The sequence below is a fragment of the Hetaerina americana genome, unplaced genomic scaffold (assembly GCF_022747635.1).
Source record: "Hetaerina americana unplaced genomic scaffold, ioHetAmer1.1.p SCAF_20, whole genome shotgun sequence".
Lineage (NCBI taxonomy): Eukaryota > Metazoa > Arthropoda > Insecta > Odonata > Calopterygidae > Hetaerina > Hetaerina americana.
Window position 1 is genome coordinate 3,356,744 of NW_027286764.1, and position 520,757 is coordinate 3,877,500.

Consider the following 520,757-nt stretch of genomic DNA (forward strand, 5'->3'; position numbering starts at 1 on the left):
AGGGTGAGTGGGGGAGGTGTCTTTCGGCGGGCCACCCCCTCCGCACTCTCTCTCTTCGCCGCAAATAGGAAAATATCGAAAAGAAAACCGCGGGGAGGTCAGACCCCGAGTGCCCCTTCCGACCGATCCCGCTCCTCGCCGAGGACTGACGTGTTCGCCGGCGTGAGCGGGAGGATCTCTCGCCGGTGCCCTCTCTCCCTCGCCGCCGACGACCGCCGGCCCTGGGGCCCCCAGCGCCTGCCACTCCTCCCGGTTCCAAGGCGCCGCTGAGGCCGACGGCGCGGACTGCGACGCCGACCCATGATCCGGCCGACTCCCGGCCCCACCTTGGTGGGATCAATGGTTCAGGTGAGCCAGCGAGCGGCTGTCCTCATTCTTCTGTTTCGGGGTTGCGCGCGGCGGCCATGTCGTTGATTCTCCCCCCTCCCTCTCCTCTCTCTCTCCTTCCTCCCCTGCCATTCCCTCCCCCGCCATGCGCGCCGGGATTCCCTCCCTCCGTGCAGGCGCCGACATGTGCGTGCCTGTGTACGTACGTACGTTGGCGCGCCTGCCCTCGCACGCACCACGAATTATCCGATGTGGTTTGTTCCCTTCGATACTCTTGTCTCCCTCCCCTTAGCTCTCTCTCTTCGGCATTGACTCCGTTTCAAGTCGCGGCCTGGTCCGCGGGCGTGATTGATGTCCGTCGCTCCCCTTGTCTCGTGACTGTCGCGTTGATCATTTGCGGGGGTGCCTCGGAATTTTTTCTTCCAGTCGCAGACGTACGACATGAGGAGATTCTAGGTGTTTTACGAGGCCACTTCCGTATTGATTCGCACGCGGAGAGAGACAGAATGGGGCAAGTTCACACGGAGAGCGCGCCGATCCTTCCCAAATCCATGTTAAGGTCCCCATTCACCCCCCCCCCCCAGGGGGTGCTGCTGGCCCAGTGGCTTTGTTGTCCGGCTGCTGGCCGTCGATCGAATTCGACCGAGGCCCGTTGACAGTTCTCCCGGGCGGCAGATCCGCGTGGGTGATCGCAGGTGCCTCACTATTCCCCCTCAGCCCCCCAACCTAGCGGGTCGCACACGGCGTGGAATCGGCGGCCCATCCTCCTTCCAGCCGCGATGACCTTTGCGTTGAAATCCTCGATGGACGCTCTTTCCCATGTCGGCTGACCTGTCCATCCGTCTCTCTTGATTCGAGGCATGCGGATTTTCGGAAACGGTTTCCCGGAGGTGGTCGATCAGTGGTGCGTTTACATCTTCCTTCAAGTATGAGGGGAGTGTAAGGAAAACCTAATGACGCAACGACCCTTATCGTCGGCGGAATTGCTGCTGCTTTGTTTATTTCCTCCCGCGAAGCTGTCCCGCTCCCGCTCGGTGCGTCTATCTCGTGGTTGTTGAAATCGTATTTTTCCTGGACGCACGGCTGGAGATGTAGGCTGGAGACGTGCGAGTCGGGACATTCACGCCAACAAGTGGGGGTGCGGGCTCTTTTGCCTTTTGCCTTACTCATGGCGACATGCTGTGTGAGAAATCTGCGAACTGGAAATGGGAATATATACGCACACCTGGAGGTTTCATCGTAGGCTGTCACGCTCCAGCGCTTCTAAATTTTCAATGTTTTGTAAATTTTTGAGCATCATGGATTAATCGAAATTTGCAATCGTCTCGGCGTGGACGGCGTCGTGGGTCGACGTCCACGTATGCGACACTTGCCTACTTGCGTACGTAATTGGATCAATATCTTCGTTCCGGCGCCGAAGTGACGTTTATACCGAAGGAAAAGCATCCCCCTCTGGGTCGGCCCGGAGAGGTTCTCTTCAAAAGAGCGATGCTCTCTTTAATCGACCAACAGACCGGAGGAATTAAATTCGTAGCTGGCGACGCCGCAGGGATATTTCGCCCCCGTTTCCTGGGATTACACCTAATTAATTTTTGCGGATGCCAGCGTAACCAATGGCAACTTAGTGAGGGGTGTCTTTAGCCGTTGAATTTCCTTTCTCCAAACTTTGTTTGATTCGCGACGTGCGTGTCACTGGGGAAACAGGCCCAACATAAATTATGTGTAAAATTACAGTAACTTTCGTTTTTTTCATTTACTTGGCTTAGGAACGTATGTGGTGTTGTCACATTGGCCTGAGATTTTAATGCGAAGGAAATTTTTATTTTTAGACCAGCAGGAAGACTTTATTGAAACAGAATATAGTTTTTATGATTACTTAAAGCCATTGATAGAGTGTGGGGCAGGGGGTGATTATATTTTCGTCTTAGGTTGACGTCGCAGTGGTTATTTTGCAAGTGTTTTCATTATTTTCCTGGGTCTCCCTCTTTGGTCTCCTTCTCGCATGATTTTATGAAGTACTCATGCTTCTAGAAAATGTTATCACCAAGATTTTAATTTTTCTTATTTTAGTTCCCTGCAAGCCACCGCTATGGTGTGCGACAGAGGGTGAATGCACGCCAGACTTGTTTTGACCCGAGTATGACCCTGCCGCGGTCGGACAATGTTATTCTGATCCTTTATCGTTGGTGAAAAAAACGACGTCTGAAATCTATTTGTTCTACACTTAATCTGCACATGCCAAGAATGAACTTGGGAAAGCGTTTAGGGGATTCAGGAGGAAAAGGTTATCGGAAATTTTGAAAGAGAATCCGAAAGCATTTTGATCATACGTCAGAGGAGTTCAGGGAAATAAGTCAACTGTTAATTCAATCAAAAATGATGAAGATGGAAGAATAACCAGCAGTTTGGAAAAGCCTAACTTATTAAATTCCTTCTTTCAAAGCATCGTCGCCATTGCTAACCGCGAATGGCTAACCAAATCTGCCGATCAACCGATGCCCAAAATTGGAATATTATATAATGGGATAGAAATTTTGCTCAAAAATATTTAGCCTAATAAATCCTCCGGGCCCGATGAAATGCCCGCTCGCATATTTAAGAATCTAGCTTCGGAAATTGCGCCGTGTCTAGAAATAATATTTAAGAAACCGCTCGTAGATCACAAGCTTCCCAGGGATTGGGAAACGGCTTAGGTAACACCAATAATTAAAAACGGGGACAAGAAGGAACGGAGCAATTATAGATCTATTTCCCTCACGTGCATTGCGTGTAAGGTTATTGAACATGGTAATGGAGCAGTTGCCAGTTCGATCGTCAGACACCCTGATAATCAGGAATTATTGAGTAAAAATCAGCACGGTTTTCTATACCCTGCGAGACACAACTTGCGCTTTTTGTTCACAATATTCCTACTTCGGGAGAGAGCAATGCTCCAGTGGACGCGGTTTTTCTAGATTTTCAGAAAGCCTTCGACAAAGTACTGGCAAAGCTAGAAGCATATGGAATAGATAAAAATATCCCGGGTCGGATTAAAGACTTTCTGAATGGCCGGGTTCAAATAGTAGTGATAATTGGAGTTACCTCAAATACAGTAGAAGTTACTTCAGGTGTTCCCAAGGGAAGTGTCATCGGACCTCTTTTATTTCTTCGAAATGTGATAAAAAGGTGAAAGAGAAATGTAATCCTTCGCTTTGCCAGGCCTCAATTCGAATAGGCTGCAAGTATATGGTATACTTACGAAGTTAGATTGATTGCCGAATTGGATCGCGTGCAGCGTGGATGATCTATATTTATAAAACAATGTTATGATAAACTTAGTAGCGTACCCAGAATATTAGTAGCCATGCTGGGAATTACTCGCGGGAGGAAGGTTAAATTACAGATTAAATCTCTTCCATGAATTGGAAGGCCGTCTCATTTTGCGGTGATGTTGAAAATGTGTTATTTAACCCATCGAATTATGGTAGGAATGATCACGTCAATAAAATTAGAGAAATCAAATGTCGAACAGATAGGTTTAAGATGTCTAGGCTCGATCGATAAGGGATCAGAATAACGTTGTTCGACCATGCGGGGGGGGAGGAGTAAAAGATTTTGGTTGAACATTAGTCTGCCTTGTAATCACACCCAGCCGCACATTCAATCGATGGCTTTCAGGGTACCATGTGTATGGGCGTATGCATTTTTGTTAATGTACAAACTCGAAAGAAAAGAAATTTTGGGAAGGTTATAGTTTGAAATCCAGGATATCAAGAATGAAAATCGCAATACGTAGGTTACTTTTTCGATGCGGTCAACAGTCTACCGCGTACCGTATCTCTCCGTCTTCACCTGCTTATATTTTGAATCAGCATCATAATTGATTATAAACCGGCATCCTTTATCCGCTGGATTAATCAGCTTGATAAATAATGGAATATCCATTTTGGATGAGGAAAATTCGCAACGAGATATCTTTGAATAAAATGGGCCAATTTTCATGGCACCGTAATTGGGCATTTAGTTTAATCGCAATTCGTTTCTAGAAAGGGAGATTCGCCTCTTGGTGCGAGCATTTTTATATAGTTTTGGTATGCAAAGAGTGCCAGTTATGAAACGGTCAGATCCTTCAAATGAAGGGCAATCCCCCCCCCCATTTTACTGAATAGTCCTTTCTTTGTTTCATATACCTAATTTATTGCTTCAGCGGCGCTTACCTCGTTGAAGTGACATACAGTATCCGTAGAAGTCCGACGATCGACTTACTTTGCGGCGTTGCCTAACTCAAGCTCCTGACAGCGGTGGAAACCTTGGTGTCAATTATTCGCGTTTGTTATCATCCGGCGCGGTTCGCATATTATTTGTTGAATTTCGAGTCGTGATGAAATTATCATGCCGCATTTTCAAACCATACTTACAAATAGATCACCGCACCTCGAAATATGATTCCTGCATTTCGTATAGCAATTGCGTACCTCAATTTTCAGGAGTAAGTCATTCAATGATTTGCGCGTGCCAGGTACTGCGCGGAATCATACTTGCTCCCTGAAAAACGTTTACTTTCAATGTGGACCGCTCAGGCTCAACATTGCATTCAACAATAGATCCTGGATTTCGATAGACTACAAGAAATATGTAAAACCTCGAGAGTGTAATTCGAGCGGAAACATTTTTGCATCTCTATGAGATCATTACGACGATAGCGAAGTGGGAATCGGAGAGAAAGAGCGGGCGGCAAGCTGTGCGAATTTCACTTCGTGAAAATGTCTGCTCTCCATCAATTCCCTCAAAAAGAAATGTTGGGTGTCTACGTGCTCCTCTGGAACGAAATGAATGGAAACGGTGCATCCTCACTTTCCACCGTCTGTTCTCTCGCACTCAAATACCATTGGCGGGATAGACAGGTCTTATTTGACGATGAGCGTATATATGTGATGACGCATGGATTGGAGGATATCGTGTTTTGGTTTCTTACGTTGCGCTCAGATATAGAGGTTTTTTCGCTATGGTTCAACAAATATCGGTTGATATAATAAAACCTCTATCGTTTTCACAAGTGCTAACTCAGTCTTTTATTTATTGTAATTTATTTATTTAGTACCCTGTGAGGCACCTCTAGGGTGTGTGGCAGGGGTTGATCACACACCATACTACCCTTGACCCAAAACACCTTTCCCTCTAGCGCGGTCGGACAAACGGAATTTCTTCTGATATCCTTATCATTCGTAGGAAAAATGAAATATCAAATTCATCCGCTCTAAACTTGATATCTCTAATTTCATTAGCATGATCTCTCACACCATAAAACGATGGGGATAGTAATACATTTTTAACCCGATATATAAGGAGACCTTTTAATTTTTTGCGAGATTGTGTCCTGTAGTGTAACTTTAGCTCCGTGAGTGATTTCCTGCGTTGACCGTGCAATAACTTTAATACGCTACTCAGTTTGTCATAAAAATTCAATTGGGCCAGATTTACAAGGATTCAGGCAACCCTTTTACAAGGGATTCATGGCTCTTTATTGTAAGTTTTTACAATTGGGGTGCATTTATATTTAAGCCCACCCACAAAATTAAATTTTTATTACAATAATGGTTACAATTCACAGGTTGTTCATTTCAATGACTCTTATTTTCTTTCTTCACTTCTTTTCTTGCGACCTTCTTGGTTGCTTCACAAATATGTTTCGCTCTTGATTTAAAATGGCATTTTCTTCTCTTCGCGTCTCTTCCTTCGTCTTCAGTTCTTGTTCTTCTTGGTTTGCTTCACCTCTTGTTCACAAATTTCGTTAATATATCCGTGATTAAATAATGGTTAATGTGTTTCCCAATAGTTTTGATGGTTCCCCATAATTTTCCATAAATCTTGACGTTCTTCATCGTATATTGGAGAGTAAGGAAGTCCGTGGGGCGCCGTGTCCTCCGTCGTGCACTCGCACGCACTTTCTTTTCTTCCCTCATTTTCTTCAGAGAGGCTCTTGAAGTCTCCTTGCCCCGTTCACATTTGTGTGATGCATTGGCTCGTGTAAATTTGACTGTCCATTCTTTCCGTGATGCTAGGGAAGAATCTTCTCACGGTGGTGTTGCCGTTTTCTGTTTTTTCATATTCTCTTTCGCATTCTCCCAAAAATCTCTTTCTTATTATTTTATTATTTCGGCTCCACCTTTCCAATGGATTTAACGTCAAGCCCCCTACAGAGTATGACGTCAACTAGATCCCTGTTATTACTGTGAGGGCGTCGTTACTAACCGTATTGTAACTGCGGGCTATGGCAACTAAGCAGGACCGTTGGGCCTCCTCCAAATTTCTTTTAATTCTGCTGTTTTAATTTATTTCCCTATAAGTCGCAGCCGTACGAAATGATTGGCTCCAGTGTTGATAGTCCGAAGGCTTTTAGTACCAACGCCGAAACCACATGTACTTAGTCTTTTGAGATTATTAATATTTTCTAATCATCCCTGATTATAGGACTAGCATATTCCTGAAATGTTTATTTTGAGTGAAATTTTGTGCCGAGATATCTGAATTGATGAGCACTTTTGATGCTTTGCCCATATACTTTAACAGTGGGGTTTCGTTTGAGGGTATTTTCAAATACTAATTATTCTGTTTTTTAATGCATATTTTTAGCTTAACTTTGGTACTCCACTTTTCTACAATCGTGCAGCATTCCTTCGAGATGGCTTCTATTTCTTTATTACAATTTCTTTATTACAATATCATCTGCGTAAACAGTCCATTTACAGTTGTCGGGTAGTGTTTGTGCTGACAAGTCATTCACACCAGTGTTCCACAATATAGGCCCCAATATAGAACCCGGTGGTGCCCCTCTAAATTGTTGAGTTTTATTTTTCTTTTTCGATCTGAGAAGTAGTTCCTAATTATTTCAGTTATGGTTCCTGAAATATTACTTCTCCTTAGATCATTAATACGATGAGGTCACCAAAGAGAATCGAATGCTGCTTCGTTGTCAAGAAACAGAGCTAAATTATACATGAATTTCCGATTTATTATTTCTGTCAAGAATTTCCCATCCCATAGATACCAGAACTAGCAGACTCAAGGACTCATTCTTCCCACGGAAAATACGGGATTGCAACTGTAGGGTTGTACTCGTAGATGTCCGGTCGCCACCACTGCTCAACGCCAACATCGTTTGTCATAACGTTTCACAAATCTAGCGCCTCGAAGGAATGGTTCTTTTTCCAAAAATACATCCATACGCACTTTTTTAAGTTTAATTCCCCATGCTAAGTGTCGCACCAGCAATCTATGTATAGTTATCTAGTCACTCGTCTAAGCTGCTTTATTCTCAGGATTACGGATTTCTCTGTAAACCACTGCAACGTCGGCGAAAGTCTTTATCGTTTTTGGGTGAATTAACTGTTGATTTATTTTCCTGTAACTCTCCGACGGATGACTAAAATGCTTTCCGATGCTCTATTTCAAATTTCCCGCTAGTCTTTTCCTTTTGAATTTGCTTCGCGCTTTCCGAAACTCCTTCTTGGCCTTGACCCCCTGATACAAATATCTTGTAATCAAAAGTGATCTCATTCAATTTGTCGCCAGAGATATCGTCCTTACTATTTTTCACTTTGACTTCGCAATGAATTTCTTACATCTGCGTCGTACTGTCTGTGCAGGTTCCGTGTTTTCTTTCATACATTGACTTGGAATTAACCACTGACTGCAGAGCGCGTGATTCAAAGAAACCATTCCCTGGGGTGCCCTCATTATTTTAGGTATTTACGATCTTCCCTTAAATAATTTAAATGACTCCTTAACACATATTTTTAGCCATTATAGTCCCCTTCCTTTGCAAGAAAATCTTTCTTTTAGGTTTCTTCTGTCTGATTCCATATAGGGAAAAATTACCATTTACTGCCGTGTGGTCACTACTCCCGTTAATAGTTTATATAGTTACGACTTTTTTGGGTGTGTTCGTTGCTAACAAATCAAGAATATTATCACCCCTATTTTGTGAAGTGACAATTTGATGCAATGAGTTAAACGTAAAAGAGTTTAATAGCGATTCGCAGATATATTTGTCTTTACCCTCAGTTTTGAAACTATATGTGCTCCAGTCAATAGCAGGGACATTGACATCTTTACCGATTATAACGCCGCGATCGTTGTGTTGGGATAAGAAACCTTTCATTTGCTGATCTAATTCTAGTACTGCATTATCCCTCATTGTCGTACGACGGCCTGCGTTGGCGTTATTTTTTTGGATTTAGGACTTTAAAAAAAATACTGAACGCTAAAGAATGGATGCAGAATTTGGCCATGACGGCAGCGCGCATATCGAATTGAAGGGGCGGGAGGGAGTGACGCCTCAGTATTGCAAAAAGGGCAGAGTGTTGGAGCATTAACTATCTCGAGAGGGCGACTGCGTTCATGGGGAGGGTTTTAGTAAAAAGTGCTAAAGCCGAAACAGAATTATTTGCAATGTTTAATGGAGGAGATGCTGTTTTACGACGACGTTCATCGAGTGCACAGTATGCTTTCCACATCGTTTTAAACCCGAATTAAATTTCATTGGAATGAATGGTTTTCATTGAGAAAAATCAAGTGCAAATGTAAGGAATGCACTCGCGCGACAAACTTGTAGTCCCATCTCCCTTTCCGGTCCGGTCATGTCTGCCAAAAAGCAAATTGAGGATTCGATTCTCGCCTCGGGGAACCACCCGCTCGCTGTTCGGCCCGCGGGAAACTTGATGGCGAGCCAAATGCAGGCTTATCGGAGCGTCATTGGCCGCGTCGGGGATCACCGGTGGTGTGCCCGGGAAGCAAAACAAGCGCTCCCCGTGAGTAGCGGGGTGGGTCAAAAGACGCCTCTTTGAGTACTCAGCATGACTCTGAGTCACCTTTGTCGACCCGCTCGTGGGCAGTCATTATCGTTGAGAATACCGACCTCATTAGTGCCATGCGGGATAAATTGGGAGGGGGGTGAGGGGCAGGTGAGGAGAAAGGGGGCAGGGGGGGGGGCGTAATGCGAGCAGGCGCTCGCTCTCGGATCTAAACATTGATGGGCGCCAGCCGGAATCCGGTCGGTTTAGCCTCCCATTGGGCGGGCGCCACCTTACTGGCCACCTTACTGCGGGAGTGGTATTCATTCACCCTTGTCATTTTATTGCAGCGCACGACGCTTTGAAACGAGACACTTTGTCTGCGCATGTTTTTATAACTTGCCGAGGGAAGCATGCCTGGGAGGAAGTTTGCCGTGTGTGGTAAGGCACTAAATGGTGTTAACTTCCCTCCGTAACGACATGCTCTCCGTGACTCTTCCACCATTTCCGTTTTTGCCAAACTGTTTCCTGGATTGCCTTTGGGTCGCCGCAGACTACACCAGATTATCACTATTATTTATTTCCCCGAGGACGAACTGCAGCGGCACCCACCTTTGCCGGATTCGTCGGATTTCCCGCGCGAAATCTAATTCCCGGCCGCCATTGTGCGGTGAGGGTGCAGCCAAATGGCTGGGGAAGCGTCCCCTCCCCCGGTCGCGGATGAGCCGCCGCTTTTATCGCGGTGCAGGGGAAGAAACGGAGGGCCGAGGCTTGTCTTCAACAGTCGAAAACAAAGGAACGTGCCCAATCTTCTAATCTCCGACGCTGTTTTTTTTCCGTAGCTCGAGAAGGGTTGGGATGGATGGGGCGTGTCTGGTGGAAGGTTTTTGAACAATGCTGCCTTGGAGGCTCGCCAAGAGAAAGTGATGCATAATCGCCTGGTCACTTTCTTTCTTTTTGAAACCCTTCCGCCGACCGCCGCCGTATTGCAAACATTGGACGTGCCAGTAAACCTTTATCTTCGAATATTCATAAGTGAGCAGTACCAGTAATTGTTCTCAGGCCGCTGCGATTTTTCGAGAAGCCAAAAACATATTTCCTGTTATGCAGGCAGTGTTTTAAAATCGGGAGAAGATGAAGTGGGGCGAAGCAAAGTTGCGAAGAGCTAAAATGCGAGAGTATAAAATGGCCCAGAAACCGAAAAAGGACATGTAATAAGTACAGACGAATAAGAATTTGGTAAATCGAGTGACAAGGAAAGCTCCAGGAAAGCGATACTAAGCGTAAAGAAATGCGTGGTAATGCGGTTTTAAAGTGATTAAAGTTGAATCGTGTGGGAAACAACATTGAAAATGCCGTGCAGAGTGTAGTGCTATTCGGAATGAAAGAAAACAAAGAATTATTCAAGCCAAGAGGAAGCCAGGATGTGAATTTTGAGGCTGTACTTAGGAACACGAAAAATGAGGTGGTTTAGTGATAGTGGGTTAATTTCTAAAATCATTACTACAGTTACCTACCGAATACTTCTTAGAGAAGAGTTCCTAGAGATATTGGTGTGGGCCTGCAGAACGGCTGGGCAAGGCCCGAGGAATCGGTTGATTCGTCTCCGCGGGACACGCTGTTCAACAAAATGGGGAGGAGGCCTTTTCTTAGTCTGATGTGAGACGTGACGCATGCGCTGCTATAAAAATCCCATTTCACGTGTGTCAAAAAGGAGTTCACGGTCCGCCCTAGGAAGACGCACCGAGGCGGCGAATGTAAAAATGTTTAAGGAGTCGGGTTGACTTCATAGCGTTCGAGCATCTGGATTAGAAAAAGCTCACCGAATAATGGAATGGGAGGCGTTTTTTCTAGTTTAATCGTAAGAATAGCTAATTAGAAGTCAATTCTCTCAAAAACGATAGAGGTGAAAGATTAACAAGCAGTTTGGGAAACATAGTTTCAGGTTTAACTTTGTGGAATTCCTTCATTATGAGGGTAAAAAGAAACGTAACATTTCCGCCATAAAGATTTAATATTTCACGACCATGGTTTCCTTACTGCGTATCATCATCAGGTAACGTACATCAACATTTTTTTCAACTTGTATAGTCTGGCTCCAAGAGGGGAGTGAGGGAGAGGAGAGGGGGTAAGGTAGGGGGAGCACTCGAGTTTAATTGCAGCAGCCTATTAGTGGTCTAGGGGAGGGGGAGGCTACGTATTGGAAGGTTACTGGCTCAAATTTGTGAAAGTTTATATTAATTAAGTGATCATTGAATGACGAAAACAATGTAACACTCCACCGTTCTTAGAAATAACGGCGGAAAAAACAAACACATTGTGTTCTATATTTAATTAGGGGGTTGTTTGTCCACAATGGTTTGACCTTTATTAAGGGACGGTCGATGACCGTCTGGGCACTGCCTTAGTGGGCAAAGAACACCGATTATGCTTCACAAAGAAAGACAACAGATCCCAATTCACCAAACACCTCTTGGATAAAAATCACACCAGTAACTTCACAGCGGACGTTCTTCACACTGAAATGAAAGGACGCAGGTTGAATGCTTTGGAGGGGTTGGAAATTTGGCAATCCCTTCAGTCTGAGAGGTTTGAGGTGGTCAATGAAACATTATACCTCTCCCGTTCCCCCCTCCTAAAATTCTTAAAAGACTCAAGTATCTTTCCGCACCAACCCCACCCTCACCTCTGCAGTGATGATCATCGACCGTCCCTTAATAAAGGTCAAAGCATTATAGACAAACACCCCCCTGCACCTAGACTCAACTTACCCCTTCTCCCTTACTCCCACTACCTTACCCCCTCTCCTCTCCCCTACTCCCCCCCTCTTGGAGCCAGACTATGAGCTGAAAAATGTCGACATACGTTACCTGATGCGCAGCGTCGAAACCATGGCCGTGAAATATTCAATCTTTATGGTGGACATCTTAAGTTTCTTTTTACCCTCAGTTTTAGAAATGCTAAATTATTAAATTCTTTCTTTCAAAGCATCTTCGCCAATGCCCCAACAAATGTCCACGATAGCTTACCAAATCGTGCCGGTCAACCGATGCCTAAAATTGAAATGTTATAAAATGAAATAGAATGCTTGCTGGAAAATATTAAGCCTATTAAATCCTACGGACCCGATGAAATACCAGCTCGTATCTTAAAGAAACTAGCGTCGGAAATTGCGCCGTGTCTAGAAATCATATTTAAGAAAGCGCTAGTAGATTACAAGGTTCTCAGTGATTGGAAAACGGCTGACATATAACACCAATATTTAAAAATGGAGGCTAGGAGAAACCGAGCAAATACAGACCTATTTCCCTCACGTGCATGTCGTGTAAGGTCATGGAACATATAGTTTCTAGTTCGATCGTGAGACACCTCGATAATCAGGAGTTATTGATGAAAAGTCAGCATGGTTTCCGAAAAGGTAGATCCTGCGGGACACAACTTGCGCTATTTGTTCATAATATCCTTATTTATGGGGAGAGAAATATTTCATTGGACGCCATTTTTCAAGGTTTTACAAAGGCTTTCGACAAAGTACTGCATAGTACACTATTCATGAAACTAGAAGCATATGCCATGCGTAAAAATATCCCGGGTTGGATTAAAGACTTTTTGAATGTTCGGGTATAAAGAGTAGTGATAGATGAAGTTAGCTCACATGCGGTTGAAGTCACTTCAGGTGTTGCACAGGGAAGTGCTATCGGATCCCTTTTATTCCTTCTTTATATGAACGACATTGACTCCGTAATCACTAGGAAGATACGTTTTTTGTCGACGATGAAGTGGGTATCTTTATTGATCAGGTTGACAATATACTATATTATTAACCCCATCGTTTTACGGTAGGCTAGACCATGTCAATAAAAATCGAGTAATTAAGTGCAGAACGGATAGATTTAAGATGTCATTTCTTCCACAAACGATAAGGGGTCTGAATAAAAAAACGTTTGTCCGACCGCGCAAGGAGAGAAAGGCGTTTTGGGTCAAGGGTAGTCTGGTGTGTAATCACTCCCTGCCACGCACCCTAGCGGTGGCGTGCAAGGTACTAATTAAAACTAAAAAAAGGAAGATTATATAGAAGCCGTTGAAACGATTCTCATTCATAGGGGAAGGAATATAAAACCGGCGAACCCCTTTTGTTTTAATTTGATTGAAATCAATTGAAAGCTGATTGGAACGTGTCGTTCGTATCAAAGGAATGAATAGTTGCCTGCGTCTTCGGAACGGCCGTTTGAAGGTTGAATGAGGAACGGTCAGGCATTGCTCTGAAGATGCTTGAGGGTGAGGAATGGAGAAAGCGTGCACCTCGTTGCCATTGGTGTAAAGATCTAACATTTTGCAAAGGAATCAATTAATGGAAATGGAAGAGAGTCCGAAGCTTTGAAATGTCGCAGGAACACTTGGAATCCAACGATCAATATTTGGACGTCTAACTGATGATTCCGCCGATACCTGAAACTAAATTGTGGAGAAATGAAAATGAACGTGTGGGTGTCACGATGAATAAAAAACACAAATATTAGAGTATGAGAATAAAAAGTACAGTAATCAACTCGACGGCTTGTTTGATATATGGGGGGTCAAGCTAACTATGGTCGTATTTTGAACATTTCCCGTGTGCGAAGAGAGGCATTGAATCATTCATTACAAGGGTCCTTATCCTTCGTTGGAAAAATTATATCTTTGATCTGTTCTACACTTGATCTCTCTAATTTTATTGATATTATCTCTCACGTAGTACGATGTGGGTTATACCATATTTTGAACATCACTGCTAAAGAGTCATCCTTATGATTTACGCAAGAGTTTCAATCTGCAATTCAACCTTCGCTCTATTAAGTGATTCACAGCCTAGCTGCTCTAATATTTTGGATACGCAACAAAGTTTATCATAATTACGAGGGTCATCCGGAAAGTAGTACCCGTTCGTGAAATAAAGACACAAAAGTAAATATTAACAAACATAAAAAATTTTATTTGAAAGAGGATACTTTAAACTACTTCTCAACATAATCTCCAAGCAAATTAAGGCATTTGTCATAACGTGTGACAAGTTTCTGTATTCCTGCTGCATAGTCCTTCGCCGCCAGCTCATTGAGATACGCGAGGGACCCATCTTGCACAAATTTTTGCATAATGCAGATGGTGTTTAACAATTTCATGAACAATTGTTCGAGAAACATTGGGAAAATGCTCACAGATGTCATCAATTGTGACGCGCCGATCGTTCCTCACGAATTCGTCAACTGAGCTCACCAGTTGGTCTGTAATGACAGACGGTCCCTCCGAACGCTCATCGTCGTGTGTGTTCCCCCTCCCCATGTTGAAGTTGCGACACCACCGCCGAACAGACGACTCGTCCATTACATTGTCTCCATACACCTCCTTTAATTGGCGATGAATATCACATGGGCGAACGTTTCTTGCATTGAGGAATTTAATCACTGCCCTCACTTCACAACTGGCGGCGTTCTCAATTTTTTTAAACATTGTAAACAATCACAGAAACAACACAGGCAATGCTAGCGTCACGCAACTTGGCTCAGAGAAGGCAGACAAGCCACTGAAGCTATCTGACCTCGTCCAGCGGCTACTCGCGTCGTCAGCACTTCATGCGGCACGAACGGGTACTACTTTCCGGATGACCCTCGTAAGTTTTACAAATCTAGCTCCTCTACGTTGTACGCGATCTAATTCGGCAATTAATCGGACTTCGTGAGGATCCCATATACTTGCAGCATATTCTAAACGAGGTCTAACCAGCGAATGATGACATTGTTCTGTAACCTTTTCATCACATTTCCCCAGTACTCTACTAATAAACCCTATTTTTTTGCTACTTTGTCCACATATTCCCCGTATATGTGTTTCACCCAGGAGAGACCGTGAGTCAGGGTAACGCCTAGGTATTTAATTGAGCCGACACATTCCATTCCGGTGTTCCCGATGCAGTAGGCGTTCGGGAGGGAAGTTCTCTATTCCCAAAAATTCATCACGGCGCATTAAGGTTAATTCAAATAGCGAAGTTTTGCAATGTTCTACAATTCAAAAACTTCAAAAGTTGAATGATAGTCTTCAACATTATAAACTGTCGAATAAAGAATTGTATTTACTTTTTGTTGTCTCAGGCGTAATTTTATGGAATTTGCATGACATATTGAATTGAAATAATTGACTTTTTAATTCCACACACTTTATTTAAAAAACACATTACCCAGGTTTCGACGTTGACGTTCATCACCAGGTGGTCCTCATAGAAGCAAACTTGGTATATATACCTTCTGGTCGAGGGAGGGAGGTTGGTCACAGAGGGAGGGAGGGTGGAGGGGTAAAAAGGTTAAAGTGTAGGTGGGAGGATAAGAGAATTATATTATTCGGCGTCAATCGTTGACTTGGAAGAGTGGTAGATCTAGGAGTGGGAGGGAAAATTTCGATTTGTCCGAAAAACAAAATTTCGTTGGCAAGTTCGTCTTTGCAACGGACACATTTAAAAAATTATGAGTTTTGCGACATAATATTCATGTACTGAACGAATTTGAGCACTTTTCGAGTTCACTTATGGCTTAGCGGTAATGAATAGTTCATATTTCCAGCTCGTCATGTGCCGAGATCAATTTCTTAAATGATAAGCAGAAAAGGCGATTATTTTTTTGCTATAAATCTAATGCACCAAATCTACATTAAAACCCTGCGAGCCACCCAAAAAGTGTGTGGCAGGGGGTGCAGCACTAGGAGGAAAGGGCAAGGGGTGAGGTGGGTTAACGTTTTTCAAATGGGTGAGGGAAGGTGAGGGGAACCTACAAGAAAAAAAAATATATATATATTTATATATATGTATATATATATATGTATATATATATATATATTTATATATATATATATGTATATATATATATATATATATATATATATATATATATATATATATATATATATATATATATATATATAAAACCACGCGTAGTCCCTATCTTGTAGGTTAGTACTTATTGTTCTACATCTACTTAATACCCCGCAAGCCGCTCCAAGGGCGTGTGGCGGGGTGTGGCACCACCCATAATTAAGAAAAAAACGCTTGCAATAGCCTTAATTTATACTTTCCACTAACAAAACATGGCATAAATTAATATAAAAACCTTTACACCCCACACACATGCAAACACACAAACTACTAACTTACATACATAGGAACCTACAAATATACCTGATATTTTTGCAGAGTTTAATTTTGTTTCGACTTTCAGATTAAAGGTTTTTAATATTTCTAAAGTGACTTCGGTTTCTTACTATTATGATTCCCATTTGTTCGACGAAAGAATGAGTATTTGAATCTATCTATACTGGAATTTTCCTGTACTGTCCCTTATTTTATCTATATAGTTTAATCTACCTAAGTAGTTAGGGGCTATTATAATTCCTTTAATGCCATCGTTAAACTCGTTTGTTCTGAATCTTTCTAAAAGTCTCGCTTGTTCTTTTCGTATTTCAATTGGCTCCCAGTCCAAATCCCCTAGGAGACCTGTCACACTTGTGTTCTTATTATAACAATTTTAAACGACTCTGGCGGAATTTCTCTGGACTTTATCTAAAACTTTTTGCCAAATTTTCGGTCCCAAGCACCCAAATGCTTGCGGCATATTCCGAATGAGGTCTAAATAGAGCAAAATAACACCTCTCTTTAATTTTCTCATTACATTTCCCCACCGCCCGTTTTGAACGTGTTGAACTGACTCCAGGGGATTTTCGACTACAAGCATTCTGGTCTCTTATCGCTCTTGGAAAAAATGATCTTTTAAACCTGTCTGTCTTGCAGTCTATCTCTCTAATCTTATATTCGTGGTCCCTCCGCCCGTAATACGTTGGGGTTTGTATTAGGTACTTAATGTCATCGGCAAATGACCCATCTTTAAATGTTTTAATAAGTTTAATCTATATTGTAACCGCCGCTGTGTAAGGGAATCCCAGCCTAAATTTCTAGCAGAGTAGTTACGCTACTGCGTTGGTCTTAACAATTTTTGACAAATCTAGCCCCCCTCCGCTGAACTCGTTCCAATTGCAAAATTAAATTTATCTCTTGAGGATCCCATATACTGGCAGCATACTCTAGGTGGGGCCTGACTAGGGCAAGAAAACATCGCTCCTTCACTTTTTCGTCGCATTTAATTAGCACTCTTTTTACAAATTCCAATTTTTTATTAGCACAGCCATCTATTAAATGAGTTCCATCTAGTTGCCTGGATCTATTCATCTAAATCTAGCTGTCATCATCATCAGGATTTCAATCCTAGGGTTGGTTTTACTCCACTCATCCATTCTTCTCTACTCAATGTCAATTCCCTCAGTCCCTGATGCCTTCTCTGTTTTACGTCCTTCTTAATTCGTCCTATGTACATGTCTCTTAGTCTTCCTCGTGGTCTCTTCCCTTCTGGTTTTCCATTTATTATATTCCTAATCAATCCATTGTGCCTAAAGGTGTGTCCCATCCATCTATTTCTTCTTTGCTGAGGAGTTCTCCATATCCTCTTCTGCTTTTCTATATAATTGCCCTTTCCTTAATTTGTCTGTTTTATCCTCCCTCATTCCGACCTATGACCATGTTATTATTACTGGTGACTTCAATGCTAACTTTCTTTCCTCAACTCATGACTCTAAAACAATTACTAACTCTATGTCATACCTCGGTCTTAGCATACTTCCCCTAGAACCTACCCATCATACATCTTCATCAGCCACTTGGCTTGATGCTTGGATAATTACAGCCAACCCTGACAAAATCACAACATATGGGCAACTTTCTGCCCCAGGAATATCCATGCATGATGTATTATTTTTAACATACTCAGTTAGATGTCCTAAATTTAAGCAGAAATTCATTCTTACTCGCGATTTCAAGTCCATAGATGACAAAGACCTAGTATCCGATGCGGCTACCATTCCGTGGCAGTCTATAGAATTCAACGACGACATTGATAAAAAAGTAGAACTATTTAATACGTTCTTAAATGATCTAGGAGACAAACATGCACCGTTTGGAAAAATCCGACTGTCCAAACCACGCTCCCCTTGGATAACAGATGAAATAAAATATTTGATGCGTAGGCGTGACGCAGTCCATAGCCTGTTTAAAAAACATAAAAACGAAAATGTATTCAATATCTACAAAAAACTGCGAAACAAAACTAAACAAGTCATTAGAAATTCCAAAATCAGATATGCCTTCCAAATATCTAAAGAGCCCCCGTCACATATTTGGAAAAGCTTGAAGTACCTTGGTGTCGGAAAAACTAAAAATCAACACTCCCTACCTGCTCACATTTCTCCAGACGACCTAAACCGTTTATTCACAACCCAACCGACGGAAATCGACTTTAATACAAAAAATGAATACTTATACAGTTTGTATAATTCTGAACCAACTCCAGTTTCTGCTGGAAGCTCATTCAAAATTTCTCCCATTTTATAAATGCAAGTCCTGCGGGGTCTTAAAAAATCAAGTCCTCCTCAGATGGAGCTGACGGAATTTCAGCTATTCTGATACACAAATTACTTCCCAATGTGCTTCCTGTTAAAAATCAATTGGTCTATCCTAACTGAAACATATGCCTCGCTCTAGAAACGCGCCCTCGTCCGTCCCATCCCAAAAATATCCACTCTACTAACATCGCCGAATACAGGCCAATCAGCATTTTGCCTCCTTTATCAAAAGCATTTGAGAGACTCATACATGAATAAATCTCAAAGATTGTCTACAGTCAAGCTTTCTACTCTCTCGCAGCACAGCTACCGCTCTCATGAAAATAACAGAGGACATCCGACTCTCCATGGATCGCAAAGAGGCGACAATAATGAGTCTCCTAGACTTTACCAAAGCCTTCGACTCTATCGACAAAGATATTTTGTTAGCAAATCTTCAAATCCTGAATTTTTCTTCCTCGTCTTTACCGCCCGCCCGCCAACGATCCGATCTCCTCAAATCAACCAATCCACTCCTTAAATCCCCAACCCGTCCCAAAACCACTCCCACGCCATGCAATAAACCCAGATTAAAAACATGCCCTATTTTCAAAACCAAGATCTCATCCCTCTCCCACCCGCTTTTTAACTCTCTCCCACCAATTCCCTCCTCTACTTGCACGTCTAGCAATGTAGTGTACCTTCTGAAGTGCCAACTTTGCCCTGCCTATTATATTGGGCAGTGCACCACACCCCTCAATATCAGAATCAACAACCACCGAGCCTCATGCAAAAAATCCTCCCTAATTGATATGCTCGGGGCGTTTGAAAGTAACAGATGGACATTTGGGAAAAAGGTTGGCGGTGGCATTATGATTTTTGAGGATAGGGTAGAGGTCTTTTAGGATTGATCGTAGAGATTAGTCATATTAGGCATTAATTACCCTGCTCCGAATATATTTTCATCCCCCTTCCACCCCCATCACCTGCTACATTTTCCCCACCCTTCTAACGCTGCCCCTCCAAACCCGTCCCTTCGGAATTCTCTCCCCACCTTCCCCTTCCATCCATCGCTCCAGCCATCGTATTCCCTTCAGTTCTGTCCCGGTTAAATGGAAGAAGGGACCATTTGGTCTCAATTTCGCCCAAATAAAGACCACTATCTATCTATCTCTTCCTTGATAAAGGTGGTCACGACCACCGAAAATTTGAAAAATAGCGAGTCTTTTTTTTGTGTGTTTCTGTGTGTTTTTGTCTGTGTCCACTAGTGCTAAGTTTTATACATTATATATATATATATATATATATATATATATATATATATATATATATATATATATATATATATTTGTGTGTATGTATGTATATGCATGTAGGAGTGTGTGTATACATATATGTATGTGTGTGTATATATATATATACTTTTTTGTTTCCGATGAGCAAATCTGTGCTAAATGAATTGATGTCTGTCTATATGTATTTATGTGTGCATATGAATGTAACTATAAGTTTAATGCCTAATATAATAAGTATACGACGATGTGTTAAATGGAAGAAGGGAACATTTGGTCTCAATTTCGGCCAAATAAAGACCTCTATCTAACTATCTATCTGTCCATTTAGTCAATTCAGCATTCTCCTCCAGCACCATGTTTCAAAGGCTTCTATTCTTCGCTGGTTCACTTTTCCAATGTTCCAAGTCTCGGAACCATAGAGCGCCATGCTCCACACGCAAGTCTTGACGAATTGCTTCCTTCTTTCCAGTCTTATGTTCTTTGACCATAGTAATTGCCTCTTCTTCATGAATGCGTTCTTACCTTGGGCTATTCTTCGCTTGATGTCGGTCGAACTCCTTCCATCCCATCTTATGCTACTGCCTAAGTGAATGAAGGATTCCACTTGCTCTAGTTTCACCCCTCCAATTGTGATACATGCATTCAAATTTTCTCTTCCACACACAAGGAGTTTAGTTTTCTTCTTGTTGATGTTCATACCATATTCCCCCAGGACATGGTCCAGAGCACTTGGAGTTGCTTGCAGATCCTCTCGCGTTTCCGCCACTACTGCGATGTCATCTTCAAACCGTAGCGTATTGATTTCTTCTCCATTTACCTTGACTCCTTTGATTCCCAATTCTTGGTTTATTTTATTGCCTCTTCCAGGTGTACTTTGAATATTGAAATCTAGCTTTATTGTTCGCAAATAGATGGATTACTACCATGGTATACGGCATCGCTCTATTTTCTGCGAGTGTTTTGGGTGTTCCAGCGAATAATTGTTTGATGGTAGGTGTTGGAAACTTTAAATATGCAAACTTGTGAGACCATAGCCCCTTAAGTCTGCACCACGAAATTTTATTACCATCTGGGTGTGCTATGTCTTGTCCCATCTGAATCGTAATCGTTTGCCATAAACCTGCATCGTCATGACAACGACGCGGTCATTTCATTTTAACTGCTCATCATGCGATATGAGGTTGCATTATAAATGATCATAAATTCAAACAATCGCATCAGATCATTATAAAGGGCTCGAATGATTTGGGACTACGCCGGTGTCATTCTTCTTCGTCAAATTTCGGCCGTTGACCCTGAATAAATATGCCCTCGCCTTATATCCACATATTATGCCCAAGACGCAAAGGAAATTAGTTGATAAAATATGTCTCCCCGCTGATTCAGTCATTTAACTCAGAAATATCTTCGCCCTCATGAGGAGTGAAAAAATTTCTTTTAATTAATAGGAATTGAATTTGAGAATGCGCTCCACGGTTTAACAAAGAACTGTCACCATCGCTCTCGCGCTCGGGAATATTATACGCCGCCACAAGTATCTATGTAAATTGTGTTTTCTGCATGAAACACCACTTCCTTTTGGCCTTTCATTTGTGGTCTGTTTTCAACAGCGCTCGGAATTCCTTTTATTTGGACGATTTCCCAAAGCACATTTATTTCAGTTTTAGGGCCTAAATTAATTTTAGTCTTAACTGTTCTCAGTATCTTTTAAAAATATTTTAAATGGTGCATTAAAAATTTTCGAAGATCCTTAATTCAGCAGTTATGTAAAATATATAGAGGTCGTACGAATACAGTCGGCTCATTTTTTCTTTGTCGTTAATGTGGATTTTGTGCTAATTTCTGACATCTGCATCCTTGATTGTGTCAAGGCTATTCAAATCGTTTTTCTTATTCTTAGTATTTCTAAATGCTTGTGGAGCCGTTGTTCCCATCTTTAAGGCTTATCCATTTCTCTGTAACTAGGGCTTTTTCTCTGCTCCATTCGAACTCGTAGGTGCTGCCACATGGATGTCAGAAAATCGCTAAGGCGTCAAAGGTTATGTCTTACCAGGATGAAAAATATCTTGAGCGAAATACGGACTGAGTTCACTTAAAAAACCTCTAGGAGGAATGGCGAGAAGGAATATCAGAAAGCGTTAGGCTCTTACAAAAGGACAAGTAGTAGATTTAGGGGGGACGACCGACAGCTGAGGTAATTTGCGCCATTAGGGATAGACAGGAAAGGATGAAGGGTGGAGGGAAACCCGGCGCTTAACGAAAGGCGCCAAGGGATCCGCGGTTTAATGTTCCAACCGACGGGCGTCGTACTACTCACTCAAAGTGCTCGATACAAAGCACCTTAAGAAGGCACCGGGATACCACTGAATATCTGTTCTCTCCAGGATTCGAACCTGTGCCCTCACTGAGGAAAACCAGTAAGTTAGCTACCGAACCATCCCGATCCCCACACAAGGGCAAGATTTAAAAGGGGATCCTAAAACATATCAGCCTTATGCCAGAGAGGAAAAGTGGTTTAGGAAAATAAGTCTACAGTTAACTCACCCAAAAACGTAGGGTAAGGTGAAAGGCTAACCAGGAGTTTGAAAAAGACCACCTTATTCTTGTTCTTTCAAAGCGTTTTCACCAATGACTCACCACATGTCTGCAATAGCTTACCAAATGCACCACTTTACCAAGCGATGCACAAAATTGAAATTTCCCATGATAGAAAATAAAGTTTTCTGAAAATAATGACTCGAACAAATCCTCCGTACCCGATCAAATACCAACCTGTGCAGTTAAGGGATTGGTGTCGGAAATAGCACAGTATCTATAAAACATGTTTAAGAAGCCCCCAGTAGATCATAAGGTTCACAGTGATTGGAAAAAGATTAATATAACATCTGTATTAAAAAATATGGAGAAGGAGGAAATGAACAATTAAAGACTTATTTCCTTCTTACATAATGGAACATATGCTAGTTGATAATTCGATCGTGTGATATTTCGATGGTCAACAATTATTGATGGAAAACCATCACGGTTTTCGAATGGGTAATGGTGGCTACAGAGCACTGGTGCGACACTGGACAAATAGAATTAAACTAAAAGAAGTGCGTATCAATACATTTTTGGACCTAGAGCAACTCCCTCCCGAACGCCTACTGTATTGGGAACACCGAAATGGAATGTGTGGACTAGGCGTTACCCTCACTCACAACCTCTCCTGGGTGAAACACATACTAGGGGGAATATGTGGACAAGCTGACAAAAAATTAGGATTTATTAAAAGCATACTGGATATATGTGAAGAAAAGGTTTGAGAGAAATATTATCTTATAATGATATGTTATATTTGATCCTCATGAAGTTAGATTTTTAAAACGTTGTTAAGTTTATCTGTTTGCTGCCTCTAAATTCTTTGAGGAACTTAGTTGGAAATCACTCACGGAGCTAAAGTTAAATTACAGATGCAAAGCTCTCGCATGAATTGGAAGTAGGTCTCTTTAACGATGATGTCGAAAATTTATTATTTGCCTCGTCATATTACGCTATGAGAGATCATGTCAATAAAATTAGAGAGATTAAGTGTAGAACAGATGGCTTTAATATGTTATTTTTCCAACGAATGATAAGGCATCGGAATAAAATAACGTTTTTCCGACCGCGCTACGAGGGAAAGGTGTTTTGGGTCGAATGCAGTCTGGTGTGTAATCAACCCTTGCGGTGGCTTACAGGGCACAAGGTATAGTATATATAGTAGAATAGTAAAATTCCAAAGAAACTGCGGGAGATGCCGCAACAGTAACTTTTAACGGAGTCATCCGCTAATGTGCATTTCAATGCAACAATTTCAGAGCGTAAAAATCATTCGCCTTGACTGGGACTCGAACCCAGATCCCTCAATATCCGGTCGAGGGCTTTAGCCACTTAAGCTACCGAGGCGTCCTCTTAAACTCTGAAATTTTTCATGAAATTGAAATGAAATTTGAACATGTGACATTGTATGTACGGTATTTCGTCATAACATCTAGTTCCTTTAAAAGCCCCAAAAATTTCAGAGTTTAAGAGGACGCCTCGGTAGCTTAAGTGGCTAAAGCACTCGACCGGATATTGAGGGATCTGGGTTCGAGTCCCAGTCAAGGCGAATGATTTTTACGCTCTGAAATTGTTGCATTGAGTAGAATAGTATGTGCCTCCTTCAGGTTATATCTGATCTTGCCTTCCATCTTAACTTCGTTGTTCCTCTTTGCCTCTTTCCTACAAATTGCATGCTATTCTCATTTTACAACTTTCTTCCATCTTCCAATGCTCGTGTCCAAACCATCTTAATCTTCTTTCCTTTACCTCTTTAATGCTGGACTCCACCGTGACCGTTCCTCTGCATTCCCTCCCTTTCCACTCTTTGTTAGCCCATTCATTCACATCCGCCGCAGCATCCTCTTCTCAGCGACTCTTTTCTTCCGTCCGTGTATTTGTCAAACTGGCGAAGTCCTGCGCCATATGGCATCGCAGATCGGTATGGCATATTTTGAATTCATCTTTCTAATCGCGTAAATGTTGCTCAGGACTCTGCTCTTACCATTTCTCTTATTCCATCCGCATTTTAGTTTCAACGCAGTTTTACTTCCAGCTCTCCATTGCTCTCCACTCACTGTTGACCCAGGTCATACAAACACTTTGGCTGATTCAAGGTCATCTAATCCATTACTCAAACTTTTCCCCTCTGCCAACACTCTTCCCAATCCTTCCAGTTTTCTCTGGTCTATGGGACCTATTCCTTCCGCTCGCAGTATTCTCTTCGGTGGTCCACTCATCACATTCCTAACAGAGCACCTATAAACACGTCAAAGGGGAACATGGGCTGAGAGAGCTTCTCCCTTGTGCACTAGCTCAGTTTCCACGAGAAGCTCTTTAGTTTTACCGATACTACTCCTGATTTGGGTCTCCGTTCTCTCGCATCCTTCCTCACGTGTGTTTGTGGTACATCTTTATCTCTCGTGCATCTCCATGCCTCGTGCACTCCATTAAGGCCTATCCATTTGGACATTCGAGGCCTTTGCAAAATTCCGCTGGCATTGTTTAAGACAACACATTTGAAATTATTGGCTGTCACCTTATTAACCAGGCCGTGTTGTCTGAGCGGGGTTTTTAAGAGTTGGTGAGAAAGAAATGAATGCAAATATCTTGCTTCCCTTTTTCTTATGCATTTCTTACAATACTTGTTCCCATAGAACGACGTCTCAAAGTGCTCCGTCGCCACACGCCAATGGGTTATGAACCCTATATCTGGAAGATCAAACGTCTCAAACAAATGACTTCAACATTCTTTTCTTTTTCACTTATATCGATCGCTTTATTTTTCCTTTTATTATTATTATTGCCATGTACTTAGCGAAGGGTTAAATGGAATATTATCTTCTCGATTTCGCCCGAATAAAGACTTTTATCTATCCATCTATCGATCTATCCATCCTCCAATTCTATCAGATGCTATCTTAGGGGACTTTTTGAAATCCTAATTTATTCTTCTTCCATTCTGTGAGCGTTTGCAATACGTATATCCCTTCTCATGGAAATATTTGACATTTCAGGGAAAATATACTCAAGCTCAAACATTTTATCGCCGTTCTTTTTTACGAGTTATTTCAATTTCGGCAGTGCTAAATCTTTACTTTCCACCCTATCAGTCGAGCACAAGCGACCGTCTGCTGGCGGCAGGTCACTTTAAGCGCTCGAGGTTAATGCTACAGGGTTCGTCCGGAAAATAAGTGTACTGATTTTTTCCCGCCGCTCCAGGCGCGCCCAGCACCGCTCTGACGGGCTGCGATTGGAGGGGGGTATGTTGGCAAGCGACGCTGAAAAAGGCAGTCGGCTCTGAGCTGTGGTGTAGTGAGGAGCTCTGTTAACGCGAACCTCCACGCTCGACCCACGTCACGGAACGCGATGCCGAAGTTTTTGGAGCAGCGCTATTCCATCAAATTTGCGGTAAAGCTTGGGAAATCGTCTACCGAAACTGTCGGTATGATTAACCAGGCTTACGGGGAGTCAGCCATGTCCAGAAACATGATCTTTCGGTGGCACAAGATGTTCGTGGAGGGCAGAGAAGAGGTCGACGACGAACCACGGCCTGGACGCCCATCAACGACACTCACCGACGAAAATGTGCGAAAAGTTCGCGATGTACTGAACTCTGATCGTCGTCTTAGTGTTCGGATGATAGCAGAGCAGTGTAATGTGCCAAAAACAATAGTGCACGAGATTATTAGGGAGCAATTACAGATGCGAAAAATTTGTGCAAAGTTGGTGCCGAAAGTGCTCAGTGATGATCAAAGACTCAATCGTTTGGAAATCGCGACACAACTTGCGGATCAATGCAGAAATGATCCACATTTTTTAGAGAACGTTGTTTCGGGTGACGAGACGTGGATCTTTGAGTACGACCCGGAGTCGAAGAGACAAAGTGCGGAGTGGCACACCCCATCATCACCCCGTCAAAAGAAAGCTCGCATGAGCAAATCTCGGATCAAGGCGATGCTCATTGTCTTTTTTGACAAAAGGGGAGTCGTCCACTACGAATTTGTACCTGAACGACAAACTGTAAATGCTGCATTTTACGTCCAAGTGCTCGACAGGCTTCGAAAACGAGTCGCCCGCGTCCGGCCAGCGATCAAAAACATCTGGCGGCTGCATCACGACAATGCGCCGTCTCACACCGCGCTTGTCGTGTCGGACTTCTTGGCCAAGCACGGCGTGGCAACGCTGCCGCACTCGCCCTTCAGCCGGGACTTGGCACCACCGGACTTCTTTCTGTTCCCGAAGATAAAGAGGAGTTTGAAAGGAACGCGATACGGGACTTTGGACGCCGTCAAAGAGGCCGTGACGACGTGTCTTCGAGAGGTTCCCGATGATGCCTTCGCGGGAGCGTTCCAGGAATGGGAACGCCGCTGGAACAAGTGTATCGACTCACAAGGGTCCTATTTTGAGGAATATTAGCTTAAGATATGTAAAAGTGTAATAAATTTTTTTTCCTGAGCTCAGTTCACTTATTTTCCGGACGAACCCTGTACGTAACATTTTGTCTTCCTTGCGCTTTAAAATCGTTCATTTATTATTTAGATATAGAGTCTTTTATATTGTTATTGTTATTATCCCATGTTTGCATAAAATCGTAACGTCGACTTTCGCAAGGTACCCCCAATATCGCAGTGTATGACATTTTCCATCAAAACAACAACTAAATATGTTTGAACTATATTTTATATTTGTCCATCTACTGCCTTTGAGCATGTGTCCAATTTCAATCTTTCGCGCGCGAGCCTTCATTGCTCAACCCGACCTCTTCCTGCGCGCCCATTTAGAGTCCCACCTGCTGGCATTCATTTGAAATCCATTAATGCTTGATCAGAGTCTCTCTGGATATTTCCTTCCATCTTGTTCCTCGCATTCCGTCTGGGGCTGGGACTCATGCGTATTTACTGGTTTATCAAAGCTTTCTCCGATTGCCAGAATAGCCCCGAGGTGGCTATGCACCTGAAAAACCTATAAAACCTCGAAACGTTTGGAAAGCCTTAAAATTACCGTATAAAAGGACGAAACTTTTCTGTAACTATTGAACGAATGCAACCACTGCGTGTTTTTGATTATTTGATAGCAAATCGGCTATGATTGCAATGTTCTCGCCCAGTGCACTTTCCTTCCATGTGCCCCAGTCTTGAGTGCGCTATAAAAGTCGCGGGCAATATTCAAAGCCTTACGCTTGCCTGAACTTCACTGGCGTCATGTGTTTTCATCTTGCCTATGTTTCTCATTTTAAAGAGGAGCTTCTGAATCCAAAAGCAGCATTATGTTTCTTTATGGGAGGATATTTGTTCGCAGTAGATTCCAAACTGTATTTTATGAAAGGAAACGTATTTCTACCGGTTTCGTGAGCTTTTACTACATAAAATACAAGACGAAGAAAATGACCGGAAAATATAGAAAATTTTGTGCTGGAAAATATCTCAAAAGTGAAGACTGTGATAGAGGGGAGAATGTTGGGTAAACGAGGAAATGGAAGGAACAGGATAGGGATGCTGGATGGGATGAAGGGAGGATGAAAGTACTCGGAGATGAAGAGGGACCTGATGTAGAGTAGGATGATGGATTTTGTGTTTTGTTAGGAGTAATAAAATATTTGTTTGGTAGTTAGTTGTGTCCATCCAAAAACCTACCTTAACCGGTAGATTACCTTTAAAAAAAAATCTCAAAAGTTTGTCTTCATATCTGCGTGGTCACCCTGAACCCTTGTAATCCTACTGTTTCTTTAACTCGCTGACCACATTCCCCCACCTCAGCGTCTTATCTGGGGTCATACGACCTCCATTTCTGCTTCTCTCGTGGGATCCACCACAGAGCATCTAATGGGCCAGCCATTTTGTCTGGTTCCCTTCCACTTCGTTTCCTGCGAGCACACCACCATCCTTGCTTGCGCCAATTCCACTCTCTCCGCTCTGACATTCTAGTCGCCCCTGTGTCAAACCTCCTTATTATTCTTATAAACAAGGTTTGTATAAAAAGTATCAGTAACAATTTTTCCTGGCGTGTGCGTGAAGTTCTGAATGCCGACCGTCAGTTGTTAAGCGTGCGCACGATCGCAGATCGTATTATTGGCATTGATAAGATGACAGTGCACACACCATTATCACAGGTAATTTGGCGATGCGAAAGATCTTGAGCGCTAAACTCGTCCCGGAGATCTCCGGAAGAACGTCCAATAGCAGAGTCGAGCTTGTGAAGACCTCCTACAGGTGCATCGCGACGATTCCCCAACCTCTTTACAATCCCACCTATTAACCAACAGACTATTTCCTATATCCTAAAGTGTAATCCTCCCTCAAAGGACACCACCATGGAACCACTAAGTACTGTCAAAGAAGCTGCTAGGGAAAAGCCGCTTGCAATAGTGTGTCGACGATAAAGGGATGTATTTTGAAGAATTTTGAGGCATTGCAGTATTATCTGAAATAATTTTTTTCCGGAAATTTTCCCGATACTTTTCATACAAACTATGTAGCACGCCTTTCCCTCCTCTACTTTCCTCCGAATAGCTTCTTAAGCCGAACTTGTAGCTGGTTCGTTCGCTCTAATCCCTTTACCGCTGGTTTCCAGTGACATGCAAGTGTGTCGCTGGTGGGGCACGCCCTAGCCGTTCTCAATCCTGTTTTCCATCACTCCATTCGGTTTTGGCCGAGACTTATTCACGGGCCGGATGACCTTCCTAACGCCAGCGTTGCGCCGCCTATGCACTCGGACTTAACGGATAACATCGGACTCGGATAACATCATAAGCGGCTCGTTTTAATATTGTTGTTCTCGCTACTATGTCTTGGCTATGACCCAAAGTGCGGTTTCATCAACAGAAGCCAGTGCTCGCTCAACTATCATTTCCTGATGTTCCCGTTGTTTGCATTTCACCAAAGAAAATAATTAGCAATCACTGGTCTTACTGTTAAGTTAATAGTTCTAAAATATCAATTAAGTCAACAATATATCAATGCGGGTGACTATTAACACTAATTCGCGCAATTATGTAATTAAGGATATTATTTATTTATAGTAGCCGATAGAGTGGGCGAAAATCGTCGAAACGAGTGAGGAGACCTCGTCTTGAGTCGAAGCGCGCCACGGGGTCTGTCAACTCATCCCTAAGCGTGCAAGTTTTTTTTTATGATGACAACTGAAATGCTGGACGAGAAATAAACCCAAATAAAGGACGATCAAGTACTTACGTAGTTTTATAGGAGTAAATATGGATACATTATCAATTTAATATTTCATCAAGAACGTCATAACTTTTGTACGGTTCTCTTTTTGAAGACGTCTTCGTTCTTTGTCCACTTAAATGTAAACTTCGGAAATGAAAAATTTTGCGATTGTGTTATATGAGAGATGTGTTTATGTTTAATTTGACATGGCAATGGGAACGTCGTCCACGTTCTCATTCCCGTATTCCACCCGTACACTTATTTGAGATTCCGATGCGTAAGGACTGGTGCCACCAAGAGAGTCTTTCATGAGGTCAATACGCTCCATCGATTGAATGACGGAATTGCAGGTGTGAGGGTGCTCATCGAAACAAGATGCTTTGTAATCCTTTTTGTGGGTCGCTGGAAAAAAACCATCGTGTTATCTAACATCTTGAGCGTTTATTTGTTCTCCTCGCTCACGTCCTAGGACACAGCTCTGCCACCGCTACACCCTTATTTTTTGCAGCCTGCACTTGGCCTAGATATCCGAGGGACAGAACTTGAAAGACCCTGGTGCGGTGGGCGTGTCTTTCTTAGCCTCATTTTTGCACATCGCGGAGGAAATGTTGGCACTCGGCCGCCGCTTCGCTCCTGCCAACACTCGGTTTTGGCGGCGTCTTCTCCTTTTACTTAGCTGCTGCACGCTGTAAAAGTATTGCATGCACTTGCATTTACATGGAGAGCGACGCTTCTTCGGAATCTTCAGCCTTTTATAATTCCATTCATCGAAAAGGCAAAAACCTCCGAAAAATGAATTGCTCATATGTGCTCGTGCATTAAGAAATTTAATTAACGATCGAAATCCCTTGAAGCCCTCAATCTCCGCGATCATTCGTCGTGGACTTCAACTTGTTCTTTCCCCTCGCGGCGCCCTTTGATCGTGATAGTGGAATTTAATGAAAAGGGAAAACTTTAAATGCGACTGAAATCAAGAGAATTCAGTCTGATTAATGTGATTCATGGCTTAAATCAGGGCCTTCTTGAATCCATGTGTCTTACGTGGAGCCTACCGATTTCCCCTAAATAATAAATGAAGTATTTAAGGGGAGTTTTCAGTTGTGGTAACACCGTCTGTCCTCGCCGGGTGCTTTAGCCTCGCTAAAGAATAATAAATATTGGAATAACAAATCGAAACGGTTCGTTTATCATAAAATCATGCAAGTGACTTAAAAAGAGAATTGATCATAAGGTGGTCGCGTAATTTGATTTACCCCATTGCATTAGTTGCAATAAAAGTAGCGACGTTGGTATCTACTTGATTCTAAAACACGTCCCGCGGAAATCATCATCTCGTTCAATTCTCACCCTTAAAATGTTTCATTTTTGGTTTGACAAGAATGACATTTGCATAAAAATCATTCCATTAATAATTACACGATGATGACTATATATCCCAACTATTTTATGGGAAAACAGTGTCTGGATATATTTACATGAATATTTTTTAAAAATTTTCCGAAACTGCGTAAAACTCTGATACTTGGATGCTCAGGTATTGGAAACATGTGGTGTTATGACCATGTTACTTAGTTGTTTTGTAAATGGCTGCTTTAAGAGAATTTTTTCAAGAATTATTAGCAGGAAAAGAATTCCTTTCGAAGGTTTAGTTCATGTGAGTACTTCACTGATTTCGTGGTCACTCCTGCAGATGCAGTCCTGCGGCTAGAATCTGTCCCTAAGTTGTCGACATTAAAATCGTATGATTTTGATAGATTCAATTGGTTGCTATTTATGCAGGAGCAAGTTTTTCTAAAGCCATGCATCAACCATTTCTTTGGCGGCTGGTGCGCGAATAAGCGATCGCGTGTGCACGACGGTGAGGAGATCTAAAGAAAACCAGGACCGCCTCTGGGACTGCATCACGTAGCGAAAGTCGTGAATGAGAGAGGCAACTCTTGAAGGAGGAACAACAATTAACAAGCGCGAAAAGCATTGGGCGTGGCATCAGAAGAGGCCTCATCTCTTTTAAATTGAAAGATCATTGAGATAAGATAGCGAACGTATTCCACCATCGAAACACCCTCGACGAATATCTTCGTAATTTAAGGAGACAGGATTGGTGCACTCGCTTGGTGCGTGAAGGGACGTGCGCGACTGGGACAAAACTGCAGGAGAGCTCGGAAGGGTGGCGCGGATCCGAGCACGACTGCAGATGAAATGGAAAATAGGATATAGCAGTTTGAAATGAAGCATGCAGGCGAGAGATGCTCTAGATTTTCCTCGCTACATGACACGAGTTGCATATTGGAAGCTCACAAATGATAACCAACGATTGACAGAATATTCTGAATGTTTTAATTGACACATCCGATATTTGGTATCAAAATGACAAATGATTCAAGATCCCGAACCCGAGAACAGAAATAATTTAAGGGAGAAACATACGCATACAAGGCACGTAATTACAAAAGCAATTGTTGTGCTACCGCGGTGTAGGTGGTTCCATTCAAAATGTTTATGGATTGGAGCTCAATTGAATTGTAAGTGTTAAAATGAGGCAATAATTTTCCATTTTTGTCCTCCTTTTCCCACTTTTATAGTTAAAAGCGAATTGCATTATTCTCGATATATGTATTAAATTAATCACTGAATGACTCTGAATCGACTGAAAAATACCAATGTATCTTCCGACGCCTATTGCATCATCAAAAATGCTGACCGACAAATTTCTCTCTAGTCTCCAAATTACTTATTCTCCGATATTCCCCCTCCCCCAGCGGTGGCTTGCAGGGTACTAAAATAAATTACATATTACAATATGCAGAATTCATACTACGACGTACTACTCGAACCAAACAATTTTAACAGTGCTGACGATAACCTGGACTGTACACATATTCTGATATAATGCAGCATACATAAATAATGTTAAATTAAATCAATAGGAGTATGGCATGAATCTTAACAACTCGATTAAAACTAAACAACATTCTGATCGTTGAAAAAGACAAAAAACACATTATTTTAGAAAGTATTTTTGGCTCGCCATATGCAATATTAAAATGCTGAAACTCCGTGGACATCGTCGGGAGGTAAGGGCGAGCGCCCTCTGACGTTTCGGTCCGTCAGACGACGTGTTCCCGTTGCCAGCCAGCGTGCTTATCTGTAAGTTACGGTTCGTTGTGCCGTTGTGCCAATTGTCACGGTTCGTGAAGTGCCGTACAATGTGCTGCAATATTTTTACATCGCACCATCATTAAAACATCCTGCCTATTTTAAAGGTAGATTTTGGGCTGTCCCTGGCGACTAATTACTTCTGAGTCCCTTGGGAACTTCCTCTGCCTTTCTTCATTTCATCTTAACTTCTGCCTGCCTTCATGCCGTATTAAAAGCATAATTTCTTCCTTCTTCTCCTCTGGCCCGCTTACCCAATATTCCCACTTCTTTCAAGGCCTTTAACATCCCATTAATTTTCGATATTTCCTCCATTCGTGGTCTCTGCCTTATTTTCCTCCATAACTTAATCTTCGCTCACTCTATTTAAAGCCTCGCCGTTCGCCTTCCTCTCTCACCTCCTCTCATTTACTCGACCACATGAACACCAAGCCTATACTCATCCCCTTCTCTCAAAGTCGAGGTTACGCTGCTCGAAAGCTCCAGCACTCCGTCTTCCAGTATTTGCTGATCTTCCCTCGCATCTTGACTCTGTGCACGCGTCATCAATTCTCTTCCATCAAATGCCTCTTTCGCGATCGCATCCCGATGTCCCGACTACAATGCTCCTTATTTCGTAAACCCTGCTACCACGGCAAGGTCGTAATTCAAGGGGAAGAGAATCCAACATTGTATCAATTAAATTGTAGCTTAACTTCATTTTATAAATATGTCACGTTATATCAAGTGAATCACTAATTATGTGGTATTAATTTGACAGGCTCTACTTAATGCCCAAATATTAGTGCTTTTCTAATGGATAAAAATGTATTACCGTCCAAGTTTATATGCATTACATTATCTTCCAGTCCTTTAGATTTAACTTAATTATGACCTAGTGCATCGAAACTTGGTTTTAATAAATTTTTACCTTCGTAACCCATAACGGGTGGCCGAAATGAAGATCATTATATTCACTCAAATGTTACTGTAAGGAATGCATTTCATCTTCCTTAAAGTATAATGGATGTATTTTTGTCTTCTTCAGCACAAAATAGATGGTTATTTAAAAGATAAGTTTCCACTTATCTTATAAATGTGCTAATGTGCTCTTCTTCAGGATATATTGTCTACTCGTTTAATGCCACTTAACTGAACACCATTAATGATATCCTACTGGGAACATCGACTGACAACTGTTACATTTCTAAGCTACACCTAACGTAGTAGCATGCGTGGTGCATTCAACTACAATAAACCCTTATTCTATTCCTCTGAATGGCCTATTCACCCTAAATTTCCTCAATCATATTTATAGTTAGAATGAGTGAACCAATTTGCAACGTTACGAAGTAGTTAATTAACAGCCGGGCATGGTTTCGATAGGTAGCTGTCATCATTAAGGTAATTCCTTTATAGCGATAGCTATTATGGTCGGATGTTAATAAATTGGTGAGGAACATTACATAGCAATCTGCTCGTTTTGCGATGGAAGAATTCCCCACAGTTAAGATGTGATCTCTTCTTAACAAATTTCTCAATGTGAGGGTGTTACATCACTCGCCTCTTTCGTTCCTCCCCTGCCGTGACGAGTTGCCTGTCTTGCTAGTGCGGTGCTAATTCAGCGCCACCAAGGGCCAAGGGCGCGATATTTAAATAGTGCATAAACACATGAATTTAGTTCGTAGATTAAGCGAGGTTGGCGACATGCGTAATGGGAACGAAGGCAGCGACCAGATCCCACAACTTCGATCTGAAAGGACGCGGGCAACTTTTAAGATGGATTCAAGCTTTAATTTGCAGACATGTGGTAGTTCCTGGATTGCAGTGACCCAAAATTGGATTGTGATTGTGCTAAATTGGCATTTTATTAAAAATGCCAAAGATTTAAAAGCATCTTCACAAAAAACCAATGCTACAATTGTTTATGTTAGAAAGAATCCGTATTTTAGAAGTTGATTTATTTTAGATGGGTCCAAACCATTTTCGGAGATTTTCAAACTGTCTGACCATAAATTCAGTTAATAATCTACATCTACATCAATACCCTGCAATCCCCCAAAAAGGTGTGTGGCAGGGGGTGCAGCACCAGGAGGAAAGGGTAAGGGATCAGGGGGTTAGGGATTTTCAAATGGATGGGGAAAGGTGAGGGGAACCTGCAAAAAAAAAATGTAAATATAATCGTATAACCATGCGCAGTCGCTACCTTGTAGGTTAATACTTATTATGTCGAGCCGACTAGTGGGGGATTTCGATTACAAGCATTCTGGTCTCTTATTGTTCTTGGAAAAAATGGTCATTTAAACCTGTCAGTTTTGCAGTCAATCTCTCTAATCTTATATTCTTGATCCCTCCGCCCGTAATACGTTGGGGTTCGTATTATGCTCTTGATGTCATAGGAAAAGGACCCATCTTTAAAGGTTTTTAATAAGTTTAATCTATATTGTAAACGCCGCTGTGTCAGGGAATTCCAGCCTAAATTTTCTAGCAAAGTAGTTACGCTACTGCGTTGGTCATAACAATTTTTGACAAATCTAGCCCCCCTCCGCTGAACTCGTTCCAATTCCGAAATTAAATTTATCTCTTGAGGATCCCATATACTGGCAGCATACTCTAGGTGGGGCCTGACTAGGGCAAGAAAACATCGTTCCTTCACTTTTTCGTCACATTTACCCAGCACTCTGTTTACAAATCCCAATTTTTTATTAGCACGACCGCATATTTCCCGTAGGTGCTTTCCCCAGGACAGATCGTGAGTAATTGTTACACCCAAGTATTTAAAGGAATCTAACCTCGCGATTGCTGTTTGCTTCACTATGTAACTATATGGGGGGGTGTTACTCTTTTCCCAAAAATGTATTACTACGCATTTTTTCAAATTTAATTCCAATTGCCCTGTATCCCACCAAGTCTGGATTGCATTTTGGTCGTTAGCTAACGTGACTCTGTCATCGCGACTTCGAATGTCCCCATAAATCACCGCATCGTCAGCAAAAAGACGGAGCCTTTTGTTAAGCGATTTCAGCGATTTCAGACGACAGTTCTTTAAACACGCAAGCCGGTATCTCATCAGGTCCCGGAGATTTGTTGGGGTCGATGTTTTTCAGGAGTAAGTCTATTCCGCGGGTGGAAAAGTCCATTGCATGCATGGGCTGTAGAAATGTTTTCGGAAGTTTCTCTGGTATATTCTGGGAGCATTTGGGATATTCTGGGAGCATTCTGGGAGCAATAATTTAGAAGTGCATAACATTCATTGTCTGTAACGAAGCCGTTCATCGCTCTCTTTTGCTTTTCACTCGGAAATTTTTGGAAAAAGAGTGATTCCCGCCGGGACGCGTACTGCATATGAACACCGAAATGGAATTTGTAGACTCGATTAAATACCTAGGCGTTACCCTGACTCACGATCTCCCTGGGTGAAACACATATATGGGGAATATGTGGACAAAGTTGCAAAAAAATAGGGTTTATTAGTAGAGTACTGGGGAAATGTGATGAAAAGGTGAAAGAGAAATGTCATATTTCGCTGGTTAGGCCTCGTTTAGAATATGCTGCAAGTATATGGGATCCTTAATTATGATAAACTTTGTTGCGTATCCAAAATGCTAGAGCAGCTAGGCTGGGAATCACTTAATAGAGCGAAGGTTAAATTACAGATTGAAGCTTTTGCATAAATTGGAAGGATATCTCGTTGGCAGTGATCTTGAAAATGTTTTTCCCCCATCGTACTATGGTAGGAGAGATAATATCAATAAAATTAGAGAGATCAAGGGTAGAACATATAGATATATAATTTGCCATTTTTTCCGCGAGTGATAGGGGATCGCAATAAAACTGTCCGCCCGGGGCAGGGGTTGAAATATCCGCGTCCAAATTAGTCTCGTGTGTATTCACCCCCTGTCAAACACTAAAGAGGTGGCTTGCAGGGTACTAAAATAAAATAAAGGAAATAAAAATAACATTCTCCGTGTGAAACAACAGGAGTTATAGCAAGCAAAACTAAGAGCGCCACGCAACAAATGCTATTCCACAGTCCACTTAGGTATTTGGGAGTAAACATGATTTTCTTCCATTCGGAAGTAGTAATTCCAAAAAATATGTCATGCGATCAGCATCCAGCACGAGTGAATTGAAATCTTGGAGCCAGGTGACCAAGGGTTTTTCAAACTCTCATTCTTAACGGAGATGCTTCAGTGGGGGTGTTCCGAGTGCTAAGAGGCGTGCGTATGAAATGACAAATCATCGAGCGCGCACACGTTAGCGGCGGATGTTGTTGGTGCCTCTGTTTTCACAGCCGAGATCGTTTTGGCGAGAGCGAAGGCCGGGTGGATTTCCTTCAATTCTTCTCTTGCGCGGGCTCCATTTCCGGGCGCCGACTTCACCTCGTTCTGCGGGTGTATATAAAATATATGGCCCTAGTCAATAGCGGAAATGTTGAGTCTGAAGTGGCTTTCGAAGCATCACGGCGCGAACTACGTATTAGCGGGTCTAGGACATCACTCGGTGTTAACGTAGGCTATCAACGCGGGATGCTCATCATCGGATTTTCCCAATAAATATTGAACACAAATTCCAAAAATGAGGTCCATGTACCATTTTTGCTACTTTGCTTCAGACATTTTTATGCTTACTAAACACGCGGAAATTCGTCGCGTTCAGATTTCTCGCATTATTATTCGGCTAGGTGTCTTATTTTAGGTATAAACACTCATAATGCCGCGAAACATTGCATTTCTATTCGTTGAGAATTAGAAAAATTAACATTGACGCAGGGAACTTCTCTTAAATCACTTATGACACTATTTATTTATTCGAAACGGTTATTGCATCTTCCCTGTTCATCATTGTCTCAGTTGCGAGCGTGTCGTCAGCCGGAGAGGCTCCCCGCGCATGACCCATGACACAGGAGTCGTGGGCCTTCCCCTCTCATTGGGGGGAAGGGTGGAAGCCTGGTGGACGCTACCCCCCGAATCCTCCCCCAATCTCCGAGGCAGTCAAACATCGCACAATTCAACTGCAAATCTAGTGAAACTAAATTATATTTGCATTTCGACTAATTTATTCTTTTGTCATAATTATGGAAGCTGGCCAAAATAATGAAGATGCCACAACTTTTTAATAAATATTTGTATTATGATTATTAGCTGTTATTTCAGGCTGAAAATTTTGAAATAAACCTATCAAAGTAAAATTGCGACGAAATCATAGGCTCAAAAAGTACTTGAAAATATGTTTCTCTTCTTAATTATTACATTCATCTTAATCTTGTAAGCATTACACCATGCAAAATATATAAAGACGAAGTTACATTTATATAAATAATAAATTCAATAATTACCAGCAGAAAGCGAATATGCTGTGTTTACTCGGATTCTCATCGCCAAAGAAAACCGCATCTCCATTCTCATATCCGAATGATCCTTCTCCTCCTCGCCGTAGTCTCCCTGAGGTTCGGGCAGATGGCGTTCGAGGCGCGCCCCACTCCGAATGTCGAGGAATCCTCCTTATTCCGGAGGAGGGAGGAAATAGCTTGAATTGCGTCTCTAAGGAACATTTCCGTGTATTGATTTCATAGCATTTTCTCAATGATAATTAGAGTGACCAGTTAGTTTCTCCTGTGCCCTGTTTCTTCTTGGAAGCATCAAGAAAAGAACACTGCATGTCAATGAGTAATAACACCTCTTCATTGAATCGTGAATCCTGATTACACATCTTGTGCGAGGTGTTAGGCACGTGCAATGATGAATATGACTTCATGCAGATTAGATATATTTGTGGCGCATGCGCATGAAATTCTGTAGTAATAATTCAGAATTTAGAAGAGTTAGATAATAAAGTATCGATCAATACCACCGGAGACTTTAGTAAGGATGGTGATAACACTGAAATTGACCTGAAAAAAAGCGATGACTCTTATCCCTAATCAAACAGGAATCGGTTTCAGTAACGTTTGCCTATAACATTATTTCAAATTAAGATTCCAGGAAAATCAAATGATTTCCCTAGAATTCCCTAGAACGTTCGCAGCAGATGTGGTGGACTCTGAAAGAAATCTCTTTGGCAAATTATTCAGTAATTATTTCTATGATTTCATCATTTATCTCTAGTAGTTGTTTCAAAAGATTCATATCGGTTATTATTCGGTGAGGGTAGGCTTTAATGGACACGCGCTGCCTGGCGATACAATGACATTACGCTTGTCTTTTAACGAAATACAACGCGACATTAAACCTTGCTATCGCCCCTCTCCTTCCCCTTGTGCTTCCTTCTTCCCTTCATTCCGTCCAACATCCCTATCCAACGTATTTTTGGAGGAAATGATTAAGGATAAACTTGAGATAGGGATGAAATTCGGCGGGGAATTCGCAAAATCAGTTAGGTTTGCTGATGACCAAGCTTTAGTTTGTCAGTCAGCCAAGGGGTTGCAAAGTATTGCTGAGTGAAATGGAAATTCAGAGCGATAGATATGGAATGAGAATCAATATAAATTAAACAAAGGTTATGCGGTATTCAAGAATGAAAAAGGCTAAGCTTAGCATTAAAATAGGAGGGCAAAAACTAGAGCAGGTAGAACAGTGTACGTATCTCGGAAGTGTTTTGGACCAACACGGTCAAAGCAGTAGGGACGTAAGGAAAAGAATTGCGCTATCAGGCAAAGAGGCTTTCACGAGGAGGAGGGAGTTGATGACAGGGATGTTGAGTAAGGATATTAAGAAAAGACTCGTAAAAACTTTGATATGGAGCGTAGCTATGTACAGCGCGGAAACGTGGTCATTGAAGCAGGAGGATAGACGTAGATTGGAGGCTTTTGAAATGTGGGTGTGGAGAAGAATGGAGAAGGTGAAATGGACAGAGAAGAAAACAAATGAGGAAGTGGTGAGTGTATGATGAGTGAGGAGAGGGAACTGTCAGGATAAATCATACGGAGGCAGAAAAAATTGATGAAAAGCATATTAATCGGCAATGGAATGTTGATGGCTGTAATAGAGGGGAGAATGTTAGGTAAACGAGGAAGTAGCGATATGAATATGAAAGGAACATTGGACGGAATGAAAGGAAGAATGAAGTACAAGGAGATGAAGAGGGGCTTGATTTAGAATAGGATATTGAGTTTTGTTTTGTTAAGAGAAAAAGGATAATAATTTGGTATTATTGTCCATCCAGAAACCTACCTTAGCAGGTAGATTACCTATTTTACCTTCATATATATTTTTTTCTATCCCTATTCCATGAATAGTTGTTATGAAGCTTTTGCGCCAAATATGTACCACATGTGACAATGCACAGCCCTGCCTTACTTCCTTAAGCTGCCCATCCGGTCTTTCCACACTTCACTAACATCTGAGCACTCTGTGACATTCACAGGTTCAGGATATCTCCCATACCTCCAATCTAACCTTATTTTCTACAATACATGCGTTAATTCAATCCAATTCACGTTGGATATTATTCAAATGTTCGAACTACGTGAAACAGACAAATGCCTCCTGATTGTATTCAATCTTCCTTTCTATTGGTGATATCATCACAGCAATGTCATCACGAGTATCTCTCCTTCCTAAACCCAAACTGATCATCCTCTAAGTCATCATTTACCCAGCACTCTATCCTCTGGTTGATCATCCTGAGAACTACTTTTGCTGCGTGCGAAATCAGACTGGTCGTTCTCTGGCTCTCGCATACTGCTGCCTTTCCCTTTTTTGGGATTGGAACTAAAAGTCGTCTGACGAAACCTTAAAATCATTGGAATATCTCGAACCCTCATTATGGTGTTGGAAGTAGAAATATTAACAAACGCTAATTGTTCGCTTAATAACTGATTACTCTTCAATGGAAAGCCTAGGATTCCGAAATGAAAATGAAATACAAGTATTTGTCCATTTTTCTGTGCATTGATTTTGTAATGGTTGCACCAATTACCTCCAGAAAACTTTCAAAACATTTGATGGAATATTTATTTTGCAATATTTTCATGGAAAGATTATAGATTGAATAACTTAAGATAGTTCTTTACTTGTATGCTATTTTTATAATCGTATTTTATCATTTTACGTTTCTACCAAGTCGTGCCATGCTCAATGCCACAGTATTTTTCAAGTGCTTGTTCTCTTTACTATGGAAGTAATGATGCATTATCAAAGAATCGTTCACATTCAGAATTTGGAAAAGACAAATCTTAATTAATGCCTTGTAGTTTTCGCAAAATATTTTCGAAATGTAACCCTCTTAAGTTTAAAATCCAAAATAATATCCATTATTTACTTATTTAAACTACGTACGGGTTAGGTTCCACATACCTGTTTTCATCAGATAATAACAAAATCGATATCTTTCATAGAATTACTACTGACTGTAGATTGTGGCGGAAAGACCCGTGGTTATCAATAATCCACCTTATATGAACTACAGAATCATCACTGTCAAAATCTGTTATTGCCAAAATATTTTTCACTTTTTTTCGAAAATTCTATTATTTGCAAAAAGGAAACAACGCGACGCAAATGCGTAGGTGTAGGAAACTTACCCTCATTTATGAGGGAAATCTTCCAAAAATAATGTTTAATGGACTCAACTTTACGCTAAATCATAAACGCAGTTACGGTCGTGGTAAAGCTGAAATGAATTTAAAATTTAGCAAAAATGAAATGAGTAAATAAGTAAATAAACTAATATCATGGTCCAAAATAGCAAAACATCGTAGGACCCAATTGGTTCCGAATATTAGCCGTTCATATCATCTACAAATATTCGAATTCTCACTGTGCTGGCGACTAGAACGGCGGCTGTGTCGAGTATCCAACCACAATACGGAAAATAGACCCCGTAATTGTGAGTGGGTGCAAGGAAATGGCAACCTTTCAAATGGGCCGTTGTCCGAGTCAACTACTACGTGAATTCGTCACTTTAAAAGGAGTGTAATCAGTTGCAATCTGCACCACGTCCCACTACTCCTTGATAGTCCTGCTCTCCGATTGCATCCGATGCTCCTTCAGCGAGAATCCGAACGCGGCCCGCTGTTTTTGATTCCGGTGGTGAGTGCCCTTTAAATGATCGACGCACTGGTTTCTTTCTTGGGCGATTCACTCACCACGTTGGCCAAAGCGCCGCTGCTAATTGGGTGTGCCTCGCGAATGACGGGCGGGGGCAGGTCGATCGATTCTCCACGAGAATTTCTCGACTCAAAGTTTGTCACATGATCAAGAGATGGCGGAAGAGGTAGCACTTTCTCTCCCGGTACACCAACCTGTGGGAGCTGCAGTGTACATAGTGCCGCAGAAATCCGCTTGAGCGCTGCTGTTTCTCATTTTGCCGATCCGCTTCCTCCCCACATGCATACGCTCTACGCCCTTTGTACGCCCGTGCTTTGCTGTTCCGAGTGCTCAGTTGCGCAAATCAATCTCTCATGCGAGCAAATAAAAAAAAACCCAAGGAGTGTATCTGCTTTTTTGTTGGGTATCATAAGTTCTCTTAAAACGGTATATTTTAATCAGGGCGGATTGAAAAATATTTTATCGAAACACCCAATGCCACCTCACTCAAAATTTGCAATGTTGACTCTAAAAGCCACTGGCGGGGTGTAAAATATTTGGCTGAATTAAGAGCTAGAAGTTGAGCCAAAAAGGGTTAATCTGGATAGCGCTTACTTCACTCGCCCTGAGAATATTCTTGCGGTAATGATTTTTGAAAATAGGCGATGCGTGCGGTAATTTTCCCAACGAACGGTTGCAAGAAATATTAATATGAAAGCAATCAGGACTTTTCGTGTTCCGAAGCTACATTTTGGGAGGAACCAAATACATACATGCCATGCACTGGCAGTAAAGCATTACAATGGAGACTATACGTGTACTTGACAAATAATGACTTACGAAAATTTTGGAATTACAATGATCTTCCACGACTACTATTAAGAGACATACTTTGCCATTCGTAACTGGAGACACTTGCGAAACTTGTGACGGTAGTGTAGACTCAGCTAAGGAATGGGCGCATTCTGAACCTATTTAATGACTTCGAGTAGGTCAGAGCACAATGACCAATCAGGGTCATGTGCATGATGACTTCAAGAACGTATTGTGACACAGTTTGTCCCCCGTAATCATAAGGCAATGGTACGATTGGTATGCCTACCATGATAATCACGCGAAAATTGACAAATTTTACATTTTTCACTCCCATACCAATTCCTCAATACAATCTTCAAGATCGTTGAGAAAAAAAAGTGCTGCGTAGCCCAATGACCTCCAAGAACAAAGGTGACATGATTTGACCTGTGACGACTGAAAAACCCTTGGAAGCAATGTAAATTCTACCCCAACTTCCGTTCATTTACACTAAAATATAAAATTGGGAAAGACGCCTAGCTTTTAGAGTTAACATTTTTTGTTCCGCAAAAAATACTTTTTCGATCTGCGAAAATTTGAGACTGGTGTTTTTAAGAGATGGTTGAAGCTATATTTTTTCCCCAAACCTTTGCGTGCCTACGCAGTTAGAATAAAGCATGAAGTGAGTCGTGTAAATTGGCGAATTGAAATGAGAAGCAGCTCTACGGTGAGTCACGGTGAGGGATGCTAAAACAAACGATTACAGAACTTTCAGTAGAAATAGCTAATTCATGTGTCACGACAATCGGTAAAGAAGAAAAATGATAAATGGGCAAATAGAATGCCAAATGAAGAAATACTTCGAGGAGTGGGTGTCCTCAGGAGGACGCTTACAGGAAGGAGAGGAAGAGAGCAAATGGCAGGGCATGACCTGAGGCACGTGAGTTTACTGAAGGTCATAATTAAAGAGATATGGTGGGGAAGAACTACGGAGTAAACCAAGGATAGGAATGATGCAACCGGCACTATTGTACATACGTCGGTAAAATTATTCATTTAACCCGGAATATTTCGAAATAAATAGAAATAATGCATAACGGAGCAAGTTTCGATATAGAAAGAGAAGATGGCGTAGATGGAGATAGGTTAGGATGAAGATAATTTATTGCGAGAAAGAAGGGGAATTGAAACGAAAAATCCTTGGTAATAGATGAAATTCCCGTGGAGCTACTTGAGAATTCATGAAAATTGAAGCTATGTGCTCATTGGTGGCATTCATGAGGGAAGGTTTATCCGGAAGGTTTCGTCAGATCAGTGTTAGTTCCCATCCCGAAAAAGGGAAAGGCAGTCTAATGGGTGAAGTATAGGGAGTGATAAGTTTGACTTTGCACACAGCTAAAGTGGTACTTAGGTACATCCAAAGAGGATGGAGAGGAGGGCTTAGGATTGCTTGCAGGTTAATCAGGAAGGGGAGAGGCACTTGTGATGCCTTTGAAGCAGTGAGGTCTCCAACAGAAAGGACTGCTGTGTTCCATCAAGACTTACGTTGTGCTTGCATAGATTTCAAGAAGACGCTCGATAAAGTAAATTGATAGGATGCATTAATGTATTAGAGAAGATAGGATTAGATTAGAGGATTGCGCGACTTATCCGCAGGCAATGCGTACTGGTCAGGCATGGCACGGGGCAACCGAAGAGTCGTGACGGGATGTGTTAGGATAAGGAGGAAGAGAGAGATGGCCATTATCACGCGTGCTTCTCAACTCATGCGTCGAGGAAATGGGGAAAATGTCATGGGATGAGCTGGAATGAAGGTGGGCGTGGAATTTATATATTCGGTAAGGTTTTCAGATAACCAAGCTTTAGTTTTCGCGTCAGCCAAGAGATAAGAGCCATTGCTGAGCCCCATAGAAAATCAGAGTGAAAAAAATGAGATGAGAATCAATGTACAAAAAACAAAGACTATGTGATATCCGAGGAAGAGGAAAGCTAATCTAAATACTAAATTAGTTGTTCATAAACTAGGGACGGTGAAACAGTTAACTACCTTTGAAGTGTATTAGACTAAACTGTGCACAGTAGTAGGAAGGCATATGAGGAAGAAGAAGGCATTCGGTCAGTGTGATTTCAAAATGTGATTTCAAAAGGAGCGAATTGTTGACAGGGACAAGATGAGACATATATATATATATATATATATATATATGTCTCTTTGTATATATATATATATATATATATATTTATATATATATATATATATATATATATATATATATATATATATATATATATATATATATATATATATATATATAAATTTACACATACACACATTCATGCAATAAAAAAAACCATATCATGATGGGTTCACCCAGTGCTTAGCTCAGTGTGAAAGTCACACATCAGGGTAGGGGGGCAGTTCTTTCCCTGTGCCGGTTATGGCTCCCCAGGAAGATATGGTAACCAAAAAATCTCACAGTTTGGGTGCAGCTGCAGGCGGCTAGAGAGGCTTGCCCGGGTATTGAACCCGGGCCCTCTGGTCAGATGGTCCAACGCTCTACTCCAGGACTACCACGACCCACACATAAATAAAAACATAAGTAAATAAATTACACACCTAAACATACACAAATGCATAAAATTTGATTGAAGAAGGTAAACAATAAAAAAGGGATGGTCTAAGCAAAGAATGAGGTTTGTAGGAAAAGCCAGGGAGAGCGTGGCATTGCTCAAGTAGTAAAAACCCACGCAGGAAAGCACCCGCGAAGAAAAGGGAGGTGTGAATAACCTGCGAAAACCCTATGAATTAGAGGAAAGATACATATAAATTGTAACAATCAATTTCAGATAGTATACATATTATTAAGTAACTGCAATTGAAATAAAGAATTTAATTTTATTGACAACACATGAGGAGTAATGAGAAACAAAACATGACTTAAAATAATGATGCGAAATCCTGCTGCCTGAGATGACAAAAGAAAAAGTAGGGAACAGTGATCTATCTGTATAGCGGCTGAGTGGAATGAGGGAGGGTGTACTGGTTAAGTCATGTACCTGAGGAAAATGAACTGGTGAAGTAGTCTCTTCTAAATGTTGTTGTGAATGAAGAGTTTTTTATGCCATCTGGGAGAGAGTTCCACTGACGGCATGCTGTTACATGAAAAGATTTGTGATAGATTTCCGTGCGATGGTGTGGGACAAGAAGTTTATTATTACCCCTAGTATTTCTGTTGTGGATTGAGTTGATGAAGAGGAAATTTTTGTGTAGATATTTAGGTGTGTGGTTTGAAAGTATTCCGTAGAAAAGTGAAAGAATATGTAAATGCCTGCGGCCTTCTAGCTTTAACCAGGATATTCTATTAAATGAGTCGGAAATATGATCGTATTTCCTAAGATCACATATGAACCGCACACAGGAATTATGGGTCTTCTGGAGTTTGGTTTTCAGTTCGCCTGAAAGGTCTTGGTATACTACATCACAGTAATCAAAGAGGGGTATGAGAAGAGAGGACACAAGAAGCATCTTTAAGGAGGGGGGAGCAATGTGCTTTAACCTTTTCAGTGAATACAGGGATGAGTTCATTTTTCTGCAGATAGCAATTGCATGATCAGTCCAAGATAATGTTTCATTTATGGTTAAGCCTAAATTATTTACTGTCCTTAGGTATGGTACGATAGATCCTTGCAATGTTAGTGGTGGGAGTTCCTCAATACTTATTTTAGAATGTAGTTTATGGTATCCGATTATAATGGAGTGACTTTGGATGGGCCTTATTTTCATTAAAATTTTTGTACCCCATGGCGACAAAATAGCAAGATCTGAATTTATTTCGTTAATAATCCTAGATAGGTCGTGAAGGTGGGAATATCTTTGTAAATCATCGGCGTAAAGGTGATGATTGCAATTAGAAATACATTTAATAATATCATTTATAAACAGGGAAAAAAGCAAGGGTCTAAGAATGGATCCTTGTGGAACACCACAGTGTATTTGAAGCTAGTTAGATGTTGAATTAGGTGTGATGACTCTTTGAAATCGGTTAATTAAGTATGAGCGAATCCATTGTAAAGACGAGGAAGAAAAATTCAGGATTTGAAGATTTGCTAACAAAATATCTTTGTCGATAGAGTCGAAGGCTTTGGTAAAGTCTAGGAGACTCATTATTGTCGCCTCTTTGCGATCCATGGAGAGTCGGATGTCATCTTTTATTTTCATGAGAGCGGTAGCTGTGCTGCGAGAGAGTAGAAAGCTTGACTGTAGACAATCTTTGAGATTTATTCATGTATGAGTCTCTCAAATGCTTTTGATAAAGGAGGCAAAATGCTGATTGGCCTGTATTCGGCGATGTTAGTAGAGTGGATATTTTTGGGATGGGACGGACGAGGGCGCGTTTCTAGAGCGAGGCATATGTTTCAGTTAGGATAGACCAATTGATTTTTAACAGGAAGCACATTGGGAAGTAATTTGTGTATCAGAATAGCTGAAATTCCGTCAGCTCGATCTGAAGAGGACTTGATTTTTTAACACCCCGCAGGACTTGCATTTGTAAAATGGGAGAAATGTTGAATGGGCTTGTGGGAGAAACTTTATAGGAATATAAAATACAATCTGGATGTATGTTCCTGTGTGATATATTTGGAAATAGGATTTGATAGAGTAAATTGGGAAACTAATGATGAAAATAATAATGAATATATTGCGGGAAATAGTAATAGATTGGAGGGCCGGGAGATTAGTCCTAAATTTGTACAAGTCTCAGACTGCTCAGATGTTAGTGGGGGACGGGGAGTCCGGATGGGCAGTGTTAGGAAGAGGTGGGAGGCAGGGTTGTCCATTATTACCCTTGCCGTTGAACATAAATGGGAAAAAAATGATAAAAGGAGCGTGGGAAGAACTTGAGATAGAGATAGAAGTCAACGAGGAATTCGTAAAATCCGTTGGGTTTGCTAATGACCAAACTCCAGTTTATCAGTCTGCCAAGGGGTTACAGGCATAGCTGAGTGAAATGGGAATTCCGTACGATAGATATGGGATGAGAATTGCTGTAAATAAAATAATCATTATGCGGTTTACAAGAAAGACAATGGCTAAGCTTAGCATTAAAATAGGAGGGCAAAATCTAGAGCACGTGGAACAGTTTAAGTATCTTGGAAGTGTTTTTGATCAAAATCGTCAAAGTAGTTGGGACATACGGCGAAGTATTACACTAGGGAAAGAGGTTTCCACTAAGAGGAGGGAGTTGAGGACAGGGACTTTGAGTAAGGATGTTGAGAAAAGGTTTGCTAAACCTTTGCTCTGGGGAGTGGTTATGTACGGCGTGGATACTTGGCCACTGAAGGAGGATAGTAGGCGTAGATTGGAGGCTTTTGAAATGTGGGTGTGGAGAATGATGGAAAAGGTGAAATGGACCGAAAGGAAAACAAATGAGGATATGGTAGACAATTTGGGCTGGGGAGGGAATTGCTGGGGAAATCATAAGGAGACAGAACAAATGGACGAAGGGCGTATTGATTGGCAGTGGAATATTGAATCCTGTGATTGAGGGAAGAATGTTTGTCACATGAAGAAGGGACAGAAAAAGGATGGGGATGCTGGAGGGAGTGAGGGGGGGAAGGAAATGCACGAAGATGAAGAGGGGCTTGTCGCAGAGTAGGGTGTTGGCCTGTGTTAGGCTGGACAAGAGAGCTATTTGGTAGTTTGTGTCGTCCATCCAAAATCTACCTTAATCGGAAGATACCTCTGCTTTTAAGATGGCGTACAATCAAAACCTTAATGCGTCCGCCTCTTATTCCTCTCGGATTGGCGTGGGAAGAGTGACCGCAGTAATTTGAGCTCTATTGCGGCACTCATTTTCCCACGAATGTTTTAGCAAATAGTTTGAAAAAATACTTTCTCGATGGTTTTCCGCTGTTAATATAAGTAATTCGAAAATATGATACTGTGGGAGAGCATATTTGCATTGTGAGCGGTATTGGCGGAGCAATTCGATCTAGAGTAAAAAATGATCAAGATGGAATACCTGAGGGTTTTCATCACCTGCTTCCAGCATACGCAACAGAAGTGTAAAAGTCATAATTTGAGTTCATATTGTGAGCCTAATTAGAGAAACTCTCATTGGGGACTTAATGACTTTTACATTCAACGCAAGTGATCATGCATGCGTTATCTGAGAACTGCAGAACAACATCACTTGACCCTAGTCGCCAACTTAGAGCAGAATTTGATCCATCTTCGTCAAAGCCTTCTGTTTAGCATGGACATTTTGAATTCAATAACGGAAGAGACCATCCTACAGTCATAATTGTCTGAGTTTACGTTTCAAATTTAGTGCATTGATTTACCTCGTGTGATGAGAGAACGTCAGAGCATGTGTAAATATGAAAGCGAATTCTTTGACCTAATAATGTGATCTGCCGAAAACAATTGCTAGTTTCAGAATCAAAGTCACCCTGTGACGTAAAATGTACCCTTTGTTTCTCGTCCTTTGAATTTAATTTTTTCCATTCTTCATCACAATAGCTGTGTGAAATTTTCTAATTTATGTTTATCCTCATCCATTAAAGGCAATGTTTTGGGATCGCTTTCGTATTACAAAGCCAGGCTCCATTTAAAAATTTCCACAAATATTTCCGCCATGTCATTATTCATGATCATCAGCTCTGTCTTCAACTTATAAAAATTTTTCACCTTACGTATTTCTCTAAGTATTCTCACTATTTTGATCACTTCGATTCATTGTATTTTCAAAATATTTACATATTATTCATCCGATGGAATTCATCTGCTGCACGCCTCGCTCATGCTTTGTTCATGAGCACGCGGTCATTATTCCCTCCCTCGCTCGAGTGTGTGCAATGCGTCGCTCCATTGAAACCATCTTCCACCAGCCGCCCCTCAAGTTTTCTCCAGGAATATTGGAATGGCGAAATACTGCTCGATGCATTGTCGCCGATACATTTCCCGACCTCAAGTGCCGACGGTATCGGCCTCTCTAAATGATTTACGAAAGCAATTTTCTATAGAAATGTTCGAGAAACTCTTCCATAACTTTTGATAAGTGGGAATGTGTACATTGCTCAGATTATACCGCAAGAATAAAAAAATATCGTTCCTTTAAAATTTATCGAAACCGCAGGAAGAAAAAGGTGAAATCCATGCCTAAGGACGGAGCACTTTCGGCCTTTCCCTCCGCTTATATTTTTCCTTGGGAGCAGTCGCGTCATTTTCCGCCTGGAAAAGACAAACTTACGATATTGTGACCCCGATCGGTCTCTCCGGGGGTAATATTTTCTTTCGTTTCTCCGTGTGTTTTCCTTCGCGGCCGGCTTTCTTTTGTTTCCTCCCCCTAGCGCCCCACCGAAGGAAAGCCGAGGGCACTTCCAAAGGATCCTATTGATCAGTTTTCACCTCACTAGTTTCCCCCCGCTTCACTGGCCCGGTGACGCAGGGCGACGTGGTTTCCCTCTCCCGATATCCCGAACCCCCAACCCTTCAGCCCTTCCGAACAGCGGCCGTCCGACGTCAATAAGGGAAGCGTAACGTGTCCTCGGGGAATGGCACGGCTGGGGAAAATAAAAAGGAAACCGCCATCGACTTCCGTAAATGGGGTTAAATGAAAAAGCTCCGTGACAATGATGTAAAGAGATCGGCCGTTAACCTCGGCTTGTGGCCGTAAAAATTGATCGAGATCTAACGCGGGCCTTTTGAACGCTTTTGGAAATGGGGACAATTAAAAGTCGCCCTCCGGGAGACTTTCATATTGTTAAGGCGGAGAGAGAATGTCCTGTGTGGACCACATGAGTGGAGAGGTCGCATATAAACAGTGCGTCAAAACGCAATCTCGTTTTGAAGCATAAATTTCGGATAAAACAATCTAAAGGCTTTGCGCCCAGATGACATTGAACTTGTCAAGCTTTAGTTGTTAATCAGTTGGTAGTGTTTGATTGAAGGCTTTTGTTTGGGTAATCCGACAGAGAATTTGAGCGTGAGATTATTTCATTATTTAAATATATTTGGTTTTTGTAATCAGTATAATAAATTATTCACCTAGCCTCGCACCTGAATTAGATTCGTTTATTACGCGGTTTTATTTCGTACCCAATTATAAAGAATAGCGATCGCTTAACGTATTGATTTTTATCGTCCAAAGGAAATTAGTTTTGACATTGTGGCGCTGAAGGCTTTCCGTAAAAATTTCATTAAGTATTAATTAATGCACTTCTGTGAAATTATCGCACGATTTTTCGGTATCAAAGCATGCCAAATTCAATTTAGATCGGTTTTCTCGGGATACATTGCTTGAGCACCGTAAAGTTGCCGCGTTTACAACGTGATCTCTCGCAGATTTGAATGACGAGAGAAGACAAGTGAATCCACGCTTCGGAGCGGTTTATGCTTTGAACTACGCCGTAGGAACTTTCATTTGAACATGGAACAGCAGCTAGGAAGTGCACTAATAGAACAGTGGTTGAATACATTGTGTGCCTCGATGGCTGCAGTCAGTAGTTCAGATTTTGCTCCAATGAGAAATATGCCATGTAATTTGCCATTGGGAAATATCGCGGGAGCATTATGTATCATTTGATGAAAAATGTAACATTATCCCCACCGGAGTTGGAATAGTGCATTTGCCGTGTGGTCACGTTCGTTCCATTTGTCACTGTGCTCAATCCGAGTGTCTATTGTGTCGGTGGGACGGAATGAGACCGACAGTTCACGAGCCGATGCACGCTCTCGGATCGTCCACCCCTGGGGAAAGTGCTCTTCACGCCCTCAATCGACGGCTTTCGGCGCGACGCTAAGATTTTAACGGCACGCGAGCACCGAGTCGTTTGTCGAGTCCCGCCATGGTTGCTGACCCCGCGGCGCTCGACGGGATGCCAATGGCGATATTCATAATGCTGGACCCGTTCGTTTGCCCGCGCTACCTGGAATTCGTTCCCCGGCATGTTGCGTGATGGGGGTAGGGGGAGTGGAAGGGTTTCATGGGCGAGAGAGGGCCTCTTCGGGTCGCGTTTTTGGGGTCGCATCTTCAGAAATTTGGGGAAGGCGAATTCATCGGACGAGTCGAGTGCGGTCCTTGTTCCAGCGGAACATGTTCCAGCGCGCCCTCGTCGAACGGGGAGAGGTTGGTTTGGCGATCCCCTCGCTATTGGAGTGGCATTTTGTGATGGGGGATCCTCCCATCTCGTGGGCAAAAGAGCGACGGCGCTCAGAATCGACGAGGATGAAATCTATATTCTCTGATTTCGGAGCCCGAGCACCAGGTTTATGGTGCACTAGGTGCACATCGCTCAAACTCGTAACTCCATGTCGACTCCGGGGATGCGTTTGCTATCCACGCCATTCCGGCTCCGGTTATGGGGGCGCACGTCGGCCGGTTAATGTGCGGCCGTAGGACGGCGATCCATACGCCGCCGCGGTGGCCACTCACTCGTCATGGCCATTGATGGAGTCGGACGCCGCCGCGCCCTCGGTCATTCCGACGTGGTTTCCACGACTGCCCTGGGTCATACCTCACTCGAATCTACTCGAGCGCGTGCATCATATGAGAATGTGTGTTGTGTGTGCGTGGGTAGGTGGGTAGGGGTAGGGGTGGGGGTGGGGGTGGGGCAGGCGGGCATTGCGAGCTCGCCCGCGGATGTCCGGGGCCTGTTTTTTATCCTTTTTCCATTCGGGAGTTTCCATCATGCAGGCCGGGGCTTGAGGGAGAGTGGGAGCGGCTGTTGGGAGGGAGGGGCGGTGCAGAGGGCAAGGGAAGGTGCTTAAATGAATGCAAATATCGAGACCGACATCTACCAATTAAGCCGGGCCAATTATCCGATAGCCATTAGTGTACCACCGGCCGAAGTTTAATGGCACGCCCCTTGGCCCCTCGGAGAGCGCCGCTGGAGTGCGGGGGGCTTCCCCGACAAGCCCCTCCCCTCCCACTCGAACGACCCCTGCCCCTCTTCCCCCACCCACCCCATTCCTCTCAACCCCTTCCCCCCTTGAAAAAGAAACGCCTCCTCATTCGACAACACGCTCCGCAGGCCAACATTTTCGACGTCCCGACACTGCTGCCGAAAACTCATTGCGGTAAGTAGTCGCTGTCGCGGGGAATGACATCGCCGCGTGCCCCAAGGGGGGAACGTCATAAGCGGCCGAACGACGCCCTCCCCCCAATGTGCATTTGTGGAGGGGAGGGCAGCCGACCCTGCATTCCGATATTTCCACCAGCGGCCCTGTTTCCATCGCTTACGGAGAATAGATTCCGCTCGCCCGATGGGGAAATAATCCACCGTACTTTTTTGTTGCTGCCGTTTTTGCAACGCGTTCATGCGTCCATCGATTGGGATCTGTCGGATGGAAACTGCACCTGCCCGTCCTCCTGGCCGTTTGTTGTGAGCCGATATCAGGTGTCAAGGAAGATGTTTCATTGGCATGACTAACTACCTTTGAAAGGTCAACTCCGCCTGCGACTGCGCATTGGGGCGATGAATCGAAACCATAATTATCAAGTTCACCTGTTTGGAGTAGATATCTTTAGGAAAATATATTTGTCTAGGGCCCAATTGTCATTGGTATTGACGTGTGAGGGTAATGCTGTCATGTGGTGCTTCTGCTTGAACTGTGTTTTTCATGTGGTAGTAAGGGCTGGGGGCACCAATTGGCGAGTGATGCTTGCACGTGAGGGAGGGTGCCAATCTGGCATGGTGCGTGGTAGCCGTGATGCTATCCTTGCTGCTCGATGGCTTCACTGTCAGAGCGAAGGCTTCTCTCCATCATTTCGGACACCCTCGTTCAAGTATACAACCCCTCGAGGGTCATTAAGAACATCGCCAGCTTCGTAATTCTAATTAAATAAAACTTATGGCATAACTTCGTTTTCATTCGGGTTCGTCTGCAGGTTAAACGCCTCTCAGAGATCCCAGAGGATGAACAGTAAAATTGAATTAAATTATGCCGGAAAGGTCTCACATTCGTCTTGATGTTCTGATAATGTGTTTTTTCAATTTCAATAATATTGGAATATGTCGGTTGATCTAATTTTATTGGAGATTAATATTTTTTACTTTTTTCAACGGGGCAAAGTCCTGATTTCGTCCTTCTCCCAATGAAATGTTTATTCCCTCTCCCTTCTCTAGACTACGAACATGAGCGCAATGTTTTCAACACCTCTGGGAATGATCTATGAAGAGATTCTTCCTCTATTTCCTAGCGGATGAATAACTTCCGGAATTAATAAACATTTGACGCATGGACAAATATTTCACTTCTCATTCCCAATAACAAAATTCTTTTAGTAAATATCTTCAAAAATATTACCTCAGCTTTTGAATCGAGGCCTCTCATCGTTTTGGGATGAAATGAAGTGTCTAAATCATCACTGCATTTTCGCATTGAGTATCCTCGAAGATTGCGATTGAAAGAAATAAGAAGGAAATTATTTCGATTTGACTCCTGTTTTCCCTTGCACCATAGTTAGAAAGGATGAACTCAAGAGAATACATACCATCTTGCCTTAACGCTGCAAAGCAATGGATTACAAATTGACACCATTTCCACAAGACTTTCCTTCATCTGGTCAGTCTCCATTATTGCTCGTTCATCGCATACGTTCCCCTACCGATATATACCCCCTCACAAATCGTTTGAATAGTGGGGGAGGACCAAGTTGTACCTTGATTCGTACTTTGAGACCTTTTTACATGTCGCGCACATTCAACAGTGTGTGTGATGCCAGCGCGTAAGAAAAAAGTACATTCTACGTTTTAACTTGGCATTAATCGTGGAAATCGAAGCTGCAGCTTCGACCTTCTTTATCGTTCAAGCACCTCCTCCTAGTGTTTATTCGTTAAAGCATGAATAAAGAGTCGGATTAACGTCCAAAGAATTAGGTTATCGTCAGGAAGCTCTTTGCTCCGTTTATGTGTTCGTACCAAGTGTATTAAAGTTCAGTTTACCGATTTTGAGGTGGAAAAAACTTCTATAATTGACGCCCATAATGCAGGCTGTTCAGGCTGGCGCTAATGACCCTATCCATTGCATTCGCTTGGTACCGCCGGATCTTGTGAAGCAATATCTGAACTCTGAATAAGCTAATAATTTGACGAAAGACGTGAGTTACGAGGCCAGGGAGAAAAACGGCAAACGTCCTTGGAGAGCATGAAGCTCGTGGTCTGGATTTTCTTCGAAAAGACAGTTCTATCTTTGCGTTCTAGCAATTTTAGCTTTGCCCATTGGTTTATTATTGGATGCAATCGATGCAAGTCCTTTCTTTCCATGGGACGGCTGAGGCTGGGAGATATGAGAACTTGTGGACAGAGAAATGGAACAGTTGTAGACTTTTTATTTTGAATGAGGGTAATTGTTTTCTGTCGCTGGGTCTCAGGATTAAATGTGTTCTGTTACTGTGGCACTGTGTCGTTTTCGTTATTAATGCAGTAATCCACAAATGCCCTGGTGGGTTTGATTTATCAAACCCGAGTTAAAAAAACCGAAAAATAGGTACTAACTGCAGCATAGGGTTGTCATTGACACGCGAGATCGTCAGAGATCCAAGCGTATATTTCAGAAAACCGCCACTGGAAATGAACTTCGGCGTGTAGGGGATTGAGATATTGAAATTTTATATTGATTCGTGTCTTCAATTCACAGGAATTTTCAAGATTGATAGTTAAAAGGCCTAATTATTGCTAAAAAATACAGTTAACACGTTAGAAATCAATCGGTGACATGAACACTATGAATTGCATAGACCCCTATCTCGATTTCCCCTAATGACGTGAATCCACATAAATACATAAATCGTAAATCCCTCAATGGTAAAAGGCGGAAAAAGCGTCTTTCCTGCCTTCTGATGGCTAAGTACGGCGCATAGTTATTGCAGACGGGTGGGTGACATGTGCCCATTCTCGTTAATCGGTCCTGTTACCAACCCTCCGGGATAACCACGGAGAGAGAAATTTGCCAATAGCCTTGCTAAAGCACCAACATCCGACTCCCGGATCAAGGCTTGCTTCTTCCATTCGCATCCTAAAGGATGGCCGCCTATGGCCTGCATCTTATCAGATCGAGGATGAACTACTATTGAAAAATACGAGAGACGCTAAAGGGGAGTTCATCGACGATTCGGAACAAAATAACATACAGGGTTCGTCCGGAAAATAAGTGTACTGATTTTTTCCCGCCGCTCCAGGCGCGCCCAGCACCGCTCTGACGGACTGCGATTGGAGGGGGGTATGTTGGCAAGCGACGCTGAAAAAGGCAGTCGGCCTCTTCCCCCGTATGGTTGCTCGGTGGCATGTATAGCTGAATAATAACCAAGTTCGTTGGTTCTGCTTTTATCTCTAGTAGTAATTATCTATCCCTTACCTGCTCTATGTTGACTACGCTTCTTCCTAACTCTTCATTTAATACTATGGCATCCCTCGTTGACTCTCGTCTCCGCCGCTGTATATTATTCTATACTTATCACTCCAGTAATCCCCGCTATCCTTCCATCTCACTTCGCATAGACCTAAAATATCTATTTTTCCCCTTTCCATCTCTCGCTTAACATTCTCCAATTTCCCTGTCCTCATCATTGTTCTAACATTTCACGTTCCTATTCTAACTAATTTGGTCTTCTTCTTCTGCTTCTTCTGTCCTGCTGTTGCCGGTTTTCCCTTGCAAGGGTTTCGTGGGATGACGACCGCGGAAACCTTGCCTCCCCCGCTGCCGGGCACGACATACGGCCGATTGGGCCAAGCCCCGTGGTTGCCAGGACTCAAAATCTCTGTATTTTCCATCATTTAAATCTTTGGAATGATAATTGAGGTGGTTTCCCGTTGCCTTCCTCAATAGTGTTTTTAACGTGACACCATCACTTACTGGCCGCCCCACTGGGGTCAGACGCCAATGCAGCCGCCTCACTGAGGAACAGACGCTGCGTGGACTACCTTTCGTCTGACTCCTAACCTTCGAACCTTCTGACATGGGTGACCCCACCAGGAGCAATTATTATTATTCCCGCTAGCATAGCTCTACGGGTCATCGGAACGCACAAGTCCTTCCACCACGTCAAGGTTGTAGTCCGGGGATGGGTAAATACAAATATGTAAAAGGTAACGGTAAATATCTTTATGCCAAAATTGTTGGTCATAATGTTTTATAACATGTATCAGGTTGGGCACTTCCTGACAGTAGTTGTTTTTCCCCGTTTTATTAACGTATGAGGGAAGCTCACCATTATATTGCTAAAGTTTGATAGATTTTTCGTTATTTTGTAAAATGGCTCTTGATATAAATAACTGTTTCATGTATGCATTTGCCACCCAGCTTTCGATCTTTAAAGTTATTAATTTAAATTCGTTGTTACATTGTTTTTCGGTTGAATTGAAGAAACTCATCTCCGGTCGCTAGGAATAGGATACATTTTACCATTGGTCTCCTTCGAATTTTCTTGGAGTTCATTTTTTCGTTCCGTTGTCATTGAATCACAGTTTGAGCGATACGCTTGTGCTCCTGGATGACACGGCTTCGACTATATAGCACAATTTATTTATGTCTTAAGAAAATAAGTTATAATTTACCAAAGAGACTTTTCTAATTCCTAAAATGATATTTTAGACAAAATATTCATAAAACATTTGAAATCTCATCAAAATTGTAAACAATGTGGTCAAAATACGTGTATTTTACGTCGACGTTGTAGTTAAGAGACATATCCGTAGTCTCGAGGATAAGGGAGGTTTAGCGGAAGAGGTTAATGCTATACAGCGTTGTAGCGGCACTTGGCATTTAGAGTTAACTTATAAAGGTACCTTCTGTTGTATTTATGGTATAAAGACAGTTTCTTCCCTAACGCTTGCTGCATCAGGAAAACCGAAATGGAAAGTGTAGACTCGATTAAATACCAAGGCGTCACCCTCACTCACGATCTCTCCTGGGTGAACCACATACGGGGAATAAAATGTGGACAAGCTAGCAAAAAATTAGGATTTATTAAAAGAGTACCTGGTAAATGTGATGAAAAAGTCAAAGAGAAATGTTATGTGTCACTGGTTAGGCCTCATTCATGATATGCTGCAGGTACATATATGGTATCCTCTCGAAGGTGGATTAATTACCGAATTGGATCGCGTGAATCGTAGATTTGTAAAACGTTGTTATGATAAACTTATCAGCGTATCCAAAATATTAGAGTAGCCAGGCTGGGAATCACTCCCGGAGAGAAGGTTAAATTACAGATTGAAGCTCTGGGATAATTTGGAAGAAGGTGTCTTCAGCAGTGGTGTTGAAAATGTATTATCAGCCCCTTCGTACTACGGTAGGAGAGATCATGTTGGTAAAATGCAAGACATTAAGTGCAGAAAAGATTGATTGAAGATGCCATTTTTCCACGCACGATAAGGGATCAGAATGACGTCCGACCGCGCCAGGGGTGAAAAGTAATTTGGGTTAAAAGTAGCCTCTTTTTAACCCCCCTGCCATACACCCTAGCGGTGGCTTGCAGGGGACTACGTAATAAATTAATAATAATAAATGAGAAGTGGCGGTGCCGAGCCACGGAGGCGGCCCCTTGCAACACACTCTGGAGAGGCATCCAAATTCGACGGATGTCGCTGAACAAGGAGGGTCATGATTGCCCTCCCGACGACACGTTTTGCTCCCAAATGTAAATGTCCTGTCTCCTAGCAACTGTCACCTGGTAATATTATGTATCTGTGCGCATTGAGGCGGTTCGCTCCGTTTGAGCTGAAACTCTAGAACTGCTCATAAAACCCGTAATCTCTCTTTTTATCTTCAATAAGACCAACCTGATGTGCCATTGTGTGTTCTTGAGCGTGCCATGCACCAATCTGTCGCGGATTAGGAATGAGACGCGGGCAGTTAAGGACCGGGAATTTTGCAGGTCGTGTTGGCATTTAAAAAAATGTTATTTCCTGGAGATGCCTCTTGAAAGTCAGTCCTTTTAGTGACCAATCCGTACTGAAATGCGAAGGCAAGTATAGTTCTACGAAAAAAATGGCCATTAACTGAGTTATACAATGGACCGAATCAACTCATGAAATTCGCAATTAAACTTTAGTCACGGTTTACACATGTATGAATGATTTCGAGGGTGACATTTACGAGGTGCTAACAACTTCGGCCATGTTTTTACGGTCGGCCATAGGGTTGTTAACATGCTGAATACTGGTCATTTACTTGTCACAACTTTGCGTATTGAATGAGTTTGACGAAATCACAGCTCCGTAAAATTAATAGTGGGTATATTTGGGAGAGTTTCAGACAAAGTAAAAAAAATAAGTAAAAGTTTTGAGAAATATTTTGGTGGCTGTTTGTTTGGTGGCGTGGATGTTTAGTGGAACGTGTGCCATTTTTTCTCTTCCTCTCCTTTTCTTTAATGATGGCGCGAGCAGTAATTGACGAAAGGCGAGGGGGGAATGAGTGAACAGTAAGGCAGTCGTAAATGGATTTGAAATTTAGCCCTGGATTCGTTGGCATCCTGCTGACGTCACGTGATTACATTATGGTTTCCCGCTCAATAAGTCTGAAGAGTCCATTCCTTCAGCCCCGCCCTCGCGCCCTCCTTCAGGGAGGCAACCATTTTGGTGATCTCTCACGTACATTTCGGAGAAGCTAGGATTTGTTGGATGGAACCATTCGAAAGTTTTCAAAATCAGCGCTGAAAGGAAATGAAATCCGCGAAAGAGACTGCGGAGAGGAGAAGGAGGGATAGTATCAATGGGGAATCTGTGTTCCTTCTCTTGACCCCTTCCATGACCCTGTTCACTCCCGCCCCCGGGTACTCCTATCAGTCTCGCATCTATTCCTCTGCGCATTTTAATCATCCAATCGTATTCAGCACTTTCTAAATGTATGATTATCATTTGCATACGTACGTATATCTTCCAAGTGGCATGTCATGCAACAGACAATACTCCGGTTCTTTTTCTAATTTCTTTTTTCTTCAAAATTCAACTTCTTTTTTGTTTGTCAGTTTAAATATTCTTTTTAGTTTTAATTCATCGATTTTATCTTTTTATTTTTCCCAGCGTATTCTATCCCTCATCTTAAAACTTCGACGCTGTACTCATTCCCTTCCCACAAATCATGCATGTACCATATTACTCTTCTGTATCATATTAATTTTCTCGTATGCAGGCGTCATCATCAATAATTTCGTCAGGTTTTCACTCACGGCCACCACGAATTTCTTTCTCTTCGTAAATTCTAACGCAAAAATAAAGGTTTGGTCCATTATCCCTGTTCTCAGGAAATAAACACTTGTTTATTCCGCATATATTTTTTATTAAACACGACCCGGGTTCCGGCTCACAAAGTCATCATCAGGCTTTTCATTTGATAGATCGAAGAATAAACAGAGGGATTCAAATTCAAGAAAATTAACCTACCTTATGATGTGGAAATGATCCGTCGTCTTCTTAACTTTCGCTATCGCAGTTAATTTTATTTTTAGATAGTGTATCATTGGGTCATTTTTCTCGTTATTTCATGGTAGTAATAGTTTCATTTTGCTCCTTAAAGCCTGGAAGGAAAAAAATACCCATTTTGAGACAGTTTTGCGGGAGAATTTAAGATCAGGTGACCACAAAATAAATTAATTATTCGAAGTATAAGTAAAACAATTTGATGACTATAATTGAGCAAGATATTTCGTCTGTAAAAATTTTATTTGATGTTCGCAAGTACTTTTTAGCTTTCACTATTTCCAATCCGACAAGTTTTCATATTCTTAAAAGAAAGGTAATGTATCAGTAGAAAGCTTGGACGAAAAACTGCTCTCCCATTAGAATCGTCTTGTGTGTGCACGTATCGTAGGTTGCCTGACGCTTCGTCCAATCTCCCCGATTCCTCTTCTTAACTAGTATTGCTAAACGCGTTTCCTTCTCTTCTCCCTCCTGCTTCCCCCCCCTCATTAATACCACGCCTCATATGTTCAATTGATTTTCCGCTTCTGCCTCCAGCGCCACGTGTCGACAGGTTCAATTCTTCCATCTGTTACGATTTCACAGTGCTCCCATACCATTGAGTGTCACACCACGCACGAGTACCCTCATGCCTAGCTTCCGTATTTGCTGTCTAATTTGAGAGAAAATTACCCTTGATGCCAAACTTCAAACCGTAAAACGTTCTGCCCACAGCTGAGGAGCAGATCGCCTGTCAAAGACACCAACAACTGGACATAGTTTGCTGCCCTTTCACTCCGACCGAACCAAACCATTTGGTAGCGGAGCAAACCCAGCACCATTCGCGACATTGGCTCCACCCCCGCCTTTCCCTGGCCATAATCTGCGATCATTTAGAACAATTCTCGTTCAAATCCCCTGCCCCAACTCCTCTGGCCTGTTCCCTTCTTTCCGCTAGTTTCATTAGGGGCGCCCTCGCGCTGCCGCCGTGTCTTGCGGTGCGGTCTCTGCAGAGGTGGGAGTTGTCTGATGTAATTAGTGGAGCGGCAGCGCCCTCCCCGTCTTCTTTTATTAAGTTTCTTCCCTACCGTTTCATTCTCTCCCGCGCAACTCCCTCAACCTCCCCCATCCACCCCGCTTCACACTCCCTCCGAGGAAGTAACTACCCTGCCTCTCCGCATATATCCCATTTCTTTACCACGCCACCGAATGTCTCCAGACGCTCTCCATTCCCACTCCCCTCTTCTTAGACATCGTTTCCTGAATGCTTAATTGTAACTTCATTAGGATAATTTAATACACCCTATAAAAGGCTCTGGAAGTAGGCGGAGGTGGCGGCAGCGGTGGTGGTGAGCGAAGGCGGCTTCTTTTTGTTCATTCCGCGAGACGTCGCGCGGTTGCCGTTGGGCTTTTGTTTCCTCCTCCCCCTGCCTTGTGTTATCCCCGCCCCTCCGCCCCACCCCGCCCCCACCCCTGACCTCCGCTCTCTCCTCCCCTCTGCAACCCTTCTTTTGCCCAGGGTTCTCTTTTAAATGTCATCGTTTTGGATTGGTTGCGTGCGTGACTCCTCTTACTTTTTCCGGTTTCTCGTTAATTCCTATTTCCCATCAACCTTGGGAACACACCCCGCCTCCTCTTTTAACGAGCGCGTTCTCGAAATGGTAATCGTCAAAAATTATATATTAATGAGGACTACAACAATTATTGTAATGAGGTAAACAGTAACAACGGCATTACAGGTCGATCAAATCCCCTAGCATCGGGCAGGAAAATGTTTTGAGATGTTTGGGAGTAATTCCGCGTTTTTACCACGGGCTGAATTTGATCTATTTACTTCCGCTGGAAAAATGGAGTCGTTAGCATAGCTGGTTAAGCGGGCTCATGCCCTAATTTCCACTTGTTGGGAAAGCAGACATTTATCTTGCTAGACGTGGTTGAATGTGTCAAAAAACGACTTGTACCAATGGTGTAACTCACAGCCTGTTTCTTGCGACGAAAATTATTTCCCCCATCGGAAGTACTGAAACTTAACGTCCTAGCAATTATGGAGGTTTGACTGAATATATGTCGTACTTGTACTGTACGTATATGTAAGAACGCATGAGGATTACGCGTTTACGAGTGAGGCTCTGCCGCTGAGGATGACTGCATTGTGGGCTCTTGTCTTTGGTGCGCGCCGAGCCGTGGCGCCTTTCGTGGCAAGGACACCCACTCCGGCCCTGGAGTTTGTTTTTTCTCCATCACCGCCCCTAATATCTAACTAACCGGGCAGCTTGCCTTCATCTTAAACCCACAAATTGAACTTTTCTACGCTTGATTTCTTGCATACCCGGGGAGTGTCCACGATAAAGTTAAACCAGCACGAACAACGCATATCCTCACAGAGAGAAGATTTCTCCGCTGTTCATTTGTAGCAGTGGCGGTTATTAGAGGAGGGTACCGGCAGCTGAGGCCACGTGCACCGTTAGGGATAGGTTGATAATGGTAGGGGTAGGATAATCACGGAATGAAGGAAGGATGGAGAGAGACACTAGCCTACTCCTAGCAATGGTGCCAAAGGGTCCACGGTTTGACAGCAACGTACAACAGCTCTTGAAGTGATCTCCTCATAGCACGTATGGATTGGCCACCATATCATCCCGTTGCCCCCTATTTATTTATTTATTGGGGTTATCTTTAATGCAGCACAGTAGTACATCGTTCCGTACGTGTTCCGCGATTCCATCCGATTACGTGGCCTCCCAAGGTATTTTATAATCGAGAGCCGGAAGTGCGAGATACACTCGACAAGGAAGCGTCGATTTCTCACAATGAAAAACATATTGGTCGGTCAGAGCAAAGATGTAAAAGAGTAGCACCATCTATTGATTGTTTTAGGAGCCACTGAAGTTATTGTTGTGATTCAGCAATCGTTTTGCTGTCGGTGAATGCAGATAGTAATGTCCGCGAATATCGTCGACCCAACCAGTTTCGAGGTGTGTGTATGTGTTGTGATTCGATTATTGCGTGCAAAAGGATCATCAACCCCCCCCTCCCCCCCACAAATTCAAATCGGCAGTTGTGCAACCTCCAGTATCGGGCGAAGGAGAGTTTAGACCGCAATGGCGTCGAGACTTCAACAATGGCCGCTCAAATGGCGAAGAGCGGAGTAGCGGGCCCAAAACATTTAGATCGATGGAATCAATGGATCCAGAACTGCCATCTGATCGACGATTAGTGTTCTGGATCATTAATTTCCCCTTTTTAACCGTCAATAAGAACTTTTTCTAATACATATATTTTTTACAATCAAGCTTAAATGTCATAATAAGCCCAATAATGTGAAGATATGGACAGCTACGAAAATAAGCGTGCTCAAGTAAAGCCATTTTAAATTTCCTTGGAGAGGACATCCTTTTCGGATTACTTCCTTCCGTTATGGTTGGCCATTGTGACATTAAATTGTTCTGGCCCATTGAAAGAGGTATCATGCACGTGGATTTTGGTCAATTAGCCTCCCACTTCTCCAAGGTCAGTGTCCATTCTCCCATGTGGCATATTAGAGTAGTTTATATCAGAAGGTGCGACCGACAACTAAGGTCACTTGCGTGGCATATTGTACGTATTTGGGGGTCCATTTTCCAGTTGGAGGGATACTTAAGATGGGCGTTGGGGTTATTTCACTTTCCCAGCAAGCTCCGGAGGTTACAAAGAGCTTAGATTATTTTCATTAGCCATAGTTTAATGGGTTAGGGTCGTTTTTTGAAGAACCACTGCATATTAATGAAATTTTTAAACCCTAACTAGCATCACAAATTGTATTCCTAAACTCCATTCCACATAAAATGACTCATTATTTAGTTCTACTTACTATGTACTACCCTTGGTACGTTCCGCAATGCCCATTCTTTCCCTTCCTTTTCCTCACTTTTCCAGCGTTCCCACCCCTTATCACTCATATTTAGCATCACATTGCCTCCCGCATCCTCCCTTCGATAGAACCGTCTCTCTTCGCTCACCATGTCCAGAATTCATCGTTGGTTTTCCCTGCCGTCCATTTCATACATTCTCCTACACACTCACATATCGTCATATTATTTTTCAATGTCTAACTTTGTTGGTCGAATTTCTTTACTATACAGTCCTTCTATATATTCCTTCCATTTCTCTTGAATCTTTCCTGTGTCAACTATTATCTTATCCGCCCTATCTCTCGCTGTTAGCATAGATCTCCCTTTCTTACTTCCCGATAAAGACTTAACTTTGCTGTGCAGTGCACCAATTTCACCCTTCCTTAGCAAACTTTCCATATCCTCACACTGCGTCTTCCACCATGCTTCTTTTGCTTTATTTGTTACCCGCCCCAATTTATTGTTTTACTCTTTGTGCTTCATTTTGCCTAACTCTGTATTTACATTCTTCCATTTTATCCTCTCATCCATCTTTGTAACCATCTCATCGGTGATCCATGGTTTCCTAGTCCTTCTCGCGTTAACGGTTCCAATAGTGTCTCTTGCGGCTTTAGATTACCCTTTCTTGATACTTTACCATTTTTCTTCAATATTACTTAGCCCTTTACAATCCTCCAATATTTCCTCTACAGCCTGTTGGTACTTCCTTTTCAATCCATTTAATACTTCTGCATTCCATTTTCTAACCCACCAACCCAGCCTTATCTTAATGCAACAATTTCAGAGCGTAAAAATCATTCGCCTTGACTGGGACTCGAACCCAGATCCCTCAATATCCGGTCGAGTGCTTTAGCCACTTAAGCTACCGAGGCGTCCTCTTAAACTCTGAAATTTTGGGGCTTTTAAAGGAACTAGATGTTATGACGAAATACCGTACATACAATGTCACATGCATTCGTAGTCGTGCGCGAGGCGCCACTGTCCACGAGGTTAAAAGCCAACTTTAAACACGTATGGTGTTTTCCCTTTGACAAATTCCAAAGAAACTGCGGGAGATGCCGCAACAGTAACTTTTAACGGAGTCATCCGCTAATGTGCATTTTAATGCAACAATTTCAGAGCGTAAAAATCATTCGCCTTGACTGGGACTCGAACCCAGATCCCTCAATATCCGGTCGAGTGCTTTAGCCACTTAAGCTACCGAGGCGTCCTCTTAAACTCTGAAATTTTGGGGCTTTTAAAGGAACTAGATGTTATGACGAAATACCGTACATACAATGTCACATGCATTCGTAGTCGTGCGCGAGGCGCCACTGTCCACGAGGTTAAAAGCCAAGGGTTCGAGTCCCAGTCAAGGCGAATGATTTTTACGCTCTAAAATTGTTGCATTAAAATGCACATTAGCGGATGACTCCGTTAAAAGTTACTGTTGCGGCATCTCCCGCAGTTTCTTTGGAATTTGTCAAAGGGAAAACACCATACGTGTTTAAAGTTGGCTTTTAACCTCGTGGACAGTGGCGCCTCGCGCACGACTACGAATGCATGTGACATTGTATGTACGGTATTTCGTCATAACATCTAGTTCCTTTAAAAGCCCCAAAATTTCAGAGTTTAAGAGGACGCCTCGGTAGCTTAAGTGGCTAAAGCACTCGACCGGATATTGAGGGATCTGGGTTCGAGTCCCAGTCAAGGCGAATGATTTTTACGCTCTGAAATTGTTGCATTAAAATGCACATTAGCGGATGACTCCGTTAAAAGTTACTGTTGCGGCATCTCCCGCAGTTTCTTTGGAATCAGCCTTATCTTTTTGAAACAGACGCTACCTTTCATAGCAACTAAAGTCTGGTCTGAGTCCGCATCTGCTCCCGGGAAGCTGTGCGAATTTATCACACTGTTCCTAAACCTGTGTCTAACCAGAATATAATCTAGCTGATACCTTTCAGAGTCACCTGGCATTTTCCATGTATACCTGCGTCTTTGGTGGTGTCTAAACCAAGTGTTAGTGATGACTAACCCCTGTCTCCTGCAGAACTAAACTGCTTTCTCCCCGCGGTCATTCCTCGTGCCTAAACCGTAATCCCCAACTCATCACCATCTCTTCCTTTGCCTGCCGTCGCATTCCAATCCCCCATCACTATCAAATGTTTCCCTGCGGGAACACACGCGATTATGTCCTCTAATTGATCGTTTATCCTATCGACCTCTTCCCCCGTATGGTTGCTCGGTGGCATGTATAGCTGAATTATAACCAAGTTCGTCGGTTCTGCTTTTATCTCTAGTAGTAATAATCTATCCGTTACCTGCTCTATGTTGAGTACGCTTCTTCCTACCTCTTCATTTAGTACTATGACATCCCTCGTTGGCTCTCGTCCCCGCTGCTGTATAGTATTCTATAATTATCACTCCAGTAATCCCCGCTATCCTCTCATCTCACCTCGCATAGACCTAAAATATCTATATTTCCCCTTTCCATCTCTCGCTTAACATTCTCCAATTTCCCTGTCCTCAACATTGTCCTAACATTCCACGTTCCTATTCTAAATAATTTGGTCTTCGTCTCCTGCGTCTTCTGTCCTGCTGCTGCTGGTTTTCCTTTGCAAGGGTTTCATGGGATGACGACCGCGGAAGCCTTGCCTCCCCCACTGCCGGGCACGACACACGGCCGATTGGGCCGATCACCGTATTTATCGTCATTTTCTATTTTTGAGCCTATTCACTCTCGTATTTCTACGATTGATTATCACCCCATGCCTAGTACACTGATTCTGTAATTTTCTAAGCATTCATCGCAATCCTTAACTGGCTGGCTAATTTAATATTAATTACCCGCAAGCCTAACCGTTTGAAGAGTTTCCTATTTACTAGCTCCTCCCTGCAGCTTTCACCCTGCCTCTTTTACCATTTGTTCGGGTGTATTTTGAAAAGTACTGGCCATTGTGGTCATCCTGTTGTCATTGCCATGTCTTTTTTCCCATCTTGGTTCTCCATTCGCTATCGCAACCAATTCAGCCTGAAAAATATACATACATACAGGCCCCGGTTAAATCGTCAATTCCTGCAAAACCAACATTTCACTGAGCGCAGGATATGCACTCGGTTGAGCACCATCTCAAAATCGAAGAAGCGAACGAATGAATAATGTGATACTCTGTATTCGTTTTTATTAGTGACCTTGTTATAGTATGGCATGACATTTGACCATAGGCTATCAAACCCAACTAGTTTTCTCCGAGGTCATAAATTGACCTCCCCTCTATACTTAATTCATAAAATTAACTACTACCTCCGCTGCGTACGAAATCTAGATTATGGTGGTGTAGTCTTCCCAGGATCCTGCCTGTCGTGCTTTAGGGATGGCAATCTTTGCTGATCTTACGAAGGAATCCCACCCTCGGAATCGGCCACACGGTTGCCTTTATTCCACACAGAGTAGCACCCGTCTTGCCGAGATTTTTATCACATTCAATTTTTCATGAACAATTGAAAGAACTCTACTACCTCGTGATGCGTATCTCTGTGGCCTCAACTGGGACGAATTTGATATCATTGAGTTTTCCATAAATTGATTACATCAACTCCCAAGTTTTATTATAAAGGAAAACGGTAATGTTATTAAATCTAAAGAAGTTTGTTGTTGGTGAAACTTTTTTAAGGTATCAAACGATTAATGCAAGTTCGTATCGTCTGAATCCATTTTACTGCTTTTTTATCTCGTGATATTTTTGTCGGATTGAGTGTTTGTGCGCGCAAAACTGCAGCTTCCGTCCCTCTGTCATGCTTCCTCGCACGTGGAAATATTTCTTTGCTCAGTTAAGGGCAAAGGACGAACTTTTTCTCATATTTATCTTTCCTCGTGAAAGAGGATTTTCGACTTTGGCCTCTCGCTTTAGACATTAAACCTTTTTGCGTGCCTCAATTCCGAGCGGAGACGGGCGTATGCGTCAGCCTTCGTTTGAGCATTTGTTTAATTAGCGGGATTTCATTTGAAATACTGAGACTTAATTTTCGGAGTATTACTTGAAGATACTCCTATTAACTCAGCGCGTGCATCATCTGAGAGGTAGTAATTAGCAACTTACTTGGAGCGTTGCATCCGTTCAACAAATGATGACCTTTTGGTGATGCATTCTTCAAACCCGAAAAAAATCCAAGCCGTAGTATTAAAAGTTTCACGTACTTCCCTGGCTCTGCTTTTGACTGAATTAATTAAATGGCAAATGCCTTGATAGTATTCTTTGAAGAAATAATTAATTAAATATATTATCTTGCTGCTTCATGCGGAATTGAAGAGTGTTCGTAATACTATGACCCTGTTTTCACTTACAGCTTTTTCTTTGGGCGCTCAAAAATTCTTTGACACCTGAAGTTTTAGTAAAGTCCATTTTAATGGTAAACATTCGGTCAAAAGTACGGGATTGTCACAGGTTTAATCCCAAATTCTCTGGTAGATGTTTTTTGTGAATATAGCTGGCAAAAGAAAAGCACACCCAGAATCCATTTTACAACAGAAAGATCAAATAAGAGGCATTGGTGAGAAATAAGAATATTATGCGGAATAAATTTTAATGCATATTACGGAGTATAAGATCGAAAGTAACCTGGGGACACAGAAGATGGCTAGTTGTCTATACAGGGAGAGTTTCAATGAAGTGCCAGCTGTTTTGGAAGCAATGCTTTCCTTTCCCAGGACCAACCAATGCATCAGCACGAATAGTTTAAATGCCCACTATAGTTATCAACCCGCAAGTCGACTTGAAAGGTGATGGTGAATCTGTCTGCCTTGTTCGAAACCCAACAACGTGTGAAATTCAACCATGAAGGTAATAAGGGAGGGGGGTAGATACCTTTCCTACACCGCCCACTCTACACACTAGACTACCACGCCCTGAATTATCATTGGCAGCATAAAAATTATGGTTTGTATTCCTGATTTTGTCATATTGATGGTCAAGTTACGAGAAAAAGCATAAATAAATTGGGAGAATGGGAATTCCCTCAGTAAGTGTATATTTGATTCAAAGTGCCAACTATTGGCTGAAGGATTGTTTCAAACAATTATTTTATTAAATAAAAAGGAGGTAATTTTTCACCAATCCTCAATGTCATTGACCGCGTGGAGATATCATCATCAGCCACTCCATCCGAAGATGCCGATTGCGTGTTTTTTATTCTTCCCTGCCTCCATAGCGTGGTCCCCTCCCGCCGCAGTACGTCGCTCTTATGTTTTAACAGTATTAACGGCACGAACGTTTACGAGGCACTGCGGTGCGAATGGGCCGGAGAGAAAACGTTTAACTAAAGTCGTGCAACTTCCGTGGATACGTTAACGCAATGTCATTAAAAGATGTGCTTCGCACATTCTTCCTCTGTATCATTTCTTTGGAACGTTTGGCACAGAATAGCAGTGGACCATCACCAGACCTGATGCCAAATGCTTATCCCCATGCCTGCAGCTTGGCCATAACTGGATCAAAACATTCCTTCGATGCGTAAACAGTTGTTTCCATCGATGGATCGAGATAGATCGAGAATCGGCCCTCGCCACCTCCGGCGTCGGTCCATGTCGATTGGAGTCGTCGAACGATTATTGAAAGGGGACGCACTCTTTGCGACCATGAGAGCGCCCTCGGCCTGTGGTCACATTCGTCGGCCCACTCTTTCACTCGATTTCGCGAGACACAAATTTCGGCAATTCTTTTGCTCCCTCGAAGGGGATAGAACTTCTTGATCTCGGAGAAAGTCGGGTGGGAGGAAATCTCTCGTCAAAGATAAGGGCTTTTGAAATGTTTCAAAATTCTCGTGAGTGATCACACAGGATTGAAAAGGAGCATATTAAATCCCCCTCGAGTAGCTAAGAAGGAGGATGCGGTCTTCGCAACACTCTTTTTCCACCGAAATTCGGAGATGAAGGAAGGGAGGAAGGAAGGCTGTTGGTGGTTCTCAAGGAGGAGGTGGCCCTGTGAGAGGAAGGCTGACATCCGAGGGAGTGGTGCCTAGGTTAGTCCCAGAGAAGGGGGGTATCTGGTTGAAGGGCACGTTGGCGAAGAGGGAAGGGTACAGAGGACCCCTTCCCTTGATCAAAGGACACGCATCATGCTCGGCCGGGCGCGTCAGTCGCAAGATATCTTCTGATTCTCATCTCCTTAAACTTCCCCCATCCCCTTTCCCTTTGCTGCTGCCTGTTATGCTTTCGGTAATGGGGCTGTGGGCTTGCCGAAAAAGGACGAGCCAACATCTCTTTATTGCGTTCGCCTGACTCTGATTTCGTGCGCCGAGTCCCGCGATGAATAAACGTCTGAGGGGGAGTAGTTATCTCGTTGCGCTAAATGGCAGGGTATGCTTCGAGGAGGTGGTTGATTGGATGAAATTATCTCGAGGAAATGACGACTCCGAATGTCACGCTTGAGGCAAACAAGGTTACCTTTCTCTTGTGTGCTGGTTGGGCGGAGGGGTAATCAGTTATTCCCTTTGATTGTCGAGATGATGGCAGACGACCGCGGATCACTGATGCGCGCAATTCCCCACGTTTTGAGTTTCCCGTCGTTGCTTCCAAAGTGTCCCCCGGAGGAGCGTGCAAGGGGATTTCATGGCCTTCGGAGGACTGAATATTTCCTCGCCGAGTGGCTAGAGCAATGCGTGCACCATTCATTTGTTCGTTGCTAATTTAAATATTGAGAATATTTTATAATAACTAATGTTGCCGTGATGCGCGTTTGAATATGGAAAATTATTTTACGAATGTGATGTTGGATGTGTTCAAGCCGCTCGACTAGCTTTGAATTTGCTCGTGCGGATCAAATCAATCTTGTAGCACATGTACATTACGCAGTAAGCGACCATTATAGCCTAAAATTAAATTGTACGATAAATAACACGAATAGAAATATGATCACTATCAATTGAGCAGTCTCGTATAATTCTCAAGCTGCCTAAGAATTTTCTTAATAATTTTGACTTTCCTCCGGGAGATCGTATAACGAGAGTTGCCCACGAGACTAAGTCCCATGTACAGCGTCGTTTGCCTCTCGGAGCACTTATTTGAATTCCTCTTAGTTATTTAATTGGAAGTTTTGGCCTTCCCAGTCATCTGCACCACCGATCTTCTCTGGCACCATGGTGCTCACCATGGTTGCCTCCTCGGTCGCCGAACCGCACGCGAGAATCCCGGATCGGATCCGACCGAGTGCGCCGATGTGGCGCCGGTGGTCGCGGGATAGGGGTGAGAGCCACTGCGTCCTTTCCGAGTCAACCCACTTCTTTTTATCTTCTTTTCTTACCGAGGTTTCTAGGTGAATCCAACCGTATCTCTAAGCCTCAACCGAGGGCCCTCCTCCACTTCAGAGGGGATTTCCAGAGGGGGCACCACAGCCTACCGGGGCTCCAACCGCCTCACCTATGCTAGCGGGGATAATGAAGAATTATTTGCGTATCAGGCAGCGCCCGATGAGTTGGTTGCATTTCGGATACGAGGTAGTAATGACTGTGGAAAAAAACCTCGAAAAACTAATTTTTTCCCTTAAAAACCTGGAATCAGGAAACATCTATTTGTTGTCCATCCTTTACTACTTCTAATTTTTCCACGTTCATGAGGAAATAACGGGTACAACGGGTGCGGGACTTAGATCTCAGCAGAATCTAATAGTGCTGGGTCATTGATTAATTTCACTTCAATTGCGGCAGACGTACAAGGAGGATTTTGTTCTATGACGAATAGCTGAACGCGTGCATACTTGAAGACGACTGCAGTCAGAGCTTTGCGATTTGACGAAATGATTTGACATTTTTTGCATATCGACAATTTCGAAAAGAAAATTTTTAAATTACCGTCGCATCGATGCTATTTACTATCGTTGATAATGCGTTGTGAAAAATGAAGATGTCAAGAAAATGTAGTTCGTTCACATGTTGAAGAAAATCGACGATAAATTGGCTATTCTGTAGTGCATGGCCATATCGTCGAATCGCGATATTTTGTATATAGTATATCGTACATTGTGCTTTATGTGCAGTGTGAACGATATAACGGGCATTCAGTACGGATGAACAAGACGATATGGGCGAAATCATTCACATTGGTTGATATCCACAAAAGTTATCGCTGCGTCGATACATTGTCCCCACATCCATATTTATTTTATATCGACATTCGGTATCGGAAATTTAATATCCGATTGACACAATTGCAGTTTTGCTCCAATCGTACGTATTTCAAATTAAACCAGCAAGACTCCAGCTGGTCGCTCCACAGATCGGCCACGAAATCTCGGGGTCCAACCTGACACTTTGTTTCGCCAATTTTCAGATGATAATTGAGTCCTAGGCCCCGCAAATGACCTTCTGGGGCACTTACACGACCTCGTTCCACCGACGATCTGACTTCAGCTTTGACGTCCATTTAATCATAGCAAGCCGATATTTTCTAGCGTCGGATGGTCGCAAACCGGCGGCGCCATGGACAACAGGGAATGTTTCGACGCCAATGCCTCTCTATATTTTCGTCCCGTAGAAAGCTACACCAGAAACAGTAAGGAAAACTCGAGCTGTGCAAAGGGGGAAGTGAACTAGTGTGCTTATTGGCAGGTCTCCAGCCTCCCAGGTTCCAGGAATCGCTGGCTAATGTGCAGCCTACCCCCGTTCGACTGTCGCTGTCCCCGAAACCCCCTACGCCGTGGTGACCGTGGATTGATGAAGGTCTCCTCCCACGTTCGCCTTCGTTCGTTCCGCCGTCGATGAGGGAGGAGCGTCCCTTGCGCGCAAATCTCAAGCTGCAGGGCATGAAGGGTGCGGCGATCAAATGGCCCGGGGGTCCGAGCCGTGACGTGCCAGGCGCTATCTCTCTCCCGAGCAAAGGATAATGGAGAGTTGGGCGGCGAAAGAGTGGACCCTTGACGGCGGGGGCAACAGAGCAATGCTGCCGGGCTGCAGTTTAAGCGTCGAGCGGAAGTTGGGATCCCCCCTCTCTCCTCCTAGTGCGACCATTGAGTAGGTTTTCGCCCATTCACTGTCCCTTGGTGTAGATTTAAACGTTTGCCTCGGTCCCTTTCGGTATTACGAGGTTTATCGTGATATCCGTGATCCTGAGGACAAAAAAAGCTTTGTCAGATGACCTTAATGCAGTAACAACTCTGGTGCGACTCTTGGCAATTAGAATTAAACTTAAAAAAGTGCTTAATCATAAATTTTTAGAAAAACAGCAGTACCCTCCCGAACGCCTACTGCATTGGGAACACCAAAATGGAATGTGTAGACTCAATTAAATACCTTGTCTCACTCGCGATCTCTCCTGGGTGAAAAACGTACGGGGAATATATGGACAAGCTATAAAAAAATTAGGATTTATTGGAAGATTAATAGATAAATATGATGAAAATGTCAAAGAGAAATGTTATTTGTCATTAGTTAGGCCTCATTTACTCTTACTACCTCGGATCTCCAGCATATAATAATAAGTGGAAGTCTACCGACTTAGGGTAGGTGTTTCCACGGACCATGGCACTACGCACCACCGTACTGGTAGCCCCGAACAACAGGGCATTAAGTCTCTTTAAAACCCATATTACATACCACAAAAACTCATCATTTAGCTCTGCATACTTTATCTTTATCCAAAATGCCGGTTTACCGTGATATAAGTGAGTTTTCGCAACGCCACCCTGAGTCAGGCCTTTCCGCGGAAGTGCAACCTTCCCGTCAGCCTTTTTTATTTATTAATTTATATATACCCCGAAATCAACCGCCAGGATATGTGGCAGGGGATGAATGCCCACCAGAATAATTTTACCCGAACATGACCCTACCGCGGTCGAACAATGTTATTATGACCCCCTATCGTTCGTGGAAAAAATGACATCTTAAATCTATCAGTTCTAAACGACAGTGCTCATGATCGCATATCGTAATGGCATTGATCAGATGGTAGTGCCCACCATCTGTTCTACACTTAATATCTCTAATTTTATTGGCATGACCTTTCCTACCTCAGTACAATGGGGGTGATGATACATTTTCAAAATCACTTCTTAAGAGATTAGACCGAAGCTCAGTCATGATACCCTGCAACGCGGCGATACGGGCCCTTAGAGCCACGCACTCACCAGCACGGGCGTGCATCGCGGCTGAAGACCCGGTGGAAACTATCCTAATTCTATCGAAAATGCCAAATTTATAAAAAGGGCTAGGTTAAAACAATAACAGTTACAACTTTAATAAATAGAAAATTTACTTGGGCTAAACAAAATTATTTTTTTTAAAAAAAGCCAGCTTTTATCTTGGTGTGTATTCACCCCCTGCCACACACCTATCGGTGTCTTGCAGGGTATGTAGAAATAAATAAATAAGCGAAGGCTACTTTATCGTACAAATTGATGTCACTGACCTGCTTAACTAACAAAAATATCCACTAGCTATTTAAGAGAATGGATGAGAAACAAAATTTGAGATCGATGGCAATGTACATGTGAAGACGGAGCGCGATTGAAGCGCGGGCGATGCTCGGCGGGCCCAGACACACACACACACACACACACACACACACACTCGAACGCGAGGTAAACTCTCCACGCCGCTAATCAGCTGATTTTTCGCACATACGAATAATGAACGCCTGTTACGTACTTTACTCTGTAAAAGAATAAAATATTAATACAATAAAATAGTGCAGAATCGACAGTGGTTGGTTAGAGCCACTACACGATTGGATAAATGGCAAAGGGCAGCTGGGTGGGGACAGAGCTCGCTCAGGCACGTCCGGTCACATTTTTCGTTGTTTTCCATAAGTAGTTTAAAAACTCTCTAATGGCTCTTCGCTGCATGGCTTAACCTCCGATTTACAAATGATTAATGATTGTAAGTTTTTTTACTTAATTTATCCATTTGGCCAGATTTTACAATTTTAGCCCGCCGTGCGAATCTCTTGTTTTGCGGTAGATAATTATCAAATCACGATGCTTGAGTTGAGGATTTCCCAGGACTTGCAAGTCATCTCACCCAAGGCTGCACCCTGTCTGTGTCTTTCATGTGCCGCACTCATTGGCCACTAATTTAGTCGAGGACACGAGGAGCGCAGTTCGCACCTAACTAATATCTATATGCAGAGGTCGTCCATTCACCGGGAACCCTGTGGACCCAGTCGATGGCTTTTGGTTCAACCGCAGGTTCCAAAGGTCATTATTCCGAGAGCGGGTCACCCGCGATGTATGCATCATCGTGCTTTAACTCTTAGTTAATTTACGCGTCCTATTTGGTTGAGCGCGTTTTATTTTGGAAGTTAATGAGCCTCGGAATATCTTTTGGGCTCAGGGCTTGTGTCTGTCATTGAAAGTGACTGATGCTTTGGCCGCGAATGATTAATCACGTAATTCTACCCATGACAAACTACGCCTTTGGGCAAAATTTAATTTCCTTGACATAAACCAATCTATCCACATACCTACACCATAATCCATTAATGCGAGGAGACCTTAATCAATTTGATAGCGATTGGTTTACGACTTTCCTTGTCTAGTGCAAATTTGCTCCTTGTTCATAAGCGCTCCTTAGCGATAACGGGAGGCCCGACGGACAGCTATTATCATTACTTCATTCTTGAAGAGAACGAAACCTGGGTCAGCGACGTGGTGGCGAGTGGCTGGCGAGAGCAAATCGAGTCTGTGCTATCAAATCAGCTCCAAGCTGCACATTACCATGCCTCCAATGACGACTGCATACTGGCTTTCAAAAATTTAGGTTTACGCACCCGTCTTTTGTTATCCCGCATTGGGTTTTGATTCAAGATACGACTGGTTTACCCCTCGTTTTACTCTGTTGTGCCATATTTTTCCTGAGACATTTTCCTTTTCCTGTCGCTAGATTAGAAATGTTTGATATCATGCACGTGCTCAGGCTCAGGGTAGAGCCTATTGCCAAAGTTTAGAGAGTGCTTATGGGTAACTCCTGTGATTCGGTTTGAAATTAGTGACTTCAATGACGTCAAATGAGCATGACCAACTGTATACTGACTTTGCGATACCACTTTCGCTGAGTGTTTGCAATCCAATGGATTGCTTAGCCGAAAATGCTCGAGAACCCATTCCTCACGCTATATATTTTAACGTATTCGTCAAACGGTCATTAATGCTGCCCCCATCGGCACAAAATTGAGTTATTAAGTCATTTGCTTCGCCACCCCATTGACTTCCTCGCACTTGAAAAAAAGCATCCATTGCTAAAATGCGAAAATCGACGATATCATCTTCGCAAACCCGTTTCCGCCGTGAGTTGTGACGACCGCCCATCGCAGACGCGGTGGAGAGCGGGAAGCGATGCCTTTTAACTCCCACCTTTCATTTCAATCCGTATTCTATCGGAAGACGCGCCGAGTTCCCATCGCCGCTCATCGGAGCGCTCACCGGACCAGTGCGTGAATCGCCGTCGGTCGGGAGGGGGGGAGGCTCGAATCTTTCCAAAAACGCGAGGGCACTCAATCAGTCGACCGGAAACACGCTCCCTTCATTCTTCCGCCCCCCAACAGTGATTAACGAGCCCCATTACTAGTTCCGCTCCTTCGCTCGTATCCGACCCATCTCTCTGCTGACTAGACGGAAGCAAAGTCGGGCTCAATCCGTCACTTCCGCTTCGATCGCCGCGTACGTTTCCGCGGTCGAGCGAAGGCAAAGAGGCGTCGCCGCCGCCCGTTCCGATTTCGCCGCTCGGTCGTTCTCTGTTTCTCTTCCCTGCTCCCCGATGGCGTTTCGCTTATGTCCCTCGGGCCATTGGCGTCCCTCGGGCGATGGAGCCCGTCCCTCCCCGCGGCGATTAGTCACGGAATCACGTCGAGGTGACGTTCAAGAGGGTCACCGTGAGGAAAAGCAGCCCTCATTCGTGGAAAGGTTTGACCCCCGCAACGCACCCTTGCGGCGGGGGCTCGTGGGCGATTATGTAGATTTAGGCGAAAGGTTTATTCGTAATGCGGGTAGATTCCTTCGGCGGCTTTTACGGAAACTCGGCAGTTCATGATAAACCACGCGTGGGGGAATCTCCGATCGATTTTATCTTGGCCAGGCTTTTACGTAGTTGTTTATTTCCTCGTGCACTGAGGTTGCGTTTGTCGTCATTGTCGGCGCTCTTGATGTTTTTTCTTCATCTACCCGTTCGTCTCCAATTTAGGGCACAAAATGCTTCCTTTTGTCGTTAAATGCCTGAGGTTTTATTTGAGCACTTTCACTAAAAAGCAGTCGACATTGTTTTGTTTTTGAAGTAAAAAAGTTAAAATCTTGCTGGACTCGAAAGAATTTTTGAAAAATTATTTCCTATTACTTATATATCCCTGCAAGCCACCGTCAGGGTGTGTGGCAGGGGGCGAATACACATCAGAATAATTTTACCCGAACATGACCTTACCACGGTCGAACAATCCCCTGTCGTTCGCACAAAAAATTATACCTTATCTAATACATCCTTTCTTAAATATATCTGTTCTACACTAAATGTTCTGATTGAATTTTCTCAAAAACCTTGCGTTTAGTCGGTAATCGGGCAACGTTCCTATTCGGATGAATGCTTCATATAAATAGTTCGTCTGCGGACACTTGTTCCACATGGCGTCGGAGAGGTGGGTTGGTTTTTAGTTTTCTGGAGAGTAGGCCATGGACCGTGAGGAAATGCTCCCTCCCTTGAAGTATTGGCATCATCATGCAAAATTAAGTGGGTTAGGTCATTAAATTGTTTGCAAAGGAATCTTTTCGCCCGTATCCTCTGGTGGAAGGTAAATAATGATCATTGTCATGGAAGCGGGGCAACAGATTACTTAGGGGATGATCAGTTTGAGTCCAGGAAGGGGAGAGGCACCTGTGATGCCAAAGCGGTAATGAGATCACTAATAGAAAGGAATATAGAATACAACCAGGAGGTATTTGCCTGTTTCGTAGAATCGTCTCGTCGATTTCGAGAATGCGTTTCATAGAGTGAACCGGGAAACACTAATGAATATATTGTAGGAAATGGGAATAGATAGGAGGGAAAGGAGGCTAATCTGCAACCTCTGCATGTTTCAGACTGTTCAGGTGCGAGTGGGGAACGGGGAGTCCGGATGGGCAGTGTTAGGAAGGGGTGTAAGGCAGGGTTGCCCATTATCACCGTTGCTGTTCAATGTATATGAGGAGAAAATTATTAAAGGGGCATGGAGACAACTATAGATATGAATAAAAGTAAGGGTGTAATTAATAAAATCAATTAGGTTAGCTGCGGATCAAACTATATATTGCCAATCAGCCTAGGGCTATCAAACATTGCTGAGCGAATTGACAATCCAGTGGGATAAGCATGAGATGACAACTGTAATCAAAACAAAGGTTAGTCGAAAGATAAAATAAACAATAAAATGTTAAATCAGGCGGAAATTTGGTCGGAATATTGTGTGAGATCAGTGCTAGCTTCTTTTCCTAAAAAGAGAAAAGCAGCCATATGTGAGGTGCGATGGAGAATTGGTTTGATTTCTCACGCAGCTAAAGTGGTTCTCAGGATCCTCAATGAGGGGTTGGAGACCGCGACAGAGGATTACTTAGGGGACGGACAGTTTGGGCTCAGGAAGGTGAGAGGGACGCACAGGTAAAAAAAAAGGCATAGGAAGAGCTCGAGATAATACTGAAATTTCTTGGGAAATTCGTGTAATCAGAATAAAAAGAGACGTTTCAGGCGTGATATGGTGGAATATCATGATTAATTAAAAATAGCAATTTTCCACAAAAATAAAATTTAATGCGACCAGTTTCAATGTTACTACGTCATCATCAGGTGACAGTTAAACCTCAGATTCCAGTATATACTATATATGATTAAAGGCAAGTAAGGGGAGGGTGGAGGAAAAGAGAGAAAGAGGGGGGAAGGTGGAAGACAGAATGGGTGACTATGTGAGTGGTTGGGGGGGAGAGGGTTGGGGAAGACAAGGTGCAAAGACCCTAGGAGTCCGGAGAGAGCGTCGTGGCCGAATGGAGGGCGGTGTCTCGTTGAGGGTGTCCCACGGTGCAGCGCAATGCTCTTCGGGCCGCGGAGGAAGAGGACGGGATCGGGGGTTTTTCCCCATGGTCGTGGTCTGGGAACAAGGTATCAATACACAAATAAGCACTGAGTTAAAGGGTAAAGATTGGGATCACTATATAGTTTTAAGGGGGCGCCCTAGCGAGGTTTTAGGGAAAGGGTGTAGGAGGGAATGTCATCACTAGCACATGCCGAATAGGGGGGTCTTCAGAATCCTTCACATGTCGCCTTCAGAATCCTGATTCTGAAGACGACAGCCGTGCTGTCGAAACGTCAAATAACAAATTGTGAGTGTCCTTTCTTTGTGTCTCTATATTCTAAAAATCTACATCTGTGTTTTTATATATTCACACACACACACACACACACACACACACACACACACACACACACACACACACACACACACACACACACACACACACACACACACACACACACACACACACACACACACACACACACACACACACACACACACACACACACACACACACACACACACACACACACACACACACACACACACACACACACACACACACACACACACACACACACACACACACACACACACACACACACACACACACACACACACACACACACACACACACACACACACACACACACACACACACACACACACACACACACACACACACACACACACACACACACACACACACACACACACACACACACACACACACACACACACACACACACACACACACACACACACACACACACACACACACACACACACACACACACACACACACACACACACACACACACACACACACACACACACACACACACACACACACACACACACACACACACACACACACACACACACACACACACACACACACACACACACACACACACACACACACACACACACACACACACACACACACACACACACACACACACACACACACACACACACACACACACACACACACACACACACACACACACACACACACACACACACACACACACACACACACACACACACACACACACACACACACACACACACACACACACACACACACACACACACACACACACACACACACACACACACACACACACACACACACACACACACACACACACACACACACACACACACACACACACACACACACACACACACACACACACACACACACACACACACACACACACACACACACACACACACACACACACACACACACACACACACACACACACACACACACACACACACACACACACACACACACACACACACACACACACACACACACACACACACACACACACACACACACACACACACACACACACACACACACACACACACACACACACACACACACACACACACACACACACACACACACACACACACACACACACACACACACACACACACACACACACACACACACACACACACACACACACACACACACACACACACACACACACACACACACACACACACACACACACACACACACACACACACACACACACACACACACACACACACACACACACACACACACACACACACACACACACACACACACACACACACACACACACACACACACACACACACACACACACACACACACACACACACACACACACACACACACACACACACACACACACACACACACACACACACACACACACACACACACACACACACACACACACACACACACACACACACACACACACACACACACACACACACACACACACACACACACACACACACACACACACACACACACACACACACACACACACACACACACACACACACACACACACACACACACACACACACACACACACACACACACACACACACACACACACACACACACACACACACACACACACACACACACACACACACACACACACACACACACACACACACACACACACACACACACACACACACACACACACACACACACACACACACACACACACACACACACACACACACACACACACACACACACACACACACACACACACACACACACACACACACACACACACACACACACACACACACACACACACACACACACACACACACACACACACACACACACACACACACACACACACACACACACACACACACACACACACACACACACACACACACACACACACACACACACACACACACACACACACACACACACACACACACACACACACACACACACACACACACACACACACACACACACACACACACACACACACACACACACACACACACACACACACACACACACACACACACACACACACACACACACACACACACACACACACACACACACACACACACACACACACACACACACACACACACACACACACACACACACACACACACACACACACACACACACACACACACACACACACACACACACACACACACACACACACACACACACACACACACACACACACACACACACACACACACACACACACACACACACACACACACACACACACACACACACACACACACACACACACACACACACACACACACACACACACACACACACACACACACACACACACACACACACACACACACACACACACACACACACACACACACACACACACACACACACACACACACACACACACACACACACACACACACACACACACACACACACACACACACACACACACACACACACACACACACACACACACACACACACACACACACACACACACACACACACACACACACACACACACACACACACACACACACACACACACACACACACACACACACACACACACACACACACACACACACACACACACACACACACACACACACACACACACACACACACACACACACACACACACACACACACACACACACACACACACACACACACACACACACACACACACACACACACACACACACACACACACACACACACACACACACACACACACACACACACACACACACACACACACACACACACACACACACACACACACACACACACACACACACACACACACACACACACACACACACACACACACACACACACACACACACACACACACACACACACACACACACACACACACACACACACACACACACACACACACACACACACACACACACACACACACACACACACACACACACACACACACACACACACACACACACACACACACACACACACACACACACACACACACACACACACACACACACACACACACACACACACACACACACACACACACACACACACACACACACACACACACACACACACACACACACACACACACACACACACACACACACACACACACACACACACACACACACACACACACACACACACACACACACACACACACACACACACACACACACACACACACACACACACACACACACACACACACACACACACACACACACACACACACACACACACACACACACACACACACACACACACACACACACACACACACACACACACACACACACACACACACACACACACACACACACACACACACACACACACACACACACACACACACACACACACACACACACACACACACACACACACACACACACACACACACACACACACACACACACACACACACACACACACACACACACACACACACACACACACACACACACACACACACACACACACACACACACACACACACACACACACACACACACACACACACACACACACACACACACACACACACACACACACACACACACACACACACACACACACACACACACACACACACACACACACACACACACACACACACACACACACACACACACACACACACACACACACACACACACACACACACACACACACACACACACACACACACACACACACACACACACACACACACACACACACACACACACACACACACACACACACACACACACACACACACACACACACACACACACACACACACACACACACACACACACACACACACACACACACACACACACACACACACACACACACACACACACACACACACACACACACACACACACACACACACACACACACACACACACACACACACACACACACACACACACACACACACACACACACACACACACACACACACACACACACACACACACACACACACACACACACACACACACACACACACACACACACACACACACACACACACACACACACACACACACACACACACACACACACACACACACACACACACACACACACACACACACACACACACACACACACACACACACACACACACACACACACACACACACACACACACACACACACACACACACACACACACACACACACACACACACACACACACACACACACACACACACACACACACACACACACACACACACACACACACACACACACACACACACACACACACACACACACACACACACACAATTACTCGTGAACGTTTATTTACGTGTATTAAATTTTCGGCCAGACCTCTCAAGCCAAGAAGAGCCTCTCTTAATCCTCAGTGTTTTCTGTATCCGAATCGGTTTTCTGAGAGATTTCCGTCCATCCTTCCTTCTATTCTTCGGCTAATTACCCGAGCAAGTATTTTCGATGCTTGAGTCGCCAGGTTGAATGCTCTTGTGTTCTTCGCATTTATCTGGTTTCGGTTTCTTCCGTATTGCAATCATTATACGTACATATATACTCGTACGTATATTCTGTAATTTTATTACAAAATCCTAGACGTCCTATATCTTGTTTACTCTGCCTCGCTCCTTGACTTTTATAATCCTCCATAAGACTTAATGCGCTCGACGAGGCCACGGAAATGGAATGGCATTCTTCTATCTAATGGAGACGTCACTTGGGAGTTGCATCCGAAGTAGTGATGGCCGGACGTGATGTTTATGCCAGGTCAGTGAGGATATATTTTTGAATTGCAAAGAAGGACTGATGAATTTGGTAACGCGGGAATTTGAAATTGAGTAATTCTGTAATCATATTAGTAAAAATGAAAGAGAAACAATCACACTAAACTAGGGAATGTGTGTGCATTCGTGAAAGTTTTTTTCCATGAGTGCAGTCGTCAAATACCGGAATCAATAATGAATCTTGCAAATCCTAGCATTTAGAAACATTAGCATCATTAGTGACAGGAATAAGTTGGAAGCCGTATGTCAAGAGTGTTAGTTTCTGAGACACGCGAGTATATTTAGTAACAACTTGCTCCTGACTCGAATCCCCCGAAATTAAATCAATGCATCGCAAGTTAAAAAGTTTCCGGCATAATTTCCGATCACTCGGCAATTACTTGTTTATTACGGATTTCCTTACGGAACATCGAGTATAAATTTTACTCTCGAAACATCTTGTCGTTAGAGTTAAACTTATGTTTTTTAAATTATTCTTTGGCCACCCAGCCGAGCATTCTCTCTGATGAAAGCCGTTCGGAGGCACGTCACCGCCTAGTCGTGGCCCCGAGCGTCATGACGTCACATCCAAGCGCTCAGGCGTCGAGAATTGAAGCGTTCATGGCTCTACCAAGCAGTAAACGACGCCCCGTAAACCTGTACCAATAGTTGGTACCATAAAATATTCAGGGCTTCTATCTTTGCTGGAAATACGTATTGACGATGCTGAACGATACTTTCATCATGTGAGTGTTTTTTAGTCAACGCTTATAAATGGGATCTGAGGTGAATAAATAAGGGCAATAAAGGTGTCCTTACCCTTCAAATTACTACCAACAAGAGTAAATTGAAGGATGCTTATTGTATAAAAATAAATATTTTCGTTCATACGACGAAATAATACGCTATCATACCGGTGCAGCGTGGATATGATCCTATATCGGACTGCTACTCCTTCCCCACTTCCCAAATATAGATAACTTTTTTGCGACTCTGCCAATTAATATTCCCAGAATGTAAATGACTCGCGTTGTTCCGAAAAAGTTGAAAAATATGAAATCCGTGAAATGAGTTTTGTTTATAGTCGCACGAAAAACATTTGGCCCGAGAGGTTTTCCTCCGACTTCGTGAAAAAATAGGAGCCTATCGACCCAGCGGCTGTTCTCTCTATTTTTTGAGCGCCGAACTTGTTAATTATTTTTAGCCTCCGCAGAGAAATTGAATATTTCAAAACACAACAAACCTGGTGGCAAAACATAAAGCATCGTCGAGTCAGGGAAACGAACTTTCACGGGACCTGCAGCGTGGAAGACGCTCTCAACGGCGTATTTTTCCCTGACGACGAAGGCAACGAGGGAAATATTTCATCTCCACACTTAAGAATGCTGACCTCAGTCGGTACCATTATTTCTGTCTATGGAATCCCGGGCGTTGCCACACTTGCCCACGCCGCCAGCAAAACCGCGCCAAATCGGCGGGCGCCGATTATATTTGCGTGCAAACCACACTCGCGGTGCACGGGAAAAACACACGCGCTCATCTGGAGCCGGAATCAATTTGAAAAGGAGAGAGCAAAGGAAAAATGAAGCACAATAGCCAAGTTAATGTTTTAAAATGCAGAGTAACGATACCGTAAGGAGACGACTGTTTCAGTTTTCCCGGTTTCAGAATCCTCCATTTCGCCCGATTATCGGCTTCAATGACCTGTAATTTAGAGACAGAACCTCAGTGCACTGACTACAAAAATGAAACTCATCATTTTCTTATGTTGAAAATTGATAAAAAGTTTCTGGTACCGAATACACAGCTACTGAAGTTTACTATGTATACAGGGTTCGTCCGGAAAATAAGTGTACTGAGCTCAGGAAAAAAAAATTATTACACTTTTACATATCTTAAGCTAATATTCCTCAAAATAGGACCCTTGTGAGTCGATACACTTGTTCCAGCGGCGTTCCCATTCCTGGAACGCTCCCGCGAAGGCATCATCGGGAACCTCTCGAAGACTCGTCGTCGACCTCTTCTCTGCCCTCCACGAACATCTTGTGCCACCGAAAGATCATGTTTCTGGACATGGCTGACTCCCCGTAAGCCTGGTTAATCATACCGACAGTTTCGGTAGACGATTTCCCAAGCTTTACCGCAAATTTGATGGAATAACGCTGCTCCAAAAACTTCGGCATCGCGTTCCGTGACGTGGGTCGAAGCGTGGAGGTTCGCGTTAACAGAGCTCCTCACTACACCACAGCTCAGAGCCTTGCCAACATACCCCCCTCCAATCGCAGCCCGTCAGAGCGGTGCTGGGCGCGCCGCTCCAGGCGCCGCGCCAGCCCAGGAGTCAGTACACTTATTTTCCGGACGAACCTGTATGTCTTCTTCCAAGGAGTACACTAGCCTTGTTACTTGTACGGCGTGAAATTTTCCATTAATAAGTTTAAGGCAGTAAAGAAACACAATCATTTCTAATATAATTCATGTATTTGGTGAAAATAAAGGAATAAAATAAGAGGGACGAGAGTTCTGAATATGACGGGGGATGAGAGGAAGTTTCTAAATGTTGGATTGGATCAATTGAAAGAAGGTTGGGCGAAGGAGAGATCAGAGTGGCGGCATGAAGATCGCCAAGGGGTGTGAGGAACTGAAGAAGGGAATGTGTGATACGGAGCAAGAAGAGGTCCCGCGTTGTGCAATGGCTCCGCTATCCAATGTCGAGAATGTTCCTCTTTTGAGTAGAACACCCCTGAATGCAGCCCAGGGACACCCCAAGCACTCGGACTTTCTGGATTTCAACACAACAACTCACTGTTGAAAATCATGAAGAAATAATTGCTATGGGAGGTTCTATAATAATTTAAAATTGTTTGATGACAAAAGTTTAATTTCCTGTCGCCACAGACGGACGAATACCTTCCCTGGCCCTTAAAATTCTTCCCTGTTACTACTTAAGAGAAATACCTTTGTGAGTTAAAAAATTCTACGGCTCATGAATTTTGGAATTTATATCTCCATTTTTGAATAAATATTTTAATGGAGTTTTTTTCCATTTTATTGCCTATAATTTAGGACTGCCTGTTCATATGAGCAAGTAATATCGCGAACAAATTTGCATAAAAAAGATAAATGTGGAAATGTGCCTCCAAGGGAGAATTTTATTTCCTTTAAATGTATATATATATATATATATATATATATATATATGTATATATATATATATATATACATACATTTAATATATATATATATATATGTAAATCCAGAGGTTCCTAATACTATATGCTCTTCGCATTAGTGATTGCATCTGCAGGGCCAGGAATGAGGAATTGATAATCTCGAAGAAGAGCAAGAAAAAGCCCGAGGCGCTCTTCTCTCTTTAAAGAGAGATTCTGTTGTTTCGTATTTTCATGATTTCTGGTCGAGAAAGCTGCCTTCTCCCGCTATGAGCGCACCGCTCTCTCTCTGGCTTCTCAATTCCCCATTCGCCGATTGGATGAAAGAAAACCTCCTCCCCAGCAGCGGCGGCATCCGGAGGTGCACGAAAATTGCGATGCAAATCTTGAATCATTTCGAAATTAGGGTTTTGTGGAGCTCGCCCTGTCGCCGCTCCGATCTCTCTCCCCCATTCCCCCCTTTCTCCCCCGCCCCACCCCCCCAGACGTCAGATTAAGGGGGAGGGGACCCCTTCGGATGGGGGCGGCCGACTGCTGGGGGCAATCCCTCCAGAGCCAATAAATCTCTCGCCGGCGTTCCCAGCAGCCCTTTCTATTTTTTAAATTCCTTCGGCGCCTCTTTCGATCGCGATTCGCCCCCAACCCCATTCCTTCTTTCCTCCGTCTTAATCCTCCCCTCTCCGCTCCCCCCCTGCTCACCCCCACCCCTATGGAAGAAGGGCGTTTGGCAGACGACTCTCTATGGAAGTGGTTTTATTTCTCACAACCCTTGAGGCACTTCCATTCGTGTGATATAGAGTGGTGTTACATTTTGAAAAATCTGTTCAATTTTTGTTGCCACGGCATTGAATTTTCTTTCATTTTTATGTAGTTCGATGTGCAAACCAATTTCAGCGAATGAACGAGGGTCAAGAAGAGTGTAGAGTGACGTGACACCCTCTAATTAGAATGAACATGAGTTCAGATATTTTTTTGCTTTATTTTTGAATTCATGCGGAGGAGTAGTAGTACTTGATGCATGAGATTTGCGACTGTCCCCATCATATTACTAATCCCATGTGTCAAATAGTTTTTCAAATACATACCGTCCAAAATTCTTTTTTTTTGGCTGTTTGAATTATTCACATCGGTGGAAAAATGTCAATTCATGGCAACTGGCGGTGACTGAATCAATTCCTTGTTGAAATTCAATTTTTCGAAATTCAAGTTTTTATGGGGATTTTTCTGTATATTCAAATAGAGATATTATCCCCGTCAAAATGAGGAATTTTTTAACAATCGAACTTTGTTTTCGTGGCCCTTTTTTGTTTCGAGAGAAATGTATGCCATGCATATTTTTTACCTAGGCACAATATAGTGGTAGGGGAGGGGAGGGAGGCGACCGACCGACAGCTAAGGTCATTTGCGCCATTAGGGATTAATGGGAAAGGATGAAGGGTGGAGAGAAACCCGGTGTCACGGAATTAGCCCTCTCTTACCAAGGAAAAGCACCCAGGGGTCATACAGTTAAACGCCCCATCCGACATAAGGCGTACTCCCTCGAAGTACTCTCCACAAAGCTCCCCAAGTAGGGATACTACTGAAAAATATCTGCCCCTTCCGGAATTCGAATCCGGGCCCTCTGGGTGGGAGGCAAGTGCGTTAGCCACCGCACCATCCCGATCTCCTCTATGTGTGTTTTCTCTCGTAAATAATCTGTGAGTATTACCCGATCGTCTCGAAGTGCAGAATTAGGAGTTCCGTAAAATGGCTGAGCTCCATTTCATGTGCCAGGAGGTTGTAGCTTTATTCGCTATTAATTTCAATTACATGTGAACAATACTAACTACAGTTGCTTTTATGGATTATTTTTCTCGTTCAATTTGCTTGTATTTGCGTTTCATTCAGAAACCATTATTTTACCCGCTTACCGCTACTCTGTCCCTCATTCGCCATGGGACATATTCACCAGCTAAGATGCGATGTATGCAGAGGATAATAGACGAGAATAGGCACACTTTCAAATTGTTTTGGCGATTACAAGATATAAAAGCACTTTTAGACGTGGAGAGATCTCGACACTGATTCGAAACTCCAAAATTTGGAATAATCTTTGGAAATAATCAATCCCTGTCCTCAGGTTCCTTTTATCGTCTGATAATCTTTTTCGGGAAAAAACAGGTCCGGGCCATTATGCCAGGAAATGGCAGGCTAGTTTGCTAAAGCGGCATTGTTTTAATTCTGAGTTGAAAAAAAAGATATTCATCCCTTCGATTTCGGCACTTTTTACTCTCAACATTTCAGCTACAAAACATCCGCGCGTATTATGTGGCTGTAAAATTCAGCATTTTCAATAACAGTGTCCCGAATTTGTCTGTAAATTTTAAATCTTTTTAAATTGAAATTTATGTTTGGTTCAGTGATACGATAATACTACAAAGATACCCATTTTGTGCTATAATCAATAATAATGTACAGAAATGTTAATGTTTCTTTGCTTTTTGATTTGTTCTACCTGATTGCCTGGAGCAAGATTAAACCCGAAGTCTCGATATGTGTGGGGCTGTATCCCAGATATGTGGACCAATCACAGAATGACGATATTTTCACGCTGCATGAGAACACAAAAGAAAACATAAATTATTTGAATGTTTTATTTTTAGAACTGCTCAAACGCAAAACACTCAATTATGCTCAGGGAATAATGGCTAGTTAAAATTTTAATTAATGGCAAGAATAATAATGTGTACGTATTAATGCATACTTGGAAAAGGTACAAAGCAAGTGTAAAGAGAACACAATTTAACGACGAAATGAAAATTGCAAGAATAGTCTCGGTAACACGATTGTTACTAGAATTCATTTATTTCCTTGTATTCTGTATGTGTGAATGCATTTAATCGAGGAGGCTTACTTCAAAAAGCAATGTTATAGAAGATTTTAAGTAAAAGTAGCTCGGGGGTTTGAATAGCTTTACAAAAGTTATTTAGGAATTATCTTGTTTTCAGCGTTGGTGATATTAATGGTAGTCTACTAGTTAAGATAACTTTTAGATGACCTAACCATCGTTACGCCTCTAATCCTAACCCAGCATGACTCGCGACTTTGCACTACAATACCCCTCCTCTATTTCGTACAACATGACTGTTATTTTTCTCATCCTACTTCTCTTCCTTACTTCGCATTTTACCTTCCATGGCAGTCTTCCAAATTGTATCTTCGATCAAAATGCACCGCATCCTTTCTTCCTGCCTCCTTTGGATTTTGCCCTACACCCCTCCCTCTTCCCCCAGCCTGTCTACTACTCCTTCGTGTGTCTGTATGTCTGCACCCAAATTATCCCCTGACCACCCATCCATCCCCATTTCGCACCTGAGCAGTCTGAGGCATGTAAAGGTTGCGGATTAGCTTCCTGTTCCCCCAATCTATTCCTATTTTCTACAAAATACTCATTAGTTTTTCCCAAATCACTCATCAACAAGCACTTTTTTGAAATCTACCAAACAGGCAAATACATCCTGATTGTATTCTATATTCCTCTCGATTAGTGATCTCATTACTGCAATGGCATCACGCGTACCTCTCACCTTCCTAAACCCAAACTGATCATCCCCTAAGTAATCATTTGCCAAACTCTATATCCTTTTGTATATGATCCTGAGAACAACTTTAGCTGCGTGGGATATCAAACATATGGTTCTGTAGTCCTCGCACGATGTAGTTTTTATCTTTTTTGGAATGGCAACTCACACTAATTTGATGAAATCTTCCTGCCAACTTCCTTCGACTTAATGCTAAAAATTAGTCACTAAACTATCTTCATCTACGTCACATTCTCTCTCTATGCTTAATCTTGCTGGCCTAATGCATTTACCGTATTTTTATTTAAATATGCCTTTCCATCTCTCTTAAATCTCTCCTGTCTAAGTAATAATATTTCTGACCTGTCTTATCTCGCTTTTACGGCTTAATCTTTCTTATTACCGGACAGTGATATCTTATTCCTGTACAGTGCAGAAATGTTACCCTTTCTTTGTCAACTGGAGTGATATTCGGAGGAAGTGTGTGTGCACCGCCTTCCTTGGAATGGAAGTCTCCATGGCAGTGGTAACCGTCTCCACAAGATGACGTACCTTGTCGTCCGCTTCTTCGCCTGTCGTAGGTTCCTCAGCTTCCTTCGGTAGCTTCGAGGCGATGTGTCGCCCGTAGGAAGCCCACTCTGCTCTTTTATAATCCCACCTGCTCGCCGGAGGAACACTTGGAGCTTTGGTACCCATGAAGAGGATCGTTGGATTGTGATCCGACGAGAGCTCGACACACGAATGTATGCTGAGCGACGTCCTGATACCACGAGCAATCGCAATATCCAGGACACCGCCCCTCACGTGAGTCGGCTCCGTCGGGCCAATTACCGTTAGTCCTTCCTCGTCCGCTAGTGCCCTCAGCCCTCTTCCTCTGGGGTCGTGGTTTCTCGAGTGCCAACTTGGGTGTCGAGCATTCAGGTCCCTCAGTATAAGTGCTGCGCTGCTGCCGTCTCTGATGAGTTGTAGGATTAGGTCTTCGTCCCACGGTTTTGCCGGAGGATATTATACTAACGACACTCTTATCCATCCTTCCCTCGTTCCGATGTCCACTGAGGAATAGGCCTCAATGTGCGGGTGAGAGATTGTCCTGCACGCCCGATGCTCAATACTTTAGTGAACGAGTATCGCCGCACCTCCTGATAATGTCCGCTGGTGCTGGGCATCCCAGTCGGCCCGAAAGATGGGCCACCCCGGAATCTTCCATTTGTCAGCTGGGCGGAGATGAGTTTCATTGACGGCAGCGATTTTGGCGTTTCTGTCCTGAAGGCACGCTCGGAATTCCTCTCGCCTTCGGAGGATCCCGTTGGCGTTCCACTGGGCGAGCACCAGTGGGCCGTTAGCCATGATGGTTCATGGTTGACCTCGTTCTCGCTAGCCCTTCCAGTACGGTTAGGAGAAATTGTCCCTCCCTTGAGGTGACGTATCTCCGCAGAGTTTTACAGATGGTAGCTATGGTTTCCCATAGCTCCCTGTCCTCTCCATCCTTCGCGGTAACCACGTTCTTAGCAGGTGCAGTAGTTTTAGGTTCTTTCGCTCCCCTGTCTTCCTTTTCCACTGCAGGAGGTGGAGGCGTGGTGATTTCCTCCTGTCGGGGAAGATTTGAGGGAAGGGGTTTAGGATTGCCTTTCTTTTTCTTCTTCTTCTTCTCCTGTTCTGTATCTTTCGCTGCGACAGCTTGGGTAGGAGTTTACTCCTGTTTGTCCTGGTTTTCTTTTTCTTCAGGGAGTGGGGAAGTGGCATCGCCTATTCCCCTGGTTTCTGCGGCGTCGATGCCTACTTCTTCCCTTCTCAGCATCGAGGAAAAGGTGAGCGTTTCAGTCACCGGCCTCCCGGGTGATGTGACTTTGGGAGGAGCCACCAGCTTCGGCTTTCAGGTGGTGGTTCGGATTTGCGCCGGCGTTGTTCCAGCGTGTCGGCGGCATTGCTGGGCCTCCAGAAATGCGGGGCATTTCTTCGACATTGCTGCATGTTCTCCTCCACAGTTGACGCGGGTTGCAGTGTCAGACCGCGTCCTCTTGCAGTCATCAATTGGATGCAGGCCGGCACAACGAAAGCATCGTGGTGCGCTCCTGCAAGCGACTGCGATATGCCCAAATCGGAGACAATTTAGGCACTGCGTCGGGCCGCTCTCTCCTCGAAATGTTTCCACCTGCACCCGACAGTGAAGTATCTTCTTAATGTCGAATGCATTCACCGCCCTTGGAGTCTTTATCAGATTGCAGATGTGTCGGTCGATGGGAACTGGTTTCCCAGCCTCCATGACAGTCATCTGGCTGACGCTCCATACTTCGTAGCCCAGTTCTAAGAGGGTCTTTATGACCTCGCTCGTGGGGATCCACCGGGAGATACCTTTAATCAGGTACCTAACCCCCGGTATTCTTCCGGTCGTGTGTGTGTGAAATTGAATTTTCAATTCACCCAGGAGATCCAGCGCTGCTTTATGATCCGCAATGGACTCGACCAGAAGGCGAGAAGAGGCACGCCTGGCCTCCAACTCGAATCCTTTCCCGATCTTCTCCTCAAGAGCGGTAATTACCTCGCTCGTCCCCGTTACACCGTACATGACAATGGCAGGGACGCGAGGTTTCTTCTGGCGATCTTCTATATTGGCCGGTGTGGCTGTAGTGGTTCCGAGGGTGGCAGTGATCGGCGAAGTAGGAGCTGTCTTCTTCTTCTTCCGCTTCGAGACGACAGTAAACCCGTCGCCGCTTACTTCGTCTGATGAAATCGCCGGATCGGTGCCATCATCCATCGCTTCAGATGCTGTTTCCTGAGTAGGGTTAAGAGAAGGCTTTCCAGAAACCTGCCGCTTAATTCCGACGGTCGTCGTCTCCTCCATGTTGGAGGCGGTGGTCTCTTGGCCCTGAGAAGGACCTTTCGCCATAGCTGCCTGCGTCTGCACGGATGGACCGAGGGTGACCGCAGTTGATTTTTCCGAAGAAAATATCGTGCGTAGTCCTGTCGGCGAAATTATTCCAAAGAATGGGCGCTTGTCACCCAAGGAAGACGAACGCCTGTGTCCGGACATCTTCACCGCAAACACAGGGAGATGATTCCCCTTAGCCTTCGAAAGGCAACGGGTAGTCTCTAGATCAGCTTTGCTCTGCTCCAAGAAGGCTCCTAGAAAGTTCCGCTCGTTTTATGGTTCCGTAACGGCTCTCTCCGGGTTGTGGTTCGTTTGTGGTCCGGTTGTCCTGCTTCAGGATCGCCTCGCTTTATGAGACATCGCGCCTTCGGGGGGAGGGATGACTTCAAAGTAGCTACATTGTAGCAACAAGGGAATTGGGTAGCGGACATTGTCTTGTCTTGGTTTCCGAGAAACCCGCACTACATCACCATACATTGTCTGGTATGCTGTGGGGTACTCCTTGGGAGAGTTAACCGATAGTGGGGGTTTCCAAGACACCCACACTACACTGTCTTGTATTTGGGAGGACTCATTCTTGTAACTTTAACGGTCTTCATATCGGCATGGGATATTAAATTGAGATGGTTTTACGTTGCCTTCTTCAAAAATGTTTTTAATATGATACCACCATACGAATGTCCACCCACAGCATATACATTTCTGGTGAAGGTCTGCAATATCGAACTTTAACAGAGCTTGAAATATTATTTATTCACTCTCATAATCCAACCGGAAGTTATGTATGAGCTGATGTATTTATGATCAAAGAATTTCGAAGCCTGTGACTCGCCTGTGTGTCCACCAAAATTAGTCTTCGAAACAAAAATGCTTTGAAAAAAATAATACATTTTTTGAACTAAGAAGAGCACCGTTTAAATTATGCGCGAGGGTACTTTAAAGGTTTTCGGAATCTCCAGCAATAGCAGCACCAGCAGATATCAGCGCTGGCGCAATAAAATTCCCGTGTAGTAATAGGTAATCCTTTATGAGTAAATTAAAGTAAAGTAAATTGAATAAGGCGCATTTGTCTTTCTCGTAGTATGTTTTCCGTTAATCCGAGCTGCATACGGTGGAAGAGTATTGCTATATTGCGAACAATGACATCTTCTGAGAGTTTTCAGGATATCGATATTTAAGATATCAGTCTGTAATTACTGGTGTCCCTATCGTCCTATTAGTAGAGAGAGTTATTATGTGAGTTCGTTTCAAGTCTTGAGGTGTTGAAACTTCTGCTCTTGGCTCATAAAAACTTTGTAAATAAGGTGCGATGTCTTTCGTAAGTTCCTTAAGTATTCTATCGGGGGTTTATTTCCCTCCTGGGGCTTTGTTGAGTTTTGAATTTCGGGCTGTTTTTGTAGTCCTTCCTGGGGCAATAATATGTAGCTTATTAGTTTTGTGCACCAATGTTTTTGGTGAAGACGCTCCGAAAGAATTTATTTAGGATACTGGCGTTTTTATAGCCGTCTGTTCAAATGTTTTAACCTTAAAGAATCTATAGATGAACATTTCCCTCGTATTTTACTGACACTGTCGAAATTATTTTGGCCTATTCTTTAAATATTTGCATACAATTTTCGTTACATGGGCACTGAAGGCTTAGCGCATAATATTTTTCTTTTTTGATGAACAGTTTACTAAATGAAATTAATAATACAAATTAACTTTCCACTGTCCTTTATTAGCGTACAACCGGTTTCAACGCTCAAGCGTCATCATCAGGTACCTAACCCAAGGTACCTGATGATGACGCTTGAGCGTTGAAACCGGTTGTACGCTAATAAAGAACAGTGGAAAGTTACTTTGTATTCTTAATTTCATTAACATGAATTTCCACAAGGTTGAGCCAGAAACAATTGAACAGTTTACTTGTTTACCTTCTTGTTTATCTTCAAAAGATTTACATAATTATGTTTAACTGCTTATAAATTTGAGTGGATCATTGCTTCCTTAGCTCGGCTCTGATTTCTCAGCCGTACCGTCGTGCTTTCTAATTTTCACCTTGGAATTAATATGAAATAATATTTTCTATCCCGTCACGCATATTATTTGAAAACTATTTTAGAATGTGTTCAATGTTAGTTTAAAGAGTTTCCAACGGAATGTTTGCAGTTTGTGTTTTAATGTCTCCTGAAACCCATTCATGGCCCTCTAATGAATAGATAATCCCCACTCTTTTCCCTTATTACTTTCACGAAATTAATTTTTATTTCCACTTACACAGCTTTGGTCTATTTGCTCAAACTTTTATAAAACAATCTCTCTCGCGTAATACTCGCTAATATCTCAACTATGTTGTCAAGTCATGTCAGCTGTTTAACTATTTGTTCCAGCGCCAATGTCTACGTGAATAGATCCTATACTGCTGCTTCTTTACTGCTCCAAATCATGCTCCTATAGTGGTAGCTATTAGAGGAGGCGTCCGCAAGTGTTTCGCGCCATTATAGGGATAAATGGGAAAGGATGAAGGGTGGAGGGAAGTCCGGCGTCGGCACTAGCCCACCCTTAACGAAAGATGCCAAGGGGTAACAAAGCCTAACGTCCCATTCGACGGACGGCGTATTCACTCAAAGTGCTCTCTACGAAGCACCTCAAGTAGGAATCGGGATAGCACTGAAAAATATCTTCCGTCCCCAGGATTCGATCCCGGACCCTCTCCTCGGGGGAAAGCAAGTAATTTAGCCACCGCGCCGATCCTCCTCCTGCTCCCTCAGTCAACTGGACTGGACGATAGTCTAAATGCTTACATTTTCTCGAACTGCGCCCAGGCCTGCTTCACCTCTGAGCGCAGGTCCTGTCATAGTTGTCCTGCCGAATCGAAGCCCTGAACCAATATTAAGTAGACATGTAATGATTGTGCATGCATGGATGGTGAGCTAACACCCCCCGCCACGCGCCCCTACGGCGGCTTTCGGGCTATTATGTAGATCTACACGAAGTAAATTTGAGCGCTCCCCGGAAACTATTCATCCAATCTTTCGAGTCAACCTTTTAAGGGAAATGAATAAAAATGAACACCCCTTACGCCAGCAGTAGTCTCATCTTCCTCCCCGCCCTGCCGCGTCTTTCGCGTCTCTTCTCCCTCATTCGAATCACTGCTTTCCTTAAACAAATCGCATTCTTGGCGTCCCTCTTTTCGCCAGCAGTTTGGTTAGCGTATGCACACATCTTTTCCTATGGTAAGTGTTTCCGGGACTGTGCACCACCGATCTTCATCTTAACCTTTCATCGGGTGTTCTCTAAGTCTTCAGACTCTAATAGGAACTATCTACTCTTCGTAAATACCTCTTTAACAACTCTTTGGGTGTAGTAGCTAATTAAATCTTATTACATTCCGTTTCTCATATGACATAATTTTTGCGAGGGAATATTTGGTCTCGCACCTAACTTGCTTGATGGAGGGGAGGAATGTGACATGACCTCCTCCTAGGAAACTCATTCCATGGCTGAAGTGAGCAGCACCTAGGTAAATGCGCAGGGATTTTATCTTGATCGTTAAAAATACTTGGGTACAGGGGAAAGGAATCCGTCCGCTGCGAGTGGCGACCACGTCGGCACTCAAAGAGTATGGCCTCGATTGGCGAAACTTAATATGGCAATGATTTACCATTGTTTAAACATAGATCTTTATATGGCAATAGAAAATCTTAAAATGGCAAAAATAACTCAAAAAATCATAATCTCCTTTCCGTTCCAACCACATCTTCCGTCATGGAAGTTTTACGATTTGAAGATTTTTGTCGTTCTCGTTTCGACTGCTGGATAAAGAACGATTGGTGGACTCATAAATATATTTGCTACCTATTAACAATATTTGAGTGATATAACTCTGTATACTTAGTAATCAAGTGACTGAATTGTTTTCGACACCGTTATGTAACTCTGCAGACGTTGTATTGTTAGACTCCGACAAATGGTGAGCAGTAGTGAGAAGACTATTATCGTAACCATTGGAAAAAATTGAGGTCTTGTGATAATAGTTTACTCAGAAATGCGAGCTCATTCTACCTCAGTATGAGAATGGTTTATTCAAAAATGGATCTAAGGCTGAGCAAAGAGATCTCTTGGCGCCATCATTTTTTACTGAATGAGTTGGAGCCTAATAATATAATCCTCGGGCCATGAGGTGTACGAGAGTGATACCTGGGTGTTGGCGGATTTTATAAATCGGGATTCCGAAATTATTTCCTGTCACGATTGCTCTTAGCAATTCAAATCCGACCAGGACGAATGATTTTTGCAATCTGTGAAATTTCTGCCTTCCGATGCTTATCAGCAGATGACTCTGTCAAGGCGATTGTCGTGGCAGTTATTATAAGGAATTTCTTGGAATACTACCAAAATTAATAAGAAGTGTGAAAGGAAGAAATTTGTGCGAGGGACAATCTCCACCAAAAATGTTTCGGGATGCTGGGGTATTTCTGGTGCGCGGTCTTTCTTTAACTAAGACGAGCCCCCGCACTGGTTGATTATCAAGATCTTTCCAGGCTCCCGAAGAAGTCACGCAGCCTTGGGAATTTAATTTTTTTTTAGTTTTGCACCTGGAATAAATTTCGCTTCGAGTTCCTTCCCTTCACTCACCCCATCGTGTGTGTGTATATCTTTTTTGTTTCGCTGATTTCGCGAGACCTCGCAGTTTCTCATACCCTTCGCATTTGTCGGAGGGGAGGGGGGAGGGAACTTGATTGATGACGGAGAGGGAAAGCCGTCTCCGGTGTGAGTTCGTAATTCTTCTCACAAGAGGCGGTTGGGGGGAGGAAAAGTTTTTTAAAGATGTGGCGAAGGAGGAAGTTGGAAGGAGCGAGAAGTTTCGGAAAGAAAGGATGGAGAGAGGAAAAAATGAGGAGAATTTGGAAGGAACAAGCCGGATGGAATAAGCTGAAGGGGTGGAAGGGCAGGCGGGTGTTTGGAGAGCGGGAGTTGGGGAGGGATCCGAAGCGCGAAGGGGTCGGCCATCACCCTTACGTGCCCGCGGAAGAACCCACGCATGCTCATGAAAGTTCAAACGTGGAAACGAAGAGCAAATATTGCCCCTCGATATTTGCCGTATTTCGAGCATCGGTCATTGGCGTCGGGATGAGACCGAAGGGGTGGGTTTGCATGCGCCTGTAGCTGAAACGTTCCTGAGTCGCAAATGTTATCGTATTTACAACAGATTACTTTTAATTTTGTAATACTTGACCACGTTGTTTACTTTTTAGAACTGGTAGATTGAAGGAGGGAGGAGAATATTTACAGAGTAGCTTGCAGTAGTTATGCTAAAAACATCGATATTTCGTCAATGCATAGAATATACATTTCAGTGTATTGCTTCGTCTTACACTAGTAGATTGCCCCAGGAACGCTGTATGTATATTATTCAGGTGTTCATCATGCGTATCAGAGCTTCGTCGACCTTTAACCTTTTCAGTTCAATGGCACAAGTGCGTGTTTTTGTATCTTAAGGATAGGATATTATTTTCATTATGAATCTCGAAAAAATCTCCATGCATTTCACAAAACGTTTTTAAACCGTCCAGTTCAGAACTATATATTTGGAAAGAGGAGGGGTGGAAATCAGTTGTGGTCAGTTTGCGTCCTTTTCTCCTGGACGATGAACGTCAAAAAGGAGCCCCACCGTATTGATTAGCATTGATATGTATTGCGTGGCAACGTTTGACTTATTTGAATAGCGGGTCCCCCTTGTGGTCGAATTCCGCTCGCAATAATAGCATAGCCACTCCTATTGTTACAGGCTGGAATGCGATCGCGCAGATCAAGTGTCATCACCAGTGCGCAGATGGTAACCCTCCGAAACGGGAATGATTAAAAGGGGATCCCATTAATTCTCTCGTCTGGGAAAACCAAAACCAAGGTCTCGGCTGCTGCGAGGTTTATTTAGAGCGTTCATCGCCCCTGGACCGCCCCCTCGCCCACCGCTTCCCTCCCGCCTCCCCTGAATGGAGAGTGAGGCTACCTACTGGATTTATTCGCCCGGAAAAACCTCCTCTCTACTTGCAATTTTTGCCTTCTAGGGACATCATAGGGCCCGGAGGGTCTGTTTGCTTTCATTTCCGAGGGCACCTCCCGCTCCCTTCTCGTCCACGGAAGCGTGAACGGAGAGGCCCTGGTGCGGCCCGCGGGATTGCCTACTAAGAGTCTTCAAGGGCGGGCGCGTGTGTATGTGTGCGAGGGAGAATGGAGGACGCTCTTCGGAAGTCGAACCCCCTTGGCCACATTAACACCACTAGCGGACGACGAGGTGTCCCTTTGCTGCAGACGAGCGACCCTCAGTGAGGGACCTCGCTTTGGGGTTGACACTTGGAAGAACCCACCGCTTTCGTATTTCCAATCTGGAACATTCAATTTCAACACTAATCGTTGCCATTTTTTTCTTTCACTCGAGTGCACCTATTTCCGTTCAAGTTCATTCGCGCTCCAAATAAACGGCGGCAGTTGGTTCGTCGGCCGAATCCACTCAATCCCGGGAATCCAAGTTCCAACAGGAGGAATACTTGTGTTTATGGAGTGAAGCATTCGCAAATATTTTTGGTTGTTCTTATAGTAATTTTATTTGCCAATGTTGTTGATTGACCCTAGCTAACAGGATGAATTAACATTTGGTGTAATGCATCCAAATAATTTCACAACCACAACAGAACTTTTTATGGGATGGATGCCATAATTGCAATTTAAAAGGCGGCTTTTATGTTGTGTTCTGTTATTTGGTGTTTGGATGCTATGGCTGAGGAGTCAAATCCAGTTACAGGCGTCGAAATAATTCTTATGGACACAAAATCTATTATGTCACGGTGGTTCTGTCCATTTCGTGGGTAAAGGGGGTGTTCGGATGGAGACTGGGCAATAATATACATGCTACACTTGCATAGGATGCGAGAATAAATTCGAAATGTCTAAGTTAGAATACGTAGCTTCTTCTTGCGAGCTGCAATGAAAAATAGATCTGAAGTAACTTCCAGCGAAAGAAATCCGATTAGGAGTAAGTGGGCTGTGATGAAACAATTCGCACGCCTTGTCTTTCTTCACCGTTCTCACCGGACATCATCCTATATCACCTCGCAAAAATAAAGTGAGTTTAACTTGAACTTACGGAAATGTGACCATAACTAAGAGGAAACGGCTCATAAGAGGGTTTCTTTTATTTTCAGTTTTCCATTATCACTTAAGCCTTTGGCTGCGGAGGCCTCTTCCGCCCTTCCCCCCCCTCCCCCTCCCCCCCCCCCCCCGCTGCCCCTCTCAGCCTCAACCCACTCCCTCCGAATGGACTTAAAACTCCCTGTCCCTCACTTCTGTCATCCCATGTTAAAACCCATGGAGCAGCAACGGTTCTTAATGTCTTCAAAACTATATTCCCCGAGATTTCTCTCTGTGGAAAAAGGAGAGACGCTCAGAATGCTCTTTAGGTAATTCCGCCTCGATGCCGTCGTGGAGAGGAAAATGCAGGGAAACGGAGGCAGAGGCTAAAACCAACTTGGGACCAACGGTAATGGGTGAATCATCTCTAGAAAACTCACGTGGATGTGATACCTCGACTTAGAAATGTACCAGATGTAATTTGCGGTCAACAGCCATTCGCATTTAAGTTGTGATGCAGTCTGCGATGATCCGTTTCCCACAAGAATGGAATTTTTATTAATTTATGACATTATGCATTTTCAGATGCATAATTTGTCAACATTAAATTATTTCTCATTTTTTAAATGATGTCTCTTTCTGACCAAATCAACCTGGAAGATACCCCAGAAGATACCCCATAAGATACCCCAGAAGATACCCCGGAAGATACCCCGGAAGATACTTCTCCGCAATGACCATTGCTGTCCTCGTTAAAATAGTGTTAACTTTTTCGGTACTGTAGATTTGTATGCAATTTAAATACAAGTAGTATTGTTAACCTTTGAGAGCATCTTCACTGAGGAAACATTGCTCGACGTTTTTTCCCGTTGATTTAGCAGCGAGTGCCAGGCACCCGACCACATCTTGCATAGTGAGTGCATTCCTCGACGCAGCTGTGATGAGGAGGAATGAATTTGAGGTATCGTATACTTACAAATGGTGGAAACTACATGTATTACTGCGAAGCGCCGCTCGCATAAACAAGACGCACGCGACGCCTCAGCGGTGCATTGGATCCTCGGGGGGCGCTCCACGAGGCTATTCCTTCCTCTCCGATCCGTGGTATTCCTCCTATGCCTAGCATTTCCAGACAAAACATCGCTCCTTATCATAATGTTCATCGTAATCAGCATAAACACTGGTTTTGATAAGTGAGGGTAGAGCTCTAAGCTCTAAGACGTGGTTAATTCACAAACGTATTAAGACGGGGAAGAGAAGGAAAAAGCTCCTTTCCCTGTGCTACAGAAAGGAACTACATAGCGTTTCCTATTAAGATCGTGTTGCCAAAAAAGCTACCGAGATTGGATGAATCTAGTGATACCCATCACCAAATTGAAAAGATTTATTATTATTAGGTAATCTACCGGTTAAGGCAGGTTTTTGGATGGACACAGGTACTAAATGAAACATTTTGTGACTCCTAACAAAACACAAAATCCAGCATCCTACTCTTATTAGGTCCCTCTTCATCTCTCAGTACTTTCTTCCTCCCTTCATCCCGTCCAACATCCCTATCCTGTTCCTTCCCATTCCTCTTTTGCCCAACATCCTACCCTCTATCACCGTCTTCAACATCCCACTGCGGGTCAACACCCCCTTCATCCACTTTTCCTGCCTCCATAGGATTGCTCCCAAGAAACCCCTCTCTTCGCCCACCATACCAAGTACTTCCTCATTTGTTTTCTTCTCTGTCCATTTCACCTTCTCCATTCTTCTCCACACCCACATTTCAAAAGCCTCCAGTCTACGTCTATCCTCCTGCTTCAATGACCGCGCCGTACATAGCTACGCTCCATATCAAAGTTTTTACGAGTCTTTTCTTAATATACTTAACGCCCCTCTCATCAACACCCTCCTCCTTGTGAAAGCCTCTTTGCCTAACGCAATTCTTCTCCTTACGTCCCTACTACTCTGACCGTGTTGGTCCAGAACACTACCGGGATACGTAAACTGTTCTACCTGCTCTAGTTTTTGCCCTCCTATTTTAATGGTAAGCTTAGCCTTTTTCTTTCTGGAAAATCGCATAACCTTTATTTTATTAACATTGATTCTCATCCCATACTTGTCGCACTGAATTTCCAATTCACTCAGCATTCTTTGCACACCCCTTGGATGACTGATAAACTAAAGCTTGGTCATCAGCGGACCAAACTGATTTTACGAATTCCCCGCCCACTTTCATTCCTACCTCCAGTTTTTCCTATGCCTCTTTAATCATTTCCTCCACATGCAGGTTGGACAGCAACGGCGATAATGGGCAACCCTGCCTTACACCTCTTTCTAAAACTGCCCAACCGGACTTCCCGTTCCCCACCCGCACCTGAGCAGTCTGAGACATGTACAGGTTGAGGATTAGCCTCCTTTCCCTCCAATCTATTCCTATTTTCTGCAATATACTCATCAGTTTTTCCCAGTTCACTCTATCAAAAACTTTTTCGAAATCTACGAAACAGGCAAATACCTACTGGTTGTATTCTATATCCCTCTCGATTAATAATCTATTACTGCAATGGTATCTCTCCCCTTCCTAAAACCAAACTGATCATCCCCAAAGTAATCATTTGCCCTACTCTCTATCCTTTTGTTTATGACCCTGAGAATAACTTTAGCTGCGTGGGATATCAAACTTATTGTCCTGTAGTCCTAACATGATGTAGTCTTTACATTTTTCGGAATAAGAACGAGAGCTGATCTCACAAATCCTTCCGGCCAGAATCCTTCCTCATAGATACTACGAATCAGCCCTAATAGCCTTTTCCTCCCTAATTTGCCTAAACATTTTAGTAGTTCCGTAGGAATATTATCCACCCCCACGGCCTTATTTAGTTTCATCCCCCTTGATGCCCTTTCTATCTCCTCGTCGAGTATGCCTGGACCTAAGCTATCTTTCTCCCTGTCATGTTCCCTTTCTATGTCTAACTTTGTTGTTCCCAATTTGAATATATCGTGTGTCAACTATTATCTTACCCGCCTTATCTCTAACTGTTAGCATAGTTCTCCCTTTCTTACTTCCCTATAAAGATTTAACTTTGCTGTGCAGCGCACCAATTTCACAATTCCTTTGCAAACTTTCCATATCCTCACACTGCGTCTTCCACCATGCTTCTTTTGCTTTATTTGTTGCCCGCCCCAATTTATTGTTCCATTCTTTGTTCTTCATTTTGCCTAACTCTGTATTTACATTCTTCCATTTTCGCCGCTCATCCATCTTTGTAATCATCTCTTCCGTGATCCATGGTTTCCTAGTCCTTTCAGCGTTAACGGTTCCCATAGTGTCTTTTGCGGCTTTAGACAACCCTTTCTTGATGCTTTCCCATTTTTCTTCGATACTACTTAGCTCTTTACCATCCTCCATGATTTCCTCTACCGCCTGTTAGTATTCCTTCCTTTTCAAACCATTTAGTGCGTCTACATTTCATTTTCTAACCCGCCGCTCCTGCCTTATCTTTTTGAAACGGACGCTGCATTTCATAGCAACTAAATTGTGGTCTGAGTCCGCATCTGCTCCCGGGAAGCTGTGCGAATTTATCACACTGTTCCTAAACCTGTGTCTAACCAGAATATAATCTAGCTCATACCTTTCAGAGTCACCTGGCATTTTCCATGTATACCTGCGTCTTTTGTGGTGTCTAAACCAAGTGTTGGTGATGACTAACCCCTGTCTCCTGCAGAACTCAACTGCTTTCTCCCTGCGGTCATTCCTCTTTCCTAAACCGTAGTCCCCCACCTCATCACCATCTCTTCCTTCGCCAACCGTCGAATTCCGATCCCCCATCACTATTAAATGTTTCCCTGCAGGAACACACGCGATTATGTCCTCTAATTGATTTCATTTCATTTCATTCATTCTAATTGATCGTTTATCCTATTGACCTCTTCCTCCATATGGTTGCTCGGTGGCATGTATACCTGAATAATAACCAAGTCCATCGGTTCTGCTTATATCTGTACTAGTAATATTCTATCCGTTACCTGCTCTATGTTGATTACGCTTCTTCTTACCTCTTCATTTAATACTATTGCAACCCCTCGTTGGTTCTCGTCCCCGCCGCTGTATATTATTCTATAATTATCACTCCAGTAATCCCCGCTATCCTTCCATATCACCTCGAATAGACCTAAAATGTCTATATTTTCCCTTTCTATCTCTCGCTTAATATTCTCCAGTTTGCCTGTCCTCATCATTGTCCTAACATTCCACGTTTCTATTCTAAGTAATTTGGTCTTCTTGTCCTGCGTCTTCTGTCCTGCTGCTGCTGGTTTTCCCTCGCAAGGGTTTTGTGGGATGACGACAGCGGAAGCCTTGGTGTTGGAAATGTAGTACTATCCCCATCGTAATACGGCGATAGAGATAATGTCAATAAAAAAAGAGATGACGTGTGTACTACAGATTGCTTTAAGATGAAATTTTTCTTAGAACGTTTAGGGATCAGAATAACATCGTCCGACTACGATAGGGGTCAAAATATTCGGGTCAAAATTAGTCTGGTGTGTATGCACCCCTTGGCACACACCCTGGCGGTGGCTTGCATGGTGCTAAATTATCAAATATCAAAAGGCCATTGAGCAAGAAGCCCATTGAGATTGTGCCGATTATTAGCTATATATATCGGCACAAAATCCACTACGGACTAAATTATTGTATTCAATAAGCCACCTTAAAGTATCTACTTTTAAATCTCAAAATTGCCCGTCAATTTTTGTCCTGGGTGCGTATTAAAAACAATTATTCAAGGACTTGTATACTTGTACGTCCGCGCGCAAGTCGATCTAATGAATATGTCCGCTTGAAATTTTTATGCAGAATGTATCGTTGAATGTCTCATTTTTTACAAATCAAAGTGACTAAAATATTACGAGCTTGCTTATTTCATTGCTACAATAATAATACAATACAGGTTCATCTTTGAAAAGGTTCTGACACGTACCCGATCATCCTCTGCAGGAATTTCTGTCTGAGCTATGACGCGCATATAAAATATTCGCACAAATACGGAAGTAAAAGTTTATCTGTTTCGTGGAGGACGTTATTGACTTTTTAAATCCATGCATTTCACGCTAAGTCATGCGTAGATGATGAATCGAAGGGAGCATCGGAAATCTCATTTCTCTCGGAAAAGACGGAAATTTGCGTCTATATTTCGGAAATTCATCGCATATCGCGATGACTTCTGAATATATTCGTGCATATATTACCGGTCGCTCCAGCGTGGAGGCGACGTAATTTCCTTCTCCGCATGCGGCGATTCGCGAAACCCTCGTCCCCGTATCCTCCAACTCCGGCGAGTCAGAGATGAGGTCAGCACGGCCACCCGGAAGGGGTCAGGCGAGATAAAAATTGACCATCTACCCCAAGCTCCCTCCCATCTGCCCGAGAGCCGTCGCGATATCATATTTTATGCGTGCGGTGATGGGACAGGTGGAGAATTGTGGGCATTCGTGCCTTTTGTTCGGAAAAGCTCTGTGTTGGGGTGAGTGGTGTCCTAGAAAGGGCCCTCCAGATCCGGGGGCCCGCCCTCCCGCTTGCCCTGAGTGGGGGTGGGGGAGGTTGGGGGCGAGGGAAGGAGTCTCCGGGAGGGAGGCCGACTTGCACACGTTCCTCAAATATTTGTCGACGGATTTCCCGCTCTCTCCTTGCTGGTGATATAGCCAACAAACACGCCCGCTATCCCCTCGCTCCCCATATCTCGTCCCCGCCACGGACCTTCTCTCTCGCGTCTTCACCTCTCGCGCCGTGACCTCCTCGGCGTGAAACCTTCCGGGGCACCCATTAAATCACCCCGGATGCGCGACGTGCTCCCTCTTCCCCTCTCCGCCGACAGAAGTGCAACTGCCTTCTCTCCTCGCTGGGGTAAGGGAGCCAGGGTTGCGGGCGGTATGGGGTCGTAAATCAGGCACGCATAATTAACCCGCGGTCCTGATTTATGGCCCTGAATTCCTCATTAAGGGGGGGGGCGAAGAGGAGGAGGTGGCAGGGATCGGGTGTCGTCCCACAATGCCCCGCCATTGTCGCCGCGCGCGAGAGTTGGCCTACCGACTGTGAAAAGGCGAGCGCGCGGAGGCAGGGATCCCCAAGTGTGGATGTGTGGATGTGTGTGTGTGTGTGTGTGTGTGTGTGGGTGTGTGGGTGTTTGGAAGGGGGTTCCGATGACGTATGGTGTTTACACAAATGCGGCTGCCCCCCCCCCATCCCTCTCTCGAAAGACGGGCGCTTCCCATCCCGGGGCGCCCCGTCGGTGCACCGCCAATTGTCCGACACGCACACACACACACACACAAACACACAAACACACACACACAACGTGCAAACCTCTCTGAGTGGATGCTGATAAGGGGGATTTGGAGGACACGAAAGAAGGCGAGAGGGGATCTAAAAAATCCGCCCCGTCGCGTCGCCCCGCGAGAATTGTGGGTCGCCGATCGGATTAAAAGGCGCATACGACCCTGTTGATAATGGCGATAAATTCATTAGCCTCATTCCATGAGTCAGTCTTCCAAGACCCTTACAAAGACGTCATTTTTCCTGTTTTATTCTTTATCCTGGCTTTTGTCACGTCGTCACGACTCAGTCATGTTTAATCCCGCCAATCAGGACGTACCACGTCACCCCAACTTAACTCTCGTCAGTATTTGCATGAGCAGGGGTGCTCGTCAGGGACCGCACGGATTTCGTAGATCGATTGCGCACATGATACCATCTGATTTAGGCAATTAAATTGTCCTCCATCCATTGTTGACAACGATATATTCAAATAAGAAGCGAATGAGTGTTTGTGTTTCCTCGGAAGATCCGCCGATCACAATTTCTTTTAAGGGTTGTCGTATGCTTGACTCACTTCTTTTCCATTTTTAAATCAAAATCTATTGTTGTTGTAAGTCCCGCAAAAAGCTCCCACTATTCTAGATTTTGCAGGAAAAGGAATAATGCCCATGATCATTCATAATTATAAGTATTTAACAGTTTCATTACATTTAATTTGACGCTCCTGATAGAGCATCTATGAGCTAATTTATTTAGAAGATAGTTCTGCATTGAGTGTGGTCTTCGGAAATCTAACGTATCCCATTTCCCGTGTAAGTTATGGCCACCATTTAAAATCATGCATGTCAATTAAAAAAAAACATTGAAGTAAATCATTTTTCAGAAACAATTGACGTCTTTACGTCGTGCTGTAGTATCAAGATAATTATTGGCAAAGATGTATTACATATTTTTAAATTTATTTCCGTCGTTTACGAGCCAGAAAAATACTTGGTTGCAGCGTAAATATAAATGGACGTGAACTGTGTTCATTAATATCGGCTCAAAATCATATTGATAGTACGTTTAAATAAATCAAAAGTACAAGGAAACCTGGAAATCCACGGAATAAGATTGCGATTTGTTATTTGCGTAGCCGAGGGATCATAATCACCTTGCTCGCGACCGACTTCCGCACCGACTGCCGACGTTTTCCGAAACTTACTGCCGAGGACGACGACGGCGCGTGCTCACGTGGTTGATGTCGGTATCACGGCGAGAGTGAGAAGATGAAATATTTAAGGGAGGGCGCGTGATAGATTGTGTTGTTCACGGCGCGAACCCAGTCTTATTTCCAAAATTATGCCCCGTGGTATTTTCGGGACTGATATTCACAGCAGAGGTGCCCTTTTACCCCTTATCCCATCGTTTCCAAGTGTAGGGGGCTCCTTGGGCCTCGCCCCGCCCCCTTCGCCTCCCGAGCGTGAGTTTGCGCCTCGCTCTTCGGATTATCGCCCCGCGGTGCCCCCCTCCCTCTCTGCCGCGGAGGATGGCCTCGGGGCCAGGGTTCCCTTTCCGATTGAGTGTTCTCAGGATTTTGCGCCTTACTCGCTTTTAAGGGCCTCGGCTCGAAGCGCGCCTTCCCTACTGCTGTTGCCGGCGGCGGTTGGCTCCTTACGGGCGCCCCTCGTGTGTGTTCTGGTTGGACGAGATAGATCACGTTCCCTTTGCATTACGTTCCAGGTGCGACTGAGACACCGGCAATGTGCCCAATTTTTCGGAATTGCCAAGATATTTCATGACTTTGGTGTGCAACAGGCCCTTAATATTTCCACGGGTCGGCGAAAGGTGCTCACTTGGGCACCGACGGGAGAAGCAAGGGAGCAGGGCAGGGGCTGCATCTTCTTCCTCATGCACGCAGTGGCCCGCAAATCGCTTTGAGCAGAGGGAAGCGCGGGGGGGGGGAGTTAGGGTGCCAACCGTTTAGGGGTGGCGAGCACATACGTAATGAACGTTAGGTTAGGGTTTAGTCTCGAGGCAATTGCTTTTTAAGCTGCTTTACCACGTGACATCGGATCAGTCCTTTTTCTCGCAAAGTAACGCGAGCACTTCACTCCCAATTTAAGCACCGTCGCTCACTTTTGAATGTTCAGTGAAATCTAAGGGTTTTAGTTGCGTATTGTTTTACTTTGCAAGTAACTGGTGTATTGATTTTGCGGTCGGAATTTTAGTTGCAACACATACGGCGCGCCGTCAGCATATGCATGGATTAAAATTATATGGTGACATTATGGATAATCTTTAAAAACTAACGTTGTTTTCTTTTTAAACTCTTTTCGTAACTGGGTACGACTACTCTAATGAATTTTATTGTCATTCGTATTTTAGCATCTTGATTGAAGAAGAGAGCAGAAAAAAACAGAATTTTAGCAAAATAACTTCGGGAAATGGCAAAAGTAGTGAATGCGACATCTAATAAATCTTATCTAAAAAAAGGATAATTTGGGATTAAAAAATTCAAGCAAATTATAAATTATGAAGAAGATGAAGGCAACCTTGACTCACAGACTGCAACAGCCAGAGGCGGTCATTCCCGGGTCCCCAGAACTGCGAGTGTGAACAACTCACTAACATCACTTCTTTCGCCACTATTAGGATGTTTAGATACTCCCTTTGAACACTCGCGGCTGGTGAGTGAGAAAATATATATTTTCCAACCTGTCTCTTTTGTCGGGATGCATGAGAAATGTTTAATGTACTTAAATGGGTGTAAACATGACATTCATCACGAGGAACTGATATACAAGAAGTAAATTTCATGATATCGGACCATCCTCATAAGCGCACTGTGAGTGCACATTAAGGAACGGGTAAGGGTAAGTTTTGTTATTGCGCCATCTTAATTGCATAACTAATTCTTAAATAAAGGGGTTATAAATAATTAGCGGTGGGTGTCCAGTCTGCTAAGTTGGGTTTTTGATGCAAGCACTGCTACACGTGTGCCTGCGTTCTTCGCGGTGTTTAAATCAGTTGCTAATTGTAATTAATCAGTGAACTTCTGTCTGTAATACTGTCAATTGTTCTTAATTTTTTCTTGAACTTGAAATGTCATTTCGTTTCTGCTGACTTATGGTGACTGACAAGGTCTGGTCCCTGCTATCTCTTCAGTCTTCTTAGAAGAATTCTGCCAATTTGGCATTCTCTTGCATGTCTGGGCTCCTTCCACGTGGCTCTTTTTCGAAGGTGATCTCGAGGAAGCACATTTGCGTGTAATACTGCTAAGTTGTATTCTTTACAGGATTCCAACTCCGTCGTCGACGATTTTATCATAGGAAGGGCAAATTGAGCTTCTTACGGCTCCTTTGTAAGACTGACTATATTAAATAATATGTTCGTCAGCCGTAAAGGGTTTTTTTTTACCCTGTTACAAAATGAGAAAAAGGATGGGAATATTGAGATTGGTGTGGTGATTTACGGGGAAAGATAATCCCTCGCCCGGGATGCCAGACACACATTCAAAATAGTATGACGTCAACTTTTACACGGGGGGGGGGGGAAGGGCTATTTCCCGAATATCTTCACAAGGACCTTAATCCTGTTGCCAGGGACCGTATTCAAATTCATTGATGCTAATGCACTCACTCTATCGGATAGGCCATAGATACCTTTCTAGTTATTATGTTTTGGTAACCTACCGTTTAACTTAAAACTGAGGCATTTCTCATTCTCGACTGACAAGATACGAACTGACATACTCCACTGCAAAGGACCCTTCTTCAATTCCGTATACTTTTTATCTTCCTTATTTCCGTCCACGTGCGATTCTTTCCCTTCATTCCTTTCCCAACCCCTCCCCTCCATCGCAGTCTTCAACGCCCCGCTGCCAATCATATCGAAACGACCAAGGGAACAACGAAAAAGGGGATAAAGTAACAAGTAGTTTAGATAAAGCCAACATATTAAACTCATTCTTCCACAGTGTTTTCAATAAATGCTCCCCGAATATACCAGAGAATCTTCCGAAAACATTTCTGCAGCCAATGCATGCAATTGACTTTTCCACCCGCGGAATAGAGTTACTCCTTAAAAACATCGACCCCAACAAATCTCCGGGACCTGATGAGATACCGGCTCGCGTGTATGAAGAACTGTCATCTGAAATTGCTCCTTATCTTAACATAATGTTTAAGAAATCATTAGCAGAAGAAAGCGTGCCAAGCGGCTGGAGGATAGCTTCTGTGACACCCATATTTAAAAATGGAGACCGGGAGGACCCCAGTAATCATAGGCCAATATCGCTCACCTCCATCTCTAGTCAGATTTTTGAGCACATCAATGTTAGCTCAATAATGAGGTACCTCGATAGCCAAGATTTATTGATTAATATTCAACACGGGTTTCGTAAAGGTAGATCCTGCGAAACTCAACTCGCACTCTTTGTTCATGATATAATGCATTCCGGTGAAAGTAATATTCCAGTTGATGCGATATTTCGAGATTTTAAAAAAGCTTTTGATAAAGTCCCTCATTGCAAGTTACTCGCTAAGTTGGAAACTTATGGAATACACGGGAGTGTTATATTCTGGATTAGACAGTTTTTAAAAAATCGTGTTCAAACAGTCGTCCTGGACGGTGTATCATCCGATACTGTCAAGGTCACCCCGGGTGTACCACAGGGAAATTTCATGGGCCCCCTCTTGTTTCTTATTTACATAAATGAGCTCAGCGCCGTGGTTAATAAAAGGCTCCGTCTTTTTGCTGATGATGCGGTGATTTATGGGGACATTCGAAGTCGCGATGACAGAGTCACGTTAGCTAACGACCTAACTGCAATCCAGACTTGGTGCGATACATGGCAATTGGAATTAAATTTGAAAAAATCCGTAGTAATACATTTTTGGGGAAAGAGTAACACCCCCCCATTTAGTTACAAAGTGAAACAAACAGAAATCGCAAGGGTAGATTCCTTTAAACACTTGGGTGTAACAATTACTCACGATCTGTCCTGGGGAAAGCACATACGGGAAATATGCGGTCGTGCTAATAACAAATTGGGATTCGTAAAAAGAGTGCTGGGTAAATGTGACGAAAAAGTGAAGGAACGATGTTTTCTTGCCCTAGTCAGACCCCACCTACAATATGCCGCCAGTATATGGGATCTTCAAGAGATAAATTTAATTTCGGAATTGGATCGAGTTCAGCGGAGGGGGGATGGATTTGTCAAAAATTGTTATGACCAACGCAGTAGCGTGATTACTTTGCTAGAAAATTTAGGCTGGGATTCCCTTACACAGCGGCGTTTACAATATAGATTAAACTTATTGAAAACATTTAAAGATGGGTCCTTTTCCGATGACATCAAGAACATAATACGAACCCAAACGTATTACGGGCGGAGGGATCACGAATATAAGATTAGAGAGATTGACTGCAAGATAGACAGGTTTAAATGGTCATTTTTTACAAAAACAATAAGAGACCAGAATGCTTGTAATCGAAATCCCCCAGGAGCCGGCTCGACATAATAAGTATTAACCTACAAGGTAGCGACTGCGCATGGTTTTACGATTATATTTATACATTTTTTTGCAGGTTCCCCTTACCTTTCCCCATCCATTTGAAAAACCCTAACCCCCTTATCCCTTACCCTTTCCTCCTGGTGCTGCACCCCCTGTCACACACCTTTTTGGTGGCTTGCAGGGTATTGATGAAGATGTAGATGTAGATATCCTTTTGATTTTTCCCATCGCTCGCTCCCCTCTCCTCTCCCACCGTGATTACCGCACTTCTCCGCTTGATCTCCTTTCCTACCCTCTCCATCCCCCTCCAAGGCCTCCCTTCTACGCCTGTCAACGTGCTCGACAATTTTTCACCACACAATATCACGCTCTACATGTATCAAATTTTTCGCTAGTCTTTTCTTATCATTCTTACTCAACGACCACGTCATAATTTCCTTCTTATTGGGAGTGAATGTTGTTCTTCTCATATCCCGACTAATTTGAACGTATCGGCCCCAAATCCTCTCAAGAAAGGTAAATGTTTTTATATCCTCTAGTATGTACCCTTGTATATTTTACTTTGATTTTCATCCTATACCTATCAGAACAATTTTATAGCGTGTTCCTGAAAGTGATTGCAACTTGACTGACTGCCTAACTGAAGCTTGAGTATCCGCAAGCCTAACTGATGTAATGCATTCCCCGCAGACTTTCATTTATCTCCGCTGTCCTCGTGCAATCGCTATCATTTCCTTTGCGCACAAGCTGAAAAACATGGTTGTTCATACTATAAAATACGATTATATACGAGGAATGCCCACAAAGCAACCTCCATTTTGTTATAGCATGAGAATTAAAGGAGGGAGCCGAATGTTGGCTGCATTGCCACACACACACACTATGTCAGTACGTCTCGAGCTGCAGTGGTTGGAAGGCGCTTGTCGTTTGTTTACAATAGCGAGTCAAAATGAACAATTGAAATTCCCGGCAAATGTAAAGCTCGTTCAGTGATAAGGTTTGTACCGATAAGAAACTTCAAAACTGCTGGCATTCAACGGAAAATTTGTGCTCTGTACGGACCGAATGTGATGGGTGACAATGAGAGTTATGTGTCAGTGTTGTCGTTCGTTTAAGAGAGAACACAGATGTCCATGATGGTGACAAAAGTGGCCCCCCGTCTTTGTTAAACAATGGAAAGCAACTTAAAGTTTAAGAAAACGTTCGTAAACACCGGCGTTTTACGAAATCTGAAATCTTTAGAAAGTTTTCCACTCATTTCTACGACTGAAAAGTTGGCTACTACATTTTTGTGTTCGTCTCGACGAGGAACTTCAAGATGTTGTCATCGGTTGGCTGCGACCTCAGGCGGCAGAGTTTTATGCTGAGGGAATTTGAAAAATGCAGGGTCCGTACAATAAATATCAGGACTGATTCCAAAAATCAAAATTTATGCAGTTATCATTAAAATTACTTAATTATCTTTAAAATGCATTCCTCCTGCATCGATACACTTGGTTCAGCGTGTCTGCCACTCGTCAAAAGCCCACTGGAAGTCGGTTTCCGGAATACTGTTGAGATCCTTTGTCGTCGCCGCTTGAACCGCCTCGATGGAGTCGAACCGATATCCTTTGAGCTCCTTTTGAGCTATCCTTTGAGGTAATAACGATGTCGAGAAAATCTCCATCTTCCTGGACGCAGTCCAAAATTTCATACGAAATGTCCACCCGCGACAGTTTTTGTTTCTCGTTCAGGATTTTCGGCACCAGCTTCGCGCACACTTTCCTCATCGCAAGATCCTCTGTTACAATGGTGTGGATGGATCCTAATGAAAGGCCGGTCTCCTTACTGATAAGGGCGATTGTTAAACGCCTGTCAGGGTCCAAAACTTTTTTCACTTCGGCCACCTGAGCATCGGTTCGAGCGGTCGCCGGGCGTCCGACGCGGTGCTCGTCTTTGACAAGCTCCGGGCCTTCCTTTTGTGGATTTTTCGAGCATTTTGTGCCACTCAAAAACTCATTTGCGGCTTAAGGCATCGTCCCCACAAGCCTGTTTTATGAGTTCGCGGGTCTCCGACGTGGATTTCCCGAGTTTAACGCAAAACTTCACAGCGTAGCGTTGCTCGACGGTGCGCTCCAAGCTGGCGCGACGACGCCACAAACAATCACACGCCAAAAAAATCCACCTCTTCTCTCAACCCATGCCCGAAGGTGACTGAAGTAGAGTGCGCCTGAGTGGTGGGGGGGCTCATTATAGCGAGCCGACCCGTCGGACCCCCATCCACCGTTCCGTTGAGGCTACAGCGAACTAGTCACGATACTTATTGTACGGACCCTGTTATTCAGTAAATAAGACAAATATTTAAACCCGTTTGTCAAATAGGTGAAAAAATAGCAGAGATATGCAGTTTTGAAATGAAAATATTAAATTATCTGTATGTATTTTAGAGTATTTTTTATGTCATAACAAAGTTTATTTCTGGACAGCCCTTGCAATGGAGTCTGCCTTATCCTCTTGCCTAACACTGCCCGTCCCCACTATCCATCCGCCCTGCACCTCATTACTGCTTTCGTAATATCTTAACCCTTCCTGAAACGGAACTGATCATCGATCAAAGTATCACTCTTATTCTACCGTTTGCGGATGATCGTAATTTTAAAATCTCGTTGCGAGCAAAATATTTTTTAATGCGGCAAACATAAAAATTATATTTTCTTTCTTCTAATGTGAAATATCAGTGACCAGGCCAAATCTCTGCGGCCAAATTCCTTACTCATGAAGAAGGTTGGACCGATGTTTACTGAAAAGAGAGAGGTAGTGCGATAGAACATCACGCGTGAGATCACGTGATTGTTGAAATATGACGGTGTGTAGGTGTGGGTGAAGGCTAGGTGGGTGGGATACCAGAAAGAGGTATTTTGATGACGAGACCATTGGGTATGATGCCTAGGGATAAACATGAGGTGAGGAACTCGGAATGGCTAGCATATTGGGCTACTTTATATGCATTTATGCGGAATTGGAGCAGCCAAAGTTGGAAGTGGTTAGGGTAATTCATTGGGAAGGCAGGAAATGACAAGGAGTTAAGAAAAAAGGAAGGAAACAGTGGTGAAGGAAAGAGAACAGAACACTCACGGCGACGATGCGACGGCAGACGGACAGGAACAGACGACACGGTGAAGGCGAACAAAAAGTTGATCGGCTATGTCAGCCAAATATAAAATATCTTCGAAATGGAACGCTCATCGGCGACACACAAATATATAAAAACACAGAATCCCTTTTCCCTATCCCTATCCCCAACCCCTAGTCATTTGCTCTACTCTCTATCCTTTTGTGTATGATCCTGAGAACAACTTTAGCTGCGTGGGATAACAAACATATATCCTGTAGTCCTCACATGATGTAGCCTTTACATTTTTCGAAATAGGAACTAAAACTGATCTCACAAAGTCTTCCGGCCAGATTCCTTCCTCATAAATACTACGGATCAGCCCATATAGCCTCTTCCTCCCACATTTTCCTAAGCATTTTAAAAGTTCCGCGGGAATGTTATCCACCCCCACGGCCTTATTTAGTTCCATCTCCCTTAATTCCCTTTCTATCTCATCGTCTACTATGCCTGGGCCTAAGCCATCTTCCTCTACATCATATTCTTTTATAGTATAGTTCTTTACTATACAGTTCTTCTATAAACTCCTTCCATTTCTCTTGGATCTTTCCTGTGTCAACTATTAATAAGAGAGTAAAAATATCGTCTATGTAGCGGACCTAGAAAAAAAGGCTGAAAGGGTTGCTGTGATAGGAAAGTCTCTTCGGGATGGCCCATGAAGAGATTGGCATATGATGATGCCATCCTCGTTCCAATCGCTTGGCCTTTTGCCTGTAGTTAAAAACAATTTTGGAAAGCGAATGCATTTTTAGTTAGAAGAGACTTTCCTGTCACAGCAACCCTTTCCACCTCTTTTCTGGGTCCGCTACATAGACGATATTTTTATTCTCTGAACACATGGCTCTGACTCTCTCAACAACTTCTTATCCGCCTTAAATTCATCTTTCACGGTTAAATTCACCTCTTCCATTTCAGACTCCACTATCACCTTTCTTGACACAGACATCTCACTTCAAAACAACAAATTCACTACTTCAGTACACATCAAAGCCACTAACCATCAGCAATACCTACACCACACTAGCTGTCATCCTCAACACACAAAACGCTCGATTCCTAACTCTCTCTCCATCCGCGGACACCGAATTTGCAACACCACAGCCACTCTCAACAAATACCTTGCCAATCTACACCTTGCACTCCTCAAACGCGGTTACCCAGAAAAGTTGCTACGAAATAAAATCCACCGTTCCACCCGACCACACACACCACACAATAACAAACCCACATCTGACGCAGGACTCAACCTTTGCACCACCTATTACCCCGGATCACACAGACTGAAAACCTTCCTTAAAGAACTGTTTCCAATTTTACATGACAATGACGCGACCTCATCCTTACTACCCCAATGCCCATCTATCGCATATAGACGACCCGCCAATCTCAAAAACCTTCTGAGGTCCACCAACCCTTTGGCGCCCCCCCGTGACAAATTTCCCAATATTTCCCCAACTTGCAACCGCCCCCGAAGTAAAACCTGTCTTCTTATTATGCCTACTCCCCTCTCCCTACATCCCCTCATTGCCCCCTCACCTCAATCCCACGCTAATTGCCTCTCAAAAAATATTATTTATCTTTTATGATGCAAACATTGCACTTCCATTTACATAGGCGAATGCATTACCCCCTTATCTATTCGAATGAATAATCACCGGTACTGCTGGAATTCTGCCTCACTCTCTTCTCTTCCTATCCCTTCACACGCCAATTCCCACAACCTTTCATTCGACCAGTGTTTTACTCTCAGCATCCTAGAATCCCTACCTGATTAAGCCACCAATATAGAGGTGAGAACTCGTGAATCCGCCTACATATTTGCTTTCCGTTCTTTCAAAATTCCCACCCTTAACCGCCATATTTAATTTCCCTCCCAGTATTACCTCCACACCTCCCCACCCGCCCATACCTTTTTCCCCTCTCCGCAGCAAAAGCATATTTTTAGTCTCACTTCAAGAAAGCCTCTGAGAGGGCCGAAAGCTCGAACCATTTACCGTGTGAATGTCCTTTTAAATGTTGCCATTCTATTCTATTTTTGATATATTGTGTCAGCCCATTATTGTGCCGCTCGTGTGAGTTTTTCCGTACAATCGTTATACGAGTATATATATCCCTCCCCGGACTACAACCTTGACGTGGTGGAAGGGCTTGTGCGTTCCAATGACCCCTAGAGCTGTGATGGCGGAATAATAATAATTGCTCCTGGTAGGGTCACATAGGTCGAAGGTTAGGAGCCAGACAAAAGGTAGTCCACGCAGCGTCTGTTCCTCAGTGAGGCGACTGAAAAGGCGTCTGACCCCAGAGGGGCGGCCAGGAAGTGATGGTGTCACGTGAAAAACTAATGAGAAAGGTAACGGGAAACCACCTCGATTATTATTCCACAGATTTACATGATGGACAATACAGAGATTTTGAGTCCTGGAAACAACGGGGCTCGGCCCAATCGGCCGTGTGTCGTGCCCGGCAGCGGGGGAGGCAAGGCTTCCGCGGTCGTCATCCTACGAAACCCTTGCAAAGGAAAACCAGCAGCAGCAGGACAGAAGACGCAGGAGAAGAAGACCAAATTACTTAGAATAGGAACGTGGAATGTTAGGACAATGTTGAGGACAGGGAAATTGGAGAATGTTAAGCGAGAGATGGAAAGGGGAAATATAGATATTTTAGGTCTATCCGAGGTGAAATGGAAGGATAGCGGGGATTACTGGAGTGATAGTTATAGAATAATATACAGCGGCGGGGACGAGAGCCAACGAGGGGTTGCCATAGTATTAAATGAAGAGGTAGGAAGAAGCGTAGTAACATAGAGCAGGTAACGGATAGATTATTACTAATAGAAATAAAAGCAGAACCGACGAACTTAGTTATTATTCAGGTATACATGCCACCGAGCAACCATAAGGAAGAAGAGGTCGATATGATAAACGATCAATTAGAGGACATAAACGCGTGTTCCTGCAGGGAAGCATTTGATATTGATAGGGGATTACAATGAGACGGTAGGCGAAGGAAGAGATGGTGATGCGGTGGGGGACTATGGTTTAGGCACGAGGAATGACCGCGGGGAGAAAGCAGTTGAGTTCTGCAGGAGACAGGGGTTAGTCATCACCAACACTTGGTTTAGACACCACAAAAGACGCAGGTATATATGGAAAATGCCAGGTGACTCAGAAAGATAGCTAGATTATATTTTGGTTGGACCCAGGTTTAGGAACAGTGTGATAAATTCGCACAGCTTCCCGGGAGCAGATGCGGACTCTGACCACAATTTAGTTGTTATGAAATGTAGCGTCCGTTTCAAAAAGATAAGGCAGGGGCGGCGAGTTAGAAAATGGAATGTAGAAGCATTAAATGGTTTGAAAAGGAAGGAATACAAACAGGCGGTAGAGAAAATCATGGAGGATAGTAAAGAGCTAAGTAGTATTGAAGGAAAATGGGAAAGTTTCAAGAAAGGGTTGTCTAAAGCCGCAAAAGACACTATTGGAACCGTTAACGCTAAAAGGACTAGGAAACCATGAATCACGGATGAGATGATTACAAAGATGGATGACCGGCGAAAATAGAAGAATGTTAATACAGAAATAGGCAAAATGAAGTACAATGAATTAAACAATAAATTTAGGCGGGCAACAAATAAAGCAAAAGAAGCATGGTGGAAGACGCAGTGCGAGGATATGGAAAGTCTGCAGAGGAACTGACAGCTTAGGTCCAGGCATACCCGACGATGAGATGGAAAGGGCATTAAGGGAGATGACACTAAATAAGGCCGTGGGGGTGGATAACATTCCCGCGGTACTATTGAAATGTTTGCGAAAATGTGGGAGGAAGAGGCTATATGGGCTGATTCGTAGTGTTTATGAGGAAGGAATCTGGCCGGAAGATTTTGTGAGATCAGTTTTAGTTCCTATTTCGAAAAATGTAAAGGCTACATCATGTGAGGACTACAGGACAATAAGTTTGATATCCCACGCAGCTAAAGTTGTTCTCAGGTTCATAAACAAAAGGATAGAGAGTAGGGCATGTGATTACTTAGGGGATGATCAGTTTGGGTTTAGGAAGGAGAGAGGTACGAGTGATGCCATTGCAGTAATGAGTTTATTAATCGAGAGTAATATAGAGCACAACCAGGAGGTATTTGCCTGTTTCGTAGATTTCGAAAAAGCTTTTGATAGAGTGAACTGGGAAAAACTGATGAGTATATTGCAGAAAATAGGAATAGATTGGAGGGAAAGGAGGCTAATCCGCAACCTGTACATGTCTCAGACTGCTCAGGTGCGGGTGGGAAACGGGGAGTCAGGATGGCCAGTGTTGGGAGGAGGTGTAAGGCAGGGTTGCCCATTATCACCGTTGCTGTTCAACCTGTATGCAGAGGAAATAATTAAAGAGGCATGGGAAGAACTGGAGGTAGGAATGAAAGTGGATTCGTATAATTAGTTAGGTTTGCTGATGACCAAGCTTTAGGTTATTAGTCAGCCAAGGGATGTGCAAACAATGCTGAGTGAATTGGAAATTCAGTGTGACAGGTATGGGATGAGAATCAATATTAATAAAACAAAGGTTATGCGATTTTCTAGAAAGAAAAAGGCTAAGCTTAACATTAAAATAGGGGGGCAAAAACTACAGCAGGTGGAACAGTTTACGTATCTCGGAAGTGTTCATGACCAACACGGTCAGAGTAGTAGGGGCGTTAGGAGAAGAATTGCGCTAGGCAAAGAGGCTTTCACAAAGAGGAGGGAGTTGATGAGAGGGACGTTGAGTGAGGATATTAAAAAAATGCTCGTTAAGACTTTGATGTGGAGTGCAGCTATGTACGTCGCGGAAACGTGGTCATTGAAGCAGGAGGATAGACGTAGACTGGAGGCTTTTGAAATGTGGGTGTTGAGCAGAATAGAGAAGGTGAAATGGACGGAGAAGAAAAGAAACGAGGAAGTAATTGGTATGGTACACAGGGCGATGTAGCTGTTTGAGTGATGAGGTGCAATCCATTTCCATTATTTTTTCTGTATGGTCTGATCTACCGAAGAAGTGTGGGGGAATAATAACTTCTCTAGTGTCATCGTTAAACTCGTTTGTTCTGAATCTTTCTTAAAGTCTATGTCTCTCTCATTCTCTTCGTTCTTGAAGTGGCTCCCAGCCTAAATTCCCTAAGAGACCTTTCACCCTTGTGTTCTTATCATTACAATTTTAAACGAATCTGGCGGATTTTCTCTGGGCTGCATCTGATTATTTTTGCTTAATTTTCTCCCAAGGATCCCAAATACTTATTTATATTATTAAATTAATTTTTACAGTTTTTTTTACAAATTTATTTTGCAAATTTATTTAAAAAAATAATATTTTTAAAGGATTATCTGAGAGAAAGCTGTTGAATATTTATGCTTATTCACCTTTGAGGCAAAAAGATAAAAGAAAGAAATGAAAATAGAGCAGGATCCGAAGTGATCGATGGAATTGAGAGGAATAAACCATCGTGGTGGCGAAGGCGCGCTTTGGGGAGAATGGAGGGTTGCAGATGGCTCGGCACAGTGCGTGGCACCACAGGGGGCAAGGAAGGGGAACACTGACGTAAGAGCAAGATTCGGTAATGATCGAATGATTTCGCAATATAACCGCTGGAAGAAAGAGATTACTGCCGTTCCGGGAGCGAGAGATAATTATGAAGTTGTTGCAGCTGGTCGTCAAGAAACATCCGTGTCGTGCGAATAAGCTTTCTACGCGGAGATGGGAATTATTATTCATTTCATAGGCCATTTTCAAGTAGACAGATCAACCCTGACCACGGCATTTGAGAAAAATGGATTGGAACTTTGCTTTTCTGCCGTGCACACAATTCACTATAATGATACAAGAAAGTGTAACATCGATGCAATCAATGTCCTCCTCTTTCCCTTTCTCCATGGCTACCTGACCCAACACCGCTTCCACGTGCTCCTCCGGCGGCTTTCGGGGCATTCGGCTGGCGTGGTGCAGGCATTCGGGTGCAGACGGGTGGATTGACGCGTAAAATTGATTAGCATAGATTTAGCGACGGCACCCACAGAGAAACATTGCGATGAGAGAGAGAGATGCTTATTTTTCGGTTGTAATATTTCTGATGGTTGGTATTGGTGGTCTAGGAGTAGATAGCGTCCGGCAACTGGCCCGGCGATCGGGCCCGATTCCGTTTAACCCTGAGCACCCCGAGCTATCTTCACTAAAGCGGTGTGATTTTTCGAGCAGCAGATTACCCTTGCAGACTGGTTTCTGTCCGAGGAAAGGGACCGGCCACCCACCACCAATGTTTTCGTTTCACACGCTTAATGCGGGGTGACCTCTACCCTCGCATACCAAAACAAACCGTCGGGTGGACTGCAATAGTCAGGCCGTTTCAAAAGGACCACTATTTGAGAACTTGAAATGACATAAACTCAAACCCATTGATCTCCGGCTCTCTGGTGACGCACGCTGTCTGTTTCACGTCGGAAATTTATGGTCGAACAGAGTGTGCTCACATTCAAATAACGAAAATTTGATCACTGAAAATTTAAACCTATTAACTCAACGTATTTTTGTGTCGGAGAAAAAATGCTGAAATACTTTTGAAATGAGAAATAAGCTCAATAACCACCTACGCAAGGGAAAGGAAATCCCGAAACTCCAAAAAATTTTAATATTTACTGAAAATTGAACTTTAGTAAAGATGAGAGTTAGAGATTGGAGTGCCTTCCATATTCAAAGTTGATTATTCCCTTATTATGATGTCAAATGGGTAGAGAGAAGTATTTGGGGACCTCGTAATATATATTTCCGAAAGCTACTTAGCAATTTCAGATGAGATTCAAAGAATGCCTAGAATGAAAATATTAATTTGTTCATCTAAGAATGTTGGCACATTCCCACACCTATCGGGGGACTAATCATTCAATTTACCGTCAAAATCTTCAAAAAGAAGTTGAAGGGAATTGAGATTCCTGTGCGAAAGCTTTTCTATTCCAAGGGTATGAACTAAAATTGGATTCCGTGGAAAATCATGCGTTGTGGGCATCTGGAATTGATTCGTGCATAATGTATGGCGTGTGTCAGCGAGAGATAATGAATTCATTGCTCCTACTCATTTATGAATCATCATTGGCCGTACATTCGGGAGTCTCTGCGAAATACGATCACGCGCTTCAAAGCGACGGCAGCGGGTGGTGCGTCAATTACTCTGCACCTCTTTTTTACGTCCGATGCACTCATTCACTATGGACGACACTATGCGCTTTAACGAAGTGATTTCGGACGATTATTTTATTTGCAAACTGAGAATAAATATTAAAAATAAACTGCAAATTGTACCTTTGATAGTCTTTCAGCAATTGGCTGATGGGAATAGAAGAGATTTTATAATTGCAATGAAACTCATCGGCGAATTTTTTTAACCAATAATGAAAGCAACACCACCCTTCGGATATAGCAACTGAGGGAGGCATTAACATATGGGGAGCGTGCAGAAGACGATACATGACGCGGGGCAAATCCCTTTCACCGCCCTTCCTTGAAGGCTTAATTAGTTAATTAACGTTGCTAATAAGGGTTCGCCATCTAGAATCATGTATGGAAAATAATCGTCCGGAATGATTTCCGATTCGCTGCTGTGATCCGTAGTTAAGGCTTCTTAGATTAGTGTTGACGTCCCCAACGTTTAATTCTTAATTATGATTTCAGAGTATTTTCATTCTTTGAGTGGGTATTCTGTTCCCATTCAGGAATGATGAGATAAACACTTAATAGATTTCGCTAGCCAAGTCACGAATCGAGAGGGAAATGCCCGCGTAATCGCTCACCCGGTGATCATTTTATTTGCAATGGCTCAAAAGCGACTTTGCAGGAATCGGCTTCAAAGGATCAGAGGAAATACGCACGTGCACACCGTTGTCGAAACCAAAGTGTGACCGTTGTTCAGGAAAACCATGGGATGATGACTTACTGGTTACGGAGATATTTAATTTGAGGTAAATTGCCAATTTCCTTTCAAATCATTAATGAAAGTCTACACTTGCCTCCGAAAATTTCCTGCGACTTTCGTGCAATAAAATATGGGAGCATTTGAAAATAAAAATGGTGGCAAATTATAATAATTGATTCAACGATGAAAAATATGGATGAAGAATTTTTCCAGTCGCGATCCATGTCCTACTCCGTGGAGAAATATATGGTGAGTGATATTGTGAGTATGCTTCAATCTTCTTAGATTTTATTCGCAATACAACGAAAATCACTCTCTAACTGTCCACGTGTTGTCACAAAACGCGCGGATTAAAGTGCCATTTGTGGGTTTTCACATTATTCCTGAGTTTTCGCATGCATCATCTGATCAAATTATTTTTCTGACCAGTATAGCACACACGATTTTGGTTGATTTTCCTCTTTACAAATCGCTAATCGAAATTGCTGGATCGGAGCCTGGGAGTTCATTTAAACAGCGCCTTAAGTTTAGTAAATCTTAGCTACCGAGTTGAGTTGCTCTGTTGTAGTGTAGTAATGTTTTATACTCCGTGAGTGAACCTCACTCTTGATGAGCATTCGTAGCAGGATTAAAAGTCAAATGAATTCCAGTTTAAGAATTTAATCAATCACTGAGGAATGTGAGCTAACACTATAGGGAACATCGGCACATTCATTCCAATTCCTTTTCAACTTCTCTTCATCTGCTGCTTCATTCCCATTCAGCTTCCCTTCATCTGCTGTTATGCTCACACGACAAGCGAAAGCTTAACTTGAAATGAGCGGGAGAATGAGAGCGCGTTAATATTACATGGCATAGTAATATTTATATTGTTTTTGTCGCCGAGGTCTCTTCTACATTAATTGGCGCCCTTCAAACGACCACCTACGTGTGCTCATGTCAGCAGTATATCATGGAAAGCCGGCCATACTGGCGAAAGCACTTCAAATAACTATGTATTTAATCCGGCAAGATACCTACTTATTCCGAATAAAATATTAGGTTCATACTTTTTTGACAAACTTAATGTTTAATTGGCCTTTTGATAAACCGATTTCTTCCAACGACTGAAAAACTGGAATGCGGCGCAATCACAGCGGAAAATCACTCTTCGATTCTGTCCCAACGGATGTGAATACGTTTCGTCGAAAGACATTGTGATGATATTATGCGGTTTGTTAACCAACTGTGCCTAAAATCGGACTGCGTCCTTACCTCCTTTGGCAGATTATATTTTCTTCATAAATTGCTCGTTCAGTGTTGTTTATTTTCTCGCACAAAGTTTGCAAATGGAATGCTTAGTGTAGAGAATGGTGAGTATAATCATCCAGCGGGAAGAGAAAATATTTCTTATTGCATTCATATTGCATGTATTTTGAAAATTTTGAAATTAATATCGCTAATTCAATTAAGTTATCTACAAGAGGACAAAAAAAAATGATGTACTCATATCTTTTTATGAGATATTGAAATTTGTACTTCGATAGTGATTCAAATATAAGTAAATAAATAAATAAAAGTTCCTTACCGTATGGAGGAAAAAGCTTGGTGGCCGCCTTTTCTCTTCGAAAACTGTCTGGACTTTCAACTCCACGCTCTCCCCCCCCCCCCACAAGGGCCGTTTCAGTTCCCTAGGAGACAAAACGTTCAGCATCTCGGATGCAATGTATCCCTGAAGAAATTAATATATAATTCAATGATAATCATTGATTTATTTTTATTTAATTTTATTGTTTATATAGTAAATTATAACATTATCTGTACGCGTATATAGGTTTTCGCAGGTTTTTCACCCTTCCCTTCATGTGTGGGTGTTTTCCTGCACTGGGTTTTCTCGTCGAGGATAAAAGCCTTACTCCTTTCCTTTTTCCCACAATTGTGCATATCTTTCTACACTCTTTGTATGTATGCGTATACATTGTTAATTGATTGTCATTGTCTAGTTCTTTTTTATATTATTTAGCACTCAAATCCAATTATATTTGCATTGAATGTATTTGACGATGGGTTAGATGGAAGAAGGGACTACCACGGTCTCAACCTCGCCCCCGAATTGTAATCATTGTAATCACTACTAACAGTGCCCTCCCCATCCTGCAGCTTACACGCACGGCGAATGTGTATGCAAACAAGTCAATGGTCTTGTTATGAAATTGATCCTCCCGGCCATTCACTAGCCGGCCCTGCACGCGATGACACTCGCTCCAGACGCCCAGAGCAGGAATACCTGCTCGGTACTTGCAGCATGTAACTTATACGTATGAATAATCTCTTGCGAAATAACGGAATGCGAGTACTGTTCTTGATGAAGTCTAAGAATATCTAGGATGTGTTCACCTATCCATCTAGAATGTATTCAACGTCCATAATGTATATCTATCAATTTGGAATGTATTCAATGTCTAGAGTGCCTTCTAAGCCGCCCCCCCTGGTGCCTCCGTCTGTCCCGTGGCCGAGGGGAAGGACGCGCCCCCGCATTGAGGCGAGGGAGGAAGGAGGCGCCCCCCCCCCGGGAGAGGGAGTGCCCGGGGCGGAGGCCGTCCTCCTTCTCTGGGGACTGGCCGCTCCCCCCCCCGCGCATCAAATAGAAGCCAAACATTCAGCTCTCTTCCGCGTGCTCGCACATTCTAAGCCCCCCCCCCTTTCGCCTGACGTGGTGTCGGGCGAAGCGGGCAGCATTGCGTGCGCCATATTATGTATATGCATGGGAATTGCAAGGGCCGGGAAGTAGCAGCGGCGGGGTGGAGGAGACGGAGGGGGAGGTCGGGGGGATATTGGGGGGGGGCGCAGTGTGAATCGTCCCTGCAGTGTTTCTTGAGGGGGCCTGGTCCTCGGAGGCGGGCGGGGGCGTGGGAAAAGTTACCTCCGACACCGACGTGGTGGTAGTGGCTCCTTTTACCGAGAGGGGGGCCGCGGGGTGGGAGTTGGCTCTGGCTCCAGTGTGCAATTTCCGCCCTTGTTGATACAAGAAGTTCGCCCAAGTTAATTTTCGTGAATGGGTTTCCGAGGGGGGCGCGGGAGGGGGGGGGTCCGGAGGGTCTACCACGAGAGGGCGGCGAAGGTGAGGGTCCGTGGAAGGGACGGCCGTTGCCGTGAAGGGGGGAGCGTGGCGGGTCGGGGGCCGCGGGGTCGAGCCAGGTGCGGGGGGTGGGGAAGGGTTCGGCATAGGGTTTGGGACGGTGGGGCAAGATAAATCACGACGGCCTTGGGAGGGAAGGAGGGATAGCGATTGGTCGTTAGGGCGGGTGGAAGAAATTGAAGGTTTATCTTTTGAGGCTGATCCTTAATTTTACTTCTTTTTTGTGGCTAACCCATTCATGGGAAATCTCAACATGGGCAGGATTCTGGAAAACGTGTCGGCAAGGACTTTGAGGGTAAATATATTGCTAAAAGTTATATATTATAACTCAACCCTCATATTTGTTTTAAAGTTTTTTGTTCTAATGTTGAGTATCTGTAGCGTATTACATAAATTCGATCCTTACATATAAAGATGAGAATTTAATCAAAGAAAATTTACCCTGGACCGGAAAATCGTTTTCTTATCGGTGCTGGCGATAAATTTTGGTGGTTTGAACACATTTTCTCATTCTTTGGAAATATCTCGCGCGGTGTTGATTGCAGTTTCTCAACAAGCCATATTCTTTATATGAGGAACACCATTTAGTTTTCCACTGTTCTTTATTTTGGCACCACTAGTTCCAACGCTTAGGGGTCATCATCAGGTTAAGCGTTGAAACTAGTGGTGCCAAAATGAAGAGCAGTGAAAAAATACATCGTGTTATTCATTTGATTGACATGAACTTTGAGCCATAAACCATCGAATACAACAATCCACACTTTCGCGCAGTGACCACTAAAACTATTGCCTGGCTCTTCAGTATGTTGTGAGCTCAAACTGACCGCGTCGACTGATGACCACTCCTCCTGTCGCTGCGAGGCCGTGCCTCTTGGGGTGTTTTCCAGAATACTATTCGGGATTTCACGTAATCCAATAATGTGACTGCATATATTTTAAAAAAGTACAATGAAATGATACAAACCACAGTCGCCGACCTCAAGCAGAGCAAAAAAATCAATCGGTGAAAATAATTGGAAAATATGACTGTCGCCTCCACGGAGACAGTAACTTACCAGATGAGAGATTTTCTAAGAAGAAATTGCTTTTATTACAAAACTAGGATTTTTATCCACGTTTCTTCATCACCTAAGATATTGTCTAATTAAATAAAGATTTGAAAGTGCCTAATTTCGACTCACCAACGAACAAGTCGGGCTGTCGTAATAACTCGAGTAGTCTCACTCGGCGAGTTCTCAGTTTGTCCGGTAAATCGAGAGCAGCTCGGTTTGCTTTTTGTTTTAATATCGCAAGAGCTGTCTTTGGGCTTTAAATTATTGAAACTTGAAATTGAAATAATTACTTCCACATATTTTTGGAAAACTAATCCCTCTCAATTTTTCGCTATCGTTATTCGTATGCAAAATCCTCCGAATGGTAAAATAGGGGTCTCACGCTCGATAGATGCGTCAAAGCGTAAAGCAAATTCCGTCGGCATCGCGGCGCGCACGAGTAGCCATTGCAACGCGACGCAATCGGTGAGCACATTCGCAAACCAGAATGACCTGAAACGACCTTTGGAGATGAGGATTGCTAGGCAACATTTCCATATGCGTGAAGGCTAAAAACTAATCACCTCGATCCCATGAATGTAGGCAGAACATTAAGGATCATTTGAAAATATAGGGTAAATTAGGTAACTGAATTGATTCTCTATTTCCTTACCATAAGTGGTCCATGACAAATAAAGCGGATCGAAGAGAATCCAAGAAGTTCCAAATGACGAGGTGTATTCAATAAAGAGTGATCATTCAAGTACATGTTTAATTTGTATTATTTTATATGAAAAACTTTTAACTTCTTATATTGTTAGTAAAATGTGTAATATATATGTGGTACAAGTCTAATTGCTTTGAATCTAAGACTACAACAACGGCTGCCGTTGAAATTTGAAACATGTTCAGTTGGCCAACGACAGTCATGGCGGTAATACTCGACGCTGCTTTGACATTTTGTTTTGGCTCGAACAAGTCACGAGGCGAGAAAATCTATGTAATGATGCCAGAGGACAGTAGAGGGTGTGTTCATTACCTATAGCGGACCTTGAAGATTGTTTAAAGAGGGGAGGCAATGAGTTTCCAAGGAAGGTCCAGTCACTGCCCTTAAGGAAGTAACAATTACGCAGCACCGCTACGGACACTGTGACAAAAAATGGTCGACTAACTTTAACTTACTATCAGAAACATGGACATTATTTGTCGGTGTCATCCATGTGTCGGTGGCCGAAATATTACAAGCACAATACGTCTATATGCGCTTTGGACTTCTCATGCATACACACGAGACGGCGTAAGCCGCCGCAAGGGCGTGTGGTGTTAGGTCGCCGGCGATACATGAAGAAATATTAGTTTATACATTCACTTGAATATGAGTGAGCTCATATAGAAGAATCTCGTACACAGACTCGCCTCCAAGTATCGTCCTGTACAGGGTTTGCATAAGAAGTATCTGTAACAATTTTTTCCTAACGTGTTGAATTCAGACCATCGGTTGTCAAGTGTGCGCATGATCGCAGATCGTCTCGATATTGATAAGATGACAGCGCACATCATTATCAGTGAAAATTTGGCGATGCGAAACATCTAAAGCGCTAAACTCGTCCCGAAGCTCTTTGAACTGACGACCAAGAGCAAAGTTGAGTGTCTGCTTGCGAAGAGCATCGCAACGATTCCCCAACACCCCTACAGTCCCAACTCGGTACCAGCAGGCTATTCCCTATTCCTCTTAAAGTGAAGTCCGCGACCATCAAAGGACTACCCCACGTGATACGAAAGAAACTTGCTCGCCTACCCTTAAGAACATCACGCCTACCAGGGAGCCTCTGAGTCGTGTAAAAGCTGCTGGCGTGAGAAGTGGGTCGACGCTCAATATATTCTTCCGAAAATTTTCCCTGATACTTTTTATAGAGACCATTCAATTGCGTGTTTGAATAAGCCATTAGTTTTGTGTTTGCGTTGATATACATCTTGAAACCTTGATACGTCTTATCATCTTGGCATACGTGCATCTTGGCATCTTGCATTCGGCGTCTGGGTGAGTTTTTTGTGCTCGCGTCTCGTTTGAGGGAAGAGCGAGTACTTACATGTTTCGGTGAGCCCTGTCCCTCTCGCATTTCAACCTACCGTGGTCGAGCCTACTAATATAATTTGATGCCGATGTATGTAATTCCCTCGGTGTGGTAAGACTACTCAGATGCCGTGTACCATTGAAAATATCCACGACTTACCAAGAGGATACTACTACTACTATACTACTACTACTATACTACTACTACTATACTACTACTATACTATACTACTACTACTATACTACTACTACTATACTACTACTACTATACTACTACTACTACTACTACTACTATACTACTACTACTACTATACTATACTACTACTACTACTACTATACTACTACTACTACTACTATACTACTACTACTACACTACTTCGAGAATCAAGAGGTTCCCAAAACATAATTCCTCCAAATATCCGTCACGCTTCCTTTCATCTTGCAGTAATTTTTGACAAACCTCGCGGATTTTCTCCAAAACTTTTCCAATGCCTTAATTAGCATTTTAACCTCAATGCATGGCCTCAAATTGCAAATGTTGTCGCTGAATTTCTCGTGAAAATCAATTTCAATTGTGTTTCTCATTTTCCCAAGAGCCCACAATTAACCCCACGTGACTCTCGTGTTCGCCATGATGAGGAAGCACTCTCGCGGGAAGCATTTTTAATCAGCAGGAGTGGAGTGAATGTTGCTGAGGTGATTTCCAAGGGCCTTTCCGAAAATGGCCTCCAGTATATATGTTCTACCGGTTAAAAGAAGGCTCTAATAGACTAGAATAAAATGACAAAAAATTAGAAATAAATATTCTTGGGACGAGATCATTGTAATTCCAAGTGGACTGCCACGGAATCATGGAGAATGTAAAACGGTATCTATCAAATAGTCCTTCCGTAAGCACAAAATATCAAAAGAAGAAACATATTTACGCTAAAAACAATGTGAACACTCCGCGATATCTATCACCGTTGAATCAAATAGAAATAGCTTACACTTGGCTATCTATTACATGAATGAATACAAATGGCATAAAATCAACAGTGGTGCAATGCTTGTTATAACATGTTGTGAAGGAAACGTATCATTCATGTAATTGATTTAGCGTTCTTGGGTTATTTCAAGTATTGCTTGCGTTATTGGTTTATCTTTGGTGTAGGCGTCTTAAACGCAAGAAAACAAACAAGGGAGCAGATGAAAATGTTAGATGAAGTTTAATGAACGAGAAGGCACGATTCAATGAGTGCTTCTTATGCCATGCGTAAGAAGGAAAAATTATCTTAATAATGGATCACCTTGGGCAGAACATTTAAATTTTAAGAGGGGAGTGTGGAATAATTGGTTGCATGGCATTGATAAATGTGCGTGGAGTTCGGAAATTCGCTCGCCATGCAAATTTAGATTTAGGTCTAGTGGTGGTGGAGTGAGAATTGGGAATCATCACATTATATAGAGATTTTCTGTTAAAGGCGAAGTCATTGTATACAGGTATGTATACATTGTCAGACATTAGTCCCAAGGATCGGAGGTCTGAAAGAAAATATGCATGAATGAAAAATATTACCCTCAAATCCTCAATACTGATTAACCTCAATACTGATTAAAAGAGATGGAGGGATCGGCTTCTTCGGCAAGAAAACGCACTCATTGTTTTGTGAACGTTAATTTCCGACGCAAGCATTAGTCGTAGTCTATTTGGATTACCTGGACGACCTCAGTGGCCATAGAAGGTCGTTGCGATCTCGAGCAAGAGAGTTAATGCGTGTATTGATAAGGCTTTGTTTGTGCGGATATTGTGTAAAGTTTAATTAACAAATTATAACCAGCCCATTTATTACTTATCCCTTCTGACTTTTGAAATCCCTCCTGGCCGTCTCCCACCCCCTTCCGAGCGCAGCATCCCTCACCCTATCTGCCCTCGTATCCCGCTCCGAGACTTGTTCGGCCAATTTTCCCTTCTCCACCGGATGGAAAACCCTCTCCTCTCACACGTCCCCCGAAGAATCCCTTTGGAAACCGCTTCCTTCCCCACACTCTCACAATTGGAACTAACTCGCCCTCTCTTTCGGTATTCCCTAAACGAGCGAACGCCTTTGCCTCCTCCGAATCTTCGATATTCCGCAAATCATTCCTCCCACGCTTCCTCCCTCTCCTTAGCACCTTCGCGAGAGAGGAGGGGTGCTTCCCTCCCAGTGTTTGTCCACTCCCCTCGACCCCTCCCAATCTCTACGACTCTTCCATCAGCCCCTCGGGCGACTTCCCCGCGCTCCCGGAGTCCTCCGTTATCTCGCCGTACGATCCAGCCATGAGGAGTTCGGTGTGAGGGGAGAAATCGGTTTCCTTAGTAGCCTATCACACCACGCACACTCGCCGGAAAACGTTTCGGTCTCGCAATTTAGTGCTCACATCTTCCTCCTCCTGCCCTCGCATTTCGTGGCGCATTTTGGGCGCTTTTTGGCTGTGCTAAAATTCGTGTGTCCAGTTACGACGGGGTTGTCACGCAGCAGTTAGATTTCACCCTCAAGGGATATAAGGTATATGAATCATCATCATAAGTCTGAGAGAAGCGTTAAAATTATGGTAACTGTAAAATAAGGAATTAGGAAAATAAATTGAAGTCATGTGTAACTTTCTCAGATAAATCAGGTAAATGGTTTGGTTATAATCTTCAAACTTTTCCCTTATTCCCCAACATGCGATTACACAATGCTGAGTCTGGTATCACTGTTTTGATGCACATATTTTCAACATAGATTAACTAACATCATAATAGGTTCTGGTCAAATCAAACCACATCCGTTCAGAATGAGTACCTATTGTCCTACATTAATTTTTTACCACCTAAACCCTTTACCTCTACATTCCCGTTTCAAACCGCGTACTCTAATATCTTCTCCGCTGACCAAATATTCTGCTTCCTTTCACATTTGCTCACTTTCTTTCGATATCGCTTCATGCACAACAGGTACCTACCCCCCTCGATATTCACCCGACACTTTCATCTCCTACTTCTACGCAGCAAGGCTTCCTTCTGTCATTTTCCGTTTGTCCGATTTTCCTCCAGGCTTCTCCGTCTACACTCCAGTATGTTCTTCCCCTTTCCTTAAGAACGCGGTTCCAGGTAGGAATGCATTTCACGGGCAGCTCAAGTTTACCGAGAACTATGCAACCAATTCTCTCCTATTCATAGATGGCGGGATTTACCACAACTACCTAACATGGTACCCAGGTACCATAATTACCATGAACTCATTTTTGTCCGAAATAAATCACAAATTTCTGCACTTTTACACCGTTTAAATGATACATTTTTAATGTCGATGTTTCTGTATATTTATATTGGTTTTTCAGCCGGCTGAGAACCTTACAGATATAATGCATTTTTCCATGATAAATCTTTATCCCATATTGCACGCCTATATTATGTGGAAGGAGTGTAAAACGTTTAACTGGATTCGCAACATCTTTAGTCTAAATACTCATTGTTCGTCTTTAGTTTAAATACTCATTTCGTCTTTCGTTTAAATACTCATTGTTCTTGGCCTGACGGTAATCCTGAGAGTTCGAAACTCAGGCTACACTGTATAGCTATATACTATCAATGACCATTTTACCATTTTAATAAATTTATCGGAAACATTAAAGTTTGTTAATATATAAGCTTTCAGTGAATACGCATTTACTTTTCCACAGCGATTTGAGCAGTGCACTTTTGATCCAGAAAGCTTTAACTAGGGTTTATTTTGTGTAACTGGATAGTGTTTTGTGTGAAAAAATCTAGCATGAAAAATACAATCAACTTTACGGTTTATATAAGGAGGTATTTTTGAATCCACAAATTTGACACGTGTAATTTTTATTAAGAAAAGTCAGGCTTAAACCATTCTTCCAAGTTTGCTGCATAGGAACTATAATCACATTAACTTTGTTTTCATATTTCATTCCGTGTCATTTCAGTCAATATAATGTCATAATCTCAAGAAAGAAGATCCTAAGGCCAATAAAAATAATTAAGAAGAAACTCCTATACCGGTATTTCGGTCACACAGGTGACCATCAACGGGGAGAAAATCAAATAGGGCACTTGAACTAAGAAGAGGAATGTGCACAGGCACCGTCCAAAGTCAAGTGGGTGTTCAGGTCGGGGGGTGAGGTATATATACCTGGAGGGGCAAGGGGGGAGGGGTTAAGTGATGGTCCGTAGGTGGGGGGGAGTTTGTTGAGGTCACGTGGGAAGGAGTGGGGGAAGAGTGGCGGATATTAGGAGGGGGCTGTCTGTTTCTGTCTGTGCAAGAAACACAACGTATTTCCTAAATTAATGAAAATCACTGCTCCTAGAAACAACCTTAACGCCTCGAAAGCTATCCTCTTAGCGAAAAAACATTGGTTAAACACAGAAATCAAACAAAAATACGCTAAACTTGCACACACCGAAACTCAGACTTATAATCTACACCTGAAGATCACGAAACACTTAAATTTCATACAACTACAGACATTTAACGAAAGACTTCTAAACATGGACACAGTAAACCAACACAGACTGCATAAAAAACTTAAAACTTTAGACCGCAAATTCCAAGCTATTCACAAAAATAGTCCTTTTCCTGAAAGTAAACCTAATCCCGTAAGAAATTTCATCTTAAACCTTTCCTCCAAACATTTCACTGATGAAGAAAACAACATTTTGAACAAAGGCCTAAAACATTGCCTCCCATACAAATATCCCCCCACCGAAGATTTAGTTGTGGACATAGAATCGCACATTAAACACCTTAAAGAATCCGAGAAACAATTCGTAAGACATGCCTGCCAATTACAGTTGGAACGCAACAGCACCAAACTTAACACTAGACCGCATAGCGACCCGTTAGAACGCGCACTCATAAAGGAACTTAGAAATAAAGACTGTTATTACATTAAGGCTGACAAAGGTAACACCACAGTTATACTCGACAAAGCTGATTACATTGAACGCACCGAAAACACAATCGCAGAAGGCCCATACATTAAAATACATAAGAACCCACTCAATAAAATTATTACAGACACAAAAACCGCACTAAATCACTGTACTACAATCATTGACAAAAAATTACGTTTCACCTTAAAAACGGAAAACCCTATGGTGCCTAAACTCTACACTTTACCCAAAATACACAAAGCCGGTAAGAAAATGAGACCTATCATTTCAGCTTTGAATTCCCCCACCTACAAATTGGCTAAATGGCTCACCAAACAGTACAAACAATTAGGGTCCGAAGAAACCTTCGGAGTCAAGAATAGCAAAAATTTCATCGACACCATAAAACACCTACGCATCCAGCCCCATGAGATTCTTGTCTCTTTTGACGTGGAACAACTCTTCCCGAGCGTACCCATTGATATTGCCCTTGAAAACATCGCAGATTGGCTACACACAAAAGACATAACACCCATTGAAATTAAAGAATACGTTACTCTTACTAAAACTTGCATGGACATAACATACTTTCAATTCAACCAAAAATTTTACAAACAAACGCAAGGTACAGCTATGGGAAATCCTCTTTCCTGCTTTGTCGCTAACATCTTCCTACATTACTTTGAAAAAGACTGTAAACACACGTTTGACTATTTCCCCAACATTTGGCTTAGATACGTAGACGACATTTTTGCCATTTTTGACACCAGCAAGTGTGACATAAATGACTTTTTGGACCGGCTGAACAAAAAACACAATTCCATAAAATTCACCTTTGAAGTCGAACAACATAACTCACTGCCTTTCTTGGACATACTAGTAATTAAAAACCATGAGGGCTTAGAGTTTGACATTTTTAGAAAAAAGACCCACACCGACAACTACATCAAAGCAGATTCACACCACCCCTTGCAACAAAAAATGGCAGCTTTTAATTTTCTCATACACAGACTACTGACGACACCACTCAACAAACAACGCTATTTCAAAGAGTTGGAAAACATCAAACAAATAGCCATTAACAACGGATACACACCCCAAATTATAGACAAATTAGTTAGAAACAAAAAAAGAAAACTTGCCAATAAACATACTACACTTCTACCACAACGGAAAGACAACAATAATAAATTTATCGCATTACCTTTCTTCCCCACATTAACCCGAGGCCTTGATAAGGTCTTTAAACAAATTGGTACCAATGTCACTTACGCGAACCGTAACACTCTTCTTACGTGTTTAGGGAACCCGAAAGACATAACACCACAGTTAGACAAATCAGGTATTTACGAAATTACTTGCTCACACTGCCAACTCTCCTACATTGGACAGACCAAACGTAATCCCAAAATCAGATTCAAGGAACACATAGGACACTTTAAGAACGGACGTTTCGATAGATCAGCGGTCGCCAAACACATTTTTGAAACGGAACACTCTATCACTCCCAACGACTTAACATTATTAAAACCGATACAACACTATAAACTCGATGCCTGTGAGAGCTTACACATACACTTAAACAAGAATAAACTTATGAACAATGAACCAGGCATCATCAACAGTTCACTTTTTAATTTTGTTAGTCATTTCAGAAACAGACAGCCCCCTCCTAATATCCGCCACTCTTCCCCCACTCCTTCCCACGTGACCTCAACAAACTCCCCCCCACCTACGGACCATCACTTAACCCCTCCCCCCTTGCCCCTCCAGGTATATATACCTCACCCCCCGACCTGAACACCCACTTGACTTTGGACGGTGCCTGTGCACATTCCTCTTCTTAGTTCAAGTGCCCTATTTGATTTTCTCCCCGTTGATGGTCACCTGTGTGACCGAAATACCGGTATAGGAGTTTCTTCTTAATTATTTTTATTGGCCTTAGGATCTTCTTTCTTGAGATTATTACTTTAACAGCCAATAGCTCCACATCTTCCATTTTGAATATAATGTCAGTTTTCCCAAGTATTTAACAACTGGTTCTTCATTACTCTCATGTGTTTGCATGCTCCGTTCTTCCAGATGGGATGCCGACTGTGGAACCTGAGTATGATCAGCGTCCTCATACTAACCTTCTCCAACATCCTCCTCACCATAAGACTCTTACATACGTCGGACTGTCCCCGGCCGTCGATTCCCGGGCCCTCCCTGTCCAAGCAGCCCGACGCCCAGGAGATCGACCGACCAGAGGGGTCCGCGACGCGACCCCCGCCCAGGGGCGTGGTCGACCATTCCTTCGGACAGCAGAGACCCCAGGGGGGTGCGTCGGAGACCTCGTCCGGCAGCGCCGATCCACCGCCCCTGCCCACCGGCCCTCGGATGCTGGACCCCCACAACGCCACCTCCTCGACGACACCCGTCCGACCGACGACCGCTGCGCCTCCGCCGCACGCATCCACGCACTTCCGATTGGACCTCAACCTCGGTCGCTGGGACAGCCGGAGGCTGTATAAACTCTTCGACTTTGCGGTGGTGGGCGAGCAGTTCGCCAACCTCTCCCTTCGCTTCAGCGTGTGCCTGGCGACGCAGAGTTCCCTGGAGCGACTGCACACCTTGGCGCAGGTGGCGCACCAATGGTCGGGGCCCATCTCGGCGGCGGTGTTTGCCGCGGCGGACGAGTTCCCCCTGGTCAGGGCCTACATCCGGTTCCTCCGACGCTGCTACGGCCCCGTGCGGGACAGGGTGTCCTTCCACCTGGCGTACCCGGGGGAGCGACCCCCCGCCAAGCGGAGGAAGGTGGGGGAGGCTGCGGGCGGTGCGGGGGACGACGGCTCCCCCTGGGACGAGGGGGACGACGACGAGCGCGGTCTGCCGCGGCTGGACTGCCGTAACCCGGAGGCCTCGCTAGAGGAGCTGCTGCGGCTCCGGCGGCCGGAGACGGTGCGCTGGCGAACCCGGTTCGCCTACCCGCAGAACCACATGCGGAACCTGGCGAGGAAGGCCTGCCAGTCACAATACGTGTTCCTGACGGACGTGGACGTCATCCCCAGCACAGAACTGGCCGAGAGGCTGGACGACTTCCTGGTGGCGCGGCCCGGGTCGGGAGGCGGCTCGGGGCACCAGGGGGCGGCGGGGGCCTGCAGGGGCCTATGCGCATTTGTGATACCCACCTACGAGCTGGACGAAAGGGTACGGTTCCCCCAGAACAAGACGGACCTCGTTAGACTGGCCAACAAGGGTTTGGCGAGACCGTTTCATCAGAAGGTTTTCATCTTCAATCAATTCGCGACCAATTTCTCAAGGTGAGCCCCCCGGTAAATCTCCGCGGCTATAAAAGAAGCGGATTCATAATTACATGTAAATTTTACATTAAAAATGAGAGTGCGTTGATGGTAATGTAAATTAAAATCGGTATGTGCCGACCAGTCAGAGTGAAGGAGGCATCTCTGAGCCCCAAATAGTAGCTTTCGCACACTCATCTGCTATAATGGATTAGATTTTATTAGAAATTAAGAAATTCACTGGTGTTTCCGATTGTGAAATTCACTTCCTTAAAGTGAATTTCAAAGTTTCCTTCCTTATACTTCCAGCAAGTATATACTTTCTGGAATATAAATGCGATAAATATGAATTATTACTACATTGCCCTTTGTTTTCACATCCACTATGATAAAGTAGAGTAGTAAAGTGACCGGAAAGAGCATTCGGCGAGCTCGTCAGTTCAGCGTTCTTCCTCCCTCCCTTCAGTCCGTTCAACCTATCCCTATCCTATTCCTGTCCTTTCCTCGTTTGCCAAATATTCTCCCCTCTATTACAGTCTTCAACATGCCACTGCAAATCAATGTGCTTTTCATCACATTTGTATTCCCTTCAGTCCACCCCACCTTCTCCATCGTTCTCCAGACTCACATTTTAAAAGCCTTCGATTTACGTCCATCATCCTGGTTAAATGACCATAGTTCCATGCCATACATAGCTACTCTCCATATCATAGTTTAGACGAGGGACGAGTACGTCCCTACTAATTTGATCATTTTGGCCCAAAACACCTCCGAAATACGCAACTGTTCAACCTTTTATAGTTTTTCCCTCCTATTGTAACGTTCAACTTAGCCTTTTTTTTGGAAAATCTCATAACCTTTGTTTTATTAATATTGATTTTCATCCCATACCTGTCGTACTGAATTTACAATTCATTCAGAAATGCTTGCAACCACTTGGCTGACTGACAAACCAAAGCTTGGTCATCAGTGAACCTAACTGATTTTACTAATTCCCCTCCGAATGTCATTCCTACCGCCTGTTCTTCCCATGCCTCTTTAATCATTTTCTCTGCATACAGGTTGAACAGCAACGGTGATAATGGGCAACCCTACCTTACACCTCTTCCTAACACTGCCCATCCGGACTCCCCGTTCCCCACTCGCACCTAAGCAATCTGAGACATGTATAAGTTACGGATCAACCTCCTGCCCCTCCAATCAATCCCTTTTTCAGCAATACACTCATTAGTTTTACCCAATTCACTCTACCAAACGCCTTTGCGAAATCTACGAAACAGGAAAATGCGTCCTGATTGTATTCTATATTCCTCTCGATTAATGATCTCTTTACTGCAATGGCATCACGCGTACCTCTCCCCTTCCTAAACCCAAACTTATCATCCCCTAAGTAATCATTTGCTCTACTCTCTATCCTTTTGTTTATGATCCCGAGAACAACTTTAGCTGCATTGGATATCAAACTTATTGTTCTGTAGTCCTCACATGATGTAGCGTTACCCTTTTTTGGAATAGGAACTAACGCTGAAATAACAAATTTACAGGAAAAGGTGCGAATAAGCCTCCTTTCCCTTACACCCTAGTGGTGGCTTGCAAGGAAAATAAATAGATTTAATAAAACTTACTTTTGTTTTCGGCAATACAAAAGGTATATCTTTGACGCCAACGCGAGGCACGGCTCGCCCCTTGGAGCACTTCGTGCCCGTATCCGCCATTATTTTTATTCCTTGCTGAAATCTGCGTCTCTCATTCCCAAATTCTGAACAAATTTCATCTTTTAATGTTGACTTTATTGTTAAGAGTATAAATCCTATTTGTGGGATGTTACGTTTTGTGGCGTGTAACTCTGGTAAAGTATCCGTAATGAATGAGCTGAAATAATTATGTTTAATTAATGGGAGACATGCATTGCCATTATTTCATATTTGATACTCTGCATTTAAGAAATTACAGTCCTGAAACAAGGTGACTGAATTTTTTTGATGATCATAGTGTATCTAGCTATATCATCATAATGGTTATTGATTGCACTTTTTAATTATTTGCATATTTATAGACAAAAGTTGTCTACTTGTAAATGAAAAAGTTACAATCAGGCCATTCACTCGCCATTTACAAATATTGGGTTCTTCGGTTTTAATGTTACAATAGCATTTTTGAAATCTGTTAAAATGTTTATTAATTGTTCCGGATTAATAGGTGACCCATTAGATTGAAGACAGCGAGTGGTAAAGAAAGTAGCGTTTCAATATTTAGGATTCACACCTTTTGAGTGCATTTACTGAGCATTTCTTATTGGAAATGTTCCATAATGTAAAATCAACCATAATAGTGTTGTTCCATGCTTAATTTCAATATCGATATGGTTTCCCTAAATTTAATGTCATCGAAAGTGAAGCTGGGATGTAAGAGTAAATTTTTGAAATCTTCGTCGTTCGGCATATATATAGTATTTCTGTAAAAAATGATTTCTATAACGGGTTCCCTCAAATATACTTAGATATACCGGTTCCCTTGCCATGGTGACCTCAGCCTGTGGCGCGGCCTTTCGGGGCACAGCCCGAGGAGTTGATTCAGGATATCTCGGGCCGATTTATTACAATCTGCCGTTCATTTTCCCCCATTTAACGAGTTGTACATTGTGCGACTGGAAGCATACCTTTTGTGTCACGTTTTCAAATTCGCTTCGGCGTGCGCGCGTGGGCATTTGTTGTTTTATTGTCTGCGCGCGAATGCCGAGGCGTTGCCATTGAATGTTTTACGACCCGCCAGGTGGCAGTCGGAGCCCGAGTCGCCCGGGGGGTTCGTCCACGTGAGCCACAACGTCACCAACTTCGAGTTCCTTTACGAGCCTTTTTACGTCGCCGCAGACTCCGTCCCCCCGCACGACGAGCGATTCATGGGCTACGGGTACACGAGGAACACTCAGGTACGTACGCAATCCATTCAAGTCGGCGGGGCGTCCGTCCTCGGAGACCTCCGTGCATGACGTCCGCCTCACCATCACACTCCCTCTCTCTCCTCTCATCCCACTCCTCCATCTGAGGTTCGAAATTCGACTCTAATATGAGACGGCAATCGAAACGAATAGATGAATAGTTTGGCTATTAAGTGCTTCGGCCGTGATAGGAAATGAGCGCGCATTGCCGTCCACTGCTGTCGCATTTCAAACGAAAACTCTCATTCCTGTGTCAAGGCCTCGTTCGAAATTTAACGACCATGGGCACTCGAAAAAAAATTCGCCATTGGCATACGTCATTTGCTAATTGTACACCATGTAGATGGGTAGTGCATCATTTATGTAACCTCGAAGATGTTTTTGGAATTATTAAATCAGTAAATAGTACTTGAGAGACTACATCAGGTGTCGCTGTGGAATTGTCTAATATCCATTTCTTGAAAAAACTTATTATGTTTCTAAAATGGAATTTAAACTTCTCCAGCCACGAAGTACGGCAAACTGCAGCCTCTCGCTGTGTCAAGAGGGCTCCATTTGTGCCTCCGCAAAATTCAACATTTTAAAAATATCTCCTGGACTAAACCTGCAAAAAGCATCACCGAAAACTAAAATGCATTAGTGCTCCGGAAGAAGAATTCATTCCTTATTCCTAGTTAGATATCTTATTTTAAATAAACAGGGTTTAAAACTCCATATTTAGTTCAGGGCGAAGGATATTTCTGATCGGAAGCTCGAGCCTTAAATGCAACGCCTTAAATCTTGTCTTAAATCCGTCTCGAGTGGGTTTGTGACGGGTGATATTAGGTCCCTTCACGTGGCAGGGGGTGTCAGGGTGTCGTTGCAAGGAGCTTTCCTTCGTCCGTGAACGTCTGCGAGACTGTAGTTTCTACGATATGCTCGAATATGGTCTGCCTTAGTTTGGTGCACCGACGCGGATTTGTCACCATTTGCCGTGGAAAAGTGAGGGTGACGCAGTGTCGCCACTGCGGCCGGGTGCCTAAACTCCAGCCAGGTGCTAGCCCTTCGGACTAAGTGCCCCGAACACCCCCGGGGGATGCGTGGTGCTCGCGTTCTTCGACAGCAACGCGGTGGGACCGGGTAATGCATGCATTAATTAATTGGTGATTCGGCCATTTGGAGATTATAAATTCACGCTATTACCTTTACTCGTGCGGAAAGTGAACCTAATTCAAATCTCCGAACTCGTTACCTTTATATTTGAGGGTGATAAAATTAAATTGATTGCCTAGCACCCGCATAGAATAAACAACTCACTAAAAATCTTGGATGCGCGTAAGGAGCGATGAATCGGAGTGTTCGGGGCGTTTACCAATACTGACATCACGTCTGCATCTCACGACACGCCGCAGATCACCGAGAGTCACCGACGATGGCTGAAGTACTGCCTCCTATCATTTCCAAATCGGTCGCATGCGTCACGCTGGAAAGTCGTCTCACTTGTCGCAAAACTTGCGGTGACTCGAGTGTTGTATTTCAGCCGCGTGAGGTCTCCAATCAATTGAATGGTCCATGGCGCTAAAAACATTTTCTTTTGCATTTGATTGTTCAAATCGTTGGCATGCCTATGGATCGGGCACTGGTATCACTCAAATTGACCATAGTCCCAATAACGCCTAAGGGCCTAGGGAAAGTTGAGGGATCTCCTATTCTTGACCCTGGGGAGGCTTTCAGCTGTAGATGAATGCACGGAAAACTACGTTCGACCAAGAATTCGCGCACCAGGTGAACTCGCGCTCGCGTGTTTGCCTCAAATCGTTAGTTTGAAACTGAGACGCAGGGGAGCGTAATCTTAGCGTCATAGGCCGGCTGAGCGTTACTGAGCGTATCAGTAACGGTCAGCCGGTCACATGTCGAGGTAAGCGTTATAATTTATCATTTAAATGTCAAGAAGTATATTATAAAATAGGTGATGCACCTATTTGATTTCATGACGGTTCATCAAAAGTTTTTCCGTATACATAATGCTCACTGTTTACTGATATTTCATATTATATCATTAACACTGGAAGAGCAATTTTACTAGTGAGACAAAAATGCCATGTTCAATAAACCAATTCGGAGAATGATTTGTTCAACCAAAAAAAAGGAGTCTCGAGAAAACATTTCATTTAATGACTAAAACCATCCTTAGAGGCATGAAAATTCGACGCAGTATAAACATGGTTTTGTTCTCATGTTTCCTTCGGCAAATAAAAATAGCCTTCCCATTTTCTTGTCGAAATCCGCACCCCTGCTGCTTGGAGCTGGGCCCTGCTGCAGGGGGGGGGGCGCGTGTGCTAACACCGAGAGTGGGTCCAGGGGATGCCGACCCCGTGGTGCCCAGCTAGCACCTTTTGCGCCGGGGCGGGGAGCGAAGGAATAAACATTTTTCCGCCGCCTTTGTTGATGCCCCAAAGTTACGAACAGCTCACACCTTACTCTTGCATTCCAACTAATATTCCATGCTGACGTGTTGTGGGCTATATTTTTTATTCCAGGTGCTCGCGAGTATTAAAAAGGATTATATTTTGATAAAAGCATAGAAAAGCTCGTAATTGTAACTTAATACAACGTTTTATTTGATTCATCACCTGGTTGTCCCCTCGCGTGAGAGAGGACGACCGGGTGGTGTAGAACCGTGGGTGGCTCCAATGTCTGTTGTGCCTAGATTAAAGACATTGCATCGTCATTGTTAATTCGTAATAAAAACGTGGTTTATAGGTTAGTCCATGTGATGCCCTCGATTCAAATTCCACTACGTTGAATATTGTGATACCATTTACAGGGAATCTCAAAGTGGACTATTTCCAAAAGGAATATTTGGAGAAAAGGTTGCCCCGAATTTTGGGACTGACAAACAAACTTAGGAATAAATTGAAAGAAAGTTAGCATAATCAGAAATACTTCCCTCTGGTGAAGTATGTTGGCTGAAACTCTCATGGATTCAATTTCGTAGAGCTAATGTCGAAACGCGAGCGAGCAACGGAGGGAGGGAGGGAGTTTTTTCGTTTTTGGTGATTAGTGAATCCTTTCTTCCCATTCGGCCTCGGAATTCACTCGCGCCGGCCCGACCTCCCGCCCCCGACCTCTCAAGCGCGGGGCCTCCCGACTGAGTGAAAAATGTCCCCGCGTCAATGGCGCCCCCCCGAGCAACTAACTCAATAGAGAATTTCCATGGCGAAGTAATCGCTTATATTGCTAACTACCGCCCGTGTTTATGGATTGTGCGAATGGCGCTGCAGTGCTGGGGATGCTTATCATTGTGATCTGCTCGGGCGCCGGGAATCATTTCATAAGCGCGCTCGCTGTCCGCGTCGCGTTTGATTGATGGGAGCTATTTAAGGGTTTTTGGGGATTTTCCCAATTTGGCTGATTGCTTGGATAAACTCCAATATTTCACGCTCTACACTCCGCTCCCCCTCGCCCTTCAAGGCATAATATTAATCACGTAGCGACGCTATGATAAAGCTTTTGTTATTCGTCACGGCGACATAATTTTCCCGTGATTCAATCATTTTTATTTTCTTGAATTGCAAACAATAAGAGAGGGAAATAGGGAGGAGGTTGTTGCCCTGTTCCTTCTCCTCCTATAACACCCTCGCGAATATTGGAATATGGTGCACAAGAGCACTGCCCTGGCCCACTCTTGGACTACTACATTTAAATCGGCATGGCGTTTATAATATAAATAAATAAATAAATAAAAAAAATAAAAAAATAAAATATATATATATATATATATATATATATATATAAAAACACAGATGTAGATTTTTAGAATATAGAGACACAAAGAAAGGACACTCACAATTTGTTATTTGACGTTTCGACAGCACGGCTGTCGTCTTCAGAATGGCCTTCTCGGGGAAGAGCGGGGAGGACATGTGCGGGAGAGAGGTTAGGGAAGGAGAGGTAAGGGACCAATAGGAAATGAACAAGGGGGTGGGGGGGATATGTAGGCAGCCAATTGATGCATTCAGTGGGCTTGGTTCAGCCCGGGCGGTTTGAATGATTGGGCCACCCAGATATGCGCCATCTCGCGGGTTCTCACCTCTATTATACTCGCAGATTTGGGAAGGATTTCAATCACCGAAACGGAGAAGCAGTCGTCAAAAGATTGATTGTGGGAAGCGGTGTAAGTAGGGATGGGATAATTAAGAAAGGTGGGAGATTTGGTGGAATATCGGTGGTTATTCATGCGGAGGGAAAGTGCGGTCGTGCATTCGCCCACGTAGAAGGCAGGGCAGAAGTTACAGGAGAGGCGATATATAATATTTTTTGAGGTACAGGTGGCGAGTGGTTGGGAGTTGGTACTGAGTGAGGGGGAGGGTCTTAAAAGATGACAGCATTTGCAGCGTGGGCGGTTGCATGGTGCGGATAGGGGCGGGGGAGAGACGGGGGTGCTTGAAGTTGGATTTGTGGACTTAAAGATGTCTCGCAGGTTCGACGGGCGTTTAAATGAAACAGAGGGACAGTGTGGGAATAAAAGTGATGTGGACTGAGTGTTATTGATAATTGGGAAGAGGTCACGGATTAGATGTTTAATTTTGTGTGTTCCGGGGAAGAAAGTGGTGATAAGATTAGGGCATTTTGGGCGGTTTGGTTTGGGGAGGGGAGTGTATTGGGTTGACGGTTTGAGGATTTTACTATTTAGTAGTTTTTCAGGGTACCCACATTTTCTGAGGGATTTATGCAGCTGGTCCAAGTATTTCTGTTGGGAGGGGGTGTTGTTGCAGAGACGGAAGCCACGGATAGAGAGTGAGAATGGGATGGAGCGCTTTGTGTGAGGAGGATGGCAGCTGTCGAAATGAAGATATTGTAGCTTATTAGTTGGTTTAATGTGGACTGAAGTGTGAAACGTATTGTTTGGAGGTGAATGTCGATATGTAGAAAGGTAATATTTGAGTCGGATATAGAAGAAGTGAATGATACTGAGGAGGAGGAGTTGAGAGAGGAAATGAAAGAGGATAAAGTTTCGCGTCCGTGGGACCAAAGGAGGAAAATATCATCGATAAAGCGGGCCCAGAAGAGTGGCTTTAGGGTTTGTTGTTGCAGAAAGTCGTGTTCTAGTTTACCCATAAAAAGATTGGCGTATGCAGGAGCCATACGCGTGCCCATTGCAGTGCCTTTTATTTGTAAATATATTTTGTCATTGAATTGAAAAGCATTTTTGGTAAGAACGATTTGGCTCAATTCGATGAGGAAATCTGTGGATGGGGTGTGTGGTGTGGATCATAGGGAGAGGTAATGTTTCAGGGCTTCTAAGCCTTCTTTGTGGGGAATGGAGGTGTACAGAGATGTGACGTCTGTCGTGGCCATGAGAATGGTCGTGTTGTGCGGAATTGGGATTGAGTGTAGACGTTCCAGAAAGTGGTGCGAGTCTTTAATATAAGAAGGGAGTGAAGTGGCTATTGGTTGAAGGTGGTGGTCTACTAATGCGGAGATTCGCTCTGTGGGTGAGTTGATGCTGGAGACAATATGGCGTCCGGGGTTATTGGTTTTGTGGATTTTGGGTAGCAAATAGAAATGGGGAGTCTTAGGATTAGGTGGTGAAAGAATGGATATGTCTTTGGGGGAGAGACCTTCTTTGGGACCGAAATTGGAGAGAAAAGAGAGAATATCCTTTTGATAAGAAGGGTTTGGGTCTTGGGGCAGGGGGGAATAGCAGGAAATGTCATTTAATTGGCGCAATGCCTCGGCGTTATAATCTACTTTGTTTAGCACGACAACGGATGACCCTTTGTCCGCCGTCGTGATTATAATATCTTTATTTGATGTTAAACGTCTGAGAGCTTGTCTCTCAGAGGGGGAAAGGTTGTCTGGTGGCTTAGGGGAATCTATGAGTTTTTTATCGGAAATCTTTGTCAGAAGGAGATTGATAAAGATTTCAATTGGGTGGTTTGATGGGAGTGGTTTGAGTTCGTTTTCAGAGGCTGGGCGGAATCGCATAAGTGCTGGGTTAATGGTGGAATAGTTTGAAGGAAAGGCTGGGATTTCCAATGGGCATGGCAGCGTAAATTCCGGCAGAAGTTAAAGTGTCGGTGACGATGTTAACGTGGTTGGTTCTAAGGGTGGGGCAGAAGGAGAGGCCTTTACTTAGTAGCGAAAGCTCGCTATTGTCGAGGGGCACATATAAAGGACGAACACAGGAAACGTGGGGGTGTCGCAATCGAGTAGAGCACCAGAGCCAAGAAGTGTCCTTCGGGACTTGAACCACGGATCTTACGACTCGCCGGGATGATGTTCTAACCACTTGAGCTATCGAGGAAATCTAAATTACACTGAAATCTGCTTGGGAAGGTTTATGCAATCAACTGCCCCGACTTTTCTTCCAGGACATAGTATTCCTTCGTTTTCATATACGCAATTATATAATATATATGCCTATATATGTGTATATATATATAAACCATAAACACAGTCATCAACCCGAAGGTCGGTTTGGTAGGTGATGGCAGAGTTCACCCAGTACTAAGCCCAACGGCGTCTGAAATTCACGCATTCCCGGTGCCAGTTATTGTTTCCCAGGATGACGTGGTACCCGAAAAATCACTTTAGCTTGGGTGGAGCTGCAGGTGCCCAGAGTTCCTCGCCCGGGAATCGAACCCGGGACCCTTCGGTCAGTAGTCCAACGCTCTACCCCCTGGACTACCGCAACTCACACACATATGTATATGTATATGTATATGTATATGTATATGTATATGTATATGTATATGTATATGTATATGTATATATATATATATATATATATATATATATATATATATATATATATATATATATATATATTTATATTAATTACTTATATTTCTTCCGATTAAGACGGAGGTGAATTCCGTCGAACTGATCAATAAATAACGTGTGAGTGATCTTTGAGTGACCGTTGCTGTTCAACCTGTATGCAGAGGAAATGATCATAGAGGCATGGGAAGAACTGGAGGTAGGAATGAAAGTGGGTGGGGAATTCGTAAAATCCTTTAGGTTCGCTAAAGACCAAGCTTTCGTTTGTCAGCCAAACCAAGGTGTTGCAAGTATTGCTTAGTGAATTCGTAATTGAGTGCGAAAGGTATGGTATGAGAATCAATATTAATAAAGCAAATCTAATGCAATTTTCTAGATAGAAAAAGGCTAAGCTAAACATTAAAATAGACGGGCAAGAACTAGAGCAGGTAGAACAGTAGCAGATGACATCGCGGTAGAAGGAGAGGAATGGGGTCCGGCAGTACTGAGAAGCGAATTGTACAGGGCCGTGAAAGATTTGAAGACATCACGGCCCTAGGAGTTGAAAAACTAGGCGGAGAAATAATCAATGCAATCGGGGTCAAATAATCAGGGAACTCGAAGGATAATCTCTTTGCAAAGACCAAAGGTAGCACCGACAGCGGAAAACTACCAAAGGGCCCCGAGGAGGGTGTGATGCTTGCAATGTCGAAAAGGTCAAGAGTTAATAATTGTGAGGAACACAGAACATCGAGGCCGATGTCTTACGCAGAGAAAATACTCAGATAATTAGCCGAAGAATAAAATGGTAGACAGGAGAAAGCCTCGCTTTGAAGGAATCTGAAATACCCCTGAATCGTTCCTTTATGGAACAAACTGTTAATCGGGTAAGCGGAGTTTGAATCAATTGAATTCAAGTAGATACCTTATATATAATTGCCTGAACATAAGTTTGTAAATACTTTTTTCAACACATTTCATTGAACTAACTCAGTGGTGGTCAGAACTAGCTCTGCATACGAGGGTCGCGGCTCTCGCATGAATGAGGAGTAATCAGTGTTTTCTCTTTAAATCGTCGAAAGATCTCTTGGATAGACAAGTAGAAGGTCCGTCCTAAAGGCAGAAGGACTGAGGCGATTAAAACTATTTATTGCCGGAATTGATGCGTTCACTCAAAAGAGTCTTCGAAGTAGCCCCCTTGTGCGTCCACACACCGCTGACAGCGGGTTTTCCACGCCTCGTACGCCTTCTGGAAGCGGCGCCCGGGGTGCTACCAAGCTCCCTCGTCACGGCCTGTTATAATGCTTCCACCGAGCCGTGGTGACATCTTTTCAGCACGAATTTGAGGCGGGGGAAGAGGAAGAAGTCTGGTGGGGCATTGTCGAAAAAATTTGGATCCTCACTCACTTGGTCGATAAGCTGTTAGCAGATCCGCGTGCGAGTTTTCTTTCTTTCGCTCGAGAGTGCTCTCGGCACCAACTTCGCACGCACCTTTATCATGCCCATGTTTTCGGTCACAAGGCGATGTACATCAATTTTAGGGATACAAAGTTCATCAAAAATCATGGGAACACTTAATAAGCGATTCCTGCCCAACAAAGCCCTGGAACCCAGCCAGAGAAACCGTCGCCCGACCGTCCATCTATCCGGTAAAATAAATGTCCTACTACTTTTGCATGATTTTCGTAACTATTTGAGTTCCAAAGGGTGTCCTGAACGTTCGGCGTCTTTAAAATATTCTCTACCCTCCCGAAGCAACTTGTACCACTCCATAACATCCGATCCACCCATGGCGTTATCATCAGAAGCTGCCTTGAGCATGTCATTTGTCTCTTTCCCGGTTTTACCCAGTTTCACGCAAAATGCGATGGCGTAGTGATGTTCTAATAACCGGGTAATGAGAGAGCGTAACGTGATCACGTTATAGAGGTTTCGCAAACGCACTCCACTAGGGCTGGGAGCCAACTGCCATCGGCTTCCAGACCTTCCCTCGATGCCAGCCGGCGAAACCGTCGCCCGACCGTTCGTCTATCCGGTAAAATAAATGTCCTACTACCTCTGGGACAGACCTTTTATGTACACATCAACTTGTATGGCACAGAAACATGACAGGTATTTTAATTAAAAATCGGTGGAAAGGTTAACAAACGAATGTCGTTTTAAAATAATGTCAGCTCAGTTCCCCCAGTCTAATTTCTGCCAGGTCCTCCTCCCCTCGAAGGCGCCGCTCCAGAGAACTACGACGCACGCACGCAGGGAAGGAAAAACGACGTCTCAGGTCCTTCACCCAATCGCGAATGGATATCCGATGTTTTGTTACCCTTCTAACTTTTCGTCCTCGTGCCCCCACTGAACCGGAAAGAGTCCTTCAGGGTCTGTCGATCCGCTTTAGTCCTATAAGGCGCATGCCAATTGCCCCCCCCCGATCCTCCTCTCGAAGAGGAATGGCAAATAGGAAGGCACTCGTTGGACCCTTTCCCGGAATTGGAACGCAATGTTTAGGTAAGCGGATAGGTTCCCGGCGAAGGGAGAAGGGAGGGAAGAAAGTTTTTTATCATGGCAGCCCCTCGCGCTATTTTCTTAAGCGCGGAATGGAAAAAAAGAGCAAGCACAGGGAGTCGGATAGCAACGAACAAAGGAGCGGGGTGAGATGGGGGAAACCTAGTCTCTTTTGCTTATTTTTTGGGAAAATTATTTCTTTATTTCTTCCCTTCGTCTTAATGGAATTGTCTCGCAGCGGCGGACCGTCTCCCTCTTTTGTTCGTTTCGCATTATCGCTCCATCTCGCTTCTTTTATTATTTTCTCATTTTTTTCCTTTTCTTCCCCCTCACTTTATTCCTCTTTCCTCCTCTTCACCCTCGCTCGGAATTTAATGTCGCGTAAAGAGTCGCTCGGGAGAGCGCCCCCCACTCCTCTTCCCCCCCTCCGCCCACGCGACCCTTCAATTCCCTCGTCTGACGTTCACGAGAAGGCGAGAGGGAGGGGAGGTTGCGAGAGAGAATCCTCGAGGACCACTCCCCCCACCCTCCTGGGTGTGCTTGAGTGCGAGGGTGTAATTGGTGCAGTGGACTGCATCTCGAAATTGATGGCGCTGTTGATTCTGTTTGGTTGAGCCGCTGTTCATTTGCTTTTTTCTCAATTCTCTCATTTTGCAAGATTTCGGGTCACCGAATCCTTTTGTCGTAAGTAATTAGCTTTTGGGTGTGTTTTTTAATTCAATTTTTAGACGTCTGCGGAGCCACGTGCTTCTTCATTCATTACGTTTCTTTACCTCTGGCAGCGTCGCATCGAAATGCCCGAAGACAGTAATCTCGTACGATTTACGTTTCGGGTGCTCAATATGGGATTAGCGCTGTTATAGACATTTCATCCAATGGCGGCATCTTGTATTTTCCATTTTATGATATTACATGAACATTGAACAAAACATAGCTGTTTCCAGGCACAATAAAGAAAATATGGTGATTATCTACTTCCCGTAAATATGCTGAGAGGTCTTGAAAATTATCATATAATCCCACTTGGTTCGTTGATTTAGTCATGAGCAGTCTGTTTGTCTCCACAGCTTTTACAGAGACATTTTAAGGTAGATACCTACGCATATTCAAAAGAGAATAAGATGCCCACGACATATCGAAACCCCATATTGATTTGAGTGCGTAATGAAAGTCTGTTTAATAGGAATTGTGATGTCCGTTTCTAAGAAGGCTGCGTCATAATCAGCTGGACCTGTTGCGTCTTTCTCTTTCTTATGATTGTTAAATGGTACTTTTAATTAGGATTTTGATTTTTCATGCTAGATTATGCTTGTGCCTTTTGCTGACTGTGCACGAATAGTTGATGAGTACTGGTCATTTTACAGTGCTGTCCTATGGTACTTGTGCCGAGTGACTTCATGAGGAGAGTATGTAGTTAGTGTGCGCCATAAAAGTCGTTCTCACGCTCTCGAGGAAAATTATTGATGAAGTAGCATCAGGGGTTGTAGGAAGGCAGCATATGGCAACAGCTCAGTTGCAATACATTAGCTTGGAATCGTTTTCTTACATCCTCATTGGAAGGAAATGAATAGACATCTTTTAAGAACAAACGAAAGTGTTTCAGATACTAAGAGTGTTCGATGGCGGTGATAGCAGCTTAGATGTAAGGAGATGGGTGCTGGGTACCACCTATATTGCAAGCCCGGAGTTGATCCAGTGGCTCCTACAGAGCAGTTACTCCGATGGTTAATTACAGACTTATTACATGTGCTGAGGTTGCTCTCCTTGCTGCCACTTTTCACGAACTAAGAGACTACTTTAAATCGTTTGTTTGGGTGAGCCTTTGACTTGACGTAGAGAGAGTATCCGGCCGCGGTTGCAACGGGTGGGACGAATGCACACAGAAACCAGGCGTTGGCTTTTCTGTCGGGAAGGAATTAATGAAATCGAAGGCGTAGGAGACGACGAGGTGGCCGGTGCTTTCGCGCGATACTCGGCCTCCACTTAGCGAGCGAGTGAGAGGAGCTGCTGACGGAGTAGGGACGGCCGCGGGGCGAAAGGAATCGCCCCGGCCGCGGGTAGTCCTCGACGGGATTTCGCTCGTGGGCGAATATCCTGCTTTCTCGCCTCTCTGATGATATTCCGGTAATTTCCTCGAGGGCGTCCGAGGGAACACTGAAGTTTGCTGTCGTATGCGGAGGACAGAACTGTGTCTCTGTCTCCTTTCTGAGGCGAGGGCTATGCATTCAGCGTCCATCCTCCACAGTAGGGACGATCGGAACACCTAGCGTTAAAGCAGGTAGAACGGGCACCACACCTATCCATCTATTATTCCTCTTACCTTCGAGTCTACTGATGAGTTTGTTCCCTTCATTCCACTTGAAGTTATTTCCAAAAGCACCCAACTTCAACGGAGCGGCCATTAGGTAATGGTAACTTGTTGGATCCACTGTAAAAACATGAAACGGAAAGTCGACAGCATTAGCTTCCCAAGAATTTGGAGAGTACAGTGAATATAGTGCTTAACGATTTACCTGAAACGTCATCAAATCGGCCGGATATTGAGCACAGAAGTGGGTGAAGGCTCTCGGAGTCTTCGATGAAATTCTTGCATAACCGATTCAGCCGATGGGGATAAATGCGAGATGGCTGCAATTTTGAGAGTGGGTGTATGCAGTGCTGAAGAGTGGGAGTATTGGGAATGTACAAATGGTTAGCTGCTCAACACTAATATACAAATGACATTGATACCAACATTCGAACATCGGTGCTCATCCGTTCAAAAATTATTCTCGCTCACTAGAAAAATAAAATATCTGAACGCGTGAATATGCCGAGCTGCGGGCGAGTGAAGAAGCTTATTCAGTCGCTCACGAAAAAAATTACTCAGTTTTATGTTAAAAATCAATTCTTTAAAACACCGCCATTTTTGAAGAGGTTATTTATCTTAGACTGACGGTCGTCGAACGTAACTGAATGATCCCTCTTCGCACAATGGGTTTTTACGCATACGAGGAGTCACGACCACTGCAAGCTTAAGTTCAAGTTCTAAGTATTTAATTTTTTCGCAGGGTCAGATACAGTTGCGAGGAAGAATAGGTACCCTAATTTTCTATTTAAGCAGACGATGGCTGACATATTTGGTTCTTATGATTATAAGTGATCTACCTGTTATGTTAGGTTTTGGATTGACACAACTACGAAATAATTCTCTTGTCTCTCCTAATAAAACACAACCCAACAGTCTCCTCTACAATAAGCCTCTCTTCTCCTCCATATACTTCCTTCCTCCCTCCATTCCATGCAACATATCCATTCCTGCCCCTTCCTCGTACTCCTAACGTTGTCCTCTCTATCACAGTCTTCAGCTTAACATAGCCAATCAAAACGCTTTGTATCCACTTTTCTTACGCCTATCATCCTGCTTTAATTAAAATGTTTCCTGGCGTTTATAAATACGCTACATCAAAGTTTTAACGAGCCTCTTCTTCACATTCTTATACAACAACATCCTTGTAAACAAGTCCCTCTTCTCTTTTGAAAGCTTTTTGCATAACGAAATTCTTCGTCTGGTGCTTCTACTCCTTTGACCATTTTGGTCCAAAACACTTCCGACATACGTAAACTGTTCTACCTGTATAGTTTTTGCTCTCCTATTCTAATGTTAAGCTTAGCGTTTTTCTCCCTGGAAAGCCGCATAGCCTTTGTTTTATTTATATTGATTCTCATCCCATATCTGTCGCACTGAATTTCCAATTCACTCAGCATTCTTTGCACATCCCTTGGCTGACTGACAAACTAAAGCTTGGTCATCAGCAACCCTAACTGATTTTACGAATTCCCCGCCCACTTTCATTCCTACCTCGAGTTCTTCCCATGGCTCTTTAATTATTTCCTCTGCATACAGGTTGAACAGCAACGGTGATAATGGGCAACCCTGCCTTACACCTCTTCCTAACACGGCCCAACCGGACTTCCCGTTTTCCACCCGCACCTGAGCAGTCTGAGACATGTACAGGTGTAGGATTAGCCTCCTCTCCCTCTAATCTATTCCTGATTTCTAATATGTAATAATTAGTTTTTCCCATTTCACTCTATCAAACGCTTTTTTAAATTTACGAAACAGGCAAATACGTCCTGATTTTATTCCATATTCCTCTCGAATAGTGATCTCACTACTGCAATGTCATCACGCGTGTGTCTCTCTTTTTTGAACCCAAACTGATCGTTTTCTTAGAAAATCACTTACCCTGCTCGCCATTTTTTTGGCGATCCTTAGAATCACTTCACCTGGGTGCTCTTGTACAAGGCCTGTTCAAAATGTATTTGGGCTGAGTCGATTGAAAAACATTATTGCCAGAAGTGATACATTCACTCAAATGCCTTCGAAGAAGCACCCTTGTGCGTCCACACCCGGATGCCACCGGTTTTTCCACGCCTCGTACACCTTTTGCACAGAGGCGACCGGAATGCTGCTTAGCTCCCTCGTGGCGTGGGACATCAGTAGCATTATGGGACAATTCTAACGCTTCCACCGACCCGTGGTGGCGTCATTTTAGCTACAATTTTAGGATGGGGAAGAGGAAGAAGTCATGTGGGGCATTGTCAAAAAAATTGAATCCTCGCTCACACGGTCGAGCAGCTCATGGCAGAGCCGCGGGTGAGTATCCTTCTGTTCGTCCGAGAGCACTCGCGGCACCAACTTCGTACACACCATCCTCATGCCCATGTCATCGGTCATCAGTCGATATATATCCCTTTTAATAATGACATGTTCATCAGATATTAATTCCTAACCCGCCACCACTGCCTTTTCTTTTTAAAACGGACACTACACCTCATAACTCCTAAATTGTGATTTGAGTCCGCATCCGCCACCTGGAAACCGTGGAATTGATCACGCTGTTCATAAATCTGTGACCAGAGTATAGTCAAACCAATACATTACTAAGTCACCTGAAATTTTCCATTTATACCGACACCTTTTGTGATGCCCTAACCAAATGCAGGTGATGATTATTCCCTGTCTCCTACAAAACTCAATTTCTTTCTCCCCGCGGTCTTTTCTTGTGCCTAAACCGTATTCCCCCTAATCACAATATCTTCTTTCGCTTACCGTTGTGTTCCAATTCCCCATCACTATCAAATTTTTCCCTGCAGGAACACACGCAATTATGCCCTCTAAATGATCGTATACCCTAACGACTTCTTCCTCCCTATAATTACTTGGTGGCATGTTTACCAGAACAATGTCCAAGTTCGTCGGTTCTGCTTTTATCTCGACTAGCAGTATTCTATCCATTCATCTACATCTACATCTACTTAATAACCCGAAAGCCGCCGCAAGGCGGGTGGCGGGGTATTAAGTAGGTGGGTCTCCCAGCGGGGTATCCATTGCTTGTTCTTTGTTGATTACGCTTCTTCCTACCTCTTTATTTAATACTATGGCAATCCCTCGTTGGCTCTCGTATATATCACTCTATAATTATCACTCCAGCAATCCCCGCTATCTTTCCATCTCACCTCGCATAGACCTAAAATATCTATATTTCCTCTTTCTATTTCTCTCTTAATATTCTCTAGTTTTCTTGTCCTCAGCACTGTCCTAAAATTCCACGTTCCTATTCTAACTAATTTGGTCTTCTTCTTCTGCGTCTTCTGTCCTGCTGCTGCCGGTTTTCCCTTGCAAGGGTTTCGTGGGATGACGACCGCGGAAGCCTTGCTTCCCCCGTTGCCGGGCACGACACACGGCCGATTGGGCCGAGCCCCGTAGTTGGCAGGACTCATATTTTCTATTCTGCCCAGCTTTATATTGTTGGGAATGATAATTGAGGTGGTTTCCCGTTGCCTTCCTCAATAGTGTTTTTAACGTGACACCATCACTCAATGGCCGCCCCACTGGGGTCAGATGCCTTTGCAGCCGCCTCACCGAGGAACAGACGCCGCGTGGACTACATTTCGCCTGGCTCCTTGTCTTCGACCTGTCTGGCATGGGTTTCCCTACCAGGAGCAATTATTATAACTCCAGCCAGCACAGCTCTAGGGGTCATCGGAATGCCCAAGCGCTTCCACCACGTCAAGGTTTTATTTCAGGTGAGAGAGATTTGGTAGTAAATGATCGGACATCCAACTGCGTGGTCCAATAAAAAAATGAAGGAAATGTACGTTTTGCATGGCTCGTATTACTTTATGATACTCTCTGGAAAAAAAATTGAAAAGGTAAGCACATTGAGTAGTCAACAGGGGTTTACGTTTTCTATTCAGGGTTTCCCTGTTGAGTAATTAAGTTTCCATTTCTCGGCAGATACGAGATCGTAATTCGGCAACAAAAGTAACAGGTTCTCTGCACACAATTTAGAAATTATAGGTTCAAAAAAGGTGCGACTCATGCACACGTATTACTCATAGAAATATCAAGAATTTCTTAAAGGGCAAGAAAGAAGATTTTTACCGAATGAATTCGGAAAATATTTGACGAAAAGTATTATAGCTTCCTTGTGCTCACAATTTTGCTCTTGTTTACTATTAGCTATCGGGGAAATGCCTTTAATTATATTTATTTATCACCGCAAATTATGCTTAAATTAATGATTCAAACGGATTTTTAATTTTAGGAATATCTTCAATGAGTCGTTTCTGTGGTTGTGACGAATACGGGGCCGTTATTTCACATAATATTCCGCCGTGTACACTTAAACCTGAATTAATTGAGCAGAGGTAGTTTAGCGGAATTTATTATAACAACATACTCAAATGTATTTGCTGGATTTATTGACGAAGAGAAGGCCTTAAGTAAGTACTTCCAATGAAGTTCAGAGGGTTAACTGTAAGGATCAAGGAAGCGCATTGTTTTCATAAGATTACAAGTACCTGTACTGCACTTACGTTGTTGATTTTGACACTAGACGTCGTCACGAGGTGGCAATACATGTTCACAAGATATTATCCGACAATAGCAGCCTGCATGGAAAGCGCGTTCCTATTTGAAGTAATAGTGTCCGGGATATGTCGTGCTTCCATTACCGTTAGCATGAGACAAATGCACGTGGTAATACCCAAAACGGTCTCCCTGCCCTGAGGAATATTTGATGCTAGCGTTAAGGATGTTGTAAAACGTCCGTTATGGAAAACCCCTCAAGATACTCCTTATCATTGTCTGTGGTTTATTCTTCCAATGTTAAGACAGCCGTCTACTTGGCAGACCTTACGCATGGGTAGCTGATTATAATATTAGAAGGTTTTATTTGTTCTAGATATTGAATATTATTATATATATATATATATATATATATATATATATATATATATATAATATATTTTTTTTCAATTAATATGTGGGTCTTTTTTTAATTTTCACCATGTTTTTTTGTGAATTAGTTGTAATGTGAGTTGAAGTTAAGACAATGTTTCTATAACTTCCTCAGGAATCTCCATATGTGCAGAGAATTATGTCTTGTTTAAGTGCACCATGACATTGGTCAGAAACGGTTATGCACTTTGAAATCCGTAAGGGACGCAACTTGTATCGAAATGGTGCAACTTGTATCGAAATGAGAACCGCTAATGCAAAGTTACACCGTGAGATTTGCTGCCTGGGTCTCCTGCGCGGAGCATCCTGGGCAGAAAGGAGACTCGCTCTCTCTCACTCCTCCCTTTCTATGATCATGAGTCATAAACGCTGCGTGTAATACCTTTTCCTCTCGTTGGCCGCCTGCGTGGCTTGAAATCAATATCGCTAACTGATTTTAATTACTAGATAGATGATCTTAAGTTATGCCAAATCACAGTTAATTCAGGTAATTTCAAACTATTATTTTCGAGCAGTGAGCATCATTTTATAATCAGTTGAATCTCTCGCAGGTAAAATATTATTTGAGGATTTCATCTATGCGAAAAATGAGTCGTCTTACGTGAGAATCGCCATTTCATAGCAGCACTGTCAAAGTGAAAGACAGCGGTTATTTCGCTGTCTTTCACTTTGAAAGCTTTCACTTGGCAGAACACACTTAGAATGTAAGGTAAGTAGTTGTGACCTATGATAAGCATACAGTGATTTATTTTGTAGCTTTGTTCCATCTTATTTGACTGTATGTTCCCTAAAGCATGGCTATATAATCAGCCATTTTTTCATGGACACAGACCACGAAACCCAAAATGAAACTTACTTTCAAACCTTCGGATGACGCCTCCACTCCTAGTAATTTCATTTGTGGCCGAATGTGACAACGGGAAGGGAACATCCGCCAAGTGAGTGAGCGTTGATAAAAGAGAAGGCGATGGAATTATAAAGGTAGCTAGCATGGCAGTCGAGTCTCACTAGGAGAGCAAGCGATTACTGCTTACCAATTTGATGAAGCATTCGGCACTCACGCTCGGTTTGACGCCCGGGGAGGGTTTTTTGGGACCCCGCGAAATATCGTCAGGCAAAGGTGGAGAATAATAGACCAGAAATGACATATTTGAATAATCATATTTGCTTCTCTCAATTTGCGAATGGAAGAAACCTAAGATTAAGCATCCTGCCGACAGTGCTAATTAAAAATATTTGTTCCTTTTTGAAGTTCATTTTAAGAGCCTTAATGGTTCTTTTACAACACTATACTAATCCTAGGTTAGTAATTTTACCCTTATCCCAAGCATTCCACTTTGAACATTTGCGGGTGATTTTGGGCTCCTATAGAAATCAAATATCATGCTGTTAAACCGGAGTACATACGCTAATATGGCTGTGATATGTTTTCATTGTTTTTGTTCTCTTTAGTTCCCACTGTATTCATGTATAATTTATATATAAATTGGAAACGTACATTTTAGGCACGATTATTACAGTTATTTGAATTCCATGAAGGATTCAATAACATTAAAGTTTTACGTTTTGAGAAGTGTCAAGAACAGATGGCAAGGCGCATCAGAGAGAAGGTCATAACCATAGAACCCAGCGGCAAAGATCCTTCTTCGGTGACCGCCTCCGCTCTGCAGCACCCCCTTCCCCTTTGACCTCAGCCACGCACGCAACCCCCAGGGGAACAAGGGAGCCTTCCCCCACCCACTCACCCGTACCCAGAGAAACACCACCACCCGCAACCACTCGCGGTGCTCCGGATGCATCAAAGTCACCACCCGTGGGACCTTCGTGACTCCTTTTTCGGGAAATGGTGAATTATGTTTCTCTGCTGTCGATTCACGCCGACGCGCCTCGACGTTTCACGCAGTAGAGTCGTCGCTTTTGTGCTGAAACTGTGTCAGTCAGTCCCCGCTAAATATGCATGCGTATTATCCGGCAAAATTGGTAATAAGTACTTTTGTATTTTATATTTATTCTTATAAATTTTATTTATTTACCACTCATCCGAAAAAAACTTTTTTTGGCCTTTACATCGGATTTTAAAGGATCATTAATATGGCAATAGACAATAGCAAACACCCAAGCACTAAATGGAGGAAAATCCAGGTGGGAGTCGAACCCGCGACCTCTGGGTTGGCACGAAAGGATATTAACTCACCGCCATCGGGGCCGGCATTTTTTTAATTTAATTATTTTACACGTGTAATTGGAACTATATTTTTGCTGAAATTCAAATGGAATACGGCCCCTCGCTTACATTAGCGTAATAACCAGTCAATCTGCGGCCAAAATCAGACGCTTGCTGAAGTCTCATATCGGGAGGGGTCACGCAGGTCCCGCGACAGAGTGGCCTCTTCCTCCCGCTTGGCGTCACTCGTGGGGCCCCAGAGCGCATTCCAACTGTCCCGGTGAACGCGCGAAGGAACCCTGCGTCACCGAGCGCCATTTAGAGGCAGAGTGCCCCGGACCGCCCTGGCCCAGCAAGAGGGTGAAGGTGGGTGTCGCCTCTAGACGCGGTGGAGTGGCGGCCCCCCATGGGTGAGTCCAGGGAGGTGGAGTGGATCCCCGCTCCGGAGCGGGGAATGGTGGGAGGAGGATGTTCCTTTCGGGGATGCTCGTCTCGGGGAAAGGGGCCGGTTGCCTTCCTGGCAGCGGCAGGTCCAATGGGCGATCGCTGCCCGCACTACATTCTGAGTGTTCCAACGGAGTGCAATTCCAGCCAACAGTTTTCGCTCTCGTCCGTTCAACTCATTTAATATGGAAATCAAACAATTCCGCGAAGTGAGGCCTGAAAGTAAAGTATATTTATACATATAGTGCCCTAATCTTATCACCACTTTCTTCCCCGGAACACACAAAATTAAACATTTAATTCGTGATCTCTTCCCAATTGTTAATAACACTCAGTGCACATCACTTTTATTCTCACATTGTCCCTCTGTTTCGTTTAAACGGCCGTCGAACTTGCGAGATATCTTCAAGTCAACAAAACCAACTGGGAGCACCCCCGTCTCTCCCCCGCCCCTATCCGCACCATGCAACCACCCATGCTGCAAATGTTGCCATCTTCTATGAGCCTCCCCCTCACTTAGTACCAACTCCCAACCGGTCGCCACCTGAACCTCAAAAATTATTATATATCGCCTCTCCTGTAACTTCTGCCGTGCCTTCTACGTGGGCGAATGCACGACCGCACTTTCCCTCCGCATGAATAACCACCGATATTCCACCAAATCTCCAAGACAACTGCCCTATGGAGAATCTATCCTCCAGGGACGTCTCCTTCCTTTTCCCTCCCCAACCACACACCCGTCACTTCTACAGCCTTCCTAAGATCCACAAACCCAACAACCCAGGCCGCCCTATAGTCTCCTCTCGTAGCTCTCCGACTGAAAGAATTTCCCCCTTCGCGGACCACTACCTCCAACCTTTAGTTAACTTCCTACCCTCCTTTATAAAAGATACCTACCACTTCCTCAGATTGCTCCACTCAACTTCCCTCCCTCCTGATACCCAAATTACTATGGCTACAATCGATGTCACCTCCTTGTACACATCCATTCCTCACCAAGAAGGCCTTTCTTCCCTACGTCACTTTCTCTTCAAACGCCCTACCCCTCACATCCCCAGGACTGAAGCTCTCATTCATCTTTCTAATTTCATTCTCACCCGCAACTCCTTACAACAATAACTATTAGCTCCAAATAAAGGGCTTTGCCATGGGTAGCAGATTCAGCCCTTCATATGCAAACCTCCACCTCGGTGTCCTGGAAGAGAATTTCCTTTCCAACTATCCTCTGCAATCCCTCCTTGGCTCCGATACATTGATGACATCTTTCTCCTCTGGCCACATAGCATATATTCCCTCAATTCCTTCATCTCCCAACTCAATGATTCCTCATCTCTGTCTTTCACCTCGACCATTTCATCCTCTCAGATCACCTTCCTCGATGTCAATATTTCCCTTAGTAAAAACAAATTCCTGACCTCTGTTCACACTAAACCTACTAATAAGTAGCAATAACTTCATTACAGCAGTTGTCACCCCTCCCATACCAAGCGCTCCCTCCTTTACTCCCTCTCTATCCGCGGTCACCGTATTTGCAGCCATCCCGGATCCCTTAACAAATACCTCAACAATACCTCAACAACCTTCACCACCCCCTCCTCCAACGAGGATACCCAGATTCTCTCCTCCAGAAAAAAATACTCAAGCATTCCTACACCCCCCAGCCTGCGTCAACCACAGACTCCCACCCTCTCTCAATCTGCACTCTCTACTTCCCAGGCATTCAGTCCCTCAAATTCATCCTCAAAGACCTGTTCCCATCCTCAAAAATCACAACACTTCCTCCAACCTTCATCCCAAATGCCCCTCTGTCACCTTAGCAGATATCCTCAAATCCCCCAAGCCTCTCTCAAAATCCCCTCACACCCCCAGAGCCATACCCACTCCATGTCATCGAGCAAGATGTAAAACCTGCCCTATTTTCACCACTCTATCCCACCTTTCAATTCTCTCCCGCCCCTCCCCCACTCCTCCTGCACTTCCAAGAATGTTGTTTATCTTCTGACCTGTAAACTCTGCCCGGCCTTTTACATAGACCAATGTTCCACACCCCTGAACCTTAGGATTAACGACCACCGTGCCTCGTGCATTCCCTCCTCACCGTCCGGGGGTCTCCCTATCCCTGAACATGCTTCCCATCATAAAACCCCCTTCAGCCAGTGCTACAATGTTTTCGTCCTAGCGTCCCTTCCCAAATCCGATAACCCTAGAGAATAAAAAACTTTTGAAATGGCATTCATTTGGATCTGTATGGCCTATCAGTATCCGGGCTACAATGTCGTTCGCTGATGAGAATGCTCCGAATTGTCACTTGGTGTAATGCAATATCGGAGAGGTGAATACTTTGTTCTTCAGCATGAGTTTTGTTGTGGTTGGCCTTTGTTTCGACTTGTAGGGTCTTGATCACGACTTTGAAAGTTGAAACCTGGGTCTCGGATGTTGCAACAGCTGGTGAGCAGATTGTCTTCTTTTCCGATTTTGTGTCATTTCCACCTCCTCCCTCTCACTCCTTCCCTATCTCTATCAAGGAAGAGAGGTAAAAAACTATAATTATGTATCAAATATATATATGCATATATATATATACATATATATATATACATATATATATATACATATATATATATATATATATATATATATATATATATATATATATATATATATATATATATATATATCAACATCCTACTTTACATCAGGTCCCTCTTCTGCTCTGAGTACTTTCTTCCTCCCTTCATCCCATCCAATATCCCTATCCTGATCCTTCCCTTTCCTCGTTTGCCCAACATTCTCCCCTCAATTACAGTCTTCAACATTCCCGCTACCGGTCAATAACCCCTTCAGCCACTTTTCCTGCCTCCATAGAATTGCCCCCAACAAACCCCTCTCTTCGCCCACCATACCAAGTACTTCCTCGTTGGTTTTCTTCTCTGTCCATCTCACCTTCTCCATTCTTCTCCATACCCACATTTCAAAAGCCTCCAGTCTACGTCAATCCTCCTGCTTCAATGACCACGTATCTGCGCCGTACATAGCTACGCTCCTTATCAAAGTTTTTACGAGTCTTTTCCTGAATTTCCAATTCACTCAGCAATACTTGCAGCCCCTTGGCTGACGGACAAACTAAAGCTTAGTAATCAGCAAACCTAACTGATTTTACGAATTCCCCGCCCACATTCATTCCTACCTCCAGTTCTCCCCATGCCTCTTTAATCATTTCCTCGACATGCTGGTGGAACAGCAACGGTGATAATGGGCAACCCTGCCTTACACCTCTTCCTAACACTGCCCAACCGGACTCCCCGTCCCCACTCGCACCTGAGCAGTATGAGGCATATACAGGTTGCGGATTAGCCTCCTTTCCCTCCAATCTATTCCTATTTTCTGCAATATACTCATTAGTTTTTCCCAATTCACTCTATCAAACGCTTTTTCGGAATCTACGAAACAGGCAAATACCTCCTGGGTGTGTTCTATAATCCTCTCGCTTAATAATCTCATTACTGCAATGGCATCACGCGTACCTCTACCCTTTCTAAACCCAAACTGATCATCCCCTAAGTAATCATTTGCCCTACTCTCTATCCCTATCTCTTTTGTTTATGGTCCTAAGAACAACTTTAGCTGCGTGGGATATCAAACTAATTGTCCTGTAGTCCTCACATGACGTGGCCTTTACCTTTTTCGGAATAGGAAATAAAATTAATCTCAGAAAATCTTCCGGCCAGATTCCTTCCTCATAAATACCACGGATCAGCCCATATAGCCTCTTCCTCCCACATTTTCCTGAGCATTTTAAAAGTTCCACGGGCATGTTATCCACCCCCACGGCCTTATTTAGTTTCATCTCCCTTAATGCCCTTTCTATCTCATTGTCTAGTATGCCTGGACCTAAGCTGTCTTCTTCTACGTCATTTTCTTTTTCAATGTCTAACTTTGTTGGTCTGAGTTCTTTACTATACAGTTCTTCTATATACTCCTTCCATCTCTCTTGGATCTTTCCTGCGTCAACTATTACCTTACCCGCCTTATCTCTAACTGTTAGCATAGCTCTTCCTTTCTTACTTCCCGATAACGATTTAACTTTGCTGTACAGCGCACCAATTTCACCCTTCCTCTGCAGACTATCCATATCCTCGCACTGCGTATTCCACCATGCTTCTTTTGCTTTATTTGTTGCCCGCCTCAATTTATTGTTCAATTCTTTGTACTTAATTTTGCCAATTTCTGTATTTATATTCTTCCATTTTCGCCGCTCATCCATCTTTGTAATCATCTTATCCATGATCCATGGTTTCCTAGTCCTTTTAATGTTAACGGTTCCAATAGTGTCTTTTGCGGCTTTAGACAACCCTTTCTTGAAACTTTCCCATTTTTCTTCAATAGTACTTAGCTCTTTACTATCCTCCATGATTTTCTCTACCGCCTGTTTGTATTCCTTCCTTTTCAACCCATTTAATGCTTCTACATTCCATTTTCTAACTCGCTGCCCCTGCCTTATCTTTTTGAAACGTACGCTACATTTCATAACAACTAAATTGTGGTCAGAGTCACTTCACTTCTCTACATAATCGCCGTTCACTTCTAAGCATTTTTCGTACCGCTGCACCAGCTTCTTTAACCGCTCAGCGTAGAAGCCGCCGGTGAGCATTTTTCGATACCCATCTTTCACACAATTTGTGGTATCCGAGGTTTTCCGTGACAATATTGTAGATAGTAGTGCGTCCAAGTTGAGGAAATTGTTCAGCCAGGCCATTAATCGTCAATGGAATATCACATCGCAGTTTTTGTTCCACTTGCGAAACAATTTCATCGGTCAGAATACTGGGCCTGCCACTTTGATATTCGTAAATGGACATTTGTTCGCCCATTTTTAAAATCACGGCTAACCATTGTCTAACCTTTCCTTCACTCATTACGGTAGGTCCATAAACTAGGCATAACTCCCGATGAATTTCAGCAGCCGACAATCCTTTTCCATACAAGAATCGTATGACAGAACAATGCACTTCACAGCTGGCGAGATGAACGGTTGTCGCGGACATTGTTGTATGAATGCACGGACAAGCAAACGACTTCTGAAACAAAACAAATGCTGCTACAGCTTCTCAATGAATCAGTAGATGGTGCGGCAGGAGTAAAACTGTGTTCTGAAGCGCCAATTTATAAATATAATCAAACGGCCCTTACATTGCTGAGTTAATTGTAAATTCAGTGCGACAGATATGGAATGAGAATCAATATTAATAAAATATTGGATATCCGATTTTCCTGAAAGATAACGGCTAAGCTAAACATTAAAATAGGAGGGCAAAAACTAGAGCAGGTAGAACAGTTTACATATCTCGGTAGTGTTTTGGATCAACACGGTCAAAGAGATAGGGACTTAAGGAGAAGAATTGCGCTAGGCAAAGAGGCTTTCACAAGGAGGAGGGAGTTGATGACGGGGACGTTGAGTAAGGATGTTAAGAAAAGACTCGTAAAACCTTTGATATAGAGCGTAGCTATGTACGGCGCGGTTACATATTTCAGTCTTTTTAAGCGTTTACAATGTCACAGCGACCTCTTCCAGTCAAACTTGCGTGCTTGTGGTTTCGCTGGTCGAATTACTTTTCGTCTTGTTTGAGAGATATTTGAGGCCGATACTTTGTGGAATTCAATAGGAGTGCACACGGAAGAATCAGAGTACTCTGCCTTTTCACTGAACTGAGTTTCTTTCTGTCAACTAGTTTGGCTATACAGTAGCATCATCGTTTTCATTTGGCACATTCAACTTTTTGTCTATTCTAATCTTCTGGAATCTGGTGAACTTTTGCCTCTCTCTTCGTGCGGCGAAAGCAAGTAGCAAACATTTGTGACTCTTTTAGCTCCTGGACTGTCCACGAAGCAAAAGAAAATTCCTTCACCAATGGCATTTATGCAAGACGGAATTTTACCAGTTTTCAATCGAATATTGTTCGTACTGCGAAGGTTTTGCGTGGTGAAACTAGCGCTATTGAGAAGGAATTTAAAGTGAAGCCCTGCTGGCAGTGACTTCGCATTTGAGTTCCGCGTGAGGGTGTCCTTACAACCCCGATGCCTCGGGAATTCACATCAACGATCTGTCGTTCGTTTTAATACCATAAACTTCTATTCCCTCAATAAAACTGCGTTCCCTCGAATAAATATGATTGTCCTTCGCATGGCACCATATCGTTTAAACGACCATGGCAAGTTACCGAGGCGGCTATAGCAAGCAGCACGAGGCGGGAGTCCATGGATTCCACGATGGCGGGAGAGTTAGTCGAGGCTTTTGCTTGAGCCATTTCATTCAGATTGGGAGCGAGGTTCGGGGCGAAGCCCCAGACAGAAATGCGGGCGGGAAAGAGGGCGGGGGAGGGATGATAACAGTCGCGGGGGAGATACAGCGAGGGAAAGGATGATCATCCCGAATGCTGGTGGCACACACACACGGAAGGACCCCCAGAGGGCTCTGGGGAAGGGGAACGGTTTGGAGCAGCAGGGCTCCTTCGAAATTTTCTCACAGAAAGACCAGCCCCAGGAAAAAGTTCCATAACAATTCACCCCACTGCTGTAGAATCCTGACCGCACTCCTTTTTCCCCACACCGAATGAAGAGGGAAAGTTAAAAGGAATCTGGGGAGTGAATGGGAGATGAGGGCGGGGGAGGAGTCACTTGGATGGGGCGAGTGGGGAGAAGGTTTGCGCCCCCTCGATGGGTTGGGGATTGACTCCGCCGAGACGAAGCCGCCTTTCCCCCCCCCCCCCCCGCCGTGGGGCCCCGGGACGTTGAGTCTCGGTCCTGCGGAGGCAGCATTGCCAGCAGCGCATGCCCACATGCGCGCCGCGCTAAGGAGAGGGACCACACCATGGCCAGCACGCTGACCTGGTCGAGCCCACGTGTTCAGAGGTGCGCGAGGGCAAAATTCTATGTCGCGGACATCGAAATCAACATTAACACCCCGCGATTCACCAAAAAGGTGTGTGGCAGGGGGTGAAAGCGCCAGGCGGGATGGGTGAGAGATGAGGGAGGATATGGGTGAGGAAGGGGAAAATAAATTAGTAAAAATATATTATGACGTGCAAATTTGTAGGCATTGTGGAGGAAGGCTCAGTTCAAAACAAGGGTTAAGTCACCCGATAAATTGTTATTTTCTATGCGAAAAAAGGCAGTAAAAATTAACCAAACCATTTATACGACAGTCCTCCATTATAACACGACAGATTCCAAGAAACTGCGTGAGATGCCGCAACAGTAACTTTTAACGGAGTCATCCGCTAATATGCATTTCAATGCAACAATTTCAGGGTGTCAAAATCATTCGCCTTGACCGGGATCCCGGTCAAGGCGAATGATTTTTACACTTCGAAATTGTTGCATAGCAAGAGAGGTCATGCAGAACTGGAGGGTAAGAGTTTACACTTTGAACTTACACTTTCGTTTACACGACGGGTGGGTGCGCCCACTGCTTGATGAAGGCAGTTTCTCTGCAATAATTTAAATGACGAATGACAAGAATCGCGGTCACGGGTCGGAGTTTTGATGCTGTTGCTGTCCCAATCTACACTGGGGAGGAAAAAGTCAACACCAATTATGTTGATGCTGTTATTATTTTTACGTGTAAAGTGGTACATTTGTTCGTCGAGAGCATAAAGTATTTGAACGTCTCAGTCTGGAGGCCAAAAGAAGGAGCATACTAGTATATTTAATTTGAGTAGATTAGATCCCAGTAAAGTGCACCAAACACTTTCTACATTATTATCATCAAACACGCATTGTCTGTTTCAAAAGCACTTTTCGCTGCCATGGAAACTCCACTCCTCAAACGGAGGACGGTAAAAGTGTAAACTTCTCGGAGGGCACAATCGTAATCACACCAACACTTACTGCGCAAGATCACCATAAATAAGGACTACGTACATCACAGCAAATAGAATGATTGAGTTATGTATTATAATTAGCGGGAAAACACTTATGATTCCACCATGTTTTCAAGCAGTCAGAAAATTCGTTTATTCTGCGCCAAGGTTTCATCTGTGCTCGATGCATCTTATTTCATGAGATACGAGAGTAATTCTTTCTAAAATCTTGCACCTCCTTATTTTGCCTGCAAAATTTCAAAATCAACGTATTTTCTTCAATACTTGCGATCCATTTCTAAATATTAGAATTTTTTATTCTTTACTCATTTTTATTTTAAAAACCCAGAACTGAGTAATTATTTTCTGAGAAGTAATGTTTATTTTATTGCTCTTGGGCATTGGGATGGTTATCAACCGATAAGGGTACTCAAATGTTCCTGAAAGACAAGTGAAAATTAAGGGGAAAATATTATGTCTCCTTTTTTTCATTGAAATTCAGAGAGGCGGATGTTCCGAGCGATTAAAACGGTAATTTAGAAAAATACGTACATAACTGTTTCTGTGGTGGTGGAGTATGCTTTGGGATAGTATATGCTGCTAGATTAATTTTTCATTCGCGAAAGTCTTTTGACATTATCAACTTATATTTAGGTAAACATTTCAATGCTGGTAATTATTCCATCTCGATTGTCTGACGCTTTGGCAGCGGGGATCTGATAATGAACATTGGAAAAAGTATATTGAAAATTTGCGGGATTAAATCGCACGCGTGAAGTAATGCTTTCGGTTTTCCATTTCACGGCTCGAGAATCACGGCAAATCGAGAAAGGGGGCGGAAATAATTTCTAAATATGAATCATGTGGAGCATTCCCAATTAAAATAAAAAGGAAACATCAAGTGCAGGGGTAAATTGACAATGAGTTCATTGAAACGAACTGCACGAACTTCGGGGTGGTGGGGGGCGGGGAGGAAGAGAGATGGCGCCGTTCTGGGGGACGGGCGAGTGTGGAGGGAAGGGAAATAATGGAACCCTTTTTTTGCTTTGAAAAATAAATTTTGGTTCGACCCGGGCAGTTATGAGTCGCAATTTCGATAAAAAATGAAGGCAGGACCAAAAGAGGGTGGCTGGTGAGAGCAGGATATTATTTAATTATCTCATTCAAATGATTTTATACTCGTAATATTAATATGCTATTTTATATTTTTGCCGTGTTTTCGAATATCTCGATATTTAGCTGAATTGAATGGAATTGATTAAAAATGTGAATTACAGTCTACAATTAAAAAAAAAAACGCCATGTTCATAATTAAATGCTGGCTCCTCTAATATGCGAACATGTTCTCATTGTTGGGTGAATTAAGTTCCATTGGAGGGACGTGGAGAACCGAAATGTAATATTTACTTATTTCAATAACTAAAAATTAAGTGGAACAGTTTTGCTCTAACGCGTATAAAAGTAATGGGTATGGTTTTTTTTTATCTCCCGTACCTCGCGGGTGTGATCGCGTAACAATCTTTCACTCGTTATTTGATGCGTGAAACAAAAGTTTCATATCGTTATTTCCAAATCGAGTTTTGGTGCTTGGCCAAGGACCCGTTCCATTTTTAATACAATTCACATCAGTTTTTCTTTCGATTATTAATATCGTAACTTCGAATGGTTTTCATATGAGAGCTTTTCATTTCTAGAAAATGAATTTTCTCCATTTAATCAATCATTCGGCATTAATAATGTTCAATTAGTCGCAAATAGCTCATTATCTAACATTCATCCAATCGTTCTTTCCACATATTCTGATCGTTGTTCACGACCCCTTTAACCTCATGCTCTAAATCTTTATGACTACTCTCCAAAAGGTTCAATCCTAATCTCCTGGTACACTTTCATGCTAATTCTTCCCCCTGCATATTTCCTATTTATTAAAAATAAGAAAGAATGCTTCGTAAATGGGATGAAAACCAAGGATGATTCATGCGGTGTATGAACTGAAGAATTCGTAATTGACAGGACGTAAGCGCAAGCATTGTCCAAAAATGACATCTCCGAAAATCAACAGTCACTAAGTTCCTCCTTTACGCTCACCAGTAGGACCACTTTGTCAAATGCATGATGTTTTGTATTGAAACTATAAATCTATGATGAATGATAGAAATATACTCCCTCCTAATGCTGGAAATGGATCCGAAGGTTTATTAAATGCTTCTCTCGCTTGTTTGTGACTGCTTATCGCGAACTGCTTACATATTTGACGAGAGCCTTTCACTTTCAGCTCACTCGCTACAAGATGTGATCCACTATTGTAAATGAATGGGGGACTTCGGATCTCAAGCTCACCCGTGATTCTGGACTTTGACGACTTCTTGTCGAAACCTTTAAATGGATCGTAGTTCCGCGCAGCACGCAAGCGCTGAAGGAATCATTCACACGCATGTGCTGAACTCCGAATTAAGCTCCGTTTTTTGGTTAGCATTCCGTTTGAGTGAGCGTAACCCGCCGCTCTTCGGATGTGAGGGAACAGGGCTCTCTTTCGGCGGAGGGGCCAGGGGCTGCGCCTTTGGTCCGCGCGCGTGCCCCTCTCCAGGGCCGCTACCCTGTACACCTAAGTGCCGCTGCGGGGCTCCGTATACCGGCGATTGAAATATCCGCGATTCGAACCTTGACCGTGGGAAACCCTGGGAAAATTATTCACCAATTAAATCTCTCTATGTTTGATTCTATGTTACGCGCATAAAATCAACTTTTTGTAGTAGGAACTCTAGTTTGCATGCACAATGGAACTATGTGGATATAATTCTGTATTCAAACGGCCTGTTGTAACACTTCCACCGAGCCGTGGTAACGTCCTTTCAGCATGGATTTGAGACGGAGGAAGGAGAAGAAGTCTGTTGGGGCAACGTCAGGGTGGCTGAGGCATGTTCGAGAACCTCTTGGCAGATCCGCGTGCGAGTTTCCTTTTGCTCGTCCGAGAGCACTCGCGGCACCAACTTCGCACGCACCTTTCTAATGCCCATGTTTTCGGTCGCGAGCCCATGCACATCACTTTTGGAGATGCCAAGTTCATCAGAAACCATGTTTACCAAACGCATAATCTGCGATTCCTGTCCAAAAAAGCCTTCTTCGCTCTTGCAAGATTTTTTTTGCTTTTTGAGGTCGAAGGGAGTCCTGAACGTTCGGCGTCTTTAAAATATTCTCTTCCCTCCCGAAGCAACAATGTGCCACTCAAAAACACCCGATATGCCCATGGCGTTATCACGATAAGCTGCCTTGAGCATGTAATGAGTCTCTTTCCCAGTTTTGCCCAGTTTCTCGCAAAATTCGTTGACGTAGCTGTTCCAATAACTGGTTCATGACGGGGCGCAATAAGGTCACGCTATAGAGGTTTCGCAAACAAACGATCCGCAAAGACTGGGAGCTAACTGCCACCGGCCTCCAGCGTCCTTTCCTGAGACTTCTTCCCTCGAACCCAGCCAGAGAGACCGTCGCCCGTCCGTTCGTCTCTCCGGGCAAAACATCACTCTGCTCTTGGGACAGACCTTGTATGGAAATACCCAGCAGGGCTTTCTCGTATGTTTACGTATAACAAGCGGGTCGCTATTCCTGCGGGTTATTCCCCAAGATAGCATTTTTATTAAGCCCCTCCGTACATTTAGCCGGATACGAAAACATTATGATAGGCGATGAACTCAATGGCGTAGATGGATTGATTGAGTTTCGTTATTTATATCCCTCCATACACTACTTGTAATCAGCGGTACAAATCATTTAATTCATTACAAATTTGAAAGTCATTGTTCTTTAGTTCTCACGTACGGCTTTCTTGAAATAGGAACCAGCACTGATACGACGCAATTTTCCGGCCCAAGTCCTCCCTCATAAATGATTCTGATTATCCCATAAACACTCTTCCTCCCACCTATTCCTTAACTTTTAGTTCTTCCGCAGGAATGTTATGTATCCCATACCCTTATTTGATTTCATTTCCCCTAATGCCCTTTCTCTCTCGCCGTCGAGTGAACCTGGACTGTCCGCATTCACGTCATATTCTCTTTATATGCTTAAGCATTCTCGCCTATTCCCTTTAGCGTATTGTAGCTTTATATATACTATCCATGTCTCTTGAATATTCCCTTTTCCAATAAATAATTTTCTGACATATTGGTTTCTTTGCACGGATGTTCCCTTGTTACCTCCTGACAGTACTTTCAACTTCCAGTGCAGCGCACCCGTTTTACCTTTCCTTTTCAAACTCTGCAAGTTCTCTCGCACTGCTTCCACCACACCACCCTTCTTTCGCCCTATTAGTTTAATGCCTCAGGTCATCTTGCCTTACGTTCTTTTATTTCCTTATATCTTATATTGTCTGAATTGCACCTTCAGTTGTCATCCATTGTTTTCTCTTCCTATTCTTACACGCTTTTCCCATAGCTTCGTTTGAAGCTTTGAATATCGTTGTTTAATGTTTCCGCTTTTATTGGATGGCATTCAACTCCCTTACCTCTTTCATAATTTTCTCCATGGCCCATCGACAATACTTTCATGTACTCCGGTTAATACACTCCATTTGCTAAACCGTCTTTTCTATTTTTTCCATTGGATGCAGACGACACAATTCATTATTACCAAGTTATGGTCTGATTCCGTATCTGCTATCGGGAAACCGGGCAAATTAATCACGTTGTCCCTAAATACTATATGTGCCCCGCCACAACATAGTCTCACATATGTTTTCCTGAATCTCCGGGTATTTTCCGTCTTTACGTACCAACAGCTTTTGTGGTGTATAAACCAAGTGTTGCTGATTACTGATTTATTTCCCCTTTTTCCCCGTAAAAAACTAAATAGCTTCAGCGTACTAATTCCTTCGTCTTAAACTAGATAGATAAAATAGCTTTTTAATAAAAAGAAAATTAATTAAACTTAAGATAGATATATAAAATAGATAAACCGGATACACATTACAGCAAATGGTACTCATATATGTCACGTTTAAAACATACCAGTAAATTTAAAAAGTTGTTTCTAAATTGATTACGAAAAAAATTGCTGCGATAATTTATTGGACAAAAATATTCCAAGGAACCTTTAAATTTTGACACATTGTGCTAGAAAAATGAGTGCACATAAATTTCCAAATTTTTGGTACATAATTATTCGTAGTAATATATTTATATTACTTACCCGGTAAATAGGTGGTGTAAAAAAATATTTAGAGCAGGAAAACCTGGCGTATTGATATCAGGAATGTGTGATAACCCTAGCGAGCCAGTTGCTGTTAAGGTTGCTGAACGACCAATGTTCTTCAAAAAGAAGTTTCTCTCGTGAGGCTGCGTTTGATGAGGAGGGTATTTTCGTGCTCCCCGGCTCGCGTGGGAGAGACTCCCATGAGGCAACGAGTGCAGATGCGCCCGAAACAGTAAACCCCCGCGGGAAAAGGAAAATGGGTGACCTCGTGGGCGAAATAGAAAGGTCGTGTGCTCCGCTGGTGCGAAATCTTCGCCCGTCTGCTGGATTTCAATCTGAGAGCGCCCTGCCTCCTCCCCATCCTCCCGTCTCTTCTCCCGTCTTCTCCGCCTCTCATCTCACCACACTCGCCGGGACCGCGGTGATGGGACGACAACCGCCTTCTCTCTCGTCACAATGGACGGACGCTCAAGTCCATTTCTTGCTCGGGCTGGTTCTTTCCTTCGGCCCACGGTGGGTGGGGGTTTGGGGTTGGGGGGTTGGGGTGGGCGTGGCTCGGATGCGGCAGCTGCTTCGTGCGCTCTTCCCCTCCCCGCGTGTCCTCATTGACAATTTGAGAAAACTACTCTCTCGTGGATTGCGCGCCTATCCAGAAAGTAAGGGGCCAGGGTCTTTTGACCAACTTACACGTAAGTGCTGGAAGTATTCAAGCAAGGAATGAAATTCATGGCTTCGCCAGATGGTGTGGCGGGGGGCCGGCCATATACGTATTTGAGCAGCTATTAGTTGATGCATGCATTTCAATGTATATTATCTCGTATATAGAAACCCTCTTAAGCGTACTTAATGCAATAATTGGCCAAATGATTACATTTTTGTCTTCAAGTAAATATGTTCGGGCTCTTGGATTCTTTGCTTTATTGTTTTTGGTGCGAGGGAAGGAAGAATAAATGAGTGCGTCGGTGACGATGTCAGCGGGATCCCAGGAGTCGGTCGATTTCACAAATGACCTCGTGACAATACCATCTGCATACGCCGTAAGAAAATTTCGGAGTCATCTCAGAACTCTTAGTTTTTCCTGTTCCGCCAGTACACCACGAACATTTACTCTTCTCTCGCCGCGATTTCCAGCAGATTACTCTTGAGTCTTTTCCAATGCCTTAATCAACGTTGTCTCTCATGTTCCCAGAAACTAAATCTTATAACTGAATCAACTAACCTTAAAAATTTAATGACTAACATCACCCAATAGCTAAACACCCCCCTCTTGCTATTTCATTATGCTTTCCTGCCACCCATGTATCCAAACATAGCTTCTTGAAGGCTCTCGTGAAGCGTTTGATGTCGGTGTAGCACCCATGGATTTGACATTTTCTGAAATGCTTCACCCAATCCCTTCACTTTTATAATTAAAGTCACGTATATATATTTTATTGTATTACAAAACTACAGTCTTTGCATTTTCTGATATTTAATTTTAATCGCCATTATTTACGCCGCTCAAAAATATGATCCATATCGCTTAAAATGTAAAATATGCAGGTGTCCATATTTCTCCGTACATCATCACTATGTCGTTGGCAAATATATAAACATTTATGAGCAAAACAAATTTGCACTTTCTGCTTTTTGCATTTGCTGCTGACTTGGGAACTAAGGTCATTAATCATTAGCAAAATGAGTACGTGCCCGATGACACTTCCCTGCTGCACTTCTGAAGTCAAGTCCGCATTTAGTGAATTCACCGTAAGTTCGTAATCTAGCCGACTACTTTAATTTAAATTCCATAATATCTTAGTATGTGTATCCATGATGTAGGGATTTGTCGAAGGCTTTATCAAAGTCTAAATAAGTAAAAAACTGTTTTTATATAAGGTGCAAGTTCTTTAGCAGGTTCCTTTAGAATCCAGGCGGGGATTTCTTCCGCACCTGAGGCCTTGTTTTCATGCTTCGGAGTTATTTTCCTATTCCTTCTTGGGGCATAAAGCGTCGATCGTGCGCGGGTCTTCTGGTGTGCGGTGAACTTCGTTTTAGCCCAAATACTTTTGCTCAAGATGTTCTGAAAAAGATTGTTCCTAATATTGCCCTTATTTACGCTGTCTGTAATAACTTCGTAATTTCCTTTTGTTAAAGAATATACAGTTGCACGTCTACATTATATGACGCATTTACTCCTATTTTTCATTAGAATTTCATCAATACCTTTTTTTTTAACTTTTAGAACATTTGAATGAATTTTTCCCTGTCTCTTTAAAGCCGCTCTGAAATTTCTTTTGCATAAAATTTGTTTTTTTACTATTTTAATTTACCCTGTTTTTCTCCATTCCGTAAATTAAATCACTTTAAAACGTTTCCCAACTATGCTCTGTGTCAGCGCTTTGAGTTTCAAGCCCAGATGATTTCAGTTCGTGTTTTCCTTTCCCTTTAAGCTCAAAAAAGTTTCATTTATGGAATAGATTATCATAAACCCTCCCATTCACGAACTCAGTGTTCATTTTTCTCGCATAGCTTTGTGGTCGCTCATGCCCGCAGTAATGCCCACGATTTGTGGCAATCTTTAGGGTCAATTTAAAAATCGCAGGAGATGCCTCGGAAGTAACTATAACGGAGTCATTCGCTAATGTGAATTAAAATTCAACAATTTCAAAGTGTACAAATCAATCGGCACGGTTTTTGTGCCCAACATCTTGTTCCTTGTAGGAGTGAAATTATAATATAAATAGAATGTAAACCGTAAAGAGATTGCAATGAATTAGTGAGCCCAGAAGCTAAGATTTTCAAGAATATCGAGCAAAATAGGTCGCGAGAGGATAAGATCAGGCATTTTACGGCATCGTGAGAAACTAGACCACAGCTGAAGTTTTGAAGAAGAAATGGTTTATTTTACTGTAGGCATTAGAGTGTTTAGTTTAGCAGGCGGAGATGAGAATTTCAACAATGCACATGATCACGACCCCTTCAGGTATCAACCTTGACGCATAGGGCACCCCTAAAAAGGGTTTTACACGGCTTAGATTGTGTTCTCATCTTTCAGAAATGCAATCGGTGGAGAGCGAGGGATATTATTTCGCGCTAACTGTCCCACAGTAGTATATTAGGCAGTATGGGCATATTGGACATTGCTTTGAACTATAAATTGATTGATATAAGTGGGCGCGTGTGTGTCTGAACCAATTCCCAATGTTGGCCTCCACTCCGGCGGAGAGGGCTTTTCCAGGAAAGGTGGGTCGGGCGTCGAATTCCCCGCTCTCTCGCTCAAGCAGGCGGCGTCGCTGGTGGGAATGGGACGGGGCACTACTCGATGAGAGGAAAAAATGGCGAGTTTACTTTAACGCCCAGGATGCAGTGCTCGGATGGCAGTCTTTTGTTTTCCCTTCGTTCGCGTCGCCGTATTGTTCGGCGTCGGTCAGCCGCGTGGGCGCGGTCACGGCCCGCTGCCCCTCTCCTCCCTCCTTCTCCAGGTCATCCCCCCTCCGACCCTTTTGATTCTCTTGCTCATTACAATCTTCTTTGAAGCACGGGTCCGCAAGCTATGGCTCGGTAGAGTACGGAACGGTGAACCTGCAATTCACCTCGTTTTCTTTCAACGATCGTGTGCGCTAACCCTCTGCTTTGATTCCGAGAAAACTCCTGTTGCTGCACAATTATATCCTTGTGATAGTGTTTTAATATTGTCGTTTTTGCATGTAAAAACCTTCGTAAATAAGTGGCTGTGTGATTTACTCAGGCGCGGGGCAGCTATTTTACCCGTTTACTTTGAAATGTTCGAATAACTTAAAAGGGAAGTGGACTAGTAATACACTTCTCAGTCCAACATATATATTAGTGACTGTCCTTTCTTCGTTTTTTGAGTCTTACTTAGTCTACGTTTTGATCAGGAATTTAAATGGCTTGTGGCACCGAAAATTCGATAACTTGTGTGTTTCTTTTGTTTTTTGTTTGTTTCTGTGTTTGCTTTTGTTCACTAGTGTTAACTTCACATATATTATTATTCACATCCGTGAAACTTTCGCATTAGTTTTATGTATATATATATATTTGAAATGTATACATGTAACTATATATATATATATATATATATATATATATATATATATATATATATATATACACACACACACACACACACACACTATACACTCATGTCATAGTGTGTATACTTTCCTATACACTATGTATATATATATATTTATATATATATTTATATATATTTATATATATATATTTATATATATATTATCTTTATAACACTTTTTGGAAGTCTCACGGACGTGAATAATAATGTATAACACTTAGCACTAGTGGATACAGACAAAAACACACAAAAAAGAGACACTTTTTCGAATTTTCGGTGGTCGTGGCCACCTTTATCAAGGAAGAGGGGGACAGAACCATATATATATATATATATATATATATATATATATATATATATATATGTATATATATATCTGGTTCTGACCAGAAACCAACTCGAGCGTACCTAAGGCCAACATAGACGTCACTACCCTCTGCACCCCCACATTCCCCCGACGGCCTAGAATCCCTCCGCTAAATCCTCCTCTCTCAACGCCCCACACCCCGGACGCCCTTAACCGACATTCTAACCATCCCGACAAATTAGCATCGACGGAAACAGCCTTCGTCTCCAATGGCTAATTTCTCCTTGGGGCAAAGGGTTCCGTCGTGGCTACCGACACGGCCTCTTCTCATGCCACCTACTTCATGGGCCACTGCCAAAATGCTTTCCTCCGAAACCGAAGTCTCAACCCTCACTTCTTGGCCAGTTACTCTGACCATGCTCTCTTTCTTTGACCTCACTCACGAGGCAGTCAACCCACTTTTACTGCTTATCTCAGTCTTCTCTCGATATATTCTCCACTTCCATCTCACGCTCCTCTGCAATGTTCTTTAACATCAACTTTCTGCATTTATTACCCATGTCATAAAAAACTCGCCATGCCATTTTCCCTTTCCGTTCGTGGCCACGGGCATGCCCATATTGCTTAACAAATAACTTATTTATTGGTTGAATCAACCTTTGTTTTGTATGCGGTCTTCATCCAGCATGCATACAAATTTGCACGTTATTTGAGTATTTTTCCTTTTTCCCCTTCCTACTCTCCCATATCCTCCCTTATCACCTACCCTTCCCACCTGGTGCCACCCCCTGCCACACACCTTTTTGTTGAAATGCGGAGTATTTATGTAGATGTCGATTGCGTCCTCTTTTCACAGCGATGACCTGAAGGCATCTACCGTTACCCTAGGTAATGCGGGCGCCCCGAAAAATCACTCACAACATCCTTTAGCTTCTAAAGAAAATTCACCCAATACTAAAAACTGTTAAACCTAGTTGTCTATTCAGTCAAACATACCCCTCCATCTCTTTCGAGCGTCCCTTGCGCGGTTTGCTATAGCTCACAGCAGCCCCCTCGCCCATTACCCCCCCCCCCCCCCCCCCCCCCGCTTTCACCCACCCCATTCACCCTCCCCGTCGACCCGTTCCGCCTTTCTCCTGCATTCTGAATCAACTTTCACGGGTACTCTGCAAAATCTATCGCATAACCCCATGAAGAAAACGCATAAATCTACAAATGGAATTAAAAATCAATGAAATGGATTCAGAAGCGCTTTAAAAATGATCGGCTAATTGTATTTTGTTTTTTAGTTGATATATATATATATAATACACGCATATATATATATATATAATACACGCATATATATATATATATATATATATATATATATATATATATATATATATATATATATATATATATATATATATGATGGGGTCGCGGTAGTCCAGTGGGTAAAGCGTTGGAATGCTGACCGGAGGGCTTCGATTCCCGGGCAAGGCACTCTTGGCACCTGCAGCTCCACCCAGGCTAAAGTGATTTATCGGGTACCAGGTCATCCTGGGAAACCTTGACCGGCACAGGGAAAGGAACTGGCCCCCCTACCCTGGCCCCCCTACCCTGGCCCCCTACCGTATAGGGCTTGGTACTGAGTGTTCTCTACCATCACCTACTAAACCGACCAACGGGTTGATTACTGTGTTTTTGTACATATATATATATATGTATATATATGTATATATATGTATAAATATGTATATATATATGTATATATATATATATAGTATATATGTATATATATGTATATATATGTATATATATGTATATATATATATATATATATATATATATATATATATATATATATATATATATATATATATATATATATATGTGTACAAAATGGACACCCATGCCAGACAGGTCGAAGACTAGGAGCCAGGCAAAAGTTAGTCCACGCGGCGTCTGTTCCTCAGTGAGGCGGCCGCAAAGGTGTCTGACCCAAGTGGGGCGGCCATTGAGTGATGGTGTCACGTAAAAACACTATTTAGGAAGGCTAGGGAAAACAACCTCAATTATCATTTCAAAGAATATAAAGCTGGGCAGAGTAGAGAATATAGTCCTGCCAACTACGGGGCTCGGCCCAATTGTCCGTGTGTCGTGCACGGCAGCGGGTGAGGCAAGGCTTCCCTGGTTGTCATCCCACGAAACCCTTGCAAGGGATAACCGGCAGCAGCAGTATAGAAGCCGCAGAAGAAGAAGACCACATTAGTTAGAATAGGAACGTGGAATGTTAGGACAATGATGAGGACAATAAAACTGGAGAACGTTAAGCTATAGATGGAAAGGGGAAAATAGATATTTTAGTTCTATGCGAGGTTAGATGGAAGGATAGCGGTGATCACTGGAGTGATCAGTATAGAATAATAAACCGCGGCGGGGACGAGAGCCAACAAGGGGTTGCCATAGTATTAAATGAAGAGGTAGGAAGAAGCGTAGTCGACATAGAGTAAGTAACGGATAGATTATTACTAGTAGAAATAAAAGCAGAACCGACGAACTTGGTTATTATTCAGGTATACATACCACCGAGCAACCATACGGAGGAAGAGGCCGATAGGATATACGATCAATTAGAGGCCATAATCGCGTGTGTTCCTGCAGGGAAACATTTGATAGTGATATTGGATTCGAATGCGACGGTAGGCGAAGGAAGAGATGGCGATGAGGTGAGGGACTACGGTTTAGGCTAGCGGAATGACCGCGGGGAGAAAGCAGTTGAGTTCTGCAGGAGCCAGGGGTTAGTCATCACCAACACTTGGTTTAGACACCACGAAAAACGCAGGTATACATGGAAAAGGCCAGTTGACTCAGAAAGGTATCAGCTAGATTAAATTCTGGTTAGAAACAGGTTTAGGAACAGTGTGATAAATTCGCACAGCTTCCCGGGAGCGGATGCGGACTCTGACCACAATTTAGTTATTTTGAAATGTAGCGTCCGTTTCAAAAAGATAAGGCAAGGGCAGTGACTTAGAAAATGGAATATAGAAGCATTAAATCGATTGAAAAGGAAGGAGTACAAACAGGCGGTAGAGGAATTCATGGAGGACGGTAAAGAGCTGGGTACTATCGAAAAAAATGGGAAAGTATCAAGAAAGGGCTGTCTAAAGCCGGAAAAGACACTATGGGAACTGTTAACGCTAAAAGGACTAGGAAACCATGGATCACGGATGAGATGATTACAAAGATGGATGAGTGGCGAAAATGGAAGAATGTAAGTACAGAGATAGGCGAAACGAAGTACAAAGATTTGAACAATAAATTTAGGCGGGGAACAAATAGGGCAAGGGAAGCATGGTGGAAGACGCTGTATGAGGATATGGAAGGTTTGCTGAGGAAGAGTGAAATTGATGCGCTGTACAGCAAATTGATATTTTTATCGGGAAGTAAGAAAGGAAGATCTATGCTAACAGTTAGAAATACGGCGTGTAAGATAATAGTTGACACAGGAAAGATCCAAGAGAAATGGAAGGAATATATAGAAGAACTGTATGGTAAAGAGCTTAGACCAACAAAGTTAGACATAGAAAAGGAACATGGCGTAGAGAAAGATATTTTAGTTCCAGGCATATTCGACGATGAGATAGAAAGGGCATTAAGGGACATGACACTAAATAAGGCCGTTGGGGATGGATAAATTTCTTCTAGGACCACGGAAATGTTTAGGCGAATGTGGGAGGTAGAGGCTATATGGGCTGATTCGTAGTATCTATGAGGAAGAAATCTGGCCGGAAGGCTTTGTGAGATCAGTTTTAGTGCCTATTCCGAAAAAGGTAAAGGCTATATCATGTGAGCACCACAGGACGATAAGCTAGATGTCCCCCGCAGCTAAAGTTTTTCTCAGGATCATAAACAAAAGGATAGAGAGTTGAACTTGGAAGCAGGAGGATTGGCGTAGACTGGAGGCTTCTGAAATGTGGGTGTGGAGAAGAATAGAGAAGGTGAAATGGACCGACGGGAAAACAAATGAGGAAATACTTGGTATGGTGGGCGAAGAAAGGGGTTTGTTGGGAGAAATCCCATGGAGGCAGGAAAAGTAGATGAATAGGGTATACACCGGCAGCGGGATGTTGAAAACTGTAATAGAGGGGAGAATGTTTGGCAAACGAGGAAAGGGCAGGAATAGGATGGGGATGTTGGACGGGATGAAGGGAGGAAGAAAGTACTCCGAGATGAAGATGGACCTGATATAGAGTAGGATGCTGGATTTTCTGTTTTGTTAGGAGTCACAAAATGTCTTATTTAGTAGCTGAGTCCGTCCAAGAACCTACCATAACCGGTAGATTACCTAATATGTATATAATTAAAAATTTAATACATCATTATTAGCTAAATAATATTGATATTTTTTAAGAAATATTTTCTTGCATAAAAGAGGACGCGTGAGCTATTGACTGTGTACATGAAGTTAAGTAAATTCCTATAGCCAATAAAATTAGTTAATTCTTTTAGCCTCTGAATTTTTCTTATCCTTGGCAAGAAGAATTAACATAATTTCACAATTTTTTACACAATGCAATACCAGTGTTGAGTTAATACACATTTCTAATCATCATCAATTATACATCATGTCAATAAGTATGGACGCGGTCGTTTTCCCTTCTGACGCGGTCGTTTTCGATTTGTATCCCCGTGTAGGGCGAGGGCCGCGGATGGAAATGCGAACAAATCACTGCTTGCGGCGCCGAATGCATGTCGTGCAGTGAGAAGTGGGAGCGTCGGTCGGGGGATGGGTCACGCGGGGTCGGCGGGAGATAAATCGAAAGGTGCGCGACCCGATGACTGGCGGACATCGGGAGAGGGAGAGTGCTGAGGCGTTCATCACCTGTTCACAAAAGGAAAGAGGGTTAATCCACGGGCGAAGCTTATTTTCGGGGCATGGCCTGGGACAAAGAGGCAGGTTCATAACGTAAAAGAATGGCTTTGCGTGCTTTGTTCGGTTATGCCGTGATGCGAATATATTTCATTAATCCCTGTCATATTCGTACTAATTTCACTTTCTACATGAATAGGTTTTTAACATCGCAGATGCTTCGCTCGATACTCATTTACGCACCTCACGGTTTCCGTTCGTGCCCGGTGGCAAGGGTGTGGCTGGTTCCATCCAATGCATGCGCGTAGGTTCCGTCAGTCGATTTACATTTAACATTTGTATGTTTTGATGTAACCTCTATGACAATTTATCTCTAAGGCTTTAGATAGGGTAATAGCATTTTTAATAATAATAACATTAACAATAATAAAAGTGGCCATGACAATAATTATAACAATAATATAATGATTATATTATGACACTATGGCGGAATTTGAGGTGCTACGATGGGTTCGAAATATTCTAGAAATTGGTTTCCCTAGCCTCCGAGTGAATTTCAATGATAGGCCTAAGAGTAAATAAAGCGCAGGACCCGCGGGCCTTATAAGCCAGGCTTCAGCAATTGGTGATCTCACCGTCGCCGGAGCATTGAAAACCGCTGGTAATAAACTAACATGTATGCTTAGGTGCTTGAATGAATAAGCATGGCCTTCGAGGCTCGGGCAGCCCGCCCCCTCGCTGCCCTTGCCCTTCCGCCAACCCCTCTCCACTCACGCGCTCCTTCGATTCCTTCACATGTAGTACGGCCGTCCGCCACTCCCTCTCCTTCCTCCCCTCGCCAATTTCAGAAGGAGCGAAAGCCCTGTCTTCTTCTCGATACACTCCCGTTCATTTCTCGCATCTCCCACCGGGATTCACCGACCCCTCCTCACTTCGCTTCTCCTACTTTCCACCCTCATCGCACGCCGACCCTTCCTTACACCCTCCTGCCCTATTTGAGTGATAGGTATTAAGAAACAAAACGCTCATATCTTGAAGTATGCTGCCAGACACGCACTCGAATCTCGTTTCCTCTGTTTCCCTCTGTTCCCTCTGTAGTCTCAATATAGTTTTCTGAACAACAGCAGTCTTACGAAATCAAAGTGTAGGCATCGATTGACGAAAAAAGTACCTTGGACTTCTTCCACGTGCAATCACTTGATCTGCTACTTGCATATTTGTGAGACTTGTCGTTGGCAAGGGGACCAGGGTACGCATGGGGCACCTGCAATTGCTTACCCCTCCCTAGACATGGGGAAGAATCCCTTCTCTGCTAACCGCAGCTCTGTACGAGGAGCCAAAATGTTCAAAATCTTTGGCATGTCCGAGTAGTCCCAGGGTGCATTGCGTGAGAGCGTTGGTCAAATTAATTGGGTCACGAGGGGGAGTGCCTTGGCGAGCACTTCCGACGTGCATTCCATTCAACACCAAAGAAGCACGAAAACAATTTGTCACACTCAGGCGAGGGGGCAGTGGCTGTTGCGGGCGGATTGTTAATTGTTTATGAATAAGCTAAGTACACCGCTCCGTCCAATCACTCCCCAATTGGGGTATTGCATGCTCTATCCATACAGAGTAACGCCAAAACAAATTGTGAGGGTAGGTGCCACGATGATGACGTCAGAGGAGCGCTTCGAAAGCAGAGAATGGTGCACGGGGTGGCGGGTGCTTCCTCTGCCCGCAGCGTCAGGGCTGCTTGATTAATTAATGATTTCCTTTCCAAAATTAAAAAACGTTTGGCACTGGCGAGTGTGTGTGTGTGCGTGTTCTCCCTCTGATGTGCACCGTTCGTTGCGTGCACCCTGCAGTAAGGTTTCGAGACGATGTTGTTTCCCTCCCTTAAGCACCCTTCCTCTCCCTCAGCATCACTCTTTCAACCTTGTGCGTGGCACCCCTTGCCACACACCTTTTTCGTGGATCGCGGGGTATTTGGGGGAGATGCACTTAGAGTGTGCTCAATCGAGGACTCCTTTCCCTCCGTGTGCCACGCCTGCGTGCTCTGCGCGAAATTAATGGCCTTGAGAACATCACGCCGCTCGAATGTAGGGCTCGCATTTGTTCGGAGGCATCTCCAAGGTACGAACCGCGCACTTTCGATATACGCGCACTTATTACTTGGGGCGCTCCTGTTGGCATTCAGTGGTGCCGCCGCTTCCTCACGTGGAGAAGAATGGAGTTTTTTAGTTTCTAGACTAACTATTGAATCTAGGAATGTCTCTAACCTTTATGTGAGGTTTAATAAAACACCATCAAAACTCTATTGTAAATAATACAATAATTGCAGATAAAACAAAAGGTATTACAGTTCATTAAGCTGAAAGTCAAAGAATAAATCTTGGAAGCATTCCTAATGAACTGGTCATATCGAAATAATTGAAATTATTTTTGCGTTTTATAACAATTTCCAGAAATAGATGGAGAAACTAAAAATCTAAAGTAAAGAAATTTTAAGCCCCATTTTGATGATTTCTTACGAGTATAAATATTAATAGTGTGAAAAAACGGTTCTATCAAGGTGAGTTACACAATTGAAACTGTAGAAGAGGAAGAAGAGATCTTTAACATAATTCATAGAGAAGGTGGATGCAATCGTAAAGGATTAGTTTTTATAGGCTATGATGACCAGGGTTGCTCAATATAGTGGCTACATATATATTGCAGTTAGTATTTTTCCAAAATTTACGTAGAAAAACTCTGGGAAAATCGAGACGTGTGGCCTTTTCCCTGAATTAGACCCTGGAGTGCAATGATACATGTTTTCGCGAAATTGAGTTCTCTTGTGGATTCAAAATGAGTCACGAGTGGCGTATATCAGCTGTAAAACCTACAGAAAATGGCTGCTAATTGCTTCCGCCCCAAAATGTACATGCGTCTCCCACTTTCATGGAATAACTTTGAATTTTTATCAACTTCTTTGTTGAAAAATTTTTTGCGGAGACAAATTGACACATCCGACTTCTTGGGACAACGAGAGCACAAAATAGTTTATGTGTCGAATTTCTTTGCAATTTCCGATTCAAAAGACAAAGTAGCAGCGGGGTCTCTAGATTCCCTTCGTCTTTTTCTCAACCCAGTGCTGGAAAATCATTGAATCTCACTATTTCATGTGACCGTCGGCAGTGGAGTGGTTTTTCTCAAAAAGCACGCTGCATTTTAAATATTCATACGGGTCTCTTTTTATGAGATTGAAAGCGTGTGTAGTGTTCAATTTCTTTCGTTCAAAAAGTTTTTTTCGATAAGATATTAGCCGTTAAAGTCCCCTTTCATTGCAGTTCATGCTTCTAATCCTTTGCTATCAATGTCATAACTTATTCCTTAACCTGATTTAAACATATAATGACGTCTGCTTATTGCGGGTAACAAAATGTATGAAACCACTCCGCAGTCAAATTCCTAAGGGTGACATCGTGCCTTAGATATATTGGATGTGGAATCCATCTTATTGCTCCCAAAATCTTAAGATATATTATTTGCCATTAAATTTGATGGTTGACTTCAATACCTCACAGCGTACTAATACAGGCTATTTTTAAATGTATTATATTTAAGTCGGAAGGTTCAGCTTAAGTACAATTAATCACTTGCTGACAGATTTATATTTACATTATCTGAAGAACGCACGTCGTAGTGTTCGGCAATATTTTTCCCAAGTATTTGATGTTTCTTGGCACATGGATTAATGATACGTCATCACTTAAATTTCCCGGAGCGGGTCGGGTGGCTTTTTATGCGCTCGGTTGACTATCTTTTACGATAAGCCATTTCAAGTTTCTTTCTTTCGGGTATTGCTTCGTCGCAAATTTTATTTCCCATGTCCGCCGCGCAATAAGACACCTTTCTTTTTCCATTAGACCTTTTATGGATTGGTTATTTCCCGGACGCCGGACGCCTCCGTGAGTGACGTAATTTGATTTCTCGGAGACATGCTGTTCGTCTCCGGGTAAGCCTTGGGGAAATAAAGCGTACATCTGGACCCAGGGGGGGGAGGGATGGGGAGGGGGGGGGGGTTGGGCGGAAGGGCGAGGTGATGAGGAGAGAAGGGCACCACTGCGCATGAATTCACCCAGTGTAGCTGTCAATGCATCTCCCCGGTAATGGGGCCGCGTCTAAGACAATGAAATCAAATCAAAAGATACATCTCCCGTGAGAATCACAGGCTCTCTACGCCTCTCTTCTGCTTACGGGTTTACTACTACTAAGAGATGGTTTCAGGGTGAAAAATGATTCAAGGCAGGTCGGAGATGGATCTTGGATTTTTATAGAACCGAGATAAGGCACATTTAGCTGCTACTTGAACGATAGAGCTCCCGTCACTTACGCAACGCGTGTTGAGTGTGTTAAAATGCTGAAAATGGCGTCAATTTAATGCATCTATTTTTGAACTCATTCGCGATGAGGTGTATGCGTATGTCTCGAGCACCCTCCAATCCGAGGTCATCGAAAGAAATTGCAGTCATGCAGCGGCAGCGTTCTCCTCAGAAAGGTCATTTAATGAAATGGATCACAGTCTCAATCACGACACACTAACTACCATGCAAAGCATCTTCAGTTAGCCAATAAAGTACTTCCAATACTGTTTATCACCATCTTGGTCCTACTTCTGGAGTATCATGAGAAATTACATTATTGCCAATGCGTGCATGAAAGGGCGTTTCTTTGCTTTTACCGACCGCAGTAGAAGAAGAGCACTAAATAGTGTCAAGTTTGACCCTTAAAAATGGGTCAACATGGAGAGGCCTGCCGGACATTATAGGCTTCTAAGTTCGTTTTTCTTTGTGAGCGACAAACATTGAATGCACTTTGGACGTTGGTATTGTTGATTCAGAGACTGGGAATGCTGAAGAAACACTTTTGTTCAAAAGTAAATGCTAAATTAACGCTCCATCTGTAATGCTTCAACAAATATTTCTGAATTACATGCTAAAGATGTTTCTCTTGGTTTAAAAATGGATTTCAAATAACTTTCTCGGGCGTTGGTGACCGAACGGAGTTGACCGCCAACGATATCAGAGCATGTTTCACATTTTATTGATTTTTTCGTTCAAAGTGCGCCCTTCTATATCTCCTCGATCCTTTACTTCTTTCTCTTTCAGGTCTTTTTTTTCTCGGAGATAGATTAAGTAAGTACTATCGACTACTTCTGTAGATTTTTAAGATTTAAAACTAGATGCTCGTTTTGATTACGGCGTAATAAATACACGGAATACTTGCAATGAATATGGTCAATGAAATGACGTGCACTTAGCACGGCATACTTTGATTTCGACAGTATCTCCGGCTTTCACGCGGAGGCGCACTTCAATGCCATCAGACCCAACGTGTGGGGCAAGATGGGAAACCAATTTATGAAAGTCCGGCTCCGGAAAGAGGTTTTAGGCTGAATGACCTTAATCTTGCCTTATAACAGATCCTCCATTTCTCCTTTTCTTCTGCGGATCCTATTCCGTGCGTCCGTGCCATTTTCCTGCAAATTATTCCATTTCCCAAGTCTCAAACATTCCTGGCGTCTCGTTGTCCCACAGGGTCCGCCCTCCTCATTATGCCCCGTTTCAGTTTCGCCCTTTATGCTGTGGATTTACATTCTCGGTGAGCGCTCAGAGGCATAAACATCTCGTGCGCCTCGGAGGGCGCCTTCGCCATTGATGACGGAGATCCAAGGGAAGGGATGGCGTAAGCGATGCCACCGTTGTTTGCCTGATGGCATCTCATCTTTTTTGATGGCGGAAAAACGCGTTTTTTTAATGCAGTGGAACGTCTGGGCTTCAGCTCTCGTAAATCCACGCGGCGGAAGAAATACGTTTATCTTCCACAAATCTCGCTAAAAATCGTAATTTCATTGGAAATAAATCCCCCGTCAAGCTGAAAATGAGATTTTTTGTGCAGAAACTCGGGAGTTTTATAATATAGCCAGCTATTTCTTTGCGATGGTTTCTGCATTGATTAAATCGAAGAAAACAGATGATGCTTTATTTTGCCGCTTGCCGAAAGATAACGTCGTTAACGTGGAGCTCACTCCGTCGAGGCTGCCTTCAAGTTTTTACTAATAGAGGATTAGAGTAATTTTAACCTTAAATTAAGCTTCATTTCCAAGAGTAAAATTAGCATTGACTCTGAAATGATACAGATTGGTGGTTAGTAAAATCAGTATATCCAATTGGAAAAAACAAATTTCACCCTTGGTTATAATTTGTCCGTTTACTCACTCTCCTCATTGATTTCGTAGCAAACCCTTCACATTCCAAAGTGTCCAATGATACTTTGAATCCATATTTGCTTTAAATTGAATCGTTAATAAATGAAGACGACATTTTCATATTTCCCCGGAATAAAAAACGAGCGATATGCGCAATACAGCAAAATAATCAGCCTTTTAAGTGGCCTTTTCTGTAAATATACACTAAAACACACACACAGACACACACACACATACATACATATATGTATACATAAAGAGATAATGAGGGACTTGTTGTAAAGTAAGATGTTTTGTTGGTTTTTATGAGTCCCTAAATATTTATTTGGTAGTTGTGCCCATCCAAAACCTAGCTTAACCAGTATTTACTTAATAATCATAATTATAAAATATAATTGTGTGTCGTGGTAGTCCAGGGGTTGAGTGTGGAACTACCGAGCGGAGGGTTCAATACTCGGGACAGCCTCTAAGGGCACTGGGCACCCTAGCTCCACCCAAGCTGTGCGTTTCTTCGGGCACCAGATCTTCCTGAGTAACCTTAACCAGCACAGGGAAAGGAACTGGCCCCCCTTAATACCCTGATGTGTGAATGTCACACGCCGTCGGGCTTGCGTGAACTCTCCCATCACCTGCAAAACCGACCTTAGCGTAATCACTGTATTTATGGTTATATATATATTACATATATATATATTTATGTATATATATATATATATGTAATATTTATGGTTATAATATGGTGTAATATATACACAATATATGGTTATATATATACAAAATTGGTTATATATATTATTATTTTAAGGTAATCTACCGGTTAAGGTAGGGTTTTGGATGGACACAGCCACCAACTAAATATTTTGTTACTTCTAACAAAACACAAAATCCAGCATCCTACTCTACATCAGGTCCATCTTCATCTCTGAGTACTTTCTTCCTCCCTTCATCCCGTCCAACATTCCGATCCTGTTCCTTCCCTTTCCTCGTTTGCCTAACATTCTCCCCTCTATTACAGTCTTCAACATCCCGCTGCCGGTGTATACCCTATTCATCTACTTTTCCTGCCTCCATGGGATTTCTCCCAACAAACCCCTCTCTTCGCCCACCATACCAAGTACTTTCTCATTTGTTTTCTTCTCTGTCCATTTCACCTTCTCTATTCTTCTCCACACTTTCAAAAGCCTCCAGTCTACGTCTATCCTCCTGCTTCAATGACCACGTTTCCGCGCCGTACATAGCTCCGCTCCATATCAAAGTTTTCACGAGTCTTTTCTTAACATCCTTACTCAGCGAACCCGTCATCAATTCCCTCCTCCTTGTGAAAGCCTCTTTGCCTAGCGCAATTCTTCCCCCTACGTCCCTACTACTTTGACCGTGTAGGTCCAAAACACTTCCGAGATACGTAAACTGTTCCACGTGCTCTAATTTTTGCCCTCCTATTTTAATGTTTAGTTTAGCCTTTTTATTTATGAAAAATCGAAAAACCTTTATTTTATTCATATTGATTCGCATCCTATATCTGTCGTACTGAATTTCCAATTCACTCACCAAAGCTTGCAACCCCTTGGCTGACAGACAAACGAAATCTTAGTCATCAGCAAACCTAACTGATTTTACGAATTCCCCGCCCACTTTCATTCCTACCTCGAGTGCTTCCCATTCCTCATTAATCATTTCCTCTACATGCAGGTTGAACAGCGCAATATACAGTATATATATATATATATATATATATATATATATATATATATATATATACACTGTGTATATATATATATATATATATATATATATATATACACTGTATATATATATATATATATACACTGTATATATATATATATATATATATATATACACTGTATATATATATATATATATATATACACTGTATATTTATATATACTGTTTAGCAGGATATATATATGTGTATATATATACATATACATATATATATATATATATATATATATATATATATATATATACATATATATATATATATATATATATATACATACATACATACACGTCAGTACATATATACTGACGTGGGTCGTGGTAGTTCATGGGTATATCGTTAGACTGGATACAACAGGCTCGAGTTCGATTCCCGAGCAAGCCTCTCTGGGAACCTTTGGGTTTAATATTGCGTGTATGTTTTCTAAACATGCATTGAATGTCTGTTCATAAAAAATAATCGAATGTTTGAATAAATAATTGAACTTATTAGTAACCTTTTAATCATGGTTATCACCTTCAAAATACAACCGTTGGCTTCCAATAAAATGCCCCTAACGTTCTTCCCAGCTCTCGAATGCCGCCTTGGACGCTTATTTCGGGATAGCCTTTAAGTCTGTGGTACAATTTTGTTGAATGTCTTGAATTGTTTCAAATCGGCGTCCCTTCATGGTTCAACTTAGGAACAAAGTGCGCTGGAGCAAGATTTGGAGAGGAGAGTGGCTAGGATGTTACCTGTGCGCTATTTTTCCTCAAAAACTCGAAAGAATCAATGCCTTGTGCACCGATGAATTGACTTTTTTTTTCCAAATTTCCGGTCACTTCCGTACCCCGGCACAACTTAACCTTCTCATAACCTCTGTATAGTGCTGTGCTTCTTGTCGCTTTTGGAAGCAGGGGTGCAAAGGTGAAAGTTAAATGTGATCACTCTAGCGAGGTCATGTTCCTCGCCCGGATATTCGGAGCATCCCTCGACGAACAGTAGACATTTTTCCAGGAAAAAGTTAGAATTAGGATCCGCTATTTACATTTTTTCTGATAATTGATTGATCTTCCTTATCCATTTCGTAACCCGGAAACTTGAAAATAGAATAGCAATGAGTGAACGACATCTGTGATTTCTTGAAATTCACAGTACTGCTCTTTTCACAGACGGATTTTTTCGTTATTCCCTCTTCGCGATCTTTCATTCGGCTTTATATTCCATCTTATGAATTCCTCCTTATTAGCCATATTTTTACAAATCTTACCTTGGCCCAAAAGACAGCAATGCTTTGTCAGTGCCATTTTGGTATTTCTAATTTGGTTTTGCTTATGATACATGGGAAGGCACAGAAGTATCCGGCCTGGCCTAGAGATGGCGGTAGTTATTTGAAAAATATCGCTGTATTACATACAATCTAGTAAGCACATGTTTCAGTTTCGAAGACGCTACGTTGTTTAGTATTTGTTTGGCAGCCATCAATAGTGTATATTTTCAGTGAATTTGTGAAAATGGAGAAAATTGGCCATCGTTATGTGATACAATACTTTTATTTGAAAGGCATCAGCCAACCAATATAAAAGCTGAACTGGATTCTACTCTGGGTGAGTCTGGTCCTTCGTTTACAACAGTAAAATATTAGGTAGTAGAGTTTAAACGAGGCCGTCCGAGCTGTCAAGACAAGCATCGCATTGGTCGACCAAAAGTCATGACGACTCCAGAAATGGTGAAGAAAATCCACAAAGTGATATTGGATTATCTTCAACTGAAAGTACGCAAGCTAGCAGACATATTAGGCATTTCAAAAAGTGCGGTGCATCACATATTAACTGAAAATTTGCACCTGAGAAAGCTGTATGCAAGATGGGTGTCGTATTTGCTCACACTCGAGCAAAATCAGTGTCGCGAAGATGTTTCAATTGAGTGTTTAGCAAAGTTTCATAGCAACAAAGCAAGATTCTTTCATTGTTTCATATCCATGGATGACACATGGGCCAATTATTTCACAAACGAGACAAAAGAACAATCGAAGAAATGAATTCAAAAGGGTTTCCAAAGAAGGCGAACGCCGTTGCATCTGCTGGCAAGGTCATGGCATCGGTTTTTTGGGATGCGCGTGGGATAATTAATAATCTCGGTGAGTGAACGCGATACACTTTTCGCGGATTTTCGCGGATCCGCTGCCACCACGTCCGTGACGGCTAAGCCTCCCCCTTGGGCGTCGACGCCTCGTGCTTCGACCTCAGGTACCCTTGCCTCCCATCGGAACTCCTCTACTTCCACTGCGACGCCTACGCCGGACACAGCCGCCTCCTCCTCAGCATTCGGTCCGACCTGCTTTTCTCCTTCCCGCCCGGAGCCGATGGACATCGGCACCCCGGCCGCTGCTGCATCTGTGCCACCTCCGGTGAGTGTGTCTCACCCTGCCGGTCCCCTGCCATTTTTCCGTTGCATAAATAAATTGTGCGGGCGTTGTACATGGGTCCGCTGGTACTGATTCTGGTGATTTCTAGTTGGTGACGGGGAAACGTCGCCGTCACATGGCGTCTGGCGCTCTCTCGGCGATTCTTGCCCCCTTAGTGAGCATTCACAACCGATACACGCCGCTGTCCGATGCAGCTGCGCCGCCTCCCACTGTGGCGAGTGCTCAGATTCCGTCTGTGCATCCCCCGCGCCCATCTTCTTCGGCCCCGGCTTCTTCTTTGGGTAATAGCAAAGGACGGATACCGCCTTTCCGCTTGGCAGACTCTTCCAGGTGGTCTGAGATTCACGCGCGGATGACCCGGGCCTGTAATACTCCTCAGATTTTGCATTCCACCGGCGCCCATACCGTCGTGATTCGGTGCAGTAATCCGGAGGCTTACCTCCGGATTACTGCACCTATCTCCTCTATTTTACGTAAATTTGAGGTACCGTCCGAAACATACCAACTCCTAGAAAGTCGGCGACGTGAATTCGCTCTCCGAGGCGTCCTTCCTTCCATCCCTGAATCGGAGATCCTGTCAGGCCTCCAGTCTCTTGGCTTTCCAGTGATATCGGTTCGCCGTATAACTTCCACTCGTCCCTCCGAGATTGCGCTGCTGCGGTGGTGACCACCTCAGCAGCGCATGCACCAAATCTCCGACCGAGCCCGCAAAATGCTTTCTTTGTGGTGACGTGCATCCGGCGAATTATCGGGGCTGCGAAGTCCACAAAGAGGCAAAGAGACTGCAATTTGACAGAAAAAAGGGCGTGACATCTCGCCCTTCTCCGGCGGAAAACCCAAACCCTTTCCCCCTCTCCCGTCCCTTTGCCGCGGTGGTAAACCCATCTGCTGAGTTCCTTCCCCTCCCACAGACACCCTCTTCCCAGCCGCAAGCTACCCAGCCGTTCCCTACTCGCCCTCCGCCCCCTCCATTCCAACCTCCTCCTGCGGACGCCAAGGAACTTTTGCAATGGTTTCGTAGCATAATGGTGGGGATTCAGAAGGCTCCTACCATTGTAGACAAAAAAGTTTTTACCCTTGAGCAGCTCCTTCGCATTTCTGTCTAACACATCACATACTTACACACCTGACACTCTTAAAGTCCTTGCATGGAACTGCCATGGCATTGCGAACAAAAAACATGAACTTTTTCACTACGCCGCCCAGCACCACATTGACGTCGTACTACTACAGGAAACATTGCTCAAACCCCACCTCTCATTCTATTCACCGCATTACTTTACACACAGACTCGATCGTAACTCACATGGCGGTGGGGTTGCTATTCTAGTTCGCACTTCGGCACTCCCTTCTGGATGTTCCCATTCTCTCTTGTATCGAAGCTCTCGGTATTACAGTCCATACCGCACAGGGTGACCTTAACATATTCTCCATCTACCAACGCATAGGTACGGCGTATTCTTTGACAAACAGTGATCTTTCGCGGCTGGTTTCACCGCGAAAGAATGGCTTGGGCATAGGAGATTGGAACGTTCATCACACGATGTGGAATTGTTCCAGGACAAATACGAACGGTCAAAACCTGCATTCCTTCCTTTCGCACAAGTCTGCGTGCATCCTTGCTCCTTTGGAGCCGACGTACGTCACCAGATCTCCTTCCTTCGTGTCAATAATAGACTTCGGTCTATCAGTAAACCTTCCTTTCGACAGGCAGCCATCAGTCGTTCGTGATTTTTTCTCAGATCACTATCCAATTCTTTTTCACCTCCCCCTCTCCTCTTCACGGCTCTTTCCGCCTCCTATTCAGTCCTTTTACTAGCACCGCTTTCCCGGCTCTCTCTCCGCCGTTCTGGCGCCAATCGCTTCTCTCAATTTCCCCCTCCCCCAAGGACCTAGACCGCCGTGACGCGGTCATTTCAGAGGCTTTTACTGAGGCGAGGCGCCTGGTTACTTCGCTAATCCTTCCCAGGAAAAGGGTAAGGAGACGCTCTGTCCCTCCTCACATTGTTGCCATGATTGAGCGCGCAATACCGCCCGGTGGACTTGGCAAAGAGACCGTCTGCCGTGGGACAAGTCCAGATACAACCGCCTGGCGGCCGAAGTTAAGAAATCTATTGTGGCTTATTCATCGCAGGAATGGATGCGCCACGTTGCTTCCCTGTCGTTCGAGGATAACTCTTTCTGGCGTACTTCAAAATCCCTTCACCTCTATCCCAAGCGTACCAACCCCCACTCCAGATCCTAGCCGAAAAGTGGAGATACCATCGGTCTCCGAAAGCGCGCGTACCATTTAATGTCACGCGCAGTCTATATGTGCAAATACAGGGTTCGTCCGGAAAATAAGTGTACTGATTTTTTCCTGCCGCTCCTGGCGCGCTCAGCACCGCTCTGACGGGCTGCGATTGGAGGGGGGTATGTTGGCAAGCGACGCTGAAAATGGCAGTCGGCTCTGAGCTGTGGTGTAGTGAGGAGCTCTGTTAACGCGAACCTCCACGCTCGACCCACGTCACGAAACGCGATGCCGAAGTTTTTGGAGCAGCGTTATTCCATCAAATTTGCGGTAAAGCTTGGGAAATCGTCTACCGAAACTGTCGGTATGATTAACCAGGCTTACGGGGAGTCAGGCATGTCCAGAAACATGATCTTTCGGTGACACAAGATGTTCGTGGAGGGCAGAGAAGAGGTCGACGACGAACCACGGCCTGGACGCCCATCAACGACACTCACCGACGAAAATGTGCGAAAAGTTCGCGATGTACTGAACTCTGATCGTCGTCTTAGTGTTCGGATGATAGCAGAGCAGTGTAATGTGCCAAAAACAATAGTGCACGAGATTATTAGGGAGTAATTACAGATGCGAAAAATTTGTGCAAAGTTGGTGCCGAAAGTGCTCAGTGATGATCAAAGACTCAATCGTTTGGAAATCGCGACACAACTTGCGGATCACTGCAAAAATGATCCACATTTTTTAGAGAAAGTTGTTTCGGGTGACGAGACGTGGATCTTTGAGTACGACCCGGAGTCGAAGAGACAAAGTGCGGAGTGGCACACCCCATCATCACCCCGTCAAAAGAAAGCTCGCATGAGCAAATCTCGGATCAAGGCGATGCTCATTGTCTTTTTTGACAAAAGGGGAGTCGTCCACTACGAGTTTGTACCTGAACGACAAACTGTAAATGCTGCATTTTACGTCCAAGTGCTCGACAGGCTTCGAAAACGAGTAGCCCGCGTCCGGCCAGCGATCAAAAACATCTGCCGGCTGCATCACGACAATGCGCCGTCTCACACCGCGCTTGTCGTGTCGGACTTCTTGGCCAAGCACGGCGTGGCAACGCTGCCGCACCCACCCTACAGCCCGGACTTGGCACCACCGGGCTTCTTTCTGTTCCCGAAGATAAAGAGGAGTTTGAAAGGAACGCGATACGGGACTTTGGACGCCGTCAAAGAGGCCGTGACGACGTGTCTTCGGGAGGTTCCCGATGATGCCTTCGCGGGAGCGTTCCAGGAATGGGAACGCCGCTGGAACAAGTGTATCGACTCACAAGGGTCCTATTTTGAGGAATATTAGCTTAAGATATGTAAAAGTGTAATAAATTTTTTTTCCTGAGCTCAGTACACTTATTTTCCGGACGAACCCTGTATGTATCTGTTGGATTGACTGTTACCAAATCCAGGGCACCTGAAGTCTTCGGGAAAAGCTGTATATTTTCGCAGGGCGCGCTGGAATTGTGGTTTCCATATTACCAACATTTTGGAACATTTGAGGATCGCGAGTGGGAATACTATTTTAAGAATTATGATATTTCCCGAAATAATATCTTTTATTGCATTTATCTTGATCTGTGTTAATTGACGTAAGATTATATAAAAATGGAGAGAGAATCCGCAGACAGGGTGAGGAAACCTGGCTTTTGGCTCCGGTGCCATATTTCAGGGTATCGAGACTCTCCGATCGACGTAAAACTGAAATTAAATTTGCCGAATGGAGGTCGACCGGAAATGCGGAATAGCGCACGTCTTGCACAGCGGTGACCTCAATCTCACTTTTGTTTCTCTTGTTCTGTTCTCTTGGTTACTCCTGGGCTAAAAAAATGGAATTAATGCAGATATTTAACCACGCCTTCTTGTATAGTGTGTTTTTACATATATCTTACAAGGTATTAACATTACCAATCTCATATTTTGTTATTTCTTAGATCAAGCATCATAGAAAATATATTAAAATGTTTTCAACTTAAAAATAAAAGCAATAATTTATTGAAGTTTCTGTCTCTTTTAATTTTACCTGGAAAATTCTTTCTATTAATGACTTAGTTAATCGCACAACTTGATTTTTACTTAAAAGAGGCAACAAACTCCTCTTCTTCCATCTCACACTGACGAATGACGTTTTAACACTAACCTATCGACGTACTTTCTGTGTGAGAGGTACACAATTTCACTATTTCTCTGTTAAACTAATTCAATTTTTACTTTACTTAAAAATATTTGGCCTAGTGACGTTTTCCGTTATTCTGAATCAATGAGCAGCAACCTAAAATGCATTCACTTGTGATAATATTAGCACCTTCATTGCTTAAGGTTTCAACTGCAACTTTTTTTAGCAATTCATCGTACTTCATGCTCCATATTTCATAGCACTTCCTTTCCGTTGTAAGTGATCGAGTTTCAACTGTCGCAATACAGTCTTAGTCAAGCAATCATTCTCTTTGAAAATAACTCTGGAATTCTATCCGGTGTGTTTCAGCGTGTTTTTCCGTACGAAATCAGTCGAAGTCCATCTTTTCGATGCTCGTTATTTATTTCTACAAAACAGAATATTTAACAGAGAATATTAGGACACATTCACAATTCTTTGCAAGCAACTAATTTCCTGAGGTATGCCTTCTTGAAAATCATATCGACGTGCTCTGTCTATGAGAAAACAACTCAGAATTACGGTTACAATCTTTCTCACGTTCAGAATCTCTATTACTATTGGCCCCGCGGACGCCTCTGGATTCCCATTATTGGGATTTCGTTACGCCACTCTTAGCTTGCCGTCATCGGAGGCGCAGGAGTAGCCACGACATATATATGAACGAGGCGGGGTTCCAACCCTCGACCTTTGATCATAGGGAACAAAAAACTGTATGCGTTCACCTTCGCTTATTGCCGACCGACCGGACTGAGCTGAGTGGTATGGTCGCCCGATAATCGAACAGGCAAGCGCACTAGCCAACCCGACTAATCCGTTCGGTCGGCAATAGGTGAATGTGAATGAAAGGTGTTTTTTCCTCTCTATGACCAAATATGATCGATTTAAAAGTCCTCGATCCAAAAGAGTCAATGCATGAGCGTTTTACAGACCGCCAGTCGACAAAGATAATTAAATACTAGAATTAGATCAGCAAATCAAAGGTTTCTTATCTCAACACAATGACACAAACACGATAATATTCTTGATTTGTTAGCAACGAATATTCCTGAAAAAATCTTAACTATAGAAACTTTGAAAGGAATTAGTGACCACAGGACAGTAAATGCTAAGTTTTCGCTACATGGGGTCCGAAAAAAGAAGTCGTGAAAGAAAATTTACTTCAATGCAACAATTGAATTGATTATTAGTGGATGAATCCGTTAAAAGTTTCTGTTGCAGCACCTCCCGCAGTTTCTTGGAAAATTTACTTGTTTAAAGAAGGGAACTGCAATGGCTTAAAGTGCGTGATACAGAGTCAATTTGTAAGTTTTAAGAAAAAATTATCACCGAAATCACGAGGATAAGTGAAATACCTTCCTTGAGATCACGCGCTCAGCAGTCAACAAGTTCACTCCCAGGAAATTCATAAAATAGAACACAGAACCTAGATGGTACAACGCGGATGTTAGAAGAATGAGATCACTTATGATAACAAGGTATCTAGGGCGAACGCCAAGAGGAAATTACGGATAGCGTTCAGCGATTTCTAAAGGAAACGATTTGCGGAAATTTTGAAAGAGAATCCGCCAGCATTTTGGTCGTTCATCGGAGAGATTCTGGGAAATAAGTTTACTGTTAATTCACTCAAAAATGTTAAAGGCGAAAGATTAACAAGCAGTTTGCAAAAGACTAACTGATTACATTCTTTCTGTGAAATCGTCTTCACCTAGTATGTCTCAACAAATGCCTCCGTTAGCTTACCAAATCGTGCCGGTCAACCGATGCCAAAATTAAATTTCATGTAATGGAATGGAACATTTGCTGAGAAATATTACACCTGATAAATCCTCCGGGCCCAATGAAATACCCGCTCGTATATTTAAGGAAATAACTACGGAAATTGCACCCTGCTTACGAATCATAATTAAGAAACCGGTAGTAGATCACAAGGTCCCCAGAGATTGGAAAACGGCTAGCATATAACCGTAATATTTGAAAGCGGAGACAAGGAGGAACCGAGCAATTGCAGATCTGTTTCCCTCACGTGCATATTGTGCAAGGTCATGGAATATGTAGTTGCTAGTTCGTTCGAGCTATTCCCTCCAGAACACCTTTTGCATTGGGAACAGCGAAATGGAATGTGTAGGCTCAATGAAATACTTTGGCGTCACCCTCACTCATGACCTCTTCTAGGTGAACTCATACGGGAAATATGCGGACAAGCAAACAAAAAGTTAGGATTTGTTAGAAGGGTACTGAGTAAATGTTATGTAAACCTCAAAGGGAAATGTTATCCTTCGCTGGTGAGGCCTCATTCATGAAATGCTGCAAGTACATATATGGAATCCTCACGAAGTTGGATTAATTGCCGAATTGAATCGCGTGCAGCGTAGAGGAGCCAGATTTGTACAACGTTGTTATGATAAACTGAGTAGCGTATCCAAAATATTAGAGCAGGTAGGCTGGGAATCACTCACGGAGCGAAGGTTAAATTACGGATTAAATGCCTTGCATTAATTGGAAGGACGTCTCTTTTGCAGTAATTTTGAAAATGTATTATTACCTCCATCGTACTACGATAGGAGGGATCATGTCACTAAATTTAGAGAGATTAAGTACAGAACAGATAGATTTAAGATGTCATTTTTCCCTGGAATGGTAAAAGATCAGAATAACATTGTCAGCTCGCGATTGGGGTTAAAATATTCGGGTCAAAATTATTCTGTTGTGTATTCACCTCCTACCAAACATCCTAATGGTGGCTTACAGGATATTTAAATAAATGAATTACAAGAGCAAAAATTAGCCAGTCATATGATATCTAATTCTGGTGCCCTGTGTATGTCATTTGGTGTGACAAAATTGTGGCACGGCGTAACCAGTGGCGATAAATAGGATAAATGTGTAAGGGATGCTTGAGTAGGTTTATTTCCCATTGCGGTCGTTTTTTGGAGCGGCTGCTCCCGATTTCGGAACCAACTTTTCTCTGAATTGATGAACTGGCATGCAGAAAAGAATCGCAAGGGGAGCGAAAGGGAAATCCTTCGCTTCCGTTCGCAGAAACCTAAATAAAAATCCTGAGGAGGTAAAAAGGTGTTTCAGATTGAACTCTGAATGCAGTATTACGTTCAGGCATTAAAAATAATAAATTGTTGTAAACAAATGTAGACGTCCTCCCTCATTGGAGTATGAAGGTAAAAATAAGGTTCCCTGTAGGCAGTCCATTCAGTCTTGCTAAAAGATAAATTGCCTTCGGTGCCATCAGTGTGGATTCGTTCTATGCTGGATGTTCATCCACAACTGCAGTGACGCATCTCCTCCAGCGTCTCCGACCACAAGAATGATTTTCCAACCGAATGGAAAATAAAGAACATACTGAGGGTGCAGAATTGACACATTGCACTCGCACTGCGGATTTTTGCGGATTTTGCCAGTGAAATTATTTTTAGTTATTCAGCGTACAGACTCTAGGTATCGACATGGACACGTAGTCATATTATATGCATTAAATATATGCCTTAATGTTCGTTATGAAGAGAATGAAGTGAGCATGCAATATGGAAAGGTAATATCATTCATTGATCGCAATGGGGGCAACATTCGCGCCCACCCCATCCCCTAATATTCACAGCAGATGCGCTTCCAAATCTCGCGTCTCGATTTCTCGAATCTTAACCCTCGCCATTCGGCTGTTTCTTTCTTTTTTTCGCTCCCTTCTCCTCGCGTCATATGCTACCAAACTTATCGCGCATAACCCAAACGCGTGCGACTTCCGCATCACGTTTAAAAATCCGAAATTCGGGGACATTTCGGCGCAGCGCCCATTACCCGTGGAATTTTTGCGCCCGCACGCTCACTCGTCCTCTCTTGTTATGTGCATATTTACGTCGTCCCCGGTCGTTTGCGAATATTGAATGCGTCCCCTCGACGTCTCTCCCGACATACATTTTCGTCGTCGGTACTGGGGATGCATAGTGAAACGGGTGTGACCCGTGAAGCGGGAGGTCAAAATGACAAATCCTCCTCCCCCCGTCCGCCCCCCCAACCCCGTTTGCCATCTCGCGAAACAAAGCACAATCGGCTGCCGTAAAATATATCCGAGGGCGAGCGCGCGCACCACAGACACACACACACACGCTTCGGCGCGCGCCCGTGGAATCATCGCAGCATCCATCGCAGCGGGGGGGGGGAGGACCTAAGCAAGGCGTCTCGAGTCGAGGCAAGTAAGAAAAAAAAATCAGCACACATCGAATGAGAGGGGGGCGGTGCCCTGGGCGAGCGCATTGCCTGCCAATATACCTTTATCATGAGAAACATTTCATTCGTGCTGGTATGACATCCCAGACATTGTTCCGAGGTGCGAATTAAAACTCCTCATGCATATATGTTTATCAGAAATCCTGAATGTGTAGTATGTGTTTGTACCCCTTTTACCATCCCCACAGGCATTTGTTTGTCATTAAATCAAATTTTGGCCCCTGATTCCTCCATCCGTATATCGCCTTTTGGCGTGAATTTGTGTCTCCATCAATTATGTAAGTGTTTGTGTATGTATGTATATATGTATGTGTGTGTATATATATACACACACAATTATTATTAGGTAATCTGCCGGTTAAGGTAGGTTTTTGGATGGACATAATTACTAATTAAATAATTTGTGACCCCTAGTAAAACACAACATCCTACTCTAAATCAGGTCCCTATTCAGCTATGAGTACTTTCTTCCTCCCTTCATCCCGTCCAACATCCCTATCCTGTTCCTTCCCTTTCCTCGCTTGCCTAACATTCTCCCCTCTATTACAATTTTCAACATCTCACTGCCGGTCAATACCCCCTTCAGCCACTTTTCCTGCCTCCATAGGATTTCTCCCAACAAACCCCTCTCTTCGCCCACCATACCAAGTACTTCCTCATTTGTTTTCTTCTCTGTCCATTTCACCTTCTCTATTCTTCTCCACACTTTCAAAAGCCTCCAGTCTACGTCTATCCTCCTGCTTCAATGACCACGTTTCCGCGCCGTACATAGCTCCGCTCCATATCAAAGTTTTCACGAGTTTTCTTAACATCCTTACTCAGCGAACCCGTCATCAATTCCCTCCTCCTTGTGAAAGCCTCTTTGCCTAGCGCAATTCTTCTCCTTACGTCCCTACTACTTTGACCGTGTAGGTCCAAAACACTTCCGAGATACGTAAAATGTTCTACCTGCTCTAGTTTTTGCCCTCCTATTTTAATGTTAAGCTTAGCCTTTTTCTTTCTAGAAAATCGCATAACCTTGGTTTTACTAATATTGATTCTCATCCCATACCTGTCGCACTGAATTTCCAATTAACTAAGCAATGCTTGCAGCCCCTTGGCTGACTGGCAAACTAAAGCTAGGTCATAAGCAAAACTAACTGATTTTACGAATTCCTCGCCCACTTTCATTCCTACCTCGAGTTCTTCCCATGCCTCTTTAATCATTTCCTCTGCATACAGGTTGAACAGCAACGGTGATAATGGGCAACCCTGCCTTACACCTCTTACTAACACTGCCCAACTGGACTCCCCGTTCCCCACTCGCACCTGAGCAGTCTGAGACATGCACAGGTTGAGGATTAGCCTCCTTTCCCTCCAATGTATTCCTATTTTCTGCAATACACTGATTAGTTTTTCCCAATTCACTCTATCAAACGCTTTTTCGAAATCTACGAAACAGGCAAATACCTCCTGGTTGTGTTCTATATTCCTCTCGATTACTAATCTCATTACTGCAATGGCATCACGCGTACCTCTCCCCTTCCTAAACCCAAACTGTTCATCCCCTGAGTAATCATTTGCCCTACTCTCTATTCTTTTGTTTATGATCATGAGAACAGCTTTAGCTGCGTGGGATATCAAACTTATCGTCCTGTAGTCCTCGCTTGATGTAGCCTTTACCTTTTTTGGAATAGGAACTAAAACTGATTTCACAAAGTCTTCCGGCCAGATTCCTTCCTCATAAATACTACGGATCAGCCCATATAGCCTCTTCCTCCCACATTTTCCTAAGCATTTTAAAAGTTCCGCGGGAATGTTATCCACCCCCACGGCCTTATTTAGTTCCATCTCCCTTAATTCCCTTTCTATCTCATTGTCTAGTATCCCTGGACCTAAGCTATCTTCCTCTACGTCATGTTCCTTTTCTATGTCTAACTTTGTTGGTCTAAGCTCCTTACTATACAGTTCTTCTATATACTCCTTCCATCTCTCTTGGATCTTTCCTGCGTCAACTATTACCTTACTCGTCTTATCTCTGACTGCAATCGTTGATCTCCCTTTCTTACTTCCCGATAAAGCTTTAACTTTGCTGTACAGCGCACCGATTTTACTCTTCCTCTGCAGACTTTCCATATCCTCGCACTGCGTCTTCCACCATGCTTCTTTTGCTTTATTTGTTGCCCGCCTCAATTTATTGTTCAATTCTTTGTACTTCATTTTGCCTAATTCTGTATTTACATTCTTCCATTTTCGCCGCTCAATCATCTTTGTAATCATCTCTTCCGTGATACACGGTTTCCTAGTCCTTTAACGCGTTAACGGTTCCAATAGTGCCTTTTGCGGTTTTAGATAACCCTTTCTTTATACATACCCATTTTTCTTCGATAGTACGTAGCCCTTTACCATCCTTCATGATTTCCTCTACCGCCTGTTTGTATTCCTTCCTTTTCAAACCATGTAAAGCTTCTACATTCCATTTTCTAACTCGCTGCCCTTGCCTTATCTTTTGGAAACGGACGCTAAATTTCATAACTACTAAATTGTGGTCAGAGTCTGCATCCGCTCCCGGGAAGCTGTGTGAATTTATCAAACAGTTCCTAAACCATTGTCTCAGCAGAATTTAATCTAGCTGATACCTTTCTGAGTCACCTGGCATTTTCCATGTATACCTGCGTCTTTTGTGGTGTCTAAACCAAGTGTTGGTGATGACTAACCCCTGTCTCCTGCAGAACTCAACTGCTTTCTCCCCGCGGTCATTCCTCGTGCATAAACCGTAGTCCCACGCCTCATCACCATTTCTTCCTTCGCCTACCGTTGCATTCCAATCCCCCATCACTATCAAATGTTTCCCTGCAGGAACACACGCGATTATGTTCTCTAACTGATCGTATATCCTATCGACCTCTTCTTCCTTATGGTTGCTCGGTGGCATGTATACCTGCATAATAACCAAGTTCGTCGGTTCTGCTTTTATCTCTACTGGTAATAATCTATCCGTTACTTGCTCTATGATGACTACGCTTCTTCCTACCTCTTCATTTAATACTATGGGAATCCTTCGTTGGCTCTTGTCCCCACCGCTGTATATTATACTATACTTATCACTCCAGTAATCCCACTATCTTTTCACCTCACCTCGCATAGACCTAAAATATCTATATTTCCCCATACCATCTCTCGCTTAATATTCCCCAGTTTCCCTGTCCTCATCATTGCCCTAACATTCCACGTCCCCTTTCTAACTAATTTGGTCTTGTTCTCCGGCCTCTTCTGTCCTGCTGCTGGTTTTCCTTTGCAAGGGTTTCGTGGGATGATGACCGCGGAAGCCTTGCCTCCTCCGCTGCCGGGCACGATACCCGGCCGATTGGGCCGTGCCCTGTAGTTGCCAGGACTCAAAATACCTGTATTGTCCATCATGTTAATCTTGGGAATGATAATTGAGGTGGTTTCCCGTTGCTTTCCTCAATAGTGTTTTTAACGTGATGTCGCAGCGCTCCGAATCCGCGACAACAAGGGTTGAGGGTATTAATTAAATAACAAGAGCGGTCTTTGGTACGGGTATTTTTATGTGCGTAACAGAAGGTTTGACAGTATGGCGGTACACAGCTCATGAGACAATGCCGCGAGAGAGTAGGAAGTGAAGGGAAGACTTGGGTAGGTACTTACAGGAGGACAAGAGGATTGACCGGGCTGAAGGGTGACCAGAGGCGTCGTCGGCGTCGAGTCGTCGGAAGGAACCGGCCGGGGGATGGGATGTAGACCGGTAACTCGAGCGAGCTGGTCTGGAGGTATCGGTGAGGAAGGGACCGAACCCTTACGTAGAGAGGCTGGTCCGGGGAAGCGGGGATAGGGAGCGGGCGTGGACCGAATTCCGAGCGGAGCACGGCTGGTCCGAGGTTATGGGCGATCAGGATCACACTGGCGGGCCACCCGTCTGCCGAGGATGGTCACCCTTTTATCGGAGCTCAGGGTACAAAGGGTAGTCTCTCTTGTGACGCACGGCAGGGCCGGGGGAATCACTCGTGACTCCGCTCCTGACTCACAACGTTCTCCCGGTACCAAGCAATAACCAATATAATATTTTTACTGACACTATAATGCCAGATCCCCGGATACTGACTTTTCAAGAAAACTGCGTAATTAGATTTAGTAAGGAGGATCTCGCAATTCTCCCTTATTAGCTTACTTTGATTCCGAAATACCGCAATATTGCACGAGCTGGATAAACTGGTGTGAATAGGATAGGAATATGGACAGATATCTATGCCATTCCGGAAACAATGTCGCCAGTACTCATCTGGAAGCAATACGTATTCCTTGCCATTTGCAGAGACCCCGAGGTAAGTCGAGTCGGGTCGAAGGATGACCGCTCGCTTATGGTTCGAGTCAATCGAAGGGAAGGCGTGCGCCTTATACACCTGGAAAACCGATCCTCGCCGATATAACGGAAATGCCACCAATAATGTGAGGCTCTTCCCTTGTCTTACGATACGTACGTGGGCGGATTTGTAGACCGAGAGGAGGTCGCTCCCGTACTGGGCGAATTCCGTATCTGGCCGCAGCTTAGAGCGAGCATTTTTAATGATCTCTTTGAGTTGGTCAAGGGGTAGGGTGGAAGGAGTCAGTTTGTTAAGCTCGGCCAACATTACTGTATTGCGTATGTAATTGAGATCGCTTAAGAGCCCCGATATGTGACGCGAAATAGCCGAAAAAACTAGATGAAGGATATGAAATAAATTATCTTGATAGCGGCTCTCGGAGAGAGAGTGGGTAACCGAAGCGCTTGTTGTGTAAATTTTATTTTGCAGAAGGCGTAGGATTTTCTCAGTTTGGGAAAGCATTTCATCGTGCCTCTTTAGGGTGCTACTTACATTTGCCAAAAAGGTGAATCTAGCATTGTTTAAATTTTGGGTGTTTTCTGCGACTCGAGATATTTGTTTCTGGAGCTCAACTATTTGATCGTCCGTGGCCGTTCCCGCTAAATAGTGCAGACCATATCCCAACAGATTTAGCATGCCTCTTGTCGCTTTTTTGGAATCCCTATTGGTAATAAGAGTGTGGTAACCGTTTAGTGCTATGGAAAGACTATTATTTAGGTTGTTTGCATATTCCTGTGAAAGTTTTTTGATCCAAAGAGAAGAGTTTTCCCCAACATCCGTAATAATTTTAGAACAGATGGAAAGGAATGTTTCATATTGCTCCCTAACTTCACCTAAGGCTACTTCTAATTTGTCCGTATGGAGTTGGATATGGACCAGCCACTCTCCGTCACTAAAGATGAGACGATTTTCGGGGACAAAAAGCAGCCCCTCAGCAGTTGGGAGTGATGAACTCAGCGACAGAATCATCAGGAGCACGAGGTTTAGGTGCACCATCCTGGCTGCAAAGAAACACACCTATTTATTATCGGCATCTTAGGTAAAATGCATTGCCATGGCCCTCGGGTGGAAACGGGAGCCTTGGGAGTGTGGTAACGGAAGGACAGTTGCTGCACCCTGGTGGCCTCTTTTCTCGAAGTATTAGCTGCTCTCCGCTTCCGATTGTGTTTTTTCCTACTCTGAGAGATCGTCCCGCGAGGCCCCTTATCCTCGGATGGCGGACGGGTTAGGGATGGGGGTGGTTTACAGCTGCGGGGAAAATTTTCTCGTGGGCCGGACTCGGGAATTACAGTTGAAGCATTCGCTAAGCCAGTGGTTGGACGGGAATCCGGGAGTACCGGATCGGAATCAAATTTCCGCAGCAGCCTTGGGTCAATATTCCGCCCCGGGGTTGGCGGCCGCTCCATCTCCTCGGAGTCGATTTCTCTTGTGTAGATATATGCCTCGTCTTGGCTCCCTCTGCATGGCACTGGTTGAGGTGCACTCCGGGATGTCCCCAGGTCTATCTCGCAGCCCGGAGTGGGTGGTCGTTCGGGAGTCTTGGGGACGTCCCAGTCGAACTTGGAAGTCGGGATAGACGGCCGCTCGGATAGCATTGTGGTCTGGTGACGGTTCAAGTTGCCAGGAGTGGTAAACTGTAGTGGCTCCAGGGACGGTGACTGGTGGTGTGGGTGCCGTCCTCTTGCTGCCATTCTGGAATATTCTTTGGCTATAACCGTGGTACTCTTCCGGGAAGGGCCCGTAGGTTATAATCATGGGTTTTGGGATTAGGTGGGGGCGGGCTTGCGTTGGAAGGGTTAGAGGGTGGTGTTTCCAGTGAAGGCTCCGTTGGTGTCGTTTTTTCGGCCGGGTTGGGTGAACCTCCGGCATCGTTGTTTAGAAGCACTGGGGGTAAGGGGAACTGCTCTTCGCCGACGAAAAAGTCCGGCGGGAAATTAGGTTCGGGGTCGGGTGGCAAGGGTATTAGGTTCCTGAGATGAGCTGTGACCAGGCGGTTATTTTGGGTATTCTGAAGGTCGAAGGTAACCGGACTTCTAATTTTGATTACTTTATAGGGTCCTATCCAGCGGGACACTAGTTTCCGCGCCTGACCTTGTCGGAGATTCATGTTACGCAGGACTAATTGCCCGGTGGCCATGGTAGGAAGTGTTAAGCCTCGATTGTATTTCATGTGTTCCCTTCTTGTATTCTCTCTGTTAAATTCAGCCGCCTGTGCGTGCGCTAATTGCAATCTATGTTGAATAACATTCTCATAAGGAGGATCTTCGGCATATGATTTTTTAACAGGCGTTAAAATCGAGTCCCATGGCATCTCTAACTCTCGCCCGTGCATGAGGTATGCGGGAGTGAATCCCGTGATTCTATGCTTGCTGTTTCGGTACACAAATAAAGCAAAGCCAAGCTGCTCGTCCCAATCTGAATGGTCCGGTGACACATAATACGAGATAACATTAGCAAATGATTGATGGGCACGTCCAGGCGTCCGTTGGCCCCAGGATTATGAGGAGAGGTGAAAATAGATTTGATTTGAAGTTTTTTGCATATGTTTCTCATGAGTTGAGATGTAAAGTTAGCTCCCCTGTCCGTTAATATTTGTTTAGGCACTCCATGTCGGCAAATAAACTTTTCTACAAAAATTTCCGCGATCGTCTGAGCCGACTGATTGGGTATCGCGAAAGCTTCAGGGTATCGCGTAAAGAAATCTTGACAAGTTAGAATGTATCTGTTGCCTCGAGCTGACGTAGTTAGAGGCCCCACTATGTCCAAGGCAACCTTCTCTAATGGGCAAGAGGCTTCCGTCACTGGTTGAATGGGGATTTTTTGCGGTTGCATCTTTCGTTTTTTACATGCCAGACATTGCTTTATATACTTTACTATATCCGTATAACATCCATCCCAATTGAAGTATCGCTGCACGATTTCTAAGGTTTTATCGATTCCGAGGTGCCCGCCGAGCGGATTGTCGTGGCATTGTTTTAAAATGTAAGCTCGCATGCTCCTGGGAGCACAAATGGTAAATCGGGTTCCCGGTTCCTCCGTGTGAACTTTGTAAAGAACGTCATTCTCATCATAAAACAAATTCGGATAGTGCTTCCTCGCCTGCTCGTGCAAGAGTTTCAGATCTGGGCAAATTAATTGTTCCCTTGAAATTTTATCCTTATCCCACGCGGTTTGATGGGATTCTACCAACGTATTTACTGTACTGTTACTAGGCGTTAACCTAGAAAGGGCATCTACATGGGTTATGCTCTTGCCTGGCTTGTGGATAATTTCAAACGCGTACTCGCTCAGTTCCATTATCCATCTTGCCATTCTCGGCTTCGGTTCTGAGAGAGTTAACAGCCATTTTAGAGGCTTATGATCGGTGTGAAGGATGAATTGTCTCCCTAGCAAATAAATGCGAAACTTCTTCACCATCTCTACTACGGCTAAACATTCAAGTTCTGTGGCAGAATAAGATTTTTCGGCTTTATGCAACTGTCTACTTGCACATGCAATAGGATGTTCGCCATCCTCAAAAATTTGGGAGAGTATCCCACCGATGGCTTGTTGGGAAGCGTCCGTCGCAAGGAGGAAAGGTTTGGAAAATTCGGGAAATTTAAGAATAGGTTGGGTCGTAAGACACAACCTCAAGTGTTCGAATGCGTGTTGTTGATCCTCACCCCAGAAAAACACTGCATCTTTTTTCAATAATGGAGTGAGAGCACTGGACTTTTTTGCGAAATTTGGAATGAATTTCCTGTAATATCCGACTAATCCTAGAAAGGATTGTAATTCTGGCACGCTCGTTGGGGGCGAAAAATGCTTTATGACTCCTACTTTGTCTTCATCGGGCTGTAATCCATCTGCGGTAATTAAATGGCCCAAAAATTTGACTTTTTCTTGAAAGAATTGGCATTTCTGGGGTTTGAGTCTTAGGTTTGCTGTCCTTAGCCGACGAAATACTTCCCGAAGACCTGCCACATGTCCTTCAGGAGTGGAATCGTAACGGAGGATATCATCTAGATAGCATACGCAACCACGGTATATCAATCCGTCTAGAATTGTGGTCATTAACCGCATGAAAGTAGACGGAGCGTTCGTCAACCCAAAGCTCATTCCATTACATTCAAAATGTCCATCTGGTGTGCTAAAGGCTGTGTATTCCTTGCTCTTGTCGTCTACCTCGACCTGCCAATAGCCGCTGCAAAGATCCATGGTAGAAAAATATTTCGCGCCCCCTAGCTGGTCAAACGTTTCTTCTATATTTGGCATCGGAAATACTTCCTTTTTTGTGACATTGTTCAATGCGCGGTAATCTATACACGGGCGGTATTGTGTCGGGATTCCGTCTCTACCCTTTTTTTTAACCAAAATAATTGGTGCCGACCAGGGGCTCGTCGAAGGTGATATCACTCCTTGCTGTAACATGTCTTTAATTGCATTGTCTAATACGGATCTCTGTGAATGAGGGACACGATATGGTCGCTTATTGATTGGCGTGGAAAGGCCTATGTCTATGGTGTGTTTTACTACGCTGGTGCAGCCCAGGGGAACGCCGCCGTGCACAAAAATATCTCTGAATTCTTCTAATAGGTCACGTAACGGCTCTCGGGCGTCTTCTGGTACGTTATTTAGGCTGAATTGAACCATGAATTCCCCTTTTTCTATATCGTTCGGCCATATTTCTGCCTCCTCTGCGACAATTATTTCGTTCACGTAGGAGGCCTTTTCTACGTGCACCCCGGCTGTCGAAAATTCCAAACCCTTCGGAAAGATTTTCTCGCTTTTGTGCATGTTACCCAGTAATATCGGAAGTGTTCCATCGTCCATTACTTTTGCCACTACCGGAATTACGATTACGTCTGTTATGTCCGGTACTTGAAAATTATCTAAGAAAACCTCCTTTCCGGCTAAATTAGTATTCCTTGCTGTTGTTAGAACGTATGATAACGGAGGAATCTTTAATTTTTCCTCTATACGGACCACTTCTGATCCCCTTTCCTCTTGGGTCAAAAAGTAAACAGGCTCCACAATTAGTGGTACTGTGCAGTCTTTGTCTATCTCCTCATCGCTCGTTCTCCCAAAGCTAATCTCCCTGGAACCAAAATCGGGCCTAGAGTTATTTTTATCATTGAAAGAGACTACGGTCTGCCCCAAGTCATCGTCATTGCCCAAAAATTCAAAACGTTTCGCAATTGACGGCACGGCCCAATCATCGCCTGTCTCTCTCTCGTCGCATTTTCCCTCTAAGCGAGTCTCCTCTGAACCGAATACGGACTTAGAATGTTTTTCTGTAGGAAGAGAGACTACGGTCTGCCCCAAGTCATCGTCATTGCCCAAAAATTCAAAACGTTTCGCAACTGACGGCACGGCCCAATCATCGCCTGTATCTCTCTCGTCGCATTTTCCTTCTAAGCGAGTCTCCTCTGAACCGACTACGGACTTAGAATGTTTTTCTGTAGGAAGAGGGACTACGGTCTGCCCCAAGTCATCGTCATTGCCCAAAAATTCAAAACGTTTCGCAATTGACGGCACGGCCCAATCATCGCCTGTCTCTCTCTCGTCGCATTTTCCCTCTAAGCGAGTCTCCTCTGAACCGAATACGGACTTAGAATGTTTTTCTGTAGGAAGAGGGACTACGGTCTGCCCCAAGTCATCGTCATTGCCCAAAAATTCAAAACGTTTCGCAACTGACGGCACGGCCCAATCATCGCCTGTCTCTCTCTCGTCGCATTTTCCCTCTAAGCGAGTCTCCTCTGAACCGAATACGGACTTAGAATGTTTTTCTGTAGGAAGAGAGACTACGGTCTGCCCCAAGTCATCGTCATTGCCCAAAAATTCAAAACGTTTCGCAACTGACGGCACGGCCCAATCATCGCCTGTATCTCTCTCGTCGCATTTTCCTTCTAAGCGAGTCTCCTCTGAACCGACTACGGACTTAGAATGTTTTTCTGTAGGAAGAGGGACTACGGTCTGCCCCAAGTCATCGTCATTGCCCAAAAATTCAAAACGTTTCGCAATTGACGGCACGGCCCAATCATCGCCTGTCTCTCTCTCGTCGCATTTTCCCTCTAAGCGAGTCTCCTCTGAACCGAATACGGACTTAGAATGTTTTTCTGTAGGAAGAGAGACTACGGTCTGCCCCAAGTCATCGTCATTGCCCAAAAATTCAAAACGTTTCGCAACTGACGGCACGGCCCAATCATCGCCTGTATCTCTCTCGTCGCATTTTCCTTCTAAGCGAGTCTCCTCTGAACCGACTACGGACTTAGAATGTTTTTCTGTAGGAAGAGGGACTACGGTCTGCCCCAAGTCATCGTCATTGCCCAAAAATTCAAAACGTTTCGCAATTGACGGCACGGCCCAATCATCGCCTGTCTCTCTCTCGTCGCATTTTCCCTCTAAGCGAGTCTCCTCTGAACCGAATACGGACTTAGAATGTTTTTCTGTAGGAAGAGAGACTACGGTCTGCCCCAAGTCATCGTCATTGCCCAAAAATTCAAAACGTTTCGCAATTGACGGCACGGCCCAATCATCGCCTGTCTCTCTCTCGTCGCATTTTCCCTCTAAGCGAGTCTCCTCTGAACCGAATACGGACTTAGAATGTTTTTCTGTAGGAAGAGGGACTACGGTCTGCCCCAAGTCATCGTCATTGCCCAAAAATTCAAAACGTTTCGCAACTGACGGCACGGCCCAATCATCGCCTGTATCTCTCTCGTCGCATTTTCCTTCTAAGCGAGTCTCCTCTGAACCGACTACGGACTTAGAATGTTTTTCTGTAGGAAGAGGGACTACGGTCTGCCCCAAGTCATCGTCATTGCCCAAAAATTCAAAACGTTTCGCAACTGACGGCACGGCCCAATCATCGCCTGTCTCTCTCTCGTCGCATTTTCCCTCTACTCTTCTTGAGGTGTGAGATTCTCCTGAAGAATATGTTGATCTCGTATTTAACTGGTCATTTCCAGGCTCATTGTCACCAAAGGAGATAAGATCTACGTCGGCTGCCGCGGAAGGTCTGGATTCTAATTTTACTTCGTGGTTTTCATTCACCTTCATGGTCTCGTGCGTTAAGGATATGCTACTACCATATTTTTTCATAAAATCTAGCCCGATGATTCCCTCGTACGGAGTTACTCCGAGATCTGCTATTAATGTGTCGTGAGGGTACTGGATTCTGTCCATAACAAATTTTACGCAACTTTGGCCGATTATTGATAGTGCGTGACCGGAAGCACTCCTTACTGGGCGATCGTAGGGTGATATTTCCAACTCGCCAAACGGGAATACCTTCTGATGAATTATTGTGGCGGCAGCACCGGTATCCACGAGGAACCAATAGCTTTTGCCCAGTACCTCCACTCGAACCATGATCCCGCTCGCGGGAGAAATGGCCAAAATTACTTCGTCCCCGACCCCTGGGTCGGGGCCGATCCATTTCCCTGACTGGAATTATTGGATTTAGTAGGGCATTCTAGAGGGCGGTGACCCGATTGCTTGCAAAGACCGCAACATAACAGAGGACAATTCCTGGAGGGATGGCCAGTTTCTCCACAGTTGAAGCAATTTCTTTGGTTTGATCTACAATAACGAGCTATGTGGCCCACTCGTCCACAGGAGTAACATTTTCTGTCCGCGTTTGTGACATCGCTACCGCGAGACCATCCTGTGCTGGGAGCGGTGATGGGAGCAGGAGGCTTGCTGGTAGCGGAGCACCGTAGGGAATTGATTTGGTTGGGGCAAGAACAACGACTCGGTTCCCTAAATTCTGTCTGAGATGAATTTTTAATTGTCATCGAAGAGAACCATGGCGGCGCTGCATTATCTTGCGGAATTTGGAGAGAATTGATCATAGATTTACTGGCATAATTCCTAACGTTAGATTCCTCACTTAGTGCAAATTCTTCTGCTTCCAAGATACACTTAGGATTTCGTACCAACACAAAACGTCCTATTTCTTCCCGTAATCCCAGCAAAAATTGCGACAAAAGCCGATTTTCTATCATTGCTCGTGTTCCTTCCAAATTAGGATCCTTGAGTGTTCCCTGCAATTGGCGAGCTATTTTCCTAAGCCTTGTGGCATAGGCCGACACGCCCTCGAGAGGCTGCTGCACGCAGTTGGTGAATGTACGAGGTGATACCCGAGACGAAAACCTTCGCGTAAGATAAGTTGAGAAATTTTCGAAATTATCAAGGACATGGGGATTGGCGGCAACAAAATCTGCGGCAGATCCATTGAGACGCAAACGAGCGATGCAAAGTGTCTGAGATTCAATCCACGAACAAAGATGACTAGTGAGTTTTACGCATTCTAAAAATTTTTCCACGGAAACATCGTCTTCTCCGCTAAAACAAGGCACGAAGTAAACGTGCGCACCTAAGGCTGGCGGGTGAGGAGTGACTTGCCTCGTTACAAGAGCCATTTGCGGATGGAGTTATTGTATTTACGCAAGGGTCCATTTCAATTAAAGTTTGATTTACTCGGGGGGACGCTTCCACAGGAGACATAGACGGAAATGGGGGAAAACTGCTCAGCCAGGCCATGGCAAGAAATTATATAACGTATAGCACAAAATAAATAATAAAGAGATAACCAATCAAGGCTTCACACAATAGGTTAAGGCAATATATGAATACTTTGAACAAGTGCTATTGACCGCTCTCGATTAAAGGATTTAATGGCTGTTCAAATGAAAAGGTTTCGGAGCTAAACTTACACCGTCAACCCCACACCTGACACCAGTTGATGTCGCAGCGCTCCGAATCCGCGACAACAAGGGTTGAGGGTATTAATTAAATAACAAGAGCGGTCTTCGGTACGGGTATTTTTATGTGCGTAACAGAAGGTTTGACAGTATGGCGGTACACAGCTCATGAGACAATGCCGCGAGAGAGTAGGAAGTGAAGGGAAGACTTGGGTAGGTACTTACAGGAGGACAAGAGGATTGACCGGGCTGAAGGGTGACCAGAGGCGTCGTCGGCGTCGAGTCGTCGGAAGGAACCGGCCGGGGGATGGGATGTAGACCGGTAACTCGAGCGAGCTGGTCTGGAGGTATCGGTGAGGAAGGGACCGAACCCTTACGTAGAGAGGCTGGTCCGGGGAAGCGGGGATAGGGAGCGGGCGTGGACCGAATTCCGAGCGGAGCACGGCTGGTCCGAGGTTATGGGCGATCAGGATCACACTGGCGGGCCACCCGTCTGCCGAGGATGGTCACCCTTTTATCGGAGCTCAGGGTACAAAGGGTAGTCTCTCTTGTGACGCACGGCAGGGCCGGGGGAATCACTCGTGACTCCGCTCCTGACTCACAACGTTCTCCCGGTATCAGTCCCCGGACTGATTAGCCGGTGGTCGCGGCGGTGGTTTCCAAGAGTTTGATTGTGCTGACGCATAACCCTTGCAACAGTGACACCATCACTTATTGGCCGCCCCAATGGGGTCAGACGCCATTGCAGCCGCCTCACTGAGTAACAGACACTGCGTGGACTACCTTTCGTTTGGCTCCTAACCTTCGACCTATCTTGCATGGGTGACCCTACCAGGAGCAATTATTATTACTCCCGCCAGCACAGCTCTAGGGGTCATCGGAACGCAAAAGCCCTTCCACCACGTCAAGGTTGAAGTCCGGGGAGGTAATACACACAATATATATGTATATATATACATATATATATATATATATATATATATATTTTTTTTTTAAGGTAATCTACCGGTTAAGGTAGGTTTTTGTATATATGTATGTATATATATATAAATATAAATATATATATATATATATATATATATATATATATATATATATATATATATATATATTGGGCTGACACAATATAACACAAATAGAAAAGAATAGACACATTTAAATGTGTCTATTCTTTGTGTTATATTGTGTCAGCCCATTATTGTGCCGCTCGTGTGAGTTTTTCCGTACAATCGTTATATATATATATAACGCGACCCACGTATATTTATATATATATCGATTATACGGAAACACTCACACGAGCAGTATAATATTGGGAAGGCACAACAGAACACAAATAAAATATATTTTTTTTTTAAGGCAATCTACCGGTTAAGGTAGGTTTTTTGATGGACACAACTACCAAACAAATATTTTGTGACTACTAACAAAACACAACCCTAAATTCTACTCTACACCAGGTCCCTCTTCATCTCTGAGTACTTTCTTCCTCCCTTCATCCCGTCCAACATCCCTATCCTGTTCCTTCCCTTTCCTCTTTTGCCCAACATTCTACCCTCTATCACAGTCTTCAACATCCCACTGCCGGTCAACACCCCCTTCATCCACTTTTCCTGCCTCCATAGGATTGCTCCCAACAAACCCCTCTCTTCGCCCACCATACCAAGTACTTCCTCATTTGTTTTCTTCTCTGTCCATTTCACCTTTTCCATTCTTCTCCACACCCACATTTCAAAAGCCTCCAGTCTACGTCTATCCTCCTGCTTCAATGACCACGTTTCCGCGCCGTACATAGCTACGCTCCATATAAATAAAATATATAACACTTAAAAGGACACTCATACGGTAAATTGTTTAAGCTCTCGGCCCTCTCCGAGGCCTTCTTTAAGTAAGACTGTATACACTCAGTCTTATTCGAAGAAGGCTGAAAGCTGAAACAGTTTACCGCGTGAGTGTCCTTTTAAGTTTTATATATTTTATTTGTGTTTTTTTGTGTCGTCTTAATTTTATATATATATAGTATATACATATATATATATATATATGTATGTATATATATATATATATATATATATATATATATGTATATATATATGTATCACATACAGTATATATATATATATATATATATATATATATATATATATATATATATATATATATATGTATATATATATATATGTATGTATCACATACAGTATATATATATATATATATATATATATATATATATATATATATATATATATATATATATATATGTATAGAGATATATATATATATAAACCCTGTATGTGTTTCCTAATTATTTCACAATAAACTTATTCTGGCAATAGTTTATATGAGTGCAGGTAAATTGACAAGGAATATGAAAATAAGGCATAAAAACTGTGTTTTTAAACTTGAAAATAACCGTAGTAATGAGACATAGAAGAGATCCCAGAGTCATGTATTGGCCTATATACTTTTCGTTTGGCATTGGGAGAGCATTTTAATTGAAAATAGTAATTTTTCACAAAAATAAAATTTAATCCGATCGGTTTCAATGTTACTACATCATCATCAGGTCATAAAATTGCCAGGCCAGTAACATTGAAACCGGTCGCATTAAATTTTATTTTTTGGAAAATTGCTTTTTTTATTCAATCATGATATTCCACCATATCACGCCTGAAACGTCTCTTTTTATTGGGAGAGCAATTGATCTTTTTCTTATCACAACCCCTTCTCTCCTAATGCGCTAATTTATTGGCAGAACTATTGAATGCCTCTGGAGGGATTTTTGCGGGATTGCCTCTGGCCATTTCTTTTTCGACGAGCTCCTTACTCTCGCCGGGTTGGTTCCCCTCCCACGCTACTCATTCCCTCATTGAAGCCGCGTCGTCTCGATACGTGAACTATTCGATATGCTATTTGGACATTCGACGGGTTGACAGGCTAAGTAGTCCTTTTCCAAATGTAAGCATGTACACAGGAGGTTTACTGTTTCTTGGCCACTAACGTCTTATCCGAAGGAAGGGACAAATTATTTCCGCAAGGTAGCTGAACTGTTGCTTCGACTTCATGTGACCGCAAATTCCTTCGGGAGTGCACTCTAAGAGTATTTAGCAATATCTCATCTGATAAAAACGGATGATGAATAATACGTTCCCACCTTTAACGCATGAAAACAAAATTATTCGCCATATAGTGCTCCGTCCGGAAATGAATAAAGCATTGGTCATTGGCGTAGACTATGAATTTTTCACCGTATCGAAAGCGAAGTGCAGGGTGGGTTTCGATCGGTTAACCTCGGGACGGCGCATGGAGAGGATCCAAGTGGTGGAATCCGCCGATTTTCCACCATTTACGTCCCTCCCGTCTCCACTCCAGAAGACCGGGGACCGCCCCCGCATACAGACAGCCCACTCCCCCCGGACCACGCCAACCCTTTTTTCCCGCCGCCTCCCTTTGAAATCGCTCTTTCCGGTCGACGGAAATCTAGATGCGCGCTTATTTTTGCATATCGCCCCGCGCACGGCATCCGAAAGCCCTTACGCCCGCCGCCACCTCACACCCAACCTCTCCACCCCCAACCCCTGTGTATCCCCCCCCCTTACTCCTCCCCCGCCCCCCCTCGCGGGGGTCTCTCTATTCTCGGCACGATTCGGCGCCCTTGTGGCGCAAAAGGGATAAATATTCATCGCGCGTATTCCGAGAAGGAGGCACCCACTCCTCCCCCTCGCCCCCCGCGACGTGCGTGTCTGCGTCTGTCCGCCTCTCCGTGATTCCATCCCGCTTTGTGCTCTCAAGCTGCCCCCCCCCCCCCGCATCCACCGCCCCCCTCCTGCCTCGAAACCCATCATCAACAGAGCCGTGTTGTCGGGGTATTATCGGTAATCGAGTGAGATACTTATTATCCCTTATATTCGGGGGATTATGGCTGTTAACAAGGGGTGCTCCCAAAAAACCCTTAATTTCAGAAAGGGAAGCAAATGTTTCGTCCTCTTTGATTGCATTGCTGCCTAAAAATAGTAAGAATGTCCGGTCACACATACCTGTAGATGACCACCCAGCAGACAATATATTAATTGTACAAATGAGGGTCGGAGGAGAGGGAAGTCGTGTAAAATATTTATGTCTTTTCATCGTGTGGATGTTTTTTCCTTGTGTCTACGGGCGTCGATACGGAAGAGCTACAATCCAGCTTCAGGCAAAGAACTAACTTATCCATAAGGATCCCCATTGCTCCACCATTCGAAACCGACCAACCATATGCACCTTCTGTCTATATGTATATCGGAACAACATTTCTCTTGGCTCCTTTTCCGATTGCAACTATTTGACTCATTATTTCTCGTAAAAAAGTCAAGTGCAATGAAAGTAATCTATGAAACAGAGAGAAATCTGTTTTTGTTTCATTAGTATCGGTATTTAGTTGTATTCTATAATGAGCCATACCAAATTAAATTTGCCGGAGATATCTAGATAGTTCTGTGAAATGTGTATTAAAAATCATTATATTTACTATGGAATGAAAAACCAGGAAAAACATGTAATAACTCATTATTGATTAATGGGTAATATAATTAAAATCGTGGACTTCATTGATGAACCATCATATGGACCCCCTCAAGGGCGTGGTGGAAGAGCTGGTGCGTTCCGATTACCTTTGAATCTGTGCTGGCGGGAGTGATGTTAACTGTTCCTGGTAGGGTCACCCTTGCCAGATAGGTCGAAGTTTCAGAGCCATACGAAAAGTAGCCCTCGCAGCGTCCGTTCGTCGGTGAGGCGGCTGCAAAGGCGTCTTACCCCATTAGTTAGGGGGGATTACTGGAGTGGTAGTGGTAGAATATTATATGGAGCGGAGGGGACGAGAGCCAGCGAAAGGTCTCCATAATACGAGAATTGAATGAACAGGGAGGAAAAAGCGTAGTTAAAACAGAGCAAGCGACGATTAGAATATTACTAGTAGAAATGGAATGTCCCTCCAATCTAGTGGAATCAATTGGAGGGACAGGAGGCTAATCCGCAACCTGTACATGTCTCATGTCCAGTGGGGAACGAGGAGCCCTGATGTGAAGTGTTAGGAAGAGGTGTAAGGCAGGGTTGCCCATTATCACCGTTGCTGTTCAACCTGTATGCAAAGGAAATGATTAAAGAGGCATGGGAAGAACTCGAGATAGGAATGAAAGTAGGCGGGGAATTCGTAAAATCAGTTAGGTTTGCTGATGACCAAGCTTTAGTTTGTCAGTCAGCCAAGGGGTTGCAGGCATTGTTGAGCGAATTGGAAATAGAGTGCGACAGGTATGGGATGAGAATAAATATTAATAAAACAAAGGTTATGCGATTTTCTAGAAAGAAAAAGGCTAAGCTAAACATTAAAATAGGAGGGCAAAAACTAAAACAGGTAGAACAATTTACGTATCTCGGGAGTATTTTAGACCAACACGGTCAAAGTAGTAAGGATGTAAGGAGAAGAATTGCGTTAAGCAAAGAGGCTTCCACCAGGAGGGGGGAATTGATAAGAGGTAAATTAAGTGAGGAAGTGAAGAAAAGGCTCGTTTAAACATTGATATGGAGCGTAGGTATGTACAGCGCGGAAACGCGGTCATTGAAGCAGGATGATAGGCGGCGTGGATTGGAGGCTAATGTTTTGTGTGTCTGGAGAACAATGGAGACGGTGAAATGGACCGAAAAAAAAGCAAACGAGGAATTGCTAGGTGTGAGGTGGATGAGGAGAGGGGATTGTTGGGAGAAACCCTATGGAGGTAGAAAAAATGGATGAAGGGCGTATTGACTGGTAGTGGGATGCTGAAAACTAATAGAGGGGAGAATGTCAGGCAAACGAGGAAAGGGCAGGCATAGCATAGGGATGTTGGACGGAATGAAGGGAAGTAGGAAGTATAAGGAGATAAGGAGAGGCACCCTGTGGAATAGGATGCGGGGTTGTGTTTTGTTAGGAGAGATAAGAGAAATGTTTGGTTGTTGTGTCCATCCAAAACCTTCCTAAACCGGTAGATTACTCGTGCCCTAGCAAATGTCATAGCATGTTAACGTAGTAGTCTATTATCCTGCTTCAGTGAGCATACTTCCGCGCCGTACATATCTACGCTGCTTATAACATTTTTGGTGAGTCATTTCTTAATGCCCTAACAGAGCGTTCCATCCATTCGATGGCGGTGAGGTGACGTCCTCCCCGGCCAACCCAGAGGTCCCTGGTTCTATTCCCGCCTAGGTAGGTTTTCCTCCTCCTAGGGCTTTGGTGAACATATTTTCCGTTAATACAATATGTCGGAGTAAGGGGTAGGAAGGGAATGATTTAAAGGTAGTAAAATGTCAATATCGCCGTAAAAAAGTTATTAATTTAAAAAATCATAAAATCCCTCCTGATGAAAGCTTTTTTGCCAAATACATCTATTTTTCTGATATCCTAAATATTGTTGCCATCTTAGTCAGAATTATCACATATATATTTTTAAAACAAGTACATTATTCCATCTGCTGCAGTTTAAACCCTTTAATGTTAAAGTCTAAATTTACCTTTCTCCTTCTCAAAAATCTAATAACCATTGTTTTGTTTACATTATCCCATTTCATTCCCATCACTCTTGACTTTTCCAACGCGCTCAGCAGTGATTTCAACCAGATGACTAATTGGCTAAATGAAGCTTGCTCAACCGCAAATTTATTTATTGCATTAATTTATTTATGACCCTTAGCAAAACCCCAAGTACGTTCAAAATCAAGCATATTGTCTTATAGTCTTCAGACACGGCTGACTTTACCATTTTGGGATGGAAGCCAACAGTAATCTGACAAAATCTTCCAGTATATTTCATTCCACATAAACACCCAAAAATCAGCACATTGAGTGGAAGACGGATAATCTTATTGATTATCCGTGTTCAACGAACGATTAAACGAACTTAAACGAACGGATTTTGCATAATCTACGAATTATTTTGAGAGCCCGCTATATTTTTCTTCCATATCCATACATAGTTATGTAGTTCCATGCCAATGCTCCTATCAACCTCCTCGCCCCCGTTTCATTTTCCTTAAAGGGAGGTCCCTTCTCCTCCTCATTACTCGCAATCCCTTCCCCTGCTCTTGCCTGACGCCCCATTTCTTTATCCTTTCATTCCTATTCTTACTTCCACATCTCCACAATACCCCGCGAGCCCTTTCAAGGGTATGTAGCTGGGGGGGTGGGGGGAGGTAAGGGCACCAGCCGCACGCTATATGCGGAACTATTTGTAAAATTCACGTACATTCACTTAAATATGTTACCTCACATTCAAAACACGCGTTCTCATACATATACATATTCATCGTGCGATAATTATTACGTTTGAGTGATGAAATACGCTTTAGCCTTCATGATAATAAATAATCTCCTCTTGTCTCGCGAGACTGCTCGGACACCCCGCACTACTTTGAAAGTCTCTCCCTTCGTGAGTGAAAGTGAATCTCCCAAACTCATTCAATCGGTGGACCCATCACGCTCAATCTCATCTCGAAGCAATTTTTTAAAAATGCGATGGATTTCCTCTGAGCACGATTCAATCCTTCGATTAACGTTTTCTCTCGTAGATCCCAGATGCTAACCGCTTATTCTAAGTGTGGCACTGACAACCATGGCAACACCTCTCTCCTAGTTGTTCATGAATTTTTCACAAAATCCGCTTCGTGAAACCTAGCTTCTCCAAGGCCGACCTGGACACTCATTCATCTCTCGCACCCACTACAGGTTTGCCGTACACTTCCAAAGATGGTGGTTTTTGTTCCATCGAAAACTCAAAAAAGGTTTCATCGAATGCTGCATGTACATTTATTTATGTCTGTGTTTAAAGTATCTACTTTTTATTTAACATACACGTGCACACAGTCATGAACATTCAAATACATATTTATTAGTAACTTGTGTTTCAGAAATAATCCACGAAGATATAATAAATACGCGGAGGGTGGAGTCAGTTGGAGAGAGGGAGTTTCACTATTTGCTGTGGAAACGGGATTCTGAGGAGGGGAGAGTGGTTTACAAAAATATTGTCGTTTTAAATAACATTAAAAATTAAATGTACAATTCTAAGCTGCACTAAAATATCAAGTCTTTTGTCCTTATTTTTTTGCTCAATGCTCTTCATTTACTCGGAAAGCCTGCCGTTTGCGGGAGAAGACGGCAGGTCAAAATCGCACACAAGTATTTGTCTAGGAATTATTCAAATATATTGTGTTCCAACCCGACGCATGAGTCAACACGATGATAGAAATATGATATCGAATTACTCGACATGTGATCAAACTGCAAACACAAAATCCTTTTCGAGAATGCGATGCGATTTTACAGTCTCTATCGATTAGAGTTACAAAAATGGGGTTTGAACCACTCTTCCTCCGCTGCTACTGAGGGTAAATATCCCTCCAAGTATCCACTCGGAATCTAGGTCCGTGTGCTACATGCCAATGAAAACAACGGGATGACTTTGGCGATTTCATGAGTAGAATACATTTAAGAATTAAAATTTATCAAAAAGTTAATTGTGAAAACTAAGTGGTGGGCATCCGTTAGTGAGTCGCCGGAGCGCGTCGGTACTTTCTTCTCACAGCCGTCGATAATGAGCACAGCACGTTCGAGAAAGACGTAGAGTAATATTAGGCATGGAAAATGGCACTAATGTGTTTACATTTAATGAGAATCCTGTTTACTACACTGAATCCAGTTGTATCTTCGGCTCCTTTGGTCTGTTTTTCATTTTCATAATCATGAAAACACAGCTTCTGCAATTTTAGAAACTGTTTCTGAATCCGGGGGCAAAATTTCTTCGCAACGATTTCATAGGCTCATAATCTGAAATATTTTCGAACCATTTTGTCTCCTCCCAGTTAGAATGATAGATATCGAAATTTTCACCCCAAACTGGCGCTAATTTAAGCTTTGAGAAATGTCGCTAATGTTGCTAAACGGTTCCATTCTTTTACTCCTCTCCCATTCAACTCCATCTTGCGGTCTATAACACGTACAAATCTCATTCAGTGTTGCACACCACCCTCCCTCGTTCCACATCTTCGCCCCTCACGTTCACCGCTCTCCTCTCCTTCGCCTCACAATCTCCACCACTTCAACCCAACACTTCATAACCGTTGGCCCACCAACTTGTCTCCCCACCTACCTCTTATGCTTCTAAAAACTTCAAACTAAATTCTAATTTTTGCCGAGGAATTCTGAAACCTCGATTTTTATTGTTTTTAATCAATCCGCGGGCGGATGATGACCAAGATTTTTCCTATTCGATAGAAACTCGTTCGTCCGATCTGATTCGTTCCAGGTTTTATTTACATATACCATCCATATTATTCATTCACGTCGGAACGGGAGCAGGATCGCCTTATCGCTGAAACCCTGGTGCGTATTTTCAAACACCTCGCAGACGCCCAACCTCTTTGCCATGAATGGGACATCGCCGTGATCGGTGTTCACGATCGACGGTCGGGAGGGCGAAACTTCGTCCGCTCTCGGCCTTCTTTTCACTCCCCTTCTCCTCCGCCATAGAAGCCCCTCTCTCACTTTCACTTCCCTTCCTCCGATTTCTTCGGAACGTGGAGCAGACTCGGAGAACTTAGAGCGCCGCTTTCGAAGGGAGCGATGGGTGATAGAGTCGCGCATTCTGCGGCGTTACTTATTGCCTCACCTCCGAAAGGGAACGACCTCTTTCCCTCCCCTGCAGCGGAAACTCGGGGCTCGTAACTCTCCGCTTAAGAAAAGGGCGCGCGTTCTTTTTATACTTCAGGTTTTTTTATATTTACATTTACAAGGTGCTTTGGAAAATGCATTGGAGAAATAAAAATCACGTTTTTGTGCCGATCTCTCGTTCAGATTCGAGTCCACGTGGTTCATTCGGTGCACGGCGTGAAGACTTGGAGCGCTGAGAGTTTTATCCACTCGCATAGGGTTGTGGTTTCTTTCCATTTCAGCATCCACTCCCACTTCCACTCATTCTCCTTCTCCCCCGCGCTCTCCTCGTGCGCCATCCCCCGCCCCTATTCAGCCAACCAAACCTCCCCCACAACCCCCTTTCGGCTCGCTTTTAGGAAATCCATTCTTACTGCTTGGGGCGCGCCGTGCGTTTCGCAAGGAGGCCGGCGTGCTCGGGGAGGAGGAGGGGGGCGGGGCGAGGGCCGCATTTCTTAAAAACCTCGTGCTCAAGTTCCCCAGAATCCTGGAAGAATCGTGAGGGCGAGGCCTCATGTCAAGTTTGAGGAAGGAGTTGAGGACACGTGTTGATGATGAAGACTGGTTACATTTGCGAGTGAAGGCGAGTGAAGGGTTGAAGGGCTCGCGTGAACAGCATGACATTTTCTCTCAATCCATTCCATTACCTTTCATCTTCATTTCTTCATATTTAGTCGATTATTTCGGGGAATAATGTGATTTGTCCGACTTTAGATTTGTACAAAGGCTATTCCACATGCAGAATAATGGCGTGAAATTTCGACAGCCATTGAGCAACTATGGAAAAAATCTTTAATCCGGTTCGACTAAATGAGACACTCGCTTTCAGCGTAGGATACATTAAACGTTATAACGGTGTTGGTTAAAACGACTTGTTGATAAAAAAATATGTGATTGGTTTCAATATGGAATCCGTATGTAAGGACTGAAGATCCGTCTGCGGTGTGCGGGGGTCACTTGGCCTGCTGTTGGCTTGAACGTGGGCATTGTTGATGAGGCTTTTAAACAAATGATTCAGATGTTTGAGGCGGTTGGCATAAGAAAGGACCGTGCCAGTAGCCACGACGTGGCCTTTTGCCCGAAGGAAAAGTTCGCCATCGGAGACGAAGGACTTTTCCGTCGATGCCAATCGCTCGGGATGGTTGGAATGTCGGTTGAGGGCGTGAGGGGCGTGGGGTGTTGGGGGAGGAGGATTTAGCGAAGGGATTCTAGGCCTTTGGGGGGACGTGGGGGTGCAGAGGGGAGTGACATCTATGGTGGCCATAGGTGCGCTCGAGTTTTCAGGGATTGGCTGCAGTGTGCAGGCCTGAGGACGTGGTAAGCACCTACAACGAAGATGTTGAGGGGCTTGACGATGGGTCGCAGGCGATGGTCAATTGGTGGTCAAGTTTGACCTCATCCTACGGTATTCGCGTGGTCGATTCTGGGTGTAGTCGCAGAGTCCATCATTTGAAAATTCTGCTTTTTCTCGTCGAGAGGGACAGTGGTTCGATCACCGCGTAGACCTCTTGGTGCTATGGGTCGACGCTTGGGGAAAGCCGTGGTGTCACGTGCGGATGTGGGAGGCTGTCTAGGGCTCGGGTGTCGGGTTTTGTTGGAATAGGACTAAGGGCTGGGGGATTCGGACGTGCATCTACCCACTTAACAGCCAGCAAGCCGCCACAAAAAACTTAAGGCATTAGGGCGCCAGCGATTCATTACAGAAGTAATAGTTCTTGCATTCATTATGATATAAAATATCTAATATGCAAATTTCTCTCGTCCATACCTACATAAATGCATCATTCAAATTGTGTGTGTCGCTATATCATTAAATTTTAGTTTTTGAGTTAATGCCTTTGGATGCTTGGGCTCGATTATGTTTTGCTGGCGCACGCGTAGGGTCAGATGCTCGGTCGTCCCTCGACGGGGTCGACTGTCGGGCATCTGACTCTCACCGGTGCCCATCGATCTTATTTCATTCCAGGAATTTAATCCATAGATATAATGTGGTGCCCAATAATTACCCTGGTGTCGCAAATAAACTCAGAGGTGTCCGGCTGCGCCTTGAAACTGCTCTCTCTGAGGGCCACGAGGCTCCAACGCACCTCCTGGTGGGGAGGGCCCGTGACGGAATGGAGATGCAAAGAGGGGGCGGGTTTTTCAAATGACGCCAGCGGCATAGGGTAAGGATACATCTTTACTCTATGAAAGCGTATTTAAATTAGATTTCAAAGCGCAGAGGAACTGGGGTGATTAATTTCATGAATTGATTCGGGAATCGAAAGAGAAATGATATGGTGTTTATCTGGGAGAGAAAGGTAATGAGATAGGAAACCGTTGTGGTATCGCCAAACTATCACGTGGGCTGTGGCTGTTATTTCATGGTGGGCGATGCGGGGGATAGGAGAGATTTTACGACATCTGACATAAAACAGCCCTCTACATGGCTACCGTAACAACTATCAAGTTTGTAAGGGGACAGGAAGGGGACCGTGTTACTAGAGCCTGCCGTCTTATGCTAGTTTTGGAGAATCTGTGACTTCGAAATTTTAGACAATGCCTAGAACTACCATCTTTCGAAATCTGTGCAAACTTTCGGATCTTTGATTTCTTGTTCGATGACCTTCGTGGTTCAACATTTTTGGGCGCTCGACATTACCGCCAATTTGAAAATGGCATTAGAGTATCAGAAAATGTTGAGAAACGCTATTCTAAAGGAAATAATTAAATATGGTTGAAGTCTAGCATATTTGATTCCTCCGATAATTTAAGAAGATATATTTATTAAATGGAACCATGTTTTCCCTGTCGTTGATAATCAGAAGTCTCGTTTTAATGCCGGTCTTATAATTACATCTGATATACCTTTCAATATTTCCCAGACTAACTAATGTGTGAGAGGACCCAGCAAGCCGGACGTTTACACGACGCGTAGCTGCGTGCCTAGTGCAATTATAAATACTTTAATTTCATGCCCGCGGATATGTCTACACGGTAAAACACGACGGGACGCAATGATTTGTTAAAGGACGGGAGGATAAACGTCTTCACTATTTAAAATGAAAAACTTTGCTTCGCGTTATTTTCCCCGACTGTTATTACTTAACTCCCACTGACGTAACTGAATGCCCTATGTACGTACACCGTACTCAAGTTGTGTTGACATGAAGGTCAATTCTGGATTCCAGAAATGTTTTCCCCTGATTCCATCATAATTACGAGGCCTCCTAGAGAATTTTGGTCAGACTAACCTAAACCAATACGATTTATATACCTGTGCAGTTGAAATCAGTGGTGTGCAAAATTTGTCACACGGATGCATGCATTACTTGAATTTAAAATATATCGTGAATTTTGCAAGTGCATAACCACGTGATTCAGGAGAAATGTTCACCGGTTATTTCTTCCGAGGAGACTATTAGCTGCTCTGCCATCATTTCAAATAAAAACCACAACCAAACTACTTTCCATAGATCAACCATCACGAACGGGATTGGTCAATGCGCGACTCCTTTCGTACGCAGCATGGCGGCGAATGAATTCGCGCATCAACGGCTTAGCGATGACGGGAACCCTTCACGACCCTGTACCACCTGCGATGGTCAACAAGGTTCTTGTTACCAAACAAACGCTGGTGGTTAATTGGAAGTCCACGGGAGCAACATTGAGATGTCCGCGACTTCATGTTTAGGCTCTTAAAATCAAATGCATAGGCACTCTACCGTGCTCTATTGCTGATCCGTCGGCAGGGGTTGAAACTCGCATCGCGCGGGTTGTTATGCAGCATTTCTTTTAACTGCTGGCTGTTCATCATCCCGTCATGACCTGCTCACCGTTGATCATTTCATTTCTGAAATACGGCTCTTCGAATGAACACCCTTTGAGCTGCATTGCGTTGTGTTTGCTTAGCCTGACTCCGAGTGTGGTTGACAACTCTTTCGGTTACTTCAATTATGACCTTCAGCTTGCGTGAGTAACGCAGCAAAACGCGCCCCATGCGGCCCCAACCGCGACCGCCGGTGAAGTGGTTTGTAGCAATTAAGGTCACTTAATTAATGGACTTCGGCCAGAGGTGAAGTTGTTTCAATTAAGATAACGAATATACGACACGAGTGAATTTTAATTCTTCTTCTTCGGTCGTATTCACGTAAAATGTTAAATCTTTTCGTAAATACTGTTGGCATTGACAAATTATATATTTCAGATGGCTCTTTTATGCTGAAACAGTTTATGCTTTAAGTATGCTTCAGGGTGTTCAACGAAAGGCCATACCCCCGCAATAGAATGATGATGGTGTGCTTAACCAGTTGTAAATATTACGAGTAATTAATGCTTATTTATTTCTGATCAGAGCAAGATAAGTAAATACTTATTAGGTCCTTATCATCACGTCACACACAGGCCGCTTGCCCCCTCTCTCAAAAGGTGGTCACTGGAGGGGGGGGGGGGCAGTTTAGAGGGATTATTTTGGAAATACATTTTGTTTCGGAAAAAGGTGTCCTCTTTACGGATGCAAATCCTGAGTGGCCGTGGAGGCATGCATCACCGTCTCCTAAATTTCCCCCCCTGTCATTTTAAGCAACGGTTAGGAGAAAGCATTTTTAGTTTTCATTCTTTTCAAAGGGGACATCCTAATTTTCAGGTCCATAGTTATCCAAATTTTGTGAGCTATTTTGGTCTGAGTAGTTTCTTTTCCTTGCTAACATTAACATGCGGCAGTGAAGTAAGTACTATTTGTGGCAAGTCAGGAAAAGGTATCGACGGAAACCATTTTGTAAAACTAAAATTTGCAGGATTTTGACCGTGGTTCGAAAATACATCTAAATAGATGGCAACAGGTGTATGTATGAAGCGCGAAACAGCTATGGATGCCCGAGCAGGCAATGTTTATATGAAAATGCAAAACTTTAGAACAACCAAGTATTTGTTAGGATTTTTTCAGATATTTTTTCATAAAGGTTAATCTAAATTCATTATTTATTCCAGACATGGAGTTTTAGGAAATGCTCGGAAGACTGGCTCAATATGCTAAAAAAAAAGAATTGTGTGTCATTGTCCGTGCCGGGAGCCTGGAAATCAAAATCTTTCACTTTTGGATCGACGCCGCCGTAAGCACTCGGGATAGTTACGGGGGGGGGGGGGGGTCGAAACACGGCAAGTGAGCGTGATTTGTGGGCATGCGTGTACATATATGCTGACTGAGGGTCAGCGGATTCAGCCGAATGAAATTGAGAGAAATTAGTATATTGCTTTCGGGAACCAATCACAGCTGCGCACACCTCGGCAATCCTCCGCCAATCCCCCAGTCTCGATTGGGAGCAATAAATTTCTTATGGAGACGGCACGTGTCAGTAAAGCTTTGATTGAGCGACCAGACGTCGCAAACATCCAAGCGCCCAACTCGATACCCCTTTTTGATTGGGCCGTTCTGGTGCAAGGAAAAAGTTTATGCTTTGGCGCGGCAACCATTTGTTTCTCTGTTAACTGGTCGATCGTGATGCCCGTTGAAGGGCAGATACAAATAAATGCGGAGAATAAAATCTCTCCGCCAAGAAAGAAATTGCCCGTGCCTTACCAAAGTATTCGCTTTTACCGCTTTATTTCATTCCGTCCGTGTTAGCGTCAGATGTCACCGCAGATGGCTTTAACATTTTTCATTTTGCGAGCGTAAAATTCTAGCGACTTCTCCCTCGAAATAATCTCGATATCTTCTCGCAGTTCGTTGTTCTTACTTCCACGGTTCATGTTTTATATTGACGGAACTGATTTTATTTCCCTGGTGAATTGCATTTTATTGTTCAAAAGAATTTGATTTTTTCGTTAGGTATTTGTATGAAGGTAATAAAAATCCTTTGCATTGCTAAAGAGCATTAAATAACTGTGTTCCGTAAAGGGATGCAGGATTGACTTCAGCTCATATTATTGAGGGTTAACATTATAAATAGATTAAATGTTACTAGTTTGGATGAAGAATTGAGCTCTTAATATTTCCAGCTGTTTATCATGCGTATGTATTTTGACGTCTCATAATTACTATTTTTTTGGGTTAAAAGTTTTTTAACCTAAAACCCTCTTTGTGGGTGTGCCGTCTAATACAACTTTGGGCGGCCCTTATCGGCGACACTATCTTGTTTTTCCTAAATACAAAAGTCCACTGCATTCAAATTATCATTTTATATGGCAGAAATTTCAGAACAAACTGTATACTCTCATTATGTTTGAGAAATAGGCTTTGACTAGAAAGTTCCGAGGAAAAAATAGCTCAGAATTACCTTAACTATAGGTATTTACGGCGCAATGCAGGTCATTTTAAGTTTGGAATGCTATTTATCTTTTATTAAGAAATAGCAATCTATTTATATGAAAAAATATTACTGAATGATTTCTTACAAACTAGGTCTAATACTTTATACTGGCAGAGAGGTACAGCACAAAAAATGCTGCTGAATTAGATTCTCGCGGGTTCTAGACGTAGAGAGCCGTAGAGACGTAGAGACCTTGTTGTAATTACCTCTTAAAGACTTAAGACAAGTGAGATTTCAATGAAATTTAGTGAATATTTTATTTTATTTATTTTACTTATTTTATTTTAAAACATTGTTCACATACAGCAGTGGCGCCATTTTACAGTGAAAAATATAACAAACATAAAAGAGGACAAAAGACAATAACAGCATAACAATAACAACGAGAACCAAGATGGACCGGAGAAAATTTTAATTTACTGAAAGGTGGGATAAGGCTTGGGTGGTGAAGTTGTTGCATGATAAGTTAAAGGGGTCGACAGTGTGAGGGAGTGAATTTAGAAGGGAGGAGAGGCGAAATAACAGTGAGCGCTTGGTGAGAGATATATAGATTCGCAAACAAGGAATGATTTAAGAGGCCGATGCCGACAAGGTTGGAGACTATCGGGTTTCTCCTCCAGTTAATGGAGCCAGGATCTTTTCTCCGGGCGTTAGGCACGATTACCACATTTCATGGACTAAATTTCCAGGCTAATTATAAAATGAAATTTCACTCATTAAATTTGTAAATCACTGAATAATACTCGTTTACTAGTTTGGAGGGCTAAATATATTTATTGTGGAATTAATCCTCATTTTTCGAATTATTCAAATTACCTTAACTTTCAGTACTGTACGTACTACACTTCACCAAATGTCAACTGTAGCATCTCTTAATCAATGGCTTAAAAAAATATTAGCCACAATACTGTACGCTACCGATAAATTGTGAGAAGGGCATTAAAAGCTGGAATTTATCTAGAAAGAGCCAAAATTAACATTATTTCCTCATTTGATACACCCCGTTCATTGATGATGATTTACAAAATATTTACTTGCTTCCCTTTGCAGGGAATATGACAAGGATGTACGATGGTGCATTTTCTTAATTATTTTTCTCTAATCACACATGTGCCCACTGCAGAAAAATATACACAAAATGCTGTTTCCTTAGGCATCCATGACGAAAGTTCACTCAAAAAGAATGGATGCCACGCAATTATCAATGCTTGATCTGCCACCCGCATAGTAAAAATAGTTTCTTTTTATGTCGAGTAGTAGTCTAACGTAAAGGGCAATTTTGAGTTTTTGCTAAGGATTCTACAAAAAGACAAAACCGGTGCGCGACTAGGATCATGCATTTTAATCAAGGGCTTTAGCTTGTGAAGCTTGATATAAACAGCGTTAAATCAACAATGAATGTCTGAAAAAATTAAATTAACAATAGAAATACCCACAAATAAATGTTTCTTATTCTTTAGAACAACAACTTTGTGGGAATATGTTTAGCCGGACGACGCACGACATAATCTTTCCTCCCTCCTCGTCGGGCGCAGAGGTGGTTGCTATAGGGGCGCATGCTTTGATGGACTCAAAACGTGCCGAGCGCCCGTAATTCGCAAACACACACTGGACAAAATGAAGGGGAGGCAAATGTTCGAAGAATCTGAGGTTGCAAACAAGGTAGCAGTTCGTCAAATCATTGGAATGGATCAGTGCGCTTTGCGAATCAGAGAGATGGAATATTGGACCAACAAAAAATAGAAGCCTTTGAAACATGGTCCTCGAGGCGAATGGTAAAGATTAAATGGTCCGAAAGATTGAGGAACGAGGAAGTGTATGGAGTAGTGGAAGAGGAAGGGACCATATGGAGAACTCCACGACAGATAAGAACTGGATGGCTTGGAAAAACCTTGAGGTGTAATGGATTATTTATGAGCATATTAGAAGGGAAGATCATGGAAGGAAGACCAAGGGACAAATGCGTAGGACTAATTAAGAAGAAGTTAAAACATAAAAACTATCAGCAGGTGCTGGAATTATCTCCGAGTAGAGAAGAATGGAGGGCTGCAACAAAACACTCATAGAATTGAAATACGACTCGTACTCATGATAATGACGGAAATAATTTACATTATCGACATGTTTGAAAACATTATAATGAATGGAGTTAAGAAAGCGTGGCCAAAGCCGTGGCGATGCAGATAGAAAGCGATTCGAAGGAAGAGATGGAGGAATCGTCGTAAGACTCAATTGGACGTAGCATGACAGTTTTTATTATCAGTTTTAGACACTATGGTTTGAAAAAATGACCTATTGGCAGGAATATAGTTTCACCTGTGCAGTGCACGTATAAAAAAATAAGTTCTCCCGCCCTTACTTATTGAAAAAGATTTTGTTATTTCATTTAGTTTTGTTTTCATTATATACAGAATACGCGCATGGCATTGGGATATGTTGGCTAACTTTCATGAGATTCTATATTCTTTCATCAAGTAAATCTCGTTTTCACCTCTGACAATGACTGTTATCATCCAAATCTCTGATTAATTGTCATTCTTTCGCCGTATTTTAGGTTCGAATGCCTCCATTGCCTCCCGTCAAAATCCTCGAGGTGATTTACTTGCTTCCGCTCTCTCCCCGGAGTGCAGCAGCGACATGTCGAGGGGGGCTGGCAGGGGGGGAACTGCCACTTAGCCAGTCGCCTCGCTCGTGCCGGGCGGAGCGGGGGGGAGGGCCGGGGGACGCCCTCCCTCCTCCCGCTCTTGCCCCCCGCGTCGGTAGAAATGGCGTTTTGGAAGTTTTCGCCACATAAAATTGGATCAACAATTATTTTACTCAAAATCTCCTCCAATTCGCTCGCCTAACTTTGGGGCTCCTTTCGGAGGGGTCTCTTCTAGTCGCGTTGCCCGCGGCGGGCGAGGTGAGGGGTGGTGCACGGGGAATAGGTGCGCTGGGCAGAAACGAAGGGGAGCCCACGGGAAGCCTTTTGGTGTTCGAAGTCACGAGTTAGACTTTGGTGCGCTAACGGCAGATTTGGGTAAGAGTTTCATCCGGATTCAAAGACTGTGTTTTTCTTCGATCTTCAATGTTCAGAGATTCCATTATTGCTCAGCCCGAGGAAACGGAGGTTTGGAGGGACGGAAACGGAGGGCACACTTCCCGTGTTTCACTTCTTTCCCAGTGAGGGCGTTTGTTTCAGAGACCTATTTTGAGGTCCTCCCTCCGCTGACTTTTGTTACGTGTTACCTCTTCGGATTATGAGCTCTCCCGTTCTCTTATCGACTCCCCTTCGGTCCCTCTCGGTCGGATTCAATCTTGAACAATTTTAATCTGAATCATAATGTTAATTATCGCGTCCCATTCAAAGAGCAGCATTATGAAGGTTGTACAATCTGTGTTATTATCCGTATACTTTTAGATATCAATGTGCATCACGCTTGTTTTTCACTTGTGCTGACTACTGTTAAATATTATTTATCACAAATGTTCTATTAGTTTTAAATTAAAGTTAGGAATCCCAATTTGAGCTTATGAATTAATAAATATTTCAAGGCCCTATAGTCGTCAATGAAGTTATGAAGTACTTGATTTATCATCCAGTTGAATGTTAATGGCTTGAAATATGCCGAAGCATGGCTATCATTGCCATTGCTAATGACATTGGTATCAGTGTGATGCACTATTTATTCATCAACGTGGTCATTGTCACGAGGCTTGCAAGAATTGACGTCATAGCATAGCATAGCATGGCATAGCATGCCTAGAAAAATGTTTAACTGCGATTTCTGCATATTCGTTTACGTTCAACTTCACGCGGAGGGAGTGATTTACTCTTATCGTTGGAATGAATTGGTGCAATTGAAAGAACTGGGTGAAATACGTATACGCAAGTACCTCTAAATATTAGTGAATGAGGCATGAGATTAAAACATGCCGCTGCTTTAACAGTATGACATGTGTCTTGCCTTGGGCTAGCATTAGATACAAGCTAATGCGGATTGCAATGAAAATTATTAGGTGTTCGGATTTCAGTGGAGAACCTAAGTTTGTCCCTTTGTCGTAGAAAAATGACGGCGCAAACCCCTATGATGCATGGGTTTGGCCTCACGTAGCTTTCGAATAGATAGGGGTAGATGGAGGAGTCCCGAGAGAGGGGGGAGGAGGGTGATGAGACCGAGAAGAGATAACAGAATAACAAATGGGGAACAGATATCATTGACGGAAGGAAAGAAAATTTGTTTAAATTGCACGGCATATTGCAATGTTTTCCTCGGCCTCTACGGTGTTAATAACGTGTACCACCAAATATTGAGTCGCTATTATTCATTTATAGTTCGGGTATCGTGATGGTGTGGTGGCTAGCAGCCTGGCTTCCCACCAAAGGGTTCGGGTTCGAATCCTGGAGATTGCAGATACTTTTCAGTGGTATCCCAATCTCTACTTGAAGGTTCTTTGTGGAGAGCACTTTGAGTGAGTACGCCGTCTGTTGGATGGGACGTTAAACTGCGGACACCTTGGCGCCTTTCGTTAAGAGTAGACTAATATCGACGCCAGGTTTCCCTCCACTCTTCCTCCTTTTCTGTCAATCCATAATGGCGCATATGACCTCAGCTCTTGGTCATCTCCACTAAAACCTACGAATACTAATTATTTGTTGTTCTTCGAAAGTTTGACGAATCCCGATACTGAGATGGCATCACCTGGCGAAGGAGAGGGTAGGCACCAAGTGGTGAGGCGAAATGCTTGGCATTATATATATACCTACCGACAAAAGGTTCTGGGAACATGGGAAAATCTTATTGGACCCTTCCGCTGAATTAGGCTGTAAATATATGTTAGCAGTACTCTTATTTATTCATTTGTACTCTGCCGCGTTTCTTTCTTTCTTTCGTCTTTCTAAAGCAAACACATTCCACAAGCATAGAGTAAGTTTTTCAAGTCAGGAACTTACTCTTGTATTATTCATCTTTTTACATATATTTTATGTAAAAACAAGAGAACTTTTGGAACAGATCTTTTTGAAATTTAAGGAGTGTTTTTGTTTCGCCTCCAGAAAGCCCTCCATTGTTTTACTGCATGCCACCCCATTATTGAGTGGATGAAATTCGGCCTTTTCATGAGAAAGAAAAAAATGTATTGCTTAAAATGTTTACCATGGACGCAAAAGTATTTATTTTTGAAATTAAAAATCCAAAGCGTTGAATTAATTACTGTATGTCCCCTAATTCCGTATTCGCAATAATTTCGTTCAACTTGAAGTGTGGGAAAACTTTCCGTTTTTGAATCGCATAAATGTAGGTGTCAAAATCTTTCTCCAGTGTTTCATCTCGGCAAATTAATTCACGGACGACCCGTGACTCTCTGACGTGCTCCACCTCAAGCTGGAGTGAATCAGAAGTGGCGCATTGCAGCGTCATCATGTTGGTATTTTAAGTACTGAACATGATGAAAATATTTTTCCTGTCTTTGATGAAAAGTATTTTTTCATAAATGTTAATTGCTAATTTAATATAAATTGGGCATCCACATATTCCAAATTGAGGTTATTGAGGAAGAGTCTCGGATACCTGTATTATTTCATTGAAAAGATCTTTGGCGTACTGTTATTTTGATTCCTCCTTAAGACTAATTGAATTACCTTCTTGCATTATTTTCTCCAGATGACACTGAAGTGTTCATAGTAAAAGTTGATATATTAGGTAAAGTTGACCCAGCGTATGTCTGAAAGGTAGCCGTCATTCACACCTTAAGACTCCTCAAAGAGAGGGGCAGGCTCCTATCGAGACTACTTAAAGAGACGGACAGGCTCCTATCGAGATCATGCTGGTGGATTTCCAGAGAGGTGTATCGCGGATCTTTTTTTATCTCGCGATCGATACCGTGATTTAAAACTCAAAATGCACCTCGTAGCAACTCAACTACCTGACTGCTGACGCTTGCAACTATTTTTATGAATTTTATTGCACTACTAGAGGTAGGGGGAACTCTTGTGGAATTGCAGACGCCGTTGGTATTAGGCGAGTCCTAACCTCACCTTTCAAAATAGATTTATGACTTATTATTTGGGGTAGTTTTTTGCGGTCTTTTTGCCATAATTTATGTTTGAGCGTTAAAGCGAGTTAATGGATGTACTTAAAAATTGGTTAATGCATTTAAGAGCATTAATATGTCAGGACGAGGGAAGCACGGGAAATCTAGAGGGTATATTATTGTATGTCCTTGCTGTTCCCCCTAATTGTATTAGTTACAACATTCAATTTCCATTCAAATTAATTGTAAATGATTGTCATTTAAATTGTATTACGAAAATTTTGTCAAGGAATTCCGAAAAGATTAATGGTGCTGTACTCGGACGTCTCGAATTCTCGTGTGATGGATTATTTCTCAACCAAATCGGCGTGTAGCGACTTGAACTTCCGTCAGCTGTATATGTGAAATGGCAACAGTTTGCATGACATGTCTTTCGGGTGAGAACAGATGACGAACTTCCTTGAAGTCAAGTTCTTCAGTTTTCGAGTTTGAAGCAGAATAATACTCTCTCACAAAGCAAAGTATTAGTTTCCATCTGTGCGAGAATTCAGAGGGTGCTTCCGACATCGTCCGAGTTGCTAACCCAACGGAAAGGACCGTTGGAGAATTATAATGTTGTTCAACCCCTGCTATTTTTTGAGCGAAAAAATCCCACACAAGATTCCGTAATGTGAAAGAGAGAAATTGCGTTGTTAATATGCACCGAATTGGTGAAATATTTGCATATAAATTTAATCAAATGTTATTTTAATGTATACGTGTCAATTTTTGTAGCCAATGGGTAACAAATATTATGAAGTGAAATTGGTTGGTTGTAGAAAGTATGTGAAACATAAATGCATATTAACCCAAAGGTGTAATTCCTCTTACTGGGGGTTGTGAATTCTTTTTCTTCACGAAACATTCAATAATAACTCCATAAATCTGCACGCGGAAACTATCGTCCTACTAAACCAGAAATTCGTCCTCGTCAATTCCACTGATACAATGAATATGCAAAATAGTCCGGTGAGAAGTGGCTGAAATATCTTGTCTCAAGGCATTGTGTTAATCGTTTATTGCTCCGGAGATTTTTATAATCTCCGGATTTCAAAGGGTTCCAGCCTGCCTGATTACCTTATAATGGTGTTAGTTTGTCAATTCATGTATTAAAAATCAGGAAATTTAAAATAAGAGATTGACTTAATTTATGAGGACTTTGAAAAGGAAGAATTATTTATTCTTCCTTGACAGTTTACTCTAGGATCACAGAGTATCAGGGTAAAAATACCGTCTCATTTCAAACCCTTAAATGAAGAATAAACTTGAAAAGAAAAAAAATTTCACTGGAGGGAAACGCTGCCTCCTGCTAACGTATTACCCTTGAATATTTAATGTGCACTGACTTCCTTCTCTTATGGGGCATAGAATTTCCTCGAAAGTTTTATTTGAAAAGGCGGGCTCGTTCTCGGCTGTTATTATTTTTCGTTCCTTCTTCGAGGTATTATTCGTATTATCAACTCCCCCCGCTCGACATTTTCTCGAGAGTTTCAGTGAGTGTCGCTCGTTCCTCCCTTCCCAGAAACACCCCCCTCTAGTCTCCGCGCCCTCGTCAAAGTTTCGCCGACTTCCCGCTCGCTCTTCAGCAGTTCCTTTTCCCACCGCACACCTGCTCCTCCCTCCCACGCCTTCTCGGGGGAGGGGGTGGAACGCCCCCCCCCCCCCCGCAACCATCCCAAGTGTCGTGATTGCCGCGTTTTTCTTCGAGCAATTACTCAGCCATTACCCCGCCCGCCCGGATATGCAACGCAGTCCCCAACACCCTCCTTCTCATCTCTTCTCTCTCCTAAGTGACGCTAGGTTGCCTGCCTTCAGCAGCAATACGTATTTCCTAAAGTAGAAGAAGAGAACTTTTAATTGCGGCACGCGTTATCGCGGAATTTTTCCGGTTGATGCTAAGGTGTGCTCATCGCATGACGGGGCGGATATAAAATACGCGAATCTTCTTCTTCGAGAGTGCTCCGCAGCCACTTTAGTCCTTTTCTTATTTTTTCGTCGCCTCGGAGAGAGCGAAATGCTAATTAAAGCGTGGCTCCTTCCACGAGGAATTACGGATTCCGTTGTTTGCTTGGTGAGTTTTAGGGCTGTTTTTTTCGATCCTCAATTAAGGAGGCCCTTATATACAGTCTCAATCAGGAAATGGAAGACCGCTGGCTTGAAGGGAGGCGGTGGGACACGGAGCGAGGGAGAGTCGAGGGGATATTTTAGATGCTTGGAGAAAAGAATGCTTGCTGATGATTTCGTCTTCGATCCAATGTGAGGGGAATGGAGATCTGGCGAAAATGAAGTCAAAACATTGCTATTATTTAACAGCATTGTGGGCATGTGACAATGACTCTTTCTATGAACCGACAGCAGCTTAAAAGTAGACAGAACTATCAGCTAGAAGGATAAGGCGACTTATCAAGTATGGCTTCGGTATTTAATGGAAAGAGAGGAAAATTGGAATCATATTTAAGTAAAATTGAGTCATTTGAAATCGAGGCAGCATAAGTGAATGCTTTTAACTCTGCACGATTAAAAAAAGGGGATCGAAATGGTGAAGGGGCAAACGTATTGGCTTCCCACCCTGAGGGCGCGGGTTCAAATCCCGGCGGTGTTGAATATTTTTCAGAGGTATCTCGATCCCTACTTGAGGTGCTTTGTGGAGGGCACTTTGAGTGAGTACGCCGTCCGTCGGATGGGACGTTAAACTGCGGACCCCTTGGCGCCTTTCGTAAAGAGTAGGCTAATGCCGACGCCGGGTTTCTCTCCACCCTTCAACCTTTCCTGTCCATCCCTTATGGCGCAAATGACCTCAGCTGTCGGTCGCCTCCCCTCAAAACTACTACTACTACGAATAAAAAGTATAAATATATTATACACTTTCGCAAAAAAATTCCAAAAAGTAAGTCTTCTCACAGCCTGGTACTGATCCACTTCTTTCTTCGCCTGAGAATTCTTCAGATTTATCCAATGACATAAGTGCTGTTCGGAAAGTAAGCTCTCTGTAAACATTTTGGCATCTTCCTGAGTGATGCGACGACATCAGTGGGGATTGGAAATTCCGCAACATCTCTCTCTTGATTTGCCCTGCCTCGGCGTGCTCCTGCTTATGGAGGGGCGACTTCTGTTTACGGAACGTCCGCAATAGGATACCAAATGCATCGCCACCTGAGTGCTACGAGTGGCTCCGCTGATTCCAAATATTTTGGGGGAAGGCGTGCGAAATGCGAGTGAGGGACTTCCTTCCTCTCATTATGCACGCCCGCCTCATCTTTTCCACCGGCATAAACTTTTCTTGGCGTCAGAAGTAAAAGCAACCGAGCCAAGTGTTTCAAGTAAGCCTCATGATTTTCGTCTTTTGAGTTTTCAAAAAAATTCGGACAAACCGAAAAGTTTACAACACAGAAATATCTGTTAGCTTGTAAATGTTTTTGAGTGGGAGAATCAATGATCAACAAAACAAGTTGTTAAGCCTACATCAAACATTTCATTAAGTGTTCAGAAAAAAATCCCTAATACCCCCCGCCACCCGCCCTTTTGCTGTAATTAGCGGTACTGGTAGATGCAGTACTCTAAAAATCCCTGGATATGTTGTTCAGGAACTCAAGAATGCCCAAACTATTTAAAAAGAGTTAATCATACATATATCCGTCATATGATCGGTGAAATGCTTTCAGCGGCGGTTGTTTGTGTGAACGGACGATGGGAATTGACTCATCTTCACAATTATTTCATAAAATAACGGTTTGTCCGCTTTTAAATCTATTATCCTTCTAGCAATTATCATTCTGACTCTGGGCAAAATTTTATGATGCCACATTTAGTGCATTTTTGCCCAGGCGGTTCTCTTTCAAGGCTGCGCCCGAAATCGCTTTTGGAATTGAAAACACTTTGAGAGCCAAGGGTCCGTACTAAGTCTTTTCTTTCCGGAATAAATAGATGCGCAGTTAACAAAACATTCTTGCGAAATATCGGATTTAAACCTCCTTAAATGGAAATGCAATCGCGGCACTCTAGCGAAATTCTCGTGTCTATTTTTTTGGCACCTCTTTCGCCTAGTTCTTTTTTTCTCTCTTCATCCTCCACAATGTAGATGTTGTAATGTAGAAACGTGTAATGGTGGTATTCCATCAAACTTCAAATGTAAGCGACATTTATACTTTAATTTCCGTCTACTATTGAATGCAAGTCTATCCCTTGAGTCAACTGTTAAAATGCAAAAAGGGGATCTCCCTGAAGCTTTTCCTTCCTGCATACGTGGGGCCTCAGGGAGAAACCCTCTTTAAGTATTTTGCTTTACCGGCCGTTTTCCTTCGATTTGGTTTTCCAGCTGCTGAATTGTACACTAAGTTCACGAAATGTCTTCTCCATGCTGTCACCTTCAGTAAAGTGGTACCATTGCGTTCATCCATAATTTCGACGGAGCTCATTTCGTCTGCATTGTCGCAGGGAGGGTCAGGGTGGACCAATGGCTTGGGCGTTCAGCCACCCGCTCGATAGTGTCGGTATAACATTTGGGAAATGCACACCTTTTATCAAATCTAACATTGAAACCTGCACGAGAACGTGCCAAATCGCAGATGGTAGAGAGCTCGGAACACTTCCGAAAAGACAAAACTGAAATATGATTCCCACAGGTTAATCTGGTACATTTTAATAAACGTTTTCCTGAATCTGTGTGTGTCGACTGCGAACCCACAATCCAAATCGGACCCTCCAGCCTAACGCTCTAGTCTCGCAGCCCACAATGCCCCTGCACGTGTTGCTCTAATTACTCCGTTGGTGTGTGCATTTGCAGACTCACCGGTTCAGCACTGTCTACTCCCTCCCTCAGTCTTCTGCACCTAACTGATGGCGTGGTCAGTGTTTGACGGGGAGCCGCTAACAGAATTCCTTTCTTCCCGCAGGCCTACGAGATGTTCGTGGCCGGCTACCAGTTCCAAGTACTCTCACCGATCTTCACTTGCCACTGGGGCCTGCAGAACAAGAGGGGTCGCCCCCCCTGGCGGGAGAGACAGAACAGCCAGAACCGGAAGCACTTTGAGACCTTCAAGCGGGAAGTGAGCGCTCGGTACAACAGGGACCCCCTTCATATGCTGGGGCCCGCGAAGAAGCAGTGACACCCGTTTCTCCATTTGAGATGAGGGGGGAGGACGGATGTCGCCGCCGCGTCTTTCAGTACGGTCCCTCGAAGGACAGAGGTTGTCTGGGTGAAGGGGTGTTGGCGCCGAGGTGCGGATGATGCTGAGGGGTTTTCGCGGTGCAGGGTGGGATATGCCGGGCCGGAGGAGATCTCCCAGATAGGGATCCGATGGAGCACAACCTCAGGATTGTTTCAATGCATATCAGGACCAAAGGTTGAAAATCTTAAGATTTACCAATGGGGTGTCAGAGTTCCGCTGGTTCATCCACCCATCTTCTCTGCGCATTGAAACCCGATTAAGTCTTGGTTACCTAATATTTTATGAATTTTCGTACTTAGACAATGTCGTTATTATACTTAATTTTCTTGCTAATAATTATTTTTTCGTTCCCTCATTTTTATCTTGGTTCCTTTTAGAATTATTTCCATCTGGTCCTATTTCGGCTGATCCCTTCCACAAGTCCACGTTCTCCTACACCGCAGCACTAAGGATATCACTAGTGACACGGTGCACTGCTCAGTTGGATGCATTGGGGTCGTAAACTGCGCGGTAGTTTCGTCATTTCCAATCAGCTACTTTGACATTAAAGTGATCTTGCTGTGATGTTACTGCTATTGTGTTGATGATAAAAGCTCCCTCTGAAGTCGCGCTTTTGACCTGGGGTTCGTGGTGCTGCACTGAAGGACACGCAAATATGACACATTAATCCGAGTAACGGAGAATAAATTTTGGGTTTCTATCAATCATTTATATTAATGCGTAAGTAATCACGACACTTAAAATCCGATGAATTACTAAGGGGAGAAGTGTGTCTTAACTCAGTGAAAATGTGACATATTAATAAAAGTCTTTTGTTCAAAATTTCTCAGGAGGTATCTCTTCTTCGGACGGCGGTGCCAGTCCTTACAGATCATTATTACTTCACCAACTCAGGTCAATTGGGTCAAGTTGAGTTCAAGTGATGATTTCTTACAATTCTGTAGTCTATCCAAAGTTTCTACATTTCGTGGTGAGTCATAACCGTATGGAGACGAATAAATTCATAAAGTGGATAAGTTCGATGGAAACGTGTTTTGTGGTCCAACTGCTTTCCCTCCATGTTTATCATGAGGCCATTGGGCTGAACATGATCACCAGAAGGGTTTATGGTGTTGATCAGTGCCTGCGTATTTACAGCTATCATTTAATGCCTACGCAAAGAAGGCTTCGATTTGCTTAGAATAACATACCGGAAGTCGTAAGTTGAGTGATAAGTGGTGGGCAGTGGAACTAACTACTAACGGGAAAAAACCAAAGAATAAGACAATATTCAATACATTTCCTAATTTAATTTTGAAAATTAAACGAGTTAATAGCAATGATGCTCTATGAACGAGTAACTGAAAATGATTGCTTCCCTACTAAAAACTTTCAACGTGGATTGCTCAGAAAAATACGTCACACGGAAGATAGAAGCATTAACCAAATAATTGATTTTCACTGGCTGATGCTTAGTTATGAGCATGAGAGCTTCGTGCCGTACCTTGTTAAAAGGAGATCGGGGATTGGGAGAAGTAGGGGTTTGCCTGCATGCAAATATGTGTGTATGTAAACGTACATATGTATACATACAAACATGTATATATGTATACATACAAACATGCATATATATGTATATATATGGAAGTGGTATTTCAGTGGGTGTAGCGTTGGACAACTGACCGGAGACCTGATTTCGATTATCGGGGATGCCTTTGGTTACCCTCAGCTATGTGATTTGCTGGGTACCATATCTTCCTGGGTTTATCTCCCTGGCCAGGTGGCACAGGGAGAGGAACTGAACCCCCTGCCCTAAAATGTGAATTTGGCTCACCGTTGGGCGTAGTACTGGGTAAGCTCTACCCTCGCCCATCAAACCTCGTTGGTTACTGTGGCCATATTCTTTAAAGCGTTCCATTCATTTGTGTGAACATTTGAGGCAATGGAATGAGGCAGGGGAGAGTTTTCAGCGGTGGGAAGATTGTTATCAAACTTCATGAAGTATTTAGTCTGTGGAACAGCCCTCTCCAGAAGCCGAGAGGATGCCAGGGAACCTCGGAACTTTTCCAAGGTATCATCTGCGTTACTTTCACTTCCCAAAGGGAAATGGTGTTGTGTTGGCCTCTTAACTGGTTTGATATTGCATAAGATATCGTTTATCTTCATTTGAGAATATAATTTACACTCCAAAAGTAGTCTAAATCTAATTTATCCATTTGATTATCTATTCGGAGACATAGATTGAATTATAGATTCCCCAGTGTTCGAACTTATACTAGGAACGACCCAAAAATTACGAATTAGGAAAAGTGATTGTATTGATCTGTAAATACTAAAATTTTCCAACAATAATGAATGGGAACATGCAATTCTAATTGGAAATTACACCTACATTGTCATACAGAATTTTCCCAATGCTACTACCATCCATTGAACTATTCAACCGTTCAATTCCCTGTCAGACCATTGCATTTCTCTGCTCTTAACCTGCTTAATTAAGGTAGTCGGCTCCTTGCTTGCCCTGCCAAGGGTGCACGTGGGAAGAAGCTTCAATCGCTTCCCAGATGGAGATCGTCTTTCGTTGCCGTGATTTGAATATCTGATTATTTATAATTATGTTTATGAAATGTTTAAGAATGCTCTTCAAGTACCTGTAGGTTAAGGAGACTTTTTATCGGATGTAGCGATGATAACCTAGACCCAGAATTTTCACACCCCTCAAATGCTGTTCAGTTGAAGGGTCGCTTCAGTCACCTAATCTGTTCCCTCGACCACCGTGACACTGGAGGGAAATCTCTGCCTTCTGGAATCCGCCACTGATATGGTCAGCCTTTGTGTCATTCGACATTTCATAGGCAGCATACTGGGTGTGGCCTCGTAAATCCTTTTTAATATCCCCTTTGACCCCGTGGTTCTTGCCACGCATTTGAGAGAGCTTGGAGACATTGCCCACCTCAGAAATAATACCTATTCAAATGCCACGAGAGAGAACAATGAAACGCTATCCATCTTGCGCGCGGAAGACCCAAAATCTCCCTGCAATTAACCTTCTCACAGCGTGGATCATGCTGAAAAGGTTGGCAGGCGAATCGTTTCGATTATTTCCGCTTAAGAGCAGAGCGTCTAAACTGCGAGCACGACGTCTCATGCAACAGGTTGCCGTGCATTTAATCCGGCATGACAACGGGGATTCCTGCAAAAGACATGGCTGGCGAGATCCATTGCGTTGTATACTGTTTGATTTGATTCGATCCCTCGAATTGCAATCGCGTGCTATCTCGAGAGAGAGACAGAAAGAGAGAGAGCGAGCGATTCGATCCACAGGGTTTGATCCTCAAAAAACCTGAGGGCGCGTTTCCGGAGGCGCGCGGCGGTGGTTCGCCAGGGGACCAGCGCCTTCTACAGCCATCCGCAGTGACCTCTGGCCACCTTCTTGGCCTATCCTGAGTCAAACAGGGTGACAGACTTTTTTAATGGTGGCTCGGAGGTCGTCAAACGTGAAATTATTACTGAATTAAATGATTAAATATACAATGCGTGAAAGTTTGCCAATTTGTTGCCGCCTTTCAAAATATTTTGATATATTTACTGCATGTTGATTTACTTGCCTAATGATGAACTCAAGGAACTGTGAGAGATGCTGCAACAGTTACTGGAACGGAGTGATCCGCTGATGTGCACCGAAATGCTGGAATTTCTCAGCGCTAAATGATCCTTCACCGGAACTCTAACCCGGATCCTTTCGATTTCTGACCGATTGATTGTAAACCTGTGGGTGTCTTTTAAACCAATTAAATCCCATAGAAATTCAATAGTGAGAGGGAGCTCGACTGGTTGAAGCTATCGGTCGGGAACTGTGGGTACGGCTTTGAGTCCCGGTAGAATATAATGATGTCTACTCTAAAATTTCTGAATATCGATGAGTAATGAATGGTCTCTGATCACCTTTTTCGAGAGAGAGATAGAAGAGAAGCCCTGAGTGCAAACTTTTCCAGGAATTGCTCAATAACAAAGATAACTAGAGTCGAGAAAGAATAATATCGTGCCATGTTAAACTTAAAAAAATATTTTCACATAAGTTTTTACTCATGTTGATTGCCTTAGTTACAGTAATTCGAGTTTAAACTTGAAATTGTTATCTATGCTACTTATAAATATATATATATATATTCGTCATTTTTACGCAAATCCTTTACTTACAGCTTGTTACATACAAACACACACACACATATATATATATATACATATATATATATATATATATATATATATATATATATATATATATATAATATTGGGACGGCATAATAGAACACAAATAAAATAGTAATACTTAAAAGGACACTCACGCGGTAAATTGTTTAACCTTAAGCTTAAGAGGTTTACTTGAAGAAGGCCTCGGAGAAGGCCGAAAGCTTGAACAATTTACCGTGTGAGTGTCCTTTTAAATGTTGCTATTTTATTTGTGTTCTATTGTGCCGTCCCAATATTATGCTGCTTGAGTGAGTGTTTCCGTATAGTCGAGATATATATATATATATATATATATATATATATATATATATATATATATTTATTTATTTATTTATTTAAAAACACTGTACGCTTTGCTGAAATACTCATATATCACTAAATATTGACTGCATACAAATGCGTTGTTGTCACTAATATTTGTTCTTAATTTCTTGGTTGATTCCCTTTCACCAACACGATATTTATTTTTTTAATCGTTTTTTTAGAAAGGGTTGTTCAATATACACGTCATGAATATGATTATACCACTGAAGAAATCACTGCTCACATAGTTAGTTGTTGAAGTGCTTTGTACAGCCGGGAAGTGAGCATTGGGCGATCGTAGCGGTAATCGAGGAATAACAGGAATATAAAACGATTCTGAGGGGCGCATGGCTATTAAACGGGCGCGAAGGCCCTATTACGTATATGATATTGACGCTTAAGTGTAGTGATCAATAAAGTTACACCCTTAACTCTAGATATTTTTGAAAGGAGGCCGTTCATATATTTTGATTTTGATTAATGGCTGAAAATGAATTTGCCAAAACATCTTTTATGGTATCATGTTTGCTAGCGAATAGTCGCCCTTTGGTAGTCAACTTCATCAATCTCCATAAGTATTAGAACTTCATTATTCCGTTTACTTAGTAGAACGCTCTGCGAACATATTATCGGGCGTCTTTATTGCTTTCTTTGGTGAACATTTCTATGCATTATTAGATGTAGAGTGTAGTTTACATGAGTGCGTACTCCAGGAAGCATAAAAACAAGTTAAGAATAGGAAGAGATGTGTATAAAGTGTGCGTGTGTCTGTTATTCCGTGCTTGTGTCACTGTGCGTGTGTGTGATGTTCAAACCCAATCGCATGCCATTGTGATTTCCAACGTTGGTGTCGTGCCAAACGGGCCGATCGTCTGGAGCTTGAAACAGGAAAGCTTTCATAACTGTTGTGCTGCTACATGATGTCTGACACTAAGTTTACCTCTGTAACTCACCCATTATGTTTCTTTGTTGGAATGGATTTATTTGCTATCGCTGCCTCGCTAATTGTGGATTCACGATGTGTGTGCGGTTGTGATTTCAATCGAATCTTGTTGATTCGGATGGTGAGATTCACTGATTGAAAAAATGGTAATCATCATTTTATCATCATCAATTTTTATGGATGAATTTTAAAATAAGATGGTAATAATAAATAATAAAATAATAAAGAACAATTGTTCACATTTCATTTATTTACACCCATGTAACCATTTAATTTCCCTAAAAAATATTTTAGTTGTATATAAATCAGAGAATTTTACATTTCAGACGTAGTGAACAGTTGAAAAACGAAGTCTGCTAATTTGACCTGCGGATCGTCTTGCCACGTTGCCACATCTGATCTTGAAGCATTTTATACGGTTGAGATGCAAATATTCAACCGGCTTTGATTTGCGTGTTTCCTACGATCTTGCCAGGATTCATAATATATGGAAAACATTGAGAGAGGATATCAAAACTTTATTCTTAGGTATTTGATTCTGATTATCTTTTTATATATTTTAACACCTAATAATAATTTAACACATGCTAAAAACTAACCAGTAACCTTGTTGCTAGCAAATATTTTAAATCAATTCTCGGATAAGTTAAGATACAAAATAGATCTATCGCAAATACTGATGCTAATATGAAGGTAAAGTTACCTATATCAATGTGTAATGTGGTTATTTATTTAACAACGTTATTTGGGCGAGTTTGACACTTTTAAATCCCTCCTTCCACCTTACCCTTACACATTGCAATAGACACAATTACAAACACCCAAGCCCTGAGTGGAGGAAAACCCACCTAGGCGGGAAATGAACCCGCGACCTCTGGGTTGGCAGCCAAAGACGTAAACCTTGTTTATAAATATGTTTTTATACATTACTGCTCAGTCATGGTGCAGAAAAAAGTTTCCATTTCACATATTCAATGCATTAATGATCCTTTGGCGACGACAATAAAATGTTCGCAGCACGAGTTGAATTCCTGTTAACGTGACGTCGCGGCGGAGGGATATCCCAATTCGCCAAGGCTGACGCGGTTAAGTCAAGTCACGAGAATGCACGGGAAGGAGATCTACTGTGCTGTCTGGAGGCTATGAACTGGTGACCGACCCCTTGTAATCGGTCCTGGAACAAAGGCACTCTGAGGGCGACTGGGGTCGAATCACTTGTCGCGTCACCGCCTCCTAGATCTTGCCGGAGTTCCTGAAATCAGAAGTGGGATGCATACAGGGTTCGTCCGGAAAATAAGTATACTGAGCTCAGGAAAAAAAAATTATTACACTTTTACATATCTTAAGCTAATATTCCTATGCGTATGGTGCGTATGATGTGTGGAACACCCATATTTATTAACATTTTAAACTAATTGGCCGCACTTTTGTTGAGTTTGCCATGAATTTATTTAATATTTATCATCGTGAGAAATTTACCTCACAAATCGAACGTGATGTGTACTCATTCATTGGAATCGCTCCATCGTGTTCTTTGACACGATGCTGTTGATTTGAATATTTGCTGTCGTCATCCGACCTCTCTTTTTGAAGCCATTTACTTTTTTAGTTTTAATCGCGCAGAGTAATCATTAAGGGGAATGGCTCTCAGACGTTATTTTTCTAGAAGAGGATTCCGTGTGGATTCTAATGGCAGAATGATTGAAAAAAACATTGGTTATTATGATATATGGAGTGAGAGAAAGTCTTCGAGCGACATGTGAATCTGGGATATTTAGCGAGGGAGAGTGTTTGGAAGAGGCGAGGGGGGGGAGCGGGCATTTGCGTCCCGACGTCGAGCGTCGGTCGGCGTTCGCTCTCACTCCAGGCCGATCAATTCAGCGACGGACGAGCAATTCCGCGAGGCTAATGATAACCAGGCGCTCATTCATTCGCTCGCCCTCTGGACCAAATCACTCCCTCTCCGAGCGATTAAATTAAAAAAGATCCTTCATCCGTTGATCTAGCGGAGCAATTATGGCCGGCATCGAACGCGATGACAATCCGGAGAGCCAAGCCGTTTGAAATGCAAGCCGCGAAGCACATTATGCATGTGCTATTATGCTAAGCGGTGCGTATTTCATCTACTTCGCGGTGGCCTAATTAACGCGAGAGGATTTATATTTAAGTGTTTGGATTATTTTTCAAAGGACGATTAGAAAATATTTAGTGCAAATATAAGGTGCAATGCTTTTGGATTGCCATAAAATACTGATGCAGTTTCGTGAGTTTTTACTTTGATTAAACGAGTGTTTTTGTCGCCAACTTATTAAAAAGTGGGAAAGTGGTGGAGTACTCTCGAAAACAATTTGCATTTTATTGAAAGATCGAAAGAAATTTATAGCTACGTAGAAATAATAACTCAGGAATGGTTACTATCTTGCGTGTATTTATTTCTGATAGTGTATATATTGTCATAAGTTTGATATTTTCGAGAAGTATTCCGTGCGTCGTTGAATTAGGCCAAAGAAAATTTTACAGAGGATGCATTACTTCTTTGAAAAATAGTAAGATCCTCATTCTCAGGTATTTTAAGATGGAATGGTTTAAATTATTCAGTATCAAGTTCTTAAAAAAGTTGAAAATTATTATTCAGTTGAAAAGAGGATAGAGATTTGTTCTTTGAGGACTCTGCGATTAGAATAAAAAGAGACGTTTCAGGCGTGTTATGGTGCAATATCATGATTAATTAAAAATAGCAATTTTCCAAAAAATAAAATTTAATGCGACCGGTTTCAATGTTACTACATCATCATCAGGTGACAGTTAAACCTCAGAGTCCAGTATATGTATGATTAAAGGCAAGTAAGGGGAGGGTGGAGGAAAAGAGGGGAAGAGGGGGGAAGGTGGAAGACAGAATGGGTGACTATGTGAGTGGTTGGGGGGGAGAGGGGTGGGGAAGACAAGGTGCAAAGACCCTAGGAGTTCTCGAGGAGAAAGCAGGAAGGGTGGGGAGAAACCCGGCGTCGGAATTAGCCTACTACTCTTAACGATAGCCACCAAGGGGTCAGACACATGTGAACGTCACATCCGACGGACGACATACTCACTTGAAGAGCTCCAAATTTTGATTAACCTTCTCCTTGGTTGTCCTTCGTCCAAGTTTTTATTATCCTTCCCGAAGTAGTTCCAATGGTATGCATCCCCACATTCCTTGCCACGACCTTCAAAGACATTATTTGAAGGTTTGAGAGGTCGTTTAATATCTTTCGCCATTATAACGCCATCTAAGACTACCATTTGTACGCGACCATTCAGGGCGTTTAATTATGGCCAGGATATTTTTATCTATGCCATAGGCTACTAGTTTTGAAATTAGTTTGATATGAGATCCTTTTTCGCGGGTCTAGCCAAACCACGTCCACTGGAATACTCTCTCCGGAACCCAAATTGAACAGGTTGAGTCTTATGGAATCTAACTTTTTGGCAACCATGCTAGTTTTTCAACAGAAACTCTTGATTAAAATGATGCCCCATTATCATCCTAAAACTCATACGTTCCATGACCATAGATAATATATATATATATATACATATATATATATATATATATATATATATATATAAATATATATATATTATATATATACATGTATATATATATATTATATATATACATGTATATATAAATATAAATAAATACATATTTATATATATATAAATATATATAAAAAATAAATATATATCCGTTCGATTCCGCCTTCCCCACCTTTATTGTGTTCGTCCTTTATGTGTTCCTATCCTTTTTCCTTATATCTGTTTCTGTATATATGAGTATATATATATATATATATATATATATATATATATATATATATATATATATGGAGGGATAGGGATATATATATATATATATATATATATATATATATATATATATATATATCCCTCCCCGGACTACAACCTTGACGCGGTGGAAGGGCTTGTGCGTTCCGATGACCCCTAGAGCTGTGCTGGTGGGAGTAATAATAATTGCTCCAGGTAGGGTCACCCATGCCAGATAGGTCGAAGGTTAGGAGTAAGACAAAAGGTAGTCCAAGAAGCGTCTGTTCCTCAGTGAGGCGGCTGCAATGGCATGTGACCCAAGTGCGGCGGCCAGTAAGTGATGGTGTCACGTTAAACACACTATTGAGGAAGGCAACAGGATACCACCTCAATTATCATTCCCAAGATTAACATGATGGACAATGCAGGTATTTTGAGTCCTGGCAACTACGGGGCACGGCCCAATCGGCCGGGTGTCGTCCCCGGCAGCGGAGGAGGCAAGGCTTCCGCGGTCGCCATCCCACGAAACCCTTGCAAGGGAAAGCCAGCAGCAGGACAGAAAAGGCCGGAGAAGAAGACCACATTAGTTGGAATAGGAACGTGGAATGTTAGGACAATGATGAGGACGGAGAAATTGGAGAATGTTAAGCGAGAGATGGAAAGGGGAAATATATATATTTTAAGTCTTTGCAAAGTGAGATGCAAAGATAGCGGGGATTACTGGAGTGATCAGCATAGAATAATGTACAGCGGCGCAGACAAGAGCCAACGAGGGATTCCTATAGTATTAAATGAAGAGGTAGGAATAAGCGTAGTCAACATAGACCAGGTAATGGATAGAATATTACTAGTACAGATATAAGCAGAACCGACGAACTTGGTTATTATTCAGGTATACATGCCACCGAGCAACCATAAGGAAGAAGAGGGCCCTAGGATATACGACCAGTTAGAAGACATAATCGCGTGTGTTCTTGCAGGGAAACATTTAATAGTGATGGGGGATTGGAATGCAACGGTAGGCGAAGGAAAAGATGGTGACGAGGTCGGGAACTACGGTTTAGGCACGAGGAATGACCGCGGGGGGAAAGCAGTTGAGTTCTGCAGGAGACAGGGGCTAGTCATCACCAACACTTGGTTTAGAAAACACAAAAGACGCCGGTATACATGGAAAATGCCAGGTGACTCAGAGAGGTATCAGCTAGATTATATCCTTTTTAGACACAGGTTTAAGAAGAGTGTGATAAATTCTCACAGTTTCCCGGGAGCAGATGCGGACTCTGACCACAATTTAATTGTTATGAAATGTAGCGTCCGTTTCAAAAAGCTAAGGCAGGGGCGGCGAGTTAGAAAATGGAATGTAGAAGCATTACATGGTTTGAAAAGGAAGGAAAATGGGAAAGTTTCAAGAAATGGTTGTCTCAAGCCGCAAAAAGCACTATTGGAAACGTTAACGCTAAAAGGGCTAGGAAACCATGGATCACGGATGAGATGCTTAGAAATGTGGATGAGCGGAGAAAATGGAAGAATGTAAATACATAGTTAGGCAAAATCAAGTACAAAGAGTTAAACAATAAATTGAGGCGAGCAACAAATAAAGCAAAAGATGCATGGTGGAAGCCGCAGTGCGAAGATATCGAAGGTCTGCAGATAAAGGGTGAAATCGGTGCGCTGTACAGCAAAGTTAAATCGTTATCGGGAAGTAAGAAAGTGAGATCTATGCTAATAGTTAGAGATGAGGCGGGTAAGGTAATAGTTGACACAGGAAATATCCAAGGGAGATGGAAGGAATATATAGAAGAACTATATAGTTAAGAGCTTAGACCAACAAAGTTAGACATTGAAAAAGAATATGACGTAGAGGAAGATAGCTTAGGTCCAGGCATACTAGACATTGAGATAGAAAGGGCATTAAGGGAGATGAAACTAAATAAGGCCGTTGGGGTGGATAACATTCCCGCGGAACTATTGAATGTTCAGGAAAATGTGGGAGGAAGAGGCTATATGGGCTGATTCGTAGTATCTATGAGGAAGGAATCTGGCCGGAAGACTTTGTGAGATCAGTTTTAGTTCCTGTTTCGAAAAAGGTAAAGAATACATCATGAGAGGACTGCAGGACAATAAGTTTGATATCCCACGCAGCTGAAGTTGTTCTCAGGATTATCAAAAAAAGGATAGTGAGTAGGGTAATGATTACTTAGTGGATGATCAGTTTGGGTTTAGGAAGGGGAGAGGTACGCGTGATGCCATTGAAATAATGAGATTATTAATCGAGAGGAATATAGAATACAATCAGGAAGTATTAGCCTTTTACGTAGTAGATTGGAGGGAATGGAGGCTAATACGCAACCTGTACATGTCTCAGACTGCTCTGGTGCGGGTGGGAAACGGGGAGTCCAGATGGGCAGTGTTAGGAAGAGGTGTAAGACAGGGTTGCTTATTATCACAGTTGCTGTTCATCTACATCTACATCAATACCCTGCAAGCCACCAAAAATATGTTTGGCAGGGGGTGCAGCCCCAGGAAGAAAGGGTAAGGGATAAGGGGGTTAGAGTTTTTCAAATGGAAGGGGAAAGGTAAGGGGAACCTGCAAAAAAAATATATAAAAAAATATATATAAAAATATAATCGTATAACCCTGCGCAGTCGCTACCTGGTAGGTTAATACTTATTATGTCGAGCCGGCTCCTGGGGGATTTCGACCACTAGAATTCTTGTCTCTTATTGTTCTCGGAAAAAATGACCATTTAAACCTGTCTGTCTAGCAGTCAATATCTCTAATCTTACATTCGTGTTCCCTCCGCCCGTAATACGTTGGGGTTCGTATTATGTTTTTGATGTCATCGGAAAAGGACCCATCTTTAAATGTTTTAAATAAGGTTAATCTATTTTATAAACGCCGCTGTGTAAGGGAATCCCAGCCTAAATTCTCTAGCAAAGTAGTTACGCTACTGCGTTGGTAATAACAATTTTTGACACATCTAGCCCCCCTCCGCTGAACTCGATCCAATTCTGAAATTTAATTTATTTCTTGAGGATCCCATATACTGGCAGCATACTCTAGGTCGGGCCTTACTAGGGCAAGAAAACATCGTTCCTTCACTTTTTCGTCACATTTACCCAGCACTCTTTTTACCAATCCCAATTTTTTATTAGCGCGACCGTATATTTCCCGTATGTGCTTTCCCCAGGACAGTATTTATAGGAATCTACCCTCGCGATTTCTGTTTGTTTCACTTTGTAACTAAATGGGGGGGGGGTGTTACTCTTTTCCCAAAAATATAGTACTACGCATTTTTTCAAATTTAATTCCAATTGCCATGTATGCTCCTGCCTGCCTGTTCAGCGTAATTGTGGGGGAAATGATAAAGAGGCATGGGAAGAACTCGAGGTAGGAATGAAAGTGGGCGGGGAATTCGTAAATTTAGTTAGGTTTGCTGATGACCAAGCTTTAGTTTGTAAGTCAGCCAAGGGGTTGCAAGCGCTGCTGAGTGAATTGGAAATTCAGTTCAACACGTATGGGATGAGAATAAATATTAATAAAACAAAGGTTATGCGATTTTCTAGAAAGAAAAACGCTAAGCTAAACATAAAACACAAAATCCCGCATCCTACTCTACATCAGGTCCATCTCCATCTCTGAGATCTTCCTCCCTTCATCCCGCCCAACATCCCTATCCTGTTCCTTTCCTTTCCTCGTTTGCCTAAACATCTCCCCTCTACTACGGTCTTTAACAGCCCACTGGCGGTCAATACCCCCCTAATCCACTTTTCCTGCCTCCATAGGATTTCTTCCAAGAACCCCTCTCTGCGCCCACCATAAAAAGAACTTCCTCATTTGTTTCCTTCTCTGTCCACATCACCTTTTCCATTCCTCTCCCTACCCACATTTAAAACGCCTCCATTCTACGTCTCTTCTTTTGCGTCAAGGACCACGTTTCCACACCGTACATAGCTACGCTCCGAGTCTTTTCTTAATATCCTTGCTCAACGTCCCTGACTTCAACTTCCTCCTCCTTGTGAAAGCCTCTTTGCCTAGCGTGATTCTTCTCCTTACGTCCCTACTACTTTGACCGTGTTGGCCCAGAACACTTCCGAGATAGGTAAACTGTTCTACCTGCTCTAGTTTTTGCCCTACCATTTTAATGTTTAGCTTAGCCTTTTTCTTTCTAGTAAATCGCAAAACTTAAGCTTAATAGTATTGATTCTCATCCCATACGTGCTGAACTAAATTTCCAATTCACTCAGCAATGCTTGCAACCCCTTGGCTGCCTTACAAACTAAAGCTTGGTCATCAGCTAACCTAACTAAATTTACGAATTCCCCGCCCACTTTCATCCCTACCCTCAGTTCTTCCCATGCCTCTTTAATCATTTCCTTTTCATACGGGTTGAACAGCACCGGTGATAATGCGCAATTCCTCTCGATTAGTGATCTCATTACTGCAATGGCATCACGCGTACCTCTCCTACCTAAAGTGGTCTTCTTGTCCTGTGTCTTCTGTCCTGCTGCTGCTGGTTTTCCCTTGCAAGGGTGTCGTTGGATGACGACCGCGGAACCCTTGCCTCCCCCGCTGCCGGGCACGACACTCCACCTATCTGGCATGGGTGACCCTGCCAGGAGCAATTATTATTACTCCCGCCAGCACAGCTCTAGGGGTCATCGGAACTCACAAGGTCCTCCACCACGTCAAGTTTGTAGTGCGGGGAGGGGTATACATCAATATAAATCCATGTCATCGAGGAAGATGTAAAACCTACCCTATTTTTATAGATGGGCATTGGGGTAGTAAGGATGAGGTCACGTTATTGTCATGTAAAATTAGAAACAGTTCTTTATGGAGGGTTTTCAGTCTGTGTGTTCCGGGGAAATAGGTGGTGCAAAGGTTGAGTCCTGCGTCAGATGTGGGCTTGTTATTGTGCGGTGTGTGGTCTGGTGGAGCGGTGGATTTTATTTTGTAGTAAAGTTTCTGGGTAACCGCGTTTGAGGAGTGCAAGATGTAGATTGTCAAGGTATTTGTTGAGAGTGCCTGTGGTCTTGCAAATTCGGTGTCCGCGGATAGAGAGAGAGTTACGAATCGAGCGTTTCGCGTGTTGAGGATGACAGCTAGTGTGGTGTAGGTGTTGCTGATGGTTAAGTGGCTTTGATGTGTACTGAAGTAGTGAATTTGTTGTTTTGAAGTGAGATGTCTGTGTCAAGAAAGTACTATAGACTACCCCAATGCCCATCTATTGCATACAGACGACCCGCCAATCTCAAAAACCTTCTGAAATCCACCAACCCTTTGGCGCCCCCCCGTGAAAATATTCCCAATATTTCCTCAACTTGCAACCGCCCCCGATGTGAAACCTGTCTTCTTTTATGCCTACTCCCCTCTCCCTTGTGGAAATTCCCACTTTCGGGCTTACCTCCCCAACTGCATCCTTCCTTGAATATCCTAACATTCCAACACTCGTTTTTCCTCTGTCTCTTTATACGAAATCAGTACTATCATCTCATTGGCGCATATCAAAACTCAATATCAACTCCCTGATTAAAATCATTTCCTTGGCCGCGCCACATCTCCTGCACAGAGTAGAAGAGACTCTTAGGGCGTCCGCGCGCTCGCTACAACATCGGCGTCAAAAATTACTCAGGAAACTTTCCAGCCTCTGCATGTCGCACTTCCGAGAATGTCTCCAAATTACCGCTATGCCTGGCCCCCCTCCCCCCTCCTCCCCCACCACTACACCTCTTCAAACCGGACCTTGCTTCCATGTATAATCTGCCTCCACCGAATCCTCGAGGGCCTTTTCCCCAAAGACACCCCCGCTCCAGACCCTCCAGACTCACCACCCCCATCCCGCCAGACGAAGACACGGACGCCGCAAGCCACGTGGTTAACCTTTCTTCCAAACCCCTTAGCCCAAATATGGCCTCCCTTTTGAACAAGGGCCTCTCTTTTACCCCCACCCCCAGAGTAAACCACGTGACAATCCTCGCGGACGTATTGCATTTCTGCCGGAATCTCCGGTGGAAGGCATTTTGGGATTCCCAACCGTCACTCCAGCAAGTTTCCAGACCCCTTCACAACGCCTTACATAAATTCAAGCCGGCTTCTGCCCAAGAACCCAATCCCCTCCCCCCAAATCATCCAATTGAAATTTTTATAAACCTTCTCCTGTCCAGAATTTCCAACCCGTCTTTCCTCAAGACCCTAAATCCTCGACCCAACCTGTCTCCAACCGAATCCACAGAACTAAAAAGGCTAATTAAGGATCCTTATATCATAATTACTTCCGCGGACAAAGGTTCAACGGTTGTTGTCTTAAATAGATCAGATTACATAACGGAGGTTGACAGGCAACTCTCGGATACGTGCGCATACCGGCAAATCCCCGAAGACCCAAACCCCGCACTTCAGAAGGAACTTATTGAATTTCTCGTGTCCAACGGGCCAAATGAGGGTCCATCTCCTTCAGACCTGGACCTCCTCTCCCCTCCCCACCCATGCACCCCTCATTTCTATATCCTTCCAAAGATTCACAAGCCTGGGAATCCCGGTCGTCCGATTTTGTCCTCCCGTCACTCCCCAACTGAAAGAATCTCTGCATTTGTAGACCACTATCTCCAACCGATAGTCCATTCCCTACCGTCACACACCAAAGATTCTTACCATTTCCTGGAAAGGCTAAAATCAACCTCCCTCCCTCTAGATACCGAGATTATTATGGCCACTATAGATGCAACATTTGTGCACATCGATTCCCCACTCAGAAGGTCTCTCCGCTCTCAAACATTACCTCTCCCAACGCCCTGAGCCACACATACCCAGCACAGATTTTCTCTTTAGTCTTTCCGAGTTTATCCTCACCCGCAACTCCTTTTCCCTTAACGATAAATTCTTCTTACAAATCAAGGGCTGTGCCATGGGTAGCAGGTTCAGCCCTTCCAATGCAAACCTGTGGACGAATCGTGGGTATATTGTTAGGACGTCGAGACCAAAGCCAAATCGTCCCAGTGGAAGAATCCATGAGAACCAAAACCGAAAAAAGCAAGCCTAGTTCGACCAAATGTTAAGGCTTCACTCACTATTATCTTCGATTAGCGAGGCGAAGTGCATCAGGAGTTCATAGCTCAAGATTGTACGATTAATGAGTGTTACCTTGAAGTTATGCGCCTTTTGCGAGAAGCAATATGAAGAAATCGTCCGGAATCATAAAAAAACAATTCATGGCTCAATTCATCACGATAATGCACCTGCTCACTCATCGTTGCTCTTGAGAGATTTTTTGGCCAAAAACAACACCACAATCAGCCACCTCTTAACACACCTCGTATGTGTTACAATCAATAGATGGGGCATTGCATTCTCTGATGATTGGAATGTTTATTTCATTGTTCGGGATGAGAAGCTATTGATTTGCTTGTCTAATTCTATTTCATAATCAACTCTTAAGTCCAGTAGTCAACAAAGTGCGCATACGAAGATTATTAATTTGGTAAAGGGGTTCTACGAAATTTAATACCAAATATTCCCTGAGCCTTTATCTTGAATTCCTCAGCTCTGCTGTTGAACCTCTTCTTCAATTCAATGAAGAGGTTCTATTTACGTGTACTATGCCATGAAGGTGTGGTTTGCGATAGTCCAGGGGGTAGAGAGTTGGACTTCTGACTGGAGGGTCCTGGGTTCGACTCCCGGGTAAGCTCTTCTGGAAACCTTCACCTCCACAAAAGCTTTGTACTTTTGTGGGTATCAGATCTTCCTGGGGAACCATAACCGGCACAGGGAAAGGAACTGGGCCCTATTAATGGAATGGGACTTCACTTTGCTGTAATTTATTTCAGTTGATGAGCAGCCTACAATTCCGACTCTTGTTACTCATCAGCTTGTGGTTTGTATAGGAAGATCGGACACTTTATATTTTGAACTTTCAGGAGTTAATTCAATAATTTTTTCAACAACATTAAACTCATTTCAATTTTTAGCGGGGAGTTTTGATTATTATTATTATATAATCTTTTATTACCTTTCCTCTCAGAGACAATTTAAATCACGTTATTTGATCCATTGGATACATCACTAGCCCTGCCACTTACCACATTTAAAGCTAAATAATTTGGCAATACGGGCTTGACAGACCCACTAATTAACCTGCACACTGACCTCACTCCATCCTCCGAAAGCTTCAGAGTGCTCGAATATCCTACCCATCACGCATCTGACTCAGTGGTCGCTCCTTGCATAAGTGATGCGGGTACATGCAAAGCAATCTCCCAATTTGTATTTCATTTCATTAAGTTTGGTGAATGAATTAGATCGCCTGATAGCCTCCACATCAATTTTCTACAACATTTTGTTTATTTCGAAAATATTATTTCTTATATTTTAATACTTCAGAATGATGCATATTATTTAAAGAAAAATTATGATTCTGACTAAATAAAAATCGTAGCAGATTACTGATTCTAACGTTCAACACCTGCAAAGTTGAGATAATGAAGGGTAGTGATGTTCTCTATTACTAATTTGAGTTGAGGCATTGAGTTCACAGTAAGTTTTGATTCCAAAACACTATTTCAAAGTCTCAATGGTATTACACTGGAAAGCTTATGTAAATCATGATGCTTATAAATCTAGAGGAACGAAAAAAACCTCAAAATAAATAATAAATGAGAAATAGGATAGATGCTGCAGTGAATACGCATTCATCTTAAGTATATATCTTCCCATTGAGTCATAATGTTCGGAAAAAAGAAATGATCGATTCAAAGAAGCAGGTGCGTTTTGACGTCCTCGGACACTTTTTCGATTCGCATTTTTCTGATAAAATACATATTGATGACCTGAAACGTAAAGTATGAGAAAAGAATCGTATAAACTATTGACATACAAATCATATGCTGCAGAAATCATCTCAGCGGTACTCATTAATCAAGCCTCTGAATGAACGCCAGTGTGCGCTCAAGCCGCTTGACCTTCTTGTCTCTTCCGGTCGTGTTTTGCCCATTAGCGTTGAAAATTGCGCCACTTCAATGAAAGAAAATTAATTTCAATTACATGTAATATGTAAAATACGCATAAAAATGGTTCATTATTTTGTCTTTGCCCCTTTTTCTAGATAAGGAAATCGAATTTCATGACTGCGTAGCGTTAATACACAGGGAGCACCGCAATTTCTAGAGAATTCGGGAAAAAAGAACCAAGGACAAGGCGATACCTGATTTCTGTTTTAATGATGCATTTTTTAACTTTTTATTTTATTATATATTTTCTCTGGTAAAGTTTATGAATCATTTTATTTTTTCCGACACGAGGAAAATATTTGTTTGCTTCAAAATTTAAAATTACTCACGCCGTCAAAGTGAAGCGAAATATTTTTAAAATTTGGTAAGTGCCAATAACTTAAAATTATCTTAAATAAAAATAATGGAACGGTTAAATGTGTTGACCTTTGAAATCCACAATGTATCTAATCATATACTACAATGTCTTTGAGAAAAAATAAAGAAAAAAAATCCAAAATATTGAAGTAGTAGAGTAAACAATATTAATTCAATAATATTACCGATATTCCAGTTAGTGTTCACAAATAATTAACAAAATTTGAACAAGGATGGACAGCATTGATTTGTTGGAGGATTTTATTTATTGTATAGTTCGACAAATAGAATGAAATCACTGACAAATTTTCACGTTACCGTACACATAATTGATACTTATTTGCGGACGCGATAGTAAGAAAGCTATATGAGCCTGGCATGAATTGCGTTGGCATCGGTGCTGAGGGGCGCATTGTGACGATTGATGAGCTACATTGTGATCATGTTAAAAAAGGTATTAAACAGTGCAATTCATCTTATGCACAAACCATACCATAAATTTATCAATATCAGCATTTTTTCAGTTCCTAAAGGATGCGCGATATACTTTTTGGAAAAAAGGGAAGTTCAAAATGGCAGTCATAGCTTCGCAATACAGAGAGAAAAATGCGTATCGATTAATGCAGAACTACTGCTCAGGGAAGTTTTTTGCTAGTGTACAAGCGGAGAGACTCGTCAACTTTCAGATTGAAATGCAGTTTTCTGTAATTTGTGCATTGGAAAGTGCGTGCGTGCTCTGATATGTTAAGTACCACAAAATTTAAAATATTACTTAATGTATTGAAATCCCCATCTGAGGAAATGTGGATGTACCTATGATGGAAGAAAGAATTGAGGTTAGAGTGGAACAGATGAAATAAGTTAAATTTGCAGATGATCCTGCATTTCAGGATGCCAGCCAAGGGGTTAACAGTTCTTAATGAACGTATGACTGGATCATAGAGATAGTCCTTGAATCAACATCAACGAAAAGATAATAGAAAAGAGGTAATGGGTGTATAAAAATAACAAAGTCAATAAAAGTAAATAAAAATATAATCAAGGTAAGGAGTATCTCACGAAATAGGAAGGCTAATGTAAACATTAAAGTTGGATGCCATAAACTGGGAGACATAGAACAGATAATCTATTAAGGAAGTGCTTAAGAAAATAGAGGCAAAGTACTAAGAACTCAAAAGAAAAATAGAATCAGTTAACGGAGCTTTTGAAGAGTGGTTTGCTCACGGCTGAGTCCATATCCGAAGAGTACTAAAGGGAGGAGGACTGGTGAAAACTTTGGACTACTTGTAAAACGTAGTTTTGTATGACTTGGAAGCATGGTCCCTTTGAGAATAAATGTATTAAATTCATTGGTTTCAGGCCTTACTTTGTGCAAATTCATGATTACTGATTAAGTAAACTTCGTTTTTTTGCTACGAAATGCTACGAAAAATTTGCTTATTCAGTGATGATGGATGTCAACTGAAGACTTTCGACGCAGAGGAGTGAAGGAGAGTGCATAAATTGAATGGACAGTCATAAAGGGGAAATAACGATACATTAATATACATGCCTACGATTTATTACACATGGCGTGCGGCGAACGAAGGCTCTTTGGAAGAACTCTAAGCAGGCAGAAAAACTTGACGCAAATCTTAATGAATGGCAATGGAAATTTAAAATTTTGGCAGATGGTAGGTTGTTAGACAAGAGAGATGCAGGCAGTAAAATAATATAGATTTTGGACTAAATGACAATGGGACGTATGCATTTAAAAATTGTGTTTGTTTTGCCGATTTTTTGAGTGTCTATTTGGTGTTGTGTCTGGCGGGGTTCAGATATGTGGTGTGAGTTATCGGGCCCATCAGAAGTCTATCTTTACGAGTAACTGAATTTAGCCTTCCTCCAGCATGTATACAAATTTACACGTTATTTGATACTGAATATTTTCCCTTTCCTCTCCCATATCCTCCCTTATTACTTACCCTTTCCGACTGGTGCTTGCACCCCCCTGCTACATACCTTTTTGTCGGCTCGCGGGGTATTTATGTTGATGTAACTGTAACTGTGGATTCCCCATGATAAATACAATAACAAAAAATAAAAAATGTGTAAATGCTGCAGGTGCTTATAACGAAATCGCCGAATAGCTAAAAGTGCTAAAACTCTGCTGGGATAGTTACAACTGGCGCATCGAATCACGGCAGATATATTTTTTATTTACAACCGATGCATTGTTTGCAATATTATAATTTATTACACGACGCAATACCGCCCTTAAAATGTTCACGGGGAACTGGCCGTTGGCGGAAATGAGCACTTCCAGACGTCAGCCTTTGTGAAAGATAAAGGGCCTAAAAATTATTTAACAGTAGATGTTGATACCAAAAAATTGCAGATTTTTAGGAATTGTGGATTAGAATGGATGACCAGTTTGAATTTATTTAATCTAGGAAATAGGGGGACATACACGCCAACCCGTCTCTTTGTAACTAGAGCAGTAACTCAGACCGCGAATTTAAGTTTCTTTATAATTCGAAAAATTGCAAATCGCCGCCAGGTAGCTATTGCATTCGCTCGTTTCGTCAATCTTCTCTCGACAATTTTATACATTTGCTTGAGATTTTTATCGTCCGTCTGGAGCCCTAAGGAAGACAGATAATAATTAATAGATGCTAGTTGCAAAAAACATAACTGCAAAATTTAAAAGTAAAATATTTTAAAACTACCTTAAAGTTATTGGAATTGAACTTGGCTTTTTATTTAGTTTAACGGAATTTTGGAAGTGAAATTTGGTTAAACGGCTTAAATTACCTGTTCGTTATTCTTGGATGCCGTTTCAAGCTCTTAAGCTTCAGAAGTGTACAATTTTTGTGTTAAATTACTAGGCATACCTCTTTCACAAACGAGTTTAGTAGCATTAAAAGTTATAGCTAACGAGTGAATTCGAAATATTTCAGCATCATTCGCATTCAAAATATATTGGGTTTACTCGTTTTTTATGTGAAACAAGTAAAGTTTAACAGCTGCTGTTATATTTTGCTGGTGAGTAAACCCCTTCTGTGAATCACAGGATTTCTATCGCTTACTATGCTTGTCCACTGTATTGGATATTTGCTTTATATAGATGGAATTCCCATCGAGATACGTACGTCCTTCTGAATTGAAAGCATGCCTGGTTTCACTCCACAAATATTCCCTGGTTTTATTCCTTATTTGAAACTAAATAGAGGCAGAAGAGACTAGTGAATCCTCACTTATAGCTATCCCCAGGAATTCAAGAAACTCATGCAGAAGACATTCCTGGGTCAAATTACGTCCTTAGTGTAACTGAATTCCCCCTGCTGATTCAGCGACTGGGGACACGGATTTCCCCGCGTCCGACTCACCCGACACCCGTGCCACTATTGGTATGTGTACTATTCGGGCTTCGGGCGGCCGATATGCCAAGCGCTGGGTACCACGGGGTCATACAGAAGGAAGAATTCCATGCCCAATCACTATAAAGTGTTTTCTTCTAGGTAAATCCGCAATTATTTCGCCTAACTGGTCATACACACTCTGTACTTCTTCCTCCTTAATGATCGCTCGTCTGTATGTGTACCTACGCAACTGGGTTTTCTTGGTCTGCTTTTATGTCTGCAAATATTATACCGCCATTCTCCTTTCAACCAACCAAGAGTTTGGCGTCTGTCATGATAAGTTTTTTACCTCTTCCTAAGCATCTTCCTAACATTAGGAACTTTAATGAATGTGGAGGATTCCTTCGAAGAATAATGAGCGGAAAAGTAAAAACGTGAAAGTAAAGATAATTCTGCAAGGGTGCAGCGTAAGGAGATTTTGGAGTTGATGAAGGCCTCACGAATATACCACGAGAAACGCGTCAGCTCATTCACTTATTTTAATGATTCCTGTTCCAACATATCAGCAATGTGCTTAGATTAAATCAAAGTAATAACGGCAGGCGTATAAGTAGCGGTCGTGTGTGAAAATGTGTGTGAAAGATCTTGCGAAACACAACTTTGTCTCTTCATTCACGATATACTTAGATGGGGAGAAAACAACACACAAGTCGATGCAGGATTCCTGGCCTTAAAAATAGCCTTGGACAAAGTCCCACACAATAAATAATTACATACTTTAAATACTATGGGATCAATGAGAAACTAATTAATTGGATTAGAGACTTCTTGTAAAACCGCAAACAAATAGTAGTCATTGATGGGTTGTGCTCAACGGATAGAGATGTAACTTCGGGCGTCCCCCAGGGAAGTGTAATAGGGCCTCTTCTGTTCTTAAGATACATTAATGACTTAAGCACACACGTTAGTAGCAATCTAAGGTTATTTGCTGACGACACGGTGGTATACAGGGAAATGAGGAGCCACCTAGATCGCGAGCTACTCTCTAGAGACATAGACAATATCTCGGAATGGTGCAATAAATGGGGATTAAAACTTAATATAGATAAATGCGCAGTTTTGAAATTTTGAAATAAAGGAAGCGAGGAACAGGATATAAACTACAAAATAGAGGGTTCAGTATTGACTACGGCAAATCAAGTTAAATATTTGGGGGTTGTTCTAACACCACGCCTTTCATGGGGAGCACATATCAGGATAATATGCGGATCAGCTTTAAAGAAACTGGGCTTCATAAAACGGGTGGTGGGGAAATGTGATGAAAAAGTTAAAGAGAGGTGTTATTTTGCTCTAGTTTGACCTCATTTGGAAAATGCCGCAAGTATTTGGGATCCGTGGGAGAAAATTTGGCAAAAAGAATTAGATAAAGTCCAGAGAAAATCCGCTAGATTCGTTAAAAATTGTTATGATAAAAACACAAGTGTGACAGGTCTCTTAGGGGATTTAGGCTGGGAACCACTTGAAGTGCGGAGAGAACAAGCGAGGCTTAGACTTTTAGAAAGGTTCAGAACAAACGAGTTTAACTATGACACTGAAGGAATTATAATGGCCCCACACTACTCAGGTAGATCAGACCACAAAGATAAAATAAAGGAGATAGATTCCAGGACAGTTAGATACAAATACTCATTCTTTCCCCGAACAATCAGAAATCATAATAGCAAGAAACCGAAGTCACTTTAGAAATATTAAAAACGTTGAATTTACAAGTCGGAACAAAATTAAACACTATAGAGATGTTAGGTATACTTTCAGGTGCATGTGTATGTTAGTTAGTAGTTTGAGTGTTTGCATGTGTGTGGGGTGTAAGTGTTCATGCATGAATGTATGCCATGTTTTTTTTTAATATATGATTTTGTCGTTATTGCATGCGGTTTTTTTTTCTTTTTCTTTTCTAAATCACGGGTGGTGTCCAAGCACCCCCAGCCACACGCCCTTGCGGCGGCTTGCGGGGTATTAAGTAGATGTAGATGTAGATGTAGAATGGCTCATAACTTACAAAAAATTAGTTCGTGAATTGAATAGAGACAAGAAAATAGCCAAAGAAAGTTTCTACAGAAAATAATCGGGATAGATAATGGAAATAAATTTTACAAGTTCCTCCGGAGGAGGAAAGACAACAGGGAAAACATAACAGCTTTAAAAAAAGAGGATGGAACACTAATCGCTGACGACAAGGAAAAGGCTAATGCGTTTAATAATTGGTATGCAAGTGTATTTAAGGTTATGGTAAATAAAAAGGATCCTGTAAATACATCTCTGAGTCAACAAGGAGGCGAAAAAATATTAAATACCAAAAGTATTAAAACGACGAGCGCAGAAATTTATAAAAAAATTATGAAAATGAGGGCAAATAAATCAAAAGGGCCAGATGGTATCTCAATTGACTTGCTTAAATTGGGTGGTAGTGTAGTTTCAAATTATATAAATCATTTATTCAATGTTACCTTAAACAATAATGCCCTGCCAAATGCTTGGAAGGAGGCATATGTTACCCAATTTTCAAAGGAGGAGATAAGGCACTAATTGATAATTATAGACCGGTAAGCTTGACATCAGTTGTATGCAAGCTATTAGAAAAGATAATGGCTGATTATCTCTGGGATTTGTGGGAGAGTGAGGATTGGTTGTATAGTCACCAATACGGTTTTAGAAAAGGGCACTCTTGCGAAACTCAGCTATTAGGGTTCTGTCAAGAAATGTTCGACTCTATGGATGCGGGAATAGAAGTGGATGCTATAATAGTCGACCTGTCAAAAGCCTTTGACAAAGTTGACCACGATCGCTTAGTGCTTAAGATGGGCCAATTGCCATTACACACAGATGGAAGAGTAATATCTTGGGTCAAATATTTCATGGAAGGTCGAACAAAAAGGGTCAAATACATCTACATCTACATAATACCCCGCAAGCCGCCGCAAGGTCGTGTGGCGGGGGGTGTTAGGTCACCAATCGTTAAAAGGAAAAATACCACATGCAAAAAAACAACACGGAAAATTACACCCACAGCAGCGCACACACTCATGCAAAAATCCCTTCATCCAACACTCATGCAAACACATATATCGCAAACCAACAAAAAACTGCACCCCATGATGCAGCACGAAAGCCATCCCACAACACGGAAGCCAGGACACAACAAGCAAGAAACTGAAACATCACTACCACATGAAAATGCACCACGAAACACTCCACCCCCAAAGAGTCTGTAAAAGGCAGGGAATGCGACCCAGCGTTGCAGGCAGCAGGAACTTGCCCCCGCGGAGAGGGACGAGGGATTGAAAGGAAAGAGAATTAAAAACAGATGAACGGAACACGAATGAGGTCATTCGGAAGGAATGGGTTATTATAGCAAAACACATAAGGTTAGTGGAAGAGCATGCATTTAAATACAACTAATTATTTTTTAGACGCTGAGGGTGGCAAGTGCAATTTTTGCTATCTATAACCCTGCAGTTGCTATCCCGTATTGTCCGTGGGAAGAAGGAGTCCTTGAGTCGGCTAGTTCTGGCATCTATTTCCCGAATTTTATATGCATGATCCAAGCGACCAATGTAAAAAATGCTAGGCACCATATTTTCGGAACTAATCCATACAATATTATGTGTATGCTGTAATATGTAGATTTATGGTTAGCAAGATTAATGACACTGTGCTGCAATGGAATTAATCAAGGCAATAATGTCTAGGATGAACAAATTCATGGAGCGTTCAAGCTGCTTATAGAAACATGGTGAAAGATAATATTTTTGTTACGGAATAAGAGGAAAAGTCAGAGATTATTAAAACCAGAAATAAATTGCAACCATGAAAAACTCTTGAAAATATTTTAATAACATTTCATAAAGGAGACATTTTAATGTGTATACATTACTTTCCCCACCCCAGACTACAACCTTGACGTGGTGGAAGGGCTTGTGCGTTCCGATGCTGACCCCTAGAGCTGTACTGGCGGGAGTAATAATACTTGCTCCTGGAAGGGTCACCCATGCCAGATAGGTCGAAGGTTAGGAACCAGAAGAAAGGTAGTCCACGCAAGCGTCCGTTCCTCAGTGAGGCGGCTGCAATGGCGTCTGACCCCAGTGGGGCGGCCAGTAAGTGATGGTGTCACGTTAAAAACACTATTGAGGAAGGCAACGGGAAACCACCTCAATTATCATTCCCAAGATTTAAATGATGGACAATACAGAGATTTTAAGTCCTGGCAACTACGGGGCTCGGCCCAATCGGCCGTGTGTCGTGCCCGGCAGCGGGGGAGGCAAGGCATCCGCGGTCGTCATCCCACGAAACCCTTGCAAGGGAAAACCGGCAGCAGCAGGGCAGAAGACGCAGGAGAAGAAGACCAAATTCGTTAGATTAGGAACATGGGATGTTAGGACAATGATAAGGACAAGGAAATTGGAGAATGTTAGGCGAGAGATGGAAAGGGGAAATATATATATTTTAGGTCTATGCAAGGTGAGATGGAAGGATAGCGGGAATTACTGAGGTGATATTTATAGAATAATAAACCGCGGCGGAGACGAGAGCCAACGAGGGGTTGCCATAGTATTAAATAATGAGGTAGGAAGAAGCGTAGTCGACATAGAGCAGGTAACCGATAGATTATTACTAGTAGAGATAAAAGCAGAACCGACGAACTTGGTTATTATTCACGTATACATGCCACCGAGCAACCATGAGGAAGAAGAGGTCCATAGAATATACCATCAGTTAGAGGACATAAACGTGTGTGTTCCTGCAGGGAAACATTTGATAGTGATGGGGGATTGGAATGCGACGGTGCGACGGACTCTGACCACAATTTAGTTGTTATGAAATGTAGCATCCGTTTCAAAAAGATAAGGCAGGGGCAGCGAGTTAGAAAATGGAATGTAGAAGCATGAAATGGAAAGACAAGGAAGGAGTATCACGAGGCTGTAGAGAAAACCATGGAGGACACTAAAGAGCTGAGTACTATCGATGAAAATTGGGAATGTATCAAAAAAGGGATATCGAAAGCCGAAAAAGACACTATAGGAACCGTTAACGGAATAAGGACAAGGAAACCATGGATCACGGATGAGATGATTACAAAGATGGAAGAAAGAAGAAAATAGAAGAATGTAAATACAGAGTAAGGGATAATTAAGTACAAAGATTTAAACAATGAATTGGGGCGGGCAACAAATAAAGCAAAAGAAGCATGGTGGAAGACGAAGTGCGAGGATATGGAAAGTCTGCAGATGAAGGTTGAAATTGGTGCGCTGTAGAGCAAAGTTAAATCGTTATCGGGAAGTAAGAAAGTGAGATCTATGCTAATAGTTAGAGATGAGGCGGGTAAGGTAATAGTTGACACAGGAAATATCAAAGAGAGATGGAAGGAATATATAGCAGAACAGTATAGTAAAGAACTTCGACCAACCAAGTTAGACATTGAAAAAGAATATGACGCAGACTAAGATAGCTTAGGCCCAGGCATACTAGATAATGAGATAGAAAGGGCATTAAGGGAGATGAAACTAAATAAGGCCGTTGGGGCGGATAACATTCCCGCGGAACTATTGAATGTTCAGGAAAATGTGGGAGGAAGAGACTCTATGGGCTGATACGTAGTATTTATGAGGAAGGAATCTGACCGGAAGACTATGTGAGATCAGTTTTAGTTCCTATTCCGAAAAAGGTAAAGGCCACGTCATGTGAGGACTATAGGACAATTAGTTTGATATCCCATGCAGCTAAAGTTGTTCTCAGGATCATAAACAAAAGGATAGAGATTAGGGCAAATGATTATTTAGAAGATGATTAGTTTGGGTTTAGGAAGGGGAGAGGTACGCGTGATGCCATTGCAGTAATGAGATTATTAATCGAGAGGAATATAGAATACAACCGAGAGGTATTTGCCTGTTTCGTAGATTTCGAAAAAGCGTTTGATAGAGTGAATTGGGAAAAACTAATGAGTATATTGCAGAAAATAAGAATAGATTGGAGGGAAAGGAGGCTAATCCGCAGTCTGTACATATCTCAGACTGCTCAGGGGCGGGTGGGAAACGGGGAGTCCAGATGGGCAGTATTAGGAAGAGGTGTAAGGCAAGGTTACCCATTATCACCGTTGCTGTTCAACCTGTATGCAGAGGAAATGATTAAAGAGGCATGGGACGAGCTGGAGGTAGGAATTTAGAGTGGGCGGGGAATTCGTAAAATCAGTTAGGTTTTCTTATGACCAAGCTTTAGTTTGATAGTCAGCCAAGGGGTTGTAAGCATTGCTTAGTGAATTGGGAATTCAGTGCGACAGATATGGGATGAGAATCAATATTAATTAAACAAAGGTTATGCGATTTTCTAGAAAGAAAAAGGCTAAGCTTAACATTAAAATAGGAGGGCAAAAACTAGAGTAGGTAGAACAGTTTACGTATCTCGGTAGTGTTTTGGACCAACACGGTCAAAGTAGTAAGGACGTAAGGAGAAGAATTGCGCTAGGCAAAGAGGCTTTCAAAAGGAGGAGGGAGTTGATGACAGGGACGTTGAGTAAGGATGTTAAGAAAAGACTCGTAAAACTTTGTTATTGAGCGTAGCTATGTACGGTGCGGAAAAGTGGTCATTGAAGCAGGGATAGACGTAGATTGGAGGCTTTTGAAATGTGAGTGTGGAGAAGAATGGAGAAGGTGAAATGGACAGAGAAGAAAACAAATGAGGAAGTACTTGGTATGGTGGGCGAAGAGAGGGGTTTGTTGGGAGCAATCCTATGGAGGCAGGAAAAGTGGATGAAGGGGGTATTGACCGGCAGCGGGATGTTGAAGACTGTAATTTAGGGGAGAATGTTAGGCAAAAAGGAAAGGGAAGGATTAGGATAGGGATGTTAGACGGGATGAAGGGAGGAGGAAAGTACTCAGAGCTGAAGAGGGAGCTGATGTAGAGTTGGATATGGTTTTTTTTTTGGGGGTCACAATTTATTTAATTAGTATATATGTCCGTCCAATAACCTACCTTAACCGGTAGTTTACCTAATAATAATAACATTACTTTCAAGTAGGCTTTTGCATTTATTCTCATTTTAGACGATTACAAGGGTTGGATAAAGAGAATCAGTAACAATATCCTGACCTGTGAGTGAAGTGCTGAGTTTCAGAGCGTTGGTTATGTGTGCGCATGATCGTAGTTTTTATATTGGAGCTGATTAGTCAGTGTCATTGCACACCACTATTGCTGAAAATTTGGCGATGTGAAAGATCTGCGCAATGCTCGTCCTCCCAAAAGTCTTTTAACGGAAGACTAGGAACAGAGTCTAGTGCTTGCATGCGAAGAGCTTCTGTAAGGACAGCACGACGAATCCCCAACCCCTTTACAGTCCCGCCTCGGTACCAGCGGACTATTCCCTATTCCTCTATAATTGAAATCTGCCATCCATCAAAGGACACCACCATGTACCGTTAAAGAAGCTTGCACGCTTGTACCCATGAAGACCTTCCGCCTACCAGAGAGCCTTCGAGTCGTGTAAAAGCACCTGGAAAAAGTGTGTCAACGATCAAGGGATGTACTCTGAAGAATTTTTAGGCATTGTACCAATATCTGAAACAAATTTTTTTTCCGAAACCTTTTCCAAACTTTCGCTACAATCCACGTATGTTCTCGTTTGCAAAAATATAGGTATTTATGAATCGTTATTGCTCCCTTGGACGATGTGTGCGGAATCGAGAGTTGGTGTGAAGAGTCGAGGGAGGGCAGGCTTATGAACTCGCCGCTCGACATCACTCGATGGCGCATCGATCACGACTGTGAGGGGGACTCGCCCCCCTCCCGCCCGCCATCATTTGCCTCCTCCCTTGTGATTCGCCCTGCTATCCATCCTTGGCATGCTCAATCATTTTCATAATTGCCCCGCCATTACAATGCTTGCCTTGGGAATTACATTTTTGTTATCTGCTACAAGGATTGAGGGCATAATTAAAACATGTCTGTTTGTTGACGAAAAAGAATTAATTGATCAGGAGAGATGAATTTCAACGATGCAAATGGATGTCATCATGTTTTCTCTATAGCTTTCGCATGCAATTATTTCGCACTAATATGGTGTTCAAAGGATGATTTTTTAAAAATTAGTTTATGAAAATTGAATGCCACACAAGGGTCACTCGTAGCAAAACTTTCCATTTTCCTTCGAAAGAGATTTCCGCGGTGTCTAAAAGGTAACTGTGCACTGAAAGATTCCATCGACGGCTTTCTCTTTACTGTGTACCCGATGCTATTTGTTCTCATTTCCCGCGATGCACTTATCAAGATCGTAAGTTCAAATGGAAACAGATGAAATGGGAAGAGGGATATCGGAGCCACTGGATGTCACATCTTTAGATAAGGGTCGGGACGCACCATTTGATTTTCCAAACACTCGAGAAGAGCGATAAATGCATGATGTAGATTCATTAGTAAAAAATGGGAACTGGAGTTACGGTCTCATGAAATACTAATAGGAACCAAGCGCCTGAATATATTTACTTGATGAAAAAAATTTAATGATGTAGTCAATTATTGATTGCATGACGCATGCAAACGGCTTTTTTACTCGTGTAGGCTTTTGCGTGTGCGTACGTGTCCGAGTGTTTTTTATATATGAGTTTATGTACACGTATGTTCAAGGGCATGAGTGAACTAATAGTTGTGAATGTCTGTCTGATGCCCTAACACCGCCAGCACACGCTATTGCGGTGGCGTGTGAAGTGTTGCGCAAAGTTAGATGAGTGCTTACAACTACAATGCAACAATTTTAGAGGGTAAACATCATTCACTTTGACCGGGATTCGAACCCAGATCCCTCAAAGATCAGGGTTTGAATCCCGGGAGAGACGAGTGGTTTTTACATACTGAAATTGGTGCATTGTAATGCATACTTAGCGGATGACTCAGTTAAAAGTTACTGTTGCGGCATCTCCCGCAGTTCTTGGAGTGCTTCCACGTTTTATCGGATTATTTTCAGAGCAGCTGACATTCGTTGACAAAGGCATTATTGTCCTTGTAGGGAAATAGTTCACAAGGAGCAATGGTTTGCCGTTCACAATGATAACTTAAAACTCTTTCGAGAAAGCGTCAGCAATGACGGATTGCGCAATCACATATATGTATGACGTACTTCATAATGCCGTGAGCCGATGTACGTAGAAGTGAGTCCGTGTGTTGAGCACTTCTCCATTTTTGCCAAATGGATATGGAAGGTGGAGATCTGCCTACAATAAGTCTCCGCACTCAGCTTAGTTCATTTTCCTCACTAGACACGGATGGCCCGTCGGCAAAAAGCGGCGGATGGGCTAATCAGTTTACGGCGCTAAGAATCGGAGTTATGAGCACTTCTTGGCTGGCTAATTGGTGCCAACTTGGTCCTCCTCCGGCCGCTTCGAATGAAACGTTTCTTCTGCTCCTGCGCCTGGAAGATTCTCGGGAGAGGGTGCCCTCCAAACTCAAGTGTCCCCTCCCAAGCCGGGCCCCCGTCCGGTCCCGCCCCCCTGCTCTTCCCTCTCTCACGCCAAGGGCCCCGGCCCCCGCCGCATTAAATCTCCATTTCCCCGGGAGGGGAAGGGCCCTTCGCAGAAGCCGCGAGAGGAAGGAAGGGGACTCGGGGCGCTCAATCGGATGCCCGGGTTTTTTCCTCTGCGGTGACGGAGAGGGAGGGACGGGGAGGAGGGTTCGGGCCACAAGACCCTTGGCAACGATGCCCGGCCCTTAGGTTCGATTTCGCGGTTTCGGGGGTGACTCTCGGAATGAGGGCAACGGACTCGTGCGAAAGGCGGGGGGGAGGGGGCGTGCGATTTAAGGCTTCCTTTCGGGGAAAGTGCAACTGAGGGGGCGAGGGACAAATATCTTGAAGTCGCTGCCTGGTTCAGGTTCACCGCGAGCACTTCGGAGATGCAGACTACGCTGAGACAAATGTTGCAAGAAGAACACGTAAGTTGGTTTTCACACTGTTGAATAATTATTTGTACGCAAAATATAATTTTTATGAATAAAGTTCAACTATACAAAAATTCAACGATGATTAATGATCGAAAAAAAGGCACTTCCATTATTTTCATCGTCTGTGTAATAGTTTCTTTTTCTTTGGTTTGAAAAAGGACTACGAAGAGTAGCTTACATTCAAAACACCAGGCTTTAAACTCAAGATAAAACTTTTTTGTCTAAACCAAATTTTTAGCTTTCATTCATTTGGTCGGTTAAGGAAATATAAAAATAACATATGTTTGAACAGACCCTTATGATTTCTTCCCCTCTCTCCTTTCTTTCACCTGATGTCTTGAATACTTGTTCACTTAATATGGTGAAAAACATTATTAATGGAAGCAGTTTAAGGCATATCTGAATAAAGTAACAAGCGCCAAGGAAATGTACGTTACTTGGAAAATGAACGTCACTTAGCGTTTTAAAGGGTTGTCGCCATGCCGATGTTCATGAAGTTTATTTTCATGAGAAATGTGAACTGATATTCATTTATATTCAATAAGAAAAGGACTAACTCAGTATTGGAACTCAATGTGGCTAACTTTTCATCTTGATTTTCTCGCTCGTACTCGAGAGACGGTTTCTGTCGGGTGAACATTTTGCCTTTCTTGCAAACCTTTCTGCATATCTGCAAACCTATCATTTGAGGTTTATGGGTCGCATGTCAGCCCAAAATGACACCAGCGAAAGCCGGTGTCATTTTGGGCTGACATGCGAGACGAGACTTCCGTCCTCCTCCTGCATTCGATTGCGAGGAGGAGTTTAAAAATTTACAGTGATGCGAGAAGAATCGCCAACTTAGTGAAGAATTGTATACACATACGCGATTTCCTTTTACAATATGGTCAACTTCGACTGACACGTCATCGTTTTTATCCTGGAGAAGAGCTACTCTGTCTCATTATGATGGTGTCAAATATTACTCTATAATGGTGATTTCAGGTCTTTCATCTTAGAGTAAAATTGAATGGAAGATTCCATTCGTCGAGAGGGGTGCACTAGGTTATGTATTTCGTCTGATAAATTTCCACCTCCTAAGTGTACGCCGAGGGTCCACATGAGGAATTTATTTCAAGAAAGTCACTGTGATCTCTAATTTTTTACGTCCATATAATGTTTGCATCATTTTTTCAGGAGTAAGCGTTAATTAAGTAGGTGAGAGAGGAAGGAGATCGAATTTCAATATATTTTAGAGCTGGTGATTTAGGATAATCGCGAGACTCCGGAAATTCAGTAAATGGGTTGATGGGGAATGGATTCAAGATTCAGCGAAAGGGGGTCAGTGGTGTCGGGACTCCTACCTTTTTCGCAGATTCATCCTGAGATCGAATCGAAAGAAATGAGTGCAAGTGGAGGTGTGTGGCAGATGTATCCATGGTTACCTGGTGCATCATGCATCACTTATGGCCGTTATTAAGAGATTGGTGTTGTCAAAGCCCCGATACGTTCCTTGATCTCGATTAAATTATATCTCATGTACGTGCCTCTTTCAATTGAGAATTAGTTTCTCATTTTGAAATAACATTTTACAAGTCATTTGAGGAGCAAAAGGGCACCAAATGGTTGGAAAGCAAACAAAACAGTCCTTTTTTAAGCTCGGTGATAAGGAAGAACCCAGTTGCTAAAAACCTTTCCGTTCAATGCATGTCCAGTAACTTCCATTTAATATATGGTCTCAGAACATCGTATAATTCCCAATCCTTTATTAGGATATCCATCGGTAGTCAATATTTACTCACAAGTGTCAACATGGATGCCTAAAGGCAATAGCACTCTCACGCTATTTTGTTGGTGGTTTTTAGAGTTAGAGTTTTTATTTTTTCCATGATTATTAGAATGAGAATTGTTTCAACGTTAATCAAATCAAAGCAAAAAATACATGGTAGATTATATGAAATACTTAGGCCTCATATTATCCATCATCTCTGGCAAGCAGGAAGTTATTTTCATAGGATGGAAAACATATTATTTGAAGAATTGAGAAAAAATTAAAATCAAGATGTAATCGATAAAGGCCATTAAATTAAAGAAGATAAAAAATGATTGGAGCCTTGAAGAAAATTTTTAATCAATTCCCAGAATCCAATCAGAAACGTGTGTTCATTTTGTGACCACTCTTCAATTGACTCACGCTGCAATGACAAGTGCATTAGCCCTAGGGATCCCTTGACCATGGGGACTGAGTGCAAAGATTACGCCTTTTATTTTCATGCACAATTTTCCACCAGTCTTTTCATGACCTTCCCTTTTGTAACCCCCCGTCCTCAATTCCAAACTCCTCGCGGAAATCCCTCAGCTTAATTTATTTTTTCTTCAACTAACCTTATTTATTTGACCATCTTAGTAGAAAACGTTTCTAAGTTAGGTGCATTGTTCCGCCTGCTCTTGTTTTTGCTCCACTAATTAAACATTTAGCTTTTCCTTCTTCATTCACGGAAACCGCATAGCCTTTGTTTTGATAACATCTATTCTTATTCCACATATATCGCCATGATTTTTAATTTGCTCCGTTTTGATTATTATCTTTCACTGCCTGGTTAATTAAAGCTTGATCATTTGCAAAAGTGACTTCCGAAACGACTTTCATTCAGTTCTGCAATGCTTCTGTTACCATTTCCTGAAGATAAGCCTACTCTAAAAGGTGGTGGTGATAGTAGATAGCCCCATCTCAGCCCAGTTCTTAGCATTGCCAATCATGAATCTATATTCATCTCGCGCAATTTAGCAGTCTTTGACGTTCATGCGTCTCGGATGTCTCTTATTCCTCCATCTACTTTCCCTATTTTAGTGTTCTCTCTCTACACTGTCGTTTACTTTGTGTATGTGTATATGTTTAGGTGCATGCTCAATTTATATACGAATATGTATGTATGTATACATGTATATGGATATATTTTAGATGCTCAAATCTGAGCATACTGTATGCCAGTCTGTCTATGTGTATATATACGTATGCATGCAATTATATATTTTATTGCTAATATCATATGCATATGATGATGGGTTAAGTGGAAGAAGGGACCATTTGGTCTCCCTTTCGCCCAAATAAAGACCTCTTTCTATCTACTTTGGCACTACAGCCCATCCTCTCTTTATCCACGAAACGATTAAATACTTCCTAGCTTTATTTATATATTTATCAGTGATATCATCACTCCCGGCGCCTGCCTCTCCCTTCGGAACCAAAACTGACCATTCCCTTAAGAGCCATTTGCCCTTTTTTCCATCCTCTGAGCGATGCTCATGCGTCTGATCGTTGCTGTGTATGGACCAACATTTATTTTCCGCAGTCCCCGCATTCGTCCGCCTTTCCCTTTCCTGGATTATCTTTCACAGGGCACCCATTCCACCCTGACCCTGAGAAGAAGGATCCATAATCCCTGCACTGCTTCCTCCGCCACTCCTCTCCCAGCCAAATAGTTTCTAGCCAAAGTTTATTTTTTACTTACCTATCCCTAATTCAGTGTTTGTATTCTTCCTTTTCCTTCTCTCGCTTGTCCTCCCGATGTTTACGTCTGTAATAAATTTTTTATGAGCTTTTTTCCCATTTACTCTTCCTACAATAATATTTGCGGATTTAGAAGTCCTTTTTTTATAATTTCCCACTTTTCTTCTCCGTTATGTCTCCCTGTTTCACTCATTAGTTTTTCTGCCTTCTGGTTCTCATTCCGTTTCGCCCCTGTCAACACTCCTTCCTTCTTTCTCCTCGTTCTCCTCGTTCACTGTTCACTGTTTTATTTATTTCTACACCTTCGCTCCAATGAAGTCTTTCACCTGTCACTTATTCGTCTAATAGTTAACTGTCCGTTAACTTTCATCTCAACTTGGCTCCTCTCGTCTACCTTCTCAGCTATCTCCTATTTTATCCACGGATTCATTATACCTCAACACGCACCTCTCTCTCCATTTCATTCTCCGCTTTACTTCCATATTCCCCTTCGCCCACACCAACCTTATTGGGTGTAGTTCCTAATACATTACTTCTTATTATTTTTCTCCAAAGAACTTGCCGCGTCTTCCAAACGCAGGAAATCATTACCTCAAAGGCTTCGCGGTTTTCTGCGAAATGAAATATTATGCCGGCGTTTTGAATCCTGGCCGACTCTCCGTTGATTTTCAACCAAGAAGATGGCTATCTTCCGGTTCCTCTTTGACCTTCAACTTTTTCTGTTAGTGTGATCTATGGTATTTAATATGTATGTAATAAAGTCTCCATCACATTATGTGCAAATACACAAAACATTGACTCCATTTTCCCACCAGATTCTGCAATATGGATATTTCGTTCAGTCACGAGGTAGATTTCGGGGAGAAGCAAAAGCACTAGGCGAGGGTGACACTGTCGGCCGATTACTGATTCCAATTACTTCAATAAGTCAATCTACGGCGGCGTATTCACAGGGCCTCGCTAGCATAACTGACGGAGAATTGAAGGGTCTAATCGCGGTCTATTCCAGTGGGTTCCTCGACCGTGTCTCGCACTCATGAGTGCACTCGACTCCGCCAATGATATTGTCGCGGCATTCACCTAAGTGTCTTCGAACTCTCCAGAAGCGATGAACGATTTGTCAAACTCGCTGCACGTGTGAGGGTGAGTCAAGTGAAATCATTGGAAGTGCACTAACATTTCAAAATGGTGTCCCACTGGCCTGCTAGGAGGCAATGGCGATATCCGTGACTGGATGAGTGTCCCACAGTTAGCAGCTTGATGCCAGAAAGCTAAATTTTGGCTCAACTGTGGGGTAAACATGGCAACTGCATTTGCAATATGCACCACAGAGAAACATTCGTTTGTCCAGTATCTACGAGGAGACACATTGAAATTCACACATCAATAAATGAAAGTTGGTGATTCGTCTTTGTGACTCCAATAAGTTGACATGTTAATGACGCGGTCCCTAAACATCATTTTACTTCCGCAAGAGACTCCCCTTGACCAGGTCAGGCACACCAAGCATTGACACCACTCGCCTTAGTCCAGGAATTAAAGCCATGGTAGTATTTTTGAAGTTATCGTGGACTTTCAAAGTGCTGGGATATTTATAATTCACACCATGGAGGGTAGTACGTATATATGGAAATAACAAAACTGGGAATATTTTGTATTCAATAAATAACGAGGTTATAAATATATAAGTTTGAAGTTTTCCGTTTGAATCTCCCTAGTTTACTGCTCTCCCTGTCAATACGATCAAAGGGAACGTCAACAATATTCGTATATTTTAGTGGCTTTATTGACAATAGGATTGCCTATCAATTGACACGCGCTTCGCACTAGTGAGAGTAAATATTCTGAGTCAAGATACAATGATAATTGCTCTAATCCATGAATTGCGATATGCGGTCCACGCGAGCCCAGACTACGGGCGCCCTTTGCCGCCTCCCCCTCCACGCCCCCTTCCCTCCCGCTCATGAATTGCCATTCGAGTGCGGTTTCCAATCGGCTGCCAGCCTCTACCGCTCCCACCTCTACCGCCCCCGCCTCTACCGCCCCCGCATCTACCGCCCCCGCAACTACCGCCCCCGCCCGCCGCCGCCCATGCCACCAGAACCAAAACATCCCTGTCCCCTCCTCCCCCAATGACGGCGCCAAAAATAAATAACCCCGCCTAAGGCAGCCAAGTCCGCAGAATTTATTCTGCTAATCGCAAGAACTGCCACGGGTCTTCGATGTTACAGCTATGTTTCCAACGCATGAGCTATTCAATGTTTTACACGTTGACTGTAATTTCTATTACAGTGTAAAATGTTGCAAAGTACAGTTATTTTAATTTCATTTGAATAAGAACTTTTGATGTGGAGAAGTTCTTTTTCCGTATTATTCTTATCTTTTAAACCACCCTCTTAGATTGTCTCTCTAGCAAATAACATAATTAAACGCTCACAATAATCAAGTCACTCCCCTGCAATGGTTGGATGTGGGACTGATACGATGGCCTTAGCCTTTGAGCCCACTGCGATCAGGGCATATTAGGAGAGTTCAAGCCTCGCAACGATGTGATTGCCTCAGGAACTGGCAGGATTCTTTTAGCACGTTTTTCGAGTATGATGGAAAGCAAGCATGGTTTCCATATCATGAACTGACGGCTGCGGCCATGGGATGATATATAAAAATAAATAATGGATTGTATTCATAGAAGTACACATGCCAAAAAATCAAATTAAAATGAGGACAAAAAGACATTAAAGTCTTCAAAGACGGCGTAAAGGGAAGAAAACCAGGCCAATGGCTTCTGTGCCTGTAGGATATCACAAAGCGATAGTCACCCAATCAATGAATAAACTTCGTGATCACTGCGAAATTATTAATTTTACGAGTAAGGAAGTTTATGTGTGTTGTTTGCGGTATTTCCAGGAAGCTTTCCGAAAGATTGTTTATAGATAAGTCAATGACGTTTTGCCAAAAATCATTGCACAAATTATTTTATTTCAACTTTTAAAATATATTAGAAATATAAAAAAGGCATACGAGTGTATTTTTGTAGGATTGATATCCTTATGGAAACGTTTCTGGACATTTCACTGAATTTTCATTTGTAAATTTAGAAGTGAGTACTGCTCATGATACAATAGACATAATCGATGTAGGATTGGCAATAAAATATCTTTCAATTTTAACAAAATAATTAAATATTTTGGAAACGGAATACATTGTAAATAAATATATTTTTGAACCTAATGTTATTTAAAATATTGTTACTAATAACAACCGACTCAAATAGTACCGAAAGTAGTCTCTTAAGGGACATAAAATGTGTATATCAGATAAAGGGTTTCATTCCTAAAGTGATGCAATTGAATTTCCCATGCCCTTCCTATCAGTCGCAGTGGGATCGAACTGCTTGGAATAGTCGGGGAAAACGCTAAGCTTTGGCGCAAAAGCGGTCTTAGTGCTCTCCAAGCTTTAGGAGCGGCAGGACGTCAGTTGTTGTTAATCTCTGCGCGCCGACCGTGTCGCGAAAGAACAACCAAGCGGGAATTTCAAGTGAGCTTTTGCAACGTATTGAAAATGAACCTGATTATCTGGACAACGTCAATACTGGTGATGAAACCTGGGTTTTTGAATACGACCCAGAAACAAAAGGCCAAAGCTTTAAATGGCACACCGACCAGTGCCCCAAGCCCAAAAAGGCAAGAATGAGTAAATCAAAAGCGAAAACAATGCTAATGGTCTTTTCCGACAGCAAAGGAGGGGTCTATTGGGAGTTTGATCCTCAGGGACAGACAGCTAGCGCTGTTTACTACGTGATCTGCTGGAAAGACTCCGAAAAAGGGTCGTCAGGGCGAGAAAAGACATCTCCGCTACCTCGCAACTCCATCACCTCCAACGTAGCACCTTGCCACAACACACTATGAGTCAGCAAGTTCATGGGTCCCAGCACCAGGTGCCAGCGCTGCCCCACCCTCCCTTTATTCATGACGTCGCCACCGCGGACTTCTTTTTGTTCCCTCGGATTAAGGCAGCCGTGAAATGAACACATTTTTCGTCCATAGAAGAGATCCAATCGGCCGTGACGAAGACCTTGCGAGAGGTCCCCGAAGACGTCTTCCAGGGCGCATGCCAGAGGTCATGGCAGAGTCATTGCAAGACAGAGTCATAAAGCATTGCAAGACTTACCCCGGGGCAGACATCAACAGTGACCACAATCTAGTAGTAATGGAAAGCCAATTGAAATACAAGAAGATAAGAAAGACGAAGAGAGAACCAAGATGGAACCTAAAACCACTTCAAGAGGAAGAAAGGAGAAGAAAATTCGCTGCTGCCATCGATGAGAAGCTGGAAATAGAAAAGGGCTCCAACCAAAATGGAGTAGAGAAATGGAATAGCCTTAAGAAGACTATCACAGAAGTAGCAGAGGAACAACTGATGAGCAAGCCGGTCGAAATCAGGAAACCGTGGATAACGGAGCAAATTATAGCCCTCATAGAAGAAAGAAGAAAGTATAAGAACGCAAGAAATGAAACAGAAGAATTACTGTACAAGATGCTAAGGAATCAAGTTATCAGGGAATCGAAAAAGGCCAAAGAGAATTGGATTGAAAGCTGCTGTGAGAACATAAACGAAAATATGATGAAGGGAAACTCAGCAACGGCATACAACCTAATAAAGAGGCACTTTGGAGAAAGGAAACCAAGGTGTAAAAACATAAGAGATTCGGATGGAAAACTGCTGATGGAAGATAGAGAAATCGGCAATAGATGGAAACAGGACATTGAAGAGCTATACCGAGACCCGATACCTCTAGAAGAAGCATTCAAATATGAACAGAACCAAGTGGAGGAAGACAATCGTGGTCCAGGGATACTGAGAAGTGAATTCGAGAGAGCATTGAAAGACCTGAAGAATGGAAAGGCGCCCGGAGAAGATAAAATCAGTGGAGAAGTAATCATAGCACTTGGTGAAAAAGCCCAAGACGTTCTATATGGAATAATCCAAGATTGCTACGAATCCGGAAAGCTGCCAGAAGATTTCAAGAGGAGCTCAATGGTGACCATACCGAAGAGAGCAAGGGCTGAGAAATGTGAGGAGCACCGAACACTGAGTCTAGTGTCACATGCCTCCAAAGTCCTGACTCGGATAGTAGGCAGAAGAATCGAAGGAAAAATCGAAGAAAACCTGTCAGAAAACCAGTTTGGATTTAGGAAGAATAGGGGTACAAGGGAGGCAATACTATGCCTGAGACTACTAATAGAGAAAATGATCCACGTGAGAAAACCACTGTACATAGCCTTCGTAGACTTGGAGAAGGCATTCGATAACGTAGAGTGGAATAAGATGTTCAGTACTATGGAAAAGCTGGGAATGGACTACAATGACAGAAGAATCATATATCGGCTCTACAAGGATCAGGTGGCCACAATACGCCTGCAAGAAGGAAGAAATATAGAAGCAAAAATTAACAAAGGGGTTCGACAAGGATGTAACCTGTCGCCAGCACTCTTCAATATGTACATGGAAGAAGCGATAAAAGAAATAGAAGAACAAGGAATAAAAGGTATCAAAGTGAATGGAGAGGAAATCAACATGTTACGATTTGCTGATGACATCGCTATCGTAGCAGGATGTGAGGCAGACCTGCAGAACTCACTGAACAAAATTGAAAAAGTGTTCCTGGAATACAACATGAAAATCAATAAGAAGAAAACTAAGGTGCTAGTGTACGGAAGAGAGAAAACAGTGGCCGACGTCCGCCTGAAAGGAGAGAGATTGGAACAAGTGGAATCATTCACCTACCTGGGAAGTACCATTACTTGGGATGGGAGAAGCACGTCAGACATCAAGCGTCGAATAGCACAAGCTAAGACGGCATTCATGGCTAAAAGGCCTCTACTCTGCTCGAAGAGCATAAGACTGGAGACAAGGAAACAGTACGTGAAAACATTCGTATGGGCAATGGTCCTCTACGGATCAGAAGCATGGACCATTGGAAAAACGGATCAGAAAAGAATAGAAGCCTTCGAGACCTGGAGCTGGAGGAGGATGTTGAAAATCAAATGGACAGAAAAGGTGAGAAACGAAGAGGTATACAGAAGAATCGGAGAAAAGAGGACTCTGTGGAACACCATACGCCAAAGAAGAACAAGGTGGGTCGGCCACGTAATGAGGCAGAACAGTTACGTGGGAAGTATAATGGAAGGAAAAATTGAAGGGAAAGCCCCCCGAGGAAGACCAAGAGACAAGTATCTGGAGCAAGTGAAGAAGGATACGGGGAAGAAGAGCCATAGGGAAGTGAAGGAGCTAGCATGGGATAGGAAGGAATGGAGGGCTGCAGTACACCAATTCTAGGATTGTAATACTAAAAAAAAAGAAGAGATCCAATCGGCCATTACGATGACCTTGCGAGAGGTCCCCGAAGACGTCTTCCAGGGCGCATGCCAGAGGTCATGGCAGAGTCGCTGGAAAAAATGTGTAGAGGCCCAAGGACAATACTTTGTCGAATTTTAAGTGTTTGTGCACATATGTACAATAATTTACTTAAAAAACAAATAATTGCATTAATTTTGGAATGCATTCCGCATTTTAAATGAATATATTTTGTCACAGGGAATTCAAAATATGTTTCGTGTCATAGGTTGGACGCGCTAATGAATTGATTTTTATTGAACTCAAGGCTTCGATTTCAATGCACTATCAAAGGTAAACCCGTTGAGGGATGATCATTATCTCAAATTAATACGTCCCTACTCTGTACATGCATTCGTCCTTCACTTTTCTGATGCATTTAAAGCCTCTGTAGCATTTTTATTACGAAACTGTTACTTATGCTACCTTCAAGCACTATTTACTTGTCCATGTACACAAAGCTAACAACTTATTCACCGACTAATACTTACATATTCCTGAGGAATTGCACTCAGTTTTCGCATCTTCAGAGGCCAAAGTGATCATTTGATAACGGTGGAGAAATTCAGAAATCTCAAGAAAGTCACCCAGACTTGAGCGCAGAAACGATAATTTTTTTTAATTCTATAAAATGGGGGAAACGAAATTTTTCTGTCGAGCTACCTGTAGAAGTAACTCATTTAAATACAAATCATTTAGCCATGGTAATTTGACCGACACTAAATTGCGGAAAAGAATTAAAACCTAGTATTTTCTTCATAGTGTAGCCTTTAACGCTAGGAAATTGGAAAACACCCATTTCCAGCGTAATATTTTCATATTGATCGACATTTCATTTTTGTATCAAATGCTAAAAGATTTTGGCCGGTGACGTATTTGTCTGTAATTTACGACTCCACTGACAAAAATGGCTTCAAATTATTACTATTGTGCATTTTTTAGGCTGTACGAGAATATTTGTACATAAACTGCTCTTAGCTAGCAGGACATGATGATAATACTCTTTCCTTAGAACGCATCTTTGATCACTGTAATGAGATCTATATTATACATTGAAAGGCATTCGCCTCTCAATTTAAATTCGTTATATCCTGTGCAAGTCTACTATATATCATTCCTAGGAATTTTTTCAAAGGTTTATATATTTTTAAAATTGCGGTTCAGTTTTCATATAATCCGGCCTTCTTTATTATTCCGTCAATCCGTTCGTATTCTCTCCCCCACCCAGAGTACCCTTCCGGCAATGGGTACATGTATGCAAGGCGGTAACAGGATAGAAAAAGCAATATTTGCTGTGACCTTCGCGCGTTAATGCCAGTAGTCGTCAGCTTAGTAATATTTCAATAGCTAATCTATGTCAAATATCTCTCTGGCATGCCTATTTCATTTCATTCAATACTACTGGTAAACAACAGTATTAAATACTTAGTTGTAGGTACCCATTAATGCGAAACAGTTTTGGTGTTACTATTGGTATTTTACCATTAAAGGTAGGCTTTCGTTTGATAAAGAATGAAAAAAGATAAATTGATGACAGGAACTGCAAACTAAAAACCGATACTTTCAGTTAATCCATGAGTTCCGTATGTCTCCGTCCTCTCTTCGTCCCGATCAGTATCCCCATTTTACTTCTGGCCCTTCCAAGTTTGCCAAACGCACTCCAATTTATCGAAGTCTTCTGCATCCCATCGCCAGTCTAAATGCTCTGCATTCGCCTTTCCACTTTATTTTTGATTTCTCCCAATAATCGCCTCTCCCCCCTCCCAAGCCCCCTCCCCTTCCTCTCTCTTCCCCCTCCCCCTTCCTCATTTGTTTTCCTTTCTCTCCATTTCACCTTCTCCACGCTCACATCTCTCAAAAGACCCCGATCTACGACTGTCATCCTGCCTCAATGACCAGGTTACCGCGCCTCACATAATCACGCTCCATATCAAAGTTTTAACAAGTCTCCTCTTAACATCCTTCTTCAACGTTCCTGTCATCAAATCTCTCCTCCTTGTTAAAGCTTCTTTGCCGAACTCAATTCTTCTTCTAATGTCCTCCTACTTTAACCCTCTTGGTCTGTAGTATTGCCAAGGTAGGTACCCTGCTCCATCTGCAATAGTTCACGAACTTTTACTTTAACGTTTATGAAATAAGTCTCTTTTTCAAAAACCTGATAACCTTTGTTTTATTTACAATTGTATGTCTCACAGATTTTCTAGTGCCCTCACCAATACTCCTTGGCTCACCAGCTAATTGAAACCTATGTATATGCCTCCTTAAATTAAAAAGATCCCTCGGTAACTTACTTAAAGTTGACGGAGCTTTACTAGGATGATCATATTTCTCGTCTACTTCATTCTTTTAAGTTGGTTCATGACTATGATTCCTATAAAATGTTCGGTTTTTTCAACTCAGGGCTTTTTACATATACATGCCCATTTGAAACCGTTTCCTTGGAGAAATATTTAACCCGTATAGATTCTTACAATATATACAATCTTACAATACAATACAATCTTACAATACTATCTCACTCACTCACGGACCCTCAAGGGAGACGGAAGTGTTTTCAAGCAGCGCATTAGCGACCGCTCGAGAGGATTAGCGACCACTAGAAGGCACACTCCCTTCGGCGAAATGGGAAAGGGCATGGCGGTGGATGTAAAGTGTATTATTTGCCGTAGAAAATTGAGAAATGGAGTCCAGCGTAGTGGGTGTTGCTCTTGGTACCACTTTCATTGCTCTAAGAGTAAACTGGAGGATTGCGTGAGTGACGATTGACAGTGCAGTAAGTGTGAAAGTCAGAAGAATTGAAGAGGTTTAGAAGAAAAAGAGGAGGTAATTGAAAAGCTGCAAGCGGATTTAAACATCGCTCGTAACACAATTTTCAGCCTTTCCGTGAAAATGAGGAACTGAAAGCATCACTAACAGATATGAGGCGGCGGGTGAAACAGCAAGTGGAAGATGATATCCACTTTGTCCGAAGGTGTGATAAGAGGAAACCGGAAGATTTAAGGCCGACCAGAAGTGGAACAAGCTCATGTGACGCGGATGCCGATCGGGCTGGAGGAATACGGGAAAGCATCCGACGGAGAGAGCAGCCGAGGAGATGGAAGGAAGGATAGGATAAATGTGAGACCGAAGAGGGAAGTGCTTCCGATGAGGGAGGTCGTAGTGTCAAGGGAGGGGACGTCTCTTGGTGATCCAGGGTCACTCAAAGTGAAAACATTTGGTGATTCCATAATACGTTTCGCCAGAGGTTGTGGCGAAAGTATCAATGAAGGCGTTCAGTGTTTTCCGGGGATAAGAGTGGAACAATTGGACAATAAAATAGCTAATATGGCTAGTGATGGTGATGAAAGTGTTGTCATAATTCACGTAGGGACAAATGACGTCAAAAGTGCTAAGTCAGAAGACCATCTAATCGGTTTTATTTTGGATTTGGCGACCACGGCCAAAAAAAAGTTCAAAAGTGCTCAAATTGTCATTAGTGGAAATCTTCGTAGAAGGGACATACATTGGAAGAGAATTGACCCCAAAAACGAAGGAACGCTTAAGTCATGCCAACGTGGAAGAAACTTGGACAGAATTTGTCAATATTATGCAAAAAGGCATCATAGATTTCATCCCTATAAAATACGTTAAAGCAAATCGCGACCCCAGGTGGTACAATAAAGACGTTAGAAAAGCCCTTCGAAAGCAGAGAATGATACACTCTAGGGTAAAGAGGGTAGGCGTGAACACATCATCCCCTGAGAATAAACAATTATGGGACACATATAGATCCTCTAAAATTGAAACCAAAACACAATTACGTAGCGCCTTACTGGACTTTAAACGCAAAGTGCTTTGCGAGCACTTGGACACTGACCCCAAAGCTTTCTGGTCATATGTTAGGGAAGTCAATGGGAGAAAACAAACCGTGGCTTGCTTAAGGGATTGTACAAATATAATTCATACAGACAGCGAGGGTAAAGCTAACATCCTAAATTCATTCTTCCAAAGCGTTTTCTCGAATGATGTTGCCACCGCATATCTCCAAGAAACAATACACACTCCACCCATGGAAAAAATAACAGTGGACCAACAAGGAATTCTAAAATTGCTTAATGAGATTAAACCCAACAAATCCCCGGGTCCCGAAGATATACCGGCTAGGGTGATAAAACATTTAGCTCCAAACATTGCCCCGTACCTTGAATTCATATTTAACTAATCTCTCAGAGAGTGAAAAGTACCTAAGATTTGGAAAACCGCGCAAATAACGCCTATTTTTAAAAGTTGTGACAGGGAGGATCCCAGTAATTACAGACCTAGATCTCTCACTTCTATCTGTTGCAAAATCGTAGAGCACATAATTGTCAGTTCAATAATGAGACACTTTGATAATATTAACTTTTTAAGTGACAATCAACACGGATTCAGGAAAACCCGCTCCTGCGAAACCCAATTAGGATTATTTACATATTATGTACTTTTATCGGGTGAGAGAGGTAGGCAAGTTGATGCGATCTTCTTAGATTTTCAAAAGGCATTTAATAAGGTTCCCCATGGTAAACTCATTCATAAGTTAAAGGTCGCGGGTATAAACAAGGGCGCCATAAATTGGGTTGAAGATTTCCTTTCAGAGCGGGAACAGAGGGTAGTCCTTGATGGCGCTAGTTCCGACAGCGTTCGAGTCACGTCGGGGGTACCTCAGGGAAGTGTAATCGGGCCGTTGCTTTTCTTGATTTTTGTTAACGATTTGAACCGCGAAGTGAAAAGTAAAATTAGGATGTTCGCGGATGACACGGTGATCTATCGGGAGATATCTGGGGATGAGGATCGTTTTATTCTAGCGCAGGATTTAGATTGCATTACTAAATGGTGTTGTAACTGGGGATTGACACTGAATTATAATAAATGTTCGGTGGTGAACTTCTTTAAAAGATAACGAGATCTGCTTACAAGTTAGTTGGAGGTGACCTAGCAGTAGTTGATACGGTAAAAATACCTAGGTGTCACATTCACAAAATACTTAACTTGGGTGACTCACATACGTAAAGTCTGCGGTCAAGCATATAAAAAATTGGGATTTATTAGACGCATTGTCGGCAAAAGTGACTCGAAGGTCAAGGAACGTTGTTACCACGCTCTTGTAAGGCCTCATTTAGAATACGCATGCAGCGTGTGGGATCCGAGTGAAAAAGGTCTCATTCGGGAAATTGAGAAGGTTCAACGCCGGGCAACCCATTTTGTAAAAAATTCCTACGATAAAACGCAAAACGTCACCGAAATGCTCACGGAGTTGGGGTGGGAATCATTGGCTGAGAGACGATTCAATGCAAGATTGAAATTATTAAATAAATTCAGATCCACATGTTTCAGCACCGAGGTCTCGCAAATTATTCGTACTCCTACATACATTGGTCGCTTGGATCATGCATATAAAATTCGGGAAATAGATGCCAGAACTAGCCGACTCAAGGACTCCTTCTTCCCACGGACAATACGGGATAGCAACTGCAGGGTTATAGATAGCAAAAATTCCACTTGCCACCCTCAGCGTCTAGGGAATAATTAGTTCTACTTAAATGCATGCTCTTCCACTAACCTTGTGTATTTTGTTATAATAACCCTTTCTTTCCGAATGACCTCATTAGTGTTCGGTTCATCTGTTTTTAAGTCACCCTTTCAATCCCTCGTCCTTCTTTCAATCCCCCTCGGGAAATTCCTGCTACCCGCAACGTTGGGTCGCAATCCCTGCCTTTAAGTCTCCTCGGGGGGTAGAGTGTTTTGTGGTGCATGTTCATGTGGTAGTGATGTTTCAATTTCTTGCTTGTTGTGTCCTGGCTTACGTGTTGTAGGATTGCTTTCGTGCTGCATCTTGGGGTGCAGTTTTTTGTTGGTTTGCGATATATGTGTTTGCATGAGTGTTGGATGAAGGGATTTTTGCATGAGTGTGTGCGCTGCTGTGGGTGTAATTTTCCGTGTTGTTTTTTTGCATGTGGTATTTTTCCGTTTTACGGTTGGTGACCTAACACCCCCCGCCACACGTCCTTGCGGCGGCTTGTGGGGTATTAAGTAGATGTGGATGTAGACGTAAATGGGTAAGTGGTGGGCAGAATGTAGAAGAAATCTGGAATACATTTAAGGGGATAATGGAGGAGGGATTAAATACATTTGTCCCGAAAAAAATTCTTAAAAATAATACTGATCCAGAGTTCTACAACCGCAAAATCAGATCTTTGAAGAAAAAACTGAGAGTTATTCACAAATAACGGAACGAGAGCTCGGAATGGCTCATAATTTACAAAAAATCGTTCGTGAATTGAATAGAGACAAGAAAATAGCCAAAGAAAGTTTTCTACAGAAAATAATCGGGATAGATAATGGAAATAAATTTTACAAGTTCCTCCGGAGGAGGAAAGACAACAGGGAAAACATAACAGCTTTAAAAAAAGAGGATGGAACACTAATCGCTGACGATAAGGAAAAGGCTAATGCGTTTAATAATTGGTATGCAAGTGTATTTAAGGTTATGGTAAATTAAAAGGATTCTGTAGATACATCTCTGAGTCAACAAGGAGGCGAAAAAATATTAAATACCAAAAGTATTAAAATGACGAGCGCAGAAATTTATAAAAAATTATGAAAATGAGGGCAAATAAATCAAAAGGGCCAGATGGTATCTCAATTGACTTGCTTAAATTGGGCGGTAGTGTATTTTCAAATTATATAAATCATTTATTCAATGTTACCTTAAACAATAATGCCCTGCCAAATGCTTGGAAGGAGGCATATGTTACGCCAATTTTCAAAGGAGGAGATAAGGCACTAATTGATAATTATAGACCGGTAAGCTTGACATCAGTTGTATGCAAGCTATTAGAAAAGATAATGGCTGATTATCCCTGGGATTTGTGGGAGAGTGAGAATTGGTTGTATAGTCGCCGATACGGTTTTAGAAAAGGGCACTCTTGCGAAACTCGGCTATTAGGGTTCTGCCAAGAAATGTTCGACTCTATAGATGCGGGTATAGAAGTGGATGCTATTATAGTCGACCTGTCAAAAGCCTTGACAAAGTTGACCACGATCGCTTAATGCTTAAGATGGGCCAATTGCCACTACACACAGATGGAAGAGTAATCTCTTGGGTCAGAAATTTCATGGAAGGTCGAACAAAAAGGGTCAAATTAGGAGAGATGTATTCTGAAAAAACAAGGGTAACATCGGGAGTCCCACAAGGAAGCGTACTTGGCCCGCTCTTGTTTTTAATATATATAAATGATCTCCCAATAAATATTAATTCTCAGATAAGACTTTTTACAGACGACTGTATTATCTACAGGAAAGTCGAAAATGACAGAGACCGTGACAAACTTCAAAGGGACATTAATAAAATGGCGGATTGGGTGACAAAAAATGGGATGGATATTAATGTTAGCGAATGCAAATCTATCACTTTAAGTAACAAGGTAAATGGAAACAATAGGGAATATAAATTCTGAGAAAATGTCATTCCTAGAAGTGATACTTACAAATACTTAGGTGTATATTTAGCTATGGACTTAGGGCGGGGGCTAAATGTGGAGTACATCTTTAAGAAAGCTTTCAAAACTCTTCAATGGGTGATGAGAAACCTCAAAGGGAGCGTTCGAGCAACCAAGGAGAAGGCGTATCAGACCCTAGTAAGTCCGATTTCAGAGTACGCTTCTCTTGTATGGGACCCTCATGAAGAAGGTCATATTAAAAAACTGGAAAAGGTGCAAAGAAAGGCTGCCCGATATGTGCTGGGGAAGCATAGGAGGATGGAGAGTGTGTCTGACATGCTAGAAATGCTGGGCTGGGAACCTCTACAAACTAGAGGGAAAGTAAGCAGACTTTGTGGAATGTTCCGAATTCTGAAGGGGGAGAAAGCTTGGGTAGATCTAAGGAAAGAGGCGGGGAACCCAAATTTTATGGGGAGAAATGACCACAAATTTAAGGTAAAATGCCGGGCACAGAGATCAAATAAAAAAAATTTCTTTCCTAAACAAAACAATTATTGATTGGAACACCTTACCTGCAAAAATATTCGAGCCCTTTCCTGAAAGAGTGTATACTTTTTAGAAAAGATGTAAGGAATATATGTAATAATTTGATTGATGTGTGGTGTATTGTATTATATGTAATAGCTTAATTTTTTTCTTTTTTTCTTGCTGATTGATGGATGTGAATGAGATGGGGATTTGCTTGTTTTGTAAAAGATTTGTATTTTGAAGCCTGATTTTATCTATTATCTTTTGGGATTATTTGGGACTTGTGTGCCACCTGACACTGTCTATCAGCACATGTGTATTTTTAATAATGATATTTAATATGAACGTCGTCTGCTAGGTAGGAAATATAGTGGATTCCGCAGTTGTATAGTATTTTTAGTTTACCAAGTTGCTTTGTGTGACTTTAGTCATAGCAAGTGGATATTAATCTAACTGTGGCATTATGAGTGCCTTTCTAAGTTCCTGCCTTGACTGAACTGTCACTTTCCAACTTTTTCAGCCAAATCAAGATCGTTCAGTTTGAGATACATTTAACCTGTCAATAGCAGGTTAAGCTGTGGTTTATAACAATTACATGCTTATTTACGTCGTTAAATACTTAACTTTTTCAATATTTATCAGAATTTTCGGAAGCCATTAAAGTTTTATTTTTTAGAAGATTAGAAACACCGAGAACAATAAGTTTGATTTCGCACGCAACTAAAGTGGTTCTCGATTTCATCAACCGAAGGATAGAGAGTAGGGCAAATGATTACTTAAGGGATGATCGGTTTGGGTTTAGGAAGGAGAGGGGAACTCGTGATGACATTGTAGTAATGAGATTATTGATCGAGAGGAATATAGAACACAACCAGGAGGTATTTGCCTGTTTTGTAGATTTCGAAAAAGCGTTTGATAGAGTGAATTGGGAAAAACTAATGAGTATGGTGAAGAAAAATAGAATAGATTGGAGGGAAAGGAGGCTAATCCGCAACGTGTACATGTCTCAGACTGCTCAGGTGCGGGTGGGAAAAGGGGAGTCAGGATGTGAAGTGTTAGGAAGAGGTGTAAGGCAGGGTGGCCCATTATCACCGTTGCTGTTCAACCTGTATGCAAAGGAAATGATTAAAGAGGCATGGGAAGAACTGAAGGTAGGAATGAAAGTAGGCGGGTAATTCGTAAAATCAGTTAGGTTTGCTGATGACCAAGCTTTAGTTTGTCAGTCAGCCAAGGGGTTGCTGGCATTGCTTAGTGCATTGGAAATTCAGTGCTACGGGTATGGGATGAGAATCAATATTAATAAAACAAAGGTTATGCGATTTTCTAGAAAGAAAAAGGCTAAGCTAAACATTGCAATAGGAGGGCAAAATCTAGAGCAGGTAGAAAAGTTTACGTATCTCGGTAGTGTTTTGGACCAACACGGTCAAAGGAGTAGGGACGTAAGGAGAAGAATTGCGCTAGGCAAAGAGGCTTTCACAAGGAGGAGGGAGTTGATGACAGGGACGCTGAGCAAGAACATTAAGAAAAGACTCGTAAAAACTTAGAAATGGAGCGTAGCAATGTACGGTGTCGAAAAGTGGTCATTGAAGCAGGAATAGACGTAGATTGGAGGGTTTTGAAATGTGGGTGTGAAGAAGAATGGAGAAGGTGAAATGGACAGAGAAGAAAACAAACGAGGAAGTACTTGGTATGGTGGACGAAGATAGGGGTTTGTTGGGAGAAATCCTATGTAGGCAGGAAAAGTGGATGAAGGGGGTGTTGACCGGCAGTGGGATGTTGAAGAATGTGATTGAAGGGAGAATATTGGGCAAGCGAGGAAAGGGAAAGAACAGGATAGGAATGTTGGACGGGATGAAGGGAGGAAGAAAGTACTCAGAGCTGAAGAGGGACCTGATGTAGAGTAGGAGGTTGTGTTTTGCTAGGAGTCACTATTTATTTATTTAGTAGCTATGTCCATCCAAAAACCTACTTCAACCGTTAGGTTACCTGATAATAATAATATATTTTTATATATGAATGTCCAAATGAGTCTAGTCTACTCTAGTCTAGCATACGAGACATCTTTGCGACTTCTATGCCGGAAATCATTACTAACATTGAAATAATAGACGGAATCAGTGACCATAAGGCTATTCTTGTAGAGTTAAAAACTAAGTTCGTTAAAATAAACAAAGAAAAGCGTAAAATATACCTATATACCAAGGCAAATTTTAATGGACTAAGAGAATATTTAAAGATAAAAATACCAGAATACAAGACAAAAACACTGACAACCAATACAGAGAACACTTGGAATTATTTCTTAAATATTTTACGCGAAGGAATGAAGACGTACATCCCGTCCAACCTCAAATGCGAAAGTAAGGAACCTAGATGGTACAACGGGGAAGTCAGATCGGCATTAAGAAGGCAAAGAAAGCTACAGTCAAATTTTAAAAAGTTTAAAAAGTGACGTTATAGTTTATAGGAATACATCCAATCAGCAACTAAAAGAATGTCGTAGTAAGACGAAAAGTATTATGCGCACAGCACTACACTCTTTTAAATCTAAAATGCTAAGCGAATACCTTGAGAAAAATCCAGTCATTCTGGTCCTACGTTAAGGAAATACAGGATAAACGTCCAACTTTTCATTCTTTGAAGATGGAAAATGGAGAAATCATTGAAGGTACCGTGAAAAAGGCAAATATTTTAAATCATTTTTTCCAGAGCGTCTACAACAAAAACACAAACGCACCAAATGACCCTCCACACCCACCCGGGGAACACATGAGCGATCTTACACTGACCAAGCAGGGAATAGTACATCTGCTCCGTAGTATCAAAGCACACAAGGCACCTGGTCCGGAAGAAATACCTGCTAGAATATTGAAGGAATTAGCTGAAGACATTGCCCCATTTTTACATATTGTTTTTCTAAAATCGATAGAAGAAGGCTCAGTGCCTCGCGACTGGAAGCTAGCCCATATAACTCCCATCTATAAAGGCGGCGATAGGGATAAACCAACCAATTACCGACCCATTACTTTAACATCGATCTCTTGTTAATTATTGGAACACATTATTGTGACTAACATTATGAGATTTCTTGATAGTAGAAAAATACTAATCCACAACCAGCACGGATTTAGGAAAAGCAGATCTTGCGAAACACAACTTGGTCTCTTCATTCACGATATACTTAGATCGGGAGAATACAACACACAAGTCGATGCAGTATTCCTGGATTTCAAAAAAGCCTTCGACAAAGTCCCACACAATAAATTGTTACATAAACTTAAATACTATGGGATCAACGAGAAAATAATTAATTGGATTAGAGACTTCTTGTCAAACCGCAAAAAAATTGTAGTCATAGATGGGTTGTGCTCAACCGATAGAGATGTAACTTCGGGCGTCCCCCAGGGAAGTGTAATAGGGCCTCTTCTGTTCTTAATATGCAATAATGACTTAAGCACACACGCTAGTAGCAATCTAAGGTTATTTGCTGACGACACGGTGATATACAGGGAAATAAGGAGCCAACTAGATCGGGAGCTACTCTCTAGAGACTTAGACAATATCTCGGAATGGTGCAATAAATGGGGATTAACACTTAATATAGATAAATGCGCAGTTTTGAAATTTTGGAATAAAGGAAGCGAGGAACAGGATATAAACTACAAAATAGAGGGTTCAGTATTGACTACGGCAAATCAAGTTAAATATTTGGGGGTTGTTCTAACACCACGCCTTTCATGGGGAGCACATATCAGGACAATATGCGGATCAGCTTTAAAGAAACTGGGCTTCATAAAACGGGTGGTGGGGAAATGTGATGAAAAAGTTAAAGAGAGGTGTTATTTTGCTCTAGTTTGACCTCATTTGGAATATGCCGCAAGTATTTGGGATCCTTGGGAGAAAATTTGGCAAAAAGAATTAGATAAAGTCCAGAGAAAATCCGCTAGATTCGTTAAAAATTGTTATGATAAGAACACAAGTGTGACAGGTCTCTTAGGGGATTTAGGCTGGGAACCACTTGAAGTGCGGAGAGAACAAGTGAGGCTTAGACCTCTAGAAAGATTCAGGACAAACGAGTTTAACTATGACACTGAAGGAATTATAATGGCCCCACACTACTTAGGTAGATCAGACCACAAAGATAAACTAAGGGAGATAGATTCCAGGACAGATAGGTACAAATACTCATTCTTTCCCCGAACAATCAGAAATCATAATAGTAAGAAACCGAAGACACTTTAGAAATATTGAAAACATTGAATTTACAAGTCGGAGCAAAGTTAAATACTGCAAAGCTGTTAAGTATACTTTATGGTGCATGTGTATGTAAGATGTAGTTTAAGTGTTTGCATGTGTGTGGGGTGTAAATGTTCTTGCATCAATGCATGGCATGTTTTTTTGTGGATGCATTAATTATTGGTTTTTGCATGCGGTTTTTTCTTCTTTTCTAAATTACGGGTGGTGTCCTAACACCCCCCGCCACACGCTCTTGCGGCGGCTTGCGGGGTATTAAGTAGATGTAGATGTAGACGTAGTCTACTGGCAGGAGGCTCAGAACGTTGAAATTGAATACAAAGAAAGCTTTCACATCATATACGACATAGAATGGTGAAATTCGATACAATGCATATCTGCGGCGCCAACTCCATCTGCATTTATTTGTTCTCGAGCCTGGCGTGGTCTAACGCGAGTCAATATGTTTGACACAAGTGAACGCGTCCCCTAGGTAGAAAAAAGCTGGTAAATACCATTTAGGGAGGCCCTGAAATATCTTTATCTTTTTGGAAATGTTTTTTATAGTTAGCGCATGCTTGCTCTCGGTGGAGTTATAAACACTTCATAATTAGATTGTGAATCTTTTGCTGTAATTTTTTTGCTCATTTCTAGCTAACGTATTTCACTGGGTTCGACGTAGACACTGAAGTCCGATAATTTAAATTCAAATCGTTTTTTGTATTGGGAATATACACGACTCCTCTCCTTTGCGATTGAATGCGTTATAGTAAGGAAGCTCCGTACAAAAATATGGGTATGTCCAGCTAATGACGAAACTTGATTTTGAATTCCTTGAGGTTTTCAAGATGGTCTGCGACATAATTATTACTGGTTGAATGATTGGCATCTGCTTTTCTGTGGACTATTTCCTCGCCAATGCTTGCCTTGTCACCACAGTGTTCTGGACGCGGGTGTTATAATATCACAGGTGAATTGACCTTCGTGAATCAAAATGAAAATATTTGTAGATATTTTTGACGTTAAAATTACTATTGTTTACCAGATGAATAAAAGTTAATAACGTGGTTGCAGATATTTCGTAATGTAGGCGACTATGTTATTGAACTATTTTATAATTTACAACAAAAGTTTGTTTTTAAAACACTGTGGTGTAATTAAGAGCCACACCGGATCTCAGTTACGTGTTTGAGGCGTGTTTATTCAATTATGAAATGCAATCAATAGATTTTATTTCATTTCTATAAAAATAATTTCGTTCTTCCAGTTTATCTCGTGGACGCTCCTAAATTCAAAATATCATTCTCGAGGTATGCATTTTCCGGAAAGGACTCCTTGTCGTATTTTTAAAGTAATAGCTTGTAAAAACGTATGAAATGTAATAGATTCCGTTCCTTTTGATGACACCTCTACATTTGACATTCTCCCGAGTATCTAAAAGTGCCCCACGAACTGCCATGGGTGCCATGCAACGAACGAAATACATGCCGCGGAGCGTAGCGTAATAAACAATGATCGTACCGATAAACTCTTTCATCCAGCCATGCAGTGAGTTGAGGGGAATTCACCACCTACATGTGCTCATTACCCCTGCCAACCGTCGCAAGGACGTATGGCAGGAGGTGAGAGATATATAACCACAGTTATCAACCCGAAGTAGGATTTGACGGGCGAGGTCAGTACTCACCGACTACTATGCCCAGCGACGTGTCACATTCTCATGTCAGCGTATTTAGGGTGCCTTTTTTTTCTCTGTGCCGCGTGTGGATTCCCAGGAAGTTCTGGTACCCTAAAAATAACAGCGTGGGTGAAGCTGAGGGCACTCAGAGATCGCTTGCGGTCGAACCCGGGCCTGCCGGTGCGATAAACATTAGAAGGCAAAACATACAGAGTACACAAAAAAGAGAGAAGACCAGACAAGGATTAGATGGCGCGGGCACTTTCCTCAGTGGAAGGAGGGAACTCCCACACGCATCGCAATTACGTATTAACGGAACATCAAACTGAAGGGTCGAATTTTCAAACAGATTTTATCCCTCGCCCCCTATCTCTCTCATTGAGTTCAGAGAGGTAGCCTGACAACAGGGAGCCACAAAGGACGTATTATTGTGGTGAACAATGGCTAAAAACGCGCACCGCTGATTGGCATGGGGGTTAGGCCCGTGGTTGGGCCTTATCTCCTACGTCCTTCGGCCTATCCTGCCCTTCCTGCCACCGCGGCTCTTGCCCACGCCGTCATCCTTACCTCCGTCTCACTCCCAGGGGGCCTTCTTATTCACGTGCGGGGGTGGGTGGGAGGCCGCTCTCGAAGAGATAAGGTGTGGGCCGGCGACTTGAGGGTGAGGGCTCCTCGCAAACCCGGCCTCAAACGAGAGACGTTCCTTTTGCGAGACTACCGTAGCGGAAAATTAGATTTCCACTAAACTAACTTACATTCCGGCTGCTTAAGAAGAAAGGTCGAAGGGGTGCGGGTGGCGCAGGGATAAGACAATGAAGGGAGGAGCGCACGCGAAGGAGACGGGAGGGTTGAAGGATGCGTGGGTGGTTTGAGAAACGAGTGGTCTCGGAGGAAACACGACTCCGGGTGGCGTCGGTGAGGAGTTTTTCAATGAAGAGCGGGAACATTTAGACGGTCCAGATGAGCTGTGCCGGTTCCCTGCGCAGATGAGGGGCGTGCGTTAAGATGACACCGTTCTTAGAGGCGGCATCACCGTTGCCAAGGAGCCGAGCGGTTTAGGGAGGCGCCTGAGGAGAGGGACATGGGGGTAGGCCGGCGATGGCCCCAAGCCTGGAATCCACTCCCAAGCCTGAAATCCACTCATGGTAACCGAACACTGATTTGATTGGACCTCTTGTCCATTCCTGAGAGCCTCATGCTCACGCCATGTCTCACCCTTTGACGACTGCTGTTAATTGCTCCAGATACTACTTATGTATATCTGAGAGGACTCATGTTCTCTCGTTCCTCCGACTGTAGCATGTGGATGTGCTATTGAAAATCCTAGAATTTGGTCATAACTACGACAGAGTATTCCTCCATAGTCACTGGTCCACGATTGCTTGGTTGAATCAATATTCCCCTCTGCTATCTTGATTCCTTGCTCGCAGCGATCGTTTCATTAGACTTGAGTTCGCAAGTACTGGGTCTGTGCCAATGAATACCAAAATACTTTGTTTCCCTCGTCGCGGACGCCTGGAGTGAGGCGATTTGTGGAGAAAAATGGAATGGGAGGTCTTGGATCAGGAACGCGACCCAAGTCAGTTGCCTACGGGCCATTACGATGTTGGGATCGCTGTTAGCTTGGACATCTGCTCGAGGGTCGCTTCACGAGTTGGCGATGCCACGTTCCATGGAGCAACGATAGCACGATTTGGTGTTAAACTCGAGTTCAGAGAGCATGAACGAGGTGAAGGAAGTGTATGTCCCAAGGAAGGGTTTTCCGATTTCCCGGGAGGGCCGGGCGGCGGTGGAGCGTGGACGGGAGCGCCCCGGACGTCCATCAGCGCACAGTGCGGTGAGAAAAGCGAGAGCTATCCACGATTCCTATCGACGCAGGAGTGTCACAATGCTAGCAGAAGAGAACAGTATTCGTAAAAACACATTGTATCGCATGCATAAAGAAGATTTAGAGCCATGAGAGTGAGTTGTGTGTGTGTGTGTGTGCCAAGATGGCCCCTAAGGTGCGGGTCGGAAGATAGGAAGGCTGCTCGTGTGACAATCTCGCGTTAAATCTCTTGGATCTCGCCCCATCCGCCCCAAAGACCAGGTGTGGTACCCCTAGACTTCTTTTTGTTCCCAAGAATGTGAAAGAGCTTGAAATGGAACAATTTTGGAACTCGGGATAAGGTCCAAGAGGTCGTGACGAGGCGCACGAACGAGGTTCCCGACGATGCCGACTCGGAGGCACTGAGTGCATCAGTGTGTAGATGCACAAGGGCACTATCTGGAAAAATGTGAATGATTTGCTCTTTTATCTCAAATTTATTTTTCTCCAGATTTATGTGGAGAAGAATGGGACTTGATGTAGAGTAGGATGTTGTGTTTTGCTAGGGGTCACAAATTATTTGATTAGTAATTATGTCCATCCAAAAAACCTACCCTACCGGTAGATTACCTAATAATAATTATATATATATATATATATATATATATATATATATATATATATATATATATATATATATATATGTGTGTGTGTGTGTGTGTGTGTGTGGGTCGCGGTAGTCCAGGGGGTAGAGCGTTGGACTGCTGACCCGAGAGTCCCGGGTTCGATTCCCGGGCTAGGCACTCTGGGCACCTGCAGCTCCACCCAAGCTAAAGTGATTTTTCGGGTACCAGATCTTCCTGGGAAACCATAACCGGCACAGGGAAAGGAGCTGGTCCCCCTACCCTGATGTATGAATCTCACACGCCGTCGGGCTTAGTACTGGGTGAACTCTACCATTGCCTACCAAACCGACCTTCGGGTTGATTACTGGTTTATGGTTATATATATACATATATATATATATATATATATATATATATATATATATATATATATATATATATATATATATATATGTATATATGTATATGTATATATATATATATGCACACACACACACACACACACACACACACATATATATATATATATATATATATATATATATATATATGTGTGTGTGTGTGTGGTGTGTGTGTGTGTGTGTGTGTGTGTGTGTGTGTCCTCTCCATTCTTCCCCGAGAACGCCATTCATTCCGATTACGACAGTCGTGCCGTCGAAAATTATTGTGGGTTTCCTTATTTGCATCGAGTATTTTTCCTTCAATCTTCCAAGATCCTGCTCAGTATTTAAATCCATAGAGTGCACTCCTTTTGAATTATTTGCTTTCATGTTTTGTGCAAATTCAATGAAAAGCCGTCGCAATTCGCATATCGTAATAGCCAGGGCGAATAGGGCCTGGAGATGACGGCATATCACTGCCACCGAGGCGGGGTTATTGTCGGAGCGGGGGAGTGATGGGTAGGGGTTGGCGTGGCGGGAGGGGAAGAGGGTAAGTGGGGGTGGAATTGAAGGAACAGTGAGAGGAGGCGTGGTTTGGATACGAGGTGTCCACGAAGTTTTTCCGCTCGTGGGCGGTAATGCGGAGACTTAAGGAAAACGCGTTGACGTGGCAGTCTCCTCGGAAACGTCGGTGTTCCGCGGGGCGCGGGGGGGGGGGATTCGCCGGGTCACATTAGCGGGGCCGTGATGAGACGTGGGGCGTGTGGTGGGGTGTGAGGGGTGGGGGGAGAGCGGGGCGTGGTGGCGCAGACAACCGTCCTTTGCGTTAAAGACAGAAGACAGTCGCACGCGCGGGGCCTCATCCTCATTTTGCCTGCTCTAGCTAATGACTTCCATTCCCCTGTTTAAAATAAAAGCATCGTAGTCGGGATATGAGGAATAGTTCGCTGTAATAAAATGGAAGTAAAAATTGCGTCGGGAGTGAGAGGCCAAGACGTCACGGCGGGGAAATGACGTAGATCCTCTGGGGGGGGGGAGTGGAGGGGGAGTTGGGAGGAGGGGGGGAGACTGTGCCGTGCGCTCTCCGAGCATCTTGTTTCTCGCGCCTGTCACCGCCATCAAACCGATTCTGGCGAATGGTTTGAGGAAGGAAAGCAGGGCTTTTGTGAATTTTAAAAAGTTTATCTTATCCGTCAAGATGAATGTTCACAAGGTTGAGTCCGTTACCATTGAAAGGAATGAATTCTCTTAAATAATTGAGCATTATATATTCTATACGAATTTTTCATTAACGCTTTAATCAGTTGGATATAATGTATCATAAGAATGCCAAAGCCAAGTGTAAGTTTTGTGGAGTAAATTTATTTACAATGGGGTTCAATTTTTAAAATATATAATTTGTTTTAACTAAGGCTTTAAATCTCTGTTAATACCATAATGAAGAAGCTGATGTTCCTTCGATGCCAAGCTCTTCCTTCTTCTCCATTCACGCTCGTCGGAAGTCAAACTTACGACGTGTTATTCCAAACCCATGCAATGCTCTTTGCGACGCCTGTTTTCCCAATTAATTGCAAATCTCTGTTCGAGTGGTCATTAATCGATGTACGCGTTCAATGCAAATGTGTCACATTGGGAAACTTAAATTGACATAATACGGATTTATGTGAACCTGTCGCGATATCGGCACTGCGCCTTCGAAACTGAATTTTGTCTTTAGTGGAAATTTAACATCCGAATATAAATTTTTAAAGTTTCACTGTCTTAGGCAGCCATTGTGAATCACATCTACATGTATCTTAAACATAAGAATGGTTGTCTTGACCTATGAGAGATTGGTTCAGGGAATAAATGAAGAATTGTTGGCATGAGTTCTTCATAAAAGTAAGGAAATGTAGGGAGATGTTCCAGAAACAGAAGTTGAAGATGCCGTCCTTGATTTTTTTGGCATCTCAATATTTAATTAAATGAAGTACGAAATGGAAAAAAGGAGAAGTGACATGGAACAAGAGAAGCAAAACTATTGTAATGTACGTAGGTAAACATCGGTTAAAATATTCCCGAGGATGAGGTACTTCGAAAATTGTATTCAAACGTCGGTTTTCGTGACCGTAACTTAAAATTAGGCGCGGGATTTTGATTGCGCCTTTCCTGACGGGGAACATCACGAAATATATGTATGCATAAACACCATATGCTTATCAATGGAGAAGGCTCGGAATCTGTGTTAATACCGGGACGCATTCTTCAATATCTTGATCTGTCATTTTGTCTGAACCTCTAGCTTTTAGCCCCTAGATGAACAGACGAATGTGGTCGTCCCTCACCCGAAGTGACATGCCAATAAGTAATCACAGGGAGAGATGCATACGATCAATTATCAAGTAATTGCGGGTGTGCCTGCAAAAAAACACTAAATGGATAAGGAGCGTGGTGCCGGATGAAGTGAGAGTTGGAAACGAATTTTAGGGGCATTAAATGACCGTGGGGAGAATAAAATGGAAGGAAAAAGAAAATGAGGAGCATCAAATTAAGATTCACCTGAGCTTAAGTGATTGAAATAACCGAGCAATTACAGCCCGAATTCCCTCACATCCATCTCGTGCAAGGTTATGGAACATACATTTATAGGCGCTAGTTCGATCGTGGGACACCTCGTAAATCAGGAGTAATTAATGAAAAATCAGCACGGTTTCCGAAAAGATAGATCCTGCGAAACACAACTTGCGCTTTTTATTCATGATATTCTTTCTTCGGAAGATGGCAATGTTGCAGTGGATGCATTTTTCTTGATTTTCAAAAAAGCCTTCGACCAAGTGTCTCATAGTAATCTACTTACAAAGCTAGAATTGTATGGCGCGGATAACAATACCCTGGGTTGGATTAAATACTTTCTGAATGGTCTGGAGTAATGATAGATGGAGATAGCTCAAAGCAGTAGAAGTTACGTCCTTCAGGTGTCCCCCAGGGAAGAGTCATCGGACCTCTTTTATTCCTAGTAGTAGTTTTGAGGGGAGGCGACCGACAGCTAAGGTCATTTGCGCCATAGGAGATGGACAGGAAAGGATGAAGGGTGGAGAGAAACCCGGCGTCGGCATTAGCCTACTCTTTACGAAAGGCGCCAAGGGGTCCGCAGTTTAACGTCCCATCCGACGGACGGCGTACTCACTCAAAGTGCCCTCCACAAAGCACCTCAAGTAGGGATCGAGATACCTCTGAAAAATATTCAACACCGCCGGGATTTGAACCCGCGCCCTCACGGTGGGAAGCCAGTACGTTAGCCCCTCTTTTATTCCTATGACTTTTATTCCTTGCCTATGATGTTGTGATTTACTTTGATAGCCGTGATCCTGAGGACATAGCAGCTTTGTCAGATGACATTAATAATGTACAACGCCGGTGCGACACTTTGCAATTAAATTAAACTTAAAAAAGTGCGTATTCATATTTTTTTTAGAAAAAGAGCAATTCCCACCCGAACGCTTACTGCATTATGAGCACCGAAATGGAAGGTGTAGACTCAATTAAATAGCTAGGCGTTACCATAACGCACGACCGACCCTAGGTGAAAAATTTACGGGGAATATGTGGACAGGTAAACAAAAAATTGGGATTTATTAGAAGAGTAGATGGATCGGAATAAAGATCAAAGTGTAATGCCATCTTTCGCTGGTTAGGTCTCATTTAGAATATGCTGCAAGTATATGCATTGGATTATCACGAAGTTGGAGTGATTACCGTATTGGATCACGTGCAGCGTAGAGGAGCTAGATTTGTGAAACGTTGTTATGATAAACTTAGTGGCGTATCCAAAATATTCGAGGAACTGGGCTGGTAATCACTCACGGAGTGAAGGTTAAATTACAGAATGAAGCTCTTGCATAAATTGGAAGGATATGTCTTTGGCAGTGATGTTGAAAATGTATTATTACCCCCATCGGACTACGGTAGGGGAGATCATGTAAATAAAATTGAAGAGATTAAGTGTAAAAGAGATGATTTAAGATGGCATTTTTTCCGCGAACGATAAGGGATCGGAATAACATTGTCCACCCGCCTTAGTGGTAAACATATTCGGATCAAAATTAGTCTAGTGGGTCGGGGGGTAGTAATATATTTTCAACATCACTGCCAAAGAGATATCCTTCCAATTTATGTAAGAGCTTCATTCTGTAATTTAACCTTCACTCCGTGAGTGATTCCCAGCCCAGTTCCTCGAATATTTTGGATACGCCACTAACCCCCTGCCGCATACCCTGGCGATGGTTTGCAGATTATATATAAATAAATAAAAATAAATGAATGAAATGAAATAAGCTGGCGAAAATGATGACCCGGTATCAACGCTCCAAGGAGGTTTGCGAGGTTAGCCATCGAAATTCTAGCCCTTAAGAAAACTTGCGAAAGTTCATTGGAGAAGCAATAGTTCTACATTAGAACGGTTCAATTACTGCATGGATAAACCATTAAAATAGGTGTAGGTATACCTGGGAATAATTGGGAGATTCAGAGATATATGTATTAGATTAAACTAAGGTTGTTCAAAGATTTAGGATTGCCGAAATTAACTCGCAATTTCCCAGGAGTAGATTAAGATCATAATTTACCACTAATGCAGTGTGACCTCAAATTCAAGAGCATAGAAAAGTAAAGTTGTATGAGGAAGTAGAATGTAGAAGGCTTAACCGGGGAGAGAATGATGTTCCAGCAGGAAATCGAAAACTGAATAAGTCAGAGATGACTATGACATGGGCACACGAGGGAAAAGATAAGAATACCAGAGAAAGGGATTTTCGAGAGCCGAAAACAAAACTAAAGGAATAGTGATTAGGAAAACGACCAATAATCCAGGACAAAACGGCATAGATTACAGGCGACATGATCAGGGCGACAGAGACGGGCAGGAGGAAAGTAAAATGAAAACAAACAATTAGGTCGGAAAAAGTAAAAAGAAATGAAAATAATTGTTAAAGTGGGAAAATAGCGAGTGCTCACCAAGTAAGGGTAAAATGGATGCAGCAAGGTAAAAGTACTGCCGAGGAATAAGAAGGAAAATCTATCAAAAGTGCGGCTGCAAAATTATTAATCGGCACAGGAAAAGTTCAACGGGAATGAAAAGATCTCTCAGAGAAACTACATATAAACGTGTGGTAAAGATCGGTGTCAATGAAGAGCGCTAGGAATGCTTGATAGTCATGTAGACAGGAAGGGTTGAGGGCATTGGAATGGACCAAGGCTTTAGCGGTGGGAAAATTCTTGCAAAGACCCCTTTGGGCTTTCTAACATATCGAGAGAAGTATTTTAAAGGCTACATTCATGTGGATTGAAACTGACCGGAAACTTCAGCAATGAAGTATTAAATTCCATCCCCGAACATGGAAAAGGAGGCGTATTCGAGGGCTTATCGTCGTAGGGATTGATTTGTTAACGCTCTAAATTTTCTGCTAGCTGCCAATCGTCTCACAAGACACGAAGGCTCTTACAATAGAGTAAGTAGAAAATTGTAACAGTCTTCCTTTCTATTTTAACCCTACTATGCTTGGCGTGACCCCTTGACTCTTTCATCACCGGTTACCTTGCTGCCTAAACTTTTACACTTATTCCAGCCTGATCTTACCTGCAGGTTTTCTTCCATATCTTGACTTGAGACCTTTATTTTAGCATTAATATTGTTTATCTAGAGATTTTACCTGTTCATCCAGTTCTCCATTCTCTCCAAGAAGAGCTTTTCAGTCTGCAAATTCCGGCATACTTTCCTCTTTCCTTGAATTCTTTTACTATTCAATCAACGGTACGGAATACAACGGTGAAGCAAAGGAAGAGATGCTGATGAGGTGGAGAATCACGTTTTAGGTGCGAGGATTGACCGCGGGGAGAAAGCAATAGACTTTGGCAGGAGACAGGGATTATTCATCACCAACGCTTGGTTTAGACACCACAAGAGGCGTAGGTATATGTGGAAAATGCCAGGTGACTCAAAAAGGTATCAGTTATATTATTTTAAGGCACAGATGCAGCAACGGTGTGATCAATTTGCACTGCTTCCCGCGAGAAGATGCGGACTCTGACCACAGTTTAGTTGTTATGAAGTGCAGTCCGATTTAAAAAGATAAGGCAGAGGCGGCGGGATAGGAAATGGAATGCAGAAGTGTTAAATGGATTGACAAGGAAGGAGTACCAGCAGGCTGTAGGAAAATCGAGTGAGAGAAAGGAGCTCATTATTATTTAGGGAAAATGGGCACATAAAAAAAGATGCTGTGAGTCGCAAAAGAAGCTATAGGAACTATTATAGAAGAAAGACAGGGAAACCATGGATCACGGATGAGATGTTAGGAAGGTAGATGAGAGGAAGAAATGGAAGAATGTGAACGCAGAGTGACCAGAAGAAAGTACTAAGAGTTAAATGATAAATTGAGACGCATAATAATTAGGGGAAAATCGTGGTAGAAGACGCAGTGTGAGGATATGGAAAGTCTGGAGAGGAAGGGTGAAAGCGGTGCGCTTTACAGAAAAGTTAAATCTCTATCGGGAAATAAAAAAGGAAGATCTATGCTAACAGTTAGAGATAAGTCGGGTAAGATAATAATTGACACAGGAAAGATCCAAGAGAGAGGGATGGAATATATAGAAGAACTGAATGGTAAGGAACTTTGGCCAGCAAAATTAGACATAGAGAAGATAATATGAAGTTGATAAAGAAAGCTTAGGTCCAGGCATACTAGACGATGAGATAGAAAGGGCATTAAGGGAGATGAAACTAAATAAGGCCGTGGGGGTGGATAACATTCCCGCGGAACTACTGAAATGTCTAGGCAAATGTCTGAGGAAGAGGCTATATGGGCTGATTCGTAGTATTTATTAGGAAGGAATCTGGCCGGAAGACTTTGTGAGATCAGTTTTAGTTCCTATTCCGAAAAATGTAAAGGCTATATGAGGACTACAGGACGATAAGCTTGATGTCCCACGCAGCTAAAGGTGGTCTAAGGATCATAAAGAAAAGGGTAGAGAGTAGGGCAAACGATTACTTAGGGGATGGTCAGTTTGGAGGAGTCCTATGGAGTCCTCATATGCTGCAACATGTTCAAAGATCCGCGACTTTCCGCCGTCACGGACAGAGACGAGGTGAGGAGACAAGTTGCTGCGTATTACGGAGGATGCATACGTGGAACGCCTTCAATGTGCCGACAGAATATTATTCGCAGATTTGACACGGTCTCAATAATTACTCAGCCATGATTGCCATCGGAAGGGCGTTTCAACTTTTCATGGGACCTTCTCGGACAATAACTTGACTCATGACTTTGACAATCCACGGTCTGTCGGCGCATCAATCAAGAGAGCACATCCCCATGCATATGTGTGCTACATCCTCCTCGTCGGAAATACTACAGGACTAATTAAATGTGTCGATTTTGGAGAATTAAATGCTCACACGGTGAAGGATAAACAGGGCTATCCCAAAATGTAAGAAAAACGTTTTTTCCAGGCGAAGCGGGCGACTGGAGTGGGCAAATTTTTGGCGTAAAAAATAATAAGAGGTCTTGGAAAAGCAACGCGACCCGTTTCAGTTGTCTGCGGGCCGTTAAAATGTGCGGCTCTCTGCCAGACTGGACCCCTGTTCGGGCATCGCGTCACCTTTCCACGACGTCACCTGGGGCAGTGACACGCGAGAATTTCCATGGAGCATTTCCATATGTGACAGTTAAAAATGTTGTGTTCAGCTCAAGAAATCGGATTCGGAGAACATGACGAGGTTTCGAGGAATGAACTTGAACCGCAGGCGCAAGTAGCTCCGGGACGGGAGAGAGAGAGAGGGTGGACGACGAGGAACTCCCTGGCGACGCGACGAAAATGTGCAAAACATCTTGGCACGTTCTTGGCACACACTTCCTAATGCTAAATATTCTGTAAAAATGCGATGCACTATGGTTTTTGGAATATTGCACTCTTCTACGATACTCGGGCGTATAACGAAATCGAGCATGTCTCTCATGTTTTGAGCTTATGCGTCGCAGTGTGTCGTAGACGGACGTCCAGGGCGTTCCTCGTCGTCAGCCTCCTACCTCCCCTCCCGGAACATCTTGTCCCCGCGGGAAATCATTCCTCATTAATCATCTTAAGAATCCTTAACCATGGCCATGGTCGTCGAACCGGATTTTCCGAGTGTAACACAAAGTTTTATATCATTGCTCCATGGGAAGGGACATCGTAAAGTCGTGACGCGATGCTCGAACAGGGGTCCAGTCTAACAGAGATCCGCACACTGTAATGGCTTACATACGACTGACACCGGTCACGTTGTTTTCCTACGACTAAGAAAATCAGTATTTTTCCGTCGGAAGTTGTCCCACTCCAGTTGTCCGTTTCACTTTGAAAAACCGCTTAACTCATTATTCGGGACATACCCTGTATAACCAAGAATTGATGACCTAATTTGGTAGGCTTGGGGAGTTTTTCACCGATCTTGATATGACGTCGGGATTTCATCAAGTCCCCATACATCCACATTCGATACGTAAAGACGGCTTTCGTAACCCCGAGGGTCGTCCTGAATAGCTTCTTCGTATTCCACTTGGCACGGCCGACGCATCTGCTGTGGTTCCGAGGTTGAATATCGCTGCTTGGGGGGAGCCGGTGGGTTTTCACTAAATATTAACAAATGCAGTTTCCTTAACTCAAAAATCGAATTCCTCGGACGTGCAATCTCCGGGTTGAGCAACCGCCCGAGTGAGATTAAAGTCGATGCGTTTGACCGATTTTCGTTGCCCTTCTGACTTGAAGCAGGCCCCGCAGTTTATGGGAGTCAGTATGAGGACTTGAAGAATGTCTTATTTAATTGTATGTTGTCCAATTATTTTACTGAGAGAGAAAAATAGACATATCTGTTTATCAATCAATGCCTCGATCTCAAAAGGTGGGATTCCGAGTAATTTTAGCAATAAAAAATGAAATCTCACTCTAACGAATGCACGCTTGTACTAAAATGATACTTCTGCTCTCTAGAATCAGCATCTGAATACATTGTTATTAGCGTCGTTCCTTGACGATAATTTTAAATTACAGAATTCATTAATAAAGATGTATTAATTAACTCACATGCGTGCTGCTAATTATCAATGAATTAACGATAAGGGCATTGTGAAAACAGATACATGTATATTGGTTATTATCAATCGTTAATCCACGTGGTCTACTCGACAGCCTTTTGAGGTATGAATTCAATTTGCGCGGTTATGTGGAATTGCAAATCTAAAAATGATTGATATAAACTAGATAAGGATATTGAAAGCATAGAATTTACTAAATATAATGCAACTGAAACGGTTGCAAACGCTGTTTAGTTCAAAGAAATAAACGTTCGACTTTTGCAAAAGTTTTTCCAGCCTGTTTTAATCAGCGAAGACTATTATAATGATTGATTCTAAAAGGTGTAAGTGTGTCGAAAAAATCCCAAGCTATGAAAGATGAATAGATACTAAAAATCAGTACTTTTTACTAACATGATTTTAGGCAGGTAAGTGTTCTTGTTCCATAATTGCGTATATTTAACAATTTGAGGGATGGTTTAAATAGCCGGACGTTTATGGTGAAAGTTAAATGAGGGATTAAGAAATGATTTTGACAGTAGTTATTTAACTATAGATGGTTGAAAAACTCGCTAATGAAGGCCCTCTGAACGGTCAAGAAGGTCTTAGCGGGGTCTCTAATGCTGTTTTATTTTTATTTACAATGTATCTCTGGTAAAATTGATGTATTTTACGTGATTTATATTTTTTACTCGTGGATCGAATGTAAATATTTGAAAAAATACAACATCATAACAGTAAGCATTATGAATTAAGGATACCAAAAAAATTAAGTACGGTCAAAAAAATGGTCCAACCGCTTACTCTGATGGAGAGAGAGTGATATAAAGAGTGATCTAGTTGAGCTATTTACGGAAACCCTCCTTTTTTCAATTTTCTTGTATCTCTAGGGGACTCCAAAAAAGGGGTCCGGCCGCTGGACAGAGTGCCGTGGGCCATCGCGTGCAGGGCCGGCTAGTGAATGGCCGGGAGGATCAATTTCATAACAAGACCATTGACTTGTTTGCATACACATTCGCCTTGCGTGTAAGCTGCAGGATGGGGAGGGCACTGTTAGTAGTGATTACAATGATTACAATTCGGGGGCGAGGTTGAGACCGTGGTAGTCCCTTCTTCCATCTAACCCATCGTCAAATACATTCAATGAAAATATAATTGGATTTGAGTGCTAAATAATATAAAAAAGAACTAGACAATGACAATCAATTAACAATGTATACGCATACATACAAAGAGTGTAGAAAGATATGCACAATTGTGGGAAAAAGGAAAGGAGTAAGGCTTTTATCCTCGACGAGAAAACCCAGTGCAGGAAAACACCCACACATGAAGGGAAGGGTGAAAAACCTGCGAAAACCTACAGATAGGTAATGTCAATGTTATAATATACTAAATTAAAAAAATAAATTACTACATTTAAGTTCAATAAAGTAAACGGGGAAGAGAGGCGAATGTTTACTTCCAACACGACTTGGCGATGGGGAGAGGCGGCGGAGGAGAGGAATGGGGGGGAGGAGACGGCTTGGGCGATGCTTACTTTCCGTAGCCGATGTCTGTCGACGGGCGCACTTCCTTCCGGCATAAGAATTAGAATAGGGTACTCGAAGAGGAAAAAGAGACGGAATTCCCTCCAGTGGGTGAATATTTCGGTGCAATGTCGTCAAGAATTGAATACTGGTGATTAAGTATCACACCTTCTAATTTCTTCTATTTCAAGGATGGCATAATATGCCTTTAGCTTCCATTCGTATTGGAAGTAATAGATAAAAGAAATATGACTATTTTCATCTATAATTGATACATAAATGCATAAATAATTGCATAAAACGAGAAACTTCGAATTTTATTTGTGAAAATTAAGTTTACAAAGCCTTGTTTCATAAGAAGTAGGCAGTATAATCAATATACAAAGAATTCCGCGTAATTTTCGTCCGCGTCCTAGTCATTTTCAAGTATGGAGCGACCGAGGATTTTTTGTAAGATTTAGATTGAAGAAAACCATTGTTATCTCATTGTTGCTAATTGATGTAAAAAGCATTGAACTCCAAACTAAGAGGTTTTGAGAATATTTTTCATTTTTTGGAAGAACTTTTCTTTGATTATATCCGAAAATTAAGTTACTTTCTCAACATGTATTAGCACCTTTCCAGGTATGTAGCTATGTCTCCAATGAATCAGTTATTGCTTGCTTTGATTTTATGCAACCGGGTCAATTTTGGTGGCCAATAGCCAGGGTGCACAAATCAAGGGCGCATCGGCTTATAAAGAAGGGCGATTGCGTGCCCCAGCAGATATCATATAAAAATGTCGCAAACAGATCTTGAAATAAGGACAGCTATGGAGGAAATATATGCTCTTTTATGCTTAAGTTAAGTCGCGGGTCGCCTTGATTACTAACATGCCGGCCTCGGTGGCGGCGGAGTAATGCCCTCGTCTGCCATTCCAAGGGTCGCGGGTTCGATTCCCGCTAGGGTGGGTTTTCCTCCACCTAAGGCTAAGGTTGTTGTAAATTTGACCATTGTTATCACTGTTAATATTCCGATGTCAAGGCCAAAGAGTGCTGTTTTCGGACTAAATAAATATAATAAATAAATTCAATCTCCAGGTATGTAGTGCTAATTTTCTGGAACAACCACTTGGTCAATTGAGCAAGTTGAATACTTGGCGTGAAAAATTTAGCGAGCTACCGAATTATTATTCTGAATTGTCACAAAGCATTCATAGGTGGCGTTAAATACTTCACACTTTGTTTTTTGAGAACCACAAAGGTGACGAGTAAATTTGTTAATCCCAGTTTTTCATGAAGTATTTCGAGAGAGACAAATTAATTGTCCTGAAAAACTAACCGTAGGACAAGGGGTCCTATTTAGTATTACTTATTATACTGCATTTTAAGATTTTAGAAAAATGAAAAAATAGATGTTTCCCGTTTCCTGACGACCAGTTTTTCAATCATAAAACACGTCCTTCCATAAACTTTCACGTTCATTTCTTTTTTATGTTTGATATTAATTTTCTGATGTTTTTACCATGGAGTGATTCTATGCATTCTTTTCACCTTACTACTCCATGAGCATTTACGCTTACCGCTAATGCTTTTCCTAATCCTTCCTATAGCCTTCACAAGTTAAGGAATTCCGCCCCCGAATCAATAATTCTTTGTGAGTGCTCCCACAATTTTCTATCCACCGCGTTTCTCTCCTGCTATTGGCTTCGCATCTAACTCTATTGTTTCATGCTCTTTACTTTCTTTTCCTTTATTTCATGTTCACGCCATTCGTTTCCTACCCTACTATTTCTTTCTTCCCACTCATATCCCCTGCAATTCATACAGTATATATATATATATATATATATATATATATATATATATATACACAGGTATTATTTATGTTCAGTAATGCATGTTGATGCCTTCATTAGGTAGTTTAGTAGTCTCTTAAAACTGAGTCACTTTCTATTGAGGTGTACTTATCCACTTAAATGAAACCACGAAATTGAACTCACAATTATTAACAACACTCAGTCCACATCACTTTTATTCCCACATTGTCCCTCTGTTTCGTTTAAACGCCCGTCGAACTTGCGAGACATATTCAAGTCCACAAAACCAACTGCGAGCACCCCCGTCTCTCCCCCACCCCTATCTGCACCACCCCTACCTGCACACGCTGCAAATGTTGTCATCTTTTAAGACCTTCCCCCTCACTTAGTACCATCTCCAAACCGGTCGCCACCTGTACCTCAAAAAATATTATATATCGCCTCTCCTGTAACTTCTGCCCTGCCTTCTACGTGGGCGAATGCACGACCGCACTTTCCCTCCGCATGAATAACCACCGATATTCCACCAAATCTCCCACCTTTCTTAATTATCCCATCCCTACTTACACCGCTTCCCACAATCAATCTTTTGACGACTGCTTCTCCGTTTCGGTGATTGAAATCCTTCCCAAATCTGCGAGTATAATAGAGGTGAGAACCCGCGAGATGGCGCATATCTGGGTGGCCCAATCATTCAAACCGCCCGGGCTGAACCAAGCCCACTGAATGCATCAATTGGCTGCCTACATATCTCCCCCACCCCCTTGTTCATTTCCTATTGGTCCCTTACCTCTCCTTCCCCCACCTCTCCCCCGCACACGTCCTCTCCGCTCTTCCCCGAGAACGCCATTCTGAAGACAACAGTCGAGCTGTCGAAACGTCAAATAACATATTGTGAGTGTCCTTTCTTTGTGTCTCTATATTCTACAAATCTACATCCATGTTTATATATATATATATATATATATATATATATATATGTATGTATATGTGTGTGTATACATATGTGTATGTGTGTGTATATATATGTATACTTTTTTTTCTTTTCAATGCGGAAATCTGGGCTAAATGAATTTGTCTGTATATACGTATTTATGTGTACATATGAATGTAACTATAAGTTTAATGGAATATGTATACGAAGATGGGTTAAATGGAAGAAGGGACCATTAGGTCTCAATTTCGCCCAAATAAAGACCTCTATCTATCTATCCACGGATTGGTATTTCTTATCCTCTTTGCCATTATTTTGTTTCCTTTAAAGCTTTCACTATCATTTCTTTAAGTCCTTCGCACACTTAATTTTGCCCTACATATTCCCTTCATCTCTATTTATTTTTTCGACATTTACACCGTATGCCTTCCTTTTCACTCTAGTTAAGCCACACAATTCACTTTCATATACATCTATTCTTGCTATCCTTAGTTGTGCGACTCCCGTCAAAATTATTAAGTTTAACTCTGGGTCAGCTTTTGCTCCATAGCAATTGTGCGAATTTATGACATTTATTAATGATCAAAATGTAATTTACTTTATTACTACTTGCATTTCCCTACATATACCGAGTATGCTCTCGTTTGTTGAGATTTTGAAGCATTTGCTAGTTTTTATAGTTTTCCCACACTAATACGCTTTCGTTCCTCGATTATTCAGTGTACTATTGCCGTATTCTCCCACCTAACTCTCCATTCACCCAAATTTTTATTCTAATCCACCCTCACTATCCTTTATCAGGTGATTTATTGAATTTAAAATTAAATACTTTGACATTTATTGCTTAATTTGTTTATTTTAAGAAAATAATCACGAAACAATATGTGTGCATTAGGTGTAGTTTACGGTTTGCTGGAAATGGCGAGGTCAAGAGTGGATTTGCAGAAAGGGCCGACGTGTTAGCCCGGTAAGTGATATTGTGTGCCTCCGTTTCCGTATTTTTTTAAAAGAAGTAATTCGACGAATTTTCTGAAAAACTGGGATTGTTCTGCGAGATCACTTAGGTGGTTAATTGCCAATTTTCCCTTTCCACCAATCGGGTCTGTCCACTCTCAACTTGCGAGGAAGCGGTGCGCGGGAAGGCTTGAGAATTCAAGCGTTGTGCGGTGGAGCGTGAATGGGACCCTTGACCCCCATCGGGTGCCCCTGCATGTCCGATTGCCCTCTTCTGGGTGCATTGGTATACAGACGAAAGGCAATCGCTCGCTCCCTTCCCTCCGAATGGGGTTATCTGCCATCTCGACATTTTTCCCGGATTTAGTTCCGGGCCTCCTGAGTGGACGACGCACTCGTCTGCCCGCTAGCTCCCCTTCGACCCGTGCACCCTGGACTCCCTCGCACCCTGCCCTCCTTCCCTGCCCATGATTCAATGGAACCAGCCCTCTCGGCTCTTTCTACTCCATGCCTCGAAAGTTAAGGGAGAGGAGCGACCGGGGCATTTTGACTTAATACCCGCATCCGAACATAAAAGTTTACTCGTTGACTTAAGACGATAACTATGTAAAACCCCGTCTTCATATTTCTCTTCTTTCAGTTCCTTGACTTCAGGTTATTGATAATTATTTGCTCTGACTGTATCCTCTTTCGTTGTTCACTATCAACGGCTCCATTTATTCGCAAAATTATTGGCCTTCGTCATTGGTCAGAGGAGGTGTTTTTCGTTCCTTTGTTCCCGTATTTTAATGAATGCAGTAATCTACGTCCAATAAGCACCACATTCGTAATAAATAGTCAGAGCATGACATTTATTCATCAAGCGTGCTTTAGGTATCCAGTAAGCATGGAAGCTGTTGACCACCTGTAATGACCCTTTGACAGTAAATACTCACTCACCCTCGGCTATTTCCAAGTGTTTTACAGTCTCTTTAATTAGACTAATGCATTATCTGTATTAAATATCCAATGTCGTATGTGAGTATCAGGTTAAATCTTCAAGCATTTTCACCATTTCCGCCATTTTCTTCAGAATACTGAGGAAAAAATGGAAAGATAAAATTGTTTTTGAGGTATTCATGTTGGGAAAATAAAGTGAAAGTAATTCGAAAGTAAAACGAAAATTAAGTAAGAATTCATATTCACTTTCTCATTTCAATTACTTCTATTCATCTCATTTTTCTCCCTCAACAAATATTTCAAATCGAGAAAAGGAGAAATAAACTGCTAATGATAAAAAAATGTTGTAAGTAACTATGGTAAAGAATAACGCAAACTGCGCTCGGGATTACAAGATGTGTGCACATTTTCTCGATAAAAAAAAGGTAATTTCGGTTCCCGCGCAGGCCCTCATCCCGTCACTTGGCCATCGCGTCCGTGGGGACGAGGCGAAAGGGTGCGCCGAAAGAGGAAGTGTGTTGGTCGCTAAGAGTTGGTGTGGCCCTTCTCCTCCACGCCGACTACGGAAGGCACGTCGTGGGTTCGCCCTCCCCGCCGCCTCGCTCTCTTCACCCGGAGGTCCATCCCTTCCTCTCCCGCCTCACCGTGCCACTCCCTTTCACTCTCGCACATTCACTTATTTTCATTTCTGCAATCCCTCTGCCGTGCTCAAAGCAGAGACCCTTCGAGTCGGATATGGTAGAAGATTAAAATATAAAAAAAGGCAGTAGTAGGAGAGATATAGTTGAGCGAGGCTCAACCATTTTCGAGATTGATAGAATTCACGGCTAGCTATTTCCCTCTCCATCCCCCCTCGCGTTGGGAGAGGGGAGGGGAGCGAGAGAAGACGGGAGGGCTCCCCCTTCACCTCCCGTCACTTGCGCGGGCGAACGCGCGTCTCTTGGAGGGATCGTGACGGAAGCATTCAAAGGATTCGGGCGCTTGCTCGCTCTTCCACCTTCTTCTTTCTCTTCGTCTCCTCCCCTACCGCCATCCCCCAGTCTCTCTCTCTCTCTCCGCCGTGTTCCAATACTGACGCCGTGGTTGCTGTGACATGGACCTTCAATACTTCTCGGAGAATCCTAAAAAATGTGAACCCAAGATAATATTTTCACTGGACTATATTTCATGCAGTTAAATATTTCCTTGATACTCTTCCCTCAGCAAAACATATCCTTATTTCCCTTCTCAACGCTGAAGTTGCAGACAAAATATTGAAATAGATTATACAGAGTTAAAAATATCAGCTAATCCTAGTAAAACGATACGATTAATTCGATTATTCACAATCCAAAAGGGTTTAAAACACGGTTTCGGATTGATCGCACCTTGAAACATTTCTATTAGGCTACTTATGACGTTTACGAGCTTGACAAAAATCCTAGACGAGTCCTCAAATTGTAAGAACATAATACATAGAAATATGGCAGGCTCTGAAAATAGATCAGGGTTACCGCCTTCCCACCCCAGGGGTGCAGGTTCCGATTCCGGCCCTGGCGTCTATTTTTCACGAAGGGGGATATGGAGTATTACTAATGACTTCATTATCTTCCCCAATGGGAGCGCAAGAGACTATAAACCCATTGTGTCATGTACTCTTTTGGACTTCGTGGGCTCTTGCGATGGATTAATCGCATCACCCGTTGGCTGGCATCGAATTTCATTCTTATGCCATTCCTAGTGGTTTGGCGTGCCGATTTTTAAAGGGGGCATTGCAGGAAGATGAACGTAGCATTAAACATAATAGTCATAATTTAGATAGGATCAGGTCGATTTTATTGGTTTACACTTGGAAAAGTATTATCGCTGTTAATTTCACCTTTTCGTTTGAATTACTTTTATTAAAATGGGGGCCTGAGTCTGCAGTAGAAGAACGAAATGCGCGTTTAATTCTCCTGTTTACAAAGGGCCAGCTCACCCTCCCAGGAACAACACCCTCTAGGATCTCGTTTTCCTCAAGTCTTTCTTTTCTTACCACATCTTGTGCAACTTATCGCCTGTGTCCATAGCCGCAAGGCTTTCTTTCGTGTGTGTACGGGTGACTTACTCATGCTCACGCTTAAAAATGTACTCTGGGAACAGCACTGAGGTAACAACATATATCTAATAAAAACTAAATTGGTTAAACGATTCTACTACACATACAAAGGATGGTTTTACGTCCAAGTGTAAATGGCGTAAATGCTTGAATTAACGTATGTTCTATCTCTAAATGCCCACCGATACATCCAGCCTTTTCGCCCTTTTCACTTATTTCACCTTAACCACTTCGACCACAACCCACCTCCATGGTCCTCTCCCATGCTGCTCATAACTTTCTTTACCCTGGCTCCCACACGAAAGACCAACCTTAATAGAAACATGGCAATTTCTAGAAAATGCGTGCTTCTATCATTCATAGGTTTTCAATTATTCAATTATCTCCATTAATAAGAACCACAAATCCACCACAAAATAAACGCGTGGCAAAGACATATTTTGGATTTTATATTATGTATATATATATATATATATATATATATATATATATATATATATATATATATAGTCAAAGTAGTAGGGACGTAAGGAGAAGAATTGAAGGGACTTTGAGTAAGGATGTTAAGAAAAGACTCGTAAAAACTTTGATATGGAGCGTTGCTATGTACGGCGCGGAAACGTGGTCATTGAAGCAGGAAGATAGACGTAGACTGGAGGCTTTTGAAATGTGGGTGAAGAGAAAAATGGAAAAGGTGAAGTGGACCGAGAAGAAAACAAATGACGAAGTACTTGGTATGGTGGGCGAAGAGAGGTGTTTGTTGGGAGAAATCCTTTGGAGGCAAGAAAAGTGGATAAAGGGGGTATTGGCCGGCAGTGGGATGTTGAAGACTGTAGTTGAGGGGAGAATGTTAGGCAAACGAGGAAAGGGAAGGAACAGGATAGGGATGTTGGACGGTATGAAGGGAGGCAGAAAGTACTCAGAGATGAAGGACCTGATATACTATAGAGTAGGATGCTGGATTTTGTGTTTTGTTAGGAGTCACAAAATGTTTTATTTAGTAGCTTTGTCCATCCAAAAACCTACCTTAACCGGTAGATTACCTAATAATATATATATATATATATATATATATATATATATATATATATATATATATATATATATATATATACTTTGACGGTTTCCATGCACAAAGTTATTTCGCACATTAGAATTATTGAAAAACATATCCTAATGCAAACAGTCAATATTAATCAATAAAATTCGCGTGTTTTTTTAAGTAATTAAATCCGCGACTTATTTTGAATGATGACATTGAAACAGAGTCATTGACTTATTGCAAGCAACAAAAACGTGTCCATTGAATTTTATCATGCACGTGTCTCTTTATTGGATTTGCCAATTTATATGGTGCAATTAGTTGAGGTTGACCAACTCGGAATCATATCCGAATCAAATTATGCACATATCACATATTTAATATCAGGGTACCTTTACTTATTTACCTGCAGTATATATGTCTGCATTGAAATTAAGAGCTGATTATCAATTCTCGTTTATGTGTGTTTCGAAATTCCCCTGGTGAATATAAAAATATTTTAACTAAATATTCCGTTAGATAATCTCGGTTGCTCTATCGCGGATAGTAAAAATATTAACTGTTCCGTCAGTTTTATCCCATGGGAAAATTCACATAATTATTAATGATACGTCATATCAGATATTATATTACGTAATATTCGTTCAATAATATCATGTATCTATGCAACGAATTTTACCTAACTATTAAGAAGCTCTTAGGAATTGCCATCAAGTTTATAGACGGATAAAATACCCCTCAATCCGCTCCTATCACACAGCAGCTCGAATGAACACGTTCAAGAGCCGTGCACCGAACCACACTTCGGTTTAGGGAAAATGAAAGCGAGAGAAAGCCATGTTTGAATTTTTGGGGACGAGCATATTTCTGTTAATTATGAATTAATCTTTAACAAATGTGATGAGATGATCAACTAAGAAAAAGCGCATTACATGTCGTAAATACTCCCTCTAAGGCTTAGAGCTTCCAACAAAGAGGGAGGGGTGTTACTTTATTGAGAAAGGCATGTGCGTTCAGAATCTAAATATTTATTTTTTCGGTTTTCAATCAAGTTCATAAAAAATGCAATTCCGAGTCCTCACATCAAATATACATCAATTTGATTCTTTATACATATGAGGTTTAATGATTATGTTTTTATTTGAAAAAAAGGGCTCTGCAGAAGAGTCAATTTTCTTTCGCTTTCCCTATTGGTCGCGATAATATTTCCTTTCCGTTGATAAAGCAAGCAGATGAATTATATCACATTCCCATCAGTTGAAGGGAGAAAACCCTTTAACCAACCGGACTGGGTGATATTCCATGAAGAAATTATGCAACGTGATGAATCACTTCAGACAATCCGAAAAAAATTATTTCAGGAAAGATTTACAAAATCTTTGTTTGAAACTAGACGTCCTGTGTTTCAGTGTCTCACCATCAATAGAAGTAATGCGCGGGCCAATGGCAGGAGGAGAATGAGCGGAGTCGATGAGTTGAAGCTTAGGAGGAGGAGGGAGACATTAAGTGAATGCCGTTACAATCCCTGGGCAAACGAAGGTCACAAACATTTCGCCAGTCGACAAGGGTGACTTCTGGGTAACGCAGTCTTATTATAATCTAAATCGTGAAGTTCACTTTTAATTGGCAGTTTCGAATCACTTCCGTGCTTTCATCTCCTCACTCCTTCCCACTTCTTATTTATTCACAATTGCGTTTTCCTTTAACTTCTCTTTGAGAAATATTAGTTCCACTTTCAGTTTCCGTGACAAATATTTTCACATTTCTGTTCATATTTTCAGTATTTCTATACCTTACATGATGATTGGTTTTTTCTAACAATGCTGTCCTCAGCGCTCTACACTCAATGCTAGATTGCTGTAATAAAACACAGAGAAATATTATCAAATAATAAATCGGGTGCGTCACACTTTTATAAATATTGGTTTTCTCAGTTGGTTCCAAAAGCTTTCCAAAATGCCAGGTTTCTCACCAGCCTTCATTACTCTCATTCACACATTTCTATCCGGTAGGGTTGCCAGAGTAAAAGTCGCTAACAAGTACTCAACACCATTTTTTCCCACTGCTGGGGTACCTCAGGGTACCGTGCCGTCCCCATTACTGTTCAACTTATACTGCTGGGATATGCCGAAAGACCGCGGCGTGTCGTCACTACGGCGCCGTACGCTGATGACACGGCCATCTGGACATCGGCACGGTGCCAAAACAGGGCGGTGGCAAATCTGCAGACACACACCATGGAACTAGAGGAGTGGTCCCGGAAATGGCGTCTACGACCAAACCCAAGCAAATCAACCCTGATCATTTTTAAAAGCCACTTTGACCGAAGGGTGGTGGGGCGGCCAGAGCCCACCAAAGCGGTCTGGCAGCACCGCATCCCGGCGTCTACCTCAGTAAAATACTTGGGGGTCAACTTGGATAAACACCTAATGTTAAAATTACATGTCAGGGACGTCTGGGCGAGATGCAGCCGCCGAAGCGGTCTCATACGAGCAGCACGGGCGAGGGGAAAGGGGGTCTCCATAGAGTGTGGCCCGCTCTTATACAAGGCCTTTGTACGCCCGGTTATGGAGTACGCCGCACTGGCGATCTTCCCCGCGAAGGACCAACTAAACATGTGGGCCGCCTTGGAGAGACGAATCCTAAGGCAACTGTATCGCCCAGGTTTCCCAGCTCTGAAATATATTCCGTTGCTAAAACCGAACCTTTACTCCACAGACTTTGCCGACTTCGAGCGCGCTGCAAACCGACTTGCCACCTATAACGACGCCCCGCTACAAGACATCCTGACAGGCACCAACACAGTGCTGGGGAAACGTCCGCAGCAGAAACTACTCTCTCCAGCACGCATCATACACGACCAGATTCAGATGTACTTCCCAGAGGCACCTCTTCCTGCACGCCGAATTGGCCTTCAACTGCCGGTTCCGGAAACTCTACGCCCCAGAGAAGACTTCCCTCTGTTTACAAGGAAGAAACGAAAGCGCAAGACAGCAAAAAGTGATAGTAATCAGCGGTAATGTGGAAATGTTCAGTGAATGTGAAACTATCTATTTATTTATTTATCTGTTACATTATGCTAGTGATGCATATCAAAGAGACGAAAAACTTTATATTCCTTCTAACCTGTCCCTTCCGGCGGTCTGCGGAGGGTTTTTCGGGTTTCCCCTCCGCCGCGGGCAAATGCCAGAGCAATGCCACCCCGATAGAAAGAGTTCCAGATTACAACACGAATGTTCTTTCTGCGACCGCTGAACACAGACTTTAAAATTCAGTGGGAAAAGACCCTGAAGAGGCTTATTGCCTAAAACAGGGCTTCCTTGCAGGTGCACTGTTATGCTTTATTAAATGTTACTGTTACAATTGTTACCTGTTAAATATATGTACACCTGCTTACATGAATAAACACTTGAAATGGAAAAATGTTGGTTCCAAAAATCTCAGGGGTGGTGTCCGAGACAGGACCCTAGTGAACCCTAGTTGATGTTTTTTCAAAGTGTACAGGGTTCGTCCGGAAAATAAGTGTACTGTTTTTTCCCGCCGCTCCAGGCGCGCCCAGCACCGCTCTGACGGGCTGCGACTGGAGAGGGGTATGTTGGCAAGCGACGCTGAAAAAGGCAGTTGGCTCTGAGCTGTGGTGTAGTGAGGAGCTCTGTTAACGCGAACCTCCACGCTCGACCCACGTCACGGAACGCGATGCCGAAGTTTTTGGAGCAGCGTTATTCCATCAAATTTGCGGTAAAGCTTGGGAAATCGTCTACCGAAACTGTTGGTATGATTAACCAGGGTAGCAGGGAGTCAGCCATGTCCAGAAACATGATCTTTCGGTGGCACAAGATGTTCGTGGAGGGCAGAGAAGAGGTCGACGACGAACCACGGCCTGGACGCCCATCAACGACACTCACCGACGAAAATGTGCGAAAAGTTCGCGATGTACTGAACTCTGATCGTCGTCTTAGTGTTTGGATGATAGCAGAGCAGTGTAATCTTCGAAAACGAGTCGCCCGCGTCCGACCAGCGATCAAAAACATATGGCGGCTGCATCACGACAATGCGCCGTCTCACACCGCGCTTGTCGTGTCGGACTTCTTGGCCAAGCACGGCGTGGCAACGCTGCCGCACCCGCCCTACAGCCCTGACTTGGCACCACCGGACTTCTTTCTGTTCCCGAAGATAAAGAGGAGTTTGAAAGGAACGCGATACGGGACTTTGGACGCCGTCAAAGAGGCCGTGACGACGTGTCTTCGAGAGGTTCCCGATGATGCCTTCGCGGGAGCATTCCAGGAATGGGAACGCCGCTGGAACAAGTGTATCGACTCACAAGGGTCCTATTTTGAGGAATATTAGCTTAAGATATGTAAAAGTGTAATAATTTTTTTTTTCCTGAGCTCAGTACACTTATTTTCCGGACGAACCCTTTATGACCTGATATGATTATGGAAGCCTCCACCGGGTCCTCAGGCATCGATCCGCTCATATAATGGCTATTGATTAATTAAATTCACAATTTACGGCTGTTTGGAAAGATGCAATACAATTGAACACCAGTAAATAAAGACCGTAGTGACTTAATCCCATTCAAAGGTAATGTTTTAATTTAGGGTAGCCAGGAGGTATATGCATGTGTTAAAGCCAATATTGCAATGCCACATTAACCTAATTATGTCCATGGCTTATCCTGTAATCTCAACATACCAACTAGAATGGTGAGGTCATCAGCATACTCTGTGCATCATATGCATGCTATATTTACTAATATGACAATTTAAAATATCTGCTGAGGTGCCTCTTTAAGGCATATGTAGTTGCTCAAGTACTATAGTACAAGTACTGAATGTCTCAGTAAATCATTATTGCGGATAAAACGGAGGTGATATGAAGGACTCCTTAGAAATGAAATCAGTGTCGAAACTGAAAAAATTAACGAGGAATATTTACTGGACTGGTGCGTTTAACGAGATGAACACTGTTGAAGTATTTGTTACTGATAGCTGAGAAAAGAAAAGTGTGTAAAACTATCTACACATAATTATGATGAAGGAAAGAAGTCTGAAAATGTAAAGTTTTAGGAGAACGATGCACTCACTGGATAAGCTGGAAAAGGTAATCAACATTATAAATAAAATTGTAAAGTTATTCTTTCAATTGTCGGAATAAACTAAAAATAATTCTAGGCGAATCTCTTGTGATTATTTCATAATTAGATTTCAAAAGTTTAAAGGCAAGTCTGCTGAATTTTGCTCAATGTATCCATGGAGAAGGGATGGGCAAGAGACATGATGTTTTAATTTTTCATTCTTAAATGTTGATGAAAAATTTATTGCTGAAAACCAAATTATGGCTTATGAATCAAATTCATATTTTATCAGTGCATTGAATTGGCTAAGGCAAAACTGGTTAATTAATGTCAATGAAAAAAAATCTGAGTCCCTTTTTGTAACTATTCTTGCTCGGAAAATAACCAAGTGGTAAAATATCTAATTCGCGAAAAAACGTCGAAATCTGTCTTTGACGGCGTAGTCTCTGAATTGGATTTTGCTTGCATTTTGTGCCGTAATACTGTTACACTTCAATTAATACCAAAAAGCTGTCATATATTTCTACCACTGCATATTAATCGTGATCTCCTTCAAAATTATGGACAGATTTTATAATCGGTAACCTTAATCAAAGTCCTAAAATATTTTTGTGTACCGAATAACCAGAATATTAGTCGTAATTATGCCCGCTTTTGGATTATTTGTGTTCTAAATAATGAGGGGTTCGATACAAAGAGAACCAGAATATGCTTGAATAATTTTCACTACTAAAATCTATGTAGGTAAAAATACATGTACTGAGGGCTTATTTATTGATACTAAAATAGTTTGCCTTAGATTATGACATTTTAATTTATAAAATACAGTGTTTGAGATAAGAGTTGTTCCAGTAACTTACGTCCAAAATTACTTACCAGAACGTTCGCCGAGCGTAAGGTGGGTGGTAACTGAAATATATTAAATACAATTAGAATTAAAGTGAACACAAAGCAAGGGTGGGTAAAGTAGGTTGCAATAGGGCTAAAATTATTTATTATGTTTTAAAAAAATGCGAATTTCCAAAGACCACGGAATTTTAGCAAGTTTTGCAGGTAATGTGCCATTTAACTATAGTTGCTGTGGTATAAAATGTACAACAAATTATGTGCAAATTTTTATCTAAGATTCCGGCCAAAACGGTTTCATATTTATGCCCTTGAGTTAAGTTACCAAATAAAATTCATATATTTTGCTTCCAGTAGTTTGTATCTATTTTAACGTATTTTATCATGCTGAAGACCAACTGAAAAAGTGTGAATGTCAATTAATTGAACAAGTCAGAACTAGGAAGAGCAGAGGACACAAAAGAGGAGATTACCAGCTGGAATAAGGTCGTGAAAAAACTCGGAAGACGTTGAGAACAAGGTTGTTAAACAATGTCCACCCGGAGACGGAAAGAGGAAATAGAGGGATATTTTAGGTCTGTGGGAGGTGGAAATATAGCGAAGATAATTGGAACGATATTTACAGAGCAATATGCTATGCGGCGGAGGGGAAGAGAGCCTGCGACGGGTGGCCATTACTTTGAAAAAAAGGCTGGGTAGAAGCGCAGTAAATATAGAGAAAGTAAACTATGGGATATCACTAGCGGAAGTCTAAGCTGAACCAACGACCTTGGTCATTATTCAGTTCCACATTACACTCAGCAAGGGTAGGGAGGAAGAAGTCGCCAGGGCATGCGATACGTTAGAGGAAATAACCGCGGGTGTTCCTGGGGGGGGGGCATTTGAAGGGATTGGGGATATATGGGGTATAGGGAATTGGAACGCGAAGGCAGGCGAAAGAAGAGATGGTGATGAGGTGGGTGATTACGGTTTAGATACGAGGAGTGACCGAGGGGAGAAATCAAAATAAATCTGCAGAGTACTGGGGTTAATCATACTAAAGTACAAACTGCTGAATTGGAACTGAACTAGGCCTAAATTTCCAAAATATATATGCACGAATTCTTTCTTGGGAAATGACCGGTTTGGTTTCAGGAGGAGGATACTCGTGCTAGCCGTGATGCCCGGACAGCAATGATGTCACTTAGGGGAGAAACATAAAATACACTCAGAATGTACTCGTTGGTGCCGTGGATTTCGAAAAGGCATTTGGTAGAGTAAATTGGGTGGAAATAACGAATGTTGCTGAACATAGAAGTGCATCGGACCGATGGGGGGCTTATCCACAAGGTGCGTATGCCTCGGATTCCTCGGGTGCGAGTGGCGCATGGGAAGTTGGGCTTTGGGCATGGCTAGAATGAAGGCTAAGACGGTTGCCCATCATCACCTGTGCTTTAGAACGCACATGTGCAGGAAATGATTGAAGAGGCGTGGAATTATTAAAGAGATTAATGAAAGCGGTCGCAGAATTCATAAAAGAATTTAGATTGGCGGATGATCAAGCTTTGGTTTGACAGCCGCCAAGGAATTTCCAGCATTGCTTAGTGGATTGGAAAGTTAGTGCGATAGGTCTGGGATAAGAATAAATCTAAACAAACAATGCTGATGCAGTTTTCCAGGAAGAGGGAAGTTAAGCTCAATATTCATGAAGGAGTTCATGCAATAGAGCAGGGGGAACATTTTACCTATCTCGGATGTTTTTGGACCAAAATGCTCTTTAGTAGAACGGACATTAGCACAAGAATTGCGTTGGGTAAACAGAAGGCTCTCATAGGAGAAGGGAATTGGTGATGGGGATGCTGGGTAAGGATGTACTAAGAGGAAAAGCTCGTCAAAACTTTGATATGGAGCGGCGGTTTAGTGCGGCGCGGAAGCAACCGAAGCAAGACGACTGGGGAACGTTGATAAGTGAACTTTTGATGAGTGAGCTTGCAGACGGAAGGGGAAGGTGAAATGGACTGAAAGGAAAACAAACGAGGGACACTCGAGTTCAGTATTTTTTACGAATCACCGATGCAGGCCAATAGTCATTGCCTACGGCTAGATATGGCACAAATTTTCTCAGAAATTGCTGCAGTGAAAACAACATCATTGCTACTTGAGAGCAGAATAAAATTTCGGGCAAGATTTATGGTCTGAGAAGGCCTTCCTTCGGTGGCGGGCGCGTTTCAATGGCATCCTCTTTTCGTTCAAATATGTATCTCCATCTCTCCCTTGCTCTCACTCACGGCTGCCTCGTGAATGGACATGCGCCGAGGCATGCACCCCCCTCCCCCCGCCGGCGCTGCTCGCGCGTGCGGAAGAGTTCTCTCGCCGCAGCGTCGGGCTCCATCGAAAATGCGTCCCGGGGAATATTAGTGTGTGGTCACCCTATCGCTTTCCCGAGAGTGTGTTTGCCCTCCTCTGCGGATTTCCCATCCGCCACTATTCACTCTCCGAATCGCTGCGACCCCTTCATGTGGTGAAGGGATAATTGGTACGAGCACAGCCTCCGTTTCGAGGAAACACGCCACAAAATCTATCCGTCCACCACCCTGGAGGATGCCTCGGGGAGAGCGCGCGCAATTTTTGCGGTTCCCACTTCCCCTCGACCCGTCGGTTCGCTCTCTGCTCTTCTCCCTCTCGCGGCCATGATTGTGCCCTCGTCCCACTCAGCTAGTATTTGGTATTTTTTCGATACATACAAAATATATATATATATATATATATATATATATGAACCATAAGGACAGTAATCAACCCTAGGGTCGGTTCGGTAGGTGATGATAGAGGTCACCCAGTACTAAGCCCGACGGCGTGTGAAATTCACACGATATATATGAATATATATATATATATATATATATGAATATATATATATATATATATATATATATATATATATATATATATATATATATATATATATATATATACACATACATATATAAAACACCATGTGAAAGTCTCACGGATGTGAATAATAATGTATATGAAGGTAGCACTGATAGACAAAGACATAACAGAAACACAAAAAACACAAAAGAAACTAAGTAGTTTTCGAATTTTCGGTTGTCAAAACCACCTTTCTCAATGAGGAGACGGAAGGAACTGCGGGAAAGAAGGGGCTGAAAGCGCTGGATGGAAGGGGAAGGTGGGAGAAGGTTTGCGAGGGGATGAGTTGGAAGGTAGATTTTTAGAAGTGTGGGGATAAGAAAGAAAGTGTTCGAGGCGGAGGGGGAATGAAAATATGCGAAGGTCGCGGTAATTATTGCCTAATACTAAGACCAGGCAATTCCAGGAATCCACGAGCGAGATAAACGCCTGCTCTATTTCAATGCGACATTCCCGGTAAGGGCGAATGATTTTTTCACTCTGAAACCGTTGTATTGAAATGCATATTAGTTGGCGACTCCGTTAAAAGTCACGGTTGCGGCATCTTCCGCAGTTTATTCGGAGCTTGCTCTATTGTTTTGATTTTGAAAGTACGGTCATAGGGTAAGAGGGATGCTAAAATGGACACATTACAGTATTCATCGTGGGGAGTCTAGGGGCTCGAAGTCGTGTTTGAGGATTGGGAGCATACCAATGAGAGAAGAATTCTTGCCATCAGTCCCGGTGGTTATTGATATATTGAGGCCCGGTGGTTGTGTATTAGTGTGTATGTTTATACTTTCTCTCAGTTTCTTCTCAGCCTTGAGAAAAGTGGTAGCGCCCCCGAAATCTCCGAGGCCCCGAGATCTATCGGAAGATCTCTGGGGATGAGGATCGTTTTATTCTAGCGCAGGATTTAGATTGCATTACCAAATGGTGTTCTAACTGGGGATTGACTCTAAATTATAATAAATGTTCGGTGGTAAATTTCTTTAAAAGATCAACGGGATATGCTTACAAATTAGCTGGAGGTGACCTAGCAGTAGTTGATACGGTAAAATACCTAGGTGTTACTTTCACAAAAGACTTAACTTGGGGGACTCACATACGTAAAGCCTGCGGTCAAGCATATAAAAAATTGGGATTTATTAGACGCATTGTCGGCAAAAGTGACTCGAAGGTCAAGGAACGTTGTTACCACGCTCTTGTAAGGCCTCATTTAGAATACGCATGCAGCGCGTGGGATCCGAGTGAAAAAGGTCTCATTCGGGAATTGAGAAGGTTCAACGCCGGGCAGCCCGTTTTGTAAAAAATTCTTACGATAAGCGTCACCGAAATGCTCATGGATTTGGGGTGGGAATCATTGGAATACATCTACATCTACATAATACCCCGCAAGCCGCCGTAAGGGCGTGTGGCGGGGGGTGTTAGGTCACCAACCGTAAAAAGGAAAAATACCACATGCAAAAAAAAACAACACGGAAAATTACACCCACAGCAGCGCACACACTCATGCAAAAATCCCTTCATCCAATACTCATGCAAACACATATATCTACATCTACATCTACTTAATACCCCGCAAGCCGCCGCAAGGGCGTGTGGCGGGGGGTGTTAGGACACCACCCGTAATTTCGAAAAGCAAGAGAAAAAAAACCGCATGCAATAACCACAAAATCATATATAGATAAAAAAAAACTTGGCATAAATTCATGCATGAACACTTACACCCCACACACATGCAAACACTCAATCTACACCTTACATACACATGCACCTTAAAGTATACCTAACATCTCTCTAGTGTTTAATTTTGTTCCGACTTGTAAATTCAACGTTTTTAATATTTCTAAAGTGACTTCGGTTTCTTACTATTATGATTTCTGATTGTTCGGGGAAAGAATGAGTATTTGTACCTATCTGTCCTGGAATCTATCTCCCTTAGTTTATCTTTGTGGTCTGATCTACCTAAGTAGTGTGGGGCCATTATAATTCCTTCAGTGTCATAGTTAAACTCGTTTGTCCTGAATCTTTCTAGAGGTCTAAGCCTCACTTGTTCTCTCCGCACTTCAAGTGGTTCCCAGCCTAAATCCCCTAAGAGACCTGTCACACTTGTGTTCTTATCATAACAATTTTTAACGAATCTAGCGGATTTTCTCTGGACTTTATCTAATTCTTTTTGCCAAATTTTCTCCCACGGATCCCAAATACTTGCGGCATATTCCAAATGAGGTCTAACTAGAGCTAAATAACACCTCTCTTTAACTTTCTCATTACATTTCCCCACCACCCGTTTAGTGAAGCCAAGTTTGTTTAAAGCTGATCCGCATATTGTCCTGATATGTGCTCCCCATGAAAGGCGTGGTGTTAGAACAACCCCCAAATATTTAACTTGATTTACCGTAGTCAATACTGAACCCTCTATTTTGTAGTTTATATCCTGTTCCTCGCTTCCTTTATTCCAAAATTTCAAAACTGCGCATTTATCTATATTAAGTGTTAATCCCCATTTATTGCACCATTCCGAGATATTGTCTAAGTCTCTAGAGAGTATATACCGCAATATACCGCAAAACAACTAAAAAACTGCACCCCATGATGCAGCACGAAAGCCATCCTACAACACGGAAGCCAGGACACAACAAGCAAGAATGTGAAACATCACTACCACATGAAAATGCACCACGAAACACTCCACCCCCAAAGAGTCTGTAAAAGGCAGGGAATGCGACCCAACGTTGCAGGTAGCAGGAATTTCCCCCCGCGGAGAGGGAGGAGGGATTGAAAGGGAAACTTAAAAACAGATGAACAGAACACGAATGAGGTCATTCGGAAAGAATGGGTTATTATAACAAAACACAAAAGGTAAGTGGAAGAGCATGCATTTAAATACAACTAATTATTTTTTAGACGCTGAGGGTGGCAAGTGGAATTTTTGCTATGTATAACCCTGCAGTTGCTATCCCGTATTGTCCGTGGGAAGAAGGAGTCCTTGAGTCGGCTAGTTCTGGCATCTATTTCCCGAATTTTATATGCATGATCCAAGCGACCAATGTATGCAGGAGTACGAATAATTCGCGAGACCTCGGTGCTGAAACATGCGGATCTGAATTTATTTAATAATCAATCTTGCATTGAATCGTCTCTATTCCTCCGCATGTTTCACTACGGTCTGATACGCCTTCTCCTTGGTTGCTCTAACGCTCCCTTTGAGGTTTCTCATCACCCAATGAAGAGTTTTGAAAGCTTTCTTAAAGATGTACTCCAAATTTAGCCCCCACCCTAGTCCTTTGTTAAATATACACCTAAGTATTTGCAAGTATCACTTCTAGGAATGACATTTTCTCAGAATTTATATTCCCTTTTGTTTCCATTTACCTTGTTACTTAAAGTGATAGATTTGCATTCGCTAACATTAATATCCATCCCATTTTTGGTCACCCAATCAGCCATTTTATTAATGTCCCTTTGAACTAAGTCACGGTCTCTGTCATTTTCGACTTTCCTGTAGATAATACATTCGTCTGCAAAAAGTCTTATCTGAGAATTAATATTTACTGGGATATCATTTATATAGATTAAAAACAAGAGCGGGCCAAGTACGCTTCCTAGTGGGACTCCCAATGTTACCCTTGTTTTTTTCAGATTACATCTATCCTTATTTAGATCCGCATGTTTCAGCACCGAGGTCTCGCAACTTATTCGTACTCCTACATACATTGGTCGCTTGGATCATGCATATAAATTTCGGGAAATAGATGCCAGGACTAGCCGACTCAAGGACTCCTTCTTCCCACGGACAATACGGGATAGCAACTGCAGGGTTATAGATAGCAAAAATTCCACTTGCCACCCTCAGCGTCTAAAGAGTAATTAGTTCTACTTAAATGCATGTTCCTCCACTAACTTTATGTGTTTTGCTATAATAACCCATTCTTTCCGAATGACCTCATTCGTGTTCTGTTCATCTGTTTTTAAGTTTCCCTTTCAATCCCTCGTCTCTCTCCGCGGGGGGAAATTCCTGCTACCTGCAACGTTGGGTCGCATTCCCTGCCTTTTACAGACTCTTTTGGGGGTAGAGTGTTTTGTGGTGCATGGTGGTATTGGTGTTTTACACTCTTGCTTGATGTGTCCTGGCTTGCGTGTTGGTGCAGTTTTTTGTTGTTTTGCGGTATACAGTATGTTTGCATGAGTGATGGATGAAGGGATTTTTGCACGTTTGTGTGCGCTACTGTGGGTGTAATTTTCCACGTTGATGTTTTGCATGTGGTATTTTTCCTTTTTACGGTTGGTGACCTAACACCCCCCGCCACACGCCCTTGCGGTGGCTTGCGGGGTATTATGTAGATGTTATATAGATGTAGTAATCACGCTATCACTTCTCCTACTCTCCCTCAATTCCTTAGTTTCCCCTCTCCATTGTACACTCCCCTCGCCCTTAACCAAGGTCACCTTCACCACATCAACAGCCTTTCCCTTGGGTCACCCACCAGCTACTCAACCCCCCGCTGCGAGGGTACTCGACCCTCACTCGACCACCAATTTGCAATAAGCCTATACTTTCGCACACATCGAACTTACCCACCTACTTGAGCTACTCGTACCTCGCGAGCGCATTTTCCTCACCGCCCGAGTTATAACAGTGTAAAACCTAGACGTTAAAACATTTATTACCTTTTAAAAAGTAATCGAGAATAGGATGGCTACCCGAAGTTCCTCCGTCCATGACTCGAAAGTAGCGGCAGAGAGCGAGCTCTCAAGGGCCCGCGTCGCCGAGCTAGGGAGAATATTGGCGGAGCTCTGCTCCAGGCTGACGGGGTGTGTGGCCGCCTCGGCCGCGGGGGCTCGCCCCGTTGCCTCCCGGACCGCAAGCAGCACCAGTTTGGTGTCCCGGGTGCAAATGATAATAAGTCGGTCTTGAAGGCGACGGTGGCCGGCCCTTCTCGCCCGGTGGCGACCCCTTCCCCTCGGCCAGAGGAGTGGAAGGTGGCGACCAAGAGGCGCGGAGCAGTGGCGAGGTCGACTCCGGGAGAGGGGGGGGGTGAAGGTCACCCCCATCCCTGTTAGCAATGGGTTCGCGGCGCTCTTCGAGGACGGCGTTGAGACGCCTGTTTGCGCGACCGAGAGCGCGCTCCGATCCTCGACGTCTTCCATCCCTAGGGGTAGTCGCGCTTGGAGGGGGGAATCTTATTGCTAGGGAGTTCCAACGTCCGGCGGTTGGTGGCCCCTTTGCGGGAGATGTCGGATAGGGACGTGACAAACCAGAGGGTTACCTCCTACTGTATGCCAGGGGGTTAATTCCTAACGCCACGGCTGCAGTGGGGGCGGCGGTCCGGGGCACGAACTGCTCCATGCTGCGGTTGGTAGCCCATGTCTGCTTCCAGGTACGGATCCGAAAAGATTTTGGGTGCTTTTAAGGGACCTAAAATCCGAAGTGGATCGTGTGCGGGAGGCATCTGGTGTGGACTTACGTTTGTCCATTTGCAGTATTATCCCGCGGACTGACTGTGGTACTTACGTTTGGAGTCGTATTGAGTCTCTAAACAGAAGGCTGTGGAAATTCTGTCGGGACATGGGGGCTGAGTTTGTGGACTTGAGACCGGTGCTCGGGTCTTGTCGCGCTCCCTTGAACCACTCTGGTGTCCACCCCTGAGGGGTCGGTTCGGGTGGCTCAAAAGATCTTCGAGCATTGTAGATATTTTTCGGGCAAATGAGCAGGTTAGGTAGTGGAGTAAATTTAAATTTAAAGATAAATTTCCCTGATAACGATATTATAAAGTGTAGGTCAATTACTGGGTCTCACAATACTAGGTTGCCTAAAGAAATTTCTCGAGGTACGTACAGTGCTAATGAGACAAAAGAAAGAATCAATTATCACGATATGGAACGATCGTGTATTAAGACACCCAAAAGACTTAAAAATAGCATCCCCAGGAAGCAGACCGCAACGAACACAAAGAAGGTTCTAGACGAAGAAATAATTTCCGTAGTAGTAGTTAACTGCCGAAGTTTAAAAAATAAGATACCGTAATTTCAGCACCTCATTCATAGCACAGAATCAGATATAATTATAGGAACTGAAAGTTGGTTAACAGATGATATCGCAGACAGCGAAATATTTCCCAAGTCCTTCACAGTTTATAGAAACGACAGACAAAATAGAGCCGGAGGAGGAGTGTTTATCGCGGTTAAAAACTCTAGCGTCAGTAGAGCTGAGTTACTTCCTGATAACTGTATAGAAAGTGTCTGGTGCTCAGTAAAAATACCCAGTGCGAAAAGAACATATGTCTGTGCGTATTATAGACCACCCCATGCTGGCGTTAACTCATCTACATCTACATCTACATAATACCCCGCAAGCCGCCGCACGGGCGTGTGGCGGGGGGTGTTAGGTCACCAACCGTAAAAAGGAAAAATACCACATGCAAAAAAACAACACGGAAAATTACACCCACAGCAGCGCACACACTCATGCAAAAATCCCTTCATCCAATACTCATGGAAACACATATACCGCAAAACAATTAAAAAACTGCACCCCATGATGCAACACGAAAGCCATCCTACAACACGGAAGCCAGGACACAACAAGCAAGAAATTGAAACATCAATACCACATGAAAATGCACCACGAAACACTCTAACCCCAAAGAGTCTGTAAAAGGCGACCCAACGTTGCAGGTAGCAGGAATTTCCCCCCGCGGAGAGGGACGAGGGATTGAAAGGAAAGAGAATTAAAAACAGATGAACGGAACACGAATGAGGTCATTCGGAAGGAATGGGTTATTATAGCAAAACACATAAGGTTAGTGGAAGAGCATGCATTTAAATACAACTAATTATTTTTTAGACGCTGAGGGTGGCAAGTGCAATTTTTGCTATCTATAACCCTGCAGTTGCTATCCCGTATTGTCCGTGGGAAGAAGGAGTCCTTGAGTCGGCTAGTTCTGGCATCTATTTCCCGAATTTTATATGCATGATCCAAGCGACCAATGTATGTAGGAGTACGAATAATTTGCGAGACCTCGGTGCTGAAACATGCGGATCTAAATTTATTTAATAATTTCAATCTTGCATTTAATCGTCTTTCAGCCAATGATTCCCACCCCAAATCCATGAGCATTTCGGTGACGCTTTGCGTTTTATCGTAGGAATTTTTTACAAAACGGGCTGCCCGGCGTTGAACCTTCTCAATTTCCCGAATGAGACCTTTTTCACTCGGATCCCACACGCTGCATCTCGGATCCCACACGCTGCGCTAACTCAATACTAGATCTAGAAAGGCAGATAAAAAGCTTTACATCCCACAACAATGAGCATAGATTAATAGTCGGTGGCGATTTTAATGTTCCCACAGTAGATTGGGATTCGTACAGTTTCATAAATGGAGGTAAAGTAGAGGATTTATGCGAGTCCCTCTTATTGACGTTCACTTCAAATTCCCTACATCAGTTAGTCACTTCACCAACAAGGGGAAAGAACATCCTTGATCTATTAGCTACTAATATACCCGAAAGAGTTTTGAATGTAGGAGTTATTGATGGAATTAGTGATCACAGGGCTGTAAACACTAAATTTTCCCTAAGCGTAGAAAAAGTTAAGAAACCCTAGAGAAAAATTTATTTATTCAATAAAGCCGACCTTGATGGCCTAAAACGTGAGTTAAACTTTTCTTTTCTTAGGTTGGACGAATTAAGCAAAACTAGGAGAGTCGAGGATACCTGGCATAATTTTCTTGCGATAACACGTTCAGTAATACAGAGATTCATTCCTAGTAAATATATAAGAGAGAATAAGGAACCCCTTTGGTACAACTCTGAAGTTCGGAAACCACTAAGACGGCAAAGAACAACATCCCTATCCTGTTCCTTCCCTTTCCTCGTTTGCCCAACATTCTCCCCTCTATTACAGTCTTCAACATCCCGCTGCTGGTCAACACCCCCTTCAGCCACTTTTCCTGCCTCCATAGGATTGCTCCCAACAAACCCCTCTCTTCGCCCACCATACCAAGAACTTCCTCGTTTGTTTTCTTCCCTGTCCATTTCACCTTCTCCATTCTTCTCCACATCCACATTTCAAAAGCCTCCAATCTACGTCTATCCTCCTGCTTCAATGACCACTTTTCCACACCGTACATTGCTACGCTCCATATCAAAGTTTTTACGAGTCTTTTCTTAACATCCTCACTCAAAGTCTCTGTCATCAACTCCCTCTTCCTTGTGAAAGCCTCTTTGCCTAGCGCAATTCTTCTCCTCACGTCCCTACTACTTAGACCGTGTTGGTCCAACACACTTCCGAGATACGTAAACTGTTCTACCTGTTCTACGTTTTGCCCTCCTATTCTAATGTTAACCTTAGCCTTTTTCTTTCTAGAAAATCGCATAACCTTTGTTTTGTTAATATTGATTCTCATCCCATACCCTTCGCACTGAATTTCCAATTCACTCAGCAATGCTTGCAACCCCTTGGCTGACTGACAAACTAAAGCTTGGTTAACAGCGAACCTAACTGATTTTCCGAATTCCCCGCCCACTTTCATGCCTACCTCGAGTTCTTCCCATGCCTCTTTAATCATTTCCTCTGCATACAGGTGGAACAGCGACGGTGATAATGGGCAACCCTGCCTTACACCTCTTCCTAACACTGCCAATCCGGACTCCCCGTTCCCCACCCGCACCTGAGCAGTCTGAGAAATGTGCAGGTTGCGTATTAGCCTCCTTTCCCTCTAATCTATTCCTATTTTCTGCAATATACTCATTAGTTTTTCCCAATTCACTATATCAAACACTTTTTCGAAATCTACGAAACAGGGAAATACCTCCTGGTTGTATTCTATATTCCTCTCGATCAAAAAACTCATTACTGCAATGGCATAACGCGTACCTCTCCCCTTCCTAAATCCAAACTGATCATCCCCTAAGTAATCATTTGCTCTACTCTCTATCCTTTTGTTTATGATCCTAAGAACAACTTTAACGTTTGGCGGGATTTCGTGTTTGAATGTGTATACATATACTACCTTGATCAAAAATTTCCCGGAATTTATGCAGAAAATTAAAAATACAAGTTTATTCATCTAAATCTATATTGTCCCCTTCAAAGTAATCCCCATCGACTGCAACACACTTATGCCAGCGCTTGATCCAATCCTCGAAACATTTTTTATTTTCGGTTTTCGGTATGTCCATCAGTGCTTCCTGCGATTTTTCCATTACTTCCTCTCGGCTGCTAAAACGCGTTCCCCGTAATGGTTTTTTAACTCGATTGATCAGAAAGAAGTCACAGGGAGCCAAATCAGGTGAATTCGGTGGCTGTTGGATGGTATTTGTTGCATTTTTCGTCAAAAAATTACGAATAATGATAGCACTGTGCGACGGTGCGTTATCATGGTGCAAAATCCACGAGTTTTCTGCCCACATTTCTGGTCTCTTTCGGCGAATTGCTTCACGCAAACGTCTCATAATGCCCAAATAATACTCTTTGTTTACTGTCTGGCCTTCTGGCAAAAATTCATGATGCACTACACCGTTATAATCCATGAAAACCGTCAGCATTGCCTTCTTTTTTGACTGAAAACGACGTGGTTTTTTTGGTCTCGGCTCATTTGGTGAACGCCATTCACTTGCCTGATGTCTGGATTGCGTGTCGTACTCATAAACCCACGTCTCGTCTCCAGTAATGGTCCTTTTGATGAATGTGGGATCGGATTCAGCCTCGCAAATCATGTCTTTTGCGACGTCAACACGGTCTCTTTTTTGCATGAAATTGAGGTCTTTTGGCACCAACTTTGCTGCTACACGACGGAAACCCAAATCATTAACCACAATGTCTTGGGCGGATCCATAGGCAATGTTCAAGTCCTCCGCTATTTCTCTGATGGTTAATTTGCGGTTATTGACCAACATTTCTTTTACTTTATCAATTTTTTCACCGACTTTCGATGTCGATGGTCTGCCACTGCGTTCATCATCTTCGATTGACTCACGACCACTTCTGAACCGCTCGTGCCACTGGTAAACGACCGTTTTTTTTAGAGAATCGTTGCCGAAACACTTTTCCAACATTTCCAACGTCCGTGCGCCACTAAATCCGTTTTTTTACGCAAAATTTAATACAAGTTCGTTGTTGCAAATTTAAATCCATTTCTGCAATTGTAAAAAATCGCTAACACACACAGAGATAGATGTACTCTTGGCTACGTAACTTTTGCAAAAGTTATGACACTAAGATTTAAAGGGAATATCAACAACAGATGTACCAATTTAACAAAAAAAACAGAACTCAAATCGGAACGATGGGAGCGCCACACGGTGTTTATTCCGGGAACTTTTTGATCAAGGTAGTATATAGATATATGTATATATATATATATATATATATATGTATATATATGTATATATACATATACATATATATATATGCATATATTTATATATATGCATATATATATATATATATATATATATATATATATATATATATATATATATATATATATATATATATATATATATGTGTGTGTGTGTTTATATTATTATGGATAAATATGTATGCATATATATATAAGTACTAAATGATGTATTAATGTTTTTATGAGTGGTGGTGCTCTTTTATAAATTAATAAAATTTACAATTGAACCTGATAATCCCGTGCTGTATACTAGGAAATACGAACATGGCATCATGAAGCCGCGAGTTCTTGCGCTGTCTCCTTTGTCGTCGCTGAGTTTCTGGCGAGATTTAAAACGGTTTTCATTTTTTCTTAAGAATATTTTTTAGCCGGCCCAGGTGGCAGCAGGGTAACGTGCTCACCTTCCAACCCAGAGGTTGCGGGTTTGACTCCCGCCTAGGTGGTTTTTGCTAAATTTAGGGCTTGACTTTAAGTAAAATTCAAATGGTTATGTCATTGTACAATGTCCGATGTAAAGGCCGAAGTGAAGGTTTTGGACTAATACAAAATAAATAAATGAAATATATAAATTTGGAGTATCACCGCTTGCTTTGAGAGGGTTGTCTTATTTGTCGATACTGACAACTTTCCTCGCACGCAGGGACTCAAAATCGTCTCCATCATGTCACGCTGACATACTGAGTGCCCAGGTGCTCGGGTCCTGGACCTGGACATTCAATTCGATTGGAGGATAATTCGAATATCCATGCACGATGAGAAATACGAGGGATGGAGAAAAATTCGACGGAGGAGCTTGCGTGAATTTTGAAAGAAGCGGTCCAGGACTATTTCAAAAAGTGGAAAAACAATTGAAGTAAGAGTAAGTGTACATTGGAGAGGAGACTAATTGGAAGGGAACCCTGACCAATAATTTGTTAGCTGAGTACTTTTTTGTAATAACAAATTTCTAGAACCTTTCGAATAGACCTTCTTTGTACATCTCATTCAGCAAATATTCTTTAGGGTTTACGAATATGTTAGAAACGCCTACATTAAGGCTTTGGTGGTGGTGGATCCTTTATTTCTAATGTTTCCTCTTGTCTCTCCTTTCGTTCTCTTCCGAATTCGTCTGTATTGTGCATCGCTCCGTGGAAGCAACGAGCGTATTGTTTCTCTCTCGCCTCATGTTCTTCCCTCCCCACGGCGCCAACACACTTTCTCCTCTTCGCCCACCCTTTCCTCTCGAATCATTTCTCTTTTCTCTCACGGTCGGTTGATTGGCAGTTTGATCATCGTGGGCTTCCTCTCTCCGTCCTCCACTTGGTGCTGCCTATCTGCAGCATATCTTGACCCAGGATTTCTCATCCCACTTATCCTTTATTTCCTACAGAAATTATTTGATTGATAGTCCCATATTCTGACTTTTTAGATTAACCTGGACCGAAAAATTCCTGATTCCACACTTATCTGAGAAGAATATTCTTTCTTGCCGTGTTTTCTTGTACGTATTAAGCATTCACTCTTTGGATTATCCAGTAGAACTGCATTTATTCTCCATTCTGATTGATTCTAACCTCTTATCTAATTTATCTCACTTCAAAAAATCATTTATTCACTTATTGATCATTTTGCTTGATTTTAGTATGCGCAGGCAGAATTTAGTTTAGTTTTAATTTAGTTTTTCACGAGTAGATTCAACATCATATCCGATATCCATGTTCGCTTGCATACGTGGTAATATCGTCGCTAAACGTAAAAAGACGTTGACGGTGAGGATGCGACGGTTAAGCACAGTATGGAATATGTCACAGTTTGCCTTTATTGCTTCGCGTGGATATTTCAAGAAGTGAAATTTGAAGATGTCCGAATCGAAGCGTAGGCAAGCGCACGTTTCCCCGGGTGTGCCCGGCGCGCGCCACGGCTTCGGGGACACCCTCGAGTTGAAGTGATCGGGTGCGCGGAGGGGAGCGAGACCGCAGTGATCGAACTCAACCCGGCAAATCCACGAGCTATTTGCCTCCCTATTTCAAACAGCCCCCCCCCCCCCCGGGACACGGTCCTCCCCTTACAGTCCGGCCGGATCGCAAACACACACACACATAGACAGTTAACGACCCGCGGGAGAGACTAGGGTTTCTTTTCTCTCGTAAACGCCCTTCAATGGAGTTGACGCGTGAATAAACGTCGCGACGGGGGAATTACGCGCCCAGCGTTATGTGCTTTGGGCGATCGTTTGGAAATTGGGGGGGCGAATGGTGTCGAGAGAAGGAAGGGTCGGTTCATCACCGCTACCCGGAGCGCCCGGAGGGAGGAAGAGGGGGCGGCGGTGGCGGGAGGAGGATTGCGGTCGTTGCCCGGCCACAATTGGAGCTCGCAATCCCTCGATCACGATGACCTTTTAATGCGTTCCTGGGTTTCTTTCTCCCCGGCTGAAAGGCCCGAATGCCCCCTCACGGACGCGCGAATTCAGGTCCGAGATTTGATGTGGCGGGCTTTGCGAGAGGGAGGTCGTGGATGCCCTCCGCACCCTTCCCCCCCCTCTGTTTTGAGTGGAGTGTCCGCGGAAATATGATTGCTCTCCAGCCGGGGAATACGAGCGAGCCCTCACTTTGATAATCCCATTGATATGGAAATCGGGCGCGACTGAGTCGGTCGAAGTTCAAATTTATGCGGTTAATGCTCAAGCACGCGAATGTGTTTTACTTATTTATCGACTGAGAACATTTATTATTTGATTGTCGAAGTCGAGAATTATACTCCCTTCCTCCACGTACCCCTTAGGTATTACATTGAAAATAATTACATACAGCCAAGCTCCAGATAGAGGACAATCCATCTAGGCGGGAATCGAACCCGCGACCTCTGGGTTGGCAGACAAGGACGCCACCGGGGCCGGCAAGAGTAAGAATTACCACGCATTACATACTATGTATACCATAGCTGGCACAGAAAAAGGAACTGGCCCCCCTACCTTGATAATGTGTGCATTTCACACACTGTGTATGGCTTAGTACTGAGTGAACTCTATCGTCACATACCAAACCGACCTCCGGGTCGATTACTGTGTTTATTGTTCTACGAGGGTAGCCATTTGTATTTTGAGTCTATTTATGAAGAGACAGTAATTTATTGTTGAAAATGGCTTTATTATTTTTCGAAGTATTCTCCATGATAATCAACGTACTTTGGCATGCGCTTGAACCAATTTTCGTAACACTTTTTCAATTGCATTTGAGGTACCTCCAAAACATGGTTTTTGAATATATCAACGGCTTCTTCAGACGCCGAAAAACGTTGGCCACGCCATTTTTTTCATGATAAACGGGAATAAAATGAAGTCATTTGGTGCTTAATCAGAGCTGTGCGAAGGATGACCCATCAATTCGACGTTTTGGCCAGTCTAATAGCTAGTTAGTAGTTTCAGCCGATCTATGAGAGCATGCCAATTGTCATGATGAAGAATGAGCCTTCGTTGCGGCTTCTTTTTCCGTATATCACCAAGCACTTCTGGCAAACAAATGCTCGTGTACCATTCAAAATTAATGGTTTTACGTTGCTCCAATGGTACGATTACCATATCTCCGGTCATTTCGAAGAAACAAACGATCATTTGCTGCGATATGCTTCGTGCACGAATCATTTTGTCGGATTTGGCTCGTCTTAGAAACCCATAGAGTGGATTGCTGTTTTGTTTCGGGCTCATACTTCTAAGATCCAAGATTCATCATCTGTGTAGATTTTATACGTACACAACTTTTGATGCACCACAATTTTATTTATTAAGCAATTCTTGGCACCAATTGACGCGAGCATTTGTCAAATTATGCGGGATCCAACGCGAATAAATGTTTTTCACAGCTAAATGTTCATGCAATATCTTATTGATGCTCGTTATACGGATCGCCAAGGAAGCCTCAATCTCACGATAAGTCATATGACGATCTTCCTTTGCTAGTTCTTGCACAGAACCAACGTTTTCTGGCACATCAACTAATTTTGGACGAATTTCGTTGCTGAGCGAACTGCGGTCATAATGGAACACAACTTTCAGATGGAAAGGTCAGATGGCGCCTAAAGAACTTAGCGTGGCCAGGCTCAAGATAGAAATAGCAATAAGTGTGCGTGTGTGTATATATATATATATATATATATACGCGACCCATATATATATATATATATACGCGACCCATATATATATATATATATATATATATATATATATATATATATATATATATATATATATATATATATATGGGTCGCGGTAGTCCAGTGGGTAGATCATTGGACTGCTGACCAAGTTCGATTCCCGGGCAAGGCACTCTGGGCATCTGCAGCTCCACCCAAGCTAAAGTGATTTTTCGGGTACCAGGTCTTCCTGGGAAACCATAACCGGCACAGGGAAAGGAACTGGCCCGCCTACCCTGATGTGTGAATTTTCACACGCCGTATAGGGCTTAGTACTGGGTGATCTCTACCATCACCTACCAAACCGACCTTCGGGTTGATTACTGTGTTTATGGTTTATATATATATATATATATATATATATATATATATATATATATATATATATATATATATATATATATATATATACACACACAGATATATATAATTATATATATATATACACACACACACTCACATAAGACGGCCCTAATGTAGAGTTGGCACTCATCTGTCCTGAGGACGGTGCTCGAGTCGAGCGTTGATACAGGGTTCGTCCGGAAAATAAGCTTTCCGACCTGCCACCCCCTGCCACACATCTTTTTGTTGAAATGCGGAGTATTTATGTAGATGTCGATTGCGTCCTCTTTTCACAGCGATGACCTGAAGGCATCTACCGTTACCCTAGGTAATGCGGGCGCCCCGAAAAATCACTCACAACATCCTTTAGCTTCTAAAGAAAATTCACCCAATACTAAAAACTGTTAAACCTAGTTGTCTATTCAGTCAAACATACCCCTCCATCTCTTTCGAGCGTCCCTTGCGCGGTTTGCTATAGCTCACAGCAGCCCCCTCGCCCATTACCCCCCCCCCCCCCGCTTTCACCCTCCCCCCTTCACCCTCCCCGTCGACCCGTTCCGACTTTCCCCTGCATTCTGAATCAACTTTCACGGGTACTCTGCAAAATCTATCGCATAACCCCATGAAGAAAACGCATAAATCTACAAATGGAATTAAAAATCAATGAAATGGATTCAGAAGCGCTTTAAAAATGATCGGCTAATATAAATATATATATATATATATATATATATATATATATATATATATATATATATATATATATATATATATATATATATATATATGATGGGGTCGCGGTAGTCCAGTGGGTAGAGCGTTGGAATGCTGACCGGAGGGTCCGGGTTCGATTCCCGGGCAAGGCACTCTTGGCACCTGCAGTTCCACCCAGGCTAAAGTGATTTTTCGGGTACCAGGTCATCCTGGGAAACCTTGACCGGCACAGGGAAAGGAACTGGCCCCCCTACCGTATAGGGCTTGGTACTGAGTGTTCTCTACCATCACCTACTAAACCGACCAACGGGTTGATTACAGTGTTTTTGTACATATAGTACGTCCGCCACATTAGAGACACTGACCTAGTGAAAGACCCGAAAATCTTATGCCGGGAAAGCACCAACCCCCATGCCCATTCGACCTCGTGATCGGGTGCTGGAGAACAACTTACCTACTGAGGAAAGCCTACTGGGCAACCTACTGAGATTTCGACGTACGCCCCCTTTGGACTATTCTACTGGACACTTCTAACCCTGGTTGCTGACATCATTGAATAATCGAGGGACAGCGCAGCAAGGCGCCCGTGGGGCCCAATATGGACATGGTTCCGCTGCCAGAGGACATTAGGACTCTTCTCGTCCAGCAGCCGGGAAACACTTCTTCAAACCCTATTCATAGTGTCGGCGCTCTAAATATGGACGTTCCCATGCATCAGAACGGGAACAGGGGCAGACGTTGAATTTTGTCTGCCCCTGCAGCGAAATTCAACGACGGCTGGCGACACGTCAAGAATTCCAGAGGAGCCGGGAAGCGTAGCGCATAATTCCTTTCCATTGAAGGAGCAACTAATAAGCGCCCGGTATGCACGAGTGATAAATACTCACCGCTCGTGACTGACCCGGACACGGACATCTCTTCTGCTCCCGTGGCGATGGAGGCTGACGATTCATCTGCACCATCTGGATCCCCGGCAAGCCGAAACAAGGAACCACGCCCCCCGGCAATCATCATATACGATGTAGTAGAACACGCGGCCTTGGTGAAACTTGTCCGATCCAAGGCAACGACCACTGCCCAGTCTGCGCCTATCTGGGATGCTGCCCAAGGTTACTTCCCCCACAACAGGTGCGAGGCCTGGATAAAACAGACTGGGCAGGGTACAGGCAGATCCTGTACGACATTTTTCCGGAACAGCCGCCACCACTGACGTTACAAGCTATGCTGGACAAATATGCTTCTGTCATAACATCTGGCGTGGACCAAGCATTACAAAACACCGTGCCAATAAAAGTGATCCGCCCTTCTGGACATCGGACGCTGCCGTATTCCATCCTTCTCCGCATCCGCGAAAGAAATCGGCTTCGACGGCGATTTCAAAGAACCAAATGTCCCGCGGATGGGGCACGGTTTAAAAGAAAACGAGCCGAAGTGAGGCAGCTCATCGAAGACCACAGGCAGACGACGTAGGAAAGGAAGGTTGCTTCTCTCCGAACCGAAGATGGGAGCATCTGGAGAATGGCAGCTTCTCTTCGCCACAACATTCGGATCGACCCACCGATCGATTCACCTAGCGGCCCTCTTATCACGGAAGAGGAAAAGGCTGAATTTGCAGCAAATATGCTGGAGGCCACTTTCAAGTCGACACCGGATCCACTGGTACCAGATGAACCTAGTGACTTTCCTGATGAGGATGAAACAACAAAGGAGGACACCATGACGGTAACGAAGGTTACCGAAAACGACCTGAGAGCAGCCCTTGGACGACTAAGCCCCAAGAAAGCACCAGGAGAGGACAACATCCCGAACGAAGCCCTTCGACAGATGCCTGTCTCGCTCGCAACTCACCTTATTACGCTCTTTACGGCCTGCTTCTCCATGAGACATTTTCCGGCCATCTGGAAATCGGCAAAAGTCATCTTATTGCCGAAGCCGCCGAAGTCCGCTCGGAACGTAGAGAACTACCGCCCGATCGCCCTACTAGCGACCCTGGGAAAGTTGCTTGAGAGGGTACTGCTGCCAAATCTCCTGAGGCACATCGCGGCCTACTCCATCTTGCCGGCATCACAGTACGGTTTTCGAGAGGAACACTCCACCACACACCAGCTCGTCCGTCTCGTGGAACAGGTGACGGCCGGATTCAATCGGCGATGCTGCTCAACGGCGGCGTTCTTTGACATCAGGAAAGCCTTCGACCGGGTATGGCACGCTGGCCTCAGGCGAAAACTTGCAAAACAGCGGTTTCCAAATTGGCAGCGCCGCTTGCTAACATCATACCTGACAGGAAGGACTTTCCGTGTCGCCTAGGGACGCGCACTGTCACAGCCGAAACAGGTTCACGCAGGCGTGCCGCAAGGATCGGTGATCGGACCGATACTTTTTAATCTATACACGGCGGACCTCCCGGTGGAACAAGGGCGACAAAACCTGGTTGCCCTGTATGCGGATGATGCAGCAATACTGACCACTTCGCGGAGAGCACACATGGTGGCAACCTACCTGTAGCGAGCAGTAGACAAACTGCTGGAGTGGTACGCCCTGTGGCGAATCAGCGTCAACAACGCAAAGACGCAGAAGATTCATTTTTCACCTGGAGGACTGCGAGAACCAGGAGAAATCCTCGTGGGCACCGAGGAGGCGCCATGGAAGGAAGAGGTGACCTATCTAGGCGTCATACTGGATAAAAGACTGACATTCAATAGTCACGCCCTCGCTGCCACCAGGAAGGCAAGAGGAAGACAACTGCAACTCTCGCCGCTGCTGCGTTCACCGTTCCTCTCTATCAAGACAAAGACGTATCTATAAGTGGCGGCAATTCGCCCAATCTTGATGTACGCTTCACCGGCATGGAGTGGCAGAATGACTCCGACGGCCTTCCACCACTTGGAGGTGACGGAAAGAGGGGCACTCAACAGTGTACTTGGGCTTGGCTGGAACTATGCCGCAGAAATTCTCCACGCCTTAACTGAAACTGCGCCCATCGGAGATGTCATCAAGACTCGCGCGACGGCCTTTTATGAAGAGCTTGAAGGTACAAGAGAAGAGCACTTGCGGTCGATCGGCGGCTTAAAACCTGTCTCCTGGGAAAGGCACAAACGCCCAAGAGCAGCAACGGGACGGGGCGACGACCAACCACCATTGAAAAGGAGCACGGCATGCATTTGTTTTATTTATATCAACTCTCATTATCTATCTATATCTATTTATTTTCATTCCGTATCTCTCGCACTGAATTATGAGTCTCAAAAACACTGAAAACTTATCTAGCAACGGACAGGGCATAGTAGTCACCTACATTAAAAATTTGAAAATCATTGGTTTTATGAGGAATATAAATTTGTAGCGATTAAAAACCAATGCGAATGTAAGGGCATAAATTCGATATCCTTTGAATCTCAATAGTGGAAAAACCCCTTTTCTATTTGACAAAAAAGAAAGAAACACAGTTTTGATTTTTGAATATCTGTTGCCCGACCATATAATCTCAACGGAAGGGAAAAAAATTGTTTCATTCTTGTTGTCCCTGTTTTTAATGAGAGGCGACCGACAGCCGAGGTCATTTGCGCGAGTAGGGATGGACAGGAAGGGATGAAGGGTGGAGAGAAACCCGGCGTCGGCATTAACCTAAATGCTCTTAACGAAAGGCGCCATTGGGTCCGCAGCGTAACGTCCCATCCGACGGACGGCGCACTCACTCAAAGAGCTCTCTACGAAGAACCTCAAGTAGGAATCAAGGCACCACTGATATATTCTATATAGTATAGTAGATATTATATATAGTAGACTAGATATTATATATAGTATATTCGACTCCGCCGAGACTCGAACCGTCATTTTTAGGCCCTCCGGATGGGAAGCCAGTACGACAGCTACCGCACCATCTCCATCCCCTTTGTTTCCTTCTTTCCGTTGAGAAAGGTGATCGGGCCACCGAGTTATTAAAAAATCACAAAAGTGAGTGATTTATATTTTGTATTTCTACGTTTAATATTATTTAGCAGCATTATAAATTGATCGAATGAAATAAGTAGTTTTTAAAGTGATTCTTATCGTGAACTTAAAACCGATACTATAGAATATTTTAATAGATTATTAGTGTTGTGAGCGTCTTCCCAACTGACGGCATCAATCGTAATATACTATTGTAAATCATTTAATAGATAGATACAGGACGCGAAAGTTTAATTGTCGCATCTCATTGAAGTAAATGGATTGAAATTATAAATATCACTGGAACACTGTCTGCCATCTGTTTGTGAGAAAAACATATTTGGAAAATAATTATTTATTTCAATAAACAAAATCTATTAAAATATATTAAAATCGGACCTAGTATTTGTTTCATCGTGAATTGTTATTTATGTAACAAAATTAAAAGCCCCCAATCCGCACCATCTTGGTAAAATTGATCTCCAAACAAGTAAAACAACAAATTTTTAGGAATGGCATATATATATATACATATATATTATTATTATTATTAGATACTATACCGGTTAAGGTAGGTTTTTGGATGGACATAATAACATTAAACAATTTGTGACCCCCAGCAAAACACAACATCCTACTATACAGCAGGTCCCTCTTCAGCTCTGAGTACTTTCTTCTTCCCTTCATCCTACCCAACATTCATATCCTGTTCCTTCCCTTTCCCCTTTTGCCCAACATTCTACCCTCTATCACAGTCTTCAACATCCCACTGCCGGTCAATACCCCCTTCATCCACTTTTCCTGCCTCCGTAGGATTTCTCCCAACAAACCCCTCTCTTCGCCAACCATACCAAGTACTTTCTCATTTGTTTTCTTCTCTGTCCATTTCACCTTCTCCATTCTTCTCCACACCCACATTTCAAAAGGCTCCAGTCTACGTCTATCCTCCTGCTTCAATGACCACGTTTTCGCGCCGTACATAGCTACGCTCCATATCAAAGTTTTTACGAGTCTTTTCTTAACATCCTTACTCAACATCCCCGTCATCAACTCCCTCCTCCTTGTGAAAGCCTCTTTGCCTAGCGCAATTCTTCTCCTTACGTTTCTACTACTTTGACCGTGTTGGTCCAAACACTACCGAGATATGTGATTAACATGATATTCATATATGTTTGTATATATATACGATCACGATACGATACGATTAACATGATCGGAGGGTCCCGGGTTCGATTCTCGGGCAAGGCACTCTGGGCACCTGTAGCTCCACCCAAGCTATGTGATTTTTTGGGTACCAGATCTTCCTGGAAAACCATAACCGGCACAGGGAAAGGAACTGGCCTCCCCTACCCTAATGTGTGAATTTCACACGTCGTAGGGCTTAGTACTGGGTGAACTCTACCATCACTTACCAAACCGACCTTGGCGTTACTGTAATTATGGTTTTATGTATGTACATATTTATAAATAAATATATATATATACACACATATATACACATACATATATACATACATATACACACACATATGTACACAGACATATTTAAAATGATTCCTTTGAATGCTTCTGTCAAATATAAATGTCAAGTAAAAGTGAACTTTCAAATTTTTAGGTAAAATTGATATTTTCTATTTTTCCTTATTTGACCACATGTTAGGGTGGCCAAGCACGCAGGTAAGCAAGTACTCCACTCGCGCATTTGTGCACACATCAATAAATGTTAAAACATAAAGAAAATCGAAACATTTGTAGTGTCTTCATGCTTCGGATGTGCGGTGTTTGTAACATCGATGACATTGGCTTGCGTCCCTTCTTTTATGGCGAGATGATTTTATTTCATTCATTTTTACCCAAAAACCTCTGTTTCAGACCTTTGTGACCGCAAATTGGTTCATTCATAACTTCGACCGCTTGTTTTTTCGTATATTGCATCATGCATAGGCAGTTTTGCATTACTATCCCTTCTAGATTCCACATTTTAATTCGTCGCTCATAATTTTCTGAGATTTTACACCCCTAGTAAAGAATATTCACCTCTGCATTTCAAACGATTGATTTAAAGTAGTTTTTTCACATTACAGGATTAACCAAATACAGTTTTGGCCAATTTTATTCACCCAAAATAATAATACAAATTTGTAATTTATACAGATATATTTGTTTGCCTGTATATATGGATGCAAAATATCGAGTCAACAGCAGAAATATCTTCAATTGTACTTCCCCTTGTTTTTGCTCGACGTACGCTTTGTTGTGATGTGACAACATCAAGTCTAAGTTTTTCGGTTGTCATATTGATGGCATTGACACCAGCGCTGGCTTCCGTAGTATAACTGAGTGCGTCGAAATTATTTTCTCCGGCCATCGTTGATTTCATACATTTCAACAGATATCGCATATTTTCTTTTACGTTTTCATTGTTTTCTTATATTGATTCATTTTGTGCATTATTATAATAATGGGCATGCGGATATTCATTCCTGAGACGTCTCCATTGTTGCCGGGGGACTCGACTTTGTGAACTTCCTTTCTTGGAAGCACAAAGAAATCGAGGCCAAAGACTGGTTGTTCTTGCCGGAGGAGGTTATTCGAGCTGGTGGTCGTGCTCCGGGTTCCATCCCTCAAGTAAGCATTTTAATTTCCAGACTGGCCAAGTTCCATGCAAGGGTGGAATGAATTTAATGTATGTTTATTTAGGTGCATAAAGCGCCATGAGATCAAAGGGTGAATTTAGAGCTTGCGAGTAATAATCCAGATTTGGATTAGTGCTCTCTTGATTTAAGCAGGCGAAGAGGGTTGAATTTATATGCGAGTGGACGGTTTCGATCGCACCGAACGATGCTGGGGGCCACCGGTTATCCTCAGCGCCTCGGTGATCACTTCGGGAATGGATAATAACGCTCTGTGTAGGTGAAATGACCCGTGCTCACTGTCGCGGGAGTACCGACTCGATTGATAAACCATTACAACATCACCCAACCGTGCTAACTCGACCGAGTAGAGTGATATGGCAGGTACGTGCATTGCGGCGGGCGGCTCCATGTCCATTCGGTCGTGACAGCGTTTGAGTGTCCGCCCATAAACATTGCTCTTCAGTCTGAGGAGGGGTGCGGAGTCACTCCTCATCTTTTTTTGCTGCATCTCCGTCCATGTATCGTCTCTCGTGAAGTTGGAATTGGCTTCGCCCGGCGGTGTCACGTTTATCGCATGAAACAATTCAATTTCCAGCGGCAGGAGAGTGTCCCCCACCCCGTTCATGTTGTTTCCCAAAATTCTGCCCCGAATGAACTACATTAGTGCATTCGGAAGTTTGCAACCACATTTTCTCACGGGCAGCAAAAATACGGTCTCTCCTTTTTTTGATCCGGTTTCATCGGTGTCACGGAGTGTTTTTGCTCGGGACCGACGGCTTCGAAACCTATCCGTGGAAGTTAGAGGAGGCTATTGGCATTGAATTTACTTATCATTGCTGACATAATTTCTCGTGGTTTGAATGAACTGATCGGATTATTTCTGAGCAAATGCATCTGAAAAATAATGCAAATATGAAGAATCCCATTTGGATTCAAAATATATAAATAAAATCAATAATTTACCCAGATTCCTGACTTCTCCCTGGGCTTAGTTTGAACGGCCAAACAAATATCCCCATTTATCGATAGAATGCGATGAGCGCTGAGAATTCGGAGATATACGTGCACCGAGCACCAAATGCATGCAGATATGCGAATTAACGAATATAATGCACAGATGTGTACCATTGCAATACTTCGTTGTAGCATTAGGGCATTATTTTTTCGATCATTTTAATGTGTAACATTGTCATAATGAAATTTGAAAAATGTTAATGTGAAATTTGTAAAATTAATGAATGTCACCATCGTGAAAATTATACATGCGTGTTAGAAAGCGTAAATTTTGAGACTGATAAGACATTAGGATGAGTAAAAAGAAAGTTTTATTTCTTGAGGTTTACTGCCACGAGCTCTGAGCCACGTAGATCGCCACACTGTGGGGACGGAATTATTATTGCAGTGCATTGCTGAGGATATTTTATATGGGCCATTGACTATCATCACGATTTCAAACCGAGGATCCATTGGTCAGAAGTGCTTATGTTTCCCTCCGTCACTCTCCGGATTGCCTTGGGGGGCCGAATAAAATCGAGTTGCCCATAGTTTCTGGTGTGCCCAAATCATTGACCCCTGGACATCTCTGTTTAACTGGTTCGCATCTGTATCCCTTTGCCTTCCTCTTAAGGCCTTAATTTCCTTTTATTGTTTTCCTGCGCACTCTAAAAAATATCTATTTTCCTAAAAAGTCCATTGTCTCGAGTGTCCACTTGTTTCTTATTTTCCTTATCGTTATTCATATCTTTTCCTTTCCACTTCTACGTGGTGTTCTCCCTCGCACCGCGACCTGCTCTGGAGCTGCCCCACGGGGCTCGTTGAGTCCCCTTCCACCGGATGTGAACTTCATGTAATCGGACAGAGTTTTTCAATTTGCTTTTCTTATTGTCTCATTAAAAACCTCGCATTTTGTCGGATCCCCTGTATAACCTTTTTTCAAACAGGAGGAGCATTTGTGACTGGAAGAAATTCTTGTTTCACGCCACCGTTGAAAATTATGCGAAGAAGAATTTCGAAAATGCACGAGTTTCAGTTGTGAACCAAGTGTGCCAAAGATCCCAGCAATTAGTTTAATTTTTCCTGCATATATCATTGCAACATTCAGTTTTGTTCTGGTGAAGTTATTTTGATTAGGGTTTACTGTGTTGCGATGGATATTTTTTCTTTCGATTGAAATGAGATTAGATCGTTCAGAGAACGAAAGTTGCTCTCTTTGGTGATACAGCGGTTATATTACAGAAAAGATGTGACACATCAAATCCAAAATCGAGATTTACTTCCAACGGCCATGAAAATGACGAGTTTGTGTCATATTCAGGTGGTGATGCCACGCAGCGGTGCAACCATGGTCGGAGAGAGTAAATATTGGTAGTGGAATTGCTGTATTTAATTTTGGATGAGCGATGTAAATATTCCACCAAGCAGCGCCTGAAACAGTTTCATGAGGTGGTTTATTCACCCACTCGCTCAGAAAGAAGGGACTCTTAGTCGCAGGTAGCCGCGTTGCAGTCATTATTATATATGAGCAAGAGAACACGCCTGGTATAGACGGAGATGATAATTCTTTGCGAAATTAACATTCCTCTCTCCCTCTCTAGACTCTGTACGAATGCAAGTTAGTGGAAATGGTGCGCAACCATGTAGAAATACCTCACATCTGTAGATTACCAATGAAGGGTCACTTGGGATATATAATATTCGCGATGAAATCGAGTAATTTATTTCACTACCTTCACAATAAAAGTTAAATGAGGCGTAAAATAAAATGCCGGCCTCGGTGGCGGCGGGGTAACGTCCTCGCCTACCAACCCAGAGGTCGTGGGTTCGATTCCCACCTAGGTGGATTTCCCTCCATCTAGGGCTTGGTTGTATGTGATTTTCGTCAAATGTCTGTAATGTAGGGTTAGGGGGAAGAAGGGACTATTAGTCCCAACCTCGCCCAATTAAGTCGATAAGTCGATAAAATATTTTCAAGCGAAATGTTTCTAAGTGGAGCAAACTTGGTGTTGCTTCCGCGCACAAGAGTTTAGATTTCATTGCCATAGTCTCAGGAGACTTGGGCGAGTTAAAATCCTCAGGTATTCGAGGATGACACCTTGCATAACGTGTTGCAACTCGTTGTGCCAAATAAAAGGTTTTGTACAAATTATACAGTTTTCTTCTTACCTTCGCAAATATATTTCCGCATAGTCGAGCGTGATACCATCGAGTGTATGATGAATATTATGTAACTCGAAGAATCTTGATCAATATTCGAATCAAAACATCCGAGTGGTCAACGAAATTCACCGTTTGACTAATAGACATTCATTCCTCATGGATAATTCCTATCGAATCAAGGAAACCGTGACTGGAGTCTTGGATTTGTCCCTCTGAGCGCGCTATCGATATTCAATCGATAACTTTTTCAATTTAAGGGGCTGTGTGGTCACCAAATATTTTGAAATAAGATACGAACAGTGTGTCTTATAATTTCCCGGCTGTTTACCTTGAATCTCCTACCTCACGCCACATTACCGCGAAGCACGTTTGCAGTGGACGAGGTCACTTATAATTTGGTGAGAGATTGAGATATAAAATGGGTTGAATTGAGGATTAAGGGTACCATTTGGCTTTTGAGTCAACTTCCCGGAACTATTTGATGAGCCTCGTGTGGATTAGGAACGAGAAGAAATCATTGTGTCCCGAGAGACGAAAATCGCTGCTCGCGGAATACCCTGGACCAAATCGACGTGTTTGGATTCAAAGGCGATCCTAGCTCCCTTTGCTATTTATTAGTTTCAAATTGTCGAATATTATTTTGTTACCATAAGTTCTGGAACGCACCTATGAGACTGGAAGGAGGGGGGGTAGGAGATTGGGAGGGGAGGGGGGGAGGGAAGATCCTCGTCGAGATACGCTTTTCGCGAGTGAGCAATTGGGAGAGGCGGAAGTTATGATTGTCTTCTGTTTGTTTTTTTAATCGTCAGTTGACATCCCTCGCCTTCCCGAGGGATCGCCACACCGCTCCCCACTTCCTCCTACCTGTCTGGAGCCTTCCCAATTCCCCATCCGCTGAAAAAAGTCCCCAGAAGCTAATTGCGACGATTGGCGCGTTTAAATCTGGTTTCATCTCCTCCCGTTCCCTCGTGGATATCGCTCTGCCTCCATTCCCATCGTACCCCGCGCGATTGCCCTCCGGCCATCCATCTCCCGACCAAGGCCACTCCTGATTCCAAGTGGCCGCGAGCTCTGTTTACGAGGTCGAGTGTGTTGAGCAGGAGCGCGCATTCGAGTTCGCCCCTTCATCCCTCGACTCTGCGGGTTATTGATGCGCGCGTGCATGATGCTTGCGCATCGTGATCCGCACGGCGATTTAATCCTTCTCCAGTGGAAAAATGTTCAATACTTTGTTTGGACACAAGAATGTGTTTGTGCCTCTCAAAGTGGAAAAAGGATTTCTCTATGGATTGCAAATTGAAAATAAGTGTAGGAGTACTTTAAATGGTTTCGCCAACGCTGCGTTTCAATCAAGAAGAAGAGGATGGGGATTTTTATCGTGATCGTGCATCCAATTGTTTCAACTTATCAAGACGCACTCTTATGTTTTAATATTGGGGAAGCCTCGGTTTTAAATGACGTCTTTCGATATTGCCAAATAATTATTAACGATAGCCTACGAGTTTAAACTTTTGTTCTAAAAACGAAGGAAATTAAATACGAAGGATGTCGTAAATTATATGTAGCATCCCAGAAAAAAATATTTGCTCATTCTAGAGTGAGTATTATGAAACGGCGAGGAGCAAATATGTAATTGGCGTGCCAAACCGGGGAAAGGAAAATATAAATAGAAAATGAACTCCAAGAAATCGCGGGAGATGGCGCACAGTAACTTTTGACGGTGTCATCCGCTAATATGCATTGAAGACGATTCAATCGACATGATCAGATCTAAGTAACATATTTCAAAGAAATACTATGCAATAAATCGAGGCACAAATGCGGCCATGAGGAATTGAGGACATATTCGGGACGCCAGTCTTGCATTCTCCTTCTAGATAATAGCGACAGGTAATTATTTATGGAATTATTTTCTGCACGGATGAATTCTTCGAAGCTACCAAAAGAAACGCGTTCGATATAATGTCATTATTCTTTGTCGGAATTAAGCGCCGAGTTAATCTACGAGAATAGTTTCGGTGGTACGGTTACGATCAGATATAAATCTTGAACCGGACGTATGCGTGGTGATTTTGAAAGATATCTCAAAGATATTTCAACTCGTTCGGTAGTTGGGCGTCCTGCAAATTCTAAAATGTACAGTGAGCTTCTGGAAAAAGAAATCACGCCTCCAGTTTTCTGCGGAGTGGAAGATAGTAGCGTACGTAGTGGCCAAGTGAAATTATGCGTACTTTGTAGGAATTTTGAACTAAATTGGTGAAAAAATATCATATCATATTGTAAACATCTTCGTGTCTGAACATGAAATAATATTCAAAGGAGTACCTGAAATATACGGTCGAAGCATGCTAAGTTAATAAGAAAGTAAGATAAGTTAATAGGAAGAGTTATTTCTCTCTTTTTGTTACAACTTATCTTAAATAAATCTCCATCGAATGAGACTTCACGCGGAAAGATTAGCTTCTAGAATAAAGCATGATATATTGGAAAAATGTGAATCCGTTGCAACGTTTATGAAGGAAGCGAAACATAAAAAAGAATTGTAGAGCTATTAGAACATTTCGAATGGGGTTAAATGGTGCTTGAAACATCCGCGCGAGTCCCAGCCAACCTATTGAATTTTAGTGAATTTTATGCTGGCACTGGCAAAATACTGCTAGTATTTTTGTGCCAATTTGTGCCAGCCGTTTCGATTATCGTGTACCATGTCTTCATTCAACATATTGTGCTGAGATGAAGTACCATTCTTGATAGGTTAGCGGGGCGCTGTGGTAGGGGCAGTTGAGGGGAGGCGTCCGGTAGCTGAGGTCGTGTGCGCCATTGGAATTGCATGTGGAGCACTTGATGGAGGTGACAATTTCAGGGAATGAGGCTACGAAGGAGAGAAACCCAGCGATGGAAATACTATACTCTTGACGAAACGCACCCATTGGTCCGTAATTTAACGTTACGACTGTAGAACTGTGTGTTTCACTAGAAGTGTTCCGCTTGTGCAATATAGAAATCGGGATATTTCTGAAAACTTTTGTCCTCCATCGGGATTCAAATCCGGTCCATAGGAGTGGAAAGGAAAAACCGCCAAAAAGATTTCCCACCTGGGCTTGAAGAAGGCACCGTTTGTGAGATGCGTGTTTGGGAATACGCGAAGGAAACACGCTAATATTCGCTGGTTGCATATCGATATAGAGAAATGCGAAAAAGTTAGGCACATATCTGAGACAGTGATTAGGGAATTGAAAAAATTACATGGAGAGAAGAGACCAGATCAGCGATGGAAACGCTCATTGCCAGGATAGAGAGATTCCGACAGAGTCACTACCAAGCCTAGAATGGGGCAGTCCCTAGTGTCAAACGAGGGTCTATCATAACTAGCTGAAGTCTATCGAGTTAGGTTTTTAATCGATTGCTCGCAAATCTACTTTTGAGCCATGAGTAACACGCAAAGCCTATCCTTGAATTCCACACTCTATATATTACAATATCTCGTTCTTTATGCTAATGCCTTTCCACCTGCCGACACAAAACTTCCCTTCCTTTTACTGTTGTCAGTATCCCATCGCCTCCTCACGGAATCTCCCGCACCTACTCGCACTGCCTTATTCTACTTTCTCCCGACTCTCTCTTCCTCTCTCTTCGCCACAACTTCATCGTTGATTTAAATTTCTGTGCATTTTATTTTTTCCATTCCTCTTCACACCCAAAACTTCAATGTCTTCAATCCACGGTTATCGTCTTGCTTCAATGGCCAAGTTTCTCAGCCATCATTTCGGCCCATTGATTGTATTAACTACCCACTTCTTCCTTATGACTGCTTTCCGCTTTGTGTAACTGAAATGGTACTTCCACATTAACTATCCACTCATTGACCTGATCACGTTCATTGCCCTTCTCTCCAGTCTCCCATCCTGTTACATCGCAGCCCTTCGTTTACTCTCCTCCCGCTGTTCGCTTTATCTCAGCGGAATCGGGAAAAAAACTCACCTATGAGAAAAAACCATTTCTCGGCCCAGGGGAAAGTCCCTGTTTGTGCCATAATCATTTATTGGAGCAATAATTAGGATATTTCTTAGTGATTAATAAATTAAACCTGTTAGTACTTACAGGTTTTGACTTTATCCATAAATATTTAAAGTAAATATTATGCATCAAATTGATAAAATATAGTTATATTATTCCAAACCTAATTTTTTAGGTTTGGAAAATTTGTTTCAAAATGAACTAAACTGGTACCGCGAAATGATAAACCAATTCTTCTCAAATTCGTGTTTGCAGTTTAGCGCTCAATTCAAAGATCAAAGCTAGCCCAGTAATCAGTGGATACATTAAAATATACGGTTCATAATAATGAACCTGAAAGTTTGTTTTATTAGCTGACGGTCACCTCTACATAAGTCCTACACGTCCTGGAAAATCCACAGGGTCAGGAGGTCAGTTTTTTCCCTGTGTGCCGTTCGAGATTTCCCTAAGAAATATAATACCCGAAAAATCGCTCAGATTGGGAAAAGCCGAGGGCACCCAGAAACAGCACCGAAGGACCTGCAACCAGCCCGCACCCATCCTGGGCCCTGCGTCCAGCTACCCAGCTCCCTCCCTACCAATAGGTCCACGAAGACTCAAGAGACTCACTATTTAGGGCTCAATGGACACTGACCAGAGAACTCTGGCTCGATTCCCAGTGACTTTAGATTCCCCCAGCCGTCCTCAAGTTTTTCTCCCCTCCCTCCCTCCCTCCTGCGAGACTGCGGACGGCAGAGGGAAAGACGCTGACCCTCTCGCGATCCTCCTTGACCTCCTCCGTCAAAGCTCACAATAGCAATCTTAGGGTCGTAAATAGTTTTTCTTGCCAATAATATTTCTGCCTAGGGTGTTACTCCGATCGCAGTACGCGGCGCCACCCTGGAAACTAAGCCCTTTCCCAATGCCATTTCAAGCCTGAATTACCAGATACGCGAAACGGATACTGCGCAAGCACATTTGAATTATTTGATGGGTGACAAATGACGGCTCTTCTCACGTGTACAACAATAGACGTCGTGGAGCATGAAGTCCATTTGACAGTGAGCAAATCCGGGATTTTGGAACCGGCACCACGAATCGAATTAACGTGATCACGGGGCATTGATTTGATTGTTGAGTAATGAATGCGTTAATATTTGCAAGTGATTCAGTTATACGCAGACGTTTTGACTAAAATAACCGATAGAGGACCCGATTAACAAGGGAATGGGATATTTTGGTAACGCATTCGAACATTGATTTATGCATCTGAAATCTTGAACCAGAAATAGAGGTAGTGAATAAAATCCTATTCCAACGTGAAATTCGCCATTTTGACCGTCGTTCCAGCCCTTATCGTAGGATATGGTTATGCAAAAGCATAATTAATATCCGAGAAAATACATTTTGATAATGATTTCTGTGACTGCGTCGTCTCAATTATCTTTGATATGTGAGTTCTTCTTGAGCTGAAATTTCAATCCAAACGGTGCCTCTTCAGACAAAGGAAAGATCGGAGGAACTAAAGATAATGTAAACCATATGCTCCTCCTAGATTACTTTTGAATGATTATATCACAAAGTATGAATTCATACGAGTGGGTTGGTTTCCCCGTGCGGTGTGTTCGCTGCTCAGCAAGAGCAAATTCAAATAGTGTGTGGAACTGCATGGAACTTCAGCTATTTTAAATAATGGTTCTTGTAAGTCGGACCACATTTATAATGATTGATTCACTTCTAAATTATAGTCATAGAATAATTTATCAGAATAATTGTCATCACTGTAAGACTATAATGTAAAACTATCAGGTTTATTTTTTATTTTGGATCTATAAACGATGATATTGAGCAAATAATGCTACGACGTATTTAACTCATCAATTATTGAATCCGAATTATAAGTCATCTAAAAGATTTCAGTAAGATTTCTGTGGAATCTCTTTAAAACACTTTTTTTGTATCTTCTTTAAAATCTTGAGTCTCATAGTGGCCAATATGCCATGTTTAACTTTTTGTTTATTTTCAAAAGTCTCCAGAACGTGATTAATGTTTCCGTCGATTGCCGAGAGACAATTTCCCTCTAACCCTTCAGGGCTGTCAATTGCTCCCTTTTTTTAAAAATACATGGATTTTAATTAGTGTCCATGTGTGAAAAATTCCTATGGAATTCTAATGGCTCACGTTCAGTCTAAGGCTATGGTTCGTTATATTATCCCTCGCAGCGTTATTCTATATTAGGGGAAGATTAAATGAAGCCGAATAAACTTCTACCAATCCATTGGTAACGGTTTTTGAATCGATTTTCAAACGTTTAGTTAAAAAAAGTATTTTTTTGTTTGTTAAAAGTTCGTGGGTTAGGCACAAAAATTTTCGTAGATTAGAAGTGGAGTTAATCGCTTGAGTCAATGTACCATGGCATGTGCTGACCTGGAAAAGTTCTCGGAGACCAGTGAATGACCAAACAAAGAGAAGAATTTGATTTCCAAGTTTTTTAGATGAGATAAGGGAAGACAAGGATGCGAGTAGCCAACGGACTGACTAAGTGACTGATGCATTGGGAAGGAGTAATTAAACTGTGTAGGTAGGCATTTAAGATTGCTGATTTCTCAAGTAGTTTGCCAGGCCCCTCGCAACTAGGATCAAATGTGACGATAGAAAAACTTCTACTTTGATGTTGCAGGAATATTTTAAAATCGGAAAAAAATGTAACTGCTGCAAAAATGATCTGATTTAAACGAAACAGAGTTTTTAAATGAGTCTCTTATTGTAACCTATTTTCTTCCTTTGCCGGTTTAATTTGATCGCTAATTACATAATACTTAAACATTGATATCTGTATTGCGTGAATACCCGTCATTGCTACTATTAGTAGCATATACTAATATGTCTAACGTACCCACTTATGGACAACAATATTCTGGCTCTTGGTGTTGCAAGGTGTGTAATTGCGGTGACCATGTAGAGAGCTGCTCGTATTGACAGAGAGCATTCCTTTTTTATTCATTCATTCAGTAGAGTAGAGAGTAGTTGTGAAAAGTGCGTGGTCTCTGAAAATTCTGTGAAATCACTCAGCCATTAAATTTCTTTTCTTTTTTAGTTGCCTAAAGCGGGTCATTGGGACTTTATAATATCCCAGCGAGATTTAAATATTTGGTTGTTATAGGTTTATGTGCTCCATGCCATGAACTCTTAATGTTAAAGTTTAACATATGCATCCGAAACATTTTTAAAACCCAGCTAAAGGTGTTCCTGCCATATTTTATCTCTCATTTTTTCATAATTCGCATTTATTTCAGGATTCACGAGGTCGAATTCCATCGTAAAAGTGGGCAGAGAAACAAGGCAAATACGTGAATCTCTTGGATTTTCTAAGGTGTTACTGAACAACCTACATAGTGTTTATTGAAACATAGCATTAGTTTCAATGATAGCTGTTAATATTAGTTGACAAAATGCATTCGTAAATATCACAAGGGCATCATCATAATGACCTCGATTTAGGGGCTTTAAAGCGGTTCAAAATTATTTTATCAGGAAAATGTTTTCCCTTTAACTTACAACGAAGAGATTTTCCGCATTTCTATTGGATTCATTTTGATTCAAATTAATTTTGAATTAATAAAATTAATTTTGATTTCACGAGGAACTGCGAAGCTATTGCGACTGTTGCTATCCAACAAACAAATTAACTTACTGGAGATCTAAAATCACGTGATTGGGGATATGTAATAAAGATAGGAATGTTTATGAAATGAGATGGGTGAAAGAGAATGCCTCTCAAGACGGGTTGGCTGATATTGTTAGCACACCTTGGACAAACGAATAAAAGATTAATCGAAAACGCCTTAAATATTTTTGCGCAACATTTTCATGCATATATTCTGAAAGAATGCCTATCGAATTAGAAATAGTCCCGTAAATATCTTTCGTCTAATCACAACACTACCAGGAATGAATAGTGATGAGGTTATTTAAGAATCTTAAAAAATAAATTTCACAAATATAGTAAATATATTTCCTAGCATATAATTTTGATTCTAGTATCCCATGGTCGATTTGATAATTTTTGCAGACTGTTGAGACAAATAGTATTGTCCTTTCGGGCGCAAGTTTGATGTGGGAAGTATTTGCTGTTTGTTCCATGGAAAATCTTTATTATTATTAGTAAAGTATTGAGATTGTTCAAAATTGTTTTCATGTCCCACATTATAAGAAGCGCTGCAATCCGATTTGCTATTATACTCCTCGAAAATTCGGCAGTGTCACAAACGCTAGATTATTGTCATAGTTGCTTCCCTGGGCATTTTTGGATGACACTGCGACTAACGTCTCCTGCATTACAAGCCTCAAATGGCACAACACAACACTATGCACCGGAATATACCTTATATAAATACATATACTATTCAACATACTTTCTGTCTTCCATAACTCCGTCCAATATTCCTGTTGGTAACCTTCCTCCACCTTAGCTCCATTAAACGGAAAATGTATAATCTAACCTGGCATATTTTTTTCACTTGAGCGTTCTAAAAATGTGCATAGTATAATTTAAAGAAACCAGCGGAAAACGTGAATCCTTGTAAGGTAATGCGCTCACCGGGATGTGCCCTTCACGAATTGCCTCGGCGTCAGTCGGACTTCCCTCGCCGGCCTCGAAGGCGCACTCTGCGATTACTCCTGGGCGTGGCGGAACACGCGTCACCTGCGCCATAATAAAATAAATTTGGCCCGAATGGAGAAAAATAAGATTAAAACCTAAAATAATAAAATGAATTCATGTGGTTCGATTGACGCGGAGAGCCGATCGGTAGTTGTTAGGTGGGCGGTTGGGGGGTGGGCGCCGAGGGCTGGCGTCCACATGTTAGGGTGTGATTGACCTGCGACACGTAATCCTCCGATCGGACCAATCACCCGCCACGGCTGCCTTTCACGCGAGAGCGGAGTTGGAAGGGGCGTGGGGCGGAGGGGGGCGGGCGCGCCGCCCCCGACCCATTTTGTCGCCCCTCGCTGTCGCTTCCCGTCTCCCTCCCCCCTCCAAAGACCTCCCTCCACCCTTCCCCCTCCAAAGGCCTCCTTCCCCCCTCCCCCCTACAAAGGCCTCCCTCCAGCCGCCTTCGGAGGATCGAATGGCGCGTGTTCAAGGACGCGAATAATTAATGTCGGTCGCGATTTGGATTGAACAAATAGGGATCTTGAAGAACTTTCTTTGTATCGCTCGGATGGATACCTTCCAGTAGACACGCTGATGATTTCAGGAATGAATTTGCCTAGTAGAGCTAGTTTTGGATTTTCTGTTTTTGTTGTTCTTTTTTTTTAAATTTGGTACTTCTTCTGCTCCCTACAGAAATACGCTATTACTCAACATGACGTCAGAGAAAGATGATTAAATGGAAAAAAATACCCAGCAAAACATAACATTCTCTCTCTCCTCCAATGTCATCCCAAGATGAAAAACAAGGGGCACAGAACATTCCCATGAAGCCACTTTCCAGGCGAACACTAAATCCATTTAGTATGAAAACTTATACCCCCTTCTCAACAATTAAGCATACGCATCGATCCTTCGAAAATGCCCCTCATTTTATTTTAAAGTTGCTCAAAGTTAGGTGTAAATCAACTATGCTTTCACCATAATGGATCGCTCCTTTCCCACAAGACTTCTATCCGTGTTCGTAATTGAATTGGTGGAAGAAGGGACTATTAGTCTCAACCTCGCCCAATTAAGTCGATAAATAAATAAATAAATAATTGACGACGTTGTGAATGCTGACCTCTTGCTCCTTATCACAGGCTCATTTACAACACCAAACATTCTATCACAAGCCATTTGCGCGTTCAAAAAGGTCATCAAACGATTACATGTAACTTCTGCCTCTCCTTCTGCGAAGCCATTGCGTGCTTTTCCATCTGAATGAATGGCAATTGTCACTCCACAAAGTTCGATGCTTTTACCAACTATCCTATCCTCAATCGCTTTGTCCCTCACAATCTTTTGATAACTTTCTTGACAATTTTTGTGATATAAATCCTCCACACATCCGCAGGTGGCGTTCAGGGGAGAACACGCGAGATGACTCACATATGGCTACATAATGTCCAAATCACTCCGGGGTTAAATTACGTTCTTCGATGGCCAAACTTTCACGCACACACACGCTCCTCGCCACCTCCTTCCCCTCACCCATCCCTCCCATCGCCCCACTTAGCACCCTAGCCTTGAAGAGGAACGGTTTCATTGGACGGGTTGTAGAAAAGTCTCATTTAAAATTCGGAAAAGAGGCGTTCCTTTGCTTTAGTTAGGTCATATTAAGAATATACGAATTAAGTGTGTTATCTAGGATTCAAGAGAAAACGATAGTTATACTTTTAGAAATAGATTATTTTAAGAGGCTGCCCTTAAGGTTTGTTTATAATTTCTGCAAAAAGAGAGTAACCATGGGGGTCAAATTTGGCGTTTTGGGTACCCTGATGTTCTCCTCTGCAATCGGCCCGGTTCGATGTTGGGACGGAGAAGCCACCATCGGGTCAACTGAAACAGATTATTTCAAACAAACCTGTCGGATCGCTGCAGAATAATCGTAAAGAGTGCCATTTTCAAATGGCATTGTTTTAGACTGTTAAATAAACTGCCGGTTAATTTACTTTCTCTTAAGATAATTAACCTTTGATTATTGAACAGATTTTAGCGTAGCTGTCACTGCAATTCTATTGTCGGAAGTTTTTAGCTTGTAATCTCATTTTTCATCCATTTGTGGTTAATAAAACTTGAGCTTCGATGAAAATCAACTCTTGAGGAGCCAAACATCATCATTTATTAAATAAATATTCGGCATCAAGTGCTTGACTACAATTAGAAGCACATGGTGGGTATCTACGGTTGACGCCGATGACTAAAAGGAGCAGGAGGTATTTGATCAATCAAGTTCTCCACGAGGAGCGCGCCGAGGTACGAGGTATGTAGGCTATCCGTATGTCGACGTCACGTCGATTAACGTCGTCCCTCCCTCTCGCCTCGGGGGCCTCCCGCCCCTCGACCCTCCCCCCCCGCCTCCGCCTACTTGTCAAACCTATCCCAGAGCCCACCCACCGCACGGGGCACAACCCCTGTCGGTTGCCTCCGAAAGCACACCGCATGGACACCTCCCCCCATCCCCTCGCGTCCCGTCAATCGTGACACGGTCTCGCCTTTTGCCGTTGCTCCACAGGGTCCCTCCCTCCCGCGCCCCCCTGGGGTCGACGTGTTCGGGAGCGGGCGCTAACCGCCAGTCATTTGTTAGGCCCAGGGGGAATACGGGGGGAGTGTGTGGGATGCGACGTCCGAACACTTTGAGGTTGTCGGAGGGGAGCTGGTCCGATTCCCTCCCCCCCCTCCCCGGGTATGGAAGAGGATGGGGAGAGGAGAGCACCTATTGTGAAGCCCCCCACCCCCCCGTGGGGATTGTGGCGTCTTTAAGCCCCGCTCTCTTTTGTTTTGGCTGTGACTGGGGGTGCCCCTTGTGTGTGGGAGGCAATACCCCGAACCCCTCGGTCGTTGTCCCGTCCTCGGCCCTTTGAGCGGGAAATAACCAAATTGGGGCGGCGGAGAGACCGCCCCTGCGCGCCTCCGATGGGCCGCCGCCCTCCTCACGCCCGCCTCTGCCTTGTTTGCGCCCCGGAAGCGTGTCGACGTGCGGAGCGACCTTTCGAATAATTGCGCGCACTTTGCTAATCGGGAGGTCGCCGCCTCCGTTCGTGAAAAAATACACAATGGGGATGATGCCTCCGAGCAATCAGTGCGGCCATTGTTTGTACCAAATCGCGCGCCGTGCACTCATGTCTAAACTAATTGTGTAATCTCTTTATACAAGTAAATTCAGTTTTTTTAATGTCAGAGTCGTGAAGGACGGAGCATGAAGAAATTATCCTTTCGGCGATCTCAGTATAAAAGCTCATATGTTTTCCTAAATTACTGTATACGCATAATTTAAAGGAGTCATTGACCCACAAATGTTTTTTCGAATGAGGATAAACGCGCATGTTTATGTACTGCAAAACTTAATTTCTGAATTTGATATATTGACGATGCAACTGTGATTTTTGAAAGCAGTATAATTACTTATTCGTAAATATGGTAATTTCCTCGTTAATTCACTAAAAACATCGAAGAAGAACCTCATCAACTAAAAACGAAGTTGTGTCGCAGTTTTACCATTGCACTCCCAGCCGTAATAATGTAGAATCCACAAAGAAATACTAATAATTTTCTTTAGTGACCTTAGCCTAAGTATCAGTTAATCTTTCTGATTTGTTTCATTACCCAAGTTTAAATGAAAAAAACTATAACAGCTCTTAATGTAATTCAGTCTGGTGCGAACACACAATTCTCTCTAGCTATAGAACGTTCCCATCGGTTTCGCAGTTGCAAAATTCAGAGTTAGAGAGCTCTATGAGGGCCCTATGTAAATGATGTTTTTCTCAATTTTTACGTTTTCGCGGTCTTCACGAAGTTGCAGTTGGTTGAAATATGCCGGTCATCTAATGTAGCCAACTTGGAATTTGGAAGCGGGTTTTGACTCCCTTCGGTGAAATCATCTCAAATAGACCATGACCAATTTATCAACCAAGATTTTCCATTAATTATATGTTTCATGGTTTTACAATAAACATCTATATAATACTCAGCTAGCCACCAAAAAGGCGTGTGGCGGAGGGTAATATAGTAAGGCACCAGCCAATGCAAACACAAATATGATTTCATGTGTACGTATTATTTACTCATGAGCGCGGACACGCGCGCTCACACGTGACTGTGGTCCTGAATGATTGGTACGCTTTGATAAGTAATTAAATGTTGGTCCTGAAATGAGAATCGTTCTTGTACAAGAGTTATTAATGCGTGTCGTGCGAGGGAAGTGCTTCAATCTTAGTGAGACGGTTTCGATTTCCCCAATTTGGATCTCCGTGCTCGGATCTACCGATATAATTCACAACTAATTTATAAGGTACCTTAGCAATTAGCTTTTTTGCAAGAAAACTCAGATGTTTCATGTCTATAGTTAATGTTTTGCCTTCACTCTTTTAGATTTTAAGATCTCCCGGCCTAATTCCTCCCCAACACCAACGGTCACCCCCTTCTCCTTAAAAAACTCAACAAGTCCAGCGGATGTTCTCTGAATCTTTTACAGTTTTATAAATGACATAGAGCCGAAACACTTGCCGCGCTTTACCAATGTGGCCTAGATAAATTGGATTTATTTTTCTTACTTTTTCGTTACATTACTCCGCGACCCGTCGAATGAAATCAAGTGACGATGGATAATCTGATGCGCATAGCCTAGAAATTGTTTGATTTAACCGGAAGCATACACTCTCGTTTTGCACGCGTTCTAAGTTACTCAAGTCAATCACACCTGTTTTATAATTTATCTCGTTTAACCATATTTTTTTCATCAATTTTTGGGAATTATATTGTTTATATTACATTGTAAATGTCATACCTAACCCGAATACGATATCTGAACTAAATTGTGGAGAGTGACACACAATCCGCAAATGTTTTCTTTGTGGATCAATGTGCGGTCTGATTGCATTGTAAGGAACATAGGTCATCAATGAATATCAATCCCAGTCAAGGCGAATGATTTTTACACTCTGAAATTGTTGCATTGAAATGAATATCAAGAAAAGTTAGGGGTTCTACAAAACTTCCCACTGGCACCCCAGACGTTATATCTATTGCTAATGACCTCACCCTATCTACAACTAGTTTTAGTTTACGGTTAGCTAATAAGTCCACGATTTAGTTTTTAATTTGCACAATGATATTATAATTCTTTGTCTATTCCATGTGATGTACCCTGTAGAATAAAGTCATGAAGTCTAAAAATAACCTGCTCATGTATTCCCTGCCCCCAACGTTGAATTATCATGAATAAAATGATCTAGTCGTGTTTTTCATGATTTGCTTTTCCTAAACCCTTACTAGTGGCATCAGGATATGTATCTACTGCCGAGGATGGCCATTACAATGCTAACATTGATGTGGTCTATGACTAAACAGAATATCGACGCTAGAAAAATTGGTCTGTAATTGCTGGGGTCATCCCCATCGCCACCTTAGTCGGGGGTGGGTTATGTGAGCAGGCGTCGAGTCCTGGGGCGCGGAATCTTATTCTATTGGCTTTAAAAAAACTGTTTTTAGTGCGATGCGTTGACCTCCGTAAGTTCCTTGTTTGTTCTGGCGGGTATACCTTGTGGATATGGGGATATTCTTATTTTATCTTTCGGAGCTATTTCCTATTCCTTCCCTGGAGAGTACGTAATATGCCAATTATGAGCTCTTCACGTGTACGAAAGACTTCGTTTTGTGCGCAATTTTTTTCGCTGTAGACATTATTTAGGATAATGCGCTTGTGTTTGCTGCTTGCAAGAAGAGTTTTTACAATTAATATCCTAAATGAATGGATACAGTTGGATGTTTCCCTTGCATTTCGCGGGTGGAAGACCAAATTTATTCAACGGAATTCTCGGAACTTTTCAATTGCATTTTTATTATAAAGTAACGGAAGGCTTTCTACAAAATATTTCATTTTTCTTCGAAGTTCTACGAGATCTTCTTCTAACGTCTTCATTAGAATGTCGTCCGTACTTTTTGAGCAAATATTAGAGCTTGATTGAATTTTTTGTCACTTTAGTATTGCCCTGAATTTGCTGTGGTACCATCATTTACTACTATGATTCTGTTTGGAATGAACCTCTATATCTCGCCATTTAATATTTCCATGCATCACAGCGCTTGGAGTTTTCAACCTAAATAATTGTAGCTCGCATTTTCATTATATTCCTGTCCACAAAAATTCTCTTTATTGAATGCATTTGTTGTACGCTTTCCCTTGATCACTTTCTTTGACTTAGTTTTCCTTTCTACTCTGTGAGAAGGAAGGGTCTCAGTTATGTCCAGGCTTGTGATAATCTCTGGCGCATTAGTCTCAATTATGTCAACGGTCACGTCCTGTCGGCATTTTAACTTATTCCAACGAATACTTACAGGATATTAGGGCTTCAGAAGTAATTTACAGGAATAGCGACTTTGTTCGGTTTCCCCAAGCAAAAGGTGCTGCGATTAATGTGGTCAGCGGAAATCCTATTACGTTGCCATGCTACGGCACCTGTTCTCAAAGCTATGGGATCTGTAGAATGCCTACGTGAATAAGCTTTTGTGGTGATAACAATTCACGTCATTATAAACACTTTGTGCATATCGTTGTCGTAACATTCAAAACGGGAGGTAACTGCGGTGAATACACCGAGTGATTTAACCTTTTTAAGTACTTTTTGTGGACGAGGACGATCCTCGTCGCCTGCTCCACCTACCGCGGGTGATATATCCGTTCTTATGACGATGTCTGCTGCAGCATGTGGCTGTAGGGGTGGCTTGGTCCCTTGCCTCGGTCGCCTGCTTCAGTGAGTGATGGTCGGTGAATGCTCATCCCCTGGTGAAATCAGTGGCTGGCGGAAATGCTTGGCCAGTGATCAAGACAGGGGTGAATGACTTCCCCGGGGGTGAGTGGATCAGTGAGGTTTGAAGGGGGACGACTGATGGCGTGGGTGGGGGCGGGAGAAATAGATTGTGTTGGCGGAGGCGATGGAAGAAGGCAATCGGGGGCGAGAAGAGACGGGATCGAACTGGACGCTTTTAAATCAAACCTCTGCTCGTCTATCTGATCTCTACTCGGCTCATTCACGGGCTAGTTATCAGTTCCTCCATTGATTCGACCCATTGGGTATTTCTGTTATTGTTGGCAGCATCTCACGCGAAGGCGTTGAGAATGAGAATCGACACTGCCTTTGAATTTGCAAAGTTCACCATGTTTCTCAACCAGGTTTCATTTTTAAGTAGAGCTCAGACCTAAGCTCTATACGGCGTGTGAAATTCATAAATTACCGGGGTAAACAGTATGCTCAGTTCCTTTCCCTGTGTCGGTTATGGTTTCTCAGGAAGTTCTGGTACCCGAAAAAACACACAGCTTGGGTGGAGCTGAGAGTGCCTAGGGAGGCTTGCCCGGGAACTCGGGCCCTCCGGTCCATAGTACAACGCTCTACCCATGTACTACCACTCAAAGATATGGTCTTTTACAGATATCATTTTATATACTTTGGCTCTTTATGTAATTATATTTATCTAGGAATCCATGCCTTTAAGTTTGGGTATGGAATTGCGCACAGTACGGCTATCCATATTTTCTGAGAGCTGCAAGCACCTAATCTGATCGCTCTTTTGGCATTTTCCTTTTTAATTGTCGCGCCAAAAAAGATCTACACCCTGAGTTGTCAAATCCGTAAAAATTTTCTGTTGTTTGCAAAGATAACGCACCACCGTCTTCGATGTCTTGTTTCTGTAACTGACCACCAAAGCCACTGGAGAAAATGGCCATTGGCACTCTATGGCCACGAGGAACACGATCCAGCATTATTCTTCCGTTGGTCCTACATTGAAGAGGAGACATAAGCCGGGGATCAGGGCCCCCTATTACTATGATGCACTGCCTTTCCACATCATGGCTTTGCCTAGGCAGCAGCCTCGGAGTAGGGATGGGGCCTGCAACTCTTGTAATATCATCTAAAGGCACCTGATATATTTTGCAGACGTGGATGGGATCTGCCTCCGCACATTCCAGCCGCAGCATAACCTTCCTTTCATTTTTAATTAAATATCAGCAATACGTCAATTGAAATAATTTTACCATACAATTTAACATCGGTGGGCTTGACGAAATTGGTCACCCAAGTGGCTGGCATTATTCTTCGCAACAACTCCTTAGCAACTCAGACTCCTTGCAATTGTTCGCTGTATCTGGCTTCATGAAACTCTTTTAAATGCTCTTTGTGGGGTCTTTATTATTTTACTGATCTTGAATAGTTAAAACTTTAAAGCGCAAAATATACCACTCATTGAGATTGTTTTTTCATTCCATGTTATTGCTGTTCTTGTTAACCGATGAAGTTTAATTTGTCACGTAATCCAAAGTGTCATGAGTAAACCTGGATTGCCTAAAAAGTATCGGAAAGAGTTTTTTAACAAAAGATGTACTCGAAATATTGCTATAATACCTCTAAATTCTTCAAAGCACATCCACTGAGCGTCGACACACTTTCGTCAGAGTGGCTTTTCCACGACTCGAAGGAGGATAAGCGGATAAGAAGGTTGGCGGATTCCGGAAGGTCCTTAAGGGCACGAGTTCTAGGGTCTTAACGGCACTTCACCACCCGTTGCGGTGTCCTTTGAGGAAGGATGTCACTTGCAGGAATAGGAAATTGTCTGTCGGTGCCAATTTGAGACTGTAAGGGGGTAGGGGAACCATCGCGATGTCGCGGCAAAAAGTCTTTGCAAGCAGACACTCGACTCTGCTCTTGGACCCATCTAGACCTTCGTGAAGATGAGTTTAGCGCAGATCTCTCGCATCGCCAAATTTTCAGTGATAATGGTGTGCACTGTCGTCTTATCAATGCCAATGCGATCGGCGATCATGCGTACACTTAAGCGACGATCTCAATTCAGCACTTCGCGTACGCGTCCGGAAAAATTGCTACCGATGATACTATTTATACTCCATGACGGTCGAAAAACACAATCAACATCGTTTTGATTTTTAATTTGCTCATGCGAGCCTTTTTTGGACGTGGGGACGCGGAAGTGTGCCATTCCGCGGATTGTCTTTTCGTTTCGGGGTCATATTGAAAAACCCATGTTTCATCACCAGTTATCACATTGTCCAAAAAATTTTCATCTCGGTGCAAATTGGCTAACACTTCTTCGGAAATGCGCACACGCGTTGCCTGTTGGTCGACACTCAGAATTTTCGGCACCATCTTGGCGCGCGCCTTGCGCATGGCCAAATCCTGTGAAATAATGCGTTGGACGTTGGATGCTGACAGACCCAACTGGTCGGCAATTTCTTCACTTGTTAAGCGTCGGTCTGTGTTCAGCAGTGTCCTCACTCTGTCCACATTCGTGTCAGTTCTTGCCGTCGACGGCCGTCCGGAGCGATGGTCGTCTTCAACGAGCTCCCTACCCTCTTTAAACAACTTGTGCCCCTCAAATACTGTGGAACGGCTTAAGGCAGTGTCCCCATAAGCCTGCTTGATCATATCGAGGGTCTCAGTTGCCGTCTTCCCGAGTTTCGCACAAAACTTCACGGAATAACGTTGCTCTAAATTCAGATTAATTTTGTTTTTCGACGCGGACAAAAAACTTGCTTTACTAAAAACGGTGTCGTCACTCAACGACAGCCCGCAGGCGACTGAGTTTGGTGTCGGTCTGTTGCTACAAGCCCCCTCCAGCTTACCCTGCCAGGCAGACCCCCCTCCACCGCCCGTTCGTGCCAGAGAAAATCAGTCCTATCATTTTGGGTGCAACCCTGTAGAATCCTCGCCGGTTAATTTTAATCCCCTTTTCCGCGCGCGGTCTCGGCGGCTGCTTTGTCGCGCGGGATTCCTTTGAAAAGTGAATGAGGCCCCGCCCCTCCCTCTCTCTCTCTCCCTTCCCTCTTTGTCGCACCGTCCGCCTCGCAGCGCCTTCCTCCTTCGTCCAAGGGCTTCGTTTGATTACGTGTTTGTGGGTCCACCTTCCGCAGATGCTTTTCCTTTTGAGATGGAGGTGTTCACTATCATCGAATGAGGGACATTTTCAGCACATCGTTGTATTCCAAATCAATGTGCGTCGATGCTTCCATTGCCCCTCAATCCGTTGGTCCTCTCGGCTTCAGTCATCCATCTCCCGCCCACTCCGACGCCGAGGACTCGAGACTCCGCATCGCCGCGAAAGAGATTCTCCCCATCCAATTGAAATGACGCAGCACGCCCCTCCACGAAATTCACCCTCTCCCCGTGCAATGGCATTGGAATTCACCGTCAATTATGTTGAGAATTGACGAGAATTGCATCGATTACCGCCGATTGATGCTGATTAACGATGAGTGGTGATTTTCATTATTATATAAATCTCGTTGCAATCAGACTATTGTCCTGGTGGCAACGGTCAAGTATGGCCAATGGTCGCAATGCACATATATGCATACACAGGAAGAACAGATATGAGACAAAATGCTCTTACATACAATGGCACTTAGGGATTACCAACCGCACCTTTGCCATCGCACAAGGGCTAGGTTCACACCATAACTATAACGCACCGTCCATCGCCGCACTCCGTCCATAATCACGCACTCCTCAATTTAATAACCCGTTCAAAATCACGCACCGTTAACACACAATTCACTTTTGCTACGAATTCTCACGCCGTCCACATCACGTACAAACAATATTTAAATACGTACAGTAGCATAATAATCACTGATTAATGATGTCTATCACCCAGCGGCTGCTTTACACTTATTCTTCAAACTCCTAAAATTGGATGGAAAGGGCTCAAACAAACCAAGCAGCTGCCTCCATTATCGACCGTTTCGTAACGGAAATATGCTAAAAATTCCTCTTTTTCGTTTATTTTCGATCATCGCTGTAGGACGCATCTCTTGTCCATAAGGTGTGCTAATTTTCTCGGTGAAATGCTTCGTTCGACGCAAGATTCAGTCAATTCAGTTGTGTCTCCGGCCAGCAGCGGGCGCCAGTAGGGAGGCAATGCGCCAAGGGGTGCGCGCTGGCCATCGGGCTACGACCCATCGCGATGCTTTCTTAGTTTAAACTACTCTTTTTAAGTGCTGAGTAATAGTTGTTGTTTATTTACATCTAATTCACCTGCATTTAATTTAAGCTAAAGGATAAAAATCCACCATTAGTGAAATCTTTATGCTTCCTTCTATCTAACGCTGTGTTTACATGCAACTACTCATCGTATATTTCTTTCTCGCATCTGTTTCTGTAATCGTGGGAGTGTTGGTTTTTGGGTCTCCTCGACACCATTCACCCTGATTAAGTTTCGAAGCCACCAAGACCTGGATTTTTTACACACGCACAGTTGCATTCATATATATATATATATATATATATATATATATATATATATATATATATATATATATATATATATATATATCCCTCCCCGGACTACAACCTTGACGTGGTGGAAGGGCTTGTGCGTTCCGATGACCCATAGAGCTGTGCTGGCGGGAGTAATAATTATTGCTCCTGGTAGGGCCACCCATGCCAGATAGGTCGAAGGTTAGGAGCCAGACGAAAGGTAGTCCACGCAGCGTCTGTTCCTCAGTGAGGCGGCTGCAATGGCGTCTGACCCCAGTGGGGCGGCCAGTAAGTGATGGTGTCACGTTAAAAACACTATTGAGGAAGGCAACGGGAAACCACCTCAATTATCATTCCCTAGAAAAATATGATGGACAATAGAGATAATTTGAGTCCTGGCAACCACGGGGCTCGGCCAAATCGGCCGTGTGTCGTGCCCGGCAGCGGGGGAGGCAAGGCTTCCGCGGTCGTCATCCCACGAAACCCTTGCAAGGGAAAACCAGCAGCAGCAGGACAGAAGACGCAGGAGAAGAAGACAAAATTAGTTAGAATAGGAACGTGGAATGTTAGGACAATGATGAGGACAGGGAAATTGGAGAATGTTAAGCGAGAGATGGAAAGGGGAAATATAGATATTTTAGGTCTATGCGAGGTGAGATGGAAAGATAGCGGGGATTACTGGAGTGATAAGTATAGAATAATATACAGCGGTGGGGACGAGAGCCAACGAGGGGTTGCCATAGTATTAAATGAAGAGGTAGGAAGAAGCGTAGTCAACATAGAGCAGGTAACGGATAGAATACTACTAGTGGAGATAAAAGCAGAACCGACGAACTTAGTTATTATTCAGGTATGCATGCCACCGAGCAACCATAAGGAAGAAGAGGTCGATAAGATATACGATCAGTTAGAGGACATGATCGCGTGTGTTCCAGCAGGGAAACATTTGATAGTGATGGGGGATATGAATGCGACGGTAGGCGAAGGAAGAGATGGTGATGAGGTGGGCGACTACGGTTTAGGCACGAGGAATGACCGCGGGAAGAAAGCAGTTGAGTTCTGCAGGAGACAGGGGTTAGTCATCACCAACACTTGGTTTAGACACCACAAAAGACGCAGGTATACATGGAAAATGCCAGGTGACTCAGGAAGATATCAGCTAGATTATATCCTGGTTAGACACAGGTTTAGGAATAGTGTGATAAATTCCCACAGCTTTCCGGGAGCGGATGCGGACTCAGACCACAATTTAGTTGTTATGAAATGTAGCGTACGTTTCAAAAAGATAAGGCAGGGGCGGCGAGTTAGAAAATGGAATGTAGAAGCATTAAATGGGTTGAAAAGGAAGGAATACAAACAGGCGGTAGAGAAAATCATGGAGGATGGTAAAGGGCTTATTACTATCGAAGAAAAATGGGAAATGATCAAAAAAGGGTTGTCTAAAGCCGCAAAAGACACTATTGGAACCGTTAACGCTAAAAGGACTAGGAAACCATGGATCACGGATGAGATGATTACAAAGATGGATGAGCGGCGAAAATGGAAGAATATAAATACAGAATTAGGCAAAATGAAGTACAAAGAATTGAACAATAAATTGAGGCGGGCAACAAACAAGGCAAAAGACGCATGGTGGAAGACGCAGTGCGAGGATATGGAAAGTCTGCAGAGGAAGGGCGAAATCGGTGCGCTGTACAGCAAAGTTAAATCGTTATCGGCGTGTAAGAAAGGAAGAGCTATGCTAATAGTTAGAGATAAGGCGGGTAAGGTAATAGTTGACGCAGAAAATATCCAAGAGAGATGGAAGGAGTATATAGAAGAACTGTATAGTAAAGAACTCAGACCAACACAGTTAGACATTGAAAAAGAAAATGACGTAGAGGAAGACAGCTTAGGTCCAGGCATACTAGACAATAAGATAAAAAGGGCATTAAGGGAGATGAAACTAAATAAGGCCGTGGGGGTAGATAACATTCCCGTGGAACTTTTAAAATGCTTAGGAAAATGTGGGAGGAAGAGGCTATATGGGCTGATCCGTAGCATTTATGAGGAGGGAATCTGGCCGGAAGACTTTGTGAGAGCAGTTTTAGTTCCGATTCCGAAAAAGGTAAAGGCCACCTCATGTGAGGACTATAGGACAATTAGTTTGATATCCCACACAGCTAAAGTTGTTCTCAGGATCATAAACAAACGGATAGAGAGTAGGGCAAATGATTACTTAGGGGATGATCAGTTTGGGTTTAGGAAGGGGAGAGGTACGCGTGATGCCATTGCAGTAATGAGGTTATTAATCGAGAGGAATATAGAACACAACCAGGAGGTATTTGCCTGTTTCGTAGATTTCTAAAAAGCGTTTGATAGAGTGAATTGGGAAAAACTAATGAGTATATTGCAGAAAATAGGAATAGATTGGAGGGAAAGGAGGCTAATCCGCAACCTGTATATGTCTCAGACTGCTCAGGTGCGGGTGGGAAACGGGGAGTCAGGATGGGCAGTGTTAGGAAGGGGTGTAAGGCACGGTTGCCCATTATCACCGTTGCTGCTCAACCTGTATGCAGGGGAAATGATCAAAGAGGCATGGGAAGAACTAGAGGTAGGAATGAAAGTGGGCGGGGAATTCGTAAAATCAGTTAGGTTTGCTGATGACCAAGCTTTAGTTTGTCAGTCAGCCAAGGGGCTGCAAGCATTGCTGAGTGAATTGGAAATTCAGTGCGACAGGTATGGGATGAGAATCAACATTAATAAAACAAAGGTTATGCGATTTTCTAGAAAGAAAAAGGGCAAGCTCAACATTAAAATAGGAGGGCAAAAACTAGAGCAGGTAGAACAGTTTACGTATCTCGGTAGTGTTTTGGACCAACACGGTCAAAGTAGTAGGGACGTAAGGAGAAGAATTGCGCTAGGCAAAGAGGCTTTCACGAGGAGGAGGGAGTTGATGACGGGGACTTTGAGTAAGGATGTTAAGAAAAGACTCGTAAAAACTTTGATATGGAGCGTAGCTATGTACGGCGCGGAAACGTGGTCATTGAAGCAGGAGGATAGACGTAGACTGGAGGCTTTTGAAATGTGGGTGTGGAGAAAAATGGAGAAGGTGAAATGGACAGAGAAGAAAACAAATGAGGAAGTACTTGGTATGGTGGGCGAAGAGAGGGGTTTGTTGGGAGCAATCCTATGGAGGCAGGAAAAGTGGATGAAGGGGGTGTTAACCGGCAGTGGGATGTTGAAGACTGTGATAGAGGGTAGAATGTTGGGCAAAAGAGGAAAGGGAAGGAACAGGATAGGGATGTTTGACGGGATGAAGGGAGGAAGAAAGTACTCAGAGATGAAGAGGGACCTGGTGTAGAGTAGAATTTAGGGTTGTGTTTTGTTAGTAGTCACAAAATATTTGTTTGGTAGTTGTGTCCATCGAAAAACCTACCTTAACCGGTAGATTACCTTTAAAAAAAAAAAAAAAAAAAAAAAAAAAAATATATATATATATATATATATATATATATATATATATATATATATATATATATATATATAACTTCTTCTATCACTTAATAACTCTCTTGTACAATATATATATATATTGTACAAGAGAGTTATTAAGTGAATGCTTTTATTAATGACAATAATTCATTCAATCTGCTTCCTTCTCCGATTAGCCTACCTGCCGGTGCTTCCCCTATGCCATCCGGTAGCCTCTGCCATGGTGCCTTTATTACTGCACTTTTGTTCAATTACATAATTATTTTACTTTCGTATTTATAATACATAATTACATTATTATCGTATCTTGTGGGAAAATATTGGCTTTGGCCCCCCGATCAGCAAAATAACAGTTTTGTTTTGGCACTGGGTGGTGCAGTCATTCCTGAGGTGCAAGTGGGTCCATTTAGGGTAATTGCTTGGAAAGGAGTAAAATTGCTTGAGGCGTAGGTTTTCTACAGACGATAATATGGGTATGCATGACATTGGAGTAATCCTGAGTGCATGTCGTAATAGCGGTCTGAAAGAGAGTCAAAACCCAAAAAGAAAGAGCACGCAATATTCTTTTCCAACGTAACCTCCATTTATAGGCGGTTCATTCTTTTACGTAATGCTCAGTTTTATTTGCTGGCCAGAATTTCTCGTGAGATATTTTTTAATCTAAGAACCTGCTGGGATTATCAGTCCTATGCCTTTGCAAAATTCACCTTTCTTTTGCGGGCTCGGGTCTTTAAATTTTATCTCGCGAGCACTCCATTCATACCTTGGACTGCGTTCTCCAAGAGATGAACTGCCATTTCTGAGTGCCTGCTTTTGTAGCTTTTGATATCCGTGGGTTATACCATGGCAGCACTTTATCAACAACGGAAGCACATTTTTGTACATGTGCACTTTTTAATTACATTTTTACTGTTACTTTCTGTGGATATCATAATTTCCATTGATTAACTGAAACTTTCTTCCTCCTTTCCCACCTGATTTATTCCTTCAATCCTTAAAGCTACCTATTGGGCTAGTTTCTTCCAAACCTGATCACCAAACGTTTGCCATTTTAGGTGCGGGCGAGGAACGAGAAATGTCTTGGGCTCCGTTGCCGCAAAACGGATTTATTCCACTTTTCCATTTGTCTTTCATGGTTTTTCTAGCGTGGAAATTTATCTGAAATTTGAGGGTTTCTATAGTGCTGTAGAATTCTTACTTTTCCCTCGTTTTCCTTATGATATGTTCGACCCCCCTCAACTCATTCTCGTATCCTTGATTGTTCGATTTGCTTTTACTTCCTTCTCGCTTAGCATTGTCTGCTAAATATGCGTTCGCATCCATTCTTTCCTCTGCTTCCTCACGACCTCCTTCCCTTCCCCCCCTTAATTTCAGATACTGTCTTCGCTTCCATCTGCGCTCATCGGATGGCCCCGCCTTCTCCTCTCCATTTGGAAGTAGCGTGCATGAGTTTCTGCAGCCTCTTCCAGCTTCAGTCGACGTAGTTTCCCAGACAGTTCTCTCGGCATGCATGTCGCTCCTCCCAGGTCAATTACCTTGCGATGCTCGTTGAAGCAGTCTTATTCCTTTATTCTCCACTAATTGACTTTTTTCTCTCGTTCGACTTCTTTTTTTTTTCCTTTCCAACGTGTATACAGTGAACGAATTCACGAAAGGGTAAAAATTTAACGCGGAATACATATGATGAAGTAGATAACTTAGAAATATGCTTGGTGGTTACCTTTTCGTGAGTTATTCATTTTTATGGGAATTTACACTAACTGACGCATACACTTACATTTTATTACTTGCTGCTAGCTGAATATAATCTTAAGCCAATTTCAGTTCGTTGACGATCAGCAAATACAAATAAATCTCATGCGGAAATCAGGAAGCTTTATCTTTTTATCTGATATTCATAATTAAAACCCATACTCTGCATTATGAAACTTCATTGGAGAAAAAGTGTTTGTTTTTGGTTTAGAACACGAGGCGATTCTTGTAAGCTTTTTTTATAATTTGAAAAATAGCGCGAAAGAATACGTTTCTATTATGGTTTCATCTTTAAACCTTAAAGTAGCGTCAGAAAAAGCACCTTTTGTGGGTATCCAACATAGGTTCACGGCAGTCAGCTGCACCGAATGGGTCATTATGTATTTACAGCTAAATGACTCGTATTTATTTAAGCGTTCCTGAGAAGAATAATTTTATTTACTTACCTATACTTTACTCACATTAGCCTTAACTTCCTAGTTACCTGCAAATGCTCATTAATAATATATACCTTGAATTATTTCATCGTGGTTAGCCTAGACGATGATGAGAGCGCTCTAAATTATTCTGAGTGATCATTACGTGTCTTATGTAGCTCAAGTCGAAAAATCTGGTGTTCAAGTCCCGGTCAAGGATACTTTTTTGCGGTTGTGAACTGCATCCGTACATATCTTTCCCACCAATCCTGTGGTTGTCTTTTATGTGCGTTCCTATCCATTTATTTGTATCTATTCCATGTAAATATATGCACGGCGTTGTCGTCGTAGCCATTGGTCTCTCTCCATTGCCATTCTTTTCAGTTAATTGTGTGTCGTTACTTTCATAGTACTTTTTATTACATCTGCACATCCCTTTCTTGGATTTCTTCTTTCTTTTTTCTTATTATTTTTCCCTCCATTATCTTTGCCAGGAAGTTGTTTTGTCTGAGAACATGTCTGACAAATTTAATGCTCTTTCTCTCCATCTCTTTTATTAAATTTCTTACCTTTTTAATTTCTTTCAATACATCTATGTTGCTCTTATTGTCCTATCCTTCTCCAAGTCCAAATTTACATTTTTTCCAACCGAGCCTTTTCCGTCTTTCCCCGAGTTTCGCATCCATAAAATAATATACCCAAATGAACGTTTTTGCAAAGAATTTTCTACTTTCCAATTGCATAAGTTTGTATCCTAAAGGTTTCTTTTTATTTTCATATTCCTTCTTCGCTAAGGCTATCATTCTTTACACTGTAGAGGTGCACATGTTGTCTCTTGTAATTATTTCACTCCCAAGGTAGCAGAACTCTTCTACTTGGATTATCCTTTACTTCCCTATCATTATATTTACGGGGGGCTCTGTTTTCTCCCTAGAAACATTCATAGCTTTGGTTATACGAAATTATTTCCCCTCCCATGGACTACAACCTTGCCGGGGTGGAAGGGCTTGTGCGTTCCGATAACCCCTAGAACTGTGCTGGCGGTAGTAATAATAATTCCTCCTGGTAGGGTCACCCATGCCGGATAGGTCAAAAGCTAGGAGCCTGACGAAAGGTAGTCCACGCAGCGTCTGTTCCTCCGTGAGGCGGCTGCAATGGCGTCTGACCCCAGTGGGGCGGCCAGTAAGTGATGGTGTCACGTTAAAAACACTATTGAGGAAGACAACGGGCAACCACCTCAATTATCATTCCCAAGATTAAAATGATGGAAAATATAGAGAATATGAGTCCTGGCAACTTCGGGACGCAGCCCAATCGGCCGTGTGTGCTGCCCGGCAGCGGGATAGGCCAGGATTTTGCGGTCGCCATCGCCCGAAACCCTTGTAAAGCAAAGCTGACAGGAGCAAAACAGAAGACGAAGGAGAAGAAACAAATTTAGTTAGTATAGGAACCTGGAATGCTAGGACAACTTTGAGGAGAGGAAAATTAAAAAATGGATAGAGAGAAATGGAAAGAGGAAATATAGATATGTTAGCTTTTTGCGAGTTTGATGGAATGAATACTGGGATTACTGTAGTGATAGTTATTGAGTGAAATTAATCGGCGGGGACGAGAGCCAACGCTGGAATGCCATAATACGATCAACCATGTAGCAACTAGTATCTGGACAAAATCGCGGGTGTTCCTTCAGGGAAACATTTGAGAGTGATGGGGGATTGGAATGCGACGGTAGGTGAAGAGATGGCAAAGAGGTGGAGGAGTACGGTTTAGGTTTGACGAATGACCTTGGGGGAAAACAATTGAATTCTGCCGGAGACAGGGGTTAGTCATCACCAACACTTGGTTTAGACAACACAAAAGGCGCAGATACACATGAAAAATGCCAGGGGAGTAAGAAAGGTATCAGTTAGATTATATTACGGTTAGGCACAGGTTCAGGAACAGTGTGATAAATTCGCACAACTTCCTGGGAGCGGATAAGGACTCTGACCACAATTTAGTTGTTATGAAATGTAGCGTCCGTTTCAAAAAGATAAGGCAGGGGCGGCGGGTTAGAAAATGGAATGTAGAAGCATTAAATGGTTTGAAAAGGAAGGAATACAAACAGGCTCTAGAGGAAATCATGAAGGATGGTAAAGGGCTAAGTACTATCGATGAAAAATGGGTAAATATCAAGAAAGGTTTATCTAAAGCCGCAAAAGACATTATTGGAACCGTTAACGCGCAAAGGACTAGGAAACCATGGATCACGGAAGAGATGATTACAAAGATGGATTAGAGGAGAAAATGGAAGAATGTAAATACAGAGATAGGCAAAATGAAGTACAAAGAATTAAACATTAAATTGAGGCGGGGAACAAACAAAGCAAAAGAAACCTGGTGGAAGACACAGAGCGAGGATATGGAAAGTTTGCAGAGGAAGGGTGACATTGGTGCGCTGTGCAGCAAGATAAATATTTATCGGTAAGTAAGAAAGGAAGATCTATGCTAACAGTGAGAGATAAGGCGGGTAAGATAATAGTAGACCCAGGAAGGATTCAAGAGAGATGGAAGGAATATATAGAAGAACTCTATAGTAAAGAACATAGAACAACAAAGTTAGACATACGAGGGTCATCCGGAAAGTAGTACCCGTTCGTGAAATAAAGACACAAAAGTAAATATTAACAAACATAAAAAATTTTATTTGAAAGAGGATACTTTAAACTACTTCTCAACATAATCTCCAAGCAAATTAAGGCATTTGTCATAACGTGTGACAAGTTTCTGTATTCCTGCTGCATAGTCCTTCGCCGCCAGCTCATTGAGATACGCGAGGGACCCATCTTGCACAAATTTTTGCATAATGCAGATGGTGGTTAACAATTTCATGAACAATTGTTCGAGAAACATTGGGAAAATGCTCACAGATGTCATCAATTGTGACGCGCCGATCGTTCCTCACGAATTCGTCAACTGAGCTCACCAGTTGGTCTGTAATGACAGACGGTCTCTCCGAACGCTCATCGTCGTGTGTGTTCCCCCTCCCCATGTTGAAGTTGCGACACCACCGCCGAACAGACGACTCGTCCATTACATTGTCTCCATACACCTCCTTTAATTGGCGATGAATATCACATGGGCGAACGTTTCTTGCATTGAGGAATTTAATCACTGCCCTCACTTCACAACTGGCGGCGTTCTCAATTTTTTTAAACATTGTAAACAATCACAGAAACAACACAGGCAATGCTAGCGTCACGCAACTTGGCTCAGAGAAGGCAGACAAGCCACTGAAGCTATCTGACCTCGTCCAGCGGCTACTCGCGTCGTCAGCACTTCATGCGGCACGAACGGGTACTACTTTCCGGATGACCCTCGTAGAAAAGGAACATGACGTACAGAAAGAGAGCCTAGGTCCAGGCATAATCAAAGATGAGTTAGAAAGGGCATTAACGAAGATGAAGCTAAATAAGGCCGTGGGGGTGGATAAAATTCCTGCGGAACTACTGAAATGTTTAGGCAAATGTGGGAGGAAGGGGCTAATTGGCTGATTCGTAGTATTTATGACGAAGAAATCCGGCCGGAAGACTTTGTGAGATCAGTTTTATTTCCTCTTCCGAAAAAGGTAAAGGCTACATCATGTGAGGACTACAGGAACATAAGTTTGATATCCCACACAGCTAAAGTTGTTCTCAGGATCATGAAAAAAGGATAGAGAGTAGGGAAAATGATTACTTAGTGGATGATAAGTTTGGGTTTAGGAAGGGGAGAGGTACGCGTGATGCCATTGCAGCAATGAGATTATTAATCGAGAGGAATATAGAACACAACCAGGAAGTATAAGCCTTTTTCGTAGATTTCGAGAAAGCGTTTGATAGAGAGAATTGGGAAAAACTCATTAGAATATTCAAGGAAATAGGAATAGATTGGAGGGACTAGAGGCTAATCTGCAACCTTTACATATTACAGAGTATATTGCAGAAAATGGGAATACAGCGTCTTACCCAAAAGTGGTAGCACTGATTTTCTCTAGCGCGAACGGAGCGGTGGAGGGGGGTCTGCTTGGCTGGGTAAGGTGAAGCCCTTAGCAACAGACCAACGCCAACCTCAGTCGCCTGCGGGCTGTCGTTGAGTGACGACACCGTTTTTAGTGAAGCAAGTTTTTTGTCCGCGTCGAAAAACAAAATGAATCTGAATTTAGAGCAATGTTATTCCGTGAAGTTTTGTGAGAAACTCGGGAAGACGGCAACTGAGACCCTCAATATGATCAAGCAGGCTTATGGGGACACTGCCTTAAGCCGTTTTACAGTATTTGAGTGGCACAAGTTGTTTAAAGAGGGTAGGGAGCTCGTTGAAGACGACCATCGCTCCGGACGGCCGTCGACGGCAAGAACCGACACGAATGTGGACAGAGTGAGGACAAGGAGTGGTTCACAAGGTGTTTGTCCCACCAGGGGAGACTGTGAATGCGTACTTTTACGTGCAGGTGCTCACCCGCCTCCGAGAACGCCCGAAAAGAGTCCGATCGGCCATCGCAAACTGGTGGATGCTTCATCATGACAACGCGCCGTGCCATGGCGCGCTCGTCGTCAGACAGCTTCAGGCCAAATACGGCGTTGCCACGTTGCCGCACCCGCCCTATTCTCCCAATCTGGCACCACCGGACTTCTTTTTCTTCCCCCCTGATGAGAAGACAGCTCAAGGGACGACGTTTTGACTCGATAAAGGCCGTTCAAGAGGCTTCGATGAGGGTCATCAACGGCATCCCCAAAGAAAATTTCCAGCGGGCGTACGAGGAATGGGAGCAACGTTATACTAAGTGTGTAGCAGCTCAAGGAGCATAATTTGAAGATTATTAAGTCGATGTAAGTATATCGTCAATAAAATTCTTGTAAAAAAATCAGTCCTACCACTTTTGGGAGCCACCCTGTAGATTGGAGGGACAGGAGGCTAATCGGCAACCTGTACATATATCAGACTGCTCGGGTGCGAGTGGGGAACGGGGAGTCCGGATGGGCAGTGTTAGGACAAGGTGTAAGGCAGCTAATTATCAACGTTACCTATTATCACCGTTGTTGTTCAACCTGTATGCAGAGGGAATGATTAAAGAGGCAATTGGAGAACTAGAGGTAGGAATGAAAGCGCGGGGAATTCGTAAAATCAGTTAGGTTTGCTGATGACCAAGCTTTAGTTTTTCACTCAGTCAAGGGTATATATATACACAACACACACACACGCATATATATATATATATATATATATATATATATATATATGTACCAGCTGACCAAGTGGATTTCGTACCGCCTAAGAATCAATGACTGGTTCAGTTACCCAACTGTCCTGAAACTACGGGGCTCGGCCGTGTGTCACCCGAAACCCTTGTAAAGGAAAGCTGGCAGGAGCAGGACAGAAGACAGAAGAAGATGACCATATTAGTTAAAAGAAGAACGCGGAATGTTAGGATGTTGGAATGTTAGGATGAGGACAGGAAATTTGGAGAATATGAAGCGAGAGATGGAAAGGGGAAAAATAGATAGTTCAGGTCCATGCGAGGTGAGATGGAGGGATAGCGGGGATTACTGGAGTGATAATTATAGAATAATGTACAGCGGCGGGGACGAGAGCCAACGAGGGGTTGCCATAGTATTAAATGAACAGGTAGGAAGAAGCGTAGTCAACATAGGGCAGGTAACGGATAGAATATTACTAGTAGAAATAAAAGCAGAACCGACGAACTTGGTTATTATTCAGGTAGAAATGTCAATGAGCAACCATAAGGAAGAAGAGGTCGATAGTATATACGGTCAGTTAGAGGACATAATCGCGTGTGTTCCTGCAGGGAAACATTTGATAGTGATGGGGGATTGGAATATGACGGTAGACGTAGGAAGAGGCGGTGATGAGGTTTGGGACTAAAGTTTAGGCACGAGGAATGATAGCGGGGAGAACGCAGTTAGTTCTGCAAAAGACGGGATTTAGTCATCACGAATACTTGGTTTAGACAACACAAAAGACACAGATATTCGTGGAAAATACTAGGTGATTCAGGGAGGTTTCATGTAGTTCATATTCTGGTTAGACATAGGTATAGGAACAGTGTGATAAATTCCCACAGCTTCCCGAGAGCGGATGTGGACTCTGGCCACAATTTAGTTTTTGGGAAATGGAGCGTTCGTTTAAAAAAGAAAAGGCAGGGGCGGTTGGTTAGAAAATCGAATGTAGAAGCATTAAGAAGATTGAAAAGGAAGGAGTACCAACAGGCTGTACAAAATATAATGGGGGATTGTAAAGACATAAGTACCATCGAGGAAAAATGAGAAAGTATCAAGAAAGGGTTATCTAAAACTGCAAAAGGCACTATTGGAACCGTTAACGCGAAAGGATTAGAAAATCTTATGGAGGCAGGAAAAGGACTTTATACACTTGTCCTGCCTCCATAGGATTTCTCCCAACAAACCCCTCTCTTCGCCCACCATACCAAGTATTTCCTTATTTGTTTTCTTCCCTGTCCATTTAACCTTCTCTATTCTTCTCCACACCCACATTTCAAAAAAGCCTTCAGTCTACGTCTATCCTCCTGCTTCAATGAACACGTATCCCCACCGTACATTGCTACGCTCCATATCAAAGTTTTTACGAGTCTTTTCTAAACATCCGTAGTCAACGTCCCTCTCATCAACTCCCTCCTCCTTGTGAAAGCCTCTTTGCCTAGCGCAATTCTTCTCCTTATGTCCCTATTACATTGACCGTGTTGATCCAAAACACTTCCGATATATGTAAGCTGTTCCACGTACTCTAGTTTTTGCTCTTCTATTGTAATGTTAAGATTAGACTTTTTTTTCGTAGATAATCGCATAGCATATGTTTTATTAATATTGATTCAATTCCATACCTGACGCGCTGAATTTTCCATTCACTCAGCAATGCTTGCAACCCTTTGGCTGACTGGCAAACTAAAGCTTGGTTATCAGCGAACCTAACTGATTTTACAAATTCCCCGCCCGCTTTCATTCCTACCTCCAGTTCTTCCCATGCCTCTTTAATCATTTTCTCTGTATACAGGTTGAACAGCAACGGTGGCAATGGGCAACCCTCCCTTTCACCTCTTCCTAGCAATGCCCATCCGGACTCCCTGTTTCCTACCCGCACCTGAGCAGTCTGAGATATGTACAGGTGGTGGATTAGCCTCCTGTCCCTCCAGTCTATTCCTATTTTCTTCAATATACTAATAAGGTGTTCCCAATTTACTCTATCAAACGCTCTTTCGAAACCTACGAAACAGGCAAACACCTGATTGTATTCTATATTGCTCTCGATTAGTGATCTCATTACGGCAAAGGCATCACGCGTACCTCTTCCATTCCTAAACCCAAACTAATCATCCCCTAAGTAATCGTTTGCCCTACTCTTTATCCTTTTGTTTATAATCCTTAGAACAACTTTAGCTGCGCGGGATATCAACCTTATTGTCCTATAGTCCCCACAAGATATATCCTTTACTTTTTTCGGAATAGGAACTAAACCTGAACGAACAAAATATTCCGGCCAGAGTCCTTCCTCATGGATAGTACGAATACGAATCAGCCCATATAACCTATTCCTCCCACATTTTCCTAAACATTTCAGCAGTTCCGCAGGAATGTTATCCACCCCCACGGCCCTAGTTAGTCTATATATATATATATATATATATATATATATATATATAATATTGAGTCTATATTTAGTCTATATATATAATTTAATATATATATGTATATATATATATATATATATAAATATATATATATATATATATATATATAAATATATATATATATATATATATGTATACACATTCGAACACGAAATCCCGCCAAATGGCGAACAAGTGCTCATTTATATAGAAACAAATATAAGAAAAAGGGATACGAACACACACAAAGGACGAACACAGGAGAGGTGGGGAAGGCCGAATCCAGCAGATCACGAATGTAAAAATATTTCCTCGACCGGGATTTGAACTCCTCATCTTTACTATTTCCGGGCGGAAGCTCTTAACCACTTGAGCTATCCAGGAATTGTAATTTTCACTGACATCTGCGATGCTTTATTCGGCCTTCCCCTCCTCTCCTGTGTTCGTCATTTGAGTGTGTTCCTATCCCTTTTCCTTATATCGGTTTCTGTATAAATAAGTGCGTATATATATATATATATATGTATATATATATATATATATGTGTATATATATATATATGTGTATATATATATATATATATATATATATATATATATATATATATATATATATATATATATATATATATAATTATATATATATATATATATATATATATGCATTCAAACACAAAATCCCGCCAAACGGCGAATAAATACTTATTTATATAGAAACAGATATAAGGAAAAGGGATAGGAACACACATATATATACATACAGGGTTCGTCCGGAAAATAAGTGTACTGATTTTTTCCCGCCGCTCCAGGCGCGCCCAGCACCGCTCTGACGGGCTGCGATTGGAGGGGGGTATGTTGGCAAGCGACGCTGAAAAAGGCAGTCGGCTCTGATCTGTGGTGTAGTGAGGAGCTCTGTTAACGCGAACCTCCACGCTCGACCCACGTCACGGAACGCGATGCCGAAGTTTTTGGAGCAGCGTTATTCCATCAAATTTGCGGTAAAGCTTGGGAAATCGTACACCGAAACTGTCGGTATGATTAACCAGGCTTACGGGGAGTCAGCCACGTCCAGAAACATGATCTTTCGGTGGCGCAAGATGTTCGTGGAGGGCAGAGAAGAGGTCGACGACGAACCACGGCCTGGACGCCCATCAACGACACTCACCGACGAAAATGTGCGAAAAGTTCGCGATGTACTGAACTCTGATCGTCGTCTTAGTGTTCGGATGATAGCAGAGCAGTGTAATGTGCCAAAAACAATAGTGCACGAGATTATTAGGGAGCAATTACAGATGCGAAAAATTTGTGCAAAGTTGGTGCCGAAAGTGCTCAGTGATGATCAAAGACTCAATCGTTTGGAAATCGCGACACAACTTGCGGATCACTGCAAAAATGATACACATTTTTTAGAGAACGTTGTTTCGGGTGACGAGACGTGGATCTTTGAGTACGACCCGGAGTCGAAGAGACAAAGTGCGGAGTGGTACACCCCATCATCACCCCGTCAAAAGAAAACTCGCATGAGCAAATCTCGGATCAAGGCGATGCTCATTGTCTTTTTTGACAAAAGGGGAGTCGTTCACTACGAATTTGTACCTGAACGACAAACTGTAAATGCTGAATTTTACGTCCAAGTACTCAACAGGCTTCGAAAACTAGTCGCCCGCGTCCGGCCAGCGATCAAAAACATCTGGCGACTGCATCACGACAATGCGCCGTCTCACATTGCGCTTGTCGTGTCGGACTTCTTGGCCAAGCACGGCGTGGCAACGCTGCCGCACCCGCCCTACAGCCCGGACTTGGCACCACCGGACTTCTTTCTGTTCCCGAAGATAAAGAGGAGTTTGAAAGGAACGCGATACGGGACTTTGGACGCCGTCAAAGAGGCCGTGACGACGTGTCTTCGAGAGGTTCCCGATGATGCCTTCGCGGGAGCGTTCCAGGAATGGGAACGCCGCTGGAACAAGTGTATCGACTCACAAGGGTCCTATTTTGAGGAATATTAGCTTAAGATATGTAAAAGTGTAATAAATTTTTTTTCCTGAGCTCAATACACTTATTTTCCGGACGAACCCTGTATTTGCATCTTGTATGAAAGACTCTCGGATGTGATAAATAATTCAGAGTAAGGATCGAGTTGGCCTTAGCCAGCAGAAATAAAGAAACAACATTAAAAAATGCACTCACACAAATTCTGTATTTTTGGTGCCAAAACCACTTTACTCTGGGGAATGAAGGTACTTTCAGTTCTTTTTTATTTATCTGCTCGACTGGAATCTTTTGAAAATGAAACTCTGTCGGTAACATGTGTGTATCATTGGTCGCCTAGCATAAGTACATTCGTTTCTTTTTATCGGTCTTTCAAATTGTGCTTATATTTTTATGGAGCATTACATTTAATGGCATTGAACTTGCTCGATTATATTTCCAAGTAATAGGTGCGTTGGAAAATGTTATCTCAAGAAATGGGATCACAATATTTGTTATTCACACCGTGCTGGTGTTCAGGAGGTGTAGTCAGGCTAAATGCGTCAGTGTTCCTCAGAGTGATTGTTGTCGAACGCAATCAACCTGGGATGAGGCAAGTTTTGCCGCGAGGAGGCATTTATTTATCGATTTATTTCCCATGGCAATAAAATATGCTTTAATGACTGTCGGTGTGCATATCAGTTTCCCCTATTATATTTCAGCTACTTAATTCTCTTGTTTTTAAAATAATTATTTCCAAAACATTCCGTGTACCTACATTTTATGTCAAGTCAGAAGCAGACAAAGTTATAGAGTTATTAACTCAGAAGAATTTAGATGCGAATTCTAAGTGATAGGAAAGACCTTTGCATTTTCCCCACCGATCCCATCTCTGTGACATCACCGAGACAGTCCCCGTTCTCCAGCTCAGAGCCTTTATGAGTAGAAAGACATGACCCAGTCCACTCCCCGAAAACATACGCTCCTATCTCCTCCTCTCCGCCGACGGACAGAACTCTTTTGTTCCCGCAAGATTGCGAAATCTTTTTGCAAAAATTTAAAAACGTTTTTTTTTAAAGGGTTTCTGTCCTTTTTAAAAGAATTTTCCTCCATATCCAACAATTCGCCTTGATTTTCATTTTCTCTTGTTGGCATTCGAATAATGGATCCGGGGCCGTATCGCCCCCGGGGACCCCTCCTCTTTCTCAACTCCTTACAATCCTCTTCTCATCGTCATCGATTTTAGCGAGCATAATGACCTGGTGATTGAATAATTAATAGCGGGCGATTCACGTGGTGGTGCGTGGCGCCTGGTTCAGCGGTCACGTGGTCTGTCGATGTCATTCGGTTCCCTTTCGCCGGGGAGAAAAGTGACGGGAAGCATTGCTCTCCCCTCCTTCCCTTGGCTTCCCTCCTTATTTCGAAATTTGTCGGATTCAGGCGCGATTGATGACGCCACTGTTCGGCAAGAATGGGGGTGCTTCGGAGTCGCGGTCGGAAACGAATGCGTTTCAGACTCAGCCGTGGGACGGGAAATAATGAGAGGGAAAGAATGCAAAATGGCTCGACGTTCATCCTCCGACTACAACGATCGTGGATTGAAAAACGATCCTTAATTTAAATCAAATGGAGTGACTATTTCGAATCGTTTTAATTCCGGCTTTTATATCAGAAGGGAATGATCGTATATATTACTCCGCCTTTAAAATTAAGGACATTTTTTTAAGTTTCGGCGCGAGATTTATTCTCCAAATGGAGGTGACAAAAATGTGTGTGTGTGGGTAGTGAGAGATACTAATTTACGAGTAGATGGAGGGAGCTTTGAATGTTTCTCGAATGATTTTCAGTCGGGAAGGAGCGCAATGGCCTTTGAAGGCCTTCCTTCCCGGGCGAGAGGAAAGATGCGGCCGTGGGGTAAGGTGTCTGTGGAGGCTCGGGGTTGTTGGCTCGGCGGTGCTGCCAGTGGGAACTGCGAGGGGACCCAGAGCTACGACCCGGCATTTTATTGCCTCCTTCAAGGTCTAACAATTAATTTAAACGACTCTTTCGAAGCTCTCCCGACCCGGCTCCTGAGGTTCTGGCCCATTTATCTTGAAGGAGTGCTCGCTTTCAGACACCGACCCCGTGGCTTGTCGTCTCCTAAGCCCCGGAGCTGCAAATAACTGCGAGCCTCTTTCCCCACTTCCCACCTCTCTCTCTCTTCCCCTTCCTCCCTCTCTCCTCCGCATTATTATTTTCCGGCTTAATTGGCTGTGATTTTTAGACCTTGCCATCCGCAAATCGCATTGATCTCTCTGGTGCATCCATCACGCCCCCCTTAATCATCCGAGCAAAGGAATGAAATGCCTACGATTTCACGACTGTGTGTCCTATTAAAAATGTTGGAACCATGCAGCTGAAAAAATTTAATTAGATTTTGTAAATTATTCAAAGTACTTGAGTAGTTAAAATGCGTCAATATTAAAATATTTTAATCGATTATTTGCTCGCATTGGAAAAAATGTGGTTGATACTCGGGAATACAATATATTTAACAGTTTTTTTAGCATAGAATTCAAGAAGAAGGATGATAATCAAGATCTTACATCCTTACATGTAGTTAAATTATTTCTGGTTTATATTATTTCAAATTTTGTGTGAGAAAACATTTTTAGCAGATGGTATGTGCCATTTGTGGATTGTGAAACATGTGCTATTAAATTTCAAAAAAGTGTTGAAGATATTTGCTGTATATGGAATACATATGTCGCCTTATTTAACTCCTATAATGTTTTCAATTAATAAAAAATAATGCTTTCCAGATCTAAGCAAGTGTTACACATTTTCCTTTCAATAGAGGAGAAGCAGGCTTGTTGCTGAACTTGTAAACTAAATTGTAAAAGATATTTCATATTTCCCTTGAAGTACAGATTTCTAGCTATTACAATAAACCTGTTTTAATTAAACTAGTTGTGTCTATGATCAATGTGTGTGTGTGTGTGAAAAATGTTCTCCAAGGCCATCTTGTTTATTATCATTGCATTGTTAGATATACATCCTGACATTGAAATTTGAATCACGAACATTTTTCCCGCTTTGAAAAGTGAAGCGAAATGGGAAGTCACTCCCCGCATTTTTAAGAAATGCACTTTATAACTCGTGTGTAGTCTACAAAATGTTAAGATAATAGTCTGCAAGATTAATGTAGAAAATGATAAGTTCGTGGGAAAATGCTCTCTCGATTGGAACGCATAGTTTTAATCCAGGAACTTTTGTTGTATGTTATACTCAACATATTTTTTATTTTCGGCCAACCTATGTCGGACAATGAGATTTCGCCTCATGAGGTTTAATTAATTTTCGCAATAGACGTTGGGGGGCGCGGAGGAGCTGGTTCCACAAAGCATTGTTATGACATGCACCGCAGTGTATCCAACAATTTAAAGGATCTCAGTCACTCTGGGGGCGAAGGTTACATTTTAGGTTCAATATCTTGCACATATTAGAAGGTCATCCATTGCAATATCTCCTTATAGATGGTGTTGAACATGCATCATTTCCCCCTTCGTACTTCGGTAGGAGAGATCATGGCAATAAAATTAAAGAGATTCAGCTTAGAATAGATTGATTTGAGTTTTTTAAGTATTTTTTATCAGACGTAGCGTGAAATCACCCCCTGCCACACATCCTAACGGTGTCTTTCAACGTAACATGTAAATAGATATATTGTTATCCCTTATTTTCTGGTGAATTGGGCTGATCAGAAGGGAATCCTGTGTGGCATTTCCTGTTTACCAATAAAACCTTAGAAGGCAATGTCCTAGTGTATCTCGGTTCAGTGAACCCCTGAGGACATTTCAGTGAAAAGGAGGGTGATGCTTGGGAGAAATGTTAACTTGCCTTAATAAAGATGTGGGAAAATTCTTTTCAAAAGTAAACTCTACGTGTGATTCCACGTACATATTCAAAGAAAAAGGCTCGACGGTGCACTCGTTTTGCCTTCTTTCGTAGCCATTATGAGCTTTGGTCTTCACTCGCAGTCTTCATTGTTCACGCCAAAATTTATCTTTTGTTCGACCCAACAGCTTCGGGAGCCTCAATTTGTTAGAGGCTTGAGGAGACATCTCTACTTTCGAGACTTCGATCGAGAGAGAGAGAGATCGAATCCGAGGGGTTTTCGGTGTATCGGAGGCGTTACATGTCATTTTTAAAATTAATTCTATGCCGAATGGCATCGGTGTATTCAGTGAAATTCATTATTTTATCGAATCAAATGATGTTTACGTTTCGCAGCTAAAATTTTCAGTGGAAGGGCGAAATAATGTTTCAGCAAGCGCTAGAGTAATCAATTAAATATTCGGTTGCGTCCAAAATCCTGAATATCCTTACTTCAAAACCGAGGTTATCTCAACAGGTTATTTGCGAATGCATTGTGGGAATAATTTCGATGTAAGATGAGTGCCCGAGATAGCAAGGACAGCTCCCCCCGCTCGAAGACAGACGGACGGCCACTCCGCTGCGTGGCTCAAAAAGCCGAAGGGAGGGATCTGGCGGTGGGCAAAGTGCGGGAGCCGAGGATGAGATTCACCCACGATGCCATCCTGCCCACCGCCTCTCGTCCGTGGGGGTGGAATTCTCATTTCGCGGCATTGTTCATTGGCGTCGTCTATACCTTTCCCTTCTGGGTCGCCACCTATTGTGTGCGTGGGCGGGGGGGGGGGCTAATGTGGAGGGAACGGGATCACGGAGGGGACGGCCAAGTCGGAATTCTTGGATCGGAATTCTACCCGTGGCTACTTGACTCTTGTCCAGCGGTCACTTCACCCGAGAACTTTCGAAAAGTTTCCCAACTCCGCAATTCTATCACCGTCTATCTCCTCCCTCGCAATACTTGCTACAGGACTCACGCCCTCCCTTCCCCCTCCTAATTCCCCCTCCCCTTCATTCCGGGCCTTATATTTCTCCCCCACCTCTTCCCAACTCCGTCCTGCCCCCCTTCGCCCCCCGAGCACGCACGCCGACCCCCGCACCGCGACCCGCTCGTACGTGATATGGCGTGTGCGGACGCCCGCGAGAGGAATTCGATAGAATATCCCTTCTTTCGCCCCGCCCTCTCCAACCTCTCTTTCGCCTGCAGCCTCCCTCTCTTTCGCCGGAGCCAACGTTTCGGCTCTTGGCAAGTTACGACGGGAACGACATGTTTCATTTCAACCCAGTTCAGTTATGAGGTAAGTGATTATTTACGCGAATCTGAACGAGTCAATAAACAGCAAAAATAAGTTACCTCACCATACTCGGCACCTAATGAGGGAGTCAAAAAGTGGAAAAAATGTCTCGTGCATGGCAAGAGCATATTCTCACTATTTTTAGCTAAATAAATCTTATTGATGTAGCTAACGTTGCATTCATTCCATCTAGAAATACAATTTCCTCAGTGCCATTTTTATATCGTAATCTAGAACGCCTGGCACTAAACTATGCACAATCTCGTCATAATATTCACTTTTTACGTCTAAACTCGTCGAGTTATATTTTTATATAATAGGTTCACTCTTTGTTCTTTCCCTTCCTTTCGCATGTCTCTTGGTTTACTTAATTATAATCCCGTATCTGTAACATTGCGCACGGACTTCCCCATCCTATTTCCTTACAAATCTTTCATATCCGTTTAACGCACCCATTTCCACCTTCTAATTTCACCCTAGAGAGCATTCAAGGGGTCATTCATCCACGGCAATGGACCCACATGTTGTTTTCTTACGCGAGAGTCACGAATTCGCTTGGCCTGTATTTTATGGGCTTCGTTCGGCATTGATTCATTTTTCTCCTTGCTGTGCCACTGATGCAGAAAACTCGCAGCTTAGATTTTGGATCAAGTTTTCCGTTTGCACCACCCGAGACATGAAACCGGGACCCTGTTGGCGGAATCCCCACGGAATCACGAAGGAAATAGGAGCGAGTAGTGGGAACAGCGAGGGCGCTGGGCGTTGGATTTAAATGGACGCGATTATACATCTGCGCGAAGCTTGTGCCGAAAGTGTTTCCACACGTCCTTCATCGTTACCAACTTCCTGGCCCGGAGCACCAACCCCCGGTGGTCCCCCAGCCCCCTTGCAGTCCCGAATCGACTCCGCGCGACTTTTTTATTACACCGACTGAAGAGAGAGCTGAAATGAAAGCATTGGGAGACTGTGGAAAACATCCAAAAGGATGTTACTCAATGTTCCTGGGAGATATTCCTGTGGAGCGGATTTTCAGGGTGCCTTCATAGGCGTGGCAGACACGTCTCCGCAAGAGTATTATTGATGCATGGGGAGAGCATGTTGAAGAATTGTTAGCATTTGTACAAGTTAGATAAATAAATCTATTATTCCCGGGGAAATAAATTAAACGATGCGCATTACTTTCACAGTGGATCGCGTGTGTGTGCACCGCCGACGCCCTATCCAACGAAGATGTTCTTCGGCAAATACATTTTTCGCTCCAATCATTGATTAGCTAATTTTATCGGTGGTTATACCGAACTATCCTCCCTCGGGTCCGTTGACCCCCTCTCCTCGTCTCATCTGCCATTCGACCCAAGTGGACTCGATTCGCCATTTAATCCCCATTCGATGCGCGATCAGCTCTCCGCGCCCCCTCTCGCCCCGGGGGCAGCTCGCCCTCCTCAGGGTGGCCACGTCTCCCAGTGGGTCGGACTCGCACCAGCGCCCCCCCCCCACCTGGCGCCATCCTAGACCCCCCGCAAAACGCTCTCGGGGTTTAAGACGTAAGCCCTCGCCCCCCCCCCCCCGGTCTCAGCATCATTCATCGGATTAAGCGAATGCCCCTCCCCCCTATATCTCGGCCATTTTCTTCCTTCATGGTTTTTTTCCGGTTGGGATTAAACGTTATATGCTCACTTTTTAAGTGGCTGGGCTTTTTATTTCCATCCCGTCCTCCTCCCGGGGTGCCCTTATTTCGGCCCGGAGCTCAAGAAAAGTGGTCGGTGAGGAGATTATGGAAAAAATATTTATACTACATATATATATGCATATATATATATATATATATATATATATATATATATATATATATATATATATATGCAGTATTGTAGAAGAAAGTATTTAAAACCTCGTCCGCAACGTATATACATACGTTGCGGACGAGGTTTTAAATTCTTTCTTCTGAGAGAATTAATGCAAAAGGTGGTTTCTTTTTCTTTTGAATTAGAATTTACTCCTCACTCGCTCATCTCTATCACCGTTCTCAGCCCACCCTCCCCCCTTCCCCCTACCCCCCTCACCTCCCGCCGCTGATGCGGCCCTCTCGCCACCCTGGGTTTTTTTCAAATTACGGGACCATTTGAGAAGAGTGCCATTCCGGAGTCGGATAATGGGGGCCCTTTAATTGGAGTTCACGACCGTAGATCATGATAGAATTTTTGGAATTCGCGTGAAATACAGACTCCTTTTTAAATACTTGATAATGGAGTGCTTCGCGTAATACTTATGGGAATAAAGAATTGGATCCGCACACTCTTCAATGAGGATTATTGTGTTCCTCGGAGTTCCCAGGATTTCGGAAGTCCCTCAGGAAAGAGAGGGGAATTGGATGCGATGGAAAAGTCATTTCTGCCTGGATTATGTACTTCATGGAAGTAATAACTAATTCACAATCAAATGCGGAAAGTAATATAGAGGCAGATTTAGTTTTTCATGAAAAGTAATCCCCGGATCAATTAACTTTGTCGCGCAATCTGACTTTAAATGAAATGTTATCGAGTTATTATTTTCCTCTACGTTGGAAAATCCGGATTCATTGCATGTATTATTACTCAATTATTCTTAATTTAGGTTTTAAAATCCACACACCAATGTTCCTTTCCATATTTTATAACTCACTGACATTTTTATTTCAATTAGTGACAATGCACCAATCTCACATTACAATAAATGTGTCTAGAAACCGCCAACCACCTGCCTTGATGAATAAGAGGTCATTAAAAAAATCAATTGCTATTTGAGTCGAGTATCGCAGTAGAAGTAATGTGTTACGCAGTCCACAAACAACCGATTGCACAATAGCATTGGCCTATAGACTCAGTGCGCCTTCGCTCGCGAGCGAGAGCTTGCAGAAGTTCCATCCGTGGCATGCAGTGGCGTTCCGATTCTCTGCCAGCTCGTGCGGCTCGTGAACCCGTTCGCCGTTGGCACGCCGGCCGTCGACATCGCGGGACCACTGAACCACTGTGGCATCTCTGTGGTATCCTGGGAATTCAAATCGATAAGTTTGCGCTAAGGTCAAGAGCGATTTTTCATGTCCACGCCTTCTCTAGGGTCTTTGTTATATTTTGAAAAGTGCTCTACGAGCAATGCATAAATATTAAAATCCTCTGGTTCAAAGTTAAAACCTTGGAGTCTTCATTTATCCGTACTGCGTAATGTTTCGAGTGGAATGGAGTTTCAGCAATTCCCTCAGTCCCTTATTCGAAAGTGTTAGAAATTCTCTCAGAGAGTGTTTATTATAAAGCAACTCTTACTCGTTCGCCGATTTATAAATTGGTCTATGAGACTCGGGAAATAAGCAGATCCATGAGTCTCATCAATACATTATTGCTTCTGCTTCACAGTTTTCAGTTACTTATTATCTTATCATTATTTTCCCGTTTGTTTAAGTAATTTGTACAGTGTATTTATATTAGGAATTATTTCTAAATAATTTAGTTCTGCTGTAAGAATATCAAATAAATATTGATACTAGTGGCGGCTTATTTCGTTCTAGGCCCTCCATGCACGAGGCACGAGCTGCATTCGCTGGCTGGATGGCCCTGGCCGAGGAGGCAAACGGGTGACCCTCGCCTGCCTAACTGCAGGGCTCGCCCGCCGGTAGCCACGATGCTGCTCCACGAAGGAACTCGCTCGCAGGATGTATGTATATTATTAGGTAATCTACCGGTTAAGGTAGGTTTTTGGATGGGCATAATTACTAGTTAAACAATTTGTGACCCCAAGCAAAACACAACATCCCACTCTACATGGGGTCCCCCTTCAGCTCTGAGTACTTTCTTCTTCCCTTCATCCTGCCCAACATTCATATCCTGTTCCTTCCCTTTCCTCGTTTACCTAATATCCTCCCGTCTATTACAGTCTTCAACATCCCGCTGCTGGTCAACACCCCCTTCAGCCACTTTTCCTGCCTCCATAGGATTTCTCCCAACAAACCCCTCTCTTCGCCCACCATACCAAGTACTTCCTCGTTTGTTTTCTTCTCTGTCCATTTCACCTTCTCCATTCTTCTCCACACCCACATTTCAAAAGCCTCCAATCTACGTCTATCCTCCTGCTTCTTTGGATTATTATTATGAAAACTATAAAACAGATCGTTGTAGATTTTTTATGAATACTACACTATCTACACATATAAGTTGCTTCAATAACCACGTTTCCGCGCCATACATTGCTACGCTCCATATCAAAGTTTTTACGAGTCTTTTCTTAACATTCTTACGCAACGTCCCTGTCATCAACTCCCTCCTCCTTGTGAAAGCCTCTTTGCCTAGCGCAATTCTTCTCCTTACGTCCCTACTACTTTGACCGTGTTGGTCCAAAACACTTCCGACATACGTAAACTGTTCTACCTGCTCTAGTTTTTGCCCTCCTATTTTAATGTTTAAATTAGCCTTTTTCTTTCCATAAAATCGCATAACCTTTGTTTTATTAATATTGATTCTCATCCCATACCTGTCGCACTGAATTTCCAATTCACTCAGTAATGCTTGCAACCCCTTGGCTAACTGACAAACTAAAGCTTGGTCATCAGCAAACCTAACTGATTTTACGAATTCCCCCCCAACTTTCATTCCTACCTCCAGTTCTTCCCATGCCTCTTTGATCATTTCCTTTGCATACAGGTTGAACAGCAACGGTGATAATGGGCAACCCTGCCTTACACCTCTTCCTAACACTGCGCAACCGGTTTCCCCGTTCCCCACCCGCACCTGAGCAGTCAGAGACATCTACATCTACATCAATACCCTGCAAGCCACCAAAAAGGTGTGTGGCAGGGGGTGCAGCACCAGGAGGAAAGGGTAAGGGATAAGGGGGTTAGGGTTTTTCAAATGGATGGGGAAAGGTAAGGGGAACCTGCAAAATATATATATATATATATATATATATATATATATATATATATATATATATATATAAATATAATCGTATAACCATGCGCAGTCGCTACCTGGTAGGTTAATACTTAATATGTCGAGCCGGCTCCTGGGGGATTTCGATTACAAGCATTCTGGTCTCTTATTGTTTTTGTAAAAAATGACCATTTAAACCTGTCTGTATTGCAGTCAATCTCTCTTATCTTATATTCGTGATCCCTCCGCCCGTAATACGTTTGGGTTCGTATTATGTTCTTGATGTCATCGGAAAAGGACCCATCTTTAAATGTTTTCAATAAGTTTAATTTATATTGTGGACGCAGCTGTGTAAGGGAATTCCAGCCTAAATTTTCTAGCAAAGTAGTCACGCTACTGCCTTGGTCATAACAATTTTTGACAAATCTAGCCCCCCTCCGCTGAACTCGATCCAATTCCGAAATTAAATTTATCTCTTGAAGATCCCATATACTGGCGGCATACTCTAGGTGGGGCCTGACTAGGGCAAGGAAACATCGTTCCTTCACCTTTTCGTCACATTTACCCAGCACTCTTTTTACAAATCCCAATTTTTTATTAGCACGACCGCATATTTCCCGTATATGCTTTCCCCAGGACAGATCGTGAGTAATTGTTACACCCAAATATTTAAAGGAATCTACCCTCGCGATTTCTGTTTGTTTCACTTTGTAACTAAATGGGGGGGTGTTACTCTTTCCCCAAAAATGTATTACTACGAATTTTTTCAAATTTAATTCCAATTGCCCTGTATCGCACCAAGTCTGGATTGCAGTTAGGTCGTTAGCTAACGTGACTCTGTCATGGCGACTTCGAATGTCCCCATAAATCACCGCATCGTCAGCAAAAAGACGGAGCCTGCTAATAACCACGGCGCTGAGGTCATTAATGGAAATAAGAAACAAGAGGGGGCCTATGACGCTTCCCTGTGGTACACCCGACGTGACCTTAACAATATCGGATGATACACCGTCCAGGACGACTGTTTGAACCCGATTTTTTAAAAATTGTCTAATCCAGCATATAACACTCCCGTGTATTCCATAAGTTTCCAACTTCGCGAGTAACTTGCAATGAGGGACTTTATCAAAAGCTTTTTTAAAATCTAGAAATATCGCATCAACTGGAATATTACTTTCACCGGAATGCATTATATCATGAACAAAGAGTGCGATTTGAGTTTCGCATGATCTACCTTTACGGAACCCGTGTTGAATATTAATCAATAAATCTTGGCTATCGAGGTACCTCATTGTTGAGCTACCAATGATGTGCTCAAAAATCTTACAGGAGATGGAGGTGAGCGATATTGGCCTATAATTACTGGGGTCCTCCCGGTCTCCATTTTTAAATATGGGTGTCACAGAAGCTATCTTCCAGCCGCTTGGCACGCTTTCTTCTGCTAATGATTTCTTAAATATTATATTAAGATAAGGAGCAATTTCAGATGACAGTTCTTTATACACGCGAGCCGGTATCTCATCAGGTCCCGGAGATTTGTTGGGGTCGATATTTTTAAAGAGTAACTCTATTCCGCGGGTGGAAAAGTCGATTGCATGCATTGGCTGTAGAAATGTTTTCGGAAGGTTCTCTGGTATATTTTGGGAGCATTTGTTGAAAACACTGTGGAAGAATGAGTTTAATATGTTGGCTTTATCTAAACTACTTGTTACTTTATCCCCTTTTTCGTTATTCAATGAGTTTATGGTGGACTTTTTTCCCTGCACATCCCTGATGTAGGACCAAAACATCTTTGGGTTATTGTTCAAATGTTCACCTAATTTTTTCCTTTTCAATTCTGCTAGCGCCTTCCGGAAGGCCTTCTTGGCAGTGGACCCAGATTCTTTGTAATTCTGTATGGTTTCGTTGATTTTATCAGGGGAGGAATCTTTAACCGCGTTTTTCATTCTGGCATGGCACGCCCTTTGCCGTCTTAGTGATTTCCGAACTTCAGAGTTGTACCAACGGGGTTCCTTATTCTCTCTTATATATTTTCTAGGTATGAATCTCTGTATTACTGAACGTGTTATCGCTAGAAAATTATTCCAGGTATCCTCGACGCTCCTAGTTTTGCTTAATTCGTCAATTCTGAGAAAGGAACAGTTTAACTCACGTTTTAGGCCATCATAGTAAGCTCTATTGAATAAATAAATTTTTCTCTTCGGTTTGTTAACTTTTTCTACGCTTAGGGAAAATTTAGCGTTTACAGCCCTGTGATCACTGATTCCAACAATAACTCCTACATTTAAGACCCTTTCGGGTATATTAGTAGCTAATAGATCAAGAATGTTCTTTCCCCTTGTTGGTGAAGTGACTAATTGATGAAGGGAATTTGAGGTGAACGTCAAACTGAGGGACTCGCATAAATCCTTGTCTTTACCTCCATTTATAAAACTGAACGAATCCCAATCTACTGTGGGAACATTAAAATCGTCACCGATTATTAAACTATGCTCATTGTTGTGGCATTTTTATCTGCCTTCCTAGATCTAGTATTGAGTTAACGCCAGCATGGGGTGGTCTATAATACGCACAGACATATGTTCTTTTCGCACTGGGTATTTTTACTGAGCACCAGACACTTTCTATACAGTTATCAGGAAGTAACTCAGCTCTACTGACGCTAGAGTTTTTAACCGCGATAAACACTCCTCCTCCGGCTCTATTCTGTCTGTCGTTTCTATAAACTGTGAAGGACTTGGGAAATATTTCGCTGTCTGCGATATCATCTGTTAACCAACTTTCAGTTCCTATAATTATATCTGATTCTGTGCTATGAATGAGGTGCTGAAATTACGGTATCTTATTTTTTAAACTTCGGCAGTTAACTACTACTACGGAAATTATTTCTTCGTCTAGAACCTTCTTTGTGTTCGTTGCGGTCTGCTTCCTGGGGATGCTATTTTTAAGTCTTTTGGGTGTCTTAATACACGATCGTTCCATATCGTGATAATTGATTCTTTCTTTTGTCTCATTAGCACTGTATGTACCTCGAGAAATTTCTTTAGGCAACCTAGTATTGTGAGACCCAGTAATTGACCTACACTTTATAATATCGTTATCAGGGAAATTTATCTTTAAATTTAAATTTACTCCACTACCTAACCTACTAATTTGCCTAAAAAATATCTACAATGCTCGAAGATCTTATGAGCCACGCGAACCGACCCCTCAGGGGTGTAGTGGACACCAGAGTGGTTCAAGGGAGCGCGACCAGACCCGAGCACCGGTCTCAAGTCCACAAACTCAGCCCCCATGTCCCGACAGAATTTCCACAGCCTTCCGTTTAGAGACTCAATACGACTCCAAACGTAAGCACCGCAGTCAGTCCGCGGGACAATGCTGCATATGGACAACCGTAAGTCCACACCAGATGCCTCCCGCACACGATCCACTTCGGATTTTAGGTCCCTTAAAAGCACCCAAAATCGTTTCGGATCCGTAACTGGAAGCAGACATGGGCTACCAACCGCAGCATGGAGCAGTTCATGCATTGGACCGCCGCCCCCACTGCAGCCGTGGCGTTAGGAATTAACCCCCCAGGCATACAGTAGGAGATAACCCTCTGGTTCGTCACGTCCCTATCCGACCTCTCCCGCAATGGGGCCACCAACCGCCGGACGTTGGAACTCCCTAGAATAAAATTCCCCCTTTCCCAGCGCGCCTACCCCTAGGGATGGAAGACGTCGAGGATCGGAGTGCGCTCTCGGTCGCGCAAACAGGCGTCTCAACGCCGTCCTCGAAGAGCGCCGCGAAGCCGTTGCTGACAGGGATGGGGTGGGCCTTCATCCCCCCCTCTCCCGGAATCGACCTCGCCGCTGCTCCGCGCCTCTGGGTCGCCACCTTCCACTCCTCTGGCCGAGGGGAAGGGGTCGCCACCGGGCGAGAAGGACCGGTCATCGTCGCCTTCAAGACCGACTTATTATCATTTGCACCCGGACGCACCCGGGACACTAAACTGGTGCTGCTGGCGGTCCGGGAGGCAACGGGGCGAGCCCCCGCGGCCGAGGCGGCCACACACCCCGTCAGCCTGGAGCAGAGCTCCGCCAATATTCTCCCTAGCTCGGCGACGCGGGCCCTTAAGAGCTCGCTCTCTGCCGCTACTTTCGAGTCATGGACGGAGGACCTTCGGGTAGCCATCCTATTCTCGATTACTTTTTAAAAGGAAATATATGTTTTAACGTCTAGGTTTTACACTGTTATAACTCGGGCGGTGTGGAAAATGCGCTCGCGAGGTACAAGTAGCTCAAGTAGGTGGGTAAGTTCGATGTGTGCGAAAGTATAGGCTTATTGCAAATTAGTGGTCGAGTGAGGGTCCAGTACCCTCGCAGCGGGGGGTTAAGTAGCTGGTGGGTGACCCAAGGGACATGTACAGGTTGCGGATAAGCTTCCTTTCCCTCCAATCTATTCCTATTTTCTGCAATATACTCATTAGTTTTTCCCAATTCACTCTATCAGACGCTTTTTCGAAATCTACGAAACAGGCAAATACCTCCTGGTTGTGTTCTATATTCCTCTCGATTAATTATCTCATTACTGCAATGTCATCACGCGTACCTCTCCCCTTCCTAAACCCAAACTGATCATCCACTATGTAATCATTTGCCTTACTCTCTATCCTTTTGTTTATGATCCTGAGACCAACTTTAGCTGCGTGAAATATCAAACTTATTGTCCTGTAGTCCTCACATGACGTGGCCTTTACCTTTTTCGGAACTAAAACTGATCTCACAAAGTCTTCCGGCCAGATTCCCTCCTCATAAATACTACGGATCAGCCCATATAGCCTCTTCCTCCCACATTTTCCTAAACATTTCAATATTTCCGCGGGAATGTTATCAACCCCCACGGCCTTATTTAGTGTCATCTCCCTTAATGCCCTTTCTATCTCATCGTCGAGTATGCCTGGACCTAAGCTATCTTCCTCCACGTCATATTCTTTTTCAATGTCTAACTTTGTTGGTCGAAGTTCTTTACGATACAGTTCTTCTATATACTCCTTCCATCTCTCTTGGATCTTTCCTGTGTCAACTATTACCTTAACCGCCTTATCTCTAACTTTTAGCATAGATCTCCATTTCAATCTTTCCAATAAAGATTTAACTTTGCTGTACAGCGCACCGAATTCACCCTTCCTCTGCAGACTTTTCTGATCCTCGCACTGCGTCTTCCACCATGCTTCTCAAGCTTTATTTCTTGCCCGCCTCAATTTATTGTTTAATTCTTTGTACTTCATATTGCCTATCTCTGTATTTACATTGTTCCATTTTCTCCGCTCATTCATCTTTGTAATCATCTCATCCGTGATCCATGGTTTCCTAGTCCTTTTAGCGTTAACCGTTCCAATAGTATCTTTCGCGGCTTTAGACAACCCTTTCTTAATACTTTCCCCTTTTTCTTCGATAGTACATAGCTCTCTACTATCCTGCATGGTTTTCTCTACCGCTTGTTTGTATTCCTTCCTTTTCAAGCCATTTAATGCTTCTACATTCCATTTTCTAACTCGCCGCACCTGCCTTATCTTTTTGAAACGGACGCTACATTTCATAGCAACTAAATTGTGGTCAGGGTCCACATCCGCTCTCGGGAAGGTGTGCGAATTTATCACACTCTTCCTAAACCTGTCTAACAAGGATATAATCTAGCTGATACCTCTCTGAGTCACCTGGCATTTTCCATGTATACCTGTGTCTTTTGTGGGGTCTATGCCAAACGCTGGTGATGACTAACCCCTGTCTCCTGCAGAACTCAACTGCTTTCTCCCCGCGGTCATTCCTCGAGCCTAAACGCCTGAAGAGTCCCCGACCTCGCCACCATCTCTTCCTTCGCCTACCGTCACCATTCAATCCCCTATCACTATCAAATGTTTTCCTGCAGGAAAACATGCGTTTATGTCCTCTTACTGATCGTATATCCTATCGACCTCTCGTTCCTTATGGTTGCTCGGTGGCATGCATACCTGAATAATAACCAAGTTCGTCGGTTCTGCTTTTATCTCTACTAGCAATAATCTATCCGTTACCTGCTCTATGTCGACTACGCTTCTACCTACCTCTTTATTTAGTACTATGGCAACCCCTCGTTGGCTCTCGTCCCCGCCGCTGTATATTATTCTATAATTATCACTCCATTAACCCCCGCTATCCTTCCATCTCACCTCGCATAGACCTAAACTATCTATTTTTCCCCTTTCCATCACTCGCTTAACATTCTCCAAATTTTCTGTCCTCACCATTGTCCTAAAATTCCACGTCCCTATTCTAGCTAATTTTGTCTTCTTCTCCTGCGTCTTCTGTCCTGCTGCTGCTGGTTTTCCCTTGCAAGGGTTTAGTGGGATGACGACCGCGGAAGCCTTGCCTCCCCCGCTGCCGGCAACGACACACGGCCGATTGGGCCGAGCCCCGTAGTTGCCAGGACTCTTAATCTCTGTATTGTCCATCAGTTAAATCTTGGGAATGATAATTGAGTTGGTTTCCCGTTGCCTTCCTCAATAGTGTTTTTAACGTGACACCATCACTTACTGGCCGCCCCACTGGGGTCAGAGGCCATTGCAGCCGCCTCACTGAGGAACAGACGCTGCGTGGACTACCTTTCGTCTGACTCCTAACCTTCGACCTATCTGGCATGGGTGACTCTACCAGGATCAATTATTATTAATCCCGCCAGCACAGCTCTAGGGGTCATCGGAACGCACAAGTCCTTCCACCACGTCAAGGTTGTAGTCCGAGGAGGGATATATGTATATATATATATATATGTATATATATATATACATATATATATATATATATATATATATATATATATATATATGTATATATATGTGTGTGTGTGCATGTTATTATGGATAAATATGTATGCATATATATATATATATATATATATATATATATATATAAGTACTAAAAGATGTATTTATGTTTTTATGAGTGGTGATGCTCTTTTATAAATTAATAAAATTTACAATTGAACCTGAAGATACCGTGCTGTATACTAGGAAATACGAACATGACATCATGAAGCCGCGAGTTCTTGCGCTGTCTTCTTTGTCGTCGCTGAGTTTTTGGCGAGATTTAAAACGTTTTTCATTGTTTCTTTAGAATATTTTTAAGCCGGTCCTGGTGGCGGCAGGGTAACGTGCTCACCTTCCAACCCAGAGGTTGCGTGTTTATTCCCGCGTTGGTGGTTTTTGCTAAATCTAGGGCTTGACTCTTAGTAAAATTCAAATGGTTATGTCATTGTACAATATCCGATGTAAAGGCCAAGAGGGAGTTCTCTGCTAGAATACATGAATATCTTCTTCTATTGGTAAGGAAATATCTTTTTTGATTCTTTCGTAGAGATGGCGTTAGGAATTTACAAATTAAAAATAGTGTTTAAACATTTAGGGCGATGAAATTCGTTTTTCAAGGAAAAAGTATAGGATGTAAATTTTTCTTTACATAGCCCTTATTTTCTATCATTAAAGTAACAGCAGATATTTTTTCACGTTTGTCGAAATGATTTTAAACGCAAATGTCCTTGGTCATTGAGGGGCGCAGAAAATTAATACTAATACTTCTTCAGTTTGAAAAACTATATCACCATATTATGATATACCAGCTTGCGGAATTCCGGTTGGCGGTACACTGTGTCATTTCATCTGAGAATGACGAGCCAAATTTGATGCTCCCATCCATGCGTAATTCCTGGAAAATAAGAAACAGGCCGGGGGATTTTCTTCTGCTGGAGACAGTTCAGTATTTTTTGCCTATGAAATGGTTTGACTCCCAGTGAAGACAATTGTTTTCAAATAGCAATTCATTTGCATTTAATAGCCACTGTCATGACTAGACATAGCCATTTACATAATATTGTGTTTCTTAAAAAGGATATACCATAATTATAATTTACTAATTGAATCAGCTGACAAATTCCCATAACTTCCACTCTTTTAGTAAACCTACTTTTGATTCTCAGGTATGTTTGGCAGCATTTAAACACGTGGCCTCATTGCTCTGCCACTAACCGTTGCCTTAATCTAGGCCACGAATCCCTTTCCCTTTCCTTCGTTTCTTACTTCTATTTGCCTCCCGAGCGCCACCCTTTGGAGGCAGGAAAGAGTGAAAGGAACACGGCCTCTAAATCAAACATCTCCGAGCAAAATGCAAATGTTTGCCGATGCGGAATCGCTTCGTCCCCACCCCGGTCCAATTTCTGCTCTTTCATCCCTGCTGGGAGGGCCCCCCCCCCTACCCTCTTCTCAGTCGCGTACTTTATTTCCTATCCCTCAACTGAATGAATGCCAGGAGCATTGCCTTCCAAATATATTGCAAAGGTTTTCGAATAAAAATCTTCAATGCATTACTGTATAGGTCGAGGAATCAAACATCACCACCATTAATTTTTTTCAAGTGAAAACTATTTAAAAAAATCTTTCTTCAAAAGTATTAAAACCAAATTATGGACCCACTAAATTAGGCTTTACATCTACACCCAAACCGAAGAGATGTAGGTTTATTCAAACAATTGTATTTCTTGAACTGGACACCAACGTATTTTTCGCGAAATTGAAACTTGAAGTTGATGATAAATTGGCGTGATGTGATGGAAGCCGAACATAATGAATAACTGATTGAAGCACTTTTCCTCTTGATAAATTTTTTCATTGACCTGATGATGATGTAATACATCGAAACCCGGTCGTAAATATAAAAAAAATTATCAAGTGGAAAAGTGCTTCAATCAGTTATTCATTGAAGTTGATGAATTAATAAGTGCACAACTTACACTCCTGCATCGTCAATATTTTCTCCTTCATGAAAACCAAACACTTTTACATTATTCTTAGATAAAAAGTTTTATTACCGACCAAGTTTCCATTCCCTACATCATTTTCAGGTTATCTGTAGCCAATGTTTTACACCTACAACGGGTCGGTAAAGGAAATTATTTTGTGGAAAAGAGTTATTATTGAGTAAATATGCCTGGTTCCACCATATCACGCCTGAAACTACACAATTTCTTCTCCTTCCGTATTTCCTGTGCAAACTGCATTCCGGTATAATTAATATTTGTTGAGATACACCTGTAACAGTAGTATTGGACGATACCCATTCATACAGCAATATCCGCTTGTTTAATTTTAGATTCAGTCTGGTATTCCACCCAGGGTTTTCACGCTACCTTCCTCCAGCAACTATTTTTCTCTCATGGGTTTACTCACTCATCGAAGGCCGTTAATTTGACCACCAGTTTAACGCAAACAACTTCATGATGTATTTTTTTCGCTTACATGTCTGCCGACATAATGTGACATATATCTCATCTGGGGTCTTTCATGTTAGACCATTTATTTCTCTTTCCTTTGACTTTTCACTTTTAAGTACACTTAAGTTACACCGAGAATAAACTGTGCATATCACCGTGGTTTGACTTACTCTTTGAGTGATACTTCAGGATAGCCTGGTGGTATATTTTGCTGCTTGCAAAACCTAAATCTTTGCTTTGAACCCGCTTTTGGAACTGAACTTTTCTTTGAATTCGGTGATCCGGGTCGTGGGAGCTGAGTGACAAGTGGTAGGCAGGCTAGCGCCACTGGGGTGGCCCGCGAGATCCGCTAATGATATCCGCCAGTCCAACCGAACAATACTCCAATTACGTATATTCCAATACACCATGTTATTTCCACATTCATCGTTCCGTTTATAACACTCTGAGTAGAAATACCGGTGAATGAACCAAAGTTTGAACTAAAATTTATATTAGAAATATATTTGCCCAGTTCCGTTGTAAATACAGGTGCTAACTCCAATCAGCACACACAGTTGTAGAGTGTGATATCCGCAATATGTTGGACTAGAAAAAAACGGTTTTAGAGAAACCGAGGGAAATCAATGTGAGCATTATGCTACAGAATGATGGGAATGAAATGGGCGGAGGAACCACGGATGGTACGGGGGGAGAAGTAAAGGGCATGGGGAAATGATGAAGCACTGATGTGCACCAAAGGTGGAGGTAGAGATTAAGGCTAGAGGGGAGGGGCCCAGGGGAAGACGGTTACGAGAAGCGAAGAGGTCCGAGGAGCAGGGTTGAACTGAAGATCTCAAAGCAGCAACATTTGAGGATTAAAAAATTGCGATTTGGATATTTCGGAGAGCAGACAAAATACCATTATGGATTTATTTACCTGTAGCAATTGCCTCTATTGCCTCTACATGTGTATATTTTGCTAAATTATATAATTATGAATGAGAGGATAGTTGAATAGTATTTTCAACGTTTTTCATTCGTGTCAGTTTCATTTGTTTGTTGGAATCTCCAACCCGTGTCTTGATCTGCGCACTCCTGCACGGCAATTCACTGCTCATCATTTACCTTGATGACGACGGTCATGTGGAAAATAATGAATTGATAATGAAACAGTATGGAATCAGACACGATTTTGAAGTTCGTTCTGCGGCCATCTGTTTGTGCTCACAGAATAAGGGCCATTGCCCTCCAACCTCTCACTCCATTTGTCTTATTTCCAGCCACACTCACTCGGAAATACTCCCGTTTCTGCAACCTCTTACACGTTAAATTTCATAAATGGAGTAGTCCTCGGGGAAGTTTGGCGACATAGACGATCCCGATCGAGTGACGATGCAGGTTTCGTGGTATCGGATTCAGAATATGAAGGGGAGGGTGGTCGATCCGAAGATCGTTTGGGACCGCGGAATTTTTTCGCAAATGTTACATTTCTCTTCTGTTCCCCAAGCAGTTGATCGCCTGGGACCGGTCCTCTTCACTGTGGGCAAGAGTCAGGAGGAGGTCCGGCGAAAGAAAACAGAGTACCGCCGAATGAATTCCATCTCATCCTTCGAAATCTTCGTTTTTCCCAAAGCTGGGGAGAGTTCCCGAAGAGCAGGCGGAAAATGCGATTTTTCGAAGCGGAAACCATAACAATTGTAGCGCGGTTCTAGGAGAGAGACGAGCCCGAAGCTGCGCGCTGCACCCGATCATAAGGAATGCTAATCATAAAAGTGCGATTCTTGGAAACGCCTCTCTATTATCCCCGACTCGCGTGAGTGTCTTCAGGCCGAGTTATGTCACCGTGGAAAATATTTAGGTTGCGCTCGTCTCGAGAATAATTGAATTTTAAATACGTACAGGCGCAGAACTGTCTTTATTTTTCAAAGCAGTCCGAGCGCAATCGCACATAATGACATTCGCAATAATTTGGGCTGGTGGAAATCTCATGATCTATGCTTGGCGCTGTTGCTTCGATGATACATCGGGACTTGGTACTCTGCAGCGGACCTGTTGCCTACAAGTACGTTCAAATCATGCGGTTGAAATAAATATTCTCTGATAGAATTACCTAATTGTGATTGCGTTGAAATTGATGCAAGGGTGACTGGCTTGACCTGCACAATGTCAGCGATAATTTTTACATATTGAGTGCATAACGGGGCACGCTATTCTCCAAATTAAGTTCAGAGGAAAGGAAGAAATGGAATTTTTCGTCGACATAAGGTGGAGCACAATTGATGAGATGAGATACGGATGAGAGAGACTCCTTGACTTGAGACTTGAGATGAGAAAGGCACAAGTGCTGTGCTCAAGCAATCAACGATTAACTAAGAAACAAATGAATTTAAACTTTCTCAAGAAATATTGCATCGTGGTATATTATTAATCCGAGACGTGGAAATCTTGAAAAGCGGAACGAATGCCACGCGTAATGTTCACGTTCATCATTTTTTCGGTGAGTATCCTCAAGAAGGCGTTTTACTTCTCTTGTTCCTCGGTATTTCCTCAATCCGAATTGGTTTTCCATTAGGCTTTCACCTATCATCCCTTCTATTCCCACACTAATCATCCGAGAAGCTCTTCTTGATGCGTAAGGTACCAGGCTCCTTTTCCTGTGTGCACACCACGGTGTTGCTAATTGCACTTTAATGTTGCAGTATAATTAACTCTTCCATTCAATAGAATTTTAAAACGCCGTCATGATGTCTTTTTAATGGGGACACTATGAGTAAAAACTGCAGTAAAAAACATACGATACTTTGCGTAATTCTATTTTTAATAGTCGCCCCCGGAGTGCAATGATACGAACGATTAATGGTCGGATCGGTGGATTTCGGAGAATGTCACTTAGCCCACCGATTCTGCGCAAAACTGCTACTATTTTAAAATTTCATGGAAGTGTTCACGATAACCAATTTAAAGTGAATTTCATCTTCATTGGCAGAGTAAAACAACCCTAAATAGTTTCTTGGGCAGAAAATGCAAAGTTATTTAAGACAGCTCATTAATAAATCATTGTCGTCCCAACTTACTGTTATATCTCACGCATATTATTATATATTCAATGCATTTCGCAAAGAAATTTTAATTCGCATAAAGAATGACGCTGTAATTTTTGAACAGATTAAAATCAGAGACTCAATGAAATCAGCTCTGGCCGAAAGTACACCTCGTTTCTGCACATCGCATATCGTAACGGAAATTATCCGGAAATATTCATTTTCCATCCTCAACTTGATGCATGCGTGGGTTTGTTTGAAAAATGAGCAGAAACGGTCTTGGCAAGCCACCACAACTGGGCCATCTTTAAACGTGGGGATATGTTTTCACAAGAGATTGACGGTGACTGCTGGTTTCACAGTCCCCTTCAACCACTCATCATCGGCGCTTCCCACATAGCGTCCGGGTTATTCATTATTTTCGAATGTTTACCAACTGCAAATACGCTATTGGGACGCAAAACGATCGCACGTTTTATTTGCAGAAAGAGTAATGTGCCATTCGTCAATCACCGGTGTATGTGAAGAAATACTCGAAGGGAGCCTGGAGAACCCGGAAGGAATTACTGCGATAAAATATTGGAGCCGAAGCCTTGCTTTGTTTCTGTATTTGAAATTTTAATTAATAATTTAAAAAGTATTTTACCTCAAAGATGGATCTCCTTAATGAGAATAACATGCGATTGAACCTCTTGTACCTCATGTGCACGTAATCCCTGGCGTCATGTCAGTTAGGCATGCATTTGCCAACATGATGCTGTAGGTCCTCTGAAGTAAGTGGATGCCTCGAAATCACATTCTCCTCTGGACCTTCGTCCTTCGAGACGACGAGCCATGGGCTTACGCTTCCTCTGAAATTGATTTGACACCCACTCCACCGACAGTATTTTCTCCTTTATTAAGGCGTTTTGGGCATGTAAATTTGAAGAAATGGTGCCATTAGTATGTGAAACCTCAAAGCTTGATATATGTAGTTCTACCCTTTGTTCAGTTTTGGTAACGTATCTTCATTTCCTCGTTAATTATTATTTTCAACATCTATTCTCGTGTGATACAAGCATTGCTTTCGCGGCGTGTCTCTATTTCATGTTTACCCCATAATATTCTCCTATTATATAATGCACATCAAGCCGTTACCGTATGGCTAAATTCTCTCGTTTTTATTTTACCAAAAAAGCATTTCCTTGCCATTTGTCCGTGGGGTTCATTCTTGAGTGACCCTAACCGCTCGGGTAAAGATCGATCATCTCTGACGACTCAAGTTTATCTTTCTAGTGTTGCTATTTTCCATGCATGGCAAGCGTCGCAAAGAACTCTATCGACGCTTTTCCTGGGCATTAAATTCCGTTATAATAATGGGATTCTCATAGGTGTCTTTCCCGGTGAGGTTCAGTCGGATGACCGCTGTGGTCATCACGAATTGTCGCCCATCTTGTCGTGTCCTTCACTTTTGCCGCATTTGGTTCACACATTTGGGAGCGTCTGCTGGAGTCATATTTCTCAGGCATCGGCACATTTCGAAAAGGAGTAAGGCAGTACCCTCCCTTGCTTCACTTACTGAAAACTAAACATTATCTTAAATCTTGCCTCAGGATATCATTCGATGGAAGGGTTACACTTTTTAATTTCTACATCCATGCAGTACACTAGAAGGCATGCCGAGGTCGGTGGCAGAGGGTGACTCGAGTAGACACTCAGAGATGAAAATTAATTATAGTTCAATATTTAGTAGAAATATTTAAGAAATCAAATAGTGGGAATATAAAAGTGTAAATAATAATATACCTGTATTAACAATGTCTTACGTGCAGTACTGTAGCTAAGCTTAAAACACACAATTCAAATACACGTGAGACTAGCTGTAAGTTCGTAAGGGGAGAGAGGTTTCAAAAATGTTTAATTCGTAATACATCTTTCAAAATAATGGGCAATTGCAAGCAAAATAATAATCCTGAGTCCATTGGTTTTTTTCCTGTGGATCACAAGCACCTTTAGTGGATTCTACGTGCATTTCTGGTTAATTTTGTATCGCATTTAGGTTCATATATTTAGTTATTTTAGCAACCTGGAAGTCACTGCTAGAGTACAGGGTTCGTCCGGAAAATAAGTGTACTGACTCCAGGGCTGGGCGCGCCGCTCCAGGCGCTCCCAGCACCGCTTTGACGGGCTGCGATTGGAGGGGGGTATGTTGGCAAGCGACGCTGAAAAAGGCAGTCGGCTCTGAGCTGTGGTGTAGTGAGGAGCTCTGTTAACGCGAACCTCCACGCTCGACCCACGTCACGGAACGCGATGCCGAAGTTTTTGGAGCAGCGTTATTCCATCAAATTTGCGGTAAAGCTTGGGAAATCGTCTACCGAAACTGTTGGTATGATTAACCAGGGTAGCAGGGAGTCAGCCATGTCCAGAAACATGATCTTTCGGTGGCACAAGATGTTCGTGGAGGGCAGAGAAGAGGTCGACGACGAGTCTTCGAGAGGTTCCCGATGATGCCTTCGCGGGAGCGTTCCAGGAATGGGAACGCCGCTGGAACAAGTGTATCGACTCACAAGGGTCCTATTTTGAGGAATATTAGCTTAAGATATGTAAAAGTGTAATAATTTTTTTTTCCTGAGCTCAGTACACTTATTTTCCGGACGAACCCTGTATGTGGCAGGGAATGAATACACACCAGGCTAATTTTTACCTGAGTATGATCCTACCGCGGTCGGACAATGCTCGTGGGAAAAATGACATTTTAAATTTATCTATTCCACACTTAATCTCTCTAATTTTATTCACATGATCTCTTCTACGGAAGTACGATGGGGGTAATAATACATTTTCAACATGACTGCTAAGAATTCCAATTAATGAAAGAGCTTTAATCTGCAATTTAACCTTCGCTCCTTGAGTGATTCCCAGCCTTTTATCCCCACCCAGTTTATCATGGCAAAGTTTTACAAATCTAGCTCCTCTACGCTGCACGCGATCCAATTCGGTAATCATTCCAACTTCGTGAGGATCCCATACACTTGCAGCATATTCAAAATGAGGCTTAACCAGTGAATGATAACATTTATCTTCGACCCTTTCATCACATTTACCAAGTACTCTTCTAATAAGTCCTTCTATTAAGTATTTAATCGAGCATACTCATTCCATTCCGGTGTTTCCGATGCAGTAGGTGTCCGGGAGAGAATTGTTCTTTTTCCAAAAGTTCATCACTAACTACTGTATTTTTAAGTGTGATCCTAGTATCTAAGTGTCGCATCAGCGTTTTATAGCATTAAGGTCAGCTGATAAAGTCGTTGTGACCTCAGGATCACGGAGATCACGGTAAACCACATCGTCGACAAATAAACGTATCTTATCAGTGACTACGGAGTCAATGTCGTTAACGTGTAGTAGGAATAAAAGAGGTACGGTAACAATTCCCCGAGGAACACCTGAAGTAACTTTTACTGCATTTGAGCTAACTTCATCTATCACTATTCTTTGTACCCGACCATTTAAAAAATATTTAATCCAACCTATGATAAAATGGCCAACCACATATGCTTCTAGCTTTGCGAGTGGTGTACTATGAGGTGCTTTGTCGAAGGCATTTTTTAAATCTAGAAAAACCGCGTCCTCTGGAACATTTCTCTCTGTTCAAGTAAGAATACAATGAACAAAAAGCGCGAGTTGTGTTTCGCAGGATATACCCTCTCGTGGGGGAATGGGTTCTCCTTCATCGCCGAAGTCGATTTCATGAGAGCTGGGAGACAGAAATGCGGCATCTTCAGCCCCAGATTGCTCATTTAATCCACAGTTCGTATTTCAGTGGGTATAACTCATGCCACACAATCAATAGCCACAGAAAGGAGCGCTTAATCTTGATTAAATTCAATCCAAATAAAACAGCCCACGGTTATCGTTTTCAATCGATTTCAATAATCATAACAATGATCCACCGATAAGTAATCTGCTTAAAGGGATCCAAAAAACTGTTAATCAAAGCTTTATCCCGTCCCGGGCCTTTGTAAGCATAAATGACCTCACGTTACAAAAAACCATTTTTCATCGCCGGAAACGTCACTCTCATCTTGCCCGCCTCGCCCGTTCATTTCGTCCGCCTCGCTCACCCCTTTCTCACGCCCCTCCACTCCATCCACGTTCATTTTTCACATTAACCTTTTCCCCCTATCTGCGCTGCTTTTACTTTAACGCTTGAATGCCTTTCTATTTATTTTATTTTTCCCATTCTTAGTCAAGCAGGCTGATATTGCTGACATCCCACCATTTTGGAATATTCGACAGTTTTTGTTCGTAGGTAACTAGAATCATCACTTTCACAAACGGAAGGTGACTTAAATGTGTCTTGTGGAAGGTTGCTGCATACGTACCAATTCTTTTTAAACAAAAGCCAATGATATTTCGCAGTCTAAGTGATCTGAAGGACTTAGGAACACAATGAGCCAACAGGGAGGCAAGGAAATCTTCTTCTTGCTGGCTTTCCGTTGATATCGGACACTTTGTCCGCAGCCTCACCAAATGGGGAAACTGACGATGGGAGGATCATTGAAGAGAAGCGCCCCAAGTCATTTTCGAATGTGATTTGAAGCGGCTGAGATAATTCAGTACTTTTGTTTGAATAAATGTCTTGATAAAAATTGAAACTCCAATTGTTATTATTTATTTATTGGGTGAGTTTGGGATTTCATAGTCCCTTCTTCCAGCTAATCCATTTTACATCACAACAGAGACAATCACAAACACCCATGCCCTAGGCGGGACTTGAACCCGCGACCTCTGCATGGGCAGGCGAGGGCGTTACCCCGCCAACACCCTCACAATGCAAGGTATATATCACGACTACCATTTTGTGATTTCACTATTTGGACTTCCTTCGATTGCTCCGTTGGAAGAATTCCAAGGGATGGTCTCCCTTCTCCTTAAAATATCCACATTTCCCATTTTGTTTCCTTGAAAGTTGACCATGCTCTGTGTCCGTCTCAAAAAATATTTCATTTACTTCCTTAATCCTTATAGTCCACGTCTCACGTCCACGTAATACCAAGTCAATGTAAAACAGTCTAGAAGGCTCTTCCTCTACTTCATTAGAATCCTTTGTGGGGGCTGAAATCCTTGAACCTTCTCAAACGAGCTCCTCCAACATCGATAATCTTCCCTCTTTTCATTCTTTCTCAGCCTACCCTACATTTACTGTGTCTGAATTCCTCAAAGTTGAAGTACCAAGCAAACTCTCTTTCTCAGCCATGTCTTTGTCCATCTCCATTTTCTTCACTATTTTCCTACCCCACATTGTAAAACTCTTCAATGGACACTCAGCTACTTTCCTAGCAGACCAGATTGTTCAGGACCATCTAACACTACCCTTCATATCAAAGTCTTCAAAAATAATTGATTTTTGTGTTTACTACAGTCCCGACCATTAGCTTCATTTCTTTTTAAAAGTTAAAATATGCATGCATAGATTAACTGATTACACTTGTAATATTCGTCCCGCTGAAGCAGTTACCGTGTGAATTACTACTCAATGCGTAAGTGACTTCCTAATGGATGGTTTCAGTTTAACTTAATAATTGTGATTATTGATAATCTATTTAACCTTCATTTTTAGAGATATATTTGCATCACATATATTTCACATAATTCCTATTGCGCGGTAAAAAATGACGGAAAATCTCCTGGTTGGCTGCCTAGCTTCGTCCCGTTGCTGCATATTTGAGTTCCCTCCACAACCCCCAAGGTACTCTCATTTCCTATTCCTTGCCTTCCTCTCGCCTCTCTCTTTTTATTTGCCCGCGACTCATATTGCTCCATCCTCCGCGGGAGTCTCAAGGGCATCGGGCCGCAACGGACGGAGCCGCGCCCTAATCCTTCCCGACAATCCCTTCCCTCTGTCCTCTCTTTCTGCGCGTTCTCTCCTCCTCCGCGGAGGATTCCTCTCGGAAGAAATTGCCTGCCTTCATCTCGCACAAGTAACCACGGTTTATGACACCCCTGAACTTCTATTCCTCCTCACTTTGCGCTCTCAATTTTTGACGGCTGGAGTACCTCCTCGAAGTTATAGTATGCTATACACGGATGTGATGCAAACAGATCTGTCGTCCCCCATTTTTCTGATATCTGAAATGAGTTCCGACCTTTTGATGAAGCAATGAGGATCAAGCATCACCAATAATGCAGCCAGTTGCCCCAGTGGTGACACTGACCCGCATGTCACTACGAGTGGCAATATTTCTGCCAATTGCGCTGACCATCGCAAAATTAACTTAGCGGAACGAAATCGCGGCGTGATGTCGCCCCGGTTGTTCTCAATCATTTATTTATTTATGTATTAATTTATTCAGTATTAGTCCGAAAACAGCACATTTTGGCCTTTACATCGAACTATTAACAAATATAACAATGGTCACATTCACAAACACCCAAGCCCTAGGTGGAAAACTCACCCAGGCGGGAATCGAACCCGCGACCCTTGGAATGGCAGACGAGGACGTTACCCCGCCGCCACCGGGGTCGGCATAATTTATGTTTGGACCTAGAAAGCATCTTAGCATTAAATTTTAGCTGCTTAAATAGCCATATATCCTTGGGCCAGTCTTCAATTAAAAAGTCAAAGTAGGAAATATTTGGACACAGGCAAAATGAAAAAATGATCAACTGAAGGTATTGCTGTGACACATTATGGCTTTAAATACCTAATTGTGTAATTATTCCACATTTGTCTGTCAATTTTAGAATATTTAAAGCATGGGCATGGAAAAACTTTTCTAAAATAATTTAATTAGTTTCTGAATCCGTATTAATATGAGTTGACTTGGAAATTAAAAACCATTCAATACCATTGATCTTTAAAAAAAATTAAAAGCTGTGTGACATATCCGTGAATTAGGGGTAAAAATTGCTGATCGTTGCTAATTGGGAATTGTGATATTCAGTCACCTGAGAGAAATTAATCGCCCGCGATCTGAACAACTGGTAACAAGAAAAACCTTGGACTGGTTTCCCTCCTTGGCCTCAACTTCGCAAGCTAAGATTGAGCCGCAGATTTCAATTGAAAGGTCATCTCAATAAGTTAAACACATGAAATATTTTTCGCGGGTAGTAAAAATATTTAGGCATACAAAAGTTCATTGACTGCCCAAGCGGGCAAGTATAAACCGTCCCGGTGAGTGAAGTCCCACCTTTACCGGTCATTGTACATAAGAAACTCATGGCATTGAAGAAAGTAACATGGCTGAGGTGGAAGTGCGGTTTGCGAGAAAAAGAAACTTAAAACTAGCAATAAAATATGAATTCTTGATCTAACAAGAAAGGAAAGCCGACAGGGAACGGCTTTTTACAAAAAAGAAAAAAAAGTACGTCACTAACAGCACTAACTGCCCACCGGCACACTCTGAGCACAGAGCGGTACAAAAAGGAAGCGGGGGCGAAGGTCGCCCATTTCCCACAGCGGGAAATTACACTTGGGCAAGAGGAAGCGGGTGACAGCAAGACCGTCCGACCGTGAAGCGGCATATTACTATGAAGAAAATTTAAAATTAAAAGACATAGTAAAGACTGATAGGCGAGTAATATCTTTAGGCAGTGTATAAGTGTGTTTCTCTCCGGGATCATAGTGCGAGATGGTTTTGTAGCAGCGGATTTCCAGACGGTGCGAGACGGGATTTGAAAAACGCGAGTTGCGAGCGAATAAACTCCGCGACGGACGGGAGTTTATGCGCCGCTCGCACGTCGGCCATCCTAGTGAAACGACTCACTTGGAGTAACGACCGAACAGCCTTGTTTTGGATGGTTTCAAGGTGACGCCAGAGCGTTTTCCGGATGGCAAACATGGGGCAAGCGTACAGGAACTGCGGTCGAATGATCGACCTGTAAAGTCGCATCCTGTCGGCGTGATTCAGGGGAAACATCACGGAGGAAAGGCAGCCGAGACGGCTCCTTGCGACCATTGCCTTCTGACGGCAAAAGTCGAGGTGTGGCTGGAAAGTGAGCTGGTTGTCTAGAATGACACCAAGAAATCGGTGCGAAGAAGCCCTCGGTATCATGTGTTGGTGGAAGAAAAGAGGAACGTGGGGTGTGCGTTTTCGTCTGCGGGAAAAGTGAATATGTGTGCTTTTGTCAGGATTGATTCGTATTTTCCAAGTCCGTGTCCACCGGTGCTTTGAGGTAAAGGACGAAAGAGAGAATTTTACTGCGGTGCCAATTTCGATTTATTATCTGAACATGTGTACGCCTCTGCAATGTTGTTTTCCCCATCGCTAATATTGAGCTGCTTTGGCCGTATGCGCCAAGAACAAGAACAATGGGAGGCATTTCAGGTCTTCGACCCTTTAACGGGGAGAGACGCGAAGAGAAACTCCTGAGGTTGAGATGTTTCCACATTAATGCAGAGTGCATGTCTTCCTTGTTTGCCGGTGACTTGGATGCGGCAGCTGTTGTCATCGAGTCCGAGGAGTTCGTGGCGATGTAGAGGGGGTCGACTGGCGATGTCACCAGGCTTTGGAGCAGCGAGGGCGGAAGCAGCCGGCGCCGGCGCCGTCTTCCTTCGCGTTCAAATGAGGATCCGGTGGGGCGAAATTATGTTTTTAATTCAACGGATATTTCTTTTGTTATTAACTAGTTGGACGGCCACATTGTTGGAATGAACGTAAAATTATATCAATATATCGGTTTCCTTTGATTATTAGCCGTACAAAATACATAAAGACAAAGATGGAAATTTACCCAATGAATAAAATCACCGATACTAACCAGCGTTGCCGCAGACATGGCGAGCGCTGCGTAGTCGCTTCTATCGCCTGAGTGATCTTCCTTCCTCCCCTCGCCGTCTCCCTTGGGTTCGGGCAGGTGTGCTTCCTTGAGGGGCTGTCAACATTGAAAGGTCGAGAGTTCTTCCTCATCTGCGACGAGGCGCTAATACCCGAGATAAAAGATTCAGAAGATACTGGATGCAGGCGTAAAGTACTTTGTATTGTTGGGCCCCTTTTTGAACACTTTCCCGTATGAAGGTCGAACATATATCCTGGATGTTTTTTCCTTACTTCTGGAGCTGTGAAACACACGCCATTGTGTAAAAATGCATATTCAGTCACTCTTGCCCGATGACTCTAATGCGGCGCATTAGAAACGTAAAACCATGGACTTCACGTCGTTTTATTTATGTCACATTGACGTGAAATACTGAGGTATTTATTTAGAGTCAAAAGGAATATAATTATGAATGAAATCATATGATAGCAATGCAATAGCGCTGTGATGGCTGTTGTAATTAATAGGTGTAATCAAACCCGCGACAACTTTTACTCCAAAATCAAACGAAAACGGGTACAAAGTAAAATTCCCTGCTTCCCTGGCATTGGGCGTGTGACAATTTGAGCCCGAGTGATGTCCAAGTTTAGGACCGAAACGTCGTGACGCTTCGTCCAGAGTATTAGACTCTCAATATTTGCAAGCCCTAAGAGGAATTTCTTCACGAGAACCGTTGTCATTGCCGAAGGTCCGTGACTCGATCTCTTATGAAGTTTCCGAAATTAAAAAAATAATAGTCAAGTCTAGCTACGTTCGCAGTAGACGGGAGTTGGCTCCGGGGCATATCGTGGCTACACACACTAAGTTATAATTCAGGAAGTCTTTATTCAATACTAATAATTGCATTATTTCGAAAGAAACATATATTGTCTAGAATACTGTTTCCAAAAGTTTTCAAGACCACTTTTGATTTGACTCCTTATTTTCAGCAATGCTTGTTTTTATTATCGTGGGTCTCATTATCTGTATATTGTGCTATCTTGTCAATGGAAAAGCTCAACAATGATTTAACCAAAACTAGATTGGATAATTCAAGTGATATAACTGGTGGAGGATCTTGCGGGTCCATAAGACACTTAGATCCATCGGTCCATTGCGTCGCCCACCTTAGTGGCTTCATCCACAAAGTCCTCATGCATTACTTCCGGTCAGTGTGCCCGTTGTAAGTAAGCCCACAACTTCCTTAGGTTTCAAGATAGATGATCTTAAGCAGCATTTTCATGTTCTTGCAAATTCAGGGTATTCGCAAAAGAAATAGGATGAGGTTTCAATCCCTTCTGAAATTCATCTTGGAAAAGGAGTCCCTGATCTCCACAAGGCCTAAGCGCAACCTCGCTCAAAGGCAGCCCTCCGGTTGGCTCTCCGAATTAAGTACATAATTGATTTCTTCGGAGGAGTAGAAGTTTCTTGGCATAGGTAGGCCTAGACCCAGGAGCCTTACTAGTCCAGGAAACACTTGGTACTATCAATTTGATTATAGGATGTTGCATGAATAGTATTCAGTCCCCCCCTTCCACCCACTCTGTGGCTGGATCGCGGGGTGCCATGTTTATGTGTATGTAGTGTAGTAGAAGTACCAGGTGTACAGGTATGAAATACGGATTAAAAAAATGGAAGAATGATAAAAAGAGCTATTTTTTAGAGTTATCCATTGATTGTTAAACATATTCCTCATTTTTTGGGCAATTTTTGGATGCCCCGCCCGTAAAAACCTTTCCCTTTCGCCGCCTTCCTTCCTTATTTTTACATCTCAAATGATTGCTGACCTAGCACTCCCTGCCACACGTCCTTGCGATACAATGCGATTTGTATATTTTCAATAGGTTTGATACAGTCTTCGCATATCTAAAGGTTCCCATCTCAGTTCTTGCGGTAATTTTTTTTATTTCATGAGGAATAAATGGCGAATTGGGCCGCCATCCCCTCCCTCCCAGTGATTTCACTTCTGCAATCGCTGCTTTTTCAAATGGATCCCTCCTTGAGGATCCACTTGGGGATTCCCCAGGAGGGATCAAGTGGATCCCCAATGAGAGAATTGACGCTACTCAGAGGGATTATTACTTGTACACAAAGAGAACTTGAGCACTATACGTATTACTACTCCGTTTGCATAAAAAGCCTGTACTGCATTCTATACGATCTCTCCTTTCTGAACCCGTTTTCTTTGCTGGATATAAGTTTTTATGTGTCGAAGAATGCCACGACGTTGCTAACAGTAATAGGTCCTGAAAATCTGCATAAGAGGGAGGCTATGGATATTGGTTGGTGATTATTGTTTTCACTTTTGAAGATTGGTTTGGCGATGGCTGCTTCCGAGAGGAACCGCGCTTCTCCAAATCGATTTGTTTGACACCTAAGTATTCTAAGAAGGGAGCTATTTCGGATGTGATTTAATTCGCCTCTGTTGCGGTATTTGCCTCAGGTAATACTTTGACCCCGTCGCCACACCCCCTGCCCCTCCACACTCCCGTCGCCCACTACACCGTCAAATTATTACACCCCCCTCCCCCCTCTCTCTTCCCACTCCGCACCCCCTCCCCTGACTTAGCCCTTCGTCTCGTCCCCTTTCCACGCCACCACTGTCATTTCATCGTCGTGCTCGTATTGCCCTGGTGCGCCTCCACACGGGAATGCACCATCAACAACATATCTCACTCACCCTTTTTTGGACTGCGAAGGGACGGAAGGGCAAACGTCAGTCGATGGAAGCATTCTATGCTTTGGGTTCCTCGAGCTTTCTTATACTCATCCTTTGCATAGTCCGTCCCGTCATGATGCGCGCCGCCGATCTTCTCTTTTCTTTCGAGACATTCCGCAGAGTTTTCTCTCAAATTCTACGTCTCTAAACTCTCATTATCTCTGTCTCTTTTTTTGGAAATAAGTACTTATTTAAAGTTTTTGGATATTTCATGAAAATTTATTTAGAAATTAATACGCTGATTTCGCCGTATTATTATTTTATTTTCTCCATTTTGTTCCATCAAATTGTCATTTATTACACATAATGTTATTATTCGCGGGTTTATTACTGCGTGGGTGCACATTCTGGTCCCGCCCCTTGTCCCTCTCCCGGGAGGTGACTTCTCGTATGGAGGGATCAGCAGGGAATCACTTTTTCTGCCTTCTGCGTCAGGGGTGGAGACTTCACGTTGCATGACGGTGGCTTAATTAATGATGTCCCCTTCTTGCTTCTAGTTGTGCATTAAGCTTCTCGGCACGGTGACTGGTGACCTAACACGCCTCACCGTATATACTTTGAATGGCTCGCCAGGTATTGTATAGTTGGGCATAGATTTAGCTACTCTACGCTCGGTCGATATACATATACATGCTGGGCACAGTTAGCCCATTAACTATAAAAACTAGGTTTGGAAAACCAAAAAAAAACCTGGAATTAGTTTCATTACAGGAGCATTTTAAAATAGCGTTCAATTACCTTTGAGCGTCGATGAAAGCTGCCATTGATGGAATGTTTTTGGCGCATCCTGCGATACTTTTTTTCCCTCCCAATTCTCATATCCCAAGTTCTCCATCCCGAACGACGAGTTGAGCCCGTAGCGAGAGCAGAGGCTTTCAAAAAAAACCACAGAGATTTAATTTTCCGCACAGCGTTGGAATGAAAGCAATCGTGGACGTTCTGCAAGGCAATTTAAATGTTAATTCAACGATTCCCATTCTCTCTTGCTGGAAACCATTCGTCTGCCATTTCCTTTGTGAGCTCCCGATCATAAATGCAGGCCGTACGAAAAAAAAACAAAAGAATACCAATGCTCGAAAATTTCAGTCCCGTTCACCACGTATGCTCCCAAGTCGGATATGGCGAGATTGAATTAGCGTCGACGAGGAGTCGTGCCCCGTAAGCTAGAGGTGTTTCGATCAACCGCGGTGTTTTTTATTTGGCTTTTAGTCTGACCGTTCCCGTCCTCTTTTCATGTCCATCCCTCCACGAGGCAGAGGGCAAGAGGGAGATATGAATGCGAACCCCATTGGGGCGAAATCTTAGAGCACGACCTCTGTATGTGTGCGACTCACGATTCTGCGACGCTGACCCCTGCTGGCGGTGGCTCCAGGGCAACCCTGGCCCCAGCGCTGCCGCCAGTTCTGGGCCTGTGCCGGGGGAAAGACCCTGAGCATCAACACCATGGGAACTATCATTAGTCTCCCGCTACGTCATCCACTACGCTTCTTTGCCCCGTTTGTTTCTCGTCTCAGTTTCCAGTTTCAAAATCTTTGTATTTTATTCCACACAACCCCCTTTTTACATCATTCCCTTTCTTTCTTCCATCTATAGGTACAACAATTGCCCTCCTCAGGTACAAAACTTAACCAGTATACCCTCCCTCATTCCACTCATCCGCTATACACTTCACTGTTCCTACTTTTTCTTTTTTCATCTCATGCAGTAGAATTTTATATAATTATTGTTAGTTAATTTTATGTATCTCATTACTCTTCATGTGCTGTCAATATAATTAATTTCTTCATTTCAATTTCAGTAACTTAATAATAATAATCTTTCCTCTAATTCATAGGATTTTCACAGGTTTTTCACACCCCCTTTCTCTTCGTGGGTGTTTTCCTGCGTGGGTTTTTATTAGATGAGTAATGCCACACTATCCCCAGGTTTTCCCACAAACCTCATTCTTTACTGAGACAATTCCTTATTTTATTGTTCTTTTTAATTAATGTATTTTAAATGCAGCAATTTCAGAGTGTAAAAATCATTCGCCTGTCATTTACTTTGAGTATGTGTTGATGTATCGTTCACTTATATATGTATAAATCGGGAAATAGATGCCAGAACTAGCCGACTCAAGGACTCCTTCTTCCCACGGACAATACGGGATAGCAACTGCAGGGTTATAGATAGCAAAAATTCCACTTGCCACCCTCAGCGTCTAAAAAATAATTAGTTGTATTTAAATGCATGCTCTTCCACTAACCTTATGTGTTTTGCTATAATAACACATTCTTTCCGAATGACCTCATTCGTGTTCCGTTCATCTGTTTTTAAGTTTCCCTTTCAATCCCTCGTCCCTCTCCGCGGGGGCAAATTCCTGCTACCTGCAACGTTGGGTCGCATTCCCTGCCAATTAGAGACTCTTTGGGGGTAGAGTGTTTCGTGGTCCATTTTCATGTGGTAGTGATGTTTCAATTTCTTGCTTGTTGTGTCCTGGCTTCCGTGTTGTAGAATGTCTTTCGTGCTGCATCATGGGGTGCAGTTTTTTAGTTGTTTTGCGGTATATGTGTTTGCATGAGTATTGGATGAAGGGATTTTTGCATGAGTGTGTGCGCTGCTGTGGGTGTAATTTTCCGTGTTGTTTTTTTTGCATGTGGTATTTTTCTTTTTTACGGTTGGTGACCTAACACCCCCCGCCACACGCCCTTGCGGCGGCTTGCGGGGTATTATGTAGATGTAGATGTATATGAGGATGTATGTGTATATTTATGTACGTGTGTCTATATACACAAACACACACATATATATATATATATATATATATATATATATATATATATATATATATATATATATATATATCGATGATGTTGAAGCACTCACAAGAGCAATATAACATTTGGACGGCAGGATAGAACACAAATAAAATAGATAACGCTTAAAAGGACAGTCACACGGTAAATTGTTCGAGCTTTCGGCCTTCTCCGAGGCCTTCTTCAAGTAAGACTGAAAATTTTCCGGAGAGTGGTTAGGGGTCTGGGGGGGAGTGAGGTGAGGGAAATGCTAGGAGGGAAATTAAAGATGGCATTTAAGGATGAGAATTTCGAAAGATCGGAAAGCTAATATGTAGGCGGATTCACGAGTTCTCACCTCTATATTGGTGGCTGAATCAGGTAGGGATTCTAGGATGCTGAGAGCAAAATACTGGTCGAATGAAAGGTTGTGGGAATTTGCGTGTGAAGGGATAGGAAGAGAAGAGAGTGGGGCAGAATTACAGGAGTACCAGTGATTTTTCATTCGAATTGATAAGGGAGTAATGCATTCGCCTATGTAAAAGGAAGTGCATTGTTTGAATGCCAAAAGATAAATTATGTTTTTTGAGAGGCAATTAGCGTGGGGACAAGGTGAGGGGGCAATGAGGGGATGTGGGGAGAGGGAAGCAGATCTGATAAGTAGATATGTTTTACATCGGGGGCGGTTGCAAGTAGGGGAAATACAAGGAAATTTGTCGGGGGGGCGCAAAAGGGTTATTGGATGTCAGAAGGTTTTTGAGATTGGCGGGTCGTCTGTACTATATGCGATAGATGGGCATTAAGGTAGTAGGGATGAAGTCGCGTCATTGCCGTGCAAAATAGGAAACAGTTCTTTAAAAAATATTTTCAGAGTGTGTGATCCGGGGAAATTGGTGGTACAAAGGTTGAGTTCTGCGACAGATGTGGTCTTGTTATTGTGTGGTGTGTGTGGTCGGGTGGAGCGGTGGATTTTATTTGGCTGGAGCTTTTCTGGGTAAGGAGGGGCGCAAGGTGTAGATTGTCAAGGTATTTGTTGAGAGTGGCTGTGGTGTTGCAAATTCGGTGCCCGCGGATAGAGAGATAGTTAGGAATCGAGCGTTTCGTGTGTTTAGGATGACAGCTTGTGTGGTGTAGGTATTGCTGATGGTTAGTGGCTTTGATGTGTACTGGAGTGGTGAATTTATTGTTTTGAAGTGAGACGTCTGTGTCAAGAAAGGTGATGGTGGAGTCTGAAATGGAAGAGGTGAATTTAACAGTGAAAGATGAATTTAAGGCGGATAAGAACTTGTTGAGAGAATCAGAGCCATGTGTCCAGAGAATAAAAATATCGTCTATGTAGCGGACCCAGAAAAGAGGTTGAAGGGGTTGCTGTGACAGGAAAGTCTCTTCGAGATGGCCCATGAAGAGATTGGCGTATGATGGTGCCATCCTCGTTCCCATCGCTGTGCCTTTGGTCTGTAGGTAAAAACAATTTTGGAAAGTGAATGCATTTTTAGTTAGGACGAAAGTGGCAAGATTGAGGAAAAATTCCGTTGAGGGGCGCTGGGGTAGGGGGCGTAGAGAGAGATAATGCCGGAGGGAGGATAAACCTTCTGCATGGGGAATAGAAGTATAAAGGGACATGACGTCGATGGTGGCCATATGTAGGTTGGGGGTGGAGGGAATAAAGACAGTTTTAGACGGTTGAGGAAGTGGTATGTGTCTTTCGTGAAGGAGGACAAGGAGAGTACAAGTGGTTGTAGGTTGTGGTCAAGGAATACGGAGATTCTTTCAGTGGGAGAATTGTAACTGGAAACTATAGGACGACAGGAGATGTTGGGTTTGTGTATTTTTGGGAGGAGATAAAACTGGGGTGTTCTGGGGTTTGGGGGTTAAAGTAGGGATATGTCTAGAGAGGTGAGGCCTTTTTCTGGTCCAGAGTGAATGAGGGAAGACCAAATTTCCGGTTGGAAAGTTTGTGTTAGGATGTTAGTGAGAGTGGTATAGGTGGATGCATCATTGAGGTGACCAAGGGCTTTGGAAATATAATCATTGGTGTTTAGAATGACAACAGAGGAGCCTTTATCGGCGGAGGTGACAACGATGTTGGGATTGGACTGTAGGGTTTTTAGGACATGACACTCATTCGGGGAGAGGTTATTGTTTGGTCTGAGAGATGTTAAAAGTATTCATTGAAAACCATTACGAGAAGGAGACGTATAAAAATTTTGACGGGATGGTTACAAGGGTCCATGAGTTGAAGCCGGGCGGAATTTGTCAAGTGCGGGATTGGAGTTTAAGTGACTGGAAGGGTTACTTTGTGATTTCCAGAAGGCACGCCATCGAAGGTTTCCGCAGAAATTGAGGGTACCGGTGAGTATGTTTATGTGGTTTATTTTTGGTGTAGGGGAGAAGGATAGGCCTTTACCAAGAACGGAAATTTCACTGTCAGAAAGGCTGGTGTTTGAAAGGTTTACAATTCCATGGGCATTGTCGGAGGGAGGGGGGTATTGTTACCGTTCGGTGGTGGCTGGCGTCTTGGAAAACCCGGAGGGCCTTTGGGAGGAGGGGTGAGGTTGTTAATGCTGCGGAGCTCGTGCTTAAATTGAAAGAGTAGGGGTGGTTTAGGAAGAGGTGGCGGGAAAGGGTGAGAGTGTGGAATTTTGAGACCTACTCGGAAGAAGGAAATATAAAAATCCGAAAGTTTTTTAAGGAGACGTTGACGTTTTTAGTGGAGGGAACCTAGGGCAGATGACATTGTGGCGTTGAGTTGTGGAATTAGGTGAGCAGCAGCCAAGGAGATTATTTTAAAGAGGGAAAATAAGTTTAATTTGTGTTGTTCAAGAATGCATTGGTATTGTATAAGGATAAGGTGGGTGTATTCTAAAGATTTTTGGTAAGAAAATGCATTGAGCTGGCGGTGGATATCAGGAAGAGTAGCAGATAGTGGTAGGGAAATGACTAGACCGTTGGGAACGATTCCTATGGACAGGCATGAGGTGAAAAACTCGGTGTGGCTGGTGTATTTGGCGAGCTTATATGCGTGACGAAGAAAATTTCGGATCCAAAATGAAATGGGATAAGAGTGGTTCATGTTTAGGCGATTGAGAAGGGTGTGGAAAAGAAATAGGAAACGAAGGAAGAGAGTGGTGAGGGAAAGGATAGAACATTCACAATCTATCTATTTCATTTCATTTCTAATCCATAATTTCCTTGTCCTTTTCCCATTAGCAGCTATTCCTAACGGCTGTTCACGGCTTCGGATATCCCATTTTTGTTATGTTTCCATTTAAAATTTCTCACATTAATACTCAAGGAATTAGGGAAACGTGGGAGGAATCACCAATCATGATGTACATGGCATGAGGAACCGGTAAATATTTCTGCGAGTTAATATCCAAGACAAATTGGAAGCTCTTAATGTGAAAGGAACTGCTATTTAAAAACTCATGGGTAAAGATTGCAGTGCAGTCACAGGGGGCAAACTGTTATTCATGAACACTACACGCCAAAGAGCAACACCAAAATTTTGGAAACGACTAATCACCCGAGGCTATTTCGCAGCCCAGCCCAGTACCCACGAGGAGTGAGGCAGGCACTAATGGAATAGTTTCCTGAAATTCCACACTGCTAAGAATAGGGATAGAGAATGGTCGTATGGATGTTAAAAGTCAAGATGAGAATGATTTTAAAAAAGTGTTAATAATGCAAACGAAGATGCTCTTGAGAAATACTCCATCGTTTTAGAAGACTGCACCTCACCTCCGCAAGTTTTCCTGCAGACTAAGATGCAGTGAGGATGAAATGCGGTGGTAGCAGCACCATCGTGCACTTCTTCAGGGCCCACCCCTTCCCTGCTCCTCCAGCCTCCCTCCGCTCCACCAATCCACGTCGTCTTCCCCCTCCTTGGAAACCCTGATCTATCCCTACTTGTCAGCGAGGATTCCACCTCGTTGGTAAGATACGTATAAGTTACTCATACTACTGTACGCTAAACATTATTTTGCATCCAGAGAGAAAATCATTTTTAATGTTGTTTCCCAATGTTATCTATTTGCTGCTTTGGCACGCCTGCGTCGAACATTCCAAGGCCGCCTTGAAATATTCGACCAAACCGACCCTCTGTCCATCCGCGCCGCAATCGGTGTCGCCGATCGAGGACGAACACATGTCATTTGAAACTGGCATTTCATTAGTTTGAAGGATGAAATTATGCCTCTTTTTTAAACTATGCTTTATTAAATATCGGAGGTTTAATGAGGGGGATAAAAACTTTAGATTAAAATTACTTAATATTATCAAGAACAAATCTACTACGTGTTAAAACCATCAAGAATTTCTATCATTCCTCTTAATCCACGTACATCCCATGACAATATTTTGCTAATTAGTTTCGTTTTAAGCATCATTTTCTGTGGACCGCCACGGAAGCAATTTTGGAAGAAATCATCTCATCAAAGTCTTTAGTGCACAGATGAGTTTTCCCACAAAGAAACGGTTGTGATACTGAATGGGAATGCTAAACGGATACTGATTTAATTGATTTCACTCCCGTTAAATTTTCTGTAAATTTTTTCCGTACCTTAGATTGCCAGCGTAGTTGCAGAGGAAAATGAAGCATCGACATCTCTTTCCTCTAGAGTTCAACTGGCCGAAAAATCGAGAACTGATTTTCTTTATTTCTTCTCTCGGTAAAGTAAGCCTTTGTCTCCTTTTTTCCCTGCTGAGGCAATATTATTATCTTTTTTTACATTATCCCTCCCTGAATTTTGACTTTTTTAGGGAATAGGAGCAATTTATGGGGAGAAAAGTGAGCTATATAAAATTCTGTTCACTCTTGGAGTCCAGGAGTAATTTTTATCTCATTTCCTGACTCTGTCACTCAAGCGCGATCGGAATTTTTCGAGTGAAGACATAACATATCTTTCTAGTGGTCAAACACATATTAAGTTTTTTTCAAATGCAAATTTGAAACAGTTATTAGTTAAATTCAGAAATTGAATGGCACGTAACAAGGTCCACAGAGTTTTTAGGGGCACAATCAGATGTACCGTACGAAATGTAATGAAAAAGTTAAAGAGAGGTGTTATTTTGCTCTAGTTAGACCTCATTTGGAATATGCCGCAAGTATTTGGGATCCGTGGGAGAAAATTTGGCAAAAAGAATTAGATAAAGTCCAGAGAAAATCCGCTAGATTCGTTAAAAATTGTAATGATAAGAACACAAATGTGACAGGTCTCTTAGGGGATTTAGGCTGGGAACCACTTGAAGTGCGGAGAGAACAAGCGAGGCTTAGACTTTTAGAAAGGTTCAGAACAAACGAGTTTAACTATGACACTGAAGGAATTATAATGGCCCCACACTACTTAGGTAGATCAGACCACAAAGATAAAATAAGGGAGATAGATTCCAAGACAGATAGGTACAAATACTCATTCTTTCCCCGAGCAATCAGAAATCATAATAGCAAGAAACCGAAGTCACTTTAGAAATATTAAAAACGTTGAATTTACAAGTCGGAACAAAGTTAAACACTGCAAAGCTGTTAGGTATACTTTCAGGTGCATGTGTATGTAAGATGTAGATTGAGTGTTTGCATGTGTGTGGGGTGTAAGTGTTCTTGCATGAATGAATGGCATGTTTTTTTTGTGGATATATGATTTTGTGGTTCTTGCATGCGGTTTTTTTTCCTTTCTAAATTACGGGTGGTGTCCTAACACCCCCCGCCACACGCCCTTGCGGCTGCTTGCGGGGTATTAAGTAGATGTAGATGTAGAATTCTGCTCTACTGCCGCCGTGTAAACATTTTCACAACGTACTGACTATAAATTAAATTGACTAGAGCAGCAACTGCATAAATAGATGTTATGTCTGTGGATATAAGGTTTTGCATTCGATACTGTTCTGTTTTCTGATTCTCACACATTCCCACGAAGATGCATTGCTCAAAATTTCAAGTCGTGGTCGAAATACGGTACATGCTGAGGAGCCGTCGACAGTTGCCTTAATGACCGAAGCCCATGTCCCCTGCTCACGGAGTCCCTGCCACGGCGAATCGAGGCGGGCCGCGGGGGCGTCGGAGGCAGAGCTGGCGGGCGGCGTCGGAGGCAGAACCAGCGGGCGGCCGGCACTAATGTGTCCGCATTATTCCGCCGCCCTTCCCTGATTGGTTTACCGCGGTCGGTGGCTTCCCTTCCCCAGAAGGGGTGGTTGGCCCCAAGTCGCGTCTTGTGAGGACCCTTCCTCCTGTCCTTCGCCCCCCTTCTCGCCCCCCCCCCACATCGCGGCCCCTTCCATACCGAGCAGCGCTGGAGTTCAAAGGGCGTGAGTCGCATATATCGGAGCTGGGCTCAGCATTGCAGCGAGAATTCCAATGGATCTCGGCTATCATATTGAGTTAGCCGGCTTCAGTAGCTGCGGGAACGTGATTTGCTTTCGAGGAAAGTTGCCGAATGAAAAAAATGAGGTAAAAGGAAAAAGGATAGCGACGTTGGCGGTAGGAGGGGGGCGAAGAAGGCGGAGGGTGTAGGGGAGTGGGGTTGGGGTGGGTGGGGGGAGGGGAGGGGAGGTGTTTGGTGTCCGATGGAGGGAAGTTGTACGGACGGATCCCCTCTCTCTCTCACTCTCTCTCCCTCTCCCTCTCTCTCTCTCTCTCTCTCTCTCCTGAATGAAGTACCTTCATGAGCCCCAGTATCCCGTCTGAGTCCACTGCTCACTTTTGGCCTTGGCATGTTCTGGAGGTCATCAGTTTGGCAATTTGCACTGCAATCCGTCTGTGCCACCCTATAATATTGTTCGCACCATCTCGGATTAACCCCTCTTGTCGTGCAATACGGTCAAATCAACAGTTAATTTACAGTGGGGCACGGAATCCCTCGTTCGGTAGCTGTCGGTCATGCTCTATAACACTGAAATGAATTTAGATTGGACATTCAGAGGAACATGATGTTCAGATATTAAATGCTAGAATTTTATCACCTCTAAATTGTATTTTGCACACAGTTTTCATCCTCTTTGGTAATATTATCACTGCATATACCTAAAAATATTTTGAGTGTACGAGTCCGAGTTTTGCCAGCAGATGAATAAATGGCGCAATACTTCATGTCCGGGGTGTAAACAACGAGAACCGATTACCATTGAAAATATAACGGTGCGGTGCGGGAGAAGCGGATATCGTAATTTGACAATATTCAGATTTGTAATTAAGAGTTCTCAGAAATGAAATATAATTTTTTATAATAGTTATAATTTTTCATATAATTGCCAAAAGTATTATTGTTCATCAGAACATTTCGCTTTTTAATTCCTTTTTCCATTTATGCAAGTAACATTTTCCTCAAAAAATCATTCATTGTTGAATAGCCATGACTATGGTTTCCAAATTCCAGAATTTTTGTAACCTTCGGGAATCGAGAACGGGAAATCGGTTTTTCCGAGAACTCTCGAGAATTCCCGAAATAATCTTTCTTATTTAATTTTGTGTTTATCATCTATGATGATGTCTGTGACAGTCAATGAGAATAGACGGAAAAACCGTAGAGATAGTGAGGCAACCGGGTTCCTGACCCCGGGCGCAGTCTTTCAGAGGTTTCTAGACACTCCTATAAGTCATTGCAAAACTTGAATAGATAAAGTTTCCATTTCAAAATACCTCTCAATATTGTATAATACTCTTTTTTTCATGAGTGATTGAGTTTCAACTCTAGTAAAACGGTCTTAAAGGCATTTATAATCTTAAAAAAAACTATATCATTCTTTACAGTGTGCTCCAGGGTCCAACATAACTTCTTGTTCCGTCTCATCGTCCTGATATTTCTCACTGTATATTTCCCGTTTTCCCGACCAACTTTTCATAGGATTCGGGAACGAGAAAGCGAAAAAAATTCTCAAGAACGGCGGGAAGGAATTCCCGCCTAAATAGTACATACTACCCCATCGCAAAAAACTTGATTCTAACGGGAATAAATCTCAAATTAGATCCGACAGAACTGTTGCCCGCGGTCAAGTTTTAATATAATGAAAGGAAAATGAAACTTTTAATGCTTGATGGGCAGCCAAAGAAAAATGAATATGGCCTAATCTGTGGCTAAATCGGTATTCCAATCCTTTCCAAAACTGTTTCACTTAATCATCCCTCACCAAAGTTAAATTTTGGTGATGGGAATTGTTACCTGTATTATTTGACAGTCTACCATTTAAGTTAAGATTCGAATGGACACTACTTGACAGCCCCAGATTACTTAGCTTCGCCTAACGAGGTACTCCCCGTTCTGCAATAAATCCTTCAAGTCAGCATATATGTAATCTGTTTCCTCCATTCCGTCCAACATACTTATCCTTTTCCTGCCCCCATTCGCTTTCCCAAAGTCCTCTTCTCTACAACATACTTCATAGTAATGAACTACGACAAATTGATTTCATTGAATGATTTGATTGATTGGATGATTTATCTTCCGAATAGTCAGTGATTGCGGTGGTGGAACGATTGCCAAGCCTAATTCAACTCATTCCTATCGATTGGAACAATTTTGGGGAATAGTCGGAAAATTACAAGGAGCCAGAGATAACGTCCGAATCTCAAGGAGCAGAACTGAAAAATAGATGAAGAAACATTAAAAAAATCGCGCCATGGCGTCATCCTGGTATTCACTGTCTCGATTATCGCCTTTGGATCGTAATGCGTGTACGTATGATGAATAGTTGGCAACCTTTCCTCATTTTCTGTGTGTTGTCGCAGCGTACTGACTTCAGATTTCAGTAAATTCTAAAAAAAGAAACCGTCGTTCGGGGCTGCGGCACTTTACGCAAGTTAAATGACTCGTGAGAGGGTGCGAGTGTGGGCGAGGGGGGGAGCGCGGGAAAAGGGGCGTTGACGGCGAATGCCGCGGAGAGGGGGGGCGCGGGATTCCGGTCGGGATCCTCGGCGGACGCCGGCCAGGCTTCTTTTTTTTTAAGCTGTGGACGTCAATATTGAATCTACGGGTAATCAGGATCAAAGGATTCCAGCCCATATCTTACCCTTTCGATTTCCTCCTCCCGCGACCCCTTCTCAGCCCACTCTCGTCTCCCCCCTCCCCCCCACGCTAAAAAAGTCGCCTCCCCGGGCCTTGGCAAGCGTTCTTTCCAGCCCCCCCCCTCCATGACGCTTGCTCGTATTCCATTTCCGCAGGAGGGTGCCCAACCTTTCAGTCGACGTAAACCCACCCTCTCGCCCTCCCAAACCCCAGCGTCCGTCATTTTCGGCGTTTCCGTCTCTTCATTCCGCTGCCTCGCCCCCCTTCCCCGACCCCTCTCCCCGCATTTCACACTTTATTTCGATTGCCCCCGAGGAGAGAAGGCGGACATGCACTGGCGCTATTTCCCAGAGAACTATCGTTTTAACATTTAGAGCTCGCCCTCTGTCCCCAACCGTGAGAACTCTGTGATTGATAGGCGTCCATCCAATATTCGTAATGCGTAAAACGGGCGTGGGGCATGAATGGTATCAGTTGCTCCCTTCCGCGCGCTCTTTTGGAGGAAATGCTCATATGGAAATAGTGGAGTAGAAGTAGGATGGCTGGTGATTTAACACCCCCTGCCAAACGTCTTTGCGACGATTAAGGGTAGTGAAGGGGTACACGAGGTGCGTTTAATTTATAATGAGAATTTGAGTTACTTTGTGAGAATTTTGTCTCCTCGTCCATATCAATCCTCTCTCCTCAATATGTAGTCCCCACTCGATATGAGATGGACATTCACGCCGGCGCTTTTTCCGACCCTCGAAACACTTTTGAAACTCGATCGTCGGTTTTAGGTTTCGGCTCTCTCAGCGATGCGTTTCTAATCTCATATTAAAACGACGGCCCTTTGCACAAATTTCTCTTTATTTTTGGTAGCAGAAAAAAAGTCACACGGGACCACGTCTGCTGACTGGAGGCTGTGACCCAGCCATCATTATAGTGCTGTTTTTGGCCAAATATTCACAAATGCGCAGTCACCAGTAGCGCTATCATAGCGTTGCAAAATCAATGAATTATTAGGCCCCAAATACGGTCGTTTTTTCTTATTACTTTTAGCGAATGGAATTAAACTTGTAAGTGGTACTCTTCATTGATCGTTTGATCTTGTTACAAGAACTCATGTCGCACTCTGCAGTCCACCGTGTAAAATTTCCATTACTTTTTGAACGAACCTCGTCGATAGGCGTAAACTCTTCATGAAGGGTTCCATAACTCACTCCATCCAATCGTTCTTTCTTCTCATTGCCATCCACTACGCGTTCTTTGCAATTTCTAATTATTCCAAGTCTCAAAACGCTTGGGGGAAGGTCCTCTAGAAATGAAACGGGGAGTAAATATTACGCATGATCGTGTACTACCCAATCCATTCCGACTCAAGCACTGGAATCAAGTATGACCCCACGTAGTTTCCTAGTGACCCATTTGTTGTGTCGAGTGCCGATTATTCCTGGGATAACGCTCTTCCTCTCCCCCCCTCATTCTTCGTGGCCTCACCCCCTCTTGGTCACGCCGCCCGGCTTGTCCGTGGTTCCACGGCGGCCCTCCACGGCGCCCCCGGCTGGCGGTGTGCAGGGAGAAAGGGAAAAGTCCATGGTGCTCGGACTGAGGGATCCGGGCGAAAAAAATCCCCGGGTTAGAGGGCGGCGCTCACCAAGAACGTGACCTTTGACCATTTCACTTAATCGGTAAAAGAATTGTGGAGGAACCCTTGCTTAAAAAGTCGCGACAAAAGTTTCATATATCAATGTTTGAATTTTTCCAACTTCCCGAAAATCCGTACTTAGTAGCTGCGATTTACTTTGCTTAGTTGACACATCAGTATGGCATAGTATTATCGTGAGAGGAAAATGTTTAAAGTGTGTTATGAATTATGGCCATGAATCCTCAGAGAGGATTTGGTGGAGTCTGGCAGCAGACCACGCCAACTCGGGATGGGATCTTCAGTTTGTAGAGTATGTTCTGTGTTATGTTCTGTATGAGTAATTAATACGTGTGTTTTATATTAATTTAGATCGCTATAATCTGGTGTGAAAATGATTACGTCGTATTAAGTAGTAAGCAGCAAACGCATTTTCCATTACTTGAATTCGTTTTCACGCTGGTTTTGATTGACACTGCTCGGTAATTTTATGTTGGTTACATAACATATTATTTTCATGCATCATGGTGGTTTGCAAGTAGGGAAATGAATTTGCGAAGAGTAACAAATTTTAAAAATACGACCAAATCTCAACTGAGATTTCCCTTATTCACCCTTTCGTTACTGAGTTCAGGCGTTGAAGTTGCTGCTATGGGAAGAGCACCGCGGATTGATCTTGGAGATCGGACATCACATGACTCGATATTAAATTCAGCCATTCGGGTTTAATTGCGGACCTCTTGGTGATGCCTCTTTCCCAAAAGAGGGGGTTGCAAGTCTTTGCCGTTTGACTTATATTCTCGGAAGATCAGCGTCAATGCTGGAATAAAATACCAAATAAAAAAGAGTATCTGTAAGTACAGGGAGCGGCAACATAAATTCCTTTTTTATAAAGCATAACCCCTTGAAAAAGGAAGTTAACATAAATTCCTTTTTTATAAAGCAAAACCCCTTTAAAAAAGGAAGTTATGTGTCCGCACCCGCACATATGTGATGTATGTATTTATTTTATAGGTCATCATCGCGGCAGTTTTCATTTTATTATCTGGCCATTTTTTGTACCGCATTAGTAGTTATTGATCGCTCTTCCCTGTGGTGGAAGTAAAGAGAACACCTCAGCCAATGAATGGGTTGTCATGGGTTGGATGGGTGAAGGGAGTCATCCAGCCTGCTCAACTGTCCGTCACTTGAAATCTCTCGCGTAGGGCTGTTTCCTATTTCGTTTCTTTTGTCACATGCTACCCAAATCCCTACTTTTATTAGTATCCGTGTGGTCTGTCGTATTTCTTTGAATCAGTATTAAAAACGATGCTTTTGCTCCCCAATTTTTAATATTAGCCAACAAGATACAATATGTCTCCTTCGTGTATTCAGCGTCCGCGTATTCCATTCACTATGAGTGCGGAAAGCGTGACGCTATATGATTTCAGCGACCCCAGACCAGCCGGGGTGGGCGGCGACGCGAGAGTGATGATGTTTCTCCACTGAGACACTCCGCCGGCCAGGGCGCCCTCGATACCCCGCCCCACTCGTCCGGCCTTATTCCCTCGCTTCGTCTCCCCAACCGCTTCCTTCTCATGCTCCGGAAGCACTCGCGACAGTTCGCGCTGGGTGCTGGCTCGTGCATCGCGCGCGAGGGAGACTCCAATAATTTCATCTTCTGATTCTTCCGATGGCCTTCCAGTTTTCCTTCCTCGGGCGTGACTCGTTCCGCTCCCACTTTCATCCCCATCGCCCCCTTCCTCCCCCTCCTTCTCTCTTCACCCTCTATCCCCAGCAACCCCCTTTCGCACCGATTCTATTTGATTGGCCAAAATAAATTATTCCCCGCGTCGAATCCCCCAAATGTCCTTGTAGCATAGCGGTGATGCTCTCCTTCAGCAGCCTCTGGTTCCTCCACCCATCACAATCAACACGTACATCTCTTTCACGAAATCCTTCAATTTACATTGTGACGTTGTGCTTGGCGCAGCGTCACTTGCCCAGTTCGAATACGCGCGCCTCTCTCGCGAGCCGTAGAACGGCGGGGCGCTATCTGTTGGCGCCGACAACGTATGTAAGAAAAAAGAAGAGCGGGGCGCGCCGCGCGCGGAGAGTGCCGGCCAACACGTGGCAAGCAGAGTTCGTTGTGAGATGCCCGAGAGAGAAGGTCGTGTGCTATCATCGTCGAGTCACCGACAGCCTGCGAACACCGGGGGTGCGCGTGCCAGCAACCGACCTCGCCGTGTGGGCCCACCGCAGGCCCCGACCGGAACATCGGGAGCCAGCAGTCGACAGCGAGGCGGCCATCTTCGGCTGCCGCCGAGCGGCCACCCAACATCGTGGCCCAGCAGGCGTCGGCACCGCGCGTCATGTTTGCTTGGGAGCGCCCACACCTTTTCTTGTGATAATAAATAGTTCTTATGAAGTTTACTCGTCGGAGTCCATTTTTATGCGCCTCCTTGCGTCCCTCGTGATTTCAGCTGAAGAGCCGCTGCCCACCCCGGGGCACATCAAAGGTGAGCGAGCCCTCCCCTGGGACGAGGAGTGTGATGGGCCAGGTGACAGCCAGCGGCGTGACTCTGCGGCTAGCCATGCGGCTAGCCTGGCGCCCTCAAAACAAGTAGAGTCACGGCCTCCCTTGTCTCGCGGTATCGGGGAAAATTTATCTATAAATTAAATACCGCGTCACAAATGGCGCCCAACGTGGGGCAGCCTTTCTATTGTTGTGCGAGAAAAGTGACAATTATATTTCGAGAGTGCGCATGAGGCGCGAGTGTAAAATGGCGTCGCGTCGGCCTTGACGAGGCAACAATGGTGTGAAGGAGAGCGAGCGGAGTGATACCGGCATGGTGTGCATAGCGTGTGTGTGAGCGGGAACGATGCGTGAGTAACATCGCGCGAGCGCCAGTTATTACGTACAGCTCTTTCGCGAGCGGTATACAATTTTTCTATTTGATTTATAAATTAGTCCTTTTTTTTCGCTATACATTTTCATGAAATTAAAAAATTTAAAATTCTTTCGAGGGAAGCAGTAAATAAGAGATTATAATTTCTACTCAATCTTTTGTACTTGAATGTGGTTTGTGCGGTTGCTTTGAGTGGTTGCTTGGCGTTGAGGGTGGGATGAAAGCTGTGAACATTCCCGAGGCGACTTGTTTCCAGTTAAGTTGCGGAGGGACGATCGGTTTCTAAGATTAACTACTATTATTGGCTTGAGGGAAGCTCCGTGCGTAGCCACGTATCCCCATAGTGGCAGAGGATTCTTTGAAAAGAGGAAGTGGAGTTTGTAATTTTTGAATTTTGAGGTTAGGTTATGCTTTTAATATAGAATTCTGATTTATTCTACCCTATTTGTTATAATAACTGTAGAACAGGGAAATATCTTTAGATTAGGATTAAATTTTTGCAGTAAGCGTATTTTAGGTTAGGTGGGGCAAATCCTTTAATTATTCAATAGGTTAAGAATTTTCTTCTTCCTAATTTACAATGGAGGGTGACACTGGATTTTTGGCGAGATATCAGAGAGATATGAGGGCACTGCTACGGCATTCAGCGGTAAAGGCAGAATTTGAAATAATTAAGCAAATGAGTGAAGAAGAGGTGGAAAATGAGTTGTCAAGTAAAGGACACTCCTTGGTAGGGCCACTCTTAGTACGCAAAGAGCGATTATTGCGGGCTAAGCTTCTTTTGGCACAACCACGGTTAGGGACACCATGGTCAAAAGAATTGGACGAGGATGTGCAGCCTGACGATGTAACCCTCTCAGGAGCTCTACACGCCTTAAACTGGGACGAAGACCTAGAGGCAGGGCGGAAAACGAAAGGAGCATGCAGTAAGGGGCATAAAAAGAAGCACATCGAGACGGAGAAAGTTGCCGCAAGCGACGGAGAAATTAATGAGGAACTGAACCCCATTCGGACCATTACAGCAAACGCAGCGGGAGGCCCTCAGCCCAAACTGCCGCTGATGGACTCATATGATTTTCCGCCGCTGGGGGAAAGGAAAGAAGCGTCAGATTTGACCAGAGAAAAGGAAAAACTGCGCATTCTGCCTTCGGAAGCGAAATCAAATCAGAAAGAGATACCAGTACAGAGCGACCGCAACTCTGAGGAAATAAAGGAGTTGCGGAGTCAATTGCAACAGCAGAACGAGATGATCAACAACCTAACGGATGGAATTAGCCGAATTTTACAAAAATTGGGCAGTGAGAAGAACGATAAGGAAGTGAACTTGAGAAAGGGTTCCAAGAAAAAGTATCGGAGGAAAATAAAATCCACTTCGTCATCTTCTTCAGAGTCGGAGGTAACGAGCGGGTCGTTATCTACTGACAGCAGTGATGACTCGGACGATGCATCAGGGGACGATGGACATAGACAGAGCATCAGCTATGAGTTAGGAAGGGCCATAACGAGACCTACGTGGTCTAGGCCTTCACAGGCGAGAGACCAGGGACCGGGCTTTGACGGAGCTTGTTATTCCTGCGGAGAGTCGGGACATAGGGCAAATGCGTGCCCGAGAGTCCAGTGTTTCAGCTGTGGCGCAAGAGGGCATATCAGTGTCAATTGCCCCAGTCGACCTGGAAGGACACAAGAAAAGTGCCAACTTTGCGGCAAGGTCGGCTTATTGGCAATTAATTGCCCTAATTGCAAACACCTGTTTACTCGGCAGGAAAACGGACAAGCGGGGAGTCGCCTAGCCCAAGCGGCTTCCCCGCAAACCAATCCGTCGAACACGAAACGGCTAAATTAGATCTAGGTAATCATAGGAATAAGTCGATTAGGTTAGGAAATGGTGATTCGATTTTGGAAAAGCCGAGTTGGACAGCCAAATTCTGCGAACCAAATTCGATCAAGGGAGATGTAAATAGTGGAATAAAGGATTGTATAGGGAAAGGAAGGGAGATAAACTCAGATGGGCCAGATGAAACATCTGCTCCTAGGTCGAGTTGGACAGCCAACATCCACCACCCATCTGAGGCGTTGGCAAAGATCAAGGATGAAGAAATCTACAGATCGAGGTGGACAGCCAACCTCTATCTATCTGGCCAATGCAATGGAGCTATCAGGAAAAGCTCTCCAGCTGAGCAGTCGAGACGGACGGCCGACCTCCACTGCAAAGCTGATATTTGCTGTCCAGCCGTTGATTTCGCCGAGCCGAGCGGGTCAGCCCGTCTCCGCCCACCAAATCAACCGCATATAAGGCAGAAGGCGCATTGGTCGACGGAGTCAGCTCCGCTCTGCCAATCCGTTAGGTCAGAAGAAAGCGAAAGGGTCAAGTCTTTGGTAGGATCGAACAGGCCAGCCTGTCTCCAGCCGCCAAAGCAAGCAGAGAGTGAGAGAATGAGTGAGAGGCCTCAGAGCATCTCGTCGGTGCCACAAAGCCCGCCGAGACATGCGTGGAATGTAGATTCTGCCCAGTCGCTTCACGCGGGCCGGAAATCAGAACAGGAGAGCGATTTTGAGAAATTGCCTCAAGTACTGTTCACTCTGGATCGGTTGTGTTCCAACAAAGGGACGGGCAGGAATGAGTCGAGTGAGAGTGTGACATACCCTGTAACCATTGAGGACAAACCTGATAGGCTGTGTCCGGTTCAGGGAGGGGGAGTCGGCGTGGAGTCCACGCCTAGAGTGAGTTTAGCGAGTGTGACGGCAGGGCTAGTAATCAATAAGGAGAAGAGCGAGTTTTGTTGTACCAGGGCTGCATATCTTGGATATCTGTTAGACGCAGAGGGACTTAGACCAGATCCGGAAAAGATAGCTCCAGTCGTGAATTATCCAGCACCATCTAACCTCAAACAACTAAGACGATTTCTTGGTATGATTGGATGGTACGCTCGGTTCATAAAGGACGATTCGGAAATCAAGCTTCCACTGGTCAAGTTATTGCACAAAGGTCAAGAGTGGGAATGGACAGAGGAACAGCAGAAAGCGTTTGAGACATACAAAAGGGCCATTACGGAAGCCCCGGTCTTGGCAAGGCCGGACTTCTCTAAACCCTTCATTGTACAAACTGATGCGAGTAGTGAAGCAATTGGAGGTGTTCTTTCTCAAGTGAATGAGGACGGAGAACATCCAATCGTTTATGTCAGCCGAGTTCTCACATCAGCTGAGAAAAACTATACGACGACAGAGAGAGAGTTGTTAGCTATTCTATGGGCCATAAAAAAACTAAGGCCTTATTTAGAGGGCTACAAGTTCCTCGTGATCACAGACCACTCCGCACTCCAATACCTGCGAAACCTCAAGGAACCTACGGGTAGGCTCGCGAGATGGGCGCTGGAGTTGCAGCAGTGGGACTTCGAGGTGGTGCATCGTCGAGGTAAAATCCATGATTTGCCTGATGCACTATCTCGTATGTACGAGCAACTTTCTGGCGAAGAGAAGATCGCTGAAATTACGGAAGTAAAGGATGAGGACTACCAACGCAGAGTCGAGGAAGTCAGCAAATATCCGGAGAGGTATAAAAATTGGAAGGTCGAAGCGGGCCACTTGTATCGTTACAAGTACGATGAGCTGCTCGATCCAATCGCTGATTGTGAAGAGGGCTGGAAACTCGTGCTTCCAAAAGAATGTCGAGAGCGGGTCATAAGGGATGCCCATTGTGAACCTTCATCGGGCCACCTCGGAGTGGAAAAGACATTCGATCGAGTCGTACGAGATTACTATTGGAGAGGGGCCTATCACGACATTCACAACTTTGTGAGGCAATGTCAGGAATGTCAACAGTTCAAAACGTCGCAGCAAGCGCCTCAGGGACTATTGGGTAAAAGAACGGTAGAGAGACCATGGAGCGTCGTAGCAGCAGATCTCATGGAGTTTCCGCTTAGCAAAGCCAAGAACAAGTACTTAATAATCTTTCAGGACTTATTTTCAAGATGGGTGGAGCTAAAGGCGGTCAGAGCTGCTACGGGGGCCAACGTGGTTAAAGCACTTGAGGAGCTTGTCCTATTTCGCTGGGGAACGCCGGAGTATCTCTTGACAGATAATGGAAAAGAGTTTGATAACAAATGCGTAAGAGAAGCATTGGCAGAGTATGGAATAACGCATACAACAACGCCTCCATACCATGCTCAGGCAAACCCAGTGGAAAGATCCAATCGAACGCTGAAGACGGCCATCGCGATGTTTGTAGAAAAAGACCATAGAGACTGGGATCAGCATTTACACGAACTAAGGCATGCAGTCAACACCGCGAAGCAGGCCTCGACTAAGATCTCGCCCGCCTACTTGAACTTCGGAAGGCATCCACTGCCAGTGAAGAGTTTGCGGCGCGAGCTTGAGAAGGGGGAAGGCATAGAGAGCAGATTGGATCCACAAGCGTGGAAAAAGAGGGCCGATAGGTTAGGCTTATTACGAGATCTAGTAGCCGAGAACATAGAGAAAGCTCAGGAAAAACAGGCGCGAGCGTATAATAAGGTTAGAAGAAACATCGAATTTAATGTAGGAGACCTAGTAATGCGTAGGACCCACCATCTGTCCAGTGGGATTGATAGGTTTGCAGCCAAGCTAGCCCCTAAATTTGAAGGACCGATCGCGATACTAAAAAAACTGTCTCCAACAGTCTATATAGTAGAAACGCGTTCCAATAAGCAAAACGCGAAAGTAGATATTGGTGACTTGAAAAGATATATAGCACCAAGATCCACTCGTCAAAGTGGTGAGTCCTCCGAGCGCCAAGCCCACGGAGCACACTCTCAAAAAAATTCCTTATGAATTTTGGTATTATGCAATAGGTCAGCATTGTGTGTTTGCCTCATGTTATCTTGTCTGTGTGTCAAAGCGAGCGATTTATTTTTCAATGATGTGAAAATCTCTGTCGGACATTATTGTTGTTATGGCACATAGCCCTTGAATTGTGGTGAATGAAAGTTTGCAAACGAGGTGTGATGTGTTTGAGCTGAGGACGTACTGCCTTTTATAGAGTGAATTATCTGAGCGAGTGATGCTTTTGTTGAAATTTTGTGAGAAATTCCCTTGGAATGTATGAAAGATTCATGCCAAAAGTTTGTTCATACCAAATGTATTACTTGATGTTCATAGAGAATGTGGTTAAAATTAGAAAAAGTTGTGCTATCCATTTTCTATCTAATAGCTGAAGACAGAATCTCAAAACTGAGTGAACTACTGGTAGAAATCTGTGAAATTGTTGTTATTATATTGTGTTCATAGGTTTCAGTTGCAGGCTCGTTTGTAAGCGGTCCACTCGGACGAGTGTCCGGCTTAGGGAGGGGGTATGTGACGTTGTGCTTGGCGCAGCGTCACTTGCCCAGTTCGAATACGCGCGCCTCTCTCGCGAGCCGTAGAACGGCGGGGCGCTATCTGTTGGCGCCGACAACGTATGTAAGAAAAAAGAAGAGCGGGGCGCGCCGCGCGCGGAGAGTGCCGGCCAACACGTGGCAAGCAGAGTTCGTTGTGAGATGCCCGAGAGAGAAGGTCGTGTGCTATCATCGTCGAGTCACCGACAGCCTGCGAACACCGGGGGTGCGCGTGCCAGCAACCGACCTCGCCGTGTGGGCCCACCGCAGGCCCCGACCGGAACATCGGGAGCCAGCAGTCGACAGCGAGGCGGCCATCTTCGGCTGCCGCCGAGCGGCCACCCAACATCGTGGCCCAGCAGGCGTCGGCACCGCGCGTCATGTTTGCTTGGGAGCGCCCACACCTTTTCTTGTGATAATAAATAGTTCTTATGAAGTTTACTCGTCGGAGTCCATTTTTATGCGCCTCCTTGCGTCCCTCGTGATTTCAGCTGAAGAGCCGCTGCCCACCCCGGGGCACATCAAAGGTGAGCGAGCCCTCCCCTGGGACGAGGAGTGTGATGGGCCAGGTGACAGCCAGCGGCGTGACTCTGCGGCTAGCCATGCGGCTAGCCTGGCGCCCTCAAAACAAGTAGAGTCACGGCCTCCCTTGTCTCGCGGTATCGGGGAAAATTTATCTATAAATTAAATACCGCGTCACAACATTTAATGCACTTGAAATGCTACTTGCAGCTGCAAAATTTACGTTCGACGACATCATTTTTTCATTTTCATGAAATTCTTGAGCAATAAGCAAAAGAGGATTCAATTTATGAATTAACCTCTTAATCTGTAACTGTAATTCAACTTTTTTAGAACAATATTTATTTATGTACGGAAATACCAGTGCATGTCGTCAACGAAAAATGATACGCAAGTCCTCCGCATGTGTCTCTACCACACGTGTGCATCAAGTACAATTTTTTCTATCAAGATCAACCAATTACGAAACCCGTGAAATTAGTTATAAGATTGAAAACAAACGTTTTATACCAATTGTGAAGATTCAGGCGGTAAAAAGTGGAATTGGGACTTATTCAATGACCAATTTATTGTTATTTTCCACCAAATTTATTGTTATAGGGTTCGATTTAATTCAGATAATGATGTTGGCTCATAAAAATGTACATCACACTGAATTTATATTTATTCAAACTTTTTTGTTCTTCAACTTTTCTCAAGCTAAGGCGTTTTATGACATGAGTTTTCGTATACAACGAAAATACGGTCCATCCTTTGTGTACGTTTAACGTATCTGTTTATGAGAAAATTGCAAATATGCATGAATGGTATAAGGGCATGTTGAATGTCTCATTACAATGAAGAACTAAGACACAATGAAAGATTTTTCGGATCAAGCTCCTATGCCCTCCCACTTGAGATTTCAGGAAGCGTTGTGCGCTCCCCTCTGGACATCTTCGGCTTCCGTTGATTTGTAATGATCGGTGACTAGTTTTCGATCGGCCACCCAACCTCTTGTCTCTTCGAGGACGTCCTCTACGCAGTGCCAGGGGCTTATAGAGTTGATTATTTTAAGGTAAAGATAAGCCACTGGTTAGGGCGTGTTGGAGTGAGGTCAGAAAGGGGAATTAAGAAAGGTATTTTATGTGAATTGCTTCAAATCCAGAAGATAGCCAGAAATATACGTATATTCCTCGGACGTTCAGGAATCATAACAGTAAGAAATCAAAGTCGTTTTAGAAATAGTAAAGACATTCGTATTTCAAGCGAGGACAAAATTAAACGATGCGTAGACATCTGGTACATTCGTAGGTGCATGTGTAAGTGTACATATGTTAGATTCTAGTATATGTGCTTGCATGCTTGTAAGTCAAAAAGGGTTTTGTAGGAATATATACGTGTGTGTGGATGTGATGCCTTTATTTGTTTTGCATTTGTTTTTATTCTGTTTTACGGGTGGTTACCTAACAACCCCCGCCACACGCCCTTGAGGTGGCTTGCAGGGCATTGTGTAGATGTGACCACTCCACTTACGACACTAAGAACCCAAATAAGGAGTCCCATCGGAAAGGCCGGGCTGATATGCAATGTGGTCACCGACTGTCAGGTAGCATTACACTCGTGCATTAAAGAGCGAATGAATTACCCCAACAATTTCATTTAGACTCTACTCCGGCCCCTGACCCAAGGGGTCTTCTGATTTTATAATGCGATCAACGCAATGTAAAATTGAAATGCACAAATTGTACATTTCAATTCAATGATGTAACACCAGATTTGGCTATTGCAGGGGTATCTCTGGTATCATCATCCTTTTTTAATACTAGAATCTTTTTACTTTCCCGTGGGTGGATAAATATGCGAGGTAGCTACAAGCCACTAAAAAAATCAAATTAACAGTGTACGTATCCTATTTTTTTAAAAAGTTTTCCATTTTATGCTCATCTTTAAGTTTGACGGCAATCTTTTGCCTGATCTGTCGGTTTACAATAGCGAGGGTGGGGATTACGATGTTTTCGTAATAAATATAACACGATAAAAGTGGACAAATAAGAAATAAATTTTTAAGGATATTTCAACTAGTCTTTTCCCACTGTTATGAAAATAATTTTCAGCTATTATTTTTATTATGTAAAATTTGGTCAACGTGATCCAAAAACGGAGCTTTTTCGCCTCCATAGATACAGGGTTCGTCGGGAAAATAAGTGTACTGACTCCTGGGCTGGGCGCGCCGCTCCAGGCGCTCCCAGCACCGCTTTGACGGGCTGCGATTGGAGGGGGGTATGTTGGCAAGCGACGCTGAAAAAGGCAGTCGGCTCTGAGCTGTGGTGTAGTGAGGAGCTCTGTTAACGCGAACCTCCACGCTCGACCCACGTCACGGAACGCGATGCCGAAGTTTTTGGAGCAGCGTTATTCCATCAAATTTGCGGTAAAGCTTGGGAAATCGTCTACCGAAACTGTCGGTATGATTAACCAGGCTTACGGGGAGTCAGCCATGTCCAGAAACATGATCTTTCGGTGGCACAAGATGTTCGTGGAGGGCAGAGAAGAGGTCGACGACGAGTCTTCGAGAGGTTCCCGATGATGCCTTCGCGGGAGCGTTCCAGGAATGGGAACGCCGCTGGAACAAGTGTATCGACTCACAAGGGTTCTATTTTGAGGAATATTAGCTTAAGATATGTAAAAGTGTAATAAATTTTTTTCCTGAGCTCAGTACACTTATTTTCCGGACGAACCCTGTATGTAATAAGTGGCTAGCCGTTATTTTCACCGCACCCTACTCTACTCATTCTTTTTATGTTCGCCGCATTAGACTGCTGCTGCAGAGTTTGATGCTCAGAAGATTGAGTTTATATGACCGTTTATCTCCTTGGGCCTCACGTGGATGAACAGGATTAACTTAGTTTATGTGACGGCATTAACATCAAGGGCCGAGTCGGAGATTTTAGCGGAGTCGCCGCGATAAGAATTGGGGCCGCTCTTGCACGTATATCTCGGCGTATTGTTCGCCGCTTGAGTTTTGTAGTTTCAACTTATGTTTCCTTTTCCTCCGGCTGTTGTCTCTTCCGCTCAATGCCGCTGTTCTTCCGCATTTTTTAGAGGCACTTTCCCTCCGTGTCTTTATATGCTCGTTCCCTTTCGGCGGCGATACACACCTCTTCCTGTCTCCCGGGAAGAGCATTTCATTGTAGTTCCCAAGATAAACGCCCGTCCATTTGAGTGCGTTTCTTATGTCGACTGGATCTTTGTGATCGCTTTGCGTGTCCTTCGGGTTCCCCGTTTACATGCCGACTTAATCCCCGCGCGGGAGGAACGGCATCTATGGAAGGGTGGGGTCGTGATGGAGAGGGTCGCGGAAGGGAATGGCTGGCGCCAGGGGTAGTTTCCTTGGCAAATGGCTGTTTTCCCGCCGTGAATGGAGAGGGAAGATTAATTATCTGACATTCTCAGAATAATAATCCTTTGAAGTTGGAGAATAAATTAAAAAAGTTGGTTTATATTGGTTTAAATTGTGATAATTACTATCGATAAAGTACGAGATATAATTAGAGTGGACTTAAAAAAAAAATTACTCCACTCGATACCCTGTTTACTGGCCTCGAATGCTGAAAATGTGTATATGCTGTTATTGTTTATATTTAATTGCTATGCCTGAGCACTTGATCATTGAGTATTTAGATGGGGTACAGAGATTAATGAGAGAGATAATACGCGTGGCTTTTTCCGAGGGAATCAATCATAAGGATTTCCAATCTTTACATATTAAGGAATCACTTCAACCTTTTTATTTGAGCACTCTTTGGCACAATTGAAATCTTCGATGAGAATAAATTCTCCCATTAAAAATAACCAGTAAATGCGATGCAACTATATTGATGCAATTATGACGCTGTTATAATTAGTGATTAGTGAAGGAAAGAGAGGTGAGCTTAGCTTTAAGGGACTCTCGGTGCATATAATAGACTGGCAGAGCTGCTTTAATAGGTTCCATTTAATCTTCCTCCGTCCATGTCTTTGTACTTCATTGATTTTGTAGTGATCTATGATTTTTTTTAGTTTCATAATATTAAAGCATGCAGAAAAATGGGCCGATTCACCTTAAACGGAATTGCAAACCAGACCTAATTCTCTATGGAATGGCAGATTTTCGAATTATTTTTTAGAAACACCAGTATCTCTTTAATCTTATTTTAGTCATGTTTTACGTGTAAATTAGCTTTTCCTTTTTCCCTCTGCACTTGTCTCCATTATTTCTCCAATAAATACTTGAATTGTTATAAAAAAATGGGGTTAAACAATTTTGAACGTTTTCATTGAGACAAAGTAAATAGCTGAAATTAAAATACTTAACAGCTTCATGCATGTTATTTTCATCTAAAATGCAATTATGTCGCTTATTTTGCACTTCTAATGAAGTATGCTGGGAAAATGTTTCCTTGTAGAAACTGTGTTTGCACCAGCAGTTTCCTTCAAGTACCAAATCCATTTGAATATTTGGCAAGTGGGAAATGAGAACTGGGGGTGCCTTTCCACCTCACGACTCACGCACGTCGCGAGCCCCTGTCTCAAGGGCCGCGAGTCCTGCTTCGGTGTGAGGGGTGATAATCTCCTGGCGGGGCATCTGGTGATCCTGACGACAAGCAAAGACTCGCCAGTTGTTTGGAATCAATTGGGAAAGCTCTCCATTTGGAGAGGAAGCGTGTCGGTTTCTCGATTGATGGTTAAATTAAAATAATGCTGACTAACCGTCGCGGTCGCATTCCGATGAGTGCGCATTTCTAAATAACACAATACTTGCTGTTGCTCTTCGGAAAATATTCGCCTCCCGCAATGAATGCCGGAGACACCAATTAATTTTGTTCGTTCGAAGGTTTCCGCGGCGATGAGTAGGTGATTTCCACATTTTTCGGGCTGCGTCCGCGTATGTCGTTTAAATGTACAACAGTTTCGCCAGCTATCCTGCTGGCGTCCTCAGGTCAAGGATGAAAAGAAGCTTGTTGTCCCGTCTTATATAGGAAAAATCTGGTCACCAGCAGTCAACTGCGTCACCAAGATAGCTGACACCCTACCCGGACCCAAGGATGGAATTTCACCGTTAATATCAGAAGGCGTGTACCAAGTGCCATGCTCCTGTGGCAAATGGTACATCGGTGAAACATGCAGAGCGCTGAAAACACGCATGAGTGAACACCAGAGGGCAACCAAGGCCAAACAGTTTAGAGCATCGGCCATCGCTGAGCACGCCTGGAGTGAACCTGGACACTCTATTCTGTTCGACGACGCTAAAATAATAGCGAAAGAAGGAAAATACTTCCAGAGAATAATCAGAGAGGCCATTGAAATCGTTAAAAGGCCGGAAAATTTTAACAGAGAGGATGGATATCCACTCCACAGTGCGTGGAAAAGAATTATTCCGCGCAAATATGAAGACGTTCCCTGATTGGCCAAGAAATTTCCCGGTATTGGCGCCGGATTTTTCCTATATAAGACGGGACAACAAGCTTCTTTTCATCCTTGACCTGAGGACGCCAGCAGGATAGCTGGCGAAACTGTTGTACATTTAAACGACATACGCGGACGCAGCCCGAAAAATGTGGAAATCACCAATTAATTTTATTATTAACAACTATATTGAGTCGAACACCCCTCTGCACAACATCATAATCACATTGCTATCACCGTGCTTTTTGGTTGATTTGAAAGAAAGGTATTTTTTGCAGAGAGAAACGTTACCTTTTCACCCAAAGTGTTGCCTGTCATACGAGACTCGTGTGATAGACTTATTCATTCCTTCCAACAATATTATAACCTCTCAATTTTCTCCAGCCTTCCCTTAAATCCATTTTCGTCTAAAGTTATTCTGATGCCTAGATCAACCTGAATTAACGTTTAAGTTTTTATGTACTGGTAGTTTTTGTTGTGCATGAATTCAAACTGATAATAATACATACCAGTGGCATGCATATTGTTTGAATTTTACTTTTAACGTGGAGTTGGTTTCTTGTAATGAAAATTGCTAGAAAATAGTATTTGAATGGAATATTTGCAACTCATTGTTCGGTAGTTATAAATGTTCTTTATTATCAGTTTTGAGGAACACAGTCTGAGAGTAAAATGTTTTGTATTTATAAAAAAAAACTTCATTTTGCTAAGCTCAAGAGATTGGCATTCTTGAAGAGTGAGAAGTCTCCAAGTACCCTTTTTCATCGTAAGGGAAAATTAAGGTTTATTTCTCCCTTGTAACTGGCTGGTGGTTTGGTGACTTAAAGAACAATGTGAGCATGAGTCATTTTTTGCGATAAGTCATGTCATCATTGCACGATTACCTTACAGGGGCACAGTGAAACACTTAGAAGTCAAGTGATGCATTCATAAATGACCCCATATTAGTAAGTTCTTCCTTTTCTTCGGCCGCCGAAACACAATCGTGTTGGAGAGATAAATGTGTTGGCCGCACGTCATATTTGTATCCACGTGTTTGTCACATTTCCTAGCTCACATCTATTCCTTTCCCTCCTCTCGACACCGATGGAGAACATTTAACTGGTGTTACCTGTCAATAACCTTGCTTGCACAATTGCTTATTAGACGTGTAGTTGGTCGTGTATTACATAAAACATGTAGTAGTAATCGTCATCATTATCGAGGAATTATCACACTTGCTTTGATTAATAATGATTTTGGGCTGGAATAATTTAATGGCGTATTGATTGAAGTTTGTGCTCGGGGTAAACAAAAACTTCAGGAGTAATTTTGTGCCTCATATTTCCGTGAGTCAAACCAAAAACGTCAAATCAACCCTCTGCCACCATTGGGCAATTTGTTGGAGTACACCTGCTTTACTCAGCGATGAAAACGTGGCCTCGAATTTCGCTACGATGCAGTTTTATTTTCCCATTACTCAGACTTCCTATTTCATTAAAGGAGGCAGATTCAACTCCGAGGATATTCACACTTTCGCATCTCCTTGCATGTATTTCTCTTGCCTTTCCTATTCCCAATATCGCCGAGGTCCCGCCTTTCAACGTTACGTGGCACCGAGGGTACTCTATCATCTACCTCTAATTATATCTGTTATAAATTATTCTCGAATCGAACAGGAATCCTAAAATTATGATAATACCCAACCGTTTGCCTTCCATTCAGATGACAAGATATTCGAATGAATCTCCTGGTGATTTTCCACTTCTCTCGAAGTTGTTTTCCAAGTAGCGGGGCTTTTTTTTATTCACGAGGACGTTGTGTTGGTTCCTTCCCCTTCAATCGCAAGTTGTATTGTTCCATGTATGTCAGAGGAAAAGTTTCAATTGTATCTGCATCATATAGAAGGAATCTTTTTAAGGCTTTCAAAGCGAGGCTTTTCAAGCCTTGAAAACTGGAATCATTCTTTACCGTCTATTAATGAATGACGTGATTAAGAGCAGTCATCTGCAAACACTCTATTTGCGTTATGAGTTCCCCGCTGGGCATCTTTGCCCATCGAGGGCACATTTGTAAAAAATTAACACAGCAGTGACTGCCCGGGGTGCAAAACTCGTTGCTGGAATCATTTTTGCAGTAGGTATAAATTACGTGGAAGGGGTCAGACGAGATGCGGAGCGCGATATGCGGAGGAGGTAATGGCTCACGTTTTAAAATTACGATGACCATTTGGCAAGCGTCCATCGCTTCGGTTGGAACGGTTTTTGAAATTCTTTTTTTCAAAAAACATTTCCCCTGATGCCCATTCCTTCCTCGGGGGCGACGCCGGGCCGAAGAAGGGATTTTTTTGTGACGCGGAGAGTCCCCCGATAAAACGCTTTCCTTGCCTCTGAAGCCATGTAATTCAGCCCCTATCTCCATACACACATTATAAACTGCTTTCGACCTATTTTTCAACCATTCGTCGATTCACGTTGCCTCGGGTGGAGGTCATCCAAGGTCGAGCAGGAATAAAACGGCGATGGAAAGTTTTCGCCTAGATAATATCTCACGGCCATAGGGATGATTTGAGAGCAATCCTTCGGTCTCAGACGGTGTCTCTTGGGTGGACTTGACGGGAAATCTATTCAAGACTTTTTCTACGAAGTTACTCCGTTCTGGTCACCAGGAAAGTCCCACTCTAAAACTACAGTCATGCTGCTCTTGTTTTCCGTTTCCCTTGGCCACGATATTTTCATGAGATTTACACTGCTGACATCCCATGGAGAGTGGGCTTCCAAGGTTTTCAAGTCATCGCGTTTATAACTATAGCTCCATTTAGGTTTATCATATTTTCAAATTAAATAAGGGCAATGTAATAAATTGTTTTCTTTGGAATGGAGAAAAAAATAATACATTCTCCCGCAAATTTTCTTCCTCCAGCATGTATCCAAATTTGCGCGTTATTTGATAGTTTTTAACAAATATTTTTCCCTTTTCCCTTCCTCTCCCATATCCTCCCCTATCACCCACCATTCCAACCTAGTGCTTGCACCCCCTGCCACGCACCTGTTCGGTGGAACGCGGAGTATTTATATTGACTTCGATAATACCTCCTTGAACTAAATACAGTGAATGGTGCACATCAGTTGTAAATAATGTCAGAGAAACAGAGGTAGGATCAATATTTTAAAGTCGATTCAAAGTTATTTGTATTTAGGTGCATACATTTGTGGTAAAAACACCAGGATCTTTATTTAAATATATGATAAGTGAGAATATACGTACTCTTTTTATGCAATTTTCCATTTAATGAAGATTAGCGGATGAAAATTCTTGCGCAGTGTCATATTGTCAAATCAAAACTTTGCGCCGCACATATTGTTAAAAACCCAACTAATCACTCAAGTCTGTGGAATAATATGGTGAGGTTGAAAGTCACCGAGAATAAAATAGACTTATCGTTGAATTTTACATTAGTCCGCAAACTCATTCTGCTCGAGTCTGACACAGGTCAACGCGTGTTCCTACTTGAGCCTGTCTCTTTACCACCGGCACCCCACTTCGTCACGTCTCATATTGTTTAACATCATAAGTTACTTATTTCCAACAATTTTTTGAAAATATAAGTTATCTTGCAAAATCCAGTAGCCAAAGGTATTCATTAAGAATAAAACCGTTTTTATACTACTTTCAAAACAAATTCGCGCTTATTGGTGGATGAAAAATAAATAAAAATGGCGAAAATTCAAAATAAAGCAATCTTTACGCAATTATTAAATAAAACATCATTAAATTTAAAAAATAACCAATCTTCAAAGAGTTGTGAAAAAATCTACCTTGAAATTTGCTCAAATTTTATACTAAAAGGTAATTTGGGATGTACACATTTTGGGATCATAGAAATGCAAAAACACCTTTTACAGAAAGTTCCAAATGGAAATATAATTACAAATTCCTTTGATTATGTACATTATGCGAAGTTCTTCCAATTAAGAGTGTTCTTTTTGCTTTTATTTCGTTAAATAATTTCTTTGCCCTCAAAATGAGCAACTGTCTAAATGGTAATGGTTTATTCAATGCAAACAACGAGGAGCTTGATGATTATAATTTTCTCTTTCCTTTATAATTTCCTTTTTCTCTTTCCAATGACAAGCGTAAACACTATGCCATCACCGAAAGTGCTAGTCATCGATGGATCGTGATCAACGATCCATCGATCGAGGTATATGTGCGAGATTAATAGAAGACTTTGATGATGTTGCTTAGCGACGAAACCAAGGCCGTGTAAGTAATCTACCAAGTTAATCTTCCCTCATCTACGCCTGGTGTAAGATGAATGACTAATGATCGCGTATTAGCAGCAAATAGAGGTTATTGGAGACGACAAGGCGGCATGCAGGAAACTAAGGGCCCCAGGTGATTACATGCTCCTCATTCAGTCAAATATCGGTTTGGTGTAAGGAATTGGAATTAGAACTGAACATTAGCAAAATCCCCAATTTTGGAATTGTTGAGCAACAGTAGTGATGAGCAGTGCATTTGTACACTATAAAGTAAACGGTTCAGTGTTAACTAAGGTATCAAGAAATACCTTAGCAATAAAGGTAAATATTTGGGGGTATTCCTAACACCACGCCTTTCATGCTGTGCACATGTCAGAAGAATATGCTGATCCGCCGTGAAGAAACTCGGCTACATTAGCCGAGTTTTGGAAAAATGCAATGTGGAAGTTAAAGGAAGTTGTTATTTTGTTTTATTTAGACCTATTTGGAATGCTTGGGAGAAATATTTCACTCATGAAACAACTAACTGAAGTCCAGATAAAATCCGTGAGATTCGTCGGAAACAAAATGTTACGATGAGAAGACGAGTGCGACTGCCCTTTTAGGGGAATTAGGCTGGGAGCCACTTTGGGATGCGCGAAGGGAACACGCGAGACTAAGACTTTTAGAAAGGTTCAGAGCACACGAGTTTAAATATGGCATAATGGGAATTTTTATGGCTCCGCACTATTTAGACTAGAAAGATAAGATAAGGGCGATTGACCCCCCCACGTACAGATAGATACACATATTTCTTCTGTCTTCGGACATTCGGGATTGGTAAAAGTAGAAAATTGAAGTCAATTTTGTACTCAGTACACTTATTTTCCGGACGAACCCTGTATATCAGAACACTAGAGGGGGGTTAAGCGAGAGCAGGAACCCCCTCAACATATCATGCTATTTTATTGCATGCTTTTTTAAATTTGCTTCCGCAATAAAAAAAGGAAAGGTGTGATTGAGGAAACTCCTTCACCACCTTTCCTTATTATAATTATTTTTTTATCCTATCCTAACCCCTAGCGCCAACTCATGCAACATCACGGTGTTTCTCGGTGTCACCACTAAAATAAACCAAAATTGTCAACTTAAGTTAGCAGTTCCTCCTTTTGCTTTGAATATGAAAGGCGAGCGCCCCCGCGAATGGTACCATAGCGTAAGCAAGGTTACTAAGTTAACTTTCCAATGTTCCGATAAATATAGTGTTCCTGATGTCTCAGGGCAAGGGACCATTATGCTGGCATCCGGGTGTGCAGCAAACGATGACACTTATAACCCCCCTTATCAGTAACATACACGCAAAACTCTTCACATGCAATCCATGAACCTATTTTCCTTTTTTATAGGTGTAGCTGCCCTTGTTCCCTCTTTTTGTAAAAATGTCTGTATTTGCACCCCAGCAACTGGGACTGTCCTTATTATATGTTATATTTTTTGCATTCATGTTCATTAGCCTGTATTCTGTTCTGTATATTATCATGTATTATGATTAGTATTGCCATGTCTCTTTGAAAACCGGGGTGATGCTGCAAGGGCATGGGCCCGACGTGAATCCTCCTGCCTGAACGGGCCACGAGACCCTGACACTCATTACCCCCCCACAGGGCAATGGTCAATGCTTGGCTCGCCGCGACGTCACTCCTTGAGGATCACTAACGGGTCCCATACCTGCTAAGGACGGTATATAAGGGCCCCATGCCTAAGGGGAGGGCAGCCTTGTATCTTGCCTCGAATAGCATCGTCTGGCGTTTCATCTCTCACGGTAACATCTGGCTACCGTTAGAGGTGAAAGCAGTGGCATCGAAAGGTTAGTGGGTCTCCGATGTGTGTATTGTGTCTGTTGTGGTGTGTGTTATTCTGTGAGTGCTGAACAGTAAAATCCTGCGATTCGCCATCCCGTGGACCTGATTATGGTGAAGTTCGACGACAGAATGCCTCATCCCACTGGGCATAGGATCCCTCCTGTGGCAATGTGGGATCACACGTTGCGAAGCACAACTAGAGCAAAGAAGGCTCCGTTACCGTTGGATAACGCATTCGAACTGGACCACTGGGTGATTGACGAGTGGGAAACGATTTTTGGAGAGGAAGCCTTTCTAGAGGCAACTAAGATGTGCCTACGCGTCCCATTTCGAAGAAATCGCGGCTGAAGCGTCCCGGCGTACTACTATCTAAGGATGGTAACCAAAGGCACCCAAACAGAGTGGGCTACGGAAACCGTTAGCCGCGCATCACCAGATATAGATGCTATTTCTCCGGGCCCGTTTTCACCACCTATTGTTCAGTCGCCTGCCGTCAACACGGTTACTGAGGTGACACGAGACGCCCCGCCCGAGGATAATCTGCCTCCGCGTCGCGACGCACACTGCGGCACGTAACGCGCTATCTAGGTCTGTGGTACCGACGGCCAGCACGAACGACAGGTACGGCGTACCACCACTGAATGGGTGCTTAGGAGAGGCATCCGGAAGACGTCGTAAGCGAAATATGGCAGGAGGACATGGGGGAGGCCACACTGAAGAGATAACCTCGGAAGAGGATAAACGAGGCTACGCCAGGCTTCACACAGATGGACGCCATAGGTCACCGATGACCAGTGGTCACCAGCACCGACCACGCGGAGAAAAGCGAGACAAGCACGGATACCAGCCGGGTCCCCGACACAAGGCACCCAAACCCTCACTGTACCCTCATAACAGCTTCATAGACAGGCCTGTGGGTCACTTCGTTAAACGCCCTAACCCACGGCTACCCCTGTGCTGACTAGGACTTCAGGACCAGCGCCGGGCCCATCACTTACACGAACACCAATTACTCAGCCTTGATCCGCCATACCGCGAACACGGTTACCACTGTGGTCCGGTACCCGAGAACCTGAGGCTACAGGGAATGAGGGCGTGGAATCCTATAGCTCCGGTGCCTCCTCTGTTTCTAAAACAGCTCCCCGAACAGCCCCACCCAATGTGATCCTACCCGAGCTGGGGCTTCCCCACAGGTCCGCATCCCCTGTTCCTATTCTAACCGCCGCGTAGGACCAAGAGGGACATCCATCGTACCCACCAGCTCCAAGGGAGAGGAGGGCACGGGGCCGGCCGCCCGCTGACATTAACCTGCCTACTCCTGGCGTGGTGATCCAAGCGAGACGGGAAGTGATTCCGCGCCCCCCCGTTAGAACTCCTTACGGGGAGGCAGATGGTATGGCTCTTTTAAATAGGGATCCTGGAAGATGGGGATGACGAGTCGCTGGAGGACATCGTGGAGGACATGGCAGAGGAAGTGGAAGCCCACCACCCCCGACGCCCGTCGCAGAGGCCACAGGCCTACCGATCAGGCGAACTGATCAACAAAGGCAGACTGCAATTCCTCTACAAAGTGAACAGGGCTGCAGCCCTTCGCCGCAGAATCTCCTCCTCGTTCCCAAGGTGCGACGTGCCAGGCGATATGATTGACTACTTTCTGTCTAAAGCAGAAGAGAGCCTTGATGAGTCCTTGCTCCATCGGTAATTCCGGAGCTGTGCTTTAGCAAGTAGTATCGGGAGGCGGTGACTGTCACTCGACCGATCACTCCGCCGGAGGTCCGGAGACGCCTGCAGGTGGCCAAGAAAACGGCTCCTGGCGAAGATGGGGTCGCGTACAGGGACTGGAGACTGGTAGACCCGGACGGGAGAGTGCTGCCCGCGGTGTTCGATCGTTGCTTACGTACCGGTATCTTAGCGGACAGGGTGTCAAGGTGGGCGTTGAAAAGTGGGCAAATATCGTTCCCCATTCAGAAAGGTTTCATTCCGGCGACAGAAGGGTGCTTCGAGTACAATTTACTCCTCAAAGCGGCGGTAGATGATGCCCAGAGGTACAGCAAAGAAATTGTGGTCGCCTGGTTAGACTTCGCCAACGCCTTTAGCTCACTCCCCCACCCACACATACTACGCACCCTGAGGGCAATGGATGTGCCGGAGTTGATGATAGAGCTCATTTTCTCGGTGTATACCGGGACGACGACCACCGCAGAGCTAAGATTGGAGACCACGGGTCCCAGTCGCAGTGTAGAAATACACTGCGGTGTGAGGCAAGGGGATCCGCTGTCCCCGCTGCTCTTCAACCTTGCGAAAGATTAGTGCAATACTAAACACGCGGGGCACCACGGCGTACCGTTTTTGGCCAACGTTCCTTTGTGTTTTGGCCTAAACCGATGACTTGTTCGTCATCGGTAGAAGCGCGGGCATGCTTCGTAGCATCCTCCATGTGGCCGACAGAGCGGCTGACTGGTGCGGGCTTCGATTCAAGTCGAGAAAGTGTGCGAGCCTCCACCTCGCATTCCGGAAGGGCCATCAAAAGGTGCAAACTACCACCTTTTTATACAGGGCGGGTAAATGAGTGCCCTAAAATAAGGGGTGAACTACATGTACTTGGGCTCCCCCGTAGGTTTCAAAACATGTACATCACCCACCACCGCCCTGGAAGGACTTAAGACTGCCCTGCGGAGCTTGAACGCCAGCGACCTTCTCCCGTGGCAAAAACTAGAAGCTCTTCGGACATTCCTCCTATCGAGGATGTCTCTCCCGCTGAGAGTGGCACCAGTTACCCATAAAGACCTAAACAAAGCGGATCGGGCTATCCAGAAGGTGGTGAGGTCCTGGCTCTCCCTCCCGGTGAAGGCCAGTAAGGAGATATTATACTTCCTATGTCATGCTAGGGTTGGAGGCTACATGTTGCTGCCACACGAAGCCAGTATCATGTCTAATGTGCAGGTATTCAGAATGCTTACTGGTAGAGACAAGACCATCCGAGACGCGGCTTGGTACGGCCTCGGAGACTCCGTCGATAAACGAATAGGGAGAAGCGGCCCCCCTCCGGACAAGCGGGTAATTAGTCACTACCTCTCGAGATCGATGGAAGGCGACCTGAGGACCGACGCGGGAGAAGTCGCCTCAACGTGGTCGAGAGCCAGAAAGGTCACCAGGTGCCTGGCCCCACTCTGCGCTCCGGAATGGGAGTAGAGCGAGGTAAGACGGGAGATCTCGCTTCGTGTGACAAACCCCTCACCATCGACTGAGCTGTGCATCATCCCACCATCTGCCCGGAACCGACTAACCGCCGTTCTCAGGGGGGGCGGTGTCCGAATGCTTCCACCGCTGCCTGGTTGCAAAAATTGACCAGGTCAGGATGATGCAGACGGTTACATCGAGCGCGTAGGGGAGCCATTTCATGCTGTCTAGGGAGCTCACTCGCCTGGTATACTGGGCCTTCGTCCACCGCGGAAGACTCAATGTGCTACCCTTACTGGGCGCACTGAGGGGGAGCGCGAGACCAGAGTCCACCCTTTGCAGGCTCTGCAAGGAGACGAATGAGACTCTGGTCCACGTCTTGAATCAGTGCCTCGCCCACAGGCAGCTCCGCATCGCCCGGCACAACGGAATCTAGGAGCACCTGAGTGGCATCATTGTCGAGGCCCTTGGGTCCTGGGACAAGAAAAACGATGCCACTTTATCCCAACTCGGCATCCAGAAGGGCACGGCTCGTGGGTTGAGCATGGAAATGTGTTCGGCGGTCATCAGGGTATCAACGGACATTTACCGGAAACAAATGAAGTTGAGGAAACGATAGCGCCCTCCAGTGCGTGTGTTTATGGTGGTGTCTTCTAATGGACTTGTAGGGTATGTATATATTTGGACTTGTAGAGATATATCCATTGCCCTCGGGGTGTGGATTACTCCACGTTGAGATTTAATATAAATGTATATGTATATCACAAAATATGTTAATAAAAAAGGCGTGCTACCAGTGCGACCAGCCGGCGACCGGCAAGACCGAGCACGGGTTACTGATCGGCTGCGCCCCCGAGTTATCCCGTGAGTGTCCGCTGGATTTTTATATGCCATGCAAGGGTTTACTGTTCTTGATGTATGTCGTGTGGGTCTCTAGACAATAAATGTATTTAAAATTAGGTTGCCTTCATGCATTATCGACCCGACCTTCCCCACCTATGTCCCTCGCGACCACAATGAAGCCAACAACCATTTCTTGTAATTTTCACATTTCGTTCAGTAATAAGTATTACCGCATGACCAATATATGACGAAATATAAACAGAATTTTGGGTGAAGTCCACTCTGGGAACCTATAGTAAAATTAATATTTCTGAATGGCTTACTCTTTGGCGTTGATAATTGTTTTTGATTGATATTTACCTAAGTTTACCTTTGTCTTCAAATTGGTATACGTTGTAGCTGTTAGCTAAAGCGTTCACGCGATATTCTATTAGCCATAGCTAGCTATACAGGTCTTGTGTTCGAATTATAGTCATTCCCCTATATTCTGGCGGGAGCGGTATTCTATGGGTATGAGAACTTAGTAGGTAACCACAGGAATACATACATGTATACTCGCCTCCCTATTAAACGCCCGCATTGCTCGATCAATGGGAAGTTAGTTTTAGTTTCGTCTCTCTAAGTCGATATTCCGTTGGATTTTGGCGCTCTTAGCTTTCTTATGGTGACATTTGCAGAAAGCTTATCCAAAAAAATAAAAATTATTCATTTTATTTATGATACAATTGTGCATAATGCATCCATTTATGATTTTCATGCTTAATTTAGTTATCATTGCAAATATCTTCAAAGGATTTACTGAAATGAGTAATTAAGGCAACCAACCTCAAGCTAATCTCTTGAATAGTTATTAAAAAAAGTTTTTCGTGGGCATATGGGGATTTTTGTTATTATTCACTTTTACTTATTACTGTTAGAGCACGAATAGTGTTGTACGCTTTGAGTGAAAGGAAATATCCTCTTTCATACTGAGTGCAATTAAAAGCACAGATATTCCGTTATTTTTCCCTGGGTTAGTGTAAAAAGAGATGCATTTTTGATGGAGTGATGGAATCAAATAGCAATACCAGCTGCATGAGAAACTTTTCTTCATTCTCTCTATAATATGATGCATTAAATTATCCTCAAGTTTTTTTTGCTGAAACAATATACATTTGTGTCTTGGTAATGTTTTATTGAAATTTAGTGAATATTAGTTGCTCATTGTGTATCCTTGAGCAGCACCTTTCTTCAACGGAGTCGGCTGCACGCCAAAAGGGATTCATATTTCATAAATATTTCCAACATTGAAAAATGATGCATGATATTCTTAAAGGTTTTTTACAATTTTGGTTGCAGTTAATGGCCCAAAGGATCATTAAGATTAAGTGAACAGAAATACGCCAAAAAATTCATTACGTTGAACGCTAAATGACCGCTATCTCGGCGTAAATGCCCTATCCATAGGAGGCACCCAAAAAATCTTTGCGAAGGGAAGAAAAACATGCGCCCGAGTGACCACGTGTGACTTGATGGAGTAGATTATTATTCGTTTATGGGGCCATTTACATTGGCTTGTTTTTATTATCGCGACTTGTCGACGTCCTTTTGTCACGAAATAGTGTGCCTGAATTTTTACGATACGTCGCGTACATTGTCCATGACGCGATGACGTGACACGGCGTATATATCCTCTTTGCATGGTGGCGATTACTTTGGCGCATAGATATTTCGTATCAAGCTGCTGGGGTATTCCCTCAACATTCTATTGGAATAAACTTCGTCAAAGAGCTCGGAGGTTAACTCTAAATTCGAGTGCTTGTCATAATATACGCTGCGATTTACATCAAAGATACGCATATACCGACACTAGACGACATCATAAAGAAGTATTTTCGAAATACATTTATTTAGGGAAAGGCTTTTCATTATGTGAACATGTATGTAGGTAATATACTAAAGAAGGGATTTTTTATCGGATTTTTATCTTTTTTTGGTATCACTCCGTTATATGCAAATAACAAATGAAGTAAACTCTTCCCTTATCCACACATTTTAACGACCTTTTTTCTGAAACACCGTGTCCACAAGAGGGTTAGGTTTAGTTAAAAGCATATGCAATATGTATCCTCATAAAGCACAGCGTTTGCGTTTACTTACAGTCCTAAACTGTGTTTGAATTCACGTGTTTTTAGTTTCAGTATCTACTGGAACACCGTAGGCGGTATAGGAGAAAGAAAATGTTCCCAATTATCTGATGTGAGAATTCCTCACTCCTTAGTGTTTAGCACTCATGTGCTGGCTCTTAGTAAATTTATGAAATAGAATTTGAGTGTGATTCGAATTCGAATAAAGCTAAGTTTGTTTAGCCAGGTTTAGTCGACGTTTTTCTTCCTCCGACTTTATGGTGGCCACATGTTCCGTTACTTTAAAGGCGACCGTATTGAGTCAACACCGGGGCACTACGCTGCGCTAAATTACTTTTACATATCCCCAATACCTATGCGTGCTATTTCCATACCATTTCTCTTTCGAGTAAGCTAAGCGAAAAATGTCTTAATCAGGAATTGTTCCTCATATTCTTAATTTCTTCCTCACTGCCCTCACTTGGAATACTTCTTTCTCCTCTCTTGCTCTTGTATTTGTTTCAAACATGCGCCTGGGTTCTCCAAGGTAACAATTAATCGGCTGGTTGACTAGGTTAGTCTCAGCAAAAAGGTCCTTGATAAACGTGCTCTCATATTTCCGGGCAAAAGATTACCTAGAGGGATATTAGGAGAGGAATGTGCAGAAATGATTTGAAATAGACACCTTTTGCGGAACGTTTTCAGCTACTCAAGCTGATTACCTGTCGTTATCTCTAGCGACATTTTAAAGTGGAAATTTCTCCGAATAATGTGGATGATATTCTATTACGTGTGCTCTACAGAGGTAAAGGTAACGACCGAAATGTTGGCGCGTGAATAGTAGGCCTGGGCATCCATCGTGCTGCGTGAAGGTGACTTGGCCTTCCTGAGGTTTAATACCTTCTGAAATTTCATTTGAGCAAAAAAACAATTTTGTGTCCCAAATTGCTCTGATCAGGAAATTAAAAAGCACTAAGGTTTGCTTTCCTTGCTCTATCAACCCTCGGGTGGACGATCGAGCTTAATATTTTAAACATATTTTAAATTTCAATTTGGGTCTATGCCCCGGGGTCTCGTTTTCCAGATGTACATTTTATTTCCGGTAACGGACTCATTTTGAAAAATTCGTAGACTATTGGTCAGGAAAATTCGAGTTCTCTGCCTAAGGTATTCTGGTGTCTATTCGTAAATTTTTCATTCGCAAAAAACCATGTTTTAACCTTAGTTCCCGGGAATAGCCCGGGAATACCTGCCATTTCTCCATCATTTCATTCATGCGGAGAGGAAATTAGAAAAGAAGAAAACGATTTGAATCTGGTGTTGCAATTGAGATGACCCAGCATGCTCCTTGCCTTAATCAATCAGCTGCTGTAATTAACTGAGGCAAATATTAAAACCAGCGCCTGAACTCTATTTGACAATTTGGCATTAAAATGCAGATGAGTCGTTGGCTATGCGATGGCCATAATAAAAATGTAAGTTTGTATGTATCGTTCATTGGTTTAAGCTAAAACAAATTCATGCAGGGATTTTAAGAATAAACTCAAAAACCAATGCACATTTTGGGCATCATTATTAGAAGGGGATGTTTTTGGCGTTAAAGTCGAACATAGGTGGGCAGTGGAGAAGCTCATTTCTTTTTCATTTGATAATCTACGCTTTTGCAATATTCGCATGTGGAATATGTTGCAGGAGATGTTTTAATATCGCTATTAGTCATAAAGTCGCAACGCAAGATGATGTAAACTTAATAAGAACATGAGGTTAGCATTTGTGTTTCCAATCGTTGATTGGGGGCTCAACGCAAATTTCTTGGGCGAGTGATGAGATCAGAATTACTAACTGTCCAAAATGTGATTCATTTCTCTTATTTTATCATGTGTTCGTCCAATGGTCATCTTTGCGACAGTGGCCCTAAAAATTGCCCCTACGATTGGCGTTACGATCAAATTAAACTGCTTTTTCATTTCCATATTTCTTAGTTAGTCACGTTTCTTCTACTTTTAGAGTAGGAGTGAGTTCCATGTTACGTAAATTTTCTGGAAATCCCTCAAGAAACTTTCAGTCGGGACATCTAAATCGCTTAAGTGTCCACTATATCAATGAGGTATTGCAATTGGTAGCGCATAGGATGCACGAAAATTTCCAAGTTTTAGTATAGGTGATAGCTTACAGCGTGGGAAAACTCACAGGGAATTTCAAGTATTTTTTTGAGATTGTAATGTCAGAAAGTTCACCTTTCCGCCATTTCAGAGTCTGAAAACATTTGAACGCAATTCATAAACATCTACTGTCAGTTCGGCTTGCACAGTTTAAAGTATTACCAATAATAAAAGAGAAACTGGCAACAAAATCGTTAACATTGATAAGCATTTGACGCGTACCTACTGGCATAATTATGAGTATTAGAAGTTAAGTTACATAAGAAGTTAAGTTATTAAATAAAAGTAATTTCTCTGTCATTGTTTTGCAAACTGCAGAAAACTCAAAAATAAAAGAGTAGACCTTGAGTATATTATCCAAAGTTATTGCGCTGATATTTTTATTGGCCAGAAAGTTGATTCTCTGTTGGTCTAAAGGACCGCGATATTTTTCCAATTAACGTTATTTTACTGACGCGAAGGACTCCAAAGACCCGGAGGCGGAATTTTTGTGGCTGTGAAAAGCATTTTCTAAAATACGCCATGCGTATTTGATCATAGCAACAATGAAAGTGTATGGTGCACCATATTACGATGAAAACAAGCTAATATTGATTCATGCTCCTTCAACAGGCCTTTAGAATTAGACGTTCCTTTTCTTCATGCACTCCACGTTAGGGGATGTAAGGGGAGGGGATTAGTTAGGGGATGATTAGTTTGGGTTTAGGGTGGGGAGCAGTACCCGTATTACCGTTGCAGTAATGAGATTATTAATCGAGAGGAATATAGAATACAACCAGGAGGTATTTGCCTGTTTCGTAGATTTCGAAAAAGCTTTTGATAGAGTGAACTGGGAAAAACTAATGAGTATATTGAAGAAAATAGGAATAGATTGGAGGGAAAGGAGGCCAATCCGCAACCTGTACATGTCTCAGACTGCTCATGTGCGAGTAGGGAATGGGGAGTCCGGACGGGCAGTGTTAGGAAGAGGTGTAAGGCAGGGTTGCCCATTATCACCGTTGCTGTTCAACCTGTATGCAGAGGAAATGATTAAAGAGGCATGGGAAGAACTGGAGGTAGGAATGAAAGTGGGCGGGGAATTTATGAAATCAGTTAGGTTTACTGATGATCAATCTTTAGTTAGTCAGTCGGCCAAGGGGCTGCAAGCATTGCTTAGTGAATTGGAAATTCAGTGCGACAGGTATGGGATGAGAATCAATATTAATAAAACAAAGGTTATGCGATTTTCTAGAAATAAAAAGGCTAAGTTTAACATTAAAATAGAAAGGGCAAAAACTAGAGCGGGTAGAACAGTTTACGTATCTCGATAGTGTTTTGGACCAACACGGTCAAAGTAGTAGGGACGTAAGGAGAAGAATTGCGCTAGGCAAAGAGGCTTTCACGAGGAGGAGGGAGTTGATGACGGGGACGTTGAGTAAGGATGTTAGGAAAAGACTCGTAAAAACTTTGATATGGAGCGTAGCTATGTACGGCACGGAAACGTGGTCATTGAAGTAGGAGGATAGGTGTAGACTGGAGGCTTTTGAAATATGGGTGTGGAGAAGAATAATAGAGGGGAGAATATTAGGTAAACGATTACGAGTGTGTGTGTGTGTATATATATACAGGGTTGCACCCAAAAGGGGAGGACTGATTTTCTCTGGAGCGAACGGAGCGGTAGAGGGGGGTCTTTCTGGCGGAATAAGGTGGAGGGGGCTCTTAGCAACAGACCGACACCAACCTCGGTCGCCTGCGGGTTGTCGTTGAGTGAGGACACCGTTTTTAGTGAAGCAAGTTTTTTGTCCGCGTCGAAAAACAAAATGAATCTGAATTTAGAGCAACGTTATTCCGTGAAGTTTTGTGCGAAACTCGGGAGGACGGCAACTGAGACCCTCGATATGATCCAGCAGGCTTAAAAGGACACTGCCTTAAGCCGTTCTACAGTATTTGAGTGGCACAAGTTGTTTAAAGAGGGTCGGGAGCTCGTTGAAGACGGCCATAGCTCCGGACGGCCGTCGACGGCAAGAACCGACACGAATGTGGACAGAGTGAGGACACTGCTGAACACAGACCGACGCTTAACCAGTGAAGAAATTGCAGACCAGTTGGGTCTGTCTGCATCCAACGTCCAACGCATTATTTCACAGGATTTGGCCATGCGCAAGGTGTGCGCCAAGATCATGACAACGCGCCGTGCCATGACGCGCTCGTCGTCAGACAGCTCCTGGCCAAATACGGCGTTGCCAGGTTGCCGCACCCGCCTTATTCTCCCGATCTGGCATCACCGGACTTCTTCTTCTTCCCCCTGATGAAAAGACAGCTCAAGGGACGACGTTTTGACTCGATAAAGGCCGTTCAAGAGGCTTCGATGAGGGTCATCAACGGCATCCCCAAAGAAAATTTCCAGCGGGCGTACGGGGAATGGGAGCAACGTTATACTAAGTGTGTAGCAGCTCAAGGAGCATACTTTGAAGATTATTAAGTCGATGTAAGTATATCGTCAATAAAATTCTTGTAAAAAAATCAGTCCTACCACTTTTGGGTGAGACCCTGTATACCTGTATATATATATATATATATATATATATATATATATATATATATATATATATATATATATATATATATATATATATATATAAATAAAATATAGATCTTTAAAATGGAACACTTCGGTGACGCACAAATATATAAGAACACAGATGTAGATTTTTAAAACATAGAAGCACAAAGAAAAGACACTCACATATTTTGAGTGTCTTTGTATGACTTATGTGAGTGAATGTCACCTGGGCATTACCATCTTGAATCTGAGATTTTAGCTATATATTAAAAAACTGCTCGGACAAGGAATGGCTTTAGTAGACCCACGGTTTGTAGGCATCTATATATGTTTTCGAAGTCCTATGTTGTAAATTTAATAACAGAATATGGATATTCCCTGGTGCATTATTGGTACATTGTCTATGTTTCTATCTCAGTGATGATGTATTAGCATCGATAGGAAAATTGTATGATTAATTAAAAGATTGTAATTTTTATTCCATTAAAACTCTTATTATTAAGATATTAATGTTCATTATAGCCATTCATTTACTTTTGCTTGTTTCGCACGAATTCACGTTGATGGAGCACGTAACCGCGTGAACACTTCAACTGTTTTTTTAATTGACACTTAAGACTCTTGAAGTTCACGGCACCTGTATTCCTATTTACTTTCTGAAATTCTTCAGGCATATTTGAAAAATCAATCATTTTCACTCTCCTTCAAGTCATCTGATTATTGCACCACAAATCATTCCCCGTCCAATGCTCTTTTCCTCTTGCCTCTTTGGAGCTTACCGTCTATCACTTTTCCTCAAATGACCCATCTTGTTTTTCAATTACTATTCTCTCATCCTGGAAGTTCGCGTGATAATATTTCCTCCAATATATCCAAATCATTTTATTTTACTGTCATTTTAAAATTATTTCTATTTATATCCGTCCACGGATATAAATCCACGATCGAACGCTTTCAATTCATCCTAATTGTATTTTTTTAAGACCAAGGTGTTGCACATTGCAATTATCCCGGTCAACCCGGTCGCGAAAAATTGTACAAATACTACCCCATTAAAGAAAATTGATGTGGAGATATCGAGATTTAGAAGACACACGAGACCGTTTCAAAGTTCTTGCTGCCGAAGGAGAGCAACTTAGGAGTCATCATCAAGAGGGGGAAAGTATTTCCTGTGGAAGCCAAAATGTTCTCTTTAAAAAAGCAGGGCAGTGGGACGACAGCCACCGATTGGCCAGGCGATTTCAGGGCGGCTCTCCCGAAAAGGCAAAGTGCATTCGCAGGAGCGGCGGGCGCGCCGTGGAGATGCCCCTGCGAGATGGGCGAGCGTGCAGCTCTGGCGATACGGGAGGGAGGAGGGGCAGGAGGGGGTGTCTGGATGAATCCTTTGCTAATGGATAAAGGGTCCCTCCCCCCTTTCCGCTACACAGAGCATCGGGGACGGGACAATTACGGCGAGGGGGGCGCTGGTGGCTGGGTTTGTCGTGTTTGATGGTCCCAAGGGGGGGTGGGGTGGCGGAGGGATAACTCCTCTCTCGGGATGGAAGGGGCGGGGTCGCACTCGAGATGAGGGCCACGACAGGGGGGAGGGCGGTGGAAGGGTGGGTGGGGAGAAGGACTTTGTCCTCAGCATCGAAGAATGGAGGGCAATTACCGCAATGTGATTGTCGAGATATAAAATATGTGCGCACGGTGGTCTCCCCTCCCGAGGTGGTCGCGAGGTGACACTTCGTTTCTTATCTTTCGGTAAACTTGTTCCGGCCCCATCCCCCACACCCCCCGTACCACGTGGGAAGAGGAAGCTCCCCCCCCCCCGATGCGCCGCTCCCGCCCGGATTTTGCTTCGGTGCACTGCTGTGAATGCGTGGTTGTCTGTGATGTACGCGCAAAAGTTGTCTGTGACTTGTTTTAGCGTGGATTGATTTGATTAGCGTTGCCTAGGATCCGGCAAACATATGAGCTGTAATGAGTATGGGCGATTGGTATCACCAATCCTTCCGCTCTAAAGACTATTGATAAGTACCGCATTGACAGGTATTGGTCATCATCCTGAGCAAAGTTCAGGGTATTTAAAAATATCGTTTTCGCAATAAAATTGAATTTGAGAAAATAATTTTTTTATAAAATTACACTGGATGGCGTTTTGACAGCCCATGAATACGTTTAATGCGATGTATCACTCCTTAAAGCAACGAAATATTCGAATGCGTGTTGTTCAGATCAATAGACCCGATTCATATTTGCGAATGCATTCTTTTATGCTGATTTTCAACCAAATAATTATTTTGGAGTCTTTTCCAAACACTGCACATGAAGGCGTGAGTTTCCAACTGTCTAGAGTTGCCAAGCGTCCCGGCCGAACACGGCACCGCGCTCCCGTTCACGAAGACACGGTTTGGACGCACGAACGAATCTTAGAGGTTGGGTCGACACCATGATGGAATGGTACCGCGGAGAAGCCTGCGAATTCGTCCCCCCCCCCCAAGGGTACAGGATGATTCGCAATTCCGTGCGGAGTGAGGGGGCGGAGGTGTCGTTCCCGCCCTGGCTGGCCTAGGTGTTGATCGACCTACTACTCAAGGGATATGTATTTATTTATCAGATGAAGGCGCTCGTCCGCGCGTAAATGCGGTGCCGGGTCTTCCGCGGTGACATCACGCTTTTCCCGTTAACAGGGTACGAGAGAGTCAATCCCAGAGGAGGACCTCATGAAGCCAGTCACATTACTTTGCCCAAAGAACCATCTTATCGTTGGCTCCATGTCACTGCCCCATAACCTCACGTCGAAACTCCAACAAACGAGGCCATAATGCTGGGAGGAACTTCTGTAAATAGATGTAGCAGCCGCCGTCCTTACTCCCTGGCGGAGGGCATCGTGCAAAAATAGACCCAAGAGGATGAAATCGCAGCAAAATATAAATAAGAATCGAATCATGACAAAGCTTAACAATATAAATGAGCAAATATATGCGAAATTTTAGTGAAAATGCTAAGGTGACCTAGATATGGGACCCAGGTTAGTTTTGCTAACATCTAGCACACTCAGGCTCACTACAGGTACAGTTCTCTCTTCTCATTAAAATAGGTAGCTGTTCAACTTCAGAGATCATGTGTTCTTTGCCACACTCTGATCAATTCATTGACCTTAGGAATTCACCTGCTACATAGCCAAGTCTTTCTATTGTCAAACAATTGCAGAACAGAAGGTTACTTAGTCAAGAAACCATAGTAAATAGAACGTGATTACCTCTCATAGAATGCGTTAACACACAGTTCCACAGTATTTTTCCTGGTTTCTCTCATCATCAAACCCAGTACTCTCTTTAATCTGTTAGTCTCTAGGTTTCTGGTGAAAAACTCCCCAAATTGGCACTCAGGGTAGCGATAGCGGCGTCGGTAAACTTTCCAACTCCCAAGAGGGAATCAGCACTCTCTTTCTGTCTCTTGGCAAGGATGGATGTGTTCGGAGCCTGCTCCTGGCTGTAAGGGCTCGTGTTGCCACGTTGAAGAGAATTGCGCTGGAGCTCCGATCGAAAATCGACGGCGGGGTGCCTTCTCGAAGGGAATTGGTGCTCAGGGCAGGAATTTGAAAGCCCGCCAAAACAATAGGGCTCGTCCGGATACTGAACGTGATTAGACGATCACAGATCTGCCGCGAGTCCAATTTCTCAATGAAGAAGGAATGTCTCCCCTTTATAGATTGGACGATTGGAGGGTCGTTTCTCGGGGCAGGGAAAAGGTAACGCTGTGGTGAGGATTGGATTCAGAGGAGGCAGTTTCGACCCCCGTCTCCAACAGGTACCAGGTGCTGTCGGGTGCATTTTTACATCTTCAGCCCCTACCTCTACTCTGAGATTGCTGCCTCGGGAAAGACGTCTGCAAATGGGAAAAGAGGGAATTATTATTCCCATATGTCCGCCTTACAACGTTTCCCTAACGTCGTATGATCCAACTGGAGGGAGATGTTCGATCGCTATCCTCTAGGTGGATACCAAGGGGCGGGGTTCCTCAGGTGGCGCAGGTGGCGAAGGGGGCTGCACGTGACGTGGGTTGCCGCGAATTGTCAGCCACGCACCGCGGATCCGAGGAAATTCTGCCTTCTTTCGAGGAACTGAATTCGGAGGGGAAGCATGTCGGGGCGTAGTTAGGGGTAAGATTTTTGCAAATTTCAGTATTTTTGCAATCGTTCCACGAGGTAACCGTGATTACATAGGGTATGGAGCCGAATTGAAGGAGTCAGAAAATATTGGGAAATTTTTCTCGTGGAATTGGAGTGGACTTCATAGACTTGCGGCCTGGCCTTGAAGCGGAGCCTCTCAATCACTCGGCAATGCATTATGCGAATGAGGCGTCGCAGAAGGTGACACGCTGGGTGCTCATACACGACGTGAGTTAAGCGTAGCTGGAAGTACAGGCGTACGTCTCCTTCTTTGGAAATTAATAATAAGGGAGCTATCTTAAGAGCTTTCAGTGAAGACCTTCCGTCGAGAAATGGGCTTGTGATGAATACTGCAGTGAGTACTTTAGCAAGTTATTTAAGCTTTTTACAAATTATTTGTGTGAGTATGAAAGCAGTGACTGTCTTAGCGATGAATCTTTGCGACCATAAATAAGAATAATTTCTTGGCTTTACATTTCCCCGCCACCTGTCTTATGAAGGGGCCATTCTTTGACACGGATTCGTATATTCCTCTGATATGTGCTTCCAATGAAAGGGGTGGTATTAACACGTCGTAGTCACTGAACCCTCAATCGAATATATTATGACCTGTTCATCAATCCTTTTACTCCAAAATTTCAAAAATGCGTATTTGCAAATTTTCAGATCTAATCCCAATTCCTTGGACAAATCCAATATTTTGACTACACCTTTAGAGAGTTCTCTGGGATCTGCTGGGTCCTTATTACTCTGTACACCACCACGTCGTCTGTAAATAATGAGGCTGCTGCCAACGCGTCATCTTAAGCCATTAATCTCGTACATAAAACTCTGTTGAGCAAAACCCACCTGGGACTTTAAAGGAAAGACCGATGAGACAGAGACCATTAGTTGCATGCCCATGAAATACTCGCAGTAGAATTTGCCCTTCTTTGTTTTCGATTCTGCATGGCCTCTCTTGTTTTGGTGAAGATCTATCGTATAAATGGTTGTGGTTCATTTTTATTCCCTTAATTCGCATAACAAGTGACTGGTTTGCCAGGTGAATTAGTTCTTGTTTTGATTTGGATCTTCCTCCGGCATGTGCCAAAAGTAGCACGTTATTTTAGGTTTTTCTACGTGGCTTGGCCTTTTTCTACCAACTTAGTAAAAATATGTTCCTAAAACGGGGCAATGTCTGCAGCTAATTCCTTGCAGATATTTCTTCCAGACCTGGTGCTTTGTTGGTTTTGATACTACGGAGCTGATGTTTTCGTCGTTTCTTGGTCAGTGTTATGCCACTCAGTAGTTGGGGAAGCTCGTTTGATGTGTCCACTCTTTGTCGTCGACGCTCTTGAAAAACTTGATTAAAATATTTTCCTTTTCCATAAAATATTTTCCTTTTTGTATGTAATAAGTTTTCCACCCTCATAGAATCTAGAGCTAGACCTTCACCATATATTTCTTTAACGCAAGACCAGAATGATTTTGGATTTTTCTCAAGATACTTGCGTAGCATTTTCATTTTGAGGATTGTGAAGGGCTTTGCGGACGACGGTTTGTTTTATCACGACATTGTTTTAGTTTCTGTTCAAATATGTTAATTAAAGTGACTTTATTACTCTTCTTAAAATATGACTGCTACCGCCTTTGCTTTGCGGAAAGTTTTGCACATTCAATGTAGATGGAAACTTGTCTCTAAACCCTGTAACTTAGAGGAACTCTCTAGTGGCATAAATCGATTATGAACGAGAAAGCTACGTGTAATTTCCGTCATTGTAATTAATAATATTTAGCTGTTACATCTTACATATATTTTTGAAATGCGTGTGTTTGTGGATGGGAAAAATGTATTTTTATAGTCCCACTGAAATTTACACTCACGAAAGTATATTTTATGATTCTATAAAGTTTTAGTTTCATGTTTAACTGCAGGCCTTTCGTAGAGTATGCTGCTGGTGTGTGAGATCCTCACGAGGTAGATTTAGCTGCAGAAATAGATCGAGTGCAGCTTAGCAAGGTTTGCTAAAATTTGTTATGAACAACGCAGCAGTGTCAGAATACTATTGGAAGAATTATGTAAGGCACGTAGGATGGTAGCCACTAGTTGACCGTTTGTTGATTTCCTGGTTAAATTTACTGCGTAAATATGAAAAAGGTCACTTGTCTGAGGACGTTACGGACACACTGCAAACCCCGATTTATTATGGTGGATCAGATCGTGTACGTCAAACCAGGAGAAATATAGTATAGCGGGACGGATAGATTTAAAATGTTTTTCCTTCGCACACTTAGAGATCAAAATAGATATGACTGCAATCGCGTACGAGATTATTAGCATTGTTAGCGTATATTTTTTGTTGATTTCATTCTTGTATCTTAAAGAGATCCATTTTTATAATATTATTCTTACATGATTTGAATATGTTCACTGTTAATAAAATTAAGAACACAAAGTATCTTTCCACTGTCCTTTTGTCGCGTGGACATAGTAGGGTTGGGTTCGTGGAATCAAAGGGTGGCTTTCATTGCTGTACATTTATTGGACTTACTACACAAGGAGCCCGGCCCGGAAGGAAAGAGGAAGCGTAGAGACAGCAGCAGGTTCGGCCTCCGCAAGAGAGTTCCACAACCTTTAGTGTCTCCAGTCACTGCCCTGCTTTGCTTGGGGCGCTCGGGGTTTATATATGAATTCAAGGGTACAAAGGCCGAGCGCCGAACTCCGTAGTAGTAGTTTTGAGGGGAGGCGACCGACAGCTGAGGTCATTTGCGCCATAGGGGATGGATAGGAAAGGATAAAGGGTGGAGAGAAACCCGGCGTCGGCGTTAGCCTACTTTTAACGAAAGGCGCCAAGGGGTCCGCAGCTTAACGTCCCATCCGACGGACGGCGTACTCACTCAAAGTGCCCTCCACAAAGCACCTCAAGCAGGAATCGAGATACCTCTGAAAAATATTCAACACCGCCGGGATTTGAACCCGGGCCCTCTGGGTGGGAAGCCAGTACGCTAGCCCCCGCACCATCTCGATCCCCCCCGAACTCCGTATCATTAGCGGTAGGGGAGAGAGCAGGTTAACCTCGGTAGTGGGTGACTGTGTCCAGCCACCGTTCGCCGAATTTGTAATCGCGGATTCGGCGAAAAGGACAGTAGCTCGCATGAGTCCTTCTAGATGTCCGAGCATCATGTCCCCGCGACACTTTATTTGCGTACAACCGGTTTCAACGCTCAAGCGTCATCATCAGGTACCTAACCGTTACCTGATGATGACGCTTGCGCGTTGAAACCGGTTGTACGCAAATAAAGGACAGTGGAAAGATACGAGGGTCATCCGGAAAGTAGTACCCGTTCGTGCCGCATGAAGTGCTGACGACGCGAGTAGCCGCTGGACGAGGTCAGATAGCTTCAGTGGCTTGTCTGCCTTCTCTGAGCCAAGTTGCGTGACGCTAGCATTGCCTGTGTTGTTTCTGTGATTGTTTACAATGTTTAAAAAAATTGAGAACGCCGCCAGTTGTGAAGTGAGGGCAGTGATTAAATTCCTCAATGCAAGAAACGTTCGCCCATGTGATATTCATCGCCAATTAAAGGAGGTGTATGGAGACAATGTAATGGACGAGTCGTCTGTTCGGCGGTGGTGTCGCAACTTCAACATGGGGAGGGGGAACACACACGACGATGAGCGTTCGGAGAGACCGTCTGTCATTACAGACCAACTGGTGAGCTCAGTTGACGAATTCGTGAGGAACGATCGGCGCGTCACAATTGATGACATCTGTGAGCATTTTCCCAATGTTTCCAAATGAAAAAGATTTGACAGCGATGAAGAACTTAAAGAAGGAGTGACCCTGTATCTCAATGAGCTGGCGGCGAAGGACTATGCAGCAGGAATACAGAAACTTGTCACACGTTATGACAAATGCCTTAATTTGCTTGGAGATTATGTTGAGAAGTAGTTTAAAGTATCCTCTTTCAAATAAAATTTTTTATGTTTGTTAATATTTACTTTTGTGTCTTTATTTCACGAACGGGTACTACTTTCCGGATGACCCTCGTAGTTTGTATTCTTAATTTTATTAAAATGAATTTCCACAAAGTTGAGCCGGGAACAATTGAATGTTCACTGTTACTAAATATTTTCCCAAATTTTAACTTCTTTCGCGGCGACTGACTTCGTTACAGCTCATGATCGAAAAAATATCTATGGAGAGATGCAATTATTTTGCTAACATGGCTAGTGACCTAACATTCCCGGTCGCGCGCCCTAACGGTGACTTTCGGGGTATTATGTAAAATTAGATGCATAAATGATTGCCGTTTTTATTAATGCATAAGTTGTTTGAATAATAAAATGCGTTCTACAATTTCTTGGCACTATATCGCGGACAGTGGTCTGAAATATTTACATGTCACCTATGACAAGGCCAACGTGGTTGACAGAATGACTAAACGATGCAAAACACGAGGAATGGTCATCCCTCCCCCGGAGAAACTGGCTGCCCCAGCTGATTCAGCCGCGCAAGTGGGGAGGGTGGACTGGCTGGCCTTCGATCGCCCACGCTGCGGCGGCCACTTTTAAATGCCCCCATGGATGCCACTCGAGCGCCAGACACGCCCTCTAAACGCCCCCGTGCAACCCCTCCGCCTGACCATCCTCTGACCCTAGATTCCTAATTGCCCTAAATTGCGCCAATGATTCCAACCTTCACGGAACTACTTGTGTGACATTAGGGATGCGAAGTAATTGCCATTGCTGCGTCAGCACCGGACAATTTGCACCAAAGAAGGCGCTCTTTGCAGGGCAGTGAGCGGGCGAGGCGGGACCCAGTGCTCGGTGATTCGGGCGGGTGGTCCGAGTGGGTGTTTGACCGCGAGGGTCGACTTGGTGCGAGGCCGGGCATCCATGGTCCACCGCCGACGCGGAGTTCCCGTCGACGCACTCCTCATGGACACTTTTCGATAAGCCACCTCCATAGCAGTGCGATGGCTTTCGAAATTAGAGAGATTGTGAGAAATCAAATTAAGTTGCCATCTGTCGATCGATCAGACTAGCTTCCCCTGTTTGTATAGAATAACTATAGAATATATATGTCGTTTGGTTTTCGAGATGGAACCCATATGGTCACCCCATGCTCCATGGGGGGTAACACTAACGAAAAATGGCTCGCCTCTTTAATTTTTCATCGATGAAGTTTCAAGCAATTCTTCTGTTTATGTCCGTTTCTTTTTTTTTACCAGTACTCAAATAACTATGGACGTAAAAGTGATTTTTCTCCTTTTACCCTAGGCTTGCATTTTCCCACAATTTACACTTTGCCGTAGAACTCCTAGAAAATAGTTAACCAGGGGCCGTTCGTTCCTCTTCTTTGTGTGTTTCGTGCTTCCGCTTTGCAAGAATATCGTGGGACGACGCCCTCGCCTCTCACGCCCCCCATTGAACCGCATCGCTTCGGATATCTCCAATCTTTCCTCTACTGAACCGTCTCTCTGCCCTAATTCATCAATTATTCAACCACCTCTGGCCACTTCTTTTTACTAATTCTAGCTTATGCTTCAGCGTTTCAAATTCCTCTTCCATCTTACCTATTTCGTCCTTTAGAAACTGGCATCGCATTTCATTATTACAAAAATATGATCTGGATCCGTATTTTCCCAAATAAAACTGTGCGAATCGGTTACTGTCTTTATACTAAAGACCTCCGCGTGGTCGATGGAGTAGTAAAATATATGTAGTTTATATGACTGATGTTAAATGTATGTTGTCCAGTTGCCTCCCTTGGAAGTGCCCTTTCGGTGGATCGTATGGTGTCATGTGAATGTGGACATTGTGGGGTAGAAGTGGAATGGATGGTGGCCTAACACCTTCTGCCACACATCCAAGAAACGGTTTGCGGGGTCCTGAGTAGATGTCGATGTACTTCAGAAACGACTGAGACCTCTATTGTAACGTGAGTAGACTTTGTATCCTCTTTATTATTCCATCCACATTTCAATAATAGCTTAGAAAATCACCCTGTCTCATTTCTTTTCCTATCGTAATTTTCCCCGAAGGCTTCCGTGGTATTTCATTATTACCTTTGGTTTACTGAATATATCAATAAGTCACTTCAATGGAGGACAAATGAGCTTTCTTTTAAAGTATTGGGAATGTAATTGAAGACAGAATAGGACGACGAAGAAGTGGGGAAATGAAAATATTATAAGAGAAGGAGCATTGGTCACACGCCTTGGTGCGATAGCGAGAAAGTTGTAAGAATATATTTGGAAAGGAATTGCATTGATGGTAGTGAGCTAAATGAAATTATAGGAGTAAAGACGAAATTATTTACTATTATATTTAGGGAGAATATTAATCTTTGGAATGGAATCATTATTCCTGCTATAACTCACAGACATGGACAATAAATGAATTCATTATGTCTTTCACATTGTTTCGGAATATTGCGCCATCAGAGAAGGACATGGCGTGAAGGTGGGAAGGATCAATGCATTAAGATGGCTCTTTTATTTCGAAAATATTTCACGATAAGGACGATGGCGATCCATCCACCTAATGAAGCACGTTCGGACCCAGCGACGTGGAAGGAGCGATAGTCAACTGTTCCGTTGTTAACATTGGTAATTCAAAACTGGGGCACGGGAGGTAGGGGAGAACCTTCCGAAATTGTTTGGGTGGTACACCGCCAGGCGGACCCCGTTTCATGGAAAAGGAGGATAACATATTTACCAAAATTAGCGATATTCGAAGATGAAACTGACAGTTCGAACAAGTAATAAAAAACAAAATGATCTCAAAACATATGGAAATACATGAAAACGCGCAGTTCTTTCATCAATAGAAATTTACTGCTGTGGTACTCAGTAGAGACTGTAATGGGAAAGATAGCTTACCAATTCATTTCTTTGAGCCTTATTTGGGAAGGCACAAATAAAAAACCCAAGATATGCTGTACTCAGTTCATTATTTCAGTGATTTAATATCCATGCCAAAAAAATCCTTTATATTCACTCGTTTCCTGGCGCATATGGTTTCTGGAGCCTCGTTAAAGTTGAGCAGTCGTCTTCCAGCCTTCGTCCCGGCCACTTCCTGCCATCCCCGCTCGAGGTCGGGGAAAGTTAGGAGCCTCGGATGAACTGTGCAGGAGAGCGGCGGAGTGGGTTATTCCAGGAAGTGAGGCGGCTGGAATAAGGATTTGAGTAAGGACAAGAGCGGCCGGCTCTTCCGCCTTGGATCCACACCCCACCCACGTCCCCCCCCCCCCCCCCCCCGCGGTCCGCCGGAGGCCTGCCCGCCCACCCGAGGAGCCGGGAGGGTCGCGCCCCGGGGCAGGGGGAACGAATCAACTCATTTGGGAGGGGGCCAGTGGCGTGTATACAACCTCTATCATACTCATATACATAAATACATATATATGTATTAAAATATAAATATATTACAAAAAAAATATTAAACCTAATATATTATGTACGTATATAAATAAATAAATATAAAAAATAAATAAATAAATAAATAAATAAATAAATAAATATATATATATATATATATATATATATATATATATATATATATATATATATATATATATATATATATATATATATATATATATATTTAGCAGCAGCAGGACAGAAGACGCAGGAGAAGAAGACCAAATTAGTTAGAATAGGAACATGGAATGTTAGGACAATGATGAGGGCAGGGAAATTTGGAGAATGTTAAGCGAGAGATGGAAAGGGGAAATATAGATATTTTAGGTCTATGCGAGGTGAGATGGAAAGATAGCGGGGATTACTGGAGTGATAAGTATAGAATAATATACAGCGGTGGGGACGAGAGCCAACGAGGAGTTGCCATAGTATTAAATGAAGAGGTAGGAAGAAGCATAGTCAACATAGAACAGGTAACGGATAGAATACTACTAGTGGAGATAGAGGCAGAACCGACGAACTTAGTTATTATTCAGGTATACATGCCCCCGAGCAACCATAAGGAAGAAGAGGTCGATAGGATATACGATCAGTTAGAGGACATAATCGCGTGTGTTCCTGCGGGGAAACATTTGATAGTGATACGGGATTTGAATGCGACGGTAGGCGAAGGAAGAGATGGTGATGAGGTGGGGGACTACGGTTTAGGCACGAGGAATGACCGCGGAGAGAAAGCAGTTGAGTTCTGCAGGAGACAGGGGTTAGTCATCACCAAGACTTGGTTTAGACACCACAAAAGACGCAGGTATACATGGAAAATGCCAGGTGACTCAGGAAGATATCAGCTAGATTATATCCTGGTTAGACACAGGTTTAGGAACAGTGTGATAAATTCCCACAGCTTCCCGGGAGCGGATGCGGACTCAGACCACAATTTAGTTGTTATGAAATGTAGCGTACGTTTCAAAAAGATAAGGCAGGGGCGGCGAGATAGAAAATGGAATGTAGAAGCATTAAATGGGTTGAAAAGGAAGGAATACAAACAGGCGGTAGAGAAAATCATGGAGGATGGTAAAGGGCTTAGCACTATCGAAGAAAAATGGGAAATGATCAAGAAAGGGTTGTCTAAAGCCGCAAAAGACACTATTGGAACCGTTAACGCTAAAAGGACTAGGAAACCATGGATCACGGATGAGATGATTACAAAGATGGATGAACGGCGAAAATGGAAGAATATAAATACAGAATTAGGCAAAATGAAGTACAAAGAATTGAACAATAAATTGAGGCGGGCAACAAATAAAGCAAAAGAAGCATGGTGGAAGACGCAGTGCGAGGATATGGAAAGTCTGCAGAGGAAGGGTGAAATCGGTGCGCTCTACACCAAAGTTAAATCGTTATCGGGAAGTAAGAAAGGAAGAGCTATGCTAACAGTTAGAGATAAGGCGGGCAAGGTAATAGTTGACGCAGGAAAGATACAAGAGAGATGGAAGGAGTATATAGAAGAACTGTATAGTAAAGAACTCAGACCAACAAAGTTAGACATTGAAAAAGAAAGGAAGACAGCTTAGGTCCAGGAATACTAGACAATGAGATAGAAAGGGCATTAAGGGAGATGAAACTAAATAAGGCCGTGGGGGTAGATAACATTCCCGTGGAACTTTTAAAATGCTTAGGAAAATGTGGGAGGAAGAGGCTATATGGGCTGATCCGTAGTATTTATGAGGAGGGAATCTGGCCGGAAGACTTTGTGAGATCAGTTTTAGTTCCTATTCCGAAAAAGGTAAAGGCCACGTCATGTGAGGACTATAGGACAATTAGTTTGATATCCCACGCATCTAAAGTTGTTCTCAGGATCATAAGCAAAAGGATAGAGAGTAGGGCAAATGATTACTTAGGGGATGATCAGTTTGGGTTTAGGAAGGGGAGAGGTACGCGTGGTGCCGTTGCAGTAATGAGATTATTAATCGAGAGAACACAACCAGGAGGTATTTGCCTGTTTCTTAGATTTCGAAAAAGCGTTTGATAGAGTGAATTGGGAAAAACTAATGAGTATTCTGCAGAAAATAGGAATAGATTAGAGGGAAAGGAGGCTCATCCGCAACCTGTACTTGTCTCAGACTGCTCAGGTGCGGGTGGGAAACGGGGAGTCAAGATGGGCATTGTTAGGAAGGGGTGTAAGGCAGGGTTGCCCATTATCACCGTTGCTGTTCAACCTGTATGCAGAGGAAATGATCAAAGAGGCATGGGAAGAACTCGAGGTAGGAATGAAAGTGGGCGGGGAATTCGTAAAATCAGTTATGTTTGCTGATGACCAAGCTTTAGTTTGTCAGTCAGCCAAGGGGCTGCAAGTATTGCTGAGTGAATTGGAAATTCAGTGCGACAGGTATGGGATGAGAATCAATATTAATAAAACAAAGGTTATGCGATTTTTTAGAAAGAAAAAGGCCAAGCTTAACATTAAAATAGGAGGGCAAAAACTAGAGCAGTTAGAACAGTTTATGTATCTCGGTAGTGTTTTGGAGCAAACGGCCAAAGTAGTAGGGACGTAAGGAGAAGAATTGCGCTAGGCAAAGAGGCTTTCACAAGGAGGAGGGAGTTGATGACGGGGACATTGAGTAAGGATGTTAAGAAAAGACTCGTAAAAACTTTGATATGGAGGGTAGCTATGTACGGTGCGGAAACGTGGTCATTGAAGCAGGAGGATAGACGTAGATTGGAGGCTTTTGAAATGTGGGTGTGTAGAAGAATGGAGAAGGTGAAATGGACAGAGAAGAAAACAAATGAGGAAGTACTTGGTATGGTGGGCGAAGAGAGGGGTTTGTTGGGAGCAATCCTATGGAGGCAGGAAAAGTGGATGAAGGGGGTGTTGACCGGCAGTGGGATGTTGAAGACTGTGATAGGGGGTAGAATGTTGGGCAAAAGAGGAAAGGGAAGGAACAGGATAGGGATGTTGGACGGGATGAAGGGAGGAAGAAAGTACTCAGAGATGAAGAGGGACCTGATATAGAGTAGGATGATGGATTTTGTGTTCTGTTAGGAATAATAAAATATCTGTTTGGTTGTTAGTTGTGTGCACCGCTCTGACGGGCTGCGATTGGAGGTGGGTATGTTGGCAAGCGACGCTGAAAAAGGCAGTCGGCTCTGAGCTGGGGTGTAGTGAGGAGCTCTGTTAACGCGAGCCTCCACGCTTCGATCCACGTCACGGAACGCGATGCCGAAGTTTTTGGAGCAGCGTTATTCCATCAAATTTGCGGTAAAAATTGGGAAATCGTCTACCAAAACTGTCGGTATGATTAACCAGGCTTACGGGGAGTCAGCCATGTCCAGAAACATGATCTTTCGGTGGCACAAGATGTTCGTGGAGGGCAGAGAAGAGGTCGACGACGAGTCTTCGAGAGGTTCCCGATGATGCCTTCGCGGGAGCGTTCCAGGAATGGGAACGCCGCTGGAACAAGTGTATCGACTCACAAGGGTCCTATTTTGAGGAATATTAGCTTAAGATTTGTAAAAGTGTAATACATTTTTTTTCCTGAGCTCAGTACACTATATATACTAGTATATATATATTTTTTTTTTATGGTAATCTACCGGTCAAGGTAGGTTTTTGGATGGACACAACCACTTAACAAATATTTTACTACTCCTAACAAAACACAAAATCCATCATCCTACTCTGCCCATCCTAAATCCCCGTTTCCCACCCGAACCTGAGCAGTCTGAGACATGTACAGGTTGAGGATTAGCCTCCTTTCCCTCCAATCTATTCCTATTTTCTGCAATATACTCATTAGTTTTTCCCAATTCACTCTATCAAACGCTTTTTAGAAATCTACGAAACAGGCAAATACCTCCTGGTTGTGTTCTATATTCCTCTCGATTAATAATCTCATTACTGCAACGGCATCACGCGTACCTCTCCCCTTCCTAAACCCAAACTGATCATCCCCTTGTCTAGAATGCCAGGACCTATGCTGTCTTCCTTTACGTCATTTTCTTTTTCAATGTTACAATTTCTGTGAGGAATGGGCGTTTCCCGGTTAACTCAATTCTACTTCTGTATCTCTATTCATGACCCCCGCTTTAAATGTCAATTTCTGAATAGTAGACTGTGAATAATCTCGACAGATAGAGATATGATGGTAAAGCAGAATTATAGATATAAGCGGGATGTTCAAAATCAGGTCTTTAAAACTTTAATTAATTTTTTACAGCTTATTTAAAGTGCTATCAAAAAACTGATGAGGACCTTTTTTACGTTAATTAGCTGCTCTATAGAATAAAAGCGTTAATTTCCGAAAAATTTCAATAATTAAGACAACTTTTACGTAATTTTTGTTATTTCCAATGCGGAGACGGAGAGATAGAAGTCATGTTGCAGACGGCTTGCCCCCGGAAGCCCCAGGTGCTTCGTTATTTCTTGGTCATTTTGACTGAATTCCGCTCCGTCTTCATCGGAAGAGAGAGATGTTTCTCTATCTTCCGATGAAGACAGCAGAATTCCGTCGAAATGATCAAGAAATAACGTGTTAGTGATCTTTTTATGTGTTCCTTTATTGCTTGTTGCTGTCAAATTATATATATTTATAAATATAAATATATATATATATATATATATATATATATATATATATATATATATATATGTATATATATAAATATATATATATATATAATATGCTATACACAATATATTACATCTAATATATAATATATATCTATTAATTTGCTAGTACCTTCGAAACAGAACGCTTTTCGCCAACGCACAGTTATATAAAAACATTGATTAAGATTTGTAGGCACCGCAACACAAAGAAAGGACACTTTCATATGGAGTTTTTGCGTTAAGAGGTTTCGATGGCACGGTCGTCATCATCAGAATGCCGTATTAGGGGAAGAGCGGAGGGGATATGTTGGAGAGGGGTGAGGGAGAGGAGGGGTATTTCGTTAGGATAACCTCGTGGAGAGAGGGATTCAGGATAACCTCCAACGAGGTTATCCTGAATCCGTCCTTAACAAAAGAATCCGAAGACACGCTTACACTCCCAAACCTTCATCCACCGCACAAAGCCACCCTCTTTCAATTTGTACCACAAACTTCCCTAGCATAGAGTCTTTGAGATGAATCCTAAAATACTCTACAATATCCTCAAAAACCATAATTCCACCACCAACATTTTTCCCAAATACCCCTCTGTTACATTCAAACGACCCTAATAACTAATCAGATTCCACAAATCAACAAATCCACTCCTTAAATCCCCGTCCCGTCCCAAAACTAGGCCCGTGCCCTGTAATAGTCCTAGATGCAAAAAATGTCCTATTTTCAAAACCCAAACCCCATTCCTCTCCCACCCACATTTAACTCTATCCCACATTGTCCCTACTCCTCATGCACCTCCAGCAATGTAGTATACCTTATGAAGGGCCAACTTTGTCCTACCCTTTTATATTTGACATTGTACCACACCCCTCAATATTAGAATCAATAATCACCGGGCCTCATGCAAAACTTCCTCCCTAATTGGTATGCTCGCAAACCCCACATACGCCTCCAAACATAACACTTCTTTTGATAAATGCTAAAGTGTATCTATTTTAGCATCCCTCCCACCCTCTGACCCTCCATTCAAACTCAAAACAATAGTGGAGGCGTTTATCTGGCTCATGTATTCCTGGAATTACCCAGGTGTAATTAGTAGACATTCATTACCCCGATCTTCACATATTTTCATCCCCCCTCCGCTCCCAACACCTTCCCTATTATTGCCCCACTTCTGAAAATTCCATTTCCCACTCTTTCCTCGCAAACCATTCCCCACATTCCCCTTCCATCCAGTGCCTCCAGTCCCTTCTGCTATAATATTTACTTCAGTTTCTTCCATTTCTCCTTAAGAAAGGTGGCTTGTACAACCGAAAATTCGAAAACATATGAGTTACTTTTCTTTTTGTGTTCTATTTCTGTTTTGTTTCGCTAATGCTTAATTCGTATTCATTATATATATATATATATATATATATATATATATATATACATATACATATACATATACATATATATATATGTATATATATATATATATATATTTATATTTATATAAATATATTTATTTATAATGAATATTATTAATATATATATATAAATATACATACATGTATACATATATTCATTATATATATACTCATTCACTTAGAAATGATATGGGGAAAAGGGAAAGGAACACAGATAAAGGACGAACACAGTACACTGTGTTCGTCCTTTATGTGTTCCTATCCTTTTTTCCTTATATATATTTCTCTGTGAATGAGTATTTGTTCGCCGTTTGGCTGGATTTCATGTTTTAATATATATATATATATATATATATATATATATATATATATATTTATATATAATAAAACATGTATACAATTTAGTGCATAATCTAGTAAGGATTCAGGAATGTGTAAAAGGCATGACACAAAATGAATGATCACAATGTTGGAGCGGGAGAGGGAAGGTTGAGGATTTTAGGTAGAAATGTTTATTCTGGATCGGGAATTGGACAATAAATATTTTCTCAATCTACAGGAACCTCCGCCAGCCGCGGCAATAGCGCGTGGTTAAACTCGAATCTTCTGTCTTTGTTAACCTCGAATGTTCTTAGCCCTCCTAAAAGTCTTGAGTCTCGCTCGTTCTCCTCAGGACCCAGGCGGATTCCAACCTAATTCTTCTGAAAGGTTTGTCACACTCGTCTTCTTATCGTGACAAAGTTAGACGAATCTACTTACGAGATCTGATCTACGGGTGTTCTTAGAATTTTATCTAATTCTGTTATTAACTATTTCTCCCCAGGTTACCAAATATTTGCGGGGTATTCCAAAACTTGCTCATTACGTTTCCCCTCAACCCGTGCAATGAAGCCGATTTTCTTTAAAGCGGATCCGCATATTCTCCTTTTGTGCGCTCCCCATGAAAGGCGTGCTATTAGAACCACCCCCAAATATTTAACTTGATCTGCCTTGGTTAGCACTGATACCTCTATTTCATAATTTACGTTCTGTTCGTCATTTACTTTCTTCCAAAATTTCAAAATTGCACATTTGTAAATGTTCAGTCCTAATCCCAAATCACTGCACCAATCCGATATTTTGCGTTAATGTTTATAGAGTAGGTCGCCATATGCTAAGATTCCTCATTTCCCTTTATATCACCGTGTCATCAAACGATTCGGGTGAAGTCATTATATATATATATATATATATATATATATATATATATATAAAGAGAGAGAGAGAGAGAATAGTGGCGGGCTTATGAGACTTCCCAAAGGATCACCCGAAGTTACAAAAAAACCCGATTGATGACCACTATTGCTTTGCGATATGACAAGAAGACATCAAGTATGCTGTAAAATTGTGTGCTGGTAATTTAACATTTTATTTTTAAGGAGTGCTTTAAACGTTTTGTTGAAATACTCAAAATAGTCCACTCAGCGCTTTGATTTTGCATGTAATTTTGTTCTCTTTTACGGGTAGTGACCGAACACCCCCCGCCATACGCCCTTGCGGCGGGTTGTAGGGTATTATGGCGCTTCTGAGCTCCTTGCGCTTCAGTGGAAATCATTCCGGCGCTCATTGAAAATCAGTCAGCTGAATATTCAAAGCCTTCTGGCTGACATTCACGAAATGTGCTCCATACTCTCTAACAATCACTTACATATCATTAATCGATCCGATTCTGTAAAAATACCCAGTTACAATTTATTACGCAACGATCGCCTTGGAAACGGTGGAGGAGGGATTGTATTTTTATCAAAAGTGATTAAAAATATAAGTTATTGAGTGTTAGCCAACCCAATTACTCCAGAAGGCCTGAATCCCTACTACTTGATCCATTTTAGCCCAAAGCGCTGTTCCAACTGCTCTAGTTTTTGCCCTCCTATTTTAATGTTAAGCTTAGCCTTTTTCTTTCTAGAAAATCACAAATCCTTTGTTTAATTAATTATGATTCTCATCCCATACCCGTTGCACTGAATTTCCAATTCACTAAGCAATGCTTGCAACCTCTTGGCTGACTGACAAACTAAAGCTTGGTCATCAGCGAACCTAACTGATTTTACGAATTCCCCGCCCACTTTCATTCCTACCTCCAGTTCTTCCCATTCCTCTTTGATCATTTTCTCTGCGTACAGGTTGAACAGTAACGGTGACAATGGGCAACCCTGCCTTACACCTCTTCCTAACACTGCCCATCCGGACTCCCCGTTTCCCACCCGCACCTGAGCAGTCTGAGACATGCACAGGTTACGGATTAGCATCCTTTCCCTCAAATCTATTCCTATTTTCTGAAATATACTCATTAGTTTTTCCCAATTAACTCCATCCTACGCTTTTTTGAAATTCGAAACAGGCAAATACTTCCTGATTGTATTCTATATTCCTCTCGATTAATAATGTCGTTACTGCAATGGCATCACGCGTACCTCTCCCCTTCCTAAACCCAAACTGATCATCCCCTAAGTAATCATTTACCATCCTCTCCGTCCTTTTGTTGATGATTTGATTAACCTTACAACCAGTTTTTCTTCTGAACGAGATTTGCTCTACCAGTAATCCTGTAAACTAATGGTTGCATTCGGGTCCATTTTTAATTCCTTCAACTGTGTCTCCAATGGCTGAACTATTGGTCATGTATAACATACTGATTCAGAGGAACACCCTAGTTGCTAATTTGGGAAACACTTCATGAGCAGTAAGTATTTGTGGTGCTTTGATAATGGAGAATGATTAATGAACGAGAATCAGAATGATTATGACAACGCAATATGATTGAAGAAACATAACCTTCATTGGGATTTGCGAAAACATATCATTTTATGTCGGCTTCAAAATGGCTTCTGTGAGTCCGAAGCCATAATCATCCAGAACATTAGTTCCGCAAACCGATGGCGTCATTTCCTGTTCTTGAAGTCGGAATTCTATCATTGTCATGTGCACGGATGATGCAATTTTATCTCTATGAAGACTATAATTGTCATTACAAAAAGGTTATCTAATACATTTTACTCAGCGATGACCTCCATTATTGCTTTTTCTTCAAAAAAGAATACCTATTGTATTTGCTGCAAAAACGTCCCTATGCCATTCTACTGATTACTAAATGTATATTGATGGTAATACTAGCATTCCATGATATCAAAAACCTGATAAATATTTCGATATATTCTTCCTCAAGAAGATTGACTATTTATAAGATGGGCATATCAAAATAGCATTTATTGTCAGTTTTTGAAGAAGTCTATTTAATAAATAGTTTGTTGCACATATATATTCATACCCCTTGCCCCGTCTGCCCGATCAAATCCCCGATGACCTAACCTGGGCCTGGCGAGCACACCTCGCCCGCCCACGAAAACGGCAAGAGGACACGCAAAAGCCATCCACTTCCGGTAAGCGATGATCCCCGTCGCAGATTTCAAGATATCTTCCCGTCCCCCCCCCCCCTGGATACGCCGCCCCACGTTCTGCATAAAGTCCCCCTGACAAGACCTAAATAAATGCATCCGGGCGTTCCGAGGGCCATACATTCATTTGCGGACGGAGATTTTAAGGTTGGACCGAGATTCCGAGGGTTAGCGGAGACGTGGGAAGTTATAAGCCTCTCGGACACCTTCCGGATTGTCCATGTTTCGGGGAGGCAAGGCTACGGCCGTATATTAAGATTGATACAAGTTGTATCACGCACGGTGGCGGGTTCTCCGGGTCACGCAAATAATCCCTCGGCTCCCGAATAGATCATTCAGGGCTTTGACAATGAATGGTCGATTATGGCAGCCGGCCCTCTTCCCAAGGGACGATGATGAATGTTCTCTAGCATACCTGGATGACTCGGGACTATTGAGTCAGCTGCGCCCGAGGGATTGACTGAGGTGGGAGTGAGAGTCGCCTCCGAATGTAATTCGCGTTCTCTTTAATGTCTAGAGAACATGCCACTTCCTCCGAAGACCGCCTCGAGGGTGGAGCGATCCCTAATCAACCGCCAACATTGCAAGACGCCCACAGATATTCGTTCACCCTGGGCAAGTGCATTCCCTTCCCTCACGTGCTGAGCGCAGTCCAAGATATCCCGATTTTTACTCCAGGAGACTACTTCGCCCTTTTCTCTAATTTCCTCAATTTTTCCGTCTCTTTTTATTTTTTTACCTCCGTCTGGCTTCCTAAGTTCTAATGATGCTCTTCTTCTACGGAGATCGAAAGGGACTCTGTGTATAGCAGTCAAGCGTTCCGAACCTATGGAGTGGACATGCGAGGCCTGTGAAAGGTATTGCCAAACGAATCAGATCGAATTTAAACCTTAATGCTGGAAAGGGGAACAGCTTCGTCAGCTGGCTCAGTATCGAGGGGAGCAGTATCGAAATAAAAACGTGGCAATGAATATTTGTGCTTGGTTGCTTTTCATTCCAAAGAAGGATTCCTCTCTTAAGTCTTTTCATTTTGTGGTGCTTTGATTTGCACATGTCTCCAGGGTTAGACTATATGGGATTGAAATGGGAGTGAGGGAAATGGAATTGGAAATGTTATTAAATTAAGCGGCGGCAAGATGGATTGACGAACTTGAGAAGGTTGAAGGGATGACTTGGGAGGGGTGTGGGGCACAGAAAAACGTGAAACTTGGGAATTATTTCATTCATTTCCGGAGGCGGCGGCGTCCGGTGGCGGGGGAGGGGATCAAAGGCGGCGAAACTTCGGCCGCCGGCCTCCACCCCCTTTCGCCCCCACCCGCACACCCGCCCCCACTCTTCCCGTGACGCAAGGGGGTGGAGGGTTCATCTAGAAGAAGAGGGATTTCCCATTCACCCCCGATCCAAGCGGCGCCGTCTCTTTCTATTCATTCGCCTTTCCCATGGCTATTAGCGAGATTTTTCCTGGAAGAGACATTTTTATTTTTTTAAAGAGCGAAGGGGAGGAAGTTCTCGGGAAACTCTTTGGGGATCTATTTTTTATCTTCTCTTCCAACTCGAATGTTTTAATGAAAGGAAAAATATGTGCCATGAAATCTGACAAATTGATGCCCCGATCAAGATTGTTGTAAGTCAAGCATGTTAATGTTTGTGCTGGGTGAACGAAATAGAATTTCATGATCCACGAGCAAAAATGGAATGCACTCTGATTCATAATATTTTATTCGCGCTTTTCAAAAATTTTGGAAACCTTTTGAACCAACCTCTTATATATCGTCTAACTGTACAATTTAAAAACATTGCGGCGGTCAAAGCAATTGATAATATTCGGAAACGTTTTTTCGTAAGCAATTTAGGGTGTTTTTATATATTCTGATCCCAGGGAGATAGGAATGGCATTTCATCACTAGGAATAAGATATATGAATAGAAACGGAGGCTGTTTTGATGTACTGTTTACCCCCAATCTATGTGTTCCCCCGTGTGATCAGTCCCATTCCAGATACACAGTCTCACGCTTACGAAGGATGTACGCATGTGGCCAATGACACATTTCAAATATGAAGTGGCCAAGCTTCATGGATTACATGTACTATTGGATGAACTGAGAGTTTTAAGAGATAATATTTAAAGTGCAAACATTAGGACTTTATCACTACCAAGTGTTTCCATAGAATCCCCCTGAATAAGAGTTCCTGGAATGACGACATTTTCTCATTTACTCAGGATTTATTTAATTTTGTGCATTTGAGGTGCAGGACCTTTTCAGTTCTAGGCATCTTGGAAAATATTATTCAGCTTCAAATGCAACGGAAATTGAACGTTAAGAGACATTTCCATTCGGTAAAATCGTAACGTACGAGAGGTATTTATCAAAATAATTTGCGAACAAATTAATAATTTTCAAGCCACCGAAAGATGAATGCAGATTTACCAATACAAACTGATCGGTTTAAACTGTAATAGGTTACGAATGAGGCACATTTTGCTCGAATAAAATTAAGAATACGGAGCCCTTCAACAGTAAATCAATTTACAATTGCTGCTGCGGTGGATAGATGACCAAATGTTAGCAAAATTTATTTGATAAAATTGGTTCAGACTTGGAAAAATTCCACCTCCAACCAGTGCCTTATATCACTTTTCTCAGAGCACTCGGTTGGGTGGATGGTGCCCAAGCGGCGAAATGAGGGATTGCTTTTCCCCGGATGATGCGCTTGCGTTTGAGAGCGAAACGTCATACCGAGGCGGACGCGCCGTTTATTTTCATTTAGAGGAGAGTAACTCGCTCAACTGATGAAACGGAGGTCGCCGTAGGATATCCGTAAAAAATGGAGGCTAACTTGACTTTGAATATTCTCTAATGCTATTTGTTTCGCTACGCCCTTTTCAATTTACATTTTTTAATAGATGGAAGAAAACGGCGATTACACCGTTACCGTTGAGAGGAATGGCTGCCTTGCTTTTGTTGGTGGATGAGGTCTTATTAAAGAAGCCGGCCCGGCTGATTTTTGGAAAATGGTTTCATTTTGTTGAAAAACATTCGAACCAATCCTTAGTTCCGGATACAAGATGGCAGCACTGTCCCGCCCAGCCGTCGCCGCATCCCTCTCTCTCTCTTCTTCAGACTGCATCCCTCTTCAGCTGCCGAAAAAAAGTCCTTCTTATCGCTACGCTTGTTCTTATATCTTCCCAGGCAAAGGTTTAAGTCCTTCTAACTTGCTCTCGAGGTGAGTGGCCGTTCGGTGAACTTTGTAGGCACTCACGTGCCGGGCCGTAGCTCCCCGTCCCTCCCTCTCACTCCCTTCCTCCCTCGGGATTCAACCGAAGTACTTCTCCGACATGTCATTGACACATAGGCATCGCGAAAATTCGCCCGTATTATACAGCGTTGACTTATTTTTCAAGCCAACTAAATGAAATTATTTTTAAGATGGTTTTTTCGACGCAATGCGTCACCTTCAAATTCGTAAAGGTGCATTTCAAGAATTAAACTATCATATAGTTTAAAATTTCCGTTTACTTTTCTTTTCAACTATTCCTAAAAAATATAAAAATGATGACTTTTTTTGTTAATATGGCAGCATTTTTTATGAAGCTGTTTAACTATATTAGTTATAGTTCATGCTGCTGCCGCTTAAAACTACAGCATACGTGCGACTCCTCAGAATACAATTAATTACATAATTTCTCACCGAGAGATGCCTTCTCATATTTTCAAGCACCGCGTTGGGAATAATTTAAGCTTACGGCATCACGACTCATGATTTTCCCACTTAACCACCAGCTCGGCGGGGTGCACTCGACGTTTACCTATTCTGCTCGTTCCGGCTTTTCCGCTGCAGTTGCAGAAACCGACGCATAATTCTCAGCGGCTGAAAATGGGGAAGAAACGTCTCCGAGTCGACCCACCAGAGTGAGTTCCATAGTCATAGCAAGTTGCCGGCAGAGATTTTTGCAAAAGCGCATGCAGCCACTCCCGTGACCAACATTTTCTCCTCGGGAAACACCATTCATTCCAATTACATTCTATCCGCAAATTAATGCACCTTCTCTCCGAAGCCACCTAATTGCTGCTCATTCACTTCATTCATTTAACCTGAAAGGTATGAGGTTTGGTGGTCCCTAGTTCCGTCGTGGGCTCCATTGCCCGCCGTTCCTGCTGGTTTTTGTGATAATAGAAATTTTCCCCGGGTCGCGTCTCCCGCCCATCCGAATCCTTCGCACCCGCCCTCTCCTCTTTCTCCCGAGAACTAATCCAAACGCGAATTAGAGTGGTTCATCACCTGTTAGCTTCCTCTTGCTCCAAGCGGAAGGGAGGGGATTTTTTTGATGCTTCAGGGCTCTTACTTGAGCCCAATGTCTTATTGTTTCCGGAAAATGGAAGAATGAGCCGGAGATATTTTAAGAGAGAATATATTTTACGTTTTGTGTTGCGCCTTTGAAATACTTCACTTCATGCCGACGTGTTATAGGGAGAAGCAGAGAGCTAATACTGAGTTGGTGACATTGATAAATGATTAAAAACCAAGTTTCTTTGGTTATATTTAAAAAATGTTTGTTGTTTTGGTAAACAAAGAGGACTAAAAAATTTATTCTATGGCTTTTATAAAATTTTGACTTAAGTAAAGGACGGTGGCATTAGTATTTTGGCTTTGCAAACAATTATCTTTCCTGCCGTAGAAATTTCTTTCGGCAGTTATATTTTTCACAATCAATCAATCAAACAATGAAATGTGTAGCTGGAGTAGCACTTAACATAATAACAATACTTTCTTTTTGCGGTGTATATCAGTATATATTATGCCATATATGCGACTCAAGATGATGCCATCCTCTCTGCACTATGCCGTTTCGTTTGCTTTGAATTTTTAACTACCTTTACATTATTTTGTAACGAAAAGATAATCATTTTCAATACAATTGATAATTATATGGATTAATGAGGCTTAAAATCTACGTGCTTGCATAAGATATATTTATCCTGACCATTACTTTCCGTCAAATGTGCGGTCATTATCGTGTACAACCATCTAAAAACGCATTTGAAATAATTAAACGTCAGACCGACAAGGGCAACTTTGATAATATTGATAAAAAATTATGTGCAAAAGAAATCTTTAAACTAGTATTTAGAGAATATTTTATCAAATAATTCTAAATGAAATGATAAGAGAATATGGTCAGCCTCAATATTAAAAAAGGTAAAGCAATAATACAAGTTACGAATGGCACCCAGTTTTTACTTAAAATTTTCAAATAACAATGCACCGATACTTTTGTTTTCCGTTTTTAACCCAGCGCATCAAAGGTGGAGCCTTGAATTCCTCTTAGTTTGGGCAACTCAGTGCCACTGACAAACAAATGCAAGCCAGCGGTACACTTCAAATTCTCTGAATCGAAGGATATATAAAAAAATCAATTAATCCACAATTAATCCTTATTTCACTTCATAAGCATCCAATTACGCCTTGATCATCCGCGAAACGCATCGTTGCGGACAGGGGCAATAATCGTGACGGGGCTGAACGTTAAGTCCACGTCAGGCGAGAAGAGTAGGACACACCAACCGTAGCCTCCTCTGTTTTCCGTGCGAAGGTCTCCATAATGACTTGTTAGTTGAGGTCGTAACATAGGTAACCAGCGGTGGAGCAAATATCCCTCGGTCCGCCTAAAGGCCTCCCATTATCCAATACGACTCGCGGAAGACGCAGTCGGCGTTACGGTCACTTGGGGCACAAGGTGGTTTGGATTCAGCGACCGTCGCCTCCGGGGAAACGCGAAATATAATGACGTCGGAATGAGGAAGTTCATTAGTGGCAATGCAAGTACTCTGCGCGCGTTTCTCGCGCGCTCGGATTCACTGATGTCATTTCAAAAATCACCCAATGGCAAAGGACACAAATGGCCAAGTCCGTGAGCCCTATCTACGCTGATTGAGGGTCGGGCGATCTCGCGGCGAATCTCGCCAGAGCTGGCGATCGGATGGGACTCACTCGCGGTAAACTTTGTTCATTCCGCTAACTGCCGCCCAGCACTCTATTCTTCTTTCAGAAAAGGATAATCCATCTCTTTTTTGATGTTTCACTAAAAATCTCTGTCGATTCCTTAACTCTCAACGTAACTGTAAACATGAAGATTTTTCTCCAAGTGGGTGACTTATTCATAGGTATACTTGCATTGCGCGATTTAAAAGTAAAAAAAATTCTTATCAAGTGTAAAAAATGCTACAATTTAATTCGTTCAAATCCATTTTGGTTTCATAGATTGGCAAATGTATTCATGGACACCCCAAAGGAAGATGATTTGAAAGATGTATAAGTGAAATCGAAACGACGACAACCAAATGGGGATCTCCTTCGCCATTCATAAGTGGCTCTCTTTCTATTTAATTTACTCTATCATGTTTGACGATTTATTTCAAGTATTCAATTATTTGCCATTTTGCAAATATTGCCGGGTCTCTTTCTCTTCCTTCTCACATTTAATGGAAGAGATTTTATCTCTAGAGAGATTCCTTTTCACCCCTCATTTATTTCATTCTTGTCCTAAGCGCACCTAGCCGTATTCCTTTAGATTAAGCCCAGCCGTTAAAACATGAGCACTCAGAAGGGAGCGAAATGGAAGGCATAAGTTTCCCACAGTGACGTTGCATGCTCTGTGGCGTATTATTGGAGGGCCCTGAATATGAAGGTTACGTCATTAGTGGCCCTGTTATTTCCCATTCCCATTACTTTCCCTCAAATTTCTCATGGCTGAATGGAGGGGATATAACTTCTTTTTAATATTACTTCCAGTACTTATTCCCTTTTCTATCAATAATTATCCCTATTCATTACACTACCAATTACTTTTTTTATTTTTCTCTTAAATTTGGCAATTTTCCATTTCCTCCCTTTCGCAATGATATTGGGAATATGGCAATGGGACAGTTAATCAGGGGACAGTGAGTCGAGAAAACATTTATTTACTGGATTCATGCCCACCTATGTAGGGGTGTGAAAGACGCAGGACCATAGGCTCTGGTTTTGGGCTATAATGTTGCATTTAGAATGCAGAAACGTCCGACACTATGCAATACTCTGCTTTTGCATTGCCGGACATACTATAAACTACAAAATAGAGGATTCAGTATTGACTACGGCAAATCAAGTTAAATATTTGGGGGTTGTTCTAACACCACGCATTTCATGGGGAGCACATATCAGGACAATATGCGGATCAGCTTTAAAGAAACTTGGCTTCATAAAACGGGTGGTGGGGAAATGTAATGAAAAAGTTAAAGAGAGGTGTTATTTTGCTCTAGTTAGACCTCATTTGCAATATGCCGCAAGTATTTGGGATCCGTGGGAGAAAATTTGGCAAAAAGAATTAGATAAAGTCCAGAGAAAATCCGCTAGATTCGTTAAAAATTGTTATGATAAGAATACAAGTGTGACAGGTCTCTTAGGGGATTTAGGCTGGGAACCACTTGAAGTGCGGAGATAACAAGCGAGGCTTAGACTTTTAGAAAGGTTCAGAACAAACGAGTTTAACTATGACACTGAAGGAATTATAATGGCCCCACACTACTTAGGTAGATCAGACCACAAAGATAAACTAAGGGAGATAGATTCCAGGACAGATAGGTACAAATACTCATTCTTTCCCCGAACAATCAGAAATCACAATAGTAAGAAACCGAAGTAACTTTAGAAATATTGAAAACACTGAATTTACTAGTCGGAGCAAAGTTAAACACTGCAAAGCTGTAGGTATACTTTCAGGTGCATGTGTATGTAAGATGTAGATTGAGTGTTTGCATGTGTGTGGGGTGTAAGTGTTCTTGCATGAATGAATGGCATGTTTTTTTTGTGGATATATGATTTTGTGGTTCTTGCATGCGGTTTTTTTTTCCTTTCTAAATTACGGGTGGTGTCCTAACACCCCCCGCCACACGCCCTTGCGGCGGTTTGCGGGGTATTAAGTAGATGTAGATGTAGATGTAGGGGCCCCGGGGGGGGCAGGCCGGCTTTGGCCACTTGCATTTTCCTCTTCGTTCCCAGTTGTTTCTTTTGAATTGGCACTCTTTTGTTAACTAGTGGCGTAGAAATAATGTACCTTCAACTGTTTCTTCAATTTCCCTGCCACGGTCCGAGAAGCAATGTCTCTGTAAGCTGATGAAATATTTTTTCGGTGCTCTCAAATGCATTGAATAAACAATTGCAAAGTGTTTAACAATCTGCTGCTAATGCTTCGGAAAGTCGGCGTAATTATTAACGTAAAATTGTAGACTGAATTTCATGGAAATAAAATTTAAAAAAATAGAAATTAAAATCATTGGAAGTAGCACGAGACGTAAGCAGCTTTTTCCAAATGTCAAATACCATGTCACGGAATTTAATGTTGTTAATTTCGACCTCAAGATAGGAAGAGCGCGTTCGCCATGTGGCTCGGTTACCATTCACATCGCTTGTAAAATTGCGCCGCATCGGCCTGACGCTTTAACTGCGACAGTAACTCGTATCGATGCACGCCATTCGCGTCATGACGCCTTCTTTGGAGGCAATTCTCCCCAACTCCAATATGGCCCAAATGACTGTTGCGAAGACAAAGGTTAGGCGTTTATAGAGGACAGTTTATAGTGCTTGCTTACTCGATTTACTATTAGGTCTCCAAATACGTAAAATTTAAAGCAATCCACTCATTCTTTTGCTAGCTCGCGGCTTCAAAAGCTAACATTTGTGGCTCTTGTTTTCTGATTCGAGAGATAATAAAAACAGGTTTTCCTTATGATTGTATCGACACGATCCAACTCTGCCCAAAGGATACGTTCTTCCCCTTTGCCGTTGACGAACGCCGCGCCATCAAGCGGCGACGCCACCTAACGGCGCTCGCAAAACAGAGCAGTGCATGCTTTTAATGCGGCTTGTTACTCACCGTCGATACGTATCGCTCCTTACCAGTTCTCTGTTTCTCGAATTTTCTTATGTTTCTTTGAATACCGGCAAGTTCTTAATTTCCATAAGCCAACTCCAATTCTACGTTTCACTGGCCAGGCTGCTTAGTTCCCTAAATTTCAATGTTTAGGAGAAGAACCTTTGAAATATTCTCGTAGTTGATTCCAAACGTATTGTGGATTGTGTGGCTATATTATTTTTTATCCCATATTCCTAATGGGATTCTCATTCTAAAGCATACCATTGAATTACTTTCACTGAGTAATCAACCATGTTTTTAACTAGCCCCGGCAGCGGTAAAACGAATGAATCTCTGTATCGCTCTTCCACCTGAAAATGCATATTTTCTGGCAGTAATGCGAATATGGCGAATGAGAACAAGGGCGCTTCCTTTCGCGACCCAATGCAGAACGATGGCTACTGAGGCAGACGAGGGTTGCTCCCTCTCCTCCACTCCCCAACGCTGGTGTTTCATTCGTGAAATATGTGCTCACGAGTCTAAATATGAATGCGTAACACTGCGGCCCCCGGAATCGGAAATAAAAAATCGCGGATATTTATATATGAGAAAGCATGTCGATGGTATTCCTGGGAGTTTGATCGGTTCTCTGCGCACCGTATGACTGCTTTAATCCCCGGAGTGACGGCGCATGGCGTTAACTGCAACATTTGAACCCACCTGTCCTGTTCGTGAGTTCTGGTTGAGTGTTTTTTTAATTTAGACGAAGAAACTGTGTTACACCTTCCAGGTTTTTTCGTCGCTTAAAAGCTTATTAATATAAGGCAGTTGGAAGGTATCAATCATAAATTATTCAACTCTTATGATCGACTCATCGTGTAGTGCCCAACAGTAGTAAGATTTAGTGTTGTCCACGAGATAAAAAGAGAGTTTTTATAAACAAATTCGTAAAATTTATGAGGGAAAAATTTGTCTCAAGAATTTGTGAGGTTAGTGTAAGGTCCCAATCCAAAGAAGGGAAAGGCAGCCTTGTATAGGACTGCAGAAAAATAAGTTCCATTTCCCACGCAGCCAAAGTTGTTCTCAGGGTCATCAACAAAAGGATTGAGAGCAGGGCAAATGATTACTTAGGAGATGATCAGTTTTGGATTAGGAAGGGGAGAGGTACACGAGATGCCATTGCAGTAATGAGATCACCAATCGAGAGGAATACAGAATACCATCATGAAGTATTTGCCTGTTTCGTAGATTTCAAAAAGGTGTTTGATGGTTGGATTGAATTGGGGAAAATTAATGAGTATATTGCAGAAAATAGAATAGATTGGAGGGACAGGAGACTAATCCGCAACCTGTACATGTCTCAGACTGCTCAGGTGCGAGTGCGGAATGGGGAGTCGGGATGAGCAGTGTTAGGAAGAGGTGTAAGGCAGGGTAAGATAATGCATTTATCCATTATCACTTGTGCTGTGCAACGTATATCGTGCGTGGAGAGGAAATAATTTAAGACGCATATGAACATTTGGATATGTGAATGAAAGTCGACGGGAATTCATAAAACAAATTAGATTAGCAGATGATAGTGATTTAGTTATGTGATTAGAATAAGTCAGAATAAAACACAGGTTATACGGTTTTTGAGAAAGAGAACGTTTAATTTAAAATCTTAAGATAGGAGCACATAAACTGGAACTGATAGTACAGTTTACGTTTCTAGGAAGTGTTTTTGACCAGAATGGTAAAAGTCTTAGGGACATAAGACGAATAGTTGCGTTAGGCAAAGGGGCTTACACAAGGAGATAGATAGAGGTTTTCTTTGGGCGAAATTGGGACCTAATGGTCCCTTCTTCCATTTAACCCATAGGAAGAAGGAGGGAATTGATGGCATGGAGTAAGGGTGATACAAAGTCAAAACTCTGGTATGAAGCGTAGTTATGTACGACGCGGAAACGTGGTCATTGAAGCAGGATGACAGACGTAAATTGGAGGCTTTTGAAATGTGAGTTTGGAGAGGGATGGAGAAGGTGAAATGGACCGAAAGGAAAACAAATTAAGAAGTGCTAGGTAAGGTGGACCAGGAGACCCCTCTCTAGCACTTGTATTGTCGGAAAAAATGGATGAAGGGCCTATTGAACGGCAGTGGGGTGTTGAAGACTGTAATAGAGGGGAGAATATTGGGAAAACGAGGAAAGGGCAGGAGCAGGGTAAGGTTGTTGGACGCAATGAAGGGAAGAAGTAAGTATGCAGAGAGGAAGAGGGACCAGCTTTATTTCTCTGCATCGCGAGAAATTCTATTTGTTTGCTCTTCATAATTTCCTTCTTTATCTTCCTAGCACATCAAAAAATAGAAAATTTTGAGCAAAACAGAGAAAAATTATAACAGATTGAATTATTGAACTATCGATAGTTCTAAAAATACAAACCCATTTCTCTTCATTTGACAAATTATATCTGTATATTATCTTATTATTATTCTTGCATTATATAATGCGCGTGTATTTTGGATGCATGATTTCAAAATACATTCGTAACTTTGTCATCTGTCGATTTCTTATTCTTATCTACATAGATTGCATTAATATTGGGCTGGTGTTCAACTCCAAGCTGTCTTTTCAATATGCACCTCACATGAAGGCGCCCAAAGACTTGCTCTCTAATTCCTGACCAGTTAGAACGCAGCATCGGGATTCGCGCCGCCTTGCATGCGCCTTTCGAACTCGTCGCCGTGCGCATGCGCGTGCACTCCTGGCGAATAGCGCGGGCGGCTACGACCCGACGCCCTCTCATCTCCTTTTCATGGGAAGCTCAACGGATTGGGACGCATTGTTTTACGGAAATTTTCACAGTCGGTGGTTAGATTAAAAACGTGAGGGGAATTCCTGTGGGATACTTTGGAATGAGTTTGAAGGTTATCGAAACCGCTTGAAAGAAATGTAAACCAGGTCAGAATGATTTGGAGCGGGTTCTTACTGGATCCATCGCAGCCTCTTCCATTCGATCCTCCTCTTCCATCGGCAGACGAACATTTCGGTCGAAGACGCTCCATTCATTTCTTTATTTGACGTTTCGCCAAGTATGCGTGGTAATGTTGGTAGAGGCATCGCGAAGGTTACTGTTCGTGGACAAAAGGAGAAAACAATGGCGTCAAGATGACTTGGAAATAAGTGTCAATTCATCCCCTGTGAGAATTCTTGATAGCGAATCAATTTACACTAACGCGCTCATCGCATCCATCATTGCCCTTCGAAGCGATGCAAAGTTGCCGCAAATTAAAAAAGGCATATTTTTTACAATATTTTAATACTCTGAATTTCACTCAGATTTCTTCTGGAATTTTATTTGTTAAACCCGCAGGGCAAACTGCGGCATATTTTGAAGTGATCACCAACTCCTAAGTGCTGTTTCCTAGCATCATGTCGTAAGTAAGATAAATGAAGGCCAAGCAAGTATGAAGGTCATCATGGAATAGGTGGCAGGCGAAAGGAATGCGAAAGGAATGGAGAAGTGAGAAAGCTCTGGTACAATTTGTGACAGTCATACGGTCAGACATGATACGTTCCGAAAGTAATGCAATTAAATTTCCCGCGCCGCTCCTATTGGTCGGAGTGGGATTAAACTACTTTGAGTAGGGCGTGGGGGACGCTACGCCGTTCCAAAAAACCTATCTCAGTGCTCTACAAGCAGTGGAAGCGGCAGGACGTCAGATATTTTTATCCTCTGCGTGCCGAAGATGTCACGAAAAATATAGAATTGACGATCGAGTGACGTTTCACGATTTAGTTTTGTGAAAAACTGAAAATATCTCTTGAGGAGAGTAACCAAACGATTCGCGAGGTTTACGCGGACTCTGCTCTTTCCTACTCACAAGTTTTGAGGTGGTTAAATGCCTTTAAGGAGGGCGGGGAAGACGTTCCCGACGAACAACGCTCTGGGTGGCCTTCATCCAAAAAAACCGACAACAATGTGGCTCATGTTCGACAATTGATGGACTCTGACCGTCGATAGAGTATCAAGATGGTTTCCAATGAACTGAAACTGACCTGTAACATTGTATTTCCCATTGATACTGAAGATTTAGCGATGAGGAAAGTGTGTACCAAGCTCGTGCCTAAGGTGTTGTAAGACGGCCAAAAGACCAACCGAGCGGAAATTTTAAGTGAACTTTTTCAACGAATTGAAAATGGACCTGATTATTTGGACAACGTCAACACTGGTGATAAAATCTGAGTTTTTGAATACGACCCAGAAACAAAACGCCATAGCTCTGAGTGGCACACTGACCAGTCCCCCAACCCCAAAAAAAGGCAAGAATGAGCAAATCAAAAGTGAAAACAATACTCATTGTAATGCAACAATTTCAGAGTGTAAAAATCATTCGCCTTGACAAGGCGAATGATTTTTACACTCTGAAATTGTTGCATTGAAATGCACATTAGCGGATGACTCCGTTAAAAGTTACTGTTGCGGCATCTCCCGCAGTTTCTTTGGAATACTCATTGTCTTTTTCGACAGTAATCCATAAGGATTTTGTACCTCAAGGGCAGACAGTTAACGCTGCCTACTTCGTGAATATTATGGAAAGGGTCATTAGGACGAGAAAAGACCTCTCTCCGCTACCTGGCAACTCCATCCCCTCCAGCATAGCGCCTTGCCACGACGCGCTACGAGTCCGCGAGTTCCTGGTCAAATATCAGGTGCCAACGATGCCCTATAGTCCTGACGTCGCCCCAGGAATCTTCTTGTCTTGTTCCCTTGTATTAAGGCAGCCCGGAAAGGAACCCGTTTTTCGTCCATAGAAGAGATCCAATCAGCCGTCATTCAAAATCTTTGACTACCTAGCTATTTTTTCAGGTTTGCGAACAGAAAATAGTCCAATGGGCCTAAATATGGCAAATAGGGTGCACGTGGTGGCAATTCAAACTTTAATTCATGAAATTTGGCCATTGCTATAACGGATTTGAGCTGGTGTATTGTCTTGATGAAACAATACTTTCTTCTAAGCCAAATGCGGCCGCTTTTGCTTGATTTCATCGCTCAAACGTTGCAATAAGTTGGTTTAATGCTCACCGTTGATAGTGCTCCTTTTTTCAAGATAGTCAATAAAAATTATCCCACGCGCATCCCAAATAACCGACGCCACGACCTTGCCAGCGGATGAAATGGTCTTCGCCTTCTTTGGAGGCGGTTCTCCCTTTTGAATCCATCGTTTGATTGTTCTTTCGTCTCGGGTGTGAAGTTATGGACTCATGTTTCATCTATGGCTATGAAACGGCGTAAAAGTTCTGCTTCGTTGCTGTGAAACTATGCTAAACGCTTTATTACTCTAGACTATGCTCTTCATGGCACTAGTTTTGCTCGAGTGTGAGCACCCATCTTGTACACAGCTTTCTCATGTCCAAATTTTCAGTTGATATGCGATGTACCGCACTTTTTGAAAGGCCTACTATGCCTGCTTAATTTTGAAAGGCCTACTTTAAATACTTATCATGACGCGTGCACGTTGGGAAGGCTCGTGGATTCACCGCCTTGAAAAGACTTGCCTTTTATCAACGAGTTTTAGGGAAATCCAATGAGAAAGTAGCTGGGAGTTGTTATTTTGCAGTGGTCAGGTCGCAAAAGGGACACGCGAAAAATATATATTTGGGGCCCACCGGAGGTGTTGATAACGAAATGGAATATGCGCGAAGAAGGGCGGATGCGTTTGTGAATTAATGATGCGATAAGGAAGCGACCGCAACGCAGGTAGTGGAGGAATTGGGAGGGGAAACTCTTCAAGCAGGAAAGGAGGCACCTACGAAAGTCTCTCACTTAGCTATGACACCGAAGAAGTCATCAAGGCCCCTCATTTTATCGGCAGATTGGTAAGATAAAAGAGATTGACTCAGAGTATCGATAATCTCACTCTTTCTATCCTCGTACGATTCACTATTACAACAAAAACAAAGCTAAACAATGAGAAAACTGCGAAAAATGGACCCACTTAGGGTGCAATGACCTCGATCACATTGATTCAGAGAGTGAAGGCTGGTGCCCTAACATCCCACGCTACACACCAAACGGTGGAAGCTTGAAGGGTACGGTCATCAGATGTATACGGCCATTTGGTCTCTCAAAAATTGGAAAATACTTTCAGGAGATGCACACTTTTATGGTGCTCATAATCAAAGAGAATATTCAAAGAGACGTGGAAGAGTGAGTGTGTGGTTTACACTAGTTGATTGAGGAAGAAAAGAGGAAATGATACGAAGAAAATAAGTTGTGGCGCAAGAAAAGAAATCCACATATGAAGGAAAGGAGACACCATAAATTATATGGTGAATAAGATTTTAACCATGACAGACTTCAAGAAAAAATTTCATTTGTAATAGCTTTTTAAATGGAGGTATAAATATTATTTTATCGATGCGTTCTTCCTAAAAAAAGTTGAAATAGTTATGATTTTGAAGGTTTTTTTGTTAGTAAATAATATACTGCAATATGTTTAAGTAATGCAAATGAAAAACATTAAGGTATTTTGTAAAGAGCATTTCAAGGAAATCGTATCCACCTGGAATATTTGTATTCAATGCATGGTTTTGGTTTCACCATTTTCCTTCTATTGAAATGTAAAGGTTGAATAACGATAAGGTTCAAGTGAAAAGTGCCTGCGTGAGGAGGTATTAAGAATTTCTGTTTGTCCAGTAACAGAATAAATTGAAGATATGCTATGGAGCAATCGTCATGAAACCCGTCGTGGTGGTGATCTAGTTAAATAAAGGCGCGGGCGCTGATTTTAATTTTCAGTTTTAACCAATTTTTGTATTTAAAACTACTCAGTCGTGGTGGAATGAACTATTTGTTAATGCATTGATCGTTCAAGATCTTTATATTCTGTGCAAAACTACTAACCCCATGTCATTGCAATACGAATGCAAGTCTCATCTGAATACGACAGAAACAGATTACAATATTTCTTACGGAGTTAGTTTTAGGAAAAAATGTCATTTACCGAATTGTAATAGCGAGTGTTGCAACACATTATCTTAGATTCATTCGTTGGAATAGTTTTGATTCCTCTCTCGTACCCCGCACCTGATTATTTCTTCTGTTTGATGCAATTAATTTAATACTGAAACGTTGAAATATTATAGATTCATTTGAAATAAATGCGATCTTCGTGAGGTTAAGACTTGGACCATCGTCCTCATACGCATTTCATCAGAATCCTGAGAACTAATATGCACTCGGTCCGTCGGTGTTTCAATGGGCCGTAACTACTCGACGTTGGAATCATTCGTTGGGCACCATTAGGCGGGAATTGTGAAGCGGAGATAGTTTATGTCAGGGACGTATTGAATTTCACGCAGTGGTCTCAACAGTGAGACAGTGTGGCACCTCCGCCCTTCCGCCTTCGTCGAGGACCTTTCCTCGGGAGAAGATCTTCCGTAGCCCGTCAACACACACATACGGGTCTCCCCTTTGTCGCGGAAGATTCTCATGCGTACTCAAAAACGTTCATCTCAGAGACTAGCTCCTTTGCCTCAGTTGAAGCCTGCATAATCAAAGAAGATTTAATGATTTACTTTTGCATTAGGCTTCTAAAATTCTTGCGGGCACAATTTTTTCCCAAAGTAATAGCCCCTTAACATGGTGGAGGTGAGCCATCTTCAAAAGCTTCTCCAGGTCTGAAATGCTTCAATCGCTCACTTCGAATCTCCCAAGCCTTAATTTACATGTATAATTCACAGTTAATTGATAGATACATGGCTTTATTTGGGTGGAACTGAGACCAAATTGTTCCTTCTGTCATTTAACCTATCAATATTCACTTCTAAACAGTACCCCGCAGGTCGCCGCAAGGGAGTGTGGCAGGGGGCGGTAGGTCACAACCCGTAAACTATAGTAAAACCAAATAAAAAACCAAATCATGTTTCTTCACACAGATACTAGTGTGCTCATGCACTGGCAAAACCTTAGTCACACGAAAGAAAGTACTTAAATGCAACAATATTTAATGACAAAATATGTACATTGAAATCATGCCGTAGAACTAATAAAAAGACGAGTCCAATGAATAGAAAGATGTATGTACAGGAAGAAACATGCAGGATAGTGAAAAATATACGCACTACCATTTATAATTCTCTCCAACGTGATTGCTATCATGCCTATTATGATTTCTACTGGTTCGAGGAAAAAAGTGCATTTTAAATCTATCCGTCCTACTAGAAATCTCTCCGATTTTACGATAATGAGAATTAAAAAGATGGGTCAATTAAATAAAAAGATTTACGTACTGGAACAAACATGCAATATATCGACAAGTACACGTATATACTCTGCCAATTCTAAATATCTCTTACGCTATTGCCGTTATATCTATTTTGATCTGTACCATGTGAAAAAGACATTTTAAATTTATCCGTTCTACATTAAATCCACCTGATTTTACGTTCGTGATCTGATCTACCATAGTAAGTGGGGGCCTGTAATAATTCCTTCACATCCTGAGGCAAGTAATATGCCTCAAATTTACGCAGTGAGTTAAACCTGCATTTTAACAAACAGTCAACTAGTGGATCCCATACTAATTCTTCTAATGGTGTCGTGGCACTGCTACCTCCTTCATTACAACTTTTCAAACAACCTAGCTGCTCTTCATTACACTCGATCTAGTTCCAAAATTAAACTTCATACCTCATGAGGATCCCATACACTTGCAGGGTACTCAAAATGGGACCTAAATAACGTGAAATAAGAAATCTCCATGAACCTTTCATTCCAATTCGCAAGTATTATTTCCATGTATCCTAACTTTTTATTAGCAATTCCTCCAATTTCACGAATGTGTTTTCCCCAGGACATATCCGTAGTAATCGTTAAACCCAAGGATTTGAACAATTCTAAGTGCGTAAAAATAATAATGTTGGTCCCCTCTATAGTTTAAGTGTATTTAGGCAAAATACTTTTCCTCCAAAAATTTATCGAAACCCAATCATTCAAATTTAATTTTAGCTCCCATGTCTCGCACAACATTTAAATTGCACTTAGGTCGTTAGCTAATGATTATATATATTCATGACTTGGTATTTCCTTATATGTATCTCCGTACCTGCTATAGTATATCACGGCATCATCAGCAAATGGACGAATTTTACTGATTAGTGTATAAAAAGAAAAATAGCGGGCACTAATAATACATCCCTGTGGGACACCCGATGTTAGCCTTGCTGTGTCCTATGCAACCCCGTCTACTACGAGTCACGTACGACCCTTTGCTCGTGGCCTGTTAAAATGTTATTTATGCAATTTATTGATCATTTATCAATCCCGAAGCCTCTCAGCATTTGATGCAACTGTTAATGAGGGACTTTGTCGAATGTCTTTACAAATGCTAGAAATATAGCATCGACTTTAACGCTATATCCTCCCGAGACCAAAATATCATTCTTTCGGAAATCGTGTTGGTTTTATTTGTCAGGAAATTCAGAGAATCGAGATATTTCATGACTGAGCTTACAATTAGGCACTCTAAAATTTTGGATATGATAGATGTCGGGGAGGTTTTTCGGTAATTACTCGAATCTTCCCAGTTGCCTTTTCTAAATATGGGAGTGGAATTGGCTATTTTCCATGCGTTGGGTACTGAGCGATCATTTAGGGATTTATCAACTAATATTTACAGGAAAGGAGCTATTTCTGAGGCCATCGTTTGGTTAACAATAGCAGGGATTCGATCAGGGCCTGGCGTTTTGTTTGGACAGATGGCTTTAAGTTGACTTTTGATTGCAGAAGAAGATACAACAATTTCAGGCATGGTTTCATGAGAGCAATCGGCTCAACACTCGCCGTGTCCCTGTGAACGATCATTGAAAACGCTTTGAAAATAGTGGTTTAATAATTTAGCTGTGTCTAAACTAGTGTCGTTTTGTTGCTGGTTGGTATTTAGTGATGGCACTGGCGACTTGTTTCCCTGAACCTCCCGGACATATGACCAAAATGCTTTTGGATTATCGTCCAAATATTCATCCATGCTTTTATTGTTTTAATTCTACCAACGCCTGGCGGAATGTTTATCTTGCTAACGCTTCAGTTGTTTTATAGTTATGTACTATTTCAGTTAGTTTATTGTTAGGCTCATCCTTTCGTGATCTCTTCATATCTGAATAACATGCTTTTATGGTGTTTTAACGCTTTATGTACTTCTAGCTTGTACTATCTAGGTTGCCTCCTGTCACTTTCAAATCGACTAGGTATGTGTTTTCTAATTTAGCCTGTTTGGCGTCGAGAAAAACGCTCCACAAACGCTCACTGTCTCCGTTTCTACTACTTTCCTTAAATGTACTATAAGACTGCTGCATCTCACGCCTTATTCTTTTTTAATCGGCTTGGTCAAACAAGTAAATTTTTCTTTTGGATTTCTAATTTTTCATAACATCAAGTTAATTTTAACTAACACTATCCTGTGGTACCTAGGTATGGTTCTATTTAGGACGGCTTCGTATACATTTTTGGTTACTAGATCAAATATATTAGTTCCTCCGGTGGATGTTAATACTAATTGGTTAAACGAATGTGATGTGAAAATACGAAGCAATGACTCGCATGACACCTTGTTCTTACCTTTCTGCTTTCAAACTATAATTTGATCCACTCCATGGCTGGAAGATTGAAATCCCCTCCAATTGTAATTTTTCCATTGCGTATTTGGGAATTCAAACTAGTGAGCTCACTTCCTAGTTTTAAAGTTATTACTGCTTCAGAACAGGGGGGTCTGTTCGTGGTATGCACCAATGCAGACTCTTTTTGACGAAGGGCTTTCTATGGGCCACCAAACACTTTCTATGTCACTATTAGGGAATTACTCACTTCTGCTTTCGTAAATATCTTTAAAAACTATGAACATTCCTCTTCCAATCCGTTGAGTTTACCCAGTACTAAGCCCTCCGGCGTGTGAAATTCATACATTAGGGTAAGGGGGCCAGTTTCTTTCCTTGGTCCTGTTAAGGGGAGCTGCAGGTGCCTGGAGAGGCTTGAGACACTGTATTTCCTTTTCATTTTCAATATTTAAAATAATGTACTTACGGTTAAAGGGAGCGCCATGCGCCTAGGGAGATACCCTTGGATAAAGCTTTCCGATGAATACGTTCAATCCTGTTGGTTAAATAACTTTGATGGAGATTTCTAAACCACCGAAATTTGGGATAAAATATTTTGCCCAGATTCACTTCATGGAGGGAGAGCGGGCAGTTTGCTGGTCACCGACCCCTTCCCAAGCACTCCCCCGATCACACCCCCAAACCATTTCATCCCCGTGACAATACTCGCACGAGGGGGTGACATCGTGTGGGGGAGGCATGGTCCCGCCATTCTCCGACCTTGCATTCTGTTGGGAGCTATGTCTATCAATTCGAACGACGTTTGACATTTCTGATTCCGTTTCATGCTCCCCTTATACTCACACGGCAGACACACACACACACACACAATAACACGCGCACTCGTCAGAGCGCGGTTTAAATTCCCATGGCGGTGGAGTTTTCTTTTTTTTCTCATTCATTTCGTGGAATTATTTTTTCCCAGCGAGCAAAATATCGCCATCAATGCCATTTCAGCGATCGAAGCATTGACGTGACCCAGACACGCACATACTCACAAGGGTACACAAACAAGCTGCGACGGCGACCACCCTATATTAACCCCCCCGCACTACATTGGCCGGTGCCCCTCCTGCTGCTGCTGTCTCTTGCTGCTGCCAGTGGTCAGATGAGCGACATGGGAGGAGCGTACGGCGGCGGGAGGGAAACAAGGCGCCCTCCGTGGAAGAGTGTTTCAAGGTGGGTGAGAGAGGAAGGGGGGTGATGGAGGGGGAAAATGGGAAAGGAAGTTCGCATTCGGCGCAAGGTGTCAGGGCGATTCGCCGATCGCATCGGCTCTTATCACGGAGGAGAACGACAAATTACGTGATACAGTTACTCCAGTTTATGATGGCGATCATCTCGCGGCATAGCGACAGTACTTTCAGCTCTAAATGCACATTCTAAAAGCCAAATGCCCATTCAAGGTTCACCTCTTTCAGCTCACGTTTCTTTAACCCCAATGAACTCCGTAAACGTTAAGGCCTTTCCACTGCAAAGAGGAGTATTAGTAAAAAAAGGAAAATAATAATTTGTTTTACGTCATAGCCTTTTATGAGGGATGTGCGTTTCAATGGCAGTTATTTAATGGAAATCTGTTACGAATGCATTTAAGTAATACTACAAAGAACTATTATATTATAAATTCTGGTGAATATGATTCAGAAAAGATTCTAAAAAGATGTAAGTTTGAAGTTGAGCAAAGGCAATAAGCCATTGGATTAATTAGAGTGATAGATAAGAAGATAATTTAATTACCAAGAGGACAACAAATAAAACTACTGCATGAAGATTATTTCTTCTTCCCGACTCGTCTAAATCCAACGATAAAATAGTACGCCTGCCATATTTCCTTTCGGCATTCTTTCTAGGACCTTTCATCCCATTCAACATACTAAATGTTTCCTAACAAAATCTCGTTTTTTATAACTTCTCACCCTTTTTCTTAGTGTTTCACATTCTCATGCGAGATAATAAGGTTCCAAGACGGAACAACGGAGAAGTACGATTGGCGTTAAGGTAGCTGAGAATTATTCCGGAAAAACTCAACTTGTAAAAATACCGAGCATATTTGAAAAGTAAGGGCCGCTTCTTATATTTAAATATTGGCGGGGCAGTACAAGGATGCACGCATACACATAATTTCACACCTTTCTTCGGTTTTCCCATGCTTTTTTATCATTTCCTACAGTTTTCCCAATCTTCTTTTGCTATTTCCTCCAGGTATAGATCGGAGAGCACGGACGTGCGATATACGAGCTCGTATTACTCTCTACTGGAGACTTCAAGGTTTCTACTGCGTCACGCTTATTCATCACCCTTCTAAATCCATGCCGATATCACGAGTACTCATTTGCTCTATTTTTCTCTCTTTGCTCCATCCTTCTGTTGATGTTTTTAAGCAGTACCTTTCCCGCACGTCGAATGAAACTTGTACTCTAGAGTCCTCCACGAATGTTGCTTTTCACTATATTGAGATGTGGCCAGACAAAGTCTCCTCGGCAAATTCTTCCTTCTCCAATGATACGAATGAGACCATAAAAAATATTCCTTCATCTGTTTCCTATATCTTTAGTGGCTCTTCAGGAAACGTTATCTCATCCCACAGCCTTCTTCGATATCATTCTCTATAATGTTTTTTTATGCCTGGGAAAGTATTCCTAGTCGTAAGCTAGCCTCATCTATATTACGCTAATTGTGGGTAACCAAACTTTTATTCTTATCGCATTGCTCTTTGATGTATTCATCCTTGTTGCCACAGTCTCATTTCTTCGATTAATATTTCATCATTTGCATCTCTAGTGGTTTAAACCGAACTTCCTTTCATCCCCTCTATCGAATAAAGTGACACAAAATGTCCTTCAGCCCCATCGCCTTTTTACAATAACTAATTGTTCATCTCTACTTACTTTCACCCTCCCTTCATTACACCCAAAATGCCGATTCCTTTTTTCACTTCACCTTCGGCCATTGAAAAATAACAGACCAGAAGTGCGGGAAGCCGTCAATAGGTGGTGCTGGAGGAGGAGCTAGGCTGATGAAGTCCACAGAGGAGGAAAAAGAAATGTCGAGTAAGATGTGGGGAATATACCTCAAAAGGAAGAAACCAAATGTCATGACCCCGAGCCTGGCCAAGTGACATTGATGGTTGTGTAAAGAGATGCGTCAAAGGGGACAACCTTGAGGAGTAAAAGAAAACATTAGATAGGAAAGGAAATTGCTATTGTAACCAGGCTCCGAGTTTAAAACTTTAAGAAGTTTTTTATTATTCTTCACATTAGAAAATTAATCCGAAATTTTTATTGAAATCTTAATACAAAGTGTGTTTGTTAGTTTTAATGAAAGTTTAAAATGAAAATGTATAGCGGTCCTTTCAGCTTAAAGAAACTAGAATTCCTCGTGGAATAATGTGGAAAATTACTTCATTTTTGTGCCCTCTAGAAATACGAATGAAACATCGGTGTCCGAGATTCGTTTGCTGGCGAAAAAGTAAATAATACAAGGGCTATACAATAAAGAGTGATTACGCATCCTGGTCATATTACTCCTAGGACAAAATTATACTTTGTTCGTATAGTCATCTTGATGTGCACTTTGTGTGTGGTACAGTTTTATTTGATTCTGCTCTCGCATTTCGTCAGCGACACCGTTTAAATGAAAGCATGTTGAGTTACGCCACGGTGCTTCTTGTGATGAAAAACTCTCTCCACGAAGACCACTCTTCACGTTGAGAAGCACAAAAATATTCCATTTGATTCGATCCCTTCACTTTAGAGGGAGTAGAAGAAACAATTCACATACATTTTGACAGAGAGTTGCAGTTTCTTGTTGGGTTTTGCGCAATCAAAAGCGCAACTATACAGCTCATGTTTAAGTTTTCTGTGGAAACTTGTGCATGGTACAAATGAGAATTTCTGTATTTAATTTAGTCCTCTAAACGTCATCTAAATGATATACTCATGGCCGCAGCGATGCTAATGTTGCTTACGTGAGAGCATTGACCTCAGCCCTGAGTACACCCTCCTTTGAAGCCATTGTTTCCCTTCTTTGGATGTTTCCAACCATCTTGCAGCTAGCTATTCTATAGGGATTAAAAGTTTTTATTAAAACTCCCTGCATCATTATATAGCATTCGTGTAACCAATTGGCAAAAGCGAAACTTCAATGCAGAAGAATCCCATCTTCGCCCTAGAGAGATGATCACATTTCAAGTTTCAATGACTGTAGCTGACTCAATACTGAAATAAGATTAATTTCATTTGTATCATATGTACATCGCACTTCAATTGAACAATATAACATCGTATAAAATTTTTATAGCAAATTCTACATGATAGCAAAATAGAATATATTTTCATCACATTTCCGTTTTCCTTCTATTCATTTTTCTCATTAATTGAAAATGGTATCGAAGCAATGAAGGAGAAGACAAATGGTATACTACCTTGATCAAAAAGTTCCCGGAATAACCACCGTGTGGCGCTCCCATCGTTCCGATTTGAGTTCTGTTTTTTTGTTAAATTGGTACATCTGTTGTTGATATTCCCTTTAAATCTTAGTGTCATAACTTGACATTTGCAAAAGTTACGTAGCCAAGAGTACATCTATCTCTGTGTGTGTTGGCGATTTTTTACAATTGCAAAAATGGATTTAAATTTGCAACAACGAACTTGTATTAAATTTTGCGTAAAAAACGGATTTAGTGGCGCACGGACGTTGGAAATGTTGGAAAAGTGTTTCGGCAACGATTATCTAAAAAAACGGTCGTTTACCAGTGGCACGAGCGGTTCAGAAGTGGTCGTGAGTCAATCGAAGATGATGAACGCAGTGGCAGACCATCGACATCGAAAGTCGGTGAAAAAATTGATAAAGTAAAAGAAATGTTGGTCAATAACCGCAAATTAACCATCAGAGAAATAGCGGAGGACTTGAACATTGCCTATGGATCCGCCCAAGACATTGTGGTTAATGATTTGGGTTTCCGTCGTGTAGCAGCAAAGTTGGTGCCGAAAGACCTCAATTTCATGCAAAAAAGAGACCGTGTTGACGTCGCAAAAGACATGATTTGCGAGGCTGAATCCGATCCCACATTCATCAAAAGGATCATTACTGGAGACGAGACGTGGGTTTATGAGTACGACACGCAATCCAGACATCAGGCAAGTGAATGGCGTTCACCAAATGAGCCGAGACCAAAAAAACACGTCGTTTTCAGTCAAAAAAGAAGGCAATGCTGACGGTTTTCATGGATTACAACGGTGTAGTGCATCATGAATTTTTGCCAGAAGGCCAGACAGTAAACAAAGAGTATTATTTGGGCGTTATGAGACGTTTGCGTGAAGCAATTCGCCGAAAGAGACCAGAAATGTGGGCAGAAAACTCGTGGATTTTGCACCATGATAACGCACCGTCGCACAGTGCTATCATTATTCGTAATTTTTTGACGAAAAATGCAACAAATACCATCCAACAGCCACCGAATTCACCTGATTTGGCTCCCTGTGACTTCTTTCTGTTCAATCGAGTTAAAAAACCATTACGGGGAACGCGTTTTAGCAGCCGAGAGGAAGTAATGGAAAAATCGCAGGAAGCACTGATGGACATACCGAAAACCGAATATAAAAAATGTTTCGAGGATTGGATCAAGCGCTGGCATAAGTGTGTTGCAGTCGATGGGGATTACTTTGAAGGGGACAATATAGATTTAGATGAATAAACTTGTATTTTTAATTTTCTGAATAAATTCCGGGAACTTTTTGATCAAGGTGGTATACATAAATTGAAGAAGGATGCACTGTATAAGGTAGTGGAGATGATGTTTTGACCTTGGCAGAATCACCCAAAGATATGAATAGAATTCTCAAAACCCTAGATGTGAACCCTATCCACAGCTTTGACGAAAAGGAATCTGAAATTACATTATATTTGTTTAGAGGTAACATGATTTGGCTTTTTATATGATGTGACGTTGTGCTTGGCGCAGCGTCACTTACCCAGTTCGAATACGCGCGCCCCTCTCGCGAGCCGTAGAACGACGGGGCGCTATCTGTGGGCGCCGACAACGTATGTAAGAAAAAAGAAGAGCGGGGCGCGCCGCGCGCGGAGAGTGCCGGCCAACACGTGGGAAGCAGAGTTCGTTGTGAGACGTCCGAGGGAGAAGGTCGTGTGCTATCATCGTCGAGTCACCGACAGCCTGCGAACACCGGTGGTGCGCGTGCCAGCAACCGACCTCGCCGTGTGGGCCCCCCGCAGGCCCCGACCGGAACACCGTGGCCCAGCAGGCGTCGGCACCGCGCGTCATGTTTGCTTGGGAGCGCCCACACCTTTTCTTGTGAAGTTTACTCGTCGGAGTCCATTTTTATGCGCCTCCTTGTGTCCCTCGTGATTTCAGCTGAAGAGCCGCTGCCCACCCCGGGGCACATAAAAGGTGAGCGAGCCCTCCCCTGGGACGAGGAGTGTGATGGGCCAGGTGACAGCCAGCGGCGTGACTCTGCGGCTAGCCATGCGGCTAGCCTGGCGCCCTCAAAACAAGTAGAGTCGCGGCCTCCCTTGTCTCGCGGTATCGGGGAAAATTTATATATAAATTAAATACCGCGTCACAATGATTTTATTCTAGTTTACGGTTGGTGACCGCCCGCCACACACCCCCGCGGCGGCTTACAGACAGAGTATTACGTAGATGTAGACTTTCTCTAAATACATGACTCGCCCGTTCATGCTGCCCCAACACATCCAGCCGAAAGCCTCAAGTGGCGTTTTACCGCCCACCCGTGCTGGGCCATCCAGGTGAACGCTGGGCACCGGATCCTCATCCTCTCCGCCCTCTCCCTCCCGTTACCTTCTCCTCAAGGCCAGAGGCGTGGAGTGGGGCGGAACTGCCATCATGACCCTATGACCCCACGGGTGCTGGTCGGCCTAAGTTTTCCCAAGTGGACAAGTGGGCAAGGCGGCGTATCGACGACGCGTCGCTTTCCGGGGAACTTTCGTTGGCCAATCTTGTTGGCCCGGCACTGCATCGTCTCGTCCAAGGTGTTCGGTGACCTGCTGCGTCTAATGGCGCCCTCCTTACCGCTCCCGCTTCCGTTAAATACCCTTGGTTTAAATCACGCTTTCAACCCATCCACTCCGTCCTCCGTCTCCCCGGTAGGACCTACAGTTCGGAACCAGGCGACCACCACGCCCCGGCGCCTCCAGCCGTGCATCGCTCGGTAAATAGGCCAAGTGCCTTCGCTCCACCAGCGGGACACACATACACGCATCCCGCTGTGAGAGCTAGAAATACGAATGGAACCTACCCGAACGCCATTTGGCAGCGCCCCTTTGACATACAACTTATCCGCAGGCTTAATTTCTTTTAATAATCTCCGAAAGTATAAAGTAAATCCAAAATATTAGGATAGGGAAGCCCGAAAATGGAAGAGGCTGGAATCGAAGTGACGGGAGTGGAGGGATTAGAACAAAGGGCCCGCATCCTTTTGCCCCGCAGCCATTGCCCAGGGCGACGCGACGCTCTCCGTCCTTCCCCTCCCGTTAGTGCCCCGTCGGATGCCATTGGCACTGTAAAATTCGAAAGGCGCACAAACTATTCTCTTTTGGGGTTGTAAATTAAATCATCATCATTTCTTATTTGTTAATATTTGATTGTAGAAACAAAATTGTGGTATCATGCCGCGGAATTAAAACGTTATATGATACCTTTTGGGGGTGATTTTACCGTAAGAATGAGGGAATAAATTAGCATGGAAACACTAAAAAACATGAGAAGTTTACGATTTTTTGAATGCTCTCATTTAGAACGTTGGATGTTAGCATACTTTTTTTAACGCGAATTCGAGTCTTTCAACATTTTCTTCAGAATATTAGAGTTTAGTTCACAGAGTTCATCCCAGGTGTCCACTTGGTGGTACGTTGTATTGCAATCGATTGAAATGACATTTTCTTTCTTTTTTGTTTTAATCCGTAAAAGTTTTTCTATTGAGTTTTCCTGATGCACAAATAAAATGCAAATGTCTGATTGGGAATGTAAAAAGCAAGAGAGTTACGAAATAGTCACCATGATGAAAGAGCCCATTTGATATTCAACATGTGCTGATGTAAGTTTTTACCATTGCGATTGCAACGATTTATTCCGCGAACACATTTTATTTAGTGCATGTTGGGTCGAATGCAGTATTGCACATCTAAAATATGATTCGTTGACAAAGGAAGAATTAGTTCTCTCTTATCTTAATTTACTTCGTGAAACATTTCACTTGATATCATTTCACTCCATTACTTTGGATATGGAGAATTGTCGGTTCTAAAGCTTTTCGTGAGGACTCTGTTTAACTTGGAAATAATTTATTCTGCTTTTGGCGCCCGATTGCGCGGTGGCCATGGCGGGTCGGTTAAACTAATCAACGCCAATTATTTACATGTTAAGATTGTCGCGATGAAATAATAGACTGATAAAAAAGGCTTTAAAACGTAAAAGTTAGAATTAAAAATTATTGCGTGATATTTAATCAGAGCTTACGCAATAAATTATATTTACGAGGTATTTTTCAGCATTTTTGGATATCACGATCGATATCTCCGACAGTTTAGTTTTTAAAAATCAGCTTAATTGTTCCGTTTAAATACCGAGTAGTTTTGGTAAGTTACTTTGATCACATAGTTGGCAACTTGGGATGAAGTATGGCATCCTTTAAGACATAAAAAGAGCATTCAAGTTGGATGGATCACTGATAAGAAACTTGATAATAGCGCCAATTCTCCTGATAAATTCGGGCCTTAGGCTCAAAAATGCATTTTTTTGTGCACATTATATTATTTAGATTTCGGATAAAATACATATCTGATGGCTAGATGAATTTTTCACTTCATCGGTGAAAGCATTTCTTCTCTGCTCTGTTTCAATGACTTGAAATGGTATTTGATCTAATGACCTAAGTAAATACCCAGATATACGTAATATTATCCACGCATTATTTCTGAAAATTAGAATATCATAGATAAATAATTATAATTGGTTATCGAACTAGGAGAGATCCGGAATGACGCTCTTCAATACCCTTAGACCAAACTGATGGCGTTTTCGACGTCTTGTCGACTTTGTCATCCACGCAAATGCAAGTCAACAAAAACGCAATGATCACTAAAAGAATACGCAGCGCCACATCCGTACACCATGCAAGTTATTCTAAGTCTATGCATATATCACCGTCAGTCATCTTTTTTTCTTCCACGGCTCCGACTCGCCGGACACAAACAGGTGCCCTAATCATATTTCGTGCAGAGGATAGCCTCACAGGGACTCGAGTTGCGCGGTCGGTTGCGCAGGGGTTGGACCTCCTATGGCCGTCAAATTACCACTCCGAAACAGCGCGCGATTTGCCCGGAAGAAAGGATTCGATGCACGCGAGACGCATTCCAGGGCCCATGCCAATATCAACTCTTGCCGGATCAACGCATGGCGCGGCTGCTGTTTAATGGCGCGTGCTGAGCAGGGCACTGGTGCGGGAGCGATGAATGGCCACCTCGCCCCATTCGAGCCTTGGTGCTTGCCTATTCGTTTCCCCCAACGCCCTCCTCTCGCTCCGGAGCTGACGAGGGCCGGCGCCGGGACCACCGCAAGCACTTCCTCCTCGCGGGCGACCTCGCTCGACCCACGTGGGCCACCCACTGTCGAAATCGCCTTCCGGAATCGGGTGCCCTTTCAACTACTCCCTCTGCATCCCATCCCGCGAGAGTGCTGCTACGGCGCTTCGTCCTTCGGCGAGGAGGGGGCCTCGAGAAAGGCCTCGTCGGGGGCCCGCGATATATTGAGGGGGTGGTGGCTCGGAGGAGAGGGCCTTTGCTCCGACACTCCGAGGAAGAAAAACTGAATAAATTCAGAGGCAGAAATCCCCCGATTATTTCTGACCGATGCCTTTATTTATGTAGAGTGTTTCATTAGTTTTGACGTGTTAGTCGAAAATGTTTTGGGCACACTTACGTGAATACCTTTTTGCGGCGATTTAGCAACTTTTTCGAACGAGTGTTAAGCAAATATATAGTCTACTTTTTATTTGAATCACGTTGCCACGGGTAGAAAGTTACAGCGGCGCGAGAATAATAAAATTGATAGGGAATATATTTGTAAATACGCGAATGATTGTTCGATATTCATATATACCTATACCATATACCCTTGTGGGAAAAGTTAAGGATTAAGCTGTAGTCATTAGTGAAAAACGCGCGGGGAATCACCCGTACGAGAAGAGCAGTGAAAGCGAAGGCAATGAGTAAATGACTTGATTTCAATTATATGTACACAAAGTTATATGAATATAGGTTTCAACACTTCCTTCGTGGCCGAGCACTGGGACTACAATGAAAACGTTACAGTGGTTGATGCATTTTATTTATCTGCGCGTTTGCACAGGTGACGGGTAACCGATATGGTGCATGGAAAAAGAAACCTGGCTCGCGCAAGGAGATTGTTTCAACGACGGTTTATGTCGATCATCGAAAACTGTGATATGAAAGACTATAATATCATTATTATTGCAGTTATTTTTCTCATTGAATGGTATTAGTATTTGAGCAAATGCTGTTTGTGTAGAGGATAGCTAACGTTCACATTGTTCCAAATTCAGTTCGATTCAGCCATTTGTCGGTTATTTAAGAATCGGGAAAGTTCACCCTCCCTGCACGAGAGGGAGGAAGGGTGCAATTATCGAATCGAATGCCAGTTGAATCATTTGGCCAATGGATTAGCAACTACGTGGCCGCGTCAGGGGGCGGGAAGGGCAGACCGTGGCCGCGAACGACATGTTTTCGGTTGTTTTTCTGTGGCAAAAGATGACATGTTTATGACTGTATATTGTATCGACTGATTACATATACTCCATCAAGCCTTAATATTTGATGTAGTAGAGAGGGTGTGTAGAGTTTCCATCGCTAGTCCAAGAAAAACATTTGAGTTTGTTGAATGCATTGTGTGAAATTTATTTACAAAGGCAATGAAGTTGAATGATCGCTGTAGTTAGATCCAAAGTACTTGCGCTAAAGCGACGTAGCTTGTAAAGTTACTCGATAACTACGACGTAATGTGGGGTTTAGAGTGAACACTTATTTATTCTTTCCATACATTTTCTTCAGCAGTTCTTTGGTGAATTGAATTACATGTGATTTATGGATGTGGCAACCCTTTCCACCACCTCAATTTCGTGGTCAATGGAGATGAAACATACTTCTATCTATTAAAAAGTTAAATCAGGTAGGATATCTTCAGGAAGAGGATTGACTATTTTGACTGGGATGTCTTTTGAAATTGAGTCTTGCTTTTTTTTTCGAACAACCTTTTTCTATCCCTTCTTGAGACATCGACTAACCCTTCGTAGAGTCTTCAGGAAGCATTCGACAGCATGGTGAATAAAACTTTTTCCTGCAAAGAATGATCTTTTTTATCCCATCATATTATGCACAAAATAAAAAAAAGTTTTCAAATTGCGTTCTATTGTGTCGTCATGTTTTACACGTAAATTACTTCGAGTCTTCTATGTATATATATATATATATATATATATATATATATATATATATATATTACATACATATATATTACTTTGTTATGGTATTTACTTTGGTATGATATTGGTTTATTACTTTGTTTATGTTATATATATATATATATATATATATATATATATATATATATATATAAATATACCATAAACAAAGTAATAAACCCGAAGGTCGGTTTGTTAGGTGATGGTAGAGTTCACCCATTGCTAAACACTATGCGGCGTGTAAAATTCACACAACAGGGTAGGGGGGCCAGTTCCGTACCCTGTGCCGGTTATGGTTTCCCAGGAAGACCTGGTACCCGAAAAATCACAAAGCTTGGGTGGAGCTCTGGATGCCAGGAGTGCCTTGCCCGGGAATCGAACCCGGGAACCTCCGGTAAGCAGTCCAACGCTCTACCCACTACACCTCCCTAACAAAATACAAAAACCAGGATCCTACTCTACATCAGGTCCCTATTCATCCCTGAGTACTTTCTTCCTCCCTTCATCCCGTCCAACATCCCTATCCTGTTCCTTCCCTTTCTTCGTTTGCCTAACGTTATCCCCTCTATTACAGTCTTCAACATCCCACTGCTGGTCAATACCCCCTTCATTTACTTTTCCTGCCTCCATTTGAGTTCTCCCAACAAACCCCTCTCTTCCCCCACCATATCAAGTACTTCCTCAATTGTTTTCTTCCCTGTCCATTTCACCTTCTCCATTCTTCTACACACCCACATTTCAAAAGGCTCCAATCTACGTCTATCCTCCTACGCCGTTTCCGGCTACGTTTCCGCGCCGTACATAGCTACGCTCCACATCAAAGTTTTTACGAGTCTTTCTTAACATCCTTACTCAAAGCCCCTGTCATCAACTCCTTCTTTCTTGTGAAAGCGTCTTTGCCTAGCGCAATTCTTCTCCTTATGTCCCTAATATTTGACCGTGCTGGTCCGAAACACCTCCGAGATACGTGATCTGTTCTACCTGCTCTAGATTTTGCCCTCCTATTTTAATGTTTACCTTAGCTATTTTCTTTCTAGAAACTCGCATAACCTTTGTTTCATTAATTATGATTCTCATCCCATACCTATCGCTCTGAATTTCCAATTAACTCAGCAATGGCTGACCCCTGGCTGACTGTCAAACTAAAGCTTGGTCTTCAGAGAACCAAACTGATTTTACGAATTCCCCGCCCACCTTCATTCCTACATCCAGTTCTTCCCATGCCTCTTTAACCATATCCTCTACATACAGGTTGAACAGCAACGGTGAAAATAGGCAACCATGCCTTACACCTCTTCCAAACACTGCCCATCCGGACTCCCCGTTTCCCAACCTGCAACTGAGCATTCTGAGACATGTACAGGTTGCGGATTAGAGTCCTTTCCCTCCAATCTATTCCTTTTTTCTGCAGTATACTCATTAGTTGTTCCCAATTCACTTAAGCAAACGCTTTTTAAAAAATCTACGAAACAGGCAAATACCTCCTGGTTGTATTCTATATTCCTCTCGATTAATTATCTCATTACTGCAATGGCATCACGCGTACATCTCCCCTTCCTGAACGCATTTTGATCATCTCCTAAGTAAATATTTGCCCTACTCTCTCTCCTTTTCTTTATGATCCTGAGAACAACTTAAGCTGCGTGGGATATCAAACTTATCGTCCTGCAGTCCTCACATGATGTAGCCTTTACCTTTTTCGGAATAGGAACTAAAACTGATCTTGCAAAGTCTTCCGGTCAGATTCCTTCCTCATAGATACTACGAATCAGCCCATAAAGCCTCTTCCTCCCACGTTTTCCTGAGTATTTGAGTAGTTTCGCAGGAATGTTTGCCACCCCCACGCCTTATTTAATTTCATCTCCCTTAATGCCCTTTATATCTCATCGTAGGGTATGCCTTGACCTAAGCTATCTTCCTCTACGTCATATTCTTTTTAAATGTCTAACTTTGTTGGTCAGAGTTGTTTAACATTCAGTTGTTCTATATATTCCTTCCATCTCTCTTGAATGTTGAAACTATTATCTTACCCTTTTAATCTCTAACTGGTAGCATAGATCTTCCTTTCTTACTTCCCGATAAAAATATAACTTTGCTGTACAGCGTATTAATTTCACTATTCCTCTGGAAACATTCCATATACCTGCACTGCGTCTTTCACCATGCTTCGTTTGCTTTATTTGTTGCCCGCCTCAATTTATTGTTCAATTCATTGTACTTCATTTTGCCTAACTCTTTATTTACATTCTTCCATTTTCGCCGCTCATCCATCTTTGTAATCATCTCATCCGTGATCCATGGTTTCCTAGTCCTTTTAGCGTTAACGGTTCCAATAGTGTCTTTTGCGGCTTTAGACAACCCTTTCTTGATCATTTCCCATTTTTCTTCGATAGTACTAAGCCCCATGCCATCCTCCATGATTTTCTCTACCGCCAGT

At 42.9% G+C, this 520,757-nt stretch overlaps 1 protein-coding gene across 1 annotated transcript; it reads left to right on the plus strand.

The window, feature by feature from the left end:
• The first annotated feature begins 207 nt into the window (after positions 1 to 207).
• On the plus strand, positions 208 to 243,083 carry LOC139688564 (beta-1,4-glucuronyltransferase 1). The gene is made up of 4 exons (XM_071586116.1): positions 208 to 348; positions 136,704 to 137,923; positions 140,675 to 140,831; positions 241,289 to 243,083. The coding sequence occupies exons 1-4, from the start codon at positions 301 to 303 to the stop codon at positions 241,499 to 241,501; spliced, it is 1,638 nt and encodes a 545-aa protein (XP_071442217.1). The 5' UTR covers positions 208 to 300; the 3' UTR covers positions 241,502 to 243,083.
• The last annotated feature ends 277,674 nt before the right edge of the window (positions 243,084 to 520,757 follow it).

What these genes read in the sequence shown, in the direction of transcription:
- LOC139688564 (XM_071586116.1), top strand. Translation starts at nt 301, where the DNA reads ATGATCCGGCCGACTCCCGGCCCCACCTTGGTGGGATCAATGGTTCAG. An exon ending in TGGTGGGATCAATGGTTCAG is followed by an intron (nt 349 to 136,703) that starts GTGAGCCAGCGA and finishes CCGTTCTTCCAG; the next exon opens with ATGGGATGCCGACTGTGGAA. An exon ending in TTCGCGACCAATTTCTCAAG is followed by an intron (nt 137,924 to 140,674) that starts GTGAGCCCCCCG and finishes ACGACCCGCCAG; the next exon opens with GTGGCAGTCGGAGCCCGAGT.